The 576,716-nt window shown below is 40.6% G+C and overlaps 5 protein-coding genes, 2 long non-coding RNA genes and 1 pseudogene across 23 annotated transcripts; 3 read left to right on the top strand and 5 right to left on the bottom strand.

The window, feature by feature from the left end:
- Window positions 1–11,268: 11,268 nt before the first annotated feature.
- Window positions 11,269–14,302, bottom strand: LOC138433209 (uncharacterized). Its single transcript, XR_011254206.1, has 2 exons — window positions 14,121–14,302; window positions 11,269–12,806 (listed from the first exon to the last, which is right to left on the bottom strand). It is a non-coding gene; the product is annotated as an uncharacterized lncRNA (long non-coding RNA).
- Window positions 14,303–56,101: 41,799 nt separating this feature from the next.
- On the bottom strand, window positions 56,102–189,265 carry SUSD1 (sushi domain containing 1). Of its 6 annotated transcripts, XM_069575427.1 has the most exons (18): window positions 188,212–188,353; window positions 187,271–188,020; window positions 171,184–171,303; window positions 168,514–168,669; window positions 158,128–158,280; window positions 157,133–157,312; window positions 140,532–140,711; window positions 128,764–128,861; window positions 127,956–128,142; window positions 117,791–117,900; window positions 112,661–112,853; window positions 91,586–91,677; window positions 89,009–89,195; window positions 76,863–76,959; window positions 72,766–73,024; window positions 69,854–69,893; window positions 57,323–57,393; window positions 56,102–56,975 (listed from the first exon to the last, which is right to left on the bottom strand). In XM_069575427.1, the coding sequence occupies exons 2-18, from the start codon at window positions 187,377–187,379 to the stop codon at window positions 56,778–56,780; spliced, it is 2,430 nt and encodes an 809-aa protein (XP_069431528.1). In that variant the 5' UTR covers window positions 187,380–188,020; window positions 188,212–188,353; the 3' UTR covers window positions 56,102–56,777. The 6 variants fall into 6 exon arrangements, 5 of the variants coding, with proteins under 5 accessions (XP_069431528.1, XP_069431529.1, XP_069431526.1 ...); XR_011254205.1 differs by having other exon boundaries at window positions 57,323–57,422; window positions 70,036–73,024; window positions 187,271–189,265; XM_069575428.1 differs by having other exon boundaries at window positions 57,323–57,422; window positions 187,271–189,265.
- A 35,334-nt stretch (window positions 189,266–224,599) lies between these two features.
- Window positions 224,600–311,295, bottom strand: PTBP3 (polypyrimidine tract binding protein 3). Of its 4 annotated transcripts, XM_069575417.1 has the most exons (15): window positions 310,274–310,573; window positions 308,108–308,141; window positions 289,284–289,368; window positions 268,537–268,706; window positions 266,036–266,182; window positions 257,686–257,850; window positions 248,125–248,235; window positions 246,485–246,659; window positions 235,538–235,615; window positions 233,286–233,431; window positions 233,010–233,043; window positions 230,100–230,192; window positions 229,155–229,371; window positions 225,672–225,749; window positions 224,600–225,531 (listed from the first exon to the last, which is right to left on the bottom strand). In XM_069575417.1, exons 1-15 carry the CDS (start codon window positions 310,297–310,299, stop codon window positions 225,399–225,401), a joined length of 1,692 nt encoding a protein of 563 aa, XP_069431518.1. In that variant the 5' UTR covers window positions 310,300–310,573; the 3' UTR covers window positions 224,600–225,398. The 4 variants fall into 4 exon arrangements, with proteins under 4 accessions (XP_069431518.1, XP_069431519.1, XP_069431521.1 ...); XM_069575418.1 differs by lacking the exons at window positions 308,108–308,141; window positions 310,274–310,573 and adding an exon at window positions 311,050–311,295; XM_069575420.1 differs by lacking the exons at window positions 268,537–268,706; window positions 308,108–308,141; window positions 310,274–310,573 and adding an exon at window positions 311,050–311,281.
- LOC138433207 (immunoglobulin-binding protein 1 pseudogene) lies at window positions 277,643–311,400 on the bottom strand (annotated as a pseudogene).
- Window positions 311,401–311,439: 39 nt separating this feature from the next.
- LOC138931480 (uncharacterized) lies at window positions 311,440–314,918 on the top strand. The gene is made up of 2 exons (XR_011446571.1): window positions 311,440–311,785; window positions 312,192–314,918. It is a non-coding gene; the product is annotated as an uncharacterized lncRNA (long non-coding RNA).
- Window positions 314,919–333,939: 19,021 nt separating this feature from the next.
- Window positions 333,940–391,858, top strand: HSDL2 (hydroxysteroid dehydrogenase like 2). The gene is made up of 11 exons (XM_069575421.1): window positions 333,940–334,215; window positions 348,525–348,688; window positions 349,803–349,901; window positions 356,385–356,499; window positions 358,564–358,667; window positions 360,313–360,411; window positions 369,297–369,491; window positions 371,534–371,605; window positions 380,866–381,015; window positions 384,450–384,578; window positions 391,138–391,858. The coding sequence occupies exons 1-11, from the start codon at window positions 334,199–334,201 to the stop codon at window positions 391,248–391,250; spliced, it is 1,257 nt and encodes a 418-aa protein (XP_069431522.1). The 5' UTR covers window positions 333,940–334,198; the 3' UTR covers window positions 391,251–391,858.
- Window positions 391,859–399,877: 8,019 nt separating this feature from the next.
- KIAA1958 (KIAA1958 ortholog) lies at window positions 399,878–526,334 on the top strand. Of its 3 annotated transcripts, XR_011253895.1 has the most exons (5): window positions 399,978–400,252; window positions 459,454–460,645; window positions 490,668–491,717; window positions 509,380–509,552; window positions 524,501–525,660. XR_011253895.1 is itself a non-coding variant. In XM_069573868.1 (4 exons), the coding sequence occupies exons 2-4, from the start codon at window positions 459,478–459,480 to the stop codon at window positions 525,305–525,307; spliced, it is 2,148 nt and encodes a 715-aa protein (XP_069429969.1). In that variant the 5' UTR covers window positions 399,878–400,252; window positions 459,454–459,477; the 3' UTR covers window positions 525,308–526,334. The 3 variants fall into 3 exon arrangements, 2 of the variants coding, with proteins under 2 accessions (XP_069429969.1, XP_069429968.1); XM_069573868.1 differs by lacking the exon at window positions 490,668–491,717 and having other exon boundaries at window positions 399,878–400,252; window positions 524,501–526,334; XM_069573867.1 differs by lacking the exons at window positions 509,380–509,552; window positions 524,501–525,660 and having other exon boundaries at window positions 490,668–491,811.
- Window positions 526,335–549,733: 23,399 nt separating this feature from the next.
- INIP (INTS3 and NABP interacting protein) lies at window positions 549,734–567,209 on the bottom strand. 7 transcript variants are annotated; one of them, XM_069573863.1, is made up of 6 exons: window positions 567,106–567,150; window positions 565,779–565,994; window positions 565,622–565,697; window positions 555,907–556,009; window positions 553,767–553,857; window positions 549,734–552,443 (listed from the first exon to the last, which is right to left on the bottom strand). In XM_069573863.1, the coding sequence occupies exons 3-6, from the start codon at window positions 565,644–565,646 to the stop codon at window positions 552,348–552,350; spliced, it is 315 nt and encodes a 104-aa protein (XP_069429964.1). In that variant the 5' UTR covers window positions 565,647–565,697; window positions 565,779–565,994; window positions 567,106–567,150; the 3' UTR covers window positions 549,734–552,347. The 7 variants fall into 7 exon arrangements, with proteins under 7 accessions (XP_069429964.1, XP_069429967.1, XP_069429962.1 ...); XM_069573866.1 differs by lacking the exon at window positions 565,779–565,994 and adding an exon at window positions 556,785–557,209 and having other exon boundaries at window positions 567,106–567,138; XM_069573861.1 differs by having other exon boundaries at window positions 566,961–567,137.
- Window positions 567,210–576,716: the final 9,507 nt, after the last annotated feature.

Genomic DNA, 576,716 nt, shown 5'->3' with positions numbered 1-576,716 from the left:
ACCAAGGAATAAACCCTCTAGACAATTCACTCAACAGAGCATTCAACTGATTTCCACTAAATGTTGTGCGTGATCACTCCATGTGCTCCTAAAAGCTCTCAAATATTCTGTATCACAGGAAAGAATACCGATTTAAAAAAATAGAAATCGAACCAGATACCATTAGCCACGGGGAAGAATATTGATTAAAGAAATAGAAATTGAACCAGATGCCATTAGCCACCTTTCATGATATGAATCCCTGAAATATATGACTTGGGAGATGCTGAAGTATTGATGTTCAAGACAGCAAACCATCAGAACACAATTAAAAATTTCCAGATTTGGAACCTTAAAACTCATCTTTTTTTCCCCTCACACACATGGAAATATTTCTGCAAATCATTATGTGTTATCATTAGGGGGTAAATGCCCTTAAAATTCCTGGAGAGGTGCAAACTTTCAAAATGCATATATAAAACATAATTATTTGAGAAGGGCAAGCCTCCTCTCCCAGAGAAAGTAGCCTTCTGAATAATTATAATTATTTTAATCCATCTGTTGTTATCTGTTGTATAACAAAAGTTTAATCCCACTGTTGTTACACTGAGTTATTGAGCATATTCTCAAAAGGTGTTTTTCCTTTTAGTACAGATTTATTTACTTTTTTTTTGGCTCAGTTGCAGCAAGTAGGATCTTCGCTCTTTCATCGTGGCATGTGGCACATGGGATCTACTTCCCTGACCAGGGATCGAACCCAGGGCCCCTGCACCGGGAACTCGGAGTCTTACCACTGGGTCACCAGGGAAGTCCTTCTTTATCTGCCCAAGCCTACAGAATATATAACAAAGGTGATAGAAGGAGGGCCAGCCCTGGGCCATCCCCCAGAAACAAACCCTCAGTAGCTTATAGGCAATAGCCAAGCGCTGAGAAGGGGACGTGAGTTTTGTCCTACACTGACATTGTGCTTTTGCATCAGAGATATTTGTTCTTTCAACCTGGAAGGAAATCCATCCAACTTGTCAGTGTAGGGCTCCAAAGAGAAGACTTCAGAAACAAATTTTGGCCTGACACTTTTTTTTTTGTCCATTTTTCTATTTTCCTGTAAAAAAAACACAGTTTTAACAATCTTCCTCCCTCTGCTGTGTTGTATTTGTTTTTGCAACTTTGATCAGAACTTACTTCAGCAGCAATGACGGTGAGTGAAGGAATTTCCCAATGTGCCTGAGGAAACCAGCCCCCGAGCAGAATCCAGCTGCTAACTCAGAATTCTTTCCTACAACACTACGCTGCCTGCCTCAATTTTCCTAAGAGACGCATGGTAGGGCTGGGTGCACTGGCAGCCCTGGTATAGGGCTGAGCTGTGTGGTTCTCAGAACTGCAGCCTTTCTGTCGACTAGCTCCTACAATCAAGTCAGTCATAAAACTCACTTTGGCAGACTTAGTTGGAAAGCACAATTTATTCCTTTCAGGAGTTTAAAAAAAAAAGAAGAAGAAGAAAGAAAGGAAGGAAGAAGGAAAGGGAGAGAAGGAGAGAGGGAGAGAGCGAGGAAGGAAGAAGGGAGGAAGAGAAGAGGCATTTTGGACCGTGTTTGATGTTATTTCTCACTGTGTTTTTAAATGTCCCAAATTAGCCAGGGTCCCATTTGTTTCCCCTCTTAAGTCCAGAATGTGGGAAGGACTGGAGAAGCTCTTTTTCTGAAGAAATGAGATTGCAGAGCTCCCGAGTGTCCAGAAAGCCCAGAACAAAGTTGCCGTCGGCTAAGGATAAGTCCCTCCCCCCAGCTCATTGTTCACACTCTCCGCCATGTGGACACAACTCAGAGGGACATGTTTACTGCTGAGTCGGGCACATCTCTTCTGTTTCAATTTCATAAGAATAACAGGAATTGTTGTTGTTTAGTCATTAGGTCGTGTTGGACTCTTGCGACCCCATGGACCGAATGGTAATCATTAAAACACTATCCCAAGGAACTGGGACCCTCATAGTCCACTGATGGGAATGTGAAGTGGTATAGGATGTTTTTTAAAAAGCCAAACCTATTAGGCTAAGTGAAAGAAGACAGACACATAAAGCCACATACTGTATGATGACATATTTATGAAATTTCTGATGCCTATGGCTGATTCAAGTTGAGGTTTGACAGAAAACAACAAAATTCTGTAAAGCGATTATCCTTCAATTATAAAATAAATAAAAATTTTTAAAGTTCTGAAATAAATAAATCCATATATACAGAAACTAGATTAGCAGTTCTCAGGGCATGGGGTGAGAGAGGAATTGGGACTGATGGCTAATAAGTAGGGGGTCTCCATGGGGGGCAATGATGGAAATATTATGGAATTAGACAGTGTGATGGTCGCAAAACATAGTGAATATTTAAAAACCATGGAACTGTACACTTTAAAGTAGTGAAGTTTGTGTTATAGGAATTATCTCAAAACAAATTAAAATTAAAAGCACTGAGTCACACATTCCAAAGAGTCTAAATTAAAGCAACAACTCTGTATGGATATATTCAATGACAGAAAGGATACTTTTCTTGACTTGGGGACAAAGGGAGCATGGAGGGAAAGAGAAAGGCCAATCATACCTGGAGAAAACGATCTATTGTTCTACTTGTATTTTTGCAAATAATAAATCAAGTTAAACAGAAACTCATCACAAATCTTATCATGAATTTCACTCCTGAGAACCTACCCAAGGAAAATGAGAACATGTCCACACAGATCATACTCATAGCAGCATCATTCAGAATAGCCAAAAAAGTAGTCCACCAAATGGTGACTGGAAGACAAAATGTGGTATATCCATGTCATGGAATACTAGTCAGTGACAAAGGAATGAAGTGATGATACACAAAATACTTCAGAAGCATTATGCTAAGTGAGAAAGAGCCAGACACAAAAGACTGCCTAGGGTATGATTTCACTTGAGCAAATTTCATGGAAAGGGGAAATTTAGCGACAGAAAACATTGCTGGTTGCTTGATGAGAACGTTCTAAAACTGGATTGTGGTCATGGCTGCACAGCTCTACAAATTTACTAAAACCTATTGAAGAGTATATTTGTAATTAGTGAAAGGTGAGTGGAGAGGGAAGAAGGGAGGAAGGGAGGAAGGCAGAAAAGAAGAAAGGAAGGAAGAACAGGAGGAATGGGAGAGGAGGTGGGAAGAAGGGAAGGGAGAGGGAAGGAGGCAGAAAAGAATGAGAACACAGTTTTTTTTAACCAAAAAAATATAAAACAATGTGACAGACATTTAACAGAAGTTTCAGATTAAGACCTCAGATATGCAGATGACACCACCCTTACGGCAGAAAGTGAAGAGGAACTAAAAAGCCTCTTGATGAAAGTGAAAGAGGAGAGTGAAAAAGTTGGCTTAAAGCTCAACATTCAGAAAACGAAGATCATGGCATCTGGTCCCATCATTTCACGGGAAATAGATGGGGAAACAGTGGAAATAGTGTCAGACTTTATTTTTTGGGGCTCCAAAATCACTGCAGATGGTGATTGCAGCCATGAAATTAAAAGATGCTTACTCCTTGGAAGAAAAGTTATGACCAACCTAGATAGTATATTCAAAAGCAGAGACATTACTTTGCCAACAAAGGTTCGTCTAGTCAAGGCTATGGTTTTTCCAGTGGTCATGTATGGATGTGAGACTGTGAAGAAAGCTGTGAAGAATTGATGCTTTTGAACTGTGGTGTTGGAGAAGACTCTTGAGAGTCCCTTGGACTGCAAGGAGATCCAACCAGTCCATTCTAAAGGAGATCAGCCCTCCGTGTTCTTTGGAAGGAATGATGCTGAAGCTGAAACTCCAGTACTTTGGTCACCTCATGCAAAGTGTTGACTCATTGGAAAAGACTTTGATGCTGGGAGGGATTGGGGGCAGGAGGAGAAGGGGACGACAGAGGATGAGATGGCTGGATGGCATCACCGACTAGATGGACCTGAGTTTGAGTGAACTCCGGGAGTTGGTGATGGACAGGGAGGCCTGACATGCTGCGATTCATGGGGTCGCAAAGAGTTGGACACGACTGAGAGACTGAACTGAACTGAATTGAACTGAATACAAAATACTTAGAAAGGTGTAAAATGTAGGCAAAGATACATCAAACAAACACAAAAAGTTCTGGCAAATAACATACAACATGGAGAAAACAGTCAATAATATTGTCATCTTTGTATGGTGACAGATGGTAACTAGACTTATTGTGATGATCATTTTGTAATGTATAAAAACATTGAAGCATGATGTTGTACACCTAAAACTAATATTGCAAGTCAATATTACTTCAGTTCAAAAAAACATCCTGGCGATACTCATAGCAGAAAAGTGGAATTAAGTTTGAAAAGGGCTTGTCTTCAACAAGGCAAAGAATCATTTTATATGAATAATAGGTTAAAAGTTGAATGAAGAAATATTAAAGCTTGTCATGTAATTTTCTAAATATGCCATTGTAGCAATATGTTTGTGATTTCCTATTGTTCTATCACCAAGCGAGCAATAAATAAAGTTATTAAATGTTGACTAATACATATAGTAAGTTTGAGTTACTAGACATATTCAGTTCAGTTCAGTTGCTCAGTCGTGTCCAACTGTTTGTGACCCCATGAATCACAGCACGCCAGGCCTCCCTGTCCATCGCCAACTCCCGGAGTTCTCTCAGACTCGCATCCATCGAGTCAGTGATGCCATCCAGCCATCTCATCCTCTGTCGTCCCCTTCTCCTCCTGCCCTCAATTCCTCCCAGCATCAAAGTCTTTTCTAATGAGTCAACTCTTCGCATGAGGTGGCCAAAGTACTGGAGTTTCAGCTTTAGCATCATTCATATTAGTTACATATAAAATCGTTTCTTTTAAATGTCAAAGAAACAGTTGCACAGAGAAAGAGCCCTGTAAGGAAATCTCATTAATTTCTGAAACCAGCATTTTTTGGACTATATCCTCTAATCACAAGTAGCCATGAAAAACAAAACGATGACATGAAGACAAGCTCTGTACCATATATAGGAAGGGAACTTTTAGCTGCTTCTCCCCATGCCACAAGCTCTCTGCCCACTCGCTTCCTGCCTTACACTTTCCCCCAAGCCAGGTGGCTTTACAGCATCTCTGCCCACTTCCCCATCCTCTTCCAGTTCTGTATGCCTAGGGACTCCTGATGCCTAAGTGGCAATAGTCAGGGCACCTCTCAGAGCCCAGCCAGCCCATGCCACAGGAGACCCGAAAGTTTGATCCCAAGATTTGGAGCTGAATCTGTGTTAGGCTTGACACCATTCTAGCTTCTCCAGAGCTTCTCTCTGAACATTATATAAACTGACTCAGCTATTAATAAAGTGGTGCTTTGATTCCCATTGGATTAATTTTAGGGTGTCATACCTCATGGCTTGTAGGATCTTAATTACCCCCCTCAGGGATTGAACCTGGGGTGGGCAGTGAAGCCTAGAGTCCCAACCACTGGACCACCAGGGAATTCCCTAGTGTTTCTTACATATAGCTCCGAACAAGCCTCTAAAGGGAAGCATAGAGTGGCTGGTGAGGATGATTTATGTATTTCTGCAATTTCAGATGTAGATCATATTGGCAATTGTCATCAACCCTCCATCTTGATTTTAATATCCACCATTTAGAAACTAGAAAAGACTTCTGCACTCCCCAATATTAGCTTACTATTGCAAGCTATTTATAAAATAGAACTTGTGTAAAAAATGGGATCCTTCCATTTAATAATGCTTTTATTACCAAATAAAGAATAATGACAATGGGTTAACATTTAATGACAGGGATTTAAGTAAAATCCACTTCAAAGACATCAAGAAGATCAAAATAATAAAGATGAAGGTGGAAACTAATTAGTTAGGAAACAGAACTGGACAGAACAGATAAGCAAATCCAAGAGCTGTTTCTTTGGGAAAAGAAGAAAGAGATGAATCTCTGGTAAATCCAGTTATTAGAAAACACAAGTAGGCAACACAAATAATTACATTTATCCAGAGTCCAAAAGGATTTAATTGCTGATATGAAGATTTAGAAATCTTTAATGAATACCATAAACTGTTGTGTCCTAGTGAGCATGAAGACCCCATTGAAATATACAGTTCTCTTATCTACAAAACTCCCTATCACCCACTCCACCCCCTGACTCCAGAACTTTACTCTTCAGTTCAGCAGTCCTGAGGCAGGAGAATTCCCTAGACCAGGGCCTCTGGTTGACAATTCAGGCTGGGCAGGCTGACCCCTTCTCTATCTAAAAACGCAAGAAGTTCAGTTTCCACTGCAAACCCCGGGGCATAATGCCAGTTCCTTTCAAGTAGCCTTGACCTTGTCTCTTTTCAAGCTAAACTGCAGCCCCACTTTTAGCCCCATCAGAAAGCCTAACTAAAAAATAAACTTGGCTTGGAAAACGTGGAGACCAGGAGGCATAGTGTTCAGGGTTTGACCTGGGAAATCCTGAACTAAATAAAAACCTTGTTACAGGAGAAAGCAAATTGATGGGGGGCGGGGTGTGTGTGGGGGTTGGGCAGCGTAGAGTGAGTGGGCAAGGATAATACACATTCCATGGGGGAAAGTTAAACAATCTTGTACCAGGCTAATCAGTTAAGTTTCTGATCTAGTTCCACCTTTTCTACATTTTAGTTGTATCACTTCTGAGGTTATCATTTCTATGAACTGGAGACAACCACCAGTTATCTCACAGAAGAATTGTTAGGAGTAAATAAGGCCACAGATGTGGAAATATTTACAAAGAGAAAAACTTGATACGATGGTGGCGCAGGAAGAGGGGATTTCTCTGCTCCTTTGGCGATGAGCTAAGACAGCCTGGAATCTGTTCTACAGCAGTCATGACATTCACTTTTCAAATGCAATAGTCTTTTATCTGCAACAGTCTTTCTTGGTCTCTCCAGACTGGCCTGGAGCTGCCAGTGGACTGCTGTGAGGCTGAGTGAATGTTAGTCACTCAGTTGTGTCCAACTCTGCGACCCCCTGGACTCTGCCTACCTGGTTCCTCTGTCCCTGGAATTCTCCAGGCAAGAATACTGGGGTGGGTTGCCATTTCCTCCTCCAGGGGATCTTCCCTATCCAGGGATTGAACCCAGGTCTCCTGAATCACAGGCAGATTTTTTACCATCTGAGCTACCAGGGAAGACCTGTCATTGTCAAAAGGTCCAGTTGTCCCAGCCAAGGAGGGGAGCATACCTCTAGAGCCCAGTAATCCCACAAGGATGTAAATAAGGGCAATACAATACCCTGATTCCTCCCCTTGAGCACCCAGATTCCTTGATCACCAAGGCCTTTGGGTAAGAGGGCTTGCAACACTGGAGAACTGACCTTACCTATGAAACAAATATTTGAAAACCCCATCAGGACTCAGACCCATGTGGGGAAGCATAGAGTAGCTCAGCAGGGGCTCATTGATTAGTTTGTGTGTTGGAACTTAATGGAAACCCATTTCTCTGTCTCTCCCAGTAAATTTTTAATCAAATCCAATCCACTGATCATTAATGGGCTGGATTTTTAAGGACACGTGCAAAGAAGACTTGAGACTGGTGTCATGAGAGCAAAATCAGAGGGTGCACTCAGAGATAGAAATTCCTGAAACAGATCACAGTACGATGTGGCTCACGTTCATGATAAAGGTGCATTTTATATCACTGAAAGGAGGAATTATTCCACAAGTAACATGGTTAACCATTTGGGGAAAATGATAAACTAGCCAACTATTTGGGGGGAAATAATTGAACCTTACTTTATGTTGACATGCATTCAGATAAAATACAGAATTAAATGTAAAAATAATTGGACTTCCCTGAAAGCCCAGTGGTTAAGACTCCAGGCTTCCACTGCAGGGGGACAGGTTCAAACCCTAACTGGGGGATTAAGATCCCACATGCTGCTCAGTGCAGCCAAAAAATAAGAAAAGATGAAAATAAATATAAAAAAATCATAGTAGCTTATATAGGTGAATGTTCATATAATCTTGGCATATGCAAAGCCTTTAGAAGCTTAACAAAAAAATTAGAAACCACAAAGGAAAAGCATAATAAACCTAACAGTTGCATAACAGTAAACAATGCTATAAAGCAACAAAAATGATGACTAATAAAGCATAAACAAAAGACAAATATGAAACTTGGAAAATATTTGCAACATAATTATGTTTTTAAACACCAAATGTAGTTTGGTGTGTTATATATATGTGTGTGTTATATTACATATAAAAATTTCTTACAAATTAAACCAAAAAATGAAAATTCCAACAGAAAAATGGATAAAGGCTTCCACCTCCTGGGTTTGTAAGTATCAAGTAAGGGAAGACATTCTCTACCTGGAGCGATATATAAGTTTGAAAGCAGAAACTTTCCTTTAAATCTTTTAAAAAACGTATTTATTTATTTATTGGGCAGCACTGGGTCTTAGCTGTGGCACTCAAGCTTCTCTATAGCTGATTCTCAGCAGCCCCAGGACATGCGGGATCCTAATTCCCCTGCCAGGGATCGAACCTGTGCCCCTTGCATTTGAAGACAGATTCTTAATCAGTGGGCTACCAGGGAAGTCCCTAAAAGCAGAAACTTTTTATGTAGCCTTTTAGATTTCTCTGTATATAGAGACTATGGCTTTGGGGCCACCTCCATCCACTAGATAGGGAATGCTTTGAATGTGTAAGTGAAACCTAGAGAAAAAAGGAAATTCTGTGGCTACATTTTACTTTATAGTAGTAGAATAAGCTGTAACATATTATATAAAGGTCCTGCTTTTTACAACATTCTCAAAGTTGTTGGGGCGTATTTTCCAACGATGGCTGCACCAATGTATATGTCAACCCACATGCTCTGATTATAACAGAAATATGAAAATAACAAGGTTCAGTCAAAAGATACTGATTGCATCCCAGTAAGCACTCACCTTTAAGTCATGACCCGAAATTCAGACCTTAACATTTAAAGCCATGTTACACCCTATTCTGCAATAGCATGATGGTAAAAGCCCAGGATGTAAGAATTAAATCTCCAGGGTTTAACACTTGGTTTACTGTTAATTGTATGACCTTGGAAGAGTGACTTAACCTTTCTGTGCTTTCCATTTCTTTATTGGTATAATGGGAATAATAATGGTTCTGATTCATAGAGTTGTTGCTAGTGCATGCATGCATACATACTGAGTTCCTTTAGTTGTGTCCAATTCTTTGCAACCCTGTGGACTGTAGCCCTCCAGGCTCCTCTGTTCATGGGATTCTCCAGGCAAGGATACTAGAGTGGGTTGCCATGCCCTCCTCTAGGGGATCTTCCCAACCTAAGAATCAAACCTGCATCTCTGACATCTCCTGCACTGATAGGTTGGTTCTTGATCACTATCGTCACCTGGGAAGCCCTGCTAGTGCATAAATACACATAAATAAAGAACTTAGAATAGTTCTGAAAACATATCATATGCTTAATATATGGTACCTGATATTATTCTGGGTGTTCTTATTTACCTGACTGATACATTAATAGAAAGAAGGAAAGAAAGAAATTGAGAAACATTGTGGGTGTCCTTGGTGGCTCATACTGTAAAGACTCTGCCTGCAGTGTGGGAGACCTGTGTTCAATCCCTGGGTCAGAAAGATCCCCTGGAGGAGGGAATGGTTACTTACTCCAGTATTCTTGCCTGGAGAATTCTGTGGATAGAGGAGCATGGAGGGCTACGATCCATGGGGTTGCAAAGAGTCAGACACGGCTGAGTGACTAACACACAGACACACACACACACACAGAAATATTGTACCAAGCTGATGTTCTTTATTTAGATTCATAAGTGGAGGCAAGGAATTGTCTGTTGATTCACTCTGCTGCCTACTCTGATGGGCAATTCTTGGGCAACCATGTCCTAATATGTTATGGCAGGACCAAGGCTGCCCTGGAAGAGTGTGGCCTGATCCACATGCATTCTTTTTTTTTTTTTTTAATATTTATTCATTCAGATGCATCAGGTCTTAGTTGAAGCATGCAGGATCTTTCATTCCAGCTTGAGGACTTTGTAGTAATGGCACAGGGCCTCCGCGGTTTGTGAGCTTCAGTGGTTGCAGCACGCGGGCTTAGCTGCTCCTTGGTACATGGGATCTTGTTTCCCCAACCAGGGATTGAAACTGCATCCCCTGCATTGCAAGGCAGATTATGAACCACTGGACCACTGGGGAAGTCTTCCACATACCTTCTGGAAGTTGATATTTGGGCAGAGATACTTGTGGGTGGAGGGGAAGATGGAAAGGAGAGATCCAGACACTGCAAGGAAAGCTAACTCTAAGGAGAGAAAAGACCAAATTCAGGATGTTAGTGCATAGAGACAGATCACATATTTTGTCATTTCTCCCAAGCCTGGGCACCACCACTTTCTATTGTGGTTTAAGAGAGGCCAAGCCTGTAAAGTAACTTGTGCCAGTGGGGACCCAGGCTGAGGGTGCTGGGCTGGAAGTGAGCTTTGGAAGAAAAGAGGGAAAAGGCAGAATGTCCTCCAGAATCCTGCAGCCTTCCAGCTTCACTCACTGAGAATGCGGCAAGGGCAGCCTCCTCATTATTCCCAAAGGCTTATCCCATCCCCGCTCACTCCAAGCACCAAGACATAGAGTCTGTGTCACGGTCCAATACTTAGCCTGATTGGTGTTCAGTTGCTAAGGACTGCAGCAAGCCAGGCTTCCCTGTCCTTCACCATCTCCCAATGTCTGCTCAAACTCATGTTCATTGATTTGGTGATTGCCGGGGTCCAGCCCGGGTGGATCCAGGGTGATTCAAAGGTGGGGATGGAGTCGGCGTCTCTGGAAATAACTTATTTAATTACAGATAGAAAGGGATTAGAAGATTAGCGGAGAAAAAGAGGCTGAATAACTTGGTTCACATGGGATACCAATCACCACCTACGTAGGCCGCAGGCGTCTTCCCGTTCTCCAGAAGGAGAGGTGGCACTGAGGCCCCCCCCCCCCCGGTCCGATCTTAGAAGCCCAGGCAAAATTAGTAGGCTTGGCGGGTACCCATGTACCAGATGGGAATTCGGCCAGAAAATAGTAGGAGAGAAAAAAGGGGGCTGAATAACTTGGTTTACGTGGGATACCAATAAAATTCCAAGACAAGGAATTTGCACCATCTACGTTGGGCCACCAGTGCCACTTGAATATTGGAAGGTGCCCCTCCTTGGGCTCCTTCTCGCGTGGTCTTGAAACCCGGGGCAAATAAGTAGACTTGGAGGGCACCTACGCTCCAGATGGGAATTCAGCCCGAAAAATGGGGAGCAGAAAAGAACGACATGAGGGAATCAGTCTTTCCGGAAACTGATCCGATTTCTTTATTTTTGGGTTTGCTTATATACCTTTTGTTACACATCGGGATGAATACAGAGTCACGCGGGGGTCAGCAGTCCTGACCTTTATCAAAATCAGGTGCTTCACATAAATGTATATAAAAAAAAGGTCTTAGGGATATTACATCATCTTCTGGCCATGAGTGAGACCTGCTGACATTTTATGATCCTTTCTTTCTGATAACCAAAAAACTTATTTCTTCCAAGGGTGTTTTTTCTTAAACCAGGCACCACCCTCCAAATAAAGTTACATTCCTATAGGATGAGGGTGTAGTGAGTTACAAGCAAGAAAGGAATTTATTTAACCCAAGGTTAACATGATTAGTCTTAAAGGTTAACACTTATTTCTCCTATATGCTTAAAGGTTAATACTTATTTCTCCTATATGTTTAAAGGTTAATACTTATTTCTCCTATATGTTAGTTATATTCATTATAAGGGTAGGGAACATGGAGATTTAGCAGCAAACATCAGCCCGACAAATGAAAATCCTTTCACCAATGCTCCTCTTAAGATCTATTTAGTCTTAAGATATGATAGAGTTACATTTTTACATAGCAAGGACACAGTGATTTATAACAAAGTACAGTGATCTATTACAAAAGAGAAAATCCATTAACTCAAAAAGTCTAGTATTGCTAACATCAAAAACTACCATATTTCCTTTGCTATATTCCAAATACATTGATTAATATATTCCCAGGTACCTAAGGATATAGAGGCCTGGCGGCGATCATTGACTCAACAAGAAGAAAAAGTCCTATGCTAATTAAGACTCTCAAAATACTCCAAAACTCTCTGTGCTGTTTATGGTTGAGAGGTAGTAAACAATCATGTGCCTAGTGGCGGCAGTAAGGATAATCCTGTCACACAAGCTAGTCTGTCAGCAGAGAGGTTTGACCTGAGACATCCTTGTCCCACCCAGAGCAGGGAATTAGCAGCAATTATTGACACAACAAATGAAGAGACCCTTCACCAATATAATTCCTAACCAACTATACTAATAATTTCTAACTCCCCAAAAGAATTTGCCTTTAGTAAGTCTAAAACATCTCGTGCCTCTCATGTTGGGAGGCTGTAAGCAATCACATGTGGCCGGACAAACCTATACAAGTGGGCTAGATAACCTTCAGAGGAGTCCGTAAGCTGAAACACTCTTGTCATGCCCAAGAATTTTTATCGCCTTGGAGCTGCACGTTTACTCCTTCTCCGAGAGAAACGGTTATGGGGGAGAGCCCCCCGTAAAGTCAGAGGTGTAGGTGAGAGCATAAAACAGACTCTGGTTTTGGGGTTAGATGCTCGGGAACAGGGGGTTTCCTGAGGCTTGATCATGCCTTTGCGTATGCCAAGCCTCCTTCCTCATGACCTTTGCCATGGGCGGAATTCCTCACGCTGGCCCCCGGCAGGTGATGCCATCCAATCATCTTATCCTCTGTCGTCCCCTTCTCCTGCCTTCAATCTTTCCCAGCATCAGGGTCTTCGTCTGGATTTAGTGCTAAAACAGAAACATTTGAGAGAGGGCTCAGGGAAGGATGAGAAATAGAATTTCTTGAGTGCCTACTGAAAGTCATGAAAAGAGCTAGATCCTGTTCTATCATTTCATGCAGGCTTCAGAAAGATTCTGAAAAGGTACACATATCCCCATGCAGTAGCCAAGACATGGAAATGTCCATTGACAGATGAATGGATAAGGATGTGGTGTATATATATATGTATGTATATATATACATATATGAATATATATATAATGGAATGCTATTTAGCCATAAATAAGAATGAAATAATGTCATTTCCAGCAACACAGATGCAGCTAGAGATTATCATACTAAGTGAAGTAAACCGGAAAGAGAAAGACAAATACCATAGGATATCACTTATATGCGGAGTCTAAAATATGACACAAACTTATCTACAAAACAGAAATAGTCTCACAGACACAGAGGACAGACTTGCAGTTGCCAAGAGGCAGAGGGAGTGGAGGAGGGGAGGATTGGGAATTTCGGATTAGCAGAGGTAACTATTATATATAGAATAAACAATAAGGTATAACACTGGGAACTAGATTCAGTATCCCATGATAAACCACACACACACACACACACACATATCTGAATCACTTTGCTGTAGAGCAGAAATTAATTCAACATTGTAAATCAACTATATGTCAATAAAAGAAATTCTAAAATAAATAAAAAGGATTTTGAGCTCAATATTTTTATTTATTTCCAGGTAAAATGGGAAACTGAGGTTTAGTATTACAACTAGGGTTTGAATCCAACATCAGTCCCAAGGCTCACGATCTCCCGAGTACACCAGTGAAAAATATAAATGTGGATATAAAAATATCCGTACATCCACTCACTCCCCTAACTGCAGGCTAGAAAAAGGAGGGAAAATAGGGCTGGTAGACGCCAAAGCAGGACTTGAGGTTCACAATAACAGGATGTGCTGAGCACAGCAGAGTTTTCTGGTAGCATAGCTACCAGTCACCTGCCCTCCTCCTGCTTGTTTACAAGTCAGGAAATGAAGAGGGGATGGCGAACACGAGGGGGAAATTGACAAGCAAGCGAACTCTAGAAGTTTCACTGAGCAGCAATGATTCTCTCACATTTTGTCATCAGCAGAGTAGAGAGAATGTCAAGGTCACAGACAAGACGACTGTGTAGGCAACGTCTCCCGGTCTACACAGCTGCAGGCACAGTAAGAGAGATGCCATGAAGGATGCTGGCTCAGCAGTCTTAGGCAGAACCCAGGGTATCAGCAGTTCCCTCCCCCAGCCAATCCCTCTTTTTCTGACTCAAGGACTCACAGGCTCAGAAGGATTTCATAGATTCTGGGGGTAGATATATTTGGTTCAAATCTTGGGTCTCCTGTGTTTCTTGGTGGTTGTGAAAAATACAATAGAACAATATCAGTAAAGGACCAGCACAAGGCAGTGTTCACTCACGTCCCTTGTCAAGGGTATAATTCTAGACTTCTCCAAATGGTTACAGAGTCCTACCAGCCCTTAAGGCCTTAAATAGTTCAAACCAGCTTCCTTCCCCAGCCTCAGATCAGGCTACCAAAATGCTCCACTGAACCATCAGATTTCACTTCATCATAGTCACAGAAATATAGACTTGAAAAAAAAATTGTTCATTCAGCTTTAGTCTATATTCTACTGTCACACTGCACACCTGCGGTTCCCTGTGATTTAGTATGGTTAGAAATCCCCTAGTTGTCTTATAAAATAGCACACTCTGTGTCTTAGGGAAAGGTGTAGCTTTCAAGAGTCATTTCCAGGGTGCAGTTCCTTATGTGCTTGTCACAGCTGCCTTTGCACGGTCTAGATGGTTTGGTTCAGCTGCAGTGGCTCTCTTGCCGAGGTCAATCTGAGGAGATATATGTTTTTTTCTATCATTAGTGACATTTAGTGCATTCACGCTGCTGTGCAACCATCACCGCTATCTAGTGCAAAACACACTTATCTCCCTAAAAGGAAATCTTGTACCCATTATGCAGTCAGTCCCTGTCTCCTCTCCCCCTAGTCCCTGGCAGCCACTAATTTGCCTTCTGTCTCCATGGATTTGCCTATTCTGGATATTTCATAGGAATGGAGTCACACAGGTAAGAGCTAAGGTTAACCCCATCTGACTGAGAGGCCCCCAACAAGGGTCCCCAGGCTCACTGGCCCCATCACAGTCTGACTGCCTTCAATGACTGACTTTGTTGGATAAGGAAAGATATCTCCCTGGGTTGCTTATTCAGTGATTCTATGGGTTGAAACCCCAGTTTCTGTCTTCTCTGGGCTTCTCCTGACCCAACCTGACCTTCCATATGGAAGCCAACAGCTCCAATTCTGCAGTGGGGTCATTCTGCTATAAGACCTGAACTCTCTCATGGTATTTAAAGTCAAAGAAGTAGATAGATGTAATTTTTTGAGAAATGAGTATAGGATAAGAAGAATGTCTAGGACAGAACTCTGAGGAGATCCAACCAAAGAAATTAGATAGAGGAGTTGTTGATAAAAGAAACCAAGACAAAAATGATCGGAGAAGTAAGAGACAACTCCAGGACTGTGACATGTCACAGAAGCCGAAGGTAAGCATGTTTTCAAGAAGAGAGGTGTCAGCGGAAATCAAATCAGCTGGGACTGAATGACCAACTTCACAAGGGTGGTTCTGATAGATGCCTTAGCTGGAAACCAGGTCACTGTGGGCTGCAGGGGGAACAGAGGGTGAGAGGGTGGAGACAGTGGAGGGGATTCAATACTCTCGAGAAGTCTGGCTGTACAGAAGAAAAGAAAGAGTGAGCTCCAGCTTGAGAGGAGCATGGGGTCTAAGGAGGGTTGTTTCAGGGGCTTTCTTTTTGTTTGGGGCCTGAAACAAAAGAGCATGGTTTCAGGTTGATGGGAGTCTCCCAGAGAAGAGAGATTTAAGATGCAAGACCTCACATCGTGGCCCTCAGAAGTTAGAGGATGGAGCCAGGACCCAGAGCCACTGAGAGTGGATCTGCTCCAGCCACGAGAGCCTGAGGACAAGACCCAGACGCAGGGTCTGTGCAACAGACCTGGAAGCAGGGTGACCCCTGGCAGTGACAATGGGAAGTAGAAAATGGCAGGTGGAATGCCACAACTGGCCCGTCCTGGCATCAGAAGGACTTCTTCTTTTTTTTCTTTTTAATTAAGAAGGACTTCTGATTGTGGTCTCAGACAAGTAATTGGTACAGAGCCAGTCAGGCTATGTCAACAGCACCCTCAGGGACTCTCTCACAGCTGTCCCAGCAAGCGGACAAAGCCCCTCTGTGAGAGGCTCGAATTGTGTGAAGAGACAGTAATGAGTGCAAAAGATGGATTAGAGAAAGAGCCAGAAAACAGGATTCCTGTTTCCCAAGCTTGGATTCCCACCCCGTCTGACAGAGGGGACATCTCTCAGATGGAGTAGGCCCACAGAGGTGGACCAGACAAAGAGGGCGATCAGCATAAGTGTGTGGTCACATTCAAGTTCATGTGCCTGACACACAGTGAGGCCAAACAAACCTAACTTCAGAATTCGGACCAGAGAAAGATTTATTGCAGATGCTGAGCAAGGAGAACCAGTGGCTTATGCTCAAAAAAGGCCTGAATTCTCCAGTGGTTTTCTGGGAAACATTTTTAAAGACAAAATTTGGGAGGACTTCCCTGGCAGTCCAGTGGTTAAGACTCAGAGCTTCCAATACAAGAGGCACAGGTCCAGTCTCTGCTCAGGGAATGAAGATCCCACATGCCACGTGATGTGGTCAAGAAAATTTTCAAAAATAAAAAAATAAAGGCAAAATTTGGGGGACAGCCTCCTGGGTGTGTGACCTTCCTCTGATTGGCTGGTGAGGAGGGAACAGAGTAGTGTTTCAAGAATCTCAATCATCAGTCTTCTGGTTCCAGCCAGTCTCGGGTTGACGTGCTCAGCCTGAAGTTACTATCCTCCACCTGAGTAGAAGCCTTAATGCATAAAGAATTCAGAGGTTTGCATCAGATTGAAAGGGAAAGGGAAGTCGCTCAGTCGTGTCTGACCCCATGGACTGCAGCCTACCAGGCTCCTCCGTCCATGGGATTTTCCAGGCAAGAGTACTGGAGTGGGGTGCCATCGCCTTCTCCGATGAATGAGTCTACCTGTTTGTAAAAATGGGACCGATGAAAACAGTGCCTTCACTAGGTTATCACACTGTGCGAGTTCAGTTGTCGAGAGGGAGCAACTCAAAGGACATCACACAATCTATAAACCAGCTGAAGGAGCCACCCAGACTTTGCCCTGCCGAACGAACCCTTTCTGGGCGATGATTAGACAAGTCCTCATAGATGATATACTGTGTGCAGAAGCGCTGATCAGAATCAGCTTCAGCATTTGCATCAGATTGTTAGGTATATATATCCCTTGAGGATAAACCCCAGGACCCTCTCCCATGCTCCGCTATTGTTTTCTGACTACCATTTTTGCTTCTGCATTCCCTCACTCCTCTAGTTATTAGTAACTGTTTGAATCTACCCTTTGGAGCTCAGGGATCGTCAAGAAGACTGAAAGCCTTTTTCCTACAAACAGAATGGGGGACACAGAAAGCCTTTTGGACTCAGGAGGGCCCCATGGGGTCCCACTAAATTTCAGTCACCCTCTTTTTTGACACTCCTCAATTTTGAGAGGAATGGGTATTGGACAAGAAAGGGAATATGGTTTGGATAGAGAGATTCATAAACTTGGCAGAGAAATTCAATTTTTGGTTGGGGGTCCTTGGTTTCAAATGCACAGCATGATTCACAGGAGGAAGTACAAACAATATCTCAGTTATTTAATATGAATAAATCTGGAGGATTTTGAATCGTGAATTATCCTGTCTCTGCAGGAGGTACATCATGAGATTTGTTTGGCCTCTTCAGGAGAGTTGGCTCCATTCCTAATGAGATTACACGAAAGCCAGGGACAAGCCAGAGCAGAGAGGGAATTATCACATCACCTCTGAGAACGTCACCTTATCAGTTGTGGCTTTGGTGGCTGGGCACCCAACACTGGAGCATTCAGAAAATGTTGAGATGGGGGGGGGGGGGTGCTGCACATCCCTGATGGCTAGTAATGGAGATAGAATTTGAAGCTGGTTGAGTTGATTCTTGTGAGGTAGTTTGAGCATTCTTTGGCATTGCCTTTCTTTCGGATTGGAATGAAAACTGACCTTTTCCAGTCCTGCGGCCACTGCTGAGTTTTCCAAAGTTGCTGACATATTGAGTGTAGCACTTTCGCAACATCATCTTTTAGGATTTGAAATAGCTCAACTGGAATTCCATCACCTCCACTAGCTTTGTTCATAGTGAAGCTTCCACTTGCCTTCACATTCTAGGATGTCTGGAAACAGTGTCAGATGGTGATTGCAGCCATGAAATTAAAAGATGCTTACTCCTTGGAGGGAAAGTTATGACCAACCTAGACAGCTAAAGCAGAGACATTACTTCGTCAACAAAGGTCTGTCTAGTCAAGGCTATGGTTTTTCCAGTAGTCATGTATGGATAAGAGAGCTGGACTATAAAGAAAGCTGAGTGCCGAAGAACTAATGCTTTTGAACTGTGGTGTCAGAGAAGACTCTTGAGAGTCCCTTGAACTGCAAGGAGATCCAACCAGTCCATCCTAAAGGAGATCAGTCCTGGGCGTTCATTGGAAGGACTGATGTTGAAGCTGAAACTCCAATACTTTGGCCACCTGATGTGATGAGATGACTCACTGGAAAAGACCCTGATGCTGGGAAAGATTGAGGGCAGGAGGAGAAGGGGATGACAGAGGATGAGATGGCTGGATGGCAACACCGACCCAATGGACGTGAGTTTGGGTAAACTCCGGGAGTTGATGATGGACAGGGAGGCCTGGCACACTGCAGTTCATGGGGTCACAAAGAGTAGGACATGACTGAGCGACTGAACTGATCTGAATTGAGTTGATTCTTGTTCAGGATGGCTTATTGACCTTAGACTCAACCGCTGTACTCAGGAAATTTATAAGAAATGCACGCAAATTACCATAATGGAATCAGTTCTGAATATTCATTGGAAGGACTGATGCTGAAGCTGAAACTCCAATACTTTGGCCACCTGATGTGAAGAACTGACTCATTTGAAAAGACCCTGATGCTGGGCAAGGTTGAAGGCAGGAGGAGAAGGGGATGACAGAGGATGAGGTGGTTAGATGGCATCATTGACTCGATGGACATGAGTTTGAGTAAGCTCCGGGAGTTGGTGATGGACAGGGAAGTCTGGCGTGCTGCAGTCCGTGGGGTCACAACGAGTCAGACACAACTAAGCAACTGAGCTGAACTGACCATGTGTCTTAGAGTCCAGTGGGGATTTACAGAGTGGAGAAATCACATGAAAACTTTAATTTGGGAGAAATGGTCCCACTGCCCAAAGAAAAACAATTAGGATATTTGAAAGCATGTTTCTTCTGAAAAAAAAAAAAAATCTCATTAGGTGGATCTGCAAGCAGAAAAAACAAAGTTAGACTTCTAGGGATAGAGAGGAAGGTAAATATTTGGGTTGAGATCTAATGGTAGGATTTGGATATTCAGAGATGGAAGAGACCTATGGGCATTATTTCCAAAACAGGATCTGTGAAACAAAAGCCAGGAAGACCTCTGAGATAAGAATGAATTTGTAACACAAACCTAAACATGCTAGAAAGAACATACTGTCTATCTACTTTTAATAAAATTACGGTAGGGATGGCATCAATGTCATCATCCCATTATATTCAGCTTTGAGAAAATTAAATTTCAGTGATTAAGAGGGTTCTTTTCCCTCCTCACCTTCCAGTCCCTTCCCCACTCCCAGAGCTAATGACCCGGACTCATGATGTAAAGCAAAACATTGAAGAGCATCTCTGGTCATTGATGTGTCTCAGGGGCCAGCAAACCTTTTCTGCAAGAGACCAGAGAATACATTTTTCAGGTTTTGCAGGCCAGACAAGACTGTGTCACAACCACTCAACTCTGCCACTGTTGATTGAAAAGAGCCATAGACAATAGGTAAATGAATGAGCTTGGTTGTGTTCCATAAAGACTTTATTCATAAGCGCTAAAATTTGAGTTTCATGCTATTTTTATATGTCATGAAATATTCTTCTGCTTCTGATAGTTTTCAAATATTTAAAAATAAAAAAATGTTAATTCATAGGTCATACAAAAACATATGGTGTGAGGGGTTTGATCTATGATGTAATCCCTTCTCTACATGGTTTCCACCAAGATGCTTACAGAGATTCTTGAAGTTGGGTGGCCCAGTTGCCTCATAGAAATCTGCCAGGGCTGAGAGCCTTGATACCCAGAGCCCAGGAAGACCTTCCTATACTTAATATGGAATTGTCATCTTCCTGAGGTTCTTGGAGGATATGCCACAGAGTGCCATTACTTACAAAAATTGCAGATATCTCCTCCTTCCCTTGGAGAAAAATCTTTGCTGTTCCATTGCTAATGTTGTAACCATGGGTTCTGGGAAAAAACTCACTCAGAAGGACAATGCAGATAGTGGAGTACAGTTTATTACACCGGTGGGCCCAAGGCAGAGTCTCCTGTTAGCCAAGGACTCTGACCAGTTTTTGTGAAAACCTTATATATCCTAAGAGTACTTGCTCAAACCCACCTCCCCAGATTCCTTGACACTAGTCTGGACAAGGTAAAAGAGAGATATGATCAAAGTTAACCCATGATTCATGTGTCACAAGTCTAGATAAACAGTGGATATTTATCAATAGGCCTGTGGCCATATCCTGAGAAACATAATGGAATTTACCCCTTTGTTCTGTTACAGAGATAATTAGCATATTCGTTTAGGCAACGGAGAGTCCAAGTACAAGTCCTGAGGCTCTTTTATCTGGGGGTCTGGTTTTCCATTGGTGCGCCATTTCTATAGACAACAGGCATAAAGTTCAGAGTCCACAGGGAAGGTGACCATGCATGTAGCCTAATGTTCGCAGCCTGGCCTAAGGTGGAGTCCAGCTCTGTCTGTTCCCTCCTTCAGTAAGAACTCTATTTCTCAAGCCACTCTACAGATCCTTTCCCTAGCATAATGTGCTCAGTTCTTCAGGGTAAATGGAGAAAGCCAGGAAGGGAGGTGACCTGAAGACTACTTCTTTAGGCCCTACAGCAAGTGAGCACAAAGCTACTTGTTGGAATGCCAAGTAATGTACCGAGAAAATAAAGATGCATATCTTAATAAATTATCCTGCCTAGGACCAGAGTTTACTAGCCCAGGAGCAAGTTCAGCCCTCTACATTACAAACTTAAGAGACCAGACTGTCCCTTCACAGCTCAGTGGTTACTGGTCTTGGATGCCTTCAGAAAACTTCTGAAGAGAGGTCAGGTGACAAACAGGAGAAGTATGTGGTTTCACCTTCCCTGGGACACAAGGCTCCACTGAAGATGATTTAAGGTCAAGCTTGGCAGTAACTTAGCAATCACTTTGACTAACCAATGATCTTATCAGCCGCCCACCCCAGGAAGTCCTAGCATATCTGTGGTACAAAGAACAAACACCAGCTAATTTTTACTTTTCCCACAAAAGTTTTTGCTTCCACTTTGGGTGAATTGCTTAAGTTCTGTAAGAATTTAGCCATAATACCAAAAACAAGAGGTCAAATGCCATTTTGGTTCTGAAATCGCCTCCAATCCCCCAGTCTAAAGCGGCTTCTTCCCTTCTGATCTCTAAGTGTTGCAGGGAGAAGCCAGTTCTGACTACATGTTGGAACTGTTTCTTTGACTTGCTTTTCATTGCTTTTATAATTACAGTCATACATAATGGCCTGCCTCAGAGGACCCTGCCCCTCTGCCTGACTGTAAAACTAAAGTGTCTTTGGTTAGCTCACAGGGAGATCATCTGACTCTGCCCTGTGAAAAGAAGAGATTAACATATCCTTTCCCTGAGGCTGATCATTCCTGGAGATGTTTTGCAAGCTTGAAGTTCCTCTCATTTCCCCACTGCCTCTCCGTCTCTATTCTGTCTTTTGACTGTAGTTCCTCAGTGCTTCTCCCTGGCTCTATGAAAGAATCTGACATCCAGACCCTGGCAAGGTGGTTATTTTGAGACATTAGTCTGCCATCCTCTTGGTCAGCCAGCGTTCCAAATAAAGTTGTATTCCTTGCCTCAACACCTCATCTCTCAGATTCACTGGCCTATTGTATGGCAAGCAGAGGGAGCTTGGACTCTGTAACAAAAGCACACATGATGTCCACATCACCATCATCCCCTTGGTGAATCTCAGGCCCCTGTAGTAGCAGAATTGGCTTCAAGAATGGTTCCTACAGCCACCTGCTCCTTAGTAAAATGACTGGGCTTACTAAAAAAGAATGTTCTCCACACAAGGCAATTTGAGATAAGAAAAATCATCCTTGGAGGGTAGGGACTGGGTGGGCATCAAAACCAGGAAATGCAAGAAGTTTGCTGGGAAATCACTTTTGTAAAGAGTCCACAGAAGATAGGAGTCTACTGTCCAGACCTGAACATCATTCTCTCAAGTGTAAACCATCAACCAGGTTGATTTCTTTCTCCTTATCCATACACCTGTCAACCTTTGGGAATGAGCTCATTTTTTTATGTCCACACACATCAAACAGGAAAGACTCAACCAAGACTTATTAAATGGGTGAATTAATGGAAGTCACTTTCAGTAACTGAGCCAATATTTGCCTAATTTCTCCCCATAGGTCTAGAGAAAGGACATTTTATAATATATCCCTATCATTCCACAGAGTTGTATAAATTCCCCTGGCTTTATTATTTTTTTTAACTTGACAAAATGATTCTTAAGTTCAAGATGACTGACGCATATATGCTTTCAAAACAAGATGAGAGGGAAAAGAGAGGTGACAGCCTTCACTGAACACTTTATCATTAAAATAAAAGGCTTCCCAGAAACTCCCTTCTTAAACCTTGCTCCAGCTTAAATAGAACTGTGTCCTCTGTCCACCCAGCATAACAAAGGAGGTTGGGGCCTTGCATCTTCACTTCTCCTGCCTCTAATGAAAAGGAGATGGAGGAGCAGCTGAACAATTTTGAAAAATTAAAGCGCTGAAAGGGAAATTAGCTCTGTTCTCTACTAAAATATGTTATAAAGCCAAAGGAAGGCAATCAGACTGGTACATATAAGATTTAACAGAAATGCATAGGAAAGAAGGAATTAGCCCAGATCCTAGTATATGTAACAACTCAATATATAATTTATTTAAAAATTTGCCCTTCTGTCAGCTGGATGATGAAGTACGCTGGCTGCTGAGCAAATTTGCAAGACTGAATTGGTCACAACTATTGTTGGAGGGAAAAATAACCCAGAAGAGGAGAACTCACCATTTACTGCATGGAGAGACCAGATCCCCTCCTCCCTTTAAATTGACAAAGGATGAGCAGAGGGCACTCATGTCAGCCTCCCGGTGATGGTTGAAGACCCCAGAGTCTTTAGCTTCTACCTCCCATGCAACACGGTTGAGTTTTTCAAGAAAACTGAAGTGGGACCTAGAACAGTGGGGACCTCAGAGAGGACTGCAAGAGGAAGTGGGAAGAATAAGATCCAGAGAATTTAAGGAAAAGAGGACTCTGTGTGAAACACTTTCTAGAGGTGGTAAGGACTTGCCTCTTAAGTTATATTAGAGAAACGAGTCAACTGAAGAAAGTCTCAGTTACTACTTTGTGATAGTAAATTTACTCTTCACTGATCGATCTGTGAGTACCCCATGACAGGCCAGCATGTGTTTGGTCCATGGGAAAACTGTGAGCAGAAAATTCTAGGACGGGAAAAGCAATCGCTATTATGCCACTTTATTGAGCTCTGGTAGAAATGGTCTCTAAAGGTCATCAACCCCATTTTGGGGATGATGATGGTAAAAATAATAACCCACAGCTAACATTTCATCAGCATTTAGTATGTGCCAGCATTGTGGATTATGTAATTTAATCCTCAGAACCACTCTATGGCATTCAGAATTCTACTGTGGCCCAAGCTTTATTTATTTATTTTTCCAGATACTGAAGCTGAATATGTTAAGTTAATCACTCAAGACCACCCAACAAGTAAGCAATGAACTCAGGGTGCAAACCTTGGTGGAGACGACTTCCCCAGTGGCCCAGTGTTTAAGACTGTGTGCTGTCAATGCAGGGAGCACAGGTTAAATCCCTGATAAGGGAACTAGGATCCCATGTGCCATGCAGTGAGGCCAAAAGATTTTTTTAAAAAATGAAAAAACCTTGTGCTTACCAGGTGGCTCAATGGTAAATAATCTGCCTGCCAACGCAGGAGATGCAGGTTCAATCCCCACATCATGAATATTCCTTAGAGAAGGAAATGACAACCCACTCCAGTATGCTTGCCTGGAAAATCCCAGGGACAGAGGAGAATGGCAGGCTGCAGTCCATGGGGTCACAAAGAGTCAGACACGACTTAGTGATTAAACAACAGCATACAAAATAGAGTCTCTGAAATGACTGATCCAGTATTAATTTAAAAACAAAAAACAAAAAAACACCTTGCTGGAGAGACTTCATGCTCCTAACGCTTGTCCTGCGTCATTCGGCAGAATCACAGCCGGCAGTGAGAGATGTGAAACTGATAGCAGTAGAAACAGTTTTCCCTGGAATGAAAGATTATGAGGCTAAATATCCTAATTTCATTCTTCCTTCCACTTCACAGGTTAGTAAGAAATGCCTGCTTGTATTAAAACAAGGACCACTGCTATATTCAGAATCCACCCAGAATTACACTGTTTGAAGCACTCTGCCAAGTACAGGGTGGAGCAAATGTTTTCTAAATTCCTCATATTCAGTATGGAAAGCAAATTTCCCTATTGTTGACAGAGAATTATAGCTTAAAGAGTGCTTCCAGAAATCTCAGAGAATTTTCTGTGATTTCAGTTTAGTTCAGTTGCTCAGTTGTGTCGGACTCTTTGTGACCCCATGAATCGCAGCACGCCAGGCCTCCCTGTTCATCACCAACTCCCGGAGTTCACTCAGACTCACGTCCATCGAGTCCGTGATGCCATCCAGCCATCTTATCCTCTGTCGTCCCCTTCTCCTCCTGCCCTCAATCCCTCCCAGCATCAGAGTCTTTTCCAATGAGTCAACTCTTCGCAGGAGGTGGCCAAAGTACTGGAGTTTCAGCTTGAGCATCATTCCTTCCAAAGAAATCCCAGGGTTGATCTCCTTCAGAATGGACTGGCTGGATCTCCTTGCAGTCCAAGGGACTCTCAAGAGTCTTCTCCAACACCACAGTTCAAACGCATCAATTCTTTGGTGCTCAGCTTTCTTCACAGTCCAACTCTCGCATCCATACATGAAAACGGGAAAAACCATAGCCTTGACTAGACAGATCTTAGTCGGCAAAGTAATGTCTCTGCTTTTGAATATGTTATCTAGGTTGGTCATAACTTTCCTTCCAAGGAGTAAGCGTCTTTTAATTTCATGGCTGCAGTCACCATCTGCAGGGATTCTGGAGCCCAGAAAAATAAAGTCAGGCACTGTTTCCACTGTTTCCCCATCTATTTCCCATGAAGTGATGGGACCGGATGCCATTATGTTCATTTTCTGAATGTTGAGCTTTAAGCCAACTTTTTTACTCTCCACTTTCACTTTCATCAAGAGGTTTTTTAGTTCCTCTTCACTTTCTGCCATAAGGGTGATGTCATCTGCATATCTGAGGTTATTGATATTTCTCCTGGCAATCTTGATTCCAGCTTGTGTTTCTTCCAGTCCAGTATTTCTCATGATGTACTCTGCATATAAGTTAAATAAGCAGGGTGACAATATACAGCCTTGATGTACTCCTTTTCCTATTTGGAACCAGCCTGTTGTTCCATGTCCAGTTCTAACTGTTGCTTCCTGACCTGCATACAGATTTGTGATTTATGACACCTAGGTCCGTCTAGTCGAAGCTATGGTTTTCCCAGTGGTCATGTAGGGATGTGAGAGTTGGACTGTGAAGAAGGGTGAGCTCTGAAGAATTGATGCTTTTGAACTGTGGTGTTGGAGAAGACTCTTGAGAGCCCCTTGGCCTGCAAAGAGATCCAACCAGTCCATTCTGAAGGAGATCAGCCCTGGGATTTCTTTGGAAGGAATGATGCTGAAGCTGAAACTCCAGCACTTTGGCCACCTCATGCGAAGAGTTGACTCATTGGAAAAGATTCTGGTGCTGGGAGGGATTGGGGGCCGGAGGAGAAGGGGATGACAGAGGATGAGATGGCTGGATGGCATCACAGACTCGATGGATGTGAGTCTGAGTAAACTCCGGGAGATGGTGATGGATAGGGAGGCCTGGCATGCTGCGTTTCATGGGGTCGCAAAGAGTCGGACACGACTGAGCAACTGAACTGAACTGAACTGAAACCTTGAAAAACAGGAAAGTGGCACAGAATAGTAAAATGATGGACAAAGAAATCTGAAGCAAATGCAAACTAAATACAAGTGGAAAATATAGTCATTATTTTAGATAAAGTAGAATTCAAAAAAATGAGAAAAGGCATATAATTTATCATTGATATTTAGTAGTAGTGTTAGTCACTCAATCGTGTCTGACTCTGTGATCCCTGGACTATAGCCTGCCAGGCTCCTCTGTCCATGGAATTCTCCAGGCAAGAATACTGGAGTGAGTAGCCATTCCCTTCTCCAGGGGATCTTCCCAACCTACAGATCAAACCCTGGTCTCCCGCATTGCGGGCAGATTCTTTATCATCTGAGCTACCAGGAAATTTGTCATTATATTTAGTAGCTATTATCTTTTATATGGGGCCTCCAGGTGCCGCTAGTGGTATGGAATCCAACTGCCAATGCAGGAGACGCAAGAAATGCCGGTTCCATCCCTGGGTCAGGAAGATTCCCTGGAGGAAGAAATAGTGAAAGTGAAAGTCTCTCAGTCGTGTCCAGCTTGATGGTCACGAGTTTGAGCAAGCCTCGGGAGTTGGTGATGGAGAGGGAAGCCTGGTGTGCTGCAATCCAGGGGGTACAAAGAATGAGTCAGACATGACTGAGTGACTGAACTGAACTGAAATAACTAGACTATACAGTCCATGGAATTCTCCAGGCCAGAATACTGCGGTGGGTAGCAATTCCCTTCTCCAGGGGATCTTCCCAACCCAGGGATCAAACCAGGGTCTCCAGTTAACCCATTCTAGTATTCTTGCCTGGGAAATCCCATGGATATAGGAGGCTGGCAGGCTACAGTCCACACCGCTGCAAAGAGTCAGACACAACCGAGCTTCTGAGCACTCATCTTTTGTATATCAAATAACATGACATCAACACATGTAAAGTAAAAATCTCTGGAAACAAAGAAAAACATGACAAAAAAAAATAAAAATGAGAAATTTTTAAGTATTTCTTCCATGCGACAAGTCAAACCTGCCACAATAGAAAAAGAAGCAAGGAAAAGAGGAACCGAATAATAAACGATAAAATAAAGATCAGTTCAGAAGAGTATGTTGTCTGTAAGATTTGTTTCAGGACTCAGCCCTGCAAGCCTAGCTTCAGACCCCATACCTCTCCTGCTGACACTGAACACAAGCAAAACTACCCCAGAAGCACTTTCACATGTATATCTACATACCAGTGTCTATTTCTCAGAGATAGAGTATCATATGTGAGATTTGATAAAAGATAAATATGCCTTTAGTTGGAATGGATAGAAATGGATTGATTCCTGAAGACAGCAGCAAAGATAAATATGTTTTTAGTTGTAATGGATAGAGCTGGATTCCATTCCTAAAAATTGCAGCAACTCATATGCCTGCCACATCACTAGTGCTTTTATTTTGCCAATCAAAGTGAAAAATGGTTCTCATAATAGCTTTAATTTGTATTACTCTGCCTTCCACGTTTGCTGGTCATTTGCATTTGTTTCTCTATAAATTGCCTGTTCAAGTCCTTACCCACTTAAAATCTAGCTTCTTGAGGGTTTTTGCTATCAATTTGTAGGAGCTGCTTGTATATTAGGATATTAAATCTCTATTATATGTATTCCTAATATTTTTTTCCAACTTGTCGTTTGCAACTTTGGTTTCAGTGTTTTTCAGTGTACAAAAGATTTTCTTTATTTTATTTTATTTATTTTCTAGTTGGAGGATGGCTGCTTTACCACATTGCGCTAGCTTCTGCTGTACAACAATGTGAAAAAAACAAAATCTTTAATGTAGCCACCCACATCTGTGTTTTCTTTTATAAATTCTGGGCTTTCTGATTTACTTAAGAATTCTCTTCTTTTCAAAGTTCATGCATAAAGTCTTCTAAATTTCTTCTTTTTTTTCACATTGAAAGTTTATATCCATCAGAGATATATTAACTGTATGTATTGTGTGAGGAAGAGGTCCAACCTCATTTTCCTCATTATGCACAGCCAGCAACAGATGAATGCTTTTTCTACTTAATTTAAAGGCCACCTTTGTCCTATGTTATTTACTCACATGCTCTCAAGGTTATTTCTGGACTCAGCTACCTTTCTCCCATCTATGTATAGATTCTTACGTCAAGTACACATTGGGGTTTTGGGTTTTTTTTTTAATATCTCTGAGTGTTCCATTCTTCTCTCTTTCTGTTTTTTAAGTTGGCTGCAAAGGGTCCTTCCTAGTTGCAGCACTAGTGATCTTTGCTGTATCATGGGGGATCTTTTGTTGCAGTGCTCAGGATAAGTAGTCGCGGCACACCAGGCTTAGTTGTTCTGAGGACTGTGGGATCTTAGTTCCCCAACCAGGGATCAAATCCCAGTCCCGAGTATTGCAAAGCAGATTCTTAACCACTGGACCACCAGGGAAGTTTGAGTTTATCATCACTGCTTCAGAGAATTTTAAATGGTATTAAATAACAGGTTAAATAACATGAAGAGAATCTATTGAATTTGGATTTTGATCCCCAAAACCATCAATCACTCTTGTGAGTGCAGCTTCCAAGGAGATACAGAGATGGAAATTAGGTATGATAGCATTTAGGAAAGAGTGGAAAGTGCAGGTTGTGCTCTTGAAGAATGCAGCAGTGAGAGGACGGAAGAAGGTGGCATGATGGGTTGAGCGGGAAGCAGGGAAGAAGAAAATTTTTTTAAAGCCCAGGGGAGATTTGAACGTTTGTGGCCCAGAATAAAGGAGTCAGTTAGAAAGAGACTAACTGATGACTACGGATACATATCTACCAAAGAGTTATAAACATCCTTAAACTTCTTCCCCGGAGAAGGCAATGGCACCCGACTCCAGTACTCTTGCCTGGAAAATCCCATGGACAGAGCAGCCTGGTAGGCTGCAGTCCATGGGGTCGCAAAGAGTTGGACACGACTGAGCGACTTCACTTTCACTTTTTGCTTTCATGCATTGGAGAAGGAAATGGCAACCTACTCCAGTGTTCTTGCCTGGAGAATCCCAGGGATGGTGGAGCCTGGTGGGCTGCTGTCTATAGGGTCGCACAGTTGGACATGACTGAAGCGACTTAGCAGCAGCAGCAGCAACAAACTTCTTCCCAAAAGAACTAAAATATTGTGATTATCAGAATATAGTGTTAGTTAGTTTCATGCTCTGTATAATGTATACTGCCATTAAGGTTTGCTACAGTCTTAATTCAACATTAAGCCCTATATTAAAAGTATAAATGAATGAATACATAAATTAAATCAGCTGTATCCTCCCCACTGGTAAAAATAATAATGAAGCTAATTTTTTTTCCATCAAATATGATTCTGAGGATCAACCCTGGGAGAGGAGCTTGATGGAAGGAGGTTTCACAGGAAGTCTGCTTCTTGATAACCAAGGTTTCAACAATGGTTTTACCTAACATTTGCCTGTTTCTTTTTATTCTATTCTAAGCAGTGCATGCCTTCTCAGTTGTGTCCAACTCTTTATGACCCCATGGACTGTATATAGCCTGCCAGGCTCTTCTGTCCATGGGATTCCCCAGACAAGAATACTGGAGTGGGTTGCCATTTCCTTCTCCAGGGGATCTTCCCAACCCAGGGATCAAACCCACATCTCTTGCATCTCCTGTACCAGCAAGCAGGTTCTTTACCACTGAGCCACCTGGGAAGCCTGTTACAAGAAGGGTGGGGGCTAAACCTGCACCCTTGGCTCTGGGCAGCGGTTTCCAAACTTGTCTGCACATGAGAATTACCTGTGGAAATTAAAAAAAAAAAAAACTTAACATCCAGGTGGCACTCCAGGCCACTTAAATCAGAGTCTCTTGAGACTTCACTGTATTTTTTTTTTTTAAGCTTCTCAGATGATTCTAATATTCAGTAAATCTTGTGAACCACTGATCTGGGCCTTGGAATCAGCTGACCATGTCATGCTGTTTTCCAAAACTGGGACATGTGAGTTTTGGCAAGGTCTATGTGTAGAAATATCAGAGACATATGACCAAGATTGCATCATGGGGCAGGATATATTCTCTGTAAGCCAGTTCACTTAGAGTGTCCTTCAAAGAAAATGTTACTGATACCTTGAATGGGGGTACTTTCCAAATGGATTTTAACATGAGCAGGAATCACAGTGTTTGCATAAAGAGGTGTTTCATCACTGCTCAGGAAAAAAAAGGTTTAAATATCACAGGAAATGAAAAAGAAGCTACTTCTGATATGGAGTTAAATGTGAGAATTTAATTCCGAAGAACAAGAAAAGAGTCATTTGTTTTGTAGTTTCTCAGGAAGCAAATATTTATTTTTCAACTCCCCCTGAGGTTGAAATGATTTTAAAACAGTTGCCAAGAGACATTTAAAAATTAACTATATTACAAATTGTTTTGACATACAAGCACCTAGAACAAACATATATTCACACCCACCTTAAAAATCAAAGCTTCCAAAACTAAAATTATATTTAATGGGAAACAAAATGAGTTTTACTGAAATTTGAAGAAATAGAAAGCTAAGGTGTCATGCTGACAGCTGAGAAGCAAAAAGAAATATTTGTTAGTGTTTTTTTATTTCCTGGGGTCAGTCTTTTTGCAATCCTTTAACTCAGTTCAGTTCAGTTCAGTGGCTCAGTTGTGTCCAACTCTTTGTGACCCCATGAATTGCAGCACGCCAGGCCTCCCTGTCCATCACCAACTCCCGGAGTTCACTCTGACTCACGTCCATCGAGTCCGTGATGCCATCCAGCCATCTCATCCTCGGTCGTCCCCTTCTCCTCCCACCCCCAACCCCTCCCAGCATCAAGGTCTTTCCCAATGAGTCAACTCTTCGCATGAGGTGGCCAAAGTACTGGAGTTTCAGCTTGAGCATCATTCCTTCCAAAGAAATCCCAGGGTTGATCTCCTTCAGAATGGACTGGTTGGAGCTCCTTGCAGTCCAAGGGACTCTCAAGAGTCTTCTCCAACACCACAGTTCAAAAGCATCAATTCTTTGGCCCTCAGCCTTCAAAAATCATAGCCTTGACTAGATGGACCTTAGTTGGCAAAGTAATGGAGAACAGGAAATTGAGTACTGAGTTTATCACCCAGAGAATCCTCTAAAAATGAGAGAGATTTCCACTTTTATGTAATTGAGTGTACACAAACAATTTCCAAGCTTAAGATTTCTTTTTTTGGCCACACTGAATTTCAACACCTGGACCGCCAAGGAAGTCCCCAAGCTTAAGATTTAGAGTACAAAGACCTAGGTTAGAACTCCAGCTCTGCTAGGTACTTGTAGGTGACCTTGGATAATGATTAAACTGATTCTAAACATCAGTTTTATCATGTTTAAAATGGGCTTTCCCAATAACTCAGCAGATAAAGATTCTGCCTGTGATTCAGGAGACACAGGAAACTCGAGTTCTATCCCTGGGTTGGGAAGGTGCCCTGGAGAAGGAAATGGCAACCCACTCCAGTATTGTTGCCTGAAATATTCCGTGGTCAGCGGAGCCTGGTGGGCTACAGTCCGTGGGGTTGCAGTCAGACACAACTGAGTGTGAGCAAGAGAAGCAATAATTATTATGATAACGATCCTTAGATACCTGCAATGGACCTTGTTTACAAAGTGCACAATTCCATGCCTAGCACAAGGTAAATGTTCAATAGCTGGTGCTCATCCTGCTGCTGCTGCTAAGTCGCTTCAGTGTCCGGCTCTGTGCGACCCCATAGATGGCAGCCCACCAGGCTGTCCCTGGGATCCTCCAGGCAAGAACACTGGAGTGGGTTGCCATTTCCTTCTCCAATGCATGAAAGCAAAAGGTGAAAGTGAAGTCACTCAATTGTGTCCGACTCTTAGTGACCCCATGGACTGCATCCTACCAGGCTCCTCCATCCATGGGATTTTCCAGGCAAGAGTACTCGAGTGGGTTGCCAGTGCCTTCTCCACTCATCCCGCTAGCCATATCTTATTTATAGACTAAGAGACCCAGAGAAATGCCCCTCTCTGTCACTATCTGATACATAAAGTTCATATGGAAACAGCTAAAATGTTTTGACTTTAATAAAAAGACATGGGGTGGGGCCCACTGCCGAAGACTGGGGTTGCCAGCTGCCTGTCTTTTTAATGGAAATTTTAAGAGATATTTATAAGAAGTGTTTACTAAACTAATCCCAAGACTCCAATCCCTTGGGCATTCTGGGATTTTGTAGGGAAAGTGTAGTCAGGTTGAGATCACGTGAGCAGACAGAGCTGGGAACTGGGCTCTGCCCTGGGGCTCATGGTCTGGCATGAGGAATGACTCATGTAAATTGATAAATTGAGTGATATTTTGATATTAATTTCTCATTTAAATACTTTCTTCTTTGCAATCACCCTCTATTTTTTTTCAATCTTCTAACTTTATTGAGGCTTTCAACTGCTAAGTCAGATATCTCTCTTGGTAAATGTCACATTGCACTTGAAAATCTGTGTGTTATTTTCAAATATCTTTTGATATTGATTTCTAATGTAATTCCACAATGATAAGAGAACAGATTCTATATGATTTCAATGCCATTAGATCATGAAATTTTTGAATCTTATGTCCCGGGATATGTTTCAGTATCATCTAGTTTATGGGAACTTGAATAGAATTTGTATCCTACTGCGGTGTGAAAAACTGTATAAATCTTAACCATGCTGAATTGGTTCACAGTGCTTTTCAGGCCTACTATATCCTTCTTTTCTGTATATGTGCTGTGTGCTCTGTCTCTCAGTTGTGTCTGACTGTTTGCAACCCTATGGACTGTAGCCCACCAGGCTCTTCTGTCCATGGGATTCTACAGACAAGAATATTGGAGTTGGTTGCCATTTCCTCCTCCAGGGGATCTTCCCAACCCAGGGATCGAATCTGCCTCTCTTATGTCTCCTGCATTGGCAGGCAAGTTCCTCACCACTAGTGCTATCTATTCATTCTAATAATTTTTGAGAGTTTGATATTGAAACTCCAACTAGAAATCTTACTTTATCTACTTTAAAAAATATTTTAGTATACAGTGAAACTGTATGTAACTTGGTTCTGTATTTTCCAAGTCTCCTGTAAATGTCATTATGCTTTCATAATTTAAAAAATTTAAAAAAAAAGAAATTGAGTGATTTCAGGGGGGAAAAAAAGACACATGGTTTCATTTAAAAAGGCATTATTCTGGACCTTCACTCTGACCCCTCAGCTGGGATTACTCTCCTCCTGAAGTACTGTCCCTGTCTCTTCTTGGTCACCCTAGTGCCCTATCTCCAGTAAAAAACTAAAAATACACTGAGTATAAACTATCAGTTTACTGTTAAATTTTCCAGATTCCCTTGAAGACATAACCTTCTCCCATCAGCATATCAGCTCCTTCTGGCTTTCTCCTTAATCTCTGCTGCCACCACCATTTCCATAATGCAGACTCCTTTATATCTCATATGCCCCATCTTCAGTGCCACCGGGTACTGCCCTCTGGGACACGCATTATTTCAATACCATTTTCCCAGTCTTCCCTTCTGCCCTAGACTCCTCCATCAGTCCATGGCCTTTCTAACCATTTTTCACACTGCAAATGTGGGAGGAACATCATCATTACTTCGCTTCACTATTTTTTAATTTGATTTTCATTTTATATTGGAGTGTAGTTGATTGACAATGTGCTAGTTTAGAGTGTACAGCAAAGTGATTCACCTATACCTGGGATTTTATAAGCCCCTAAATCTCAAGCTTTTCAAATATTGCTTCTTCTCCATACTCCTTATTCTTTCTGTAACTGAATGTGAGGTCCAGCTGCTCACCACCCAAAGCCAATAAAGATTGCTGGAAAGGAAAGTTTGCTTGATTTTGGATGCTGGCACCCAAGCAGTGGGGGGAGTGTGGGTGGATGCCTGTCCAAAGACCAGCTCCTCCCCGCCCAACCCTCAAGGGGCAAGAGCCTTTATAGAATGAGGGAGGGGGCTGTGTATTGAAACAGCAGAATCAGTTCTGATGGTCATCTTGAAATTGGTGGTCTGACCAGCGTCATCTTGGTTGTTTTAAGAACAGTTCATCTTCAGTTCCGTGTTCAGTTTGTTCCCATTTCTTTAAGGCCAATTGGTTTTCCCTATATGGTGGCTCTGTGGTAAAGAATCCACGTGCAATGCAGGAGATACAGGTTTGATCTCTGGGTTGGGAAGATCCCCTGGAGAAGACAATGGCAACCCACTCCAGTATTGTTGCCTAGGAAATCCTATGGACAGAGGAGCCTGGCAGGCTACAGTTTATGGGGCTGCAAGAGTTGGACACAACTTCAGCTACAAAACCACCATCAGCATGTCATGGCTCTAGGCTGGTCAACATGTAGTCAGCTTCTTCACTTTCTATGAAGACAACTCACAGGATATGGCTCAGAACATTCCCTACAGCCCATGAGAAGGAACTAAAGGTCCTTGACTAGGCTTAATAACTACATAATTATTATTGGTCTCCTTCGACTGTTTTCCTTTTTTTTCCTGCATTTTCTCACTTCTTTGATTAAATTTGTTCTTTGGCTAAACTTCTTCACAGACAGAAGGCAGGCTGAGGGTATGGGGGACAAGGCGTATAGAATCCCGCTCCATTTCATTTCTTCTGAAATTCTGATTATATGTACCTCAGACCCTCACATTCCATCCTCTGTATCTCAATCTCTCTTTATATTTTACACATCCTTTTCTGTCTGTGCTTTCTTCTGACTACTCTTTTTGTGTTTGTCTTCCTGCTTTGCTAATTTTCTCTTTGTGCTCACTCAGTCACGCCTGACTCATACAACCCCATGGACTGTAGCCTGCCAGGCTCCTCTGTCCATGGGATTTTCCAGGCAAGAATACTGGAATGCGTTTCCCTTTCCTTCACTATCTCTAATTTTCTCTTTAGCTGTATTTGATATTCTGTTAAATTTATGTGCTTCATTGATAAAATTTCTATTTGATTAAAATATTTTTGAGCAGATAAGAAAAGACATATGATTAAAAAAACCTAAATGATATTGAAATGTATGAATTAAAAATATTCTATTCCCTCCTTATCTGCCCCAAAGGGTAATCATTTCTGTTAGTTTTTTGTGTATGTTTCCCATGTTTCTTTATGCAGATAAAGCATATATGCATTCTTATCATTCTCTTTCTTATGCTAAATTTAGCAATACCAGATATGCAATTATGAATCTAATTTTTTCACTTAAAAGTATACCTGAGAGATGTTGCAATCTGATTATTTTTAAATCTTCCCAGTCCTAATAAATAATCTCCAATTATTCATTTCTAAAATTCCTTCTTCATTTCTATAAATATTCCATACACAATTATTTTACATTCTATGTCTAATAATTCCAGTCCCTGGTGTCTTCACACAGAAGGTATAGATTAAGCTAACTTTCAGTCATAGTGACTTATTCCCTTGAATGTTCAGTGATCTTTGAGCTATCAGTTCAGTTCAGTCACTCAGTTGTGTCCGACTCTTTGCAACCCTATGAATTGCAGCACTCCAGGCCTCCCTGTCCATCACCAACTCCCGGAGTTCACTCAGACTCATGTCCATCGAGTCCGTGATGCCATCCAGCCATCTCATCCTCTGTCGTCCCCTTCTCCTCCTGCCCCCAATCCCTCCCAGCATCAAGGTCTTTTCCAATAAGTCCACTCTTCGCATGAGGTGGCCAAAGTACTAGAGTTTCAGCTTCAGCATCATTCCTTCCAAAGAAATCCCAGGGTTGATCTCCTTCAGAATGGACTGGTTGGATCTCCTTGCAGTCCAAGGGACTCTCAAGAGTCTTCTCCAACACCACAGTTCAAAAGCATCAATTCTTCGGCATTCAGCTTTCCTCACAGTCCAACTCTCACATCCATACATGACCACTGGAAAAACCATAGCCTTGATTAGACGTACCTTTGTTGGCAAAGTAATGTCTCTGCTTTTCAATATGCTACCTAGGTTGGTTATAACTTTCCTTCCAAGGAGTAAGTGTCTTTTAATTTCATGGCTGCAGTCACCATCTGCAGTGATTTTGGAGCCCCCCAAAATAAAGTCTGACACTGTTTCCACTGTTTCCCCATCTATTTGCCATAAGTGATGGGACCAGATGCCATGATCTTCATTTTCTGAATGTTGAGCTTTAAGCCAACTTTTTCGCTCTCCTCTTTCATCAAGAGGCTCTTTAGTTCTCTTCACTTTCTGCCATAAGGGTAGTGTCATCTGCATATCTGAGGTTATTGATATTTCTCCCAGCAATCCTGATTCCAGCTTGTGCTTCTTCCAGCCCAGCGTTTCTCATGATGTACTCTGCATATAAGTTAAATAAGCAGGGTGACAATATACAGCCTTGACGTACTCCTTTTCCTATTTGGAACCAGTCTGTTGTTCCATGTCCAGTTCTAACTGTTGCTTCCTGACCTGTATATAGGTTTCTCATAGTAATTAATGGGGATCCTGAGGATCTAAATTGAAGATGAGTTCTTCCAGAATGAATTTGCATTAGTTTCTGCCAGGAACTCAGAGCAAAGAGTGTTAGTGACCTGAAGTAACTTCAGTACCATTCCAGAATCTTCCATGTAATCCACGTTTTTCATTTAATCTCCCCTATCCCACATGTTGGGGCCAAAATTTAGGTCTCCATAGAAACACTGACTGACTTCCCTGGTGGCTCAGCAGTAAAGAATCTACCTGCAATGCAGGAGACACAGGAGATTTGGGTTTGATCCCTGGGCCGGGAAGATCTCCTAGAGGAGGGCATGACAACCCACTCCAATATTCTTGCCTGGAGAATCTCATGGACAGAGGAGCCTGGTGGGTTACAGTCCATATGGTCACAAAGAGTCGGACAGGACTGAATTGACTGAGCACACTCACAGAGACATTGACAACAGGTGTTGCCCTGGATATGTTTCTGGGCTTCCATTTAATTGATCTCTCTCTTTAAGTGCCAGCACCACTTTACTTATCACAGTTTTACGGTACAGTTACTATCTGGAGGCCTTCCCTGGCTCCCAGTGCAGGAGACACAAGAGACATGAGTTCTATCCTTGGGTCAAGAAGATCCCCTGGAGTGGGAAATGGCAACCCATTCCAGTATTCTTGCCTGGAAAATTCCATGCACAGAGGAGCCTGGTGGGCTGTTGTCCATGGGGTTGTAAAGAGTCAGAAACGACTGAGCAACTGAGCATGACGCGCACATCCTATCTGGTAGAGAAAACCTTTTCGAAATTGTCTAGGCTTTCCATGATCATTTACTTTCCCCAATGGTCTTTCCTTTATTTATTTTTTTAAGCATGGTTTCTCTGGAGTCGTTTTGTCATTGTTGTTTGGGGGACAGGACTTTGGTTTTGGTTTTTTGCTTGTTTTCTGGCTGCTTTTTGCAGCAGCTTAGTTCCCTGACCGGGCTGCAACTCAAACCCACTGCAGCAGAAGTTGGGATTCTCAACCACTGGATGACCAGGAAAATTCTCCAAATAATCTTTCTTTCTTCTTCCTTTTTTTTTTTCAACCATTTTTATTAGTAGTAGTTTTTTAAAAATATTTATGTGGCTGCACCAGGTCTTAGCTGTGGCATGCTGGCTCTTTAGCTGTGGCACGCAGGCTGTTAGTTGCAGCATGCAGGATCTAGTTCCCTGACCAGGGATTGAACCTGAGACACTGGTATTGGGAGTGTGGAGTCTTAACCCCTGGACCACCAGGGACATCACCCACAATGATCTTTTAAACTGTTCACCCATGGACTTTTGTGAAGTGAAACAAGCTATGAGGACTTATCAAGAAAATGATGGCAGAGGTATGTTAACCACAAACCCTACACCAACACAAGTAGGAATGAAAACAAAGCAAAAGCAAGAAAAAGTACTTCCAGCAGGCTATAGCTGGGAAAGGCCTCAAGAAGATTGCAGCCTTTTATTGCCCTTTGGAACAAACTGAGAGTTCCATGACCTGACACCAGTTTCCAGCTTGTGACCACAATGCAGTGTCATAGACTGTAAGTGGAGGCAATTCTGAAGGTTCCCACACTCTGAGTCCTGGGGGCATGGGAAAGCTTCTGGAAGAATAAGAAGCACTCCCGTTGGGGCCCACTGGCTCATCATTGATTGCCAAGGGACCTGGTGTTGCAAGAGATTCTGGTCTGCCAAGCACATGATCGTCTTTCTCTGTTATCATTTCCTATCAGATTGGAGCAGTATCTAGAGACAAGACTACTTCACAATTCCAGAGAACATGGAATAATCCTATGCTGACACATTTGAAAAGGCAAATGAAAAGGGGTGAATAATTACTATCTAGAGTCTCCTGTGTCTCCGGCATTTCAGGCAAATTCTTCATCTGCTGAGCCATCGGGGAAGCCCCTAAAATAACTAAACAACATATTTTAAATGTCCTACGTGAGAGAAAGAAGGAATTCTTTCCAATTTACAAATACCGATGTACTGATGCTTTGAATAGATAATGCACAAGAGAAAATTAGAGATATCAAAGTTGATTTATAAAACGTTCTAGAATAAAGTATTAAGTAGAACCTGGGAGCAGACTTAATTAGCAGTATACTATGACTATGACTGTGTATTACAAGAATGCAAAGGTGGCTAAATGTTAGAAAATTTATATTAATGTTGACCAAGTGGGAAAAGCATATAGTCCCATGGCAGATTTCAATAAAACATTCATAAAATTTAATGTCCATTCTTAATAAAAGGTCTTTGTAAAATGAGATTAAGTGAATAATTTCCTTACTGTCAAAACATATCTCATACCAAAAACCAATATCATGCTTAGCAATCAAATATTTATAATCTCTATAATATGACATTGTTTTTATGTGATAGACATTGTAATTAGCAAAAGAACAAAATAAGAAGTTTAAATACTGGAATGAAAAAGACAAAATTATCGTTATTTGCAGATAATAGGAAGTTTAAAATTCAGCAGAAAATTTTTGAAAAGTAAAAAGTTGATAAGGTTTTCATGATATAATATTAATATTCAGTACCCAAAGTCTTACAATGTATTATAAATATAACCCAAATTTAGTCCATCTTAAAAGTATATTAATTTATATAAATAAATTTTAATTACATGAAAAAAACAGAAAACTACTAAGAAATAGAAAATAATATATGAGTAAGTGAAAAGGCATCCCCTATGGAATACAGAATATTCTAGAATACAGAAATATTCTAGTATAAATTCTTACAAAATATTTAATCTACAAAATCATCCTATTTCTGGTCCAAATTCCAACATGATATTTACAGAAAGAAGCATTTTTTAAAAGTATTCCAACAGTAGGAAATATATGGTATCTCAAATCAATGGTGACTGGTAAAAGCTAATCACATAAATAATTAGGCTATTGTAACTATGATGAATACTGTGAAAGAAAAATACAGGTCAGTGTGGAATGTTTTAAATAAAATGCAGGTTCTTGTTTCATTCGTTACATAAAATAAATTCCAAGTACAACAAAATATTTTAAAGTAAAAACCAAAATTACATAAACACTAGGAGAGAAACTGGACAATTGTTTTTATAATGATGTGTAGAAAGTCTGAGCATGTCATGATAGCCAGTGATCACAAACAAAAGATTAAGAACCTCAACTATGCAACAGTGAAAACTTTCCAACGCAGAACAAATAGGAGCCCTGTAAAGGAAGAAAAGTTAGAAGACAAGGGACAAATGGGAGATGCGTGCAACACAAATGGCGGACAACCCGCTGCTACTCTGATTCGAAGAGTTGTGTGGTCCTTGCAAAAACATCATTCTTCCTCCCAAGGGAAAAAGTATTGGTTCTTCAGCTCCGGAATTTGTCTCCTATCTCTACTGACCCACTCCCATAGGCTTTGAAGGTGGAGAGAGAGGGATGACCACTGGCAGATCCTATCACTCACTCCTGCCAGAATTGTCAAGCACCCTTCACACACACACACACCCCCACACAGTATGTGAACATATCATACATACATACACCACACACATGTATACACACATGACAACATATATGTGCACCCGTGTACCACACACACACACCCCACGAACAGACCATATGCACATTCACCACACAATGACACATGTGTACAGACACAGCAGGCAACATAAAATGCACACATGCATCACTACACACTATACACGCACACTCCATATGAGCATACCATATGCACATGCAGCACCCAATACACACGTGTGTACACACAACCAACAGCACGCACATGCACACATGTACCGTATACACAGTATATACACACACACATGCTCGCGCCCTTTGGGCACTTTATTGAGGAATCAGAACTGCTAGTCTGTGGTGTGCACCTTCCAGGAATACTGTTCAGCTGTTTCCAAGCTCTGCATTCTTTCCGGATCCAGAACCTTGCCCTGGAATGTGGTCCTGGAGGGGGTATGACCCCAGAATGGAATCAGAGGCACTCCGCAGCCTGCTTCCTGATTCCGGGCACAGGACAGGCCTTTCCTCCCTCTGCTGAAGGGCTCTGCTTCCGTGAAACAAAGCCAGAGTGTGCGGTGAGCTGAAGTCCCAGGCCTCAGATTCTGCTGTTAGGGTGTCTTTCTTAGTCCCTGATGGTTTTAGGAAAGCCCCTTCCCTCCCCAGTTTTGGCAGCATCTTCTGGGGGACTCAGGGCAAGGGGAGCCTCTAATCATGAGTGACTATAGGAGGCCACTGTGAACCATAAGCTGTTATATGACAACTTGTCCAGCCATGGTCACAGAAATTCCCCAGAATGTGCATAATCGAGGGACAGAGTCCCTGCGGCAAAGTCACCCATGGAGGCCACCCGCGGAGGCCACCCGCGGAGGCCACATGGCTCCAGAGCTGTGGTGGCTCAGACCACTGCTGAAGCCCTCTCTGAAGATTGCCATCACAGCCTGCAGCACATTTTGGGAGTGGTATTCTGAGTCCATAAGTGAAATCTTTTCCAGACTGTATTCAGTTTCTGGAAATAGGTAAAACCATTTGCACATGTTCTAGTGCTTTTGTTTTTGTTTTGGGCCGAGCCTCATGGCCTATGGGATCCTAGTTCCCCGATGAGAGATCAAACCCCCACCCCTTGCAGGGGAAGCACGAAATCTTAATCACTGGACCACCTGGGAAGTTCTCAGCCTATTCTAGTTTATAAAAGAAATGTCCATAGAGAATAGAATTGTGGTTGCCAAAGGGGTAGAGGGGGAAGGGAGTGGGTGGTGGGGTTAGCAGATGCAAGCTACTATATGTCAAATGGATAAACACTGAGGTCCTACTGTATAGCACAGGGAACTCTACTCGATATCCTGTAATGACCCTTAATAAAAAAGAATATGAAAAAAAGAATGTATATATAACCGACTCACTTCGCTGTACAGTAGAAATGAACACAACATTATAAATCAACAATACCTCAAGAAAAAATTAAATAAAAAATGCCTAACAGGCTGTTTTAGTGATACATATTTTGTATGCGTGTATAATGTTTTCACCATATGTAGAGAAAACAGAGACAGAAACCCACGAGGTAATAAACCTATGCAGTGTTCTTTGGTAACTCATAAACACATTTTGAAGGCAATTCCCAAAGGGGATTTCTGAAGACTTTTTAAAAACACTAATAGCATCAGTAGAATAAGTATTTAGTTTTTCAAAGTATCTACTTGGAAGGAGTACAATTTAGATGAAAATCTAGCATGTTTTGGGGGGGAAAGTCTCATTAGAGTCACAAACTGTCTAGCAGATGTCCTCTTCTTTCTAAACGTTCTTAGGCTTAGTTCTAAACGTTCAAAGGCTTAGTCAGCATATCTTCCTTTCCTATATGAACCTCGCTACCTCCCTCCAGCAACCAGCCAATCTGATGGACCATCAGTTCTTCCATTTTCACGCTGGAAATGTCTCCCTCTATTGTGACTTTTAATGTCTCTTCATGAAATGTCCCACCTTTGTTCATATTCTTATACCCCTCCCCACTTCTATTACTGGAATTTCCCTCTTAGATTCCTCCATCTGAAAAAACCCTCCTAATCCTTCAAGGTCCAGCTCAATCTCCACCTGAGTAAATGTTGCTACCCACTTCCTTCTTTTTTGCACCCCTCCTCTCTTGTGATTCAAGCTTCCCTAGTGGCTCAGATGGTATAGAATCTGCCTGCAATGCAGGAGACTGGAGCTCAATTCCTGGATCAGGAAGATCCCCTGGAGAAGGGAATGGCTAACCACTCTAGTATTCTTGCCTGGAGCATTCCGTGGACAGAGGAGCCTGGCCAGCTATAGTTCATGGGGTCACAGAATTGGACACGACTAAACAACTAACACTTGCCTGTTGTCCTTCCGCTTGTAGGGTAGAAACTCCATGACTGAAGGCACTCAGCAAAGTTTGCTGGGTGTTGTGAAATGAAACCTGGACTGATGTCTTAATCACAGGGAACATTCAGGGTCAAATGAAAGCAGATGACATCAGTTTGTTTCAGTCGGGCAAGAGTCCAGTCTGCTCACGATGAATGCTAAACTAGCAGATGGGACTGTATTTCACACTTCCGTTCTCATTCCTTTGAAAGTATACTGGGAAGTTGCCTGGCTACACTCCAGACAGGACACACGACAAGTCCTCCTTAGAGTTTAAGAAACATGCCTCAGACAGATATGATCCACTGGAAGCCATCAGTTAGAGAAGAGTAGTGTTAGGCAAAAAAAGAAAACAGTATTGTCTGGGAATAGAAAGGTCAAAGACACAGGCTGTGCAAGTGAGGTTGGAAATCACACCTAGCCTTTGGACAGGGAACATTTTGGTCAGTTGTCTGATGTTCACCTGGCTTCCTACTTCCATATTCATTTCTTGCTTCATTTTTGCTGGTGCCAGAGAAAGTATATTTGGGTGTAACTTCTGGAAAAAAAATATCAGCGGAACTAGCTTTGAATTATCTAATCATTTTTTGCCCTTGCAGAAGGATTTTATGGGTTTTGTTATTGGTGTGTAAGATTTTATGTAGGGAATGATAGATTATTAAGGAAGTATGGGAATCAACAATGCCCAACCATATAGGGAACACTTTATTTGCGGCAAATATGTTTAACAAAGGGTTAAGTCTTACTATTAACCACTAATTTGACATGGCTACCAAGGCTCTATACTTAGCAGGAAGGACCACCAGTCATGCATTTTTCCAAATGACAGACAGGCTCAAAGAGTGGGCTCAAGGGTGGACTCAGAGCAACTCCAAGCCAACTAGACAATGACATTCAGCAAACCAGTAGTTAAAAACAAACCTGTGGTGATTCAGCAAGCTTATTCCTGAGGCGGGAAGGGGCGGGGAGGGAAATGTCTACATACTTTTGTCTTAGCATAAGTGCTGAGTTCAGAACATTTCCAAATCACAATATAACTCGGATTATGTTAAGCTATGATTTCGTTCACAGGGAGTCAAATTCCATCCCTGTGTTCTATGAATGTTGGTTTTTGTCTTTCTGTTTTGTTTGTTTTTTAAGAAAAGCTTTCCTTTCACTGTAAGTATTCTTTATAAATCTTACAAATATAAATAACTCTAATGGCTTATCACCACCCTCAGAGTGGGGTTCCTGAGGAATCTTTTCAGAATTAGATAGGCATTCACTCAGGTCAGAGAATTTTGGAGCTTCTCAATGGAAATGCTGAAAAGTTCAGTACAGCTGAGCATCCTCTCCAACAGGCTCAAGCCTCAGACTCTCATTCCACTCAGAAAGCATCTGCTCAGAATAGGTTGTTTTTCTCGCTGCTCAGCTACAACACTTTGTTTCAGTTTACCGGAGCACAGCATGGTGGTTGACCAAGCAAATAATTACGCAAAGCAGAAATCATAAGGCATTAAAAGATAAGTCAATTTGGAAACTCGCATTTCCAAAAGTGCAGGCTAATGCCCTAGAATTATCCATAAACTAGAAGCAGTCCAAAGCGTTTGTTCTCAGGAAACTGGTGAAGTTCCAGGGATTTAGGGCAATGACCTGGGTGACAAAGCTGATGAAAGCTGGGTGGGTGATAAAGGGCCAGTTGGCAACTCACTTGCAGGCAGAGGTTGAGGACGATGACCTGGCTTGTCACCTTTAGAAAGCTAAGTGTGCAATACAATCAATACAGACCACAGTCCCGGGCCACATAGGCAGCCCTCCAAGGCACACAGGCAACTCCCCAAGTCTGTTCAGCACCATATGTCCCTCTTGATGTAGGTCTCTGCTCTGCTGTCTCATCCAGTGACAAGCCTTGGCCTTTCCACGCCTGGCTCTCAGTCAGCTTCGCGTGCTCCCCCAGCTGTATCTCCAGTGGGGGTTCCAGCTCTGTTCTAGCTCCACCCCCATCCGAGTGATCTCTTTACAGAGGTCTACAGGGGTCTGGGCTGGTCTACAAGGTCTATCAAGGCTTCCCTTATAGCTCAGTTGATAAAGAATCTGCCTGCATGCAGGAGACCCCAGTTCGATTCCTGGGTCAGGAAGATCTGCAGGAGAAGGGATAGGCTACCCACTCCAGTATTCTGGCCTGGAGAATTCCATGGACTGTATAGTCCATGGAGTCACAAAGAGTCGGATACGACTGAGCAACTTTCACTCCTTACAGGGGTCTACTGGCTTCCCTGGTGAGTCAGCACTAAAGAATCCACCTGCCAATGCAGGAGACACGAGTTCGATCCCTGGGTCGGAAAGATCCCCCTGGAGAAGGAAATGGCAACCCACTCCAGTATTCTTGCCTGGGAAATCCCATTGACCAGAGACCCTGGTGTGCTGCAGTCCATGGAGTCACAAAGAGTTGGACACTGCTTAGCAACTAAACAACAATAACAGGGCTCTGCAGCAGCAGCCTGCACTTGTCGAGGGAGGTGGGAGGAATGACTGCAGAGATGGAGGGAAGTGGAGGAAAGTGCTGACACCAGAGGTGTGTTACAGATGGAGATTGAGAGATGCAGTCTCACAAGGTCAGTCACCTTGGTGGAGTTTCTTCAGCCTCCATCTAATCCTGCAAGCTCTTCCAGATTCACCAAACTCAGACTGGTATTCAGACCAGGTAGCTATGTGTTAATTTTCTCCAAGAAATCTAGTAAGAATGCTCATGAATGCTGTTCCCAGGCAGCCAAGTCAGACTCCGTTGTTTCATGCCTTTGGCAGCAAGCTGCAGACTGGCTGGAGTCTTCAAGTCTGGCAGCCTTGTGCAACATCTCCTTGACAGGGACTCATGCAATGTGAACACTTAGACTCTCTGACCCAGACCAAGACACTGTCTTCCTTGTTCAGTGCAAGAGATGCTCTGCCCAGTGGCCGCCCCTTTAAAGGCCCTGCAACAACAATTCCCCTTTCCTGGGCTCCGCCCCTTTTTGGCCAGAAGGCAGCTTTGGTGGAGAGCCTCAGGGCTGTCCTTGACCATCCCAGCCTAGCACAGGTGTCCACATCATCTGGTGTTCATCTCTGTGAGATTACAATGAAAAGAAACCATACCAAGATAACCCGAGGTCCCCCTGGTTCTTGGAGCTGAGCCCTCTTTCAGATTCTAAGGTCCACTCTTCACTGGAAGGCATCTTGGACAGAAGGAATCATGGCTTGTGGTAACAGCTATACATGCTTTGCCCTGTCTCATCCATTCTTGGCTGTACTCAGTTCAGTTCAGTTCAGTCGCTCAGTCATGTCCGATTCTTTGCAACCCCATGGACCACAGTACTCCAGGCTTCCCTGTCCATCACCAACACTTGGAGCTTGCTCAAACTCATGTCCATCGAGTCAGTGATGTCATCCAGCCATGTTATCCTCTGTTGTCCCCTTCTCCTCCTGCCGTCAATCTTTCCCAGCATCAAGGTCTTTTTCAGTGAGTTGGCTCTTCGCATCATGTGGCCAAAGCATTGGAGCTTCGGCTTCACCCTCAGTCCTTCCAATGAATATTCAGGACTGAATTCCTTTAGGATTGACTGGTTTGATCTCCTACAGTCCAAGGGATTCTCAAGAGTCCTCCAGCATTACAATTCAAAAGTATCAATTCTTCAGCATTCAGCCATCTTTATAGTCCAACTCTCACATCCATACATGACTACTGGAAAAACCATAGCACTGACTGTACAGACCTTTGTCAGCAAAGTGATGTCTCTGCTTTTTAATATATATGCCTATGGACCCTGAGAAATTATGTCCTTTCCCTTCCCTAAAATCTCTGTACATCACTCAAAGGAATGTATCTTCTTCAAGGGGAGAAGGCAGACTTCCAGACCCAGTTAATTTCCTAAAACCTCTGGCCATTGGTCACTTCCACCACTGGCAGCCTTGGTACATTTCCAAGGGAAAATAGAAGTATTTCTCAGCTTTTGCTACAGCCCCTTATAAGAACCTAGGAAACACTGTGGTAGAATTTAAAATCTATAATTGATTATTTTTAGTAACTTATGGTAGGCAGAATTCTAAGATAGCCCTCATAATCTGTGCCACTTGGTGTCCACAGCCTGGATAATCTTTTCCCCTTGATTGTGACTTACTTTTAACCAACAGAATATGGGGGGGGGAGAGTGATGGGCTTTCACAGGTATAATTAAGGCTCCAAATTAGTTGATTTTTAGTTAGTTAAAAGTAGATTATCCTAGGTGGGCATGACTTAGATGAAAGCCCTTTAAAAGGGGATCTGGTCTCTCCCTGTATTCAGAGATTATCCTTGCTGACTTGATGAACTGGGCAGTCTGTTTAGGAATCCTAGATGGCAAACAATTCAAAATGGCCCTCTAGGAACTGTGATTGACATCTAAAACTTGAGGACAGCTTCCAGCCGACAACCAGCAAAAAGCTTGGACCTTCAACCATACCACCACAAGGAAATGAATTCTGCCAACAACATGAATAAGTATAGAAGAGGGATCTTCCCCAATTGAGCCTCTTGATGAAGATGCAACCCAATCAACATGTTGAGTACAGACTTGTGATACCGAGCAGAGAAACCAAATAAACCAAACCTGGATTCCTGATCCATAAAAGATCGAAGATAACAAATATGTACTGTTTTAAGCCATTATATCTGTAGTAATTCGCTACACCATAGTAAAAAATTAAAAAGCATATACAGTCTTTACTATAATTCCCTCTCAAATATTTCATCTTCTAGTTTCTAGTTGTCCTCCCAAAATCACGCTTACCAAAGATTCAGAAAAAAACGTTTAAGAAATCTGAATCAGCATTGTGAAGCAAAGGATACAATCAGAAACTCCGGGAAATTTTCAGAAGGTCAAAAATATAAAGTTTAAGTTAACACCTAGAAACAGAATTCTTAAGGAGGAAGCTATTCTTGCTTTAAAAATTATTTTGGTAAATTATTTGAATTAAGGTTGATGCTTAGGTCATAGATTAGTGGTAGTGGTTTAGTGGCTAAATCATGTCCAACTCTTGTGATCCCATGGACTGTAGCCTGCCAGGCTCCTCTGTCCATGGGATTCTCCAGGTGAGAATACTGGAATGGGTTGTCATTTCCTTCTCCAGAGGATCTTCCTGACCCAGGAATCAAACCAGGGTCTCCTGCACTGCAGGCAGATTCTTTACTGACTGAGCTATGAGAGAAACCCCTAGGTCATAGATTAGTGGGGGAAAAAAGAAGGAAAGAAAAAGACAGCTAAATGGTTCTGCATTTCAGGAATTTAGGGGATTTGATAATGAAGATGAGAAGGATTGGGAAGGGAAGAGAACATTGAAGAACAGAGATAACTAACATCTGCTTTTAATTATTTGCATATCTAAAATATAATATTCTCTTGTTATAGGGAGAATAATGGCCACCAGAGATGCCTGCATATTAATGCCAGAGTCAGTGGGCAAGTTATCTTCCATGGCAAAAGGAACTTGGTAGATGTGATTAAATTAAGAATATTGAGATTACTCTGAATCGTCCAGGGAGGCCCCTTGAAATCACAACGATCTTTATAAGTGAAGTGGGACTGGGAAAGGGAACAGGAGGGTCAGAAAGAAAGATTTGAAAATGCCACACTCTTGGCTTTGAAGATGGAGAAAAAGTCACAGTCAAGGAACATAGGCAACCTCTAAAATCTAGAAAAAGCAGACAAATGGATTCCCCCTCGAGCTTCCAGAAGGAACACAGCTCAGCCAATACTTTGACCTTGGCCCAGTGAGGCTCAAGGCAGACTTCTGACTTTCAGAACTGTAAAATCATAAATCTGTGTGATTGAAAGTGTGGCAATCTGTTTACTGCATCAGTAGGAAACTAACACACTCTCCATTCATATTACCTAAATGCCCTAAGTCCTTAGTGAGACTTTGGGTGGAAATCATGAAAAGGAGCTGAGTTCTACAGGTGGGTCAGTGCCAGGGGAACAGGGACCCCACACAGGAGGGTGAGATAACCTATTAACTAGCCTAATTCATAGGAAGCAGAAACTTGGCTGTAGAGTTGACATAACACATCCACATTTACTACCTCATGGAATTTTCAGAAATCTTAAAACAGTACTGGATGCCCCACCAATTTTGTGATGAGGAATTAAACCAATCTGATCTAAATCTAAGTGTCTTGGGTTTACATTGAGGAGGAAACCAAGCAGCACACATCAGATTTTTATTTGACATGTGTAATAGGATATTCAATGGAACACTTTCTCTTATACAATTTTATTTTTATGTTTTTGAATAGTAATATTACTATTAGTAATAATAGTAATACATGTTTAAGCTCCTTGGAAGAAAAGCTATGACAAACCAAGATAGCATATTAAAAAGCAGAGACATTACTTTGCTGACAAAGGTCCATCTAGTCAAGGTTATGGTTTTTCCAGTGGTCATGTATGGATGTGAGAGTTGGACTATAAAGAAAGCTGAGCTTTGAAGAATCGATGCTTTTGAACTATGGTGTTGGAGAAGACTCTTGAGAGTCCCTTGGACTGCAAGGAGATCCAGCCAGTCCATCCCAAAGGAGATCAGTCCTGAATACTCATTGGAAGGACTGATGCTGAAACTCCAATATTTTGGCCACCTGATGGGAAGAACTGACTCACTGGAAAAGACCCTGATGCTGGGAAAGATTGAGGGCATGAGGAGAAGAGGACAACAGAGGATGAGATGGTTGGATGGCACCACCAACTCGATGGACATGAGTTTGAGTACGCTCCGGGAGTTGGTGATGGACAGGGCAGCCTTGCGTGCTGCAGTTCATGGGGATGCAAAGAGTCGGACACGACTGAGTGATTGAACTGACTACATGTTTAAAGTCAAAACAAAATAAGAAAATAAACACTTAAAAGACTCACTATCGTCCTGTGGAGGGGTCCACCCCATTCTCCCTTGCTCCATTTGTATCCATTTACATCAATTCATTGCTATCATTCCAGTGTTTCTTTATGTAAAATTGAAGAGATGGTCTCACCCTTCCTTTCTTACATAAAAGCTAGCATATGATATACATTATTCTCCACCATTTTTCCTCATTAAAACAGTGCAGCTTAAAGATCTTTTCATACAAGTGCATAGAGTCCTTCCTCATTCCTTTGTTATAACTCAGCGTACTTTATTGTGTACAAAGAAGTATCATAGTTCATGCAACTAGTTTCCTCTTGGGAGGCATTTGGGTAGTTTCTAAGCTTTTGTTATTATAAGCCATGTCATGATAAATAATCCTGTTCATGCATCATTTGGAACATGTGCAAGTGAAACCATAGGATAGGTCCCGGAGGTGGGACTGCTGAGTTAAAGACAATAGAAACTGGACAAAAGCAAATATTGCCAGATTCCCTTCCATAGAAGTTGAACTATTCTATACTCCCATTAACAATATTTAAGTACATATTTCCCCATAGCCTCAGAACAACAGCGTGTTGTTAAATCTCTGAATTTCCCCAAACTGACAGGTGAGAAATGATATCTCACTAACTTACACTTTTCTTTTTCCTTAAGGTTGGTTTTTTTTTTTAATGTGGACCATTTATTTCCCCAGTCTATTCATTTATAACCATTTTCATCATTTTCATCAATTCATTGCCATCATTCCAGTGTTTCTCTATATAAAATTAAATACATATTCTCATTCCTCCGCTTTCTTACCTAAAAGATAGCATATGATATAAATTACCTAAAACAACAAAAATCTATTTGCATTCCAGTCCTGCCGCAAACCTTATTTCCCAAACACCAAATCAATCACCCACTCAGTCCTCAACAGTTCTAACCGGAACTGCACCACAGTGGTGCCTTGAGGACTCCTGCTTCCCTTCCTTCACTTTGTCTTCTCATTATGTAGGAAAACATCACATTAGCCATTGAGTGATGTGGACCATTTTTAAAGTCCCTACCGAATCTGTTACAATATTGCTTCTGTTTTCTGTTTTGTTTTTTTTTGCCCATGAGACGTGCAGGATCCTAGCTTCCCAACCAGGGATCGAACCCTCATGCCCTGAATTAGAAGATGAAGTCTTAACCACAGGACTTCCAGGAAAGTCTCTATTTCTCTTAAAAGTAAGATTGAACATCTTTTCTTGTGTTTAGGAGTCATTTTGATTTTTCTGTGAATTGTATTTTTCTATCATTTGGCCTCAACTTGGACTCTTTTCACTGTGATCAAATTTCAGAAAAATTGAAAAGAATAGGTTGCATGCACTCCCATATTCTAAAATAAGGATTTGCAAGTGGTCTTGTGACCGTTAGCCCAATACCCAGGTTGTAAAGTGGTTTTAAGTTGAAAAGGCTAAAAGAAAGTTCTCCGGGGAAAGCTGTTGGCATGCTGTGCATTGTCTATTTCCCACCATTTCGGCAGGAGGTAAGCGGACTTTCCTTAGGGCAAGTCAGGAAAGAGGAGCTTCAAGAGGACCTCCACTCAGAGACTTTGTGTCAGAGGACACAGTGCCTGCTATCTGATTCCAGGGATAAGAAACCCAAGGGTCGAGAAGCTGAGCCTGTCAGGCCAAGAACAGGACAGAAAAGTGGGAACTATGCTGGAATGCAGTAGAAGCTGCACTCTACTAATAGAGGCCAAAGGGTCAACTGGGTAAAAAACTGAAGTCTGTGGTTGAAGTGATTTGTGATGGTGGGGCAATCCCTTGTTAGGCCTGACAAGGGTCTGTGAGTTTTTGTGGGTCAAGTAGATAGTCGAGCTGGAGTTCCATCTTGATGTGACTTCTTCCCAAAATAGCAGAACTCCAAGGGAAGAGAATTCCAACAATGCCTGGAGTTAGAGGCTGTGGGATGCTGCACTTTCAAGGGCGGGATCAGAGGTAATGACTCAAGAGTTCAGGATAATAAGATATAAAATATCTAGGTACACACAACCAAAAATAAGCATTAGCCTGTAAGTTTGGAGAAGGTGATGGCACCCCACTTCAGTACTCTTGCCTGGAAAACCCCATGGATGGAGGAACCTGGTAGGCTGCAGTCCATAGGGTTGCTAGGAGTCAGACATGACTGAGCAACTTCACTTTCACTTTTCACTTTCATGCATTGGAGAAGGAGATGGCAACCACTCCAGGGTTCTTGCCTGGAGAATCCCAGGGACGGGGGAACCTGGTGGGCTGCCATCTACAGGGTCGCACAGAGTCAGGCACGACTGAAGCGACTTAGCAGCAGCAGCTTGTAAGTTGAAAACTGTGCTGCGCTGTACTCAATTGCTCAGTCGTGTCCAACTCTTTGTGACCCCAAGGGTGGTAGCCTGTCAGGTTCCCCTGTCCATGGGATTTCCCAGGCAGAATGTGAGTGGGTTGCCATTTCCTTCTCCAACAGATCCTCTAGACCCAGGAATCGAGCCCGTGTCTCCTGCATTGGCAGATGGACTCTTTACCAGTGAACCACCCAGGAAGCCCAAGTCAAAAATTAGAATATGCTAGACAGGAACACACACAAACGCTAAATGGAGACACATATCATGTTCTGGGATAGAAGTACTCTTTATTTAATACATTCCCAAGAAAAATATGAAGATCTCGGGGGGAGGAATTGAACCAAATAATTCTTTAGTTTACATATAATAAATATGTATACATGAATAAATATATAATAAAACCTGAGGATACTTTGAGAATTAACAGAAAAAGGGTGGTAACTCATTTTTACTTGATATTAAAAAAACAAAAACCTATTTTAAACTCAAAGCAGGTGGTATCCGCATAGAGATAAATTAGTACAACAAAAGAGAAAGTTCGGAAATAGACTCTAGTATTTGATTCAGTATATGAGTCAAATGGCCAGAAAAAAAAAAAAAACAGCAGTCAAGCAATATGCGTAGAACAAGTGGCTAAACCATTTAGCAACAATAAAAATAAAAAAAGACCCCTCCCAACCTCACTGCTTATACTAAAATAAATTTCAGAACATTTAAAGACTTAAATTTTTTTTTAACTGCTGAATTACAGTTGTTATCTTGAGATTGGAAGGTCCTTCTAAGCATGGTTCCAGGGCAAAATACATAAGAAAAAAGACTGATACCCTTGACTACACAGATTTAAAGTTTTTGTGTGGCAATGTATGACACAAAACAAGGTCAAAAGGGAAATGATAAATGTGTTTACAACATAGGCGACAGTTAAGAGTGAAATTGCCATAATATAGAGCTTTTTCAAGTCAATATAAGATTCAAGCCAACTACTGAGGAAAAAAAAGGCACCCCAACAGAATTACAAAGGACCGTCAACATGCAAAACGAGAAATGCGAACAAAGCATTGGACGGTCATTTTCCACCTACTAGATTAATCAAGATTAAGGATATCAATGATGCCGCTTGTGTTGAGGCTTCCCGCCTGTGAGAGCATAAACTGGCATAAACTTTCTTTGAGATTTCTCTGATAACACGTAGTAAATCTAAAATGCATACAGTTTTCATTCTGACAACTTCACGTCTAGGAATTTAGCCTGAATGATAATCGTATACAACTATATAGAGGCATATAACGATAGTAAACATCTGAAAACACTCTAAATGCGCAACACACAACAGAGTATTGGTTAAATAAATTATGGTGCCAACTTTAAATGCTGTTACTATTGACATGAAAAAAATGTGGCCAGGATATGTTGATGGAAAAGAAGCATGTTAGAAACCATATGCCTTGCTTGACGCCGTTTTGGTAACCCTTAATTGTGCCCACAAAGTATGGATATGGAAACATAACTATATCCACACACATACACATATATCACCAAAATGACTCATTCATTCTCTCTGAGACAATGGGCATGCACTCTTCTTAAAACTGATTTGCCTCACTGAATCACTTGCCCACAGACACGCAAAAAGGCACACCCTCTTTCCTCTCCAAAACTGAGCACTTGAGTTTAACCAGCAAAGGCTGTAGGAGGCAAACAGTCCTTAAAAATACCATTTGATTGACTTCTACTACTACTGGCTTTCTCTTTGGTGAATCAAATGGAAAAATTAAGGGTTTAGGAAATCAAAATATCAGTTAGCAATATGAAGGGAGCCTTGATAATTCTATTTTCACTTCCTTTAAAATCAATTTAAACATTAACTTTTTTCCAAGCTACTGCGGAATGTCAAAGATAATCAGTTCTGCTCTGGTTTTCATCTTAAAGGGCCCAGATGCAGTTATAGGTCTGGAGTTATGGGTGGACAATTACCTATTTCCCTTAATTAACCTCCATCTATTTTGTTTTTTTATGGCTCCATCTAGAAGTGGTGAGGGAAGGTATCTACAGTGAAAAAATAAGTATAAAAAGGCACAGGTGCTGCAATACTAAAGGCAATAACAGTATATATATTATTATATATATATATACATGGTTTGGAAATATAAAAACCTGACTCTCCCAAGAATCAAATGGTCCTTCAAATCCCAAATGAGAACTGGACTTCCTGCCAGAATATTTGGCCCACAACTGAAGTTACGGATCTGTAAAAACCCATCTCTCCATTTTGAAATGGGGAAATGATAACCCCCAAGCTTCCCATCACAGAAAACTGCTGTGAGGATGGAATGAAAGAACATGTATAAACAAAAACTATGGTGGAGATAAATAAAAACTATGGGCACCAAAAACAAAAACAAAAAGTCAGCCGGGAAACAAACTGTCCAATATCTGGGTAACCCTCCAATTTTTATTTTTAATTTATTAGGGCACTCAAGACTAAATCTTAGCACTCACCTCTATACACTGTCACCAAGACTGTGAATTAAGAAAAGAGCCTTTCTCCATCTCTACTTGAGGACCAAGCTTTATTTAGTGGCCCTCAACTCTTTCGACAGAAGGATGCTGAATGCTTACAGGAAGACTCACCCTTGGTCTCCTGTGATGCTCTCCTGCCTTAGCCAGGAATCCGCTTGGGAAAAAAAAGGATGGTGCTGTGGTAAAGCTAACCAGGTAAATTCAGAGAACTTAAAGCTGCCTTCATGTGTATGAGAAAATGGTCAGGAAAGAACTGCAGGAAAATGGTGCATCTTTTTTGCAAATGTTCAGCACCTGCTTCTGTTAAGTATTAACACCAAGCAGTTCTGTGTTATAATCTGGAACATTCAGAAGAAGCAGCAAAGTTTTTGCTATTTCAGCACCCTTTCATGAACTGCTTTTACATTTCTGCACATACCCAAAAGTACATTTTACTTCGTATTTCGTTAGTTGTTCTAGGCAGACACTTTTGACACCAAGCAAATGGGATTTCTTCCTTTCAACGACAGTTATGCTAAGTTCCCATATGGACAACTGTAGCTTCTTTGGCAGTTAATTTGAGAACTGGAAATTAGGGGGAACTACAGAAACATACAGTATTCACAGAACTGGCAATAGATAATAATGAGGGGAGGAGGCTCAGATTCTTTGAACAGAGGGGGCTTTGGAGGGAAATCCTTACTCATCAGAGACCTTACTCAATACTAACTGCAAGAATTTGTAATGATTCCCGAAATTCACCCAAGAGCTGTGAAAACAGTCTAAATGTGAATTGCTGCACATAAAAATTTAAAGTAGGAAGCTGTTTGTATTAGTCTGTTGAGAGTTCTACTCTACAGTTCACCTGAGATGAGGGCAGGCATGGTTCTCATGTTGATCCTAAGTTGCAGTCTGAGCTGGTACCTCAGGACAAAGGACAACTATTCCTAATACTGTCCGGTACTGGTCAGGGGCATGGCCGACAGCTGACCTTGAAAACCCAAGCATCTCGGTACCACTTCACTCTCTCTGATTCTTCGCGATTGGGAAGATATGCCTTGGGCTGGGAGCAGCTTCATAGAGAGCTTTCACCTGTTCTATTTCTGCCCGTGTCTCCTCATCAGCGCACAAGCCCAGGCTGCTCAGATGTGCCCCTCACTGATGCCCAGGGAGCCAGTGAAGCATGTGCCAGCCCACCACATTAGAAAGGCTGTCCCTTTTCTTTAGGACCCCAGTGCTGCCCAATTCTAGGACCACATTCATCTATGTTGCACCTCGAGTTGGGCAATAAGCCCCCCACCTTCTTCCCAAGTTCTCTATTCTCCAGGCCTGGAGAGAAAAGGAGAAGGTGGAAGAGGACACCACTGTCCCTTAGAGAAGCCACAAGGCTCTGTCCTTCTCCCTTCCTGACTTGCTGAGCCTTGGAGTTACCCTGTAGTTTAGGGAGGAAAGTTCAGGAACACTGATTCGAGCTTCAAAAGTCAAATCGAATCCACTCTATCCGTCAATTCAGCATATTGACAACGGGCCCAAGATTGCTTAACATCTAATGTGTCATGGTTAGTGATAAAGTAACACTCGTAGTCACTGACATTGTGGATGAAACGCAGGATCATGTCAACCACATTGTTCCCCTCTCCTGTAAACACAGAGGCTCTGGCCACGGGCTTCATACTATTGAGACCTATTGTTATCACACGAACCCTCAATCTAAAGCACATTTTTAGGAAGCAGTGATAAAAAATTTAATCAAGGCTGCTATAAACGTTCATGCGGATGAGAGCTAAGTTAACAGAATATTTTTTTACTGGAAGAAGACTCATGGCTTTTGAATACATATAAGACAAAGGGAACTGTATCAAAGTAATGGCTGCCTACCAGATACTGCAAGGAACTTACCGGAGTGGCCAGGATAGTATACTTTCTTTTTCTTTCTTCCCTTTTTTCAGTATTTTAAAACACTTTATTTATTCATTTTGGCCACACCACACAACATCCTAGTTCCCCCACCAGGAATGAACCCACGCCCCTTGCAGTGGAGGCATGGTGTCTTAACCACTGTACCACCAGGGAGGTCCCAGGCTAGCATGCTTTCTAGTTAGTGGGTCACTAACTGCAGGAAAAGGGGTGCTTCTAAAGTGTCTGACACGTTTGCCTCAGTCATGATCTCTAGCCTTTGCACTGACGTCCCTCCTACAGTCAAACTCTAGCCCACATCTCAATGCATCTCACTGGTGGTGATATAGTCGCTAAGTTGCAACCCCATGGACTGTAGCCTGCCAGGCTTCTCTGACCATGGGATTCTCCAGGCAAGAATACTGGAGTAGGTTGCCATTTCCTTCTCCAGGGGATCTTCCCAACCTAGGAATCAAACTTGGGTCTCCTGCACTGCAGGCAGATTCTTTACCAATTGAGCTATAAGGGAAGCCTGTGTATGTCATTACTTATTGTAAAAGAACAGATTCTGAATTCATAACAGAGATGCTCTGAAGGAAGAGGCAGAGACTCTCAGGTATCACTTGGAGGAGAACACAGGCCCAGCCCACGTGACCTGCAGCCTGGGGTCAATATCACACAGTATATCAAGGTTCTCAGGTTCAGAGATACAAGGAAGACAGCAGCAATTCCCGAGTGTCCTCCTTGGGGGGATGCCAAAGAGATAGTGACCGTCTTGAATCTAGGAATGGGACTGCAGGTCCATGCACACACGGGGCCTCTGCGCAGACCTCTGAGAAGCTGTCACGCCATCTGCTCCAGCGGCAGAGCGTCCCCTTCACACAGTGCCCACCGGCGATCTAGACACAGAGGAGGAAAAGAGAGTTCACTGACACACGCTGATTTTCCCATGGCGATCCCCATGTGCACAGGAAGCAGCCCGGGAGACGTGCCACGTGTGTGGGTGGCCAAGGAGCCATCACTGACCTTGCTCTTTTCCTGGGACTGGAGGGCATTCCCCATCCTCCCCTGCCCCTATCCAAGGTGCAGAGTCACCCATGCCTTTCACCTGCTGAGTATCTGTGGAGCGCAGGACAACTTCCCCCCACACCCCCTTTGACCCTCCTCGATCCCAGCTGTTCCTCACGGTTCCAACCCCCTCCTCCCTCCATTCCGCTCATTTCTCAAAAATGACGGTCTCACATACCACACTGCCGAGAAGGAGAGGGATGCGAGGACAATCACGACGGCCACGGAGCCCAGCCCAACGCCCAGCACCTGAGGCAGCGAGAGTGTGAGCGATGAACCTGTGAGACGAAAACCGCACCCTGAGCCCACAGTGTCTGGAATCACGGCGCTCCCAGGAGCTGCAGCCCACCTGCGCTCGCTCCGCATTAACCAGAGCTTGACCCTGTTTAATAAACCATCCCCAGAAGGCCCAGAGCACCTCTGGCCCCTTGAGCTGGCCCTGAGAACAGGGCATCAGGGAAACACTGTCCCACGGCACTTTTGAAAAGGGAGCATAAATACTAGGCCACGTTCTAACTTGAATGTAACTTCAAGGGATAAAAGCTGATCTTTTGGGGGCACACAAACGCATACTTCTTCGTGTGCCTATCCTCCTTCAAGTCAATTACACTTGATCAGCTTTTATGGGCAGATTTCCTTTCCCTTGAGGGGGATGTCATTCTGACATCATTTGGAGTTTTGCTCCAAATATGGTAGTTTAGCTTGGTAGTCAAATACAGCAAACAAATTGTCTCTGTTGAGTAGAGTCATCTGTCACTTTTCCCACACATCAATAAGGGTGCTACCTCCCTGCTCTGTTCAGCAGGTTACCATGAGGATAAAATAAGAAAATTCCTGTAAAAATTCTTTGAAAGGCATTCATATGTTCTATTTGAGGGTGCCTCGCATGCCAACTCCAGGGAGATCCCTGGTTGTTAACGGGAAAACACCCACATTTGAGTCACACATTTGGGCCAAATGACTAAATCAGAGGATCATGTTCCAAACTAAAGGCCTCATTTTAATTTGCAAGCACTTACTTACCACTTATTATGTGCCAGACACTGATTGAAAAACCTCTCCTAACCACCCACTGGGTACCATAACAATAGCACCAAGTATTATTACACTGGGCACTATTATTATTCCCATTTTATAGAAGAAGAACCTAGACATGGAATGGTTAAGAAACTCCCCCAAGGTCACCCAGCTACTAAATGATAGAGCCAGGATTCAAACCCAAGCTGCCTGACCCTGGGGTCTTTGCTTGACCACAGCACCATGCTCTCCCAGTGCAGATCTGAATCCAGCTTTATCTGCAGCAGAGTGATTCCATATTCTCTCCCCGAAGTCAGGGGGCTCAGACCAGATCTTTCCTGCACAGGCTGACGATGCTGGGGCCTCGGGCTGTGGTGGTTCAAATTCCTCTTTGGAAGAACAAAAATCTGTACAATGGAGCCACCAGACTTTAAGATCTCAGGGGGCTGACTGCATACATAGAATTAAAAAAAAAAAAAATGCCAGCAAGCCACGGAATAAGCTTAAGGATGTGCATCCATTTCCAAAAACTTCCAGATGATTTGTTAACAGCTGTCATTGTTGGAATACCATGGGGGATCTTCTGGGGCCCCTCTCAGATACCGAAATCTTTAGATGCTCAAGTCCCTTATGTAAAATGGTACAGCACTTGCTTATAACCTGCTGTACATTTTAATTCATCTCCAGGTTATGGGTTTCCTTGGTAGCTCAGACGTAAAGAGTCTGCCTGCCATGCAGGAGACCAGGGTTTGATCCCTGGGTCAGGAAGATCCCCTGAAGAAGGGAATGGCTACACACTCCAGTATTCTTTTTTTTTTTTAATTTCTTTTTTTTTAATATATTATTATTATTTTTTTTTTACTTTACTCTTGCCAGGAAAATTTCATGGACAGAGAAGCTTGATGGGCTACAGTCCATGGAATCACAAAGAACTGGACACGACTGAGAGACTAAGTATAACACCTAATACAATACAAATGCTATGTAAATAGCTGTAAATACAAAGTAAATGCTAGGTAAACAGTTGCCAGTGTGCAGCATATTCAATTTTTGCTTTTTGGAACTTTCTGGAATTATTTTTTCTGAATATTTTCAATCCACAGTTCATTGAATCCATGAACGTGGAGCCTACAGACACGGAGGGCCAACCGTATTTCATTTTTCTGTACCCTCCTTTTACTGATGCCCCAGGCATATGCTTAGTCCACCCCCTAGGTAACCCAGCACTGCCTTAGAAGAGCTGAAAACAGCTAAAGCAAATATCTGCTATGGTAAGGGGAGAGAAGCTTAAGAGGAAAAATAGCCCTTGAGCTTGAGACCCTCAAAACATAGATGACTTAATTCCCTGGCAGTGAATGTGGTGTATTTGAGAACAGTTCAAGCCACTTAACCATTTCAACATCAATTCTGTGCTGTCTAACACAGTAGCCACTAGCCCCATGTGGCTATCTAAATCTAAATTAATTTAAATTAAATTAGATTTGAAATTCAGTTTCTACAATGAGGTACTACCTCACACCAGTCAGAATGGCCATTATTAAGAAATCTACAAATAGCCAATTTTTCTCTAAATGTCCTGCTGCTGCTGCTGCTAAGTCGCTTCAGTCATGTCCAACTCTGTGCGACCCCAGAGACGGCAGCCCACCAGGCTCCGCCGTCCCTGGGATTCTCCAGGCAAGAACACTGCAGTGGGTTGCCATTTCCTTCTCCAATACATGAAAGTGAAAAGTGAAAGTGAAGTCGCTCAGTCATGTCTGACTCCTAGCAGCCACATGGACTGCAGCCCACCAGGCTCCTCCGTCCATGGGATTTTCCAGGCAAGAGTACTGGAGTAGAGTGCCATTGCCTTCGCCGTCTAAATGTCCTATGGACATCTAATAACAGCATATGAGATACAAAATATATCTAAAATTTTGTGGGATATAAGATTGGGGCTTCCCTGGTAGCTCAGCTGCTAAACCCCAGTTTGATTTCTGGGGTGAGAAGTTTCCCTGGAGAAGGGATAGGCTACCCACTCCAATATTCTTGGGCTTCTCTGGTGGCTCAGACGGTAAAGAATCTGCCTGCAATGCGGGAGACCTGGGTTCGATCCCTAGATTGGGAAGATCCCCTGGAGGAGGGGATGGCAACCCACTCCAGTATTCTTGCATGGAGAATCCCCATGGACAGAGGAGCCTGGCGGGCTACAGTCCACGGGGTAGCAAAGAGCCAGGCACGGCTGGGCAACTAAGCACAGCAACTAAGCACAACTAGGTACAGGACATAAGATTAATAGAAATCTATTATATTTAAATTATTAATGACATCATTCAAGATGTTCCTATTCTTATTTTTTCTGCACTTGATAAAATATTCTCAGATCAATGTTAATATGTCTCACTATGAGTATATATTTTTTGCTTTCTCTTATATTTCTTCTGATTTTTGTTTTATGTATCTTTGTTTCTTTGCTGTCAGGGGTCTGACGGTTTATGATGTCTATCTTCTTTGTGAATTGTACCTTTTATCGTTAAAAAATTCATCTTTGTTTCATTTAAAAATAAATAAATAAATTTTATTTTAAAAATAAAGAGGAAATTCTAATTTACCAATTATACCAATATATCATACTATAAAAGAAAAAAAAAAGCCCACAAATAACAAATGTTGGAGAGGGTATAGAGAAAAGGCACTCTTCTATACTGTTGGTGGGTATTGATATAGTTCTATACTATAAGTTGGTATAGCCACTGTGGAAAACGATATGGAGGCTTCCCAGAAAACTAAAATTAGAATTACCACATGATCCAACAATCCCACTCCTGGGAATATTCCCACATAAAACTATAATTCGAAAAAATACATGCACCCCTGTGCTCAGAGCAGCCCAAACATGGAGACCACCTAAATGTCAATGGACAGATGAACAGATAAAGACGCAGCACATATATACAATGGAACACTACTCAGCCATAGAAAGGATGAAACAACGCCATGTGCAGCAGCACGGATACACCTGGAGATGATCACACTAAGCGAAGTGAGTCAGAAAGAGAAAGACAAACATCACCGGATATCCCTTACATGTGGAATCTGAAATACGGCACAGATGAACTCCTCTACAAAACAGAAACAGTTTCAGAGCCATGGAGAATAGACCTGTGGCTGCCAAGGGGAGGGAGCAGGATGGACTGGGAGTCTGGGGTTGGGAGATGCAAACCACACATTCAGAATGGACAAACAACAAGGTCCGACTGTACAGCACAGGGAACTACATTCACTATCCCAGGATAAACCAGAATGGAAGAGAATACAAAAAAGAATGTCTCTACGCGCTTAACCGAGTCACTTTGCTGCACAGCAGATTGGCACCACATCGAAAGTCAACTATACTTCAATTCTAAAAATTTGAAACAAAAATTCAGTTTCTCAGTCACACTCTTTTAAGTGCACATTTCAAGTGCCCAGCAGTCACATGTGGTGCATGGCAACCACGCTGGACAACACATTTTTAAAACCTTTCCATCACTGCAGAAATCTACAGCCTGGCATGGCTCAGATCTCTACAACCAGGCTGAGAGCCGTGTCATTCTACTGGAGACTCTCCAGAGGAGCCGGCACAGCAAAAGCAGAGTAGACACACCTTTTCCTAAAGAGCCAGGCAAACGATTCCCTCAGAAAGTGCTGTCAAGAGATTTTCTAGAAAAGCTTGATGCATATTGCTTGGCTACTTTTGGTATTCAGAAGAAAAAGGCCTTCACATTTTTAAGAAGCCATATTATAAAACGGGAGGAGGCTCTCTGATTAAATTAAAAAATTAAGAAAGAAAAAATCAGGAGTGACTTGAATGACTAGATATTAAAACAGTACAGCATCAGCACAGGAAAGAATCCATCGGAACAAAATAGAAAGCCCAGGGTCTTCCGTGGTGGTCCAGTGGTTAGGAATCCGCCTCTGCCAGTGCAGAGGTCACAGGTTTGATCCTTGGTCTGGGAAGATTCCACATGCCTTGGGGCAACTAAGCCTGTTGGCCACAACTACTGAGCCTGAGCTCTAGAGCCCAGACTCTGCGACAAGAGAAGCCACCACAATGAGAAGCCCATGTACCATAGCAAAGACACAGTGCCGTCAAAAATAAATAAAATTTTTTTTAAAAATTTAAGTAAAAAGCCCAGAAACAGACACAAATATATAACAGAATTTCAAAGCTTGAGTACTGCAGTCAGGTTGACCAAGTCTGTACTGGGCACCACCAGTTCCCAACTGTGTGACTTTGGGCAAGTTATTCAGCCATTCTGGGCCTCAGTTTCCCCACTGAGGGATGCTCCAATAATATGGGAATCACAGCCACAGTACCCACCTTATGAGATTATTATGAGAAATAATTGAGCTCAGACAGGTTAGAACTGTGCCTGGCACACCATAAGCAACTGTAAATGTTACAGTTGCTAATACTGGCATGATTCTTGCTGGTAGAACAGCTCCTGGTTCTATGTCTTTTTTCCTACATTGTACTTGTACTCTGTGAACTTGAGTCAATCCAATCACGGTATAGCCACATGCTTCTTTAGGGACTTCCCACATTAATTTTTTTACTGAGAAAATTTACAACCAGCCAATGGGTATTACATTTTTCAAAGCTCTGCCATCTGGCTAACCCTCCCTTCCGTGATCTCATGTCATTTTTCTTCTCAGTCACTCGTAGAATATTCTTTTAGAAACCCAAGTGAGTGAATCATGTGTATATCCTAGGTTCTCAGTGACTCGTTCTTTAACCAGTTAATCCATTAGGCTTAAACCAGTCTCTGTAGGGTGGCTCCCTGAAGAGGTATAGGGCTCCGAAGGAGTGACAAGGCTTCCCTGGCCTTATCTTTAACCTCTTCACTAATGGAAATATCACAGGTGCTGAAGAATCCGTTTAAAAGGCCCCATTCCTACTCTTAGATTTTGTGACAGCTTGAGGACTTCCTATGGTTACGGACTTTTTCCACGAATTTACACCAGCAGGGTCATTTTCTGAAAGCAACAATTCTGTTCTCCAAAAGGTACAAATAATGGCACTGTGAATTCTATTTAGTGTGTTAAATTTCTCTCTGCTATTCTAGGGTTCCCTTGCTTGAATCCCCTGAGGAGTGCATGCATGCATGCTAAGTCACTTCAGTGATGTCTGACTCTGTGCGACCCTATGGACTGTAGCCCACTAGACTGCTCAGTCCGTGGGATTCTCCAGGCAAGAATACAGGAGTGGACTGCCATGCCCTCCTCCAGGGGATTTTCCTGACCCAGGGATTGAACCCGCATGTCCTGTCTCCTGCATCGACAGATGGGTTCTTTAACACTAGTGCTATCTGGGAAGTCACTCCTGAGAAGCAGAAGATGGCAAAGGAGACCAAAGTAGAAAACTAATTTAGAGATAAATAAAACCTGATGAATCAGTAAAATTATTGAATTCATCCTCTCTTGCAGCTTAACAAGTTACCATAGACTGAGCAGTAGTACCCATTTATCAGTTCACAGTTTTGTGGGTCAGAAGTTCAGGCACACTGACTGGGTTCTCAGCTCAGGGTCTTACAGGGCTGAAATAAGGATGGCAGGAGGTCTGCATTTCCCTCTGAAGTCTCTGGAGAAGAATCGACTTCCAAGCTCATGCAACCTGTGGGCTAAATGCAGTTCCCTGCAGTTGTAGGCCTGAGGTCCCCATATTATTACTGGCTGTCAGCCAAGGGCTGCTCAGCTCCTACAGGCTGCCAGCATCCTTGCCATGTGGTCCTCCCCATCTTCAAAGCCAGTAGGAGAAATCATTATATCAAATGCATCTCTCCCTTGGAACCTCCAAATTCCCCTGTCTCTGACTTCTGCTGCTAAGTCATTTCAGTCGTGTCCGAATCTGTGCGAGCCCATCCCTGGGATTCTCCAGGCAAGAACACTGGAGTGGGTTGCCATTTCCTTCTCCAATGCATGAAAGTGAAAAGTGAAAGTGAAGTCGCTCAGTCATTTCTGACTCTTCGAAACCCCATGGATTGCAACCCACCAGGCTCCTCCATCCACGGGATTTTCCAGGCAAGAGTACTGGGGTGGGGTGCCATTGCCTTCTCCCTCTGACTTCTAGACACAGATTTAAAGGGCTCACATGATAAGATCAAGTCCACCCGGATAATCTCCCTATTTGGGACTCCAGTTACATCTTTAAATACTATCACAGCAACAACTAGAATACTCTACAAATAAGTAAGAGCAGGTGGGTGTACCCCAGGGACCAGCAATTTGTGAGGCTGTATTATTAGGAGAATACTACCTACTACAATTATGAAGGTTCAAAATGAGTGTGTATGTATGTATGTATACATACAGATGCACAGCATATTCATACATATACATACCCACTAGGCTTATATCTGGATGTCAATCTTCTCTGGCTTATTTGGTAGTGTTGCACCTGCTATGCTTCATTTTTCATCAGACTGTACTACTAGTTCCCCAGTAATCATTCAACCCAATCCAATAAAGTTTGGTTAAATACCTACTGCTTACCAGGCACAGTTCTCGCTCTTCAAATGCTATCCCTCAAGGGTATGAAATCTAGTGAGAAAAGACAAGTGCACCAGTGGCTTGAAAGTACAGTAGAATGGCTAAAGAGAGGGAGGGAAGAGAGATCCTGCCCTGTTGAGGAAATCTTTAAAGTGTCAAGGAGAAAATGGCATTTGATTTTAATCTTGAAGAACAGGAGGGACTGTAATAAACAGAAATTGCAGGAAGATTATAGGGTGATCCAGGTGAAAGTAAGCACAGAATCATATGAGCAAAGACATTCAAGAGAGAAAAGAAGGGACACAGGCAGAGAAGTATGGGCACATTGGTTTAAATGGAGAAGAATGGAGATGCAATCAGAACTGAGGCCTTGGACACCAGACTAAGAAGTACTGGTAGGACTTCCCTGGCGGCCAGTGGTTAAGAATCTGCCTGCCAACGCGGGAGACTCGGGTTCGATCCCTGGTGCAGGAAGATCCCCCATACCGCAGAGCAGCTAAACTGTGCACCACAGCTACTGAGCTGGCACTCCACAAGACAAATCACCTCAATGAGAAGCCTGTGCACTGTAAGAAAGAGTAGCCCCTACTCACTGCAACCATAGAAAGGCTGTGTGCAGCAACAAAGACGCAGCGCAGCCAAAAGATATGTACATAAATTCCCCCCAGAGTAATTTTTTAAAAAGTAGTAGTGGAGTAGGGGAGGGACCACCAGGGGAAATCAGAAAATCAGTACTGCACCTTATTAACATGTCGGGCGGCAGAGTAGGCTGGAGGGAAGAGGGAACCCCTGAACACTCTTGTGGGAAATAAGAAATAGGCTTGGCCAGTCGTCCAAAGGCCTCTGCTCAGGGAGTGAACACAGAAATGACAGAGAGGCCTGCCCAAGTGCAAAATGTGGGCTAAAAGAGAAAGAGGAGGGGTCATAAATGACTCAGAGGTTTCATGCCTGTGACTAAAGAATGTTCCCTGATGAGAATTACACTTTCTCATCATCTTACGTATCAGATGATCTTGTGCTATGACTCAAGAAAACACAGGCTCAAGTCCTTTGTGGCTGGAAAGGATCGCAGGGATCTTGGAGGAAGGAAATGAAGAACCAGCCAAGTTAAATACAATTTACAAGATACTCGACTGATTATGAGCAGGGCTCGGGCAAGGGAGCTCAGGCCTCAGCTCCCTTGATGAGTTTCCCATGAAACCCACTGCTGGCTCCCTGGTCGTCATCACTAAGCCCTCTTAGGAAAATGTATGAAAGGTGACATAGCATAATTCATCAGCGGGCAAAAGCAAGAATGGGGCTGTTGGTTGGCACGAGTGAACCGAAACAATCTCAGGACTAATTTGGATCCTAGTTTTCTCCAGATTACTTTCTGAAAAGGCAGTCTCCAAAACTTCTGCAAAAGGAGACTGCCAGGTGAGTGGCCACCCAAGTAAACCCTGTACATAGATATATCCGTGCGAGCATCCCCTTCAGAATTTCAACACCACAGTGGGTTTTCTATTATCTCAGAGCTTTCTAGTAGCTTGTATTTAAAGGTTCAAACTCTCTTTCAATATGAGGGGGAAAGGGTACTGCCAAAAACCACTTAGATATTTCCAAAGCAAAATCTTTCCTGTTAATCTCGGTAAAATGACCATGGCCAGCTCTTCGGCCATATCTTCTATCTAGTGTGAGTTTGTTACTTACACCAAACAGCTGTGGAAAGTAGTAGATTCTGGAAGCTACTGTTTCTGAAGGGCCTAGCCACAATGCTTGTATGCCTCCATTTTTCGGATAGAAGCACCTCTTTCCCTAGTAGGAGCTCCTTCCCGCCCTTTAAGCTTTGGGGAATGGATTGGTAGAAAAATTTCCAAATGTTGGAATGTGTGATTGTTCCTTGTGGCCATCATTCAATTCCAAGAAAGGGGGCTTAGCTAACCGGAAAGCAGAAATGTACCAGCGCACATCTTTGTTAAGAGAGGCCCTCACTTGTGATGCTAAGTGAAGTTAAATCAGACAGAGAAAGACAAACGCGGTATGATCTCAATGACACATGGAATCTTAGAAAGCTGAAGTCACAGAAACAGAGTGGTGGTTGTCAGGGGCTGGGGGGTAGGGGAAATGAGATATTGATCAAAGGGTATAAACTTCCAGATGTAAGATGGGTAAGGTCTGGGGATCTAGTGTATAGCATGGTGACTATAGTCAACAGTACTGTATTGTATACACTTGGAAGCTGCTAGGAGAGTAGATCTTAAATATTCATATATGCACAGATTTTATAGATGTATAAATTACATATTATAAGGTGATTACATGAGGTGATGGAGATAGTAATTAACCTCATGGCGGTAATCATTCTGCAGTACATACATGAATCAAATCACACTAAACACCTTAGTGAGTGAAGTCGCTCAGTCGTGTCCGAATCTTTGCGACCCCGTGGCCTGTAGCCCCCCAGGCTCCTCCGTCCATGGGATTCTCCAGGCAAGAATACTGGAGTGGGTTGCCATTTCCTTCTCCAGGGGATCTTCCCGACCCAGGGATCGAACCCAGGTCTTCTGCATTGCACGCAGACGCTTTAACCTCTGAGCCACCAGAGAAGCCTGGTAAACACCTTAAATTCACACAACATTATATGTAAATTATTTTCACAAGAAAACTGAAGAAAGAGAGAGGCCCTCACTACCTGGCAATATACAATCCAAGATGGCTGACAGTCAGGTAATGCTCAATGCCCAGATGAAAAGCCATGTGCACTACCCTTGTTGGAAGTTGGTGTGATGAGAGATAAAAAGATGGGAAATGAGTTTAGGGGATAAGCAGACTTCCCTGATAGCTCAGTCGGTGAAGAATCCACCTGCAATGAGGGAGAACTGGGTTTGATCCCTAGGTTGGGAAGATCCCCTGGAGAAGGTAAGTCTACCCACTCTAGTAGTCTGGCCTGGGTTGCAAAGAGTTGGACATGACTGAGCAACTTTCACTTTCAGACAAATAAAGGAAGCTTAGTTCTCCAGGTTCCTCCCAATCATTTCCTGCTAGGTACCCTCCACCGACAGGGTAACACATCCCCCAGTTGTAAAGCACCACCTAGTGGATCCCTCCTGGAAGCAGGGTGATGCAGGCTTTTCCTAACCAACCCAGCCTATTGTTTTATGCTGCTCTGAGGTGAGGGACAGATGTAAGGAGTTTAACTGATACTCCAGGCTACAGCAGAATTCCTCAGGCAGTTGCTAGGATGCATGAACCACAAGGAAAAGGTCCAGATTCAAAAAGGTCATAAACTTGACAAGATTTCTGGTATTAGCTACAAATTAATGGAATTCCTATGAGTCAAATCCAGTGGCTGGCTGCCCTCTGGTTTACAGAAATGTCCTGCCAGGGAAATCCCAGCCTGGTGAACAAGACCTGTGGTAACTCAATCCCTAAGGCAGCTCCTCCACCCAGATCACTGCCCCCCAGAAGCAGAAGGTTTGAGCTGTAGGGTCCTCAGCAGGCTCCTCCCCACTGCATTTCTAGAGAGAGCTCTGGAGCAAAGGGACAAGGTGCTCCCCCATCAATCAGGCAGAGCCCGAGGCAGCCAAACTGACTGAGCAGGTGACCCATTCTGCTGCCAGCCCAGGAGAGGCTTGCTTTTCCTGTCCAGCAGGATGGGGTCATTGGTATTGGTCCCCAGGCAACTGCATGGTTCTTTCGCAGGAGAAGGCCGGGGCTGGGGGGGTGGCGGCAGGGGACTATGCTGGGTCTTAGTTGCAGTGTGCAGGCTTCTTTAGTTGTTGCATTTTTGGCTTCTCTAGTTGCAATGCACGAGCTCTAGAGTGTGGCAGGCTCAGTAGTTACGGAGCACGGGCGTAGTTGCCCTGCGGCATGTGGGATCTTAGTTTCCCAACCAGAGATCAAACCTGTGTCCCCTGCACCAGAAGGCAGATTCTTGACCACTGGACCACCAGGGAAGTCTTGCACAGCTTGGTTCTTTATCTTTTCTTCTCATTTTTTAATGATTTTGTTTATTTAGTTAGTAATTTTTTGGCTGTGCTGAGTCTTCATTGCATCACGAGGGCTTTCTCTAGTTGCAGCAAGTGGGGGCTACTCTCTAGTTGCAGTGTACAGGCTTCTCATTGCAGTGGTCTCTCTTGTTGCAGAGCACGGCGGCTCACAGGCGTAGCTGCATCACAGCATGCGGGATCCTCCAGGACCAGGTATCAAACCAGTGTCCCCTGTACCGAAAGGCAGACTCCTAACCACTAGACCACCAGGGAAGCCCTTTTCCTCCTTTCTAAATGAATGTAGTTACTGTGATAATCCACCTTTCCCTTTCATATTATATATTGTGATTTGAGAATGGTTTAATCTGCCATTTAATCACAGACTGCTAAGCAGATCATGAGAAGCACTAAGTCAATAGGAATGGGTCATCCCTTGGTCTTGGACCTGGATTTAGTACAGATCCACCTTTGGACTGTCTTCTTCTTGGGTTCCATTTTTGGTTATCTGGAGGATAATTCCACTTTCTTAATGGAGGATGTTTTTCTAAATTGTGTGTGTGTGTGCGCGTGTGTGTGCATGTGCATGAGAAGTAGCCAAATGTTTGAAAGTAGTGGACTGTTTGTAGCTCTTTGCTTTGGTCTATCAACACGGTTTGCTGTTCCTCTTTTCCTGATGGGGACCATATGCCCCTCTCAATGCAACCCTGTGGGATTGCCCATCACACTGATCTGCACCCCCAACCAGCCATGCCAGTAAGTAAGCCCCAAACCCCAGGTAGGCTGATCACACTACCCCATCTCCTCTTAACAGGGATTCATCCAATGGATAGTCACCTGCCTAGGAGAAGAGACTCCTGGAACTGAAAAACTCTCTGTCCCCACTGATGTGGCTAACGTGGGGCAGCTGCTGCCCATCCTGCCCCCCTGCGTAGTTCACAGTAGAAGAAAATGAAGCCAGCTCACACTTAGAAACAGAGGAGACGAAAGACAGAGAGAAAGGGAGAGTCCTACTCGTGGTGTTAAGAGCCCCGTCCCGGTTCCTGGTGATGCCACTCGGGTTCTGATTCCCTGCGCTCCCACCACCCCCATCCTTTTCAGCTATGGCTAGTCTGAGATGTGCTTCCATCACCTGTGACAGTTTAAAAAGAAATCTCATTAACAGACACTTCATGCTGCCGAGTGAACAGAGGAGAAAGGAGGACAGAAAACGGTTTTACCTTTTACATGAGCCCAGACTGCACAGGCACTTCTTCTCACCTGTAAAGGAAAGTAAAGCAACATGTATAACTGGGCAGCATGTGATGTCCGTTTAAATAATACACCTTTGCCCTCCAAGTTGCAGGGTTTTATCTCTTATTTTGGACAACATGATGTTTAATGTCTCATCCTGGGGACCTACCTGGTGGTTCAGTGGTTAAGATAGCATCACCAGCTCAATGGACATGAATTGGAGCAAACTCTGGGAGACAGTGGAGGACAGAGGAGCCTGGCATGCTGCAGTCTATGGGGTCACAAAGAGTCAGACATGACTTAGCGACTGAACAGCAAAAACAGTCAGTGGTTAAGACTCTGCGCTTCCGCTGCAGAGGTCGCTGGTTCAAACCCTGGTCAGGGAAGTAAGATTCTGCATGCTGTGCAGTGTGGCCAAAAAAGAAAAGACTCATTCAGCTGTAACATCTTACAATTTAGCCTTATGATCACCAAGCATTCAAAGGGTCTGGCAGGGCAACAGAGACAGAAGTGAGCCTAGGAATGATGACCCTAAAGCTTTCCAATGGCTCTCAGGAAGTACACACTCCAGGGAAAGAGCAGGCATGGCGGCGAATTCCATTCCCCTTGCCAGCTCTCAGCACCTGGCATTGACTGCCTGGAGAATGACGTTGAAGAGGATTCCAAGGTCACATCCAGGTTCAGCAAGACATAGTGACGCATCTTATGGGCAAGGCTATGAGAAGGCTTGGGACATACAAATACTTCTCTAGATGACGGTTGTTGAGCTCAGTTGTTCAGCCATGTCTGACTCCTTGTGGCCCTGTAGACTGTAGCCTGCCAGGCTCCTCTGTCAGTGGAATTCTCCAGGCAAGAAACACTGGAATGGCTTGCCATTTCCTCTTCCAGGGGATCTTCCCGACCCAGGGATCGAACCCTCTTGTGTCTTCTGCATTGGCAGACAGATTCTTCACCACAGTGCCACCTGGGAAGCCTTGCATCAGTGCATTTAATAAAAGATAATATGCAAGAATAAAGTGAAGGGTATATTTCAAGATACTGGGAAAGAAAAAAGGCCTCAAAAAGCAAGACTGTTACTAGGGAACTGAGTGTATTAAAGGAGAGACATTGACAGGGCCAGATAAAAAAGGGAGCTCATTAAGATATAGTGGCTTGATCAGATGTTACATTTTATGAAACTCACTATGGCAGTAGTATGCAGCAAGGGTATAGCTAGAAGAGGCGAGACGATGAGTTAGAAAACTGCTATTCAGACAGAGAGGTCAAAGGCTAAACAGTGCTAATGAAAGAGAGAAAAGGATGGTATTAAATGGCATTAAGGTGACATAACTGACATAATTTGATAATGGACTGCACAAGAAGATAAGAAAAAGAAAGAAAAGAATTATTCCTAGATTTCTGTACGGACTTCCCTGGTGGCTCAGATGGTAAGGCATCCGCCTACAATGCGGGAGACCTGGGTTCAACCCCTGGGTCGTGAAGATCCCCTGGAGAAGGAAATGGCAACCCACTCCAGTATTCTTGCCTGGAAAATCCCATGGACGGAAAAGCCTGGTGGGCTACAGTCCGTGGGGTCACAAAGAGTCGGACACAACTTCACTTTCACCTTCTGTATTGGCAACTAGGAACATGGTAATGTTACTTAGTGGGGCAGATACATAAAAGGAAAAACAAAAAGAGGGGACTGGAAAACTCATTCTTCCCAATTTACAAAGCTCTAGTAAGGGCAGTACTGGCAGGTTTGAAATGGCAGCCCAAGCTGACTAATACACCCTCCCAGAGCAAAGTCCCGGCTGGAGACAGCAGGTCTGAGCAATCTCTAAATTGCTCACATACTCTACCGCCAGCGTTGTCTATGGCTAGAGATACCAAGTCAGGATCTCCAAGTGATATTCTAGCAAGGAGGCCTTGTCTCAGTCATAAAGACCTCTGCAACAAGTTAAGGGCAATATATTCTGGACTTTCGTCTTTCAATTCTTAATCCCTACATAATTGCCACAAAACACCCCCAGACCTTTCTGCTACCTGGACATAGTCTTAGTTTTATATCACACATGATAATGGCACATGTGACTTGTGTCCTATACAAAATTTAACAGCATGTTTCAGCCTTAAACATGTGATGAGCCTTACACGCAAGATGCCCCACATTCATCAGTCAAGAGATGCTTCTATTCATAGAATTCTTCTAGTTTTCATTGCCAACCAATATGAACTGATATCAAACTCGAGTTTTCCTAGGGCAACCATGACAATGCTCCTTCCAGAAGCTCTTCCACCCCGACTGATGGACCCAGCTCTGGCTATTCTGCTTATAATCATTCATTCTGTAAAGAGTATACACGTCTCCTGTTTCCGTGTTTCTCATGAGTTCCCATGTCTCAAGAAAGAACCACTGCTAGAAACACATAGACTCTCTAAGGATTGAGCGATGAGAGTGGGGTTTACGCAATAGCCAAGGAAGTAACGGAAGCAGGAAATGGAGCCAGAAAATAGTGCTGAGCACAATCTGCCCCTCCCCTCTTGCTGCTTCCCAGAGAATGAGGGAATGCAGCAGCCTGGCAGGAGTACAGGGAAGTGGCAGAAAGATCTCGATGTTCCACTCCAGCTCAGGCTTCCCCAGTGCAAAGGGATGAGAGCACTCCATAAAGCTTAGGAAAAAAACAAAACAAATTCAGTCCAAACACAGATCCAAACAGGTTCCCCCAGCAAGTTCAGAATATCCACCTCCAGAAAGGTTTCACCTGCCCCTCCTTTATAAAGTGAAAGGGTTCGATACATGTTTATGGTTCTTATACGCAGTGTTCATCTCAGATACGGGGAAAATAAATGTTCAAATATGTAAATTTCACATGAAGAAGAAAATATCAAATTCACAAGAGTTTTTAAAGAACTGTACCTCATTCCATTCACTTGTGATTCGTAATATAATGCAGTAATCGTGCCCTGTTTTCAAGGGTGCATTATAATATTTCCCATAGTACAGCCTGTCTCCAATAGATATCTCCAGGGCATCATCGGGAATATCCTTGGCCAGCAGTTCTGCAGTCACGTATCCACTGGCCTCAGAAGCTTTGCTAAAGAATGAAGCAGCCTCTTCAGAATCACAAGCAAATGTGCTTTGGAGGGCCAAGGGAAGCACTAACACCTGATATGAACTGTAAGAGAAAAGAAAATGTCTATCAGACCCTTGCTTGGGTGTGTGTGGGGGGAGGGGGTTGTCATTCATTCATTTATTCACACTGACTGAGCACCGGCTATGAGACCAACACTTTGCTAGATGCTGGAGATACAACCCTGGATAAAAGTCCCTGCCCACGTGGGCTTCACAATCTGGCAGCTCCAACAGTCATGGAACTCCCGTGGGAACCAACCGTATTCATGCTTCATAATACTGGGAGAATGGTCTCTCTAAGTTCTAGCCGCAGATGGCTACCTGGGAAAGTGCCTGGAGCATACATGTCATAAAGTTGATCTAATCAGTGATTTTTCTCGTGGGCAAACAAAGTCCAGCTGGGGAAAGGGTTTAGCAGTCACATGGAGGCCTATTGCCGACAAGAGTTAGGGCACTAAGTCTGCCAAAAGGTTCCACATAATCACATGAGGAGCCTAAAACAGAACTCATGTGACGGACACTCCCTCCAGTTCATGGACTGATACCGAAGTTCCTATGAAATGAATGAGAAGCACGGAGTGCAAAGTCACCGTGAACTCATCTAGTCTGACAATATCCTTCAACAGCTGGAAAGGGAAAATCCTGTATGTTCCCTACATGTGGACAAAGAAACACACTATCAGTCTGGGGTCATTTTATCATGTTTCAGTATTATTTATCCCACCAAACAGAAAATCTGTCAGCAAAAGAAAGTGTAAGGACAAAAACACTCTGAGAATAAATCACATCTTCCTTTCTATTTCCATCTGCTTGGGCTCATCTCCTAGCAAGTTTTGGGATGTCTGCTTTCTCTATCAGGCTTGATAGTAAGGACCTGAATGATTTACTCTTGCATTCTTGCAAATCTTTACAGGTCTTTGGCTATAACTGACTCTGCACTGATGTTTCTTGAGTTGAAATTTCAATAAAGAAGGAAAACATGCATCGGCATCAAATATGATTAGGATACTTTCCCAAACTCATTAGCATATGTAATTCTATTTTACCAATAAGTATACACTTCCTGCTCCACATTCTTAATGCCCCATCTCCTGCTTCCTAAGAGCCCATGAGTCACTAGGTTAATAGCAGGTGTTGGATTTAGAAAGTACCCATCCACCAGGCTCCCGAAATTCCTAGGTGTCCTCAGGCCCCTGATTTCCACAAAGTTTCTGGATTCACTTTCAGCAGTGAGCTGTGTACAAAAATGACAAAGTGAAGCCCGCAGGGCAATGCTTTGTCACTGCCACCACCAGTAAACATTTACTAAGCCTCACTGCCTACAAAGGAACACTTATAACAACAAACTTTCCTGGGGACTTGAAGATGAAGACACCCCTGTGAATCACAGACACAGGTGAAAAAGTAAATGGGCAGCAGGCTCCATGCTGTCTGTAAGTACACCTTCAAGTCCCTCTCATCTTACCATGTAGGTAGTGATGTTCAAGCGCAAGTTCAAGGCTCACTTGAACTCATCTGATTCTGAACATTTCCTAGTAGAGGTACCATTCAAGAGGCATAAAGCAGTCTTCCCAGTTAGTATGATCATAATCACCCGAGTCGCTTGATAACTGTACAAATTTCCAGCCCGCATCCCAGACCTACTCAATCAAAATCTCCAGCAGAGTCTGAGAATTCATGTTGCTGATAAAGCATCCTAGGTGATTCCTGGAATCTGGCAAGTGTGGGAGACATGAGCATGAGGAGAGCCTGGCTACAGGCTGCATCATCCCCCAAGATCACCCGGTCAGGGAGGGGAGGCGTGGGGCCAGAGCCCCTGCTCCACCAAGTGCCCCACGCCCCATCCTGGATAATGCACACAGCAGACTCTGGGCTGCCCCACAATGGCAGTGCTGCTTCCTCCAGCTCCAACCAGGTATTCGGGCCAAGGAAACCACCCCAACATCCTGCTGGTAATCAGTGCCGATGACACTGGGGAAGCAGTCATGGCTGTTGAGAGCATGACTGTTCCAGAAGGACTTTTCCCCTCTTTCTCACCAACACCTTCCCCAGTGACTCACAGATCTCCACTTCCTGTTTTGGAGGCACTGGCCGGCACAGAGCCACAAGGGTAGAGTGTCATTTGGCTTTTCTTTCTCCCTTACATAACTACCTGGCCTAAATATTACGTATGTATTGCACATTCTCTCAGGCACTGAGGTCATGACTTCCAGTCTCCTTCCAGCAACAGAATTACAATGCCTTCCAGCAACTTGTCAGGAATTAAGACACAGAACAACTTAGGCCATACACATGCCTGGGAAGACTTTTGAGCATTTACTGGGCTCAGATGAACAGACACGAAGAGCCCAAGTTTCATTATAAACGGACACACAGATAATTTTGCTAGACTTTCTTTGGACAGTTTTGTGATATCTCATGAATTTTACCCTGATTGTACTGTAGGGTCATTAGACTGAAGGGTCATGAGAGACATAGGTAGTGTGGGTTAGGTCAAGGAAGCAGGATATTGCCATCTCTTCTTTTATAAAGTTAATTTTTATTGGCGTATAATTACAGTGTTGGAAGAGTTTCTATGGTACAGCAAAGTGAATCATCTACATGTATACGTACACCCCCTCTTTTGTGGATTTCCTTCCCATTTAGCTCACCACAGAGCACTGACTAGAGTTACCTGCGCTATACAGTAGGTTCTCATAAGTTACCAGTTTCATATATAGTAGTGTATATGAATCAGCTGCGATCTCCCAATTCATCCCACCCTTCTCTTTCCCTCCTTGGTGTCCATACATTTTTTTTCCTCTATGTCTGTGTCTCTATTTCTGTATTGCAGATAAGATCATCTATCCCATTTTTCTAGACTCCTGTCAGTAAGTTGCTCATCCCTCCAAGTGAACATCAATCTTCCTCTCTAAAAAGGGAATATTTCTGCTTTCCTAATCCTTCCCTGACCTGTGTAAATAAAAAGCTTAATTGAACACAACAGAGTCCACCACCTGATGTAAATTACTTCCACCCTAATACCATCTGGAGTCCAAGAAGCAGTTATTAGCAATGCAATGCCTTACCCACATCTCAGTACTTGAATGAATTAAAGGAATCATCCAAATGACTCTCCTAGAAGAGACACTACACACACCCCAAGGTCACCCTTAAATAAAGGAAAATACATTCTGTCTTTGGTAAATGCAATGATGCTCCTGATCCACCATCACTAATGGATATACCTGGAGGCATGAGTGCAAAGGACACTGCCCGACATGTCACAGGCACATTCAATGCTTATTGAATGACCGAAGGAGCAGATTCTGTTTCTTGAGTTCAGCTGCCCAAACGCTCATCTCTGGTCCCTTAAAAATCTCTCTATTCACTAAGGAGGGTGCTGGTTGGAATTAAAGGCTCAGTCTGTGCCCAGTCAGTGAACGTCACTTGGTCGTGTCCAACTTTTTGCGACCCCATGGACTATACAGTCCATGGAATTCTCCAGGCCAGAATACTGGAGTGGGTAGCCTTTCTCTTCTCCAGCAGATCTTCCCTACCCAGGGATTGAACCGAGGTCTCCCTCATTGCAGGCAGATTCTTTACCAGCTGAGTCACAGGGGAAGCCCAAGAATACTCGAGTGGGTAGCCTATCCCTTCTCCAGCAGATCTTCCCGACCCAGGGATCAAACCAGGGTCTCCTGCATTGCAGGTGGATTCTTTACCAACTGAGCTATCAGGGAAGCCCAGTCTGCGCCCAAGGAAACAAAAAAAGAGGCCCATTGCCTTAACTACCGCAGCATAGCCACCTAGAGAGAAGTCTCATCCTCACTCGAATCAGTGTTTCCAAAACATTCCATGGGCAGCCACTGGGCAGCCATGGGAAAGAGGCCTCTACTCACCTGATGGGTCCATTTTTCTCTGTGGCTTTCCTCAGTCGCAAGCGTGGCAGAGGCCCTCCATGCACAGTGAAAAAGTCTACTTCCGGAAGGGGAGGCTCTGAAAACATGTTGCAAAGAAGAAAACGGGTGTGATCAGAACAAGCAGAATCATGAAGAAAGTGGTCCTCATGGGACATCAAGAGGAAAGTTTTCATGAAAGAAGTGATGAGCAAATTTGGACACATGCTCCAACATGGGTGAATCCTGAACACATGAAGCCAAGAGAAATATGCCAGACACCGAAGGACAAATATCGCGTGATTCCACTTTCGTGAAATCTCTGGAACAGGTAAATCCATACAGACAGAAATACATTGGAGGTTGCCAAGGGCTGAGGGTGTGGGTAGGGAATGGGGAGTTATTGCTTAATGGTCAACAGAGTTTCTGTTTGAGGTGATGAAAACATTTTTGAAATAGATAATGGTAATGATTTACAGCACTGTGAATGTACTTAATGCCAATAATTTGTGCCCTGAAAAATGATTAAAATAGTACATTTTATGTTGTATGTATTTTATTATAATTCTTTTAAAAAGTGATGCCCCAGCACTAACAGAGGGTGGAGGCTGTGGTCATTTCAATGATCTTGGAAGACAGATTCCTGTTTGGTGAGGAGACCAGCATATCCGACTTCTAGATCCTTTGGGAAGAGTTTATTATTATTATTATTATTAATTATTATTATTTTGGCTGCTCTGTTCAGCTTGTGGGATCTTAGTTCCCTGACCAGGGATTTGTGTGTGTGTGAGTGTGTGTATATGGTTATCCTTTTATTTTTTTAATTTTATTTTTAATTAATTTAATTGGAGGATAATTACTTTACAATATTGTGATGGCTTTTGCTACACATCAACATGAATCAGCCACCTGACCAAGGATTGAACCTGCAACTCAGCAGTGAAAGCGTGGAGTCCTAACCTCTGGACTGTGAGGGAATTCCCTAGACTTCTAGAGCCTTTATAATCACACAGCTGTCTGCCCTTATCTTGCTTTCCCCAGCAACAAGATTTCCCAAATAGTTACTTCATGGGGAGGAGAAGGCACTGACTGGTTGACACCGGGGCTGCATCCCATTCACAGTATGAACATTCCAGCCACCACTCTGCCTTGGGGGTCACACAGTTAACATGTGTTGGCTGCACAACACATATGTAGATATGTCCTATAGATGCCTCATCTCGTTTAATCTTCTCAACAGTGCTATCAAGTGGATGAGAGTTACAGAGAGAGATAGAAAGAGAAAAAACAAAATATGCAGTCCCCCCGAAATTCCCCTGAATGCTACCACAGTGAAATTAAGAACTAGAAGGCCAAAACAGACACTCAAGACTCTTTTACCCAATTAGAAAACAGATTTGGAGTAGAAATTTTCAATTCAAATTATAATAAAAAAAAAAAGTTTAGACCTTCCGAGATAGGTCTTAAAGCTCCACTAAATATGCTATTTACACACTGCCTTTCAACAAATATTTCCTTCCCACCTCTATGTGAGGCTGGGAGAAACAGCCATGGAAGACCTGGTTTCTGCTTTCCAGGAGCTCAGAGTCTGATCGCAGAGTCTTGTAAACAGGTGGTGCTTGGAGCTACGATAATGAGAGTGGTAGGAATGCAGGGGAAGAATGCCTGCCCCAGGGCAGTGGGGTGAGCCTATCAAATACAGAAACTGATATACTCAGAGGCGGGAGGTGAGAGAGAGTGCGTGCAGAGAGAGAACAGCAGGTGTTCAGTGTAGCCAAAAGGTTGAGTTCCAGCTCAGCAGAGACAGAAAATACAGTGAGAAATGTAGGACTTCCCTGGTGGCACAGTGGATAAGAATCCGCCTGCCAGTGCAGGGGACACGGGTTCGATCCCTGGTCCAGGAAGATCCCACATGCCAAGGAGCAACTAAGCCCACTTGCCACAACTCCTGAGCCCACGAGCTACAACTACTGAAGTGCATGTGCCTAAAGCCTGCGCTCCACAAGAGAAGGTGCCACATTGAGAAGCCCAAGCAACACAAAAAAGGGTAGTCTCCACTCTCCGCAACTAAGGAAAGCCCGCAGGCAGTAAGGAAGACCTAGTGCTGCCAAAATCAAATAAACAAGTAAATAATAATTAAGCGGTGTGTGTCTAGGTCAGATCTGAGGTTCTGTAAATAAGCAGAAGTCATCTAAAGATTCTCAGCAGATGTATATTTTAGAAAGACAATGTAGACCGCCAGCTGGAGGATGAATTGGAAAAGAGCAAAAGCATAGATTGTCCAAAATCTGGGTAAGAAGTGTCTGAGGCCTGAAGCAAGTGATGGTGCCCACAATGGAAAAGAGGGGGCAGATGGAGGAGATACGTGGGGCAGAGATGGAACGGAAAGTGGTGGAAGATAAGGAAGGGGAAGGAACCTGGGCTTTGGTTTTGGTCCCTGAGTCAGTAGCGACGTCATTCATCAAGGTCTGGGGGAAGGTTCAGCCGCAGCTCACTTCTAGACCTGTTAAGTTTGAAGTCCTTGTGAAACCGTCCAGCAGGTAGTTAGAAATGCGGTCCAGAGCTTAAGAGCAAACTGTGATGGCGACATGGAGTCAGTCATCAACAGAAGGGGCTTCCCAGGTGGCATCAGTGGTAAACAACCCACCTGCCAATGCCGGAGACATAAGAGACATGGGTTCAATCCCTGGGTCTGGAAAATCCTCTGGAAGAGGGCATGGCAACCAGCTCCAGGATTCCTGCCTGGAAAATCCCTTGGACAGAGAAGCCTGGTGGGCTACAGTCCATAGGGTTGCGAAGAGTCGGACACAACTGAAGCGACTTCGCACACACGGCGGCCCAGAGAGACGGTATAAAGGTATCCAAGAAAAGATGAGGGCCCAGGGTGGACCACTGGGACACCCAGGAATCTAAGACCAGGGGGATGAGTGAGAATTTCCTATAGAGTTTATTAAACACTAAGTCTAGAATTTCTTCCAACACCACGCAGATACAGTGGCCATACAAATCATGTTTTCTGTAAATCTGTGGCACTGTTAAAGGCCCTTGGGGTGACTTGGAACAGCCTCTACTTTCAGTTAAGACCGCACCCTACAGTATTGAAAGGTCCACCACCTTTCCAAGAGGCAGCCAGAAAGAAATTCCATAACACCCCTGAGGCAGACAGTGGCTAGCCTCCTGCAGCCAGCCAGCAATGGGGAGAGGGGAAACGCAGACGGAAAAGCCCCACCAGGTTCCCCACCAGGGCACAGGAGCATTCCAAGTATCTCTATACTCAGCCCTCAGGCTATCACCGAAAGGCCCTTTCATGGGTGACACTTCATCCTCACAGGAAAGTAAGTGGTTTTTATCACACATTTCCTGTTTTCAGCCCAGAGGGAGATTAACTGTTTACTCTTTTCTGTGTGAGAACCCTCCTCGGGCTCTTTTAAGTTATTCCTCTGTTTGCTCTTCTCTGAGATGAATAATTCTAGGTCCTCTAATCTCTTGGCAAACCTTTTAAAACCACCCAGTTTCTCACCCACCCCAGGAACAGCAGAAAAAAGGGCTTGCCCAGTTTAGGGAAGGCGGGCCCACAGCAGGGCAGGGAAGCCTCCCCCCCCCCCTCCCCGCCCGGTTGTTCTGTGCCGAATTGCCCCTTTCAGCCCCAGCATCGTCTGTCCTTCCAGTTCTAAGGACATAACCATCCAGCTGATTCAATCAACACATGACTTCTAGACTGCTTTCTGTTCTGCCTGCTCACCGCCTTTCCCACCTTATAAATGGTCTGTTTTTTCTCTCAAATGCAAAAGCCGAACTTGAGTAGACTGTTTCTTTTCTGCATTTTTGAGGTTAAATAACCTTAGTGATGGAGAAGGCAATGGCACCCCACTCCAGTACTCTTGCCTGGAAAATCCCATGGATGGAGGAGCCTGGTGGGCTGCAGTCCATGGGGTTGCAAAGAGTCGGACATGGCTGAACGACTTCACTTTCACTTTTCACTTTCATGCATTGGAGAAGGAAATGGCAACCCACTCCAGTGTTCTTGCCTGAGAATCCCAGGGACAGGGGAGCCAGGTGGGCTGCCGTCTATGGGGTCGTACAGAGTCGGACATGACTGAAGCAACTTAGCAGCAGCAGCAACAACCTTAGTGAAAATCTCTCAGTCATGTCCAACTCTTTGCTATCCCAAGGACTATACAATCCATGGAATTCTCCAGGCCAGAACATTGGAGTGGGTAGCCTTTCCCTTCTCCAGGGGATCTTCCCAACTCAGGGACTGAACCCAGGTCTCCCGCATTGCAGGCAGATAACTTTAATCCTAGCCATATTTTCCAAGGTGCTGTTTCTCTTCCCCAAACTGCTGTCTTTGGCTGGTCTGCTCTCCTTTCCATCGGCCTATTACTGATTTAAACCAAATCAGACCCAAGGCAAGAAATGGGTGGTGTCTGGGGTGGAGTTCTTTCACCCTGAGTATGTGAGCTGGGGGCAGACCCAGAAGGAAGACATTCACTGCCCCTCCTAGATGCCAACAATGTCCATTCTCTCCTAGAAGGAAGTGACAAAGGAAATTTTGGAGGCTGAGAAAACTTTGCAGATTCAGGAGAAAAGCAATGAGGCAGAACTTGTCCCCCAAATATTAAATATACTATAAAGTTACAATAACTAAAATAAGAAGGTAAAAGCACAGGGTAGGCAGGCTAGATAATCAAGAAAGAGACCCAAATAAACAAATGAGAATATAGTGTGTGGCATAAACAGTCTTTCCAAAGGAGATGGGGAAACTGGCTGATCATTTGGGGGGGAAAAAAGTTACCATGTAAATTTAGCCTTATACCACACATCTAAACAAATTCCAGATTGTTGCAAGCTACAATGTGAAAAGCAAAATTGTTAAGCATTAGAAAATAGTAGAGAATAAGAACTGATCTGATTGCAGAGTGGGAAAGGCTTTTCTTGGCATGACCCGAGGCAGAAACTATTAAAGAATCAATAGAATTGATTACATGAAAACTTAAAATGTCTGAATGTCAAAAAGAATACTGAAAAGAAAATTCAAGAGTACATAACCGGGGGTGAAATATGTATAACAAAAGATTAATCATTAATGTAGGCAAATTATTAAAATCAGTGAGAGAAAGGAAGTAACAGAAGTACAAATGTGTCATTTCTCTAAGACCCACTAAAATGAACAAAAAGTAAAGGAAAATTTTGTCTGTACCAAACTTAAGCAAAGGTCCAACCTTATGCTATAAGCATCAAGTAATTGCAAGGCACTAACACACATGAATATATAAAAGTAAAGATACCCTAGAGGTTCTTTTCTAATCCTCAGCATCTCCTAATTGGACCACGACCCCCACTCAGTGTGAGTGTGTTAGTTGCACAGTCGTGTCTGACTCTCTGATCCCATGGATGGTAGCCCACCAGGCTGGCATGATAAATTGAAATTGACAGCAATGGAGAAAATAGAGCTTATGCCATAAGTCATCAGGTATCATACGGTGAGCTGCAACTCTCTTGTCAGTAAGGTTATCAGACTTGGCTTCCCAAGGAGAAGGAACCATCTTCTTTTTATTTTTATCTCCTTCAGCACCTAGCATTGGTCTTTGTACATAACCAATCAATAGGTATTTGCTGAATTAATTGTTATGTTTCAGTATACCTTTCAACCACCCCAACACACAGAAACCCTGCCTTTTAGGCACTCAATATAAAGAAACTTTCCCATTCATATTTTATAAGCAGCTAATATTAATATAGGATGGGCTTCCCAGGGGGCACCAGTAGTAAAGAATCCACCCGCCAATGCAGGAGATGTAACAGATGTGGGTTTGATCCCTGGGTTGGGAAGATCCCCTGGAGAAGGGAATGGCAACCCACTCCAGTATTCTTCCCTGGAGAATCCCATGAACAGAGAAGCCTGGCGTGCTCTGGTCCACAGGGTCACAAAGAGTCAGACAAGACTGAAGCGACTTAGCACTCACACAACGTTAACATAACGTTGTGAAAATAACACATCCAGCCTGCTTTCCTCGGTGGTGTACCATCTTGTCTCTGTGGGGCCTCAGAGGGGGTGCAGATGCTTTCAGTGAGAAGAGCGGGGAGACATCCATCCCCAAACAGTCATTTCCTTAAGGGGCTGGGGGTTGATCTGAAGCTAGAAAGTAGCTGGGAGATTTCTGGGGACTAGAGGAGGTATGGAAGGACATGTGTGCCTTCATCCTGGGCTGACCTAACATAAGGACCTCAGACATCAAGGAATCTGTGTCCATGAAAGACTCTGAGAAAGCCTGGACAAAGAGGGGAACAGCTGGGGTGAAGGCCAGCAGGAGCCAGGGTGGTGCCCCACATCCAGCCTGCGGAGATGAAGCCCTCACTGCGGACACAGGACTTCACAGCCCTTAGATGGTCTGTGGAAGAGAAGCCCAGGCCAGCAGAACTCAAGACACCTGGTCCCGCCTGGTCCTTTCCTAAGGACACAACAGTAAGAGACGAGGGGTCAGAGGTGCGGGCAGTGGTCCCTAGTCCTGGAGCGGGAATCAGAGCTATCCTGACTGGACCTCTCGGCGAAAGGGATAGTCCAATAACGCTTGGGACACACCTGTGTTTTCAGTGGCTCTCCTGAACATCTGAAAAGGTGCATCCTCTTTTGCTTATTACAAATACAGAGATGGGGAAGTCCTCGTGTGCGTTGCCAGTCTGGGCACTGAGGACAGACTCAGGAAGAAGTGATTTCTTTCACATATTTGCCTCCTTTTTCTCTTCCAGCACTCTTGGTTCCATGATGACCATTCAGCCACAGATGATCACCGCGTTGTGTCGAGTAAGTGGTTTATCTACCTGCAGGTACTGGCTTTCTCTCTCTCTTTCCTCCTCTGTTCCCCCCCTCCCTCCACCTCTCGCACCCTGGTTCTCTCCGATCTCTAAGAAGATAATTTTGCCTATAAGCTTTTTGACTTGGCAAACCTAGATACATTATTAAAAAGCAGAGATATCACTTTGCCAATGAAGGTCCATATAGTCAAAGCTACGGTCTTTCCAATAGTCATGTACAGGTATGAGAGCTGGACCATAAAGAAAGCTGATCGCTGAAGAATTGATGCTTTTGAACTGTGGTGTTGGAGAAGACTCTTGAGAGTCCCTTGGATTGCAAGGAGATCAAACCAGTCAATTCTAAAGGAAATCAACCCTGAATATTCATTGGAAGGACTGAAACTGAAGCTCCAATACTTTGGCCACCTGATGTGAAGAGCCAACTCATTGGAAAAGATGCTGATGCTGGGAAAGATTGGAGGCAGAAGAAGCGGATGGCAGAAGGTGAAATGGTTAAATAGCCTCACTGACTCAGTGGACATGAATCTGAGCAAATTTCGGGAGCAGAGGACACAGGAGCCTGGCATGTGACCTCTATGAGGTCGCAAAGAGTTGAACATGACTGAGCAACTGAACAACAACAAGAGAAAACAGCATGACCTGTGTATGACAGCTCTTCTGACCTTTTGGGTCCACATCAAGGATAAACGTTCATTCTTCCCCTTGACCTAAAGGGTGTGTGAATGAATGGTGGGGCTATTCTGAGGAATTCCCATCAACAGGCTGCCTGCGGGAGCGTGTGGGCCATGAGTCAGAAGCACTGTGATCTCCTCTCCGTCTCATCACCCTTCTCACCAGCACCCTCTTTTGTTTTCACTGCAACACTTGCCCCTGTCCTTCAACATTCCAAAACTTTCATTCTCCCCTGAGGTCAGCAATATATTTAAAGCGCATGCTTTCATCTTGTTCCCATCAGTAAGATTTAACTTAACGTAAGACACTCAGAATGGAAATTCCATGCACTTTTCTTCTGGGAAACCAGCTGCTGCATATTCCAAGTCCAAACCCCTTGCCTCACATTTCTGGTAAAATTCAAATTTTACGATTTTACTAAAACAGAGTCACATCTTAGGCAAGGAAGCACATCTCTTATTCATTAAAGGGAGGGCTTGGGGTCTGTTCTTCTCTTGTTTGTTTGCTTAGAACTTTCACACTTTTTTTAAAATTGCAAATTCTTTAAAGTGGGATAGATAGGGAAAACAGACAGGCAGGGTCTCAATGACTTCAAATAGCTCAACAGTGTCCCCTGGTGGCCATGAGCACAGATACAGAGTGCGTGAGCTACCAGGCTGTTTCATGTACAAAACAAGGTATAAATGAGACTCATCAAGATGAAACTCTCTCTCCCAAATCAAAACATATGAAATGCTAACGTGAATCAGCAGCGCAAAACGTCCAAACAGGAGACGGACCAAAGAGTAGGAGACTGAACAGCTATTCATCTTGATAAACCACCATGGGAAGAAATGCCCAAATTGAACATTTCCTTCCAACTCACCAGCTGGTGAATTCTTTTTTGGTCTAAAGCTTTCATTAACTAACCAGGCATTTTCTCAATGCCAACACCACCCACTGGCCATTTTGAGATTAGTCTTCATATGCGTTCACTACAAAAATATGTCTTTGCTGTGCTATCATTGTCCTTACGTGGGCTAGCACGATGCTTGTGTGTTGGGGATTCAAGGCAGAACACACAGACAAAAATCTCTGCCATCAGAGGGCTCCTATTTTAGTAGGGAAAAAGAAAACAAACAAGTAAAAGTCAAAATACAAGTTCTGAAATTAGTTCTGTGAAGAAATTCAAACAGAGGAAATGGATAGAGAGTGATGGGGTGGTGATGGGCAGGTGATTTTTGAAAGGATGAATTTGAGCAGAAACCTGACTGACAGGGCTTCCCTGGTGGCTCAGGTGTAAAGAATCTGCCTGCAATGCAGGAGGTGCGGATTTGATCCCTGGGCCAGGAAGATACCCTGGAGAAGGAAATGGCCTCCAGTATTTTCTAGCTTGGGACATCCCATGTCAGGGGGCCTGAAGGCTGCAGTCAGTCGCAAAAGAATCAAACATGACTTAGCGACTATACAACCAGGACATGTGGAGGGAGTATCTAAGGATCAGTAAGCACCAGATGGAAAGGTCTGGATGCAAAAACAACTCTGACTCATTTGAGAAATAGCAGGGAAGGTAGGGAGGCAGCTGATGCTTAGTGAGAAAGAGAGAGGGCAGAGGAAGATGAGGTCAGTGAGGCAGGCAAGGGCCAGACTACATGTTCCGTGGTCAGGCACATGGATTCTATTCCAACACTCACGCAAACTCATCCGACAGTTTTGAGCTGGGGATGACGTTCTTATGTGAGTGTTTTTCTTTTTGTATTAATTTTTTATTGGGATATAGTTGATTTACAATGTTTTGTTAGTTTTGGGTGTACAGCAAAGTGAATGAGTTTTACATATACATATATCCACTCTTTTTAAAGGCTCTTTTTCCATACAGGTCGTTACAGAGTCTTGAGTAGAGTTCTTTGTGCTCTACAATAGGTCCTTATTTGCTATCTATTTTATATATTGTTGTGAAAGTGAAAGTCGCTCAGTCGTGTCTAACTCTTTGCCACCCCAAGGACTATACAGTCCACGGAATTCTTCAGGCCAGAATACTGGAGTGGGTAGCTTTTCCCTTCTCCAGGGAATCTTCCCAACCCAGGGATCAAACCCAGGTCTCCTGCATTGCAGGCAGATTCTTTACCAGCTGAGCCACAAGGGAAGCCCAAGAATACTGGAGTGGGTAGCCAGCCTATCTCTTCTCCAGCAGATCTTTCCAACCCAGAGATCAAGCTGGGGTCTCCTGCATTGCAGGCAGATTCTTTACTAGCTGAGCCACAAGGGAAGCCCAAGAATACTGGAGTGGGTAGCCAGCCTATCTCTTCTCCAGCAGATCTTTCCAACCCAGAGATCAAGCTGGGGTCTCCTGCATTGCAGGCAGATTCTTTACCAACTGAGTTATCAGGGAAGCCTTATATATGGTTGTGTGTATATGTCAATCCCAATTTCCTAATTTATCCTGCCCGTCCTTTCCCCCCAGTAACTATAAGTTTGTTTTTTATATCTGTGACTCCATTTCTGTTTTGTAAATAAGTTCATTTGTACCATTTTTTAGATTCCACGTATAAGCAACATTACATATTTGTTTTTCTGTCTGATTTACTTCACTCAGTATGACACTTTGAGTGCTCTTCTTAAATATTTTTTTATTTCAATTTTTTTATTTTTTTAATCTTTTGGCTGCGCTGTGCAACGCATGGGATATTAGCTCCTAGGGATCAAACCCATGTCCCCTACATTGGAAGCATGAAGTCTTAACCACTGGGCTGCCCGGGAAATCCCTTGAGTGATCTTTTTAAAGCTCTGGTGAAGATGAAGACAGCAGCAGGTGACAGGCAACTGTGAAAGCAGGGAGAAGATTTAGAAGCTATTGCAGGAGTCCAAGCAAGAAGTTGCTAGCTTGGATTAAGTTGCTAGTTGTAAAGGCAAAGGGGGTAGAAGTGGTTGGATTCATAATGTTTATTTCAGGAACAAGCCAGCTTGTTAAGGACTAGAAACTGGTGGGAGAAGCAGAATTAATTACAATTACTTTACGGCTTGAGCAGTCAGTGAATAGGAATGCCAATGACTGAGACAGAGAAGCCTGGGTGGAAAATGGATTTGTGGGGTAAAGACAAAGATCAGAAATCAAAAGTTCTATTGGTCTTGCTTATTAAATGTTCAAATAAGATATTGGAGACAGGTAGGTATATGGAGCTCAGAGGAGAGAATGTGACTGCTACTGCTAAGTCGCTTCAGTCGTGTCCGACACTTGTGCGACCCCATACAAGGCAGCCCATGCGGCTCTCCCGTCCCTGGGATTCTCCAGACAAGAATACTGGAGTGGGCTGCCATTTCCTTCTCTTATGTATGAAAGTGAAAAGTGAAAGTGAAGTCGTGTCTGACTCCTAGCGATCTCGTGGACTGCAGCCTACCAGGCTCCTCCATCCATGGGACCTGCCCGGCAAGAGTACTGGAGTGGGTTGCCATTGCCTTCTCCAATGTGACTAGGACACATATCTGGGGATTGTCGAAATACAGGTATTGTTTGTAGCCATGAGACTGGTAGAGATCACAGAGGCAGAAAGGGTAGATAATGAAGTAAAAGGATGAGAAGGCAGAGGGCGGGGCACCATTAAAGTAGACGGAACTGGTGGAACAGACTGGGAAAGAGCAGCCATCGAGGCAGCAGGATCCAAAAGCCAAGAGAAAAGGTGTTTCAAGGAGGGGATGCCAAATGCTGTAGAGAAAATCAGATAAGAATAAAATGGGCCGGCGGATTTTGCAAGATAGAGACACTCCCAGTAAAGCATTGAGAAATAATACCTCTGGACTGGAAACAGTTAAAGACAGAAGAGGAGGTAAGGATGTGGCGCCTCCACAACATTCTTGCAAGGAGTTTCACTGTAAAGAGGGGCTGAGAAAAGACAGAGCATCTGCAGGGAATATGGCATCCAAAGAAGTATGTCTATCTCTGTTTTCATTTAAAAAGGAGACATGACAACCTGCCAGTGCAGTGGCAGGACTCACTCTTTACTGGGGGGACAGACGAGGCAAGAGGGGATGGCAGGATTAAGGCAAGGTGGGGGCAAGAGAGTTGGGATCGAGAGAGAAGATAAAATGTAGGTTCTGCCTGCAGGCAGCCCTGGGAGACTTTGGGAGTAGAAAGTCCTCACCTGATTACTTCTAAATTATCAGGGAAATAAGACACAAGAAACTAATACTCTGATAATTAGCTCAGAGTGTGTGTGTTGGGGGGCTGGAGGACACCATCACAGATTTGAGGCGAGATGAGAAAATGAGTGGAAAGTCATTTTCTAGGGTCCTAGAGTGAGACTGCCAGTCATTCTCCGGCGGAGGGTAGCCTACTCTTAAGGTACTTGTAACAGAATGACAAATATGTTACTGAGAAAGAAACAGAAGACAAATTCTTCTTAAGGATGAAATAGTTCAAATATCCAGAAGGAATGTAACCAACACCCATGGACACACTCTCCAGATTTATTCAATGCTATTTTGTTTCAGATATCTTTTTAAGAAATAAAACATTACAGTTTCAGGGAAGTCCCTTGAGAACCTTTCTCCAATCTCATATCCTTCTTCCTCATTCTCTTAAAGTTCATCATATAATGATAAAAAGTAATAGTGTGCCTCTTTGTTTGAGCCTATACAGCTCTGCGGCGATTTCATTCGGCCAAATGCTGTTATTCAAGATTTACCTGTTATCTGGGTTGTCAGGGAGATGACCACAGGAAGTTTAGAAGACAAAGCCTGGATGCTGACACTGTAGTTGGTACCTGGACTCAGGTCCAAACACGTCTCAGGAGTCTGACTGCTGGCAGTGATATTAAAGATCATTTCCTGGGCAAATCCTTTCTGATACCATCTCTGGCCCCAAATGTGGACCTGAAACAGAAAAGTTCTCCAAGTAAACTACCAGCCTGAAAGGCTGAATGCCTGGATACTTACTTTTTCTCATGAGCACTCTTGCTCTCCATTCTAAAGTTCCTCTAAACAGTGAAATACATTATGTGATATCCTGGATGGGAGGAGGGTTTGGGAGAGGATGGATATATGTATATGAATGGCTGAGTCCCTTCGCTGTTCACCTGAAACTACAGAACATTGTCAATAGGCTCTACCCCAATACAAAATAAAAAGTCTGAGAAAACAAATATGAAATACAAGTAGAGCTGTAATACTATAAATATTTGGGAAGTCCATAATTACAATACCATCAGTAAAATAAATATATTTTTAAATCAAAATGCACAACAGTCCCTGAAACTGACAAGTTTCTCCCTTTTTGATCCCACACACATAATGGCACATGCCCGGTGGGAAAGCCTGTTGGCAAAACTGAAGAAGGAAGGCCAGAGAACAATCTCCTAGGGAAAAAAATTAAGAATCTGAACTAAGGCTTTTCCAGAGCAGGGTGTGCGTTAGGATACTCCTAGCTGGTTTCTGGTAAGACCTGGGAAGGGTTTTTCTCCTCTCTCACCACCTTCTGACAGTCCCGGCATCTGGACCAATAGATCCACTTCTCTTCCTACTTAATTTCTTCTAGCAGCAGCTCATCCCATGGTCTGTACCTTTGTTACAAACATATTTAGCTTTAGAAGTTCCCCCTTGACTCGCTAGGCAACACATTCAGACCCTTATCAGAGGCACTGGTGCAGAGAGACACACACCCATGAAAAGTCATTGGCTTCCTTCCATGGATACTGCCTGAACCTCAGCTCTGTATCAGACTATGTTACACAAAGAAACCCTCATGTCTTTCTCATCAATCCCCAAAGTCTCTGACTTCAAATATGCAGCAGAAATGCCCACTTTCTTTCTGCTTCTTTTTTTTTTAAGAACTGCATTCAGTTTTTATTCTATGTTTTTAATTTTTATTGGAGTATAGTTAATTTACAATGTTGTGTTAGTTACAGATGCACAGCAAAGTGAATCAGTTATGCATATACATATATTCACTTTTTTAAGATTCTTTTTCATATAGCTCATTAGAGAATATTGAGTAGAGTTCCCTGTGCTATACCCCAGGCTCTTACCAGTTATCTATTTCATATGTGGCAGCATGTATATGCCAGTCCCTGGGCCTCCCAGGTGGCACTAGAGGTAAAGAACCTGCCTGCCAATGCAGGAGACAGAAGAGATGTGGGTTCAACCCCTGGGTTGGGCAGACCCCCTGGAGGAGGGCATGGCAACCCAGTGCAGTATTCTTTCCTGGAGAATCCTGGAATGAATGACTTGCTTCTCTGCTACAAGTACCTCCCATGGACAGATGAGCCTGGTGGGCTATGGTCCACAGGGTCCCACAGAGTCAGACACGACTGCAGTGACTTAGCATGCACGCATGTCAGTCCCAATCTCCCGATTTATCCCTCCCTCTCTCATCCCCTACCTCTAGTTCATTTGTATCCTTTTTTCAAACTGGAGGATAATTGCTTTATGATGTTGTGTTGGTTTCTGCCATACAACAACGAGAATCAGCCGTAAGTATACACATGTCCCCTCCCTCTTGAAGCTCTCTCCCACCACTCCACGCCATCTACCCATCTAGGCTGTCACAGAGCACTGGGTTGAGCCTTCTTTATTATACAGCAACTTCCCACTAGCTATCTATTTTATATATGCTAATGCGTATATTTCAATGCTGCTGTCTCAGTTCAGTCCACCCTCCCCTTCCCCTGCTAAATCTACAAGTCTGTTCTCCATATCTGACAGGCACTGCTACCTGCAGACAGGCACTGCTACCTGCAGACAGGCACTGCTACCTGCAAACAGGCATTGGTACCTGCAAATAGGCATTAGTACATTTTTTTTTAGATTCCACATATAAATGATATCATATGACATTTGTCTTTCTCTGACCTATTCACTCAGTATGACAATCTTTGGATCCACCCATGCTGCCGCAAGTAGCATTAGTTTGCTTTTTTAATGGCTGAGTAATAGTCCTTTGTATATATGCACCAGATCTTTATCTATTCCTCTGTTGATGGACATTTAGGCTGCTTCCATGCCTGGCTACTGTAAATAGTGCTACAGTGAACACTGGGGTGCATGTATCTTTTTGAATTATGGTTTTCTCCGGGTATTTGCTCAGCAGTGGGATTCCTGGCTCATATGGTTTTTGCTTCTTATTGCAATTGTAACTATAAATCTTTCATTGATTATGGAAGCTACCTAAGTGGTCTTTCTTTTTTTTTTTTTTTTGGTTTGTTGATATTTTTTAACCTCCTACACAAGACAAACACCTAAAAAAAGAATAAGTTTCAGTAACTTACTAAATACATCTCCTCTATATCAGCTGTCTTCATACTTCTCCATCTCAAGCAGGTTTCATTAAATATCGAAATGTTACTGATGGTTTGTTGTACTGCAAGAGGAAAAGAATGAGAAATCAACTTACACCTTATACCAAAATATTACTTTCTAATTGAACAATCTTCCAAAGGTTAGCATTTACAAGAGGATGCCTTCTGCACTATTTCAATGTAGAAACTAGTGGTAGCAGTCCAAGAAACTCCGCTTTTATATTCCTGTAAACTCAGTCCTGATGAAAGATTCACGACCAAAAGATACCCAATCAGAGTTTCCTTCTTAAAAATTATTTAAGTCTATTCACTGCAAATTCCCTTGGTTTCCTAAGCTCAAACTCATTGTCCTTGCCTTGGACAAACCTCATTTAGACAAAAAAAAGCACCAGTTTGAAATTCTGAGCTGAGAGCAACATTTCAGCAGAGAACGGAGAATTGCTCTCTGAGGAAATAAAAAAGGCCAGCTCGAACAGTCAGGCTTTTCATGATGGAAAGCGGGGAATGGTCCCTCTTGGTTTGGGCTTCCTCATCTTTTATTACCAAAGAACCATTTGTTGGTCTCTGCTCAATGTCATAGTAATCAATCCAAAAGATAGTTCAAATGTGGTACTGTGTAATATAGAGGCACATTCTTCAAGCTTTTAAAATAAAGACTATGAAAGTGTTAATCGATCAGTCGTGTCTGTCCAATTCTCTATGAATCCGTGGACTGTAGCCCACCAAGCTCCTCTGTTCATGGGATTCTCCTGGCAAGAATACTGGAATGGGTAGCCATTCCCTTCTCCAGGGGATCTTCCTGACCCAGGGATCAGACCTGGGTCTCCTGCATTGCAGGCAGACTCCACTGCCTGAGCCGCCAGGGAAGCTCCAAATAAAGACTAGTTATTCAAAACTCAGAGGTTACTTCCTTCAAAGATGATCCCTGTCCCTAAACTGAAAATAATACATCAGACTTGCTAAGAAGTTTCATAGGAACACTGTGATGATTAATATGTGATAAAGACAACTCCCAAAGCACCTGAAGAAAAGAAAATCTCATGCGAGCCAACCCTATTGTGTAAGCCCCTCAACCAACAGGTTCCTTTGAAAGAAGCCAAGCCAAAGGACGTGACCCCTTTTTATGGACTGGGCAGCTTTGCCCGAAGAAAACCTGTTCCACAGGTCACAAGCTTTACTTCAAATGTTGTAAGACAAAGTAGGGAAGAAAGTATAGGTGATTCAGGATAAGGCAATCTCGCTACTAGGTATGGAAGATGGTTTTAGAGATAAACAATAGTGGTTCTGTTCATACTGTTCATGGGGTTCTCAAGGCAAGAATACTGAACAACAGACTGGTTCAAAATAGGAAAAGGAGTACGTCAAGGCTGTATATTGTCACCCTGCTTATTTAACTTCTATGAAGGGTACATCATAAGAAACACTGGGCTGGAAGAAGCACAAGCTGGAATCAAGATTGCCGGGAGAAATATCAACAACCAGCCTGGTGGGCTACAGTCCACGGGGTCGCAAAGAGTCGGACACGACTGAGGGACTTGACTTCTTGACTTGATTTCACTCAGATATGCAGATGACACCACCCTTATGGCAGAAAGTGAAGAGGAACTAAAAAGCCTCTTGATGAAAGTGAAAGAGGAGAGTGAAAAAGTTGGCTTAAAGCTCAACATTCAGAAAACGAAGATCATGGCATCTGGTCCCATCACTTTATGGCAAATAGATGGGGAAACAGTGGAAACAGTGTCAGACTTTATCTGGGGGGCTCCAAAATCACTGCAGATGGTGACTGCAGCCATGAAATTAAAAGATGCTTACTCCTTGGAAGGAAAGTTATGACCAACCTAGATAGCATATTGAAAAGCAGAGACATTACTTTGCCAACAAAGGTCCGTCTAGTCAAGGCTATGGTTTTTCCTGTGGTCATGTATGGATGTGAGAGTTGGACTGTGAAGAAGGCTGAGCACCGAAGAATTGACGCTTTTGAACTGTGGTGTTGGAAAAGACTCTTGAGAGTCCCTTGGACTGCAAGGAGATCCAACTAGTCCATTCTAAAGGAGATCAGTCCTGGGTGTCCTCTGGAAGGACTGATGCTGAAGCTGAAAGTCCAATACCTTGGCCACCTTATGCGAAGAGTTGACTCATTGGAAAAGACTCTGATGCTGGGAGGGATTGGGGGCAGGAGGAGAAGGGGACGACAGAGGATGAGACGGCTGCATGGCATCACCAACTCGATGGACATGAGTTTGCGTGAACTCCAGGAGTTGGTGATGGCCAGGGAGGCCTGGCGTGCTGCAATTCATGGCGTCGCAAAGAATCAGACACGACTGAGCGACTAAACTGAACTGAGTAGTGATTCAAGGAAACTCACACTTCTTAAATTTTCAAAACATATATAATTTTAATAGTATTTAAACAGTTCCAGATCATACAAAAAGGTAGCAAGTTTCCAATTCATTCAGTATGACTGGACAATCGACAATGCCCAAGCTTTACAAAATGGCACAACCAGTAACTAAACACACTATGCCAAACTCACTTATAAATATAAATACAAAAATACAAAAGAAAATAATAGCAAATAGAAGTCAGCAATACATTCAAAGAACAGTATACTAGAAACAAGAGAGATTTGCTCCAGGAATACAGAGATGATCATTACTGGAAAAGATATTAATAGATCAAAAGAGAAAAACCATACATCACTTTTATAATCATAATGGTTAATACATTTAATGGACATTCCTTTATAGAAATCTTCATAAACTAAGATTTAATTTGATAGAAACTTGCTGATTTAAATAGAAACCACCATACTTAGTGGTAAAACAATGAAGCAATTTCTAGTAAAGATAAGAACAATCCAAGGATGTATGCCCTAACAGCTGCTATTCAGCCCTGTTGTTGCTGTTTAGCCCCTAAGTCATGTCTGACTGTTTTGCAACCTTGCCAGGCTCCTCTATACTCAGGAGATTCTAGACAATGCAGGCCTAGGCAATGAAAAGATGAGCTATAAATGCCAGAAAGAAAGGGATCAAATTATGCAATTTGAATGCTAGTGAATCAAAAAGAATCAACTAAAAAACAAATATACAATAGAAAAACAAATAATAAGAATTTGGCAAAGTGCACACAAACGTAAGAACATAGAAAAACTAACAGTTTTCTACATATCTGCAAGAACAAGTATGGTGGGCTGAATAACGGTCCCTCCAAAGATGTCCACATCCTAGTTCCTAGAATCTGTATCATATTACCTTAATGGCATAAAGACTTTGCAAATGTAATTACAGTGCAGAAGATTATCCTGGATTATTCAGATGGGCTCAATGCAGTGACAAGGGTTCTTAAAAGAAGGAGACAAGATCAGGGCCAGAGAGAAATTTAATGTTAAACTGAGGAGCTTTCAAGACTGAGGATGGGGCCACAAGCCAAGGAACATAGGCAGGCTCTAGAAACCAGAAAGGGCAAGGAAATGGATTCGCCCTTTGAGACCCCAGGATGAACATAGGCCTGCTCACACAAGTAAGCTGAAACCACAAATGAAACAGAAAAATTAAAAGACCTCTATTCACAAGAGAAGAAACCATGAACAAACTTCAAATACCTAGAAATAAATCTAACTAGAAATGGTTGGATCTCCTTGCAGTCCAAGGGACTCTCAAGAGTCTTAGGGATTGGGGGCAGGAGGAGAAGGGGACGACCCAGGATGAGATGGCTGGATGGCATCACTGACTCGATGGACGTGAGTCTGAGTGAACTCCGGGAGTTGGTGATGGACAGGGAGGCCTGGCGTGCTGCGCTTCATGGGGTCACAAAGAGTCAGACACAACTGAGCAACTGGACTGAACTGAAGAAATGTCCAAGACTTACCTTGTGGCAGGAAAATCGAAATAATACTTTTCTTAAACAGACATGAGACTTTTCTTTTCTGATAAACAAGGAAAATAAGAAAACAATGAACAAGCTGGGGAAACAGCATAAATAAGCCTAAAATAGGTAAGCAATCTTGATTATTCTTTAGCTGTTACTACAAACACTTGTAGCTAGATTTGTCCTTCACAAAGCTCAACAAAATGAATTACTCTCTAATTCCATATAAACTTTACTCTGCACCTGGCATTCTTCTCTTGTAGCATGCTACATTTCAAAAAGGTCACAGGTCAATAACTTCAGAGACACCAGACCTGGTTTCTGTAGCCATTTTGAAACTTTGCCCAAAAAAAAGCAAAACATTCATTAGGATATAAAATTTTTCCCTATCTCCCAGAGAGCAGAGTACAGTTCTTGAAGCATTAGCCTACTGTGTTTCCCCTTTGCCTGGCAAAGAATAAATCTGCTTTTTTATTTTCTCCAAACTCTGTCTCCATATTTCTATTTGGCATCAGTTGGACAGGGAGTCAAGATTTTGGCAACAACATGAAGATTTTTTTTCTCTGAAGGACATGAACTGAACTAAACTGAACTGAACTGAAGGACAGGAAAGAAAACAATAAAGAGAAAAATGCCACATCCTTGAATGAAAAGATAGGAAAATGCAGATACCAATTCTCCACCAAGTAATCTACAAGTGGAATGTACTTCCAAAGGTGATTCCAATGGTCCTTCTTGGAATAAGTTTACTCATTCATTCAGTGAATATTTAGAAAGTTCTCACTATGTGCCAGGCATGCTTTGGAGCAGGATAAAGTGGTAAGAAAACGAAGTCCCTGCACCGAATGGAATTAATTCTAGTGAGAAAGGCAGAAAATAAACAAGCGAAAAAAATAAATCTTAAAATATAATCTTGGGAATTCCATGGTGGTCCAGTCGCTAAGACTCTGTGTTCCCAAGGCAGGGGGCCTGGGTTCAGTCCCTGGGAAGGGCACTGGATCCTGCATGCCACAAACAACTGTAATGTTACAGTAATGGTGGGTCCACAGTTTCTTCTGTTCACAGGAAACGTCTCACTGGTTAAGTTTAGGTCCATGTTGGTCAGAGAGTGACTCTGTCTAGACTCCCTTCTCTCCATCCAAGGGGCTCACGGTTTGAACTAAAGGTAGGTTGAATCCCTGCTGACTCACTTGGAGGGGAAAAGGATCCCCAGTAGAAGGCAGCTCACGCTGAATCCTGTCCTGCCCCACTCTCTGATCCTTTGCTCTATTAAGTATTATACATGCCTGGTCTCTCATTCAAATGGCCATTCCCTGCTACACTTTCAGTGGTCACTCTGCCTTCTCTCTCTCCTTTCCCCACCCACAAGAAGCCTAAAGCTGAAAAACCAGACCTGCAAGAATGACTCAGAGAAGAAAAATTTTGGCTCTTAGTTCATCAGATTCTTAGAAATTATGTTTCAGCTTTGTTAATGCAGGCAAGCAACTCTGGGCAAAATCAGTCATTACTTTCTCAGGGCTCCCAGAGTCCCCTGCAGCTTCAAACTACACTTTATGCATTATATTACTATGTATGTATAATTATGCATGTGTGTATTATGAAACACCAGGACAGTGGCGAGCATGGCATTCCCTACTGTTAAAATGTAAGCAGTCGGCAATATGAGGAAGTCTAAGCACCCGATATACTGGGAGTATGAAAGTTGCTCAGTCATGTCCGACTCTTTGCGATCCCATGCACTGTAGCCTGCCAGGCTGCTCTGTCCATGGGATTCTCCTGACAAATACTGGAGTGGGTAGCCATGCCCTCCTCCAGAGAATCTTCCCAACCCAGAGATGGAACCCAGGTCTCCTGCATTGCCAGTGGATTCTTTACCAGCTGAGCTACCAGGGAAGCCCCTACCTGATATATTAACCGAATGGAATACAAATACTCTGAATAAGACATGGTTCCTGCCCTTAATATGTATTTAATCGAGAAGAGAAGTTACACACTATATCAATGCAACAAAAATATAAAGGAGTATATAATAAACATCATAAGGTAAATTTAAGTCACAGTTAATATTTGATAGATGCTTATTGCATATCACATATGCTGGTTTTCCATGTGCATTAACCCGTTTAGTCCCACAACAAATCCATAACCCTTATTCCCATAGTTAAGGCAGTTTAGCCACATGAGGTTAAATAACTTGCTTAAAGGCACAGAGATTGTAAACAACAGATCTGAGATTTGAATTTAGATAACCTGACTCCAGAGTAACTGTGCCAAACTCCTCCCAATATTTCCTCCTGGAAAAGATTCAGAAAGAAGAACATGTACTTTCAGTCCATGAAAGAAGGGAATATAGGAACTGAAGAAGAGGGGTGAGGTTTCCAGGTAGAAGAAAGGGCAGGAGAGCAGAGATGGGGGGGCGGAAAGTTAGCACTTGAAGAGTTTATTACAGGGCTTCCCTGGTGGCTCAGTGGGGAAGAATCTACCAGCCAGTGCAGGAGACACTGGTAGGATCCCTGATCCGGGAAGATCCCACTTGCCACAGAGCAACTGAGCCCGTGCACCAGAACTACTGAGCCTGTGCTCCGAAGCCCACGAGCCTGTGCTCTAAAGCCCATGCTCCACAACAAGAGAAGCCTCCGCAATGAGAGGCCCGCGCCCTGCAAGGAAGAGAAGCCCCCGCTCGCCGCAACTAGAGAAGAGCCTGTGCAGCAGCAAAGACCCAGCACAACCAGAAATAAATGTTCAAAAAAGAGTTCATTAAGATTAGCGTTCCAGTTACTTCACTGATAATGGTGGCCCCTTAAATTCAAATCTCTCCATACCTTCTCCAAAATATACTTCAGATCAACTGCAAAAGCAAACAGAACAACATAAAACCAATGCTGTCGTCACCACTGGAAGACAAGAGAAAACTGCAAACTTTAATCACCTTTTATGAAAAAACGAATAGCAAGGCCCAGCAAAACTATCTCTCAATTGCCCACACATCATTCTAGAGAGTGAGGGGGCACTAGAAGAGACCTGTGAAAGAGGAGAGGGAAGCAAAGGGCCCAATCATGAGTCAGAGTCACTCCCAGAAAGAGGAATTTCACCTTAAGGGTGAAAATACTCATAAAGAGACCTGGCATATCAGAGTACTAACTACAAGCAAAAGAAGAAAAATCTATGGGACTTCAGGTCAAACCAGTCAATCCTAAAGGAAATCAACCCTGAGTATTCACTGGAAGGACTGATGCTGAAGCTGAAGCTCCAATCATTTGGCCACCTGATACAAAGAGCCGACTCACTGGGAAAGACCCTGATGATGGGAAAGATTGAGGGCAAGAGGAGAAGGGCGCAACAGAGGATGGGATGGTTGGATGGCATCAGTGACTCAGTGGAGATGAATTTGAGCAAACTCTGGGAGATGGTGAAGGAAGGGAAACTTGGTGTGCTGCAGTTCATGGGGTCGCAAGGAGTCAGACACAACTTTGCAACTGAACAACGAGAAAGGTATTGCTTCGGGGAAAGCAGAGACTAAAAAGGAAGGAATAGGTATCCTTTGAAAACTATGTGGTGACAGGAAAAAGAAGTGCAGGGAGAAAGCAAGATCCGATTAAGTCAAAGTGAAAGTCGCTCAGGCGACTCTTTGCAACCCCATGGACTATGCAGTCCATGGAATTCTCCAGGCCAGTACACTAGAGTGGGTAGCCGTTCCCTTCTCCAGGGGATCTTCCCAACCCAGGGATCGAACCCAGGTCTCCCACATTGCAGGCAGATTCTTTATCAGCTGAGCCATAAGGGAAGCCCCTATAAGTCAAAAGAGAACCCAAAATAGAAGAATACGGATAAACTACAACCACTTTTATAAAGCAAAAGGAAGCATAAGAGAGCATACAGGAAATATGAGAGCAGAAATTAATGACGTAGAGCAGGAGTCAGGAAAGGTTTCTATAGAGGGTCCAATAGTAAATATTTTAGGTTTTCTGGACCAGATGTTTCTGTTACAACTACTCAATCCTGGCTTTGTAGCACAAAAGCAACCAGACAATATGTAAATAAATGACTTGACTGTGTTCCAATAAAACTTTCTTATGAAATCAGATGACAGGCCAGATTTGGCCCACGGTCCATACTTTGCTAATTCTTGATGTGGAGTAGATCTAATTGTGGAAACAAATGATAGAGCTAATTAATAAAAAAAATCTTCACTTTTTGAAAATACTTATCAAAATAGACAAACTGCTAACTAATCAGCTAGAAAATAAAAAGGAAAAAATCAAGTAAAAGGAGAAATAATCTTTGAAATAAAACAAAATACAAAAAGTTACTTTTGCAGACCACCATGCAAATAAATTTTGAAAACAGATAAAATGGGTAATTCCTAATACAGTTTACCAACATGGACTCCATTAGACATTAAAAGCTGAAACATACCAATGTCTATAAAGAAAAAAATTGAGACCATCATCAAGGAATTAACACAGAAAATCCCTAGGCCTATACTGTTACCCAGAGGAATTCTACCAAACCATCCGAGAACAGGTAGTCCAAATGCTTCATAAATTGTGATGATGAAGAAAACTTTCCAAATTCTTTTTATGAAACAAAAAAGATATTAATGTCTAAACCTGATAAGGATAGTACAGAAGAAGAAAGAAAACTATAAATTTACATCACTTATGAATATCGATGCAAAAATACTCAAAGAAACAGAATCTAATGCCATATAAAAAAAAAACAATGTACTATGACCAAGTGGGATTTATTTCAGGAAAAGGGGAGAGAAAGAGAGAACAAGAGAGAGAAATTTGAAATTATATCAAATTAAAAAGTCACAAGGAAATGAAAAGAAAAAAGAACATCAAGTAGTCAGGTTTCCTTTGTACTGTATTAATGGATGGGGTAAACTAAGAAGTAAGTGGTCTTTTGTCTGATTTCAGCCAAGGAGAGAGCCTTGGAGCCTCTTTGTCTATACACATGATTAGAATATAGTGGCCCTGAAACGGAAGAATGAGACGAACCCATTGCATCTAGAGCCATTTAAAATCCATTTAGTGATGAGCTCCAGTTCCAAAGAACTTACTCATCTTTATTTATCCTCTGAGTATGGTTCTACCTAGCTGGATCTACAGTGTCATTATCTTAAAAAGAACAACCATTTTCTCTCTCCATTTTTGGCATATTACAGATGGCTGGCTATTCCATGCAAAATATATGCTGATTTTTGGCTTGGCCAATGGCAAGTATGAGTTTCTCAGGCTGATGGCTTATAAGAGAAGCAGGCTGACTTCAGACATAACTTTTCCACCCAGAAATGTTATTACAGTATTTATCATTTTGTGGAAAAATATCAGAAACCATGTTAAATTATTTGTGGTCTTTACTGTCTTTTGTTTGGACTTCAATTCTGTGAACAGCAATCAGTTACAGGGGAAGGTTTATAAGGTCCCAAGAGATCTCAAATTATGCATGCTGTTAGAAAACCTGCTATTGTAAGCCACTTCATCAGTCAGACATTCTACCAGGGAACAGAGGAAAAGTGGCCTGTTCCTCTTTTTTAGATACTTTTTAAAATTTACCAACACTACTTTAGAAGTAACTAAATGCAAGCAATCCTCTTCTAAAGAGAACAGAAAAACCAGCATTCTCTTAGTCATAAATGATTTGGTTTTAAATCTCTAATTAGGAGCAGCCTAAACAGACAGTTGGTTTTTCAAGGTAAATATTGTCAAGAAAAAAATGGCTACAAATCAACTATCTGGAAAGCACAGTTACTATTTTTATAGCCCTTCTATAACTCTATAAATAGGGTATCATTTTAGTTGTCCTTGATGTATATTTCAGTTTATCTTAGAAGGATATAACCATTATTCAAAGTTGAGAGTTCATTACTTTGTTGAAATTTTTCTTAAGACAAATTTGGTATCTAGTTACAACTACCATGAGATTTTCAGGCTAAAAGTATGTGATCACATTGTAAGGACAGGAATTGAGATTCAACCATGGAGGGCAGATTTGTACATTTCCCTTAGCTTAGCTCCCTAGACTCGGCTTAACCCTATAATGGAGGCAGGCAGCCTTCTTTTCGGGCACAGATCCTTGTAATTCAACTGGCAACACAGGTCAACTGTTTCCTAGGGACGGATGAGACAGAATCATCTGAACACATGGGCCCCATCATTTATTGAGCAGCAATATTTAGGAAACATTTCCTGAAAAACATGGACTCCAGTTCATTCCTCCAAATAATCTAAACTAAGCTAATCATACCCCTGAATCAAGTCAGATCAGCAGAGCACAGGCATTTCTGAGGCATCGTTCCCTGCCCACTCCACAGTGAATTGTGCTTTTCTAAGATACAATGAGCCATATTGAGGGGCAATAAAGAAACAGCATCATAAAGTCCTCATAAAATGCTGCTCAAACACTGAATTACTTATGAAACGCCCCTCCCCCAATCAGAAATTTCTATATGTTGAAAATAACTTTACTTCTTTCCAAAAACACCATTTGTTGTAACCTTATAAGTCATGTAATGGCTTTCTTCCTGGCTGGATGGGTTGACAACTTAAACCTAAATGTGTGAGCCACTGATGAAAAAGTAAATAGATTACAAGGATATGAATTATTCTTAGCTTTATTCTGACATCCCTGAGTTTGTTTTACATTCTTCTTTAGATTACCTACTTATTTTATATACCCATGCAGGTCACTTAGCTTTCCTGGTGGCTCAGATAGTAAAGAATCTGCCTGCAATGCGGGAGACCCAGGTGCGATCCCTGGGTTGGGAAGATCTGCTGGAGGAGGAAATGGCAACCCACTCCAATATTCTTGCCAGGTTAATCCCACCGACAGAGGAGCCTGGCGGGCTACAGTCCATGGGGTCACAAAGAGTCGGACACGACAGAGCACCTAACACTTTCCCTATGATGTAGGTTACTTAAAGTCCTAGAAAAAAAAGATGGGCTATAAATAAAAACTTTTGTTTGAAAAATCTGTATTTAACATTCATGCAATAAATCACAAAGGAAAGATCAATCAATTGGACTGCATAGAAACCTAAAGCCTTTATACATCAAAGACATCATAAACAAATTTTAAAAAATGATAAAACAGGATAAGTATTTGACACAAATAATTTGACACCAATAATAAACTCTTACTCTATGAATAAGCTGTATATATCAATGAAAACACAGAATTGAACAGATAAATGTAATAACAATGGTAAAGAAATCAGTCAAGAAATTTGGATGTTGAAATATATGAATTTGGAGGAACTTAGAGTTACTTTCCTAACATACACTCCTAGAACTAGAATGGACCTTTCCCAATCAGCTCTCTAACATTACAGAGGTCATGTGTGTTAAAGCTTGCTACTTACCTGTCTCCTGATTTTTACAAAAGAAAGAACAGTTATGGCCTCTCTCCACTCCTACTCACTAATCCTCAAGGAATGAACAGTAAATATGTAATCTGACAGGTAAGAAGAAGGCTACTATTCCTTCGGTCACATTTCCTCGTGGGTGGAGTTCATATGTCATAGGTCACTGCCCAAAGAAGCAGATCCTTGCTGTCTGGGACCTGCCCAGACTCAGGCGCAAGGGACATGTGTATCTCATCTCCGAGAAGTGAGTAACCGGTCTCTGCCCATTCCTTCTCCTCGGATCGTCAGCCTGAGACCGGGTGGGTAAGCCAGGCAAGGGTCCCTGTGCAGACCCAACTACCCGAACTTCCAGGGGGAAAGACAGTAGGAAACCCCATTTTGCCACACATATCTTAGCCTCATTCTCCAGCATCACTCTTACTAGAACTACGCTGGGGTAATTCCTGGGAACTTGCTCAGGCAAATAAAGTCGACACTTTACTCTCTTGTGTCAGTCTGCAGAACTGGGGTAGGTAAGACTTACGCTCTTCCACCTGCAACAAGACAAGAGCCTCCATCTCTCCCGGGGGTGCTTTGCCCCCCGGTGGAGGCTCTTGGTCTCTGTACCTAGAACTGCAAGAATAGATCAAGCACTGAGACTTGCCTGGTGGTCCAGGGGTTAAGACTCCGTGCTCCCAGTGCAGGGGGCCTGGGGTCCATCCCTGACCAGGGAACTAGGGCCCACACACCACAACTAAGACTTGATGTAGCCACATTAAAAAAATAATTAGATGAGGTATTGATAGATATTCAATTACCAGGAAAACTTCACATATCAGGCAAAATGTGTGAGCTTCTTAGGCATGAGCACTTTGAATTATTTTGACTACCACTTTTTTTTTTTTTTTTTTTTGGTCTTTCCCTTTATCGTGTCTTTTCTTCTAGGTAAAGGTTTTAATTTGCCCAGAAGTAGCTAAGTAGCTTGTGTGGTTAGAGCAGTGCTGCTCAAAACATGGACTGGCAGCATCAACAAGGCCTGGAAACTTACTAGAAATGAAATTTTGAGGTCTGCGCTCCAGGCCTGCTGAGTCAGAACCTCTAGGATGGAGTTCAGGAACCTATGCTTTAATAAGCTCTCCAGGTGATTCTTCTGTTAGCTAAAGTTTGTGAGCACAAAAAGATGATTAGTGGCAGATTTTGATGGATTTTAGAGAGCATCTGGGGGAGCCAGACATTAGCAGACAACAGGAGATTAGCTGCCCCAAATTCTGTCTCTCTTTATCTTGTTCAGAATGAAGAGATCTGAGGAAAGACTGAACCCATGGTTTGTCTACAGGCTCAAGAGTCACCCCAACACCACAGACTCTCAAATTGCTCTGGATTGTTTTACAGAGCCCCAGACTGAGAGATAAAACCAGTTAATCCTAAAGCATCAGTCCTTCCAGTCCTACTTGTTGGAAGGACTGATGCTGAAGCTGAAGCTCCAATGCTTTGGCCGCATGATGCAAAGAGCCAACTCACTAGAAAAGACCCTGAGCTGGGAAAGACTGAAGGCAGAAGAATAGGGTAACAGAGGAGATGGTTGGATGGCATCACCAATTCGATGGACATGAACTTGGACAAACTCTGGGAGACAGTAAGGGAGAGGGAGGCCTCCAGACATGCAGCCTGGAGGACTACATTGGACCCCATGGGGTCACGAGGAGTCGGACACGACTTAGCAACTGAACAACAGCAACAGCCTGGGGATTCTAGAGCAGGGACTCTTCCTGGTTGAAAAGGGGATAAAATCCAGTGGGATTATTACAAACTCAAGTGCTGAGAAAAAGTCATAAAAGGTATTGGCTAGAATCCTTTCTTTCTAAAGATGAGATCTGCTCAAGCTCTGAAAAAGGAATGAAATCAGTTTACAGAAGAGGTTTTGATCTTGCAAATGGGACAATATTGGGAGAAAATGGAATAAAGTGAAGGAGGAGAAGAAACTTTGAAATCATATTCGGTTCAGTTCAGTCACTCAGTCATGTCCGACTGCGACTGTGACCCCATGGACTGCACGCAGCACGCCAAGCTTCCCTGTCCATCACCAACTCCTGAAGCGTGCTCAAACTCATGTCCACCTAGTCAGTGATGCCATCCAACCATCTCATCCTCTGTCGTCTCCTTTTCCTCCTGCCCTCAATCTTTGCCAGCATCAGGGTCTTTTCCAATGAGTCAGTTCTTCCCATCAGGTGGCCAAAGTATTGGAGTTTCAGCTTCAGTATCAGTTCTTCCAGTGAATATTCAAGACTGATTTCCTTTAGGATGGACTGGTTGGATCTCCTTGCAGTCCAAGGGTTTTCTCCAACACCACAGCTCAAAAGCATCAATTCGTCGGCACTCAGCTTTCTTTATAGTTTAACTCTCACATGACTACTGGAAAAACCATAGCTTTGACTAAACGGACCTTTGTCTGCAAAGTAATGTCTCTGCTTTTCAATATGCTGTCTAGGTTGGTCACAGCTTTTCTTCCAAGGATCAAGTGTCTTTTAATTTCATGGCTGCAGTCACCATCTGCAGTGATTTTGGAGCCCAAAAAATATAAAGTCTGTCACTGTTTCCATTGTTTCCCCATCTATTTGCCTTGAAGTGATGGGACCAGATGCCATGATCTTAGTTTTCTGAATGTTGAGTTTCAAGCCAACTTTTTCGCTCTCCTCTTTCACTTTCATCAAGAGGCTCTTTAGTTCTTCTTCACTTTTTGTCATAAGGGTGATGTCATCTGCATATCTGAGGTTATTGATATTTCTCCCAGTAATCTTGATTCCAGCTTGTGCTTCATCCAACCCAGCATTTCATATGATGTACTCTGCATATAAATTAAATAAGCAGGGTGAAAATATACAGCCTTGATGTACTCCTTTTCCTACTTGGAACCAGTCTGTTGTTCCATGTCCAGTTCTAACTGTTGCCTCTTGACTGGCATACAGATTTCTCAGCAGACAGGTAATGTGGTCTGGTATTGCCATCTCTTTAAGAATTTTCCAGTTTCTTGTGATCCACACAGACAAAGGCTTTGGCATAGTCAATAAAGCAGAAATAGGTGTTTTTCTGGAACTCTCTTGTTTTTTCGATGATCCAGTGGGTGTTGGCAATTTGATCTCTGGTTCCTCTGCCTTTTCTAAACCCAGCTTGAACATCTAGAAGTTCATGGTTCACATACTGTTGAAGCCAGGCTTGGAGAATTTTGAGCATTACTTTACTAGTGTGTGAGATGAGTGTAATTATGTGGTAGTCTGAGCATTCTTTGGCATTGCCTTTCTTTGGGATTGGAATGAAAACTGACCTTTTCCAGCTTGTGCTTCATCCAACCCAGCATTTCATATGATGTACTCTCCATATAAATTAAATAAGCAGGGTGAAAATATACACTCCTGTGACCACTGCTGAGTTTTCCAAATTTGCTGACATATTGAGTGCAGCACTTTCACAGCATCATCTTTCAGGATTTGAAAGAGCTCAACTGGAATTCCATCACCTCCACTAGCTTTGTTCATGGTGATGCTTCCTAAAGCCCACTTGACTTCATGTTTCAGGAGGTTTGGCTCTAGTCCAGTGATCACACCATCATGATTATCTGGGTCATGAAGATCTTTTTTGTATAGTTCTTCTGTGTATTCTTGCCACCTCTTCTTAATATCTTCTCTTTCTGTTAGGTCCCTACCATTTCTGCCCTTTATTGAGCCCATTTTGCATGAAATGTTCCCTTGGTATCTCTAATTTTCTTGAAGAGATCTCTAGTCTTTCCCATTCTATTACTTTCCTCTATTTCTTTGCATTGATCACTGAGGAAGGCTTTCTTATCTCTCCTTGCTATTCTTTGGAACTCTGCATTCAGATGCTTATATCTCCTTTTCTCCTTTGCTTTTTGCTTCTATTCTATTCTCAGCTATTTGTAAGGCCTCCCCAGACAGCCATTTTGCCTTTTTGAATTTCTTCTTCTTGGGGATGGCTTTGATCACTGCCTCCTGTACAATGTGATTAGCCCAGCTAGAAAACTATGATAAGGAAAAGGAGATATATCCAAATGTAACCGCTCTAAAGAGACTAGAAAAGGTAAAAATACTCACTAGGTCAGGGAAATGGCTGAAAATCATCAAAGAGAAGAATAAAGGGGCTATTCTGGGGAAAAAAACAAAATGATCCCCCAAAAGGTGGGATCAGAGTTAAGTATTATTCTATCAAGAAGGGTCCTCTGGCAGGTGTAAATAGGTAACCCAGTGTAAGCACTAATAGAGAGCTTTTCAGTAACTGGAGTTGTGGTACTATGTAGCTACAGAAAATGTGACATATTTAATAAGAGAAAGACTAGAAAGATCAGTGTAGGATTCTTCAGGCATCATTCAGTGAGATTCAAGGTGACATTGTTCTTACAGCTGAAACACCAGGTATGGCACAAACTATAAGGAAGTCTGCCCAGGAAATACATGGATTTAAAACTTGAAAAGAAGGAGCAGAAAAGCAGAGATGTAAGGAGGATTCAGGGTGCCTCCTTGATCAGGCCCAGGCTGAGGTCACAGACTGAACTGAACAGAAATAAATACCTCCCAACAAAAGGGAAGGTGGGAAGACTTTATCTGAACACTGACTGAAGCAAGGCATCATTCTTGCTCTATGAAAACCTCACAGGCAGAATCCCAAGTTATATGTTAGGAACACAAAAATCGAAGTACGAAAACAAAAAGCAAATACAGAGAAGGTAAGTAGTAATCTATAGCAAAAGGTATTAGCCAGGCCTGGGGAAGAAGAAGGAATAGAAACAGCTGGCATGGAAGGCTGAAAGCTTACCACTCAGCTAGCCTGACGGAGCAGAATGGAACACTTAGGAGGCCCTGGACACTGGAGGATTATCCCTCGCAATACAGTAAAGGAAAGGGTGGTAGGAAGGAGTGCTTCGGTTCCCATCAAAGGCGCACGGGCAGTTCAGGTCTTTAGAAATTCAGTTCTAGGGAAAGGTGGGGTTTGGGTGAAAAACCACTAACCTAGGGGACTTCCTGCACCACATCAGACCAATGAAAGCACAAGTTCCAGAAACTCAACAGCAGCTCAAGGATCAGAGGAGGGTAATTTTCCAGGAAAGACAAAGGAAACCTCTTACCCAGGAAGCAGGACTCAGAAGCAAGGCACTCAATAATAGGAAGTCATTTGGACTAGGACAATTCTTGGGAGCTTTCTGGGGACAGAGAAATTCAGAGAAAGGAACAGGAAGTTGGGACTGTGTTGCAAGACAATATCTTTCTTTCTTTCTTTTTAATGAACTATGAGTGTATTGCGGTACTTTTCTCCCTATTTGTCATGTACCTTCCTTTCTGTATATAGAAGTATAGTTAATTTACAATTTTGTGTTAGTTTCAAGTGTACAGCAAAGTGATTCAAATATACAATATATATATATATACACACATATATGTACACACACATATATATACTTTTCAGATTCTTTTCCATTAAATGTTATTACAAGATATTGAATACAGTTCTCTGTGCTCTACAGTAGGTCCTTGTTGTTTCCCTACCTTATATATGTTGTTGCTGCTGTTGTTTAGTGGCTAAGTTGTGTCTGACTTTAGCGACCCTATGGACTGTAGCCTGCCAGGTTCCTCTGTCCATTGTATACTGCAGGGCCATTTCCTTCTCTAGGGGATCTTCCCAAACCAGAGACTGAATCCCAGTCTCCTGCATCTCCTGATTGGCAGGCAGATTCTTTACCTAGAATCTTTATCTGATTGGTAAATCTTTACCTGATTCTAGGTAAAGGTTCTAGATTTACCTGAGCCGACAGGGAAGCCCTACCTTATATACAGCAGCGTGTATATGTTAATCCCAAATTCTTCATTTATCTCTGCCCCTTTCCCCCACTGGAGCTTCCCAGATGGCTCAGTGGTAAAGAAGCCACCTGCCAACGCAGGAAACGTGGGTTCAATCCCTGGGTCGGGAAGATTCCCTGGGGAAGGAAATGGCAACCCACTCCAGAATCCAATGGACAGAGAAGCCTGGCAGGCTACGGTCACTGTGGTTGCAAAAGAGTCATCATGGTTGCAAAAGAGTCAGGCCCGACTTAGCAACTAAACACCACCACCGGCCGCCTGCTATCCCTCTCTGGCAACCTTACTTTGTTTTCCATGTCAGAGGGTCCATTTCTTTTTAAGACAATGCGTTTCACTTGAAGAGTTTCCTACTATAGATATGGATGCCCTGCTTACAGAGAAAGGAGGCTCTTTCACTACACAGATCAAGATTTTCAGCAACGGTGGAGGGAGGGAGAAACAGGGCCTGAAGGAGAAATGGAAATACAAGGTTCTAAATACAGGGGGCAGACAAGAAAGACCTGGAGCCACCATGGGCAAAATTCCAAAATGCTCAGAGAGAGCAGATTTCCTCCCCCCACAACAGATGAGCAGCCTAAGGTCAGATGGAATCCAAGGAACTTCATGAAAAGAGATTTCCCAAATTGAGTTGAAATTCACGGCGGGTGGACTTCCGATTGCTTGGTGGCCTATAGAGGAGGACACATCATACGGCAGATTATACTCACTGTGGATAATCTGGGGTCCACCTTGCAAAGGAGGAGATAACCACAGTCTCACTTTCTCACCCTGGCAGCACGACCCCCTCATTATACTCCAGCCAGAGACTGCATCTCCTACCCCTTTCTCCAACTCACTCTGCTGCAGCCATGCTGGCTTCCCTGATGTTTCCGGAACATGCCAAGGACATGCCTGTCACATGGTGTTCCCCTCACCTCCTTCAAACCTGTACTTAAATGTCTCTTTACAATAGAGGCCCTCCCTGACCATCAACTGCCACTCCCTTTGCCAAATTTTAGTCTTCATCTTACCACTTAGCCCCACCTAACATATGATATATTTCCTTACTTGTTTATCTGTCTCCTCTCCAACCTCCTGACTCCAACCCCGTGACAGCTGAGACTGTTTTATTGCTGCTGCATTGTCAGCTATAAGAACCTGCCTGACACACACTAGATAAGAAAGGAACATTTATTCAATAAATGCATTTACACACCCACGGCACTTGAAGTTTCCGCTCATGCTCCAAGGCTGACAAAAGCAAAGGAGGTCTGGACTAACACGTACTAGGTTCTAGGAGCAAAATTTTGCTTTTTTTTTTTTGAGTACTAATATTTAGTGAAAAGCAGCACATGCACTGATTAAAAATGAGGGCCCTGGAGCCAGACTGTGTTCAAATCCCACTTGTATCTCTCATGAGTTTTGTGATCTTGGGCAAGCTGCTTAACTTTCTCTGTGCCTCATGGTCCTTCTCTGTAAAAGGGGAATAATAGCAATGCCTTCCTCAGAAGGTTGGGTAGGTTCGGGTTGACTCAAGGATAGCACTTTGGACAATGGCTGCACATCTTCAGGGCTCAAAAAGCAAAGTTAGAGCTGATACTGTGTATAAAATAGACAACTGATGCAAACCCATTGTGCAGCTCAGGGGACTCTGCTCAGCGCTCTGTGGTGGCCCAAACGGGAAGGAAATCCAAGAAAGAGGGGACCTATGAATACGTACAGCTGATTCACTTCACTATACAGTAAAAACTAGCACAACATTGTAAAGCAACTATATTCCAATAAAAACTAACCTAAACAGATGAGTAAATAAAGCTAGTACTGTCGTCATCATCATTATTATGTACTGGGAACTATGTTAAACATTTTACTTGCATTATGTCACGTAAGGAATCACGCAGAAGGTGACTGAGGCCCAGGAGCAAGACAAACAGATCTAATCCACTGAGTTTTTCTCACTGACATTCACACAACATAAAATTAACCACTTTAATGTATACAATTCAATGACATTTAGTAAACTCACAGTGTTGTACAGCTGTCACTTAATTTTGCTTTTCACAGTTCTGTAACTGTGGGACTCACGTTGAGACACTGAAAGGTGAAACTTGGGATAATTCAAGATTACTTCAACTTTGGAGGTACCTTAGTAATATAGGCTTTCCAGGTGGCTCAGTGATAAACAATCCACCTGCCAAGGCAGGAGATCAACAGATGCAGTTTCAGTCCCTGGGTTGGGAAGATCCCGTGGAGGAGGAAATGGCAACCCGCTCCAGTATTCTTGCCTGGAGAATCCCATGGACAGAGAAGCCTGGCAGGATACTGTTCATGGGGTCACAAAGAGTCGGACACGACTGAGTGACTGAGCACCACCTCCACCAAGAAGTCACAAAAAAACAAGATTCCTAGGATGTAACAGCTAGAGCACACTCTCCATCACAAGCAGGCCACTCTGACAGAGACTTTGCAGAGAAAACCCTGGGGAGGAAAGAACCTGGGACTCCGAGTGCCTTTACACGTTAATTTACAAGAAGTAGGTGTTAATTTCAGACTTTTATTCCTCTGAGGATTGAACGGTTGGAGGAAATGTATATTCAAATTCTGGAAATGGATTTGGGGGCTAGGTTTATGCTGTGAGGACGTATGCATCGTGCAATGGCTGTTGATACCAAGCATAATCTGAGATGGAAAATAAAATAATGAATTTTCATTCTCCTGTACTGCATGGGCCTCACTTGTGTCTATTATATTTCAGAGCCTTCCAAGTACAAAGACCAAAGTGTTCACTCTTGACCCGCACAGATCAGTGGGTGAACAGGATAAAGGCCTCAGGAGCAAGACCTATCTTATTCTACTGTTTTCCTTCAAAGGGGGCAGCGTCTCTGCCTGGCTGTCCATAGGTTTGTCCCTTAAACCCTACTGATAAAAGAACAATAGAAATTAATTGTAGAAGGACTTCCCTGGCAGTCCAGTGGTTAGGACTCAGCACTTCCAATCCCAGGGACAGAGGAGCCTGGTGGGCTGCCGTCTATGGGGTCGCACAGAGTCGGACACGACTGAAGCGACTTAGCAGCAGCAGCGGGGAACTAAAGAGGCTGAATGCCCTACAGCACGGCAAAAAAAAAAAAAGGAAATTAATTGTAGCGACATCAGCATCTCTCGCCACTAGGGGGAGCTGTGGAGTTGACACAGCCGCTTCTGTCGGGAAAGGAAATCAACCCTGAATATTCATTGGAAGGACAGATCTGAAGCTGAAGCTCCAATACTTTGGCCACCTGATGTGAAGAGTCGACTCACTGGAAAAGATTCTGATTCTGGGAAAGACTGAAGGCAGGAGGAGAAGGGGACAACAGAGGATGAGATGGTTGAATGGCATCACTGACTCAATGGACACACGTTTGAGCAAGCTCCAGGAGAGAGTGAAGGACCGGGAAGCCTGGTGTGCTGCAGTCTATGGGGTCGCAAGAGTGACACAATTGAGCAGCTAAACAGCAACAACACAAGCCACAGGGGAAGAAGCCTAATCTGCTTTAGGCCACTGTTCTCTGTGTTGGGTTAATGTGCTTGTATGAGACCCAGTCAAGTGGCCTCCTTGTCCCTCCAATGTCCGACACAGTGGAGCTCACATTTCCAAACTCCTGGAAGTTGGTTCTATTGGCCATAATGTCTAAGTTTAGGTTTCAGCTGTCTTAAATTTGAGGTGAAAGATAGAAAAAACCTAACACAATGCTCGATCCATTACTCCTAGAGATTCCTGAGTAAATCATTCAGTTCCTGGTCTGTACCCTCTCTGAGCCAGCACCCCTGTTGGGGAGGGAAGATTCAGAGACCTTGTACCCCAGACAAAACTGGCAGTTTGTTAGACCAAGAACCCAGGTCTCTTGCCTCCAAGACTAGCATTCTTTATGATCCCCCATGTTGTGTAGTTCAATACACATATTTAACTTGTTGTCTTAAGACCCCAAACAGAAAGACATCCCCACCTACCTGCTGGCACGGTGGTTACTGTTGTTTGCACTGACGGCCACTCCGGAGATCCCAGTAGAGTGACATTCACCGTGTAGTCAGTTGCTGGATACAGATCTAAGCACACCACTGCCGTCTGTTCCCTCGTAGTAAAGTTAAACGATGTTGCGTGATAGAAAGTATTCAGATACCGCCTTCGACCTAGAACTTTAAACTGTCATGAGATTAAAGGGATTAAAGAGATTAAAGAAAGGGATGCATTAAATTTGTTTGGCTTGCAGATACCTATACTACAAGCAAAACGGAAAGAAAGCAAGGAGCTTCCTTCTACTTATCCTCACCCACATAGAATTATTTTTAATACACTAGCAAGCTAAACTGGGTGACAACTTTACAAAGTTACCCTACCTAGCCTATGCAACCTCCCCCTCAACCAGCTATAAGACTAAGCTTAAAATGCATAACTACATCTTAGATGAACCAAATGTCAAGCTACTGCTGCTGCTGCTGCTGCTGCTGCTAAGTCGCTTCAGTCATGTCCGACTCTGTGCAACCCCATAAACGGCAGCCCACCAGGCTCCTCCGTCCCTGGGATTCTCCAGGCAAGAACACTGGAGTGGGTTGTCATTTCCTTCTCCAATGTATGAAAGTGAAAAGTGAAAGTGAAGTCGCTCAGTCGTGTCCGACTCTTAGCGACCCCATGGACTACAGCCCACCAGACTCCTCCGTCCATGGGATTTTCTAGGCAAGAGTACTGGAGTGGGGTGCCATTGCCTTCTCCAAATGTCAAGCTAGTCTACAGTAATCCCTTGAGCCTACCCAGGTGAAGGAGATTGCACTAGAGTTACTGGGAAAAATCCTTTTCTTTTCATTCATAAGGAATCCATAGACAAGCCTCTAGAGTAGACATTTTAAACTTTTATGAGGACAACCCCAAATTATCTGCCTTTGGAATGCATAACTGAGCAACTGAGCCATGGTACTTCACTTAAGCCTGCCTATTAGAGCTCTGGAAAAGAGTTTTCAGTATAAGGAGTCATCACACACAGTGTTAACCCAATAATACTCTAGCCACCACCAACTCAAGATGTACATATAATATAGGGGCTTATAAAGGAAAAAAGAAACATGTAAAAGTCCCAGATCATAAGATCATCTGGTGCTTTAGCTGGACGTATATATTTTTAGAGTTTCCTTTGATGCTGGTGTCACTGACTCTTCCATCCTCTACCCTTCTTCATCACAGTCATTCTTCCACCTCACTCTGACACCTAGTTCATTGAGAGATTCCTCTCTCCCCCATAGAGGCAAGCATTCCTAGCATTCTCTTGGGTAACATGTAAGTCCTTATATAGATAAGCCATCAAAACTGGGTCTCAGAGTGCCTTGAGTTCACTGCTGTGAAGCTACTTCACTCCACCTGAGCTACCCATATCCACAGCCACATCCTAGACTGTGTCCTCCTCTGAGCTGCTCCACCAGGATCTCCCCATCACCTTTCCTTCTGGACCACTTGCTCCCACTCTGATTGCTCTCAGGAAATCCCCTAAGACCTCCTCACTCAAAACTGTCTACTAATATTCTAACACTCCCACCCTCAGCTTCCCCCTCTGTCTCAAAAAAAAAAAACCCATTGTTATATCACTCCTACCACTGTCCTTGCCTGACACCCTCAACACCCTTACCCCTTTGTTCTCAATGTCACCCATTCTTGACCTCTGAAAGCACTCCGTCCACCCACACGTCTGACCTCACCCACTTCTACATTTAGACTGCTGCCATCTGCTGGAGAAAAACCTCACAACTTTAGTCTGCCTCATCCTAAACTACCTGTATGTCAGTCTATAAACAAAAATTACTTTCTAGTTAACAAACTTGAAATCACACAGTTTGAATAATTTTATAATATAGTCCTTTTACTTAACAACATATTATAAAATTTTTCTCTATCATTAAATAATCCTGCAAAGGGATAGAGTGCCTGTTACTTGCCAGCCAGAGTATACAGTGTTGGGTATACAACAGTAAATAAGATACAGGTCCCAACCTCAAGGAACTCACAGGTAAGTATCCAGGCAAATAAAATACACAGGAATAAGTGTTACAACATATGAGGCTGGAGGAGTACCCGGGAGGGCCACCTGACCTTCCTCCTTAGGGATCAGGGAAGGCTTTCTCAACTTAATTGTGGACTGAAGGGGAAATTAGCATTAACCAAAATGGCAACCCACTCCAGTATTCTTGCCTTGAAAATCCCATGGACAGAGGAGCCTGGTAGACTACAGTCCATGGGGTCGCAAAGAGTCGGACACGACTGAACAACTTCACTTTATGTGAGTTGGGGATGTGAAAAGTCAGGATAGGAAAAACAATTCAAAGAAGAGATGGCATTTGGGGGAAGAGGTCAGTGAAGGCCTCCCACGAGGGAGATGACCAAGCTGATCACTGAAGGACAAGCAGGAGTTAGCCAGGAACAATGCGGGAAAGAAGGGTTTTGCAGGTAGAGAGTCACATATGTGAAGACACAGTGCTAAATGGAGCACAGGAAGCTGGTAGGGGGTGGCGTACATGGCCCAGAGCTTAGAGAACAGACTAGCCCTAATTAAATCGACTCAGGAGTCTTGGGAGATGGAGACGGTCATGGAAGTCAAGACAATGGGTAAGATACCCAAAGACAGGTGCATTATGACAAGAGAACAGGGAAGGCACAACCTTGGGGGAATCAAATTCAAGGGACAGTCAGAAGAGAGATCTTGTAAAGGAGACTGAGAGGGCTCAGACCAACAGAGATAGAGAGACCATTTCAGTGGGAATACTGGTCCACAGCAGCAAATGCTGTCCAGCGGGAAGCAGAAAATATTTCACGTCCGATAGTGCTCTATCCGATGAATGTACGATTATTTATTGGAACAAATCCCTATTAATAGGCATTTAAGTTGTTTTCAATTTCCCCTAATATAAATAAAGCTTCAGAGGATAGTTTAATCTTTCTGTGTATGCCTGCATAATAAATTATAGTATATGTCTGAAAATTTACTGATAGACCCTAACGAGTAACCATTCTGGAAAATCATGCCAATTTAAGTGCCCACAGCTGTGTGTAACAGGATTCACTCCAAGTTTATAGAAAGACTATGGTAACTCATGGTTTATATTTTTTTTGAGGCATAACACATGCTCATGTGTGTTTTGGCAGTAAGTATATTCTCTTTTGCAAACTCCCTTTGAATGTTCACTTCTTTCCAATGGATTCGTTAAGACTGTTTCACATGTTACTTAATCTTTGTCTGACATATTAAAAAAATAGTGATTTTTAAATTGAACTCTTTAATCATTTTAGTGTAGGCCATGAAGTAAGAATCATTTATCCTCTTAACCCAGGTGTTAACCAGTTGTCTCCAAACCATTTATTTCTGTATTCATTTGGAAAATCATCTTTATTTTATATTAAATTACTTAGGTACCTGAATATATTTCTAGATTCAGTGTTCTTTCCAGTATAAAAATTTGAATATTTTACTCACCTGTTTATCCTTCAGTGCCTCCACATAGACATCAAAATAAGATCCAAGCTCAAAAGTACAGGATATAAGGATGATCAGGCCACTACTCAGATTTTTGTCTCATTTCTTCCCATCTCCCTTGTTTTCTCTGTTCCTCCAAAAATCCACATTCTCAATTATCCAATAAGCTACTCTGCATGCCCACGGTGCCCTTCTTCCACCTCATCCAACATCTTTCGTCTGGTGAATTCCTACTTACTGTCTATGACTCGGCATCATTTCTGATTCTTGTTAAAAGAAAACTGTACCTGAACATAATCTCCTATTCCATTTATTTACTTTTTATCAAAACTCTCATGATACCAAATTGTAGTTGTCTGTTTACATGTATGCTTATATTAATTCGGATCAGAACTTCCAGGTCCTAACACATGATATTCTTCTGACAAACGGTTGATGAATTAATTCTAATTTAATACTTAGTCTACGCTCTGCCAGATGATTTGCTAGGCACTAAACTCTATGAATGTGAGAGTTGGACTACAAAGAAAGCTGAGTGCTTAAGAATTGATGCTTTTGAACTGTGGTGTTGGAGAAGACCCTTGGACTGCAAAGAGATCCAACCAGTCCATCCTAAAGGAAATCAGTCTTGAATATTCATTGGAAGGACTGATGCTGAAGCTGAAACTCCAATATTTGGCTACCTCATGTGAAGAACTGACTCACTGGAAAAGACCCTGATGCTGGGAAGGATTGAGGGCAGGAGGAGAAGGGGACGACAGAGGATGAGATGGTTGGATGGCATCACCAACTCAATGGACATGAGTTTGAGTAGGCTCTGGGAGTTGGTGATAGACAGGGAGGCCTGGCATGCTGCAGTCCATGGGGTCTCAAAGAGTCGGACACGACTGAGCGACTCAATTGAACTGAACTGAACTGAACAAAATTAGAAAGTTCCAAGCAGCTAAAAAATTTCTCTGAATATAAAGCCATATAAGTATAGATACTCTTTCTTCCCAATAAATAGAAAAGGTAAATGAGATATGAATGTCACTTTTTTTTTACAAATTAATTTTTAAAAGTGCTAGGAACTCTGTTATGCTGCATGAGAATTTGGATTGAGTGAATGCAATAGGATAGAATGAATGCAACGGGCTAGAATGAAGATCAGTCTGAGGCAAATTTGCAAAATTTGCCTGAACTGAACTGAAACTGACACAAAAATAACAAATCTCAGTTCCTACCTGATTACACTCACAATTTCACTTGAGATTTATGATGTTTATAAATTCAAGTTAAATGCAAACCAACAGCCCTGCAAGAAGTTTCTTAAAAACCCACATCCCTGTACGAATTTGATGACAAAACCAGCGGCAACTACTATACCAAAATATTAATAAAATAGAATATATATGAAATATCAGAGAAAAGGATAGCAAATCATTAAAATTAAAAATATATATATAGTATCTTCCTTCAATTTAGTCCCTCACTTGCAGTTGTCTTGCATCCATCTCTAGAAACAAAAATTAAACAATCTAGAAGTTCATTCCATTAGTGTGTTTAAATACTCTGGATCCCGACTTGGAGAGCACCCAAATATTTAAGTGACACAATTTATTAAGAATAGCATAAGAGATCTTCTTACTTGATACACTTGTTCTGATCCAACTTTCCTAGAATGCCTGTTCAATTTCAAGCAAACTTCATTAAATATTGAAATATTGAAAATCCCATCATCTTCTAAGAGATCATCACCTGAAAGACAAGAAAGAACACAGGGAAATGTTGCTAGCCATACATACCACAATGAAGGACAACAGCAACTCCGAGAGCCAACAGAATGTGTAAGGGCAGAAGGATCAAACCTGGCTCCAAGTTCTGGCTTCTTAATTGCATGACCTTAGCTAAGTCACTTAACCCCTCTGACCCTCAATTTCCTTATTTGTGGAATCAAGCAATCCATGTTGCTTTTCTTATATCACAAGCACAAATAATGTATATATATTTTAAAATGGTTGTAGGAGTTCCCTTGTGGCTCAGTGGTCAAGAATACACCTGCCAACGTAGGGGATGTGGGTTCGATCCCTGGTCCGGGAAGATTCTGCATGCTGCTAAGCCTGGGTGCCACAACTGCTGAGCCGGGGTACCCTAGAGTCTGTGCTCGGCAACAAGAGAACTCAGCGCAACGAGAAGCTGAAGACGGAAACTAGAAAGTAGCCCCCACTCACCTCAACTAGAGAGAGCCCTGCGTGCAGCAACGAGGACCCAGAGCAGTCAAAAATCCATAAAAAAGAATAAAATATATAAAACTATTGTTAGCCCATAAAGGTGTGAGATTTTAGAAAGTTAATCCTATCCTTTGGATTGTCCCATAAGAAAAACGTCATGAAGGTAACTATCTCAACAGGCAGAAAGTCTGAGAATAAGGAGAAAGCTGAATAAAAGTCAAAGGTCAGGGATTAGAACTCTTAGAGCAAATGTTTCCTAGAGCAGATGATCAGAAAGTAGATGACCAGGCAAGATGTGTGTTCTCAGCAGACAGTATTTCCAGGGCTCCTTAGATAAGGGCTAAAGCAGTAAAATAATCAAGAAGCAGATGCATTTCCATCACTGTACAGAAGAAAAGTAATTTCTTGCCTCCTGCAGCCTAATTCATTTCTTTGATGTTCATGTTCTTAAGGCAATTAAAACAACAACAACAACAAAGAAGTTTGTTAAGACCCAACAGAGAGTCTAGTGATACCAAGGCTAATTTTCAAGAAAAAGCAGATTTCCTAACAAGTCTGGACATTTTCTACAAATGTGAAAAAGTTTCAATGTTTAGCAGAGAGAAGCTTTTTATAACAACCTTTCAGGTGTATTTCTCCCACTGGAGTCTTTGCTACCTAAGAAGAAATAATGATAACAATAAACTTTTGTCTTCAAAATCAGAATTGTCCATTTTAAATTTTAAATATCACTGACATAGGCAGCACCAGGAAATCAGCTTGGAGAAAGTAGTCTTGGCTAGCTCTTATTAGAAGATGTAAAAATATGGTGATGGGAAAGATTTGAAGACCTATCACAAGTGCTCTCCGATACCTTCACAACTTTCATTTTCAGGATTGCATAAGGATCCCAGAAACAAAAATTGCCCCATGTATGCATGTGGTTTTGAGGCATATCAAGTATACCTATGTGAGCAATACCACATATAGTATATGTCTGTACACAAACAGAACATAAAGCAGAAGTATTGTCTGCAGAGTTCCTGTCTCAATATGATTTTCCCACTTATAGCCCTTATGGTCTGAGAACAAAGGCATCTGGTTCCCACTTCCCACCCCCAACCCTGACAGAAGTGATGGAGAATAGTAAAAATGGGTCAACTTGCATCTGGGCTAGAAAGAAGGGTTGACTGCCATCTATAAGGCAGAAACATGAAGATATTTCTACACAGCACAATGTGGAAGAAACTAGGCAAAGGAAAAAAACGGCTGAGAGCTCTGTGCAATTTGCTTTCCAAGCAAAGGAGCAGGGTCCCAAAATCTCAAAGGAAGGAACAGGGCGGACTGGCGCCCAGAGAGTTGGGGGCCAGAAGCAAGGACTGGTCACAGGACTGCTCCGTCTGGAGCCCCTTAGCCTGATGGCTCCCAATCCTAAATGCCCATCAGCAGATCTAAAGGAAAGCTTGGACATCGGTGGGTTTTTTTTTTTCTTCTTTTTTTTTTTTTAACTCACCAGGCAATTCTGATAAGCACCCAGGGTTACATACACTGTTTGTTCTCACTGTTTCTACTTCTAATAATAATAGTCTCTTGTCAGCACAATGGAGATCGTTAACAGAGAAGGGCTTCTAAGTGGACGCCTGGGGATCTGGAGGTTCCATTTGACAGAGAGCTGTGGTCGGCAAAAGGGGAGACTTGTTCTTTCCAGCCTCTGTAGGCAAAGGTCCACATGAAGCCAGGTGATGCTGAGCTGATGCAAGAGCTACAGTTCTACCGATCCAAGATAGCCAAGTGTTCAATCAGGGCAGGAGGCTTTCTTGCAGCTGCTCCTCAAAGGACACTGGATCATCCAACCAGCAGTAAGTCTTTCAAGATGAGATCTGAGATAAGCATATCAATATTATGCAAGAAAAAGTAAGACCAAAGGGAATGCCATCCATTTTATTATGAAGGGAATATCAATGCTAAATAAAACTTTAAAAAACATATTTATTTACTTATTTATGTATTTGACTGCCTCGGATCTAAATTGCAGCATGCGAGATCTTTGTTCTCACAGGAGATCTTTTCACTGGGATGCACGAATTGTCTAGTTGTGACTCATGGGTTTCAGCATTTGTGGCTCATGGGCTTGGTTACCCGGTGGCTTGTGGGATCTTAGTTCCCCTATCAGGGATCGAACTTGCATCCTCCACGTGGCAAGGTGAACTCTTTACCACTGGACTACCAGGGAAGTCCGTAAATAAAACTTCTCCTTCCAAGGGTAAGTAATCATAATCAAGAAAGGGGGAGCCTAAGAAATGATTCTACAAAGAAGAAGAGGGAGATCAAGCCTTGAAAGCAAAGAATGAACACTGCTGAAAAAATATTGAGCAAAATAACGGCAAAACTCAGCAACATCTGTTTCGTACAATCAGTAAAAAAATTTTAAAGATGTATTCAAACAGATAAAGGATGAGATGGTAGAAGAATGTGATAGCAGAGAGGAAATTGGTTGAGAGAGGTAGAAATAAAGAGGAACTAGAAGAGACAAAAAACAAAAGGAAATGAAAGTGCAACAAGAGAATTTAAAGTGCATCAGAAATGTCAATTCATAGGTGCATAAATGCATCTAGAGAACAAACTTACTACACACTCACAGAAGGCCGAGGACAAAGGCATGGATGTAAGAAAAGAGAGAGAGAATGGAAGACCAACGCAGGAATTCTACATAGGAGTATTTGAAGTGCAAAAACAAATGTCAACCACAAATCGGCGCTTGCCATGGTTGGCCATCATCTACCTCTACAAAGATTAAACTATGTGCTGCTGCAGCAGCTGAACTCCAATACCCGCTGAAGGAGTTCAGAGTGGAGAGCAGAAATGAGGCACTCTGTGCTCCTAGAAAAAAAAAAAAAGGCAAAATGGCTGTCTGGGGAGGCCTTACAAATAGCTGTGAAAAGAAGAGAGGCAAAAAGCAAAGGAGAAAAGGAAAGATACAAGCATCTGAATGCAGAGTTCCAAAGAATAGCAAGAAGAGACAAGAAAGCCTTCTTCAGTGATCAATGCAAAGAAATCGAGGAAAACAACAGAATGGGAAAGACTAGAGATCTCTTTAAGAAAATTAGAGATACCAAGGGAACATTTCATGCAAAGATGGGCTCAATAAAGGACAGAAATGGTATGGACCTAACAGAGGCAGAAGATATTAAGAAGAGGTGGTAAGAATACATGGAAGAACTGTACAAAAAAGATCTTCACGACCCAGATAATCATGATGATGTGATCACTAATCTAGAGCCAGACATCTTGGAATGTGAAGTCAAGTGGGCCTTAGAAAGCATCACTAGGAATAAAGCTAGTGGAGGTGATGGAATTCCAGTAGAGCTCTTTCAAATCCTGAAAGATGATGTTGTCAAAGTGCTGCACTCAATATGCCAGCAAATTTGGAAAACTCAGCAGTGGCCACAGGACTGGAAAAGGTCAGTTTTCATTCCAATCCCAAAGAAAGGCAATGCCAAAGAATGCTCAAACTACTGCACAATTGCACTCATCTCACATGCTAGTAAAGTAATGCTCAAAATTGTCCAAGCCAGGCTTCAGCAATATGTGAACCGTGAACTCCCTGATGTTCAAGCTGGTTTTAGAAAAGGCAGAGGAACCAGAGATCAAATTGTCAATATCCGCTGGATCATGGAAAAAGCAAGAGAGTTCCAGAAAAACATCTATTTCTGCTTTATTGACTATGCCAAAGCCTTTGACTGTGTGGATCACAATAAACTGTGGAAAATTGGGAATCCCAGACCACCTAACCTGCCTCTTGAGAAATCTGTATGCAGGTCAGGAAGCAACAGTCAGAACTGGACATGGAACAACAGACTGGTTCCAAATAGGAAAAGGAGTCCGTCAAGGCTGTATATTGTCACCCTGCTTATTTAACTTATATGCAGAGTACATCATGAGAAACGCTGGACTGGAAGAAGCACAAGCTGGAATCAAGATTGCCGGGAGAAATATCAATAACCTCAGATATGCAGATGACACCGCCCTTATGGCAGAAAGTGAAGAGGAGCTAAAAAGCTTCTTGATGAAAGTGAAAGAGGAGAGCGAAAAAATTGGCTTAAAGCTCAACATTCAGAAAACGAAGATCATGGCATCCAGTCCCATCACTTCATGGGAAATAGATGGGGAAACAGTAGAAACAGGGTCAGACTTTAATTTTTTGGGCTCCAAACTCACTGCAGATGGTGACTGCAGCCATGAAATTAAAAGACGCTTACTTCTTGGAAGAAAAGCTATGACCAACCTAGATAGCATATTCAAAAGCAGAGGCATTACTTTGCCGACTAAGGTCCATCTAGTCAAGGCTATGGTTTTTCCTATGGTCATGTACGGATGTGAGAGTTGGACTGTGAAGAAGGCTGAGCGCCAAAGAATTGATGCTTTTGAACTGTGGTGTTGGAGAAGACTCTTGAGAGTCCCTTGGACTGCAAGGAGATCCAACCAGTCCATTCTGAAGGAGATCAGCCCTGGGATTTCTTTGGAAGGAATGATGCTAAAGCTGAAACTCTAGTACTTTGGCCACCTCATGCGAAGAGTTGACTCACTGGAAAAGACTCTGATGCTGGGAGGGATTGGGGGCAGGAGGAGAAGGGGACGACAGAGGATGAGGTGGCTGGATGGCATCACGGACTCTATGGACGTGAGTCTGAGTGAACTCCGGGAGTTGGTGATGGACAGGGAGGCCTGGCAAAGAGTGTTGCAAAGAGTCGGACACGACTGAGCGACTGAACTGAACTGTGCTCCTGGAAGACTGGCAGGACAGGTCTTCAGGTAGCTAGATATTCTCAGGAGCTGATTTTATGAGCCCAATTCTTGTATCTCTTCATATCTAGAAAACCCCTAAAATCCTTCTTGGTGAAGATTGTTTCTTGTGACTAGCAGAAGCTTCACGAGACAAGCAGAAATTTCCTACCAAAAAATCTGCACTTGATTCCCCCTTTATCAAAATCACATATATAGTGTCCTTTACCCCTATGTCTTTGGAACAGTTTTTCAGAGCTATCTGAGGTGCTGTCTCCCAAGCAGCAGTCCTCATACTGCCCCCAAATAAAACTTAACTCTCATCTATCACACTGTGCATATTTTTTTAAGCTGACACAAACTAACAAAAACAAGACTCAGAGATTTAATGAAAGAAAATATTCTTCATGTGTAGATAGACCGAAATGTGAAGATCCAAAAACTCACAGGGTTCTAGGAACACTGTGAAAACCATTAACATGTATATAACCATGACTGAAATTTCATGAAAGAAAAGATTTCTGTCTCATTCACTACTGAATTCCCAATGCCCAAAACTGTCAAACACATAGTAAGTGGTCAATAAGCATTTACCACATGCATGAGTAAGTGATTAAAGTCTGGAACTTCACATATAAAGAAAACTATGATACCCAGGATGAAAAAGATCAGATTGTCTACGTGGGATTGAAAAAAAAAAAATCACACCTTCAAATTCCTCTTTCAAAACTTTAAATTCCCAAAGCCAATGTGAAACGCCTCCAGGATTCTGACAACAAAGGTTTTGTCCAATAATTTTATCTTTAATCAAGCTCCCATTCACTTGTGAAGACAACAAAATGAGGTTCTCTGATAACCCTGGGCTCAGAAAGTATCCCATTTTTTAGTAAGAAGACAGAAATCACGATGCAGAAAGAGAAATAAAAATAGAGGAAAACAGAAAAACTTTGGTATGAAAGAACCGCTAGTAAGCACTAAAACTATGAAAACATACAGCTGTTTATATAATTGTTATAAATATTGCTATAAGTTTATATAAAAATGAATTCTTGAAAGATGTAGTGCATGTTAAAAATTATTAAAAATAAGAAGCTGGCAATAAAAAGCTGTATTAAGCCAGGAGCAAAAGGAAAGCAAAAGGGGAAGGAATAAAAGGAAGTAAAAAATGCTAACTTCCTTGTCTTTTTGGGGGGGAGAAGACATGATTCCAGTCTCCACACTGGTAATAAGAGAAATACACATTCAAATAGGATTTTTTTGTTTTTGTTTTTTAATGTGTAGTACCGAATAAAAGCAAGATCTCTACTGTCTGAATCACTGAGGAAAGAACATTTGTGCAGCAAAGAGAGTATGCAATAGACATAGCAACAAAGCATTAAAAAGAGAAAAAATTAAGATGACAGAAGAAAGGAAAATCATATCACAAACACCACTGTGTAAATTGATTAACTCTATTTTTCTCACAAACGTTTGCAACGTATGCTATCTCCTCAAGTACATCCATAGCGATATTATCCAGACAGATTTTAAGAACAAAAGTGGGCCAAGGCATATCATGCAAACAGAGCACAAAGAAGTCAAGAAAATCAGGGCAAAAAAAATTATTAAATAGGCTAAAGTGAGCCACTTGTTAATAGTGCAAGTTAGAATCTACAATTAAGGCATCAGTCATGGACATAAATATCATAACATCAAACTGTGTGAAACAAACTATCAGAATGTATGGCAACCTGAGAAAAATGGCAATCTGAATAAGCAAAAAATAATAACAACAACAAAAACAGAAGTCCTGAAAAACCTTACCACGGAAGTTGATTTAAGACTAAATCTTACCTTATTTACAAGCAAACACTACACTTGGTATTACAAAACTTTGCCAAATAGTAAACCCCAAGAAAATGTCAACAAATCTCCCCCAAAGAATACTAAAATTGAAAAAAAAAACTAGAAATCAACAGCAAAGTGTAAATGTTGAAAATATTTTAAACCTACCACTTGATAACATACATAATTAATCTTCCAATCATTGGGGAAATCAAAATACTAAGTATATAATGCTTTGAAAGTAAAAATAAAGGGAACATACATTAACACCCTCATAAATAATTCTTCCATCAAGGGAAAATCAGAATAGTAATTACATTGTGTCTTGAAAGTAAAAATAAAGAGAATATGTATAAATGCCTAAGGAATTCCACCAAAGCTCAAATCCAGAAGGGAGAAAGAAGAACTGAAATCTTTTATCATCAAACAGAAAATAATGGAAATAAGTTGAAGTATGCAATTAACTCAAGAATTTAGTAATAGAACAATATAACCAACTTAAGAGAATCAGGGAAAAGGAAATTTTACAATGAGAGAAATTAATGAGATAAAAAATAATTTTAAAAACCCAAGAGATTATTCTTCAGGGAAAAGAATAGTAATGAAACACACAACCCAAGCTAAGCAAATCAAGTGTTAAAAAGAAAGAAACACAACACTAGGAATTAAAATAACCTGGGGATATATAACCTATAACTCCAGAGGAGTCCACAAATATTCCATTTGACATTCTCCCAATATATCATGTGAATGTATGGCAAAAACCACCACAATACTGTAAAGTAATTAGCCTCCAATTAAAATTTTATTTTAAAAAATTAAAAATAAATAGATAAAAAAATAAAATCACTAAATGGACATTTTCTAGGAAAGTATAAATTATAAAAATTGACTCAAGAAAATGTAAGAAACACAAACAAATCCCCAAAACCTTAGAAGAAATTGACAGTCATTAAAGAATTATTTCCCAAAGGGATGAAACTTTTAAATGATATTATGAGCAAATGTGTCCAGCTTTAAAGAAAGGGGATAATCCCGAAGTGATGTAAACTTTTCCAGGGTATAAAAATATGGAGAGCTTCCCAATTCATTTAAAGAGAACTGGCATAACACTAATCATGAAATCGGATGGCTAAATGTGCAGGATCCAGAAGAGCAGAATGACAAATTTTCACATGAAGGCATAAATAAACAGGAAGGACAAAACCTGAGTAGATATGGAGAAAATGTAGAAATGTACCTTGTACCCAGTTGGGATAATTCGATATAAAGCCCAATCCTCACTAGATTAACTTGCAAATTTAATCTAGTTCCACTTAAAATTTCAGACAGAAGGAGGTCTGGAGACATTAACAGACTCAGCCAGGGTCATCCAATTCTTAAGCAGCAGAGTTAAGATGTAAATCCAGGTCTGTCTGAACCCAAAGACCATGCTGGCCTCAGCTGAAATTAACTTGAAAAGGTTGAAGAGGATGTTAGTAAAAACAGCGGACAACAAACAGCAATCTGTTATTGACTGAACAGGGACAGATGAGTTTGGAGTCCTAGAATGATCTTTTCATTCCTAATAAATCTACAGTAGTTTATTGTTAACTCTGAACAATTTTCTCTAATTAGTTACCATATTAAGTTGACAATATCTTTCCCTAGCATAGTCTGTACTTGGAAATAAATCATTTTATTTCTATACAAGTACCCTGAGACCTATTTTGTATAATTTCATAGTCTGAATGATATTGTAAAGACTAGCACACTTTTCATTTATTTCTGCCACATCTGTGTTACTTCCCAGTTCCTAGCAGCAGCAATACCTAAAGGTTGAGTTTTCTTAAATTCAATTCAGTCACTCAGTCATGTCTGACTCTGAGCCAGGCCTGCCTGTCCATCACCAACTCCCGGAGCTTGCTCAGACTCATGCCCATTGAGTCGGTAATGCCATCCAACCATCTCATCCTCTGTCATCCCCTTCTCCTCCTGCCTTCAATCTTTCCCAACATCAGGGTCTTTTCCAATGAGTCAGTTCTTCACATCAGGTGGCCAAAGCATTGGAGCTTCAGCTTCAGCATCAATCCTTTTAATGAATATTCAAGACTGATTTCCTTTACGATTGACTAGTTGGATTTCCTTGCAGTCCAAGGGACTCTCAAGAATCTTCTCCAACACCCCACAGTTCAAAAGCATCAATTCTTCAGCACTCAGCTTCCTTTACGGTCCAACTTAAATAAGTTTTCTTAAATAGGACATTAAATAGCTAGCTGAGAACTACCTCAACTCATACAAGACACTAAATGACACCAATGGCTTCTCAAGGTTTGCTTTTAAAGAATTTAATTAATTTTGACATCCCACAACCAAAGTGCTGAAAAAAACTTATTGTAATTGTCATGATGATATAAAAATCCAGATGATATCCATGATATCTATGTGCCTTAGTGTTTATTACAACTTCCTGAGGCTCCTTCCTGTCCAATCTGCTTTCCAACCAACTTCTACCCTCCTGCATCCTAGGGCTGCCTCCTCCTCTCCACCTGCTCACCCTCACTTTGAATCCCCACCCCTAATCAGTCCTGGGGTCACTTCTCATCCTAGATGTACAGTTCCTGGGTCAGCCTCCCTGGCTCCTCCTTTGTCATGGGCAAGAGTAAGAAATGGCTTTTGAGTTTCCCACCAAAGATAAGCCAGATGGCTAACCTCTATTGCCTTGGACAATTGAAACAGAGTGCAGCATTGCCTACTGCTGTCTTTTAAATGCCTTCTTGCTACCTTCCACGTCAACTAGAGGACCCAGGTAAGAATCCCATTCAGTCGGGCATCCTTAGGACAGGAATCTCTCCTACTAGCCCTGCTCTGGTTCTGACCCCTGGAGTAATTAACCTCTTGGCTGCAAATCTTAGAAAGTAACTGTGAACTCTCCTGACCTGTGGATTCTGAAGCACGTTTCCCCACATCCTGCGCTTAGCATTCTCTAGCAGGAAATGAGACTTCACCTCCACCTACCAGCTGTCTGGAACTCAATGACGGCTGGCACGGAGCGTCGGGGAGGGGCTGTAGAAATGTTCACGGTGTAGTTGGTGCCCTGATACAGGTCTAGGCACACTTCTGGGGTCCTGCTCTCTGTGGTCAAATTAACTGTCTCCTCATGAACTGATTCCAGGGGGTCCAACCGCTGTCCTTTTATGTGTATCTTTGTGAGGGGAAAAGACAAGAGAACCCACCGTGACTTCACTGAAAACAACCAAGAGAGATTTTGTAGTGCTGGAACCTACTCTCTTACTACTCCCTTTTATACTGACTGCTCACCCTGGGGCAGACAAACAGGGCAAACCTCTGCTATCAGGTATCTGATGATGAAATCTGATCAGCCCGGTGACCCAGAAACCCTGAGAAGTGACATAAAATGGGGAGTTTCTCTAAGGAGTGCTACCCTGCACTCAGATGACCAGTGATCAATGGAGGCAGTCACAGCCTGAGACCTGCTCGCTGCATCCTGTCAGCCAGGCAGCAGATGCTTCTAGGCTTGCTCTGGGGGAGTGAAACTCAAGAGCTTGGAAACAAGCAATCATGATGATGCCAAATATAAATACACCCCCCACGCATACACCCTGGAGGATGACAAACACATTAAACACCACATGTAAAATCAAATGATCCAGATATCGGAAAAACTCTACTCACTTTAAAAAGGACTATGGGATTGGAGAGCTATCTGATTGAGAAGCACTTCCGGAAGCAAGTTCCTCTGACTCTCATTCCCATGGTAACCATCTCTGCCCTGGCAGAAGAAAAAGGAGTTCACTTCACTTACCACATATTCAATCTTGGAGTTTATTCTTCCTGGGTTTATTTGCCACCTCACACAGGTGTTATTAAACACCGACACCTCATTAATTTCTACAATTATTTCTAAAAGAGAGAAAGAAAGAATCCACTCAACAAAATGCATCAAAGGACTTTGGGAAAATCCTAATGGCCAGCCCGTTAGAGGGCATGACTTTGTTTACTTGCCCAGCTGGTCTCTCTGCTGGTCACCATTCACACTAGGATTCAGAAACCAAATCAGCAGTTCAAGCTATCCCAGGCCAATCACCCAATTTAACTTTATCATGAGTGAACTCGGTCCATGACCTGATGTGGAAGAAAAGGGTGAGAATTCCCTTAAGTATGGGTGAGAATTCCAGCCTGTGATTGGTCTGACAGGCCACTGGATGCCACAGGCATTCCATTTCTGGGGGAAATAAAGGGACCCAGAACCAAGCCCTGAACGTTTGCAGCTGCACAGGTTAGACCAGCTTCTGGTTCCCCTCATCCCACTGACTGATGGAGCGTTTTGATCGCCAGGTCACTGCTGTTCCCAAGAGGGAAATGACACAGATCACCACCCATGACCATTCCTCAGGAGCGGCCCATTGCGGGTAAGCTAAATAAATTCTCCACAAGGTCCCTGGGTATTTCTGGGGCTCCGTTAACTGAAACCATTTAAATCTGATTTATCAGGAAGCCACTAATTTCTTTAAGTTGTTCTGTTTCTTTTAAATATTCTGCATGTGGCAGGGACGGGGGGTGACCAATTGAGAGGGTAGCATTGAAACATACACATTACATATGTAAAATAGATCGCTAATGGGAAGTTGCTGTATGTCACAGGGAGCTCACAGCAGTATTCTGACAACCTAGAGGGGTGGGATGCAGTGGGAGGTGGGGGGTGGGAGGGAGGCTCAAGAGGGAGGGGACATATGTATACTTATGGCTGATTCACGTTGTTATATAGCAGAAGCCAACACAATATTGTAAAGCAATTATTCTCCAATTCAAATTTTTCAAATAAATAAATATTCTGTACATATTTCATGTAATAAATTTAGCAGTGTGGGAGACCGTATTATGGCCTTGGTTCCTGAGATAACAGTTTCCAATGAACCTAGTAAACGACTTAGGAAGTTGTTCAGATGAGAATGGGGAAACGACTTAGCTTTTTCTCTATTTAACAAATTTCCTGCAGATAAGTAAAATTATTTTTACTTGCAGCTGACATGCTCTTGTCTAAAAAAAATCTTAAGGAATTCACACACACACACCACACAATTAAAGCTAAGAAACAAGTTCAACCAGGTAGCAGGGTACAAGGCCAATGTACAAAAAGCAATTGCATTCCTGTCCACTATCGAACCCAGGTCTCCCGCATTACAGGCAGATTCTTTATTAGCTGAGGCACCAGGGAAACCCAAGAATACTGGAGTGGGTAGCCTATCCCTTCTCCAGCAGATTTTCCCAACCCAGAAGTTGAACCAGGGTCTCCTACATTGCAGGCGGATTCTTTACCAACTGAGCTATCAGGGAAGCCCTATTCCCTGCAGGTAGAAGTTACCAAACTATCACCTCTAGAGGAGAGAATCAACATCTCACCAAGGGGGAATATTCCTCAGCCTACATTCAAGCTTCCCCAATGAAGCAGATGCCCCTTTTGGATGTTTAGACCTTCTCAGCTCACATGCCCCTTGCTCCTGCCCTGTCTGAGCTTTGACAACATGACCATGTCTTGTCTCCCAGGCTAGGGTTTCCCTACTGCATGTGCAACCTGGAAGTGGGGGGAATGGACACTTTTTGAAAGACAGGAAGTACTGGAAAAATCTGCCCCTTACTTTTCTTCCCCTTGTAGAGCAGACCTACAGGACCTCTCAGGGCGCTGCTGCACTGATGGTGCGATCACGTGCACTCAGTAAGGACCAGGGCAACAAGGAATCCTCATGCTGGCTTGGCTTCCTTCCCTGCTCTGCCCACCTCAGCCTTCACTCCTGCTTCCTGGGGTGTGTGTGTGTGTGTGTGTGTGTGTGTTGCTCAGTCATGTCTGATTCTTTGAGACCTCATGGACTGTAGCTTGTCCAGGCTCCTCTGTCTGTAGGATTTCCCAGGCAAGAATACTGGAGTGGGATGCCACTGCCTTATCTAGGGGATCTTCCCAACCCAGGGGTCAAACCCATGTCTCCTGCATTAGCGGGCAGATTCTTCACCCCTGAGCCACCTGGGAAGCCCCATTTCTTCATACTCAGAACCAATGCTACCTTTAGATAGACCCTAAGCTACTGACCCCCTTGCCCATTGAAGATTTTATATCTTTACTAAATCACCCAATCAGCAGCACTGCCGAGATTTGATGTCACACATGACCTGGTCATGGGTAAGCCCAGTCAGCTGACAGTAAGTGGGAATAAGTGGAGGCAGGAAGAGGAAAAGAGGCAAATTTCTAAAGAGACCCCAGAGGATCACGCGTGTCCATCTACTGCACTCCTGGGTCACTACATCAGTGCGTCTTCCTGGAGCACAGATAATTTGAAATCAAAGAAATATTCCAGGTGTGGACATGGGTACTCTGATGGATGCAAAGATCCAATCATTCACTTCCTTGGGTAGCATGATGATGACACCAGCAATGGTCTTTTATCAGCTTGAAAAAGTCCCAAATATTCCCAGCCCTTTCCCTCTCCAGCCCATCAAAGCACTAGAGTTCTAGACTCCTCTGTTCACTCCCACAGCCCCCTGATACTCATCCCGCAGTCCAGAAGGAAAAGGAAACATCCCACTCCTCACCTTGTCGCTGAGTTGCCATTAAAGCATATTTCCTTCCCACTCGGGACCCTTTGCCACCCAAGCAGAGATTTGAAAGGAGACATGAGGCAAAACTAATACAATATTGTAAAGTAATTAGCCTCCAATTAAAATAAATAAATTTCAATTTAAAAGAAGTTCTAGTCCTGTTATCCTAAAATGTAAAAAAAAAAAAAAAAGAGAGAGAGAGACATGAAAGTTTCCTTTCTTGTTCTTCCTTTTTGTTCATTCACTATGACAACCGCAAATGACATCTCAGAAGTGCCATCTGCCTCCAGCCTGTGCCCTGCTCTCTGCACAGATGGGACCCAGATCTTATTGTAGGGAGGTCAGCTATTTCATTCCAAGGAGTAGTTGAACAAAATTCAGTTGCTCTTCCCTCCAGGTATCTACACACCAGCTGGAAAGACTTCTTTGTAAATGTATCAGATATAAAACATCTACATTCATGCTGCCCTTTTAAAAGAGATGACTTGGGAGGCTACAGCTTCATTCTAATAGTACTGAAAACTGAAAACACTTTTGGAAGTTCTCTTTGGAACTGAGTCCAGGGCACTTTATTCATCATTGACCCTTAACTGAACCATCATTGAACGCCAAACATCCTCCCCTGCCAGGCACTGGGCTGTGATGATCAGAAGGTAAGTCTTTCCCTCAGGAACACTGTATCTAATGGAGGAAGCTAACACACAAGCAGATAAATTATGATTCCATCAATATCAGAACAAAGTTATACACAAGTACCAAAAGGTATAGGGAAAGAAGCCACCAACTCTCACCGGAAGGACTGGGGAAGCTGGCTTCATGGAGGCCATGCAACCCTTTACGGCTGCAGGGCTTAAGAGTGGGGAAGACATCTAAGCAGGTCCAAAGTCCTAGGTGTAAACGGTATAGACAATTTCAGAGTGGTGTTGTATAACGTACTGGAGAGGAGGAAGAGGGGCAGCAAGGTTTCAGAAAGAGAACAGGATCAGACTTGGGAAGACCTGTGCACCAGACTAAACACAGACTTACTCCTACCAGCCACGGAGAGCTAAAAGCAGGAAGATGGTGGGGACTGTTTTATTTTTTTTTTTTAAGAAAGATACCTCTGGAGGAGGAATTTCCTGGCGGTCCAGTGGCTAAGACTCTGAGCTTCTGATGCAGGGGCACAAGCTCAATCCTTGGTTGGGAAACTGAGATCCCATGCTGCTTGGTGTGGCCAAAAAAAATTTTTTTAATTAAAAGACAAAAAATAACTCTGGTGTGTTTTGACCCCCTTGACTCAGTGATTCCAATACATCAAACACTGATATAAGGGTCTTTATAGACTTGATCATATCTTCACAGCAGTCATGGGAAGCAATCATAAAGCCAATTATAGGCCAACATTTACTGAGTTGTTACTATGGACCAGATAGCATGGACAGAAGCAGTAAGCAGTCAAGTCAGAATTCAGAACTAGACCCGCCAGACTCCAAAACCCAGAGCCTTTGGACTGAAGAAGTTACTCAGCAAAAAGGCAAAAATATGGAATCAGGGCACTGCCTTTAAAACCATAAGTAATAGTTTTTCCTGAAGGAGAAGCAATAGCAGATGAGTGATAAGGCGTCTAGGCTGACTGCCAGTCTCCAAGCCTGATAGTCTGAATGGACTGCCTTCCACTGTTCTCATAAGAAACATGGAGGAAGTAGAATGCATTTGTGAGCAAGAAACGAATGAATCGTGCTTAGAACATGCTAAGTCTGAGTTAATCTGTCTCGGTGAAAAAACTTTCTTGAAGGTCATCAATGTGTGGATGGCAACTGAAGCTCGGGGTGCAGGTGACCCACCCACGTACAATGTGGGGAGTGGACAGCACAACAGCAGGGGACTACGACACATGGAAACTCCAGGGGAAATCAGAGGAGAGAGCGACGCGGAAGGGGGCCAGTGGTTGGCGAGGACAGCGCGATGCCTTGGGAGTCGAGGACAGAGAAGATCCACAGTCTTGTCTCTTTCCTTTATCTCCTTTCCTTCCCACCGAGCACCCCAACCTTCTCACGCCCACCCGAGAAGGGCCTGCATGAGGCAGCAAGAGCTTGATCTCTCACCCTTCTCACATATGGCTCTTTCTCTCCCAAAGGAGGGCACATGGTTCCACGATCAGACTTGAGGTCTAACTGGAGAGAGGCAGGCAGAGCAGATCTCTGGCTTGTCCAGTTGTAGAACACTTAGGCCTCCCCGGCTTTAAACCAAGGAGGCCCCCACACCATCCAAATGAACTCTACATTGAACTCTGAGAACCAAAGCATTCACTGGTGATAAAGTACCTTTGCTTTGCTTTAGATTCTGCACGTGGCCCATGGTTGTGCGTGTGTATAAACGTACATATATATAAAGATATGTATTTTAGCATTCTATGAGCATTTAGTATTTCTCTGTGGTACTCATCACATTTGTAAGGAACTAATTTTGTAATTAGTTGTTTAATATCTAAGTCTATCTCTCCTGAGAGTTTGGACCATGAACAGGGCTGAGCAACAAAGAATTGATGCTTTGGAACTGTGGTGTTGGAGAAGACTCCTGAGAGTCCTTTGGACTACAAGGAGATCAAACCAGTCAACCCTAAGGGAAATCAACCCTGAATATTCATTGGAAGGACTGATGCTGAAGCTGAAGCGCCAAAACTTTGGCCACCTGATGCAAAGAACTGACTCATTGGAAAAGACCCTGATGCTGGGAAAAATTGAAAGCAGGAGAAGGGGACGACAGAGAACAAGATGGTTGGATGGCATCACCCACTCAATGGACATGAATTTGAGCAAGCTCCAGGAGATGATGAAGGACAGGGAAGCCTGGCATGCTGCAGCCCATGGAGTCACAAAGAGATGGACACAACTGAGCAACTGAACAACAATAAAAAATCTCTCCTAACAGCAAAGACAAACAAGGTCTATCTCTCTATCCCCAGAAACTAACACAGTTGGTTGGACACAGATATTTTTAAAATATTTATCATTTGGTTGATTGATTAAATAGATGGATGAATATATGGATAAATGGTGGGCAATGCTAAGTGTTATGAAAAGGTTAAAAGGAACAAGGATTGATGCTAGAAGATGAATTTGATGGTTAGGTGGTCTTTAAGACCACCTAAGTGTACTGGGGTGTTGGACGCCTGATTCTCCTGCAGGAGAGACTGAGACAAGGTTGGGGTGGGAGGGGACAGAGTCAGTGAGCACACCCCGCTCTCTCAGGAGCCCCACGGTGGGCAGGGCCTGGCCTAACGTACTGTTTTGGTTTCCAATTTTACATCCATGTTCTTTATTTTTGAAAACAGTAAAAGATCCTACCAAATAAATTCAGGAGACCCTAGCAGATGGTCAAGCTGGAGGTCATTTCTAGGTGAAAACAGTACCTGATTTCAAAACTAACATGACCAATCTTCCAATGTGATGCATTAAACTACCTTCAAAGGCCATCCCAGTTGGATTACAAAACAGAAACATTTTGATAATAGCATCACTGAAATGAGAGTACGGCTCCCTCCCCAAGGTGACAATGTTACACAAATCGTGTTTGGTTATAAGAGTTCTGCTCTGTTTCCTGTTCGTTTTTAGTCTTTGCAGGCTAAGCTACTTCAGTCGTGTACGACTCTTTGCAACCCTATGGCCTGTAGCCCTCCAGGCTGCTCTATCCGTGGGATTCTCCAGGCAAGAATACTGGAATAGGTTGCCATTTCCTCCTCACGGGCATCTTCCTGACCCAGGGATTGAACCCGCATCTCTACATCTCCTGCACCGGCAGGCCAGTTCTTTGCCACTAGTGGCACCTGGGAGGCCCTTTCAGTCTTTAGGGTCACCTAAAAGAGGCAGAGCAGCATGACTTAGAGTATGCTTTTCTAAATGTTTCATACGCTTTAGGATAAGTTTTGCTGGCAACTCTATACATTCTATAGGCTCGCTTGGTATTGATTTTTGAAAAAAAACGAGGTGTTAACATCAAATTCATGCTATTACATATATTACAAAGCGTCCTTGGTCAATAAATTTAAACTACAAATTTAAGTTTTAAATCTAAGTTGTTTAAAGAAACATTAAATAACCAATACTTTTCCTCTGACAAACTCTGTCAGGGTGACCTACAAATAGTTCAACCTTGGGAACCTGGTAGGAGAAAGATCTCGGGCTTCAAGACCTAAGTTCAAATCCTGTCTCTGCCGTTTACTAGTCACTGAATGACCCTGTGAAAGTTGTTTCACTTTTACGAGTCTCAGGTTACTCATCTATGAAATGAAAATATCAATACTTATTTCACCAGTTTTTTCTGAGGACACAGTGAAACCAAGCATCAAGGCTCCTGGCAGAGCTGTGGGTGTCTGAGCTGGTGTGTGATCAATGGCAGCTCTAATGCCTGATGGTCTAAACATTATGTATGTAAACAAATTCCAGGCATGTGGCTGTTTGCATGTGTGCCCATTTATTCCAGCTGACCTTTCTCTTCTGTCTGAAATATGTCGAACTGCAAGTGAGCACTCACTGGGCTGAAGAGCAGCAACAACAACAAAAATAGAAGGAGCAGAAGCTAACAGGAGGCCTGGAAGCATTTGGACTCCGGTGCCTGAGTCGGGTGAGGGACTCAGAGAGGCTCCCAGCAGTCAAACAGTCTGCGTTTCATTAGAGATGCTGCTCTTCTAAGAGCCTGGAGTGAGTGAGCATCAACTTCATAATTATTAACTCAGATTCTAAACATAAAAAGCCAAGTGACCTGTGCAGAATGAAAACCAGGGACAGTCTTATCAAGAATGAATCAGTCTCTTTGATCTTGAGGTAAGCCGACTCACTGAACATCAAGCTTCCACCTGGGGTTTTTCCAGACACCAACATAATTGCCTAATTCTCGGCTGTCTGGAGTTTCCAGTCTAAACTGGCCTTAAAAAAAAAAGTCCCACCACCTTGCCAGAGTTCATACTCCATGCAAAAACGTATACAGTTCTAACTGAATCACTCTGCTATACAGCAGAAATCAACACAACATTGTAAATCAACTATACTTCAATAAATTTTTTAAATATATGTGTTTCTAAGCTACTAATCCAAATAAATAGGGACTTCAAAACTATCTTTAACTAAGAACAACCCAAATAAAATGAAGAGAAATTATTCCACTCAATTTGGAATTAGACGTTCAAGTATAAAAAGAGGGGTAAACAGAATGGACACAGAGGACCAGGGTAAAAGGTATTCGCAGGTTAGGCAGAAAAGTAGAAAAAAATTGGAAAAAAGTGAACATTGAGGAGGGTAAATACAAAATACACAGAAAGAGGTAAGGCAGAAGGGGGAGGTAGGAAGAAACGGGTGAAAAATAGGAAAAAGAAGGAGGGAGGGGCAGCTGAGCAAGAGCCGTGGTGATCAGCCTCTCTCACTACAGTTCCAGAACCGTCTCCTGCCTACCCACCCAGCGATCGTGTGCACTGTGCCATGAATTAATCAGCATGTAAATCGCCCCCCTTTATCTGCGGAAATTGAATTTAGCTGCCAATCTTGATTGGGGGCATAGAGGCCTCCTCAGAGAAAGATCACAGCTCTTGGGGAGAATGCCTTTTCTCTTCTTAAATCAAAGCTTGCATAAGCCCATGGAAACAGCTGCAGCTGGAGCCACAGACATTGTGAAAGGTGGCAGGCTGAGGTCGGTAATTATAATTAGCAGTTACATAACATGTTTGTTCTTCAAAGTGCTCTACAAGCATCAGCTAATTAATAGCTTACTATGCCCCATGCAGATCCACTGGTTTTTCAAGGAGTGACTAATCCTAGTGCTCCCACTGAATTCTGAATGGTGGGGGCACAAACAGCTTGAGCCAGCCATAAAGAAAATGGCTAAGGGTCCTGAAGCTATGCCCAGCTCTCAAACCCAGTGACTCCATAGGTAGCTCTGGCCCAAGACCACCTCCCCAGATGTTGAATTCAGCAACCCACGAGGCAGCTGCCTCATTTCCTCCAAATAATTAGAGGTGCTGTTGGAGAGGCAGTCATTGTTTGGGAAGACTATCAGTCTGGTTTGAAATGGCATTAGCTCTTCTCAATGTTTCCGATGATGAAGATGGGGACTCTGGAGTCCTTGGTGTTAGTTATAGGTTTGCCCTTGCTTCTTTGTGCAAGTTGGACAAGTCAATGGGACATAAGAGAAGGCTGGTCTAGATCTCTGGGTTCTCATCCAAATCTACCCCTCCTTGTTGTTATGACTGCAATCTCTAACCTACATCCTGCTGCAGTGGCGGTATAGATAACTAAATGTGGAAAATGCATGGCACAGACATGGTTTCAGCAACAGGACTGAGTTCATCTTCTCCAGGGTTCTTTACCCAAGGGTTTCAATATTAAATGTATATTTGTTTGTGCATTTCTTTGGAGAAAAATCTATTTACTCCATTGCCCCATAAATTCCAAAAAGATAGTGTCCAGCAAAGTACCCCACACACAATGTATGCTAAATAAATATCTATTGAATGGATTGATAGATTTCTTCAAATCTCCGTCCCACAAATGGTCATAAACTCTTCCTCTATGGACAAATAATAACCTGTAGTCCACATGTTATATTTGCTCATGCTAGAATTTCCTTTAGAAAACTTAGCTTGACAAGACCCAAGCAGAGACATTACTTTGCCAACAAAGGTCTGTCTAGTCAAGGCCATGGTTTTTCCAGTAGTCACGTATGGATGTGAGAGTTGGACTATAAAGAAAGCTGCGTGCCGAAGAACTGATGCTTTTGAACTGTGGTGTTGGAGAAGACTCTTGAGAGTCCCTTGGACTGCAAAGAGATCCAACCAGTCCATCCTAAAGGATATCAGTCCTGAATGTTCATTGGAAGGACTGATGTTGAAGCTGAAACTCCAATACTTTGGCCACCTGATGTGAAGAGCTGACTCATTGGAAAAGATCCTGATGCTGGGAAAGATTGAAGGCAGGAGGAGAAGGGGACAACAGAGGATGAGATGTTTGGATAGCATCACTGACTCAATAGACATGAGTTTGGGTGGACTCTGGGAGTTGGTGATGGACAGGGAGGCCTGGCGTGCTGCAGTTCATGGGGTTTCAAAGAGTCAGACACAACTGAGCGACTGAACTGAACTGAACTGAACTCAAGACACTCTGCCATAATTCAACTGCAAGTCAAGCCAGAGACCCAAACCAAAGCTACCTTGGGATTTCACTCTTCAGAGATCTGTCTTCAGAGCCAAGCAAGTCAACATCTAGAAACAAATTACCAGAGCCATTCAAGACTAGGTGACAACAATTTGTCACACCCTGGGCCAACTATCACAAGCCTAAGAATCACTGCCTTTCCCCACCTTGTTTCTTGGAGGCCAAGGTGAAATAAAGCATACTTTAGTATGCTTTAGAAGTCTATACTTCTGACTCAGGATCCGCTTCAAGTCAGGCTAATAATTTCAGTAAAAGACCTAATATGTGCACAGTGGTTTAAATTTTGAAATGTTCCCTGTAGATTATCTCATTTGATTCCCTCTCAACAACTATTTGAAGTAGGAAAAGCAGGCTATATTTCCCCCCTCTTACAGACTAGGAAACCGAGGCTCTAAAAGAATAATGCCTTACATGATGACACACAGCTAGCACAGGGGACTGCTGGAATTTGAACTGAAGTCTCAAAACTCCTTTTCACAGGTAATCCCATTTGAGGGAACATATCAAAAGAATTGTGAACTTCCCAGGTGGTGGTTTGATCCCTGGGTTGGGAAGATCCCCTGGAGAAAGAAATGGCAACCACTCCAGTACTCTTGCCTGGAAAATCTAATGGATGGAGGAGCCTGGTAGGCTACAGTCCATGGGGTCGCAAAGAGTCGGACACGACTGAGCGACGTCACTTTCACTTTCTTTCACTTCAGGTGGCGCTAATGGTAAAGAACTCGCCTCCCAAAGCAGGAGACATAAGAGATGCAGGTTTGATCCCTGGGTTGGGAAGATCCCCTGGAGGAGGGCATGGCAACCCACTTCAATATTCTTACCTGGAGAATCCCATGGACAGAGTAGCTGGTGGGCTACAGTCCATGGGGTCATAAAGAGTCAGACACAATGGAAGCGACTTAGCACAGCGGGCACATCCAAAAGAATTCAAATCAAGGTCTCAACGAGATATTTGTAAGCCTGTGCTCAGAGAGGCATTAGTCTCAATAACCAAAAGGTAGAAGCAGCACAACTGTCCATCAACAGATGAATGGATAAGCATAATGTGTATATAAACACAGCAGAATATTATCATTCAGCCAGAAAAAAGAAGGAAATACCACCAATGGCAACAACATGGATAAACCTGGAGCACATTATGTTAAGGATCATAAGCCAGCCACGGAACGATAAATACTAATGGTTTCGCTTACTTGAGGTCAATTAGCCAAACTCATACAAACAGAAAGCAGAATGGTGGTACCAGAGCTGTGGGGAGTGGGAAAACAGGGAGCTACTCTTTAATGGATACAGACTTTCAGTTTTTCTAGATGAAAAAGTTCTGGAGACTGGTTGCACAATGTGAAAATAGTTAACACTGAAAAAGCGTTAAGATGGTAGATTTTATGTTGTGCATATTTTACCACAATTAAAAATAAACATTAAATACCTCGCTATACATGACACCACCTTTCCTCTGAAAAGCTGTCGACATGTGCTTAATTAGGACTTTCAAGTAAGCCCCCTGTGAAAATGGTTCATAGAGAAAAGTCTCTCAGCCAACCAAGCAGAAGAGCTAGGAGTCACTGTGATTTAAAGTGAGTTTCAAAAGACAAATGCATAATGTTTTCTATCCAAATTATTTTCCCAATCCACCCTTTAAATCTTCAGGGTTCGGCTGACAAATCTAAAGCCAAGTGCCCGCTGGGGTAAATGGCATGGCTAGGTGCAGTACACAGAGCAAGCAATCAAAGGCTTTAGGTTCCATACTCCTGCTTATTTAGCTCTAGGAGACAGGAGCCCTACAGAATGGGGTTTATACCTGAGCATGACGAAGCACTTGCTCTCCAGGTGCCCTTCTCTGTGCAAACGGAAGTGATCTTTCCTCCAGGGCTCTCAAAGCCCTCTAGACAGACATAGTGAGCCACACTGCCCAGTCTGGAGCTGTGATTCCCCTCTAGGATCGCGTGCTGCACTTCTGGAGGGCGGCCACAGTCAATCTCTGCAATAAGAAGGCATTTGTTATGACCCATGACTTCCATCCCATAATTCACCTTTTAGAAATAAACATTCAGCAATGATAGAGTCCAGTCATATGGGATAGGAAAGACATTAACCCCATCAAATAATTCAACTGCAGACACTTAAAATAAGACTGTTCAGAAGTAAAGAAAACAGAGTTCTCTGAGCTTAATGAAATTTACAAACATGTATGTATAGAAAACATTCTAATTATGAGATTATTTATACTATAGCAAACTCCTTGGTCAATGAAAGAATCCATCTCAGGGTTCTTTTAAATACTAAGATTTTTCTGCTCTCTTTTACTGTGTATCTTCAGGTCATTAACTCCCGAGTAAATAATAATATAACTGAGGATTTTTTTGCCAACTGAAGAGTAAACAAAATACATACAAAATCTCTGAACTTTTTAAAGGAAATTAATGGGGAAAGTTAATTAACATTCAATATAGATGCACTTTTCAAAGCGAAAAAGCCAGCTACATAGAAGGAGACAAACCTGGATTTACACAATGAATATGAAATATCTTCTCTGCAACTCTGACTACTGGAAGACACTGGAATACTTACAGAGAACAATCTGAAGGACAAGGATTATGACATTGCCGTTTTAGACCCAGCCAAACTCTGCCTCATAGAAGAATAAAAGAGTCACTTTCAGGTATTTTACGATTCTTAAAAAATCTACGTGTGTACCTTTTCTGGGGAAAAAATTCAAAAATAACTTCAACCCAATAACAAAAGTGAATCAGAATAAATACCCTAAGAAAAGAGAAGGATGGGCCTTTAGAAGAAACACGAGAATGAAACAAGGTGGATGTACAGATAAGTCTCCATAATCATTCAAGTGTGATGTAGAGCTTGACAGACCTAGCGGTAAAGAGTTACTCTCTGGTCACTGCAGATACAAATCCTGAGCAGTTATGGGACCAGAATGAGGTGCTCATTAAAGAAAGCCTCCAACCCTGTCCACCTCTCAATCCCCATGTTTGCCCGCAGAGATTTGTTCCCTTCTCATACATGTTGGCCCGACACAAGACCTCTTGGCCCTCAGCTTATCTTCCCAACATCAGATCTTTCAGCCTGCATACTGGCCCCAAACATTCCAAGATGCTAGTATATTTGTGTGTACATGAGCAACCAACTGAACAGATGGTTAATGTTTCCTAAGACTGCCCAGCCACTGCTGACATCTAAAACAGCCAGTTCAAGACAGGGTTCAGTTACAGCAGAAAATTAGAGGGATCATCAGTGAATAAATTGAGGGTATAGATTTATGTAGGTCTATGGGCTTCCCTGGTGGCTCAAACAGTAAAGAATCTGCCTGCAATGCAGGAGACCCAGGTTCAATCCCTGGGTCAGGAAGATCCCCGAAGGAGGCCATGGCAACCCACTCTTGTGTTCTTGACTAGAAAATCTCATGGACAGGACTTAGCAACTGAGCACAGCATATGGATAATAAAGGTATAAAAGTATAGAAAAAAATTAAATTGACTTTCATCTTGGACATGACCAAAAATAATGGAAGGTACGGTGGCTTTAGTTGGGACTACGAGATTATTTTTTAACTGATATTAATAGATAAGAAATCAATAGCTTGGTCTCTAGGGACTCAGGTAGATGCCCAGGGATAGGCAGCTTGGACCCAACTCTGTGACTTCCCATCTCAGAGCTATTCAATTCGGACAGTCCCTTGCTACTGCTGCTGCTGCTAAGTCGCTTCAGTCGTGTTCGACTCTGTGCGACCCCATTGACAGCAGCCTGCCAAGCTCCCCCGTCCCTGGGATTCTCCAGGCAAGAATACTGGAGTGGGTTGCCATTTCCTTCTCCATTGCATGAAAGTGAAAAATGAAAGTGAAGTGGCTCAGTCGTGTCCGACTCTTAGCGACCCCATAGACTGCAGCCCACCAGGCTCCTCCATCCATGGGATTTTCCAGGCAAGAGTACTGGAGTGGGTTGCCATTGCCTTCTCCAGGACAGTCCCTTGGCAAGAGATATTTAGAGAGGATTAAACACATGGTTCTAAACAGCAGCTATACAGTCTAAATCACCTAGGGAGCTTTTGAAAAAAAATCACACAATAGAGTGTCTCTCTCTCTCTCTTTCACACACACACACACACACACCACCATCACCCAGAGACAACTCTTCTGAATGAGTAGTAGTTTTTTGGGTTCTTGGTATCCACATTTCTACTAAGCTGCAAATCTGATCTGTATGCACACTCACAGGTGAAAACCTAAATTAAACAGTGGTATGAATGGCTACCCCTTGACATCACACGCATCCCAAATGGGCCTCAAGTATCTAACATTACTACTTCACAGTAACCCTCCATAGTAGAGATTATTTTTCCCATCTTACAGGTAAAGTGACTTAACATGGTTAAATAAAACATCCAAAGTCACATGGGTAATCGTGTGACAGAAGCCAAATCCACATCCATCAGATTCCTACAACCACTGCCTCGCAGGAGCAGCTCCATCTTTGAAAATCTACAGTATATGCCTCTTTCTATCACCTTCCACCTTGCTCACTTTCTCTCTCCTCAGATTACATGCTTCCTCCCTCAAACCTAGCAAAATCCTTCGCAACGAAGAAACTGCTCCATGACTAATAGAGGGATCCCTTCTTCCTCTGAGCTTTCGTAGCCTGTGTTCATTCATTCACTTACTCATTTATTTATTGAGCACCTAGTATATGTGAGACAGTATGCGATACACTACAGCACTGAACAAAATGTATAAGATCACTCCTCTCAGAGAATGTAGGGATAGAATAATTAGACAAAAAAATAAACCAACAAGGTAATTGCAGATGGTGGCAAATGTTAAGTAGGAGGAAAGACTTTATACATAGAGTGGTCAGGAATGGTTTGAGCTCTCTGAGGAGGTAACATCTGAGTTAGGACCTGAAGGATGAGAATGAGCCTGTCATGCTCAGGACCAGAGGAAGAACATTTCAATCAAGTGAAATAGCCAATGCAAAGACCCTGAGGTGAGAAAGTTCTTGATGTGTTCCAGAAGGGGAAATGCAGCCTGTTGGCTGGAGCACAGTCAGCAAGGAGAAGTGGCATGAGATGATGGTGCAGAGAAGAGCAGAGACGGTCAGTCACAGAGGGCCTTGTAAGCCTTAGGAAAGAGCTTGGAGCTTATGAAAAAGCAGCTGAGTGCCATGCCAGGGTTTTGAGCAAGGGAATGAGATAATCTGACTTAGACTTTTAAAAGACCATTTTGAATGTTGCGTAGAGAACAGGAATAAAAGGAGAGGTGGGTCAGGGTCTAGAGCAGAAGTCCAACAGAGAGAGATGAGGTCTTAGATGCACTCGAGAGGTCATGATGGAGATGGAGAGAATGGGATGGATTCCAGATGTATACAGGAAGCAAAACAAGATTCTTGGTGACAGATTAGACGTGAGAATGAGAGAAGAAGTAGAAACAAGGACAATTATTTATCTGGGTCTTCCTTGGTGGTCCAGTGATTAAGAATTCGCCTGCCAATGCAGGGGACACGGGTTCAATCCCCAGTCCAGGAACTAAGATCCCACATGTCATGGGGCAACTAAGCCTGTGTGCCACAATTCCTGAGCCTGTGCTCGAGAGCCTGTGTGTCGCAACTAGTGAGTTCTGCAGGAGCAACTTCTGAAGGCCAAGGGCCCCAGAGCCTGTGCTCCACAACAAGAGAAGCCACAGCAATGAGAAGCCAGGGCACCATGACTAGAGAGTAGCCCCTGCTCGCTGCAACTGGAGAAAGCCCACAGGCCCACAACAAAGGCCCAGTGCAGCCAAAAAGATACTAAATAAATAATTTGTTAAAAGAATGTTTATCCCGTTCATTTGACCTTTATTTCCTGCTTGAGGATTTAGTGGGGTTCTTTTAACGACTATGTCTTCCTAAATACATGAACAGTTCCTAAAGGAAAGAAGCTTTATCTTACAATCTCTTGCATCCTCACAATGCCTACTTACATCTGTATGTTTTACCTAGTAAATAATAAATAGTTGCACTTGGTCCATGGATGGAGGAGCCTGATGGGCTGCAGTCCATGGGGTCGCACAGAGTCGGACACGACTGAAGCGACTTAGCAGCAGCAGCAGCAGCAGCAGCTTGCTACTCGGAGAAGGTGATAGCACCCCACTCCAGTACCCTTGCCTGGAAAATCCCATGGACGGAGGAGCCTGGTAGGCTGCAGTCCATGGGGTCGCTAAGAGTCGGACACGACTGAGCGACTTCACTTTCACTTTCATGCATTGGAGAAGGAAATGGCAACCCACTCCAGTGTTCTTGCCTGGAGGATCCCAGGGACGGCGGAGCCTGGTGAGCTGCCGTCTATGGGGTCGCACAGAGTCGGACACGACTGAAGTGACTTAGCAGCAGCAGCTTGCTACTACTTCATCGTTGTTCAAGATGCAATAAATATTACTTTGGGGCTTACTTTGTAGTCCAGTGGTTAAGAATCCACCTGTCAATGCAGGAGACATGGGTTCGATACCTGATCCGGGAACTAAGATTCCACATGCCTCGGGGCAACTAAGCTCATGTACCACAACTCCCGAAGCCTGCACACCCTAGAGTCCATGCTCACAGCAAGAGAAGCCCGCACACTGCAACTGAGGGAAGCCCCTGCTCTCCACAACTAGAGAAAGCCCCAGCATGGAACCAAGGCCCAGCGCAGCCAAAAATTAAAAAAAGAAATCTTTTTCTAAATGTTACGTTGATATGACCAGAGCCCCGGAGGAAGGAAAAACACATTAGTAAATTGTAAGTACCAATAACAAGACAGGAGCACATCACCTCTATATTTTTTTATCTAACAGAGGTAACTCACACCTACCAAATATCAAGTAGATGAAAGCTGAGAAAAAGGCCCACGAAAACTATCATTCTTTTAACGGTGAATTCTGAGAATGCTTTTTAAACCGCAATAGTTTTAATCAAAAATTTTAATAATTTTAAAACAATAGCGTGCACCAAAATTCAACTAAACATAAAGTAGTCTCTTCCATATACACAGTCTTATTTATTTCTCATGGAAAACCCTACTGCAAGGTAAATGTGTTATTCTCACATAGGTTACAGATACAAAAATGGAGGTCTGAAGAGTTTAAGTCACATTCAAAAGATACTTCACTATTAAAAGACAGAGCCAGTATTCAAAGCACGGTTTTTGTGATTCTGAAATCCAGGTTCATTCAATCCAGGCAGCCTCACACTGAAGGGGTTCACTCTAGGCTCTGACTTTATAGGTTAACCAAAACCTCAGAAGAAAAAGTTGCATGAAAAAGCATTTAAATCAGTCCAGAATGGTTCTATGACAATTCCCTCTATTTAACCATAGCAAGAGAGTGGCTGGAAATGGATTTCCCCTGCCACTGTACTCGCCCTGAAACCTTCTTGGTACTGATATTTAACCCTGGGTCTGGCCCAGGTCTTGTATGGAACATAAGCCCATCGTAGATATTTGCATCATGCTGAGATGGTGGCCACTTCCACTTCTGCTCAGGCCAAATGGGACCCAAGAAAGCCAGTGGCCCCGATTAAGACATATTCAAAAATCAACCCAACAGAGGTTACAATTGATAATAAAACTAGCACTGTCACAAGGAAAGAAGCCATTTAAAAACACTTAACATCCAAAGGAAAGAAAAAACTGAGCTGCACAAATTTTGTGTCACATATGCATAGGGGTGTTCATTAAAGCACACGTATCTCTGGGTAATTATACTGAATCCGCATCAGGAATCCAGTCATCTAATTATGAATGTGGCTGGGAATTTCTCCTTAGTATCCTATTATCTGTGATTTTATTCAAACAATCAACTTCAAAATAGGTCTTCCTGGGGGAAAACGTGTTATGCCAGTTTCAAAGATCACATTGATATTGTAACTCTGTTTCATATCTTGAAGGTAAAAATGCTTATCCACCCTTTAATATTCTACCCAAGAAAATGGTCCAAAAGGAAATTTGTTTGATGAAAGGTATAGGCAATTTATGCCATCTAATCAACAACTTACTGTATCAGCAATAACTGTTGTTTATTATGCTGCTGCTGCTGCTGCTAAGTCACTTCAGTCGTGTCTGACTCTGTGCGACCCCATAGATGGCAGCCCACCAGGCTCCCCTGTCCCTGGGATTCTCCAGGCAAGAACACTGGAGTGGGTTGCCATTTCCTTCTCCAATGCATGAAAGTGGAAAGTGAAAACTGAAAGTGAAGTCACTCAGTCGTATCCGACTACACATCAGCAAATAATGTGATTGACGATAGCAATAACAGTGTAATATAAGGCTTAATTTAAGACTGTTTTAGAGATCAATAAATACCAAGCTGAGAAAGAAAAAAAAATGACCAATAATGTCCACAAATTGAGTCAGACATCTTGCCAAATGCTGAGGGAATGAATGATTGACCTATTCTACTTATTAATATTGACCCCCCCAAAAAAAGAAAAACCTTTTTTACTTTTTCCTTCCCAGAAAAATAAATCTTTCTTCTTCCCAGAAAAATAAACTACTAAATGAAAAACTAGAGCTAAAGGGCAGCTACAGGGAGGAAAATGAAAGAAAATCACATTAAAGTCAATTTTCGCATTTACCCAACAATAAGTCCCTTACTGTGCCTGAGTACCAAATCAGGGACTTTCCAGGTGGCGCTAGTGGTAAAGAATCTGCCTACTATTGCAGGAAACTAAGAGACAGGGATTCAATCCCTGGGTTGGGAAGATCCCTTGGAGGAGAGCGTGGCAACCCACTCCAGTATCCTTGCCTAGAGAATCCGTGGACAGAGAAGCTTTGTGGGCTACTGCTGCTAAGTCACTTCAGTTGTGTCCGACTCTGTGCGACCCCATAGACGGCAGCCCAACAGGCTCCCCCGTCCCTGGGATTCTCCAGGCAAGAACACTGGACTGGGTTGCCATTTCCTTCTCCAATGCATGAAAGTGAAAAGTGAAAGTGAAGTCGCTCAGTCGTGTCCGACCCTCAGTGACCCCATGGACTGCAGCCCTCCAGGCTTCTCCGTCCATGGGCTACAGTCCATAGCAAAGACTCAGACATGACTGAGCAACTAAGCACGCAGCATGCGGTATCAAATCAGAAGCTTTATAACACATGGAAATTAGTGTAACATGGTAGGTTGTAAGGGCCTGAACAGTCTAGGTAGGTGAATGCCAGAGTCTACACTACATTCACGCTCTAGATCAGATAATTCAGCTCTTACACCTATAATCTTCATTTGTAAAAATGTTCTCTTCCCCTCTTAACAGTAAGCTCTTTGTGAGCTATATCTATATCCTATATATTTAGAATACCCCCTAAAGTCATGTGAGCTATTAATAGTATTATGAGCATTAATTTTGGTGAAGTTTAGCGGGTTCCAGAATCTTCCTGTTAACAGTTTTCAGCAGTTAGCTCTGGTTTTACTGCTCTCTCAGGAGAAGGTGAAGCACACTCCACCATCTTGAACCAGAACTCTGGTGAAGTTTATATGTAAGAAATACAAATGTAGCCTTATGACAAAGTTTCACCCACTTTATGACATGTTCTGAATCTGGCCAAATATAGTTAATTCAGGATCACTTGGGCATTAAACTACATACATATTTGATACGGGGGTTGAAATCTTAACACTGCAATATGAGACAACTTGAATTCAGAAAATCATATCACAATCATCCAAGGGAAATAGGAAGGTTACATAATTCCATGAAGCACATTCTTATAAGCAGCTTATGAACTGCTGTCACTGAACTCATTAGTACCAAAAAGCCTACCTGCCCTTAAGATGGTAGAAAGAAAAAAATTACTTTTTCGTGGATTTTGTATTCTGAAGTCCCCCATGAACTTTAACCTCAATACTTTTTCTTCAGATCATATCCACAGATCATTTGGAGGGAAAAGAAAATTTTCCATTTCACATAAAAACACTTATTGTCAACAAACAGTGTTCAATATGGTAGTGTTCAGGTAGAATCTGAACACTTCAGAAACATCAGAGGAGGTGATAGGGTAGGTAAAAGCGTGAGTGCTGGAAGGAAAATGAAAAAGTTTATCAGTATATTTCTCATAGAGATCTTCCATTTGTAGGTTTAAATGGTTTTTGATGCTTTGAGGTAGCTGCATAACAATCTTTTTTCAAAAAATGACACTAAAACTGTTCTAGCTGTAAATAGAACACATGAATCAAAAACCAATAAATAAGGTAAAGCGAAAGCTAAAAAATGTTAGACTTTCCCATTTTATGGTAGGATGTTTCAGAAAGACCTAGAATTTTTGTTAGAAAAACTACCAGCCACTCCTGTCTAGATTATGACTCTCATATTCTGATGGCAAACACTTACCCAGCAGCTACTCTGCATCAAGCACAATGCCAAACACTTTTACTCATTATCTCCTTAAAATGTCATAATAACTCTAGGGTGACAATAATTTCTCCCCCTTCGACAGAAGGCAACCGGAGTTTGGAGAAGTTTAGAGGTGGTGATGGAACCACTGAGCAGCTTAGCCAAAACTCACACAAGCCTTTCTGATTCTAGAGTTCATGTTTCATCACCCTGAGTCTTATAACCAATGTCATCATTCAGTTTATACACTCACGTGACTCCAAACATTTGTAAGTGATATGTTTAACGGCATTTACTTGGCAAAAGGATCACACAAGAGATTTGTTGCAGGCAGCCAGTAAGTCAAGACAGTTTTTAAAGGTCAGTAGGGAGACTTCCTTCGTGCTCCAGTTGAGAGTCTGCCTGCCAATGCAGGGAACATGGGCTCGATCCCTGGTCCAGAAAGATGCCACGTGCTGTGGGGCAGCCAAGCCTGTGTGCCACAGCTATTGAACCTGTGCTCTAGAGCCCTCAAGCGGCAACTAGGAGCCCACACGCCACAGATACTGAAGCCTGTGCACCCTAGGGCCTATGCTCTGCAACAGAAGAAGCCACCTCAGTGAGAAGCCTGTGCACGGCAGTGAAGAGTAGCTCCTGCTCGCTGCAACTAGAGAAAGCCTGCAGGCAGCAACGAAGATCCAGTCATAAATAAGTTAATTAATTTTAAAAATTTAAATAATTTTTTTTAATTGGCTTCCCTGGTGGATCAGACAGTCAAGAATCTGCCTGCAATGTGGGAGACCTGGGTTCAATCCCTGGGTTGGGAAGATCCCTTGGCGGAGAGGATGGCTATCCACTCCGTATTCTTGTCTGGAGAATTCCATGGAGAGAGGAGCCTGGCAGGCTACAGTCCATGAGGTTGCAAAGAGTCGAACACGACTGAGTGACTAACACTACTTTAAAAAAATAAATTAATTTTAAAAAAAAGATCATTATGTAGTGAGCTCCCAGAAAATCAGTTTCAAAGGAGCAAAAACTCCCATCACCGGGAACACAGATGCTAAACACAAATAAGCGTGCGACCACGCCTCCGTCTCTCACCCAGGCAGAGACATCAGGAGCTGATCTCAGCACTCTTCCCTGCTAAGTCTGGGTGTGGTCCCAGAATCCTCACACACTACTAAAAATTCAGACAGCAGTGCAATGAAACTTGTCCGCCACTCCTCCCCTGAATGCACTCATTTGTATTCCAACTTATGCCAAAGCTTTTTCAAACCCTCCCCAACTGTGTAGAGATGAGATTGGGCTCCACGAAGAAAATCTTAAAAGATGAAGAGTTGACTCAGCAACAACACACATCCCTCTGGGTGGGTTCAAAACCACACTGGGAAGGAAGGTAAGTTTGCCCCAGTGTCTCTCCTTCTAGAGCCCTCCAGCCTTTCACCATTGCCTCCCACCTCCAGGGCTCACAAAGGCTTGCTTCTGTATGGAATTTGCCTTCTGGAAAGGTGCTTTGGGTTTTCAACTTGATATCTAAGCTGGTGACATAAGGTAAGTCACTTCCTTGTTCTGGTTCTTAATGGGAAATGATACCCATTATTAGTTGTAAATGGAATATTTATGAAATGGGAAATAAAGCCAAACTAGTTCCCTTATGGTTCAGCTGGTAAATAATCTGCCTACAATGTGGGAGACTTGGGTTCAATCCCTGGGTTAGGAAGATCCCCTGGAGCAGGGAAATGCTACCCACTCCAGTATTCTGGCCTGGAGAATTCAACGGACCATGGGGTTATAGTCCATGGGGTCACAAAGAGTTGGACATGACTGAGCGACTTTCACTAAAAAAGAACAGTAACCACCTCAGAAGGCATTTCTAAAAAGCAAACCAAACAATGTTTAAGGAAAACCTTGTAAACCTTCAAGCTCCGGCTCTGCTGTTAGTAGACTTGAGAAACCACGTCCCACCTTTGTTAACCAACTCAAAGAAGAAACCCTGCCTCAGCAATCAGCCCACAGGATTGTGCCATCCATCCTGGAGGGCCACATGTGTGGAGATGGGGAAACCAAGAGTCAGCCCCAGAGCCTTGTTTGGGGGTTATCAAAACACAGAAATGTCATGCCAGGTGAGAAGCAGGCACGAAGGTGCAGAAGACAGAGTAAGAAGGTGTGGAATCAGGAAAAGAGGAGACCAGGCTTTCAGCAAGGCTTGGCCACAGGATAAGCTGGGACGCAGTTCAGAAGTCAAGTCCACTATGCCTGCCATCATCTCTGCCACCTTTTGGGGGAGGTTTGGGGTGCTTCCACAGGCCTTAAGTATGCCAGGCACTGTGCCAGGAGGCAGAGAGACGATACTGAAGAAGATACGTGCTTGATGTCCCCCCAGACTGATTTTTCACCAGTCTGTCCCATAAAAATAATAATAAGCAACACACTTACATCCTAAGCAAGAGGATGTCAGAGATGACATCAAAGCTGAAATTTGAAAGATGAAAAGGAGCTTGCTGCGCAAAAAGTACATAGCCTCCCTCAACAGATGAATGAAGAAATAAAATGTGGTGTATACATACAATAGAAAATTATTCAGCCTGAAAAAGGAATGATGTTCTTCGAAAGGTACAAACTCCCAGTTACATAAAATAAATAAGTACTTGGCATGCAATGTACAAAGTGATAAATTGACACTGCTATACATTATATATGAAAATTGTTGAGAGTAAATCCGAAAAGTTCTCATCACAAGGAAAAAGGCTATCATTTTTCTATTTCTTGTTTTTAAATGGAAACATCCAGTGTGTAGCTTCTAAGTATTCATTTAGCTGACCTGTGAGATCTTAGTTTTCCGATGAGAGCTCAAACCTGGGCTGCCTGTGGTGGAAGTGCAGAGTCCTAACCACTGGACCACCAGGGACTTGCCCGCATTTTCTATTTTTTTAATGTTGTATCTGTGTGTGACGATGAATTGGCACTAAATTCACAGCGATAATCATTTCATGATGTGGTGTATGTAAGTCAAATCATTATGCTGCACACCCTAAATTTATACAGTGATGCATGTTAATCACTTCTCAATGAAACTAAAAGGGAAAAAAACGAATGAAGTTTTATACATGCTGTAACATGGATGAACCTTGAAAATATTATGTTAAGTCAAATAAGCCAGACATAAAAAGACAAGTATTGCATGAGTCCACACATGCGAGGTAACTATAATACAAATTCACAGGGACAGAAAGTAGAAGAGAGAGAAGGAATGGGGGATTCTTTTTTAATGGGTACAGAGTTTCTGTTTTGGATGATGCAAACGGACAGCAGTGATTCATGCAACTCTGTGAATACACTTTATGCCACTGAACTGTACGTTTATAGATGGCTTATAAACGGCTAAAACGGTGAACTTTATACTATGTGTGGTCTACCACAATAACAATGTTTTAAAGCAGATTGGCAATTATTTCAAGTAGAGAGAAAAGGCCTTGAAGCTGATAAGAGACATACTGGTTGGGAGAGAATATTGGGAGACGTAACCTGTACAGAAACACAAAAGGACCTGACCCATGTTGGCTTCAAAATCCATGGTTATGGAACTTCCCTGGTGGTCCAGAGGCTAAGACTCTGCGCTCCCAGTACAAGGAGCCTGGGTTCGATCCCCAGTCAGGGAACTAGATCCTGCATGCCACAACTAAGAACCCATACAGCCAAATAGATAAATTAAACAAATATTTTTTTTAAAAACCCATGGTTAGGAGTTAGGATCTGACTCTAGGTGCAGTGGCCATTTCACTGTTTTTAGAGGAGTTTTAAGCAAGAAGAAGCAAGCATAGAAGATTCTTGCTTAAGATTAAGTGGATTCTTAAGGGACTGTTCAGTACCAGACACACTCTGGTGAGCACTCCAGCCTGCAAGGAAGATAAGGCCCCCAAAATGATGGGAACAAACCTGGATGGTCCCAGAACCCTCAACTGGCCCACCTACACTGCTAACCACTGTCACTACCCAAACGGAAGAATGCAAATGCCACCTCATCCTTGACCCACCCATCTCTCCGTCTGAACTCTCTAAGGTTTTACCCATTTTTCTTACGTGATACTTGAGAATTCACGCTTATAGAACAGTTCATGGTGTATCTGGTTTTTCTCCTTCTAGATTCCAGACTTGCCTAGTCACAGGATCTATCAGGTACAGCATCAGAGCTGGACTCTGGATTTGTTGCTAATGATAATGTGGTTAAAGTGACTCCCTCACCTTGCTCTTGGCTTGGCTGAATTTTTTAAAACTCAAATTCTTTAAGCTGTCACTTAGAACTGGCACCTTTTCCGAAAATTAAAAAAAAAAATAGTAATAGCAAAATAAGAGCTATGACAAACCTAGACAGCCTATTAAAAAGCAGAGACATCACTTTGCCAATGAAGGTCTGTCCAGTCAAAGCTACGGTTTTACCAGTAGTTGTGTACAGGTGTCAAGGGTTGGACCAGAAAGAAGGTTGAGCACTGAAGAATTGATACTTTAGGACTGTGGTGCTGAGAAGACTCTTAAAAATCCCTTGGACAGCAGGGAGATCAAATCAGTCAATCCTAAGGGAAATCAACCCCAAATATTTTCTGGAAGGACTAATGCTGAAGCTGAAGCTCCAATACCTTGGCCACCTGATATGAAGAGCCGACTCACTGGAAAAGACCTTAATGCTGGGAAAGATGGAGGGCAGGAGAAGGGGGCAATAAACGATGAAGTGGTTGGATGGCATCACCAACTCAATGGACATGAATTTAGCAAACTCTGGGAGACACTGAAGGACAGGGAAGCCTGACTTGCTGCAGTCCATGGGGTGGCAAAGAGTCAGACATGACTTAGAAACTGAACAACAAAGGAAATGCAAGCTAGAGATTGTCTTCTCCAGAGAGATGCTGGAAATGTGTGATGCACGTTTCCACAAAGTCTTACCTGTTTTGGAAGGTGTCATTTTCCCTTCCATCATCCACTTCTGAGGCCTGCTTGAACAGGGAACTTATGTCACAGCCTCCCTCCATCCCTCCTCACCAAAGCAGCAGCACAGCCTCCAGTAATTGGGAGAAGGCAAACAGCAGGATCCGCCAACTGTGCCTTCTCTGGTGGGGAAGTCCATCCTCAGACACACACGCTGCCATCTGGACCACACAGCTGCTCCTTTCATAAGTACCTGCTCTTCAGCATCCAAGTTCACAGTTTGCTAGTGTTTTCAGCGGAATTCCCAATTCCTGTGGCTTTATAACGCTCAACTAAAAATACAGTGCCGGCTGGCACAGGGCCCAGATTCTGGAGCCCCAAAGAAGACTGAAGAAGGATAAATATGAAGGCGTGAGCTTAGAGAGAAAGCGCAGCAGGGAGAAGCCGGTGGCCATGTGGTGACACGGGGGAGGGTGTCAGCAAGCACAGGGAACAGTTATAACCGGAGGGAAGAAAGAAATGAAGACCTGCTAAGTGACAGTTCTTTGGGGAATGGAACAAGCACTCTTCTCTAAATTAACTTTCTACATTCTCAGTTCAATAATCTGGATGATGACTGATTTTCAAAGTAATATGAATTGTCTTATATAAAGTTTCTTACTTAAATCTCTAGGGAGTTCTTTGACATGCATTATGGCACATTTTAATCTCAGTTCTGTATTTTAATTGATCCACAGAAAGACAATGTGAGAACTAAAATGTACTTTTAGAATTCCTTAACCCCCAGGATGACAATTATCAGAATGCTATCAGAGCCTGAATCGCAAATCAGAATATCAAAAGGATTAACTTAGCCAAGCCCATCGCTGAGGTTTCTCAGACACACAATAACTTCCATGAAAATTGCTTTATTTTCTTTTTTCCAAAATGGAAACAACTTTGTTACTTTGTCTAATACGTAAAAAAAAAATTCCTTCAATAACATTTTCGGGGTTTGTTTTGCTTTGTTTTTGCTGCACCCTATGGCATCCAGGGGGCGTTCCTGGTGACTCAGACAGTAAAGAACTCGCCTGCAATGTGGGAGACCTGGGTTTGATCCCTGGGTTGGAAAGATCCCCTGGAGGATGGCATGGCAACCCACTCCAGTATTCTTGCCTGGAGAATCCCCATTGACAGAGGAGACTGGAGGGCTACAGTCCATGGGGTCACACAGAGCTGGACAGGACTGAGCAACTAAGCACAGCAGCATGGAATACAGGAGCTTGGTTCGCCCACCAGGGACCAAACCCGTGCCCCTTGCAGTGGAAGTGAGGAGTCCTAACCACTGGATCACCAGGGAATTCCTCTGCACAGTTAACGTTTTAATGCATAGCTTTCTAAACTTTTTCATAAATGTGTATATGTGAAAATTTTCAAAATTAAGGGCATATTATTCATATGGTTTGTAATTCAGTAATATACTGTTAATATACCTATGTCAGTAAACATTCTTTTCAACATATTAGCTTCAGAATAGTCCAGCTCATGTATATGCTATGATTTATTTGACTAATTTCTTTCTTTATCGATAGACATTTGAAACCGTCTCCAATATTTCAGTAGTATAACACATATAACTACAGGAAATCAAAAAGTAAGTGAGTATAAAGTAAGTGAGTGCCTTACCCTTCTCTCTGCAAATAAATTTGAAATTGATGATGTTTTTAAGAACATGTAAATTACCAAAATGAATGTCAAAAGGAATAGGAAACTTAAACAGGACCAGTAAGTATTCATTTTCTTTTTTAATATCCCAAGGACTACCTCTCCCCAAGTACCACATCCAGATGGTTTTCCAGGTGAAATCTTCAAAAATCCTGTTTATTGTATTCCAGAGAATACAGAAAGAAGGAAATGCTTTCACTTTCTTTTCTCAAAATTTAGAATAACATTAATAACTATACCACCAAAGATAGCATAGAAAAGAAAATAGACCAATCTTACTTATGAATATCAATGCAAGAATTTTAGATACTATTTAGGAAATATAATCCAGACTGAAAGAATAAAATACCAAAGACCCAGAAGAATCCATTCCAGCAACTAGCATTGATCATTATTAGGAAATTTAATAATATAAACCAACATATAACTGGTTGAAAGGAGAAAAGTATACATGATCACCTTAATACATGCTTGGACTTCCCTGGTGGCTCAGACGGTAAAGCATCTGTCTACAATGCGGGAGACCCAGGTTCGATCCCTGGGTTGGGAAGATCCCCTGGAGAAGGAAATGGCAATCTACTCCAGGACTATTGCCTGGAAAATCCCATGGACAGAGGAGCCTGGTAGGCTACAGCCCATGGGGTCGCAAAGAGTCGGACAGGACTGAGCAACTTCACTTTCACTTTCACTTTAATACATGCTTAAAAGACATGATAAAAATAATACAAATCCCAGTAAAAAATGGAAATAGATGAATACTTCCTTAATATCATGTATATATAGCCAAAAACTGGTAAAATGATGAAGACAAAAGTAGAAAACAAACCAGAAGCCAACAGCATCACAAAAACAGGAGTGATTAAGCATACAACCTCAGAAACTAGAATTTTGAGTTCAAATGTCAGCTCTATCGCTAGTTCAATAACCTTAAACAAATTACTTTCCATGCCTCAGTTTTTCCATCTGTAAAGTGCGATAATAATAGCACACATTCATAGGGATATTGTAAGGACTGAATGAGTGCTTAGAACAGAACTTAGCACATAGCTCTCTATCAGTGTACATAAAAACATAACTAGATGTCGGTAACATCAGAAAGCCAGAATCATGACTTATTATGAAATACTCAAACCACTCCCATGAAAGTCAGGAATAAGGAAAGAAAGTTCAAAGTCAATACTAATACTTAAACTTTTGCTCTGAAAACACTAGCTAAGTGGTCAGTTAGGAGAAAAACATGACTATTATAAACATGGGAAAATGAAAGATGGAATTATCATCATTAGCAGATGATATTATTCCTTTAAATACCAAGAGAATCAACTGAAAACCTAGTAGAAACAACAAGAAATTATTGGATTTATTTACGTCATTCATTATCCCAAAAAGAGATTTAGAGAGAAATAGGAAAGCAGCCTCCAGATGCTGTAAGCTGGGAAGCTGGACCTTCGGAAAACTCACCTTGGCAGTTTAATTTGGGGGAGTCCCATGTGCCCATGGCCGTGCAGCTGGAAACTGTATCTTGTGAGTCACTGAAGAATCCTTCTTTGCAAGCATAATGAACCTGACTGCCAAGCCTAGAGGTATAATTTCCTATGATATAGCCACCTGGAATCTCAGGAGGGGTCCCACAGTCTATTTCTGAAAATAAATTAATGTCAAACTTGTTACTATATGAACGTATATTTTCAAAATACATAATCTCTTTCCATCTTTATTTTTTCCTCTCTTCCCTTACATATACACACGCGAGTCACATTTTAAAATAGACTGACTCATTTCTACAAGACTTCTGGGCACGTTTCCAACGAGTGTCTCTATTCAATCGTCTGGTCTTCCACAAGTAACAGCACAAAACTGAAAGGATCTGGCAATCAGCTCTCACTAATTTACACTAACTAAAGATAAGCCCATGGGCTTCCCTGGTGACTCAGGGGTAAAGAACCCACCGGCCAATGCAGGAGACGTGAGTTCGATCCCTGAGTTGGGAAGATCCCCTGAAGAAGGAAATGGTAACCCACTCCAGTATCCTTATCTGGGCTACAGTCAACGGGGTTACACAAAAGTCAGACATGACTTAGGGACTAAACAACAATGAAGAGAAGCCTAGCCCAACAAAGTATAACTTTCGTTTTGCACAATATCTTAAAATATATAAGCCTTTATAACTTCCTTGGTAACTTTTGAGATGCTGGTCCTTACCAGATTAGCTGTGTTTACTATCTAATATAATGGTTAATATCTGAATATCTATTGACTACAAAAATCCCTAAAGTTTTTTTTAACTTTAATATAGCCCCCTCTATCATGACTTATTTAATTTTATAGGTTATAAATATGCAAAACACAAATCCCCACCAACATCCTCAACACAGACCCATTGACTTAGGCTCAGAGCAGGAGAGTCATCAATAGACTCTCACCTTCGGATGCTGCATTCTTTGGCAGGAACCCACCTGTGCATAACGTGGCATCTCTGGTTGGATGGAAAGGCACAGGTCCACCTTTTGGCAAGTATCCATCCATACAGTAGCATTCATAGCTCCCACGAGTGTTCACACACCGCCCTCCATACCTGCATCGGCTGGAAACCTCACACTCATCTATGTCTTGAGACCCATACAAGAAGGGAGAGAAAAACAAAAAGGAGAAGAGGGTTGGACATTGTGATAGCCATTTCTTCTTTGTGCTGGGGGATTTAACTTTTCATTTTGTATTGGGGTTAAGCCAATTACCAGTGTTGCAATAGTTTCAAGTGAACAGAGAAGGAACTCGCCCATACATATACTCGTATCCATTCTCCCCCAAACTCCCCTCCCATCCAGGCTGCCACATACACTGAGCAGAGTTCCCTGTACTATACAGTAGGTCCTTGTTGGTTATCCACTTTAAAAACAGCAGTGTGTACATGTCCATCCCAAACTCCCAAACTATCCCCTTCCCTACCCCCCAGCAACCATAAGGTTATTCTGAAAGTTTGTGAGTCTCTGTTTTATAAGTTCATTTATACCATTTTTTTAGATTCCACATATTCAGGATGTTGTGTGCTATTTCTCCTTTTCTGTTTGACTTACTTCACTCAGTGTAACAATCTCCAGGTCCACCCACGTTGCTGCAAATGGCTTTATTTTGTTCTTTTTAACGGCTGAGTAATATTCCATTGTATAAACATGGCACATCTCCTTTATCCATTCTTCCTGATAGCCACTTCTCACATTCTCAATCTACACTTTTAAGTAGATGCATTTGTTTGTAACTGTATCACAAATTTGTTGTACTCCTTAAGAGTTCTTCTCCTGTGTCCATATCATAGGCACCAACAGGTGCTCAATAAATATTTGTCAATGTGTTCTGAAAATTTATAAAAGCCAACAACTATTACCAACTCTCTTGACAAACCAACAAAATGAACCTGAATAAGTATGGTAAAAAAAATAAATTACTATAAAATAAGGCTGGCATCAACTTCATGTTAAAATATCTGAAGAACTCCTAATACAAAACAGCTTAGACCAGAGTGAAAAATGTTTCATGAGCATAAGGCAAGAAGAAAAGAAGCTACTTAGAAGGGTCTCACTAATTTTACCAAGACCAGAAGTGCTTAAAACAGCCTTCAAGAAGGATAAGACATGTTTCTTAGCAGACTTTTCCCTTTGACTAAAGATTGCCAGTGGTAGCAGGTGCAGGAGTAAAAACCACACAATCATTCAGAGGCTGAAAAAAAAGAAATCTTTCTGCAAGTTAGCAGTTTTTCCCCTCAGACTTGGCTTACTGAACAAAATTTAAAGCTTTAGAAACTCCATCAGAGCCACAGACACACCTATTTCACTTAGAGAAAGAAAAGTACCTTAAGTAAAAGGGGACTTTTTCCAAGAACTATCAGGGGGACAGAGGACAGAAGGGGCAGTGTGACTGAAGAAAGTCTGATTGTTCCCAGACTCTGGGATTTCAAAGACCTGTAATTTTGGAAGAACTGATATTGTTGTTGATGTTGTTGTTGTTGTTCAATTACTAAGTCCTGTCCAACTCTTTGCAACCCCGTGGACTTCTAGGCTCCTCTGTCTTCCATTATCTCTCAAAGTTTGCTCAAATTCATGTCCATTGAGGCAATGATGCTATCTAATCATCTCATCCTCTGTTGCCCCCTTCTCTTTTTGCCTTCAGTCTTTCCCATCATCAGAGTCTTTTCCAATGAGTCAGCTCTTTACATCTGGTGGCCAAAGTACTGGAGCTTCAGCTTCAGCATCAGTCCTCCCAGTGAATATTCAGGGCTGATTTCCTTTAGAATTGACCAGCTTGATCTCCTTGTAGTCCAAGGAACTCTCAAGAGTCTTCTCCAGCACCACAATTCAAAAGCATCAATTCTTTAGCACTCAGCCTTTTTCATGGTCCAATTCCCACATCCATACATGAACTACTGGAAAAACCATAGCTTTGACTAGACGGACCTTTGTCAGCAAAGTGATATCTCTGCTTTTTAATATATTGTCTAGGTTTGTCATAGCTTTTTTTCCCCAGGAGTAAAATTCTTTTAATTTCATGATTGCAGTCACTGTATGCAATAATTTGGGAGCCCAAGAAAATAAAATCTGTCACTGCTTCCACTTTTTCCCTTTCTATTTATCATGAAGTGATGGGACTGGCTACCAAGATCTTAGTTCTTAAATACTGAGTTTTAAGCCAGCTTTTTCACTTTCCTCTTTCACCCTCATCAAGTGGCTCTTTAATTCCTCTTCTCTTTGTGCCATTAGAGTTGGTATCTTCTTCATATCTGATGTTGTTGATATTTCTCCTGGCAATCTTGATTCCAGCTTGTGCTTCATCCAGCCTGGCATTTTGCATGATGTACTCTGCATAGTAGTTAAATAGCTGGGTGACAATATACAGCCTTGTCACACTCCTTTCCCAATTTTGAGGCACTCAGTTGTTCCATGTAAGGTTCTAACTGTTGCTTCTTGACCCACATACAAGTTTCTCAGAAGACAAGTCAGGTGGTCTGGTATTCCCATCTCTTTAAGAATTTTCCATTTTGTTGCATTCCACACAAAGACTTTAGTGTAATCAATGAAGAAGAAGTAGATATTTTTCTGGAATTCCCTTGTTTTCTTTATGATCCAACAAATGTTGGCAATCCGGTCTCTGGTTCCTCTGCCTTTTCTAAACTCAGCTTGTACATCTGGAAATTCTAAGTTCACTGCTGAAGCCTCCCTTGAAGGATTCTGAGCATATCCTTGCTAACATATACAATAAGTGCAACTGCAGTTTGAGCATTCTCTGGCATTGCCCTTCTTTGGGACTGGGATGAAAACTGACCTTTTCCAGTCCTGTGGACACTGCTGAGTTTTCCAAATTTGATGGCATATTGAGTGCAGCACTTCCACAGCATCATCTTTTTGGATTTGAAATAGCTCACCTGGAATTCTGTCACCTCCACTAGCTTTGTTCATAGTGATGCTTCCAAGGGCCCACTTGACTTGACACTCCAGGATGTCTGGCTCTAGGTGAGTGACCACACTATCATGGTTATCCAGGTCACTGAGACCTTTTTTGTATAGTTTTCTGTGTTCTTACCACCTCTTCTTAATCTTACCATTTATGTCCTTTATCATGTCCATCCTTGCACAAAATGTTCCCTTGATATCTCCAATTTTCTTGAAGAGATCTCTAGCCTTTCCCATTCTATTGTTTTTCTCTATTTCTTTGCATGGTTCACTTAAGGCCTTCTCATCTCTCCTTGCTGTTCTCTGGAACTCTGAATTCAGTTGGGTATTATCTTCCCCTTTCTCCTTTACCTTTTGCTTCTCTTCTTCCCTCAGCTATTTGTAAAATCTTCTCAGACAACCACTTTGCCTTCTTGCATTTCTTTTCTTTGACCAATATTCTAATTTTCCAGTAAAGTCTTTTTTTTTCCTCAAAAAAACTAACACTATCATTTCATTTAAAAAATAAAAAAGAACGTTTTAACAATGCCCCTGCCCAAAAGGAAGAATATAATCTCAGAATCCTTTCATATTTTTGTTTAGTGATTTTATTAAAATTCACTATAGTCTTTATACTGGTTTGTTTGGTTTGGGGTTTTGGGCCAAGGAATACCTGCCTCGTTGCTAGCTGGTTGTTGTCCGGGAAACAGTAATTCATTCAGTTGCTGGAGGAGACCCAAGGGACCAATTCTGATCAACCTACATCTTTGGGAAACTCTGTGGGAAATGCACTCCAAAGATGGCTGTCAACAACTCTTCCCCTTCCTTTCTTGCCTCTCTTCCCATCAAGAATGGAATCCATTTCCCCTCCTCTTGAGCCGCTCTTGAGACTGGCTTTGTCCAACGGAACTTGGCAGAAGCAACATGGCGCCTGCTCTGGACATCGCCTTAGGCGACGCCTGGCAGCTTCCTCTCTCCCTCAGCTGGAATCCAGTGTCCACGCTACAGAAAACCCAGGCTGCGGTGCTTGGGAGACAGGCCAGTCAGAGAGGCCCTAAGGACGAGATACTGCGTGAAGGAGAGCTAAGGTGGCCTGCTTGACAGCTAGAATCAAGGTCCAGGTGACGCTGGTGGTAAAGAATCCGCCTGCCAACACAGGAGACGCAAGAGACATGGATAGAGCTCCTGGAGTAGGAAATGGCAACCCACTCCAGTATTCTTGTCTGGAAAATTCCACGCCGTGGTCAGAAGAGCCTGGAGAGCTACAGTCCAAAGGGTCGCAAAGAGTCGGACACAACTGCACACACACACACTCCAACCCAGCCGTAGGTGAGAGAGGCTTTCTTTCATCAGCCCAGCCTAGACCAGCCACCACTTGAGTATCTGTACACAAGTGACAAAACCAGCTAGCCACAGAACTGTAGCAAATAATAAATTGTTGTTTTAAACCACTAAATTTGGGGGGCATTGTGGGGTGGGAGGAGTAGAGTTAACTAAGACACTCCTGACATAGGAAGAGATGCTGAAATCCAAATAAGGTGAAGAAGATACTGTATTAATGAAAAAGGGAATTTCTGAGGGGAAAAAAAATGAAGTCTTGGAAATTAAAAGCAAAATATGAATGCCAAAAATAAAAGCTCAATAGAGGCACTGAAAATAAATGCACAAATTTCAACTCAAGGAATTCTCCAAAACACATAGAAAAATTAATTATCTAAGATAGAAATTATGGGACAAAAAAATAATATGAGGACAGACCCCAAACATTCAATATCTATTTAAAAGGAATTACGGAAGAAAATGGAGTAAATATATAAAAATTTAATGTCAAAAAAAACGCTCCAGTTTTGTATTCAAATAAAAAATAGCCTTTTAAGGTGACAGGCATGAATGTTGAAAAATGAGTCATTCTGGGTTTCAAGGGAGAAGAGAAAAATCTATAAACCTCCTGAGAGAAGGGAATAGTAATTTATGAGGAAAAGAGAAGCAATCTGACCCAGGACTTCTTGTCTAAAACACTAAATGCCAGATAGCACAGAAGTAATATGTACAGAGTTCTAAGGAAAGCAGAGCAAAACATTGTGCTATATTTAAGGAAGGGAATGACATTTTAGAACATGAATGATCTCAAGAACCACACTACTGACAAAAAAAAAATCAGAATAAATATTGTCAAGAGAGGAGAAGACATCATAAAACACAACAAAGGGTGGTGAGAAGTGAAACCAGTCAAACAAACATTGCTTTTTGCTCTTTCTTCTACAATGTTGTTAACTTATCTATTTTTGGCTGTGCTGGGTCTTTGTTGCTCTGTGGGCTTTTCCTCTAGTTGCAGCGAACAGGGGCTACTCTCTAGCTGAGGTGTCCAGGTTCCTCATCACCGCAGCTTTTGTTGTTTCGGAGCAGGGAGCACAGGCTCTAGAGACAAGGGCTCTAGGGAGCACAGACTTCAGCAGTTGCAGCTCCCGGGCTCTAGAGCACAAGCTCAATAGTTGTGGCACATGGGCTTGTTTGCCTGTGGGATCTTCCCAGATCAGGGATCAAACCCATGTCTCCTGAATTGGCAGGCAGATTCAACTGAGCCACCAGGCAAACCCAACAAACATTGTTGATAACAAAATCATGGAAGTTTGGGTAACTGTTAAGAAAGGATTCTTAAAATCAATCTCAATCTAGGACAGACTTTAGAAATTATTTCAGCACTCTGTTCCTAGACTGGATCTATCATCTTAGTTTAGTAAGATCCCGCCCCCCCTGAGGAATTTGTAAAATGTGTGTATGTATACATTTTTAACACAGAAACCATTTTCCAGCCTGTCCACCTGCCCCAGATTCCTAAAAAGTAGTGAGTAGGAATAAATTAATTTTTCAGGAGCTACTAAAAATTAAAGGCCCAAGTATTATAAGGCAAAAATGCAGTGGTATGGAAAACACTTGGAGTTTCTAGATACTGATTAGCTCTGTATGAGTCACTGCAGGCATTAATCCATTTGCTTTGTGTACAGTCATTCAACAGCCTAATAACAATAATTGTTATAATGACTATTAATAACGATAACTCCTGCATGTCATCTTGTGCACATCAAGCACTGTTCTAAACACTTTGTTACTTATTAATGATTATTTTCCATCTTATTTATTCTTCACAAAAACCCTGGGAGGTTGATGCTATTATTATCCCCGTTTTACAGATGAAGTAACTGAAGCACAGAATGGTTAACGTGAAGCCATGCAGGTTAAATGGTGGAAAGGCTAGAATCAGAAGCCAGGGGTCTGGCTCCTGAGACCATATCCTTAAACACTACACCACACTGTTTCTTCCTTTACAATCTAATTTTAACATCATCCAATCAATAATTCTCTGTCTTATCCACAGAGATTGTCAGGAACATCAATTGCCTTAAGGAAGTCTAGATGTATTTACCATATATCACTGAGATGACTACGACATGATTTTCACATTTAATCCTCTGCTATTTCCTAATGCTCCCAAAGCCTACCTTTACTAAACTGTTCTAGATCTTGACTGGATAGACATGTTAAGGTCATCACATTAAGCTCAACAGGACAAACTCCCCCACGTAGTGGTAGATTCCATTGGGTCTCCAAGGTTATAACATGTTTGCTTGTGAAGAAAAAAATGTTCTGAGCAACCGTATTAACATAGTTAACTAATCAAGGGAGAAAATTCCCTATGCCTCATTCTATATATAAGATTATTTAACTTTATCCACAGCCAGAACCATACTTTGGTAGAAAATAAAGCAAAACCGAGCAGGACACTCTGGCCTCATCCCAGAGCCCTGATGTTCTATATTTAAAATTCTTTCATGGATTTGAAAGTCGAACAGACCCAGGTTGGAGAATTGATTCTGCTACCTACTAGTTGTACTAATGTCTGTTCTTTAACCTTTCCAAACCACTTCTGAAAAATGAAGTTAATTATAGTAGGGTTTTTTGGCACAGATTAAATAAAACATGTGGAAAGCACTTAACACAGTGCCTGCTTGATCTTTGGTCCTCAACACTTGTTAGCCAATTTGTGAATGGGCCTCGCTTCTCTACTGACTCAGCTCTCCCTAGAGCACAAGCCACTCCTTCATAACCCACGCCTGACCCTGACCATGAACAATGAGCATGCACACGTACACATCCTTGCAGGAGGTTCTTGGCTAGAGGCAGGGGAGTGGCCACACGGCTTGATTTAAATGCTAGATTTCAGTTCAGTTCAGCAGCTCAGTCATGTCCGACTCTTTGTAACCCCATGAACCTCAGCACGCCAGGCCTCCCTGTCCATCACCAACTCCTGGAGTCCACCCAAACCCATGTCCATTGAGTCAATGATGCCATCCAACCATCCCATCCTCTGTCGCCCCCTTCTCTTCCTGCCCCCAATCCCTCCCAGCATCAGGGTCTTTTCCAATCAGTCAGCTCTTCGCATGAGGTGGCCAAAGCATTGGAGTTTCAGCCTCAACATCAGTCCTTCCAATGAACACCCAGGACTGGTCTCCTGTAGGATGGACTGGTTGGATTTCCTTGCAGTCCAAGGGACTCTCAAGAGTCTTCTCCAACGCCACAGTTCAAAAGCATCAATTCTTCGGTGCTCAGCTTTCTTCATAGTCCAACTCTCACATCCATACATGACCACTGAATAAACCATAGCCTTGACTAGACGGACCTTTGTTGGCAAAGTAATGTCTCTGCTTTTTAATATGCTGTCTAGGTTGGTCATAACTTTCCTTCCAAGGAGCAAGTGTCTTTTAATTTCACTGCTGCAATCGCCATCTGCAGTGATTTTGGAGCCCAGAAAAACAAAGTCAACCACTGTTTCCACTGTTTCCCCATCTATCTGCCATGAAGTGATGGGACTGGATGCTATAATCTTAGTTTTCTGAATGTTGAGTTTTAACTCTCTTCTTTCCTTTAAATGCTCTAAAACAGAGGGCACAGTCCCTCCTCAAACGCCAAATTCAGCTCAGAAACCTATATCTTAGGAAGCCACATTAGAGGAACACAAACACCCATTTAAGATGGAGACTGTTATTGATATTATCCAGTGTTGGCAAGGATGTGAAGAAATGAAGACCATCACGAGGGACAGCAACGCCTTTGTCCAGGCCTCCGGCATTTTGGAATGCCCTCATGCTGCAAGCGCCATGGAGCTTCTTCCTCTGGGTTGTGGCTCATCACAAAGTTTCCAGGATCGCCAGGAGTCATTCCAGGGGCAGCCTGGGGACCAGAACGTCTGTGGGTTCTCCAGCACCAGAACTGCTGCAGCTCAGCCCTCATCCATACTCAGTGACATCCAAGGAGGCCTACCTGCAACAGCTCCTGAACTTGACTTGAACCCTGCAGAGCACAATGAACACCAAGTCCCAGGAATTTCTCAGAATTCAAGAACTGGGATTTATACTCTTCTGGTTCCAGGCAAGCACTGGATAACTGCTAATACCCCCAAACTTGCTAAAGCTTCTGCCCTACCTAAAGTCCACTGGTGTTTCTGTGAAACTGTGACTCTGCAAGAAACTCAGTGTCATCAAGAAAAGTCATCCATCAGGTTTTACAAAGTAATAAATAAAGGCCTCAAAAAAAAAAAAGTAATGGGAATAACTGCCATTGGATATGGGGTTTCTTTTGAGGGTTAAAGGGAGGTTCTAAAATTGAGTAGTGGAGATTGTTGCACAACTATTTTGAATTATACTGAAAACCACTGAATTGTACCTTTTAAAAGAGGGCATTTTGTGGTTAAATGAATTATACCTCAGTTTTTTTTTTAAAGGGGAAGGTCACTAAATAATTATAAGAAGTAGAATAAATAGAAGCAGAGCCTAGATAAGGATTTTGTTCCAGGAAGGTCAGTTCTTCCTAAGCTGACATCTATTTGGCCCTTGCATATAATATTTCTTTTCTTCCTTTTTCTTCTTCATACCCTTTAAAAAACATAATGCATCCTTGGAAACTATACTGAAACATACTGTTACAAAATTTTTCCTGTCAAACTCCCACAGACTTGAAAACACAATTTCAGGTGTTAAGCCCTCCGGAAAGCACCGCATCTCTCACCCACTTCCAAGGTAAGTGCCTCCAAGGATTCCAGACTCTGGAAAGTGCCCTCTGCTTACCCATGACTAATACATTATACTGAAATTAGCTATCCGCCACCACCTCCTACTAACACATCCTTGGCACGTAGGAAGCGCATGAAAAATGTATATTGAATGAACCATCATCTTCCAAGTGTTTTTTTTAAGGCACCTAATTTAATTCCGCAACACTGCACTTCTGCAATCATGTAACAAGTAATTTGCTACCTAAAACAACAAGATATTATAAAATGTTTTCTCTGAGGGAACGTGCTCATTCATGCCAAGAATAAGTCAAATGTACCCTTTGAGGGACTTTTACCTTGGTACAGGTCAAGAGGGAGAATGAATCAGAGCTTCAGAACCCGCGGTTCCTGGGAAAAAGATAAAAAATGCTCTCCTCTCTCGTGTCTCCCCCAAACCTTTAAATATCACAAAGCTTTTTAAGAAGAGTCATTGTGCCTGCTAAGTCGCTCCTGTCCTGTCCAACTCTTTGTGATGCTATGGACTATAGCCTGCCAGGTTCCTCCGTCCATAGGATTCTCCAGGCAAGAATACCGGAGTGGGTTGCCATGACCTCCTCAAGAAGAATCATTAAGTCCACACAAAACCATCTTAGAACCAGGAGTCTTTTCTTGCCTTTCCTCCTCATTACTGTTTCAAAGATTTCCTTAGAAAATCCAAGAGCTATATTATCATGACATATAATCATGAAAATAATAACAGGAGCTGCTGAAAATTAGGAGGCCTTTGCCCACCCCTTTTATTTGACCAACATATGTCCAAAACCTGACCTTCAAAGCTACTGAAATCCTAAAAGTTGTGCTCCTCACTCAGCTTATTCCTCCAGGAGACAAGCCCACAACTCTAATAGGTGCATTACAGAGCTCATCCCTGGGGCAGTGTGCACAGAGTTGGCGAGTACCACAGTCCCTCCAAAGATGGCACACCATCTCGAAGAATCTCTCCTTGCTGTTTGTTATGAAACATTTCAGACACACAGAGCAAGCAAAAGAATATTACAGTCTCCCCTAGTTCTACCTCCACCCCCAAGATTCAACAATCATTCACATTTTGCCATTTAAAGTATCTTATAGATAAACACTACACCAGAAGCTTCATAATAACACTCCTAGATACTTTAGCATGCAGCTCCCAAAATAAGAATATTATCCTAAAATACTACAATACAGCTATTCCTTCTAACAAAATGAACACTAATTCCCTGATACTAACTAATACTCAGGCCATGTCCAAATACCCCCCATCCTCCACATCCCAGGTACCAGGTACCCTCGGCCATCACCGCATTGCCATCTGCAACCCCCTTCCTGAGTACCTGTGCAATAGGTGCCGTCATTGGGGATGAATGTCTTGTTGTTGTTTGTGGCTCGATATCCTTCCAGGCAAATGCAATAAAAGCCTCCGGGTGTGTTGTGGCAAGATGTATGGTTCCCACAGACCACACTGGCTCCAAACTGGCACTCATCTTTATCTGTAGGTACATTGAGACAAAGGACAGAAAGGGCTGTCACGCCATACCATGATCAACCACCCAGACTGTTCTCCTGTGCTATGGACTTGGGAATCAATATTCTACGACAACAGCAGAAAGATCTATTTCCCCAGCCTCTCCTCCACTCACTATACTTCTCAAACTCCGGAACATGGGCTCCTCATCTCATGCCAAGTGCATACGAAACCACAAGAGAAACTCAACATCTCATTCTGATAGCCCATCCTACTTGAAGACGGGGAGATGGAGATGCTTTTTGAACTTCTCACACTTAAAAAGATCTTGTCATAGGCCTGGGGGGAAAAATCCAGCAGAATCCCACTTTTCCAGCTCAGCCATTCTCTTGCCTTTTTTTACAAAAATCAAAGTAGAATGATTTTGCATCCAATGATTAACTGGAAAATTTGTTACTTCTGAGTCACCAGGACACACAATGGAATTAGTGCTCAAGCCTCATCCGGGGGCAGGGCTAATACAGTGGCAGGAGCAGCTCCTGCTGATCGTTAGTGATCCATATAAACAATGTTAATCACCCAGTGAGGAGGGGCTGGAACCTGGATGCGTGATGAGACCACAGGACCTGCCGTGACTATTTCTAATTCAATCATTTGACACTGATGAACGTAAACCTCCCTCCTGTCCTCCAGCCCAGGGGTCAGCAAACTTTTTCTGTCCAAGGCCGGTCATGGGTCTCCGTACTTTGGATCATAAAAGCGCAGTGAGTCAGTAAACAAATTAAGACCCTATTACAAAAACAGGCAGCAATGAAGTCTGGCCCCCAGGTTAGAGTTCACTCACTCTGCCTTAGACTGTACCATCAGAGGGAACTCCTGTGACCAATTTCTCTTACATCCCTTGAGAGGTGATCTATCCAGCTGGTTTTTGGGGGGGAGGATATCATCTGCTGAGGGACTGGAGTTTTTTGTCTGTCACTTACTGTTTTATTACATTACTGGTCCCCTCACAACAGTTCAATTGCCTCTCACAATTGCACACAATTCCTGCTAACCCAAGAGCACTCCACACTCCGTTCAAAATATGGTAGGTTTTTTCTTTCCTTTTCCTTATATCATCTTTTTAAAATTTAATTAAATCTATTCATCATTAAAACTATCTGTGGTTAAACGATCTAAGAATACAGAGAGGCCAAATGGACCCTCAAGCCATAGCTAGGTCAAGTGTCCAGTCTGGCTTACTACGCAGGGCACAGGGCTTTCAGATACAAGCCCACCTGCCCATAAGATGGAATATTCCTTTGCTACTGTTCCTGAGGCACGTCTCCCCTGCAGACTTCATCAGAAGGGACATATGGGTTTGTAGGGAATTCTAGAGTTCTTAGGTCCCATGACTTAGCACTACATCTGTAATCTTACCTGCTACCTATGGTGTGGTCTCAGCACACCAATTATTGGAATATGAAGTATATAGAGTTTGTATCCTAAACAGAGAGGGTCAGGGAGGCCCAACTCCAGCCTGCAGGAACAAGCAAAGTTGTGTGATTGTGAAAACATGTACCTGTGAAGTAGAATATGAGTTTTTGAACTCAGGATTTAATTGTTAATTTTTTTTAGGAAACAAACAAGCAAACAAAACCAAAGATACCACAGTAAGGTGGTATATACTATCAATCCGCAGCTACAAGGTAAAACTATCCATATATTCACTGCAGGTAACATGGATGCTGGGAGAAAACCATGATTATCCTAACATCCATTACAGTAAAGTTGCTATGGAACTCTCTCTCTCTCTCTGAACTGGGCTTGACACTGGATATTATCTGACTCCTATGGCATGGTGCCATCACCCCACTCCAGTACTCTTGCCTGGAAAAGCCCATGGATGGAGGAGCCTGGTAGGCTGCAGTCCATGAGGTCGCGAAGAGTCGGACATGACTGAGCGACTTCTCTTCCCCTCCCTTTCCCTATGGCATGGTGGATTCTCTGAGACAAAAAATTATTTCAGATACTTCTAGTCTAAAGGTATTTGTATTTCTGTAAGTCATCCAAGAGCTTAAAGGGTCACAACTACAAAAAACTTGAAGGATGGATTTTGGTAGACATAAGACTCAAAGAAACAGTATTTCACCTATCAGCCAGAAAAGTTCAATAGGCAATTGTGCTTTGTTTTTCCTCATGGTTCTAATAAAAATAGTTTTCTGTCAAAACAACTCGAGGAATTTAAAAAGACAATACTCACTCAAATTGCTAAGTTAAACCCAAGACTTAAAACCAGATTTCATATCTGTGTTAGGTCAGAGAGTTCCCAGAGATTCAAGTTCAGTGACCTCTAACGTGAGGGATAATTCCTTGTAAACACTAAAGAAAGGACATATCCAAACACGAAAACAGAGACTTACTGTAATTGACAAAACTTCTTATAATAAAAGCACATGAACAATAGCAATGTTTGCCCCCCCAGGGACACCAACTCTTTAATACTGGAGAATCTTGTTTCTTGATGAAGTTTTCAACTTAGCCAAGAGTCAGAACTTACCAATACAATGAGTCCTCCCATTGCCCACAAATCCATATTTGCAGATACAGATGCTCATCCTTTCTCTTTTCAAGCAGGTAGCATGTTCATGGCAAGTGGCACAGATATCCGAATGGAAATCTGAATCATAAATTGCACATATCAGGAAAAGAACATTTCAGTCACGTACTCCAGATGAGTCACATTTTTGGTAGCAGACATTTACAATGGAGAACCAGCATTTGAATACCAAAATTATAAAGGGTAGATTTTATTCCATACTGTTCATACTGTTCATGGGGGGTTCTCATAGCAAGAATACTGGAGTGGTTTACCATTTCCTCCTCCAGGGGACCAATTTTGTCATTCTGCTAAAGCCTTTGTGTGGTTCACAACAAACTGTAGAAAATTCTTAAAGAGATAGGAATACCAGACCACCTTATCCGCCTCCTGAGAAACCTGTATGCAGGTAAAGAAACAACAGAACTTGACATGGAACAATGGACTGGTTCCAAATTGGGAAAGGAGTACGTCAAGGCTATATATTGTCACCCTGCTTGTTTAACTTCTACGCAGAATATATCATGCAAAATGCCGGGCTGGATGAGGCACAAGCCAGAATCAAGACTGCAGGGAGAAATACCAATAACATCAAAAATGCAGATGATACCACTCTAATGGCAGAAAGCGAAGAGGAATTACAGAGCCTCTTGATGAGGATAAAAGAGGAGAATGAAAAGGTTGGCTTAAAACTCAACATTCAAAAAACTAAGATCATAGCATCAGATCCCATCACTTCATGGTAAATAGGAGAAAAGTGGAAGCAGGGACAGATTTTATTTTCTTGGGTTCAAAAATCACTGCAGATGGTGACTGCAATCATGAAATTAAAAGACACTTGCTCCTGAGAAGAAAAGTTATGACAAATCTAGACAGTATGTTAAAAAGCAGAGACATCACTTTCCTAACAAAGGTCTGTCTAGTCAAAGCTATGGTTTTTCCAGTAGTTATGTATGGGTGTGAGAGCTGGATTATAAAAAAGGCTGAGCACCCAGGAATCGATGCTTTTGAATTGTGGTGCTGGATAAGACTCCTGAGAATCCACTGTACTGCAAGGAGATGAAACCAGTCATTTCTAAAGGAAATCAACGCTGAATATTCATTGGAAGGACTGATGCTGAAGTTGAAGCTCTAATACTTTGGCCATGTGATGCCAAGAACTGACTCATTGAAAAAGACTCTGATGCTGGGAAAGATTGAAGGTAAAAGGAGAAAAGGGCAGCAGAGGATGAGATGGTTGGATAGCATCACTAACTCAGTGGACATGAGTCTGAGCAAACTCTGGGAGACAGTGAAGGACAGGGAAGCCTGGTGTGCTGCAGTCCATGGGGTGGCAAAGAGTTGGACATGACTTAGTGACTGAAGAACAATGAAAGACCTTATTTCACCCTTAGAAATCTGCAGAGGTTGCCCACTGCCCACAGAGTAGAGTGCAAATTCTTCCACCTGGTATTCAGCACTTCCCTAAGTGTAACCCTAGACTAACTCCTATAAGCCTCAATGCTTCCAAACTCAAATACACGGTGATCTCCAGGAAAGAGGCCAACTGCTCTTTCCCACACAAACATGCTACCCACTGTCTTAGTCCATGCCCTAGTCAAGATGTTCCTTCATCTGGAATGTCTATCCTTCCCTCTCTGGCCAACTAATACCTATTCTCATTTCAAGACCCAGCTTAAATATCACACTCTCCCTAGGGTGGTCCTCATTCCCTCATTCTTTAGGAAAATTTAATGTATCTTCCTCTGTGCTCTCCTAATGCTTATACATTCCCATATCAACCATGTTAATTTGTCAATATATTCTATTCCACCTCTGTCTTCCCAGCTGGTTATTATGAATGAGCTTCTCAAGGACAGGAATTATGTCATTTGCCCACATATCACTATGGTAGGGTAAAAACATTCAATATATTTTTATTGACCAACTGGATAAAGGCACCTGCAGTCCTACTGCCTACAACTTAAAAAGCAATGGGGAAATTCCCTGGGCATTAGGACTCCATGCTTCTACTGCAGGGGCATAGGTTCAATCCCTGGTGGGGGAATTAAGATCCTGCAAGCTGTGCAGCATGACCAAAAAATAAATGAAATAAACTACAATAGTTATTTTTAAAAAGAAGCAAATGGAGGGGAGAGGTACTCATCTACTGCCCTATCCATTTTCCTTTTAGGGAAAAAGTAGCAAATGTGTTTTAAATGTCAGTGAGATAATAACCAGTCCCAGGAGGATCACCAGATCCCAATTATTTAGATAAGCAGCAAAAATGTTTGGGGCTAAAATTCCTGAAACATCCAGATCTACCAGATGGTGATACATGGCCCAAGATCAAACAAGAATTTCTAGCCGAGGTTCTGTGGGAACATTACATTGCACTCCCAGTGTCTGTAATATCAGGAGTTGACCTAGGAGGGAGAACATTTCAGCATGGAATTTCACCTTAGTCTTGGCTCCATTACTACCCCGGTAATAAAGACTTAGCCCACAGACTGCTCTAGGCATCAAACTAACTGAGAAAGGGAGATATACAAATATTCTTAATCAGGCTTATTTTTTATTTTTTAAAACAAAATACAACACAAAAATGAGACAAGCCAGGCTTATCACTAAGAAGTACTAAATTAACCATAGGATATTAACAAATTTTATTATATCCCAAACTTTAAAGAAAAATGCAACAAATTTTAAAAAGTAGAAATTATAAAGGTCATACTGACTGCTGCTGCTGCTGCTAAGTCACTTCAGTCGTGTCCGACTCTGTGCAACCCCATAGACGGCAGCCTACCAGGCTCCCCCGTCCCTGGGATTCTCCAGGCAAGAACGCTGGAGTGGGTTGCCATTTCCTTCTCCAATGCATGACAGTGAAAAATGAAAGTGAAGTCGCTCAGTCGTGTCCAACTCTTCGCCACCTCATGGACTGCAGCCTACCAGGCTCCTCTGCCCATGGGATTTTCCAGGCAAGAGTACTGGAGTGGGGTGCCATTGCCTTCTCCCATGTAATAATATAATAAAATTACAAGATAAAACATAAGACTTGCATCCCCAAAAGTAAGCCTTCTTGTAAACTACAGAACAGTCTCCTAAATAATTATTGGAGCAAAGAGGATATCAACATTGAAATGTTTAATACCAGACATAAAAGCTTATCTACTTCAGAAAAGCTGAGTTTGGCATGTTTTTATATACTTTAAAGAAAAAAAAGAAAAGCAGGCAGCCAGGGGATGGGGGGAAATAGAATTTTAATGCAAGAAGCTTGAAGAAAGAAAAATCAAATAGAGGCTGTGGGATAGGGGAGTTAGGACTTAGTAAAAAGATGTTGAAGAATTAGAAAATATATTCAAATTCATTGAAAACACTTTTGCCAAGGTCAGCCCATCCACCATAATGACTAGTAGTCAAATTCAAGATTGGTAAAGAAAAAAAAGACTATATACAAACATACAACTAAAATACATAAACAATTTCTTTTAAATTACAAATGAAAGACTTTCAATTAAACACAGCAGACGTAACACACTCACAACCCTCCACCCCCAAATTTTAAAATGACATTAAAGGATCATGAAAGTATAAACCCTGGGAGAGAAGATGACAGCAAGCCAAGGACGCTGACAATATTTCAGAAGATGAAAGAGACGGACATGCAGGAACTGACTGAGAGGAAGAATTAAAAGGAAAGAAAAAAGAAAGGAAGAAAGGGAGAAAGGAAGAAAGAGGGAGGGAGGGAGGGGAAAAAAAGAATAATAAAAATAAATAAAAGTCAACCTGAAAGGCTCAGGAATGAGGTCCCTAAGTGCCTCAGACGGCAAACATAAAGGGTAGGGCCCGAGAGTTTAAGGAACAAGTGGAAAATATGGAGGAGTAGCTAAATGCCCAGATCCTCTAACTGACCTTGGCATAAGATGGAACTTTGCAACCTGGAAAAATGCACCAGGAAGGTTCCAGTTATATGAGCAACAGACAGAGCTGAAGGGAGAGATTAGTTCCCACACTAAATGTCCACCAATATGGGGTAAATCTATTTAACCGTTTTTAATACACAAGACGTGTGCCAGGCTACCAAAGGCTTCCCATACCACCTGCAGAAGAGAAAGTGGTTTCCAGAGAAAGGGGGACCGCAACGGAAGCCTCTTGTTCAGCCATAATTAGCCCACTCTGCAGGGCCGAGTAGGGAGAGCCTCTGAGTGCTAATTGCTTGTGGGACCAGGAGTGGGGAAGAAACCTATCCTAAAGAAAGGGGTAGGAAGTACAACCTCAATACAAGGAAAGGCAGGGGTTGGGGTGGGTTTGGGGCTGCTTCTGACCACACAATAGTGTCCATTGATCAATAGCTCCTAACTCAGTTAGGAATCACTAGAGGGCTTCTCTTGAGGTCCAGTGGCTGAGACTGCCTACCAATGCGGGGGACACCGGCTCCAGCCCTGGTCCTGGAAGATTCCACATGCTGGGGAACACTCAGCCTCTGTGCCACAATGACGGAGCCCGAGCCCGAGCTCCAGAGCCTGAAATCCACGACTACCGAGATCACGGGCGGCAGCTACGGGAGCCCAGGAGCCTGTGGGCTCTGCAACAAGAGAAGCCACCACAATCAGCCACCACAACGAGAAGCCAGAGCACCGTAGCAGAATAGCCCCTGCTCACTGCAACTAGAGAGAGCCTGTGCGCAGCAACAGAGACACAGCACAACGGAAAAGTGATTAATTAATTTTAGAAAAGAACCACTGGAGAAAAGCATAAATGTACACAATTAGTTTACAAAGTGATTTTAAAATTTAACAATGTTAAATTTTGCAGACATTAATCACATATTTATTCCTTTATTCCTTCCTGAAAAAAAAAAGTGTTAGCTGTTCAGTCTGTTTTTTACTGTTACGTGATGAATTACTCCAAAACTTAGCCACTAAAATAGTAATAAACATTTATAGTCACACAAACACCGAGAATCACTGGAGACAAAGTAACCAATTCAACCCAGTTTGAATACTAAAAGTCCCCTGTCCCAGGAAACCCCTCAGTTTGGTGCAAACCAAGATAATTGGTCACCCTATTTGGAGAGCTTGTTAAAACAGAATCCGAAGTGTTGGGTTTGGGTGTGGGCAGGGCCTAAGAATCTGCATTTCTAAGAAGCTCCCAGATGGACCACACTACCAGCAGCACTGAAGTGAAAGTTGCTCACTCGTGTCTGACTCTTTGCAACCCCATGGGCTGCACAGTCCATGGAATTCTCCGGGCCAGAATACTGGAGTGGCTAGCCTTTCCCTTCTCCAGGGGATCTTCCCAACCCAGTGATTGAACCCAGGTCTCCCACACTGCAGGTGGATTCTTTACCAGCTGAGCCACTGGAAGTCTCACTCTACATCAAGGACCCTGGGGAAAGAAAAGGCAATACCAAAGACATCTTTCATCAAGTCTGGACTGAGGCGCAGCACAGCCGTGGGACCAACATGACAGAGAGAATAACCCAACAGAATCCTCCAGGCCCGTGCCCAGGTCACTGTGCCTTTGCTATTACCTGGGGACAGGGGTGGCAAGAGGAACTGGGTCAAGGCGCAGCTTCACAGCCACATCAAGGATGATGTGACTACTGTCTTCAGCAGATTCTGCTTAGGAGAGCAGAGAGGTTGCTGTGACACAGTAACTGAGGTGACTACTACAGAGGTGAGGGACACCCCCCACACACCTTCCCCTTGGCCTAGGGATGCCTAGAATTACTGGCAGAGCAATAGGAGAATGCAAACCCTAGCAAAAAAGTCTAAGCGGATACACCTGACATGTGCTCTTCGTTACTACTACTGTGTCTCTCAGCTGAGGGCTGCCACCCTAGATTCACTTCCCTTCTCTACTCTGCAGTGACTAAGTCAGCTAAAACTACATCCAACAATGAGAGCACCAGTGTCTCAGTCCCAGTTGGAGTTTTCTCTCTTGCTCCCTGATTCTGGGATCGTAGGCAAGGAAACTGTCAGAGATCTGGTTTTAATCTTTCAGATGGAGATCACGTTTCGAGGACTAAATGAGAAATATCAGTGCTTCAGGAGCTTTCAAGCACTAGACAAAGAGCTAATTTCCATGAATATTTATATCTCTTTCCATAGATATTGTTATTGTTGTTAGAAACAAGTCATGCATGAGACAGTGCCTGGTCTGAGACACCCTGGTTCAGAGCAGGGTTAAGACAGATCACTTCGGCTACAATTCTAGCTTGGCCATTAACTAGCTGAGGAATCCTTGACAATCCTGTGCCTCAGTTTCCTGTAAATCTGTAATCCGAGGATGAAAATAAACCTACAGGCTGTTTCGTGGGTTGAAGAGTAAATGAGTTCGTCTGCGTAAAGCAATTAGAATATGTTAGGCGTTATTGTAACATCCACGCAACAGCTCTTCGTTAATGAATAAATGAAGGTACTGACAACTAGCCAGCTTCCAATTATACTAATAAAGAGTCATGGAGAGCTGCACTGATGCAAAAACCCAAAGGAATATCGTGTAGACAGATGCCTACCTATTCAGGGGGTTGATATTCTGGGAACCATAGTACCTTCACTTCCTTGTTCACTCCCTGCCCACCTCCCACATCCTCTAGCCTTCTGAGTAACATCTGACTCAGAAGTTGTAAGTTCAGCTTTCTCATCCTTTCAGCTCTGCTTACCTCTCCCTCCTCTCCATGTCACACTGCACACATGGACACCTAGACCTCGGGATGGAGTGGAGGCTGCCAGCCCGTATTTCAAAATTCAAGCAACAACTTACATGCACCCTTGAAACAACAGCAGATGGACTGTGACAAAGCATATTTTGTCCACTGTCAAGGGAAGAAGGAAGTTTAAAAAGCACAAATGGAGTGCTTGGATTCAAATCATAATCTACTCCCCAGCCATTCACCAAACAAGCCCACTGCACAACCTGCCTGAAATCCTGTCTCTCAAACTCATGGAGACATGTGGAAACAGATCAGATGACCTGAGGGAGAAAGCAAAGGGGGGCTGACGCTCAGGGAGAGAAAGCATTCCCGAGTCTCCTACAGTACCGCAGAAAATCGCATGGCTCCTAAGAGACTGCATCAGATTCCGGAGACAGAAGGAACGTGAGAGATCTCACAGCCTCTCCTCTCCAACATCCCTGACAGGAAAACAAAAACAAAAAAACAAAATAGCCTCTGCATTAAAAATCCGCCAAGACAGAGCACACTCTACTCTTTCAAGCAGTATAGTCCTCGCAGGGCAGTGGGAACCATCGTCCACGCCCTCTCCCCCTCAATGCAAGGCTGCCATTCCCAATCAAGAACTTATAACCTTTCCTTGCATTAAATGATTATCAGCCCGCATCTGCACTGGCCCTTTTGCCTTCTTCTGTCCACCTTCCTCTTTAGCCAAGACCAACCTGCAGCAGGACCGCCACACCTGGCCTCCAGACCAGGAACCAACCCATGCTGAGTGTCCCAACGTCAGTGTTTCAGAACTCTGAGCAAAGCAGCCACACCCTAAGGTTCATGTCCTGAATGTCACCCACAAACAGGCTGCCTCACATTCTCTAGCAGCTGCATACCTTTCCCCCCCATCCCCCATAATCCACATTCAACCCCAACCCCACCTCACCCCCTGCCCCATCCCCTTTGCAGACCTAAGGCCAATAGGCCACTTGCTACCTTGGGCTGCAGAGACCTAACAGCCCATTTTAGGATTTGACCAGAAGCTGAGAATAGGCCCAGGACCAAGTTCCTGGAGAAGGAAGACAGGCCACAGTGGGAATCGGCCTCGTCAGCTCTAATCCTGCTCCGTTACTTTGAGTGACTGTAAGTCACTCCAAAACAAGACACTCCTTCCATTTCCCCCTCTTTCCTCTTCTCACTCCGAACAGAGTATGTGCGGCTGTGATTCACGATGACAGAGGGAAAACCCAAGCCTATGCAATGCCAGTGCCCTTCATAGTATAACTTCCCCAACCCCCTCCACCCATCGCTCCCCAAGCCTCTCAAGGCCTCTGCCCAGCCCCTGACTTTCCCAAACCCCAAAGGGCCTGAGCCAGCAGGTTCCTTAGCCACTCCCAGACTCAGAGCAATACCAGGGAAAAGTTAAGAAACAGGACTGACTGGTTCCAGCCCTCCTCACCCATTACTAACCTCTCTGCTCCACTAGGGCTTGGCACCTCACCCACCCACCAACACCCTCCTGCTCTATCAACTACCATCTCACACCTTCCTCCCACTCAGGCTACCTGACCTCCGCTCCTCCACTCTCTCCTCCCTGAAGCATCTTTGTTGTTGTTGTTGTTGTTCAGTTGCTCAGTCATGTCCAACTCTTTGCAACCCCACGGACTGCAGCACACCAGGCTTCTCTGTTCTTCACCATCCCTTGGAGCTTGTTCAAACTCATGTCCATCGAATCGGTGATGCCATCCAACCATCTCGTCCTCTGTCATCCCCTTCTCCTCCTACTTTTAATATTTCCCAGGATCAGGGTCTTTTCTAATTAGTTGGCTCTTTATCAGGTGGCCAAAGTATGGAAGCTTTAGCTTCAGCATCAGTCCTTCCAATGAATATTCAGGACCGATGTCCTTTAGGATTGACGGGTTTGATCTCCTTGCAATCCAAGGGACTCTCAAGAGTCTCCTCCAACACCACAGTTCGAAAGCATCAATTCTTCAGCACTCAGCCTTCTATATGGTCCAACTCTCACATCCATACATGACTACTGGAAAAACCGTAGCTTTGACTAGATGGACCTTTGTTGGCAAAGTAATATCTATGATTTTTAATATGCTGTCTAGGTTGGTCATAGCTTTTCTTCCAAGGAGCAAGCATCCTTTGATTTCATGGCTGTAATCACTATCTGCAGTGATTCTGGAGCCCCCCAAAATAAAGTCTGACACTCTTTCCACTGCTTCCCCATCTATTTGCCATGAAGTGATGGGACCGGATGCCATGATCTTAGTTTTTTGAATTTGAGTTTTAGCCAGCTTTTTCACTCTCCTCTTTCACCTTCATCAAGAGGCTCTTTAGTTCCTCTTCACTTTCTGCCCTAAAGGTGGTGTCATTTGCATATCTGAGGTTATTGATATTTCTCCCTGCAGTCTTGATTCCAGCATGTGGTTTGTCCAGCCTGGCATTTCACTTGATGTACTCTTCATAGAAGTTAAATAAGCAGGGTGACAATATACAGCCTTGACGTACTCCTTTCCCGATTTGGAACCAGTGTGTTGTTCCATGTCTGGTTCTAACTGTTGCTTCTTGACCTGCATACAGGTTTCTCAGGAGGCAAGTGAGGTGGTCTGGTATTCCCATCTCTTTCAGAATTTTCCACAGTTTGTTGTGATCCACACAGTCAAAGGCTGTGTAGAGCATCTTGGATAACAGTTAAATGCAATTTAGCAATGTTACCAGTGAGAGACTGAAAATACAAATGGACAATGGCTAGATCATACATAAAAACATAACTCTGACGTACAACCTGCAACCACTGGTCTAGTAAGTCAAACCACCTCTGTAACGATAAGTCCCAAGTGATCAGGATTTAATCAGTATTGGCCAGTTTCCCTAATATTTACCCATGCCTCAAACTTAGGGCCAATCAGAGAAAGCCAAATACACTCCGCTAACCAATGGGATGCCTGCTATTAGAGGGAAGCCATTTCCAGCTTGCCCATGGCAACATTCTCCAGCCAATGGGGGCATACCTGAAGATTTCCCTTTTCTACTGTAAAGTTGTGACACTCCCCAGCCTGTCTTTGAGTCTCTGACAAACGTAAGAGATGGTGGCTGACTCTCTTGCTAGAGGAAGCTTTCTATAAACAGCCTTTGCCTATTCTCATGGAGTAGTCTTCATTTATTTCCATACCAGATTCCTAATACAAGCCACAGTCCCTACTCACAAGGACCTCTCACACTAGTAAACAATTACACTGCAATATCCATGCGAAATAAATGGGAAACAGTGGAAACAGTGTCAGATTTTATTTTTTTGGGCTTCAAAATCACTGCAGATGGTGACTGCAGCCATGAAATTAAAAGACGCTTACTCCTTGGAAGAAAAGTTATGACCAACCTAGATAGCATATTCAAAAGCAGAGACATTACTTTGCCAACAAATGTCTGTCTAGTCAAGGCTATGGTTTTTCCAGTGGCCATGTATGGATGTGAGAGTTGGACTGTGAAGAAAGCTGAGCGCCGAAGAATTGATGCTTTTGAACTGTGGTGTTGGAGAAGACTCTTGAGAGTCCCTTGGACTGCAAGGAGATCCAACCAGTCCATTCTGAAGGAGATCAGCCCTGGGATTTCTTTGGAAGGAATGATGCTGAAGCTGAAACTCCAGTACTTTGGCCACCTCATGTGAAGAGTTGACTCCTTGGAAAAGACTCTGATGCTGGGAGGGATTGGGGGCAGGAGGAGAAGGGGATGACAGAGGATGAGATGACTGGATGGCATCACGGACTCGATGGACGTGAGTCTGAGTGAACTCCGGGAGTTGGTGATGGCCAGGGAGGCCTGGCGTGCTGTGATTCATGGGGTCGCAAAGAGTCGGACACGACTGAGCGACTGAACTGAACTGACTGATGGTGTAAGCATATAGGGCAAAGGTATTATATAGATATGTATGTGTCCATATGTGTATGTATAGATACTTCCTTAAGTATGTAGTGTCCCCCACAATATGGCACAGAGGCGTGTGTGTGGTGTCTCTGGTGCTGCAAAGGGAACTGGAGAACTCCAAGGGGCCTCCAAGAAGGAGGACAGTTGGGCTGGTTTTGAAAACTGCACAGCACTCACTAAGTAGCCAGCTGTAGGGAAAGGCAAGAGCAGGTCTCCATTCTTCTCCTTCCTTCCCCTCTCCTTACGAAGCTTTCCACTTGTAGACCACCTCTGCTGTTTGACCTTCTCCAGTAAATCTCATTTTTTTTTTACATTTTCAGTTTGTCACTCTACTGGATAATTCATCGTATTCTAAAATGTGTTAGACGTACTGATGACCCTCTTTCCAGTGCAGGAACACTGACACAGATATAGGGAACAGATATATGGACAGAGGAGGGGAGGTGAAGATGGGATGAATTGGGAAATTGAGATTGACATACATACATTACCATGTGCAGAACAGATAGCTAGTGAGAACCTGCTATAAAGCTTAAGACGCTCAGCTCACGCTCTGTGATGACCTAGAGGGATGGGAGTGGGGCGGAGGTCTACGGGGGAGGGGATATACGCATACATATGGCTGATTTACTTCATTATACAGAAGAAACTAACAAAGCATCGTAAGGTAATTATAGTCCAATAAAAAATAAAAATAAAATGTGCTGGAGACAGCTTTACCACTTTCTCCTGGCCAAAAAAAAAAAAAAAGAATATCTTGCACTGACCTGGCCAGCCCAACTGAACACAATCTCCTATTTGCTTCGATCTTCCTTAAAGAGTATCTACTCTGCAGTCAAGGTCCTGCATTCATTTGAGCCCTCTGCATCTGGCTCTCACTCTCACTGCTCAGCTAGCTCTGGCTCCCACTGACAGAGTCACCAAAACTAAAGCCTTGTTCTCAGTCTCCACGCCCTTGGCTCCCATTCTCCTGGTGTCCCTGATGCTCTTCTAGTTCAGTCTTCCTTTGACCTCTGTGGGCGCTGCTCCTTCTCCTCCACATGTACCATCTGAACTTAGTCTTTCCAAGAATCTGTCCTTGATGGCTACTAAACACATCAAAAGAAGCTCAACATCGCTCATTATTAGAGAAGTGCAAATCAAAACTACAATGACATATCACCTCATACTGGTCAGAATGGTCATCATCAAAAATATCTACCAACAATAAATGCTGGAGAGGGTGAGGAGAAAAGGGAACCCCCTTGCACTGTTGATGGGAATGCAAATTGATACAGCCACTATGGAAGACGGTATGGAGACTCCTTTAAAAACTAGGAATAAAACTACCTTATGATCCAACAACCCCACTACTGGGCATATACCCTGAGAAAACCGTAAATGAAAAAGACACATGTACTCCACTGTTCACTGCAACACTATTTACAATAGCTAGGACATGGAAGCCACCTAGATGTCCATTGGCAGATGGATGAGAAAGCTGTGGTACATATATACAATGGAATATGCCTCAGCCATAAAAAGGAAGACATTTGAGACAGTGCTAATTAGGTGGATGAACCTAGAGCCTATTATACAGAGTGAAGTAAGTCAGAAGGAGAAAAACAAATATCATATATTAACATATATTGATGGAACCTAGAAAAATGGTACTGATGAATAGGTTATTTTGAGGGTAGCAGTAGAGACACAAAAAGAGAACAGACTTAAGGACACATATATGGGTAGCAAGAAGAGGGTGGGACAAATGGAGAGAGTGCCATGGAAACATACACTGACATATGTAAAGCAGATAGCCAGTGGGAATCTGCTGTATGACTCAGGGAACTCAAACTGGGGCTCTGTGACAACCTAGAGGGGTGGGATGTGGCAGGAAGTGGAAGGGAGGCTCTTGAGGAAGGGAACATCCATGTTGATGTATGGAAGAAGTCAACAGAATATTGTGATTATCCTTCAGTTAAAAGTAAATAATGAAAAAATTGGAAAAAAACAAAACCAAAAAGAACCTGTCCTTGGTCCTCTTCGTCTTATCAACCTCAAGGCTTCAAGTGACCATTGAATCACCATCACTGCAGACACTTACTGTCCACAGTCTCAGTTCCCTGTTGATTTCATGTCTCCAAATTCCTAACATCAACTCAAATTCAGGATCTCCAAAACAACGAAGCATCTTTCTTCCCAAGTCTTTTTTTGTCCTTCTATAGAACCATATATGAAAGTGGCACCATAAAAAGACTGAGGGCCAAAGAACTGATGCTTTCAAACTGTGGTGTTGGAGAAGACTTTTGAGAGTCCCTTGGACTTCAAGGAGATCAAACCAGTCAATCCTAAAGGAAATCAACCCTGAATATTCACTGGAAGGACAGATGCTGAAGCTGAAACTCCAAAACTTTGGCCACCTGATGTGAAGAGCTGACTCACTGAAAAAAACCCTGATGCTGGGAAAAACTGAGGGCTGGAGGAGAAGGAAGGTACAGAGGATAAGATGGTTGGATAGCATCACCAACTCAGTGGACATTAGTTTGAGCAAACTCCGGGAAATAGTGAGGATATGGAAGCCTGGTGTGCTGCAGTCCATGGGGTCACAAACAGTCAAACATGACTTAGCAACTGAACAACAATGGAACCATATGGGGCTTTCCAGGGAGCGCTAGTGGTAAAGAGCCTGCCTGCCCAGTGCAGGAGATGCAGAGAAGCGGGTTCAATCCTTGGGTCATGAAGATCCCTGGAGTAGGAAATGGAGTAGGAAATGGCAACCCACTCCAGCATTCTTGCCTGGGAAATCAGGCAATAAACCTGGTGGACTACAGTCCCACGGGGTCGCAAAGAGTAGGACACGACGGAGCACTATAGCACCATAGAACCGTATATCCAAAGCAACCCGTCCTGAACCTGTAGTGTTCCATCTTCCCTCTTTGGTTCCCTTGAACCTTAATATCTGTCATTAAGTCCTTCCCTTTCCACCTTATCATCTACACACAGTCCTCATTTCCTGTGGTTATGACTGTGGGGCCAAGAGTCAGGACTTTTAGAACAGATGTAACAACTTCCTCAACAGCCCCTAAGCCTCTAGTCAGTTCCCACACTGTCTACTGCAAGGAAACCTGCCCTTGATCACACCAGGTTCTCCACGGTTATAAATGATGGGAAAATTCTGACATAGGGAGAGGAGGCTCAACCAGGGCAACCCTGACTTCCATTTCCCAAGATTCACCTCACAGCAGTGAAGCAGTTGCAGATGGCTGGGCTTATGTAGTTACTTTGGTCAACATCTGAGCCCAGCAAGTCAATGGGAACACAGTGGACAGTTTCCTAGGCTACTGTCTTCACATAGAGATTCTGAAGTATGCTCCAAGCGTCTGCAAGCTTTTATGTACACTGCTGTGGGAGATCAAGTTAGAGAAGGAAGTTAGAAATCCCATCAGAGCATCTGATGTTTACAAAAAGGGGAGGGAGCACTTTAGAAGGTTTGCCAACCAAGAAAAATACCATCCAGTGATAGTGAAAGTCCCAAGGTGAAGAGAATTGGGGGGAACAAGAGTAGGAGCCGCAGAGTCTCTGAGTATCTCCTTACATGGTATTTGCCATCCACTACAGGATGACTGTTTCATTTACTTCACTTCATTTCACTTCACAGGATGACTATTTCATTTTATTAGGGAAGCTAGATACTTTCCTTATACCTCTTTTTTCGGCTGCACTGCGTGGCATGTGGGATCTTAGTTCCCCAATCAGGGGTTGAATCCATGCCCTCTGTTGTGGAAGCATCGAGTCTTACCTACTGGACCAACAGAAAAGTCTCCCTTGTACCATTTTTTATATCACTCACTCCCTGTACTAAAGCTGCAATGATTATCAATGGCTCCTCACTGCCCAGAAACATCTAAGTCTAAATGCCTGGGTCTGCCAACTACAACGCACTGCCTTCTGGTGAAATCCAACCTGCTGTTCTGCCCCCATTTTCCACCCACCTTCTACACGTCAGTCCAATGGAAATGCAGACCCTGTGCTTTTGTGCCTCCATGAGCTTTCTTCCTTTGTCCCCTCCATCTGGGATTCATGCATTCACTCATTCATTCTCAGTGGAGAGCTGACTGTGCCCTCTGTGATGAGCTGGGATGCCTTTTCCTCACCTTCCCGTATCGACTATTACCTACCTTTTTTGGTCCCATTTAAGGGTCCAGTACTTTGGCTACCTCATGCGAAGAGTTGACTCATTGGAAAAGACTCTGATGCTGGGAGGGATTGCGGGCAGGAGGAGAAGGGGATGACAGAGGATGAGATGGCTGGATGGCATCACTGACTCGACGGATGTGAGTCTGAGTGAACTCCAGGAGTTGGTGATGGACAGGGAGGCCTGGCGTGCTGCAATTCATGGGGTCGCAAAGAGTCGGACACGACTGAGCGACTGAACTGAACTGACTGACTAAGGGTCACCTCTTCCACGGTGCTACCGGATTCCCTTAATCAGATGTAGTCTCTCCCTCTTCTGACCACTCAACTTTTCAGAGCACTGATGGGGTTCAAGGGCTTACCTGGTGGCTCAGGCAGTAAAGAATCTGCCTGTAATGCAGGAGACCAGCATTCGATCCCTGAGTTGGGAGGATCCCCTGAAGAAGGAACTGGCAACCCACTCCCTGGAGAATTTCATGAACAGAGGAGCCTGGCAGGCTACTACTTCAACTGCCTGGAAATGGATTATTTGCTTGTCTGTCTTCTCCAGAATGGGGCTTCCTGGTGACTCAGACATAAAGAATCTGCCTGCAATGAGGGAGACCTGGGTTCCATCCTGGGTTGGGAAGATCTCCTGGAGGAGGACATGGCTACCCATTCCAGTATTCTTGCTTGGAGAATCCCATGGACAGAGGAGCCAGGCGGGCTACAGTTCATGGGGTCGCAAAGAGTCGGACACGACTATGAGGTCAGTGAGGGCCAGCACAGGGACCTCACATCCTTCTCAGGAAAACTATTCAAGGACCATTCATCTGTTAAATGAATCAACTGATTAATGAGTGCTTTATTCCCATAAACTTCCTTACACTTCTTTCTCACCATATTAGCACTCGGTTCTTCATCAAATGTTAAAAATTAAAAGGCAGGAAGAAAACTGCTCCAGGGTCAAGAATTTGTCGCGCAAAAGCCAGAGCGGGGCCGGAAGCGTGACAGTGCAGGCGGAACGCCCTTCCACGCCCTCTCACGCGGGGCGCGGCTCTCCCAGGGGGCGCCCCCACAGCCCGCTCGCGCCCAGCCCCCACTCGCGCCAGGTCCCCGGGGGGCGCGGACCCGACCACAGGGCACTCAGCTCCCCACAGCCCCTGTGCGGGGGCGGGGAAGGCATCCGGGGAAGCCCACCAGTATTTCGGAGCCCCGCCCTCCCGATCTCGGACTTGAGCCCCACTCCCGGGCTCTGCGCCAGCCCGGCCCAGGGGCGGGGGAGCGCCGCGCCCGCTCCCCGCCCGCACTCACCGTCCTGGCTCCACGCTCGGGGCGCGCCTTGGGCTAGGCTGAGCAGCAGCAGCAGCAGCAGCAGCAGGCGGCCTAGAGGGATGCAGACGCCCCAGGGTCCCCGGGCCATGCCGCCGCCGCCTCCCTCCCGGCGCGCCCGGACTCCTCCTGCCGCCCCGAGGCACGGAGATAAGGCGGCTGGCGCCCTGGGGAGGGGACCGGGCTGGGCGCTTCCGGCGCCGCACGGGGGAGCCGAGGGTGCCGCGGCGTCCCGGAGTAGGGGAGCGGCGCGCGGGCTCTTCCTCCCCAGCAGGCCCGCGCCCCGGAGAATGCTCGTTCAGGCAATCGCTCCTGCACCGGCCGTGCACCTGCTGCGCGCCGGGCGCTGCGGGCCTAGGGACACCCGGCGGGCCCGGCCTAGTGACACACCCGAACGTAGAGTTCCCGACTGCGCCGGGAGAAAACGTGTCCTGTGCCCTAAGCCTGAGGAACGATCGCGGGATCCTAGGGGCTCAGGGAGGCACTCCCAGGGTGGCAAAGGAAGAGGGGTGAGGGGCAGAAGGAACAGGAGTCCTTCAGGAGCTGAAAGAGAGCTGGGTGAGGTGGCTGGAGCTCCGAGGGCGAGAAGCCCTCCGGTCCAGGCCGCCCAGGCGACAGGTTTGACCAGGCGACAAGACCGTCAGTGGCTTCAGAGCTGGTAGGGCTTCCTGCTACTCCGGGGACAGTCAGCTTGGGGCGTCAGGGAGGCTTCAAGAGGATGTAAGCGAAGACCTGGGGATGAGAAGGGCCGAGAGAGGAACCTAAGCGGTGAGAGGCGTGGGCTAGACTGGAGAGCGCGCATTCTAGAAATGGGGAGGGAGACCTCCTTAGAGTGAGAACGGACAGTTGGAGAGAGGCAGTGAGCTGCGGAGATAAAGAAGAACTCATAAACCCAGGAAAGGAGGTTGCTGAGAAGCAGTCACCGGGATCTCATCAGGAAAGTCTCCCCGGGTTGGCTCTGTAGGACTGGGAAAGGGGCCCGGGAGGCAGGGAGCCCGCCCAGAGCTGCTTCAGAGATCCAGGCAAGAGAGGACACGTCCCGGAGCGGAGCACTGGCTCCGAGTGTGGAGGGAATTAACAAGTGAAAGTAGTACTGGGTGGAATCCACTGGATCTTATGACCAGTGGACTGTGGTGGACAAGCAAAGAGAAATTACAGATGTCACGGAAACTTTTGGTTTGGGCAGCTGGGTTGATGGCGTTGGGAGTCACTGAAATAGAAACACAAAGGGAGTTGTGGCAAGCTGGGGTAGGGAGAGGCTGGCTGCAGGGAAAGAAAAAATAAGTTCCAGGTTGAACGTTTTCAGCTTGAAGTGTCCGTTTTGAGGTGTCTGTGGAGCACCCCAAGAGCAGCGGCCCCCTCCACTTCCTCACCCATTTCCTCACCCATATCCTCACTGGCTTGTCTCTGTGCCATGGGCCTGCTCTCACCCTAACCACCCAGGACCACACCCATATAAGGGTTCAACTTGCTGTGCAGCCTTAAAAAGAAGTGGTTAAAAATAAACTTCCTAGGCCCTTTGCATCAGGCTTCCTTGCTAATCATTCTTTGCTCAGCAAAGATAAGAGCCTGCTTTGGGGAGTACTATGGACAGGGCAAGTAGTGCAAGCTATCTCCTATTATTTAGACAGTGTCTTTAAGCTCCGCTCTCCATGAACTTTGAAATCATGTCATTGTTTCAACAAAAATACGTTCAGGACATTTTCATCAACCTATACCTCTTCTTCGGGCTCTTCCCTGGTGGCTCAGATGGGAAAGCGTCTGCCTACAATGTGGGAGACCTGGGTTTGATCCCTGGGTTGGGTCTGGAGAAGGAAATGGCAACCCACTCCAGTACTCTTGCCTGAAAAATCCTATGGAAAGAGGAGCCTGGTAGGCTACCATCCATGGGGTCACAAAGAGTCGGACACGACTGAGTGACTTCACTCATACCTCTTCTTCTCTGCCATGCTCCCATGCCAAATAAATACATACATTTTAATACATTTGTGTACATCCGTTTATAAATGTGTGTATATGTATAGGTTATTGTGCTTGTGCTTAGTCACTCAGTCGGGTCCAACTCTTTGCAACTCCATGGGCTGTAAACCCCACCCCCCTTCCCCAGGCTCCTCTGTCCATGGAGATTCTCCAGGCAAGAATACTGGAGTGGGTTGCCATGACTTCCTCCAGGGATCTTCCCAACCTAGGAATGAACCCCAGGTCTCCCACATTGCAAGCAGATTCTTTCCCATCTGAGCCACCAGGGAAGCCATATACATTTTTAATTGGTAATGTCAGGGAAAAAATATCCAAAACTTGGAAATGGACAACAGATTACTGGGTGTCTTTTCAATGGGGTGCTAGGTGTTGTGCAGTAGCCCTTCTGAAGATTATTTTATTCTAGAGGGTTGTGCACCATTTGGGGTTTTTTAAATTTTTTTTTAAATCTTTTGGCTGAGTCTTGTGGCATGTAAAATCTTAGCTCCCCAAACCTGTGTCTCCTGAATTGGAAGCTTGGAGTCTTTCTAAATTTTGAAAATTTTATGTTAGTACAATACATGATGCACTTATATCCTACATTAGATTGTGTGATTTTTTGTTTTCAAACAAATATTTTTGTAAAAACAAACTACATCCTACCCAATGGTAAGTTCATGGAGTCACACAATGAAAAATTATCTTATCACTACTTGTCGCTAGAATTAAAAGAGAATATTGAACCAGTGTTAATTAAATTTGGCAGTGAGATTATTACCAAGAAAATATTTAGCTTAAGAAAAATGTTCTTTTTTAAGGGAGCACGGTCAGTACACCACTGTCTTTTAAAAGAGAATTTACAGAGAACCTTTTTTTTCCCATGATATCAAGATTTTAATAACTTCATCAAAGAAAAAAATGACTTTTGGTTTCAAGATGGCATCATAAATTCTGAAAGAGTGCTCTCTCCTATCTCCTAAATCCCAGTAAAATATTAAATGTCCAGAGAGATACACACCCAATTAAGTATGCAGCAGTGCTTTCAAACAGGGAAAAATGACATCAGTAAACCAGACAGCTTTGAAAACTGTGTTGGATTAGATTTGCCACATGGCTTCCACAAAAATGTCCACTAAAAGAGATGAGAGAAAAAATTTTGAAATTATATGCATAGCTTTTGTACATATAATATAATGTACAGATATTACAATATTTTCAAATTTGCTCCAGTACCAATGTGTAAGAATTGTTGAAAAAAATGAAAAGTACACTTTTTCCTAGTTCAAAGCATTTTATCTTCCTCATCTGTGTACATATTGTTCACTATAATCTGCTCCTTCTTCGTGCTTCAGGCCACCAAATGCTAGTTTCCTGGCTCTCCAGAAAAACTATCATTTTCCACACTTAAAAAAAAACTTTAAACTTCTCTTTTAAGAGTTTTTTACAGTAATTTACTCATCAGTGAGCCTTCATATGATTAATAAAATATTTAAATCCTACCTAAAATATTGAGGTTTACTGACCAATATTGTGGAAGTGATTTTAAGGGACATCAAGCAGTCTTGTATAAATAATCCAGACAGCTTCCTGACTTATTCCTATTTCCCATCATCGAAGTCTAAGAAATACTGAAGTCTATTTTAATACATCTTACTACATAATCAAAACATTCGGTGACAACAAAGAATGCCCATGTTCACAGCATTATTATTCACATGAGCCAGAGGATGGAAGCAATCCAAATATCCATGCAAGGATGGGTGGATAAACAAAATGTAGTGGAGACATACAATGGAATATTATTTGACCTTAAAATGAAAGTAGGGACTTCCTTGGCCATCCAGTGGTTAAGACTTTGCCTTCCAATACAGGGAATAAGGCTTTGATCCCCGGTGGAGGAACTAAGATCCCACATGGCTGAAGTTTTGGCAAAATAATAATAATAAGATTTTTAAAAAATGAAGCAGAAGCAATATTGTAAAAAATTCAATAACGACTTTAAAAAATGGTCCACGTTAAAAAAAAATCTTAAGAAAAAGGAAGTAAATTCTGACACATGCTACACTGTAGATGAAACTTGAGGACATTATGCTAAGTGAAATAAGCCAGTTAAAAAAGGGTAAGTACTATAAGTTTCCACTTATATAAGGTGGAAAACTCATAGAGACAGAAGTAGAAGGAGTTTGGAGAAGAGGGAAATGGGAAGCTGATGTTTAATTAGTAGAGAGTTTCACTTTTGCAAGATGGAAAATTCTGGGGGTGGATGGTGGTGATGGTTGCAGACAAGATGAATGTATTTAATGCCACTGAGCTGCACATTTAAACATGATGAAAATGATTTTTGAAAGTCAATCAGAAAAAAAAGGTAGGTACCTATTTTTATTTTACCAGGCAGGCACTAACATATAGGACTCCCCACATTAACTTTGGATCTTGACAAATCAGAATTATAGGAAAGGTCCCTTGGAAAGCCCCATCCCCCAATCCCTGAGACATAAATGGATGGGATTCCTAGAGAGCCCTGAGTGGCCTGTGAGGCAGGCAGGAGTGTGGAGAGGAGAAGTCTGGGCAAATAGAAAGTGAACACTGGCCCTAGTATCTCTAGCATTTCCCCCCCTGGCTGCTCTTCAGTGTGTCTCCTTACAATATAAAGTTTGGTGTTTGCCTGGTGGGTTCTCATCCCGACATGACACAGAGCCAGAAGGAGAAGGGAGACAGGGAGGCTGGATACTAAATATCTTAGAACTTTCCTGGAAAAATCCCTTGCTTGGTCATCACACTCCTAACCAGAAATGACTTACTGCTTTCTTCCAGAGGCTGGCTTGGGAATACTAGCAGGCTTGCAAATTGTAAATAAATTGCTTATCTGTGGATATTTCGGGAATGGTTTGAATATGTAACTGTAATGAGTTTGATAAGCTTCGGTGTTGAACTTATTGCTTGAAGTTGGCATTAACTTGCAAATGATTTAAATATTTGAAGCCTCTGATATATTACGCTGGTTGAAAAACTGTGAGTGCTTGAAAACGATAAAAGTGAGCCCCCTCTGTAACACCACATTCCACGGTCACAGACATTGGTCACACACATCTATCCCTAGCTGACGTGACCTCTGAGAACACCACCAGGCTACCTGTAAGAGGCCACGTTGACCCTCCCAGGATGGAGTCAACCTCTTAAGCAGATTCGTCCAGACCTATAGCAGAACCTGTCTCTATGGAGAAAAGCCCTGCTGATGACCGTCTCTAAGTCAAGTGCAGGTAAACTTGTCATTCTTAAAATCTCAATGACTCTCAGACACTTCATTGTGATGGGAGAAAGAGCAAGCGAGATTATCCTGCCTTCCTCCACACACCTCTCCCTCCCCCGGAACACACACACAAACCAAACATCCTACCTGCAGTCAGTTTGTGGAGCTTGGGCAACAAATAGACTATTGGCTGTTACATCTGACTGCTAGAAGCCATCCGGACACCGGGATTCTCAGAATTGCACTGGCAAGTGCACTCTGATAGAAGATTTGGCATTTTTAAAAAATGTGGACCATTTTTAAAGTCTTTATTGAGTTTGTTACACTATCGCTTCCGTTTTATGTTTTGGTTTTTGGCCTCAAGATGTGAGATCTTAATTCCTCAACCAGGCATCCGACCTGCACCTCCTGCATTGGAAGGCAAAGTCTTAACCACTGGATCGCCAGGGAAGGCCCTGGAAGATGTGGATTTAGAAGCAAACTTCAGACATTCCAGCTGAAGTTCAGAAAGCAGCTGGCATAGGATTGGCCCGTCCTTGCCCCTTGGTAGCAGGGGTAACACCAAGCAAGACTAGGGCTCTGTGTCCCATTCTCTCTCTCTCTCTCTCTCTCTCTCTCTCTCTCTCTCTCTCTCTCTCTCTCTCACACACACACACACACACATACACACAGAGTCACCTGCCTCACAAGAGGAAGCCTCAGCTGTTGGTATGTTTGTTCCACAAACCCCAAAAGGAAGCCTGCTGACAGCCCATTTCCGGACCAAGAATCGGCCTGAGGACCCTTGCAGGCACCCACAGCCCTGAGAAGTGGGGTGCATCTAACCATGACTGACACAATTGCTGAGGAAGCTCACAACAACTCTGAAGGCTGATGGAGCTACGCCTTGCTTAATGAGAACTGCCAACAGTGAAGACCCATCACTGACCTTAGCAAATAGTACAATCTTTAAAAGAGAAATACTGTACTCAATTATTTCACAATGGGCTTAGCCACAGGTTTTACTGATTTCTTTGCTAACTGCTGAGTTTTGTGCCCTGTGGCTTCCTATTTCACCCTCCTGCTCCTCCTCTTCCTCCTTCTTCTTCAGCTTCTAGTACATCTGAGTATCTTTTGCAGAAAGGGTTCCTGGATGGTAAACTTTCAGAATGTTTGCATGTCCAAATATATCTTGATTTTTGTTCCCATCATTTATTTCCTTAAAGATTAACTGAGTTGAGAATTCTGAATTCACAATAATTAAATGATAGGGTAACAGCATCTAGAAGCTGGGTTCAAAAGAATCTTTCCTTAGAATTCTGTCTTCTGTATTAGCGTTGCTGATGAGAACCACAGACTGATTTGATTCCTTCCAAGTAATGTGTCTCTCGTGCTGCTCAACCCAAGCTTTGGGGGTTTTCTGTCTAACCTTGGAATTCAGAAATTTCATGAAGATGTAGTTTTTCATCATTCTTGCCCAGCACTCATTGAACCCTTTCAATTTGTAGATTTGAGCCTTTCTTGGGCTTCCCTAGTTGCTCAGACGGTAAAGTGTCTGTCTACAATGCGGGAGACCTGGGTTCGATCCCTGGGTTGGGAAGATCCCCTGGAGAAGGAAATGGCAATCCACTCCAAGACTATTGCCTGGAAAATCCCATGGACAGAGGAACCTGGTAGGCTACAGGCCATGGGGTCACAAAGAGTCGGACACGACTGAGTGACTTCACTTTTCAGCAGAGAAATTTTTTTCCTTTTGATTCATTGATTCTTTTGTTCTCTTGATTCTATTTATCTCTTGTGGAATGTATGGTAGACAGCGTCTAAAAGTTTGCCTATAGCTTCCGTGGCTCAGTATTTATTTTATTCTCATCATCTTCTTTGTGTTTATTCACTGAATATGGAAGACAGCTCTAACACAGTCTTTCTGTTCACAATTTGGTTTTCATTCATCCCTATCCGTTGAAATACTTTTTTTATTTCTGCATTCATGTTTTTCCCAAGCATGAATTTCCAAGAACTCTTTCTTTTTATAGAATGCCTTTATTTCTGTAAATGGCACTTCCTGACTTCCTCAAGTATACCAACTACCATATTCTAACTTTCTTTTTTTGGCCATGCCCTCATGACATGTAGGATCTGGGTTCCCTGACCAGGGATCAAATCTGTGCCACCTGCAGTGAAATCTCAGAGTTTTAACCACTGGACTGCCAGGGAAGTCCCCAAACTATGGTATTTTAAAGTTCTTTCCTTTCTTGATTAACACTTTCATCAGCAGGTCCTTTGTTTATTTTTAGCATTGGATGACACTTCTGTTGTTTTTCCTCTGTTTCATGCTTTTTGAATGCCCGTTAGTTTTCACATCAGAGTTTCATCTGTTTAGAATAAGAAGATCGGATATGTTTCCCAAGGCCAGGTGAGAATCCCTGCTTTCTTAAGCGTAAATAGAGATTTGGTTTCAGTGGTCCTAGCTCTAATGGTTTTGAGGGTGGAAGGGAAATAGTGTACACTGGCTACTTTCTCTGGCTCCAGTGCCTTCTCTGGGAGCCTCAGGTATCATAACTCTCATCTTTGGTAAAAAAATAAGCTTTACTTAAAATTTTCACTTGGGGGAAAAAATCCAGGATCTACCACTTCTAAGGCAGAGAATGGGTGCAAATGTTTGCAGCTCATGAATTAATTACCAGCTCACCATCCATGGGGTCACAGAGTTGGACACGACTGAAGCGACTTGGCAGCAGCAGCAGCAGTTCCTTCTCCGTGCCCCTGATATCTCTGAACTTGAGGTTGTTCTAGTGTTTCAAATAGAAAGGTCACTTTTTTGAAGAGCCTCTCTTTCTGCTTTCGTGGGTTGTAGGTGAATTGGCTCTTTCACACATTTATTAATCTGATCACAATCAGCTTTATATCTTACACAAATAACCTCTATTTTGGTGCTCTGGATTTCCAGTTCCACTTTTAGGTGATTCTGTCTTATTTTTTCCTGTTTTTGTTGTTGTTTTTTTTAAAACTCAAGTATACTTTACATGGGATTCCCAGGTGGCACAGTAGTAAAAAATCCATTTGCCGATGCAGGAGAGGCAGGAATCGCAGGTTTGATCCTTGGGTTGGGAAGATTTCCTGGAGTAGGAAATGGCAGCCCACGCTAGTATTTTTGCCTGGAAAATTCCATGGACGGAGGAGCCTGGTGAGCAATAGTCTATGGAGTCGCAAAGAGTCAGACATGACTGGAGTGACTGCATACACACATAATTTACATACAGTGAAATCCACAAATATTACGTATACATTTCTACTTCCAAAGTTTCCCTGTAAGTGACTTTTCAGCATTTAATTGCCTGTCCTCCCCATTAGACTCAAGGCTGTGAATGCCATGTTAACCAGCTATCCTTATATCTGGAACAACTCTTGGTACCCAGCAAGTATTCTACATGTTGGAAGAAGGAAGGAAGATTGGAGTCAGTCACTGTCTGTCCTCAGTTGCCAGTGGGTGTTAATATTCAGCTCAGCTACTCATCCTTGGAGGAAGCCAGTGCAGACAATCCTCAGATTAGTCACCTCCCTACATGTCTCATTTCCTGTTCATTCAAGGGCTCCAAGGCTCCTGGTTGATCTATCCCCAGGTGACTGTCTCCCACAGTGACTGTCTCCTGGGCTCTGATGTCACCCCACGTTGTACTGACTTGCTCCCACAGTGGTTTTCAAATGGATATGAGTGAGAAACTTTGAGTCTGTGCCAAAGTGGGTAATGGAAAAGGAAGCATGTAGTAGCCAGTTCAAAAGATCTCTTATGCTTTGATTTTCTCTGGCAGGTTTGTGGAATAAACCCTGAGCACTCACAGATAATTTTTTTTAATCAAATTATTCTTTGTCATCATGGCAGTTACTTCTTATGCATATCAATGATTTGCCAGTATTGCATAGTATTGGGCTGACAGGCCATAGACCTTAGACGCTCAGATAAAACACAGGTTGTCAAACATCATCCAAGTCAGGTCACCTGCACCTTCCCAAACAGACTAGCTCTCCATATTGCCAACTCACCAGCTGCTGTCAGAGTTGCTCTTTCCTGAGTCTCTCTGCTTCACTTCCCTGCTGCATACTCCTTGGGAGACTTTTGGTTCACATGACTTCCTATGATCCAAACTGTTGAAAGCAAAACTGGAAGCTGCTGACTCCCATAATCTGAGAGGTGCACTGACAGATGTAACTTAAGGTGTGACTTGACCAAACACCAACAGCGCCCCTGGAATCCAGATTCTCTCTTGGCTCTGCTTGCTCTGTTCTTCAGGTTTTCACTGCATTACTACATGAGAGCTGCTGCAGATCAGTACTTCCAGCATCTCAGCTTCAAAGCCAATGGACAGAGAAAGCTTTTCTTCCCCAGAAGTGACACAAAAGCCTTGAAACTTTTTCTCCCTCGGGACAGAGGTACCCATAGCCACGCCATGGTCCTCGATAATAGGATCAATAAATAGCCTGGAGCTACGAGAGCTCAGCCTGAGTGTGGGGTCAGCCTCACCCGAATCCCAAGGACTGAGCCAGGAAGGAGGGATTCATGATACAGGGCAACATTTTTATCAGCAGGGTAAATGGTGCCAGGCAGCAAGGACAGTAGGTATGACTGTAACTTGTGAGCACACTGGCTCTTCAGAACTCCTCCTTTCTCAGCTTACCAGATCTGCCTTTTCACAAATCAAAGCTTATCTGAGCTGGACTCCCTCTCCTTATGCCATTCTAGGATGTAGCTTTGAGTCTCACCATTCTGGGTAACTACTTTGTGCTTTATTATTGTTGTTGTTGTTGTCACCTATGTCTACTTCAAGAGTTATTTATGCCCCAGACTGAACACAGTACTTGGGGAATAGTTTGACCAGTGTAGAATCAAGTAGATCTTTCCCCCCACAGGTCCTAATAATAAAAATCCTTGTAATAGACTTACATTTTGTATAACTCAAGTGTACAGCCTTAAATGCATACCCATTACATCGTTGAGTGCAGTTCATTACCCTTGAAAGTGAAAATGAAGTTGCTCAGTTGTGTCCGACTCTTTGCGATCCCATGGACTGTAGCCTACCAGGCTCCTCCGTCCATGGGATTTTCCAGGCAAGAGTACTAGAGTGGGTTGCCATTTCCTTCCCCAGGGGATTTTCCTGACCCAGGGATTGAACCCAGGTCTCCTGCATTGCAGGCAGACGCTTTACGCTCTGAGCCACCAGGGAAGCCCAAACCCTTACCTCTGGTGTTTTAGAACACAATGACTCCAGAATACTCTAGAAATGGCTTTCTAGAGACCAACTTTCCAAATTTCCTGGGAATAATGAGCCTGAAGCTGCCTCAGGCTCCCAGGACCTGTCTAGGGTGGCCTAAGGGGGAAGTTCCAGGCAAGGAGACTCCGTGACTTCCTTCAACCACCCATCGCATTTGTAGCCTCTGCCAAGATGCAGGAAGGACTGTGGCTGCAGGAAGGACTGTGGCTTCTAGACCAGTCGAGTTTTTAAGAAGCATTTCTCTGCCTTAAACAAAATCCTATCGGTGGGGTGGGGGGTGGGGTTGTGGGGCTCACATTAGGGGGCCTTTCAGCTGCCCAGAACAAGAAAATCATTAAGGAGGAAGCCTTCAAGCTAGACCCTAAAAGATGAGTAGATTTTCAAAAGATGAAAACAGGGACCCAAAGGAAAACACAGAAAGACAGACAGAAAAGAGTTTTTCTCTGAAAAAAAAATTGCAAAGAAATTTGCTAAGGGTTGGAGATATTCTTGCCTGGAAAGTCCCATGGACGGAGGAGCCTGGTAGGCTGCAGTCCATGAGGTCAGGAAGAGTCGGACACTTACTGAGGGACTTCTTTCACTTTTCACTTTCATGCATTGGAGAAGGAAATGGCAACCCACTCCAGTGTTCTTGCCTGGAGAATCCCAGGGACGGCGGAGCCTGGTGGGCTGCCATCTGTGGGGTTGCACAGAGTTGGACACGACTGAAGCGACTTAGCAGCAGCAGCAGCAGGAGATACTCAGAGAAGAAAGTCAGAAATTGAAAGGAGGATCCTTCCTGGTGGTTCAGCCGTTGAGAATTCACCTTCCAGTGCATGGGGTCCAGGTTCGATCCCTGGTTGAGGAGCCAGCATCTCACATGCCTCAGGGCCAAAAAACCAGAACACAAACAACAGAAGCAATATTGTGGCAAATTTAATAAAGGCTTTGAAAGTGGTCCGCATTAATAAAGAAAAAAGAAATTGAAAGGAAACTCCTGCTCATGCCCAGCCCTAAGCTTCCAGGCTCTCAAAAGACTCTTCCCAGGAAGTGTCTCCAAGCCAGGATGCTCTTTAATTATAGCAAGAAGAGCCCCCCAACTCTGAACCCCACTTTTCAGAGGGTCCTGCCAATTACAAACATTTTCTCAAAAATTAAATTTATTAATGCACGTAATAATCCTTTCTGGTTCATCATCTGATCATGAAAGTTATATGAGTGAATTAGGACCTTTTTTTTTTAACCTTTAAGAAATATATAGTCTTTATTAGGCTCAGATCAGGACCCTGAAAGTCTTGAGGACATCTGCCTATTTGTCAGTTTTCTTCTCCACGTTCTTTTCAGCCTGTTTCCTTAGCCTCGTGAGCTGTTCTTCCTTCCTGTAACCGATCTTGACCTATTTCTACTTCTCCTCCAGTGGGGCTGCCACTGCCAACCTGTGAGCCAGACACCCTTGGGGGGGAAGCAAACTTTCACACAAGCTTCACACAAACGGCCTTGAGAGCAACAGGAACCACTGTTTGCTTTTCCTGGTCAGAGGGCAGCGGGGTCCTATCAAAAACCTTGAGGGCTCAGGGTGGCCTGGCATCCCGTGGTTTTGGGGAAGGCCTGCCACGCACCCTCCAAAAGATGCGGCTCAGAAGTGGCAACAGCTGCGGATAGGTTGGTGTTCATCCGCTTGCAGAGGAAGATCGGGGATTTTAACTTGTTTCTGCAGAACTGCCAGAAATGTTGGTGCGCTCACAGCACACCACCTCCCAGCCCAGCGGTTCCTGTTTGATCATGAAGGGCGTCTGGTTGCCCGGGGAGACGGACAAAGCCATCAGCCTAGGACCAACCCTCTGCCACCTTGGGCATCCGCCTGGGGAAAGTAAAACATTTTAGTACAGAGAAGTTACAAAGAAGAAAAGAAAAAAGAAAAAAAAAAAAAGAGAGACTTGGCAAAAACCTGAAAATTAATTTATTTAATTTCCCTGGGGGCGCAGTAGATAAGAATCTGCCTACCAATGCGGAGGACAGGGTTTGGAATCTTCCCTGGTGCTGGAAGGTTCCACATGCCCCAGAGCAACTAAGAACCGGGGCCACCACTGCTGGGCCTATGCACCTAGAGCTTGAGCTCCACAAGAGAAACCACCACAGAGAGAGGCCTGAGCACCACAACGGAGAGGAGCCCCTGCTCACTGCAAACCAGAGAAAGCCTGAGAAAAGCAGGGAAGACCCAGCGCGGCCGGAAAATAAAGTCGTTAAGTTAAAAGTCCATCAGCCTCCGTGTGGTTGTGGTTTAGCCGCCAAGTCATGTCCGACTCGTGCGACCCCATGGGCTATAGCCCTCCAGGCTCCTCTGTCCTTGGGGTTCTCCAGGCAAGAATACTGGAGTGGGTTGCCATTTCCTAACTCTAAACATCCACTCCCATAATCAACCCCACCCAGACTCAGGAAATGTTTCTCCACTTCTCTTGCCTCACATTATTGAAACACAATGTAGAAAGAAAGTGAAGTTGCTTAGTCGTGTCCGACTCTTTGCGACCCCCTGGACTGTAGTCTACCACTCCGTCCATGGGATTTTCCAGGCAAGGGTACTGGAGTGGGTTGCCATTTCCTTCAGCAGCTTCCAAACGCCCCAGGAGTTTCTCATTGGGTCACTGCTGACATCAGAGGTAGATGCTTCCAAGGGTAGGGAGGTTTGAGAACTGAAAGAACATAAAAGAGACAGAAGACAGATTAACTTATTAAATCTCTTCTCTGTGATAGTTCAGATGTAACAGACTTTTTCATGATGAAATACCATTTTCCAGCAGTGCTGAGGGTCCACTATCTGTTTTTCTTCAAGTTATAGCTAATCCATGGCTCACCAGTTTGAAGTTTTGCAACCACTGCCCCTGACTGTTGAGGAACATTTTGCAACATTAAGAATTCATGTGACTTTTAATTTTGTAAACATATTGGTCTACATCTAATGTATATGAAGCATGATCCCAGTTCTTTATTGTTGGCAACTGAGTATTAAAGGTTGGAACTGTGAATAGTTTTATTTTTATAGATTTATTTTTTAGATTTCATAGACTTAATCAAATCTTTACAAAATTAAAAGTCAGAGGGAGGGGATGTTGTTCATGTTGTTGTATGGCAGAAACCAACAGAACATTGTAAAGTCATTATCTTCCAATCAAAAATAAAAATTAAAAAAAATAAAACTACAAAAAATTGTCAGCTTTATTTAAATAATTTTGACATCAAGTGTTGATATTTTCCTATCATAATTTGTATTGTACTATTGATTTTAATCCTTCCTAGAGAAGGAAATAGCAACCCACTCCAGTATTCTTGCTTGGAGAATCCCACGGACGGAGGAGCTTGGTGGGCTACAATCCACGGGTCACAAAGAGTCGGACACGACTGAGCGACTTCAATTTCAATTTCAATTGATTTTAATGAAACAATTTGACTGTTTTAGAAGACAATTTCTTAAATTATATTAAAATAATTTAAAATTTTGATTTACTGTTTTTGATAAAATATATTCAAATTTTGTACCCAGTGAACACAGTAACATTTTGTTTTTAATGCTGCAGAATTAAATCAGAACCACCACCTGGTTTTGTTTTGTAAGTAAAGTGTTATTGGAACACAGCTATGTCACTCATCACCTACACGTTGTCTATGGCTGCTTTCTTATTCTGGGCTTCCCTGCTGGCTCAGCTGGTAAAGAATCCACCTGCAATGTGGGAGACCTGGGTTTGATCCCTGGGTTGGGAAGATTCCCTGGAGAAGGGAAAGACTACCCACTCCAGTATTCAGGCCTGAAGAATTCCATGGACGGTATAGTCCGTGGGGTCTCAGAGTCAGACACGACATTCTAGTGACTGTGCTGGGCTTAGCTGCTCAGTCATGTCTGACTCTTCACGACCCCATGGACAGTAGCCCGCCAGGCTCCTCTGTCCATGGGGATTCTCCAGGCAAAAATACTGGAGTGGATTGCCACGCCTTCTTCCAGGGAGTCTTTCCAACCCAGGGATCAAACCCAGGTCTCCCACATTGCACGCAGATTCTTTACTGTCTGAGCCACCAGTGAAGCCCATTCTAGTGGCAGAGTTGAGTAATCTTCAAAGAAACCATATGGCCCACAAAACCTAAAATTTTTACTATGTGATCCTCCATAGAAAAAGTTTGTCAACCGCTGCTTTGGATGTTTACTGTCAAGACTGTACAAATTAAGAGAAAATCTTTAGCAGGTCAATATAATTTTGCTAAAATGAATAGAAAAACATGGGGTACATATATATATATCTTATAAACTGTGTATGTCTTTATTCAATGACTCATCCAAACATCACTGGCTACTCAACAGAACATCCAGACATGCACAGTAATAATTAAGTTTCATCATCTTAACAGTCTGCCAACTTTCAGCTGTATAAAAGTCAGAGTGTTTGCCATATTTTTCAACTTTGTAGGGAGACATATTATTTAATATGGGGCATGTTTAGTCTTGTCCCAGGCTCTGCAAATGTAGGGGTGGTGGGGACTGCCAGCCTCTGCTGTGAATGCTGCCTTGTTCTGAGGTACTGAGGGCTGGTCCTGGATGCAGGAGCTTGGGAGATGAACCTGCTGCTTTTTTTTAAAACATCTTTGGCAGCCTGTGGGCTCTTAGTTCCCCAGCCAAGGATCAAACCCATGCCCCCAAATTGGCAGTACAGAGCCTTAACCACTGGACCCCTAGGGAAAGCCCTGACCCTGTGGCTTAGAGGACAGTGTGTATGGAGGGAGCAGGGTTGCTTGGCTGCTAGGATGTTTGGACAGACACAGTACCTCCAGTGTCTCCTCTCCACTTCTGCATCAGACCACGTGGGACCAGCTTTGACCCTAGCAGCCCATGTGAGCTTCCAGGCCAGGCGTGTGGGTGGCTTGGCCCTGGGAAGAACTCCAGAGGGATCGTCAGCACGGACAGCCCTCTCGCCCACACCAGCAGCTCTGAGTGTCCTCCAACAGCTGTGGTCTCCTGGCAGCTGTCCAGACTCCGCTCTGCCTGCCCCAGCAGAACCTCCATGCCCACAAGAGTCATTGGGGCTGAGGTGACCATGCCACTCAAAATATCCGGCTGGTGCTCAGGGCCCATCCATCCTGGGGGTGGCAGCTGATCACAAAATGCTGCAAACCTTTCCTACACCGCCAGATTCAGCAGCTGAAAGTATAGGATTGTTGTTGTTCAGTCGCTCAGTTGTGTCTGACTCTTTGTGACCCCATGGACTGAAGCACGCCAGGCTTCCCTGTCCTTCACTATCTCCCGGAGCTTGCTCAAACTCACATCACTGAGTCTGTGATGCCATCCAACCATTTCATCCTCTGTTGTCCCCTTCTCCTCCTGCCTTCAATCTTTCCCAGCATCAGGGTTTTTCCTAATGAGTCAGTTCTTTGCATCAGGTGGCCAAAGTATTGGAGCTTCAGCTTCAGCATCAGTCCTTCCAATGAATATTCAGGACTGATTTCCTTTAGGATTGACTGGTTGGATCTCCTTGCAGTCCAAGGGACTCTCAAGAGTCTTCTCCAACACCACAGTTCAGAAGCATCAGTGCTTTGGTGCTCAGCTTTCTTTATGGTCCAACTCTCACATCCATACAAGAGAAAGTTGCTCAGTTGTGTCCGACTCTTTCTCTGGGCCAGAATACTGGAGTGGGTAGCCTTTCCCTTCTCTAGGGGATCTTTGCAACCCAGGGATCGAACCCAGGTCTCCCTCATTGCAGGTGGATTCTTTACCAGCTGTGCCACAAGGGAAGCCCATGACTACTGGAAAAACCATAGCTTTGACTCAGTGGAACTTTGTCTGAAAAGTAATGTCTCTGTTTTTTAATATGTTGTTTAGGTTGGTCATAGCTTTTCTTCCAAGGAGCAAGCATCTTTTAATTTCATGGCTGCAGTGATTTTGGAGCCCAAGAAAATAAAGTCTCTCACTGTTTCCACTATTTCCTCTCTATTTGCCATGAAGTGATGAGACCAGATGCCATGATCTTAGCGTTTTGAATTTCGAATTTTGGGCCAGCTTTTTCACTCTCCTCTTTCACTTTCATCAAGAGGTTCTTTAGTTCCTCTTTGCTTTCTGCCATAAGGGTGGTGTCATCTGCATATTCGAGGTTATTGATATTTCTCCCAGCAACCTTGATTCCAGCTTATGCTTCATCCAGCTCGACATTTTGCATGATGTAATCTACATATAAGTTAAATAAGCAGGGTGACAATATACAGCCTTGACGTACACCTTTCCCAATTTGGAACCAGTCCGTTCCATGTTCAGTTCTAACTGTTGCTTCCTGGCCTGCATACAGGTTTCTCAGGAAGCAGATGAGGTGGCCTGGTATTCCCATCCCTTTAAGAATTTTCCACAGATTTAGCAAATGAAAATATAGGATACCCAGTTAAATTTGAATTTCATATCAACAATAAATACTGTTTCAGTATAAGTATGACCCATGCACTGCTGCTGCTGCTAAGTCGCTTCAGTCGTGTCCAACTCTGTGCGACCCCCATAGACGGCAGCCCACCAGGCTACCCCGTCCCTGGGATTCTCCAGTCAAGAACACTGGAGTGGGTTGCCATTGCCTTCTTCAATGCATGAAAGTGGAAGGTGAAAGTGAAGTCGCTCAGTCGTGTCCGACTCTTAGCAACCCCATGGACTGCAGCCTACCAGGCTCCTCCGTCCATGGGATTTTCCAGGCAAGAGTACTGGAGTGGGGTGCCATTGCCTTCTCCGATGACCCATGCACACTATGATATAAATATCTCATGACATAATATTGTATAATACGTCCCATGTATCACTTCTTAGACAAGCAGTGGGGCAAGTAAGAACTGTGGCCTTTGAGGATCATTGCTTTTTCTGTGCTAAGGAGACTTTGGAGGCCATATGTTTGAGATGGTACGGCGACCACGCCTGGTCCATAGAAATGAATTTTATTTATTGTTGGAAGCTGTGAATGTTTAGGGTTTATCTGTTATCATAGCATCACCTAGACTCCCTTGATTATTACATCATCCAAGACCCTGCCCAGACTTCACTCTGGCTCCTTCTCCTTCTATAGTGCACCTCCAGGGTTCTGTAAACCCTTTTTTACAGTGTTTAGTTATTTCTCGCCCTTTAACCAGGGAAAGGAGCCTTGTCTTATTTGACCTTGTGACCACAGGACCTCACAAAGTATTTACTCTAGTGTGTGATAAATGAATGGCCAATAATTTCCTGGGTCTGGAGCCAGGAGTTATCTTCATACGTCCCTTGATCTCACTATGAACATCACCTCTCCAGCTTTTCTGTGTTTTCTTAAAGGATCACCTCCCTTTAAAGGTCTGCAGTCTTGGAAAATTGAATTGCGGGTAGCTGTGTTATTTATACAGTGACTGGTGATCTCTTCTGAGCAAGAGATGGTGGGTGATGACAGTCATTCTTAGTCACAAATTAAAAGAGAAACACTAAAATGACAATGATATTTCCACTGTGAGAGAAAAGGTCACCTGGCATTCTGAAGCCCTAATTGCAAGGCTGTGCTTGCATTCGAATCGTCTATTCTTCCTGGAGATGCCATCGCCACTGATGCAGAAACCTTGCGTCCACAGTCTACTAAGAAGAAAGAGGAAATGATTATTTCCCTAAATGCTGGCTCTCTAGATCAGTAATTCTCAACCAGAGGGGTGGAAAGGGCACATGTCAGACTCTCAGAATGGAAGGAAACATAGAAAATATTTCTATTTTATCTTTAAAAACTCACTTCCTAATACAAAATACAGAGATTTCAGGACTTCCCTGGTGGTCCAGCAGCTAAGATGCTGAGCTCCCCATGCAGGAGCCTGGGGTTCGACCCCCGGTCGTGGAACTAGATCCCACATGCTGCAGCTAAGACCCAGCACAGCCAAATAAATAAATAAATAAATAAATAAAAATATTTTAAAAATTCAGAGATTCAAGTGTGACACTCTAGGATGCCAGGCACGTGGAGAATATGGAATAAGTAAGCATTTAGAACAACCCATGGAAACAAGGTGGCGCTCAGCCACATTTGTAGTGCACGTTTGCTACCATCCCTGCAAACACAAAGGAAGTGTTCTGTTTGAAGGGGAGTGTAGGTTTTTAATTTTCAAGCAAGTTCTGATTTTGAGTTCATCCAATGCACAAAAGAGGGGGCTCTTGTGAGAGTAGGAAGTTGAAGAAGAGACCATTCTATTCGGAAGTCTGACTGAGAAGGGGAAGATGAGATGTAGAATGGAAGGCAAAGGAGCACTGGAGGTTTTATTTCCTTACGTCCCAGTGCTGCCACTGCTAAGACCAAGTGCCACAGCTAAGACCTGTTGCAGCCAAAAATAAATAAATAAAAGATTGGAGAGACTTGAGCACAGTTAAAAGGCTGACAGGAAAACCCAATGAGGCAGATGAGGTGGAAGAAGCAAGAGAGATGGGCCAGTGGACATAGATAATGGGTCACGGATAGAGTGAGATCTCTGAGGAGGCAGGAGGGGATGAGGACCTGGACACAGGACGGAAAGAGGAAAAGGGACAAACAGCAGGCGTGGCTGCAGTAAGTCGTAGAGTCTCTGGCAGGTTGCCATCAAGGCAGTTGGGGGCAGGTAGAAAACAACTGGATTATCTATTTTTTTGTGAACATCTGAATGACAAGGTCAAATTTGTACAAATTTCTTCAATTCCACACTGAAGTTTGTGGGTGCTCAAATAAATATTCACTTCATTAAATTTAGAAACTATTACCCTTCTTTGGGGTGAGGCTGACTTTTGCAAACTTTTCAGAACAGCCTAACTGCAATGGAGCGTATTTTGCTTGGAATGTAGAATTGACGCCCTGAAAACACTGAACCTGAATAACAAAGGCTCAAATATCAACCCTGTTTGTTCTTTTAAGCATGGTATAACAAAAACCCATTTCTAGGTTCCAGCTGACATTGAAACATCTTTTCATCATCTCATTTTGATGATGTTCTAAAGGACAAGGATTTTGAGATTGGCTTCCAAGAAAAACAAATTTCAACCCCCTCCAGTCCAGCTGCAAGATAAATTCAGGCAAACTTTTCCTTGTGTCAGGGGTAGACCCAAATTTCTTTTGGGAAACTCCTCCAGGGGAAAACTCTTCCTTCCTGATAGTCAGTCTTTGCCAGGAAAAATCTCAAGAAGGGTTGAAAGGAAGATAAGTTTGAGTCAGCTACATAAGAAAACATTTAGAAAAGCACATTGGAGAATTCAGGGATAAAGCGGTTCCCAGTTTATTGTGGAGAAGAGAAGCAATTCGTGTGCCATCATTATCATTTCCATCACTGTATGTTTGCTAAGCTGATTTGTCCACAACCCTGGCCATGTAAACCAAGCAGGAGCAGACTTGACTTGGAAAAGGCTGCATCGTCCACACTGCATAACAGACAAGCTTTCACGGCAATCTGTTCTCTCAGGGCCCACATCAGTACCCACAATATTGGCTTGCTCGTTCGCTCAGTCGCTTCAGTCGTGTATAACTCTTTGAGACCCCAGGGAATGTAGCCCTCCAGGCTCCTCTGTCCATGGGATTTCCCAGGCAAGAATTCTGGAGTGGGTTTCCATTCCCTCCTCCAGGCGATCTTCCCAACCCAGAGACTGAACCCGCATTTCCTGTGTCTCCTTCATTGGTAGGTGGATTCTTTACCAGTGAACCACTGGGGAAGCCCTAACCACCTTACAAAAACGTGGCTAAAAAATATGAATTAAAAAAAAATAGGCATTTGCTGTCAAAAATTGCTATTGTTTGTTTTTAGTTATGATGGTTATTTACATTATTATACATATTCTAACAGTCCTAAAGGGGAGCACAAGATTTACGTATTTATCAAAGGAGAGTAAAGAAGAGTTGAGAAAAACTGCTATAACTGGAAAAAATAGTGGTGAAAAAAGACACTAGTAGAAGAATAAGCAATAGCTGTCTGCAGAGGCTCCACCTTGCTGATAGCACTCCGTTTAATTAAAATTTCTGGCTTTGTTGGAAGGTGTGGATCATTTCCTTATGGGGAGGAAGTCCTAAATGGAGGGGATACATGTATATGTATGGTTGATTGAAGGCAAAAGGAGAAGGGGGCAGCAGAGGGTGAGATGGTTGGATAGCATCACCGACTCAATCGATACATGAATTTGAGCAAACTCTGGGAGATACTGGAGGACAGAGGAGCCTGGTGTGCTACAGTCCATGAGGTCACAAAGAGTCAGACACGACTCAGTGACTAAACAGCAATAACAACGGCTGATGCATTTTGCTGTGCAGTGGAAACGAACACAACATTGTAAAGCAACTATACTCCAATAAAAATTATTTTAAAAGTAATAGACTTTGGATAACATTTCATATGTGAAATCACTAAGTACTCTATGTATAGTAACTCATTTATTTCTCATGGCAATTCTGTGTGAAATGTACTACTAACATTATTATCACTGTCATTTTACAGAGAAGCAAACAAAGTGCAGAGTGTAATGGTCTGAATTGTGTCCCCCAAGATTCATTAGCTGAAGCCCTAACTCCCAATGTGACTATATTTGGAGATAAGCCTTTAGGAAGTAATTAAGGTTAAAAGAGGTCAGAAGAATGAGGCCCTAATCCAACGTGACTGGTGTCCTTAGAAGAGGAAGAAGCAAAGCAGCACCAGAGATGTATGAGCACAGAGAATAGGCCATGTGAGGATGCTGCAAGAGAGTGGCCATCTGCAAGTGGAGAGACCTCAGAAGAAACCAAGTCTGCTCACAACTTGATCTTGGATTTCCTTCCCTCACAACTGTAAAGAAACAATTTCTGTTATTTAAACCACCCAGTCTCATATTTTGTTATGGCAGCCTTAGCAAATTAATACACCAAAAAACTAGAAAATTTAGCTCAGGATCTTTGCTCAGCTCTTTTGAACACAGATTTCAGAAATCTCGCTCATCTGTCTTCATCCAGTGGGTTACAGCAGCACTGTACAATAGAAATAATTATAGAAACTATAAGCCACAAATTTGAACCTCAGGTAATTTATAATATTCTAGTAGTCAAATTTTAAAAGACAGAGGAAATTTACTTTAATAACATTTTATTTAACACAATATGCCAAAGTATTATTTTAGCATGCAATAAATACGAGGCATTATTAATAAAAGACTTAACATTCTTCTTTTTTTATCAAAAAGACTTAACATTCTTCTTGTTTAATCAAGTCTTCAAAATCCAGGGTCTATTTTCTACTTACACCAGATCTCAGTTTGGACTAGCCACATTTCAAGTGCTCCATAAGCCACACTTGGTTAGTGGCTGCCATAATGACAATACAGGTTAAAGCACTTTTACGGCATGATAACATCAAGACTCCTTAAATGGACATGTAAAGTTTGTCCTGATGTCTCCATGTTTCCAGCTTCATACTTTACACAGCTTTTTATCTTGGCATCTTTGCTTATACTTTCCCCATTGTCTGGATGCCCCTCTTCTCATTCATCTGGCCTGCCTCCTCCTACCCATTCTATGATACCCAGCTCAGGTATCTTCCAGGAAGCCTTTCCTATAGCTCACACTGAGTTGAATACTTCTGTGTGAGCCCATAATATTTCATCCTAATCCATCCTGACATTTAGCACTTTTTGTTACAATTATTTGTGCATGTGCTTTCCTCCCTGATTAGACTGTGAGCTCAAGAGCAGAGGATACGATTTGTCTCTGTGTGGGCATCGGACATGTAAACATGTGTAGAACTAAACTGCACTTAACACATGTGCTTTGATATACAAGATTCCTCATCCTGGTAAAGGGCATTCAAAGAATCTTAGGACACAAACTATTGATGCTTTCCATTGAAAACTTCATCAGTTTTCAATGGGATGAAAAATCAATGAAATCAATGAAAAATCAAACCATTTACCTACATTGGAGACTCCTGGAGGGTAGATCAGAGTGATCGGATATGAAGGAAGGGGAGAGTTTCTCTAACCTGACTTGGCAAGCTTCCTGATGAAACTGGACTCTTGAGACTGGGCCCAAGGAGAAGGCCTAGTCAAGAAAATGGCTTAGTGGAGACTGGCTCAAGTGCCATCAATGACATAGTCTTTGTTAACAGGGAGCAGCCCAGTGTCTTCCTGGCTTGGCCTTCTCAGCTTGGAGACCCCCTTTCACAGGCAGGGCAGAAGTGATAGGGCCCCAGTATTCTCAACACGGTCCATCTGAGGACAGCCTCCACTCCATGATTAGGGGCTGGGTGGCAGAAAGAAATCCCCACCCCTTAACCACACTCAGGTCTTAGCCTCAGCAACAGATGGCTGTGGCAGGATGAGAAAAGATATTGTTCTGCTGCTCCCAGGAAGAAAATACTTTGTGTGCTGGGAGATGTTCTTGACTGCAGCTGTCTGTCTGGGAGCTAGTACTGGGAAGAGAGGGAGCCATCTTGGTTTAAATACCATAGACTTTGACCTTTCTACAAGTTTTTGTCGATGTTCTTTAATACATGCTTCTTTGTGTGCTGTTTGTCTTCAAGGCCCTTTTCCAGAGCCCTTAATCTGTTTTATGTTTTAATTTTCATCAATTTTTTCTAGAGAGCAGGTCAGTGAAGCCCCTCCTGCTATCATGGCAGAAGTCAATCTTTAGAACTGTTTCTTTTAAGGTCCGTAGCTGGCAAAGTTGTTCAAGGAGACTCAGGATAAATGAAAATATATATTAGACTCTAAGTGGTGATTTTATTCATGCAAGAGAAATAAAACTTTGAGGTAATACAAAATGATGACTAGGTAGCTAACAATTCTACAAAGTTAGATGTTAACTTATAGAAAACTGTTAAGGGTGTCATTTTTTTTTTTTTTAATATCCAGGAGAGAAGAGAACCTCAAATGGCTATATAGCTTAATTGCACAAGATTAACTAGTTTTATATTTAAGTTAGAAATCTCATTTCAGAATTCCTTTGTCCACTAATTATATGAAAACGAGTTCTAATTCTTTCCTATCCAGCTCCGTCATTCTGCCAACTCCTTCATTAACGAGTTAAATAAAATTTAAACTCATGCTCACCGTCTTTGGTATGAGAATCATGTTTCTAAGAATTTTCCTTTTCAAACCACTGCAATCTCAGTTCTCTTTTTCTTCCACAAACAGCACAGCCCCTGATCAATGAGATTAAAAAATAGATAGCTTTTCTCAGAGTCTGCTCCTAAGGTCCCGAAGATTCTAAGCAGGGTCATGAGTTCCTAAGGGAAAAATGTGTAGTATGATCTGGACTCTGCCTCTCCAAATTTATATATTGAAGTTCTAACACCCAGGACCTCAGACTGTAACTGTATTTGGAGATTGAGGCTTAAAAGAGGTAATTGTGGTAAAAATGAGGTCAGATGTTGTTCAGTCGCTCAGTTGTGTCCAAAACTCTTTGCAACCTCATGGACTGCAGCACGTCAGGTTTCCCTGTACTTCACCATCTCCCAGTGAGGTCAGACAGGAGGGCCCTAATCCAGTATGACTGGTGTCCTTACAACAGATTAGGACACAACCCTGAGAAGAAATCAAACCCACCAACAACCTTATCTCAGACATCTAACTCCCGGAAGATGGAGGAAATAAATTTCTGCTGTTTAAGTCACCCAGTTTGTGGTACTTTGTTACAGCAGCTCTAGCAAACTAATACATTGTACAAGGGAATATTTTGGCTTGCTTTGGATTGATCCCATCTGGGAAATCTGGACTGATGCTGAAGCTCCAATACTTTGGCTACCTAATGCGAAGAGCTGGTTCATTGAAAAATACCCTGATGCTGGGAAAGAATGAGGGCAAGAGGAGAACGGGGCAGCAGAGGATGAGATGGTTGGAAGGCATCACTGATTCAATGGACATGAGTTTGAGCAAACTCTGGGAGATAGTGAAGGATACAGAATCCTGGCGTGCTGCAGTTCATGGGGTCACAAAGAGTTGGGCATGACTTAGTAACTGAACAACAGTGCTTCTAGCGATCAGGATGGAACGAGTTATGGCCACCCCAAAAATGTATAGTTCAGGGACAACAGTTGCAGCAAGAGTAGGGATCTGTGAATACACACACTCTGTTGGAGTTTGTCACCCAATTCCCCAAGCCCCAAGCCCCAAACTGGAAGTGGAAAGTAGTGTTGTAGGTTGAGCCAGGGCCCCATCTCCTTTTATGAGCATTCACTCAGCTCCCTGCGTAGTTCGATGAACAGCTGGTGCTTGTTTTAGACAAGATGTTGATCTCTACTAAGCAGTTTGCTGTCTATAAAGTCCCCTGAAGCACCAAGGTTCTGTCTGTAAGGGTCTCAGTAGTTTTACTTTAGGGGTGAAGGATGGGGACTGCCAAGGGAAAAAATGGGGAGCTGCTCCCACTAGAAGCTCCTACTAGCTGTAAGGAAATGCAAATCTTTATTTATTTAGCTGATAATCTACTGTATGATGTTCTCTGCATGAATGTTTACTTAAGGGAAGAGGCTGCTTGTTTAGTGAATAGAGCTTATCATAAGAACCTTGTAATCTCTTTAATCTTTATGCCTTTATTTGTGAGAATTCACAGATTAGTCTAGAAGTGAGCCAACTTGTCTATGCCAGACACATTAATTAACAGTTAATTCTGTGGTTCTAAGAACAATATGTTAAAAAAAAAAAAAACCAAACTGGAAGCATTATCTGAAAATACAGAGATTCTATGCCTGTTCTGGAAAACCTTGGGTTGAGAGTCACCATTTTTGGACTGTATTAAGAGATATTTAGAAAATACTCGATGTTAGTGAGTAAGGTAAATTCTTGAGACTTGGTTTGTAAGCTAGTAATATGTTGCAAGAAAGGATATACATACCAGTGCTTAGCCCTCTTCCTTGATGGCATGGTTAGATTAATTTACCACTTTGAACCCTCCTGCAAACATATTTGTCCATCAAATCAGCCTATACTAAGGTAGTACAGGAATAAGAGGTATGAGAGTGAGAGAGTCACTGGGACAATCCTAAACCTTTTTTTTTTTTCCCAAGTAAGTTTTTATTTCTACTTAGTTTTATTTCATTCCCAAGCCCTTATTTATTTTTTTTTTCATAAAAACAATAAGGGATAGATATGCAGTGGAAATCCTTAGGATAAATAAGATGATCAAGCAGACAGTTCCTCGTTTAAAATAGATAGCCTGTGGGAAGCTGCTGTATGGGCATAGCTCATTTTGGTTTTCTGTGACAACCTGGAGAAGCGGGATGGGGTGAGCAGTTGGGGGGAGGTTTAGGAGAGAGGGACACACGCGTATTTCTGGCTAATTCATGATGTTATATGGCAGGAGCCAACGCAATACTGTAAATCAATTACCCTTCAATTAAAAATAAATTTAAAAAATCAAAGCAGACAGTTATGATTAACACACCAAGTCTTTTGCAGAAGAACGACAATATAAATCCACACACAGCCTTTTTTTTTTCCTAAATTAATGAACTAAAAGATAAACTTATTTGGGGGATCAAATCAGATGAAAAGCAGGTTTTTTGAAAATTCTTCTGGCAAGATGACTAAAGAAAAAAGAAGTACAACAGAAAAAGCCAGCAATTAAAAATGGCTACAGTTACCTATTAGACAGAAATTTTAAAGTACCTACATACAACATTTTACAAGTTTGCAAACTACTGTGTAAAATGAATTACTATTTCTCCAGGTAGAATGGGAGAAAGAGTATGGTTATAGAAGATAAAACACTGCACGCTCAGTCATGTCCAACTCTTTGTGACACTCTTGACTGTAGTCTGCCAGGCTCTTTTGTCCATGGGATTTTTCCAGGCAAGAGTACTGGAGTGAGTTGCCACTTCCTACTCTGGGGGATCTTCCTGATCCAGGGATCAAACCTGTGTCTCCTGCATTGGCAGGCAGTTTCCTTACTACTGCGCCACCTGGGAAGACCCAAATACTGAATATAAAGGCATAATTTAGGTGACAGGAATATGAGGTTCACTGTGCTAGTCTACTTTTACAAATGTTTGAAGTTTTCCATTAAAAATGGAGAAGGAAATGGCAACCCACTCCAGTATTCTTGCCTGGGAAATCCCATAGATGGAGGAACCTGGTAGGCTACAGTTCATGGGGTCACAAAGTCAGACACGACTGAGTGACTTCACTTTCTTTCTTTCTTTTCCATTAAAAAAATAAGTTAAAAAAAAAAAGGTAAATTCATTTTTGGAGCATGATAGGAAACCAAATAATTATTTCAAAAACAGACAAAGAGTCAAGCATTTATCTTTTCTTTCCTATAGAGACTATACCTCAGAGTAACCAAATAGTTGATACTGGGAAGTTCTCTTATTACATAAAAGTAATACAAATAAAACATCTGAAAAAGATTTCCCTAGTAGTCCACTGATAAAAAATCCACCTGCCAATGCAGGGGACATGCCACGAAGCAGCTAAGCCCATGCGCAACTACTGAGCCCACATGCCGAGAGGCTATGCTCTGCACACAAGACAAGCCACCGCAATGAGAACACCCAAACCACAGAGAAGAGCAGCCCTTGTTTGCCGCAATTCGAGAAAGTCCATGCACAGTAACAAGAATATTTAATAAATAAATAAATATTAAAAAACAAAAAAATACCCTAAAGGATAGAACTTTGCTGTTTTGCAATTTCTAAATATTAACTGACCTATGCAATATCAGCAATGGCTATTACCATGCCAAGAAAAGACACATTATATGTGCCTGGTGCCATCTATGGAATATTCTTGCCCCCCACCACCCCCAAAAAAGGGGGAGGCAGGCAAAAGTTAAGGAAAGAAGCAACTGACAATTTACAAAAACTCTGAGGTGGGGAGACATGTTAAAGAAATAATATCATGGAGGGCATGTGAAATCTAGACTGCTAGTTCACAAAACAAATAGCTCAATTTCTTCAAGTAAGTTATATGAAAAAAATGATGGGACAGGAAGCTATATATTAGAAGGCTATCAATAATTACAATGTATGGCTTAAAACTTAACATTCAAAAAACGAAGATCATGGCATCCAGTCCCATCACTTCATGGCAAATAGAGAGGTAACAATGGAAACAGTGAGAGACTTTATTTTCTTGGGCTTCAAAATCACTACAGATGGTGACTGCAGTCATGAAATTAAGACACTTGCTCCTTGGAACAAAAGCTATGACCAACCTAGACAGCATATTAAAAAGCAGACCTTAGCTGACAAATGTCCATCAAGTCAAAGCTGTGGTTCTTCTAGTAGTCATATAGAGATGTGCGAGTTGGACCATAAAGAAAGCTGAGCATTGAAAAATTGATGCTTTTGAACTGTGGTGCTGGAGAAGACTCTTGAAGAGTCCCTTGGACTGCAAGATCAAACCAGTCAATCCTAAAGGAAATCAGTCCTGAATATTCATTGGAAGGACTGATGCTGAAGCTGAAGCTCCAATACTTTGGCCACCTGATGCAAAGAACCGACTCATTAGCAAGCACCCAGATGCTGGAAAAGATTGAAGGCAGGAGGAGAAGGGGACGACAGAGGATGAGATGGTTGGACAGCATTGCCGACAAGATGGGACATGAGTTTGAGCAAGCTCCAGGAGTTGGTGATGGACAGGGAAGCCTGGCATGCTTCAGTCCATGGGGTCACAGAGTCGGACATGACTGAGCGACTGAACTAAACTGATAGACTAAGTACTGAAGTATCTAGAGATGAAATTATATGAAGTTTGGGATTTGTTTTAAAATAATTCAAGGGAACAAGCAGTAGGTGAAAAAGTTTGGCCACTAGTTGAAGTTGGGTGTAAATGGGCCTGCATTGTACTAATTAGTATATATTTAAGAATCTTAATAACAAGAAGTTCTGCCAAGACTTTTGTATAAAGTCTCCACTTAGGGTTCCAGGGAGCTAGGTAGGTTTTTCTGGCTTTTCTTGATGAAAGTATGTAAGGAGTTACATATCAGATAGGCGATCAGATACAGCTTTTATTTGCAAAAACAAAACTAAAATGTATTACTGAAATATTTTCTGAATCTAGTGGGGTGTAAAACCATTCAAAAGGTAACATTTATTTGAAAACACTGTAGTTTTTGTGTTGTCAGAGAAACATTTTTCCCATAGGTATGCCATGGTCAGAGAAATGCAAAATATAGACGTTCAAGAATGTCATGATGAGACTCAGTACATGGTATCTTGAGTACTTTATAAAATTACCCTCCTGGGTGGAATAATCAGCTGACTTAAGAAGTAAGCAAATTGGTTTACAGCTCCTTGCTCAATTATAACCATTTTTCAAATTCTTTTAAATTGACATAATACACAGATAAATGCACAAATTTTAAGTGTACAAGCTCAATGAATTATCAGAAAGTAAGCACTCCTGGATAACTGGAACAAAATTTTAAAAATATTAACCACACATCAGAAACCTCTGCTCATGCCATTAATTATTTGTTTCTGAACTTGATATAAATAGAATTACACATTATATATTCATTTTTTGTCTGGCTTTCTTTGTTCAACATCACATTTGTGAGACTCTTTCCTGTAGCTTTTATGTAGCTTTACTGTGTTCACTTGTATAAAGTATTCTACTATAAAAATACATCATCATGAAATTTCTTTCTCTCTCATTAGTGCCTGTTGCCCTAATGTGACTTTGTCTGACATTTATGTAACTAATACTGGCTTTCAGTTGGCTAAAAACAATCTCTTAACAGGTTAGAATTTAATACTTGTTTTCTGAAGGATCAAGGACTGGAGTAATTCCATAACTTTAGGCATAGAGCAAGGATATAGGTGCTTTAATCAAACCATGTGCAACTTACTCCAACAAAACCACTGAATCTTTTCCTGTTACCCTGTGTATATCCTTAGAACAAAGATAGGAATGAAGAAAATACAAAGATCTCCATGGGACATTAGAATCACTAATTTTTTTTATTTAATTATACTTTTTTATACTAGCAGAGGTAGGAATTCTATATCAGAACCCTATGATTATGAATGTGGTAATTCTAAGAAAATGATTAGAATTTTATCAGCTCAACATAAATTAACAGAAACATATAGTGAAGAATTCCACCAGAAGTGGCATAGAAAAAAATTCATTGATGTACAACCACAGAGAGTAAACAAGGAGGGTTTAATACTTCCAACTATTCCTAACAGCATCTCAGTTTAATTATCCGCAAATTTTGGGCATTAAAAATTGGGTACAGCTTGTTTGATAGTGTTCATTTCTACAATTGTTCTTCAAGTAATGGCATATGTCTTAGAAATGATCATTGCCCTGAAATGGCTTTCTAGAGATAGCTATCACACAGTATGTGTTCCTACATGTTCGTAATTAGCTGTAGGATAGCTTTAGCCATATATATTCTGATTAGAATGGCCTAGAGAGAGGCCTCATGATCCATTTGGGGAGCTTCCCATTGAAGGCAAGAGTTCAAGGCTATGTGACTTACGGATTTAGGCTGACATTTCTACTAGATTACACAGTTCTTAGAAGGTAAATCATGATATCTCTAACTTTTCATTATCTTTCCCAGTACATTGCTTAATTCTGGTATAATCAGTACTTGGTGAGCTGAATTGTGTGCCCTCAAAATTCTTCTATTGAAATCCTAACCCCCAGTATCTCAGAATGTAACCGTATTTGGAGATAGAGCCTTGAAAGAGGTAATTAACAGTACAATAGGGTCAGATTCAGTTCAGTTCAGTTGCTCAGTCGTGTCCAACTCTTTGCGACCCCATGAATCACAGCACACCAGGCCTCCGTGTCCATCACCAACTCCTGGAGTCTACCCAAACCTATGTCCATCGAGTTGGTGATGCCATCCAGCCATCTCATCCTCTGTCGTTCCCTTCTCCTCCTGCACCCAATCCCTCCCAGCATCAGGGTCTTTTCCAAAGAGTCAAATCTTCGCATGAGGTAGCCAAAGCATTGGAGTTTCAGCTTTAGCATCAGTCCTTCCAATGAACATCCAGGACTGATCTCCTTTAGGATGGACTGGTTGGATCTTCTTGCAGTCCAAGGGACACGCAAGAGTGTTCTCCAACACCACAGTTCAAAAGCATCAGTTCTTTGGCACTCAGATTTCACCATCCAACTCTTACATCCATACATGACTACTGGAAAGCCTTGACTAGACAGACCTTTGTTGGCAAAGTAATGTCTCTGCTTTTAAACACGGTTTCTAGGTTGGTCCTAACTTTCCTTCCAAGGAGTGTCTTTTAACTTCATGGCTGCAATCACCATCTGCAGTGATTTTGGAGCCCCCCCAAATAAAGTCTGACACTGTTTCCCCATCTATTTCCCATGAAGTGATGGGACCAGATGCCATGATCTTAGTCTTCTGAATGTTGAGCTTTAAGCCAACTTCTTCACTCTCCTCCTTCACTTTCATCAAGAAGCTTTTTAGTTCCTCTTCACTTTCTGCCATAAGGGTGGTGTCGTCTGCATATCTGTGGTTATCTTGATTCCAGCTTGTGCTTCTTCCAGCCCAGCATTTCTCATGATGTAATCTGCGAATAAGTTACATAAGCAGGGTGACAATATACAGCCTTGACGTACTCCTTTTCCTGTTTGGAACCAGGTGGACCCTAATCCAATAGTAACCTCTACAACTGTAAGGAGACACATTTCTGTTGGCTAAGCTGCCCAGGCTGTAGTACTTTGTTATGTCAGCTCTAGCAAACTAAATACATATAGTAACTAGATTTTTTAAAAGTTAGTTTTCTCAAATTTCCAACTTGAAGTTACACTTTTTTTTCAGAAATAGGTAAGAACTTTTACTCTTTGGCAGAAATTAACACCCCCATCACATATGCAGTTTCTTTAAATTGGGCTTGGCAGTTCCCAGAAAAGTACATAAGCATCCCAATCCCATGTATAAACCTTTAAGACTGAACTCACACCACTTGGCAGGACAGAACTGCAATGCCAGGCTGTAATGGAGAGTGCTAGATAATGTCAAAGAGAACTGGGTTGTAGTCCAGATTCTGCCAGTAACTGCCATGCTGCCTTGGGCAAGTCACTTCCTTGAGCCGCTCATTTTTAAAAGGTGGAAATTGAACTACGCGGGCTCTTAGATACATTTACGCTCGACTGTGTGTGACTCAACGATGGTTATAAGCCTCTGCTGTGTAAATAAGCATTTCATGGTTAAACAAGTTTATCAGCTCAGTTGCTCAGTGGTGTCTGACTCTTTGCGACCCTGCAGCATGCCAGGCCTCCCTGTCCATCACCAACTCCCAGAGTTTATTCAAACTCATGTCCATCGAGTCAGTGATGCCATCCAGCCATCTCATCCTCTGTCATCCCTTTCTCCTGCCCCCAACCCCTCCCAGTATCAGTCTTTTCCAATGAGTCAACTCTTTGCATGAGGTAGCCAAAGCATTGGAGTTTCAGCTTTAGCATCAGTCCTTCCAATAAACACCCAGGACTGATCTCCTTTAGGATGGACTGGTTGGACCTCCTTTCAGTCCAGGGGACTCTCAAGACTTGTCTTCTCCAACACCACAGTTCAAAAGCATCAATTCTTCGGTGCTCAGCTTTCTTTATAGTCTAACTCTCACATCCATACATGACCACTGGAAAAACCATAGCCTTGACTAGACAGACCTTTGTTGGCAAAGTCATGTCTCTGCTTTTTAATATGCTATCTAGGTTGGTCATAACTTTCCTTCCAAGGAGTAAGCATCTTTTAATTTCATGGCTGCAATCACCACCTGCAGTGATTTTGGAGCCCCCCCAAAATAAAGTCTGACACTGTTTCCCCATCTATTTATCTTTCCCTAATAAAAATGCCTCTAGATATAAAAAAAAAAACTGACCTAGTTACATTCATGGAGACAATAGATTTTTAGATGAGCAAGCAAAGATCAGTAGTAGTTAGAGTATTCTATGCCATTAAAAATAATCACACAAGTAAATTCCCACTTCCAAAAGATCCTAGAATAAAAGATTAAAATAAATGACTGCTTAGACTCCCATAATCCAATAATACTTTAAAGAACCTAAAAATAAAACATTTTTGTCTATGGAAAAGAAATATATAGGCAGCTGGTAACTATGTTACCCTTTAATTGAAAAGAACACAAACTTGGTTTGAGATCACACCTCATGTCTCAAAATTCCCTAGGGAAGCCAAAAACTGGAAAAAATGTTCCAGCTCTTGTTTGGCATTGTACATATATTGCCTGTGTGTGTGTGAAAGAGAGACAGAAAGGAGAGAGAGAGAGATATACACAGAAAGAGAGAGCAAAAGACAGCGTTCATGCAAATATACCAACGTGAGGGGGTGTGCCATTTACAAAGCTACCTGTAGGATGATTAGAAAAGCACTTTGTTTCTCAAAATGAGAACTGTTCCTGAACTAAAAAAGGGATGATCAGCAAACTTAGGGTTGTTTAGTTTTTAAAGCTGTGTGCACATGTGCTTGGTATGCTATAACAAGTTTAGATGGATGGTTATGAGAAAGAAAAGAAAATATGACATCATTAGAATCACAGGTAAGACAAGGGAAAACCCAAAGTACAGACAAGAACACAGAAATATTTTAAGAGAGTACAGATGTCATGACATTTATTAAAAGGCATGCTACAATGCTATACTTGTTAGGAAAAGAGTAGAGATATCAATAGTCAGCAAATATACAAACTGAACGAAAATGGAATATACTGTAGTGTACAGAAGCTTTAATTAACCATGCACTACGCACTTAGAAAATATGTTTTTTAATATTTTATCGTCTCTTCGCATTTATAACATGATTCACTTCGACAATCACAGAATCCTTTTCTTCCAAAGCCACAAACTGTGTTACAAATGAAAGCTGGTACTGCAGCTTATCAAAATATACAAGACAATTGATGTTTTATATAAAACCACTTTATATGTCAACTTGTTCCCCAAAACTGCTTTTTTCCCCCCTTTTTTGGCCTGGTTTTAAAAAATGTTGTTACAAATATTTACAGCATTTACTTCTGTTAGATGAACATTCTTATAAACTGAAAAAGGGAATTCTATGATCAGACCACATAAAACACGAGACAATGTCAGAGGCTCCTAGCTGTGCTATTTTTTTTTCTTAAATACAGTACTGAAAATGCCCATCGAACCCTTATCATCTAATCCATTCTGTTCACATTTAAACTCCCATTTTCTCCGAGTAGTCTATTCACCGATAGGAAATAGAAAGTAAAGGCCGCTTTGCACTGGGTCTTCTTTCAGAAAGGAGCTTGGGAAAAAATGCTTAACAGAAAGGAGTCAAAACCAGAACAGTCAGTCTTTGGTCAGAGCAATGAGGTGACATTTTGATGCAAAACTCTGCTTGGTTAGCAATCTTTATAATTAGTACTTTTTGGATGTGGGATGAATTTTTTAAAGATCTGGGTATCAATGGTAAAGGGAGAAAAGGCCAGAGTATGATTTTTTAAATGACATCAAAAATAGTTATTTAAATATTTATTATTACAACTACTACACAGATTCAAGAACTAAAAATAACCTAAACACAACAAAAATCTGTTTACAGTGCTGATTTAAGCTTGCCATAAGCAGCTTTCAACCATGACTATTATCACCAAGGTCACTGGGCCAGAAAAATACCCCTGTTCTCTGGAACACATGCCTCAGGTTACAGAAATGAAGATGACTACCACAAAGACTTAGAGCAGCTCTGTTCTTGGACCTGCACATGCTATGATTATTATGTGAGGAAGGCAAAAAGTGTAACTGAGACTTCATTTTACAGGTACAACTGTTTCCTTGAAAGAATGGTCTGTGGGATAACATTCTTTTAAAATTATATAGTATGCATTTCCTGAAAACCAGAATGTTGATACTACTACCTAAACCTCAAATAGGAAGAGAGATCAATTAAGACTACTGAAGAAGGCACATAAACTTTGGTCCTGTTTCTTTCACTTTTCACCCTCTATAAAACCCCCTAAACTGATATTTTAGTAATTTTCTATTTTTTAAAACCATTCACAACTAGCTGTTAAAATTTGCTCTGAAAAAAGACTGCAAATAGTCTTCTAGATAATAACACAGCTGAATTAAGAGACAGCTGAATTACATTTTCTTCAAGGGAAAAGTTTTGTGCAATCTAATGGTATTTCTTTCTAGCACAATAGTAGATTATTTTAAGTCTGGCAGTTTTATTCTTGTTAACAACAGATCAAGACAAAGGAAAGGTTTAGAATGCTTTTACCCATAGTCATGCTGTCTTTTTGGTTTTAAAAATAGCAGTACACATTAGTTTTTCTAAGAGATAGCCTGACAATTTGGCAAATAGGGTTTTTAAGTGACTCACTGTGGGCAGGGGGACACATACTTTTGAGCTTGTCATCTTTCATCCAAAAAATATTTAGTGGAACAGAAGGGGAATTACATGATAATACAATCAGTGCATATCCTGCCTGCTTAATAACATGGAAGTTTCCAAAAGTTCTTACAAAACTGAACAGAGACATTCATGAGTACTACTTCTAATCAACTGAAGCAGAACCTACGATGACCATACTAGGTGGAGCCAAAGAAGCACTGCTTCCATAAGGAACCAGGCAGGCAAAAACTGTGTCTCTAAAAACTGTGAGATTTACAACTTTCAACAACAAAATCAGAAACATTACTACAAGTAACATCACAACTTAGCCTTGAAGAAAGAATTTATGGCATTCTGTAGGAACTACTGGGCAATTCTGATACTCTCCAGTAAGCTATCAAACTATTTAGCTTATTTTCCTATTTGTATCTCACACAAAAGACAATTTACTACTATGCAAGTTATTTAAATCTCAAAGTAAAACTTTTTGGCATAAATTGCTACCATTTAATGTGTACTGCTATTTTTTTTTCAGAGTTTCATACTATAGGTTTTGTTGGTTATTCATTTTGTACTGTTATTTTTAAAAGTCCTGAATATATATAATTTGTGTCAAAGTCAGACACCTCCAAAAATAAGACAATTCTCCTGGAAATAAAGTAAATAAACTTTAAAACAGGATACTACGACAGCTCAACAACAACAAAACACTGCTTAGCAGATATCAACTGCATGCTAAAACAAAAAGGACAAAGATCTAGTTTTTTCACTGCCCTGATATTTTTAATCTTTTTACAGAAACTATGTCAACACAAATACTGTAGACCTCTATAATTCAAAGAGCAAACAGCCCAATATGGACAACATCCATGTGCTACAGCTCATTTTAGACACAAATTGATGGTTTCGAACACACTGTTTTAAATAAGAATATCTCACTTTTCCAAATCTGAATTGGATTAATGTTTTTGGTCAATAATTTAAGATGTATGTAATGTACAACATTAGAGGAGTGCATGTATGTATATACACTCAACTACACACACACACACACACACACACATACACGCACACACACAAAGCCCTGAAAAGGATTCAAATGTTCTCTCTCAAATATAAAGGCCATTTCCTACTTCAAAATTACATTCAACACCATTTATGATCTCCCTTCTGCTACACTTCTGCTACACTTACACTGAATGTTATGAGAATCATGAATTCAAACTACACAGTAATTCCTAACTCAAAAAGAAAAAAAAATCCAATTTAAAATATAAATGAAAATTACAATAGTGCTTGTGAAGAAGGAAAAAATAAAGCAGACTTGGAGTAATTTAAAGAAATTGGTTTTTCCTCCCTTCCCTCTTACTCAGTGTTTCGGTAAAAATATATTTCATAAGTGAAAAAAAAAACTAGATAAATGATTATACCTATCAGCCAATACTAAAACTCATTCGTTCGAAAGATCTCAATTTAGTATCCTTCGTTTTCCACTGACTAATTGTTGCTCAGAGTTGAGGGAATTTTGCTTATGAACAATCCAGAACGTCTTTTGCATTCTCCAATATTTTTGCAAAGCTGTTTTTGTTAAAACTTGCCTGTTTAATTTAATGGCTGGAATATAATAAGAGATTGAGATATTCTTCTAAAAGGTGAGATGAGCCACTCTGAGAATCTGAGAAAAGTGAAAAAGCAACAGACAAAAATGACCCTTTTAACAAATTCTGCTTTAAACAATCTACTCAAGCACTGAAGGAATAAGTAATCAATGCAAAGTATCTAATTTAAAAAAAACAATTGTACATTATACAGTCACTGAAACAACATTAAAACGTATGCTTACATTCATCTAAAAAGAGAGAGGGACAGAGTATGAGAAAGAACCCACTCCGCATACACCATGTATGTGGGCACTCACTCAGTACTGGAGCTTCATTAACAAAGAAAAGCAAGTTCTCACTTGAGTATATGACAAAAACCAAGCAATCCTGAGACAAATTCTAATGGATAAAGATTAGACAAGATCCAGAAACGGAGACTGCATTTTATAGCCCCATACTGGTATGCTATAACCGCAATGACCACTGCTGGTCACAATATGAAGAGGCCTACAGGTGTGCACTGAGTTATTCCCAAAACCATTTAACCCTTCCCCACCCCACCTCTACACCAAAGCACCAAAAATTTGAATAGAAACTATTACTTCTTGAAAAATCACTTAAAATTGCAATTAAAAAAAAAAAAACAAACTTTAAAATTCTTGCCAAAACAAGGAAAGAAAAAACAAATGCTCACCAAGCCCACAATACAGCTTTTAAGATACTTAGATAAAACTCTAACCTATTATATTATAAGCACATAATAAGGCACATAATAGGAAATTAAGTAAATACACAGTAATTCTGAATAAGTATTAGAGATTATAGTGGTACAAAAAACCCTTGAGATTAATTTTTTTTCTAAAAGAAGACTTTACCAAAAATAACTTTTAAAAAATCTGTCAAACCATATGATAGACCTGAATATTTTCCTTAAGACTGTAAACTTTTTTTTCTGAAAACAACTATAAAAAAGTAGTTTATAAGTAGTATTATTTTTCTTTTTAAATTTTCCAAGATCATATTACTAGGAAACTGTCATTGTGAAATTTAAACCATGATTTTCCCAAATAAAATTAATTATTCTGACACCTTAATAGATTCTGGTTGGATTCCACGTAATTTCCCTGGAGACAGTTGAGACATTTCATTCTCCAAATAGTCTTACAAAGTTAAAGATATGCAAAGGAGTGTCTTACAGTGGAAAAAAAAAATTGAAAGAAAACATGCAAGTTTATCAATTTGCTTCCAATACAACCCATTTATGTATAGTAAGTATCAATATATGCCAAATAACTGTTATAACTTATAAGAGAACATAGTTTCCTACAGGACTCAAACTTCTGAATCATAAAGTTAAAAACTTGGTTGTAGGTCATTTAAATTACTTATGTCAAGTAATTTTAAAAGTCTATATGTTCAAATTTTTCAAAGTACAAAGGAGTTTAGAAATGTTGTATAAGGCTGATCTGGACCCAAATTAAAAGAAAGTCTGTCCTCTTGAAATCCAATTTAATACAGGAATTAAATTACTGGAAAAAATTTTTTTCCTGAAGATTATTTTCATTTTAGAAACAATGGTACAAAGGAAAAACACGCCTCTGATAACATACTGGCAGAGGGGAGAAATGGGAAAAGAGAACATCCCTTGATTTTTTTAATATACTTTAACATCAAAGTCAGAAAGAGTTATTTTTGAAAAAGAGGCAGAATTGGTCTTGAGCTGCTTCAGTCTATGTCTGAAGGTTTTACTGAAATTATGGTCCAGTCTTAGGAGAAAAATTCACAGAAAAGTCAGATTGTAGATTTTGAGAAGGAAACTCTGAGGTGATGATTTTCTCCAAGGTCATGGTTATGAAGCTCAATGAGGGCCTGGATTGCTTCTTCCACAGATCCCAACTGAATGAGTGCCATTTTGCGATCTTTCCTAAAGTGGCAGAAGAAACAGAAAAAGTACACAGAATTAATTTTGCCTACAAACCTCTTCCCCAACCCTAGAAGATTTCATTAAATTACCATAAACATTTGCAAATCATGTTAATGTATTTTTTAAAAGAATGGACTTACTGGAAGAATTTAAAAGCCTTCACTGAACATCCAGCTTCTGTGAAAAGATTCTTCAGGTCATCTACTGTAACAGAGGGGCTGTGAAAACATCATCACAGAGAGAGTCAACTATCTTATCCCTAATTTTCAAATGAAGCAAAGATTAACTCCTGACATCGTTAGGTCTCTAGAATACTTCACATTACAAAGACCATAAAGCCATGCAATGAAGATATCATTTGCAAGTGCCTTTAAAGATCTTCAAGGTTGGGCTTCTTAACGGCTTAGTGGTGAAAAATCTGCCTGCAATGAAGAAGATGAGACTTGGGTTTGATCCCTGGGTCGGGAAGATCCCCTGGAGGAGGAAAGAGCAACCCACTCTAGTATTCTTGCCTGGAAAATCCAATGGACAGAGGAGCCTGTTGGGTTTTCCATAGAGTCGCAAAAAAAAAAAAAAAAAGATGCTCAAGATTGATGCATGCATGTCTTCAGACAATGGAATTTTGTTTCAATTCTTTTGTATAAGACATGGGCAGTATCTAAAGAACAAGATAATCTTTTTATATTTACTCTTTCAATGGGATTATTACCCATAAAGCTTTAGTACCTAACTAGTACTTCCAATGGAGAAGGCAATGGCACCGCACTCCAGTACTCTTGCCTGGAAAATCCCATGGATGGAGGAGCCTGGTAGGCTGCAGTCCATGGTGTTGCTAAGAGTCAGACACGACTGAGCGACTTCACTTTGACTTTTCAATTTCATGCATTGGAGAAAGAAATGGCAACCCACTCCAGTATTCTTGCCTAGAGAATCCCAGGGATGGGGGAGCCTGGTGGACTGCCATCTATGGGGTTGCAGAGTCGGACACGACTGAAGCGACTTAGCAGCAGTACTTCCAAGCCCCCTCCCTAGCTCTGATTTGTCTTCTATAGTCCACTATTAGTCCAGTATATTTTTAGTACTAATCCAGTATCTTTTCAATTACTTTCAGGATAATTACAAACGTGTATATGTGCCAATCATTACACTTGCCTCCTAGTATTTATAATACCCTTTGGGTACTCCTCTCCCATACAGAAGAAAGATGTCCTCTGTAACCCTCAGGGTATTATAGAAATGACGCGTGACTTCTGAGGCTGAGAGACACTGTGATTTCCACCTTGCCCTTTCTGGAATGATTAGCTCAGGAAGAAACCAGCTGCCTTTTCATGAAGACAGCCAAGTAGCCCTAGCACAGGTCCTTGTGGCAAGGAACTGACTAAGCATATGAGGGAGCCACTCTGGAAGTGGACTCTAGCCCCATTACAGCCTTCAGATGCTATTTTGTGAGAGACTTAGCCAAAACCTAAGCCACTTCTGGATTCCTGACTCACAGTAGCAGTCTGAGATAAAGAACATCTACTATTGTGTTAAGCTGTTAGGCTTTGGAGTGATCTGCTTACACACCAGTGGACAGCTAATATGGTGGTCTACCACATGACAGTCAGCCGACTAAAAGCAGACTCTTCCTCATTTCACAACTGCCAGCAAGGATGGTCTTACAGAACAACTGGCTCTGCTAGCGGAGAGATCCGAATTCACATCCTACGGGCCATTCACCTGGTATGTCACTCCTGAGTAAGTTACTTAATCTGAGCCTCTCACTTTCAGTGTTAAAATGAAACTAACAACCTTTACTCCAAAGGTTATTATGGATAAACTGCTACAGACAGAACACAGAATGGTGGTTACCAAGGACAGGGCAGAGAGAAACAGAGAGATATTGTCTAATGGGTAAAGAGCTTTAATTTAAGATGATGACAAGGATTTACAGATGGATACAAGTGATGGTTGCACACTATGAAAGTATATAATGTGAGTCTACACTGAAACACACACTCCAAAATGGTTAAAATGGTTATGTATTTAACCACAATTTTAAAAAGAAGATTATGATGGAGATTAAATGAGGTAATGCATGTAAGACATCAGCACAGTGCCCAATACTTGGTAGATGGTTAAAAAATACATTAACATACTTTCTTTCTCCTACCTACATGCCCAGTGTAGGCTGCAACCTGAGACCACCTCCTGGATAAATGTCCTTAAGAGGGAGCCTGCTTTAGTCTTTAAATATGTTGCCTCACTGGCTCATTCTGTAGTAATGAGGTGCTAAATTTCTAGATGCACATAATTGAGATTTTTTTTCTAAAGCGACTCCTCCTGTTGCCTGGAAGGCATAAGGCTTGAGCCACTGCCCAATTCAGATGCAAAGTTTCTCCATGTGCCTAATTGGAGACTAGTGAGGAGTCTGGGCATTCAACGGTATTTTAAATGATTATTTTCTGTTCCTATTCGATGGCCATTCTCATTTTCAGAAATGTCTCAGAACTGTAGCCTTTTCCATTCCCTTTTAACTTTTCATACACATGCTCGCATACAACTATACCCCCCAACTTTTACCCTTTCTTTCCAAAGCTATCCTCCTCCATGTTATATAAAACTGTCATCTTTTTTGGTCAAGGATTTCACAAATTAAAACTGGGATTTCCAGTTTTACATTTCTTAGGCTTTGATGACCACACAGTCTCTAACAATTCAGCTTTGTCGTACTGGCTCAAAAGCAGCCATAGCTAATACATAAATCAATAAATGTGGCTATGTTCCCTGAAACTTTTCTCATGGAAGGTCAAATTTTATGTAATTTTCTCAAATCATGAAACATTATTCTTTTGTTTTTCCCCAACCACTGAACGTGTAAAAGCTGGTCTTAGCTCATGGGCCTGACAGGTGGATTTGGCCCGTGGGCTGTAGTCTGTCATGTCAGTCTCTAAGCTAGATGATGGCTAAAGAACAAGTCTGCTACAACACTGGTTACTACAGACTGGTTGTAAGAAAATAATTTCTAGCTTTTAGATATATATGTGGCTTGTAGGTTAAAAAACAGAGAATTCAGTTTTACCAAATTCTTGCGTGCATGCTCAGTTGCCTCTGACTCTTTGTAACCCCATGGGCTGTAGACCACCAGGCTTCTCTGTCCATGGCATTTTCCAGGCAAGAATACTGCAGAAGGTTGCCATTTCCTACTCCAGGGGATCTTTCCAACCCAGGGGTTGAACTTATGTCTCCTGTGCCTCCTGCACTGGCAGGCAGATTCTTTACCACTGAGCCACCTGGGAAGCTTACCAAATTCTTAAAAACATAAATTATTTGATTTTGCTATGCTGGTTGCTGAAGGGTCTTTTCTTCTACAGAAGGATGAATAAGTATGTACCAATGGAATATCTCTGCATAAATGTAATTTTGCCCTTCCCTGTTTGGAAAGAAAAATTTTAAACACTGCTACCTTTACTTTTGGAGTGTAAGTTTAGATAAACTTCTTAAGACATGATGGCAAATACATCATCTGACATAAATTAGTGAATTTCTACTACTACGTTAACAATAATTTCAGTTATCTCCCCAAACCATATACTCTAGATTATTTATCACTGAAATGAACAGTAACAAATTAAGATACATACGGGATGTTGGAAAGATGCAGAGTAGCTGATGGGGGAAAAATATTCTGGAAGTTTTTAGAGCCAGGTTTTTTAAAGCGATGCAAAGGACTATTGCTAAAATCCTTAGTCAGACCTTGGTCTTCTTGTCCCTCTCGAGGAAGCTGAACTGCTTGATGCTTGGACAGTGTAGCACGAAGCACTTTCCCATAAAGTCTTTGACCGCTCAGATGGTTCATTGCTGGTGCATAACAAGAAAATAAGGAAATTCTGGATATTAAGGTAGAGTCTCTGTAAAACTATCATAATTCTTTTTATTTAGTCATTTAAAATTATATTGTCAGTTTGAGGGCTTAAACAGTATTAAATTTAAGAACTCTTATATATGAAAATATATTAAATGAGTTTATTTTACCATAATGAAAAGCAATACAACAAAAAATACCTATTTTCCTAGCAGAGTGCTAAAACATTTCAGAATGCCTGAAATATAACATAAGCTCAGGAAATGGCTACTGAATAAATTAATCTCAAGTAAAGCTTTTTAAAATAAATATCTGACTAGTAATATTTCAACAGCCACTATAATAATGAATGGTGAAATAGCAAAATGACACTTTCTTATACTATCATTATGAACTTTTAAGCAACAGTTCTAGAAAACTTAAAAGGAAAACAAGCAAACAAATGAAAGAAAACAAGTCATGTTTATTAGTTTAAAGCTAATGGAAAAATCCTAGAGTCAAAGCTCTAAACATCAATGATATGTTCAAACAGATAAATGCACTTCAAAGAGTTATTAACATTTTTAAATCTTAAAATGTAAGCAGATCCAAATAATACTGCAGACACTGACATAAAGAGGAACTTTTTCTACTTAAGCTGTAAGTTTACTTCATAGGAAAATTCACATACAAAAGGAGCATATAATATGCACATATAATAATGACTATTACTAATCACTAGTACCTAGTTGAGCTTGATTTGCATCTGCCATCTGAACCAGTGCATTTTCTTTCTTATTAAACATTATCTTCACTCGATGTACATCACCATATACTCCTAATTAAAAAGACAAAATAGTTTTTTAGTGTTGACTGTGTAGTGTTCAATTAATCCCTTCCCGTGGATGTCTCATAAATACTTCAAATTTAATATATTTCAAACCGACTCATCTCCCCTTTCTGTCCCCTCCTGTGCTCACTAACTCTCTTGATAAACAGTATCATCATGCATGTATTTGCTCTGGTCAGACACCTGGGAGTCATCTTTTGACCTACTCCTTTCCTTAAGTTCTTACATCCTATCAACTACCAGTACTCATTGATTCTATGGCCTAAAAACCTCTCACATTTGTCCACTTTTCCCATCCTCCCTACCATCGAGGCAATTATCACTATTTCACAACTGGACAATCACAACAACCTCACAAACTGATCTCATTACATCCAATTTTTCTACACTGTGTTCCCCAAAGTGGGTTCCACATCCCAAAAAGCAGGCAAAACAATTCATTGGGGAGTGGGACAATAATGAAAATGAAAGCCGCTTAGTTGTGCCCGACTCTTCGTAACCCTATGGACCACACAGTCCATGGAGTTCTCCAGGCCAGAATACCGGAGTGGGTAGCCGATCTACTCTCCAGTGGGTCTTCCCGAACCAGGAATCAAACCAGGGTCTCCCGTATTGTAGGTGGATTCTTTATCGACTGAACTATCAGCGAAGCCCGAGAGGATAATAAACTGCTATTTATCCTGATTTGTTTATATAAACCTATATGAAAAACTACATTTTACTAATTTTCATCATATAGAAGAAATTATAGGTGGAAACTTTCTACAATGTGAAGGACATTTTCTCATTTTTTTCCATTTAGTGTGCTAAAATATTTAAGCAGTTCATATGGAACAGGGTATCACCAATATCGTAAAAATAAGATCCTTAAACAGTAGCACCATTACCATACTGTGTAACAGGATGAGAGAATGACTAGGACAACCTTCAGGGCACACAAAGGAGAACTGGTTATCTTATGGGCAAGCCCCTACAAGCAACTAAACTGAGAGATAAACAGTAGCTAAAAAAAATATGTATATATATGTAAGTGTCCCAAATTTGCTGTCCTTTTCAGAAATGACAAGTGGCTGAAATATTGTTGCTCAGTCGCTCAGTAGTGTCCAACTCTGCACTCCATGGACTGCAGCACACCAGGCTTCCCTGTCCCTCCTGGCCAAAATAGCCTTTAAAAAATAACATACAATTTGTATTTCAAGCTGAGGGTGACTTTTCTCTAAAGTAGTGAGAAATTAACTATTTTTGGAAAGAAATGTGCTCTGGCTACTAAAGAGACATACGAAAATTTAGCATGAACACATGATTTTGTTACTGAGAATCACATAAATGTATTATGAATCAAAACTATTATAGAAACTGCACCTGAGCATGAAGCATCTCTGTGGGGTGACAGAGATGTTCTCAAATTGAACTCTGGCGATGGCTGCACAACTCTGTATATTGACTAAAAATCGCTTAGTTGTATACCTAAGTTAGTGAACTGTATGGCTGTAAATTATATCTGAAAGACACTGTTAAAAAAACCTATTATCCACTCAAAAAATATGAAACAATTTCTCATTCTATTAAAAATTTTTCCAAATGAAGACTATTAGTGAGTTTTAGCCCCATTATTCTAATATAATAGATTTCAAAATTAACTAATTTAACAAAAGGAAACATGGAACTTTTTCCAAGTAAAATACATCAAAATTTAGTGGATTAGACTAAAAAACTAGTATCTTAATCAGTACAGCAACAATGCAACACTTTCATTCATACCACATTTTTATATTTTTCAATTAAAATGTTTTCTTGGCCATGTCACGTGACTTGCGGGAGCTCAGTTACCCAACCAGAGACTGGACCCAGAACCTAGCAGTGAAGCACCGAGTCCTAACCACTGGACTGCCAGGGAATTTCCCTGTGTATCCTTATGGGGTATCTTTTTCAGTTACGACAACCATCAAGTAAAAAAATAAAGTGAATTTAGAATCAGAATTTTCAAAGTGAAAAAGGTTTTTGAAAATAATGAAGCATATTAAATCTTATTTCTCACTAAATGTTAACAATATTTTTATTTAAAAAACTTTCATTAATAAAAATCTTTAAAATATTAAACATTGCTTACTTCATGGTTCTTGTATTTCTGTTTGTAATATAAAACTATACATAAAGAGTACAGTAAAAGACTGATGAAATTTATGATTAATCATGTATAGATTAGGAGTACATGTTAAATATTTTTTTTTAACTGAGAGAGGTACACTATTAAAAAGTCTAGGGATTATTTTTAAAATCTGAATCTTATTATGGATTCCCATTGTTCTCAGGTTAAAAACCAAGCTCCTTTAATATAGTTTACAAAGCTCTTAATGGCCTTGTCCCCTATTTGTCTGTCCAGCTTCAACAAGTCTCTCCTTTATACTCTCCACTGAGTTTCCTTCATTTCCATGTTCCAAGAGCTCTGTCTCTCACTGCTAGTATCTGTGAATGGACATTTGCCCTCCCTTTCTGCCTGGCTGATGTAACACTTCCTTATTTCTCACAAGTTAGCTTAACTATCGTTTCTCTGTACATCATCTTTGATTCCCTCAGCAAGGTTAGGTCTTCCAGCTGTATGTTCTTATTACAATCTCTGTTTCCCTTTTTATAAAACTTTGTTGTATCTATAATCACTTAACAAATGTTCCTTGTTATCCTATCCTCAAACACACTAATTGGCACACAGCAGTAGTATTACTGAATGATGCAATGGGCTCAATTCACATCATAGCTAAAAAAAAAAACAAACAAAAACCCAGCAAAGCAAAAAAAATTACTTACCAAATAGTATAAAAAGTCCATGTGGTGTGATAAGCTGTTTGAAAAGGAGAACACAAAATATAAGGGTCTCATTAACTAAAAATTTTTTAAAAGTTTACTTGTAAAAACGAGAGTTGACTGTGTTTAAAGTGTTGCTTTTTTACATGCTTCTTTATATATACTAGTGATGAATTTTAACACAAATTCTTAAACATTTCCATTTGAATTCGACTCAAAGTCAGAAGCTACAATATTTCCTCCTGAAAGACTTTTTACATATGATACTTTCCAACTCACATCAGGATTAAGATTGGTGACAAGCAGAACGGAATTTCCTGGCATACCACCAGCCCCAGGAATGGCCATCCTTCCAGTGACAGCGGAGGAGGTGATTGCAAGGGGACCGAGCGCTCCGGGACCTAGTCCAGCTGGGACCGACAGACCTTTATGAAACAGCAGAAGCATTTTGTATTCCAGTTATCTGGAGAATTATAACACTTGATGCAACTTAAGAAAACAAATGAAAGCAAAAGCAAAAATAGAGAAGAAAATGTTTCAAAGCTACCATAAGGATAACAAAGGTCAATCCAGACTCAGGGGGTAGAGTTCCTCATTTGTTGACAGTATGATCCTTAATACTCTATTATTTATATAACACTTTGCAGACCAACCAAATTCACCAGTCTTAAAGCCATGAGGTTCTTGAAAAGGGTCTATAACTACCAGTACTCCTTCTATTTCTTGTGATATATTCCAATACATTTCCCTAAAGCAGATGAATTTTCATATTGACTTCTACCATTAAATCATACATATGTGTGTGTGTGTGTTTACATATATACATTCTAAAAGCCCTTCAGCAGAAGTCACATATATGCAAGCTAGGTAGTAATGTATGTTCTAAAATTGGACCGTGGTAATAATGGCTGTACATCTCTGTAAATTTATTAAAAATCACTGAGGTGTACATCTAAGACAGGTAAATTGTATACATGTTTTCTGCATGGGGAAAAAAACATGTTGTAACCTTGTAAAACATTATTACCATCAACAACAAATTTATGGTATTCAATATTCTTTTGGAGCAAGAATTTTCAGAGCTCTCCATTCCCCTAGATACTGCAGAAGCTACTGAAAGCCCTATAATACTGGAATATTGACACTACATACCATACATAACACACTACACTTCCTCACACGGTCCAACTACTTGTATTCTCAGCTTAAAAACTACATAAGATAAAATGCCAAGCTGATGTAAAATGAGCCAATTCTTTAATGCATTGATTCTTTAAGTTCAAAGAGTCTGGCCACTTTATCACAAATCATGTGTGTGCATATATCCCCCTATTACACCTGGAAAGCCTTATCAACTCAGGAGCCCTCTTTATGCATTTTTTTTCTCTTTCTTAACATCTACTACAGTGTTTTATAGATACAGCATGTCAAAAAAATACCTAAAATAAAGGAAACCATGTATCACTACCTCCAAATGTGTAACTCTTGGGAGCTTCAAATACATAAACACAATGTATAATGCCTTCGTTTTCATGAGATAGATAAGAGCGCTCACTAATTAAACATATGTTAAAATGTCTTAAAACCACCAAAAATCCTAAAACTTCAATAAATCTCAACCTTTTAAATCACTCTTTCTTTTTAGTTAACTTCATCCTCTCTCCTGAATAGAAGAGTTACAATTCCCAGACTTAGAAAGGGAGGATACTAAGATCATTGTCAGAAAGTAGCTATGCTGCAGTTTAAAATAGTTATATTCACAGATCAGCTGGAAGCTATAAAGGTAATATGTAGACTAGACTTAACACTGCATCACTCTTCCAATCACCAACCTCAAGTATTTTCTTTAAGCACAAAACCATAAAGTATTTTTTCTTATTATCAAATTCATTTTATTATTTGGAAGAGTCAGAGTCATTATCAAACTGATTGTTCTCTCTCTTAATTATTTTCATTAGCTAAAGAAAAAAATGTGTATACATGTATTTTTTTTTCTGAAATAAAATAGCATGCGTATCCTCTATAGTAATCTTCCAAACCCATTACTTTTTTAAAAAAAAGTACTTATAGATAAAATAGTCAATGTTTATTAATTCAAATGTTTGCTGTCTGCATAATAAGTACTGAATGCCATTAAAGGCAGTAAGGACACAAAGATAAGTAAGAAGTCTGTTTAACATGTAATTGAGCTGCTTATCAGCAAGTAGCTCATCTATTTTATATCATAACCAAAGAGACAAACCTAAGGTTATTTAATATAGTCAACCTATAGTTATCTGTGCCAATGGCAAGTATGAATGATGCAGAACAGATAACAGAATTTTAGTGTTGGGAATGAAACCAGAGAGAATTATTTATAAACACAAGGAAGCTGTACAATCGTCTGTTGTCCATGAGCCACTTCCATGATTGACACATGTATTGCTTTTCTGGTAAATCCTTCAAACATGCTCATATCTTTCATTTTGATAAGTTCTAGAATATATAAATCATCATTAAGAAATCATTTCAACTTCAACTTTAAAAGTCACCTGTAGCTTGAGGAAATCCAATAGCGGGGGCAAATCCAGCAGCCCCTGGGTATGGTGAGGAAATGATTCCTGGTGCACCTAATGGGGAAGAGAAGCTGAAATAAATACACTACCTTCTAAAAAGATGGTTATACACAATAAAATGGCCATATGAGGGTATATTGTTGACAGAGAGATTCTATCATGGAGTAAAGATTTGTCCAACAGATGATCCTTGTTGTGTTGTATAAGAGCCTCTGCCACTTCCAGAGGCCAATCCCTTTCAACTGGGTTCAAGGTTCAAGACTACAGCTAGAATGTTATTAATATTTCATTCTGAGTTATTAGTTTGCTACTTAGTTTTAGTTTATCTGGTTTTGTTATTTAGGTTGATATTCCTGACCTTATTTAGAGCACTGTTTCTATGTAAACATCATCAAATATTCACTAAACTATACTGTACTGCTGGGGTACTGTGCTGATAAAAAGAAATATGAAATAAAAATCTTTGCCTTTGAGAGGATTTATAAACTAAAATTATGAATTACAGAAGATTCACATGCTGAGGATCTAGAGGTTTAAATACAAATATACTGCAAGTGGTCTAAGAAGAAGGGATTGCCAAGGATCTCTGGGACTGCTTGAAGGCTTCTCAGCAAGTAAAACTTGAGCTGGACATTAAGTGAAAAGCAGTGCTCCAAAATCACTGCAGATGGTGACTGCAGCCATGAAATTAAAAGACACTTACTCCTTGGAAGAAAAGTTAGACCAACCTAAATAGCATATTCAAAAGCAGAGACATTACTTTGCCAACAAAGGTCTGTCTAGTCAAGGCTATGGTTTTTCCAGTGGTCATGTATGGATGTGAGAGTTGGACTGTGAAGAAGGCTGAGCGCCGAAGAATTGATGCTTTTGAACTGTGGTGTTGGAGAAGACTTTTGAGAGTCCCTTGGACTGCAAGGAGATCCAACCAGTCCATTCTGAAGGAGATCAGCCCTGGGATTTCTTTGGAAGGAATGATGCTAAAGCTGAAACTCTAGTACTCTGGCCACCTCATGCGAAGAGTTGACTCACTGGTAAAGACTCCGATGCTGGGAGGGACTGGGGGCAGGAGAAGGGGACGACAGAGGATGAGATGACTGGATGGCATCACTGACTCTATGGACGTGAGTTTGAGTGAACTCCGGGAGTTGGTGATAGACAGGTAGGCCTGGCATGCTGCGATTCATGGGGTCACAAAGAGTCGGATGCAACTGAGCGACTGAACTGAACTGAGTGCTTAGTGTGTACCAGATGCCAAACAAAGGCTGATATTCCTTCTCCATTTAGAAGCCTGGCGACTGCACCATCAACAAATACAGGAGTTAGCTCTAAATGGTGGAATCATTGTTACTAAGAAAACAATTTGAGTTAGGACACATTAAGGCCAAGGTGATACTAAGACATTCAAACGGCAATGCCATAAGTGGAAATGAGGGGGTAAACTCGGAATTTCTAACTATTACAAGATACAGATTTGTAAATCATCTATATAGAAATAAATATAAAAGCCATATGAAGAAGAACTCCACTAAAAAGGGCACAAGATAAGAAGTGAAGAAAGCTAAAAAGAGAGCCTGGGAGTATCAGCACACTTAGGTGGAAGAAGAGCATTCTAAGGAAAAGAGACAGAACAGCCTCAGAAAACAAAACAAAGACTCATAGTCCCTCAGGATCCAGAGATGGGCTCTCAGGGAGAGGGGTTCAGTAGAAGTCAGGGAGAGTGAGAAACATAAACTGGGAGCGACAGTTCTAGAGCAATAGCGAGAAGCTAGACTGTACCATTCAAAGGGAGGGATCTGCTTTTTTAATGATAGGGTGATATGCATATTTATAGCAAGTATGTAGGTTGAATTTTCCAGAGGAGTTAAAAGATCACGTACGTTTATTCTCTTCATTAAAGAGAATTATTTAACATAATTTAAATATGTGCTATGATTTATTAAAATAATTCAAGAAAACATAATCATAAAGAGACTTCAGGGACAGAGCTAGCAGAGAGAACTGACAATAAATGAAGACACAAAAATGAGGACTGACAGAGTGATGCAATAAGAGAAATATCACTGAAAGCACATGAGGAGGCAAGCACCCCTCTGGCGCTAAGGAAGCACTGAATAACGCATACAAGAACCTCTGCCCTTGCTAACCTTATATTTAAGTAGGCTGAAGCTCATACGTAAAATGATTCATTTTCGTAACAAAAAACTATTTTAAGGCATAGAGGGAGACTTACCAGAGACACTTCAATATGGATATGAGTTATGAAAATTTACACTGGAAAGTTAAACGAAAGAAGAAATATGGTTGCCAAGAATCCACTTGACCCTTCCATCTAACTCTAGCTAGTTATGTGACTTGCAGTGTCTCCTGCAGAACATACATCTGTATGGAACACGACTGCATTCAATCACATGACAGGAACACACAGACAGTCATGACATAGACTGCTATACAGAAGCGTTCAGAAGCATTATGGGTTTACACCAGCTCTCTGATTTCTTTCACCCTCTGCCACGAGAATGCCAAGTCTCAAATGGAGTGACACCTTCAGCCTGGACCCTCGATCAAAAAGACATGTGAGGGAAGTTTGCAAAAGTTGATTCACAGTTGTTTAGGTGTCAGTTATGTGAGAGGAATAAACGTTAATTACTGTAAGTCACGGATTTGTCAGAAAGGCAAGGGAGGTACTTTTAAAACAAAACAAGTCTAATACAAGTGGTTATGGGGGGTGGTGGTATGAGGCAGAAGATATGCAGTAGGTTTGAGAGAAATGAGGAACATTTTTGATATTAACTCTCACTGAACAACAGCAATAAATGAAAGAACTGGCAAACTGTTCCAGGGCCAAATTTTAAATAACTGTTTCCAAGTACAAGAACAGTTGTTAATATTTGACAAAAGAAACATTTGTAAAGTTTCCATAAATCTACATTCCTCAAGTAAGCAGGAACAGAAACATTTTAGCAAATTAACCTATTAGACATTGGTTTACACAAACTTTAAAGGAAAAGGTTTAAGATTTGAATAGCTATATCACAGGTATTTTACATTTGGAAAATGTATTACCAATAGCAAATAAGGTAATACAAATAGATAAAATTTTTATCTATGAGATCAGTTTATCAGTGTTTCTCAGTGCTATTATTTATAGTAGCAAACCCTAAAGAAACAAGCTTAACGTCTAAATTGGAGGATTATTATATAAATTATGAGTCACTAGACAAAATACAAAGATATCTGAAACATTACAAACAATATATATTATGGAAAAAAGGTCTAATTATTGTTTTTTAAAAATGTGGATATAGTAGCAGACTAAATAATAAAGACCAACCTTGTGGCAGATATGTCCAATGAACAGTAAAAAGATCTTAAAAAAAAAAAAAAAACCTAATGGCTAACAAGATGATTAAGAGTAACCCAGCTAAAAACCTAACTCTATCAAACAGCTTGGGGGAAAATTAACAAAATTATGGATTTAGATTGAAATGGTTCCAGACACAGATCCTTTGATATTGCAAACAAGTAAATTCTTTCTGGAGGAACATACCATCTTGAGACTAAGAAGTCTCACAAGTTATTTCCCAAGTAAGTGAATAACTCAAAAAGAAGAAAGTAGAAAAATAAATATCTAATTGCAGAAAAATAACTGCAAAGACTTCACACATTGGAATTATCAGATGAGGATTCTAAATGGTATGTTTGGAAAAAAAGCTATGCTGAAAAGTATCTACAAGACAGATGATACTTAAAAATAGAATAAAATTTCTAGAAATAAAAAGCACAGTTGCTGAAATTTAAAATTATCAGACAAGTTTAACAACAGATTAGACAAAAGGTGAAGAGACCATTAACAAAATGAAAGGCCCTAAGGAATTATTCAGGATGCAGCTCGGAGAGATAAAGGAAAAAGCACGACAGAAAGTTCGAGATACTCAGAACAGAGTAAGAGAATTTAACAGGTCTAGTCAAAATCCCAAAAACTAAGAAAAGAAACAGTATGAAGATGGCATATGTGAAAAGATCACTTCTAGGACCAGTGAGACAACACTCCACCAAATCAAGACGCTGCTCAAGGGTATGAAGTAATATATTACAGTAGTTTTAATTTCCATTTTGCTGATGACTAGGGATGCTGAGCATCTTTTCATGTGTTTATTGCCACTCATATACCATCTTTTGTAAAGTATTTTTTTCAAATCTTTTGCCCATTTTTAATGATTTGCTTTCTTAGTATTGAACTGGGAATTCCCTATATACCCTGATATAACTAATTTGTTTTCTTCAAGTCTATAAGCTTGCCTTTCGGTTTTCTTGATGGTATCTTTCAAGCCACGGAACTTTTAAAATGTTGCTGTACTTACAATACATAAATTATTTCCTTTTATGGTTTGTGCTTTTTGTGGTTTATCTAAGAAACGTTTGCATATCCCAAGGTTGCGAAGATTTTCGCGTAGTGATTTTTAAGATTTATTTATTTATTTATTGGTTTTGTTTCGGCCATGTCACACTGCATAGCATGTGGGATTCCAATTCCCTGACCAGGGATTAAACTCGTGTCCCCTGCAGTGGAAGCACACTGAGCCTTAGCTGCTAGACCACCAGGGAAGTCCCCCTTCCTATGTTTTATTCTAGGAGTTTTTTAGGTTTAAGTTTACAGACAGGTCTAAGCTCCATTTCAAGTCAATCTGTCAGTATGGTGTGAGATACTAATCAAAATTTATTTTTGCAATATGGATATCCACCTGTCCAAAAACTACTTATTGGAAGATTCTCCTTTATTGAATTTTTACACTGTCAATTTTGCTCAAAATCAACTCATCCTATACATGCGGGTGGATTTCAGACTCTATATGCTTCTCTACTGATTTATATATCTATCTTTTCAACACCGTCAAAGTGGTCTGATTACTGTACTTTATGTTAAGTCTCGCATTTATTTCCTTTCACTCTTCTAGATACTTTTCCATTTCTAAGTAAATTTTAGAAGTTCAATGGATCTTACTAAAGTAAAGAGAAAGAAATTAGAATATTTAGAGAAAGAAGAGTTAATCAAAGTTGAATATAAATTCAAGAAACAACAACACTGCATTTGTATATTAGCAACATTATGAAAACCAAATGATGGCTAAAATTTACACTGCATCATTCTAAGCTCTTACGTACATTAGCACATATAATATTCATCACAACTCTTAAGTATTATTATTATGTTCATCTCACATATAAAAAGACAAAAGTACAGAGCAGTTAAGCAATTTGCCCAAAATTACACAGATCAAAAAGACTGGTTGAGAATTAGAATCTAAAAAGTACAGCTCTTAGGAATAACTCTAACAAAACATATGTAAATATACTTTTATAGGAAAAGTCATCAAACTTTACTCAAAGACATTAAAGAATATACAAATGGAGAGATGCACAATGTTCAACATCTGGAAGACTCTATTGTAAAGACATCAACTGTCTTCTAGGTGATTTATAAAGTCAATATAATCTAATCAAAACCCTAAGAGTGCTTTCCCCCCCCTTTGAGGACTTGAAAAGCTGATCCTAAAATTTCTAAGTGTAAATGGTCAAGAAATGCCAAGATACTCTTGAAGAGTAAGAAACTTAACTCTGTCAGACACTGAGACTTGTGGTAATGACAAAAATAATAAATAGACCATTAGAGCAAAGCCCAGAAAACTTATGCAAATATTAACCTCTAGTTAATGGTATGTGTTAACAATTCTGAAACTTTTTGTGTATTATAGGATTGAGCAAATGGGTAAATATGATGAGGCTAATGGAAAACTAGCTCATTCCTGAAGAAAGGAATCACAATATGAAAAAAAAAGGGTGCTCAATTAGAATCGGAAGTATCAGTTAAATTCGAAGTATCAGTGCTCAATTAGAATTGGAAGTATCAAAAAAAAAAAGAATTGGAAGTATCAGTGTTTTTCTAAAAACACACAGAGAAATATATTTATGAAGTACACATACACATCCACTTAAAGTTTCTAGAAGCAATGATACCCTATTATCAATCAATGAGAATATATAATGCCTTAATACTGATTTGCAAATACTATTTTCCACTAAAAAGAACCAGGGCTCACTGTAAAATGGCTGACTACAGTGCTAAGGCAGGGAAAGTAAAGAATTGACACATCTTCTGCCAGAAAGTAATGAAGTGTGCGTACGATGATGAGGACATGCCAAAAGGCCACAGAAACTTGTATGAAAGGGCTCCCACTGGCCAAATCTCGGATAGTTTGAACATAAAATGAAAAACAATAATATGAAATTACTGCCATAGAATAAGAATTTACAAGTCCATATTAATGTGAAAAAATAAACAGAATGAATAGTAAATAAGTCATACAAAGCTAATGCACAGTATAATGAACATAGACAGTAATAGTAAAATTATGCAATGGGATAGATATCACTTACACCAGCAATCATACTACACTATGTCAATACAAAGTAGCACATTATAAACCTTAAATTCACATAAATGTAGTAAAAATGAATGAAGGAATGGAGTGGTAAAAAAAAAAGTCCTTTATAATAAAATTCCAGCTACTAAATCAGGAGGAAAGATTAAAATTAGCAAATCACCAATACAGCAGCAACCATTATGGTGACAACTATTTTAGGCAATGGATATTAAAGCTGAGGTGTGAAGGACTTCCCTGGAGGTCCAGTGGTTAAGACTTCGTCTTCCAATGCAAGCAATGCAAGTTCAGTCCCTGATTGGGAAGCTAAGAACCCACATGCCTCATGTCCAGAAATCCAAAGCATAAAACGGAAGCAATATTGTAACTATCAATAACAACTTTAAAAATGGATCACATCAAATAAAAATCTTTAAAAACAAACAACTAAAGGGTGAAAAGTTGAAAGAAACAGGCTGTTTATATAGTCTCAACATATCCTCCCTACAAAAAAGTATTTTTGATTACAAAGAGAAAAACAGTAAGACAACTGGAAGAAACCACCTTAAGTGATCAAAGTTAACATCACCACGAACAGGATAAATTGGCAGCATTCCTGATGTAATGAAATGAGAAAGACACATTATTTCAGCCAAAAACCCAGACATGCATATTGGGATACATTCTATTAAATACTCAACCCTGAACTCTTCAAAAATTTAAAGGTCATAAAAGACAAAGAATGAGGAAATGTTCCAAATTAAAGGCCTCCATGAGACATGACAAATATATCAGCCTGATATTGGTGCGGATCCCTACTAGAAAAACATTTTCTTATAAAGAACATTATTTTCACAACTGGCAAAATTTTTAAAAGGTCTATGGATTAGATAATGGTATCGTGTGCATGTCAATTTTCTGATTTTGTTATTTACATAAGAATGTCCTTGTTCTTAGAAAATACACAATGAGTATTTAGAAGGGACATCATGCCTGCAACTTATTATTATTATTTTTTACTGTAACTTATTTTCCAATGACTCAGAGGAAGAAAAAAATACCACACACACAGAGACACACATAAAGCGAGATGATAAAGTAAATGTGGTGTGATGTTAATAATCAGAGAATCTTAAGGATATGGGGGATTCTTTCAACTATTTCTGCAACTTGAAATACCGCAATAAAAAGTTACTAAAATACTATACACTTCAGAATTTCTAAGTGTTTATATTTATAATGTCAAAGTAATAAAGGATTTTTTTAAACATGACACAAAAACACAGACATAAAGGATATGGCAAGTAAATCTGGCCATATAAAAATACCATGAAGAGAATGAACCAAAAAGCCAAAACTGACAGAAACTATTTGCAACACATAAAACCAACAAAAAGACTAGTGTCTAGGATATTAAAGAATTCCTACAAATAAGAAATGACAAGAAACTAAACATAAAAATGGGCAAAAGAATTAACAGAAAATTCATAAAGAAGAATGGCCAACAAACATAAGTTTAACCTCACTGATAATTGGGAAAATTTCAAAGCAGCACTGTTCATAATAGCCTCAAACTAAAATAACCCAATGTCTATCAATAGTAGCATAGATAAACCAACTATAATATATTCATACAGTGGAAATCTATACACTTGACAGTGTTGAAAATGGATAAGCAAGAGCCACATATGTGAACATAGATGAATCAAAAAGGAAAACAGTGTGATTCCATTTAAATAAACTTCTAAATATAGGAGAAAAATCTCTAGCACTTAGGGCTGCATAATGAGTAGTAAAAAACCAAAACCAAACCACAGGAGAAAAGCAAAAAAGCAAAAGCAGGACTACCCTCAAAAATTTGAGACTACAGTTACATTGGAGCAGGGAGAATGGGAACACAATTAATGAGAGGGGTACAAATGGCGCTTCTACAGTATGGGTATACATTTTATTTCTTAATCTGGGTAGTATGGATATTTAAAACTGTACTCAGGGGCTTCCTTGGTGGCTCAGTGGTAAAGAATCTGCTGCCAATGCAGGAGGACCTTTGATACAGGAAGGTCCCACATGTCATGGAACAACAGCCCGTGGGACACAACTATTGAGACTGTGCTCTAGAGCCCAAGAGTCACAACTACTGAAGCCCATACGCCAGAGATCATGCTCTGCAACAAGGGAATCCACCGTAGCTAGAGAGCAGACTCCGGCGCGCTGCAACTAGAGGAAGTCCCACACAGCAATGAAGATCCAGCACAGCCATAACCAACTAACTAAATGAAATCAGTAGAATAATGTTAAACATTTCATGAAAAAAAAATTTAAAAAACTATATTCACATATTTTTACAAGCTTTTCTATTAACATAATATTATATAATATTATATATTATCTCTAAAACAGATCAGGAAGACCCTAGAATGCTTACAACTTAGCTCTTAAGAACCTGAAAGGGTAATCTTTAAAGAAAGAACAGCTAGTTAATTAAGTAAGGATCAGAGACGTGGAAATGTAGCTTTTTCAAAGCCAAGAGAAAAAAAGGAGGGAATAGTGAACCATGTCAAATATTTTGAGAGGCGGAGTAAACTTTCATACAACACCTAAAAGTATTGTTCTGTTTGATAAATTACTTATCTTAGAATGTACATACTATTTGCAACAAGACAAAGGACTTATTAACACAATAAGAAAGGACAGCAACATTTTGATATTTTATATTCAGAAACCAAAATTCTTAATCATATTTTTAAAATGTCCTCCTCCCACAATGCAGAACATTAATTACACCAACAGTATGCATTCAATTACTGGGATACATGCAGTCCTGCACTTGATAGCCAAGCAAACTTGAATGACAGCCCGTTTCTATCACCTGCTATTAAAATGCTAATTACAAAGACCTTTGGCTCTGCCAAGTTGTACATATGAGTAGAGGCTGATAACAAATACAGCCCCCTTCAGTATCTACAAGGGATTGGTTCCAGGACACTCCCAACTCCCAACCCTATAGATACCATCAAAATCCAAGGATGCTCAAGTCCCTTTATAAAACGGCACAGTATGTGCATATAATCTCTGCACACCTCCTGTATACTTGAAATCATCTCTAAATTGCTTATAATACCTAATATGTTGTAAAGGAAAGGAAAGGAAAGTGAAGTCGCTCAGTCATGTCCGACTCTTTGTGACCCCAAGGACTGTAGCCTACCAGGCTCCTCTATCCATGAGATTTTCCAGGCAATAGTACTGGAGTGGATTGCCATTTCCTTCTCCAGAGGATCTTCCCGACCCAGGGATGGAATGCAGGTCTCCCACACTGTAGACAGATGCTTTACCGTCTGAGCCACGGTAAAGACAATGTAATGCTATGTAAATAGTTGCTGGTACAAGGCAAATTCAAGTTTTGCTTTTTGGAACTTTATGAAACTTTTTTCTTCTCTGAGTATTTTTGATCTGTGGTTTGTTGAATCCACAGATGCCAAACCTGTAGATATGGAAGGCCAAATGTATAAAACACAAAAACTTGGTTAGACTAAACCAGAAACTTTAACAATTCAGGGACACAAACTGAACAATCCATTTGATTTTTTCCAGTTATAAATAATAAGAAGCTTTTATCTTAAATTTACTGTTTTCTAGAAAATTTGGACAACTATTTGGCTAAGGATTCTTTTTTCTCACCTGTAAAATGAAGATAAACTAAATACCACTTAAAGTCTGAGTTAGTATTTTATGGTGTCATCTGGGAAAGAAAAATCAATCACAAAGGGTAATAAAATTTAATACCTTATCTAAATAATAAACCACATTTGAGTGCTGCAAAGCCAAAAAGTACATTAATCTAGTGATATATTCAACTAGGCTATTCACTACTTTTCCTTTTACATAAAGGTTTACTTCAAAAGTTTAGATTACTGAGACCTGACCTTAAACAAAAGAAGGAAGCTCTTCAAAGCAACATTAGCATGAATAATGCAGAAGATTGTATTTTTATTAGTGCAAAAATGCAATTTCACACAAACTTAGGGTAATGACGAAAAGTTCTGATGTTTAAAAAACAAAATCCTCTTCTTTGAATAAAGAAAGAACATACTACCAATTCAGGCCCTTGTTGTAAAATATCACTACTTTAAAAAGGAGAAGTATTTCTCTCAAGAGCACTTATGTCAATATTCTGCTGGCTATAAATCAACTTGTTTAAACCAATAGTAATATATAAGACTATTAAATCCAGACAAATGGTTGTATGGTTTATAAAGAATGAGCAATATTCTTTAATTAATGTTAGAAAATAAATTCAATTTTAGGTATCCACTTGTTTTTGACAACTAATAGAATCTACTAATATTAAGATTCAGTTAATGAACACATTTTTGTTCCATGAGTCTCCCTTTTCTCTAGAAATCCTGAGAGAATCCAAGAAGAAATCAGCTGACATATATGGATTAACAAATTAAACTTTTAACTTCAGAAAGCTTGTTCTATGACCCAAAACAGAACTACTCACCAAAAGCAGCAGCCATAGGGGGTTCAAGGGATGGCTGGCCATCACCAGTGGGAAGGTCTAAGCGAGTGAAGTCTCTGCTTTTGTCATTATTATATTTCACATTAAGGCTGGTGAGCTTGGAGAAGTCAATACGCAGAGTGCAGCATGCATTATAGATATTCTGGCCATCCAGAGCCTAAAGCACGTAAGAAAGGGACTGATGTTTTGCAAGACAACAATAAATCAAGTAGCCTCTACTTTGACAAAAAGTGGCAATCGGGTGTAAAGTACAGAGGACTAAACTAAAAGCCAAAGAACTGTTTTTCCTTTTACCTTTATCACTAACTGTGTGAGCCTAAGAGAGAAAACGATAACTCTATTTCTCAGTTTTTTCTTCTGTAAAGTGATAATCTCTTATTTTATCTATGGTAAGATAAGTGGAAGAGGAGAAATGTATAAGCTTGAAAACCTATAACACATTATTGTACACTGTACTAATTATGATTATTTTAAAATGTTTAAATATACTTAAATTTAACATTTCATCTTAACTCATATTAGTGTAGTTTATATAGGTTAAGATGATATAAAGTCTTTGTAAATGGTACTTGTCAGAACCACAATATGTGGAACAGTATCAACCACTTTTTGTTGTTGTTGTAAATTTATTTTCTTTGAGTAACAAGATTGAGGGAAGTTTTAAGTCAGAGCAGATACAAGACCAAAAATTAGCAATCTCTTCTTTCATAATGATAAAGATCTTCCGAAGGGATATTTATAGCTACTAATGACTTCAACAAACACTTGAATTTACAAAAAATAGATACCAGAAACTAAAACACAAAAAATAAAACAAAAAACAAATGTACTAAAAAACGCTTACTTATCCTAACAGTTACTGACGAGTATGCCATCGTAAAGGTACAGAACAATGCATGCAGGCAGAGCTACAGCAAATATCAATGTCATTCCCGGTCAAGAGCTCACTATGTGATACACAAGGTGCTGTCCGCCTCAGTCTCTATCTTCGTGAAAAAATTAGAAGTGATTCAGATACTGATACAAGACAGAATTAGAGTTAGGGATAGATCTCAATAGGAGATGGGTCAAACACAACTAAACTGAATGTGAAGTTTTATATCTTGTCAAAAGTCAAGCACTTGTGTGCTAAAAATAAGCCAGTATGAATTGAAAGCAGCATATTTCCTAAGATTTAATGTCTATCAATTTAGAGCTCAATGAGATTCAACAGTGAATATGGTTGCAAAAATATAAAAATCAATCAATCTTTGGCTCACTTAATAGAAGTAAATGAGGGCACCAGGGCAAAGATAATTCTATTCTATTAGTTAGATTATATCAGGAGTACTTTGTGCGACTCTAGTAGACTTCAAATATGACAAACAGAAATGAGTCCCAGAAATATAAGAAATGATAAGGGATTTGAAACCATTTCATATGAAGAAAGGAGTAGCTTTTAGACTATAAAAAGAGCAAAAGGAACAGTACATTTAAAAAGGATAAATTAGTTTGTATATTTTATTACAATTTTTTAAAAAAACATAGTAAACTACAGCATAGGAGAAGACATGATGACTTTCTTTGGTATCACTAAAGTGACTATAGTAACAAGTGAAAAGTGAAACAAAGATCATAATTACCATTTTGGCATAATGTGCATTCAACGGGTCAGCATACTGAAGCAAGGCTTGAAACTGATTATTCTTTGTAAAGGTGATAATCTTTAAGACTGTGCCAAATTTAGAAAATATCTGGAAAAAAGTTCACATTAGGTTAAATTTAAGGGAAAAATTTAGCTAACTTATCTTTATAAATACAACTTGATTCATAAATCTCAGTTTTAAATGAAAATTATATCCTTTATTAAAACTACTGGTACCAAAATTACTTCAATCAAGCTTAAGATGTTCATGTTCTAACACCCATACATGGCTTAAAACAGTGCCTGACATACAATAGGAACTAAATATTTAACCTATTTTATAACTTGTCATAATTGGCACAGTACTGAAACAGAAGGTTACAACAGGAATTAATTAGTGCTGTGAGATAATGGTGTTGCAAAGCATATACCTGGAAATGGAAGAGTCACACAGATCAACTATTTCAGCCTGAGAATCAGCATCTACTTCCTGAAATTTTTATAGAAAGGAAAACTACAAAATATTCAACAAAATGAAGAACAAAATGTCCAATGCTCTATTAACTAATCAAATAGTCATAGAGAATTGTTGTAAGCTCTGAAAAAAGTCAGGAGTGAACAAAGTAGAAACAAGAATCTCAGCAGTGGTTCATCAATTTTAAACAACAGTACCATACTAATGCAAGATCTTGATAATAGGGGAAACAGTGTGTCTGTGGGGGTAAGGAGGTATATATATTCTGCTCAAAGTATTCTGTGAACTAAAAATGCTCTAAAGAATTCTAATAAAACAAAATGTGAAACGGGAGAAAAACTAGAAAAGGCAGAGAGAGAACGGGGGAGGAAACCACAAACAAGCGCAGTTAAGTAGGAAACAGTTATCAAGTTGGCAGATACATGTCCAGATATATCTTGGCAGATATATAAAAAAGCCACTTTAAATGCCAATGTTCTAAATACGCTAATTAAAATACAGAACTGTTAGAGTGGGCTTTTTAAAAAGCACATGCAAGACCGAACTCTAGGTTATCCGAGAGAAATCCACTTTAAATATAACAACTTAAGCTAAAGAGAGAGAAAGATACACCATGCTAACACTAATTTTTAAGAAAAGCTGGCAGAGCTATATTCATTTCCTGCAAGGCTGACCTCTGAAGAAAAATTATCAGGGATAATGAGGGATGCTATATAAGATAATGGGAGTCATTTATCTAAGAAGACAGAACAATCTTTAAAATGTATGTGCGTAACAAAAAAGAACCAAAATACTTAAGAAAAAATGCTGTTAGAACTACAGCAACACTATTGTTGGAGACTTTAATAATATCCCTCCAATGCAGACTTATGGATAAGTCTGTATAGAGACTGTGAACAAATGTATGGATACCAAAGGGGAGAGGGGTTGGATCTAATTGACATTTATAGAATAATATATCCAATAATAGCAGAATACGCATGAACACCAAGATAGACATATTCTGAGCCATAAAGCACACTTAAATTTAAAATAATAAAAAGCATACAATGTATATTCTCAATTGTAGATTTAAATAAGAAACCAGTAACAGGAAACAACACCTAGAAAATCATAAGGAAGGAAGGAAGGAAGGAAGGAAGGAAGGAAGGAGTCTCTGCTCTTGCAAGGAAAGACAAGACAATAAATAAGCAAACAAGTAACAATACATGGTCATACAAAAGTATTTTGTTTTAAAAATAAAAGGGAAAGGGATGAGCGTGATACAAGTTGGGAAGGTGCAAGGGTGCTCAAGGAAGGCCTCTCTGAAGAGTCTTTGGAGAAGAGGAATTAACAGAATGAGGGGAAGGTTTCCTCACAGACCCCTGGTTACCAATGCTCTTACAACACTTGTTCTACTTCCCCAGCACAGTTCACGGCCAGGGTTCCTACAATGCATTATGCTTTCCTCTGATGTCTCATTTTACATCTGGACTTTAATAAGCCAGAAACGTGTCTTGCTTCTTAAACCTAAGTATTTCCTATGCTGGTAAGAATTTGCTGTCATTACATACTATGTATGTGTTTCCTTAATAGGCAAATATCCTGCTTTTTTATTATCAGAAAGAATGATCAAGAATAACTATCCTAGAGGACAGGCAACAAAAGAAAAAATAGAAAAATTCAACTACATCAAAATTAAAACTCATGTTCACCAAAAGACTATCAACGGGATTGAAAAGGCAACCCACAAAATTAAAGACAATATTTGCAAATCATTTATCTGATAAGAGGTAATATACAGAAATATGAAAAGAATTTCTACAAATCAACAACAAAAACCCAATTTAAAAAACAGGCAAAGGATTTGAAAAGAACTTTATCCAAAGTAAGGGCTTCCCTGATAGCTCAGTTGGTGAAGAATCCTTCTGCAATGCAGGAGAGTTGGGAAGATCCCCTGGAGAAGGAAAAGGCTACCCACTCTAGTATTCTGGCCTGGAGAATTCCATGGACAGTCCCCAGGGTTGCAAAGAGTCGGACACAACTGAGCGACTTTCTCTTCACTTTTCCAAAGACACTTCACTTCTCCAAAGACAATCAAATAGCAACAAGCACAAGAAAAGATGCTCAATGGCAACTCGTGTCCATCCACAGATGAATGAATGAACAAAACGTGGTGTATACATACAATGAAATATTATTCAGCTTTAAAAAGGAAGGAAATTCTCACACAATACCGATGAACCCTGAAGACACTGTTATGTGAAATAAGCCAGTCTCAAAACAGCAAATGATGAGTGATTCCACTTTTATGAGGAACCTTGTCGTTGTTTAGTTACTAAGTTGTGTCCAACTCTTACGACTCCATGGACTCTAGCCTGCCAGGTTCCTCTGTCCATGGGATTTCCCAGGCAAGAATCCTGGAGTGGGTTGCCCTTTCCTTCTTCAGGGGACCTACTTGACCCTGGGATCAAACCTGTCTTCTATACTGGCAGGCGGATTCTTTATACCACTGTATAGAGTCAAACAATTCTTATAGGAGATCAACAAGACTCGTGAAACTAATTTGTCTTGGAAAGGGTCACCAGAAAATTGCATTCTTAAAGATGTAGTCTGAAGGCTCTCTATTGAAATTTAAGATGTTTTTAAAAATATATAATTTCATTATGGTCATACTTCAGAGTTCAGAATGTTAAGACCTTAATCCCTCATAGAACCCTATTTTGAAAAACACTAGGAAATTTTTGTTTTGCTCTTTTAATGAAAGGTTTGGTCTTATAATAAGTACTTCCTCAATACACCCTCATATCCTAGAGAATAAAGTTTATAAAATAATACCACGGACTTCCCTCGTGGTCCAGTGGTTAACAAGCTGCCCTGCAAGGTTTGATCCCTACATTCGTCTGGTCGGGAAACTAATAAGATCCCATATGCTGTGGAGCCCATGTGCCACAACCAGAGAGTCTGCGTGCCGCAATCACTGAGCCCACGCACCACAATGGAATATTCCACGCACCCCAACTAAGGGCCAACACAGTCAGATAAACAGATAACTATCTGTAAAATGCGTATGTGTGTGTTATGGTTACAGTTATGCATAGGTCTGTATTGGAGGGATATTACTAAAGTCTCCAACAATAAATAGTGTTTTTGTAGTTCTAGTAGCTTTTTTTCTTAAATATTTTGGTTCTTTTTTGTTATCCATACATATTTTAACACACACACATATACTTATGTGTATATATATAAAAGGAGATATATTTAACTGCCTAACTTCCCTCCTTCATACTGCAGACACAGGTAGTGTTCTAAAGTACAAGCCAGATTACATTTTTCCCTGCTTAAAATTCCTCACTATCTCCTCATCATCCACACAGCAAAATCCAAGCTCTCTGGTATAATGTACACAATCTCTCCCTGGTGTACCTCTCCAACCTCATTTCCTGACACTATTTCCCACTATTTATTTACACGTTTTATTTTATACTATTAACATCAACAACTATTTACACTATTTACATCAACAACTATAGTAGTTCTCCAGATACACAAAGCGGTTTGACTTCTATGCCTATACATGTGGCTTTTTCCCTGTTTCTGTATCTCTTTACATAATGCCTAGGAAATTTTCATTTATTCTCTTTCAAAACTCAGCTCAGCAATAATGCCACCAGAAAATTCTTAGCCTCGCCCAAACCTCAATAGGGTTCATTTTCTTTACCAAATATTTTTATCCCCTTCTTGGCCTCATACAAATACTTATCTTGCTGTTTTACTTATATTGTATTATACATTTGTCTACATATGTCTCCTTTAATTAGACTGAAAGTTCCTTGAAGGTACATTGCTTGTCTTGGTCATTTTGTTAGCATTGACGACAACTTCCTGGCACATACGAGGCACAGAGTAAAAGTTTATTATTAATTGATAAAAAAAATTATACTCTGAGACCTGACTGAAGAATAATGGCAATATGCAAATTTTAAAATGATAAATATTTCTTTTGTAAATTATCTTGTTAATGAAGTAACAAGAACATATAGCTTGCTCTAAAATTTGCCATTTTTATATTATATTATGCTATAGGACCTAGTTAATTTCCACTTAATCTTCAGATTTTGTTAATGTTTAGATCCCTTTCTCTCATTTAATTTGAACAACAGCCTGAAGCATATCATCCCTGGCAGATGTGTTTGGCTGTATAATTTTCATCTGAACGTGCTAAGAGAATATAAATGTACTCATCTGGCTAACCACGCTCTCTAGAGCTCCCTGGATTGTATTTACTGAGGAGCTACAAAGATCAATCTGATATTAAAGTAAGCAAACACCAATATCAGGGAATTCAGCAATGCCTTAAGTGTGATTTTTAACAACTTTTTATAATTATCAAAACACTTATTTTTAAATAGATTTGGCCTCAAAAGATCAATGTTTAGGAAAGTTTAACATATATTTTTATTGATTACAAGGTCTTTGACAACTTCCCTAATATATATACTTTGCTGTCATAAATACAAATACACAGAGACTCAACTCTTGATATGTCTTGTGCATTTTAATCTTTTCAGACTTCAAAATGGGACTAATAAAATACAAGAGATCAGGTTCTGGTAACATTAATCTTCAGGGTGAGGAAGATTAATAAAGAGTGATAATGAGAACTTGCCAGAAACTGAAACTGTTCACTAGTATTCACTTGAAAAAAGCATTATTCATACTAGAAATTTCTAAAATAGCAAGCACATTAGCCACAATTTGTTTACAATAGTTTTTGTAGGCAACAAAAAAGGTGACTTAAAAATTAGAATTTGGAGGCTTCCCCGGTGGCTCAGTGGTGTAAAGACTCTGCCTGCCAATGCAGGAGACACAGGTTCGATCCCTGATCCAGGAAGACCCCACATACTGTGAATAACCAAGTCTGTTTGCCATAACTATTAAAGCTGTGCCCTAGAGCCTGGGAACCACAGCTACTGAGCCCAAGGACTGCAACTACTGAAGCCCACAGGCCCCAGAGCCCACACTCCACAGCAAGAGAAGCCACTGCAATGAGAAACCCACGCGCTGCAATTAGACAGCAGTCCCTGCTCGCCACAACCAGAAAAAAGCCCACAGAGCAACAAAAACCCAGCAGTCAAAAAGAAGAAATAAGTAACTTTTTAAATTAGAATTTTATATTACTAGTGTCGATTCTTTTATTTGATACAATAATAATTGATTTTTGCAAGCTATTTATCTTTATACTTCGATTCAAAAAGGACGTATCTGTCTTTCATCCTGAAGAGATTCATCTATTGGACCTCTGTTGGACATAACTAACACCACACACGATAGTACTTCAAAGTAATAGATTCCAAAAAAATACTGTTTTGCCTTACTCGATTAGTAGACAAAGAAGAATGCAGGGCTGAGTTTACATAATGGATCACTTGATGGATGCCTTCTTTACCTACAAATACTAAGTGATGCCATTCAATCCGCAGCCTTAAGTGCCAGTCATATGCAAATAATCACCAATTTTCCAGTCCTGAATTCTTACCCTCAATACAGACTTATTTCCCAAATGTTTCTTCAACATCTCCCATTGGATGTCTAACAGGTATCTCCAACTTAAGTTGAAAATATACTCTTGATTCCTCCCCTATCTCCCACCCTTGCCCCACATCTTTACCCCCCTCAGTCTTTACGATCTAGTATAAGATGGCTCTGCTTTACCAGAAGTTCACATCCACAATCTGGAAAGCATTGATGGTTACTCTCTTTCTCTTTATAACTCACATCTACTCAACCCATCAGCACATCATTCCAAATACATATGTAATCACCACTTCCAGTGCCCATGTCCCTACCTGGGTGACCACCATCTCTCATCTGGACTATGCTCAGAGCTTTCACTTATGCCTCTGTGTGTGTGTTAGTCACTTACTCGTGTCTGACTCTGCGACCCCATGGACTGTAGCCCGCCAGGCTCCTCTGTCCATGGAATTTTCCAGGCAAGAATACTGGAGTGGGTTGCCGTTTCTTTCTCCATCACTTATGCCTATAGTTCATTCTTAACATAGCAACAAGAGTGATTCTGTTAAGACATTCAGCCTGTCATCTCACTCTTCTACTCAAAATCTTCCATGGCTTCCTATGTTACTCAGTGTAAAGATTATAAAGGCTCTGCATCATCAGGTCTTAACCCCTTCTCTGAGCCTATCAGTCATAGCTTTCGTATTTTTTCATATCCAATGACAGTCTTTTTTCTGATATTGGAATACATTAAGCACACTTCCATTTTAGGGACTTTGCACTTGCTGTTCTTTCCGACTAGATCATTATTCTACCACATATACACATAATTTAACACCCTCACATTCTTCAGGCTTCTGCTCAAATGTCATCATATTGTAAATACTTCCGTCACCTGAAACTTCTCTCATCTGAAATAGCACTATTACCATCTCAGGCACTCTTAATTCCCCACCATGAGCTAAAGGAAAAACACTAGCTTCCATAGATGTTAGAGAGCAGTTTAGCTAATGTCAACTCTTCAGCAGAGAATACAGGAAAATTTGCTAATTATAACATGTGCAACCAACTCTACTCTTTCATGTATTTCCCAATCACAATATTTATCACATTTCATGCTATTACTTACATCTTACCCAGAAGGCCACAAGAGCAAGGATCTGTTTCTTACAAAGCAACAGCTTCTTACTAGCATCTATTAAGTACAGTGAACACTTCTTGAGCGCTTACTATGTAACAGGCACTGCTCTAAGTGCTTCAAATGCATCAACCCATGAAATCCTCATAACAAATGTATAAAAGAGATACCATCTCATCCCCATGATATAAATAAGAAAAAGACATAGAAGCAGCAAGTTTCTTGCCCCAGGTTATAGAGGTAGTAAGTGGTGGAGCTAGGGTTGAAACCAGCTCCAGAAACTGTACCCTTTACTACTTTGCTATACTATACTTAAATCCGTTAATGGAATAGAGTGTCGGGGGTTAGGGCTTAGTTAATATAATTAGAGAAAGACACTCTGAGGTGAATTTGAGCTGAAAATGGAATGATGTAGATTCAGCTAAGGGGCTAGGCCCAAGAAATAGAAGACAGAAATGGACTAAGACAGAAATATGAAGGGTAAGAGGAAAAGGGTCAAAGAGCCAGAAAAGCCAGGGTGCTAAATAAGCAGAACAGTCAGGAAGTGAGGTTACAGAGACAGTGAGAGGTCTGATATGGGGGCATTAAGGGCCCTGGTAAGGAATTTTGCTTTTTGCAACAGTACTGTGAAGGAGGATTCAACAAGAGACTGCTATAACTAAAGGGCTGAGAGTCCTATCCGAATGGTTACCATTGAAGACTCAGAAATACTTCTCTTCACTTGAAGGACCCATGATCTTTAGGGAAAGAAACAAGGTTTGTTACTGGTCTCAGCGAAGTGACAAATGGAATAACAAAACAGGACCACACAACCTGGGCTAAGTGCACTGCTAACTGATAGCAATGTTGAGCCACAGGTGCAATAACATCTTTTGAGAAGCAACAGAAGTTAGCAGCAGCAGCTACAGCGCTACAGGAGCAAAAGCAAACAGAAAATGCTGATGGATCACAGAGAGCTCGATGCTACTTGGGGGGATGAACAGAAGAAGCGAAAATCCATCAGGACAAAGTAGCCAATCAAAGTAACTGCTGACCCCTTTTAGGAAACAACAGTGGCTACGAATACCACTGCTAAAGCCCTCCACAGGACATGCTTCACAAACGTACGTATTTAGAACACGGCACTCAGGAAACTATTATAGGGAATAGAGTAGGCATAATAAATGGTATATTTTGATATTTACATGCATAGCATGTGAACCATGTGCTGTGCTTAGTCATTCAGTCATGTCCAATTCTTTGCAACCCCATGGACTGTAGCCCACCAGGCTCCTCTGTCCATGGGGATTCTCCAGGCAAGAATATTGAAGTGGGTTGCCATGTCCTCCTTCAGTGATCTTCCCAACCCAGGGATCAAACCCAGGTCTCTTGCATTGCACGTGGATTCTTTACTGTCTGAGCCATCAGGGAAGCCCAACATGAATCATATTAGAAAATATATCTGAGCTCTTATTACCAGTTGGTATAATGACTGTGGGGAAAGTAACAACTTCTAAGGTCCCCAGTTCCCTTATTTGTAAAATGTGAGAACAGGAGAGGATACATTTCAATTCTTAGATATAAGTGCACACATACGACCCCCCATGACTCTTCATTCAGTAGTACAAACCCAAAGGTTTAGAAAACAGTTAAAATGATTCTAAATTGGCCTAGGGTTATACTGTTTAATATTATATATATTGAGATATAAATATGAAAATAAGCATATAATGTTTCAGTGCTTTAAAATAATTTTTATATATAGGTTGTTAAGTATAATGAAATGGATACTGGAGTTGACATCAGGAAGCTTGAATTCTGACTGGTTCTTCAATTATTCTTTACAATACTTATCAATTATTGGAGATTTAGTTTTATTCATTACAAAATTATGTAATAACTAGATGACAGATCTTGCAATTCTTAAATTCCATCTCTTCACAGTAGGCCATGATGTGGTACACTGCCTCTTATCAAGACGGTTTAGACATAGTAATGGATAGTCTATGAAAGTTATGTTGAGAATCAGTATTTAACTTGATACTTCCATATTACATGTGAAGTTACTCATATCTTCCTTTTAAAGTTTTAAAATAAAAGTGCTCAAATGTATGGAGGAATCTATAGAAATAAATTTGTTGTTTTCTATATTGATGTTACTTTCTCAGGAATAACTAGTACCGATTTTTTTTTTTTAATAGGAGTCTATGCTTTGTTCATTTTCATGCTTAGGTATAAAAACACAGAATTCTTACATTCCTTTTTAAATCAAGTTATTTAGGTTAGAAAAAGGAGGCTTTCAAAAACTATCTCTAACTGACACTATTCCTTGCATGAAACAGGATGCTGAAGACTTTTATTATTTAAGTAAATACATTAACCAGAATCAACAACCTGAAAAACTAAAGACAGAAAACATTAAAAGTTACAGAGGTCATAATTGACCCTGCTTTCATAAGCATGTTCCTCCTTACCTGATGAAGAACTTCCAGGGTAACAGGATAAAAGAGGTTTTCAATAATTATTCGGAGCACAGGGCTCTGCCCAGGGAGGATTGTGCCTTCACTGGTAGGCGCTCCAGGAAGGGCCAGACTTCCTGACTGGACCGCACTGACAGCCTGCAGTGCAGCTTGGGCTCTCTATATAACAATCCAAAATGAGAACTTGTGGTTACACAGACATATTATATAATCCTTAGTTGATGTACATTAATATGAAGTACTATGGTTAAATAAAAATATACATATCTGTTAAACTTTCTCTGGATGCATATATCCTAATACTGTAATCAGTCAAAAGTCAAAAGTCTTATTTTCTTATCACAGTGACACAATATTTAATAAAATTGCTTAAATTTACTTGAATAAATGAAAAAAATACAACCAAAAAAGAAGAAAACTTACATATATCTTTCATATCCTCATTTTTTAATGACAAAAGGGAAGAAAGCAATGTGAAAGTAACATTAAAGACCACTTAAAATCACTCAAATCCCTCTTCTTTTTTCCTCTCTGAACAACTGAGTTCTAAAACCTCTGGGTGGCATATGATAGGCATAAACAAGGAGGAGCTGTAGTGGTTCGGAGTGGGGCAGGGAGGGCATCCTGGCATGGAGCATCAGAGCCTGAGCAAAAAGAGGAAGGCATCCATGTGCCTGGCAAGGGGAACCTGAGCCCAAACAAGGAAAGTAAGGCATCTGTGAGTGGGCGGCTCACTGCCAGCTGTCAGAACCTGGGGAGCATAACAAGGGTAAGAAAGATATCCAGAGGAGAGCAGCCTAGCCAGGATTATCAGAGCCCAGGGAGAGTCAAGAAGAGGGCCACAGAGAATTGGGGGCTTCCCTGGTGGCTCACTGTTGAAGAATCCACTTGCAATGCAGGAGATGCGGGTTTGATCCCTGGGTCGGGAAGATCCTCTGGAGAAGAGACTAGCTACCCACTCCTCTAGTATTCTTGCCTGGGAAATCCCATGGACAGAGGAGTCTGGTGGGCTACAGTCTATGGGGTCACAAAAGAGTTGGACACTACTTAGCAACTAACAAAAGCAGCCGCAGGGAATAGGTAGCCAGTGTAGTAAAGATAATTCAAGTAGGGAGGTCAGTCCATGGGGCCTGAATGGAGTAAGGAATTCAACGGGGGGGCAGCCTGGTATGAGGTGTGAGAATCAAAAAGGAAGGCAGAAAAGTTTCTAAATATGATGCTCTATTAAAAGGAACCGGGGTGCTCTAAAAAATGTCTAGTTCTAAAACTGGAGCAGGAAAGCACAAGATGAGTGTACAACATTTCCAGTTTTGTGGGGTTTTCTTGTTGTTGTTTTGTACCGGAATGCAAAACAGTTTTCAAAGAACAACAGAAGCAAGCCAAAAGGACACAGAAGACAGTTTGAAAGGGGCTCCAACTGGCATTATTTGAGAACCAAAATAGTGACTGTAACAAATAAAAACCCATCAAATAAAACAGGAAACCTGCAAGTCCACAGGCTGATAAAAATTGACAATTGATAAGGAACAGTCTATTTACACTGCTAAAGTACCTCCCCTCAAATACTCTTCTTTCCTCCTTTGTAAGTCATAACTTTACACTAGAGAAGCCAGGCAAAGAGCAGTCAAATCAAATGATCAAAGAGCACACCATCAGCAATGCAGCAAATTGAAATTATGTGCCACCTGATATGATGCAATGAGAAAAAAAGAGCATTACTTCTGTGATGTTCCTGTCAAAGCTGCATACACTGAATCTTATCACAAGGAAACATCAGCCAAACTAAAAAATGAGGGATAGCCTAGTAGATGAGTAGCCCATAATTTTCAAAAGTATCAAGGTTATGAAAGTTAAAAAAAAAAAGAACTTACTGTTTGAGACAAAGGGAGACTAGAAGATATGATTTCTAAATGGAACATGCGACTCTGAATAATGCTTATTCTGCTAGAACAAACATCACTGGGACAACTGGCAAAACTTGAATGGGGGCTAAGGGCTGGAGGGAAGTAATACATCAGTGTTAACTTCCTGATTTTGACCAGTGCATTCTGGTTTGTAAAAGAATATCCTTCTTTGAAGGAAATGCACACTGAAACTTTGGCCAACGAAGACACGCCAGATTAACAGTTTTTTCCCAAACGCCTCAAGTAATCAGAACTTCTTTGTATTGTATTTACGACTCTTTTTAAAAATTTTGTGACTGTCTCAAAATTTAAAACAATTATTCAAGTGAAAAGGGGGAACTGAAGAGAAAAAAAGCATGGTTAATAATTAAGCTAATAATTAGTGAAATTAAATGTAAGTTTAATCAATCTTGTGTTCTGTACTTATAAATTTCCTAACAATAGTGATAATGAATAAAATGTTTGTGCCGAAAAAATGAAAAAACATCCCACCACTTTAATGCAGAGTCTTTCATTTCTATATCTTGAATTCACTTGCAATTTTAAAGATCATAGTATTGTGTCACAGGTCTTTGTTATTTTACATTAACATTTATTTTTTTCATGACTTTAATTTTAGTTTACTATTTATTATACCACCTTTCAAAAGTGGGATGAGTAGCTTTTTAACATTTTGTTATGAAAAATAACATTAAAATAAATGTCTTTCTGAAAAGTGGCAGTCTTTTCTGTATGCTTAATAACTGAACAACTTTGACTTTTGTACTTATATACAACTCTTTTTAAACCGTTTAACATTTTCTGCCATATAAAGACTTTTATGTATCAAGTAATACTCAAACTGCCAAATGTTCAGTTTCCAAATCATCTCTGAGAACAATATATGAATAATTTAAATATTTTATATCATTAAATACATATGCGCCTGTAAAGTCAAGTGTGTGATACTGAGCACCCCAATTCTGCTTCACATGTAGCAGTTTATCTATTTTATACTGGGCTCCCCAGGAAAATTTTATTTGGAAAACAGGGTTGTACTGCTTTTAAATTTGAAAATTGGCTCACAGTCCCACAGTAAGCCTTTAAACAGGCAATGATGAGGTTTGGAGGTCATTCAAAAAAGACTCAATTAACACAGGGATTAGAATTAGCAAACAAGAACATTAAAGTAGTTATTATATCTGTATCAAGTGCTCGAGCACACACACACACACACACACTCACTCACACGAAAGGTTAAGCAGAGACATGGAAGACAGTATTGTTCAATAGAATTTCCTGTGATAATGAAAATATTCGACATCTACAGTATATTGGATACTAGTCACTGGTGGCTAGTGAGCACTTGAAATGTACCTAGTGCAACTGAGGAACTGAATTTTTTATTTTTAATTTATTTAAATTTATTCACATTTAGCTAGCAGCTGAGGGGTTCCCAGGTGGCTCAGTGGTAAAGAATTCACATACCAGTGCAGGAGATTTGGGTTCAATCCCTGGGCAGGGAAGATCCCCGGAGGAGAGCATGGCAATACACTCCAATATTCTTGCCTGGGGAATCCCATGGACGGAGGAGCGTGGCAGGCTACAGTCCACAGAATAACAAGAGTCGGACATGACTCAGTGACTAAAGAACAAGTGAGCAGTTACCATATTAAACCTACTGAACAAGCTAGCAGTTACTCACAACTTTAGAATGGTTAGGAACAAACATCAACACAGTGAGGCTCTCAGTGGAATAATGGTTCCCTTTTCTCTCACATCAGGAAAGGAACCATTATTCAAGATTTAATCATCCTATCAAAACTAAGCCTGAATAACTGAAAGTAAATGTAACCTCACTGACATTTTTTTTTTTTTTTTGGCCACACTGTGTGGCTTGTGGGATCTTAGTACTAAGTGTGGAGTCCTAAGCACTGAACCGCCAGGGAATTCCCAACCTCACTGACTCTACTTCCTTATCTACCAATCATTCAACCAATTCTTTTTATTAAATAATTCTATATATATGCTCACTACTGCTATATTACAGTTACTGTTGCTATTGTTGCTGTTTCTCTTCCTTCACTCCTTCTTTGGCATAAAAGATCTCACACTGGAGAAATATGGGAAGATATGGTATACACTGTCTTAATCATTCTACAGTTGTCAACATACTCCGCATGAGTACTTCACAGAGCACTGAGTACAAAAGTCTCCGCATGGCAGGCATGCAAAAAAAAAAATTTTGACAATAAAAATCTGAGAAAGATTTGCTTAATAAGTAACTCTAGTTTCAATTTTCAATTAGGCAAAAATATTTAAGGAAGAAAATGAAAAGTAGAGGGACACGCTTCACTGAGGACAAAAGAAAAGTTGAGTGGGAGGAAAAGCAATGTCTTCTTAATATGAAGAGATAGTTCAGGTACACAGAAGACATATTTTCTGTGTATCTGCTCCTAAACATTACGAGGCAGCAGAATTTTTATTATGGGAGATAATTTTTCAATATTTCAGCCACAAACTCTCTGGAATGGTTACATTAATTAGTAGTACAGGAAATAGCAGTATTGTGATGGAAAAACCAATAAATACTTATTGAGGTTGGGAACGTATATATAGTTCATGTAAAATTTAAATATGCCTAGAAAATATAAAGAAGGTATTTCTAAAGTTGAGACAGAAATGAATATACAACAAAATTCACAGATCTTTAAATGTTCAGTTTGATGATTCTGGGGGAAATATTTTAAGGAAAAAATTTTCCATGGTCATCATTTTGCAAATTTATAAATTTCTACCTATAAGATCAAGAAAAACTGTCTATACAAAAATGACTGCTACTAATACAACCATTTCTCAAATGCTGCACCTCAAAAATACCATCTAAAACTTTTAGCTCTAATTTTAGTTTAAAGCAAGGGAGGGAAATAGTTGATATTCACCTGACCCTCTGCCAAGTATGTCCATAAGTATGTTTTGGGATATCTTGCTCTTCAGAGAAGAAAAGAGAATGAAACAGTAATTTATCAGCTTCTGAGGGCTGTAAGAATAAAAGAACATCTGGTACCTTTCATTAATACGTATGTAAACAGGTACCTTCAATTTTGACTTCAGCTTTTGTGTAGGACTCTGAATAAAAGAAAACCATTATTTTATCAAAAGTCAATGCAAAAAATGGACAAATGTAACAAAATGGCAAGGGTACTGGGAAGAAATCAAGGCTATCTAAGAATAAACTAGGTCATTTGGGCTGGCTTTGGTTGCCAAGCAACTGGGATTTCTCACTGTTTCCCTTTAGAATAATCCAGTCTTTAAGAGTTTTATTAACTTGTTTGTTTCTTCTTCAAGACTTAAACATAATTAGGAATCACACTAATGACAAAACTGCATGACTTATGCAAAGGAGAAATGAAAATTCTACTGAGAGATAGGAAATAAAATATAACTTCCTCCTCAAAAGGATTAGTTAGCAATATAGATACGTTATTATCTCCATATTAATCTATAAAATCAAACCAATTCAACTGTGTTTTGGTGGGGACAGGAGTTATCAAAATAATCCTAATATAGCCTGAGAAATAAACAAAACGTATTATACATTTAATTTCTAAAAAGAGAGGGGAAGAATTGAGCCTTGCCCTACAGCAGATTAAGCCACAGGGACACTGAAATAGGAACGGAACAGAACGGAATCCAAAAGGTAATCCAGATTAGACATAGACTGCATACCGCGTGAGCAGCACACACGTGAGGGTAGATGGAGGCCACGCAAGCAAAATGTGCAGTCATGTCTAACAAGTATGTTTATCCATGTTGTAAGTAAGCAAAGCCTGTGTACAGAAAAGGAGAACATGACTAAGGACAAGTTTTACATGAGTGGATAATAAATGGGTTCCTCAACCACAACAAAAGAGAAACTGGTCAGTGGGAGTAAGTGAAAGACCCTTGCCTCCCTCTCCATCCACAAAACAGTCTCAACAAAGATTTAAACACTAAAATAAAGACAACCAAAACATTAACGTATCAGAAAATATAGGTAGAAAAAAACTTTTTAATCTTGCTGTACTGGGTTTTTATGAGTATGGTACCCATGTCAGAGATCACAACACAACTTAAAGAGACTTGACTCTTACATAAAAATAATTTTAAAACTGAGTTAGCAAACAAAATTCAGAGACAGAAAACAGAATGGCAGCTGCCAGTGGGGGTAGGGGGAAATGAGGAATCAGTATTTAAAGGGTACAGAGTTTCAGTCTGGGAAGAGGAAAAAGTCCTAGAGATGGATGGTGGTGACAGGTTGGGCAATGTGAGTATATTTAATGCCACTGAAGTGTTATTCACTTGCTTAGTAATTTCTGACTCTTTGCAACCCCACAGACTGTAGCCCACCAGGCTCCTCTCTCCATGGAATTCTCCTGGCAAGATTACTGGAGTGGGTAGCCATTTGCTTCTCCAGAGTATCTTCCGGACCCAGAGAGTGAATCAAATCTCCTTCATTTCAGGCAAATTCTTTACTGTCTGAGCCACCAGGGAATGCCACGGAATGCCACTTAAAAATGATTAAAATGGTAAATTTCATATTGTATACGTATTTTATCACAAATTAAAAATTGGGGAGGAAAACTGCATTAACAGAAATCACTATAAATACTTCACAAGTTATTATATAAAAGTAAGTAAAACAATAAGATATAATTTGTTAACTATCATATTAACAAAAATGGAGAGGAAAATCGCTTGCTCATATATTATCAGTGCCACCCTAAATCAGCAAAGAATCTTTACAGAAAGCGATATTGCAATGTGTATCAAAACATAAAACATACACAGGCTAAGTACCAGCAATTCTGTTGCCAGAAACAAAAACTATAAGATAATGGTACAACTGTGCCAAGATATGTAAGAATGCTGCTGCTGCGTTGCTTTAGTCGTGTCCGACTCTGTGCGACCCCATAGGCAACAGCCCACCAGGCTCCCCCGTCCCTGGGATTCTCCAGGCAAGAACACTGGAGTGGGTTGCCATTTCCTTCTCCAATGCATGAAGGTGAAAAGTCAAAGTGAAGTCGCTCAGTCGTGCCCAACTCTTAGCGACCCCATGGACTGCAGCCTACCAAGTTCCTCCGTCCATGGGATTTTCCAGGCAAGAGTACTGGAGTGGGGTGCCAGTGCCTTCTCCTATATAAGAATGCTACTATAGTACTATTTGTAAAAGCATAACATTGCAAACAAAGTCAATGTCTATTAACAAGAAACTGGATAAATTATGGCTGTCCTTTTGAAGCATGTATTATGCAGTCATTTAAAAACGATGAAGTAATAAAAAGTAAAATAAAAAGTATGAAGTAATTGTGTATTTCTTCTCATGAAACAACATCACTGACCTACTGCAGAGAAAAAATAGTAGCTCTTAAAACATTAGGATTCCACTCGTGTAAAATTATATACATAGACAAAACCTGAATAGAGAAGGGTACACGGTAAAATGTCTGCAAAATGTTAATCAGTTATACCTAGGTAGCTGGAGTGTCTTTTGTTTTTTGTTTTTCTGGATTGTCTGAATGTTTTACCATGAGCATGTATCCTACTTACAAGGCAATGTTTTACTTTAAAAATTTTATACATTTAAAAATATCTAACATTTCATTTACTCAAGTTTACATAATTTATTATATGTCATTAATATGTCTTAGAATAAGTTAAGGATTAGACGCAGGAAATGTGATTGTTTTTAAAAATGTGGAAAACTAGAATTTAATTTAAGCAGCTTGCATTATAATGATTTTCAACACAGAAACAAAGAGCTGAAGGAGTTCTTTTGCCTAGCACAAGACTATCAGGGCCAAACAATGCTCTCAGCATAATATAAAACCTATTTTTTAAAATGTACTTGCTTCGTGGATAAATTTTTCCTACCCTTAAACTACTTCAAATTACTATTTTAACTACTTAAAAAATCAACCTGGAGAGACAGAAAAGTTTCAGTATGAATTATATCAAAACTGGAAAATGAGGTAAGAAATGTTCATATTCTATATTCCACATTTATCTTGGAGAGTCAAAAATCATTTAATTAACATATTTATATAAATTCTTATTAAAACAACAGGAGCACCACTCAACTTCTCAATGCCTTTGCTACATAGTCTGTAAAAAGAAAGGACTGACTTTAGATCTGAAATTTTAAGAGACATTAACAATGTACTTTTCCCCCCCCTTATGGAAACAGTTTCAAGGGAAAACTGATTGCCTGCCACTTCTAAGGCCATATCCTCAAACACAGTTTCAAATGGCAGTGCTTTCTTACTGGAGTCTTTGGATAAGAATTTATATATACAATCTTTATCAATAGAGCATCTCATGATGAAGGAAAACACATGATTCTTTTTCCACTTAAAAACAGAAAATTAGTTGTTATATCATGTATTCTTACAACTATTTTTATAAATGACATTAATACTTACAGCTTGATTAGGCAGATTGTCAGTCTTAAGTTCTCTGTGATTGGAATACTGAATAAAAACAGGCTGGCTTCGAAGGTGAGGAGTAACAGGAGTGTAATAATTCACCATAGTAACAGCAGCTTCCTCAGAAGCCATTTCTAAGAAAGCCTGCAATAAACACAAGAAAGTAAAGTGAAAGCTCCTATTTTCGAAAGGCAGCTAAGAACTATTTTGTCATTCTAGCTTGTTCTAAAACTCATGCATTCTTAACAGAAGTCATATTGCCCCCAAGGGGATGAAAAGAATTTTGTTTCTAACTGTATCACTGGTAGTTACTGAAAACATATTTGACAAAAGTTGGGTTCAATAAAGGATTTGGGATTGGGAAATTGACAGTTGACTAAATAACTGTGTGGTTTTTGGTCTTCTTCTTACTTCGGTTTTTTCTAAAATTTAGAAACAACTAAAAAAGCAAAAATAAATATGCACATCACTACTATAAACAGACGCGTTCAGTTTCTTCCTAAAAATTTCTCCGATGATCTGTTCTTCTTTGCCTTTTTATGAATGTGATTAGAACATTCATGTGCCAAGGCTCAAATTGTACAAATTAGGGAATGGGAGAACATCCTATATTAAGTCAATATTGATTTGATTTGGGTCACTCAAGTGACCTTTTTTGGCTACTGGTAATCACTGTACTGATATTAGCTATTTGAAGATGAAAAAGAACTGAGATGGAAGAAGCTCCTTAGGATCCATGTCTCATTCTGTTTATGGCTTCTCCTCACCGTCATGACTCCCATTAACTTATGTGACAGGAATCGATACTTACAGATCTTCAAGGTGGCAGATTTTATCACCCTGTCTCAATGGTTAAAAAGATAAAACATATACTAACAGTTCTGGGCCCTAACTACCTCTAAGAACACTTCCAATTTAAAGTACAGGAAGAATTCATGATCCAAACCACTATCTTCAAGGAAAGAAACAGATTTTAAGTCATTTACAGTATCTGAAAGGTACAAATGTCCATGATACACTTTAAAGCTTCTATCCAATTGTATAAGTAATACAGTTTTTCTTATATTTCTAAGAGAAGTAGATAAAAATGATCAAGGTAACAAAAATAGCTATGGGAGTATTTCCCAACTATCTGGTTTTTTAAAGTCATCTTTTCAACATAGAATTTATAAACTGTATTCTAATAATATTCACCATATGGGGAGAGTCTCTTCTTGTAAACTCCCTACTAAATGTTGAGACTCCTGCAATGTCACACAAAAGAAAGGCTGAACAATGTCTTTGGATATTGTGATTCTAGTCAGGAAATCATTCCTATACGTATATACAACCTAAAACTTCATATGTAAAAATAAAATTTTCCACATGGAGTCCAGTAAAAGACTTATTTATGTTTTCCCAAAGTATCCAGCCAAAGATCAACTTTCATAATGTAGAAATGAAGAGAAAATCAAAAGTCACTACCCACAGAAAGGCTGGTGAAAATAACCCTTACCCTATCCTCAACACTCCACCTCCAAGCACCATGGAATGATTATGCCTACAAGTACTACTATAGTGACTCACATCAGAATCTCTTGCTGAAGTAGATTACTAACAAGGTATTTTCTGAACAGGATTTAGGATCAAAAGACAAGCAATTAACAGCAATCAACACTACAGAAAAATATAAACCTAGAACCAACAGCAGAAACAAAGGAAACTGTAACATTGCCTGCTGCCTCTCAGAGTTATCTGACATAAAATATACGATATACTACATGAAACATACTAATGTACGTAACATGTGCCTGTTAGACATCAGACAGCCATTAGACATGGTCATGTTGGCTCTTTTCAAACTGTGCAAACCATACTATTCTCAATAGTGGCATCTGTAAAGAAAATTAAGATCCAAGTGCCTACATTACCTCTGAAAGATATAAGAAAAATGTATAAACACAACAAGGACTGAATACTAAGACATACTACTTAACTTCTCCAGTTCTTAATAACCTCAACTACCTTAAACAAGGCTGTTAATTTAAAAAAATAGTTTACTAAAGATAGGGGTCTGAATCAGACATCATTATCCAATCTTGGACGGTAAACAATCTCTTCTGATAATCACAGGATATTTTCATAAGCCATTTTGTAATTAAGAATGTAAAATATGTTTGGTCAAGATAATAAATAAGAGAGAATCCTGTTTTCCATATAATATTTTTGTTTATTGCTTCCTGTCATTAAAAAAGTTCTGTTTTTAAAAGTTATGTAAATAGAACAAAATTTAGGAAAAAAGTTCAAGAAAATAAAAACCTTTCGTTTCTTTTATTTTGGCTGCACTTTGCAGGATCTTAGTTCCCCCAGCAGGGATTGAGCCTGCACCCTTGGCAGTGAAAGCACAGAGTCCTAACCACTGGACTACCAGGGAATTTCCTTAAAAATAATGTGGGTTTTTTTTTTCCCACTAACACCCAGAAATAATAATTGTGGGTCAATCTTTAACACTTACATACCTGGCTTTTTCCTTTCAACATCAAAAGATTAGTTACTTTGCCAAATGGTAGACCTAATGATATGACCTCTGCTTCGGTGACATCACTTGGAATTTTTCGAAGATGGAGAACACGGGAAGGCGAACAGGGAGGTCTATCTCCTTTAAATTTCTTGTTGTCATTCCCATTAGCTAAAAAATACAAGATTTGTTTTTTAATTGCTGAAACTAATTTGGGTTGACATTAACCATATCATCACATTTGATCTTCCAAGAGTTTCAGGTTTTGAAATTCAGGAACTACGGGACTGATGGGAGAAGAGTAGAAGACAGTTGAAAACAAAACCATCTGCTTTTCAATGAGTGCTTTTTAAAAATTTTTCACTGCAGGTGTATTTTTTTAAAACTGAACTTGGATTTTAAACTTCAAGAAAAAAGGTGCTTGAAAAATGAATTACATATGTTGAGGTACCAAAAATCTCTAAATGGTCAACTATTTGTTGTGAATAGAAAACAATAGTTATATCATCTTTAATTTATCTTAAAAGATGCTTTTCTAGTTTGTCCTGTTACTAATAAAACAGAATAAAAACTTTTAGGATAGATGGTAATAAAAATTTCAAGTTTATCACACCCTACAAGGATTTAAATTTGAGATGCATTTTAATGAAAATAAGTTTATTTCTCAGGCATTATACAATTTTTGCCAATTCACTTTTTAAAGTACTTTCAGAAGATAAACTGTGATTTCCTTAGGATAATCCTATTCTTTACGATATAATAGGCAGCTCTTGACATAAGTATCATCACCTTTTGGAAATGCAAATTTTAAGCCTCATTTCAGACCTACTGAATCAGAAACATCCCAGTAACCTGTGTTTTTAAAAGCTCTCTAGACGATTCTGAAGCAACCTAAAGTTTGAGAACCACTGTTGTAATCCAGTATGCCAGTTTATAGCCAAATTTTATTTAAAGCTTATGTTTTAACACTGACAGTAACTAGAACTGACAAGCCTGTAACAAGTAGTCAAATTTATGTACATAAATAAGATTCAGGAAGGTTTTTTTCTTCCCCAGAAATAGCACCACGTAAGACTGAATGCAAATTATCTAAAAGCCAAAGTTTCATTATAGTGTTGTTTTTTTAATACTGGCTCAGAGGTTACAGCGTCTGCCTGCAATGTGGGAGACCTGGGTTCGATCCCTGGGTCGGGAAGATCCCCTGGAGAAGGAAATGGCAACCCACTCCAGTATTCTGGCGTGGGGAATCCCAGGGATGGAGGAGCCTGGTGGGCTACAGTCCATGGGGTCGCAAAGAGTCGGACATGACTGAGCGACTTCACTTCACTTCATCATACTTAGCACTATTAGAAGAAAAATATAATCTTTTCAAACACCTGAGATTACCGTTTTTCTAAATACTAAAAAACTTCTAAAACACTAAAAAAACAGTCATATGTCTGTGACCCTAAATAAACAAATTTCATGAGGACCACGTAAAAGTCTTGGCAATATTCTGTATCTGTTCCTATAGCACAGAACATCACTCGCTTACAGGTAAATAGGTGGACTTAATACCAAAACTAGCACTTGCTCCCAATTTCTCTATGTTCATGAACGCAGGCAACATCCTAACAATACTATCAATTCCAAGAGGTCCTTACAGGTCTGTGCCTGTATATAGCAAATGCCTAGGACAGTGTGTGGAAAATAATCAGCAAATACTTATTGGAAATCAAGTATTTAATTTCTGGGAGTCAAAAGATTCCTTCTCCTTCCTCATGAATCATCATGAAACATTGATTTTTCCCTCTAAAATAACTGATTCCACTTTCATCTTGACTCTCAATGTCACCTCACCTATGATCCCTATGACCTATGACCCTTCTACTCTGCCTTCCTTTAGTGTCACTCCCTCCACTTCCACTAAGATCTAACGTTTTATCATCCTAAATGTATGTGTCATGTCATTATCCTGTTCTAAAAACCCTGACAGGCTTCCAACGACCTAAAAAGATCCTTAATTTCTAGTTTTCATGCTGTTCTCATTTATACTGCCTCACTGGAGTTAACACATAAAAATACATTAAATTATATCTTATTAACTTTAACAGATGAAGAGAGTAAGAGATTTAACAGATCAGAGATTAAATAATTTTTGTATACAGCTAGGAAGTGAAAAGAGCATTATTCAAACTTAAGTTTAAAGGTAATTTTTTTAATCACAAAAATCTCAAAGTGTGTTACCGTTCCTAGAAAAAAAAGTAAGCAACTTGATGATGACAATAAATTTTCAGAGTATATACAGATTTATGAGGATTATACTGTCAGTATATAGTATTATAGTGATAATATTGTCACTAAATTAAATGCTACATTATCACCTCCAGGACAAGTATGAAGTGCCTTTTTGTACCGTCCCTCTCTGTAAGCCTAGATGGCTAGACAAAAATACCACAACCTTGTACATTCTTAACCAGCATAAGGTGCTAAAAGACTAAGGAGCATCCTAAGGAGCAAAAGCTTTTAGAAGTTTACCCAGAATAATCCAAAACAAATAAATGAACACTAAGAAGGGTATTTCTTTAACTGAGGTGTTTATAATCTCTGCAAAACCACGTGTGAAATAAAATGAATACCCATACAAGCTACTTGAACCTGAACTGCACTATCAAATAAAAACCAATCGTGACAAACTTTTTATCAATAAGTATGCAGATACATAACCAATTCAAGTTCTTAGTTCTTCTGTGTTATAAGAGTCTCTGCTATGTTAAAAGCAAGGGCTAAAAAACCAGACATCGTGTTCTGATATAACTGAGCCTCAGATTCTTTTCCTATAAAATGAGTATAACAACAGTATTTAGAAATTGTAGTATGAGTATTTGGAAAATTAAATTACATCACAGCAAGATATACAGTTTATAATCCAGCCTATGTCTAGAGATGTCAGATAAAAAGATCTCACAATATCTAATCCTAAATTAAGCAACCTTCTCATTCAAGCCACTCATCCTCATATATAACCTAAATTCAGGATTCTTCGCAATGTTAGCATATTTTCTCTGCCTTCGGTTCTCTTGTTAGAGAATCATTCTAATGAGGTAACTAGTTTTTGTTTGGTAACATATTAACAACCAATTCCAGATCATTTGTTTTCATCTGGATGTGAGGTCTTTCTTTTATTCCTCCAATATGCAGGACACTGGTATGAAACATATGTGGGAACTTGATTTGTATAAGAAAACCATCTTTAATAAGATACTGCTCATCCTTTTCTTTTGGAGAAGGAAATGGCAACCCACTCCAGTATTCTTGTCTAGAGAATCCTGTGGACAGAGGAGCCTAGGGGCTGCTGTCCACAAGGTCCCACAGAGTCGGACATGTCTAAATCGACTTAGCATGCATGCATGCACGCATGCACTGGAGAAGGAAATGGCAACCCACTCCAGTGTTCTTGCCTGGAGAACCCTAGGGACAGAGGAGCCTGGTGGGCTGCCGTCTATGGGGTCGTACAGAGTTGGACACGACTGAAGCGACTTAGCAGCAGCAGCATTAATACTTAAATGCTAGATGTAATGCCCATTACAAAGAGATCAACAACATATGTATTCATTTTCTTAAGAGGGCTTATTTTACCTGGAAAGTATGTTCTTTCTACTTTTTTGTGTGCTAAAATGAAGACTGTAGGCCAACAGTGGCTTTTTTCTCTTGCTGTCCTAACTTTGCAAAATTAACACATTGCTCAAAATTAATTCAAAATTTTATTAGTCTGTGAAATCTAAAAACCTAAAGAACTACTCATCTAGATGACCCAAAAAAGGTTATAATTAAAGACTTGATAAATATAACAATTTAAAAATGGAAAGGCATATAAGCATATATGGAATCATAATTTAATTAAGGAGGAAACAAGGAAATTCTATTGTACTGAATATGCAGCTTTGACGAATTATTCTCTATACAAAAGATAAAAGACTTTCTGAAAACTGTATTACGAAAATAAGCATTCAAAATACTTAACTTGAATAAATCTTGTACTTTTTGATAGAAACTTCGTGAATGGCTACTGAATGGCTTCCTGAAGACTACAAATTTCTTAAAGAAAATCAGAGATACCAAAGGAACATTTCATGCAAAGATGGGCTCAATAAAGGACAGAAATGGTAGGAACCTAACAGAAGCAGAAGATATTAAGAAGAGGTGGCAAGAATACACAGAAGAACTGTACAAAAAAGATCGTCACAACCCAGATAATCACGATGGTGTGATCACTCACCTAGAGCCAGACATCCTGGAATGTGAAGTCAAGTGGGCCTTAGGAAGCATCACTACGAACAAAGCTAGGGGAGGTGATGGAATTCCAGTTGAGCTATTTCAAATCCTGAAAGACAATGCTGTGAAAGTGCAGCACTCAATATGCCAGCAAATTTGGAAAACTCAGCAGTGGCCACAGGACTGGAAAAGTTCGGTTTTCATTCCAATCCCTGAGAAAGGCAATGCAAAAGAATGCTCCAACTACTGCACAATTATACTCAACTCACACATTAGTAAAGTAACGCTTACAATTCTCCAAGCCAGGCTTCAGCAATATGTGAACCACGAACTTCCAGATGTTCAAGCTGGTTTTAGAAAAGGCAGAGGAACCAGAGTTCAAATTGCCAACATCCACTGGGTCATCAAAAAAGCAAGAGAGTTCCAGAGAAACATCTATTTCTGCTTTATTGACTATGCCAAAGCCTTTGACTGTGTGGATCACAATAAACTGTGGAAAATTCTGAAAGAGATGGGCATACCAGACCACCTGACCTGCCTCTTGAGAAACCTATATGCAGGTCAGGAAGCAACAGTTAGAACTGGACATGGAACAACAGACTGGTTCCAAATAGGAAAAGGAGTATGTCAAGGCTGTATTATTGTCACCCTACTTATTTAACTTATATGCAGAGTACATCATGAGAAACACTGGGTTGGAGGAAGCACAAGCTGGAATCAAGACTGCCAGGAGAAATATCAACAACCTCAGCTATGCAGATGACACCATCTTATGGTAGAAAGTGAAGAAGAACTAAACTAAGAGGCTAAAGAGCCTCTTGATGAAAGTCAAAGAGGAGAGCAAAAAAGTTGGCTTAAAGCTCAACATTCAGAAAACTAAGATCATGGCATCTGGTCCTATCACTTCATGGGAAATAGAAGGGGAAACAGTGGAAACAGTGCCTGACTTTATTTTTCTGGGCTCCAAAATCACTGCAGATGGTGACTGTAGCCATGAAAGACGCTTACTCCTTGGAAGGAAAGTTATGACCAACCTAGACAGCATATTAAAAAGCAAAGACATTACTTTCCCAACGAAGGTCCATCTAGTCAAGGCTATGGTTTTTCCAATAGTCATGTATGGATGTGAGAGTTGGATGGTGAAGAAAGCTGAGCGCCAAAGAACTGATGCTTTTGAACTGTGGTGTTGGAGAAGACTCTTGAGAGTCCCTTGGACTGCAAGGAGATCCAACCAGTCCATCCTAAAGGAAATCAGTCCTGGGTGTTCATTGGAAGGACTGATGTTGAACTGAAAACTCCAATACTTTGGCCACCTGATGTGAAGAGCTGACTCATTAGAAAAGACCCTGATGCTGGGAAAGATTGAGGGCAGGAGGAGAAGGGGACGACAGAGGATGAGACGGTTGGATGGCATCACCGACTCAATGGACATGGGTTTGGGTGAACTCCGGGAGTTGGTGATGGAGAGGGAGGTCTGGCTTGCTGCGGTTCATGGCGTCGCAGAGTCGGACATGACTGAGCGACTGAACTGAACTGAACTGAATGGCTACTATATATTAATCATGTTCCAAAGAGAACAGTGGAAGAGGTTTTTAAAAAATTCATATATTCCCATCTCAAAAGTGAAGGGATCTACCAGAAAAACTATCCTAGAAATACGGATCTTTTTTAAAATTTAACTTTATTAGGGCAGATTTTAGATATGGTAGAACCCACCCACCTTTTAAACGCAGAGTTTGACAACCTTTGACAAACGACTCATATGACCACAAAAAAGAAAACTGCACCTGAATTTTTAAATTACCAATTTGATTTTTAAAACAGGAATAGGGCTATCTGTGTGTTAGTCACTAAGTTGTGTTTGACTTTTGCAACATCATGGATAGAAGCCCGCCCATCCCTTGTCCATGGAATTCTCCAAGGCAAGAATATTGGAATAGGTAGCCATTCCTTTCTCCAGGGGATCTTTCCAGCCCAGGGATCAAACCCAGGTCTCCAACACTGCAGGCAGATTCTTTACTGTCTGAGCTCCCAGGGAAGCCGGTTTTCTATTTTTTTTTTGTACTTATGTTTTGCAAGCAATTTGCCCACTTCATCTAAATTTCCTGGCTTAAAACTGTTCATAATATTCACCTGAGATACAGGGTGATTTAAACAGTAAAAATTTACTTTCTCACAGTTTTGGAGAATAGAAGTCCAAAATCAAGGGTCAGCATTGTCACTTTCTAGTGAGGACTCTTTTCCTGCCTTATAGACAGCCACCTTTTCACATGGTCCTCACATGGCAGGGTGGAGGGAAAAACCAAGCTCTCTGGTATCTCTTCTTATAAAGACACTAAAACCTTTGCGAACTCCACTCCAAAGGACCCATCTCCAAAGACTCTGGGGATAAGAGCTTAAACACATTAATTTTAGGGGTATACAAACATTCATTCCATCAGTTCAGTTCAGTTGCTCAATCGTGTCTGACTCTTTTGTGACCTCATGGATTGCAGCACGCCAGGCTTCCCTGTCCATCACCAACTCCTGGAGCTTGCTAAATCTCATGTCCATTGAGTTGGTGATGCCATCCAGCCATCTCATTCTGTTGTCCCCTTCTCCTCCTGCCTTCAATCTTTCCCAGCATCGGGTCTTTTCTAATCAGTCAGCTCTTCACATCAGGTGGCCAAAGTACTGGAGCTTCAGCTTCAGCATCAGTCCTTCCAATGAATATTCAGGACTGATTTCCTTTAGGATGGACTGGTTTGACCTCTTTTGTAGTCCAAGGGACTCTCAAGAGTCTTCTCCAACACCACAGTTCAAAAGCATCAATTCTTTGGCGCTCAGCTTTCTTCACAGTCCAACTCTCAAATCCAAACATGATGGACTTTTTCTTGGCACAGCCATGTCTCTTCTTTTTAATATGCCATCTAGGTTGGTCATAGCTTTTCTTCCAAGGAGCAAGCGTCTTTTAATTTCATGGCTATAGTCACCATCTGCAGTGATTTTGGAGCTCAAGAAAATAAAGTCAGGCACTGTTTCCACATCTATTTCCCATGAAGTGATGGGACCAGATGCCATGATCTTAGGTTTTTGAATGAGTTTTAGGTCAGATTTTTCACTCTCCTCTTTCATTTTCATCAAGAGGCTCTTTTGTTCCTCTCTGCTTTCTGCCATAAGGATGGCGTCATCTACATATCTGAGGTTATCTGTATTCCTCCTAGCAATCTTGATTCCAGCTTGTGCTTCATCCAGCCTTGCATTTCACATGATGTACTCTGTATATAAGTTAAATAAACAGGGTGACAGTATACAGCCTTGATGTACTCCTTTCCCAGTTTAAAACCAGTCCATTGTTTCATGTCCAGTTCCAACTACTGCACTTGACCTGCATACAGATTTCTCAGGAGGCAGGTAAGGTGTTCTGGTATTCCCATCTTTTGAAGAATTTTCCATAGTTCGTTGTTATCCACACAGGTTTCCCTGGTGGCTCAGCAGGTAAAGAATCCACCTTCCGTGTGGGAGACCTGGTTTCAATCCCTGGGTTGGGAAGATCCCATGGAGAAGGGAAAGGCTACCCACTGCAGTATTTTGGCCTGGAGAATTCCATGGACTATATAGTCCATGGGGTCGCAGAGAGTCGGACACGACTGAGTGACTTTCACTTTCACTTCACTTTCCCTTTCTGTTAGAACCATTTGGTGACGCGGGTGGTTTCCTTGCTCTTCAGGAAACAGAGTGGGCCCTAACTTAGTCTCTTCCTATTAATGGTTAAACAGGAGGAAGAGGGGCAAGGCACAACTTTGGGGGCTTTCCTGGTGGCTCAGACATTAAAGAGCCTGCAGTGCGGGAGACCTGGGTTCGATTCCTAGGTTGGGAAGATGCCCTGGAGAAGGAAATGGCAACCCCCTCCAGTACTCTTGCCTGGAAAATTCCATGGATGGAGGTGCCTGGTAAGCCACATTCCACGGTATCGCAAAAATCAGACACAACTGGGCAACTTCATTCTTGCCTTTTTGATGATCCAGCAAATGTTGGTAATTTGATCTCTGGCTCTTCTGCCTTTCCTAAAAGCAGCTTGAACATCTGGAAGTTCACAGTTCATGTACTCTTGAAGCCTGGCTTGGAGAATTTTGGGCATAACTCTGCTAGTGGGTGAGATGAGTGCAATTGTGCAGTAGTTTGAGAATTTTTTGGCATTGCCTTTCTCTGGAATTGAAATGAAAACTGACCTTTTCCAGTCCTGTGGCCACTGCTGAGTTTTCCCAATTTGCTGGCATGTTGAATGCAGCACTTTAAAAGCATTATCTTTTAGGATTTCAAATAACTTATCCAGGTCTTCCCAGGTGGCACCAGTGGTAAAGAACCCACCTGCCAATGCAGGAGACCAAAGAGACACAGGTTTAATTCCTGGGTCAGGAAGATCCCCTGGAGGAGGACATGGCAATTCACTCTAATATTCAGTCCATAAAAGTACCTCTTTAATGTCTACAGGATCCTTCTTGATATTGGTAACTTACCTTCTTTTTCTGTCTACTTAGAAGTTTATTAATTTTATTGATCTATTAGAAAGCAGCTACTGCTTTCATTAATCCTCATTTTCTTCTTTCATTAACTTTCTTTTCATACTTAATATTTTCATTCCTCTGTTTACTTGGGGTTTACTTTGTCCTTCTTATGCTACACTTAGAAGCTTATTCATTTTAGACATTTTCTCCTTTTCTAATAAAACATTTAAAGATGTAAATTTTCTCCTAAGAACAGCTCTAGCCGAACCCTATGAATTTTAGTAAGCCATGTTTTCCTTTTCATCCACTTCAAAATACTTCTAATTTCCCTTGTGTTTCCTTATTTGATCCACGGATTATGTATTATTTTCTTTTTTTTTTAATTGTTTTATTTATTTTCTGCACAGGCGCATGTGATAGAAGGGACCTTTTTTTTTTTAAGATAATTCATACAACCATTGATTGATTATACAGAGCCATTTCTCAGTCCTCTTTTCTTTCTACTTAAAATTAAAATATATCATGATGAGAATGATTAATTCCAAAAGAAGATTTCTGGCTTATCATTTAGGGTACAAATACACACTTCATTGCTTGACATTTTATTGAACATTAAGCAAGACTAAGCATCTCTGCCTTCACTGTGCAGAGCTGAAGCAGAAGAGCAGGGACGGGGAGACAGCACTGCTGTCTTTGGTGGGGAAGACGTAAGCCCCTGTTGTCCTGCCTTATTCGGGGAGGCTAACCCATGTTCTGCCGGTTGCCATAGCCTCTAGGATGGGTGTCCTTCCAGTCATCCCACTCGCGAGCTCTGCGGACTGCCTGTTCGTCCTCCTCTTCCTCCTCGTGCTCCTGATCTTCTTGTTGCTGAGCTGCTCTTTTGAACTCTGACATTGTAGTGGCTATCCCCTGATCTGGTAATGCTCCAAATTTCCAATGCTGTTCATACCAGTCATTCACTGTCATAGATGCCAGACTTGGATAACCAGCTCCAAATACTTTGGCTTGGGCCACGTTCTGAGTGAGAACAAATGGTTTCATTGGAGGCCTGTCCTGATGAGACGACTGAGAAGTTGATGCCTCGTTTGTGGAGTCTTTTTCTCTCAAGATCTTTATCTCCTGGTCAATGCTCTCAATCTCTTCTAAGCTGATACCAATCCACCTTCGAAGGTGAAGGAGGTAATATTCACGAACATGCTCATCATCTGCTTGACCACTTTCCACAGCAGATTTCAGTGCAGACAACCTATGCTCCACCTCCTTCTTCTGCTTGTATCTCTCTTTTTTAGCCTGCCTCTGAGATGCCATAGCAATGATGCTAGGATAGGCCATGGAGGAATCAGCAGTGTTATTTTCAGCTAAGTTGGTCTTGGTTTGGGGCAGCTCAAACTTTGCCACGTGATAGTACTGGCACTGAGTTAAGTAGTTTAAAAAGTGTTCTCGAGCCCACTGCAAATGATCTAGACGCTTGCTGGGACTGACTTGTTTCATGGCGAACGCTCCTTGAAATGCTGGCACCATCAGGTACTTCAGGTCGGTGGACGCGATCTCCTCCAAATCTTCATTCTGGCTGAACAAGTCGAGCTGTGACAACATTTCAGCAGCCTTCTTCAGGAGATCCAGTCCCTTGAACACCTTATCTTGGATCATTCGGGAGCCGGTGGGTTCAGCTGCGATTTCCACTTCGTCCAAAAGCTGCTTGCTGGTTTCGAACAGCTCGGGGAGCCGCGGGAGCAGTAACTCGTCTTCGGCTGCTGCCATCTTAGGGAAGGAGGAACCCCAAATTTATTTTTTAATTGAAGGATAATTGCTTTACAGAATTTTGTTGTTTTCTGTCAAACCTCAACATGAATCAGCCATAGATAGACATATATATGTATGTATACATATATACATAGGGGAGGAGCAGGTTAGATGTATGGAGAGAGTAACATGGAAACTTACATTACCATATGTAAAATAGATAGCCAATGGGAATTTGCTGTATTTCTCAGGAAACTCAAACAGGGGCCTTGTGTCAACATGGAGGGGTGGGATGGGGAGGGAGATGGGAGAGAGGTTCAAGAAGGAGGGGATATATGTATACCTGTATTACTTTCTTTTTCTAAGCAATTGGAGATTTCTTCTCAAATATCTGAGTATTATTTTTAAAAATTTCTAGTTCTAATACAAATCTAAGATCTAATTTTAATGTACTCATATTTGACTGAGACCTATTTAAGGACCCAGCATATAGTCTACCTTGCAGACCACTTCATGTGAACTTGAGTATGTATCCTGATAGTGCTGGGGAGACTATTTCATTATGTCAATTAGGTCAAGCTTGTTGAAAGTACTGAAAACTTCAGTATTAGAGGACCTACAGACTTCTTTTAGAGGGTCACATAAATATTTTAGACTTTGTGGGCCATACAGGCTCTGACCCAGCGATTCATCTCTGCAGTTATAAAATGAAAGCAGCCAGAGGTAATATGTAAACAAGTAGGCATGCCTGTGTTCAAATAAAACTTTATATACAGACAATGAAATTTAATTTCATGTAAGTTTCACAATCACAACAAAATATTCTCAGTGTTTTTCACCATTTAAAGCGTAAAAATCAGGGACTTCCCTGGTGGTTCACTGGTTAAGATTCCATGCTTTCAAGGTAGGGGGCTCCAGGTCAATCCTTGGTTGAGGAACTAAGATCCCACATGCTATGCCATAGGGTCAAAAAATAATAATAAAAAAATTTTTTAATGAAATAATATGAGGTATATAGTTTATTTTTTAATGTAAAAAATCAGTCTCAGTTCATGGGCAATACAAAAATGAGCAACTGGAATGGAACTGGCCAAGAGGAGAATCTGCCAACCCCTGTTCTGTATCCCTACTAATTTTTATGTACTGGGTTATCAATTACTGAGAGAGGAGTACTGAAATCTCCAGCTATAATTTCTATTTCTTTGTTTAGTTGTTAGTATTCTTTATGTATCCTGAAGCTCTATAATTAGGTGAAAAATATATATATGTATCAAGAAATATAAAGAAATATATGGAATGCAAAGTAATAAATGATAAATAAAATGGAATATAAAAAATAATCTAAAGGAAGCCAGGACAGAAAGCAGAAACAGAATGAATATAAATAGAAAACAAATAGCAAGATGACAGATGTAAACCCAACCGTATCAATAATTATGTGAAGTGAAAATGGCATAAAGATTCCAATTGAAAGGCAGAAGCTACACAGTCTGGATAAAAGCAAAATTCAATTATATGGTGTGAATAAGAAACTCATTTTAAATATAAAAATCTCAGGTTAAAGCTAAAAAGACAGGTAAAGATAAGCATGTAAATACTAATCATAAGAAAGATAAAGTACTAATATCAAAGTAGACTTCAGGAAAAGGAATATCACCAGGGATAAAGAAAAACACTTCGTAATGATAAATGGACCAATTTATCAAGAAAACATAATACCTCACACATAAAACATGCACATAAATGGCAGATAACCTCTGGTTTTCAATTATGTTTACTTTTCTGGTTAGTTTTTTTTAAGTGATTGCTCTGGAGTTTAACCAACAGTAACTTTAACTTACCCCAGTCTACCTTAAAATACTATAATAGGTAGGTATTATGTAAGAACTTTTCAAAGTATACATTTGTTTCTCTTATCATACATATCCTTTGTATTACTGTCATATATTGTACTTTTCACATTTGCTACAATCCAACTATATTAATTTTATCTTGCTTTAAAGTCAATTACCTTTTTTCCTTTTTGCATCTTGTTTTAATCACTTGTATCTTATGAAGCTTTCCATAGAGAGCATTCTATAGTTTTTTTCAAAAATTTTTTTACTATGGTATAATACATATAAAATCACTATCCTTAAACACAGAATTCAGTGATGTTAAATACATTCATAATGTGCAACTATCACAACCATTCATTTCCGTAGCACTTTTCACCTTGTGTTGATAGAACTGAAATTCTATATCCATTAAATGCAGCTCCCTAAACCCTCTACTTCCAGTCCCTAGCAACCACCATTCTATTCTCTCGCTCTAAGATTCTGTCTACTCTAAGTATTCTTTCTCATTTCTTTTTAAGCATATTAGATAGCTGTTTTCTTTATGGTTACCATGGGGATTACTTTTAACATCTTAAAGTTATAACACTCTAGTTTGAATTTAGTCTGGCTTAACTTCAATAACATACAAAAACTCTGCTCCTTTATAGATCTGTCCCCACCCCTTCCCACTATTATCACAAAAAGTAGATCCTTAAACAATGTGTGCCCAGAAAAACAAACTAATAATCTATTTAAATGTTATCAGTCTCCTAAATTATGTAGAAAACAAAATGTGGAGTTACAAACCAAGTCACTTGAGAGCTTTTAGATTCATAATTTTTTTAAAAAGTGTATTAGGCCCTTAAATCTGCAGAAAAGAAAAAGTGGATTACAAACCACTGTTTGAATGATATAGGCTTTTACAATGGCATTCACTGAGATCTTTATTTCCTCAAACGGCTTTGAGCTACTGTCTAGTGTCTTTTCACCTTACCCCAAGGGACTCCTTTGACTATTTCTTGCAGGGCAGATCTAGTTAAGTAATAAACTTCTTCAGTTTTTACTCATCTGGGAATGTCTTAATTTCTCTCTCACTTTTGAAGGACAAATTTACCAAACATAGGATACTTGGTTAACAGTTACATTCTTTTAGGACTTTGAATATATTGGCCCACTGCCTTGTTCAAGTTCCTGAAGAGAAATAATGCTGATATTCTTATTAAGGATCCCTTGCATGTGATGAGTCAATTCTCTCTTAATGCTTTTCGGATTCTTTCTTTATCTGACTTCCAAAAGTTTGGTTTCAAATGTGTCTCAGTGTGGGTCTCATCGAATTCATCTTACCTGGAGTTCATAAAGGTTCTTAGATGTTTATATTCATATTTTTCATCAAATTTGGTATTGTGGTAATGCTGGAAATCAGATTCTTCCCTTTTCTCAGGGTTTTCTTGTCTGTGTTGTTTTTCTGATTCTTTTGGACTGTCTCTATGCCAAGAATAAGCTTGAGGTATAAATTTAAGTCCTTCTCAAGTGTCTTCTGAGTCTTTTCCTGGGCATGCACTATTACTTTCTAATTTTCTCTGTAGATGCACTTGTTTTTTTAATGTCCTAGTCTTTAATATTTGCTTCCCAAAAGGGGGCAGAGGAAGGAAAATGAAGGGGAGGGAGTTGTGGAAAACACCAGCCCTTTATATCCTCTGAAAGTCACATGTACTCGGGGTGAGAGGTGCTGACAAAAGGGAGAGAGGCAAGAAGAATGGCTGCCTGCCTCTTTGCATCTATGTGATCAGATGGAGCAATCAGAGCACAGATTCTTGAAGCTGACGGACAAGATCCTTTCTGCCCACCCTGGGTCCTATTTGTAAGCTGCTCTGGAACTCACACAGCTGCTTACCATATGACTGAGGGTGAGGGATGGTAGCTGCTACTGTGCTGAGAGCTAAAATCGACCATAATTAACCACAATTTACCTTCGAAGTCTTCCCCTGGAACTCGCAGGCCTTCAAAAGACTTCAGAGTTCCAAATTAGTTACAGGCAGATTCTGCCAGCCCAACTGTCGTTTAGGTAGAAAGACTGCTGGTGCTTCTTACTCTACCACCTCCCCAGAATCCCTCAATTATCTTTGAACTTAACCAAAAACATAAGGAAGAAAATTCACATATCCACATATTTACCACTTTGTGTAGACCCAAATTTCCACCTGGTATCATTTTCCTTAAGTCTGAGGAAATTCCTTTTCCATTTCATAAAATTTAAGTCTGTTACTAACAAATGTTCTCAGCTTTTGTGTGCCTCAAAAAAGCTTTAACTTTTATTTTTGAAAAATATTTTAACTGGACATAGAATTTCGGTCCGATTGTTATTTATCTTCAGTACTCTGAAGATGTTTCTCCATTGTCTTCTGATTTGCACTATTTGGGGGCAAGAACTCTCATTACTCTTATCTTTGTTTCTCTGAAAAATGTGACTTTTTTTTTCCTCTGGCTACTTTTAAGATTTGTTCTGCATTCCTGGTTTTCAGCAATTTGATTATGATGAGCCTTGGTGTGGTTTCCACTGTGTTTATCCTGCCTGTGGTTCATTGAACTTCTTGGATATGTGGGTGTACGGTTTCCACCAAATTTGGAATATATTCAGTCATTATTTCTTTAGACATATTTGTTTCCCAACCCCCATCTTTTTTGCTGGGACTTCAAATATACACATGTTTAGAACCACTTTACTTTGTTCTACAGGTTACTAAGGCTCTGATTTTTTTTTTTTCAGTTTTTTTTTTTGGTCTGTGTTTAGTTTCTACTGTTGACTTTAAATTCGCTGATTATTTCTTTTACAGAATATTAGTGCTGTTGGAGCCATGCCTGTTTCTTTTTAGATGCTATATTTTTATCTCCAGAAGTTACATTTGATTTTTATTTTCTCTTTGTTGATATTTTCCTTTAAATCCTTTCACATACTTTAATAACTGTTCCAAAGTCCATATCTGCTAATTTCATCATCTGTCATTTTTTAAACCTGTTTCTGTTGACTGATTTTTCTTCTAGCTATGGGTCACAATTTTGTGGTTCATTCCATGTCTGGCAATTTTTGGTTGAATGCTCAACATTGTGAGCACCAGCATTTGTTTCATTCCTTTAAAGTGCCAGACTCCTTCCTGGAAAAAAGTTACTTTCAGATCAGGTATTTGTTTTATAGCTTGTTTTTAAGTATTTTTAGGGTGGGTTTAGAATAGTCTTTATTGTAGAGCTGAAATACCACCCCTACTGGTCAGGCATGTGTGGCTTAATATTCAGCAATAAATTCAAAGGCAGATTTCTGGAGCATTTTTCTCACAGATGGAAGCTAATACTCCTATAGGCAGAAAGATAATAGAGGAAAACCCATGTAGAAATGTAACACTTCCACTTATATCTTGTTAGACAGCACTCAATCACATGAACACACCTAGCTATAAGGAAGACTAGAAAAGCAGTCATTTAATCTGGGTGACAACATGCCCTGTTAAAAATTAGCGCTCTGCTGCTTAAGAAAATAGAAAGTATTGGGGCACACAATAAATAGTCTCTGCCATCATTCCTAAGATTACATTTAGAAGGCAAAGCATAAGATTTATGTAGACAAGTGTAAAACATTTGTCTACAGAGCTAAACATCCTGGAATGTGAAGTCAAGTGGGCCTTTGGAAGCATCACTACAAACAAAGCTAGTGGAGGAGATGGAATTCCAGTTGAGCTATTTCAAATCCTAAAAGATGATGCTGTGAAAGTGCTGCATTCGATACGCCAGCAAATTTGGAAAACTCAGCAGTGGCCACAGGATTGGAAAAGGTCAGTTTTCATTTCAATCCCAAAGAAAGGCAATGCCAAAGAATGCTCAAACTACTGCACAATTGCACTCATCTCACACGCTAGCAAAGTAATGCTCAAAATTCTCCAAGCCAGGCTTCAGGAGTACGTGAACTGTGAACTTCCAGATGTTCAAGCTGGATTTACAAAAGGCAGAGGAACCAGAGATCAAATTGCCAACATCCGTTGGATCATCGAGAAAGCAAGAGCGTTCCAAGAAAAACATATACTTCTGCTTTATTGACTATCCCAAAGCCTTTCACTGATAGGATCACAACAAACTGTGTTTCCTAAAGAGATAGAAATACCAGACCACCTGACCTGCCTTTTCAGAAATCTGTATGCAGGTCAGGAAGGAACAGTTAGACATGGAATGGAACAGACTGGTTCCTAATAGGAAAAGGAGTACATCAAGGCTGTATATTGTCACCCTGCTTATTTAACTTATATGTGGAGTACATCATGAGAAACGCTGGGCTGCCGGGAGAAAATATCAATAACCTCAGATATGCAGATGACACCACCCCTATGGCAGAAAGCCAAGAGGAACTAAAGAGCCTCTTGATGAAAGTGAGGGAGGAGAGTAAAAAAGTTGGTTTCAAACTCAACATTCAGAAAACTAAGACCAAGGCATCTGGTTCCATCACTTCATGGCAAGTAGATGGGGAAACAGCGGAAACCATGACAGACTTTATTTTCTTAGGCTCCAAAATCACTGCAGATGGTGATTGTAGCCATGAAATTAGAAGACGCTTACTCCTTGGAAGAAAAACTATGACCAACCTAGATAGCATATTCAAAAGCAGAGACATTACTTTGCCAACAAAGGTCTGTCTAGTTAAGGCTATGGTTTTTCCAGTGGTCATGTATGGACGTGAGAGTTGGACTATAAGGAAAGCTGAGTGCCGAAGAATTCATGCTTCTGAACTGTGGTGTTGGAGAAGACTCTTGAAAGTCCCTTGGACAGCAAGGAGATCCAATCAGTCCATCCTAAAGGAAATCAGTCCTGAATATTCATTGGAAGGACTGATGCTGAAGCTGGAACTCCAATATTTTGGCCACCTGATGCAAAGAACTGACTCATTTGAAAAGACCCTGATGCTGGGAAAGACTGAAAAAGATCGAAGATGGGAGGAGAATGGGATGACAGAGGATGAGATGGCTGGATGGTATCACCGACTTGATGGACATGAGTTTGAGTATATTCTGGGAGTTAGTGATGGACAGGGAGGCCTGGCGTGCTGCAGTCCACAGGGTCGCAAAAAGTTGTACACAACTGAGTGACTTAATTAAACTGAAACTACAAAAATTTTGTGCTGAAGACTGTACTGAAAACAAAAAGATCTTTCAACACAGTACTACACATGGCTTTCTTTTAGCAACCCATTATTAATGTGATTTTTAAAATTATTTTTGTCTTTGAAGAACTACTTAAGTATCTTAAAATGGGATTAAACTCTTTAAATGAGCCCTAGAAATTTTCCAATAAAATTTGTTCAAAATCAATCAGAAACATTTATTCAAAGTCCAGAACTAAGAGTAACATAATCTTTAGTTTTTGAAGTTTTTAGAGAATTGCAAATATTGAATCAAGTATTACAAAAGTATTTTTAATGTATAGGTGACCTAAAAAATAGAAGTAAAATTTCTAGGTACCAATAGGCCGGCCCCTTAGGAGGACCCCTTTCAGTAAAAGGCAAACTAAAATTAGAAATTTTCCATCTACCACAGGTATTGAACAAGGAAGTATATGTCTGTTCAGAGATCTGAATGGAGAAATGTAAATATCCAGATTTTTATTTTCTCTTTTCTTCTGATATGAATCCCCAAAGCAATATATTAACATATACATTAGGATATCTTAGCAGAACTATACTATGTGTGCAAACTCAGTTGTGTCTGACTCTGTACGAGTCCATGTAGTATAACCCGCCAGGCTCCTCTGTCCATGGAATTTTCCAGGCAAGAATACTGGAGTAAGTTGCTATTTCCACCCTAGCAAATCTAGCAGAGCAAACACAAAAGATTCTCAAAAATAATTTAGTTCAAGTTTATCTCATAACCAAAAATTATGAATCAAGTAAAAATAATATACCATAAGCAAACATTAGCTGATACAAAACCCAGGAATATTAGCACCCCTTAAGAAATCCGTAATTGTAAAATCTGAGACTATAAAAATTACTTTAAATAATTAAAAAATTAGGGGAAAAAACAACAGAAACCATAAGAAAAGAACATGATATTAAAAAAAAACTAGGTGGTCTTTAAAAAACGGATCAAATAGACACTGAAAAATATATGCCTTGAAATCAAATACTCAACAGAAGGATTAAACAGCATATTAGACAAAGCTGAAAAAGCTGAAAAAGGGGTGAATCAGAAAACCATTTCAAGGAAATTATCCAAAATACAGGACTTTAAGGAGAAAGAGGTGACAATGAATGCAAGACGTTAAACAAATGCAGGACTAAATGAGGTGGCCCAAAACGTGTCTAACTGGAGTTCCAGAAGGAGGCAATTCTGTGGAAAGTTGGGGCCACTACTAAGCAGGATAAATCAAAGTCTGCAGCAATGGTCTTCAACCCTGGTTGTACATGTATCAGCTAAGAAGCTTTAAAAACAGTACCTAGGCCTCTCTTTCCCCAACCAGCAATTTCAGAATTGGTGTGGAGTAGGTCAAGGTATCTGTATTTTCTTCAAAGCTTCCCAAGCTATTTTAGTGAACCCTCAGAGAACCAGCGATCCACACCCAGACATAGCTAGAGACACAGAACAAAATTAAAGAGAAAAATGTTAAAACAACTACAGAGAATTAATCCTGTCTACACAATAACAGGCTGACAAAAGGCTTCTCAATAACAGAGGCTAAAAGGATAATAAAACAGTACCTGCAAAGTACTAAGAGAAAATAACTGTCAACCTAAAAACACTGAACCTAGAATGAAATGGGATACAAGAAGAAATTCAAAACATAAGACAAAACAGAGCGGACTACTGCTGCCAGATAAACATCTTTCTTTTCCTAAGTAACCAATCAATCAATCAAGATGTCAGTCTTTCTGGTCATCTGTTCCAGTAGTTAATAAATATGATCAAACAAACTGACCTCAGCTTTAAAGTTAAAAGCAAACACATGCCCCACCCCATCCCAGATGTACCATAGCTCTAGGAGTAAGAGCCAAATTTTCCTTAAAAGTCTAACAGATCAAGAGGATAATCAGAATTCAGAACTTCAAATTCTAGTTATTTCCTTCATTCAGTAATTCTCTTTAAGTGTGGCTCCTCAAACGTCAGCATCATCATTCCTGGGAACTTGTAGAAATGCAAAATTATCAGGACCATCCTGGATCTACTGGCCTAGCAGCTCTGAGGATGAACTCTGCAACTGTGCTTTAACACTCGGATGACTCTGAAGCCAAGTCAAGTCTGACGGAGCTTTCAGTCCTCTGCTCCTATTATCTACAGTTCACACTTCCACAAGAACAAACCCCCCTAGTGCTGCCCCACCAATGAATCTTCTAGAGTAATGTTCCATGGCTGACCAATTCTCATACACTTTTAATCTCTTCACTGAATTTTCTTTTCATCTTTTGTCTTAACTGTCACTTCTCTTATAGGGGTCCTCACATAAAGGTTGTTCACTCTTCCAAACATCAACGTCTGGAAGGTGAGGTCCACTCATTCTCTTACTTCCTATAACTCCAAAAACATTTGGATAAAAAAAAAATCTCACCTTTTCTGAGACTTTCTACTCTCATGGCTTCCATTGTTAAGTGACTGTGATACCAATTTCCAAATTTCTCTTATGATGCTGAAACCAGAAGAACCCACTACCTACCTGACACTTCCATCTGGATGTTCCCAGAGGAACCTCAAATCATTGTATGAAATGTGAACATGCTATGTTGTCCAACCCTATCTTTTTTCTGTATTTTCTAAAATAAACGAAGGCACTACAGTTCAGCTACACAATTATCCAAATCTAAAATCTGAAAAGCATCAGTGGAATTCCTTATTCACACATTCAACTAATCACCAATTACCATCAATTTCACCTCCAAGTCCTCTAATTCTCTCCATCACAACTGCTACTGCTACAGTACAAATTTTCCTCCCTTACCAGGATTTCCTATACAGCAATAGCCTCCTCACCCCCTCGCTATCTCTTCAGTACTTCACTCCTCCAATGCATTTTACAGTCCTCAAATTTTAAGAACATTTAGTTTTAAAATCATGTGAGCTTATAAAATTTTAACTTAGTTTTAATACTTCTAAAGCCATCATCATTCAGTGCCACCTTTTAAATCTAGCTCTTTTACTCAATAGTTCTAGATCACCAACTTATTGATAATTTATCACAATTACGTAACAAAGAATGTCAGTCAAAAATTAGATCCAAATTAATCCTTTAAATTTAAGGGTGCTGTAACTAGTAACTTCGTCTATATGAACTTCACTGCCACAAATTTTAGCTTTTGTTATAAATAGTGGCACTTGATGTTATAAGATGAGCAAAATAAGAACACTGTGGAAAAAATGTTTGAAATCCAGGGAAGAAAATTCTCAAATTTCGAAAAAAAAAAAAAAGAAAAGAAAACTCACCGTATACACCTGCAGAAGGAGTGGAATTGTTCATGGTAAAAGGTCCGTTAATGATGCCAGAAGAAAGAAGCTCATCAGACCCCCGCTGAAAAGCAAGAGCAATATTCTGTTAATAAAAATGAGTCTCTGATAATGATCCATAAATTTACTACCAAAAATTTTGAAAGCTAGTACTATTACTTAAATCTGATATCATGACATTTAAGGAGAACACCTCAAGAATCATATCTAAAGGTTGGAAGAGAACAGTAAAGGAAAATTATGGCACATCAACATGGTTGTTAACAATAAAAAACAGAACTGCCATCACATAATTGGGAGCCTAATCCCATAACCTTTTTTGATCAAACCCTCTGAGATGTTACATCTGAAGTACCAAAAACCATATTCAGGGGTTGTATCCTAATTATTATTTTTGCAGTATACTTTTAAGTATCTTTAGTGTACTTTAAACACAATTGGTATATTAAGCATGTTAAGTTTTTGTAGTATGTTTTTAAGCATTTGCATGTGAATAATTTGTGCAGCACTCCCTGACTTTTTCATACTTACATATATAAATATATATATACTTTTTCATAATATATATATTATATACATATATTCTTAAAAGTTGAACAAAAAGATGTAATTTATTTCTATATTGGCCAAATCCTTTAAATAAGTGATTTTTCATCCATAATTCCTTAAATGGTCTTTACTGTGTATTATTTCTTAAATAACTACTCTTTTAAGTAATTTAAGACTTTTTTTCAGGTAAGAGCTTGACCAATTTCAAAGTTGAATTATCAAAGCTAAAAGGTGAGTGAGTGGGACTAGCCTTTTCATTGTAACCATGAGGTCTATTACCAAGATTAAAACATTTATATATAGCAATGACAATAAGCAACATGTATAAATTTAAAATCAACCTATTTCAAATGGTCATTTGTTCAGCTCTCGGTCAATGTTTTTGGTCACACGTCACCACTTGTGAGATCTTAGTTCTCTGACCAGAGATCGAAACCTGGCCCCCAACAGCAGAAGAGAATTTCCTGATCCTCCCGACCCAGGAATCGAACCCATGTCTCCTGCTTGGCAGGCGGATTCTTTACCGCTGAGCCATGGGGGAGATCTAGTTATATATACACAATGTAATTAGTAGTGAATAGCAATTCCTTAAAGGTAAAAATATTCTTTCAATAAAGGAAACTTCCTAAAGTTTTAAAAAGAAATCCAAATTTTTGATACCAACAAAAAGCAAATTCCCTCTTTCAGATAAATTGATAAAAGACTGGATTTTGACAAAATCAAAATGGAAAGGACTGCAAAAGAGATTTAATAAAGTTCCATTTGTAATTAACCTTTGAGAATAAGAGGGGCTTCCCTGGTAGCTCAGTTGGTAAAGAACCTGCCTGAAGTGCAGGAGACCCGGGTTCAATCCCTGGGTCAGGAAGATCCCCCGGAAAAGGAAGTGGCCAACCACTCCAGTAATCTTGCCTGGAAAATCCCATGGACAGAGGAGCCTGGCAGGCTACAGTCCATGGGATGGCAAGAGTAGGACATAAGAAGAATAAACAATGTGGCATTAGAACTTTCCTTCAAGCACATTGATGATACCTGTTTAGGAAAAAAACAGGAGGTCAAATTTTTCACTATAACCATCTTCATTTAAACATTTTTGCATACTTATCCAATTATATCAGGAAAATATATAGATGTTAATTAGCTAGATCATTTTCATAGTTGTGTTATCCTAATACACACTGTACAAAGTTATAATATGAATCTATGTTCCTCTGTAAAATTTTTAACTGATAAGCTTTTGTCACTGTTAGTCTCCATCATAATTATTTAATGAATTCTTAAATTCTATAATTGCCTACTATTTCCCTACTACTCAATATTAGCATCACATGTACTTTATTGATCCCCAAAATTATGCTGCATTTAGAATACAGTTATTTTCTGTATTTTATATTCTATCCATAGAATAAATATTCAGAAGTAAAAGAGACAATCTTTTCTTTTTGAGTGAAGGTAAAACTGCAAGAAACCTCAAGCTTCTATTTAACAATATATAGTAACTTCAAGTTACTGATACACTACAAGTGACTACTAAGATGCATTTTTGCTTCTACAGTAAAAGTGAAAGTCGGTCAGTTGTGTCTGAATCTTTGCAACCCCATGGACTATACAGTCCATGGAATTCTCCAGGCCAGAATACTGGAATGGGTAGCCATTCCCTTCTCCAGAGGATCTTCCCAACCCAGGGATCGAACCCAGGTCTCCTGCACTGCAGGTGGATTCTTTACCAGCTGAGCCACAAGGGAAGCCCAAGAATACTGCTGTGTGTAGCCTATCCCCTTTCCAGCGGATTTTCCCAATCCAGGAGTCAAACCACTCTCCTGCATTGCAGGTGGATTCTTTACCAGCTGAGCTACTTCTAACGGGTTCTTCAAATATTGCTGGAATTGGCACATGACCACCACGATTTTAGTATTACTCAGTTTGGCTCACAGTCTGTGTAGTAAAGAATCTAACCTTGTTCAAAGAGAGGTCTGGTTTTTGCCCTCTCCTTCTAGGAGGTAATCTCTAAACCCCTGGTAAAGTTATGCCTGAGAAAGTGTCTTTTTTTTTTTTTTTTTTTAAACCTGAGGGGCTTTGAGTCACCAGACAGTGTTAGAGAGATGGCTGGAGAATAAATTTTAAGATTAGCCTCCAGAGCAAACAAGTATGCTTAACACAGAGTTGTTGTTTGTGCTACACAGAATTGCTGTTTTGTAGTTTAGTCACTAAATCATGTCTGACTCATGTCTGTGACCCCATGGACTGCAGTGCACCAGGCTCCTCTATGTCCAGGCAAGAACACTGGAGTGGGTTGCCATTTCCTTCTCCAGGGGATCTTCCTGACCCAGGAATCAAACCTGGGTCTCCCGCATTGCAGGCAGATTCTATACCATTTGAGCCACCAGGGAAGCCTGTTCCCTAACTTGACTATTGGCCTAATTCCTCTCATGGATAAATGATGAATCAATAGAGCAAATATAACTATTCATTTAAAGGATTTTTTAAAACTTTATTCTTCACCTCTAAATCACCATTCAGATTTGTAACTGTAAAAGAAAAATTTAGTCCAAAACTGTGATCTACTAGTCAAATATTTAAAAAAAGATAAATTTATATGGCATATTAAGTAAATTAATGCAACATTAACTGTCATATCTCATGTTTCTACACGAAATATAAACTATAACAAGGAAATGGTGAACATTACAGAGTCTTCAAAATAAAAGCATGTAAGTTTGATAATTCTACTAGATCTTCCAATAGTAACAAGAAGAATTTTTTAAAAGAGTAGCCTAAAATAATGCATAAGTAAAGCAAACCCTATAAGATCCAGTGAAATGCTGGAATGCCTGTTTTTATGTCTTATTATACAATAAGAAAAATTAAAATACTTGATCCTAAAGTTTTATACTTGGAAATAGCAGGGATGGGGTTATCATTCATTTTACAGAATAAACAATGCATATCTCAAATAATTTTGACACTTTAAAAAACTGATAACTTTTGACCCCAATAATTTCAGGATGTGATAAAAGACAAAGATAGCAAAAAGAGCTTACATTTGAAAATGCAGTCATAAAAAATATTCTGATAATCAAAATTTACTAGCTAAGCTTTTTTGCTCCCAAATATTCATTTTCAAATCATAGAAAATAAAGGTTTTAAAACACTATATAGCTCAAATCCCGAGTCATATTACTTTGTAACCTTGTAAACAGTGACAAAAACACAATCAGTTCACTAAACAACTATTCTTTCCTTGACATCAATCTTTCTCCTGGGGTGGGGGTTGGGGGGCGGGAATCACTGCCTGTAATTAACAGACTACTTCACAGAAAAACAAAAAGTATTTATGAAAATTATGCTTAATATTTATCTCCTAAGTGTCTGAAAACTAATTTTCCATTATAGTCAAGGAAGAGCACTGCAGACCTAGGTAAAACTGAGTGTCTTGTAAGGGAGGAAAACGTTTGCCTTCTTCTCTTCTAGGTTCTTTGACTGGTCTAAAAATTAAACTGACACGAGACAGATTAACAGGAGAAAAACAAAATTTAATTTCATACATACAGGAACTCATGAAGATATGAGACTTCAAGAAGTGACCAAAGCACGCAGTTTTTATGCCTTTTAGACAAAGAAAACAATTATTTGTGGAGATCTGACAAAACAAATGGCCTGGGGCTTAATCAGCCTTCTCTGCCTTGAATTTCCTATCTCTGGTGATAAAGATGACTTCTACCCTCCTTGTACTAATGTAAGGAGGATACTTTCACTTGGAAGATTTATTTCCTGCTTTCAGGGAGACAAAGCAGGGTCAGTGTGCTTGCATCATCTGTTTCTTAAGTAACTTTAATTCAAAATAATCAACACACCAAGGCCTATTTTAGGGTGGCATATTTTGCTCCACCTGACTCTCTGCTGGAGCTTCTCTGGTGGCTCAGACAGTAAAGAATCTGCCCTGCAATGTGGGAGACCTGGGTTTGATCCCTGGGTTGGGAAGTTGCCTCTGGAGGAGGGCATGGCAATCTATTCCAGTCTTCTTGCCTGGAGAATCCCCACGGTCAGAGGAGCCTGGTGGGCTACAGTCTATGGAGCCGCAAAGAGTCGGAAACGACTGAGTGACTAAGCACAGCACTCTGTGCCAGCTATTGTAAGAAATTATAGTTTACGAGATGAATGGAAGATAAGCAGAATGAAGACTCTAAATAAATGATGGAAAGCTTATTTGGATGAGTGACTGTAGATGATCAACAGAAGAAAACTGTTAAAAAGTTAAAAAGTGAAAGAAAAAAAGACTGTACCACAGATAAACAAATTATCATTAAACAAAAAGGCTTTAACAAATCAAATAATGAAGACATCATGGGGTGGGGGTGGAGCAGAAACAATATTTGCTCAACAGTCTCCTTAGAAACACACAGTAAATTTATAAAAGTGCAACAGTTGTTCTGTGGACTTGTTAGCTTTCTGGTTAAGTCAACAAACCAATTAGCTTCACTGCCTCAAGTATCAATTATTGAAGCTCTCTCCTGCTGAAGAATAATTAAATACACAGGGCCAACAAAGCAAAGGAATATTGCAATTAAGGACCACAAATAAAGTGTTTTATTATCAATCTGATGGGAAGTGGTTCTGTTTAGCATTAAAGTGAGATTATTAATATGACAAAAGGCAATCCACACAACTGTGAATCAGCTAATAAAATAACAGGTAAGGAAGATTCTGAAAATAAACCATTAATTAGCTCATGGTTAAATTTCAGATCATACTTAAATGCATGTGAAATTCAAGAATAAGATATTTATTTTAGTCTATCAAGGTACTATGAGCATATAGAAGCTATCAAAAAAACTCATTATTTTCCATGATACTAGAACTATCTTTTTTTATTAGGGATTAGGTTTGCTCTAAGGTATTAGCTTATAGTTAACACCACAGGTTTTTCCTTCTGTATAATTAGATTAAAACTACAATAGGTAAGCAAAGTTTAGGAAAGAAAGAAAAATAATGAAATAAAGTGTCACTGTTTCCATTGTTTCCCCAGCTATTTGCCATCAAGTGATGTGACTGAATGCCATGATCTTAGTTTTTTTGAATGTTTTTTGAATGTCTTAGTTTTTTTGAAGTTTTAAGCCACCTTTTTCACTCTCCCCTTTCACCTTCATCAAGAGGCTCTTCAGTTCCTTTCCATTTTCCTCTTCACCTTCTGCCATAAGAGTGGTGTCATCTGCATATCTGAGATTACTGATATTGATAATGTATTAGAAGAGGGAGAAAAAATATGGATAGCTGTCTCTGGTACAGTGCTGGTCGCTCAGCCGTGTCTGACTCTTTGCGACCCCATGGACTGTGGCCCACCAGGCTCCTCTGTCCATGGGATTCTCCAGGCAAGAATACCGGAGGGGTAGCCATTCCTTTCTCCAGGGGATCTTCCCGACCCAGGGATGGAACCCAGGTCTCCTGCGTTGCAGGCAGATTCTTTACTGTCTGAGCCACCAGGGAAGCCCTATATAGGCATTAGAAAGGTACTGGAAGGGTAAAGAAAAAGCTAATAAAATTGTTGTCTTTATGGAAAAGACAAGAAGAGGGGCAACACTGTGAATAAGAGTTCTCCACAAGTACACAGTTGAATCTGTTGAAATACTTCTGTTCTTTTCTTTTATTCATGAATTTAATTTTTACTTTTATCAAATACGTGTACTAGAACAAATATTACAAAAGAGTTTATATGATAAAAGCAGATCTCAGCACCCAAACCCAGTCTTTAAACAGTTCTTATTCTAACGGTTGCCACCACAACACTGGACAGCATGTTTATCTTAGTACTTACAAGCTATCAACTTGAAAAATCAACTGACTGACCTCCAATATGAAACCTTAAGAATTTATCTCTAAAATTCCTCCTTTTTCTGTTCTCTCAATGTTTGAAATATATGCTATTAGTTTTAATTATCTTTGAACTTTAAATACCAAACATATCTTTATTACTTGTCAACTTGACATTATCTCTTTTTGTATATATTTTGAAATGTTAGATCTCATTCTTTTATTTTTTACTATTTAAAAATATTTTCATTTTATTGGAGTATAGTTGACTTACAATGTTGTGTTAGTTTCAGGTGTACAGCAAAGTGATTCAGTTATACATACATTCATTCTTTTCTTTGAATGTTTAAAAAATTTTATTTGGCCATGCTGCACAGCATGTGGAATCTTAATCCCTTGACCAGGAATTGAACACAGGTGACATTATCTCTTGATTCTCCATTTTGAAAGAAAGCTTTTGGGGCTAGTAACCTGTTCCCCACCTTCCCTCCCTCTCCATCAGCTTCATTTTTACTTTTATTGGTATAGTTGTTATATTCTGCCCTCCAACAGTAGCATTCTTGGCTTTGCCCATTTCTGTTCTGTCCAAAGGATGACTCAAAATTGAATATCAAGAAACAATAGTCATATTTTTATTACTATGTAAAATTCTATAAGGAAACATAATCCTCTATCACTTCGCTTTTTACTCTATATGTCTAACATCACAACCTTAGAACCACTTGAAAAAGACTGTTCTTAGAATCAAGATTAAATGGATTATTTATTACACTCTATCAATTTAACACCACAATATATTCTAATTTAGTTCACAGTTAGACATCTTTATTTGTTTATGCATTCATTCATTCATTTTGCTTCCCATGACATTTTAAAACTGTCTTTATTTTTCTGACATTATTATCCTTTATTATATCATCAAATTTTCCCCAAACTTTTCATGATACCACTCATTCCATACAGTTCTCATTTTTCTTCCTAAGATCTCCCACCTAAAACCCTCTTTTCTCTTGCTTCAATCTTGAATGACTGCTTTCTAGGACTTCTGAACAGTCATTAACTTAAGCCTTCTTTTCACTTTCATCTGGGTTGACTTAACTTTTTCCTGAACTTCTGTCTTCCGTGTCCTTAGTTCACATTATTTTGCTGCAACCTTAAATAACTACCTAAATGACGGTAAACACCAAGTTAAAGTTTCTGGGTCCATGCATGTCTAAAAATTCTATCCTCATAATTAATCATTTGACAGTAAAGAATTCTGGGTTAAAAATTATTTTTCTTAAGAAAATTGTAAACAGAGTCCCATTTTCATCTAGCATACAGTATTAGATGCCAGTCTGACATTCATTTCTTTAAAACTGACTTGTTTTTTTCCTCTGCCTGGAAGTTTTCTGAATCCTCTCTTCACCCACGGAATTCTAAACTTTCACAATAACATACGTAAGTTATAATGCTTTGTACTTCCTGTACTAGGTAATAAACAGGTGGATCTGAAGCTCAAGACTATCACTCTCCTATGCACTTCCCGTATTAAGCAATAAATTAGTCGGAAGTTTGAAGTTAGCATAAACTGTTAACGCCCATCTCCAAAATCAGCCATGAAGAAGCTGCAGAAGCTAAAGGGATGTGTGAATCGCTGGAATGAAACTAGTGAGAGGAAGGCCCTGATGAAACATAAGGAAAAAAAGTCAAATCAACAGCTGAATTGAAATTAAATTATTTCTCTTAGAAACCAATAGACCAAACACATAAAATACGACCAGAAAAAAACAAATAAGACAATCAATAACTTGAGCTAAGAGATCTACTGAATGCAGAGCCAGACAGCCAGCTAAGAATAAACATTTATAAAAACCGACCCTGTGCCAGATTGGCAAACTTTATACGTAAAGGGCCAAATAGTAAGATATTTTAGACTTTGTAGGCCATACAGTCTCTGTCACAATTCACAAAAGCAATCACAGACAATGTGAAAATGAATGAGCATGGCTGTGTTTCAATATAATTTTATTTATAGACACTGAGATTTGAATCTTACCTATTTTCCACCTGTTACAAAATATTAATCATTGGATTTCTTTCAAGCACTTTGAAGTATAAAGACCATTTTAGTAAAGGATGTATAAAAACAGATGGCAGCGAGCCCTGTTTAGTCCTTGGACAACAGTTGCCAATTCCCATTTTAGTTCATAAAAGAAGTGTCAATACAATTCAAAGGAATATACTGAACATACTATGTTTTCTATAATAAAATTAGAAATGATAAAAAAAGAATAGCTAATGTTTGACAACTAAACTTTTAAAGCTATGAAATAATCCTGGAGTTAAAATGGAAACTTTTTCAAAATGATACATGTACATGTGCCGCAATGTTCCTAGCAGTACTATTTACAGTAGCCAAGCTGTGGGCACAATCTAAATGTCCATCAACAGATGAATGGAAAAAGAAGTTGTAAGATACACACACACACACACACACACACACACGAGTATTACTCAGCCATTAAAAAAAGGATGAAATAATGCCATTTGCAGCAACACAGACGGACCTACAGATTACCATATTCAATGAAGGGAGTCCGAAAGAGAAACAGAAGCATCATATGATAGCACATGTGGAATCTCAAATATGATATAAATGAACTTCTGCACAAAACAGGAACAGATTCAGAGACACAGGAAACAAACTTCTGGTTATCAAAGGTAAAAGAGGGAGGGATAAATTAAGAGTTTGGAATATGCAGATACAAACTGCTATATATAAAACAGATAAACTACTGTACAGCACAGGGAACTCTATTCAATACCTTGTAATAAGCTATAATGGAAAGCAATCTGAAAAAAAGGATACAAAAGAGGATACATGTACACATATGTAAATATATATATATGTAACTGAATCACTTTTCTGTGCATCACAAGCACAACACTGTTACTCAACTGCACTTTAAAAATAAATACATAAAAATTTTGAAATAATAAGGAAAACATAAAAACATTTGGATATAATGAAAATGAAAAACATAAATTGAAAACTTGTGGGATCCACCTTTAGCACTTAAGATAAATTTATAGTTGAAAATACATTTATGAGGAAACAGCAGATTTTAAAATATGTGAGTTAATTATCTGACTGAAAAAAACCAATACAACAGAGCAAATCCAAATCCCAAAATTAGTGTGAGAGGAATAAAGTATCTGAATTGACCATAAGGATTAAAGATAGTGAAATAATATACAAAGACATCCCTACTCCCCACCACTGATCCAGGTCCAGATGACTTTGCAGGTGAGGTCAACTAAACTATTAAGAAAACATTTACTCCACAAAAACAGCAAAAGAATGAGAGTTTCTCAGTTCATTTTAAGCAGCTAGTGAGTGAAATCTTAATTCCAAGAGTAAAATTAGAAAATCACCACCTTACAACTATCATTATAATAACAATTTCAGGCAAGAATCATCAAAATAGATGTTAAAACTAGTATGTTAAAGTTTGAGAATTAAAATAATGTTCGTGTGGCCTCAAAGTATCACTCTCCAAAATACTAACAAGTTGCAAAGAGAGAAACAGTAAATTTACAGTGAAAAATCTGGCAAAGACAATCTAAAGTGATCAAAGTTAACACAATACAAGTAACAGGACAAATCAACATCCTTTGCCTTCTGAAAAAATACACTAAGAACAACTAAGTGGTATTCACTTAAATCTAGTTAAAAGAAACAGATAAACTCAAAGTAAGAGATATCCTCCACAATAACATGCCTATATTCTTTTAAAATATCAATGTCATGAATCAAAGACTGAAGCAACACTTCAGATTAATTTCCAGATTTTGATAATTATGCTACAGTAATGTCAAATGTCTTTGTTTTTAGACAATATACTCTGAAGTATTTAGGGGTTAAAGAATAAAGTAAAATAATATATCAATGAAGTAGCAAGGAATCTCCTTGACATACAATTAAGAAGGAAAAATTAATAACTTAATATAGTGGAGAGCTGGGCTGAAAATCATGCTAACCAAATGATGATTCAGAAGGACAAAAAAGGAAAATAGAGACATATACAGATATCTGCAGAAGGTAACATATAGATATACAAAGAGAGAGAAAAGACTATAAATGAAAAATAAAACAATGGGGCAAATGTGAATTGCCTGGATAATGATTATGTAAGTTTTTTTTATAGTACTCTGCAACCTTTCTGTAAGTTTGTATTGAAGTTTAAAAAGATATCAATGAAATTCATCACGTAAGTACAAAAAGAAAAAAGAAAGTCTTTATAAAGTAAAAATCATATGTACAAACTACAGTAAGCTATCAGAGAGAGAGAATGTGGTAATATAAAAAAGTCATATGCACAGTGATTTACAACCAAAAAAGTATTTGCATTTTTTATAATCCTGTGTGCATTTTAAGTTGTTTCAGTCATGTCCAATTCTTTCCGACCTATGGACTGTAGCCCGCCAGCTCCTCTGTCCATGGGATTCTCCAGGCAAGAATACTGGAGTGGATTGCCATGCCCTCCTTCAGGGGGTCTTCCCGACCCAGGGACTGAACCTGCGTCTCCTGCACTACAGGCAGATTCTTTACCACGGAGCCACCAGGGAAACCTTAGACATTAACAAGCTATTTTATTACTCATCTTTCAATATTTATTCACTACTGGTAGTTTTGCTAGTTATACAGGTATGCCTAACAAATTATCCCAAAATCTAGTAACTTAAAGTTTTTTAAATTTTTAATTTCTATTTTTGGTATGTGGCATGTGAGATCTTAGTTCTGCGACCAGGGAGCAAACCCTTGCCCCCTGCATTGGGAGCACAGAATTTAAAAGACTGGACCGCTACGGAAGTTCTCAAAAAAAAAAAAAATTGTTTTTTAAAACTCAATTTCTGAGAGCCAAGAATCTAGGCATGGCTTAGTTCCATTCTCTGGTTCAGGGTCTCTCACCGACTGGAATCATCTCAAGGCTCAACAGAGGAAACGGAGGCCCTGCTTCCGCATTTGCTCCAGTGACTGCTGGCAGGATCCAATCTGTAAACGGGCCTCTCCATAAGGCAGCTCATTTCCATCAGAGAAAGCAAGAGAAGCCAGGCTTTTGGAAACAAATCCTTCAAGGAGATTTAAGACTACCATCTTGCTCCTTACTATCTCTGGTTCATCCACCCTTTAATCTATCTTAAATACAGACAAATTAAAAGGACAAAAAAAGGGGAACAGGAAGAAGAGATACACCACACAAATGTTAATCATAAGAAACTGGAACGACTAGAACGACTTTATTACTATAAGACAAAGGAGATTTGGGGACAGGAACTATTACTAGGTAAAGATGTATACCAAAAATGATTTATCAAAACGTTAATTCATCAAGAAAATATAACATTCCTAAACGTGAATGCATCTTTGCTTCAGTCATGTCCAAATCTGTGTGACCCCATGGACTGTAGCCTGCCAGGCTTCTCTGTCTATGGGATTATCCAGGCAAGAATACTGGAGTGGGTTTCCATGCCCTCCCTCCAGGGGATCTTCCCAACCCAGGCCTCTTACATCTCCTGCATTGGCAGGTGGGTTCTTTACCACCAGAGTAATTGAGCTTTAAAATATATATAGCAAAAAAGGACAGAACTATAGAAAGAAATTTAAGAAAACCACATCTGTGGATGGAAATTCCAATATCCCTCTCTTCTTTTGATAATGAACAGAATAGAAAGAAAATCAGGAAGATTACAGAAGACTTGCAACTTCAACCAGTTTATCCTACCAACATTTATAAAGAGGCACTACACCCAACAAAAGTAAAGTACACATTTTTTCAAGTCTACATAGAACATTCACAAAGACAGACCATCGCTTGACATCAGAACAAATCTCAGGAAATGTCAAGGGCTGAAATGGTACAGAGCATGTTCTCTACTCAAAGCAGCATTTTTTTAAAAAACTAGAAATTCCAAGATTTGGGCTGGAAACCAAGTATTTAGAAATTAAACCCCCAAATATTCAGAAGTTAAATCATGCACTTATAATCATAGGTAAAAAGAGAATCACAGGAAGAGTAGAAAGTACTTTATACTAAGTAAAAATTAAAACCGAGTATACCAAATTTTGTGGGGCATCCACAAGAAAGAAAAACACCTAATAGCTCAATATCTATTTTTAAAACTGAATTCATAATTAAAAACCTTCCCACAAAGAAAATAAATCCACAAATAGCTACACTGATTAATTCTATCATACATTTAAGAAAGAAATAATACCTATCTTATATAATTCTCATCAACAGACTGACATGGCTGAGGAAAGAATTATGAGCTTGAAGGTTAATTCCAACAGAAACCTCCCAACTGAAATGCAAAGAGAAAAAAAGAATGGGTGGTGGTGCAGAAAGAAAAGGAGAGTGAAGAGAAAAAGAAAATCTGAAAGTAATGAATGACTAAGAGCTTTCTATAATCAATGATAGATACCAAACCACAAAACCAGGATCTCAGAGAACACCAACAGGATAATGCCAGAAAATATGCACTTCAGTGTATCATTCAAACCGCAGAAAACCAAAAACAAAGAGAAAATATTGCAGGGGGCGGGGGGAGGGGGGAGAAGAAGAAAACATCTGACGTAACAGAGAAGGGTAAGAATTACAGAGGTTATTTTCTCACCAGAACCATGGAAGAAAGAAGAGTGGAATATTTGCAGTGTTAATGGAGGGAAAAAAAGAAAAAAACACCAATCTAGAATTTCTATATGAAGAGTAAAGAAGAAAAAGACTTCCTCACACAAAAACCAAGGAAATGTACTGTTAGTAGACCCGCTCTGCAAAAAAATATTAAAAGAAGGTCTTTGGGAAGAAAAAAAATTAAACAGATCAGAACTCAGACCTACATAAGGAAAGGAAGATTACTGAAGAAGGAATTAGTAAAGGTATTTTATACTTCTTATTCTTAATTTATCTGAAAGATTTTATTTAAAGTAAAAATTGTAACAAGATACCGGGTGATTACAGCATATAATTAAGTAAAATGGAAGATGAGGGCTTCTTTGATGGCCCAGTGGTGAAGAATCCCCTTGCCAATGCAGGAGGCATGGGTTCCACCCTTGGTCCAGGAAGATCCCATAGGCCATGGGACCACTAAGAGCACACTCCACAACTACTGAGCCTCTGCTCTAGAGCCCGGGAGACACAACTACTGAAGCGTCTACGCCTGGAACCTGCTTTCCAACAAGAGAAGCCGCAGCAACAAGAGGTCCATGCAGCACAACTGGAGAGCAGCCCCCCACTCACCACAACTACAGAAATCCCCACTCAGCAATGCAGATCCGAATAAATAACTAATTGTTTTAGAAAAGGAAAGATAACAATGTCCTAAGGGACAGGAAGGACAAATTGGGAATGCTCTGTTTAAGCTTCCCTGGTGGTTCAGACGGTAAAGCATCTGTCTACAATGTGGGAGACCCGGGTTTGATCCCTGGGTGGGGAAGATCTCCTGGAGAAGGAAATCGCAACCCACTCTGGTACTCTTGCCTGGAAAACCCCATGGATGGAGGAGCCTGGTAGGCTGCAATCCACGGGGTCGCGAAGATTCGGACACGACTGAGCGACTTCACTTTCGCTGTTTAAGCTAACCTGCACTATACATGCAGCAGTACAGTATTATTTGGAGGTGGACTTAAAGTTGCAAATGCAGACTGCAACCACTAAGAATGGTTTAAACCATGAGAGATTAACAGGAGATAAAGGAATCACATAAAATGCACAACTAAAACCAGAGAAGGCAAAAAAAAATGAGAAGGGGAAAAATAAAAACAAAGAACAAGTCAGTGAATACAAAACAGTTTATTAACAAGATACTTACTAATTCAACCCACTTAAGCATCTCTTGAAGTGTGAAAGGTAATGGTCTACATATACCAATGAAAAGACACTGTTCAGAGTGGGTTTAAAAAAAACAAGAGAGACCTAACTGTATGTGGTCTATAAGAAATCCACTTTAAAGGAATGGGCAAAAAAGTTAACATTCATAAAAGAAGTTAAGTGAATGGCTAACAAGCACATGGAAGGGTACACACTACTACCAGTCATCAGGTCAATGGAAATTAAAACTATAATAAGATACTACTAGCCGTTCTAGTTATACTTACTAGCATGGCTAACAGTAAAGTGTTGGCAAGGATGTGAAGCAACCTGAACTCCAATACAAAACTGGTCAGAGTGTAAAGTGGTGCAACATTTTGCAAAATAACGAAGTTAAATACACACACACCCAATTTTACTCTGAGGCATGGTGTACAATGAAACAAACATTTACGCAAAGACAGACACAAATGTTTATAGTAGCTTTATTGATAATAGCTCCAATTTGAAAAGAATCTAAATGCCTGTCAACATGAGGATGGATTTTTAAATATCATGACATATTCACACAATGCAATACTCTCATTAAGAAAGAAGAAAAACATACGGATACATACAACATAGATATCAATAATCTAAAAATCCACTTTGCCGAGTAAAAGCCAGACATCAAAGAGCTTATGCTGTATATCGTTATTTTAGCACTAAGTCATGTCCAACTCTTCTTCAACCCCTTGGACTATAGCCCTCCAGGCTCCTTTGTCCATGACATTTTCTAGGCAAGAACACTGGAGCGGGTTGCCATTTCCTTCTTCAGGGGATCTTCCCGACCCAGGGATCGAACCTGAGTCTCCTGCATAGGCTGGTGGACTGTTTACCACTGGGCCATCAGGGAAACTGATACTGTATACACGCAGCATGAATATTTTATTCCATTTATATGAAGTTCAAAACATGCAAAATCAATCTGTGGTGATAGAAATCAAAAGAGTTGCCTTGACTGGGTCTGGAAAAGGGTGACAGGAAACAGGGGGATAAGTTTGTCAAATTTACTGCACGGTACCCTTAAGATCCATGCATTTCACTCTATGTAAATTACAGCTCAGTTTAAAAGAAAAAAACAATTCCTGGCAAAGGCCTTCAGTATTTTCTGTAGTTTAAGCACAGCAAGTAGCAGATGAATTTTTTTCTCCAAAGGGTCAAAAAGTAAATCTTTTAGAATTTGCTGTCATATGGTGGCTGATATAACCCCTCTGTCATTGTATCAAAGTATCCAGACAATATGCAAACTAATGAGCATGGCTGTGTTCCACTAAAACTATTTACAAAAACAGGTGGCAAGCTGGATTTGGTCCACAGGCTGTATGTAGTCTGCTAACTTCTGGTGGAGCAAACAGAAAATCAATCTTCAAAATTAATTTAGCTTAATTTCTAATTCAGAGTCAGGTTTAAAAAAAAATTAAATACGATGCATTGTTCTTTCCTATATGGTGACAGGCAATGATAATTACTAGAAGCTGATTATAATCCTTCCTAAACTTGTTTTTCTACACTCGTGTAATTATTTTAAAATAGAAATCCCTAGTATGGTTGATATGCAAGATCATTATTTTAGAAAATCATTTAACAGCTATAATAATATCCTGAAAAATTATCTAGGAATAGAGAAATACTTAAGATAAACTGGCTAGTAATAATTAAAGTATGAACTGGAAATTTAAAATATACTTAGGTACACACATAGCTACCCACAATGGTGATGCTTTTTCTGGTATAATAAAGTTTTTGAAACACATTCAGTATCACTCATAACCACCTGGTTCGTTCTTTATTTAAAAGAATTGAAAATTAAGAACAGCAATCCCTTCTTGATGTTTTTAAAAGCATTTCAGAATACTAAATAATGAATGGAAATAAAACAAGCATTTTCTGAGAAGTACCAAAAGCTAATTTCCTTGCCTAATTTAGACAAGGCTCAAAAACTGAGCTTCCCTGGTGGCTCAGATGATAGCGTCTGCCTACAATGTGGAAGACCCAGGTTCAATCCCTGGTTCGGAAAGATCTCCTGGAGAAGGAAATGGCAAACTACTCCAGTATTCTTGCCTCGAAAATTCCATGGATGGAGGAACCTGGTATGTTACAGTCCATGGGGCTGCAAAGAGTCGGACACGACTGAGCGACTTCACTTCGCTTCACTTCAAAAATTGATATCTTGCAAAGGACATCCAGGGTACACAACTAGTATAAATAAATCTCAAACATGGCACATGTAAGCTGCCTGAAAATGTTTATCCATCTTCAAGAAAATCCCAATCTAAAAAATGAACTTAATCCTCTCTCACCATGGTATATACCCATTAGAAGAAACACCAGCAAAACTAGGAGGCTTGGGTTCCAGTATAAGTTTGCCACCTAACTGGCTGTGTGAGAATCTGGCATCCACTCATTCATCAAGCATTTCTGAGAGCTTAGTACGTGCCAGACACTGGAAACACAGTAGTGAAGGAAATATCAAAAATTCCTGCCCTCATGACACATTCCAGTGAGTCATTTAATCTCTAAAAACAATTTAGCTTTCTTTCTCTAAGATAATGGATTTCATATTTAAGGGTATTTTCAAGTCCCTAAAATAAGATCCGTATTACTTTCCTGCATCGAGGAAAGCAACTGATGGAGCATCACCTGAAATCCACTCTTTCACTGGCTAAAACTCTTCCTATATCATCATATTCAGAGAGCAAATTTAAAAAAAAGTAACAGACATTCTTGAAGGAATTATTTTAAATTCACTAATTTCGGTTTATAAAATTTAGAGGAAATATGAGCCTTATTGGCCTATTACTTAGTAACTAAACTTTCTTGGATGGGATCCAAGAAAGAAGCAGAACAACCTTATGAGAATGTTCTTCATATAATGAATAATTTTACAGACATTTCCAGTACTGCCTAGTGAATCAACTAATCAGCTCATCTTTTCTTCAGACTAGGATTTGATCTTTCTTTCCAAAATGCTTGCTGCAACACAGGTAGCCAGAAATCCAAATTGTGTATTCGAATCTAGTCCCTTGCGCCCTACATTTAAAATTTTCTTTTATTTATCATCAAGATATATATTTTCCCCACAACTAAACAGGCATGACAGTCCTTCAAGCGTAACTCCTCAATTCCCAAGGGGTAAATTTTTTAAATGTCTCATGTATTCATTTTTCCCAGATGAACTCTAGAATCACAAATTACATTTCTGGTAAGACCAAAGCAATGCTCACTTTAAATATCCCTTCCTTCATAGGCCCCTACTGAAACACCAAAAGGGATTCAAAATATAAGCCTGCAGTTTCTAGTCTGTGAGTATTCACTTTCAAATGAGAAATTGACCTAAGGATCTACCAAAATAAATAAATAAATAAATGTATATCCCACCAAAAGTGGCTTCTCCATTTATTTTCAACTCATAAAATATATTCAAAGTTTGTTAAAGCAAGCTAACACCATTCAACTTCAAAAGACAGTATAAGCAGTAGTTCCCAATTAAGCTAATCTTGAGCAACCTATTGTTAATCTAAAACGCTGTTCACCATATGTATGCTTGTATCTTAAGATCTTTTAAGAATATGAGCACCACCATCAGATCTAATACAAATGCAGAAGTATTGAAATTGTTAGCAAGAGATGATGGACAGAAAGCAGAAGAACAGCTTTACATAAAATACATGCAATGTACACAGGAACTATTTCTATTTTTTACAGTCATCTGAACTGTTAGTGGCCTTTAGAACTAGATTTTCAATTCAGGTATATCAAATGTCAAATTGCTAAAAGAAATCTTAAACTTCCATCTATATTTTAAAAGTCTCATATTAACGAACTTGATTTTTATTTCAGAATCCAATAAATGAAACGACTTTGATAAAACTGAAATGACTTGTAACTTGGAAGACTCATTATTGTAAAATATTAATTATGCAGCTTTCCTGCTGTTCATCTTGTAGACAAGTACCCTCCTCATTACTGGCAGTGAGGTAAAAATAAAAAAAGAAAAGTCTGGTTTTGGAACCACAAAGACATGGGTTTGAACTCTGAGGCACCATGCCTTAAACATAAACTTTCTGAACCTATTTTTCATCTCTAAAATTGGAATATTAATACCTAATTTGAATGAACATTTTAATGATTAGTGAGATATATGTAAAGCAGCTTGCATATAATAGGAACTGAAGAAACTTTAGCTGCTATTTTTATTTTATTACTCAGAAATGTATCCAAGAGAAGATAAATGGAAGGACATGACAGGAAAATAAATCAGAGCCAAGGTTACATGTAACTGTTAAAACAAGACAAAAACAAACAAATACACTGACAGTTCAAGTGAAACTTTTTGTTCACATTTTATAGAAACAAGATAATATTGTCACCACTCTTTATACATACATAAAACCTACAGGTATACTAATGGTGGAGCTAAATAAAGACAAAAGATTATTACCATACGGAAAAACAGGTAATTTTATGAACAGGTGAGATGATTTCACCACTGGAAAAAAAATGCCAAAACTAAGATTTTTAAATGCTTATGGAAGGATATTAAAAGATTCCTACCTTTAAACCGACTGCTATAAGATCTGTAACAACACTGTATGGAAAAAGTAAAAAGAGAAAATGGAAAACAAAGTTAGAAACAAGTTTTTAAAAGACAGAGATAAGATAAAGAAAAAAGAAAAAGCGTTATAATAAATAATAAAAATAAGAATGTGACAAGTTGTGAAATGTTAATACAAAGAAAAGCGATGGGACAGTCTAGCCAACAGAGTGTAAAAGCAAAGCTTTAACAGCCAATGTAAGAAACAAATAATAAATCAAATTCTTTTTCAGTATTTAGAAAAATAATTGTTTCAATAAATGAAAATGGGTTTATCCATTTACCTCTATTTAACAAATCCAGCCAAGCCTTATAATCACCAAAGTTCATTCTTTTAAATCACTGGCATGAGTAACCATACTTAAAGTTTTACCTGAAACAAAACCAGTGAGTGGATTTTATAGAAATAGAAAATATCTTGAAAATTTGCATCCACCACCCAAATGGCTCACCAAAATATAGCTAAGACAGCCTTAGAACTAAAATAATTACAAACGTCAACCTTCAGACATCAAAACTGTCAAAGATTTGCTTTTGAAAGAGTCCTACCGAATCATATCTGTGATCAAATTACCTCAAAGAGAAATGAACATACACACACATACACACACAGGGCAGCTGGCCTCTGAGGTGGAACTAGGAAGATATGTTGACTGGAGGTTTGCTGGTTTCTTAACTATCCAAAATAATGAAAAAGGACCTTTTTTCAGGCTATGGAAAAATGTAGAAATTTAATTAGCCTCCTGAAAGTATAAATTCACTGAGTTAAAAACCATATCCCTTAACATCAAGATGTAAAAAACCCTATATAGTTCTGCCAAACAAAAATCCATCTCTTCTAACCCAAAAGAAACTGTTTTCAATTAAGTTTGTCTCAATATCTTCTAAAAGAAAGCTCTAATAAAATTCTATATATTGTTAATAACCTATATCATTATTTAATAGAAGTAAACAAATTTATATTTGTCTAATGATGCAAATTTGTTTTAAACAATAACGATATAGATTAAAATTTTTTCTTATACACTTTGGAAACTCGAATTTGTTTTAAATTTAAATGTGATATCTCTGACATCTGTGGATAAAAAATTAGATTGTGTAAGGTATACCACAGTATTGGTCCGGATGCAAAGAGCATGCTCCTACTTGAACTCCCAAATGAACTTACCTTTCAGTATTTCTTATTGCCTCATATACTTAAACCAATAAACTCATTTTCAGTTTTCAAACCACATTTAGGAGGAAGAAAAAGTTAATTTCTTAAACACTACCCAAAAGAGTAAGTGTGCACTTCACAATTGCTCAAGAGTTTAACAGCGAAGATGCATAATCCAAGAGTCCTCTTTATAACACTGTAAAGTTTCCAATACAAAAAGCTAGGCTGCTTCCACGTCTCACCTTAAACCACTAGTCAAGACAATTCACTACACATAATGAAAATACCACTTTCACAGCCTTGCTCAAATGAAATACTGGCATACTCACACAAATAATTAAGATAGCAAAATTTTGCACTCATAGAAAGTGCAGTTGAAAAAAGGTGATGTAAAACGAGTTTTTAACAGTGCTCTCAGAAAAGCTTCAGTTAAACAATAAAAACAGCTTCAATTAAATCTTAAAAATACTTTAAAGGACATCACAATAAGCGAAATCTAAAATTGCATTTTGTCTAACGTCTGTAATACTGTGCAATCTGCATTCAAATATATTTATAGATTTATAAAACTAGGATAAATGAAATCTAATGAAGGCAAAAATTGTTCGAAGATCCTTTTACACAGGAAGATCTTTACACAGCACGACAACGATCAACTATATGGCAACATATACGTGATTTTACTGTACAAGCAAGTTCCATATATTCTACAACCAAGAGGTTTACAGAAATCTTGCCATCAAAATCGAGTAACAGGCCAACCAAAATCTCAAGTGCATAATGAAAATAAGTAAGTGGATCTGCAGGCTCTAAGAGAGCAGGAGATTTTTTTTTTTAACCTTGACAGACATATACTAGGATCTTCAACTAATTCACTAAGATCTAACCTAGTTATTTTCTTAATCATTCAAATATTGGTTTGGTCCCACCCAAGGAGTCCCCAGAGAAATATTTACACCGATGATCCTACATCTTTACTTTAGCCACAGATTTCATTCACTTTTAGAGCGTTTCAAACCGCCTGGAAAATCGCACTTTTTTTTTCTGCATACAGCGCAGGGAATTCACGAAGTTCCTTGGGGGCGGAGGTGGGGTTGGTAAAGGGACGCATCCCTGTTCACCGAGTCCAGACTCCCGGAGTACCGTAATCGTAACAAGCTCCCAGCACAAGCCCGGAGACCGCGTGGGGCCCCGGCTCCGGGACCGGGTCGCCGCCCAGACGTTTACCGGCGCGTGCCCTCGCCGTCCGCCACTCCGCGGCCACTCGTCTCCCCGCCAGGGGAAGCTCCAGCGCTCGCCCCACCTCACCGGTAAACACCAACTCCCCGAGCGGGAGGACGCCCGCCCCGAGCGCCGCCTCCGCCTCCCCCAGCGCCGCGCACCATTTTCTGAGAGGAAGTGTCGGGAGGCCGGGCCGGGCTCCCTCGACTCTCGGGCGGAGGGCGGACCTCGGAACCCGGGTCTGCCCCGGGCTTTCCGCCGCTTCCCGGGGCGAGGGTGTACAGAGGCGGCAGGACGGGGTAGGGGGGCGCCCCGAGGGGGAAAGAGAGGCTGCGGCGGACCGCCTCTCCGCGATGCGTGGCTCCCCAAAGGAGGCACCCGGAAGCCCCGCCGTCGGGCTCTGCCGGGGCCGCTCCTCTGGTCGCCGGCGCCGCGCCCGGCTTCCCAGCTCCGGCGCGTCCGGCCGAGAGCTGCGGAAAAGAGGACGAGCGCAGCCCGGTGACCGCCGCGCCGCCGAGCACTTACCCATCCATGGCCCAGACGGAGGCGAGCACAGTGCGGGGACTGACGGGCTCACCGCGAGCGGAGGAAGGAGGCGGCGGCAACAGGGCGGCTCCGGGAACCGGCAAACGGCGCCTCTCCTGAGCCCCGGCCGGTCGGAGGTGGAGAGAGAGTGGGAAACAGGGGCGGAGACCAGGGACGCTCCCGCCACCGCCGCGCCCCCGCCTTCCCCACCCCCCGAGCGCGTCCCCGCCTCGCCTCACCCCGCCCCTCAGCGTCGACGCCCTCCCTGGGCCCCGCCCTCAGCCGCTCTCCGGCTCGGCTCCACGGCGCCCTCTTCCTGCTGCCGCCCTAGAGACCCCGCCTCCGGGTGCCCCGCCCCGGCGCGCGCCCCCCGCCCCCGCCGGCCTCCTTGCTCGCGGGAGCGCGCGCCTTGTGCTTCCCGCTTCGCCGCCCCCACCACCCCTCCCACACCCCGCCCCGCGCCCCCGCGGGCTTCGCCTGCCTTCCGCCTCCTCCGCCCGGGGGCTCCCTAGCTTGGACACCTCCCTGTACCAGCGGGAAAAACGTTGGGGACCCGACTCCGGACAGTAGGTAGGAGTGTCCCGCGAGAGCCCCAGAACCGCCGCGAAATTGCCCCGGGTGGGCGAGACTGTCGGCTCGGCCCCGAGCACCGAGGCCAGGCGCCGTCTGTGGGCTTCCCCCGGCCTGGCAGCCCAGGGAAGCGCCGGTCGCCCGCCCGGTGACCCGCACCGGCTCGGTAGGTGAGGTTGGGATGAAGATGAAAGAGGTGAATGAGATTACCCCGAACTTGAGAATATACAGCTTTATTCTCTGAGTGCTCTTCCACTCAGTCTGGCATTGAATTTACAGGAAACATTCATTGCACTGTATGGAATGGCCACTATATTGGTAGCATTTTATAAAAGTTTCCACATTTTCCCTATTTAAAAAAAAAAACAACAACAACAGAAACCTATGAAAGAGTGCTTATTCTCGTTTTTCAGATGAAAATTTAGACGAGTGATTTGCCGACAGTTTGACACCCACAGAAACCCTTTCCTTTTAGTCTGAGCAAAATTATAAGAATATAAGTAGTGGCAACTCGGTTTTTTTCCCCTCATATTCTGTTTGGTTCTGAAATTGAATGATTTTTCGATTCACAGATCGCCCAAGACGTGAGCCACTGAACACTGTCCTCCACCAAATTCTTAACTTCCTGGGTAGAAAGAGGGGACAGCTCCTTCTCAGCCTCATTCGAAAAGCCAGTAACTACAAGCTCCATCATCTATCCTTGCTACTATCCTGCTTTTTAAAAAGTGGGTGCTACTGAAAAGACTTAAACTGTTGATTCACCCATCTTTTCAGTCAATATTTGTTGCTTACTATTTGCCAAGCACTGCAGGGCTGACCAAGAAAATCAGGTTCCAGTCTTGACGGTTGCTGCATTCCTCCCTTAGTTTATTATTTGTTTGTTGACAAAACACAATTTTTGAATACCTCAGGTATCTTATTAAGAAAGATCATTTTAAAAATACTGTTATCTAACCTAAATCGCACTTTTCAAAAGGTCAAATATGCTTTGATTCTTATGTTAAATCTAAATATGAAGTTGCAGTTGTAAACATTGCCACCCTACTTTGCCAGATGGGTATTAAAAATACCAGCAAGATAAGTAGCTGATGAGGTCTTCCTGTTGTTTGGGGAATATATTCTGTTGATAAAATTGCCTCAATTTTTTTTAAGCTATGCAAGTAGTAATATACATACATGCTCATTTTGGAAAATTCAAAACAACTTTAAATATAAAAAGGTATTATTTCTCTTCACAAGCTACCCCCCTGCCCATGATAGCCACTTAACAGTTGTGCACCTTCCAACACCCTCACCATTTTTTCCTTTTTTCACTTAAAAATCTACTTAATTCTTTTTAATACTATTATTTCATGTGCCTTTTCCAAAATAGTGGAAATTTACATTGTTTCTAATTATTCAAAATAATTAACAGTACTGCAAAGAACATCATATATGTATGAGCATCTTTGCTTGTATGTGATTATATCAAGGAATAGATTCCTAGAAGCAGAATTGGAGGACAAAAGGCATAAGCATTCTCAGATTTCATAAATATTGACAAAATTATTCCCAAAAGCTGAACCAATTTATACTTTTAGAAGTTGTATTTCTCTTAGCCAATGCCTTATGATAGCTGACAGATTTCAGTATTAAAAAATAAATGTGAAGTCTGTCTCACACTCACTGTCCATAGTACCAAAAATAACTTTGAAAGGTCTCCAGTGTAAAGTGTACCTGACTGAAATGAACAGAACTGTATGGCGTTTCCTAAACCAGTCACATCCAGTTGTGCAACAGAAGCCTAGATAGTAAGAAGACAACTCAGGACAGAACACAAGGTGAAACCCTGCCCCCTCCCCTGCCTCTTGGCCATAAGTTTCAAAGATTTTTCATGGATTGAACGCCATAGGTTTGTGAGTTTCTCTGATTCAGAAACAATATATAGAATAGAATTTAGTTCTTCTATGACCACTTTTAGAATACTAGCTATTCCTGTAATACATATGGCATTAGAAAGCTGTGGCCTATAATATCAGCGTAAGTTTCTGAGTTTCTGGAACGATCAGATAATCACCCACGTGACCTGCCTTGACATAAAGAGCTATATGTTCTGTATACTGGATTCCTGATGATAACACAGTCTTTATTTGCTAATTGCTCTTTACTTTTGAAAAGTAAGACAGTTAAAATAATTTAGTTTAAATTTTCTAAAACTTTACTTTCTTTTGTTTTTATTCTAATTTTTATTGTAAGAAATTGCCCTGAAACACCTTCATCTAATGAGACACTCCCTACCCCCTCCATTATGATGTTTGGGCGAAATGTAACCTTTGAACATTTGCCTTAAAACATTGCAATATGCAGTGGTAGTTAACATTTAACCAACATTATTACCCTGCTCATGACACTAGTGGTAAAGAAAGGGCCTCTCAGTGCAGGAGACGTATATAAGAGGCGTGAATTCGATGCCTGGGTGGGGAAGATGCCCTGGAGAAGGGCATGGCAGTCCTCTCCAGTACTCTTGCCTGGAGTATCCCATGGACAAAGCAGCCTGGCAGGCTGTGGTCCATGGGGTCACAGAGTCTGACATGACTGAAGCAACTTAGCACACACATGTTACCCTATTCATGTTTATAGGTAAGATTACTTAAGATAGAAAAATAATACCTAAGATAGAAAAATAAAAAGATCCCAATTTAAGTCAGAGATAAGACCAGCCATTTGATGACTCTAGGAGGGAGACATTTTAATATCATTTTATCCCCTGACAAATACAGAATCATAATTGCTAGCATATATACGCTAAAATACAAACATGAAATTATTCTGAGTGAAATAAAGCTAAACTTAAAAGCCTACAAACTGTATGATTCCATTTATATAACAGTCTCAAAATGACAAAATTACAGAGAGAGACAACAGATTAGTGGTTGCCAAGGGTTAAGAAGGAGGATGGCAGGGTGGTGGTGATGGAAGATACATAAAGAGAAGGAGACAGGTGTGACTATAAGGGAGTATAGCAGGGGGGATGTTTGTGGTGATGGTACAAGTCCTGATTGTGAGGTTGACTGTACAAATCTACAGAATCTGATAAAATTGCATCGGACTTTAGACACATACAGTGCATGTAAAACTAGTAAAATCTGAGTGAGGTTTATGAATTGTACCAATGTCAATTTATTTTGTTACAATTATTAAGACATTACTGGTAGAAACTGGGTGAAGAGTTTCTGGGACCTCTTGGTACTTCTTTTAGAACTTACTGTGAATCTGTAATTATTTCAAAAATAAAAAAAAATTGCCAAGTGTTCCCTTAAGTACGTGTTATTTGTTCAATAGTTAATGCCAATAACAAACTTCAGAGGCTGAAGGAAACTGTATAGGTGTATAATTCATATTTTTCAGGTGCTGTTAACTTGGTAGTCAGACTAGGTTATAATAGCTGACACACACTGAATCTGACACTGCCCAATCTGTTGAACGATGAGCCTTCCTTCAAAGTCCTTCCCAACTGTGTGAGAAAGAGACTTGAAAGTGTTTCCCACATACTCACTGACCTCTCTGCCATCATGAGTTACGTCCATGTTCCTGAGCCCATCCTTGGCCCTGATGTAGTCATTTCCGTGTGAAGCTTAGTAAGACCAGTCCAGAGGACTTGAGCATTTGCGCTGAAGGTGCTGTCTTCAGTCCCTGACCGGTAGTGGCAGTTGCCAGCCCAAGTCGAAGTTGCTGTGGATTTTCAAGAATAATTTTCCTTTTGTCATACTATATCACCGAGGTCCCAGTGTCACTCAGAGTTTCTAATAAAACAGACCTTTCCATTTTTATTCTGAGAAAGTCCTTTGAGATTTAGGCATGAATCTGAGACAAGGCCAGAGAACAATTTGAGTGATAATCACTACCCTCTTTAAAGAATCATTGCCCTTAAGCACTGAGCCTTTGTCCTTAAAACTGGTACAATCTACTCTATACCCTGAGACTCTGGGTTCCCAACCAGGGGGTCTGCATTCAGTCCCTGGTAAGGAGACTAGATCCCACGTGAGGACAGCTAAGGGTTGGTATGCTGCAGCGAAGATGCAGTGCAGCCAAATAAATTAAAAATAATAATAATCACTTATTTAGAAATAATTGACAGTGTTGTGCTTTTTAATCATCTTTCAGTTAGTAGAATAAATTTTCAAGATTTTTTTTTTTTTTAGAAGGAACCTTGGGTTGTTTCCTGAGTCTCTATATATTCTGTCACTTACCTAAGGTAAAACTTCAGTATATGAAGAACTATTGAGTCAGTCAGGAGCTCTATAACTATAGCCCTGCTTACCTTCAGCATCGTATAACTATGATGGAAAAGACTGATCCTTAGAAGAGTTTTTCTTCATCTTTGAAATTTAGATAATTATTTAGGCTATGTCTTTATTTTGAGTCTGATTTTTCTAGAATCAATCTAATGGGAATTTCTCAGACCCCATGTAAATGAAACCATCAGCAGTAGTTGACTGTTCCCTCTTCCTTGATGGATTTCCCTGGTGGCTCGGTTGGTAAAGAATCCGCCTACAATGTGGAAAACCTGGGTTCGATCCCTGGGTTGGGAAGATCCCCTGGAGAAGGGGATCCACTTCAGCCTGGAGAATTCAGTGGACTATACAGTCCATGAGGTTGTGAAGAGGGGGACACAACTGAGTGACTTTCTCTTTCTTTCTTGATACACTTTCTTCGCTTGGCTCTCAGGAAACCGCATTTTTGTTTGTTTTTCGTCTCTGGTCACTCCCATCTTCTTTCCTGGTTCTGACTTAACAGCTTTCAAATATTTCAAGACCCAGTCTTTGACCTTCTTTTCCTATACTCACTCTCTTGATACAGGCTTAGGGTTTTAAATATCATCTATAGCCTGAAGAGTGCCAACTTTATTTCTCTAGCCTAGAACTCTTTCTTGAACATCAGATTGGTTGTTCCTAGTTGGGACCAGGCAGGTTCCCATCTCAGAGTCCTTTATACTTGTTGTTCCCTCTTCCTGGAACGCTCTGGTTTGCTCCTTCATTAGCCTTCCTCGCATGTAATTTTCCCAGTAAGACCTTTCTCGGCCACTCTTATTTGAAACTGGATATCATGCTCACCCCTGTTATTTATTCTCCTCCCTGCTTTATTTTTCTCCTTATTCTAACATATGTAACCTACTTGTTTTATTTATTGTTTATCTCCCTCCACTAAAATGTAAAATCATTAAGGCAGTGATACTTGTGTGTGTGTCTGCTGATGTATTCTTAACAACTGGAACAATGCCTCCCACATAGTAGCCAGTGACTATCTTATTAAATAAATACATGAAATATGTTGTTCCTTGCAGAGACCTTGATTTTGAAATTTTGTTTTAAATTTATGTTAAGCTTTGTCTGTTTTCTTCCTTAGCATTGCTAACTATTTATTTATTGGCTCTCTGATCATTTCAATATTTATTAGGTTTCCCTCATAGCTGAGTTGGTAAAGAATCTGCCTGCAATGCAGGAGACCCTGGTTCGATTCCTGGGTTCGGAAGATCCACTGGAGAAGGGGAAGGCTACCCACTCCAGTATTTTGGCCTAGAGAATTCTATCGACTGTATAGTCCATGGGGTTGCAGAGAGTCAGATAATGACTGAGCAACTTTTCATTTTCACTTTGTCTGTGTTTTCCTTAGCATTGCTAACTAGTTATTTATTGGATCTCTGATCATTTCAATATTTATTCTTTAGTGTCATGTTTTTGTTTTTCCTTAACTTTCTGTACAACTTTTCAAGCCTATTTTCTCCAACCATAATTCAGATTTCTATAGTAGTGGTTTGATTCCTTTCTATTTTTATGTTTTAAAATTATATTTTATTTTTCTCCTCATTCTTAACTGTCAGATTTTTTCTTTTTTCCATCTCATGGTATTATCTTACATGTACATGTACAGGTATTTTATTGAAGTATAATTGATTTACAATGTATATATATATATATACATATATATATATAGAGAGAGAGGTACAGTATAGCAGAATTAGATATAGATATGTGTATAGGCGTTGGTTGGTATGTATGGTTGCTGTGTATACTTGTATTTCCAAGTTTTGTCTGCTGAGAAAGCCAAACAATGATACCCCATTAACTTTACCAACATTTTAGTTACTAAATATCAGTCCCCAATAAAAGGAACCAGGACTCCACAGAGAAGTCATTGATTCCAGGGCTGCAGAAATAAAAATAATACATGAGCTTAGAGCAACTTGAGTTTGCTAAAAAGTAAAGTACTTTTAAAATGATAGGGACTTGTCAAAAGGGCACAGGAGTCTAGCTGAAAGATCTCCCAGGGACCAAAGGGGGAATAGTTTGAGCAACAAAATAAATAACAATAGTATTATATAGCCTTTAAAGTAAAATAATGAGTCAATACTTATATAAATAAATACTTGAATAAGCAAATAAGGGGAAAAGGATAGCTCTTACAGAATAATTCTAATTAATACGCATAGAAGGAATACAGGAAATAGAAAACCAGTATTAGAATAATTGCTGCAGACAAGATCCACCAATTAATGCTAAAATTAGTGAGCGAACCTTAAAATAGTGGCATAATTTCAAAGTATCTCCCCTAAGATATTTATCAATTATGGAGAAAAATAATAACTTTACAATGAAATCCAGCAGACACCATCTCAGCTAAGCAGTCAAAATTAGCAGTAATGTGACATGTTGACGTGAACTCCTGATAAACTGATGGACTACACTGGCAAGGTTACATTGCTGCTATCATATCCCAGTCCAAAATGCATAACTCAATCTAACCCCAAGAAGACATCAGAGAAACTCAAATTACAATGAAAAAAAGTATTTTTTCTTGAAGAATTGACAGACTCTAAGACTGTCAACACCATGAAGGACAAGCAAAGATTGACAAAATATTACAGATTGGGGGCAACTAATGAGACATGACAACTAAATGCAGTGTGAGGTTTTACAACAGAAAAAGGACATTAGTAGATAAATAGATACAATACAAAGGCTATTTGTTTTCTGTTGCTGTGTAACAAATTGTTGCTCAGTCTCTCAGTCCTGTCTGACTCTTCCTAATCCCATGAACTGTAGCCTGCCAGGCTCCTCTGTACATGGGATTTTCCAGGCAAGAATACTGGAGTGGGTTGCCATTTCCTTCTCCACAGTAACAAATCATGTACAAGTTTAGAAGCTTAAAACAATACAAATTTTTATCTGGAAGTTCTATAGGTCAGAAACCCACATGGGCTTGACTGGGTCTCTCCTCAATCTCACAATACAAAAGTTAAGGAATTGTCCAGTTTAGGCTCTTATCTGGAGCATTTGGGGAGAGTCGGCTTCCAAACTCTTTCCTGTTATTGCAAGAATCCAGTTCCTCCTGACCATAGATCCTAGATTCCTGTTTCCTTGCTGTCAGCCAGGGATCATCCTCAGTTCCTTCAGGTTACCTTCGTTGCTTTTTAAGGCAGCAACATTGGTGAGGCTAGTCCTTCTAATACCCTCCATCTGTAGGACTTCTTCTTCTGCTTTCTTCCATCAGCCAGAGAAAGCTTCTGCTTTTAAGGGCTCTTATTTGAGTCCAGTAATCCCTGTTTCTTAAAGTCAGCTAATGTGGAACTTTAATTAGACCTGAAAATCCCTTCACAGCAGTACTTACAATTAGTGTTTAAATAACCAGGGAATGGGAATATTGTTGGATGGAAGATGGGAAAAACTGCTAAAATTCTGCCTACCCGCATCTGTAGTTCAGCTAATAATGTTGTATGATTATTTATTAGTTCTGATTATTGTACAGTGGTTATGTAAGAGAATAATAGTAGGGGAAGCTGGACAGCATATTCGGGAATGCTCTGTAGAAATTTTACAGTTTTTCTGAATATCTACATTTATTTCAAAATAAAAATTTAATAAACTTATATGTGCTAGTTACTCAGTCATGGCTGACTCTTTGCCATCCCATGGACTGTAGCCCACCAGACTCCTGTCCATGGAATTCTCCAGGCAAGAGTACCAGAGTGGGTTGGCATTTCTACTTACATAAATTATTAAGCATAATCATAAAATGACCACCAAGGAGAATTTGAGAAATTTATAACAAAGGCAAAATTTGAAGGTCTCTTTTTTTTCTGGCATTGCCACATGGCATGGGAAGTCTTAGTTTCCTGATCATAGATCCAACTTGTGACCCCTGCATTGGCAGTGTGGAGTCTTAGCCGCTGGACCACCATGGAAGATCTCAAAGATTCTTTTATGTACTTTTCTAACCCCATTTCTAATCTCTCCCATCCCAGTGCAAAGAATGGTATTCCTGAGTTTTATGATTACTCATTCTTGCTTGCTTTATAGTTTTAAAAGGTGTGCAAATTCCTAAACCATAGGAACTTTATATGAACAGTGTAATATTTTTAATATATTTTTGCCACTTGATTTTTTCACCTAATATTCTGATTCTGTGGTTAATTCCATGTGTTTCCTTAATTTTCAGTGCTGTGCAGTATTTCTCAATGAGAATATGCTGCAATGTATCCATTCTTCTCTTGATTGATATGAGTGGTTTCTAGTTTCAGCTTCTTGTTGTGTTATTATAAATAATTTTTCTGTGAATATTTGTGTACCTGTCTCCTGAGGCACTCAGAGATTTCTCTAGGCTTGACAATCTAGGTTATACATTCAGAAGTGATGAAATTTGGTAATCTTCATCTTTACTGTGTTTCCAAAGTGATTTTATCAGTTTTCACTACCAACATTATCAAGTGTTTGAGAGCTCCCATTGCTCATACCCTCAATTGGTCAATTGGTATTGTAACTAATACAATTTAAAAATTTTGCCATTGAGCCTAAAAATGTCATATGTGCCCTAAATTTTCACTTTTTGATTATTAATACAATTGAATATTATCTCATATTTTACTGGCCAGTCATGAATCTTCTTTTTAAATTCCTATTTGACTGTTGTTTACTTATTGATTTTCAGGTGTCCTTGGTAATAAATAGCCATAGTAGATACCTTCTTCCCAGAATGTGGCTTCTCTTTTCATTTTCTTTGTGTTATCATCTGATGAACAAAAACTCTTAATTTTAACAAAATAAAAGGTCTTAATCTTCTTTTGTTTATGTTTTGGTCCTTTTGCTTAAGTTTCTATTCAGTATTATACCATAGTTCCTGTACAGTAAGACAAGAAACAGAAATGAAAGCTATGAATATTGGAAAGGAAAAAGCAAATTGCTATTATTTGCAGTTAGGAGGATTATATAGAAAAATCCAGAAGTATGTAAAAGTTATTAAAATTAATGAGTTTAGTAGGAAATCTAGGTATAATCTGAGTGCATGAAAATCAACTGCATTTTATATACCAGCAACAACAGTGAGAAAATATCACTGAAAAATGGTAATACCATTGCCACAGACCTGTACACCTAAAATCTGTTAAAAGTATAAAATTTTTATTTTGTACATTTTATCACATATACAGACACACAGAATGCCATCAAATTTTGTATGAAAGCAAAATTAAAGATACTTAGAAATATATGTAACCAAGTATTTGTTATATCTTATGGAAAGAAACTGTATTAGAAAAGACAGCCTAAAGAAGTGATATACCATGTATGGACTAGAAGACACTAAATTGTAAAGATGTACTTTTTCAAAATGATCTATGGATTCAAGGCAGTCCCAAGTGATTTTCCCAGGAGTTTGATGAAGTAATTTCTAGAATAACTTAAGACAATCTTGATGAATAACAACGTAATAGGACTTGCCTCTCCAAGTATTAAAATTTATTAAGTCAAATAATCAAGAACATGTAGCATTGCCACAGAGATAGATAAATTATTTAATGGAACAGATGTGGATATAAATGAAAACTTGATGTAGGACACAGAAGACATTTAGATCAATTAGGGGGAAAAAGTAGAAGTTGATGTCTGCTGCTGCTGCTGCTGCTAAGTCGCTTCAGTCGTGTCCGACTGTGCGACCCCATAGACGCAGCCCACCAGGCTCCCCCATCCCTGGGATTCTACCTCATTCCAAATATAGATAACAACCACCTCAAGGTTGCTCCAGGTGACTCAGAAAGGAAAGGCAAAGTTTTTAAGCTTTTAGAATAACATTTAGGAGGCTGTCTTTATGATTTCAGAACAGAAGATGAATTCTTAACATAATTTCAATTTAAAGACATCCATACTTGAGTACTTCTCTATGTACATAGTGTGAAGTCGCTCAGTGGTGTCCGACTCTTTGCGACCTTGTGGACTGTAGCCTGCCAGGCTCCTCTGTCCACGGGATTCTCCAGGCAAGAATACTGGAGTGGGTTGCCATTTCCTTCTCCAGGGGATCTTCCCAACCCAGGGATCGAACCCGGGTCTCTTGCTTTGCAGGCAGACGCTTTATCCTCTGAGCCAGGGAAGACATATGAAGGACTCTTCATAGCACCACTGCTATTCTATACTATTATTAGTCCATATAATAAACATGCAAATAACCCAAATGTCCATCAAGAGAGATGGGCAAATAAATTGTGGCATAGTCACACAGTGGAATACTATACAACCATGAAAATGAATAAAACACACAAAGTAATGATATGGATAAGTCAAACCAAAATACTGAATGAAAAGTAAAATCAGAAAAAAAACTATATACTAAGATACTATTTCTGTAAAGTTGAAAAGGAACCGCCACTATGCAAAGCTGACCAATGTATTATGAACACACACACAAACATACGCACAATTTTATAAAAGATGACAAAGAAGAAGTAAACACAAAACTCAGAGGTGACTTTTAGAGAGGAAGCAGAGAGGTGGAAATCAGAGAGGCACATGACTCACGATTTCTAGTTCTTTAGCTGGGTGATGGTTTCACAGATGTTTATTATTATCTCATAATTTACATATATATCATACATATTTTGGATGTATCAAATGTTACACATGCACAAAATCCAGCCTATTTCTGTCAGCACGGCTATAGGTCCCAAACCTCATCCATTAGGGTAGCGTTTCTCAGCCTCAGCACATTTTGAACGGGATAATTCTCAGGGAGATGGGATGTACTGTGTATTGTAGAACACTTAGTGGCATCCATGGACTCCATTCACTAGATACCAGTACCATCCCTCACATACATGTGACAACAGAATGTTTCCAGACATTCATTCACAAATATTCTCTGGGGTGTAAATTCCATTAAGAATCATTGCCTTAGACATTTCCCTTAGTTTCTTCTAAATTCATTCAGTCGTTTGAAATAGTTTTGTTTTTTTTTTAATTTATGTAGCATTATAAGATTTAAAATTTTTTAAATAAACTTTATTTTTTAGAACTGGAAAAATGATAGCTTTGAGTGTATGGACCTTTGCCAGCAAAGTAATGTGTCTGCTTTTCAATAGAGTCTAAATTTGTCATAGCTTTTTTCTCAAGGAGCGAGCATCTTTTAATTTCATAGCTTCAGTCACCATCTGCAGTGATTTTAGAGCCCAAGAAAAAAAGTGTCTGTCACTGTTTCCATTGTTTTCCCATCTATTTGCCATGAAATGATGGGACCAGATGCCATGATCTTAGTTTTTTGAATGTTGAGTTTTAAGCCAGCTTTTTCACTCTCCTCTTTCACCCACATCAAGAGGCTCTTTAGTTCCTCTTCTCTTTGTGCCATAAGGGTGGGGTCATTTGCATATCTGAGTTTATTGATATTTCTTCTGGCAATCTTGATTCCAGCTTGTGTTTCATCTGGCCTGGCATTTCACATGATGTACTCTTCATATCAGTTGAATAAGCAGGGTGACAATATACAGGCTTGATGTACTTTCTCTATTTGGAACCAGTCCGTTGTCCCATGTCCATTTCTAGCTGTGACTTCTTGACCTGCATATAGATTTCTCAGGAGGTAGGTAAAGTGTTCTGGTATTCCCACCTCTTTAAGAATTTTCCAGTTTGTTGTAATCCACACAGTCAAAGGCTTTGGCATAGTCAATGAAGCAGAAGTAGATGTTTTTCTGAAATTTTCATACTTTTTCTATGATCCAGTGGATGTTGGCAATTTGATCTCTGGTTCCTCTGCTTGTACATCTGGAAGTTCTCAGTACACATACTGTTGAAGCACTAGTCCTTATTTCTTCAAATTTCAGGTAGCTGCTAGACCTTTAGGTCTATCCCAGTTATTTTCTTAAAAATGGCTCTGAGTTGTTTCTTAGAAGAAACGCTTGTTAAATATCACTTCCTTCCTTAATTTGGATACAAATTGGAAGGTATTCTTCATAGTTTGTGGTAGGGTTATGTCAGTTTCCTAGTTTATTATACTAGAAATTTTCTCTGATTCAGGTTCATTTTCTTTTCATTTTCCTGGACTTCCATTTTCCCTGCAAATTAATGTGATAACTAATGACTTTCATTACAATATTCCCACTCTTTGTGGCAGCTTTCTGTACTGTCTTTCACCAGTCCTTATCATGATTCTCCCTTAACTTATCTATGCCTAACCAGTTAACTAATGTGAGATTCACCCTAGTCATTTCAAAGATGGAACATAGAGGAATATCTGTGAGTAGAGTAGCAGAAGGAAAGGGACAACTCCTTTTTTTCACCCGTCTTTTCCAGTTAACCTGTTGCCTGTAATTCTTCCCATCTGAACTGAAGTTGACTTACTATAATGAGTTGACTTGCCTTTACTGCCTTGGTATTCCATTTGTCCACAGATGTATGAGGTCAGTACATATTATAGATGCCTATTGGACCTCCCTGGTGGCCCAATGTTTAAGAATCCACCTTCCAATGCAGGAGATGCAGTTTTGATCCCTTACCAGCTGATCAGGAACTAAGATCCCACATGTCACAGGGCAACTCAGCCCATGCACCACGACTGGAGAGGCTGTGTTTTACAAGAAGCCCCTGCGTGCTGCAACTAGAGCAAGCCCATGAGCCTTAGTGAAGAGCCCGCACGTTGCAGTAAAGACCCAGCACAGTGAAAATTACAAAAACAAAGATGTCTGTAATATTGTAAGTGTTCTTATATGAGACAAAATAGTCCCTTCTTAGCAACTGAGACCATATCTTTAATAGGAAATACTTTTATTTTTCACTAGAATAAACCTTCATTCTGGTCAAGTCAAACCTTCCCCTAAAATTTTTGATACAACTGTTTAACAAGGAGCCATATCTGGCTATTGATTGGTTAAAGAATATATATATTTTTTCTTTGTTCTTATTTGCTCTTGGCTGAAATAGTCTTGTGCAAAAATCTCGTCATAGTTTACGAGGTTGGTGGAATGAGTCTTGCAATGCCAGACAACTGGAAAGAACTATTGCTGTCCCTCCCCAGTGTAGTTCTAGAAGATGTTTACTTCATGTGATCCTGCAGGGCATCAGGCAAACATTCAGCCTTGAGCAGGCAAACAAGCAAAAGGTCAGTAGCAGAAAAACGAAAGAACAGTCTGGAGGACTTCGCTATGAGAATGTTATTTATGTAACTGGAAAAGCAAGTCTTCCCACCTCCACACCCCGCTCTTGGAGGTGGAGGACTGGTTGTATTAGAGGATAATGTCTTCATATAGCCTCTCTTCTCCGGCAGCAGTGGGAGTAGGAGAGCTTAATCAAAAATTTAATTTCATAGAGTGTAGTGGGAGGATGGCACCTCTGAGAATTTAATTTGGCATAGCAGAAAGACATGGGGGAATTCCAAAGTCTGGTCTTTGTGTAGCAAAGTAATGGCCAGCAAGAGATAGATGGCTCAATTATGGGCCTGATCCTTAAGCTAACTTAAAATGTCCGTACTTTCCCAATGGTAGGCACAGTTTGAAAGTTAGAAGATAAAAAAATAACTGACATTGTTCCTCAGTATAAAATGATAAAATGCTATCTTTATAGTGAGCAGGGTTGAAGCTATGTTGATTACAGAAGAATCAAATGTTTCTTTTTCTCAGCTTGGAAAGATTACATGTACTCACAGTAGACTACTGTATCTCAGAAGGAATGCCTGAGTTTGGGAGAGGTGGGTGTGTTTGACATAGTAGTCGCTTACTGGATACCAGAAAAAATTAGGTGAGACTGTCTCCAAGGGAAGTGGACTTGGAATACCTACAACCATCATGGATCTCTTGCTAAAGTCATATTCTAAATACAATGAATAGGGGACTTCCCTGGTTGTCCAGTGGCTAAGACGCCACACCCCTAGTGCAGGGGACCAGGTTGGATCCCTGGTCAGAGAACTATATCTGCATGCCACAACAAAGATCAAAGATCACTAGTGCTGCAACTAAGGCCTAGTACAGCCAACTAAAGAGATAAATATTAACAAAAATAAATAAAATGAATAATTCACTCTTGGGAAAGTATTTAGCTAGGGAAGGGAGGATGGATCTTAGCATGAGACCAACTCCTGTGAGCAGGGCTTGGGAGTTCCTGAAAAGTGGTGGAAATATTAAAGACAATTTTAAAGAAGGAAATTTGAACAAAACTAATGCTCTCAGGGAAAAATGCAGATATGAAACCAAGGAACAAGGCTAGGGATCTTGTTGGTTCCAGAGGGAACTCCCTTCAGTTGTTTATAGTCTTTTGATACTTTGCCTTGAGACAAAGTATCATTTAAGAGTTAGGTCCAGATACATTAAACAGAAAACAAAAAATAATAGTGCCCTAGATAAAAATTTATTTATTGTGCAAAAGAAGTAATGGTTTCAGGGCTGTAATGGCATTCCATGTTTATCAAAGATCCAGTCTCCTTTATGTTCTGTTATGCAAACACACAGCTTCATTCTTAATATCATAAGATGTCTGGAAGCCCTTTAAAGAAGTTTTCCCAGAAGTCCTTCCCAATATCTTCCGCTTACCTCATTAGCCTTAATTTGGTCACATGGCCACCCCTAGTCAAGGGAGGCTTGAGAGATGCAATGTTTATACTGGGCATACTGCCACCTCTAATAATAGAGGTATACCATTGATAAGAAGTGGAGAATGTGTAATGAGTAGGCAAATAAGTCTGACAGCAGTTTCATACAGAGAGAGAGAGGGAGATGGGTTTCCCTGGTGGCTCAGATGGTAAAGAATCTGCCTGCAATGCAGGAGACCAAGATTCGATCCCTGGGTTGGGATGATCCCCTGGAGGAGAGAATGTCTACCCACTCCAGTATTCTTACCTGGAGAATTCCATGGACAGAGGAGCCTGGCGGGCTACAGTCCATGGAGTTGCAAAGAGTTGGACCCAACTGAAGTGACTTAGCACACACAGCACACAAAAAGATGGTAGTTCCCTCATGTAAGCCTCAGCTGTTTGGTAAAGAGCTGTGTGGGAATTGAGTAGTAAACAAACCAACAGAGTGAATAACGGACTATGGCCTGATCCACACACCCACTCCACTGCTTGTACTCAGGCAAGGAAGCAGTTGTCTACTGAGGGAACTGTCTCCAAGAATTGTAAGAGCTGGCTAGCTGCAAAGTGAGGAAAACCCACACTGTGCCTTTGAGCAGGGGGAGTGTCAGAAAGCTAGGTGAAGACCTAGGTGGGTTCTCAGACAACTGCCCCCTGTCTCCCTTTCCTGTATATTATAGGAGAAAGTTCAACTTTGAAGGAGCTATGGAAAGGGGAAGGCTAGTTCCTCTCGTGGTTTCAAGACCAACGCAGCTGTTCCAAGCATCATGTCCAGAAATTAAATTAGAAGAAGAAAGGTGATATATTCGGTGGTCTCTCTCTTAAAAGTCAGAAAACCTTCTCCAGCAGACCTCACATTTGCCAGAACTAGAAAACGTATCCACTGCTAAACAAGACATTGAATAAATGGCTTTTATTGCAATACTGTTTATAAAAAATAAAAACTATTGAAATACCATCACAAGAGGTAAAATTAATTTGGAGTACATTCATATAAAAGAAAACCATGAACCTAAGATACTCTGGGACCTGGGATCAGGGACCCTTTACTGGAGTGCCTGCGCCTGGACAAAAGGAGCTCATGGAGCAACAGAATACAAGAAACTATACAGGACTAAAAACAGTTGAATGCATGGCAGTCAGGGTGATTATGAACAATGATACAAAAAGGCCACAAACCAACGGCCACTCCTGAGGTGCCTGGAGCAAAAGCAGGGTACTGAGCGTGATCTGTGCACACAGCACCACCACAAGGGTGGCAGACCACCTAAGCCACCCCTTCTGCCAGACCCATGGAACTGCCCCTACCCTCACTCCATTTAAGGAGAGCAAGCAAGGGCAGCTGTAACTTGTTTTCTCTCCCTAGTGCTGCAGTACAAGTCCCGGGAAAGCCTTGCCTGAATTTCTCCTCCAGCCTCTTATAAATTTCTGTTGATTAAAGAGTTCAAGGACCCGGGTGGATAACACATCTAATTTTTTAAATTTAAGGTGAACTTTTAGGTGTAAATTTGAAGAGATGTTTTGATACACTAAGGAAAACAAAAACAGGTTCCAAAACGAGAGTATATATAATATCCCTTTTGGGCTTCCTTGGTGGCTCAGATGGTAAAGATTTCACCTGCAATGCTGGAAACTTGAGTTCGATCCCTGGGTTGGGAAAATCCCCTGGAGAAGGGAATGGCTACCCACTCTAGTATTCTTGCCTGGAGAATTCCACGGACAGAGGAGCCTGGCGGCCTACAGTCCATGGGGCCGAAAAGAGTTGGACATGACTAAGTGAATAACACTAACAATCTCCCCTTTGCTTTTTATTGTTCAGTCACCCAGTTGTGTCCGACTCTTTGCGACCGCATGGCCTGTAGCACACCAGGCTTCCCTGTCCATTACCAATTCCCGGAGTTTACTCAAACTCATATCTGTTGAGTTGGTGATGCCATCCAACCGTCTCATCCTCTGTCACTCTCCTCTCCTCTTGCCCTCCATCTCCCAGCACCAGGGTCTTTTCCAATGAGGCAGCTCTTTGCATCAGGTGGCCAAAGTATTGGAGCTTCAGCTTCAGCATCAGTCCTTCCAATGAGTATTCAGGGTTGATTTCCTTGCAGTCCAATGGACTCTTAAGTGTCTTCTCCAGCACCACAGTTTGAAAACATCAATTTTCAGTGCTCAGCCTTCTTTATGGTGCAACTCTCACATCTGTACATGACTACTGCAAAAACCATAGCTTTGACTATATGGACCTTTGTTGGCCAAGTGATGTCTCTGCTTTTTAATATGCTGTCTAGGTTTGTCATAGCTTCCTTTCAAAGAGCAGGGATCTTTTAATTTCATGGCTGCAGTCATCATCTGCAGTGATTTTGGAGCCCAAGAAAGAAGAGTCTGTCACTGCTTCCATTGTTTCCCCATATATCTTCCACGAAGTGATAGGACCAGATGCCATGATCTTAGTTTTTTAAATGTTGACTTTTAAGCCAGTCTTTTCACTCTCCTCTTTTCACCTACACATCAAGAGGCTCTTTGGTTCCTCTTCTATATCTGCCATAAGGGTGGTATCATCTCCATGTCTGAAGTTACTGATACTTCTCCTGGCAGTCTTCTAGCTTGTGCTTCATCCAGCCCGGAATGTAATACAATGTACTCTGCATATCAATTAAATAAGCAGGGTGACAATATACAGCCTCGATGTACTCCTTTCCCAATTTTGAATCACTCTATTCTATGTCTGGTTCTAACTGTTGCTACTTGACTTGCATACAGGTTTCTCAGGAGGCAGGAAAGGTGTTCTGGTATTCCCATTTCTTTAAGAATTTTCCACAGTTTGTTGTGATCCACCCTTTTGCTTTAAATGCAATCAAAATCTATATTAAAATTTCAAAGGATACATGCCAAACTATTAACAATGATTATCTCTCAAGGGTGATATTACAGAGAAAGTTTCACTTTTGTTAGATTGTTGGAATAATATACTATGAGAAAAATATAGACATTATAATACAGCAAAGAGGTTACTATCCTATTGTTGCTGCTTAAATGAGTGGCAATAAGTCACTGAGCAACAAAAGGTGTAGCGAGGGGTCCTACTGGGAAGATTTGGTCCATTGTCAGAAACAACTGTTATATACTCAAAACCCCCCAAGGATTTCTCCATTTCACCTTCTAAAGTAGGGTGTGCTATCTTGTGGGTGAAAGAAATGAAAGTTTCAAGTGATCCCTGACTCTTCAAATGCCCTTGAAAGCACCTGCTGTTAGTCACATGGGATTGTTGGCTTCTGCTGCTGCTGCTAAGTCTCTTCAGTCGTGTCCGACTCTGTGCGACCCCATAGACGGTAGCCCACCAGGCTCCCCTGGCCCTGGGATTCTCCAGGCAAGAACACTGGAGTGGGGTGCCATTCCCTTCTCCAGTGCATGAAAGTGAAAAGTGAAAGTGAAGTTGCTCAGTGGTGTCCGACTCCTAGGGACCCCATGGACTGCAGCCCATGAGGCTCCTCCGTCCATGGGATTTTCCAGGCAAGAGTACTAGAGTGGGTTGCCATTGCCTTCTCCATTGTTGGCTTCTAACCATTAATTAATAATTTTACATTTGACTGAAGGAACCTAAAATATCTTAAAAGGCAAGTTGAAAAATTACAATGGCAAATTACAGCACACTAAAGCAGTGTTTTCCAGATGGTAGGTTATGATCCATGAATGAGTCATTGAAATAATGTTGTAGGTTACAATCAACTTATAAAAAAAAAAAAAACCAGGGTAGTATACAATGGATTTAAATAGGAAAGTTTACTAGGTCTGGATGAAAAATTTATTTATGTGGGTTGTGGTCAACAAACGAGTGCATTACACACTTTAAAAATATATATTATTATACAAGGTCAGGGTTAGAAGAGTCCTTATTTGATAATTTAAGATTAAACTTGTTTTTAACATCATGTGTGTGTGCTCAGTCATGTCTGATTCTTTGGGACCCAAAGGACTGTAGCCCACCAGGCTTCTCTGTCCATGGCATTTTCCAGGCAAGAATACTGGAGTGGGTTGCCATTTCCTACTCCAGGGGATCTTCCCCAACCAGGGGTCCAACCTGAGTCTCTTGAATCTCCTGCATTGGCATGAGGTTTCTTTATCACTGTGCCACCTGGAATGCCCCTTTTAACATCATATCCTTTGATATTTCAATTTAAGTTCATTTTCAATCTCCTATGTATTTGAAAACCACTAACACTGAAGAATTAAACTTGATGGACTTTAGAAGTCAAACAACCAAAGACACAGTTGCTTATTCTGTGATAACTGAAAAAATAGTAATACAGATTAGACCATCACATCCTGTTTTACTGATACAAAGCATTATTTTAAGGAACTTAAAATTTATGCGTCCTCTTATTTCCCCTTTATAAGGAACCTATAAAGAAATTTGTTATTTTTGCCTTAATCCAAATCAGATTATAACATATATCACAACATTGTTAACAAATTAACGTTTTGCAGTATTATATAATTGAGAATTTTAAAATACCAGTGCCATCTAGTGGTTAGTCTCAACACGTTTCCTTTCTCTTGGGTATATACCCAAAAATGGAATTGCCCTTCTGTGTGTAGACATCCAGTGGCTGGTAACTATGCTTTAACTTTTGGAGGAACTGCAAAACTATTTTCCAAAGTGGCTGTGCTATTTTACATTTCCACCAGCAATGTTTGAGGGTGTCAACTACTTTACATCTTGGCCAACACAGTATTTTCTTTTTATTTTTTAAATTTTAAAATCTTTAATTCTTACATGCGTTCCCAAACATGAACCCCCCCTCCCACCTCCCTCCCCATAACATCTCTCTGGGTCATCCCCATGCACCAGCCCCAAGCATGCTGTATCCTGCGTCAGACATAGACTGGCGATTTAATTCTTACATGAATTCTTTTTAACGGCTGAGTAATACTCCATTGTGTATATGTACCACAGCTTTCTTATCCATTCATCTGCTGATGGACATCTTGGTTGTTTCCATGTCCTGGCTATTATAAACAGTGCTGCGATGAACATTGGGGTACATGTGTCTCTTTCAATTCTGGTTTCCTCGGTGTGTATGCCCAGCAGTGGGATTGCTGGGTCATAAGGTAGTTCTATTTGCAATTTTTTAAGGAATCTCCACACTGTTTTCCATAGTGGTTGCACTAGTTTGCATTCCCACCAACAGTGTAGGAGGGTTCCTTTTTCTCCACACCCTCTCCAGCATTTATTGCTTGCAGATTTTTGGATCGCAGACATTCTGACTGGTGTGAAGTGGTACCTCATTGTGGTTTTGATTTGCATTTCTCTAATAATGAGCCAACACAGTATTTTCCAACTTTTTTTTTTTTTTTTTTTTGGCTGCACCAGGTGGCATGCAGGATCTTAGTGCCCTCACCAGGGTTGGAACCCATGCCTCCTTCAGTGAAAGTGAGGAATGTTAACCACAGAACTGCCAGGAAAGTTGCTCCATCTTTTCTATTACAGATATCCTAGTGGGTGTATAGTGAAATCTCACTGTGGTTTTGATTTGAGTTTCCCTAATAAATAATGCTGTTGGGCCTCCTTTCATGTGCTTGCTGGTTGTTCACATGTCTTCTTTGGAGAAATGTCTATTGAGGTCCTTTGCTCATGTTTAAATTGGAGGTTGCTCATCTTTTCATTGCTGGAGTTTTAAGAGCTCTTTATAGATTCTGGATACCTTATCAGTTGTATGATTTGCAAATATTTTCTCTCACCCTGTAGGTTGTGTTCATGTTCTTGAGTGAATGGAGAGTATTTTTTTCTAACAGTTTCTATCATCACTCTTTTCAGAACACCTAATATTTCAACACAGGCTTCCCTGGTGGCTCAGTGTTAAAGAATCTGCCTGCCACTGCAGGTGACAGGGGTTTGATCCCTGGGTCGGGAAGACTGCCTGGAGAAGGAAATGGCAACACACTCCAGTATTCTCGCATGGAAAACCTATGGACAGAGGAGCCTGATGGGCTGTAGTCCATGGGTTTGCAAACAGTTGGTCAGCCTAAAGAACACATTGGTTACTCCTTATTCCTCTTACATAGGGAGAGACCTTGCCTTTGTTTGGTCCACCTATATCTCCATTGACTAGCACCCACAGTTGCTAATACTTCTTGAGTAAGTAAATTCTCTGGAGTCTCTAAGGACCATATCATAGATGGAAAATTCAAATGCCTATGACACTCAAAAGTGATATAAATGAGTAAATAGAGATATTCACGGCTTCTGATAAAAGGGAGAGTTCAGTTCAGTTCAGTCACTCAGTCATGTCCGACTCTTTGCGACCCCATGAATCACAGCACCCCAGGCCTCCCTGTCCATCACCAACTCCCAGAGTTCACCCGAACTCATGTGCATCGAGTTGGTGAGTCCATATCCTATCTCCAGGTTAGTTTCTTCAGCTAGTCCTCACATAACAACATTATCCTGTTCTACCTCTTCACCCTTTTTCTACCCTGTTCTACTCTTGGGCTGCAAGGAGATCAAACCAGTCAATCCTAAAGGAAATCAGTCCTGAATGTTCACTGGAAGGACTGATGCTGAAGCTGAAGCTCTAATACTTTGGCCACCTGATGGGAAGAACTGACTCCTTGGAAAAGACCCTGATGCTCGGAAAGACTGAAGGCGGGAGGAGAAGGGGAGGACAGAGGATGAGATGGTTGGATGGCATCACCGACTCGATGGACATGAGTTTGAGTAAGCTTCGGGAGTTGGTGATGGACAGGGAAGCCTGGAGTGCTGCAGTCCATGGGCCACAAAGAGTCGGACACGACTGAGCGACTGAACTGAACTGAACCTCTTCAAAACAGAATTTCTTCTCGTCTCCCTAAAAGTATTGTGCTAGTCTCTAGTTCATTAGGGTAGCTGAGTTATGTCCAAGGTATACTACCAAAAGCAATACTAAGTCCCAGAATTCACCTTATTCCAGCACTGAGCCTGGGTGTTTCCTCGCCGAGATATTGACAAAGAGTAGAACAATCAGAGTTAACTCTGAGTTCTTCGGCAAGACTGACTACTGCAGAGCTCTGATTCAGAAGCTACTCCTCACTACAGGGCTGTCTAGCTGCAGTCCGGCTGGCTTTAGTCCAGATTCAGTGGGAGAGTCGAAATGCGCCGCTGGCCGGCTTCTAGGAGAAGTGTTTATCTGCCCAGGAAAAGCGTTCCTAAGACGGGCCTCCGAGGGCGTGGTGCCAGCGTGGACGGCAAGGGGACCAAGAACCAAAGTCCGCTGAGAAGCCGTATCTCAGCCTTCAGGGTCCCTAATGGACATCCCAAATGACCACACCCCACCCCACCCCGGCAAAGGAATTCTGCGTGGCGGCGGGGAAACGTTCATAAGCCGGGAAAAGGCGTACTTGGCGGCTGACGCGCCCAGTACCTCTAGACGCGCAGGCTGGAGACCAATTGTCACCGTAGAGACCCCCGCAGGAGGGGCGGGGCGGAGTTGTTTCTCAGCGCTTGCGCGTAGCAGTGGTTTCCAGAGGGCAGGCTGCGAAGAGAAGGAAACCAGCGCCGCCCGCCAGCGAGGCCCACGGCGTGCGCAGGCGCACTCAGCCACCTCCCGCCTCTTGGAGCGCCCAGCACCTCCCGCAGAGCTCGGGGGCGGGCCCCGGGGGCGGGGTCTGGGGCGGGGCTAAATGCTGGGGGAAAATCAGCTTCTCTGTGGTCGCTCGTTGAGTCCGTTGTCGCCCCTGACTTCGATCTGCCGCAATCATGTTGCCCAACACTGGGTAAGTAGTTTCGCGCCGTGGGGGAGGAAACCGGGCCGGGCGGAGTGGATGGCGTGGGTGGCCCTGACGTGGCGGTGGGAGGATTAATGATACTACTCGGAGCGATCTGGAACGCTGGTTCGCCCTGGATGCAGTGTTCCTCTAACCTGCGGTAACTTGTGAAAAGTAGCGCAGAGGTATGTACTTGGGGGTGGCAGTCGTGTTAAAATCTCATAGATAAAGGATCCGGAGTGAGGTATCCCGCCGCCTCTAGGGCTGGTCCCAACTTTGGGTTTAGAGATACAGCTGCGTGTCCGGCTGGAGGCCGCGAGTTCTGGGTGAAAGGTCACCGGAACTCTTGTGCAATTAATGACTTGCTCAGAACTCTCAATTCTGGAAGGAGAAAATAAGGGGTGTTTAAAAAGGGATTTCAAGGTAGTAACAAACTAAGCTAACCTTAAAGGATGAGTGTCTTTTGGGGAGGCTTTTTTTTTTTTTTTTACTTTGAGATGATACTGAGTTGTGCTAAAATACACATAAGGTTTGCCATCGTCACTATTTTTGAGTGTACAGTTAAGTAGTGTTAAATATGTTTGCACTGTTGTGCAACCAGTTTCCAGAATTTTTTCGACTTGAGAAGCCTTATTTAACCTACCCCCATCATTGGATACCAGATCATTTCTAGTTTTTTGTTACTCCATCTTTGCTGCCATAATTATCCTTGTATTCACCTGTTTTTCACATATTTGAGTGTATCCACATAATAAATTCTTGGCAATGAAGCTGCTGGATCAAAGAGTGTAAGCATTTCAAGTTTGATAGTTAATACCAAAAGCCCTCCGAAGAGGTTGCACACTGAAAAGAATTAATGCGATTTCCTAACCCAACACATTGGTAAACAGCAAAATGTCTGATAATAAAAATACCTGTTTTGATAATAAAAATCTAACTAGAGAAAAAAATGTCATCTCATTATAGTTAAAATCTGCACCAAAGAGTGAGGAAGCAGATCTTTTTATATGTTTAAAGCAGCAGTTCTTGTTGAGGAGTAATTTTGATTCCCATAAGACATTAGGCAATATCTGGGAACACATTTTATTGTCACAATTGAGTGGAGTGCTAACTGGCATCTAATGGGAGGGTCCAGGGATGCTGGCAAACATCTTATAAGGCACGTGGAGCCCCCTACAGTAAAGAATTATCTTGTCTAAAATGTCAGTAGTGTAGATTGAGAAACCCTGGTTTAAAACCATCTGTGTATCTTTTCCTTTGCCTGGCTTACACAGTTAGGCTTTTGATTGATCTCTGAGATCTCTCTACTGAAAAGTAATTTGTTCTATATCATACATGTTAGAAATTTTTTCTCAGTGTTTTTTCATTGCATCTTGAGTTTGACTATCCTATATGTTTATCATGCAGAACCATGTGGTTTTATTGAATCAGTTATCAATGATAATCAAGTTATCTTTTAAGACTTTTGTGTTTTTTGTGACAAAGCTATAAAAAGCCATCTTAAACAAAGATTTTTTTTTTTAATTTGTAAATATTCTTCTGGAATTTTTGTGGGCTTTTTTCCCCCGGACTCAGATTTCAGCATAGGAAGTGAGTTAGGAAACCCACTTCATTTTGGTTCAGATGGCTGGCTGTACAATTGTTCCAGCACCATTGACTGACTAGTTATTTTTTCTTTCTGTCAGAAATTCCACCTCTGAATTCTTGTGTGCATAGGGATCTTTTTTATTCTATTACTTTGGTCTATCTGTTCGTGTACCAGTGCTAAATTATGTTAATTACTCTAATTTTATAGAGTGTTTTAGTATTTCAGAAGGCTTAGTTCCTGCCTCAACTGGATTTTTTTTTTCAGAATTTTCTTTGTTACTGTCAGATGTTTATTTTTCTAAATGAACTTTAACTTGTATAGTGTTTTTCAAAGTGATTGCTTTTTTTCTTTCAATAGTTAAAGATTCATCACATTTACCATGATTTTGAGGTACTAGGGAATTTTGGTAAATTGTAGTGCTAACTCTGCATTGGCAAGTTTTAGTCATCTACCAGTAGTAATGAGGAATTTGGAATCTTTCTGCTTTCTCACCTTCTATACTCTGGTTCTGATGCTTTAGAAATGGAGGTATAGACCAGGTGGTTTTCAGGTTAAGAGGAAAGCGGACTTTGCCCTTGTTTCTGCCAGTGCCTGAGACCTTGAGCATGAAAATGCCCTTCATCCTACTGAGAGTCAATCCAAGTGGACCAAAGGCAAAGGAGTAGAGCCTTTTTTTTTTTTCTTAAATTTATTTTATTAAAGTATAGTTAATTTACAATGTTGTGTTAATTCCTGCTGTATGGCAAAGTGAGTCAATTATACATATATATGTACACACACACTAACATATATGTGTGTGTTAGTTGCTCAGTTGTGTCCGACTCTTTGCAACCCTATGGACTGTAGCCTACCAGGCTCCTCTGTCCATGGAATTCTCCAGGCAACCATTCCTTTCTCCAGGGGATCTTCCCAACCCAGGGATAGAACCCAAGTATCCTGCATTGTAGACAGATTCTTTACTGTTTGAGCCACCAGGGAAACCCACAAACATATATATGTATATATATAAACTGATGGCTTATGGTGAACGATGTTGGATTCGTCATCTCCGAAGAAGAAGAGTTAGCTTTGGGACCAGGGACCAGGCTTGATCACTCAAGAGCTTTTGTGTAGCGGAGTTTTATTAAAGTAAGAAAAGAGACAGAGAAGGCTTCTGACATAGACATCAGAAGGGGTCGGAGAATGCCTCCCCTTGCTAGTGTTAGCAAGGGAGTTATATACTTTTTAAATTAGTTATTACAGTAAATCAAAAGAATGGTACCAAATTTTTACCAGACCCACTCCCACAATTTACATTTTAGGATAATGGATTAGAATGTAACAATAGAAAGATCCTACGAGACCCACTCTCATAATATACATTCTGAAATATCAGGGTTAATCAGAAGGTTTTCAGGAAGGAGAAACTGTCCTCAAGCAGGATCCTTTGTTGTTATATAATCCCTAGTACAAAGTTCGGAGAAGGCAATGGCACCCCACTCCAGTACTCTTGCCTGGAAAATCCCATGGACGGAGGAGCCTGGTGGGCTGCAGTCCATGGGGTCGCTAAGAGTCAGACACAACTAAGGGACTTCACTTTCACTTTTCACTTTCATGCACTGGAGAAGGAAATGGCAACCCACTCCAGTGTTCTTGCCTGGAGAATCCCAGGGACGGGGGAGCCTGGTGGGCTGCAGTCCATGGGGTCGTACAGAGTCAGACATGACTGAAGTGACTTAGCAGCAGCAGCGGTACAAAGTTGAAACTGAGTTGTTTGTTGTGTTATCATCGGTTCTGGGCTAAAAAATTTTTAAAAAAACAAACCATTTTATGTGATTAAGACTAAGAAATGTAGAGAAAAAAAAAAGTTTGTCCTTTCCTCCTCCTCGAGAACCCCAGACCCCTTTTCTCCTCGGGGACCCCCGGACTTCTTATCAACCTGCCTAGGAATTGACTCTCTCAAAACCATAATGGAAAAGGATATGAACATTCTTTTTCATATGCTTGTCCATTATGGTTTATCACAGGATATTGAATACAATTCCCTGTGCTACACAGTAGGACCTTGTTATTTATCTTTCCTATATGTAATAGTTTGTATCTGCTGTGGATAGGGCTTTTTAAAGCAATAATTGGGACATTTTCATCTAAATACTTACATTTAAAAATTATTTTAACACTATGTATACTACCTTTTGTATAAAAAGGAAGGGAAAATTATACACACACACAGGATATGTTTTATATATTTATGTGTGTCTGCATATTTAAAAAAAAGAAATATAATAAGGGTAAGTGGAAATTAAGGAATCTGTAGGCAAAGGATTGAACTTCTTTAAATATACACATTTATAAGGTTTGGACTTTTTTATTGGCCACACAGTGCGGCTTATGTGATCTTAGTTCTCCCAACCAGGGATTGAACCCAGGCTCTTGGCAGTGAAAGCACAGGAGTCCTAAGCACTGGACCACCAGGGAATATCCAGATTTGACTTTTAAATAAAGTACAGGTTTTGTAGTGATAAACTAAAGTGGACTGTCATCATAAACAGAGGACCTTAACTATATGTCAAGCTTTTCACATAAATATACATAGAAAAATAATTCAAATAATTTTAACATAGTAATTTGTATACCTTTAGAGACATCTGCTCTAAGGACAAGAGAGTACAAAGAAATCTTGAACTTTAATTGGTAGATTTATTATTGATAGTCATATTAGTGTAGTAATTTGAATACTGTTGCATCTTACAGTATTAATAAATATTAATAAAATTAATAAATATTAATATGTCACCTCTTGTTGGTCTGATTCTTTAGCAGAAGAACCAGTGATCCTTACCCTCCCCTCTGCCGTGAGTAAGAGTGTCTGGGGTCTTTTTCTCTTCTCTAACCTGTCTTTCCTTGATAGCTCAGTTAGTAAAGAATCCACCTACAACGCAGGTTCAATTCCTGGGTCAGGAAGATCTGCTGGAGAAAGCATAGGCTACCCATTCCAGTATTCTTGGGCTTCCACTGTGGCTCAGCTGATAAAGAATCTACCTGCAGTGCAAGAGACCTGGATTCAATCCCTGGACTGGGAAGATTTCCCTTGGAGAAGGGAAGGGAAAGGCTACCCACTCCAGTATTCTGGCCTGGAGAATTCCATGGACTGTATAGTCCTCAGGGTAGCAAAGAGTTGGACACAACTGAGTGACTTTCACTTTACAACCTGTCTTAACAGAGTTCTTGTCCTTTTTCTGTTAGAAAGCCATGTCTTTGTTAGAATCCCATTCTTGTCACAAAAACTATTAAGACCTGGAATTTGTATTTATCATGTTTAACATAGACAGTTTAAAGGTGTGTATAACTTACCAGTGTCTGAAGTAAATAAAATTTTATCATTCCCACAAACAATACAAGGACCTAAAAAAGTTGAACTTCAGTCATTCCAGTTTTAACTTTTGTTATTGTAACAATTTATTTTAATTCTATTTTAACCTCCAGATGTTATTATTTATTATATCATTTATATTATTGCTAATTAGCAGTATAAAAACTTTTTTTTGCTTTCTGTACTTAATTATCTTTGGCTTTTATTCCTTCCTGTACCTCTGACCTTCCATCTGGAAACTTTTTTTTTTTTTTTCTTTAGTAAATAAGGCAGGAGAAAGAAAGAAAAAATATTCGGCTTGAAATGAAAGAAATAATGCTGTCATTATTTGCAGATGATATGATTATCTAACTGGAAAACCAAAATAATGTATAACTAAATTACTAGATTCAATAAGAGTCTGATACACTGTCAGGATACAAAAGTCAATGAGAAAAATTAGATTTCTGCACACAAACAAAAGGGCTTCCCGGGTGGCGCTAGTGGTAAAGAAGTAAGAGACTCCGGTTCCATCCCTGAGTCAGGAAGATCCCCTGGAGGAGGGTAGGCAACCCACTCCAGGTGTTCTTGCCTGGAGAATCACATGGACAGAGGAGCCTGGTGGGCTGCAGTCCATGGGGTTGCAAAGAGCAGGACACGACTGAAGCAACTTAGCACGCACTCACGCGCACAAGTAAAAAAGTCAGCAAGTACAGTACAATGGCTATAAAAATGAGAATTTCAAAATCCAGAATATGGGTTGTTCTACAGACGTATATTCTTCAGCAAATAAATGACATAAAGAAAATCTAAAATCTGTTATAGATTATAAGAGACTTGTAAGATGTACGGGCATACCTCATTTTATTTGTGCTGTACCTTTATTGCCCTTTGCAGATATTTTGTGTTTTACAAACTGAAAGTTTATGGGAACCTTGCTTTGTCAGATGGTGGTTAGCATTTTTTAGCAATAAAATAGTTTTAAATTAAAATATGTACATTTTTTAGGCATATTTAAAAGACCACAGTGTAAATGTAACTGTTTTATATACTGGGAAACCAACGTTTGTGTGACTCACTTTATTTCAGTATTCACTTTATTGTGGCGGTCTGGAATTGAACCTGCAATCTCTCAAGGTGTATCTGTAACAAATTAATGCAATGTGAAGTCCTTACACCTCCTGATTTAATCAAACCAAGTGTAAAAAGATATTTTTGAGATAATTGTGAAACTTTGCATAAAGATAGGTACTAGTTGATTTTGAGGAATTACTGTTACTTTTCTTAGTTGTGATAATGACATTGTTATATAAAAGTTGGAGGTACATACTGAAGCGTTTGTAAGTGAAATTAAATAACTTCTGAGGTTTGCTTTCTGATAATTATTTTCAAAATTGTGATTGTTGTTGAATTGTTAAATAAACATGGATACTTATCACAGTATTTTCTGTATTTTTGAAAATATTTGAAAATTCTGTAATAATTAAAAAATGGTCTTTAAGTAACTTTGCACTGATTGCGAGGGAAACTAGAGTAATTAAATAGTGGGAAAATCTGATAACACCGTGATTGGATGGTCAGAATATTACCTTTGATTACAGAGGGACATCCTGTGGTTCCAGGTGCGAAACAGAGAGTAATACCATGTTCATGGACTGGAGCACTCAATGTCTTAAAGATGGTGGTTCTTCTCACATTGCTGTGCTGCGTGCTTAGTTGCTCAGTTGTGTCTGACTATTTGTGACCCCATGGACTGTAGCCCTCCAGGCTCCTCTGTCCATTGAATTCTATCAAAACCCCAACTGATTTTGCTTATGCAATTAAATAAGCTAATTTCTAATATGTGGAAAAGCAAAGATCCAAGTATAGCCAAGAAAGCTGTTAAGATAGTGCAATCCATTTAACCGAATTAAATAGAAGAGAGAGCCTAGAGATAGATGTTTATTTCTGGAGACTCAGTCTATGACAAAGCTGGCATTCAAGATCTGTGGGAAAGATAGGCTTTTCAGACTGGAACTGTAGGTTGTCCATATGGGGGAAAATGTAGTTCATCGGTCAGTATATGCCCTGGGGAAACTCTTGTATGTGTGACTGGAAGAAGTGTACAAGATTCTTTTAGCACCATTGTTCATAATAGAAAAAAAAAAACAAAACAAAACTGGAAACCCTCCTCAAGGTCCATAAACAGTAGAATGAATAAATACCTTATAGTATCAGTTCAGTTCAGTTCAGTCACTAAGTCGTGTCTGACTCTTTGCGATCCCATGGATATGCTCATATGCAAAATATTGTATATTAAATAAAGTAAGTGTAACTATTTACACCAGTATGGATAAGTCTCCAAACCATGTTTTGTGAAAGAAGCAAACTATGTAATGACATATACTGTATGAAGGGCTTCCCTGGTAGCTCAGCTGGTAAAGAATCCACTTGTAATGCAGAAGACCCTGGTTCAATTTCTGGGTCAGGAAGATGCCCTGGAAGATACCCAGGAAGATACCCACTCCAGTGTTCTTGGGCTTCCCTGGTGGCTCCCTTGATCCCTCCCTGGTAAAGAATCCACCTGCCAATGCAGGAGATGTAGGTTCCATCCCTGGGTAGGGAAGATCCCCTGGAGTAGAAAATGACAACCCACTCCAGTATTCTTGCCTGGAAAACCCCATGGACTGAGGAGTCTGGTGCACAGAAGTCTATGGGGACACAAAAGAGTCAGATATGACTTAGCAACTAAAACAACAAACAGCAACAACAAGAATGAAATTCTTTTTTGAGTGGCTTCAAATGGAAATTTATTTTTTTGAGTTCTGAAGACTTGAAGTCTGAAGTCCAGGTGTTAGCAGTGCCCTAGCAATCTCAGTGTTCCCTCTGAAATTATGAGTAGACCCCTTGCCCCTCCCTAGCTCTGGTGATCACCGGCAGTCCTTGGCGTTCTTAGTTGGCAGCTGCTTTACTCCACTCTCCACCTCTGTCATCACGTGGCGTCCTCCCTGTGTGTCTGTCTTTATGTCGTCTTTCTTCCTCTTATGAAGGCACAGTCATACTAAATTAAGGATCCACCCTACTCTCAGACGGTAAAGCGTCTGCCCGCAATGAGGCAGACCCGGGTTCCATCCCTGGGTCAGGAAGATCCCCTGGAGAAGGAAATGGCAACCCACTCCGGTACTCTTGCTTAGAAAATTCCATTGGTGGAGGAGCCTGGTGGGCTGCAGTCCATGGGGCCGCAAAGAGTTGGACAGAAGCGACTTCACTTTCTTTTCTTTCTACTCCTCTATGACCTCAGTGTAACTGATTACATCTGCAGCAACCCTGTTTCCAAATAAGGTCTCATTTGGGAACGCGGGAAGTTAGGACTTCAAAATACCCTAACACTTCGGTTGATAAAATTCAATCTATGACAGGGAGGTACAATTGTATTTTGGTGAATACAGTTCAATTTGTAATAGGGAAATAGCGTTTGCTGAATTGGGGTTCCAAATCAATCATATGTGTTCATACACATATGTGTTGATCTGTGAAAACTGTTCTTAGCTCCCGCACTGTACACAAACAGATGGAGGGTCGGATTTGGCCCCTGGCTTAGACATAGATAAGTAGGTATTAGGAATAATTTTTTTAAAAAAGGCAAGGAAATTAGTAATAATATTTAAAATAGTTGTTACTTTGTGGGTCAAAAGGAAGAAGAATAGAGAGGAGTAGACAGGTGGCTTCTAGTGTATTGATAATATTGTATTTCTTGGTATGCATTTTATTTTGATCTTTAAGTTTTATACATTATTTATATATATTTTTTGTATTTTGTGTGTGTGGTTTTTTTTTTTACTAAAAATAGTAAAAAGAGCACCTCTTTATTCCCCTTCTTTCTTATTAAACTGTTTCTATCTTATTTTGAAGCCGTTCTCCCACTTTTACCTCTGAACTTGCTTCCAAAGTGTAGTCTTTCTGATCTTGGCAGAAGCATTACATTCTGTTGCTAACAAGCCTGCTTATCTGTTGCCCTTGCCTCTGGCTGCTGCCCCTTTTTCTGTTTGTCATTGTCACTTTGCTGCCCTCTCTCAGCCTTCTCCTTAAACTTTATACGCCTTTAGAAAGTAAACAAGAAAGTGGGTTTCCCGCTCTGACTTAATACAGGTTTTCTTCTCATCTAACACCTGAATAAGTAGAAAGTTAAAAGTGGGTGGTTGGATATATTATTAAAAAACGAATGGGCATGAAGAACTTTCCTCACATTGGGATCAGAGAATCTTTTGAACAATACCCAGAGTTCTTTGCCAGCTTTCTATGTTTGTTTGTTTAACATCATTCAGTTCAGTTCAGTTCAGTTCAGTCGCTCAGTCGTGTCTCACTCTTTGCGACCCCATGAATCGCAGCACGCCAGGCCTCCCTGTCCATCACCAACTCCCGGAGTTCACTCAGACTCGCGTCCATGGAGTCAGTGATGCCATCCAGCCATCTCATCCTGTGTCGTCCCCTTCTTCTCCTGCCCCCAATCCCTTCCAGCATCAAAGTCTTTTCCAATGAGTCAACTCTTCACATGAGGTGGCCAAAGTACTGGAGTTTCAGCTTTAGCATCATTCCTTCCAAAGAAATCCCAGGGTTGATCTCCTTCAGAATGGACTGGTTGGATCTCCTTGCAGTCCAAGGGACTCTCAAGAGTCTTCTCCAACACCGCAGTTCAAAAGCATCAACTCTTCGGCACTGAGCCTTCTTCGCAGTCCAACTCTAACATCCATACATGACCACAGGAAAAACCATAGCCTTGGCTAGCCGGACCTTAGTCGGCAAAGTAATGTCTCTTTAAACATTATTATTGAGATGTAATTCACGCACCACACAATTTACCCATTTAAAGTATACAATTAAATGGTATAGTCACAGAGTTGTGTATACACCACAGTCAACTTAAAAATATTTTTGTCATCCAAGAAAGAAGCCCCATACCCCTCCTCCTCCAACCCCCAGTCCTAGGCAGCTACTAGTCCTTGTGTGTCTATAGGTTTGCCTCTTCTGGACATTTCATATAAATGGAATGATATATTACAAAGGCCTCTGTGACTGCCTTCTTTCACTGAGCATGTTTTCAAAGTTCATCCATGTGGCACAGATCAGTACTTCATTCCCTTTTATTGCTGAATGTATCCCTTTGTATGTATTGATATATAACACATTTTCAGTTCAGTTCAGTTCAGTCACTCAGTCGTGTTAGACTCTTTTGTGACCCCATGGACTGCAGCACTCCAGGCTTCCCTGTCCATCACCAACTCGCGGAGCTTGCTCAAACTCATGTCCATTGAGTTGGTGATGCCACCCAGCCATCTCATTCTCTGTCACCCCCTTCTCCTCCTCCCTTCAATCTTTCCCAGCATCAGGGTCTTTTCCAATGAGTCAGTTCTTTGCATCAGGTGGCCAAAGTATTAGAGTTTCAGCTTCAGCATCGGTCCTTCCAATGAATATTCAGGATTGATTTCCTTTAGGATGGACTGGTTGGATCTCCTTGCAGTCCAAGGGACTCTCAAGAGTCTTCTCCAACACCACAGTTCAAAAGCATCAATTCTTCGGCACTCAGCTTTCTTTATGATCCAACTCTCACATCCATACATGACTACTGGAAAAACCATAGCTCTGACTAGATAGACCTTTGTTGGCAGAGTAATATCTCAGTTTCTTAATATGCTAAGTTGGTCATAGTTTTTCTTCCAAGGAGCAAGCATCTTTTAATTTCATGGTTGCAGTCATCATTAGTAATTTTGGAACCCCCCACAATGAAGTCTGTCACTGTTTCCATTGTTTCCCCATCTATCTTCCATAAAGTGATGGGACTGGAAGCTATGATCTTTGTTTTCTGAATGTTGAGTTTTAAGCCAACTTTTTCACTCTCCTCTTTCACTTTCATCAAGAGGCTCTTTAATTCTTCGCTTTTTGCCATAAGGGTGGTGTCATCTGCGTATCTGAGGCTATTGATATTTCTCCCAGCATTCTTGATTCCAGCTTGTCCTTCATCCAGCCTGGCATTTCTCATGATGTACTCTGCATATAAGTTAAATAAGCAGGGTGACAATGTACAGCCTTGAGGTACTCCTTTCTCTATTTGGAACCAGTCTGTTGTTCCATGTCTAGTTCTAACTATTGCTTCTTGACCTGCATACAGATTTCTCAGGAGGCAGGTAAGATGGTCTGATATTCCCATCTCTTTAAGAATTTTCCACAGTTGATTGTGATCCACACAGTCAAAGGCTTTGGCATAGTCAATAAAGCAGAAATAGATGTTTTCCTGGAACTCTTGCTTTTTCGATGATCCATCGGATGTTGGCAATTTGATCTCTGGCTCCTCTGCCTTTTCTAAATCCAAGTTGAACATCTGGAATTTCATGGTTCACATACTGTTGAAGCGTGGCTTGGAGAATTTTGAGCATTACTTTGCTAGTGTGTGAGATGAGTGCAATTGTGCAGTAGTTTGAACATTCTTTGGCATTGCCTTTCTTTGGGATTGGATTGAAAACTGACCTTTTCCAGTCCTGTGGCCACTGCTGAGTTTTCCAAATTTGCTGGCATATTGAGTGCAGCACTTTCAAAGCATCATCTTTTAGGATTTGAAATAGCTCAACTGGAATTCCATCACCTCCAGTAGCTTTGTTTGTAGTGATGCTTCCTAAGACCCACTTGACTTAGCATTCCAAGGTGTCTGGCTCTAGGTCAGTGATCACACCATCGTGGTTATCTGGGTCATGAATATCTTTTTTGTATAGTTCTTCTGTGTATTGTTGCCACCTCTTCTTAATAACTTATGCTTCTGTTAGGTCCACACGATTTCTGTCCTTTATTGTGCCCATCTTTGCATGAAATGGTCCCTTGGTATCTCTAAATTTCTTAAAGAGATCTCTGTCTTTCCCATTCTATTGTTTTCCTCTATTTCTTTGCATTGATCACTGCTGCTAAGTCACTTCAGTTGTGTCCGAGTCTGTTCAACTCCATAGATGGCCTCCCACCAGGATGTAATGGTATCCCTGGGATTGTAATCCCATCCCTGGGATTCTCCAGGCAAGAACACTGGAGTGGGTTGCCATTTCCTTCTCCAGTGTATGAAACTGAAAAGTCAAAGTGAAGTTGCTCAGTCATATCCCACTCTTAGCGACCTCATGGACTGCAGCCTGCCAGGCTCCTCCATCCATGGGATTTTCCAGGCAAGAGTACTGGAGTGGGGTACCATTGGCTTTCTTATCTCTCCTTACCGTTCTTTGGAACTCTGCATTCAGATGGGTATATCTTTCCTTTTCTACTTTGCCTTTAGAAGGTGAAGGTGAAGTCGCTCAGTCATGTCCGACTCTGCGACCCCGTGGACTGTAGCCCACCAGGCTTCTCCATCCATGGGATTCTCCAGGCAAGAATACTGGAGTGGGTTACCGTTTCCTTCTCCAAGGGATCTTCCCGACCCAGGGATCCAACCCGGGTCTCCTGCATTGGAGGCAGACACTTTAACCTCTGAGCCACCAGGGAAGCCTTTAGCTTTGCCTTTAGCTTCTCTTCTTTTTACAGCTATTTGTAAGGCCTCCTCAGACAACCATTTTGCCTTTTTGCATTTCTTTTTCTTGGGGATTGTCTTGATCACTGTACATGTCACAAACCTGCATCCATAGTTCTTTAGGTACTGTTATCTATCGGATCTAATCCCTTGAATCTATTTGTTACTTGCACTGTATAATCATAAGGAATTTGGTTTAGGTCATACATGATTGGTCTACTGGTTTTCCCTACTTTCTTCAATTTAAGTCTGAATTTGGCAATAATGAGTTCATGATCTGAGCCACAGTCAGGTCCCAGTCTTGTTTTTGCTGACTATATAAGGTTTCTCCATCTTTGGCTGCAAAGAGTATAATCAATCTGATTTTTGTGTTGACCATATAGTGATGTCCACGTGTAGAGTCTTCTCTTGTGTTGTTAGGGTATTTGCTATGAAAAGTGCATTCTCTTGGCAAAACTCTGTTAGCCTTTGCCCTGCTTCATTTTGTACTCCAAGGCCAAATTTGCCTGTTACTCCAGGTATCTCTTGACTTCCTACTTTTGCATTCCAGTCCCCTATAATGAAAAGGACATCCCTTTTGGGTGTTAATTCTAGAAGGTTTTGTAGGTCTTCATAGAACCAGTCAACCTCAGCTTCTTCAGCATTACTGGTCGGGGCATAGACTTAGATAACTGTGATATTGAATGGTTTGTCTTGCAAACGATCAGAGATCATTCTGTCGTTTTTTTGAGATTGCACCCAAGTACTGCATTTCAGACTTTTTTGTTGACTATGATGGCTACTCCATTTCTTCTAAGGGATTCTTTCCTATAGTAGTAGATATAATGGTCATCTGAGTTAAATTTTCCCATTCCAGTCCATTTTAGTTTACTAGTTCCTAAAATGTCCATGTTCACTCTTGCTGTCCCCTGTTTGACCACTTCCAATTTGCCTTGATTCATGGACCTAACATTCCAGATTCCTATGCAATATTGCTCTTTACAGCATCGGACCTTGTTTCCATCACCAGTCACATCCACAACTGGGCATCATTTTTACTTTGGCTCCATCTCTTCATTCTCTCTGGATTTATTTCTCTGCTCTGCTCCAGTAATATATTGGGCACCTACTGACCTGGGGAGTTCATCTTTCAGTGTCATATCTTTTTGCCTTTTCATACTGTTCATGGGGTTCTCAAGGCAAGAATGCTGAAGTGGTTTGCCATTCCCTTCTCCAGTGGACCACGTTTTGTCAGAAAATCTTCTCCACCGTGACGCTGCACAGCATGGCTCGTAGTTTTATTGAGTTAGACAAGGCTACAGTCCCTATGATCAGTTATATATAACACATTTTACTTTATCCATTCATCAGATGATGGACATTTAAGTTGTTTCCACTCTAGCTATTATAAGCAATGATGAGCATCTGTTAAATAATTATTAGCTTTTATGTAATTCCTTTTAAGTGGCATATATTCATTGCAGAAAACTGAAAAATCCTGAAGAATATAAAGACTATGATAAAATTTATTCATAATCCCACCATTCAAAAGTAAGGTCTTTTTACAAATTTTTCAAAAATAAACTTTAACACTTTTTCTGTGGGGGGAAAAATATATATATGTTCATGTAGTTCATTAATTCCTCATTTCTTTTTAAGATTTACTCATTTGAGCAGATTTTGTTTGCAGAAATCATAGCAAATCTGGCCACTGCAGTTATAATAATTTATAGATCATTATACAGTGGGAGTAATCAGGTATCAGATGGGGAAGGAGGAGGGTTTAGAGAAGGTTTGATAGAAGAGGAAACATGTTTTGTGAACATGTGCATGAGTTTTCAGTATTGATATCCATAAATAGAAACTTTGAGATTTCTAATAAGGCCACATTTGTTCTGTTGCAGGAAGTTAGCAGGATGTACTGTCTTCATCACAGGTGCAAGCCGCGGCATTGGCAAAGCGATTGCTTTGAAAGCAGCCAAGGATGGAGCAAACATAGTCATTGCTGCGAAGACCGCCCAGGCACACCCCAAACTTCCAGGCACCATCTATACTGCTGCTGAAGAAAGTATGTTTCAATAAATAGAGAATTTGCTGGAAAGTTTAATTATATCTATCTGAAGTCTATCCTAAAAATAATTTTATCTGGTTGAAGAAATATTTTGTCACCTTAGAGTGGTGTTTGGGGATCATTTTCCTCCCCAGCTTTTTTAAGTAATGGGAGCGATTCCTGTTAAAAATCATATCTCATGAAGCCAGTGGTTCTTGGATGAGAGCAAAGAGCAGAGGAGTGGAAGCAGAGGAAAGAATTTAAGAGGTGTATAGTGTGAACAAAAAAACGCTCCATGTTACCTGGTCTCTGCATAATTTGCAAGTCATTATTTTAGTACTTTCAGATCACAGATTTTTTTTTCTTTTAAAAAAATTTATTTACTTTTAATTGAGGGATAATTGCTTTACAATACTGTGTTGGTTTCTCCCGTACATCATCGTGAATCAGCCATAGATATACATATGTGCCCTCCCTCTTGAACCTCCTTTCCATCTCCCACCCCATCCTACCCCTCTAGGTTGTTATCGAGCCCAGGGAACACAAATAGTTATTGAGTGCTTATATTCAAGGCACTGTGCCAGGAGTGAGGGCTTCAGCTTCAGCTGGTATGCTAGTTTTGTTAGTTATGTTAATAGTGCTGTGGTTATATAAAGGGAATACAGATGAAGCAATTATGAATGAAATGATGCCTGGGATTTGTTTTGAAATATACCAGCAAAAAACGAAACAGAATTGGTGGTAGATAAATTTACTGCAAAACATTATCAATCATTGAAGACAGTTGATGGATTCATGATAGTTCATTATACTATTCTTTATTTTTGTACATTTTTAGGAATTTTCCATAGTAAACATCTTTTAAATTACCTTCCCCCCTTATTTCTTTTTAATAGCATTTTTTAAAATTGCCCTCTTTTTTGTTTGTTTTTTAAATAGAGTTGACCTGGCTAGTCTGTAGACGGCTATGATTTCAGTCTGTCCTACAGTAGGACAGAGTTGCTAGTAGTTGGAAGACATAGTTATTTATATTGATTTGAAAATGGGGTACTTTTTCCTTTTGACTCATATCAGAGCTTTGGTGTTGATGAAAGTTTAAATATTTGAATGCATCTTTATTTATCCTTTATAGTCAAAGCAGCTGGAGGAAAGGCCTTGCCATGTATTGTTGATGTAAGAGATGAAGAGCAAATCAGCAGTGCTGTGGAGAAGGCAGTGGAAAAATTTGGAGGTAGTGCCTTCATTCTGAGATAATTATTGAATATTGGTAAAGTATTGGTATAACTATTGTTTTAATTTTTAACTTTCTTTTGATATTTTTACTCTCTAAGTCTTCAGAGTATAGCCAGAAATAAAATATTTGTTCCTACAGAAGCATAGCTTAAAACCATCTGATGAGTAATTGAATAATTGTTAAAAATTATTTTTAATATAACCAATCTCTCATCCAAGGTAGAGTTAAGACCTTGACCATAACAGTATACCAGGACCCATCCACTTGTCTTCATGTAACCCATCATTTGGTGACTTTTTAATATTTATTGAGTAAAGTGCAGATTACCTATTGGCTTTCAAGATATTTTGCATTCTGATGTTAACAGACTTGTTTTGACTCCATCTTCTTTCTATATGCCTGTGTAAACTCCCTAATCCAGCCAAAACAGTTTGCTTCCATTTCCTTACCTTGATTTTTTTTTTTTGCCTTTTCACCTTTTCTCTTCCCATTCCTCAGACTCTTCCAGTGCCCACTCCTCCACCTCCAACCCTTCCTGAAATGTTCCCTTCTTTGCTTTTGAAATTTTTGTGCTTAAATCTCATCTACTTCACGAAGCCAATTTCCCGACTATGCCGAGTAATCAGAAATGTACATTTTTCTTTCTCTGAATTCCTAAAACATTCCTTTGGTCCTCTTCTTGTAAAACTTCAGATCTTAGTGCTTTTTTCTTTTCCTCCAATTAATTCATAATCTTCTAGAAGGCAAGTATCGGGAGTTGAACTAAGACTTTGATGGTATTATAGCATGGAATTTATCTGTGTCCAAATCCTGTCCAAACCATTACCATTCTCTTCTTATAATATTCCAGAGACTCTATGTATATGCAGAGGATATTGAGGAACAAGGTAATGCTTTATTAGCAAATCTCATGCTTATAACCCCCAATACAGAGTGCTATGTTCTTCTGGACTGGAGCACAAAACTTTGACTCAAATGGGATCTCGTCCTTTAAATTCAAAATATTACCCCTGGCTGGCAACCTTTCCCAAAGTAATATGAATGCCCCTGAGAGAAGACGAGAGAGAATGCAAAATTACTGGGTGTTTTTTTTCCTTCTTCTTCTTCTTCTTCCTCTTAGGGCCCCAAATATGAAGGAAGAAGGAGAAGAAGCCACATTCACATGGGGGACCTTTATCTGAAATGACTTCTACCTACTCAGAAAAGTGACCTAATTAGTTTGAAAGTGACACTTCTACCTACTAGGAAAAGTGACCAATTAGTGCCAATTACGATTTAACCTAATTAGTTTAACCACTCCTTTTTAGGGAGGAGCTAAGGCATAAGGTGGTGAGGGTAGAAGAACAGAGCTTTTCCTTTCTCTGTATGCATCCAGGGTTAGTTCTTTGCATTGATCCACTGGTTCTGCCAGCTGAGAGTGAGTTTACCCTGTCTGGCGACGAGACCACCGGAATTTAGGGGAGGACTGCTTCTGCCTTGGTCTGTGCCCTTTCTTGGTCTTAGTTTCTGCCTCTAATTCTGTTAGAGAAAATGACTGGTTCAGTTGTTGTCTGGTGTTGTCCCAGGAAACCTCTGAAATGGGTCAAGATGGACATTAATTATAAATACTGAAAGCCATACTATATAAGCCCAGAATTCACCTCCTTTTTAGCTTCCCATCTTGAATTCTAGCTGTGTTGTCTGATCTGCTTCACCAGAAGGAGTGACACCTTGTGTATTAGTGATGGCAGAGTCTGAAAATATGCACCTGGGTGTCAAAACGTGAGGACCTCCCCTTTCCAGGCTGGGGCTCTTGCAGAGTAGCTGGCATCTCACAAGTCTGCTGCTTCTCCTGTTGTTGCCACAGAGAATTGAAAGAGCCAAACTGAAATCTCTTTCTTGGAAGAATCAAAGCCCAGAAATCTCTCCTCTCCAATTTCCTAACTCTGTTTTGTCCCAGCCAAGGAAGTTTCACTCAGATGCATAGATGGTCTCGATTGGTTTAGCCACTATGGCTTAGACTGTCTTCCATTGAACCTGGCATCATTCCTTCAGCGTCTTCAGTGTGGGGTTGATCCAGCTTTGTCTATCACGTGATCTACTTTCCCAGGAACAGACAGAGAAAATGAAAGGGACAAAAGCAAATCTTGTTGTTTGTTTCTTCAGAAGCCAGTCGATCCATATTAATTGATTTGGCATTCATGTCCTGGAACGTAGCTGAGTTGGTAGAAATCTTCAGTCAGGAAGGTATGCTTTGGACTTCCCTGGTGGTCCAGTGGTTAGGACTTTGCCTTCCAATACAGGGAGTGCTGGTTCAATCCCTGGTCAGGGAGCTACAGTTCCATATGCCTCGCAGCCACAAAACCTAAACATAATCAAGTGGTATGGTAAGAAGTTCAGTGAAGACTTTAAAAAGAGAGAAGATATACTCTTCATATCTTTGGGGGCAGAAAATCTGCCAATGTATTTTCCTACCTGTTGTTGAGATGGGCATCTGAAACACTTCTGTTTTCTTGCTAAAGTGCAAATTGGTGGTGGAGTTACCTCTCTTTTGGAATCTTCCCTAACATTTCCTTCCCTTCTCCTTAGGATCCGCGTTGATGTATTTAAAATATTTTGCTTTCCATTTGCCCATGAACCTCTGCTTTTCTGGCATAACGATGCAGAATCTTAATTCTTTGGTGAGCTCTGCTCCACAGCTCAGCTGCTGCTCCCTCCTAATCAGGATGATGTCACATTTGTGAGATGATTCACGGCCTGCTCTTTTTTTCTCTCTTTACTTTTTTCCCCTAGATCTTCCAAGCCTTCATTTTTTGTTTGTTTGGTTTCAGTTCCATACTGTGGTTGCTGCTGTTATGGTGTGGTTTGGAGTTTTGTAGGCCTTTGAAGTCTGCCTTTTAGAGAAGACTTTACCATTCTCCTAACTTTTCTCTCTGCCAGGGAATTATCCTTAACAAAGTCCTGAGCAATGGATGATGCTTTCCCTGTACCCCTCGGGGACCTCTGCCACATAGTACTGCCTATCACCTTGCCTTCCTTCATCTTCAGAGTTTTTAGGCCTTGAGTAGATTATGCTGTTTCATAAAACACAAATATAATCTTTCCTGCCATCTTTTTTTCTGCAGCAGGCATATGTACATGCCTTTTCTTCTGTATCATTTCCCACCATTGTGCCCTGATTCATTGAAAAAAATTTTTTTGGGCTGTACCACGTGGCATGTGGAATCTTAGTTCCCCAACCAGGGACTGAACCTGTGCCTTCTGCATTGGAAGCCTGGAACCTTAACCACTGGACCACCAGGCAAGTCCCGTCCCTGATCTGTTAGGTTGGTGCAGAAGTAATTATAGTTTCAGAGCCTGAATCTTTATTAATCAAAATAGGAACCATTACAGTCAACACAATTTTGCCAACAAGAAATAAGTTTGTTTATTCCTGTAGTATAAAAATCCATGCTTCGGGCTTCAACGAACTCTGGGAAAGCATTTTCTTCATCTTGCTGGTTGTAGAAGCATTTTCCCAGCAAAATGTTGTTGAGATGCTTGAAGAAGTGATAGTCGGCTAGAGGACAAGTGAATATGGCAGATGAGGGAAAACTTTGTAGCCCAGTTCACTCAACTTTTCAAACGCTGGTTGTGCTATGTGGAGTCAGGTGTTGTTGTAAAGAACTGGGCCCTTCCTGTTGACCTGTGCTGGCTGCAGGCATTGCAGTTTTCTGTGCATCTCATCGATTGCTGTGCATCTCTCTCAGATGTAGTGGTTTTGCTGGGATTCAGAAAGCTGTAGTGAACCAGGCTCGTAGCAGACCACCAAACAGTAACCCTTTTTCTGGTGCAGGTTTGGCTTTGGGAAGAAGCTTTGGAGCTTCTTTTTGGTTCAGCCACTGAGCTGGTCATGGCCAGTTGTATAAAATCCACTTTTTGTCACGTCACAATCCAATCGAGAAATGGTTTGTTGTTGTTGCATGCAATAAGAGAAGGCAGCACTTAAATGATTTTTTTGATTTGCTGTCAGCTCATGAGGCACCCCCTTATCAAGCTTTTTCATTTTCACATTTCCAGTTTGCTTCAACTGCCAAATGACCACAGAATGGTCTATGCTGAGTTCTTGGGCAACTTCTCGTGTAGTTGTAAGAGGACCAGCTTCAATTATCCTCTCAGTTGGTCATTGTCAGCTTCTGATGGTTGGCCACTACTCTCCTCATCTTCCAGGCTCTCATCTCCTTTGCAAAACTTCTTGAGCCACCACTGCACTGAACGTTCATTAGAAGTTCCTGGGCCAAATGCATTGTTGATGTTGTGACTTGTCTCTGCTGCTTTATGATGCATTTTGAACTTACATAAGAAAATCTCTTGAGTTTTGCTTTTTGTCCAACATTATTTCCATAGTCTAAAATACAAATAAAATAAACAGCAAGTAATAATTCATTAGCAAGAAATGTACATTAAAATGATGTATAACATAACCACATTTATTTAAGAATATATTTTAATATCAAATGGCAAAGTTCAACAATGCAAAATCTAAATTACTTTTGCACTAACCTAATGTTTTTATTTGGCTCATCTGAGTCTAAAAATTTTGTTACCTCTTAATTGGACCCAGTTTTTTTTCTTTATCATTGACAAGTCAGATCCAGTTTTTACAATCTGAAAGCTTCAGTCCTCATCTACTTTCATTTGCTTTGGGGCTCACTAGAGGATTTATCTGGCAAAGACAGAACTATATTCAGCAACATGGAACTGAACATTATTTTTTATACAAAGTTAAAAGCACATTGTATCTCCTTTCTGACCACTTTTCCCAGTCCTCATCTTTTTGAGAGATAAAGCTTCATCTAAATTATTTCATCTCATTGTTGATTGTCATTTATAACTTTATTGCTACTTCAGTCTTGGGTATTCCTTTGGAAAAGGTGTATGGATTCATTACATATTCTAATGTATTGTCTGTGGATTATAAGATAAAGTCAAGCATGTATCTGCTAATACTTTTCAAGTTGACCTGTCTTTAAACTTAGAAATGCCTCTTAATAGTTGGTTTCCCTGGTGGCCCAGATGATAAAGAATCTGCCTGCAATTCAGAGACCCATGTTCTATTCCTGAGTCAGGAAGATCCCCTGGAGAAGAAAATGGCAACCCACTTCAGTATTTTTGCCTGGAGAATTCCGTGGACAGAGGAGCCTGGCAGGCTACAGTCCATGGGGTTGCAAAGAATCAAACATGACTGAGCGACTATCACTCACTCCACTCATAATAACCTCATTTAAACCATTATTCACACAATGTGAGAGAGGGGCAAAGCAAAGTCAAGAGAATAGTAAAAGACATTTATGGCAACAGTCTAACCCCAGCAATAGAAATTGTCATATATCTATTTGACAGAATATTAAATGTTCTTTAAAAAGAATTTTGGCAGCAACGTGGATGCAGCTAGAGATGATCATACTAAATGAAATAAGTCAGAAAGAGACATACCCTCTAGTATTACTTATATGTGGGATCTAAAATATGATGCAGATGCACTTATCTGTGAAGCAGAAACAGACTCACAGACGCAGAGAACAGACCTGTGGTTGCCAGGTGGGAGAGGGGTGGGGAGGGAAGGACTGGGAGTTTGATATCAGCAGGTACAAACCATTACATATAGAGTGGACGAGCAATGAGATCCAACTGTATAGTTCAGGGAGCTATACTCAATATCCCGAGATAAAGCATAGTGGAAAAGAATAGAAAAAACAATGTATATATATGTAAAACTGAGTCACTTTACTGTATATCAGAAATTGACGTGGCAAATCAACTGTAGTTTAGTTTGGAAAGAATGAATTATGAAGGCCATGTAGAAGTGCAAAAATGTGTTGAGATGCTTTTGTATTTTACCATTTTCATTTAACGTTATTTAAGCTTGTAGCCATAAATGTTACATATGGATAAGGACTAGATAGAATATGCATAAATAATTATGATTCTAGATTTAATTTATTTTGTGTATAAGTTTATCTATTTTGATGATTTGCCTAGAATTGAAACTCTGAGTCATTTCTATTTTCCCAGTTCTAAGACCAGAAAGGAGCTCTTTCATTTAAGTAAGGGCCTTCAAGGGGGGAGGGAGACCGGTGTCCTTGGAAGGAAGGCAGACCTTGGAAAGATGCTGGAGAGGAGGGAAAACTTTAAGGCAGTTGGCCTAAGGTTCCTGGAGACAAAGAGGAATTAAGAGATCAGGAATTAAGAGAACAGATAAGGACAGAAGCTACAAACTACTGAGGACTAAGCGTCCTTGTACTTTCCTGTGGAACCCTGATGATGGGCTGTCTTCATAGTGCCAGTGAAAATCATTTGCGTACTGTTTTGACATACTATTGAGTCCTACACTGGTAAATTGGTCAGTCATATTATCTAAAAGTGTTTGTGAACTCAGGATTCAACTATACAAATATTGTTTATTTCTTTCTGTTGTAAAGTCTAAATGACATTACTAAGAAGTTGATTATTTGAAAACAGGAATTGATATTTTGGTGAATAATGCCAGTGCAATTAGCTTGACCAACACATTGGAAACACCTACGAAGAAAGTGGATTTGATGATGAACGTCAACACCAGAGGCACCTATCTTACGTAAGTTGAAGAGCTGTGGGAGAGACTTTCCTGGTGGTCCAATAGCTAAGATTCCTTGTTCCTAATGCAGGAGGCCCAGGTTCGATCCCTGGTCAGAAACTAGATGCCACGTGATACAGCTAATACCTGGAGCAGCCAAATAAATAAATACTTAAAAGAAAAAAATAGCTATGAGTGTTGCAGTGCTTTGTCAGAGAACTAGTTGTGAACATATTTGAATAATCAGTTTGATCTAGTCAATCCTTATTTTTGTTTCTAAGTTTTAATTAAACAGATCATCTCCAATGGGCTTCCCTCATGGTTCAGATGGTAAAGAATCCACCTGCAGTGCAGAAGACCCGGGTTTGATCCCTAGGTTGGGAAAATCCCCTGGAGAAGGGAATGGCTACCCACTCCAGAATTCTTGCCTGGAAAATTCCATGGGCTGAGAAGCCTGGAGGGCTACAGTCCATGGGGTCGCAAAGAGTCAGACACTACTGAGCAACTAACACTTAGCTTATCATCTCCAGTATTATATGTGTTTGTATCATGTTAAATGCATGCTTATAGAAATTCTGTAATAAGGCTCAACTGTATTTTTGAACAGTTGATCTTTCTTATACCCAGCTCACCTTATTCATTTACTCAAATGCCCTGTAGGCCTTTGAGCTTACAGCACTCAAAGTAACATGATTCGTGTGAAAGCTAAGAATCAGTGCCTAGCACACAGTGAACTTAGCTGCTTTATTAAGCTCAAGATACTAGTATCCAAGTGTGCCGCTAAGAGTTTTCAGTATAATGAGTAAGATAGGGCATGTTGCCATGGAAAATGTACCTGGTTAGGGTTAGTGATGCTGAGGGTTAGGCAAGCAAAGTGCTGGTGGAAAGGTTTTGTCTAATAGATCAAAGGAGAAGCTCATGTTTATAATGTAAATGAAATGAACTCTTTCCTTTGAGTGTGAAATATGGTCTTACTGCTTGGAATAGGTTGCTTGTTTCCTATTGATGTTTTGAGGTGCGGCTTCACTGTTCTAATGACTATCAGTTGTAATATTGTTTGTCCTTCTTTCTCACCCCCGTAAATGTGAAGTACCTCTGGAATGGAAAAACAATATGTGCAAAAACCCTTTACTTTAGTGATACTAATTGTATTTGGTTTATAAGCTTAAAATGACGTTGCAGATGGTAATAAGAATTTTGTACATTGATAGGAAAGAAACTGACTTAAGAAGAATGGACTAGTTTCCAGTCCTAGAAGCTATTGAATGTGAAATAAAACTAAACACTATGTAGTTAGTAAGCTACAGTATGTTATTAAGCTGTGTATTATAGCTTAATGGTTAAATATTTTAAAATGTTGGACCTGTGTCTTTTGTAAAATACCTACCTACCTTTTTGAATGGGATTTTAAAAAAACAACTAAGATTGCCCCCAAAGAAATATTGCATGGCGTGCTGGCACAGATTAAGTTTGGTAATGTGTTGGGAGTTAATGTTATTAACTTACAGTTCCTTTGTGGTAGGAGTACCATACCTACTAAGATGAAAAAAATCTTAGAATGTGAATACTAATAATTTCAGTTGTTTATTTCATGTTTAATATATGTACTGTTCTAAGTACCTCATATATATTGTCTCATTTTAATCCCTTGGTCAGTCCTAGATAGTAGCAAGTATTACCAGCATTTGCAAATGAGAAAACTGAGAATCAGAATACTACCTATATTTGCTGCAGATCACACAGTGAAGGGCAGAAGGAGACTCTGAACCCAGGTCTGTCTGACTTAGAATGATGTAGTTGAAGATAATCTAAGTTGGATTTAAGGCTAATATGCTACTTAACTTACTTGATTGTTTTCATCAGGCAGATCATATTGTCAGGCCATTATATAAAGTTTCAAAGGATGAATATTAGTTGCTTTTGCTATCGTCATTTTCGATAAATGGAAAAAAAACCAACAAAAGTATCCTGTAAGTTACTGAACAAGTTCAGTTGCTCTGTAGAAGTAGTTTAACATATAATTTTAAAAAGTAATGAAGCTGTTAGAAAGCTAGCAGTTTGACTTGTGTTTTCTTTTGCTTTCAGATCTAAAGCATGCATTCCTTATTTGAGAAAGAGTAAAATTGCTCATATCCTCAATCTCAGCCCACCTCTGAACCTGAATCCACTGTGGTTCAAACAGCACTGTGGTAGGTGAGGGGATGACTTGTTTAGTCAATCTGTTTTACATTAAATCAGTGTATCAATGATGTAATCACAGTTTGTACATAGTGTTAACATTAAATTTCCTCTGCAGAAGTTGGTAGCATTTTGGTAAGTAGATTCTTAATCTTTTATCTGTCATATTTTAAATGGAGGTATAATTTGCATTAAATAAAATGCATAGTTGTTAATGGTTGAGTCTGATGAGTTTTGACGAATAGATACACCTGAATAACCTCAAATGAAGATATGGATATCCACCATCCTGGAAAGCTCCCTCAAGTACCAGTGGGTGTGTTTTACTGTATGTAACTTATTCTTCAATAAAGTTGATTAGGACTACCATGATTGACAAGTATGCATTGCTATGTTTAAAATGGATAGCCAACAGCGACCTGCTGTCTGGATCAGGGAACTCTGCTCAATATTATGTGACAGCCTAAATGGGAAAGGAATTTGGAAGGGTGTGGATATGTGTGTATGCATAACCGAATCACTTTGCTGTATACCTAAAACTAGCACAGCATTGTTGATAAACTCATATAAAATAAAATTTAAAAAAAGAAACTGTCCATGAAATACTTTACTTTTCACACCTATCTAATGATGTAAGATGAGTATGCTAACTAACAGACCTTCCCCAGTATCTCAGGGGTAAAGAATCCACCTGCAATACGGGAAATATAGGAGACATAGGTTCGATCCCTGGGTCAGAAAGGTCCCCTGGAGGAGGGCATGGCAGCCCTCTCCAGTATTCTTGCCTAGAGAATTGCATGGACAGAGGAGCCTGGCAGGCTATAGTCCATAGGGTTGCAAAGAGTCAGACACGACTGAAGTGACTGAGCAGACACGCACATGCTAAATGACAAGATTTATGTACAGGTGCCTCCTCTGAGATTATTGTATCAGATACCTACTCCTTGTTTCAACATAATTCCATAAAATTTGGAAAGGAGGACATTCGGAATAAGAACCCATAGAACAAAACTAAAACAAGTTCTGTTTTAATTGACTCAGTTAAATGAATTTGCAACCTTTTGTTTATGTTTTACTAGAAGTAGTTTTCCTTTAAATGGCCAGTTTCATTGGAAAAAGGACAAAAAAAGAAACAATAATGTAATTTATCCCCATGATATTCAGAGGAATAAAAGTTTATTACTGTCTCTGTTCTTTTAAACAATTACTAGGATAGAAATATGTTAAAGTAGTTCATCCCTGATATATATAAAATTGTTTACATAGAAAACTGTTCTTTTAAAAATAGTACATTAAAAGTTTTTGTGAAGTGAAGAAGTGAAGTTTCTCTGTCATGTCCGTCTCTTTGCGACCCCATGGACTGTAGCTCACCAGGCTTCTCGGTCCATGGGATTTTCCAGGCGTGAATACTGGAGTGGGGTGCTATTTCCTTCTCCAGGGGATCTTCCCAACCCAGAGATCGAACCCGGGTCTCCTGCATTGTAGGCAGACGCTTTACCATCTGAGCTACCAGAAAAGCCCAAAGTTTTTGTCCTAATGTAAATATTAACTAATTCTGAAAAATGTATCAAGGAAAAACAGTAATAGAAGGAAATTGGTTATTTATACTCACAGATTAATTTGTTTCTTAATTAAATTCTTGATGGTTTCTTTCAGCTTACACTATTGCTAAATATGGTATGTCTATGTGTGTACTTGGAATGGCAGAAGAATTTAAAGGTGAAATTGCCGTCAATGCGTTGTGGCCTAAAACAGGTATGTACTTAACAAAAGAAATCCATTTGTTGCATTCTCATTTATTATCTTAGACACTCTTGGGTGGGTGAGGTGGGTACAAATGAGTAGACCATCAAAAGGAAACCTCAGTATGTCTGTTTGGAAATAAGTTCAGCTTTTTATTGTATATGAAAGACCCTTAGAAAGACTAACACTGGAAGAGTCTCATAAAAGCCAATAGGAAGCCAGGTGCACTTCCCTAAGCTTTTTTCCGCTCTTGTCTTTGGTACCTTAAATTCTGCAGATTCTCTTGCAGATTCGCTTTTATTTTCTCTTCACACATCCCAGCAAATGCTTCTTTACTTTCTTGTACTCTTACTAATTTGTCTTTTTCCTTTATGAAAAGCTGACTTTTCTGTACTTCCACATAAGTTCTGAGTTCACAGACTGTCTGGATCCCCTTTAGGTAACAGGGTAACCTGCTTATGGCTGGGCTTTGTATGCAGCTTTTGAGTTAAATGTACAGTGGAAGCTGATGGCTTGCAGGTTAGGGAATATGTTGTATAAACATGAGGGGAGGGAAATGACAGAAAGGGAAGGCTTGTCCTACTTATCCTCCACTTATATATCAGAACAGCTTAAAGGAGGAAAAAGAAAAAAAAACTTATTATTATACCCTTTTTTCATATATTTAATAGTGCCTATGAAAACCTTAACTTCTTTTATTTTCCTCACTGTAAATGACAATCCTACCCCACAAAAGTATGAAAAAGAGAAAACACAGTGGGAATCACTTTTTCATTTCACTTAAAAAAAAATGAACGGAACCTTTGTTGCACTAACATCAGGACTCCAACATGGAAGTTAGTGTGACCCCTTTCCAGGGAAGCTCCTTAGGGTCAATACAGGATTTTCCTGATTCTCCCCAATGGGTCATTTAATGTATTCCTATATCTTCTAAAGACCTTGATATTGTTTATTCCCCTTCTTCTTCTTTCTGGCATTGTTTTGTTCGTTCATCACTCAACAAATACCTAGTAGACAGTTGCCATGGGGTAGACATTGGGCAGGGTTCAGGGGACACCTCTTTGGCCTTTTCACCTCGTAAATGAGTCGGTTGGTAGAGCTGTCTGCAAAAGAACATTTAATTCAGTATTTTGGCAAATTATAATAGCCCTAGATGTACTCTTGAATGGAACTGCCACGCATAGCAGTGTGGAATGACCCAGAGTTGTAGCTTAGGAACAGAGGAGGGGTTTCTTTCCCTTCCCATCTGCTGTGTGCTAGGTGAGGAGATTTCCTCAGCCCCAGGCCTAATGGTCTATGGTACTGAAGCTGAGAGAACAGGAGGCTGTGGGGCAGAATTTATGGAGCCCTGGGATATGTTGCTAATGTAACTGTTAGGAAAATTTAGCCATTGCACCCAGCTCTGTAATCACCATCTTTGTTTTCTAATAAGAACTCCAGGAATTTTTTTTTTTTAAAAAAGGTTTTTATGTGAAGTATAGCTGATGTACGGCTTCGCTGGTGGTTCAGTGGTAAAAAGTCCGCCTGCCAGTGCACGAGATGCGGGTTCAATCCCTGGGTTGGGAAAATCCCCTGGAGAAGGAAATGGCAACCCACTCCAGTATTCTTGTCTGGGAAATCCCATGGATAGAGGAGCCTGGTGGGCTACACAGTCCATGGGGTGGCAGAAAAGTCAGACACAACCTAGTGACTAGAAAGCAACAGCATGGTTGATTTCTGGTAGCTGCAGGGGTACTCCCTCGTCACTTGATACTTGCATACATGGTGAACGGATCACTGTGATAAGTCCAGTAACCATCTGTCCCCGTGCAGAGTCGCTCCACTAACATTGGCCGTGTTCCTCGTGCTACAGGCTGTATTCCTGTGGTTCATTCATTTTGTAACTGGAGGTCTGTGTCTCTTCATCGCTCTCAGCTGCCTTGGCCCGCCCTGTACCCCACTCTCCTCTGGCAGCCACCTGTTTGTCCTCTGTGAGTCTGTTTCCATTTTGTTCTGTTCATTTATTTTGTTTTTCAGATTCCACACATAAGTGAAACCATATGATATTTGTCTTTCTCTGTCTGACATTTCATTTAGCATAACATGCTCTAAATCCATCCATGTTGTCACAGGTAGCAAGATTTCATTTTTTTAATGGCTGAGTAATGTTCCATTGTGTGTGTATGTATTATATATCACCGCATCTTATTTATCCATTGATGGCCTTTTAGGTTGCTTCCGTATCTGGGTTATTGTAAGTAATGCTGCAGTGAACATGGGTATGCATATATATTTTTGAATTGGTGTTTTCATTTTCTTTGGGTAAATACCCAGAAGTGAAATTGCTGGATCATGTGGCAGTTCTATTTTTAACTTTTTTATGAGGAATCAGTTTTTTAAAATATTCCATCTGCAGTTTGACCAAGATTCCTTTATTTCCTGATCTACCAGGGTATCAGAACCATGATTTATTGCTTCTTTGTTTCCCTTATGTTACTCTAGCAGACAAAATTCTTTTAAGATTTTCTGGAGTGTGGTATTTGTTGCAATGAGGCAAAAGATGAGAATGAAAAAACTGCTTCTACGGTATTTTCAAACTACATGTCAAGACTCACTGGTGAGTCATGAAATCAATTTAGTGAGGCATGAAATCAATTTGGTGGATTGTGAAACTGATTAAGTAGATAGCCAGAATTTTGTTGTTGTTTCATTTTATTTTTAATTGAATGAAATAGAGAATATTAGAGAGTATTGCACATTGTAATAGTGTTGTTTGGTAAACTTTAAAACTTATATATGAATATCATATATAAATGAAATATGCATATGTTTATGTGTAGGTATTATGTGTTTTTAGTCTTGCTCATAAGAACTGTTACTTATTCTGAATCACAGTAAAACAGTTTAAAACTTGGACTTTTCTTTGCCTCCTTTTTCTAGCTTCTTTTCCTTCTCTCATCCCTTCTCAGCCTCCTCTCCCTGCCTTAATCACTGCTGTTTTTAAAGTTGATAGAGTCAGAAAGTTAGTATCTGTACATCTCCTTCACATCACTTACAGCATTTGAAGTTAAATTACTGATAACAATAACAACAGTTGTTTAATGTCTTTCTTGCTAGAAAAGCTTCTTAAAGATATAGTATTTGTTTTGTCCATTTTATTATCATCACTGCAGACATTCAATAAGTATTAATATTTGATGAATGAATGAATGCAGTATGATGAGCTTCCATGTAGGTCCATAATAGACATTCCAAATAAAAGGTGTATATAAGAAAGGGGAAGAATATTGTATGACTTGGAATATGAAGGACATTATCAGGATTGGCAGGAAAAATCAGCTCACTGCCTAGATCTTTGCTTTAGTTGAGATGTTCATTTTATTAATAGAAGGTTTACTTGACATCTTGGAACCGCTGGTATCATTTGGGTCCTAGACTTGTATAATATAGTGAATTGAATTTACAGTCATGCTCCTTATGACACATGGCGTGGTGAATTACATACAGGATACTTTTGAAACATAGAAAGAGGACCATGTAGCTCAGATTAAAAGTCAGAAAGGGAGGTCTTTTAATGAAACAATTGAAGTGAGACTGAGGATGTTGGAATTAACAAGGAGAACTGAACAAGGCATTCTTGGCAGAGGGAACAATAGAGTCTGAAGTATGGGAAAATACTGGGTGTTTGGTGGAACTGCAAGAAATCATTATGGTGTATCTATCATGGGGTGTGGACTTTTTATTTCCCTCTGAACTGGAGCAACTGAGAATAGTTTGGATAGGCCTGAATGTTGGGTGGGTGTGAAGTTGTGGGTGAGATGGACAGACTAAGTCCAAGGGTTTTGGTTGCCAAGTTTAGGAGCTTGAATTTTAACCTGTATTCCGTAGAGAGTCACTTTAGAATTTTAGAGGCAGGAGAGCAATAATCAGCAGAAGACAAAGAGGAGCAGTGGTTTGTTGACGAGGTTTAGGAAGTTTAATTTGGCATCTGAACAGGCTGACTTGTAAGACTGTGGAAAGAGGAGGCAGGAAACCTAGCTAGATTTTGCATTATTTATGATGGAGGCAATGAAAATGGATTTGAGAGAGTGTTCAGGCTCCTCGCTGTTTCTGAGGCCTCTATTTAAAAGACACATCTTTTCTTTCTGGACCATATAGCGTGGTCCAGACATGAAAAGTCAGCTAACCAGGGAGGTCAAGGTGGCAGCCGGCCTCTATGGTACTAGAAACCAAAACCAAAACTAGTTTCCATTTTCAAGGGACCTACTTATCAACTAGGTCAAGCAGTTTATACCATATTTCATTGATTCTGAGATGCCCATGTTTTCACATTTACATCTTTGATACCAGGTTGCTCATATATAGTTGATGTATTATAGTTTAATTGGCAGGTTTTTTTTGCCTTGGTGGTTACACTTTATAATTAATGGTATCTTTGGTTCAGTAAGCACATAGAAGAATATATGTGTATGTGTAGATACAGAGAACAGAGTAGCGGGTACCAGAGGGAAAGGGGAGGGGGAGGGTGAAATAGGTAAAGGGGATTAACTGTATGGTAATGGATGGAAGCTAAGCTTTTGGTGGCTATCATGCTGTAGTGTGTACAGAAGTCGAGATATAAACACCTGAAACATCTATACTATTATAAACCAATTTATTGAGATAATTTTTTTTAAAGATATTTTGAAAAGTTTTGGGAATGGATGGCAGTGATAGTGGCACAGCATTGTGAATGTACTTAATGCCAAAGAACTGTACACTTAAAAGTGGTTGATCTGAAATAAACCTGAAAATAAACAAATGGGACCCAATGAAGCTTAAAAGCTTTTGCACAACGAAGGAAACTATAAGCAAGGTGAAAAGAGCCTTCAGAATGGGAGAAAATATTAGCAAACAAAGCAACTGACAAAGAATCAATCTCAAAAATATACAAGCAGCTCCTGCAGCTCAATTCCAGAAAAATAAATGACCCAATCAAAAAATGGGCCAAAGGACTAAACAGACTTTTCTCCAGAGAAGACATACAGATGGCTAACAAATACATGAAAAGATGCTCAATATCACTTATTATCAGAGAAATGCAAATCAAGACCACAATGAGGTACCATCACATGCCAGTCAGAATGGCTGCTATCAAAGGGTCTACAAACAATAAATGCTGGAGAGGGTGTGGAGAAAAGGGAACCCTCTTACACTGTTGATGGGAATGCAAACTAGTACAGCTAGTACACTATGGATAACAGTTTGGAAATTCCTTAAAAAACTGGAAATAGAATTGCCTTATGACCCAGCAATCCTACTGCTGGGCATACACACCAAGGAAACCAGAATTGAAAGAGACACGTGTACCCCAATGTTCATCGCAGCACTGTTTATAATAGCCAGGACATGGAAGCAACCTAGATGTCCATCAGCAGATGAATGGATAAGAAAGCTGTGGTGCATATACACAATGGAATATTACTCAGCTATTAAAAAGAATACATTTGAATCAGTTCTAATGAGGTGAATGAAACTGGAGCCTATTATACAGAGTGAAGTAAGTCAGAAAGAAAAACACCAATACAGTATACTAACACATATATATGGAATTTAGAAAGATGGTAATGATAACCCTGTATGCGAGACAGCAAGAGAGGCACAGATGTAAAAAAACGGTCTTTTGTACTCTGTGGGAGAAGGGTTGGATGATTTGAGAGGGTAGCATTGAAACGTGTATATTATCATATGTGAAGCAGATTGTCGGTCCTGGTTCGATGCATGATACAGGATGCTCAGGGCTGGTGCCTAGAGATGACACTGAGGGAGGGAGGTGGGAGGGGGGTTCTGGATGGGGAACACATGTGCACCTGTGGCTGATTCATGTCGATGTATGGCAAAAACCACTACAATATTGTAAAGTAATTAGCCTCCAATTAAAATAAATAAATTTTTTTTAAAAGGTTAATCTGAAAGAAAACCAATAACATGCACCTACCCCATCAAAAGGGCTTCTCTGGTGGTGCTAGTGGTATAGAACCTGCCTGCCAATGCAGGAGATGTAAGAGATGAGGGTTCAGTCCCTGGGTCAGGAAGATCCCCTGGAGAAGGGCATAGCAACCCACTCCAGTATTCTTGCTTAGAGAATCCCATGGACAAAGGAGCCTGGCAGGCTACAGTCCATAGGGTTGCAAAGAGTCAGACACAACTGAAGTGACTTTGCATGCACTCCAGCAAAAAACTGGTTAAAATATATATACATATGATTGAAAGTGGTTAAAATATATATTCATCTCTTCAGTAAAGTATTTTTTAAAAAAAGGAAAAACTTAAATTATTTCTTGTGATTAGAAGACAGAAATTTTTTTCATATACCAAGCTGTAATCAGGAGAGCCATACTTTCCAGTTATTGCTTAATAAGACTTAAGTTTCAGGGTTGCTTTTAGGATTCTTGTGATCCAAGGCATATCAGCTTTCATTATAAATCTTGATTTTTTTTTTTGCCGGAAATCATTGGGGAATTTGCTTTGATTCATCCTGTTATTAATCTGTTTTTATTGTCAGTTGTATAACCTGTTGGGTTGGCCTGTTGACATTGCAAAACTTTTGCTGAGAGTCACTGCATGGCTCACTTGCTGATTTAGGGGGTTTATTCATGCCTTGTTTGTATCTTCCATAGAAAAGTCGTTAAAGTAATGATAGGTTGTTTGGGAAACCATCCCTTATTCTTATATTGCGTGTGTGTGTAAATACACACACACACATGTACACGATATGTATATACTTGCATGACATATTCTTAATAATTTTTAAGACTTTGCATACCATTCATATAGTATACAGTGAGAGTGGAGTGTGTATGTATGCATACGGTCTCATTGTCTGTATTGAAATATTTATAGAAAAATTCTTCAGTTTATAGGAGTACGATGATAACTGAACTCTACAAATGTTGATTAACAAAGTATGACCCATTAATCACATAGCGGCTAAGGGCCTGGCTCTGAGGTCAAGCTGCCAGCTATTTGAATCCTAGCTCCTGTAACCTTGGACAGTTACTTAGCCCCTCTGTGCCTGAATACTGTCATCTGTGAAGTGAGGATAATAATGGTACATACCTTGTGGACTTAATTCAGGTAGTATTTATAAAGTATGTAGCGGCATGCCCAGCACAGGGGACACTTAATAAATGTTAACTGCTATTTTTTATTCATAAGGTACCACTTCAGGAGTGAGGCCAGAGCTCTTGAGCTATTGGTAAAGTTAAAAAATATATTCCTAGAAAAGGAATTTTAGTTACAATGTGGAGAGGTATCTTCTAATTCGGTGCACTTGAGAAATTGCCCAAGTTCACGTGTACGCTTTGAAAGAGGGAAGCATGCTAGGAGGTAATTGCCATAAAAGTAGGGACCTTGTCTGCTTTGTCCATTCATCTGTCCCCAGTACCTCCAGTAGTGCCTGACTTTTTTATATAACATTCAATAACTGTTTGTTGAATGAGAAAGAGTCAACGGCTCTTAAAAACTACAAACTTTTCATCTTGTGGGCTGAATTACATAGGTTATTTCAGTAGGTAATGATTTCAAATGGTGGTTTAACAGAATGGAGAGGCGTTTATCTAAATTACTAAAAACTGAAGCCTAAAATACATTTAAACAAATCGATTTTCGTTGCTTTAAATGTAAATTGAGATACGTTACTATTCACCACTTTGACAGCACATAATTAATGATGTAGTATTAATGGTAGAGTTTCAGGTTACTTCACAAAAACATAATTTAAAAATTGTATGTATGGGACTTCCCTGATGGCACAGTGTATAAGTATCCACCTACCAGTGCAGGAGATACAGGTTCAACCCCTGATCCAGGAAGATTCCACGTGCCTCAGAGCATCTAAGCCTGAGGGCCGCAGCTACTGAGCCTGCGAGCCCTAGAACCTGTGCTCCAGAACCAGAGAAGACGCCGCAGTGAGAAGCCCTGGCACCGCAAGGAGGAGTAGCCTCCACTCGCCGCTAGAGAAAGCCGCTCAAAGCAATGAAGACTCAGTGCAACCCAAAATTAATCAATTAACTAAAAATCATATGCACCTAAAACAGTGGAAATCATGTGCAAACATTAATAATAATTTTCTCTGGGGAGAAGAATTATAGATAATTTAAAAATTCTTCCTTGGGACTTCCCTGGTGGTCCAGTGGTTAAGACTCAGAGCTTCCCCTGGATGGGACATGGATTCGTCATCCCTGGTCAGGAAACAAAACTGTGAGGTGAGGTGCAGTCAAAAAAAAAAAAAAAACCACTTTTTTTTTTTCTATTTCCTTATCTTTATTTTCTAGTATTTCATAAATGAAAGTAGTATCTGGATGTAAAAGGGCCCTCAAGTCCAATCAGTATTTATCAAATGTTTATGGTATACTTGTCATTGTTTTAGGCACTAGGGATACAGTGATGAACAAGAAAGACAATGTTTCTTTATTCTAGTGGAGGGAAAACAGAAAATAAGCTTAGGAAAGGGACTCCATATTTTAGAGACAGGAAACTGAAGCCAGAAGATGCTAAAGTGGCCTGCCAAAAATCTCAGCGTAGTTGGCATAAACATATCACTGACCTGATTTACAGTTCAGTGCTCTTGTTAGTATTCCTCACCGGCTTTCTTGTCTCTCAAGAATGGTATGCAAATTCTTTGAGCATTCTTAATCAGCAATCTAATTTTGCTGTGAGTCTCATGAAGGAGTCCTATATAAGGAAGCGTTGTGTAGAGTGAGACACACGTGTTGTCTGCCTAGTTATGTCCGTAAAACATTGGGCAAATCCTTTAAGCTCTCTGGACTGTGTTTTCATCACCTGAGTTATAAAGAGATAAATTGTCTTGCTTGTTCCTCACATAGTTCTGTTACTCTGTTTAAAGTTAGGTATGTGTGTGTTTGTTTTCTCTACAGCCATCCACACCGCTGCTATGGATATGCTGGGAGGATCTGGTATCGAAAGCCAGTGTAGAAAAGTTGACATCATTGCAGATGCTGCATATTGCATTTTCAAAAAGCCAAAAAGTTTTACGGGAAACTTTATTATCGATGAAAATATCTTAAAAGAAGAAGGAATAAAAAATTTTGATGTCTATGCCATTACACCAGGTAATGCATTTCGTTTTAAAAAGTAGTGATGTGTTTGTCCACGTTGTCTGCGATGGACATACATCTGTTTTGTGTACGTGTTTATATGATTATAACATTGATATACCCTTTTTAAAAACTGTCTTCCCGGGGAAGGGAAAGACCCAGACTAACACAACTTTCAAAAAAGAGAAAGGGAAAACAGAAGTGAGCCCGAAGACTTTTTAACAGATATACAGAAAAGGTCCCATCAGCTTCTAACCCTTTCTAAATCATGAAGCCAAAACTGAAAAATGGTTTCTGAAATTGGTCTTAAAATAACATAGTAGAGATTTTGTTCAAGCACCTGGTACAGATGATTCAGTGATAAGTTTCTTACAAAAACTTTGTTGTCTCTTTCCAAATGTTATCTCTTAAAGTGCAGTCTGAATGTAGCTTCATGATGAATGGTGAAGATAACTGAACAGGGTCTGCCTTACATACAAGGCAGGGATTTGAGTTCTCAGAAGACCCCTTGTTCAAAAATAATTCTTCCTGTTGTAACTGCAGGGGATGATAGTGATGATAATGCATTTTTACTTTACATATAAAATATAATGTATAATAGACAATCATAGTCCCAAATGGAAATTTTATTTGTGCAGAAGTGTATTTTAAATATTAGTAATTAAGTTGAGCTCCTTGGTGACAGAAACCACATGTTTCTATTTGTATCGTCCCTGTCTCTTCAGTCTGAAAGAATGAAGTAGCTCTATGCTGCTGCTACTGCTAAGTCGCTTCAGTCGTGTCTGACTCTGTGCGACCCCATAGACGGCAGCCCACCAGGCTTCCCCGTCCCTGGGATTCTCCAGGCAAGAACACTGGAGTGGGTTGCCATTTCCTTTTCCAATGCATGAAAGTGAAAAGTGAAAGTGAAGTCGCTCAGTCGTGTCCAACTCTTTGTGACCCCATGGACTGCAGCCTACCGGGCTCCTCCGTTCATGGGATTTTCCAGGCAAGAGTACTGGAGTGGGGTGCCATTGCCTTCTCTGGAAGTAGCTCTATAGAGTTTAACAAAACATTTTTATATATAGTATCTATTTAACTTTCACAGCAGTCCTGTGAAGGAAGCAGTATCGTACAGTGATTAGGAATTGTGGAGTTTGGAGGAGACAACCCAGTTCCCACTTCTGTTTAGCTGCTCACTAGTGGGGTGGCCTTAGGCAGGTCACCTGTTTCCTCTGAGCCTCACTTTCTTTATCGGTTAAAATACAGGAAAGATAGCTTCTACACAGGATTTTTGTAAGAACTAAATGCAAAAATGTATATCATGTGCTTGGCCCAGTGCCTGGCTTGTGGTTCAGTCAGAGTATTCAGTAGTTAATATTTGTAGTGGAAGGAGGTTCCAAAGAGATTAAGCCTTTGCCTAAGAGCAGTCAGCTAATAAGTGTCAGAACCTGAACCATACCCAGGTCTTCTGGATTCTCATATAGTGAAACTGTCACTTTAGGTTTTAAAAATAGTGTCATTGTACACAAAATTTTAAATTCAATTAAAAATTCTATCATATTGTATTGGAAACAATGTGATTATCTACTACAATTAAGTGTTACGATACGACAAGGACTGGTGCATCCCTGCCCTCCAGTTTTTTTAATCTTCTGGGAGGGAAAGACAGACACACATTGACAGAGATGGAAAACAAGTTCTTAATGAGGAACCCTCTTGTCTTAAGGGGACCAGGTAAGAAATGAGCCCAGAGTGTTTTGGAGGGAGGTGGGACATAAGGGTTGCATGGGTAGATGAGAAGGGGTAGAAAGCTCTGGGGAGAGCAGTTGAGGGCTTAACCACTCTTTGGTTGGATTTTAAAGATGAAATTTTCCATAGGAGAGGAGGATAACTAAGTTATTGGAAAAGCATTGTAGCTTAATGAAGGTCGGAGTTTGATACTTCTCCTGGGAGTCTTTTCCACAGCTCCAGAATGATCAGTATAATAAAAACATATAATATTTCTTAAACAGATGTTCAAATCTGAATGCAGAAGTTGTTCCATTAACCTGATTGTTTGGGGATCAATTTTTCAGGCCATCCTTTGTTACCAGATTTCTTCTTGGATGAACAGCCAGCTATAGTTACAAAGAAAGCAGACTCATATGGTAAGATGGAGACTGGATTTTCTGTGGGAAAATAAAGTTACCAACTTATGTATATCTTCCAAAATGTAGAATTGTACATTTCTGCTTTTAAACTATTTTGTATTTGGCAGGAAGTAGGGGGCAGCGCACTGTACGGCTTAAGGGATCTTAGTGCCAAGTCCTAACTACTGGATCACCAGGGAATTCCCTATTTTTGTAATTTAAACTAGATAAGTAATGTCATAGTTAATTCTAGCAAAGGAGGTGTTTTGTTTTTTTTTCCTTCTACTGGTGAGAAGTTTTCAGTATATTCTTTTCATTTGGGGAAAAAAAATTATCTTTAAAATGCACCTTTTTAATGGTTTTATTTCTTTTCCTTGGCACCATTTTTAGGTGTTTTGTGTTGATATTTTATTTTGAGGAAAAATGTGTCATGTTATGTACATCTGACACCATTCACAGAGTTTGTGCTATGTAATTAACTTCAAAGGAGGTTTGGGTTTCTTTGTTTCATTTTGTAATTTAGAAACAACAGCTCCCTTAAATTGGTCCAGAGTTTACATTTTAATCTTTGTGTTCTGGCATTATGCCACTAACTTACTGAAAGGTGTCAGAAAAAAACACTCTTCAGTGAAAATCCATTAGAATTTCTCTCATAGTTTATTAACAAGAATAGCAGTGCTTCCTCTGGACCCTCACCTTATTTTTATATTATAGACTCTGTGAATCTAAGTGACTTTTTTTAGATGGCGGTTAGAAAGTTGAAAACGTTTCTTCTGTACCTTTAGCAAACCTATAGAACCTTACTGCAATGCATTTTAGTCCCAAACCTTATTTCCAGCTTAATCTTTTTATTAAATTGGTTAATATCTCTGGCTGCACTGGGTCTTCATTGCTGCTCTTGGGTTTTCTGTAACTGCGGTGAATGGGGCTACTCTTCATGGCAGTGCATGGACTTCCCATTCCAGTGACTTCTCTTGTGGCAGCGTATGGGCTCTAGAAAGTCGAACTGTGGCACACTGGCTTAGTTGCCCCTGGCATGTGGGATCTTCCCAGACGAGGGATCAAACCTGTGTCCTCTGAATTGGTAGGTGGACTCTCAACCACTGGACTACTAGGGAAGTCCTCTGTGACATTTCTAGGTTGTAGTTTCGGGAGTCAGGATGTCTCTGGTTTAGGATTCTCTGGCCAGGTGGTCCATGGCTCAGAGGCCTGTTAGCTCATCTCGTGTGTTAATGGTAACACATTATCATTATCAGCAGCATTTTTAATACATCAGTGATGTTACCAACAACAGGAATTTTAGTTGACTCTAGTTAATTGGTATTCAGTTAGCACAGAATTGAGATCAGAGGAAACAAGCAAAGGAATGAAGTTTTGGATGTAGAGGTTAATCATAGACTTACTAAACTCATTTTAGGAGAACTTGATTTCATTTCCTTCCCCAAAGTTTCCATATTTGTTGTCTACTGCCTGTCCCTTTGACATATACTACTGGTTTGTTTGTCTCCTATAGTTTTATTCTCTTGTGCAGTCATCATAGTCTAGGTGATAAATGGTGCAGTTTATCCCTTGGCAAGTGTCTTTCAAGACTACACTGACGTTTTCATTGCCATCTCCTTGGCACCTCAGATGATACAGATGATATATCTTGATTAATGGACAAGTCACCCAAATTAGTCACCTATTAGTAAGAGAGGTGTTCCAACAGTTATTGTATGGTAAACTTAGTTCTGTCTGATGTGCCTTCTAAAACCAAATGCATCCCTATATGTTTCCTGCCTCCAGAAACATGAAGCAAGCCTGTCTTTGCCTCCTGCAGTTTTAGCAGCCTCTGCTGGGTGCAGTTCTGCTGAGTGTATGCCGTAGTGCTGTGCTCAGCCTGTATGTTGGCTATATAAAAATTACCTAGACATAGAACACAGTGGGGAGGAATATTACCCAGTGAGACCACCTGGGCTGGAATTCCTGCTGTGCCACTTACTGCTGTGTAACCTTGGGTGGGTATTTCAGTCACCATTTTTAGAGCCTCACTCACTTCTTTTTACTTTAATCATGAATTGTGTTTATTTTATTAAGCATACTGAAGTGCTTTCTGAAACAAGATATGTTATAAACAATAAGGAGAAACTAACTTTTTATATTGACTTTATATCTGGTCATCTTCATGAGTTTTTGTTTTGTTTTAGACTTCTAATAGTTTCTCGAGACAGTTACTGAAAGCATAGACGTTGGAGTAAGACAGATCTGGGTATGAGTCCTGTCCCTGCCACTTTTGTCTCTGACTTTGGACAAGTCACTTCAGCTCTCTCAAACAGTTTTCTCATCTCTACTTTCCTTATACAAGTATCATGAGGTTACATATGATAAGAGTATCATGTTGTGAATTTTATATAGCAAATTGTCTATACACATAAGTTGGTATAATTATCATTGAGTAATTTCTTGAATTTCCTAAGTGGTCAAACTTATTATCTGCATATAATAGTATCTTACAGGATTATTTCTGGCATGTATCTTAATATATTGACTCAAACTTCCAGAAGCATTTGGAAATATTTATTGAAATTATTTGTTTTAGGTATTCTTCTTTTATTCTTAATTTTATTGAGAAAATCTTTAGATTTTATCCATAAGAAAGATGTTAGATGTTGGTTAAGATTTTTTATCAGTTTAGGTTAATGTCTAAATTTTTGTTATTGTTTCCTATATATTATTTTTTGTTCTGTTTTGAATATGGCATCAATTGGGTAACTTTCTTTTTCCATGTTCTTTTTCTTGAAGGTTTGAAATGTCTCAGTAAGTCATTTGAGTCTTTTCTGAAGTTGTTTCTTAGAAAATATTTTTTCTTTCTCAGTCAATTAATGATTTTTTCTAAAATAAAAAAATCCAGAACCAGCCATTTAAAGTTTTAAAATTTATTTAAGTGTTGTCATGTAGTATTCATTTATAAGTTAAGTTTTTTGTGTATTTTATCCCTTTTTAGAGTTTATTTTTCTCTCCTTTTTTTGGATTAGTTTTCTAGAAAGTTTTCATTTTAGTGTATTTTATTATTTTTTGCTCTTAAGAACCAGGTTTTAAATTTTGTTTCATTTTTCATACTTCTTCTTTTTTCTTTACTGATTCATTACTTCTATTACAGCTTTAAGGTATGATCTACATATACCCCAAACTCACCATTTTAAAGTATGTAGTTAAGTAATTTTTAATATATTCACAAAAATGCAGCCATTTGATTAATTAATTTAAAATTTCCTTGCTTTATTTCTTTCTTTTCTGTTTTCCTTTTGAGATTACATATTTTCATTCTTTTTATGCTTGCTAGGCTAATACTTTATTTCTTTAAAAATAATAAAATAATTTTGACTGTGCATTTACCACTTTAATATAACTTTGTCCACATATAATAGATTTTGTAAGTACTTTAATCAATTTTGATGTCTTAAAAATTAATTTATATATAAAAGCTTAGTATAGAAAGAATAAAGAAAAATTAAAAACGATGTGTAACCTGCAGTCCAAATATAAATACTGTTTTTGTCTTGATTTATTTCTTTCCAGTCACTTAAATTTTCTGAAAATGTAACTTAAAATTCATATCCACAAATATATATTTCACCTGATTGGATCATATTGTATTTAATTGTATATGCTTCATTTTAATTAATATTATATCCTATTATCCATGTCTTCAAAAACAAATTTTTGAAATGGCAACTTAGTATTGAGTGAATGTTGAGTGAATATACAGTTCAGTTCAGTTGCTCAGCTGTGTCCGACTCTTTGCGACCCCATGAATTGCAGCATACCAGGCCTCCCTGTCCATCACCATCTCCCGGAGTTCACTCAGACTCACGTCCATCAAGTCCAAGATGCCATTCAGCCATCTCATCCTCGGTCATCCCCTTCTCCTCCTGCCCCCAATCTTTCCCAGCATCAGAGTCTTTTCCAGTGAGTCAACTCTTAGCATGACGTGGCCAAAGTACTGGAGCTTCAGCTTCAGCATCATTCCTTCCAAAGAAATCCCAGGGCTGGCTCCTTCAGAATGGACTGGTTGGATCTCCTTGTAGTCCAAGGGACTCTCAGGAGTCTTCTCCAACACCACAGTTCAAAAGCATCAATTCTTTGGCACTCAGCCTTCTTCACAGTCCAACTCTAACATCCATACATGACCACTGGAAAAACCATAGCCTTGACTAGACGGACCTTACTTGGCAAAGTAATGTCTCTGCTTTTGAATATACTATCTAGGTTGGTCATAACTTTTCTTCCAAGGAGTAAGCATCTTTTAATTTCATGGCTGCAGTCACCATCTGCAGTGATTTTGGAGCCCCCCAAAATAAAGTCTGACACTGTTTCCACTGTTTCCCCTTCTATTTCCCATGAAGTGATGGGACTGGATGCCATGATCTTCATTTTCTGAATGTTGAGCTTTAAGCCAACTTTTTCGCTCTCCTCTTTCACTTTCATCAAGAGGCTTTTTAGCTCCTCTTCACATTCTTCCATAAGGGTGGTGTCATCTGCATATCTGAGGTTATTGATATTTCTCCCAGCAATCTTGATTCCAGCTTGTATTTCTTCCAGTCCAGTATTTCTCATGATGTACTCTGCATATAAGTTAAATAAGCAGGGTGACAATACACAGCCTTGACGTACTCCTTTTCCTATTTGGAACCAGTCTGTTTTTCCATGTCCAGTTCTAACTGTTGCTTCCTGACCTGCATACAGATTTCTCAAGAGGCAGGTCAGGTGGTCTGGTATTCCCATCTCTCAGAATTTTCCACAGTTGATTGTGATCCACACAGTCAAAGGCTTTGGCATAGTCAAGAAAGCAGAAATAGATGTTTTTCTGGAACTCTCTTGCTTTTTCCATGATCCAGCAGATGTTGGCAATTTGATCTCTGGTTCCTCTGCCTTTTCTAAATCCAGCTTGAACATCTGGAAGTTCATGGTTCACATATTGCTGAAGCCTGGCTTGGAGAATTTTGAGCATTACTTTACTAGCATGTGATGAGTGCAATTGTGCAGTAGTTTGAGCATTCTTTGGCATTGCCTTTCTTTGGAATTGGAATGAAAACTGACCTTTTCTAGTCCTGTGGCCACTGCTGAGTTTTCCAAATTTGCTGGCATATTGAGTGCAGCACTTTCACAGCATCATCTTTCAGGATTTGAAAGAGCTCAACTGGAATTCCATCACCTCCACTAGCTTTGTTCATAGTGATGCTTTCTAAGGCCCACTTGACTTCACATTCCAAGATGTCTGGCTCTAGATGAGTGATCACATCATCATGATTATCTGGGTCGTGAAGATCTTTTTTGTACAGTTCTTCCATGTATTCTTACCACCTCTTCTTAATATCTTCTGCTTCTGTTAGGTTCCTACCATTTCTGTCCTTTATCGAGCCCATTTTTGCATGAAATTTTCCCTTGGTATCTCTCATTTTCTTGAAGAGATCTCTAGTCTTTCCCATTCTGTTCTTTTCCTCTATTTCTTTGCATTGATCACCGAAGAAGGCTTTCTTATCTCTTCTTGCTATTCTTTGGAACTCTGCATTCAGATGCTTGTATCTTTCCTTTTCTCCTTTGCTTTTCGCCTCTCTTCTTTTCACAGCTATCTCTGTAAGGCATCCCCAGACAGCCATTTTGCTTTTTTGCATTTCTTTTCTGTGGGGATGGTCTTGATCCCTGTCTCCTGTACAATGTCACGAACCTCATTCCATAGTTCATCAGGCACTCTATCTATCAGATCTAGGCCCTTAAATCTATTTCTCACTTCCACTGTATAATCATAAGGGATTTGATTTAAGTCATACCTGAATGGTCTAGCGGTTTTCCCTACTTTCTTCAATTTAAGTCTGAATTTGGCAATAAGGAGTTCATGATCTGAGTCACAGTCAGCTCCTGGTCTTGTTTTTGTTGACTTTATAGAGCTTCTCCATCTTTGGCTTCAGAGAATATAATCAATCTGATTTTAGTGTTGACCATCTGGTGATGTCCATGTGTAGAGTCTTCTCTTGTGTTGTTGGAAGAGGGTGTTTGCTATGACCAGTGCATTTTCTTGGCAAAACTCTATTAGTCTTTGCCCTGCTTCATTCCTCATTCCAAGGCCAAATTTGCCTATTACTCCAGGTGTTTCTTGACTTCCTACTTTTGCATTCCAGTCCCCTATAATGAAAAGGACATCTTTTTTGGGTGTTAGCTCTGAAAGGTCTTGTAGGTCTTCATAAAACCATTCAACTTCAGCTTCTTCAGTGTTACTGGGTGGGGCATAGTCTTGGATAACTGTGATAGTGAATGGTTTCCTTGGAGACAAACAGAGATCATTCTGTCGTTTTTGAGATTGCATCCAAGTACTGCATTTCGGAGTCTTTTGTTGACCATGATGGCTACTCCATTTCTTCTGAGGGATTCCTGCCCGCAGTAGTAGATATAATGGTCATCTGAGTTAAATTCACCCATTCCAGTCCATTTTAGTTTGCTGATTCCTAGAATGTCGACATTCACTCTTGCCATCTCTTGTTTGACCACTTCCAATTTGCCTTGATTCATGGACCTGACATTCCAGGTTCCTATGCAATATTGCTCTTTACAGCGTCAGACCTTGCTTCTATCACCAGTCACATCCACAGCTGAGTGTTGTTTTTGCTTTGGCTCCATCCCTTCATTCTTTCTGGAGTTATTTCTGCACTGATCTCCAGTAGCATATTGGGCACCTACTGACCTGGGGAGTTTCTCTTTTGGTATCCTATCATTTTGCCTTTTCCTATTGTTCATGGGGTTCTCAAGGCAAGAATACCGAAGTGGTTTGCCATTCCCTTCTCCAGTGAACCACATTCTGTCAGACCTCTCCACCATGACCCGCCCGTTTTGTGTTGGCCCGCCGGCATGGCTTGGTTTCATTGAGTTAGACAAGGCTGTGGTCCTAGTGTGATTAGATTGACTAGATTTCTGTGAGTGTGGTTTCAGTGTGTCTGCCCTCTGGTGCCCTCTTGCAACACCTACCATCTTACTTGGGTTTCTCTTACCTTGGGCGTGGGGTATCTCTTCATGGCTGCTCCAGCAACGCACAGCCACTGCTCCTTGCCTTGGACGAGGTGTATCTCCTTACCGCTGCCTTTCCTGACCTTCAGCGTGGGATGGCTCCTCTAGGCCCTCCTGTGCCTTTGCAGCCACCACTCCTCGGGTTGCTCCTCCTGGGCGCTGGCCCTGGCCTTGGGCGTGGGTGACTCCTCAGGGTCACAGCCACTGGCCTCAGACGCGGGGGAGCTCCTCCCGGCCGCCACCCCTGACCTCGGAGCCGGGTGTCTCCTCCAGGCCGCCACTGACCTCGGACGTGGGGTAGCTCCTCTCGGCCGTTCCTGCGCCGTCGCAGCCTGGCACTCTAGGCCGTTGCCCCAGACCATTGTATAAATGTTACAGCATTTTCTTTTAGTAGATCACTAAAAGTGGATGATCAGGCAATGGGAGGGTTCCTGACACATATTACCAAGTTTCCTTCCAGAATTATAAATACTGGGTGTATGTGAGTATCTTCCTCACTGCACTGTCAGCATTAAATATTGAAATATATATCTGAATTTTTAAATGGGCTTCTAAATAATAATTCTATAGTCATTGGATCTCAAGTATTTCACTTTTAATATCTGCTGGACTTTAGAAAAGGAGAAGGCTTTTACTGTTTTTTTAATTTGTCTGTGGAAGCATAATGGAAGGTAATTTGTATTCAACAAATTTAAGATACTTTTAATTGATTATATTGTCCTAGGTAGATCTTTGTTCTGCTGATTAGATTTTATTTAATAGCCTTTGGTGAGTTATATTGGGCAATATGCTGCTGCTGCTGCTGCTGTGTCACTTCAGTTGTGTCCGACTCTGTGCAACCCCATAGTCGGCAGCCCACCAGGTTCCCCTGTCCCTGGGATTCTCCAGGCAAGAACTCTTGAGTGGGTTGCCATTTCCTTCTCCAGTGCATGAAAGTGAAAAGTGAAAGTGAAGTTGTGTCCGACTCTTTGCGACCCCATGGACTGCAGCCTACCAGGCTCCTCCATCCATGGGATTTTCCAGGCAAGAGTACTGGAGTGGGTTGCCATTGCCTTCTCCGATTGGGCAATATGACTGGGTATAATTTGAGTTGGGAAATAGATGGAGAACTGATCTTCAGCCTAAAGTACAGATTGTCCTTTGAGTTAAATAACAAATTACTGTCACCTGTTTCTGGGTGCAGCCAAACTGCCCACAAATGATTCCAAGACGATAAATAAAGATGTGTTCGTATTGAGGGACAGCTTCATACTATGGGATCCGAACAGTCCTGTGCCCTGCAGATCTTCTCCCCTGGTCCATCATATGCTGAATGGTCATGGCCAGTGGTTAAAGTGAATACAAAATGTTGCAACCTAAATTCCCATGGCCTCGGTTTCTAGGCAGTGGGGCCTTCATGAAACTTATATGTGGTTTGATCTCTCTCTGCATTAAGTGGGAGGGACCAATTGGATTGAAATTGGGAAAAGTAATGAGTTTGTGTGACTTAAGACATTTTGAGCCTTCTTTCTTTCAGAGTAGGCTATTCTCAGTCTTTACATGATTTTTACTTAAAGAGGCATTTCCATTCCCTGAAAGGAGGAGGCAGGTTCAATCCAGGGATGAAGTGAAAGTGAATGTTGATCAGTCATGTCTAACTCTTTGCTACCCCATGGACTATACAGTCCATGGAATTCTCCAGGCCAGAGTACTGGAGTGGGTAGCCTTTCCCTTCTCCAGGGGATCTTCCCAACCCAGTGCTGAAGAGACTAGGTGAATACGTTTAATTTAGAGGTAAAATTGTTGAGGAGTTCACTTGGCTGTTGATTCAAGCTGCAGTTTCCAGTTCAGTTCCACTAATTTATATAGTGATATTCTGATCTCCATCTTTCTGACTCCACGGTGTTCTTTGCTCATTTGGTTTTAGCACTCAGAGGCGATGATAAAGGAGTGATTGTTACCACTAAAACTCCAGTAGTTTGTTTAGATCTATTTACTATAAACACTGTATTGTTTGGAATTTTTTTAACCTAATCTTGAGAGCTTTTTACTTGAAGAGTATAAACCATTTACATTTGCAATATAATTGATGTGTTTGGTTGTTATTCCATTTGTTTGATTTGTGCTTTTAAGACGACACTGAACATATTTAAGGTCATTCTGGTCAAATGGTAGCAAGTCTGTTCTGCTAATTAGTTAATTTTGTGTGGGACCTTACATTGCCTGGGCCTTAAAACACTTACATCAGTAACATTTTATAGGTGCTGTTCCAGAATTGAAAGAAGAGAAGACGCAGCCACCACCAAAACCACGTTCTGGAGCTGTGGAAGAAACATTCAGAATTGTTAAGGACTCACTCAGTGATGACGTTGTTAAAGCCACTCAAGCCATCTATCAGTTTGAACTCTCAGGTAAGGGTTACTTCTGGTAATCTGTAGCTTTTATTGAAAAAAAGTAGGGTGTTTTCTATAAAAGTATATCAGCTTCTACTAGTAATCACCTGGATAGATGGCTATATCCAGAACCTTTACCCTAGAATGTAGACGTTTAAGAAGAGCAGATAACTACTGATTTGTATTTTTGTGTTTTCTTTTTGGGTTTTGTGTGTCTATCAAAGCTCAGTTGGTAAATCATCTGCCTGCAATGCAGGAGACCCGGGTTCGATTTCTGGGTTGGGAAGATCCCCCAGAGAAAGAAATGGCAACCCTCTCCAGTATTTTTGCCTGGAGAATCCCATGGGCAGAGGAGCCTGGCAGGCACAGTCCATGGGATTGCAAGAATCGGACATGACTTAGCAACTAAACCACCAACATCAAAGCTTTGGATTTGTGGTTATGTTGGGGTTCCTATATGTCAACCTATAATTATATCTACTTGTTTTAAACTGGTAGTTCCACATATAAGTGATACACTTGTTTGCTACGTGTTTTTGTAGTTCTTCTGATTTGTATTTTTAAGTTAATATCAGTACATATGGATATATGTAAAATAAAATTTCCTTATGGATACTTCCAGTGTTAACGTCTTGGTGTATGATATTGAGAGAAAATCTTATTTAGAAGACAGGTAGTATAATATAGTAATTTATTAACCATGGGCACCTTGCCTTTTTTTTTTTTTCTCTTTTTGGCTGCACCACATATGGCTTGTGGGATTTTACTTTCCTGACAAAGGACTTAACCTGAGCCCACAGCAGTGATAAGCACTGAGTCCTAACCACTGGACTGCCAGGGAACTCTCTTGCTGTTTTTTAATCATTGAGATTATTCTGATCAGTCTGAATGTAGTCAGCTTTTAAAATCTCTCAATATTTTTCTTCTCAGTACAGTTTTAATACATGTTAATGATAGTTTTAAGAATTAGCTACCACAGTCCCATTGCACACAAACTTTGACATTACCAATTCTTTTATCCTTTATCACTTCTACTTTATCTTAATCCATCTGCATCTTCTTGTTTTTACTTCCTTTCCCTAGAACCCATAGTCCATTGCTTCAGTCACTGTCTTGCCTATATCCTAAACTTCCTCACCTGCTGTTTGTGTCACCGACTGTCAAAATCCTAGTCCTGGATGATCAGACTGTCTACCTGCTCTGCGCTTGAGTCCAGGCTGCCAAGTCTTGCTGGGAAAATGTGGGGAGGGGAGTCACAGCACCAGTGGATCTGTACCAATAAAAATCCATCATTGGCCCTCTCCACCTGGGGTCTAAGCAGCACATCAGAATTCATTGTTTCCGTAGTCAGCTTCTTGCCTCAGTGACTATTTTAAACCTTCCGGTGCTCTTCAAATCTCCTTTCTCTCCCTTTACCACTTTCCTGCACATTTCTGCAGATAATCCCACCTCCTCTTTCACAGAGATAAGGGAAGCCAACAGATAGGAATTTATTTAGCTTCCTGCCATCTGATACCAAACCGATAAACCTCTCATCTTCCCCTCCCAGGAGGTCTGAGCTCAGCTCCAGATGTGTGCATCTTAAGCTTTAAGATCCATACTGATCTTCCCACAGGGCATGCTAAAATGCAGAATCTGATTCAGTAGGTATGAGGTAGGGTCTGAAGTCTGCATTTCTGACGTGATGACAGTATTGCAGTTCATGGATCACAGTTGGAGTAGCAAAATTCTAGATCCCATTTTCTCTGGCCTCCTTCAGGAATATGTGCTGTCTCTTCCACCTATTTGTCCTGAAGCCTCCTTCCCAGTGGCTTTTTAACATTCCCAAAGTCTATTCTATCTTTAAAAAAATATATAGCAGTAATAACCCTTCCAATCACACTGCCCACTCCCATCTTTCTTCTCCCTTTCAGAGCCAAACTTATTTTCACGTACAGTTCTCTCTGCTCTGGTGTCATTTTCCTCCATCCCACTGAATTTGCTCTCACCAGAGTCCTCAGTGACTTCTGTGTCACCAGTGGGCATTTGCCATTCTTGCCTTGTCACCACTCTGCAGCATTGGATACTGTTGACCACACTTTCCTTCTGGAAATGTCCGTTTGCTTTTCTTCTCTGTCTGTCATCATGCCTTGTCAGTCTCCTGTGCTAGATGCTTCTCCATCCTTTTCTTAAATGTTGATGTTCTTCAGGTCACTGTCTTGGAACTCTGTATTCTACAGACTTTGTCTAGGAAAACCCCAAGCACTCACATGGCTTCAGTGACCATCAGAGCTGGTTCCTTATGTATCTCTCCAGCGTGGTCAGACTTCATGTGACATTTTCACCCAGCTATCACAAAGATGCCTCAGTCTGAAAATGTTCGTAATAATTCATCATTCCCAATACCCGCCTTTGGTACTACTTGTTAAATCTACTCTTCAATAGTCCTCTCTCAGAAAACAAAACAAAACAAAACCCCACCATTATTTATCCAGCTTCCCAAGCCAAAATCTAGCAAAGTAAATCATTCTTCTGCACCCTCCCTACCTTTCCCTCTTCATGTGCAATCCGTCACCTAATTCTGTGGTCCTGCTTTAGTAAGTTCTCACTCACGTATGCCAACTTTTACCCATGTTCCCTGCTGTGATCCTGGCCCAGGCATAGATCCTCAGGCTCCTGAACAACCCCAGTCCCTTCCTAAATTGGCCCCTGCATCCTCTGTTTATTCACGTATGACTGCACTGGGTCTTCGCTGTCGCACACGGCCTTTCTCCAGTTGTGCCGAGTGGGGGCTCTCCTCTAGTTACGGTGCGTGGCCTCCTGGCTGCGGTGGCTTCTCTGGTTGTGGAGCACGGGCTCTAGCGCAGGCAGGCTTCAGTAGTAGCGGCTCATGGGCTTAGTTGCCCTGCAGCACGTGGAATCTTCCCAGACCAGGGATTGAACCGGTGTCCCCTGCCTTGGCAGGCAGATTCTTTACCACTGGACCATCGGGGAAGTCCCTCTGCATCCTCTTTATCCCTCTCCAACATAGTATTCTCTACACTGCTGTTAGGGTGATCTATGTAAAGTGCAAACCTAATGCCATTCTCCTTCCATGGCATATCCCGTAGAATAAAGACAGGGACTGCCTTATGAGTTCATCTGAGGCCACCATCCACTGTCTTTCTATCTTCTGTACTTTTCCAGTTCCTCCTCTAGCAAATTCTTACCTACCTTTTAAATCTCTGCTTTGGCTGGACTTTCCTGACTCCACATTGCCCTCCATTTTGTCTTTTGTAGGAACCATGTTATTGCAGAGTCTTCAGAGCCTAGCCTAGTGCCTGGCACATAATAAGTTCTTAAATATTGAGTTTTATAGAGGCCTGGGAATTTCAGCCTGGGTAACAGCATTATGTATGATTATTCTAACTGTACAGTTATTAAGAAGAACAGAGCTTCATTGACATTTATTTCTATCTTTGTTTTCTGTGCAGGTGAAGATGGTGGAACATGGTTTCTTGATCTTAAAAGCAAGGGTGGTAATGTTGGATATGGAGAGCCTTCTGATCAGGCAGATGTGGTAATGAGTATGTCTACTGATGATTTTGTAAAAATGTTTTCAGGTGAGTTTTTAAATTTTGCTCGTTGACTGCTCAAGAAAAATTTTGTTCCAACATTTTGCTTTCAGTTCAGTCACTCAGTCATGTCCCAACTCTTTCGACCCCATGGACTGCAGCATGCCAGGCTTCCCTGTCCATTGCCAGCTCCCGGAGCTTGCTCAAACTCATGTCCATCACGTCGGTGATGCCATCCAACCATCTTATCCTCTGTTGTCCCCTTCTCCTCCTGCCTTCAATCTTTCCCAGCATCAAGGTCTTTTCTAATGAGTCAGTTCTTCACATCAGGTGGCTAAAGTATTGGAGTTTCAGCTTCAGCATCAGTCCTTCCAAAGAATATTCAGCATTGCTTTCCTTTATGATTGACTGGTTTGATCTCTTTGTAGTCCAAGGGACTCTCTCTTGAGAGTCTTCTCCAACACCACAGTTCAAAAGCATCGATTCTTTGGTGATCAGCTTTCTTTATAATCCAACTCTCACATCCATACATGACTACTGGAAGGACCATAGCTTTGACTATACGGACCTTTGTCAATAAAGTAATGTCTCTGCTTTTTAATATTCTGCTTTACATTTTGCTTTATCCGTTTTCAAATAATCAAGACTCAAACATGTTGTAGCAGTGCAGTCTTAGTGACTATTTATTGAAGAGTACATAGTTTTGGAAAGGTGATTCTTACCGTTACCTCTACTGACCCTTCAACTTAATCCAACAACGGGGCACAGATGTCAAAATACTCTTTTTGCATGACTGAAAAGCTAATAAGACAGTATTGGGAACCGAGAGATAAATCAGAAGAACTCCTAGGTAGACTTCATTTCTGCCAGTTGGACTAAGATACCATTTCCAATAACAGCTTGGAAACTGGAGGTGCTGAACTTAGCTGCAGCTCATCTATAGAGAGTAAGATCATGCTTCAATCTTGCCAGCTACTGTAATAGGAAAATGTAGCCATATCCCATGGCCCAGTGACCCTGTTTCTGAGGAATCCATAACCAAGAGAAGCTTGTACATCATTTTCTATTCTGCCTATGTATCTTTAATTGTACTAGAAAAATGTTAGGGTAATCTTTTCTGTTTTCTACTCTGCAACACAACTCCAGATGGGTAGTTAATTAACACATGTACTTATAGAGTGAAGTTGCCCAGTTGTGTCTTACTCTTTGCAACCCCATGGTACGTAGCCTGCCAGGCTCCTCCATCCATGGGATTTTCCAGGCAAGAATACTGGAGTGGGTTGCCATTTCTCCAGGGGATCTTCCTGGGTTTGAACCTAGGAAGACCCAGGGATTGAACATGGGTCTCCTGTATTTCAGGCAGACTCTTTACCATCTGAGCCACCAGCTCAAATACTGAAATAGTAGCACTTTAAACAAAAGTATAATATTTTAACCTCAAGATCCTAAAGATTCATTTAAGTTATGAATGTTATTCTTTGTTCTCTTTTAACCTTCATAAATTGAAGATCAGTCAGAATGTGCTCTGTGCTGTGTAAGTCTCGTTTTCCATTTCTAGCCCGGGATGCTCATGGACTACATACTATCAGAGCCAGTTTGTGTTTGATGTGTATGATGTTACTGATGATTGAGGTTTCTTCAACATCTGCTCCCCGCCCTCCATTTTTTAAACAGTAATGCTAAATATTCGTGGTTCAAAAATTAGAAAATATGCTTAGGAATAAGGAAAGTAAATAAAAATATTTTTTTTGTACTACTGAAGAATGACCATCAGTTGATTTTTAGTTTAAAGTTTAAGCAAAATATGTTTGGTTTAAACGCATTCTCCTTTGAGAAACCATAGCCACATCTGTGACCTAATCTATATAGTAGATATGTTATAAATATAATATATATATATATATTAGAAGTTAGAAGTTAAGTTGCTCAGTCGTGTCCGACTCTTTGCAACCCCATGGACTGTATGTAGCACACCAGGCTCCTCCTTGGGATTGCCATGGGATTCTCCAGGCAAGAATCCTGGAGTGGGTTGCCGTTTCCTTCTCCAGGGGATCTTCCCGACCCAGGGATCGAACCCAGGTCTCCTGCATTAGAGGCAGATGCTTTAACCTCTGAGCCACCAGGGAAGCCTATATATATATTTTGAATGTATATAAATATGTATGTGTGCTTATAAAAACATGATTATAGCATTGTTTGGTAACCTTTTTCACTTATTACATTATAACATCTTTTAATGTTAACAAAGAGTTATCTTTGTAATCATTTTTAATGGTTTCTTTAGTGTTTGTTTAGTATTTCAAAATCTGTTTCCCTATAGGGCTTAAACACAGTGCTTTGGATGCTCAATAAATGTTTGGAGATTTTGAACCTTATAAATATATTTTGAACTTAAAAATCTTTAAAAATTAAAAAAATATTATTGTCATTTCACAACTAGTTATAGTTCACATGTATATGATTACTGTTGAGTTAAGCAATGTTCCCAATAATGGCTTGAGATACAAGATTTTCTCCATTTTATAAAAAGAAAGGCTGAGTTATTGATGAATTAAATAATAAATACAGAGTCACTTGGTAGGTGAGTCAATGTTGGAGTTAGGATTAGAATCCAAGCTAACTCCCAAGCTCTTGCTCTTCTAAATCATGGTATTTTGCCCTTCGGAGGAGAAAGAATCCAGTGACCTCTTTAATTTACATTTTATTTATGTAGAATAAACTTGTAACAATGAACTTTACATTTATGTTTTTCTGTGAATGTGCCCCTGGATTGACTGGGGGAGGTCATTCAGCTAAATGAGTAATTTATATATACATATATTTTTTGTTTTTTCTTACAAGATTTATAGTAGCAGTTCAGATTGGGAACAGTAAGCTTCGTTTCTGTTTCTTATGTCTTTTCATTCTTACTCTTTATCCCATCTACTCTCCTTTGAACTGGTGCAATTTAGTTCTCATATCCTAAGCATTCTCCTTTAAGAAACCATAGCCATGTCTGTGACCTAATCTATATAGTGAATGTGTTATTAATATCAAAAATCTCTCCTTTTGGCCAGTAGAGGCCACTGTATGGTAAAACATTATACTGCTGCTACTGCTGCTAAGTCACTTCAGTCGTGTCCGACTCTGTGCAACCCCATAGACGGCAGCCCACCAGGCTCCCCCGTCCCTGGGATTCTCCAAGCAAGAACACTGGAGTGGGCTGCCATTTCCTTCTCCAATGTATGAAAGTGAAAAGTGAAAGTGAAGTCGCTCAGTCGTGTCTGACTCCTGGCGACCCCATGGACTGCAGCCTACCAGGCTCCTCCGTCCGTGGGATTTTCCAGGCAAAAGTACTGGAGTGGGGTGCCATTACCTTCTCCAAAACATTATAACAGAAAGAAAATAAATTGTACAAGATTTACCTGATTAGTATTTTGGGAGGAGAAATACACACACACACACACACACACACACACACGCATACACACACACACACACTCATACATATAAAATTGTGCTTACTACCAGTATTTTTCTGGAGAAGGCAATGGCAGCCCACTCCAGTACTCTTGCCTGGAAAATCCCATGGATGGAGGAGCCTGGTAGGCTGTAGTCCATGGGGTCGCTGAGGGTCAGACACGACTGAGCGACTTCACTTTCACGCACTGGAGAAGGAAATGGCAACCCACTCCAGTGTTCTTGCCAGGAGAATCCCACGGATAGGGGAGCCTTGTGGGCTGCCGTCTATGGGGTCGCACAGAGTTGGACATGACTGATGCGACTTAGCAGCAGCAGCAGTATTTTTCAAAACAGTTTTGTTAAAGTGTAACTTACATACCATAAAATCCACTCACTGTAAGTGTATATGATTTTTAGTAAATTTATAGGGTTGTACAACATCACTTATAATCCAGTTTGAGGACATTTCTATAACTCCCTCCAAAATTGTCTGTCTCTTTGCAGTCAGTTCCTCTTTACTGCCCAGCCAGCCCACACTGACTTGCTGTTTATAGATTTGCTGTTTCTGAACATTTCATATAAATGAAATTAAACAATATAATCTTTCATTTTCTTTTATTTCATCCATCATGTTGTAACATGTATCAATAGTTCAGTTCCTTTTCATTGCTAAATAATATTCCATTATATGGGTATAGCTCATACTTATCCACTCACTGGCTGGCAGGCATTTGAGTTGTTTTAAATAGCTTCCCTCATAGCTCAGTTGGTAAAGAATCTGTCTGCAATGCAGGAGACCCCAGTTCTATTCCAGGGTCAGGAAGATCTGCTGGAGAAGGGATAGGCCACCCGCTCCAGTATTCTTGGGCTTCCCTTGTGGCTCAGCTGGTAAAGAATCAGCCTGCAATGCAGGAGACCTGAGTTCAATCCCTGGATTGGGAAGATTCCCCTGGTAAAGGAAAAGGCTACCCACTCCAATATTCTGGGCTGGAGAATTCCATGGACTGTATAGTCCATGGGGTTGCAAAGAGTCAGACAAGACTGAGCGACTTTCACTTTCAAACAGTTTTTGGTTATTATGAATAATGCTGCTGTGAATATTGTCATATACCTATTTGTATAGATATATATTTTCATTTCTGTTGGGTTGATTCCTAAGAGTGGAATTGATTATTTTCTGGGTAGAGATTTCCTGCTTGAAATTCATCTTCCCTTAGAATTTTGAAGTCATTGCTCCATTTTCTAAGATTACCATGGAGGATTTGCTATTATTCTTTATTCTTAATCTTTTGTATCAACTCCTCTTTCTGAAAGTTTTGGAATCAAAACGGTCTCTTTCTCTGTAGTGTTCTGAAACTTCACAATGATCCTAACTGGTCTGGTCATTTTTCATTCATCTGCCTGGATAGTTGATGGGCTCTTTGGGAATGTATCTTATATTATTTCTTTGTTAGTTCTCAGTTTTCTCACTTCTCACATTCTGAAGGAAATATTAAATCTCCGATGTAAACACCTCACATTTAGGGCCGCCTTATACTTTCCTTTGTATTCCTTTACATTTATATACATATATATCTGTAGATAGCTCAGTTGGTAAAGAATCCGCCTGCAATGCAGAAGACCCTAGTTAGATTCCTGGGTTGGGAAGATCCACTGGAGAAGCGATAGGCTACCCACTCCAGTCTTCTTGGGCTTCCCTTGTGGCTCAGCTGGTAGAGAATCAGCCTGCAGTGTGGTTGACCTGGTTTCGATCCCTGGGTTGGGAAGATCCCCAAGGGAAAGGCTATCCACTCCAATATTCTGGCCTAGAGAATTCCATGGACTGCATAGTCTGTGGGGTTGCAAATAGCCGGACATGACTGAGCGACTTTCACTTTACATATATATGTATACAGTAAGGAGAGACTTCATTTGAAAAGATTATTGTGTGTATGGGGGGTACTAGTTTGTGGAGAGAGGCTTATTTAGTAGTGGGAGGAGTACTGCAGTAAAGAGATTGGCTGCTGTGACCAGAAGAAGATTGCAAGTGTCTCCTTTTATTATATTTTAATATTGTTGATATATCAAAATCTTAATTTCGAAGAGTTCACTCACGTTTTCTCAGTTTCTCTCTTGTTCTTATTGTCCCCTTCTTCTTCCTCACTCTACCCGATTCTGTTCCCTTTCGCCTGCTTCTCCCCCTTCCTTTCCTTCCTCTTTTCTCGCCTGCATTTCATCCCCTCCTCTTTTTCTCCCTTTCCAGGGCTTCTGCTCCTCCCCGACCCTTTCTTCCAGCATCCAGTTCTTGATACATTATTACAGCTTCTCTTATCAATGAGGACATGAATTTTGTTTATTTACTTCTTTTCCATTTTACCTTCACCTGCAGTCTCTGTTTCCCCCAAATTGCTTTCATCTGTTTTTGGTTTGGAGTGATCTATATATATATATCAAAGATATTTGTCTCCATTTGATGTCCATTCATCTTCACAGGCAAAGCTCTGTAAAGCTGATTGGAAGCTGTGTATGGTGGGTTTTACTAGAGAGTGAGAGCAAGGTGCAGTTTTTTAGCTGAAGCCTAACAGTGAAAAGACCCAGAAGTGAAAGCAGCAAACAAAAACAAAGTTCTCTCCCTCCAGGAGCTCCTATTTATTATGTTATTACTAGCTACAATTCTGTTTTAATGCTCACCATTGTATATTCTGGCATTTCTGTGGTTAAAATACTGTTGAGACATACTTTGTATCTATACTCTTACTGTCATTTCTTAAAAAGGTTATACTCATTTATGCCATTTGAGTTTTTGAATCTAAACTCGAAATATTAAGAGTTAATGAACTACAAAGGTTGAAAAATTAATTAAAATAGTATTTGTTTACTACAACTTATTTGAGGGCCATCTATTCTTCAGTGTTGTGTAACTAACATATACATGTTGCATCTTCAGCTTTTTGACATCTTTTGTTGATTGTTGTTTTTATATTATCTGTTATAAGATACTGTTAAAATCTAAATCAAGGAGTTAGGATTCCCAAGACACTGATAAAAAAAAATTGGTATAAAAGAAATTTCTGTGCTTTAGAGCTTTATAGAACTCAGAAATTCTTTTTTATAATGCATGTTCTTGAAGTGGTATATCCCTAAGGGCGTTAATGCTGCTTTTTCTTCTCTCATTTTCTCATTTTAGGGAAACTAAAACCAACAATGGCATTCATGTCAGGAAAATTGAAGATTAAAGGAAACATGGCCCTGGCAATCAAATTGGAGAAGCTAATGAATCAGATGAACTCCAAGCTATAAAGAGAAAAGAAAATATGTTGACTGCTAAGCTCGAAAAGTAAAAGGGCTCAACAGTTAAAATTGAATGTTTCTTTTCACCCCCATTATATTACAAGGATATGCTTGTTCTGGAAAAAAAAAATAGAATTTCTGTATCTATAAGATTTGAAATTGTAATTAAAACAGCTATCCAACCAAACATAAGCATCATTAAGTGGTCCTGTATCTCATATACCATCATCTGCTAGGAAAAGTATTATTGGTGATCAGTTAGGGTCAGGCAGTAACAATAACTCTTTTCATATCTTCTTCCCATGTAAAATGAGACTAGTCTGTTTTAAAATTTTCAGTTTAGGATTGTATACTAATCATATTTTAGGTTTAAAAATTTGTTTTAAAAAAGATCTTTTATAGTGCATTTTCAGAGAAATCATATAATAGACTACTTAATAAATACTGTTTGTGAATATGAATTAAACAAAAACATTTTTTCATTTTGTTGACTACCTTTCTAAATGTAAGTTACCTATAGGAAAATATTATTGATATAATTCAACTAATTGCAGTATAGATCCTATTTTAAATTATGTAAAGATATCCTAAAATAAAATAATTTCTTTCCAGAAGCATGCACTTGGTCACAGTGTTTTGAAATGATAATATTAAAATAGATGGTTACGGGCTGAATGGTATGCCCCCTTCAAATACTGAAGTCCTAACCCTGAGAATCTTAGAATGTGACTGTGTTTGGAGGAATTTAAACAAGTTATTAAATTAAAACCAGGCTTTTAGGGTGGGTCATAATCCATTCGTGGAGAGGCAATGTCACCCCACTCCAGTACTTTTGCCTGGAAAATCCCATGGATGGAGAAGCCTGGCGGGCTGCAGTCCATGGGGTCGCTAGAGTTGGACATGACTGAAGCGACTTAGCAGCAGCAGCATAATCCATTCTGACTAGTATCCTTGTAAGAGGAAATTTGGATACAACACCGAAACCAAGGCAGCACAGAGAATGACCATGTGGGACGAGCAAGATGGCAGTCACCTGCAAGCCAAGGAGAGAGGCCTCGGAGGAAACCGAACCTACTGACACCTTGATCTCAGACGAGCCTCCAGAAGTGGAAGAAATTTCTGTTGCTTTAGCTACCCAGTTTGTGGCATTTTGTTATCGTAGTTCTAGCAAAGTAATATAGTAATTCATTTATATTTATGTTACAAACACAAGTTCCTGTGCCTGACACACAGTGGAGGCCAAACAAACTGAAACATTGGAGTCTGGAGAAGAAAAAGGTTTATAACAGGGCCAACCAAACAAGGAGATTGGGTGGTTCATGCTCAGAAAACCCAAACCCCCCAATTATTTTCAGGGAGAAGTTTTTAATAGGCAAACTTTGGGGTGAGGGCTGCAGAGTGTGTGACTTTATTCTGATTAGTTGGTAGTGAGGTAACAGGGAGGTGTTTCAGGAATCTTGATCTCAGCCTGAAGTTAACCATTCTCCACCTGGGAGGGGGAGCCTTAGTTCCTGCAGTAAAATCAAAGGTATTGTTATATATGTATCCCTTTAGGAGGAGCCAGGACCCTGCCCCAAGCTTGCACTATTGCTTATTTAAGATTTTCTTTTTGATGTGGATCATTTTTAAAGTCTTTATTGAATCTGATATAATATTGCTTCTGTTATATGTTTTAGTTTTTTTACCTCCAGGAATGTGGGATCTTAGCACCCCAACCAGGGATCAAACCTGAACTCCCTGCATTGGAAGTTGAAGTCCTAACCACTGGACCAACAGGCACTAGTGTTTCTTGACTACTGCACCTCGCCTTGCCTCGCCTCGCCTCCCCTCTGTTCTCTGATTAGCAACTGTTTGAATCTGCCCTTTGTAATTCAGTAAAGGTCAAGGAGGCTGAAGGAAGCCTACAGAACCCAGGAAGGTTTTGTACCTGGGACAGTCACATAAGGTCATGCTTTGTTTCATCTCTTTCTTTAAAAAAGCAAAAAATTTTTTAAATCCTCCTACTTTGTGTTGTTGTTCACTGTTCAGACTCTTGAGTCATGACTCTTTGCGACTGTGCTATGGACTGCAGCACGCCAGGCTTCCCGGTCCTTCACTACCTCCCAGAGTTTCCTCAAACTCATATCCATTGAGTCAATGATGCCCATCCAACCGTCTCATCCTCTGCTGTCCCCTTCTCCTCCTGCCCTCAATCTTTCCCAGCATCAGGGTGTTTTTCAGTGATCCCTGATGGAGGGATTGAACCCACGTCTCATATCTCCTGCATTGGCAGGTGGGTTTCTTCACCTCTAGTGCCACCTAGTTACAAGGGTGGGAGTCCTCATGATAGAGTTTCAGTTCAGTTCAGTAACTCAGTCGTGTCTGACTCTTTGTGACCCCAAGAATCGCAGCACGCCAGGCCTCCCTGTCCATCACCAACTCCCAGAGTTCACTCAGACTTACATCCATCGAGTCAGTGATGCCATCCAGCCATCTCATCCTCTGTCGCCCCCTTCTTCTCCTGCCCCCAATCCCTCCCAGCATCAGAGTCTTTTCCAATGAGTCAACTCTTCGCATGAGGTGGCCAAAGTACTGGAGTTTCAGCTTTAACATCATTCCTTCCAAAGAAATCCCAGGGCTGATCTCCTTCAGAATGGACTAGTTGGATCTCCTTGCAGTCCAAGGGACTCTCAAGAGTCTTCTCCAACACCACAGTTCAAAAGCATCAATTCTTCGGCACTCAGCCTTCTTCACAGTCCAACTTTCACATCCATACATGACCACAGGGAAAACCATAGCCTTGGCTAGACGGACCTTAGTCGGCAAAGTAATGTCTCTGCTTTTGAATATGCTATCTAGGTTGGTCATAACTTTCCTTCCAAGGAGTAAGCATCTTTTAATTTCATGGCTGCAGTCACCATCTGCAGTGATTTTGGAGCCCCCCAAAATAAAGTCTGACACTGTTTCCACTGTTTCCCCTTCTATTTCCCATGAAGTGATGGGACTGGATGCCATGATCTTCATTTTCTGAATGTTGAGCTTTAAGCCAGCTTTTTCACTCTCCACTTTCACTTTCATCAAGAGGCTTTTTGGTTCCTCTTCACTTTCTGCCATAAGGGTGGTGTCATCTGCATATCTGAGGTTATTGATATTTCTCCCGGCAATCTTGATTCCAGCTTGTGTTTCTTCCAGTCCAGCATTTCTCATGATGTACTCTGCATAGGAGTTAAATAAGCAGGGTGACAATATACAGCCTTGACATACTCCGTTTCCTATTGGAACCAGTCTGTTGTTCCATGTCCAGTTCTAACTGTTGCTTTCTGATCTGCATACAGATTTCTCAAGAGGCAGGTCAGGTGGACTGGTATTCCAATCTCTCAGAATTTTCCACAGTTTATTGTGATCCACACAGTCAAAGGCTCTGGCATAGTCAATAAAGCAGAAATAGATGTTTTTCTGGAACTCTCTTGCTTTTTCCATGATCCAGGGGGTGTTGGCAATTTGATCTCTGGTTCCTCTGCCTTTTCTAAACCAGCTTGAACATCAGGAAGTTCACAGTTCACGTATTGCTGAAGCCTGGCTTGGAGAATTTTGAGCATTACCTTACTAGCATGTGAGATGAGTGCAATTGTGCAGTAGTTTGAGCATTCTTTGGCATTGCCTTTCTTTGGGATTGGAATGAAAACTGACCTTTTCCAGTCCTGTGGCCACTGCTGAGTTTTCCAAATTTGCTGGCATATTGAGTGCAGCACTTTCACAGCATCTTTCAGGATTTGAAAGAGCTCAACTGGAATTCCATCACCTCCACTAGCTTTGTTCATAGTGATGCTTCCTAAGGCCCACTTAACTTCACATTCCAGGATGTCTTGCTCTAGATGAGTGATCACACCATCGTGATTATCCGGGTCATGAAGATCTTTTTTGTACAGTTCTTCTGTGTATTCTTGCCACCTCTTCTTTATATCTTCTGCTTCTGTTAGGTCCATGCCATTTCTGTCCTTTATTGAGCCCATCTCTACATGAACTGTTCCCTTGGTATCTCTAATTTTCTTGAGGAGATCTCTAATCTTTCCCATTCTGTTCTTTTCCTCTATTTCTTTGCACTGATTGCTGAAGAAGGCTTTCTTATCTCTTCTTGCTATTCTTTGGAACTCTGCATTCAGATGCTTATATCTTTCCTTTTCTCCTTTGCTTTTCACTTCTCTTCTTTTCACAGCTATCTCTGTAAGGCCTCCCCAGACAGCCATTTTGCTTTTTTGCATTTCTTTTCCATGGGGATGGTCTTGATCCCTGTCTCCTGTACAATGTCATGAACCTCATTCCATAGTTCATCAGGCACTTTATCTATCAGATCTAGTCCCTTAAGTCTATTTCTCACTTCCACTGTATAATCATAAGGGATTTGATTTAGGTCATACCTGAATGGTCTAGCGGTTTTCCCTACTTTCTTCAATTTAAGTCTGAATTTGGCAATAAGGAGTTCATGATCTGAACCACAGTCAGCTCCTGGTCTTGTTTTTGTTGACTGTATAGAGCTTCTCCATCTTTGGCTTCAGAGAATATAATCAATCTGATTTTAGTGTTGACCATTTGGTGATGTCCATATGTAGAGTCTTCTCTTGTGTTGTTGGAAGAGGGTGTTTGCTATGACCAGTGCATTTTCTTGGCAAAACTCTATTACTCTTTGCCCTGCTTCATTCCTCATTCCAAGGCCAAATTTGCCTGTTACTCCAGGTGTTTCTTGACTTCCTACTTTTGCATTCCAGTCCCCTATAATGAAAAGGACATGTTTTTTGGGTATTAGTTCTAAAAGGTCTTGTAGGTCTTCATAGAACCGTTCAACTTCAGCTTCTTCATTGTTACTGGTTGGGGCATAGACTTGGATTACTGTGATATTGAATGGTTTGCCTTGGAGATGAACTGAGATCATTCTGTCATTTTTGAGATTGCATCCAAGTACTGCATTTCGGACTCTTTTGTTGACCATGATGGCTACTCCATTTCTTCTGAGGGATTCCTGCCCGCAGTAGTAGATATGATGGTCATCTGAGTTAAATTCACCCATTCCAGTCCATTTTAGTTCGCTGATTCCTAGAATGTTGATGTTCACCCTTGCCATCTCTTGTTTGACCACTTCCAATTTGCCTTGATTCATGGACCTGACATTCCAGGTTCCTATGCAATATTGCTCTTTACAGCATTGGATCTTGCTTCTATCACCAGTCACATCCACAGCTGAGTATTGTTTTTGCTTTGGCTCCATCCCTTCATTCTTTCTGGAGTTATTTCTCCACTGATCTCCAGTAGCATATTGGGCACCTACTGACCCGGGGAGTTCCTCTTTCAGTATCCTATCATTTTGCCTTTTCCTATTGTTCATGGGGTTCTCAAGGCAAGAATACCAAAGTGGTTTGCCATTCCCTTCTCCAGTGGACCACATTAGTGCCCTAAGAGACCCCAGAGAGTTAGCTGATCCCTTTTACCAAGTGAGGACACAACAAGTGTTTGCATTTTCTTTAATTTTATTTTAATGGAATCATATAGTATATATTCTTTTCTGTTTGACTTCTTTCAATCTGCACAATCACTTTGAGATTTATTCTTGTCATTATCTATATCAATAGTTAATTCCTTATTACTGCTGAGTAGTTTGTTATAGGAATATACCACAATAGACATGTGGGTAGTTTCTAGCTTTTAGCTATTAAAAATAAAGCTGATATGAATATTCATGTACCGAGTCCTTGTATTCTCTTGAGTATGAAATGGCTGGATCATATGATATCTGTATATTTAACTTTCTAAGAAATTGCAGACTTTTTTCCAAATCAGTTGTACTATTTTTACATTTCATTAATAATGTATAGGATTTCATTTCTCCACATGCTCATTAACACTTGATATATTCAGTCTTTAAAATTTCAGCCATTCTATTAAGTATTGGTATCTCATTGTATTTTAACTTCCAAATCTGATGCAATTGAGCATCTTTGCTGTGCTTAGTTGCTCTGTCATGTTGGACTCTTTGCGACCCCATGGACTGTAATCCACCAGGCTCCTCTGCCATGGGGATTCTCCAGGCAAGAATACTGGAGTGGGTTGCCATGCTCTCCTCCAGGGGATTTTCCCAGCCCAGGGATTGAACCCAGGTCTCCCACATTACAGAGATTCTTTACCATCTGAGCCACTTTACATGTGCTTTTTTGACATGTGTATATCTTGATGAAGTGTCTGCTCAAATCTTTGCCCACATTATATTCCATTGTTTGTTTTTATTATTGAATTTTGGGAGCTCTATATATATGTGATGCTGAGAAAGATTGAAGGCGGGAGGAGAAAGGGACAACAGAGGATGAGATGGTTGGATGGCATCACTGACTCAATGGAAATGAATTTGAGTAAGCTCCGGGAGTTGGTGATGGACAGGGAAGCCTGTCGTGCTGCAGTCCATGGGGTTGCAAAGAGTCAGACATGACTGAGCGACTGAACTGAACTGATATATATTCAGGATATATGTTATTTTCAGATATTTGCAAATACTTTTGCCCTTTCAATAACTTGTTTTTTCTCTTACCAGTGATACAACCACCATGAGATGGCCAAAGATTTCTTAGATTTTTTTTTTCTCTTAACAAACTGCTTTCTGTTTTATTTCCTAACTTTTTGACTCTTCCATGAACAGGTTAGGAATCAGCAAATACTTTGAGGTGAAATGGTATGTACAGTGATTGACTCCTTTTACTGTGATTGCCTTTCTTCTGGAATCTTAGCCTCTCAAGTCCAAGCTGCCCTGATAGACCTGATCTCCAAAATTTGTATCTCCAGCCCAATCAGACTGTTGAAAGTACTAGGGTGCCTCTGTGTGGTTTCTATACTTCAAGACACAAATCAACAAAGCTCTGAGAAGGAAAGGTAGCTGAGGATGGAGTATTCACTTCAGTGTGTTTCCCTTCTTGCTGGGTTCTTGGGACTCTCAACTCTTGGCTGCCTGGGTGGTTGCTATGTAACAGATTTATACAGCCTTTTTTAAAAATGCACATTTTATAGTATTTTTGTGGGAGAGTTACTTGGTTCAACCAAGTACCTCATCATAGCTGGAAGCCTGCATTATTTAAAAAACTCATCAAGATGGAAATATCCTTGAAACAAGTGGGACTGCTCTTAAAAAGTTCATTGTGATAAAAACAAATAATATAAAATTTACTCTTTTAACAATTTTAAGTGTACAGTTCAGTGGTTTAATGATATTTACACTGTTGTATAACAGATTTCTAGAACTTTTTCATCTTGCAAAACTAAAAGTATACATGGAACAGTAACTTTTCACATTCCCATCCTCGGTCTCTGGCAACCACCATAATACTGTTTCCATGATTTTGACAACTCTAGGTACTTTATACAAGTGAAGTCATAAAGTATTTGTCCTTTTTGTGTCTGGTTTATTTCATTTGGTGTAGTGTCCTTAAGGTTCATCTATGCTGTAGCATGTGACAGGATTTCTTTTTTAAGGCTGAATAATACTCTGCTGCTGCTGCTGCTGCTAAGTCACTTCAGCCGTGTCCGACTCTGTGGAACCCTATAGACGGCAGCCCACCAGGCTCCCCCGTCCCTGGGATTCTCCAGGCAAGAACACTGGAGTGGGTTGCCATTTCCTTCTCCAGTGCATGAAAGTGAAAAGTGAAAGTGAAGTCGCTCAGTCGACCGACTCTTAGCGACCCCATGGACTGCAGCCTACCAGGCTCCTCTGTCCATGGGATCTTCCAGGCAAGAGTACTGGAGTGGGATGCTACTACGTATAGCTAATCAGATATACTTTAAACGCTATTTATTATCATTTATTATTACTTTGGAGACTGCTGTAGGAAGAGAAGAGCACGGAGGCATACTACTTGGGATGAATCTGGGTTCCTCCAGCTACTCTGTGATCTTGGGCTGATTTCTAAGATCTCTGTGTCTCCTCTACAAAGTGGCAGTGCTAACCCCACCCACTTCGCAGCATCTTTAGGATTAGGTAAATCAGTATTCGCTAAGCACTTAGTGTGAACCCCAAGCACAAAGAACGTGCCACGTTTGCTAGATAAAAGCGGAGGGCACCTGGTCCAGCCTTACCTCCCTTGTGCCCAGGTATGCAGGTGGTGTTACTGTATGCTTCCCAGGTTTTAGTGTGTTTTAGGTGTTATTCAGCGATCCAGCTCCCTCCACGGGATGGGTGCGTGTGATTGTAGTTGGATTAGAAACTTCCACCACGCAACGTGACTGTGGGTTGCACATCTGTCGATAGGAGGTGTTCTTGCCAATGCCTGGGTGTAGAGGTGACTCCACTCAGCGCGTTAAAACAGGTGTCACACGCCTGACCAACGGAGTGTCTTGCAAGGAGGTCTGACTGTGGCTTTTAAAAAGGGCGCAGCTGTACAGAGCTCCGAGGGGCAGCGGAGACCGCTGGCCCGGGAAGTGTGACAGAAAGGGGTGCTGCCCACTTGAGAACTCACTGGGGATCGTGGCTCCCGCACCTGTCGGGCTGCGGAGACCGAGCTCGTGCGCGCGCGCGCGCGTGTGTGTAGCAGGAAGGTCGGTGCACACCGCCTCCGGGCAGCGACGGCCGTTAGGCTCGGTGCGCGTCGTGGGAGGTGCCGTTACACACTTCCTGTGGGTCTCGCGGACCACGGCGCGTTTCCGGTGCCGGCTGGAGCCCGGGGTCCGAGCCCCCGCCCCGCGCGCCGGCCCCGCCCCGCCCCGCCCGCGCCCCGCCCCCCGCCTGCCCGCCGCGCTCCGAGCCCGGCGCGCGGAGCCCGCGGCGCACGGAGCGGCGCGCGCCGGTCGGCCGAGTCAGGCTGGCGCCCCCCGCCCCCCTCCCCGCCGTCCGTGGCGAGCCGGTGGCCTTCCCTGTTCCACTTGCCTTCGCTCCCCGGCCCCGCGGCCGCGCTCCCTTCGTCCCTCCCCTCCGGCCCGCCCCGTCCAGCCCGCTCTGCCCGGCTCCCGCAGGCCCCCCTCGCTGCCCGCGTTCCTATGGACAGACGCACAGACACCTGCAGGTGGGTGAGAGCCCGTGCGCGGGGCGGGGACGAGCGCGCCGACGCTGCGCCCGGGGTCGGCGGCCCCTTTGTGTGGGGGGCGGCCGCACTGGGGTCCGCGCCGCCGCCCCCTCGGCGGCCTAGCGGTGACCCGGCTGAACCCTCCTTTTGTTCCTCTGCGGGGGTAGGGGGGCGGGGGCGCGGAAAGGCGAGAGTCAGGGCTGAGAGCCGGGCGGCCGGACGTCGCCTGCGACGGGCTGCGGGGGGGCGGGAAACGGGTAGAGACCCCCGGCGACCGGGCGAGCGGCGGCGGCGGCGGGGCCGCGGCTCTGGGCTGTCTCTCCGGGGCCGGCCCGCCGCCGGCGGTCTCCTGTCGCAGCGGCCGCGGGCGCGCTGCGAGTCTGGCTCGCCGGCTCCAGCTCCAGGGTCTGTTGGAGGTGGGCAGGAGGGCGGGAAGGGGAGAGAAAAGATCTGCTCTCTTAGTTGCCAAGTCTCGAGGAGGTTACGGGAGCGAGAGGGAGAGAGGTGTTTTCAGAGCCCTGGCCCGACTTGTTTCCCCCACGCGAGGCTCGCCGAGGTGCGTTTTGGGGCGTGTGTGAAGGAACGTGCATCGCTTCGGTCCCTTATTTATTGTTTCTAACGGAGGAGGGCTTTCTCCGAAGGGCTCTTCCGCCCCCCCGCCCGGTCTGAGGCTGCGCACAGTGGTTTGTGTTTGTTATCAAATACGTCGAGATATAGATTTCCCTCGGTAGGAGGAGGTTGGGCTGACGAAAATCAAAATCAAAGAACGTTTTGTAGTTTTCTGGTAGTTTTCCTTTTTTCTTTCTTTTTCGTTCTTTAAAGATTAAGAGGCGACTTAAAGGCAAGAAATAAAAGATGAATATGGCTGTGATTTTACATATATGTATATTTTGTGTATATATATAACTTTAGAGGGTAAAGTTTTATTTCCCAGACCCCTTAGGATTAACATGACAAAATCTTCTACCTATTAAATAGTTAACAAGCAAATCAGGTAGAAACAGCTTCCGTCGTGTAGATTAGTTAAACTGGAGTGTGATAAACAATTATCTAGCTTTCTGTTCAGGCTAAAACCTTTATTTTCGCTTATTTAAGATACGAGACCTTTCACGACATATGGGGAGAACATGAATGTTAGAACTAATCATTTCCCCCTGTGATAATGCTCTCCCTGTTTTATTCGATGTATTTCTGTATTCTCTGTTTATAACCTATTGGGTTGTATATGGTAGATAAAATTTTTGAAGTGTCGTGGATGGTGTTGCTGATTTATATTATTTATCTCAGTTTTTCATGGATGGTTGCTATGTATTTTTAGATACTCAATAAAGTCGAGTAAGCGCCCAGAAAATTAATTATTCAGATTTTTAACGCAGTTATGGATTTATATCTTTGCATTAACCTCCTTCTACCTGCTCATTTCTGGAGGGTTTTTTTTTTTTTTTTTTTTTGGCCTATTGTGTGAGAATCCTTATTGACAAACTTAAATCTGATGATTACCAAGGAGATTAAGAAAAAAAGTTTTGTGGACACTAAGTTATATCTATAGCTATTTATAGGAAATGGGATCTTTCTTAAAAAATAAAAAGTATTTATCCAAACATGAAGGAATATTTCTGGTGGAAAAATGTTTGCTATTTAAATTTTCGTTAAGTAAGATGTAGAAATTTATCAGAAAACAATATACAGTAGCATCAGCTAGGCAAACTGATTTTTGTCATTATAAAGAGGAGACAGTTTAAGTATGCCTAAAATAGTGGTCTTTTTCTAGGAGGAAAAGGTATCCTAGATTCTTGTCCTAGTTTTACATTAACAGATTAATATTATTGCATGCCTAATTTTGTATATGCCTGGAGTGTACATTATTGTACTCTTAAAACTTAGAAGAGGCTACATCTAACAAAGATCATGTCAGCCTCTTTAATTAGTTCCTGCTTTGACTTCTGTCCTAGATGAGATAAATGAATTTAAACTCTGCACAGGGCTCCATGCTGGGCACTGGTAAAACCCTTTAGCAGGATGCCTCTTCCTTTTCTAATAAGGATGGCCCAAAGAGGTTAAGTATAGAAATTTGTTCAGGTTTTATCATGAATGATGGAATGGAGTTCTAAAACACTCCCATGATTTCAGCTCTCAGATACACACTCTTCCTCAGCTCTTCCCAGTATTAAGAAAGGTAAGCTAACACATTGTATTGGTTTACATGGCTGTCAGTTGTGGCATTAAGGTTTAACAAAGAGTCACTGTGTAACCTAAACATTAAGAAAGTGTGGCCTGGCATTGAGAATTGCTTGGCAGAGTTGCAGCTGTGTCTGACAGTTTTCTGGGATTGGCATGGAGTATTTATTTGGGCTGACTAAAAGATAACACCTAGTTTTTTTGTCTGTGTTTGTTTTTTGACTGTGATATGTAGATATTATTACTATTAAATATTTCGCTTTTTTACAAATAACAGTACTGTTTTAGTTAAAGCATTCCAGATAATCTTTCATATTTCAACTAATTTTTCTTCTGGTATATTGGTGTTTGCTGCTGCTGCTGCTAAGTCGCTTTAGTCGTGTTGGACTCCTTGCGACCCCATAGACGGCAGCCCACCAGGCTCCCCCGTCCCTGGGTTTAGGAAGATGTAAATTATTTCTCACATTCTCATGGTTTAAACTTTTTCTGCTGCTTTCGATTATGACAAATGCTACTTCCAGAAATTGTGAATTTGTGCAAATCTGGATTTTTAAATGTAGCTGAGTAGTAGGATCTGATATTCATCAGTTTTCTTTTTTTTTTAAACACTAAGTTGTCCATGGATAAATTTGATAGGCTTTAAAATCCATAGGCTTTTCTAGTCTTTTCCTGTTTGTTAGTTATTAGTGTGTTGCCATTAAAGGACACTCAAAATGGCTACTTTATGTTACCTGGAACCCTCAAATGACTAGTGTTATCATTAGTAATCACCACGGGGGAAGCTGCAAAGTTAACAATTATATTCTTTATATAATTTCGGTGAGTTTCAAGTTCTTTTCAGGCAGCCTTTTGTAGATTGGGGAAGCAGCCCTGACTGTCAGAGGTGCGGACAGTGACCTCTCAGTCCAGCCTTTATTGCCCTGCGTTGTTCAAGAGCAGTACATACTCTGCTTCTTGTGGAAAAATGCAGAATTCATTCTTGGATTAATATTCTGCTACCAGATGTATGAGGCTGGCTCTAAAGAAGATTTTTCTCTTAAATACTGTCAAAAATAGAGAAGCTGAAGACTGGAGAGAAGCCATTTATTTTGAACAGTTTATTTTTTGACAGTTTGTGTTTGTAAAGAAACCTGCTCATAATATTTACTGAAGAGATCCACATAGTTGCCTGAAGAAACCCCACAGGTTTTCTTTTTTGCCTTGAAAAAAGTTTCCATAGAGCTTAAACCTTCTGTGGTACTTCTTGACTTAGCTTCTGATTAGTTGATTTATGGACTTTATTTACCAGCATGATTGGAGAATTCTTTAACTATACTGAAATTGCACTCTGCCTGTGCGCTCCTCTGTTTCCTAGGTAACAAATGCACTCCGTAGATTCCATAATGAGGACTGTGGTTGGCTAGTTACAGTGTAAATTCTGTTGTTTGGTAAAGCTTAGTCTCAAATTCAAATAAAGGTCAAGAAACTAAAAGTACTGAAAATGCAAATTTTTGCCTTTCATTTTGTAGCCAGTGTCAACAAAGTTTAATACCCTTTTCTAGAGAAAGACAATTTATGCAGCATTATTCAGGTGTGTCTCTCACAGTCTCACACTTAAGAGATTTTTGAGTATTGCATATTGGTAAAACCAGTGTCTTTAGTGACAAAGAAGATGTATTTCAGAAACACTTTATCACACTTAATATAAAAAGCAAAGGGATGTGGTCTAGGACATCAGTAATTGGTCCTTTTGTACTGAAAGAAAAGTAGCATCAAAAGATGTCTCAAAAGATAAATTGTGCAACTTTATGTGAAAAAGAACTTTTAAAAACTCTAAGAAGGCATTAAATTATTTAAGAAACTTTTTTAAACGTTAAAGAGTCTTACCATAAAATGCTGCATTTTCTTCCTGGCTTTTCCCCCCTCTGATCTGCTTGAATGTGGACTGGCTTGAATGTGGACATCAGGGAGCAGATCTTCAGGTTGGAGAATAGCTTTCCCTTCCACCTTACTTTTCTCTAGGGCCTCTGTGCCTCTGGATGAAGGGCAAGAAGTAGTGCAGTTGCTAGTGATTGTTACCTGTTTGGTTGTGTGTGTGTGTGTTTTAAACCCACACAAGTAATTTCCAAAGAATTCCATAAATTGCTTTTTTTCAGTGGCTAAGTCATGTCTAACTCTTTGAGACCCCATGGACTGTAGCACACCAGTCTCCCCTGTCCTTCACTGTCTCCCAGAGTTTGCTCAGATTCATGTCCATTGAGTCGGTGATACTATGTAACCATCTCATCCTCTGCTGCCCCTTTCTCCTTTTGCTGTCTATCTTTTAATACCCATTGCAAGTATCTTTTCATTTGATGCCTGAAAATTGATTATTATTTGTTAATCATCAAGGATTCCATTAGCTGAAATTAAAAAAAAATTTCTTTTGAATTCTGGAGAATTATCCAGAGTTGCCCCCATTGGGCTTCTCTGATAGCTCAGTTGGTAAAGAATCCACCTGCAATGCGTAGATCCTGGTTCGATTCCTGGGTTGGAAATATCTACTGGAGAAGGGATAGGCTACTCCAGTATTCTTGGGCTTCCCTTGTGGCTCAGCAAGTAAAGAATCCGCCTGCAAAGCGGGAGATCTGGGTTCAAAGCCTGGTTGGGAAGATTCCCTGGAGAAGGGAAAGGCTACCCACCCCAGTATGGAAACCCTGACAGCCTATTTTATAAATAGGGCTTCCCTCATAGCTCAGCCGGTAAAGAATCTGCCTGCAGTGCAGGAGACCCGGTTTCTATCCCTGGGTCAGAAAGATCCCCTGGAGAAGGAATTGACAACCCACTCTAGTATTGTTGCCCCGAAAATCCCATGGACAGAGGAGCCTGGTAGACTGCCGTCTGTGGGGTCCCAAAGAGTCGGGCACGACTGAGCAACTAACACTTCATTTTACTCTCCTTTGCTTGGCTGAATTGTTTTTGGATTATTTTATTTATCTTTTTACTTAATTCAGATTTCAGGAATAGGACACATCTTGGTTGGATTTGTCTGTCTCTTCTTGGTTTTCCTCAAAACTGACCCTTTAACCTTTTCTGTCCTCTTCTAATTGCCAGTATCGCATCCCTTCACTTTTCCCTTGTCAATATCTTCCCTGTTTTCCCTTGTAAATACTTGCTGTTTAAACATTTTCATTGCTGCGTATAAGCCAAAGTCACCGCATAGAAAAAGCTCTACTTTGCTATTTTGAGGCTTCGTACATACTGGATTATTGTCAATATCTGTGAACTCTTACCCAACTAGGACACTACTTTCTCTCTCCAGCCTGTATTCATTTGCAAGGGCTGCAGAAACAAAGTAAGATAGACTGGGTCACTTAAACAACAAAAATGTATTCATTTTTTACAGTTCTGAAAGCTCTAAGTCCCAGATCAAGATGTTGACAGTGTTGAGTTCTTCTAAGGCCTCTCTCTTTGCCTTGTAGATAACCTGTTTTCCTAAGATATCTTCACATGGTCCTTCCTATGTGCCTCATAGGTCCTTCCTATGTGCCTAATCTCCTTTCTTCCGATGAGACATGATTCTGTATCCTTAGGACTCAGCTAAATGACCTCACTTTATTTTAATGCCCTCTTTAAGGCCCGATCTCCAAATATAGTCTCCTTCTGAAGTACTGGGCGTTAGGACATCAGTGTATGGAGTGGGGGGAACACGGTCACAGCTCCTAACAGCCTGTTCTTTCACCGGTGTCTTTCATCGGCTTCCCTGGTGGCTCAGATGGCAAAGAATCTGCTAGCAATGCAGGAGACCTGGGTTTGATCCCTGGGTGGGGAAGATCGACCTGGAGGAGAAAATGGCTGCCCATTCCAAGTATTCTTTCCTGGAGAATTCCATGGACAGTGGAGCTTGGCGAGTTACAGTCCATGGAGTTGATAAGAATTGGACACAACTGAGCGACTTCACTCACTTTGTCTTTCATACATACATACATGCATACATACATACTTCACTCCATGTGTATAATTTTATAGTCATTTTCATCTTTTTAATACCTTTTTTACTCATCATTTTTTCACTTGAGTGCAGGGCCCAATAGACAGCAACATCATCAACTTCGTATGCATTAAATATAACCAAAATGGGTAGTTAAAGGCTTTGTTTTTATTCACTCTTCATATTATTTTTAAATGCTTTATTTTGAATAGTTTTAAGTAGAAAAGTCTTAATCATTGGTTTCAAATGCAAGAGAATCTCAGTGGAGCCAAATGTGATGAAACTGCTGATGCTGTTTTCTTACGAATTCTAAGAACCTGTTTCTTTTGGTGGTTGTTTTTCCGATATTGTTCTTGATAACTTGCATGGTAAATTACACACCATTCTGATCACTTCACACCTTCCTTGGCTGGTGACTCTTGAATCTGATAACCACTCAGGGCATCTCTGCTGAATTTCAGATGTATGTACCAACCAGCTGGACACAGGGATATGATATTCCAGAAACACTTCACATTCAACATGCCCCAACCTTGACTTACCTTTCTCTTAAAATCCGTGTCTTGTCTTGTATTCCCTAGCTTAGTGAGTGGTTCTTTCCATCCATTTTTCCCAGTCCAGAAATTGAGGCGTTATCTGTGACTTCTCCCTTATTCTCAGTCCTATTTTCCGTATATAATCAAGCTCCTAAGTCAGTTCCTGCTCCCCAAGATTTCTCAGTTCCGCGGTTTGCCCCAGACAAATCACATACTGCTCTGTGAGCTTTGCCCATCGTTGGTTTAGTTCTGCAGGTGCGTATATTCAGTTTATAGCATAAGCCCTTATGTTAAGCCTTCTGTAATCATTTGATAGTCTGAAACTCAATGAATCCTCATAAATAGCTCATGTGAGTATTATCTCTGTCTTTCTTATTTAAAACTGTTTATCCGTGGCTTTTGTACTTGAAGGTCAGTTTGTCTGAATATAATTACTTAGCCTGCATTTTCTTCCCTCAAGAATCTTAAATATGCTATTCTGTTTTAGGATTTAGCAAATATTTCCTTAAAAAGACCAAATAGTAATTATTTTAGACTTTGTGGGCCATAGGTCACTGTCACAATTATTTAACTGTGCCATATCAGTGCAAAAAATCCGCCTGCCAAGTGCGGGAAATGCAAGAGACACGGACGAATTCAGTCCCTGGGTCAGAAAGGCCCCTGGGGTAGGAAATGGCAACATACTCCAGTATTCTTGCTTGGAAAATTCCATGGACAGAGGAGCCTGGGGGCCTGTAGTCCATGGGTTCGCGAAGAGTCAGACACAACATGAACATCCGTGCAAAAGCAGCCTTAGAGAATATATAAATGAACAAGCATGTCTGTGTTCCAATCAAAACTTTCTTTACAGAACTGAAAAGTTGGCTGTATTTGACCCATAAGCTGTAGTTTGCTAAGTCTTACTATGTTGTATTCTGATAAAAAATGTTGTTGTCAGAGTCTAATACCAGTATGATTTTGTTTGTTTTTAAGTGTCTTATCTTTTGCCCTAGATCCCCAAAAGACCTTTTCCCCTCATCTTTAAAGGCAGATAATTTTACTAGAATATATCTTAAATGTTGTCTGTTCTGTTAAGTTTTCCAGATATACAGTGTGTTTTATTATGTTGGCTCAATTTTTTAAATAAATATTTTCATCAGTTCTGTATTTTAGTATTTATTCATTTTCATTCTTTTTATTTTCTTCTTTGAGGTCTTCTGTTAAATTTACATTGAATCTTCTTTGCTTATCTTTGATGTCTCTTCCTTCAAATTCTTTTTAATTTTTTATATTTGCTATATTTTTTCTTGTAATGTTTACTTTCTTGGCTGTGTTGGGTCTTAGTTCTGGCACGTGGGGTCTTTGTTGCCTCCTGTGGGATCTTTTGTTGTGATGCACAAACTCTCCAGTTATAGCGCATAGGTTTAGTTGCCCCGCAGCAGGTGGGATCTTAGTGCTCGGACCATGGATGAAACCTGTGTCCCCTGCATTGGCAGGCAGATTCTTAATCACTGTGTCACCAGGGGAATCCACAGGTTTAATTTTTTAAGTAACTGCCAGACTTTTTCAGAGTGACTGTACCATTTTATATTCCCACCAGCAGTACGTAAGTGATCCAATCTCTCTTCATCATTGTTAGCATTTGGTGGTGTTGCTATTTTTTATTTTAACTGTTCTGATGTGTGTTTAATAATATTGTGGTTTTAATTTGCATTTTCTTAATGGCTGATGTTATACATCATTTCACATACCTATTTGCCATCTGTATATGCCTCTTCTGTGAAATGTCTGTTTATGTCTTGTCTATTTCTAATTGGATTTTTTTCTTTGCTTGTTTTACTCTTTTGAGAGTTCTTTATATGTTTTAGATACTAATCCTTTGTCAGAGATTTGGTTTGCAGATCCTTTCTTCCAGTCTATAGTTGTCTTTTGATCCTCTTCACATGGGCTTTCACAGAGCAAAAGTTTTAGTATTACCAATTTGTCCTTCTATGGCTCTTGCATTTGGTTCAAGTCTAGGAACTCTCTGCCTAGCCCTAAATCTCAGAGATTTTCTCCTGTGTTGTTTTGCAGTCAAGTGTATGATCCAATTTGTGCTAATTTTTATTTAAGGTGTGAGGTTTAGGTCAAGGTTCATTTTTGCCTATGGATGTCCAATTACTCCTGTAACATTTGTTGAAAAGGCTATCCTTCCTCCATTGAATTGCTTTTGCACCTTTGTAAAAAGTTAGTTGAGCATATGTGTGGGTCTATATCTTGGTCTGCTCCATCTGTTTTTTTGAGTAAATTTGAGGAGAGTCCAAAACTAAGCTTCTGCCACTATCCTGCTTGCTTAGAACTCCTTATTCCTTCTTTGAATGATTTTTTGTTATTAGATTGGATATTATTATTTTTTCCTATTGATTGAAGAGGACAGGTATCTGTGTAGGTTTAAAAAGAAGATAAGCAGTAATTTAACAACTTTTGTAGTTGTCTGTTTTATAATATAATGATAAGCCCTTATATATTTGCTTCAGAGAGTTTAATTCTTTTCTAACTTAGGTTGTTAACATTTTCATGACAATTATGATTCAATAATATTCTTTATTTATGTGGCATCTTGAGAAAACAAGAAACTCTACATTGAAGCATTTCTGTATAACTAAAATTTAACTCCTGGACAAAACTTAAGATTTTAATCCTTTTTAATGAAAATGGACCCCACGTGTAGTTTAAGTAAAGGTGGCATTTCAGTTGCTTTTGGAAATTTCCCAGAGGAATCATCTCTTAGCATCTGGATGAATCCAAGCAGATAGTAGAGACATTTTCAAGATTTTTTCACTGCCCCCCAAGTTTTCTTTTCTTACAGCTAATCCAAGGAAAGACTAATGCAGCTCCTGGCCTAAGAGTTAAACTGATAGGAGACAAGTGAATAGGAGAAAAGCATACAAATTTGGCTAATATTTTTATGTGCACACAGGAGTCTTCATAAGGAAATTGAAGACCCAAAGGAGCAGTTAGGATTGGGAGCTTTTGTGTATTTTTAACAAATGATAAATTTGTAGAGAAGACATAAGGCAAAGGAATTTTAGCTAGGGCCTGTAAGTTGTCAGACTAGGAAGTAAATGGGGGACACTTAATTGAAGATACGGGTTATTTTAGTAGGTTTGTTTGTTTAGATCCATTCTGGCATTGACTCCTAGTTACCAGTGATAATGTTCTTCTTTTCCTGTATAAAGAGGGCATCTTTCTCATGGGAAACTTCATGACCTGCTTTTAGGTAGAAAGAGGGAGGTCAGAGAGCCTTTTGTGCATCTGATGATTCTCAAATGCCATCAGTTCAAAATAATCAGTGTGCCAAAGCAGCGTAGTTTAGGGGATGGCACGTTATGAACCCCTTTGAAGTATAATTTACATCCAAAAATGAATGTGTCATGTGTACAGTTGATAGATTTTTACAGATTGGACCTGTGACTAGCGCTGTGATCAATGAGCAGTGTTATCAGCACCCCTGCAGAACCTCTTTTATTCCTTCCAGTATCTAACACAGCCTTTCTGAAGAAAAACAGATACTCTGACTGCTGAGTAATGGAGTATATATGTGTTCAGCTTTGGTGAATACTGTTTGTTTTTCAAAGTAGTCATATCTATCGACACCACCACGGTCAGTGTGTCTCTGTTCTTGTTTCCCTTCCTCATGTTAATCATTTTGAAAAGCAGTTTGATAAAATATATCAAGAACCGTAAATGTATTCATACCCATTTATCTATGGATTCTAGCAATTGCAAAGGTAGGAAAAGATACTACAGAAGTGGATTTGGGGAAGCAGAGACCAGGGACCACAGGCTAAATCTGGCCTGATGCAGCCCCAGTCCAGTCACAGCCATTCCTTGTCTATGGCTGTTTTTGTGCTGTTTTAGTGGCAGATTGGAGAAGGCAATGGCACCCCACTCCTGTACTTTAGCCTGGAAACTCCCATGGATGGAGGAGCCTGGTAGGCTGCAGTCCATGGGGTCGCTAGGAGTCGGACACAGCTGAGTGACTTCACTTTCACTTTTCGCTTTCATGCACTGGAGAAGGAAATGGCAACCCACCCCAGTGTTCTTGCCTAGAGAATCCCAGGGACGGGGAGACTGGTGGGCTGCCATCTGTGGGGTCACACAGAGTCGGACACGACTGAAGTGACTTAGTAGTAGTAGTAGTGGCAGATTTAAGTTATAGAAAATGTCTGCCACCTAACCCTCTCCAGAAAAAACTTGATAACCCTTGCAATAAAGCATTATATGGAATAGTGCAAGATTGGCAGTAACCAATATATCCATCATAAGGGAAATTATTAGGTAAATCCTGGTGTAAACATTTGATGGACTAGAACGTAGCCATTTAAAATGGTGATTATACAGGTTTTTCATCCAGCAAATATTTATTGGGCATTGCTATTTTAGACACTTTTCTAAGTGTCAGGAAATTAGTAGAAAAATTCCTTCCCTCATTGAACTTTCAGTAGAGGAGACAGAATAAACAAGATAAATATGGAAAATAACACAGAAGTGGGGTAAGTGCTAAGATGGAAAAAAGTAAAGCAGGGAAGGGAGATGCGAAACATTTCAGGGTGAGGGCTTGACATTTCAGTTGCTAGAGAAGACTTCACTGAGAAAATGGCTTTTGAGCGAGGACCTAAAATAAGTGTCTGGACCTGACACTGAGGTAGATGGAGGAGGAACTTCTGAGGCCGAGGAAACGGAAAGTACAAAAGGCTAGAGTTGGAAGTGTGACTCTGGTGTCCTAGGAATAGCAATAGGCAAGGGGCTGCTGCGGAGAGGAGGAGGGAAGAGTTACAAGGGCTGTGCTTGCACAGGTTCTTGGGGTTTGGGTGATGACAGATCATGTAGGGCCTTGTGGCAGCATGAAAAATCCCTGCTGTAAATTGTTCAGGTTTAAAAAAAGCTCTTTCTCTCTTCTTCTTTCCCTCCCTCTTTCTCTCTTTAATAATGATAGTTATGTAAAGCAATGCATAAGGAAAAGATTGGAAGAAAACACCCTAAAATGCTAATGTCCTGGGTTGTGCATTATATTTTTCTTTTTGTTAAACATTCTATAATTTGGAAGGCAGCTATGCTCACCACTATAGCACCAATGCTTATAATTTGGCCATATTTTATAATAAACATATTTTAAAACTTAAAAGGATTTTAAAGAAACTTAAAAGATATCTTTGTCTTTGAATAGTTTAGAAATTGAGTACTTTAGATCCTCCTGAAGTTGATTGTAATCTGCTGGTAAGCAGCAGTGTCTTAAATCATCTGAGGAGTTGCTGCATTTTGGGGTTTTTTTTTTTGGCTGTTCCACCCTACTGGCTCAGCCGGTAAAGAATCTACCTGCAATGCAGGAGGTCCCGGCTTGATCCCTGGGTTGGGAAGATCCCCTGGAGAAGGGAACGGCAATCCATTCCAGTATTCTTGCCTGGAGAATTCCATGGACAGAGGAGCCTGGCAGGTTACAAAGAGTAACCATGGGGTCACAAAGAGTCGAACATGATTGAGTGACTAAGACAGACTCACAAACACACACTCGGTCACTCACCCACACATGCATGGCTGGCAGAATCTTAGCTCCTCAACTTGGAATTGAACTCAGGCCTTCGGCAATGAAAGCTAGGAGTTCTAATCACTGAGCCCCGCAGGGGGTTCCCCATAGCTGGTTTTGTTAATGATTGATTTTTCAGTGTTTGTACATTGTAGGAATGATCTGTTTTACATTTTAGCCCCTATATTTTATGGATAGGAAAATGATCAAGAGGAGAGAAAGGATTTGGGCTTCTAGTTCTTTTTCGTAGGTGTTTGTATGCTTCAGTACCATTTACTCTGAGGTTTTCTTAACACTTTAGTGATTTTTATGATTAATAATTTACCTAATTTTTAACTTGAAAATCCTTGCAGATAATAATGTCTAAATCTGTTCTGTTGATACCTTCTCAGCACAGAACTCTTGTAGCAAATATGGTGATAGTAATGAATTCTTTGGACTGTTACCGTTAGTCGCTCAGTCGTGTCCGACTCTTTGCAACCCCATGGACTGTGGCTCACTAGGCTCCTCTGTCCATGAGATTCTCCAGGCAAGAACACTGGAGTGGATTCCCATTCCCTTCTCCAAAAGGGCCTATGGGAAGGAAGAAAAATGCTCTTTACGAGTAATTTGGGGTTGTCGGATTCAGCCCCCCACCTCCCCCCAAACCCGGCCACTCCACCTCTTGTGCTGGCACAGAAAAACTCAACGTTGAACTAAATCAGAAGGAGTTAAGGGAATTTCCTGGGGGTCCAAAGGTTAACACTCTGCTCTTCCACTTCAGGGGTGCAAGCTCCACCCCTCGTCTGGGAACCAAGATCCCACGTGCTGCTCGGTGTGCCCCCCGCCCCCCACAAAAAGGAGGGAGTTAAAAGTTTTCTGATCTCTTTCCTGACTACAGTTTTTACTTCTGGATAGAATATATTCTTAGATATTTCAAAAATATATCTTAATGGAGATTACCAGAGTCAGGATTTCAGTGGTGTATCATTTAACTTTTTCTTGGAAAAAAACTTTTGCCCCCAAATCTCCATACCCTCTGATCACCATTTGGGGCTCAGACTGCCTCAGTTTAAATTTTGTTTCTGGTCCTTATTGGTACTTAATCTCTCCGTGCTTTAGTTTCACATTTATAAAACGGATATAATACTAAGTATTGGAGAAGGAAATGGCAGCCCACTCCAGTATTCTTGTCTGGAGAATCCCATGGACAGAGGAGCCTGGCGGGCTATGGTCCATGGGGTCACAAAGAGTCGGACACTACTGAGGCACACTGCATACTAAGTATATACCTCATATGGTTGTTGTGAACATTAAATGAATTTATGTGAGCAGAATGTGAGGCATATAGGACAGATTATTATCGAGCTTTAGGTATCTACAAGGGAAGGCATTTAAACACAAGAGCCTAGAGAAAATAAAGTTCAACAGATACTTGTATTATTGAAAGTCTGTGTAAGCCTCTCTACTTTGACTTCATAGCTGGCATATAGCCTTCCCTGGTGGCTCAGACGGTAAAAGCGTCTGCCTACAATGCGGGAGACCTGGCTTCGATCCCTGGGTTGGGAAGATCCCCTGGAGAAGGAAATGGCAACCCACTCCAGTACTCTTGCCTGGAAAATCCCATGAATGGAGGAGCCTGGTAGACTACAGTCCATGGGGTCGCAAAGCTGGCATATAGGAATTTATTAAGAATGTGTTGTTCAGTTGCTGAGTTGTGTTCGCCTCTGTGACCCCGTGGACTGCATGCAGCACACCAGGCTTGTCTGTCTCACCGTCTCCCCGAGTTTGCTCAAATTCATGTCCATGAGTCGGTGATGCCATCTAACCATCTCGTGCTCTGTGGCCCCCTTCTCCTGCCCTCGATCTTTCCCAGCATCGGGGTCTTTTACAGTGAGTCAGTTCTTTGCATCTGGTGGCCACAGTACTGGAGCTTCAGTGTCAGCATCAGTCCTTCCAGCAAATATTCAGGGTTAATTTCAAGATTGATTGGTATGCTCTCCTTTCAGTCCAAAGGACTCTCCAGAGTCTTCTCCAGCACCACGACCTAATCCTTTGAATCCACACAGTGGCTTCAAACAGTGTGCTGCCGTAGCACTCACGCTATGTTGTTCATTAGAAAAGACCCTGCTGCTGGGAAAGATTGAGGGCAGGAGGAGAAGGGCACAACAAGGGACCAGATGGTTGGATGGCATCACCGACTCGATGGACATGAGTCTGAGCAAGCTCCGGGAGATGATGGAGGACAGGGAAGCCTGGTGTGCTGCAGTCCATGGGGTTGCAAAGTCGGACACGGCGGAACAACCGAACAGCAGCAGTTGTAGCACTTACACTATAAACCCTTACATATGGTTATCAGAGTTCGTGGAAAATAATGCTTATTTTTATTTCACTGGGAGAAACTTGTCTTAGGTCTAAGTGGGTCATGTAGTGAATCGTGGGGCAGAATGAATGGTAAAAGGTAAAGGACAGTGTCCAGCCACCTCTGGGAAAGATTGCTTGTTTACTGGAGCATGCAAGAACTTTGCTTTGTAAGTATGTAGGTCAGGACAGTAAAGAACTCTATTTAAATGGACACACAGTAGGGAAAGGGGATCAAATAGAGAGTGATGCATGAGGTTGTCACTCTGTCCTTTGAGGTATGTAACCAGGATTCTAGTATTTGGGTGTTCCCTAAACTCAGGCTAAAGGCCATTGAGCTCACGTAATGGTTGTATTTAAGAATTAGCAATTTAAGTGTTTTTCCTAGAAAATGACAGTTTCCAAAATATCTTATGGGAAAGCTTTTGGTAAAGTTTGAAATATGAAAAATAAAATTTAACTTACAGAGTATTGTGATGTTTTATAAAAAAAGAAATGCGGGGGAAAAAAGTTAATTGTGTTTTCCTTCGTGTTCTTTATTTTAGTTAAAGATAATTTTATACACATAGAATGTCCCTAATGTATTTTGTGTGTTTGCCTATTTGTGGATTGCATAAGATTCTGTTGCTTTATACTCACTTGGAAAAAACTGAAATTTTTTTGCAGTGTTGATATTGTTCAGTGCTGTGTCTTCAGAAGTAGTCCTTCCTCCAGTTGCTTTTCTTAAAAAAAATTTTTTAAACATATTTGGATCAGTGCAGATACAGTCAGCAGTGTTTCTGCCACACTAGCTTTATAAGAAAGTTCTGCCTTCCTTGCAAAGTCATGCGTTGTTACTTAGGGTTTCTGGGGGCACATTAATTTTGAATAGAACCTGGTTATGGTGCTTATTAGCTAGAAGTGTAGCGGTTTTGGTAGTGAGTTCCTAACAGGGCTCCCTCAGTAGTATATTACTGTTGTAGCAGTTGTGGTATTTAATTGAACCTACAGGTCCCTGGGAATTTTTCTAGTTCATTATATTAAAGTGATTGGAAAGACTTCTGAGTTTTTTAAAATGTAGTTCAGTGTTTATGATTTAGTTAATAGTTAAGCTAAGGACTTTGAGGACCCTTTAGGGGGAGGAGAAGGAAACCTTATGTTTACAGAGACCTTCGTGAAACATGAAACCGTGCCACTGAATTAGCCTGTCTTGACCAGCCTTCTGCTGGTACACCGGGCTCTTGTCCTCAGATATGACTCAGAGTCCCTCCTTAACACCCTTGTCAGTTATTCTTTTCAGGGCTTCAGTTGATACTTCAAATGCATGTAATTAATCTGGAGTGCTTAGGAAGGATATGTGGGATCTCTCTTTTGGTTTAAAGAAATGACTATGAGTATTTTAATTTGATCCTTTTGAGTAGAAATCTTTGTTCTGTGTGATAAACATGTAGCATGTTAGCACCAAGGGAACTAAGTTTGTATCCACTGGACATCAGTCAAACTTTCTGTACTTGTACCATTAACTATGACTCTGAGAGAGTATATCTTTTAGCTTTACTTATTAATTCTTAATCTTTTTGTCTTCTTTTCACCCCTTTAGGAATCAGATTAAAAACTCTGCACTCGCAAGCAGCAAGGTCCTACTGTATGTAGCACAGGGAACTATATTCAATATCCTAGAATAAACCATAATAGAAAATTAATATGAAAAAAGAACATGTGTGTGTATACATTATAAAACTGAATCTCTTTGATGTACAGCAGAAATTAACACATTATAAGTCAGTAATATTTCAATAAAATACTTTTTGAAAAGAATAAAAAACTGCCTTCTCAGAAAGTACATACTTGCACATGCAACATCTGCTTTTGTATAAATTTTAGGAAATATGTGGACCCCTGATGCATTATGCTAACAGATTCTATTTTGTGTATTTTTGTTTTAGCATATGACTTTTTGTTTAAGGATAGAAACCTTAAAGATTTGAAATAAGGATTAGGAGAGTGAGCTTATGGGCATCCAGGGAAATTTTACTTTGTTGAAGGAGGAGAGGATAATATGGTTTTTTTAATTCATCAGAAATCCATTTAAACTGCTGTTTCTGATAAATGTGCTAGTAGTGTGCATATGGATAAATCATTTTTCTGCACTATAGGTTTTGAAAAAATAGTGTCTCACTACTGGTGCACTCACAAAGGCAGTCTAGCAAGGAAAAATTAAAAAGCTTAAATTCTCATTCTCATTTCTATGGAATAAAGAGGGAGAATTCATTATGTCAAGCATTACAAATAAGCATGTATTAAAGTGGCTACATATGATGATGGCACATTGTTGGAACACCCCATGAAAGGTAATTTGCATGGAAGATGATTATTCAGTAGGGCTTTAATTTACAAGAAACATTCCACCATTTAATTGAGCCCTTTTATACACACTGCTTTGCTTCAATAGATTGTCTTTGCTTCCTGCATATGTACAGTGCCATAAGGATGGTTTAAAATCTGATTCAGTCTAGCTGGAAGGTGAGACAGCAGCTGAAAGTCATGTCTTAAAAATATATATTATTAAACATTTGAGACTTGTTTTTTGTTTTGTTTTTAATATATTCTTACCATTTTGCTATTGCTGTAAAAGTATGTAGTTGATGTACAATATTAGTTTCAGATTTATTACATAGTGATGTACATTTTCATGCATTATGAAATGGTCACCATAAATCTAATAATCATCTGTCTTCATACAAATTATGACAGTATTATTGACCAAATTCCTTACGCTGTATATTGCATCCCTGTGGCTTACTTATTTTATTACTGGAGGTTTGTACCTCTTAATCCCCTTCACCCATTTAACCCCCCATCCCTAGCCTTCTCTCCTCTGGCATCCACCAGTTTGTTCTCTGTATCTAGGAGTCTGTTTTCATTTTGGTTTTCTGTCTTACTTTGTTTTTAAAGTTCCACATGTAAGTGAAGTCATGTGGTGTTTGTCTTTCTCTGACTTATTTCACAAAAGTTTTTTTAACTTTTTATTTTTTATTGGAGTATAGCCGATTTACAATTTTGCGACAGTTGCAGGTGGATAGCAAAGGGATTCAGTCACACATATACAGGTACCCATTCTCCCCCAAACCCCCTCCCATCCAGGCTGCCAAGTAACGTTGAGCAGAGTTCCCCGTGCTATACAGTAGGACTTTGGTGGTTATCTGTTTTAAATGTAGCAGTGTGTACATATTGATTCCAAACTCCCTAACCCATTACCCCGTCTTTCCCTCTGCCTGGCACCCGTAAGGTCATTGCCTAAGTCTGCAAGTCTGTTTCTCTTTTGTAAGTAAGTTCATGTGTATCATTTCTTTTTAGATTCTATATATAAAGGATGTCATGATATTTCTCCTTCTCTGACTTATTTCACTCAGTATGACGGTCTCTAGGTGACATTATTTCATTCTTTTTAATGGCTTAAGTAATATTCTATTGTGTGTGTGTGTGTGTACCACATCTTCTTTATCCGTTCATCTATGGATGGGCATTCAGGTTGTTTCCATGTCCTGGCTGTTGTAAATAGTGCTGCTGTGAACATGGGGGTGTATGTATTTTTTTAAATTATAGTTCTATATGAGTTATGTCTGCATACATGCTCAAGAATGGGATTGCTGAATCATATGGCCACTTGATTTTCAATTTTGGGGGAAACTTGCATACTGTTTTCCATAGTGACTGCCATAATGTGAAAATTAACTCAAAATGGATCAACAACAATATGTAAGAGCTAAAACTATAAAATAAATATAAACAAAATAATCATAGAATTAAAATAAGTGACATTCAAAGAAAGCAGAAGAAATATCATTCCTTGTTGTTTTTAACTCATTATTTATTTCTTTGTTGATTGCTCTATAGGACATCAGGTGGCTTTTCCTAATCTATACTATTATTATGCTAACATGAGATTTAACACAAATTAGAGGTTTCTTTATGATGTCTGAGATTATGATCATAGCATTGCGAACTGTTAGGATCCTTTTGAAAGTATCATCTAATTTTTTTAATTGAAATGTAAGTTGATGTATAATATTGTCAGTTGCAAGTGTACTACATATTGATCAGATATCTACCTACATTATGAAATGGTCGCTGTAGTAAGTCGAGTAATCATTTGTTCCCATACAAAGTTATTGCAGTATTATTGACTGTAGTCCTTGTGCTATATACTGTATCCTCCTTGGCTTGTTTACTTTATTACCGAAAGTTTGTACCTCTTAATTCTTTTCACCTATTTTGCCAAACCCTTCAGCCTCTTCCCCTCTGGCAACCACCGGTTTGCTCTCTATATCTGAGAGTCTGTTTTCATTTTGCTTTGTTTATTTGTTTTGGTTTTTGGATTCCACGTATAAGTGAGATGATACAGTATTTGTCTTTGTGTCTGACATTTCACTAAGCACAATACCCTTTGGATCCATCCACTTGTCACAAATGGCAAGTTATGATCTAGTTGTTACGTGTTGGACACAGTGAGACATCACATGCTTTTGTATTTAAGTGTTATTTGACAATAACAAAAGCCTTATCGAAGGCAACTATAGATGGCCTTTAGGAATTTGTTGCCATTTTGAATTATCCTTGTGTCTCTTCTAAACATTTCTGTAATAATTTGTGCCTTCCTGCCTGGTACGTAGTGGTTCAATGATTGCTTATTGGAAGAATAAATACTGTGTAAGAGAAGCAAAACAAGTGTGGTGATCATGAAAACAAATTTCAAATCGTGCAGTTCCTTCAGGCCTTTCCAGCAGTTAAATATTGCTGCTACAAGTGATGATAATGAGAAGTGCTGTTGTACCTGTTAGAGCTCAAAAACATTTTTATACTAACTTGTTTCTGATAAAACAGTAACTGTTTGGGAATGATTTGATCCCATTGGACTATGTTCATGTAATTGTTGAATTATTAAAGCGTTTAATTAGTATTTCAGTAAGTGCTGATATAAATACATCACTTTGTCTGTTGTTCCTAATTATGCAATATTGTGGGAAGTGGACCAGTATAATAGAGGAGAGGTGTTTCAGTCCCCTCGGTAATGTCATCTTAATTAAGATCAAAGAGTTCTTAAGTTTCATGTGTTTGGGAAAATGGCAAAGTGAAAACAATTTTTTGCTATTTTACACTTGGCTTGATCGATTAAATTGGCTAATAGAGAGGAAGCAGAAAATTCAACTTGCTTTTACCTTTTAAAGACTCTTAAGATGGAAAATAGAAAAGACAGAGGTAGATAAACTACGTGTATATTATTTACAAGGAGATTTAATTCAGTCTAGCAGTGGCCTTGAGTATAAGTACTACCCTTCAGTTGTAGATAAGATAATGCATGTAGTATAATCTCGAGTAACTAGAGACAGAATGAAATTGATATTTTGAATTAGTTGTGCATTATTTAGTATGTCTGATAAAACAACAGCATATATCTGATGCTTTTACCACCACTTATATAACACTCTGTACTCCAGGTAAGTAGATACATTGGTCCTAGGTGAACATTTTTGCAGTCAAGAATTGTGGGCATCCTTTGTAAATTAACACCCCCAAGCTTAACCTACAGATAAGAGAGTGGCAGGGGAAGCAGAAGCACTGATCAGAAAGAAAACTGAAGAAACAGAGAAATAAACAAGACTTGAAACTGTGAGAAATAACATGGATTTTTTTCAGTGTAACTATTCACTATATTCTAAAAGAGGAAAAAGCCCAGATCATCAAAAGTTTGTATTATTAAATACAAATAAATGTAAACTTTCAGTTTCCAATAAGAACAAAGTCAAACTACAAAGATTAAAAATGGAAGCTAGAAATGCTGTCAAGTTTTCCTTCTAGTAAACCTTTCTAGACCATCTGTGGTTTGGACCTAGCCAGCATATGTTGGTCCTTTTCAATTCTGTCCCCAATTCTGGCATATAGTACCTGGAGCTGCTGCTAAGTCACTTCAGTCGTGTCTGACTCTGTGCGACCCCATAGACGGCAGCCCACCAGGCTCCCCTGTCCCTGGGATTCTCCAGGCAAGAACACTGGAGTGGGTTGCCATTTCCTTCTCTAATGCATGAAAGTGAAAAGTGAAAGTGAAGTCGCTCAGTTGTGTCCCACTCTTAGTGACCTCATGGACTGCAGCCTACCAGGCTCCTCCGTCCATGGGATTTTCCAGGCAATAGTACTGGAGTGGGTCACCATTGCCTTCTCCGACCTGGAGCTAGGAGGTGCTTACTAAATGATGTTTATATTTGATCTTTATTCTCCCTTAGATGTGACTTGCTAAGTTGCCATCTCCTCCTTTGTTTTGTTTTCGATTCCATTAATTTCTCCTTTTACCTTATAATCTCTTTCTTCTGTTTTTTTTGTATCATGATCAAGCTTGTTTAATATTTAATTTTTAAAAATTTCAATCTTTTGAAACATTTTTTCTAATTTTCTAAAGCAGATAAGGCAGTCATCTTCCTGGGTCTGTAAGTTTTCTTGTTCTCCTTGGGTTTTAATGTGTGATATTCTTAGAGTCTTGTATTTCTAAATTACACACTACTATTTAAAATAGTATTTTAAAAATGCTTCTTATTTTGGTTATTATAATTTCAGTTTTGTTATGTTTTGATCATAATAGGGTCTCTTTTTTTAATGTATTTTGTTTTATTCTTGGGGCCATGCTACATGACTTAAGGGATCTTAGTTCCCCAACCAGGGATCAAACCCAGGCCCTCAGTGATAAGAGTGTTAATCCCTGATAACTGCCCTCCAGTAATAGCCATCCAAGTCTTAATACTGTCTTGGTATTTAGTATTTCTGCCATCTCTAAGTAGCTCTAGGCCAGCTTTCCTTTGCCTGAACCTTGTTGGATATCTATCTTGTTGCTATGCTTCCTACACCTGTCTCAGCTCCTGGTGCCTTTTAAGGAACCACAAATGAGTCCCTCCTCCTTGGTTCCATACTGTGGACATGATTGGCTTGAAATGTGCAGTCTTTCTCATTGCTTGCTTTGACATAGACCCTGACCCTTGTTGAGCTCAATTGGGATCAGCTTCCTTATTTCCATCTGTCCTATCTCCTTTTCTGTGGCTTGATCCTTGGGTGTAGCCATAAAGCTTATCCCCTTTACGCAGCCCTGAGTCTACATGTGGGTAAGATGAATATTCTAATTCAGAAGGACTTGGCTTAGCCTCTAGTGGGTCTTTGGTATAGCTGCCCGTGGCACCGGTACAGGGACTCAAGTCTCATTAGGTGGACCTAGTATTCAGCATCTGCCTTTTGGTCACAATAGGTAGAATGAAAATTTGAATTAACATGGCCTAGACTTCTTTTAGAGTCAAGTGGGAGTGCTCAAGGTGACAAGTGTGGGTGACCTAAATCAGCAAGATACAGGACTATGTGATGACAGCTGGCCAGTATCTTTTCTGTCATCATAGCCACCCGTCATTACAGCCACTCATCAGAAGCTGATTTCTTTTTGGTGCTCATGACTCCTAATTTGAGAAATGATGTCAAAATCAGATGCTAAGGGTAGAGGATGGTTTTGGAAAGATGGTGAGATTTTTCAGATACATGCATTATTAGATATGTTGATTTTAAAGCAAACCATGTGGCATTAGAAGCTTTGTCCTGGATTACATGAAATTTAAGCCATTTGTCAGTCTGGTCTCGGGCCTGAAATTTCCTCATCCTGTTTTACATTTGCGGAAGTCCTAGGGAAGGTAGTTTAGAATTTCTTAGTGAAATGTTTTTCTAAAAATGATTAAAAGTGAACCTTTGTGCAAAATCATTCTGGAAGGTGTGTATATGAACATGTGATCTAATGTCATTTTAGGATAGGTTGTCAGTCTAGAACTCTATGAAACTGGCCCAGTATTAGCAGGCACTGCCGAATCAGCTATTGAGGGGGTGTCAGGGTGCCATGTGGAGGGAGGAAGGGGCGTTGGCTAGCTGAAGAGTATACTCTGAGGTGCCATAATTAGTTAGCAGATGGGGTCAGTGAATCTGCAAACTAGCAGAGGTGAGGTCAGGGGATAGGGCTAGTTTGGATGAGCCGTGTATTACTGAAAAAATAATAGTGATCACTTATTGAGGATGGACTATGTGGCCTAAGTGCTGAATATATAGCAAAACTGGAGAGGTGATTGACTGGAGTGGGCAGTGGCAGTCGTGCAGAGAAGTTTCTAAAAGCCTTTTTTGTTGTTGGACATGATGTCAGTCTTTTACTTATGTTATCTTACTACAGCCGTAAAATCAAGGTATTGTTACTATTATTTTCATCTTTAAAATGTGAAAATTGAGTCTTAGAGGTTAAGTGAATTGTTCAAAGTTATACAGCTAGTAATTGCTGCAGCCAGGATTTGAAACATATCTGTCTGATGCCAAAGCTTGTGCGTGGTGTATTGACCCACTGTGTGCAGCAGGTCAATGAGATAAAGACCTATGGGGTAATGTGTATCTTAAATTCTTTTCATGAATTGATAATAAAGTTGTTAATTAATAAAGTTGTTGTTAGCATTTCTCTCTCTATAAAGAACATGCTAAATCAAAAACAAAAAAAAAAGGCTTTAAGTTTGTCCTACTCTGTCTTAACAGACAGACATAACAGGAACTTTGTCATGAATGGAAATTTGAAAGTAGCTCTTACATTTAAGATTTGTGTTTGGGATGAGGGCTGGCATGTTCAGGATCCATCCAGCAGTGCATCTGAGTGAGTTGCTCTATTGTTGCATTTGAGCCCCCATCACACATATGGTGCCATTTCTGGAGAGTTGGCTTCTTTAAAAGGCAGGTTGTTCCATCAGACTGGAAAGGTTTAAGTGTGCGTATTTTATCAGAACCACAGAAAATTCAGTGTATATTACCTAAGAATGGGTGATAAAGTTGTTGTTAGCATTTCTCTCTATAAAGAACATGCTAAGTCAAAACCCCAGATGGAAATACGTGATAAAGTTGGCTCTGATTCAAATGGCTCCACATTTATTCTTGGACCTTTGGGTGGGTAGGCATTGCTTATGTGGAGAGTTATGTACTTAGAAGTCCCTGTATATATCAAATATGTTCCAAATGGGCAACCCCCCCTCATAGGTTAAAGCCAGATTTTTGAGTAAGATTTCATAACCGAGGGAGCACTGAGGTTTGTAGTCGAATAATAAGTGCAATTGTAGATCACGTTACAGAGATTTTGAGCTATTCTTACCTTGGGGCCTTGGTCAACCTCCCCCCTCCCACACACACACAAGGCTTTTGCTGCCCTTGTTCTGTCCAGCAAGCTGATTTACCATTTCTAATTTGAATTTCCAAAGAATGGAATTTTGTGGGTTTTTTGGTTTCTCTCCACCCATCTTATTTCTTTTGATGATTTCAGCTCTTTTTTTCAGTTTTTTTATTTTTAATTAAAAATTAAAATTTGTTTCTAATTGGAAGATAATTGCTTTATAAGTTGTGTTGGTTTCTGCTGTACACCATTGTGAATCAGCTATAAGTATACATGTATCACCTCCCTCTTGAGACTCCCTCCCACCCCCAACATTTTTTCAGTATTGATCCATCATGTCCCATCTATATTCCCATGTATTCTAAGCCAAAAAGATGTAATGGTGGCACCAATGTTAGTGCCAAGGGATTAACATCTCTGAAGGGGGAATTGTGTGTGTGTGTTGGGGCTGGTGGACTTGAGAACAATCTAATAACAGTGCTGTTGAAACAGAATGTGGATGGATCCAACTAAGGATATGTGAAATCTCAAAACCAGAGCATGGGTAGCGGTCCTGCACATGGACTGCAGGCATTAGCCTTTTTTCATATGTTTAGAACCACTTACAAATTCTTGGCTTTGGTGAGCCCCACAGTTGACGGGGATTCAGTTTAGTAACTAGCCACAGTTTGTGCCACACCTTGGAATATGAGGGGAGAATGTAACTGAGAAATCTGCCTTTTGGGGGTGGGTAACATAAAATTTACTATCTTAACCCTTTTTAAGTATGCAGTTCAGTGGCGTTAAGTACATTCACACCGTTGTGCTATCATCACTACCATCTGTTCCCAGAGAACCCTCTTATGGTGCTCTGAGACGCTTTCCTTCATACAAATGTTCGGTGGTGTTGTCTAGAACTCGCTGTGATGATGGAAAACACTCTAGAAGTGCTCTCTCTCTGCTCTGTCTGCTGTGATCGCCATTAGCCTCGTGTGGATGATGGAAACACTCTAGAAACGCTCTCTCTCTGTTCTGTCTGCTGTGATCGCCGTTAGCCTCGTGTGGATGATGGAAATACTCTAGAAACGCTCTCTCTCTGCTCTGTCTGCTGTGATCGCCGTTAGCCTTGTGAGGCTGTTGAGCGTTTTGCATGTGGCTAGTAAGGAACCAAAATTTTAATTATATTTCATTAAGTTTTACTTTAAATAGCCACTGCAGGAGAGGATTAGTAAGACTTCAGTGACCCTAGTGTTGCACTGAAACCTCAGGGGTCTCGCTGGATAGGGTTTTGATGTCTATCTGCTTACTATCTATGGTAAATTAGGACTGCATTTTCTCATAGAAGTAATGGTAAAGTTTTTAATTGGCTGTTTCAAGTAGAAGTATTAGTTCTGTATTTTCTGGTCAGTGCAGTGGGCTAAATGAATTTTTTTGGGTGACAAGCTGGAATCAAGATTGCCGGGAGAACTATCAATCACCTCAGATATGCAGATGACACCACCGTTATGGCAGAAAGTGAAGAGGAACTAAAAAGCCTCTTGATTAAAGTGAAAGAGGAGAGTGAAAAAGTTGGCTTAAAGCTCAACATTCAGAAAACGAAGATCATGGCATCTGGTCCCATCACTTCATGGGAAATAGATGGGGAAACAGTGTCAGACTTTATTTTGGGGGGCTCCAAAGTCACTGCAGATGGTGATTGCAGCCATGAAATTAAAACACACTTACTCCTTGGAAGGAAAGTTATGACCAACCTAGAGAGCATATTCAAAAGCAGAGACATTACTTTGCCAACAAAGGTCCATCTAGTCAAGGCTATGGTTTTTCCTGTGGTCATATATGGATGTTAGAGTTGAACTGTGAAGAAGGCTGAGTGCCGAAGAATTGATGTTTTTGAACTGTGGTGTTGGAGAAGACTCTTGAGAGTCCCTTGGACTGCCAGGAGATCCAACCAGTCCATTCTGAAGGAGATCAGCCCTGGGATTTCTTTGGAAGGAATGATGCTAAAGCTGAAACTCCAGTACTTTGGCCACCTCATGCGAAGAGTTGACTCATTGGAAAAGACTGATGCTGGGAGGGATTGGGGGCAGGAGGAGAAGGGGACGACAAGGGATGAGATGGCTGGATGGCATCACTGACTCAATGGACATGAGTTTGAGTGAACTCCGGGAGATGGTGATGGACAGGGAAGCCTGGCGTGCTGCAGTTCATGGGGTCACAAAGAGTCAGACACGACTGAGCAACTGAACTGACTGAAAACCTAATTATAAAAGCATTGTTTTTATGATAAAATCATTAATTGTAGTCTGTACCAGTTGATTTACCATCTGTGGACCTCAGTCTTCTAGAAGAGACTTGCCATGTGTAGTATTTCCCCAGGTTCCCTCCACAGAAGGTTGCAACACAATGTATGTAAGGCAGATTTAACACATTTTGACTCTTAACTGGTGTGTCAGAGATAATTGCATCACTACAGGTATTTGGACAGGTGTTCTATATACTGAATAAGCAGAGAACATTTCACTGTGCTGGCTCTGAGTTGACTGTGACGTTTCCTTTTCTCCTTAATTCTGATTTCCCATTATTCACCCATTGCCCATCCTCTCAGGACCATAAACCCTAGAAGTACATTCTCTCCTGGAATCCACAGCAGTTGATCGAGTATAAATGTACAAATCTGGAGAAAATGAGCATTTCCTGTGGTTTCCATCTATTCATAATGGTTTGTTCTCAGTAAGGTGAAGTAGGCTGATTCTCGGGACCACTGGTGGTCTGTTTGTTGCCTGAATTATTTGGTTGTTCCTAATGATGCCATTACTCCTGCTTTATCGGTGTTTGTTGCTGCAGTTATTCATCTATAAAAGTAATTTTGCCCAGTACTTGTCACATGAAGGGAAATTTGTTATGTCTCTATCTTGTGTGTAATTTCCTAGTGCTCATCGGGTCGCACAGTTGTGCTTCCTCTGGATGAGAGAAGCCGCGTTGTGCCCTTGATTCTTTCTCAGCTTCTGTTTTGCAGACTTACTGCGTAGTTAAAATAGGAGCGGACATTCCCTTAACTCACTGAGTCTGAGTGAGCGCAAAGAGAAGGACCAAAACAGAGGGATTCAGGCCCTGTTATTAAGCGCGTTGGGAGTGGGAGAAGTTGGAAAACTCCCTTTACGTTTTTTATTTGACTTATCCCTGTGAATTAATTCCCCTCTGCTGCTGCTGCTGCTAAGTCGCTTCAGTCGTGTTGCGACCCCATAGACGGCAGCCCACCAGGCTCCACGTCCCTGGGATTCTCCAGGCAAGAACACTGGAGTGGGTTGCCATTTCTTTCTCCAGTGCATGAAAGTGAAAAGTGAAAGTGAAGTCGCTCGGTTGTATCCGACTCTTCGTGACCCCATGGACTGTAGCCCACCAGGCTCCTCCGTCCGTGGGATTTTCCCGGCTCAGTGCCATCCTAATCTTTGACTGTCAGGAGACTTGATGTCCATATTTATTTAAGTTGTTCTACAGAGAACAACTTCTTTATGGAGAAGGAAATGGCAACCCACTCCAGTATTCTTGCCTGGAGAATCCCATGGACGGAGGAGCTTGGTGGGCTACAGTCCACGGCTCGCAAAGAGTCAGACACAACTGAGCCACTTCACTTTCACAGAGTTCAGTGAAAGTTAACTCCCTTTGTACATTTCTGGCAAGTGCTAAACTGATTGAAGTTGCTGGTTCTGAAAGCTTGGGAGGTGTTTGTGATGAAGCCATTCAGGCGCTGACACGGTCATATAGCCACCTTTTCATCTCAGCTTTTAAATAGAAAGTATTTTCTAGGCACTTCCTGCTTCATTTTCTTTACGCTCCGTGTTCTCTTTGCCTGGAATTCCCCCCTCACTCAGCATCACGACTTGCTCCTTCATATTTCTCAGTTCTCAGCTTGAGTCAGTTTTTCAGAATAAACTTCCTGAACCATCCTAATTAAGTCTCCTCAGTAATTCTCTATCATATAGCTGTGCTTAGTTGCTCAGTCGTGTCTGACTCTTTGCAACCACTTGGACTGTAGCCTGCCAGGCTCCTCTGTCTATGGCGATTCTCCAGGCAAGAATACTGGAGTGCGTTGCCATCCCTTCCTCCAGGGGATCTTCCCAATCAGGGATTGAACCCAGGTCTCCCACGTTGCAGGTGGATTCTTCACCGTCTGAGTCGCCAAGGAAGCCCAAGAATACTGGAGTGGGTAGCCTATCCCTTCTCCAGTGATCTTCCCGACCCAGGAATCGAACTGGGGTCTCCTGCATTGCAGGCACATTCTTTTCCACCTGAGCTACCAGGGAAGCCCATATCATATAGCACCTTGTTTAAATTCTTTTCCAGCATTTAACCACATCTGTGATTATTTCACGTCTGTATTTTATCTTAAGCTTCTTCTCTGATTGACCTTCAGGTTTCTGTATTCACCTACCTGTTAGACATCTATGCATATATTTATTCTTGAATTTTTATTGAATGTCTACTGAGTACCAGATGCTAAGAGGACAAACACTCCTGGTCTCTGACATAATGTGTGAAGCTGCGTACTTGCTAACATTAGTTTGTAACTGAAATCAGTACTTGCTGCACTTCTGTAGTCATTCACAGACATGCACAGAGCAGCGAAAAATTAGAATTGATGCACACATTCCCAGCTGAAGCTGAACAGGGCAACATTTGACCTTCTTATTTCAACTGTCATACTATAAACAAATCTCTTTTTCATGGTCTTTTTGGTGCCATGTGTTTTTTGCGTATTTGTGCTTTCGTTAGTCTTTCTGCTGTTTGTGGCCCCAGAGCGTACCAGAGTGCTATGTAGTGTTCCTAAGCACAAGAAGCTGTGATGTCTCTTACAGAGAAAATACTTGTTAGGCAAACCTAGACAGCATATTAAAAAGCAGAGACATCACTTTGCTGACAAAGGTCCATCTAGTCAAAGCTGTGGTTTTTACATTAGTCATGTACGAATGTGAGAGTTGGACCCTAAAGAAGGCTGAGCACCGAAGAATAATGCTTTTGAACTGTAGTGTTGGAGAAGACTCTTGAGAGTCCCTTGGACAGCAGGGAGATCAAACCAGTCAATCCTAAAGGAAATCAACCCTGAATATTCATTGGAAGGACTGCTGCTGAAGCTGAAGCTCTGATACTTTGGCCACCTGATGGGAAGAACTGACTCACTGGAAAAGACCCTGATGCTGGAAAAGAATGAAGGTAGGAGGAGAAGGGGACGACAGAGGATGAGATGATTGAATGGCAACATCAACTCAGTGGACATGAGTTTGAGCAAACTGAGGGAGATAGAGAAGGACAGGGAAGGCTGGCGTGCTGTAGTCCATGGGGTCACAAAGAGTTGGACACGACTTAGTGTGAATAGCAACAAAAGCTTTGTTCAGGCATGAGTTATAGCACTGTTGGCCATGAACTCAGTGTTCATGAATCAATACTGTTTGTGTATTGAATAGGTATCATTAAACAGAAACACAGATAAAACAAAATCATGTGTTGTTCAGTTGGTGAAAAGTTTTTGACCAGAGGCTCACAGGAACCTAACTGTATATTTCCTCTGGGAGTTCAGTATTCACTAATTTAGTGCAGTGACTTTGCAGAACATAACCACTGCAGATAACAAGAATCAGCTGTACTTGTAAATTATATTAAGTGCAAAAAAAGGAAACAGGATGCTGTGATGGAGAGTAATTGATAAGAAAGAGACCTTCTTTTTGTTTTGAACCTTTTGAGAGGTAACATTTAAGTGGAGATCCATGGAACAAATAGACAAAGAATATTTCAGGCAGAAGCAATGGCTCTAAAATGAAAGGAGCTTGATGTATTTAAGGAAATGAAAGAAAAGCATTGTAGCTGGAGGAGGATAGCACATGATGAAGTTGGAAAAGAAAGCAAGAATTTGATTATGTTACCTTTTGGAGACCACAATGAGAAATTTAATTTTGGAATATCTAATATGAAAGCATTGGCAGGTTTTAATTGCAAGGGTGAGATGATCTGCTTTATTTTTTTTAAATAAAATCCGCAATATTTGCAGGTGAGGTTTTTTAAAAACATAATTTTATTTATGTATTTAGCTATTTTTGGCTGCACTGGGTCTTTGTTGCTGTGCATGGTCTTTCTCTAGTTGCGGAGAGCAGGGGCTGCTCTCCATCTCAGTGGGCAGGTGCTCATTGTGGTGGCTTCTCTTGTTGCAGAGCACGGGCTGTAGGGTACAGGGTCAGCGGTTGTGGCACATGAGCTGGATTGCCCCATGGCATGTAGCACCTTCCCGGCCCAGGGACGGAGTCTGTGTCCCGTGCGTTGCAAGGCATACTCACAACCCCTGGACCACCAGGAAAGCCCTGCTTTAAAAAGATAATTATATCTGCTGTGGGGGGAATGGATTGAAGATGGCAAGGGGTAAAATGGAGAAGTAAGTTAAGAGGCATCACCATCCATATTCAATAATTGTCAAACTTGATATTTTACCTCCTAAATAGTTCTTAACTCTGTCCCCTCCCCTCTGTTTCAATTCACCATCTTTGTCTGATCTGCTCCCACAACTTCACAAGTGATAGCACTCTGCTTGAACCCTCTCCCACCCATCTTTCCGTGCCACTGTCTTCCTTAAAACCCTCTAGTGATTCCCTAGACCCCTTGACTGTCTGGTCCTCTTTGCCTTTCAAGCACCAGCCATCACTATGCTTTGTACCCCCTAGACAGAACTTGTTTGGGCCCACCTGACCTTTGTTTATGAATCCTTCTCCACCTACCATCTCACGTAGAGTTAGATGCGCTTTGGTGTGCACTCCCACGGTACTCAAAGCAAGACCCTGATACTTAATCATTTTCTGTCTTTGTCATCTATGAACTGACCAGCTACTTAACTTTGTTTTTCAGTATTAGACTGTGAATTTTGTATATTTTGATTTTGAATCCCCAACATCCATCACAGTTTTTAGATGAAAGATAAAATGTTTGTTGCATGGATCTGTTAATGTTTTATAATTTCTTGGCTAGTGTTAGGTGATAGCTTATATTGTATTCTTTTTGTGGATGAAATTATAGAAATAAAACCAGTGTCACATTACATAACATAAATGTTCATTTATTCATTCCAAAAATGTTTATTAGAATCCCTGGAGAACAGTGGAGTATGAGTAGTGAAAAAACAAAGTCCCTGCTGTCTTATAACTTAGATGTGTGTGTAATCTATCTATCCCTGTATATCCATTTTGATCTCTCTCTCTCTCTCTCTATACACAGACACACACAGTTGACCCTTGTACGACACATGTTTGAACCGCACAGGTCCACTTACACTCAGATATTTTTCAGTAGTAGATGCTACACTGCTACATGGCCTGCAGGTGGGTGGATCTGTGGTCATGGAGGAAGGACAGGTATGGAGAGGACCGATGATAAATGATACCTGGATTAGCTCCCATGCTGTTCAAGGGTCATCTGTGTATTTGTGCGTGTGTGTGTATGTATGTGCATGGGTACACGCCCTTTTAATTCTGAATAGTTTTTGATTTACGGAAAAGCAGTGAAGGTAGTAAGGAGGAGTTCTCATACACCCCGTATGCAGTTTCCCCTATTAATTAACATCCTGCATTAGGAGCATCGTTTGTTAGAGTTAATGAACCAATACTGATACATTACCATTAACTAAAGTCCGTTCTTTATTCCGAATCCTTAGTTTTTTCCTAATCTCCTTTTTCTGTCCACGATCCTAGTCATGACCCCATTACATTTGGCATCATACCCTTTCTGGCTTCTCTGAGCTGTGGCAGTTTTTCAGAGTCTTTGTTTTTGATGACCTTGACAGTTTTCAGGAGTGATGGTGCATTCTGTAGAGTTGAGAATGCCCCTCAGTTTGGGTTTGTCTGATATTTTTTTCATGATTAGATGGGAATTATGGGTTCTTGGGGGAGAAGACTACAGTGGTAAAGTGCCATTTTCATCACATCGTATTAATGGTACATGCTATCAGCATGCATTATCACTGTTGAGGCCTTGACTCAGATATCACTTGGCTGAGGTAGTATTTATCAGGTTTTTACAGATTAAAGTACTCCCCTCTTCCCTGGCCACCATTCTTTACTTTAGGGAAGGAAGTCACTGTGTGGATCCCACATTTAAGGGTTGGGGAATGATGCTCCACCTTCTTGAGGACGCTGCATTTACATAAGTTTTTCTGAATTCTTCTATACAGTAGACTTGTCTCTACTCTCTCATTTATTGGTAATCATTTATTTATATCAGTATGGACTGATGTATATTTATTTTATGACTTTGGTTTGTAATCCAATTCTGCTCTGTTTTATTGCTCAAATTGTTCTACTTTGGGCCATTTGGAGCTCTTTGAATTGGTTCTGTGTTCCTTTGGCATATTCCTATAGGTTTGTGCTTTGAGCATTTTCTTATTTTCTGATAATATCAGGGTGCTTGAGTATCCTTTTTATTGAAAATTTAGTTTCCCTTCAGTGATTTCATATAGAGTTTGAAAATAATTTGACGTGCTTACAGGGCTTCCCTGATGGCTCAGGTAGTAAAGGATCTGCCTGCAATGCAGGAGACCCAGGTTCAGTTCCCTGAGCTGGAAAGATCCCCTGGAGAAGAAAATGGCTACCTACTCATTCTTGCCAGGATAATCCAAAGCCAGAGGAACCTGGTGGGCTACAGTCCATGCGGTTGCAAAGAGTTGGACACTACTGAGCAGGTGATGAATTTAAGACTTATTTTAGGTAGATAAAACATCTTTCAATATTGATTGGTTTTATTTCTGTAATGATTTATGTAGCTACTTCTCATGTGCTTAGTTGCTTCAGTCATGTCCAGTTCTTTGCGACCCCATGGACTGTAGCCTGCTAGGTTCCTCTGGCCATGAGGATTCTCCAGTCAAGAATACTGGAGTGGGTTGCCATGCCCTTCTCCAGGGGATCTTCCCAACCCAGAGATCGAACCCAGGTCTCCCGCACTGCAGGCAGATTCTTTACCACTTGAGCCACCAGGGAAGCCTAGCTGCTTCTCATAGATGAATATATGAGTGTGAGTTTTCTCAGAATATATTATGTTTATGATCAGTTTTATACTTACAGTTTGTTCAGATGTAATTTTTGCTTTGCAACTCATATTAGAGAATTTTTACATTTCTCTGGCTTTCAGAGAAATTTATGGTTGCCAGTAGCTGAGCAGATATCATTATGCTGGAAGTGTTTCAGTGATTATGTATGCTGAGTGGTAAGATTGCTTCGTCTAAAAAAGGACTCCATAATATTTGGCTTTTGGTTATAATTACCAGTCGTGCTTGCCAGAAATTAAGTTTAGCTTTTAGAAGCCTGGAATTCTTCATATGTTTATCTCTAACTAAATATTTCAGAGACTGTTATGAAACTGTCAGTAATTCCATTATGTATTATATGTTCAGCTTATTCTTGAGTTACAACTGATGGAATAACGAATGACATGTGATTATAAAACACCATGGGAAATGCTTAAGATAACGGCATGTAAACAGTAATATTTAATTTGATTACAACTTTTGTTTAAAAGGAAATCTGACTGACCCCAAGTACAAATAAAAGACTAGAAGGTAAAAACTGAAATTGTTAATAGTGGATGCCTGTTCTGTCTCTTATTCTGTGGCGTGACACAGCTTTCCTGTTATTTTCCAATTTAAAAAAAAGTTGGCATGTGTTACTTGTTTAATGAGGAAATGAGGGCATTTTTTTGAATTTTGGGAAAAGGATTTCTATTAGTTGAGAATTTGTTTGCCCCATTCTGAATATTGAAAGTTAAATGGCCTTTAAAAAATATTCCATAATTTGGTTGGTTTCTCCACTAATGATCTGGTGAGCCAGTTCTTATTTTTATATTAATAATACAGCTTACAGATTTAGACTATATCCTATTTCATTTAAAACCTTTAATAGATTTTCCTTCAGTTATACACACAAATGGATCAGAGGTTAACATTTGATGTTGATGTATTGAAACCATGACTTTCGTAATGTCATCACTCCCCTCGGGCAGTGATGGAGACACAGGGCCTCAAAGGCCACGGAAGTCTTAGCTGCTTTGCTGCTGTTGCTGCTGCCACAGCTGCTAACAAGAGGGACCACATTTTGAGGGACAGCCTTACATTTCTCTCATAGGAGACTGATGGCCTCAATAGATACCTTGGGGAGCCTCTCTGGATTAAAAATACCTGTGCTATCTGCTTTGATTATTATTATATTTTTTTAGCCTATGGTGGTGAAGGGGAGGTGAAGTGAGCCTTGGATGTTGCAGAGGAGCTTTTGCAGACTGATGTCTCTGGGTGTAGGTGACTGCAGTTTACAAACATGTTCCAGCCTTCAAAAACTTTGCAAGAGTAACACAAAGTTGAGCTATTTCAAATCCTGAAAGATGATGCTGTGAAAGTGCTGCACTCAATATGTCAGCAAATTTGGAAAATTCAGCAGTGGCCACAAGACTGGAAAAGGTCAGTTTTCATTCCAACCCCTAAGAAAGGCAATGCCAAAGAATGCTCAAACTACCACACAGTTGCACTCATCTCACGTGCTAGTAAAGTAATGCTCAAAATTCTCCAAGCCAGGCTTCAGCAATATGTGAACCATGAACTTCCAGATTTTCAAGCTGGATTTTGAAAAGGCCAAGGAACCAGAGATCAAATTGCCAACATCCGCTGGATCATTGAAGAAGCAAGAGAGTTCCAGAAAAACATCTATTTTTGCTTTATTGACTATGCCAAAGCCTTTGACTGCGTGGGTCACAATAAACTGTGGAAAATTCTTCAAGAGATGGGAATCCCAGACCACCTGACCTGCCTCTTGAGAAATCTGTATGCAGGTCAGGAAGCAACAGTTAGAACTGGACATGGAACAACAGACTGGTTCCAGATGGGAAAAGGAGTACGTCAAGGCTGTATATTGTCACCCTGCTTATTTAACTTGTATGCAGAGTACATCATGAGAAACGCTGGGCTGAAAGGAACACAAGCTGGAATCAAGATGGCTGGGAAGAGCTCAGACAGTAAAGCGTCTGCCTGCAGTGCAGGAGACCCGGGTTCAATCCCTGGGTTGGGAAGATCCCCTGGAGGAGGAAATGGCAACCCACTCCAGTACTCTTGCCTGGAAAATTCCATGGACTGAGGAGCCTGGTGGGCTACAGTCCATGGGGTTGCAAAGAGTCGGACACGACTGAGTGACTTCACTTTCACTTTTACTTTCAGATATGCAGGTGACACCACCCTTATGGCAAAAAGTGAAGAGGAAGTAAAAAGCCTCTTGATGAAAGTGAAAGAGGAGAGTGAAAAAGAAAAGTGAAAGAGGAGAGTGAAAAAATTGGCTTAAAGCTTAACATTCAGAGAATTAAGATCATGGGATCTGGTCCCATCACTTCATGGCAAATAGATGGGGAAACAGTGGCTGACTTTATTTTTCTGGGCTCCAAAATCACTGCAGACGGTGACTGCAGCCATGAAATTAAAAGATGCTTACTCCTTGGAAGGAAAGTTATGACCAACCTAGACAGTGTATTAAAAAGCAGAGACATCACTTTGTCAACAAAGGTCCGTCTAGTCAAGGCTATGGTTTTTCCAGTAGTCATGTATGGATGTGAGTGTTGGACTGTAAAGAAAGCTGCACGCCAAAGAATTGATGCTTTTGAACTGTCGTGTTGGAGAAGGTTCTCGAGAGTCCCTTGGACTGCCAGTCCCTTGATCCAACCAGTCCATCCTAAAGGAGATCAGTCCTGGGTGTTCATTGGAAGGACTGATGTTGAAGCTGAAACTCCAATACTTTGGCCACTTGATGCAAAGAGCTGACTCATTTGAAAAGACCCTGATGCTGGGAAAGATTGAGAGCAGTAGGAGAAGGGGACAACAGAGGATGAGGTGGTTGAATGGCGTCACCGACTCAATGGACATGAGTTTGGGTGGACTCCGGGAGTTGGTGATGGACAGGGAGGCCTGGCGTGCTGCAGTTCATGGGGTCTCAAAGAGTCGGGCATGACTGAGCGACTGAACTGAACTGAACGCAAAGGCAGATGCATTTTATAATCTTTTCTTTTTGTAAAATCTTAAAAAAAAAAGTAGATCATACTTTTCTTTCCAAGTTTATGTTTAAAGATACATTCAAAGGAACATTATTTTGGCTTTAAGCCAGAAGAAGATTTCTTCTTTTCCATAAGACACTTGTGTGCCACTAGGAAATATTTTGACATGCAAGAGAAGAAAGACTGGAGTGATTATTTCCTTGGTTGCCTCCTGGGGTGTTTTAATAGAAGATTCTGATTCACATATAAAATAGTGGTGTCATTCCCATAGTATTTGGTAACTCAGCTCTGGAGTTAGGATTGCAACATCAAAACCGGGGTCTGCATTCTAGTAGTACCCTCATTTCATGATGTGAGGGTTATTAGTTCCTCCAGTCTGTTGGTGTGCCGGTGTGTGGTGTCAGCTTGTCCTGTGTCTTGATAGCGGAATGTACCTTTTAGTAGAATGCCCATGAATTCTTCATAATGGGATTGGTCATACACAAAAATGATTAAAAACTACAAAACTGCAGTGTTTCTTTTCGTAATAATGGCCCTTGGAGTAGGCCTTCAAAATCATTGCAATAAAACCTAGCTTTTCCAAAAATTATTTCAAAATTGAGATATAACTATATATCATATAATAAAAAACTACTGTTAACTTGTGGTCATGTTGACTTTATCCATCTTTATGTGTATGTGTATATACACGTGTATATATGAAATTGTGTGCATAAGCCCATGCGTACTTTCTCACTGAACCATTTGAAAGTAAGTTGCAGACATGGCACATCGTGGCTTTCTTTTTAAGCACAGTTTGTCTGAACAGACCATCTGTTGCATGGCTACTACCCTTACCCTCCTGTTACCCTCTCCTCACATTAGCACCCCCTATCTGGGTAACTCATACTGACATCCTTGTATGTAGCCTTCCATATTTATTCCATGCTCTTATAATTACACATACACATATATTCATATGTGCAATTTTGTCTTGTTTTACAGAGATGAAATTATATGCACATTTTTCTGCATCTTGCTTTCCTTATATAAGCATACTTTGGGGAATACCTTTAAAAAAGACATCAGTTGATATCACTGTAACTAATTTGTTTTTAATAACTTTCAGTTATATTTCACATACTATAGATATGCCCATTTAAGCTAATTACACAATGGTTTTTCACATATTCGTAGAATTTTGCAATCCGATCGCTCTCAGTCAATGAGAACATTTTTATCACCCTGAAAAGAAACCTGGTATGTGTTAGTGTTTACTTTCAGTTTCCCCTCAAACTCACTCCTGTTTGTAAGCAAACAGTAGTCTACATTCTGTCTTCATAGGTTTGCCTACTCTGCCCATTTCATGTAAGAGTGATATGTACGCTTCCCTGGTGGCTCAGACGATAAAGAATCTGCCTGCATTGTGGGAGACCGGGTTCAGTCCCTGGGTCAGGATGATCTGGAGAAGGGACTGGCTAACTCACTCCAGTATTCTGGCCTAGAGAGTTTTGTGGTCAGAGGAACCTGCCGAGCTACAGTCCATGGGGTCACAAGGAGTCGGACACGACTGAATGACTAACACTTTCACTTCATTGTCAGTCCTATAAGTGACTTACTTCACTTGAGATAATGTTTTCAAGGTCCATCCATGGACCATTAAGATAATGTGTTCAAGCTCCCAATCCTGTGACACTCCTGCAGTCATCCGCTGCTGGCCTTCAGAGCCAAATGCTCTGGGGGCGCCTCTTTCTGGTGCCGGATCCCACACAGTCAGGGGCCTAACTGTGGGGCTCAGAACTCTCACTCCTGCAGGAAAACCTCTGTGATATAATTATTCTGTAGTTTCTGGGTCGCCCACTGAGGGCGTCTGGGGTTTGATTATATCGTGAGTCCGCCCCTCCTGTTAGTGATTTTGTCTTTATGTCTTTAGTTGTAGAGGATCTTTTCTGGTGGATTTCAGTCTTTTCTAATAATGATGGTTGTTCTGCAGATTGTGATTTTGGTGTTCTCATGAGAAGAGGTGAGCTTAGGGTCCTTCTTCTCCTCCATCTTGGCTGCTCTCCAGAATATTTTTAATCATAAAAAGACATTAACTTTGGGGTGCTAATCCTGGAGGCTGGGAAGTCCAGAGTCATGGCACCGGCTGATCTGAAGTCTAATGAGATCTCTCCTCATTCACAGGCATCTTCTTACTGTGTCCTTGTGTTGTAGAGGTAGGCTAGCACATTTTGAGCAGTTTGAATGATAATGATGATTAGACTATTAATTTCTAATTTTTGATGGCAATCTCTTGTTATAGTTTTAAGATTTTATGTTTTGGAATAAATACTGTTTATTAGATTAATGAAATTTTCTTCTAACAGTTAAATGTTTAGTTAAGTAAAGAACAATCAAATCAGAGAATTAAATGGAAAAAAAAACTGATGAAAAACAATTCTAAAAAGTAGAACAGAAATGATTAATGAAGGCAGAGAGGAGTAATCAGCTGATAGGATTGCTAGAAGTTCTTACATTCAGGCAAAAAAAAATCCTGTTAGTCCTGAATGTATGCCAAATCAATATAGAGTGTTAGAGTAAAAGAAGAAAAGCAGAGAGATCCAAGAAATACTGGGATAGTACTAGTGCATGCCCAAATAGGTTTCATTGGGTAAATCCTAGGGCTAATGTATGCTTGGAGATAAAAGCCCTTCTAGAGGGAAGCATGCCAATTCACCAATAAAAACATATATTCTTGGCACTGTTTAAAGGAATGTTCATTTTGTCATAGGTTAAAACGTTGGATAGGTTAGTTGCCTTGAGAAATAATACTCTTCTTGAATATATACAGTGAATATGATTATAGTCTTATGAATATATTCTTAACAAATCTATTGATATTCATTACATTTTAAACTGAACTCAAAACTTCCCATATGGTCAGGAGTACAGGCCATGAATATGAATATATGCTGATGAAATATGAATATCATCTTAATGAATAGTGTTGACATTCATTAAATTTTAAACCAGGTTCAGAAATGGCCCAGTATGGTCAAGAACGTAGCTCATGAATATGAATATGAACTTGTGAAAATGTTCGTGAATATATTGGTATTCATTAATTTTTAACCTGCGTTAAAACATTTTCCCAGTAGGGCAAAGAAGAATATATTGTGAATATATTCATGAGGAGGGTATATTCATGAATATAATCTTAAAAAGAATATATTCACTTTTATTGAATATATTTGTTAAGAATATATTCATAAGAAAACTAAACCACTCTATAGCTCTTGCTTTTTTTTTTGTAAATAGTTCTAAAAATGCTGCTTTGAAGCAAAGTAGCAAATACTAAATACTAAAGCAAATACTGAAATTTCACTGGAATCTTCAAAGAGTGAAAGTATAAATTTGGTACACTTAGTGAATTGATCTGTTTATGAATTGGCTCCTAGTGAATAGTTTTTTGGCAAATTAATTTAGAACCCTCTCAACGTCAGATGTCATGCATGCTCAGTTCACCCATGTCTGACTCTTTGCAACCCCACGGACTAGCCCGCCAGGTTCCTCTGTCCTTCACTGTCTCCCTGAGTTTGCTCAAATTCATCTCCATTGAGTGCTATCTAACCATCTCATCCTCTGCTGCCCTGTTCTCCTGCCCTCAGTCTTTCCCAGCATCAGGGTCTTTTCCAGTGAGTCAGCTCCTTGTATCAGGTGGCCAAAGTATCAGAGCTTCAGCTTCAGCATCAGTCCTTCCAATGAATATTCAGAGTTGATTTCCTCTTGGATTGACTGGTTTGATTTGCAGTCCAAGGGACTGTCACATGGAAGGGACTATAGCAAATAGCATCAGTTTCAGTCCCCTGCTTTCTTCTTCCCAGTAAGGTTCAGGCCCTTTAGCTTGGCCTTTGTAACTCTCCATGTTATTTGAATCTATTTTTCTTTTTCTTAACTCCTTCTGCCATGTTCCTTACCTACTCCATTCTCAAGCAAATGAAAATATTTGCTCTTCTGTGTACATCTTGAACTTCCCACCTTCTTGCCTTTACTCAACATTGTTTCCTCCCTATAATTCTGACACTGCATATCCCAACCCTATCCATTTAGTTAGTCTAAGTATTTGTTGAGGCCTCATTATGTGCCTGGCACTGGGCTCAGAGCGGAAAGTGTAATGAATAAAATCATGCTCAGAGTGGATTTGAAAAGCCACTTCTGTTAACACTCTAACAGAGGTGGACATTTAAGTAGGGTAACATCAAGTCCCAGAGGAGCCAGTGAAGTGGCACGTACAGAGCCTTTGGGTGGGGGGAATGGGGTTGAAGAAATACCTCTAAATCATTGATTCTCATGGAATTGGGAGAGAAGAAAGCATTTGACAATGTCTGGAGATATTTTTGTTTGTCGCAACTTGAGTGGGAGGGAGTGTGCTACTCACTTCTAGTGGGTGGAGGCCAAGGATGCTACACATAGATCCTATGCACAAGGATCCTGTGCACAGAACAGTCACCACAACAAAGCATTCTCCTGTCCAAATGTCAGTAGTGCTGATGGGTGAAAAACCTCACAAGCTGCAAAGATTGAGTAGGATGATGTTTAGTTAGGCAAAAAAAAAAAAAAAACAGAGCAGTGTTTGTAAATATCTGAAGTTAGTTAAGATACCACAGCTAGAAACAAGAATGAATGAGTATGGCTGGAGCTCAGCCTTTGAATGGGAATGAATTAGGTTAGAGCAGTAAGCCTCACTAGTAGGGCCCATCCACATGCCTCAAAAAGCCATGTTGAGAAAATTGGAATGTCTTCTCCTTGGCTTTTTGGAGACTGATAGAGAGTGATTTTACTAGGCAAACCCTGAATACACACTAGGGTAAATTCACTGACAGGTAAACAGTCTATACAACTCTAGTACTTTATAACTAGTAACAAATCTGTTTATCAGTAGATACCGTGGTAAAACACTGTGACTGAGAACAGCTATTCTGTCATGTCTGAACTCTTCTTGGTTACCCATCTACTAAGGATTATTCATGAGGCTATGTAAGGGAGGTCTTTGTTAGCTGAGGGTAATTGGCACTGAAAGGGCATTAATGTTCACCTGCTTAAATTAGGGACAAAAATTTTATAGTAGCTAGTGAGAGGACTTGATGGGAGCTTTGTCTTGAGTGGTCCTCAAGACCACTCCCAGGGTTGATGACTTTCTGGGAATCACAGAACTCAGAAAGCTCTTGGACTCATTGTTACCATTTACTACAGTGAAAGAATATAGATTAAAGCTAGCTAAGGGAAAAGGCAGGTGGGTGAAGTCGAGGAGAAGCCATGCATAGGTCAGAATATATATTGTGGCCCAAAGTCTCAGGCATACAAAACGCTCTTTATCAGGCAGGGTATTCCAGGAATTTAGGGGTTATCTCCCAGAAGTTGGTAAAGGGTTAATTCTCCTTTCATTGAATGTACAGGGTTTGAGCATCCCTAGCCTGCTGAATTGGAAAAGGCAATGGCACCCCACTCCAGCACTCTTGGCTGGAAAATCCCATGGACGGAGGAGCCTGGTAGGCTGCAGTCTATGGGGTCACTAACAGTCGGACACAACTGAGCGACTTCACTTTCACTTTTCACTTTCATGCATTGGAGAAGGAGATGGCAACCCACTCCAGTGTTCTTGCCTGGAGAATCCCACGGACGGCGGAGCCTGGTGGGCTGCCATCTATGGGGTCGCACAGAATCAGACACGACTGAAGCGACTTAGCAGCAGCAGCCTGCTGAATTAACCTTTTACTGCATGGGCTTTTTTGTTTGTTTTTTTGTTTTCTTTAAGGTTTAAGGAAATTATGTTTTATTCCTGATTTAGTGTGATTTTTAAAAAATTATGATAAAATTTACCATTTTGAGTGTACAGTTCAGTGGTATTGAGTATATTCACACTGGACATTGTTATGCAGTCAAAACACCACTGTTCATCTCCAGAACTTTCTTATCTGAAATTGAAATTATATTAAATTGAATTATATGTACCTATTAAATGGTTACTCCCCATTCGAGTCTCCCTCAGCCCCAGGTTATTGCTATTCAACTTCCTGTCTCTTTGAATTTGATTGTTTCAGATAACTCATATAACTGGAATTATATAGTATTGGTTGTTTTGTGACTGACTTATTTCGCTTAGCTTAGTATCTTTAAGGTTCATCCATGTTGTAGCATGTAATTAGAATTTCTTTCCATGTTCCAGCATGTAATTAGAATCTTTCCTTTTTAACACTTTTCTTTATTATACAGGCTTCAACTTGGGGGAAAACCTAAATTAATAATATTTTTTTTAAATCTTGTATGTAACAAAATTTATATAACTGAAGCTCTGTGCTAACCCTTAGAATGAACAAGTAGCTGGAACGGTCATTTGAGGGGCATGCTTTTCTGACAAAATTATATAAGAGCACAAGCCAGTGTGCTTCGCCAGTTTCATTTCACGGAGCCAGATCAGGAAAAGGGATGTTTTTGCAGAAATGTCCTTGGTTTCTTCAGTTTCCCTAAGGGCCTCTCTTAATACCAGATTTAATTCACTCTTTTTTGAAATATCTACTGTATCATCTTTGAGAATTCTCCACGTTTGCTGTCTGAGTCTGCCATACATTAATTTGTAAAAATGGTTTTGCATGTGATTAAAGTAGTTCTCCAGCATTTTTCAGCAACTTGTTCAAATCATGCATTTTTGGAAATGTTTGTAATTTCAGTTTACATTCATTCTGCTTTTATGTGGGTTTCCCTCATGGCTCAGATAGTAAAGAATCTGCCTGTGATGCAGGAGACCTGGGTTTGATTCCTGAGTTGGGAAGCTCCCCTAGAGAAGGGAGTGGCTACCCACTCCAGTATTCTTGCCTGGAGAATTCCATGGACAGAGGAGCCATGGCAGGCTACAGTCCATGGCATTGCAAAGAGTTAGACATGACTGAGTGACTAGACTAGCGCTTTCACTTTGGGGGCATTTATGTGGTCAGGTATTTGCCATGTCCGAAAATGAGAGAGTGACATAAAGAGGTTCCCAGAAGTAGGTTCTAGTATTTAGAGAGGGAGTGAGGACTGGTCAGTTCATTGATGAGTATTTGTGTTATGACAACTTTTGCTTCTCTTCACAGTCTCATGATTATAGGGTCATGGTTAATGTAACTGGATAATGAGGACTCTTGTACTTCGTGAGAATAGTGAGTGAATGCTCAATAATTTTTTAGAGAATTTAGCTCATTAATTCACTCCGGGCCCAAAGTAAGTGAATGCTCCTCACAGAAATGCCACAGAATGTATTTCTTCAAGTTGTCATACTTTTAAAAGTTTGGCAGAATGACAGAGGCTTTTGTTTTTAAGCCTTCACAAGTTTCCCAGTTTCTAATACCTTGTCTGCTCACACTGTGTTCAGAGTACTTCATTCTTAGCGTTTATAGACCTAACGTGCATGCAAGTATAGAAACAGATTGCCAGCCCACGGGGGCCAAGTCTGTGTCAACCAGAGTCATCACATGAAGCAGTCACTCTTAGCCTGAGAAGTCTGTAAATCAGAAATCACTGGACTTTCTCCCCCGGCCCGCCCTACATCCTCATGAAACAGTGATGCTTAATGTTCTAATGTGTTATAATGTGGAGATGATTACCAAAAAATTGTCAGCCTGGGTGAGTTCAATTCAGTTCAGTTCAGTCACTCAGTTGTGTCTGACTCTTTGCGATCCCATGAATCGCAGCATGCCAGGCCTCCCTGCCCATCACCAACTCACGGAGTTGACTCAGATTCACGTCCATCGAGTCCGTGATGCCATCCAGCCATCTCATCCTCTGTCGTCCCCTTCTCCTCCTGCCCTCAATCCCTCCCAGCATCAGAGTCTTTTCCAGTGGGTCAACTCTTCACATGAGGTGGCCAAAGTACTGGAGTTTCACCTTCAGCATCATTCCTTCCAAAGAACACCCAGGGCTGATCTCCTTTAGGATGGACTGGTTGGATCTCCTTGCGACTCTCAAGAGTCTTCTCCAACACCACAGTTCAAAAGCATCAATTCTTTGGCACTCAGCTTTCTTCACAGTCCAACTCTCACATCCATACATGACCCCTGGAAAAACCATAGCCTTGACTAGACAGACCTTTGTTGGCAAAGTAATGTCTCTGCTTTTCAATATGCTATCTAGGTTGGTCATAACTTTCCTTCCAAGGAGTAAGCGTCTTTTAATTTCATGGCTGCAGTCACCATCTGCAGTGATTTTGGAGCCCCCCAAAATAAAGTCTGACACTGTTTCCACTGTTTCCCCATCTATTTCCCATGAAGTGATGGGACCAGATGCCATGATCTTTGTTTTCTGAATGTTGAGCTTTAAGCCAACTTTTTCGCTCTCCTCTTTCACTTTCATCAAGAGGCTCTTTATTTCCTCTTCACTTTCTGCCATAAGGGTAGTGGCATCTGCACATCTGAGGTTATTGATATTTCTCCCGGCAATCTTGATTCCAGCTTGTGCTTCTTCCAGCCCAGCGTTTCTCATGATGTACTCTGCATATAAGTTAAATAAGCAGGGTGACAGTACACAGCCTTGATGGACTCCTTTTCCTATTTGGAACCAGTCTGTTGTTCCATGTCCAGTTCTAACTATTGCTTCCTGACCTGCATATAGGTTTCTCAAGAGGCAGGTCAGCTGGTCTGGTATTCCCATCTCTTGAAGAATTTTCCACAGTTTATTGTGATCCACACAGTCAAAGGCTTTGGCATAGTCAATAAAGCAGAAAGAGATATTTTTCTGGAACTCTCTGGCTTTTTCAAGACCTCTGGTTCCTCTCCCTTTTCTAAAACCAGCTTGAACATCTGGAAGTTCACGGTTCACATATTGCTGAAGCCTGGCTTGGAGAATTAGTACTAAATTTGAAACAAGGAAAATCTTCCTTCTCTAGCACCTGGGGTTATGGAGAAATAGATGCAGCTGTGAAAGTGCAAGGGAGGAGCTATCTCTTACTGAATGATGAAAGAGCTCAAGTTGGCATCAAGCTTGAGTACCATTTGTTTGCAGCGCTGCATCACATCATCCCTTTCTGATGGGCCAGGGGGTTGGGGAGCACACTGAGCCTGGTGTGGATACAGGGTCCAGGACCATCACCTGAGCGGTGGTATAATGACAGAAACTGAGGAGGAGGGGCAGAAATGCAGGGTTGGTCAAGACTGAGAAATCTCTACATGTAACTTATGATGTAAAAAAGGAAAAAGATCACATGTATAGTTGAGTAAATACTTGATAAAATCCAACATCCTTTAATTAAGAAACCCAGAACACATTTTTAACATAGTTAAAAGCTTACTAGGAACAAACATTTAACATGATAATTTGTCAACTTGGCCATAAAATTAAGAATCAGAAAAAACTTTAGAAATGTAAGGGTAACAAAGAGGGATTTGTCTTCCCAAATATAAGAACATATTCAGCTACTGGGATTTTAAATGATTCAGTATTGTCAAATAGATGCATAGAGCAGTGAATCAGAATATAAACTATAGAAATATATTCGAAAGCAAGGGAATTTTTGTGCTTTTGCAAAGGGACCGTACTTCTCAACCAAAACCATATGAATTTTTAAATTTATTTGCATTTCTTAGGGAAATGGTCTCTTTCTCTGAGTATTTACACAGATGAATGCTATGGTCTTAAATTGGAGGATTTAGTCCTGTTACCAGTGCCCTGAAATTCAAGTCATCATGATACCTATTAAACCTTTTCCAGAGTTTCTAAAATATTTAGCTTTGTGAACAAAAATAGGTTACTCACATTCTCAGTTCCTGTCACTTATTCACCATCTCATCTGAAACAATTATTACCCTTTCAGTACTCACCATCTTCTTAAAAATGGAAGTCAGAATGGAGGGACTGTTAATAAGATATATATAGTAGTTTCACAATCTCATTCCCAGGAGCAAATATTTCACGATAATAAGAAAGACCTGTCCTGCCTTCCTAAGAATCAGTTAAGATATAAGAACTAATTTATGTATTACATAGCTATATATATAGCTGTATATTATGTAATTATATCTATACTTATTAAATAACTTATTACCACATTTAAATGTTTAAGATTTATCTACTATGCATAAAGAAAATATGTCTTTGTCTGAATGTTTCATCTTTTATTACAAGCTTTAGAAGTATAGCAGTAATATAAACTAGAAGCTTTGTAAAATCTAGTAGTTTTGGAAACAAGTGGCCAGAGGTGAGGTCTTAGAATTGAACCAGGTGTGGAGGTTCCTCTGCATAGAATTCAGTTCAATTCAGTGCTCAGTTGTGTCAGACTCTTTGTAACCCCATGGACTGTACAGCACGCAGACCTCCCTGTCCTTCACTATCTCCTGGAGTTTGCTCAAACTCATGTCCATTGAGTTGGTGATACAATCCAACAATCTCATCCTCTCTCATTCTCTTCTCTTTCTGCCCTCAATCTTTCCCAGCTTCACGGTCTTTTCCAGTGAGTCAGCTCTTTGCAACAGGTGACCAAAGTATTAAGAGTTTCAGCTTCAGTATCAGTCCTTCCAATGAATATTCAGGACTGATTTCCTTTAGGATTGACTGGTTTGATCTTCTTGTAGTCCCAGGGACTCTCAGGAGTCTTCTCCAACACCACAGTTCAAAAGCATCAATTCTTTGGCACTTAGCCTTCTTTATGGTCCAACTCTCATATTCCCACATGACTAATGGAAAAACTGTTAACTTTGACTAGACAGACCTTTGTTGGCAAAATGATATCTCTACTTTTTAATATGCTGTCTAGGTTTGTCATCGCTTCCTTTCAGGGAGCAAGCAGCCTTTAGTTTCATGGCTTCAGTCACTGTCCACAGTTATTTTGGAACCCAAGAAAATAAAGTCTATCACTGTTCCCATTTTTTCCTACATAGAGATGTAAAGAACATATTGGAGTCAAAGGTGACTTGTAGGGTTTGGACTTCATCTAGTGAAGGGATGGTAATGCCATTTATTGCAGTATGAATTTGGATGTTAATTATCAGGGTATGTACCTGATAACCAGATTTGTAGGGATGGATGAAAGCATCATCTGGTAAGTGAGTAATACAAGAAGAATGCTAGGACCACTGATAAATTATAATTTTGAAGGTGAAAAAAAAAGATGATGCATCCCAGCAAAGAAAACTTAGAAAGTAACAAGGCAGTATCATGGAATCCAAGGAAAATTAGAGTTTCTAGTAAGGCAGGGAACAGCTCTGAGAGCCACTGAGAAGCTAAATGAGAGAACCGAGGAGTGTCGGCTGAAGTCGTTGACATGGGGTTACTGGTGACCTTGGTCAGAGCAGTTCCAGTGGTCAGTAGAGCAGCGGGTTCTTGCACAGTGTTCTCTGAAATCAGGTGTCAGCCTTCCTTTACCCCGCTTACCAAGACGGGGCTGTATTTTCAGCTTCTAGGACAGATTCTTCATTATTAGACCTTTACGTCCTGGAAAATTCTGTCAGGAGGATGAGGCTGTGTGAATTTAAGGACAGCTTTAGAATTGTTAACATCAGTCACTTTGAGATAGAATTTCAGTTTTTCTGTTTACTGTGCTTCTTTGAGTGGGCTGTAAAGCCTGAATCATCTTCTCAAATCATGTTCATTGATGGGAAAGCCACTTTAAAAATGCCACTGAGTAATACTACTAGTCAACACAGGGAACATTTTGAATGAATGGAATGCCATTGTAATTGTAATTAATTTTAGTCCTTTTCTAATAGTAGTAGACACTTATGCTTAGTATAAACTGCAGAAATTAAAATCATGAATAATTGGGAGTGATCAAGAATTTGGAGCTTTTTAATGGGTAAGTATTTTAGATACATTAATATTTTTAAAGCATTTTTGATATACTATCAGTACCAAATTATTGACTAAGGTTGAGGTATTTATTTTTCATAAGAGTAGAAATTTTATTTAAAATTATTTTTAAAATTACTTATTTTCCTGCTAAAGGAGTAACTGGCTTGTATGATATAAATGTGTGTTTTAAGTTAGGACTTAAAACTAAAAGAGTCAAAGAGATGGTAAACAGCATTTGTTAGAAGGAAGCAGGTGAACTGTGGTGGAATGGGTTGGGTAAGAACTGCTTCCCGTTGCTGCGTCTATTAGCCTGGCCCTCTGCGGTGGTCTGGGATGTGGCAGGGTAGTTTCTAAGGGTGGTTTTATAAGGGGGGATTTCAGAACCTTTCTTAGGACCTTTGCTTATGCTTATTCTTCTGCCTGGTGATCTCTTCTTTCTTTTTGCCCCCTCCACCTTCATCTATGAATTCCTACTAATCCTTCAGCTCTTAGTTTAGATCCCACTTTCTCAGGGAAGCTTTCACTGATTTCGCAGACTAGAACAAGTTTCTCTGGATTTACACTCTGTTAGCACTCAATATCAAGGCTATATATTGTCACCCTGCTTATTTAACTTATATGCAGAGTATATCATGAGAAACGCTGGGCTGGAAGAAGCACAAGCTGGAGTCAAGATTGCTGGGAGAAATATCAATAACCTCAGATATGCAGATGACACCACCCTTATGGCAGAAAGTGAGGAGGAACTTGCCTCTTGATGAAAGTGAAAGAGGAGAGTGAAAAAGTTGGCTTAAAGCTCAACATTCGGAAAACTTAAGATCCTGGCATCTGGTCCCATCACTTCATGGGAAATAGATGGGGAAACAGTGGAAACAGTGAGAGACTATTTTTTTGGGCTCCAAAATCACTGCAGATGGTGACTGCAGCCATGAAATTAAAAGATGCTTGCTCCTTGGAAGGAAAGTTATGACCAACATACTAAAGTTTAGACAGCATACTAAAAAGCAGAGGCTAAAGTTCAGACAGCATACTAAAAAGCAGAGACATTACTTTGCCAACAAAGGTCCGTTTAGTCAAAGCTATGGTTTTTTCAGTAGTCATGTATGGATGTGAGAGTTGGATTATAAAGAAAGCTGAACACAGAAGAATTGATGCTTTTGAACCATAGTGCTGGAGAAGTGTCTGGAGAGTCCCTTGGACTGCAAGGAGATCCAACCAGGCCATCCTAAAGGAAATCAGTCCTGAATATTCATTGGAAGGACTGATGCTGAAGCTGAAACTCCAGTACTTTGGCCATCTGATGTGAAGAACTGACTCATTTGCTGGGAAACTGACCCTGATGCTCGGAAAGATTGAAGGCTAGAAGAGAAGGGGACGACAGAGGATGAGATGGTTGGATGGCATCACGGACTCAATGGACATAGGTTTGAATAAACTCTCGGAGTTGGTGATGGACAGGGAGGCCTGATGTGCTGCAGTCCATGGGATCGCAAAGAGTCAGACACAACTAAGCAACTGAACTGAACTATATGTATATTCAGTTGTTTATCTGATACCTCCCTTTAAAGGCACCTCAAAGTAACATGGCATAAACCAAACTTTTTCTCAGTGGCCAAGTTCTTCCTTCCTTCTGCCTCCCAAATCTGATCTTTCATCTTCTGCATCTTAACTTGGTTTTCAAATCTGTCATTCTCATAAAATCCCTCCTACCACTATCCAAGGTGGGTTACCATTATATCTTACCTGAATTATTGCATTCTCTCTCCTATCTGGATCCTTATCTCCAGCTTGGCCCACTTCCAACTATTACCAGAATGATGATTCAAAAGTCACTTTCTTGTAATCATAGAATACTTTTTTATCATCTCTATAATAAAGCCCAAAGTCGGTTTTTTTTTTAATACATAGTCTAGAAAATCTTCTTGAACTGGCCCTTACCTGTTTTTTCAGATGCTTCTTGCACATTCTTCACTCCTTGTGGATCCCTCCTTAGATTCTTCGATTCAGCCGTACTGAACAACTTCCATTTTCTCAAACATCGTTGTTCTCTGTGTTTTCTGAACCTTCAAATGGGACGCTTTTCCTGCCTCTCACCACACTAGCTTCTGTGCACCCCTCTGTACGCAGCTTGCACATCATTAGGTAACTTTTCTTGACTCGTCTTGGTCCAGATTAGATGCCCAAGCCTTGTGTTCCTGTAACACCATGTTTTGTCTCTTTGTAGCAGTTACTACCCTTGTGCAGTTTCTTGTTTTATCATTTGGCTGGCCTCTGGACTAAGCTCTGTGATGATGCAGACTGTGTATCACCCTTTTCTTTCCAGGATGCAGCCAGTGCTTCGCAATGCTTAATTGATACAGGTGACGTTTTACATTTGACTCAGAGAAGTAAGTTCGGTGAACAGTGAATCTCTCTGAAGGCACATGTTTTATACTCTCACCCAAGAAACCTGACTAAAATGACTTTAAAAGTCAACTGAAATGGTTTTCAGTATTCAAATTACCTTAACTCGTGTTGCAAAGTCAGATAAGGTATATACTCTTCATAGAAAGGCATACTTGTCTACCTGGGAGATAAATTGGGAGATTTTTATGTGTAAATTGCATAGATTATTCATGTTATGCTATTAATATCAGTGATTCCTGAGTCTATTACTTTTTAAAGGAAATGGAACAGATCATCACTTCTAACCTAAACATTTGCTCTTCCTCTTCTGATATTTGTCTTGACTGAGAACAGATCTATTCTAGCTGGCCCTCAGGATAGAAACCTGAAAATTATTCTAGCGTCTCTTTTCACCCTTGTTCCTCAAAAGCAGTTCATCCCCAGTTGCTGCCGGTTATCTTCTAACAGATCTGTACTCTCTTTCTCTTTGTTTTTAATTCCTTAGGCTTCTGGTTTAGACTTCTAAGATAGCCTCCTCTGCCCCTTGCTACCTTTTAATCTGCCTCAGAAATGATCTTTATACAAGTTTCGCCCATGTATTTGTTTCTGGTTTAGGTCCTTCACAAGGTAGACTCTCAAGCTCTTTGATCATCATGCTTTTGCCCCTCCATTATTCTGCAGTTTAATCTTTTTCCATTGTTTTCATCTTATATATCACAAGCCAGTAATAACTGAGTCCTTATAGATAGATAGTAGTAGTGAAGATAGATAGTGATAGTGAAGATAGTGATAGATATAGATAGATAGTCAAGTCACTCAGTCGTGTCCGCCTCTTTGCCAGTCCATGGACAGTAGCCAACCAGGCTCCTCCGTCCATGGGAATTTCCAGGCAAGAATACTGGAGTGGGTTGCCATCTCCTTCTCCAGGGGATCTTCCCAACCCAGGGATTGAACCCAGGTCTCCCGCATTGTAGGCAGACGCTTTACTGTCTGAGCCACCAGGGAAGTCACAACTGAATCCTTATAGTTCCTTAAAATCACCATATTGTTTCCAGTCACTGTGCCTTTGTGTAGAATCTCTTTGGGGAAGCAAATCCTGACTTCCTTTGCATTCCTCAGCCAAGAAGTAGAATTAATCATTATCCCCATACTTGAAACATTTACTTACATTGTATTATAGTCTATTAATTAATTGACTTACATAGTGTGCTACTAAACTCTGAACTTCTAGAAGTTAGGAACACTAGTTTTGTGTATTTTTTTTGAATGGTTCACACAATGTGCACTAGTTTCTCAGGGCTGCCTAGCAAAGTACCACAAACTGGGTGGCATTAAAAAAAACCCACATTTATTGTCCCACAGTTCTGGAGGCTAGAAGTCCCAAACCAAGATGCTGGCAGGACCACGTTCCTTTTGAAAACTACAGGGACTCTTTGCTCTTCTAGCTTCTTTCTGGTGGCTTGCTGGCAGGTTTTGGTATCCCTTGGCTTGCTGCTGCGTAACACCAATCTCTGCCTTCACTTCACTGTCACATGGCTTTCTCCATATGTAACTGTCTTCTTACAAGGACACCAGTCATGTTGGATTAGGGGCTTACGCTACCTCTCTGTGACCTCATCGAAACTTAACTGTTTCTCAACTGTCATCTGCAATAACCCTATTTCCAAGTAAGATGATTCTGAGGTAGTGGGAGTTAGGACTAAAATATATATTTGGAAGGGGATACAACTTACTCCAGTGTTTAGCTTATAAGTATTCAGTAGATATGTACTGAATTGAAATATAAATGAAATGTATGTTATACATTCATGGTATATAATTAAAATATTTTTAGTGTGATTTTCAAAATTACTGTGTACAAAGTATCTTTTAGATTTATCGATTTCCAAAAATTACATAATAGTTACATGGTACTTGTGACATTTGAAAATTAATAAATATACTATATTAAAAGTAAAAGCAAGTATTATATTCTCCAAATTCTTTATTTTTAAGTCCACTTTTAATGTCTGTATTAATTTATATAATTTACATGTGGAAGTTTTAAAACAATAGATGTATTTTAAGTTTGGAAAGCACATTGTAGGCCTCAATAGCAGTAAATACCCTGTATCCTTTACTCTGTTTTAAGTTTACCTCCTTTCTGCACACTATTGTACATTAATGTTGTAGCTTTTTTCTTCAGATTTTTTTTTGTAAAATCTCTGTTGTTTGAGTAGTTTTCCATATTTAACCTATATAATAAATTGTATCCTTTAATGGGAATATGGAAAAATTAAGCTTATGTGATCTACTTCTTAGGTTCTAAGAGTCCTAGTTAGTGGGCAAACAAAATAGAAAGCTATGTCATCCTCAGTAAATAAGAAAACACAGAGTAACCTTATTTCTATTTTTTTGTTTTTAAAGAGCCAGTACTTCGCATTTTTTGTTTTATTTTCTTTTTTTTCTGGGTTTTTAAGTCACTGATCTGTTAGTTTAGTGAGACATCGTCAGAACTTTTTAGACCATACCCAAGTTTCCTTTGCATTGAATGTTACTCAGGGGAACTCTTGAAAGAAGTAACTATGTTAAGTGTGTTTAAGTTTAATGGATCGCTTCTCTATCCCTGCTAAGGCCTAATGGTTACATTCCATTAACAACTGATGTAGTAAAACTTATTAGAAATTTTCTATGGCTAGTGCTTTTTGCATCCGAAGAAACTTTTGCCTACTCCAAGTTTACAAAGATGGTCTATGATTTCTTCTCAGAGTTTTCTAGTTTTAGGTTTTAGATTTAGATCTCTGATCCATTTTGAGTTGATTTTTATGTGTAGTGTAACTGAAGGTTGATTTTTTAAAAAATTGATATCCAGTTGATCTAACACTATTTGTTGGAATGATTTTCCTTTCCTATTGAATTATCTTTACAGTTTTGTCAAAATTCAGTTGACCAAATATGTGTGGGTCTGTTTTTAGATCCTTCCTCAGTTCCATTGATGTATGTGTCTTTTCTTTTGTCAGTACCCCCATGATCTTGATTACTGAGCTGGAAATCATTTTAAGTCTTGAAATCAGGTAGAGTGAGTCTTCCAACTTTGTTCTTGGAATTTTGCTTATCCTAAGTTATTTGTATTTCCATGTAAATTTTAGAATTAACTTGGCATTTTCTACTTGAAATGTCAGGTAGAATTTTCATTGGGATTCCATTGAATGTGTAGATCAGTTCAGGATTGAATTGATCCTGAATTGATTGATCTTGAATTGATCCTAGGAATATTGTAATCTCCCAATCTACAAACATGGTATATATCTCTATTTATTTAGGTCATGTTTAATTTCTCTTAATAGCATTTTGTAGTTTTCAGTATGAAAGTCTTGGATTTATTCCTAAGTATTTAATATATTGGCTTCCCAGATGGCTCACTGGTTAAGAATCCGCCTGCAACACAGGAGACTCGGATTCAGTCCCTGGTTGGGAAGATCCCCCGGAGAAGGAAATGGCAGCCTACTCCAGTATTCTTGCCTGAGAAATCCCGTGGATGGAGGCGCCTGGTAGACTACAGTTAATGGAGTTGCCCTAGTTGGACTTACTGACTAGCGACTTAGCAGCTAAACTACCACCACATTTAATGGTGTTAAAATAACAGATCCTTTGAAAGGTTCACTACCTCATAAAGAGAGAGACTGCAACAACTGTGGGGTGATTGTTATAACCAAAGTCAAGTAAAAGCCAACTAGATATTCACAGTATTTGACTGGTAGCCCACTTTGTCAGGCTTTGGAAAAGTGACAATTTTTTTTTATACCATTTTTTTTCTACAAAAAATTTCGTTCAAACTTTTGAAAAAAATATTTTCATGAATCTTCTTTATACCTAGTGCTAGTTTAAGTTATTTTTTATCATAATGTTACTTAAGTATGTTTATACATAAAATACATGCTTATAGTTCTGATAAAGCTATAAATCAGAAAAGATATACAAATTCAACTAAGTAAAACTATAAAACCAGCATAGGCTCAAGGTAACAACATTTATGTGCTAGAGGACTAGACTTGAGATAGTATTTTTCTACTATTACATTGCTGGAAGCAGTATAGTATATTAATTAAGAGCACGGGCTCTAGAGTTAAGACTGAAGTTCAGATTTTGGCTCTAACATTATTTTTCCCAAGATGATAAGTTACCTAACTTATTAGGATTTTTGATAGAATTCTTGACATGTCAAGTCCTAGAGTAGTGCCTGGCAATCAATAATTGCTTAATAAATATTAACTATAACAATTGTTTTATATTGTCATTCTGAAACCTAATGATTAATGTTAGGTTTGATGGTAGCAAGTCTGATTCTATGTTTAATATGTTTCTGATTTTGGCTTTAACAATATGAATACTAATGCATAGAATGTCTGCTTACCTAAGTTAACATACAGTATGGTGATAATAACTTTATAGCTTTGCTGATTTAGGATAATTAGATCTCATACTTAACTTAGATTCTGCTAGGCAGGCCTCCTTAAGGTTCATTTTTAAATGAGGTGTCCCATAATCTGTAACGCTGAGTGTCTAATCCAACCATCACCCATATAAGATTTGGGAAGATCTTTCTTGAAGTTATTTTGAATTCTTGAAAATACAGAAAAAGCATTATTTTTGAGCATAGAGCTTTTCATCAGACTGCTGATGGAAATCAGTATATTCTAGAAACTATAGTTCATCCTTGAACTGCTTCTGGGTTAATCTGTATATAATTTATAGTAGGAGCTCAATATCTGTGGCTCCTCAACAACCATGGATTCAATCAACCATTGACTGTATAGTAGCGTAGTACTACTTACTATTGAAAAATACCAGTGTATAGGTACACCTGCACAGTTCAAATCCACATTGTAAGAGCTAGCTGTGCTCATTCTCAGTAGTTTGAAAATACCTTGATTGCCTTATTTTTGATTCTCTTTTGTATAAACTTAGAATATATTGTAGTATATTGATAGCTATTCCTTGTCAGCTTAGACTCAGTTCATTTAAGTACCTTAAATATTAGCTAATTATGTTCTCATAACTACCAGTTAACATTGGTTGCCTGGTTAAATTATATTAATAGTAATACTGGAAAAATATTTTCATTTTATGGTACTTAAGAAAAGTTTAAGAGCCTCTTCATGAGATTGCAAGTGAGTTTCAGAATGTAATAAAAATGACTTATTATTACTACCTGTTGTTCTTAAAGTTAATGATTATTATAGAATTAACTGGCTAAGCTTTTAATAAAATATAAAATTTTATCCACTTTGCCTTTTAATTATAACTTTTTTCTGGCTGTGGGTCTGTAGCAAACATACTATTTAACTTCTGTATGGTAACTTTTACCTGGACAGTAAGTACTTTTGACTTCCACAGCCATATACAGTTTTGTATTTTGATTCTGCCACATTTTTACAGTTTGAACTGTTATCATTTAAATACTGTGCCATAATGTATATGGTTTTTTTCCTATGAGCATGTATCATTTACTTCTTTTCTCGTTAGTTTGTGACATTTAAAGAGGTATATTACTTCACCATCACATATGCCATTTCAGTTCGGTTCAGTCGCTCAGTCGTATCCAACCCTTTGCAACCCCATCGACTGCAGCACACCAGGCATCCCTGTCCATCACCAACTCCCAGAGCTTGCTCAGACTCATCCGTCGAATCGGTGATGCCATCCAGCCATCTCATCCTCTGTCGTCCCCTTCTCCTCCTGCCTCCAGTCTTTCTCAGCATCAGGGTCTTTTTCTAATGAGTCAGGTCTTTGCATCAGGTGACCAAAGTATTAGAGTTTCAGCATCAGTCCTTCCAATATGCCATTTTCCTGATGTCAAATCATAATACTTTTCATTTGGCAATTATTAATGCCGAAAAGTAGTTTTGTATTTAATACCTGGTGAAAAAGAATGCATCATGAACAGATTTCCCAACAAATGAGAGTTGAATGATATCACTTTCTATGATTATGGGCACTGATTTGAGTATAGGTAGATACAAAGGCAAAGCAGAACTAAAATTACAAGGCAATACTTAGATATAAGATTTAAATGATTCATAATATGCTTATATTAATTGTATTTTATTCTGATAAAAATGAAAAGGGTTAACATTATGACATAAAATTATAGCCCTCCCAAGGTTCATTTGTTGAATCCAGTCTGAGAAACAATTGTCCTGGAGTATAGTGCAAAGAAAAAGAAGGATTCTGCTGTAAGGTTTCCAAACCCAGAGATGAATATTCTTTTTTTGTGTTAGTAGTTGAGTTTAGCTTTGTATAATCAAATACTCCGTGGCAGTGACTTAAGCTAGATCAGGGTTTAATCTTTCCCCTTACGTAACAAGGAATCTTAGGCAGTTCGGAGCTGATGCAGTGGCTCCATTGTATTACCAAGCTCCTCTGGCTATTTCCCATCCTTAAGTCCTTAATTCCTGTTCCTTAGATGACCTCTGGGGGCCCAGCCATCACGTCCTTGTTCCCAGAAGGAAGAAAGGAAAGGACAAAGGGAGAAAGGCAAAAACAGGACAAGTCTGTATTTCTGAGGCCTTTGGCAGAAGCCCCACCCCGTGACTTCCGTTTGCGTATCATTGGCTAGAACTGTGTCATATGATATTTTCCATATCAAAGGAAGCTGGGAAATATGTTTTAGGTGAGCATATTGCTGCCCCAACAGACTGGGACTCTGTAATAAATAAGAGAGAATGGATATTCTGGGTAGGCAAATAGAAGTCTCTGCCACACTAACCAAGCAGGTATGTTAAGAAAGCTCAAAAAACAAATACCAGCGCCTCCCCCAGTCTCTCTTTTATCTGCATTTCTACTTTAAAGTTATATGAAAGGAATATAAATGAAATAAGATCCTAAATTGCTAGATCATGAAAGAAGCATAAAGATCATAGTCCTGTCATTTTAGACTCAGAGATAATTAGTGAATTATTAGAGGCCAAAGACATAAGCTCCAGAATGAAAATTTGAAGTTCTTGACTCCCACACCAGTCCCTGTTCTTTTGATTTGTTGTGTCTGTGCGCTCAAACGCTCAGTCGTGTCCAACTCTTTGCGACCCCGTGGACTGTAGCCCTCCAGGCTCCTCTGTCCAAGGGATTCTCCCGGCAAGAACACCAGAATGCTTGCCATTTCCTCCTCCAGGGGATCTTCCCAGTTTGTGCTGCTTCATAAAATCTGGTTGTTCATGTATTATTCTCCTACATACACAAGACAGCTGTGTTTCTGTTTACACCCTTGGGGAGAAAGTCCTCTTATCCCTTAAATGATTACAATAAAAGTCATAGGGAATTTCATGTTTCTTATTTGAGGGTCTTATATGTTCAGTTTGTTAGTGTGGATGGTGCTTCCAGTATTTATATATTTATTCATTCACTCTTCATTCATATTTTCAGCATCTACAATAGATTATGAGATCTCAAGCACAACCATATCTTATTAGTTTCTGTATCCCTAAGTAGGTCCTCATTGATGAATGAAAAATTGTGTCATAGTCCCTGTCCTCAGGTAATCCTTAGGCAAGTCTGGGAGATGGATAAGAAAGTCAGTGATAATGGTACAGTAAAGGCCAAGTTCTTTGAGATGATGGAAGTACAGGAAGAGAATTAAAATCTCTGAGGCGCAAAGAGGGTCTAGAATGACTTCAACAGAAGGTAGTCCTGAGGTCATCCCTGAATGGGTTTTCCAGGTAAAGAAAGAAGGCGGCTGCATATCAAGGCAAAGAAGGTTTTTAGCGGCCCAGGGCCAGTGAGAAACTGTGTTTAGGGAGGAGGAGGCCGCAAGAAATGCGCGAGAAGGCCATAGTAGAAAATGAGGCTTGGGACGTTGACTGTGGCCATGGCTGTATTAGAGAGGCTGTCGCACACATGTTACGAAACATGTTAAAGGGTTTGAGTTTACCAGACTCTGCTGATGGTGTGCCACGGACGCAGGGCAGAAAATAGAGGCTCAAGTGCACCCTTCCGGATGGTCACATGGCCTTGCCGTTGGACCGTGACACCTTAGTGCAGAGCCCACTACCAGCGAGGTGCCTGCTGTTACTCCAGCTGCAGATGACCAGGGCACACACATCCAGATCCTTCTTCCTTCTTGCTGGTTCTTCCCAGGGTCTTCCTTCTGACAGCCTTGTTAGACATTTCCAATCACACACGGATTCCGTCTGTACCTTTTTCCACTTTTTTTGCCTGTTATGTTGTCCTTACTCTTACCCAATCAAGGACCCGTAACAAGTATTCTTTTTGACCTCTGTCCAATAAAGAATGATTTTTTTCTATTTGGTAGTTGGTTATATACCAACTTGTGTGTATAGGAACCTAAGATGGTAAAATAGACTGGATGAATCTTTTTACCTCTGAATTGTGAGATAAAGGCAATGTTTCAGGAATTTCAGACAGCAAGAAGATGGGAAGCCTGCTCCTAAGACTTGGTTAGGGTCTGGCACCTGGCCTACCCATCCTTGCTTCTGGTCTGCAGCCTGCCTGTACCCCATCCCAGCAGGGGCCTCTAGTGGCTCTCTTTTCAGTCTGTTTTCCCTTCTCTGTTAAAAGATTTTTCTTCCCCACATCTCAGATTTAGCCCCACATTTCCTTCAGGGACTCCCAGTAATGTCATTTGTTTTCTGGTATCCAGCAAAATACAGCCAGACTTCCCTTCTCTCCCGTCCATCCTAGAATGGATCTTAGCCTTTGTTGACTCTTCCTCTAGTGATGGAGTTTATGGTGGTGGAAGGTGAAATTGGAAGTTCATCCTCCTGGTTAATTGACCCTGTCTCTCTGTAACTTTGAAAGTAAAATGTGCTATGAAAAAGTTCACCTCTTTTTTTATTGCTTGTTTTTTTTTTTTTTTTTTTCACTTGCCTGCAGTGCAGGAGACCCAGGTTTGATCCCTGGGTTGGGAAGATCCCCTGGAGAAGGAAATGGCAACCCACTCCAGTATCCTTGCCTAGAAGATCTCATGGACAGAGGAACCTGGTGGATTGCAGTCCATGGGGTCACAAAGAGTTGGGCATGACTGAGCAACTAACACACACAGACATTATATTAATAACAATAAAGGAAATAACAGAAAATTCTCAAATCCCACAGCCAGAAACCATAAACTGTTTCTACTTTTCCCCTACATTCTCTTCCAGTCTATGCCCATATACATGATATTAACTATTACTCTTATTGTGTGCCACCTAATCATAGTTCAAGGAAATTGAAGTGATTGAGATCTGGGAATATATTGGGTAATAATGGCTTCTTATTTTGATTATTTCCTTTTAGGAAAGACACTGCTGATCCTGTAACATGGAGGATTGCCTTCATACCTCATCTGAGAATCTATCCAAATTGGTCAGCTGGGCCCACAGCCATGGGACCATTTGCAGCCTCATTCCAAACCTGAAACACTTACTTTCAGAAGGTTCCCATGGGAACCTGACGGCAATGTGGGGCTGTAGTGCAGGCCACGCTTATCACTGGCCACTGACAGCTACTTGCAGAGCTGGCTCCCAAGAAAGGGTCTGTTTCCAGGATAACAGAAGTTTTAACTCTGATAGTCCAAGTATAATTGGCGTGCCCTCTGAGACTCAAACTAGCCCCGTTGAAAGGTACCCTGGGAGACCAGTGAAAGCGAAGCTAGACTGTAATCGGACCAGAGACTCTTGTGACTTCTCTTATTGCAGTGAGCCCTCTGAACTGGATGAGGCGGTTGAAGAGTATGAAGATGAAAACACTCTGTTTGACATGGTTTGTGAGTCCTCTGTGACGGATGAAGATAGTGACTTTGAACCCCAACCGCAGAGGCCTCAAAGCATTGCGCGAAAAAGGCCTGGAATAGTCCCATCTTCTCTCCATTCGAGCTCCCAGACTCAAATGATTGATGAATGCAGCAGTGATGTCATCATTAAGAAGATCAAACAAGAGATTCCCGAAGATTACTACATTGTGGCAAATGCAGAGCTGACTGGAGGGGTAGATGGACCAGCCCTGTCATTGACACAGATGGCAAAACCCAAGTCTCAGGCTCATGCTGGGCCCTCCTTAGGGTCTGCTAAGCTGATTTCCCACGTAACATCCGCCATCAGCACAGAGCTGGACCCACATGGTGTGTCTGCATCCCCCTCTGTGATGTCTAGACCAGTCGTCCAGAAGACCACCAGGGTATCTCTGGCTTCACCTAACAGGGGACCCCCTGGTGCCCATGGCACCAGCCAGCATGTGGCCATGCAGATGCCCGTGAGCACATCCCATCCTAACAAACAGATCAGCATCCCTTTGTCTGCCCTGCAGCTGCCGGGACAGGATGAACAAGTTGCTTCCGAAGAGTTCCTGTCCCATCTGCCCAGCCAGGTCTCCTCCTGTGAGGTGGCCCTTTCTCCCTCAGTTAACACAGAGCCAGAAGTGAGCTCCAGTCAGCAGCAGCCCCCAGTCGCTCCAACCATAACCACCGAGGCCACGGCACAGTGCATACCAGGTATGGCGCGTGAGGCGACAGAGTCCCTCGTTCACGTGCATCAGAGAGTTGTGCGCCGTCAGCACTCCTAAAACCGTTGGCCCAATTTGCTAGAATTTGGGCCTTTGTTATTCTCAGAAAGATAGAAATAACGAAATAGAATATACTCAGGTGATAAAAAAAGGAAATTCATCATCCAGTTGGTGTACCTCAGGGCTGAGAGGACAGCTGTAGGATTGTACTGTTGATATCACATGGCTAGATTTAAGGTTTATATCTGATCTGAAGCTGAATTTTTATATAGTAAAATGATTTTTGAAAGCTTTGCTCTCCTATCAGTATCAAGGTATTTGGTTATAGTTTTGAAGCCAAAATGATGTTGGGTTAGGCATATAATGACAATAAACCTAATATTTTTTTTGCCAGTATTATTTATTGGAATCAATTTAGCACTTTATTCATTTTAGTGGTGTGGCAATTTAAGACAGGTTTTTAAAAATAAAAGCAAAACAAAACACACAAATATATCTAGAAGAAGTAGTTTATATTTTTTCTCAAAATATATAATAATCAGATAACTTGCATTTCTGAAATACATGGATCTAACTAGAATGGATTGAGAGGAGAAGAAAATAGTTGTATGAGGCCCCTGTCTGTAATTCTAACATTCTAAACGTTCTGTGATTCTAGCATTCAGTATTTATTTAATCTGAGCTGTTGTTATATAGAAGGGGCTTGAGTGTCATGGTTTTGGGTTCATGATTCAAATCTGATAGGCCAGAAGCAGAAACATGGAAGGGATGAACAGACATGCAGAGGGCTGTGGAGAAAGCAGACATTCGTGGCACATCGTGGTTTCATTTTAGTTCTTCTCATAAAGTCATGTATTTTAGGAAAAGCTTCTGGAAGCCTGAGATATCCATGCTTTTACCCTCTAACTTCCTGAAATGACATTGCTTTGCAGACATGCTTTCTCCATTTTAGTGTCAGCCTTAAGATTCCAAAAGGAAATCTTCAATTTATAATTTCCAAATATAATCTTGACACTACTAATAAAATATACAATGAAAATACTCATATCTGATTCAGAATTATGGTTTTCAGTTTATTCATCTTTCTTTTCAAAAAACAGCTTTATTGAGATAAAACTCATGTACCTTAAAATAACTCTTTTTAAAGTGTTACAATTTGGTATTTTTTGGTATATTCACAGAGTTATGTAACTATCGCCACTGTCTAATTTTGGAATATTTTCATCACCCCAGAAAGAAACCCCATACCCGTTAGCAGTCATTTTTCCCCCTTCTCACAGCCCCTGTCAGCTGCCTATCTACTTCTGCCTCTATAGATCTGCTTGTGTGCACAGTTCATATAAATGGATTCTTATTTTATGGCCTTTCGTGACAGCCTTCTTGTACTTAGCATACTTTTTTTAAAGTTAGTCTGTGTGGTAGTGTCTATCAGCATTATTTTCCCTTTCATTATCAAATAATATTTCATTGTGCGGATAGGCCACGTTTTGTTTTTTCTTTATCAACTGATGGACACAAGTGGTTTCCATTTTTTGGCTGTGGTAAATACTGCTGTTAATGTTATTTATGTACATGTTTTTGTGTGGACATACAGACACGACTGAGCGACTGAACTGAACTGACGTTTTCATTTCTGTTGGGCAACTGTCTAGAAGTGGAATCTCTGGGTCATATGGTAACTCTATGTTTAACTTTTTGAGGAGCTGCCAAACTGTGTTCCAAAGCATCTTCACCATTTTACAGTCTCACCAACAATTTTAAATGATTCCTGTTTCTCCATATGCTCACCAACACTTGTTTTCCATTAAAAAAAAAAAAATTATCCTGCTGGGTGTGTGAAGTGGTATCTTGTTGTGGTTTTAATTTGTGTATCTTCTTTTGAGAAAAATCCATTCAGATCCTTTGCCCATTTTCTAGTTATGTTGCCATGTTATTGGTGAGTTGTAAGGGTTCTCTGTGAATTCTAGCTTTAAGCCTTTTATTAAATATACATTTTGTAACTATTTTCCCCCATCCCTTGGGCTGTCTTTTCCTTGTCCTTCCTTTCTTGTTTTACTTCAATCACTTAATCACAAAATGGTCTTTGACCTAATCTTCACATCATGAGACACAACATTGTCTTTATTAGGCCAGTGAAAGTTTTTTCTAAGAAATCTGATTCTTGATACCTGTAAGATATAAGTAGTACCTTTTCACTTAAATAGTTGGGAATCTAGTTTATTTGTCCCCCTCCCCTTTTTGTGTGTGAAATAGGAGATAGCCTGACAACAGTTTCTACATTCTACTTTATGTTTGAGGGTAGAATTCAGAAATGTATCTTACAAAGTGGTCCAGTATAACAAAACAGCTTAGTAAAACTGCCACTTGTGTTGTATATCCTAATAATTTAACCATGCAAAAAGCAAGTTGCAAGATTTCCTTGCATCTGTCTAGTGGATATTAGTCCACTGTACATGTATAGTAAATTAGAAATTAAAGCTTGAACTAACTGTAATAGGAATTTCCTAAGGAGTGATCCTGATATTTTGATCCATTGTTCCGTGAAGGATGTTATATTATTAGGAAATTATTGGCTTTGGAGAAACACTTTCTGAACTGGAAGCATCAATGAGACAAATTAAAATCTGATTGATACTCTTCTTTACTGAGAGATATATAAAGTTAATTTACAATTTACCTTTGTTCTGTGGAGCCCAAACTATGTTCTGTGCTCTTGAAAGTTTTATTTATTTATCAGTATTTGTGTTTTTTGCCAATTTGTAATAAAATGAAGTGAAGTGAAAGTCTCTCAGTCATGTCCAACTCTTCGTGACCCCATGGAACGTAGCCTGCCAGGCTCCTCTGTCCATGGAATTCTCCAGGCCAGAATACTGGAGTGGGTAGCCATTCCCTTCTCCAGGAGATCTTCCCAATCCAGAGATCAAACCCAGGTCCTCCCGCATTGCAGGCAGATTTTTTACCATCTGAGCCACCAGGGAAGTCCTGATAGTAACAGAATAAATTTTTTTGAAACATAGATTTTTTAAAAAAGAAATTCAGAATCCAGCACATCCAAATGTATGTGGATGAATATGTGTAGATGGACTATAAGCACTTAATATGTAAAGCATGCTTAGGACTAAGCAAGGAAAGGTTCTAGAAGAACTAACTGAAAGCAACATTGGGTACTTTTAAAATGGATGTTATATTCGCTTAAGTATTTATCAGATCACTGTAGAAATACTGTGTATCTTTGAATAATATTTTTAAAATAAATAATTTGACAAATGACTATTGAGTCAGCCAGAAACGAGAATAAACTGTCCATTTTGTTTAGTTTTACTGATACCATTTAAATTCTATTTTCTGGGAGCACCCTGGTGGTCCAGTGGTTAGGACCCAGAGCTTTCACTGCCATGGCTCTTGGTTCAGTCCATGGTCATGGAACTAAGATCCCGTAGGCTACAGCATGCCCCTCCCCCTAAAATCTGGCTCCCTATTGGAAAGCCATTCTTATTTCTTTTCTATTCAGGACTAAACTCATAGCGTTATAAAATGTTAACAAGGTGTGGATAAAACTGCTGATTTTCATGTTAGCTCTGTTATAAAGCTCAACTCAAATCTTAGCAGTCATGCGTAAAGAGGATATCCATTGTTAGAAGAATTATTGTCTTATCCCGAAGTGGTTTGGATTCTATTAATTTTTGAGATTTTTATGTAAATTTAGAACATTTGTCACAAATTTAAATTTTTATTGCATTGTAAGTTGAGTTTCTATGTGTATATTTCTTAAATATATATATACACACAGCTTCCTTTATGATTTTGTGCAGGAACTCTCCCTTTTTTAATTGAACTATAGCTGATTTACAGTATTGTGCCAATCTCTGCTATACAGCAAAGTGATTCAGTTATACACATACATACATTCCTTTTTTATATTCTTTCCCATCTTTTATCACAGGATATTGAATATAGTTCTCTGTGCTATACAGTAGGACCTTGTTATTTATCCATCTAAATGTAATCGTTTCCTCTATTTGTGTGCTGAGTCGCTCAGTTGAGTCTGACTCTTTGCAACCCCATGAACTGTAGCCTTCCAGGCTCCTCTGTCCATGGAATTCTCCAGGCAGAAATACTGGAGAGGGTTGCCATACCCTCCTCCAGGGGATCCTCCCAACCCAGGGATCGAACCCAGGTCTCCTGCATTGCAGGCTGATTCTTTACTGTCTGAGCCACCAGGGAACCCCTACCAATCCCAGTTTCCCAGTCTATCCCTCTTCCTTGCCCTATCCAGCCACACTATGTCACTCTATGTCCGTGAATCTGTTTCTCTTTTGTAGGGGGGTTCATTTGTGCCGTATCTTAGACTCCACATATGAGTTCTATCATATGGTATGTCTTTCTAACTTCAGTTAGTATGATAATTGCTAGTTGCATCTATGTGTGTGTGATAGTTGTGTTCAGCTCTTTGTGACTCTATGGACTGTAGCCTGCCAGGCTTCTCTGTTCGTGGGATTTCCTAGGCCAGAGTACTGGAGTGGGTTGCCATTCCCTTCTACAGGGGATCTTCCTAACCCAGGGACTGAACCTTGGTCTCCTGCATTGCAGGCAGATTCTTTACCGTCTGAGCCACCAGGCTGCAAACAGCATTATCTCATTCTTTTTTATGACTGAGTAGTACAGCAAATCTGGAAAACTCAGCAGTGGCCACAGGACTGGAAAAGATCAGTTTTCATTACAATCCCTAAGGAAGGCAATGCCAAAGAATGTTCAAACTACCACACAATTGTACTCATCTCACACGCTAGCAAAGTAATACTCAAAATTCTCCAAGCCAGGCTTCAATAGTATGTGAACCGTGAACTTCCAGATGTTCAAGCTGGATTTAGAAAAGGCAGAGGAACCAGAGATCACATTGCCGATATCCATTGGATCATCGAAAAAGCAAGAGAGTTCCAGAAAAAAAATCTGCTTTTGCTTTACTGACTACGCCAAAGCCTTTGACTATGTGGATCACAACAAACTGGAAAATTCTGAAGCAGATAGGAATACCAGACCACCTGACTTGCCTCTTGAGAAATCTATTCAGGTCAGGAAGCAACAGTTAGAACTGGACATGGAACAACAGGCTGGTTCCAAATGGGAAAAGGAGTATGTCAAGGCTATATATTGTCACCCTGCTTATTTAACTTATATGCAGAGTGCATCATGAGAAACGCTGGACTGGATGAAGCACAAGCTGGAATCAAGATTGCCAGGAGAAATATCAATAACCTCAGATACTCAGATGACACCACCCTTATGGCAGAAAGTGAAGAGGAACTAAAGAGCCTCTTGATGAAAGTGAAAGAGGAGAGTGGAAAAGTTGATTCAAAACTCAGCGGTCAGAAAACAAAGATCATGGCATCTGGTCCCATCACTTCATGGCAAATAGATGGGAAAACAATGGAAACAGTGAGAGACTTTATTTTGGGTGGCTCCAAAATCATTGCAGATGGTAACTGCAGCTATGAAATTAAAAGACACTTGCTCCTTGAAAGAAAAGTTATGACCAACCTAGATAGCATATTAAAAATAAGAAACATTGTTTTGCTGACAAAGGTCCATTTAGTCAAGGCTATGGTTTTTCCAGTAGTCTTGTATGGATGTGAGAGTTGGACTATAATGAAAGCTGAGCGCCAGAGAATTGATGCTTTTGAACTGTGGTGTTGGAGAAGACTCTTGAGAGTCCCTTGGACTGCAAGGCAATCCAACCAGTCCATCGTAAAGGAGATCAGTTCTGAATAGTCATTGGAGGGACTGATGCTGAAGCTGAAACTCCAATATTTTGGCCACCTGATGTGAAGAGCTGATTCATGGGAAAAGACCCTGATGCTGGGAAAGATTGAAAGTGGGAGGAGAAGGGGATGACAGATTATAACATGGTTGGATGGCATCACCGACGAAATGGACGTGAGTTTGAGTAGGCTCCGGGAGTTGGTGATGGACAGGGAAGCCGGGCGTGCTGCAGTCCATGGAGTTGCAGAGTTGGACACGAGTGAGTGACTGAACTGAGCTGAGTATTGCATTGTATACATGTACCACATTTTCTTTATCCATTCATCTGTCAGTGAACGTTTAGTTTGTTTCCAGTGATGCGTCAAACTCCTACCCTGGAAAGGATACCAAGACCAGTTCTACACAGACCACACAGCTGACTGTGGGGGTCAGATGGCAGTGTTCTTCCCAGGCCATTCTAATCTTGAAAGAGACAGCATACCAGAGATACCTACTACTTTTTTCTTTTTTGGAAGTCGCTCAGTCATGTCCGACTCTTTGCAACCCTGTGGACTATACAGTCCATGGAATTCTCTAGGCCTGAGTACTGGAGTGGGTAGCCTTTCCCTTCTCCACCTACTACTATTTATACAGGGTGAACTTTTGTTGTTGTTGTTTTTGAACATTTAGTTTTCTTTGTGAGGCAGATAGAGTTGTTTATATATATATCATTCAAATGCTGGATGTACTAGAACAGTGTTCTAATCTAAGGGATAAAAATATGCATAAGTAAATATATGCTTATGTGTATATGTATGCATATGTATACATACATACACATGCAAACATAATTTTATACAGTTATTTATTCCACAAGAAATATATGACTCTTCTTATCAGACGGACCAATACTATATTTGCTTTCTTAGGCACAGTCTTTCTTGTACCTTCCTGCAGGAAGACCTGCAACATGAATTCTGAAAGCTAAGAGAAGCAGAGTTGAAAGTCAGGCTTAGTTTATGCCATCATTTCCCTGCTTGTTATAAAGGGGTGCTTATCTGAGGATTGGTGGCAGGGAGTGTGGGCGCTGAGATAGTAGAGCTTGGCCACTCAGGGTTTGGGTCAGACATGCCTAGGTAAATTCCCAGCCCTGTCTCCTACTGGCCTTGTGACCTTAACTCAGTTCATTTCTCTGACACGCAGTGTCTTCATTTGAAAAGTAATAACAACTGTCTGTCTCACAGGATTGTTTGAGGACCAAATGCAAAGTTAGGTGAAGCACTGGACAGAGTATTTGACATATGATAAACATTCAGTGAATAGTAGTCTCCATCATTATTATTTTCATTGTCATTGTTACTGTTATTAGATTGTGCTGCATACTCTTGAATAGTCAAGTAGATTCTGATTCTGATTAACATTCATTCATCTACTAAAATGGCCCATGAACAAGTATCACCTGGGTTCTTACTAGAAATGCAGGTTCTCAGGTTCCACCCCAAACCCACAGAATCAGAATTTGCATTTTAACCATGATCTCCAGGTAATTTGTATGCACACTGAAACTTGAGAAGCAGGGATGTAGGAAATGCAGGTTCCACGTTAGATGGCACATTGTTACTCCTTTTGACTGCACAGTGACTTTGAACACTTCCTGTTTGAGAGAATTCCCTCCTTTGTGTATCTGCACAACCCCATTGGAGAGGCCAGAAACTCTCTTCTCCAAGTTGATATATCAGTGAGGGCACAGTCTTGTGACCTGAGGCTTTGCCATTCAAATGCATTCACTCTAGACTCTAATCAGAGGTACCTAAAACTTCCCTGGCCGTCCAGTGGTTAAGACTCAACGCTTACAATGCAAGGGGCATGGGTTCGAGCCCTGCTAGAGGAACTATAAAATCCCACATGCTGCATAGCATGGGCAAAAATAAATAAATAAATAAAATGGTCCCTATAGGAATCTGTTTTATAAAATACAGTCCAATTTCTAGAGGCAGCAGGAACAGGATTCCACCCCCCGAGGCCTAAGCTGGAGTTTGCTGGCTGGTTTGTCTCCACCAGGGCAAATCAATGGTTTGACCATCTCCATATCTGGTTTCTTGGTGTTCTGGGAAATTATGTGGCCTTTATTAAATTCTTTTTCTGCCTAAACTAGCTAGACTGGGCTTTCATTGTTTTAAACAAAGAAGCTGGAGAAATATAACCTCCAGATAATTTTACCCTTGAATTGCCTTTGGTAGTGAGTGGCAAAAATATGGAAAGTTTGGTAAGCTCTAATAAGGGAGAGTGAGCTTTGTTTCATTAGGCCTCTTGTTGTTGTTTAGTTGGTAAGTCATGTCTGACTCTTTGCAACCCCATGGACTGAAGCATTCCAGGCTTCCCTGTCCTTCAGTATATGCTGTCTATGTTTGACATAGCTTTCTTTCCAAGGAGCAAGCATCTTTTAATTTCATGGGTGCAGTCACCATCCCCAGTGATTTTGGAATAAAAAAAAAAAAGAAAATCTGCCACTGTTGCCATTTTTTTTTCCATCTATTTGCTATGAAGTGATGGGACTGGATGCCATGATCTTAGTTTTTTGAATGTTGAGTTTTAAGTCAGCTTTTTCACTCTGCTCTTTCACCTTCATCAAGAGGCTGTTTAGTTCCTCTTGACTTTCTGCCATTAGAGTGGTATCATCTGCATACCTGAGGTTGTTGATATTTTTCCCAGCAGTCTAGATTCCAGCTCATGATTCATCCAGCCTGGCATTTCACATATTTTAAATAAGCAAGGTGACAGTATACAGCTTTGATGTACTCCTTTCCCAATTTTGAACCAGTCTGTAGTTCCATGTCCCATTCTAACTCTTGCTTCTTGACCTTCTTACAGGTTTCTCAGGAGGCAGGTAAAATGATCTGGTATTCTCATCTCTTTAAAAATTTTCCACAGTTTGTCGTAGACCTCTTAAAAGAAGGTAAGTGGACTAGATGCTTACCTAGTTTATTCATGTACTTCTTCTCTTGTAATGCTCAGGGCGGCTTAATGGAGCTACTAAGCACTCTTCTCTTCAATCCCAACGCGTTGTGCACCATACCATGCAGCCATGTGCTGATAGGTAGTCAATGTTGAGAACGTATCTGGGGTAAGTTAAATACCTGCTCCCAGGAGTTTCCAGGACTCACTGCTTGGTATTTGCAACATCATCTAAAAACAATGACTTTGTTCCATTCAACTCACCTAATTGCGCAGGGAAGAAATCAGGTCCCTCTCTCCCATTATGATATGGACTTCATGTCCACAGGAAGAAAGAGCAGGTCAAAACCTTGATGAAACTGCATATCCTTAAACGTGTTGCTGACACTCTGAACCCGCTAAGATATTTCTATCAGCACCCCTTCCCATAGCCGTTTGGAGGCTCCCCTTTACCCTTGCACTGCGCATCACAGGTCTCAGCTGTTTCTGGACAAGATAACCACCTCTTTACTCCCCTGCCTGAGTCTCACAGGATCTCCTGTCCGCTGCCTAAGCGTCACAGATTCCCTTCTCCCCAGCTGATCAAAGGGCAGTTCTCAGAGTGGTGGTGGTGGTGGGAGTTGTCTTAGGTTTTATCATGGGTAGTAGAATACCTGTGATCAGAATGAGTTTAAGGAACTGGGGATGGTGGTCTCCAGCCTCTGGCTGAGGGGCACTTTCCTCCTTCCTTCTTTCCTTCCTTTTTTGTAGTTCTTAAGAAAGACAAAAGTTGTGGTTTTAAGTTAGTTTTTAGGCTTGTTTTCTACACTTGGGGAAAGGGATAGGGAGGAGATAGTGTGACTAAGTATATACATTCATTCTGTTCTAAAAAAAAAATTGATTATATTGTCGTGTCTTTTCAAAGTATTTAGGTTTTTACAAAGAAAGTTTTACCAAGACAGTAATGAACACCCACTCTACCTTGTATAATATAGTTTATAACTTAGGATAACTTATATATAACTTATCATAAAGCTGTAATAATAGCAGTGGAGTAGTCTGACCAAAAAGATAGACAAACAGAGTGATGGAACAGAGTAGAGAGCCCAGAAACACGCGTACACATGTGTGGGGACTGTGTGTGAAAGAGAGGCACCATGGGTCAGTGGGGGGGGATCCACCAGGCAGTGGATGGCATTGCACAGTTGGGCTTTGCTGTAGAACAAGATAAAATTAGATCCTTACCTCACATCAGGCATGACAGTAAGTCTCATATAAAGATCTAAATATGAAAATATAAAACTTGAAACAGCTTTAAGGAAGTCTTGCTAAGTGGCCTTGGTGTTGGGAACAGTACACAGACCATAAAGGAAAAGATTGAAAATGCTGACAGCTATTAAAATCTTAGCTGGGACAAGGGATATCATAAAGTTAAAAGACAAGCAGTTAAACCTGTGTGATGATTTTAATGCACATAACCAAGAATATTCATACACAGAATATGTGAAGAACTTCCACAGATCAGTAGGGAAAAGGTCAAATAATCCAGTAGGCAAATGAGCAAGGGAAAATGAAGAGGCGCTTAGAGCAGACCCATATAGTTAATGAACATATGAAAAATGCTCAACCTCACTGGTAATCAAGGGAATGCAAAGTAAAACAGCAATATGATACCATCAGAAAGGCAGAAATTATGAACTTTACTGCAAATGTTGCCTCAACTATAGAGAACATGCTGGTGGCAATATGACTTGGCACATCCACTTGGGAGAGCAGTTTATAGTATCTTATAAAGTTAAATGTGTGCATATCATACAACCTTGGAGTCCAGTTTCTAGGCATCTGTCCTAGAGAAACTTCCTCACATATAATAGGAGAAAGTACAGGGGTGTACATTGCACCTTTGTTTGTGATAACAAGAAAAAATCGGTTGACAACCTTAGTGCCTGTCAGAAGATAAATTGTGATATATTTTTCAGTGGAATATATACATCAGCCAGATCTGCATTCATTAGTATAGATATATCTTTGAAATGGAGTTGCGGAATAATATATAGAGTACCATACTTTAAAAAGTGAATAAACCTCACTGTGTGTTGTTGTATATTACATTCTCACATACCACATGTAGTTACGAAACGTAGGCTGGGAGGAGGCATACCAGTACACGATGTGTGCCTTTGGGAGAGAGGAAGGATGACATTGAGTACACGGAAACTTGAGATGTATCTATGATGTTTTCTCTTAAAACCATGGGATAGATATTACGTTATTAACATGTATTAAGTCCGGCAGAAACACAAGTTCATGTTATATACAGGTAATAGAGGCACGGTGCTTCATTATGAAAATCTGGGTACACAACTGCCTAGATTCAAGTCCCAGCTCCGTTACTTATTTTCTGGGTGACTTTGGCAGGTCATTTAACGTCTCTGTCTCTTAGCTTTATCATCTGTAAAATGAAGAAAATAATGGATCTATTCTCTAGGGTTGATATAAGGGTTAAATTAATCCATATAAAGCCATCTGGTTCATTGGTAAGCATAATTTAGTATTCTGCCTACTTTTCTGTATGTTTTTAAATGTGAGTACTGGAGAAGGAAATGGCAACCCACTCCAGTACTCTTGCCTGGAGAATCCCATGGAGGGAGGAGCCTGGTAGGCTACAGTCCATGGGGTTGCAAAGACACGACTGAGAGACTTCACTTTCACTTTCACTTTTATAATATAGCTCATGAAGCATCAAGCTGATAGTGGAATATTTATGAGATAAAGGCATTATGACATTATTGTTATTACTGAATATAGAAGGTTTTTTGGTAAGAAAGCAAACTTTACTAACATTATCTCCCAGTATACTTGTTTATAGACAAAGAATTAGAGAATTAGTCTCACAGATTTCACTATGGCTTTCCTCATGATTATGATGGGTGAATTATTTTTTAAGTTCTTCTATTAGAATGAATAAAAACCACAAAAGCAAAATGTCCTGTATTATCTATATATATAGTACTTTCATTTCCAGGATCAACACTACTTGAGTTCCGTGCAGAAGAGATTGTTTGCTTTAGTTTACTGACTGGAAGTGAGGTACTAGATTTGCTTGGAGTTCCAAAAGTGTAGTTTCCTACTGTTTATCTAAGAGAGAAACGGTTGGTACTCTGGTCCCTGGTCTCTATCTCTGGCTGTCTTGGTGTAGGAATAGCCCACACCAAATTGTTTCTTTCATTTTTAGGTCATGCCTATCACTTTTCCAAAGTTTGGGCTGCTAGAGTATATCATAAAGCGATTATTTTTTCTGAGAATCATTTTTAGGAAGACCTAGGGTTTAATATGGAGAAGGCAATGGCACCCTATTCCAGTATTCTTGCCTGGAAAATCCCATGGACAGAGGAGCCTGGTAGGCTGCAGTCTATGGGGTCGCTAAGAGTCAGACACGACTCAGCGACTTCACTTTGACTTTTCACTTTCATGCATTGGAGAAGGAAATGGCAACCCACTCGAGTGTTCTTGCCTAGAGAATCCCAGGGACGGGGGAGCCTGGTGGGTTGCCGTCTCTGGGGTCACACAGAGTTGGACACGACTGAAGCTACTTAGCAGTAGGGTTTAATAGAAGGATTCTCTTAATCAGAAGCAAGAAGCATGTATCACGGTCTCTTTTTCTACTAAACCTCCGGACAAGTTGCTTGCACTTCAGTTTATTAAACATTTATTGCAAGATCTGCACTATGACAGGACTAGTGAAGATAAAAAGATGAATGGCAGATTCCCTGACCCCAGAATATCATTGTGTAGAGGAGGAGGCAGCAGACCAGCAAGACCATATCTAAGAGGGATATAAAATGCTGTGGGATACATGAAAAGCAGTTGCCTCAGCCTTTTGGGACACAGGGAAGGGTATTTCAGGGTGATGAGCAACATGAGCAAAGACTGGCGCATGAGCATGCAGGGAGGCAAAGGTCTCAGTGTGGTGTGAGTCAATTTCAAAGAGGCCAGGAGAGCTGCTGCTGGAAGATGGACTGCAGCCACCTGTGGAGGACTTTGCACGTGAAGTCACAAACTTACAGGGAGAGCAAAGGAACGCAGTTCCTCTGTGTGATCTTAGAAGATCACCCTGATAGCGGTGGGGAAGTAGGGACTGGGACTGAGGACTGTTTTACAGGGTAAAAATTGCAATAATTCAGATGGGAGATGGCAATAAATGCTCAAATGAGGCAACAGCAAAGGCACTGGAGGGCAGGAGACAGGTGGGTGATTTGGAAATTAGACTTGGTGACTTTTGAGTGTTTGGCCTCTTGTGATCTCTGTTGCCGCCTTTGTATTCTCTGTCCAAGGCACAACACTGATTTCAGTAACACTGAAAGATCTTCAGGACTTTATAATATATTTATAATATATTCAAAGTTCTCTGTATATAGGATGAAACAGCCATTAAAAATTCTGAAACATGCGGTGACCATTTATTCAACAAATGTCTACCAAATGGCCTACCAAAGGCCAGGTCCAGGTTGGGTGCTGCAGTTACTCAATGAACAGCTAATGAACAAGACGAAAGCATGGTTCTTCCTCTGCCTGCCCTCTAAATGGGAGACAGACGTGTTAACTCTTCCTCTCTCAGAACCTTCCTAGTTTTAAAAAAAATGAAAACTTGTCTTATATGTCCTGAGCTAAGATGCTGTTAAACTATCTGTGACTTTATAAGAAGACTGAATTGTTTGCCTTTAGATAGCATATATATGAAGACGAGGGTGATATATGGCTAAAAGTGGTGAAGTGAACAATTAGGCCACTATGATAAATGAAAGGAAGGTCTTTCTTAGCTGGGAATTAAAAGTACAGTGGCTACAGGCAACCTATTTCACATCATAATTTATTTGAGACACTTTCTCCATACCTAAAAATAACATGAACTTAGTTAAACTTGTAATATTGCTTATTTTTACAGACAACTAATGATCTTTCTTTGAGAATTACAAATATAATTGTTTACTAGTTTTCTGAAAGGCAGAAGTAGAAAATCAAGTTAATTGCTCTGAGTTGTACAAATGCATAATTTTCTGAGAAGTTAATCAGTTTTATCAGCTTTTTTTCCCCAATGCTTCACTTCCTTTTTAAGTATCATTTGTCTTAATATTTTACAGGAAAATCTTCCCAGTTGACTTTTTATTTCTTTAAAATAGAAGCATTTTTCTATTTTACCAGTACAAGTAGCAAAAACTATTGTTTTTATATGTTTAAAGCTCATCAGCATATGATGGAGACCTCCCAGATAGGCAAAATGCATCCAGATACAGCAGCCTAGCAAATTGCTGTAAACCTGAAGATCTAATTCTCTTCAGTGAGTTTGGATTTGAGTAAGACTGCTAGGAAACCAGGCGCCAGTTCAGAATTGAGGCGGCATTGACCTTGATTTTCTAGCCATGGTATTCATTCCTTGTGGTCTGGAGAGATGAAATAATGTACAGCCTGTGGGCAGACAAGTCAGTGTCAGAGTGCCGCAGTCTTAGTTAGCTCCAGACGTCATCCCTGTTTCTGTTTTACTGCGAGAAGCAGCGGCCTTCTCCCACTCCTCCCAGATTGAGCTGCCTGACTGTCTTGGGTCTCTGCAGGGGTGGGCAGAGTGCAGGTGACCCACTGTAGTTTAGGCCCAGCGATAACTTCTCTTTCAGTCTGGATCTCATTTATATAACTAATGGCTTGTGTTCCCAAGGGTGTATTAGACCCAGAAAAAGTATTTATGTAACATGGCAAAAATGGTGAGTTGTGCTTCTGTGACTGCAAGGTAATTTTAAGCTTTATTTTAGGTGAGAACAGTGATGAGTACAGTGATCAGAGAACAGTAAATCTGACTTAATGATTGGTGCATCCTAGGTGCTTTATTGACTTCAGTTGTGATACACGTAGCAGCCTGATTCTTCAGTACTGCCTTAAAACTTTGATTGCTTTCTTAGACAAAAACAATAATTTTATTGCCTTTTTCAGTGTTCTTCATTTTTGTCAAAGTTATTAATGTATTTGGCAGTCCTAAATGTTGGACAATCTCACCTCATCTTTCATCACCTCATAATTCCACTCTTCAAAGGAAACTTCTTTTGAGTCTTTCTATTTTCAGTTCTTCCAAAATTTGAAATAAACTGTTTATACTTCTGTTTCTTGATTTTTTTTTTCTTGGTTTATCAACTTCAGAAAATACCTTCAGATTCCTTATTATCAGTGATGAGGATTTAACTCACTTTCTGTTACCCTCCCATTATTTGATTATAACGTCATTAAAACACAGTTACCAACAGAAAACTAAAGATAATGAAAGAAGAAATAAATATGCTTTCTCAACCCAAGGGTGAAGGTATTAGTGTTCATATGCTGCTGTCTACTATTCTCCCCCTCTCCTTGTCATCATCTTAACTTCACAGGATTGTCAGTATTTTCATTTTCTTCTGTGGCCATAACTAGTCTTTTCTTCATCCTTAGGTTGACTGTAAATATCCAAAACCATTTATATTGTTTTGACAGTGTACATATTGTGCATAACTATTAGTGTTCTAAGATTGAATTACTTTTCATCTTGATGAATTTCATAGCATTTGGGACACCGAAAGGAGAATGTTCCTAAGGGCTGTTATGTGGATTAATGACTTAATCCATGTAAAGGGTTTAAAACAATGCCTGGTACAGAGAGTAAGTTCTCACTGGCTTCCCTGGTGGCTCAGAGCTTAAAGCATCTGCCTCTAATGCGGGAGACCCGGGTTCAATCTCTGGGTCGGGAAGATCCCCTGGAGAAGGAAATAGCAACCCACTCCAGTATTCTTGCTGGAGAATCCCAAGGACGGAGGAGCCTGGTGGGCTACAGTTCATGGGGTTGCAAAGAATTGGACACGACTGAGCGACTTAACTTCTAACTTCTAAGTGTGTCCCAGCATACTTTCAGAAATGTTAAAATGTGAAGAAGTGCATTTTACAGTCGATGAAATACGGTATTATTTTAGTTTGAGGGTTTTGTGTGTGTGTGTGTGTGTGTGTTTCCCTAAAATTTTGGTAGCATATTTTGACAAAAGAACAGTGTGCTCTTACATAGCTTTGTGGTCCCTCCAACGTTCCCACACTGGGCCTTCAGCCTTGCTGCTGCAGTTTGGACAAGCTGATTTAATGTAAGCCCAAGGTAACCCTCCCACCTATCCTGAGTTTTCCCCTGGGTTGTAACCACTGTTCTCTAGATTTCATGTTTCCCTTTACTTTCTCCTTTTTTTTTTTTTTGTTGGAGTTCATCAAATAATTTCCCAAGAATGGATAGGTAGGAAGTAAACTTTGAGTCTTTAAATTGCTGAAAATTCCTTTCTGAAATACTTTTGAAGGTATTCCGTTAGTACTTGTTTCTTTTATGAAGATTATAGTTATAATTTATCAGATCTTCTTTGAGAATTTGAATTTGATTTAAAGAAATTACTTTCTGTCTTTGAATTGTTTTCCTTTATTTTCTATGTTCCTTTTTCTTCTTTCTTCTCTTCAATGCAGCCACTTTTCTTCTGATGCCTGATCTAATTGTCTGTTCCCACTGAAGAACACAGGACAGGAATCTGGTGTTGGTTTCTTCTATAGTTGTGTAAATAGGTTTGCTTCCCTTCGGTCCTTTCCTGAGTGAAATGTAGGAATTGCCAGGCAGGGCTCTTTGTAGAGAGAGGAGTTGGAAAATTGGTGACTGGTCAGCAGGCATCCAAATGCAGGTCTCAGACACCAGCACCACATTGGAGGCCTTAGCTCTCCCGCCATGACGTGTTTGTTCAGTTTTCTTAGCAGTTTTGTCTGGCCCTTTTAGGATCTGCAGTTGTGTGAACAGGAGCATCTCCCTCCATGTCCTTGGGCATGCAGGCCTGTTCCTGTGATGGGGCTGGAGCCAAGTTCAGGGTCCCCTCAGATTTTCCAGGGGCATGGATGAGAGTATCTCCTGTGAGGTCCCTATGTCAACCTGACTCTTAGTGTCTGTGGCTGGGATGGGCCAGAGCCCTATTGCAGGCCCTTTCAGAATCTCCAGACTAAGTTGAGTGGGCTTCCCTCTGGGGCTCCACACCGCAGCCAGGAGAAGCTGTAAGCACTTAGGGTCCACAGCCAGAACCAAGATCTGTACACTGTTACCCCCCCTATGGCGGGTGTGACTCCTCCTGCGTCTGTTGGCACATAGTGCTGGTGACAGGATCGAAGCCAGACGGGGGTGTAGCTGAGTCCCTCACTATATGGAACTGTTTCTGGCTTTGTAACCAGGACCATAGTCGGCGAGTCAGCCACCTGGGCGCAAGCTTGCCTTCTCAAAACAGCCATCCTTGGTCTTGGACTGTACCAGGGTTTCACAGTCTCTGACCCAGTCCCAAAGCTCCCACAAAGGCACTTGTGTACATGGATAGATGCCAAATTGTTGTTGGGAGACGGGGGGGAATGTCTTACTTGGCCACCTTGCTGATGTCACGCCCTGAGAAATTAAAAAAATAGATAATCTAAGTATTACTTAATTTTTTACCTAACTTGATTCAGCAAGAAAAATAAAGGATCTTTATGATCCTAGAATGTGCTGTGCCTGTAAATTTGACTTTAGGGTTTGGTTCAGTGAATAAGAAATAACATATTTCTTAATACCTGAAATGATATTTCATATAATATTTTTAGTCTCGAGTATATTCAGATTTATGTTACAAGTCACTAGCTTTTCAACACCTTCATACTGTTATAATTACTGCTGCTAAGTTATTATTTTATATAATGGAAAACAGCCATCTCATTGTTAAGAAAAGGGCTTTATTTTCCTGTACTAATAAATGTGCAATAGAAAGCCAACCCATATAGATAAATATTAAAATTTTTATTTTATAATGAACTTTTCAAAAATATGTTTTGTTATTATCCATTGACTCAATTAAGAAGAATTGGCATCTTCCTATCCAATGGGTTATTACTTCTTGGATGGAATCTAATGAATATTAATAGCATCACTCAGAAAAGGAGGGGGTAATTTATTAGAGTTTTGTGCATTTTCATTTTTACATGTTATCTGTTTTCTTTTACTCTATGTACTGTACATCTTTTGTTTCCAAGTTGATAAATAATTCCTTTGTGGTTTTTACTGTATTATGCATTTTCAGTAAAAGATACCGTCACATTTTGATCCTTATTAATTAAGATATGCAGTTCTGTAAATTGCATGGTAATTTAAAGGAAGAAATGGTTTCTAAAAAAAGAAGTTTCCTGTAACCATTTCCATTGTGATATACCATTTCATCTCCTAAATTCATCAAATGTTGCCTCATGTATTGTGCTTGAGTTTGTTCTCACTCATTGAAGCCACAGAATTTCAGCAAACTCATGAACAATCACTTTTCAAATACTCGGTACTGACATACTGATGAACTGTTAACAAATGGTGATGATTGTTTTGCTTTCAAAATCCTCTTCAGTAGGCAGGGTCACATACGGTTAGCTCTCTGATTACTGCATGCAGACTAGCAGTTATAATAGCTAATACTTACAGACTGCTTATTATCTCACTAATTACTTCTGGTAACTCAGTTCTCACAACTCTGTGAAGTTAGGACTATAATTAACTCCATTTCGCAGGTGAATAAACTAAGGCAAAGAAAGGTTGAACTTGCCCAAGGTCATACAATAAGAGGATGGGAGAGCTGGGATTCTCACCCAGGCAGTCTGGTTCCCAAGTTTCATGCTCCTCACCACTAGGCTTACTGACCATGGGGACTCCTCTCCTACACATTTCAGCATTCATCATTTTAGCACTTAACAGGCCTCTTAGCATGTTTTCCCTTAGTTTTTTTCATTTCCCCCAAACTTTTACTCCTCTTTCTTAGTTCCAGTTTCCATCTGCTTTTATGTCTAATTGTCTCCACCACTAGGGGATGAAAATTAAAGTGCTTTAACAGTTGAGGAGACGTGTACAGATGTGCCTAGAACGGTGTGATATAGCATTGTGTGTGATATATCGTGTTGAAGCACCAAATATATTTTTCTTAAGTGGTGAGCCAAATATGCAAATACTAAAATTTCCAGAAAGAAAATAAGAGAGAACGTTCATTTCCTGTTTCTTTTAGGAAAATTCATTAGGGCTGCTGTGTGGAAAACAGTTTGAAAGGGGGCAAGAGTGGACATAGGGATCTCTCAACAGCTAAGAAAGGAATTTCTATGAAATCGGTGGATAATAAATCCAGTTCTAAACTCTTACTAAAGTCTTAAAATATGTCATTTCAGATGATCAAAAGGAATATATCAGAAATAGTAACTTATCCAGGAATTACCATGTTAAAGTTTTCCTCTTGAATGTGAGACAGAGCAATATTTTCAGAAAAAAAAAATTGCAAGAAAAGTGTATAGTTAATACAGAATGGACCAGACTCTTGGTGATTAAAGAATACTATTTTTAATTAAAATTTTAAATTAAAGAGATATATACCAAAATGTATCCAGTGGCTATCTTTGAAGGATGGATTTATGGGCAGTTTTTCTCTCTTTTTTAACCTTTATTTTCTGGGGAAATTTTTTATAGTAAGTGTGTTACTTTAATGATAAAATGAATAAAATTATTTTTTTATTAAATGTGTTACTTTCATGATTAATGAATACAGTTATTTTTATTAGGGGAAGTATACATGATCTTTTCCTCAGGTAAACAGGTACCCGTGTGAATAAAGGGCCATTAAGCCTTATGTTTTTAGTGTGGGTTTAAAAAAAATTTTTTTTAATTGAAGGATAATTGTTTTACAGTGTTGTGTAAAGCAGTTATCCTCCATTAAAAATAAAAAAATTTTTAAATGTATTTTTAAAAATTTCAGTATTTCTAAATTAGAAAATGCTTACATATGCAAAGCATATTTAAGAGTATGTAAACCCACTGAAGTAAAATGCATTTATGGATGAATTCCTGAACTGCACAAGGACTGTTTTACTTTTGAAAAGGGGTTAACATTCAAGAACATTTTACATAGGAGTCAGATTTTGAAAGGGAAAGGACACAAAGAGGTTGATAAAATAATGCCTGTTTAACAGTATTCTGCACTTAGTTTATAGTGGAGTCATCATGAAATAAAGTGAATAGGAAAGTCATGCTTTGAAGCATGTGACTTCATGACTGAAACCATGGAAAATATGAATGTCACATCTTTAATGAAACCATGTATCTTCTATGACTGACCTAAGTCAAGAAAAGTAAAAATTAAAAACCAAATTCTTTTTGGAAATCAGGTATTATGTGTTGTATATCCAAGTCTGATAGCAGCTCACTGTATATTTTAAGTATCACACCGGCAGCAGATACTTCAGACACATCAGAAGGTATTGTTGATTCAGTGTCTCTGGCAGTATAATAAAAAAAAAATGCAGGAGAAGTCTCTAGTCCCTAATAAGCAGTATATCAATGAGCACTGTCAGGTTCTGCAGAAGATTCCACAACATGATTTATTACATTAATTACAGTCATGTGGGTTTCATGCTGCTAAGCTTGAAAATGCAGCCACATTCGAAGGTTGATTTAAGAATATATTTTGGCCCAGATGAAAGTGCTCCTTATTGTGATTAATACAGTACAATATTTATTCTCTCGTCCTATGCTTTCGCCTTTGGAATGCTAAATTTATTTTCTGTGACTTGAAATTAAGTTTGAGATTTGAGAAGCTTCGTCTAGTTTTTATTCACGCCTGTCATCTGGTCTCCCTTTTGCCTTTTGTGTCTCCTTAGTTTGTCACGGAATGTTGAATCTCCTCTTTGTGAAGCCTGTTTGAATTTACTCCCTTGTAAGCCAGGATGGCTGGCCTCGAGCTTCCCTAACTGACGGGGCTGCCCTCGAGACTTACTGCATTACGGTTGGGTCACTGCATCTCTTTTTGAGTAGAAGGAGCAATTGAGGAAAAATCTTCATTTTCTTCATTTAATTCAAAATAGCAGCATTCTTAGAGAATTCCATGCTTATACCTTTGTCTAGTACCTTACTGAATTTATACAGTCACACGTCTCTTCTTACAGTGACACACTGAGCTTGTCAAATCACAGGATTCTAGGTCATGTGGAATGAAAGGTCTCCTGAGAGCTGTTTTAGAGATAGATGTTAACTCCAGTTGTTTCCATGTGCCCATGGTGGGGTATGTTCACTTATGCCCAATGTTGGTGGCCTTTATAAATCTGTCTTGGAAGAATTAGTAAATATTTGCTAGAGATTAAAGCATCAATAGAGAAGGACTCGAGTGAAGTAGGAAGACGTTGATTTAGTGAGTTGGAAGACATTTCTCAGCAGTGATATGTATAAAGAGTTAAATTAGATTATTTATGTGTCCAACACTGAGGTAAGTGGTTTGCTTTCTGACCTTAATTCTCATACAACTCTAAAGACATAGGTACAACTATTATATCCATTTAACAGTGGAAAAAACCGAGGCTTAAGTTTGCAGCCTCGTATGCAGATTCACATAACTGGTTAAGCAGCAGAGCTGGGATTTGAACATAGGTGTTCTTATCAGCAGGAGCCATTAACCATTCACTACACTGCCTACATCAACTGCCCTGAAGGATGGAGCAGGCAAGGTTAGAGTTTAAAAAATGATATTTGGCAATTAGGGAAGCAGTGTTGAACTTAATAAATTTGGAGGCATTATGAAAGAAAAAATCTGAATCCAGTGGGTTTCAGAGGGAAACAATTCTTTGACTCATCCATTATTTTGTTGGATGACAATATTAGTCCAGTATGATTTTTTATAGTATTTTTCACTTAATAGAAGTCACTTAAACATTTAGGAAGCACCTCTTCTGTCTGGGACATAAAAACATTCAGATTGGAAAATCTGGCCATCCCAGCAGTGTGGCAGCTGCTTTAATTGAGACGTGGGCTGAGGCTTATTTGAAAGAAGAGTCATTTTCTAGGCCTTGTAGGGGGAAGTAGAGATGAAGCTCTGTTTTTCAAAGCATGGCCTATTCACCCACAGCTCTATTAGAACCACCTGAGAACTCATTAAAAATGGAGACTCTGCACCCTGTTGGCCATAAATTAATTCCTTGTTGCAGGGATCTGCAAGTACCCACTCCAGTGTTCTTGCCTGGAGAATTTCAGGGACGGTGGAGCCTGATGGGCTGCCGTCTATGGGGTTGCACAGAGTCGGACACGACTGAAGCGACTTAGCAGCAGCAGCAAGTCAGTACCTAGTCTTTACACAAGTGATGTCTTACCTTACCTTCCAACAGACATAGCTCCTTGGCCTGATTTAATTCATATATGCAGACAGCAGTGAATATGGGTGAGGAAGAGGCCTCAGTTTCTTCGGCCTGCACTTTGTTTATTTAATAAATACTGGTGTTTTTCGTGCTCTATTTTATTTCTAAATTTTTATCAAGGAGAGAATTTTCCAGAGATTCTAGAGTCACATGCTGTACAACCAGGAGAAATGAGCAGATGACTAATGTTTATTTAAGTGATTTCTGCTTCAGTGAAAAATACTATCAAAAATCATACCAGACTGACTGGTACTATTGTGCTAAATTTTCATGCTCCTGAGTATATATGTAAGAAATATATTTTACTTCCATTATTGGAAATGATTAACCAAGCATAAAAATAATTTGCTGGTCAGATAGCTATAATAGCATATAAGTCTGGCTTCAATTAGTGATGTTAACAATCCTAGAAAATAGCCTAAGTTTTAAGGTTTTAAGGAAAAAGCATTGAAATGTGCAATGAGTTGAGTGTTTAAAGGAGAAAAAAGACATTGACTTTTTAATACATTTTATGGTAGTTATAAGGGTATTGCACTTTTCTACCTATAAAGTAAATATACCTGTTTGTGTGTGTGTTTTTTTTTTTAATAAATTTACAGAGGTTAGAATCTATTGCTGTATTTTAAAAATGAAACATGAATGTTGACAAATATGACTTTGGATCCCCTGACAAAATTAAAGTAGGCCTTGATCATAAGATTACCAACCAGGGCATATTTTTGTAAAATACCAAGATCATTTTCCTTGAACATAGAGTCATAAGAAAATTTATATCAAATGAACATATGTATAGAAGAAGTAAGAACCTAGTGGATGGATGACACCAAAATGCCAGTATAATCTCTTTTAAAGTGGAGGTCAGGATTGGGGGGATATATTGATTTCTGGTACTATTAGAGAATTACTGCTTGTTTTTTCCTTATTCCGATAGTAAGATAAAGATACTGTCTTGTAGCAATTTGTGTGAGAGCTGATAGATCCTTATTTCTTAAGGAAATAGCCCTAGGAAAAGCTGGCAGTGGGCTTATAAGTCATTTCATCATTACAGACATCCAGATCACCGTTCCTGACCACAGCTGACTCTGAAGAACCTTAATAAAGGATAAAGTGACTTTGAGACTCTGTGAGTCCCCAAATTGAATTTTATGTCGCCTATTTTAATTTTTAGTTCTTTCTAAATGCAGTCAGTACAGTTGGTCTAAAGTAGATTGTATAATTATGCATACAGAGTTATCTCAGTAACTGTCCTTTCAGCTTTGATGTTACTTCAGTCAACAAAATATGAATGATTATTGAATGCTCCTACTTCTCAAGAGCTTTTTCAGACCCTGGGAATAAAGCAGCAAAGTCCTGGCTTTTACAGAGCTCACAGCTCACCTGGGCAGAGATAAATGCTAAACAGGTTGTTGAGTAAATATATATTATGTTAGATGGTAGCAGGTATATGGAAGAAAATAACAGCCTAAGAGGAGTAGAGAATGTCAGAGGTGGAGACATGTTGGGTTGATTTTTTTTAAAGTAGCTTCTACTTTTTGAAGTAGCTTTCTTAGCATGTGGAGGATCTTTGTACTTAGTATATTCGGTCTCCTTTCCTTAATGTATATCTTTATAATTACTATATAAGACATCCTACTGGCCTGGCTTTATTCCCCACTCCAGCCCTTCTCCCACTCGCGAACCAGGATCAGTGTTTCACAGTCCTCATGAACACAAACCTTGCCATCCCTTGCCCTTTGCTCATGCAGTTTCTTCCTGGACTGTCCTACCCTCCCGTTCTGCTTAACCAAGTGATGCCCATCCTTTAATACCTAACCCAAATCTCTGTTCCCCCATCGTATAGAGCTCCAACCCATCTCAAACTCATTTTGACTTCTCTCTCTTTTCTTTCTGAATTCCTGTAGGATCTGCAACTCATGCCACAAACTCAGTGCCTAATTACACAATCATGCATGGTCTTTTTTATTAGTTTTATGTGTGTTTCTTATCTCTTCTAATGATGATCCCATCTGTGTAAGCATCAGAGACTTGCCTTTGTCGACAAGTCGTCTTAAAATGCTAGGTGGGGCACAGTGTGTACTCACACATGTGGATTAAATATTAATTCCATTGCAGCCTCATAAATATAAATCTGCTCACCAGATTTCTTTTACTTTCTTCTTTACTTTTCAAATTTAAAATATACTTTTATTTAATAAGCTTATGGGCTTATCTTTCACTGGTTTATAAAGAGAATTTGAACATCATTTCTCTATCAAGTAAAAAGACAAAATAGTCTTCTTGATTGAATTAAAAAGAAGTTAAACATCAGGAAATGTTTAAATGTTTCTTGTTGCTTCAGATGTATGGCTTTAATAAAATCACGAAAGGGATGAGATAGCTAAGTTTATTTTTTGTTAAACTGAGTGCCACAGCAGTAGAAGTAAACCCTCTGAGTTTAAATCTAATATAAATCTCCTCAGATTAAATGAGAACACAGGATACCGAACTAGTTACCTGTTTTTTCGTGCTATCTTCTAACAAGGGAGGAAATAATTGGATTAATGGGGCATGGAGACTATGTAAATAAGTACAGAAAAACTCTGCATAAAAACTTCATGCAGGCTTTCCAAAGAGTACCGGGGCCCTTCTCCAAATCATAGATCCCTTGAAAGTCAGTAATTTAAAACCTTTCAGTCTGTTGGCTACATTTGTCAAAGGCCCATTTCACTACACGAGTTTTATGGGATGGCTTCTCCTTTTTAGAAACTTTGAGTAAGTTTTAATAATAAGTATTATGGCAATAAATATTATGGATGGTACAGGCAAGAAATAAGCAACCGTTGATCTGAAGAACCAAGGCCACTCGCATCTTCTGTGTACTAAGGTTACCCACTCAACCTACTTATAGCCCAAACCATACTGGTGATAGTGATAGCAAGCACCCCTAAAACAGTAGCCCAGCAGGCTTATGTGGTGAGAAGGGAGGTAATCTAAACTGAAGGTCTAGGGGAGAGGCAGACCTTTTTAAAATCCATTTTTGCAAGCCATGCATATCCAAAAGTTCTCCATTTTTATATCAGACTTAGACCAAAATTCAAGATATTGAGTCGTTTAAAATATATGTGCAGGATCTGTGGATTTAAAACTATTAGTGCATATTCAGGCAGTCTTCAAACCCAGTCACCATTTGGTAGCTCTGGGGTGCTGGAACACATGCTGGCTACTCAGAATTCACAGATGATAAATACATGAAAAGCAATGTAATTAATGGGGCATAGAGACTGTAAATAAGTATAGAAAAGCTATCTGCTTTAAAACTTCATATCTTTTCTAATACCCTTTCTTGGAGGGGAGGTGGGGGTTGACTCGGACGTTCTCTTGTTCCCCCCGGCTCTGACCTTCTGCTTCCACTGAAGAGGTTCACATTATGGATCATTTCATTGTCTGGGAATGTTTCCACCAGCTCATCCAGATGTGAACTAACCCCTATTTTAATATAGAGCAGAGTTTGTTGAAGATTTTCTTAGCATGGGAGGAGATAGGTTTATATCATAATAGAGTATTACGATTCTGACCAAAAAATTCTGAGCAACCAGTTTTGTTAGGGTAAAATGCAGTGTATTAATAATGACTTACAGACACGACCCGGCAACATCTGGCCTGTGGGTTTTCAGACCCCTCCTCGTGCCACTCTCCTTCGGATCCCTTTTCTCTGGGCACACTGACGCTCTTTCAGGTCTTCTAACTCAGTTTCCGTTGCAGGAGCTCCTTGCGCTGTTCCCCTGCTCTTCCTCCTGTACTCTGTGTGATCGGCTTCTCATTTTCAAGTCTCACCTGAAAGGTCTTCTTAGAGTCCTCCCTGGAACATCCATCCTTAAGCAGGTCATTTAACTCTTTTTCAGAGTACTGAGTTGTTTTTCTTCATAGCACTTGTCAGTTTGTCTAAAATTTATTTATTTGTGTTATTGTCTGTTTCCCTCAGTCTGTGATACATTCCACAAAAACACTCATCCATTCAGACTCAGTTTACTTAATTCCTGACATGTTTTAGTTACTTATTAAGTGTGCTTGAAATGCGGCGGGCCCAGCAGGACTTGATGGATTAGCTGTCGCAGGGAGGGAAAGCAGGTGTCAAGGGTGGTACTCGGGTTTCAGGCTAGGGAACATAGGCTGGTGGTGAAGGCACTGACTGAGTGGAAGAGCAGATTTGTGGAGACAGGGCCAGGCTACGTTTTAGGTCTGGGTACTTAACGTTGATTAGGCCGTTTGGTATGTGCGGGTCAAGGTAGGCGTAGGAAACGTGATTCTGATGCTTACTCATTCATCTTGTAGAACTTCGTTTCTAATTGTTAAATGCCCGATCTGTTTAGAAAATAAAATTTGTGCTTGCATATTTTAGACTGCCACCTTGTCGTCTTCATCCAGTTTTCAAACCTTTGGGATTTTACCCACATTCAGTTTAAAAAATTTGTTATTAATCACAACTTCCTTGATACAATAAAAGCATTTTGCTCATCTCAGTGCATTTTTTTTCATTAATGACAGTGGCTCATTTAGTTTGCCTGCTAAACCATATACATACTTCTTTTAAGAAAATAAAAAGTCATCTTTATCTTTGTGTTGAAAACAATTTTTGTTGTTATTTAGAATCCAAATTCTATTTCTTACCACATACATTCAAGCAAAATTTCATGAAGTTTGCTGAGTTTTTGATGAATGCCAGAATCTTTCAGGAATGTAACACTGCTTCATAGAGTATATTTCATGGATCAGAAAGCATTCAGTGAACACTTATGGGATCCGTGTTACGTACAAGGCACCAAGTCAGGGGCTAGAAGTTGCAGCAGTTGGAAATTGCCTGGCGGTCATGGTTGAGACTCTGCACTTGGAATGCGGGGGCCCAGTTCAACCCTGATGAGGGAACTAAGACCCCACATGCTGTGTGGTGTGGGCCAAAAATAAAATTTTAAAGATTAACTGAAATTGCAGCAGTCTCATTCAGATACAAAGAGCTGGATCAAAATTCTGACTTCTCTTTGAGAGCACTTCAAGACAAAAAGAAGCAGAAATAAACATTTTCTCAAATAAAACTAGAAATCTTCGGCTGGAACCATGGTATGTAAAGAAGGGCTGCCAAATGCAGTCATGAAACAGGGATTTGGATATGCTGCTAACAGAAGTATGACTGTAACTATCAAATGGAGGTGTGAGACCTCAGTTTCCTTCTGCTGAGTGGCAGAATTAACAGTCACTGTTGGGCTTCTCTTGTGGTAGCACTTCCATAGCAGGGACCATGGGTTTGCTCCCGGGACAGGGAAGTTCCACATGCAGTGGGATGTGGCCAAAAAATGAAAAAATTAATAATCACTTTTAAAGACCTGGAATGGGGAGCTTGGGTTAGTGATCAGAGCTTCCCTGGACCCTGTTTGACACCAGAGAGTAGTAGAGGAAGAAGGGCTGAAAGGAGACCCACATGCACTCTTGCTGTCTTTGCAGGAAGTCACTTGCCATGGTGATAGACAGTGGAGAGATGCTTGAGTTTATGACTTGGAAAGGCACACTGTGCACCAGAAGAAAAAAAGGTGGATGCACAGTAAAGTTATAGCCATTCACAGATAAAGGAATAATCATTTAGCTACGCAGCTCCCACTCCTGTAATGCAATCAAGAGATCCCTAAGGGAGAAAGATTATGCTGACCGTTGCCTTCTCTACAACCTTGATCGCCTCTTAATTAACAGCTACATGGCTATCTAGGGGAAAATATGTTAGTACCTGCCTTAAACTAAATTTAAATTTTATTTGGCTTCTCAAAGCCTTTGATATCCCCAGAGTACATAACATAATAGGTTTGAGATGGAAAACTTGATCTTCATCTGAGAAAAATAAGTTTTAGAGAAGATTCCATGTGAAAGTTGACGAACTGGAAATGTTTCCCCTAAAGTTGTCTGTGAATGCTTATTTCTGAAAAAGTCTTTGTTTAAAGTTTGAAAACTTGTGATAAATGTTTGAACAAGTAGCCACAGTGAACAGATGTGCTGACCACTTTGGCTTTGCATGTAAACAGGGAAGTCAGTGTGGTAAAAGGTTAAGGTGGCTTCACCTTCCTAATGGAAAGATACACATTTTTATTGTTGATCCAGAAACAGTTTCAACTGGAAGAAGATAGCACAGCCAAAAGTTAAGTCTAATGAAGCGTAAAATACACTGTTGTGTATTGGAATTTTGGAAGTAACTCAAAAATATGCCTATAAAAATATCTAATTAGCTAGTTTAGTGATTTTTTTCATTTTATAAAGTTATGAGGACTTTAGCGGTTATACCTTACAACTGTCATTTTAAAATAATATGGACATTCATAAATGTGTACAATATAAAAATAGTGTGCTTTATGAATAAAATTCAACTTACTAGAAATTTTATTTTTCTTATTGTTTGTGGTTATTTCAAAGACTTCCCACCGAACAGCCTTACAAATTAAAGTTTTCCTAAATAGGATAATTGGGATAAAATAATTTTATACTTTATAGAGTCAGAAATTATGTTTTTATGTTGTTTTAAATTAACCTCAGTGTTTGCCTCTCAACATCCTTAGGATGGTTTCATTTTTAGAATTTCTGAGTTTCACCCAGACCATGTCTGACATAATTGTGGTAATTTTGACAGATGTTTTCATTGTTAATATTAACATCCCAATTTTAAATTACATGTTATTGAGAGGAAATTATTTCAGTGATACCATTGGATTTAACCATTGTTTTAAAAAAATCTAGTAAAACAGAGTAGCGCTTCCTTCATAAGCTGTAAACACTTTAACTTTTTTCTCAAAGTGTGTTCTCTTGACCCTTACCCTGAGCATAGAGGTGTCAGTTTAAATGCAGATTCCTGGGCCTGTACCTAGGAATCTGATTTTGATTGAGCATCTTAAGTGATTCTGAAACTTACTGAAGTGTGAGAACTGCTATTCCAGAGCAACATTACTTAATCATGAGTGAGTGATTCATAATGGAAAGAGGTACCTCCAGTCTTAGGTGGCAGAATATAAATAATAAATTAATAAAATAAAACTATCCAGGAAACTACCTCCTAACATATCTTATTTATAATAGCCTTACTCAGATTTCATTGTCCTATCTTTATAGCTATGAAGTTTTATCCTCATTACTTTCCCAAAACACCAGATTTTTTGTGTGTTGAAATATAGTTGATGTACAGTATTATATTAGTTTCAGGTATATTACACAATTATTTGACATTTGAATACATTATGAAATGATCACCACAGTAAATCTAGTAACCATCTGTCCCTATACACAGTTATTATACTATTCATGGCCATACTCATGCTGTGTATTTCATCCTTGTGAATTATTTATATATACCTCTTACTCCCCTTCACCTATTTTGCCCCCCCTCCCACTCCTTTACCATCTGACAACTACCCATTTGTTCTCTGTGGGTCTGTTTTCATTTTGCAAAACATAGAATATTTTTTATCACTTTTTATAATCTGCCCTGTAATTACATACAAAATATTTATAAACTGTGTTTACCTGAATTGCTGTAGAATATCACATTAACTGCTATAAATGATCTATTTAGTAATTATTAAATATAGATCTCTATAGAGTTAATGCTGAATAACAAATTGGAATATTTTTGTTTTAATTTAATAAAATGGAACCACTATAACCTCTAGTTTCACAAATGAAGTGGTTCAAAATGAGTATGTTGCTCTCATGGGGCCCTTGCACACTGCATTAGGATAAATAGCACATTTCTATTATTTTCTTTTCTTTCCCCCCTAAAACAAAGGCTACCTCTAATTTCACTCTTTCCACAAATCTTCGTGCACTAAACTATGTGCCAGTGACATGAGAAGCTTGTTTTGATGATACTGAGTCATCTCATGTCTAGTACATCATTTGTGAAACTGAAGTTGGCTATTATAATGCAACAGGTATGTAAATAACATTTATCAGTGATCTCTGTAAAATTGTTTCCTTCTTCCCCTTTTCATTATAAAAGGAAACTTTATTTCAGAGTAGAAAGTGCATTGTCTGAACTCATGAACACCCTCTCTATCCCTCCCCTCCCCAATTTGTTGCAGACCAGGATGAAAGAGCAGCTGAGCTCAGCAGGGAGCAGAACGAGAAAACCATCCGGAGCACGCAGACTGCGCTCCGCAATTTCCGGGAGTTCCTCATCTCCAAGTATCCTTCTGAAACAAGAGAGATTTATGTCATCCCTTGCAAGGAGTTGGATGCCTACCTGGCCTCTTTCTTTGTGGATGCCAGGCAGAAGGATGGATCCGAGTATGAACCCAACAGCTTGGCCAATTACCAATGTGGACTTGAACGGTACCTAAAAGAACACAGATATGGCTACAGTATCACCAGGGATAAGGAATTCAAGCGCTCCCAGGAGGCACTCAAACAGAAGCAGATTGAACTCCGCTGCAAAGGAAAAGGAAATAAGCCACACAAGTCCATGAAGCTCACCTTTGCTGATGAGCTCATTCTGCGAAAGAGAGGGCTGCTAAGTCGCTATAACCCTGAGGGTCTGCTCAACCTCGTCTGGCTCAACAACACAAAAGCTTTTGGGCACTGCACAGGCTTCCACGGGTCTACCTTGAAGTGGGGTGACATTCGGCTCCGGGTAACAGAGACGGGACTGGAGTACTTGGAGTGGATGGGCCAAGACGCTGGCGACCTAAATGCCAAAACCAAGAGAGGGGGCACAGACTCCCGTGTGTATGCCACCCAGCACGCGCCGCAGACCTGCCCGGTACAGGACTATAAGGAGTATGCCCAGCGGCGGCCTCCTGCCATGCGCTATGAGGATGCCCCTTTCTACTTGTCCATCAAGCCAGTCGTGAACTTGGCGGCTCTGCATTGGTACAACTGCCAGGCCCTCGGCAAGAACAAGCTGGCCAAGATGGTGAAGACCATGTGCGAGAAGGGGAACATCCCGGGCAGGAAGACCAACTTCAGTGTGTATCAGAGCTGCAGCACCTTGTCCGAGGCCCAGAGCAACCAGCTGGTGCTTATCTGTAACAATCTGAGCCAGCAGGCCACCCAGTCAGTGGCGGGGCACTCCAACAGTGGCAATTTCATCGTCTCTGCCTCCTATGACTCGTCCTCAGACACGGCTTGACCAGGTGGCTTGAGCAAGATCCCAGTCTGGTTATTGTGTCCAGACAAACTGTGATTAAGCACTGGTTCTTGTTCCCTTTCCTCTGCCCTCAGTATTAACTTTATACAAATATAAATATATAATATATTTTTCTTTTTACAAATAAGTCAATGGAGATAGTTTAGTATTACTGACATAGTATTTATAGGCTTAAAACAAATGTACTTGTGGTGATGAAATGTAATTACTGTTATAGACTTTACAAAACCATATTCTCAGGCAACACAAACTAGAGAAGGAATTTTGTTTTGGGGTTTTTTTTAAACTGTCAGAAAGGAAACTGAGAGTCAGCCTAGATGCTTGTGTCCTCAGCTCTTGCTTTTCCTTCCCACCCCACCTCTCATTTTTAGTCTATTTAATAAATGGCAGTATCTTTTTAATTTTTAAAATTCTCCATTAATCAGGAGGAGACAACACTAACTTGCCTGCTTACACAAAACTGTCAGGTCCAGAATATGAAAATGTTGATATAAACTGGACAGATTTTTATATGCTTTTTTTTTTAAGCATAATTATATTTTAACTTCTCTGCCTCATTTTTTTCAATTTATGAAAATCTAGATGTTTAGCTAACTTGTTGTGGGGGCAAAGAGGGTTAGAAGATGGGAATAAAGGTGCCATTCTTTTTAGAAGCTATATAATTTTTAATATGCAAAGTCCAATATTATGGCAAAAAAGACTGTTACTAGCTCATTTTTATTACTCTTGAACCTGGATAGAATTTTTTAGTTGTTTTCTAAGAAATCAATGTAAATGAAGTATTATTATCAGATTTACAAGAAATTTTAAAAACTACCAAAGCTTTGAAATGTTCCCAAGCATTAGATTGTGTATCAAACATAGAGAGTAGAGAATGGAAAAGTCTTACTGAAAATCGAGAAACACTAGTCAAGACCACAAAAAAACTTACACTCTTCGAACCCCAAATCCCGACTTGTTTATTTATTAGGACTGAATTTCAGTCTGTTTTCCCAAGGGGATTGCTTGACTCTGTCGTTGAGATCAAAGGAATATTGACACACACTTTAGGTAACATTTTGTTATCAAATTTAGTTGAATTCAAAGCACTCTTGAAAATGTGCTGTTTCTGCTACAGTAAATATAAATGCATTTATGTGTGATAATCCTGCAATCATAATAATTATAATTTTGATTAAGCAACCCTTCGTGGTGGTTTTTCCAAGGTCTTTATTTTTAAGCCTGTGGTGAATTATTGCTTGAGATACTTTAACAATAATAAAAGAGTTTAGATGAGGAAGGTTCCTATCCTGTATAATCATTAACACATTAAAAAAAGTCCTAGTCTTAATTGTTTTGTTGGATCTGGGCTTCCTGTTGGCAAGTATTTGTTCTTCAAAGCATCCTTGTAATTCACGTTAGCTAGGAAGGTAGATGGCATTTTATGTTTTAATTATACGACCAGGACAAATTTTGTTTTGATTTACTTTGCTGAGTCATCCTGTTAGCTGAGCTTTCCCATGACCAGGCAGCTCTTCCCAACGCTAAGTCATAAACACATAAACCCGTTTCTCTAAATTGTGACCTTTCCTTTGGCTTAGGAGTGGGAAGTCTGCCACGGCCTTTGTCTTAAGCAATCAACTTCATTTCATGACTTTTCTGTCATAGAGAAGCAGCCAAAAGCAAGACCAGAAGATACCTGTCTTTGACTTTTTGTGTTAGTGATGACGATAGCCACTAGTTTTGAGCCAGTGTCTGTGCCAGCAATGTGGGTGCTAAGTGATGTACATGCTCTCCTTATAGAAGCGGTGCTAATTTATGAAAATTAGAAAATCCAGATAAGCATAAAGAAAACAAAATATATACTTACAAATCTGCTAGCCAAAAATAACCACTGTTAATATTGTGTTGGCCAGAAAGTTCATTCGAGTTTTCCCATAACATCCTATAGAAAACCCAAACAAACTTTTTGGCCAACCCGTTATTTGGTAACTATATATTCAGATTTCAGTACATATTTATTTCTGTATACGTAATCTTTAATCCTTTCCACAACTTTGAAGAGAAGGTTAATTATCTCCATTTTACCTTGAGATCAATCCATAACAGGTTACATGCTAAGGAGATGGTACTGTCGTCTGACTCCAGAGTTTTTTCTGTTTACCTGAGTTCCAGCCTGTAATTAGTTTCCAGTGATTTGAGTCAGAGATGGGGACACGATGTCTTCCCATCTCTCAGGTCTATCTGATTAAAAGGAAGACTGAGTGATCTTTCAGGATGGCACACTGTCCCCTAGTCGCCCCTCTTCTGCTTATTTTGAACCGCAGAGCCTCATTCTCCCTGTTCTTTTAAAAAACATTCCTCTTATTCTGTAGTGGGCTCAGAAGTGCACGTGACAGCCTACTGTGGAAGATCTTTAAAAAAAAATTTATTTTTTTAACAGGTTACCTCTCATAAAAGATTTAAATTGTGCATTTTGATTTTGCATTGACATACTTTTAAAAATTCTTAATTTGTTTTTTGATAGCAAAGTAGGTTTGTCATGGGGAAGGTTAGTCAGTATGCTCTTAGAAAGCAGAACTAGGAAACTTCAAATTTCTATCTGTGTATATTGAGGTACGAAAGTGAAAAGCTCCTGTTTAATCCTCTAGCATTTTCATTCAGATTGTGAATTTTTTTTACTTACTTATATTTTGCTTTGGTAACTTAAACCAAATAGGAACGTTGTGACATGATTTAGAAAACTGTCTTCCGAAGAGTGACTTGGTAGAATTTTCACTGAATTATGTTATCTCTTTGGGATAGTTAAATTATGAAAAATTATTGACAGCTACCTCTAAATTTTGTGTTTTTGTATAAACGATACTGAGGATATACTACTGCCAGATGCCATTTTATTATTTGTTATTTTAACTTTAAAAAACGTACATCCATATTGTGGCGGTAGTAGATGCCAAAATCGTGTTTGTGCTTTAGCAAAAATTCAGCAGTCCAGCAGTCTTCACTATAACTGAACGTGTTGCCTTTCCAGGCAGTCCCATGGTTCATACAAAAACAATAAGACCATGTTTGCAAAGTGTACACTTTAAGGTCAGTGTAATGTCATGTAAGACATTTTCTAGTGCCCCTCCAATGCCTGGAAGTTCGGCTCTGTCTACAACAAAAATGCCAAACCCATTTGTCAGCATTTGGATGACATAGCTGCAGAGTTTAGTTTTTCCTCTATATTCATGTGGGTGACTGGCTATTGAACATCATAGATGGTAGCAGTTTTTTTTTTTTAATCAAACATAGTGCTTGAAAGGTTAGAGATATTCAGGATGTTTATCCAACAGAACTTATTCTTAAGAGTCCATCTGTTTCCATGGTTAGGACTGGTCTGAATATGATGTATAATATATCAGGTACTTGAAGTATTTTTATTATAGTTATTTTTCCCTATGTTAAATCACTTCTGATCTACAGAAGAATGGTCGAAGTGAAGATCAGGTCTCCTTGGTTAGCCGATACTTTCATTGAATTAATTTATCTAAGTCACATGGCTTAGGTTCTAGGTGCCGTGAAATCAGATGACTTTAAGATGAAAATTTATAGTCATATCATCAAATACTTGAAAACCTAGTGTCTAGAGACTAAGAGGGGTACAGAGATGTGTAAAATAGTTCCTGCCTTCAAAAGGTTTTTAAAAGATACTGTGATGAAAGTTTGATTTCATTTTTGAGAGCCCAGCAAAATGCTCTATGCCAGGGCTATTTTACATAGTTTCTCGAACTTTGTACTCCTACCGTCTGACCATTATTTAGCCATTTAATGTGTTGGTTTGTTGTAGAATATGTAATACTGCTTTGAGTATTTTGTGGTGGATCTTCCTTAGAGCCTGTTTTAAAATCGGTAATAAGACAAAGCCATTTCTACACCATCCATTGTGTTTACACAGAGGCACACACATGCATAGGAGTGTGCAGAGGACCGTCAGTGGGTGCCAGTTATCCCAGATACTATGTTCTTACAGTGTACCCTGGTACTGAGTGCTTCTGGATTGTTTCATTTAATTTTTGCAATTGTCCTGTGAGAGGATCATCATTTCTCTTTTATAAATGAGGAAATCCAGAGAAGTCATATAGGTTGCCCACATCACTTAATACATAAGGGCATCAGGAGCTGAAACTAGATCCAGATACCATTAAGCACTGGCCTTTTCTGCTGTAGCTGCCTGTTCACCAGATGATTTACTGTGCTTCTGTGGACTCTCTGAAGTGATAAATTATAAATGGAATTCCTGGTGTAATAAAATCATCCATATTTTTTCAACTCTCAATTGAGAGCAGTGCCCTCACCTGGCTGTTTGTTGGCATAAAATTGTATAAGCCCCTCTAACTGGTTCTTTTGAGATGAAACATTCAGCAAAGTTTCTCCTTTTTTTTTTTTTTTTTTTTGCTTAGCTATGAATAGAGAGCAAAAGTTTGTATCATTCTTTAAAGAACTCTTAGTTTTGTCTTCTGATGAACGTGAATATGCACAAATAATTATATTTTAACAAATGGTTGTCCTTTGTTTTTACCCCATGTAAACCAAAAATCCTATTTCTAAAGAGTTTCTTCTAATTTAGACAGAAAAGGGGAAGGTTCTAGGCAGAGGGAATATCTCTTAAGCCCAGGAGCTGATATTGTCATCCACCAGATACTGAATATCGATTGCCCGTCTGCCAGAAAGTTTAGTCTTCTCTCCAAATCAGTGCTAGCAAATTAACTATTTAATAGAGGATTTTGTTATTATTTTGTTTTTGTTTTTTAGTCAGTCAGAATGGTTTTTAACAGAAAGCCTGGTGGCTCAGACGGTAAAGAATCTTCCTGCAATACAGGAGACCCAGGTTCGATCCCTAGGTTGGGAAGATCCCCTGGAGAAGGGAATGGCTACCCACTCCAGTATTCTGGGAATTTCTGAAAAATTCCATGGACAGGAGAGCCTGGTGAGCTACAGTCCATGGGGTCACAGAGTTGGATATGACTCAGCGACTAACACATTGTGGGAAAATGCTATCCTGTGATTCTCAGTATTGGAGATCAACTAGAACCACTCAAATTTTTTCTACTTTGACTATCTCCACAGTTTTAGATATTAGAGACAAACATTTCTGATTTTAATCAGCTTTCTTCTGATTAGTTTTCTTTATCTACAGGAAAGGAACGTTTTGATCTTTGTTCCTCTGGCCAAAATAAAGCTGTACTATTTAACATCTATAGATAAAAGCTCTCTACCGTGTGATAACAGAAATAAATTTCTAAACCTAGGGAGAAAAATCTGGGAGAGTGTATGATAATTTATTACAGTAAGGTATTTTTAAAAGGTTTATTCATGAAAAAGTAGTTATAAATACTAAGGAATTAACAAGTTCTTTATCAATCAGTGTGAAAGATCTCTCTCAAATAGAACTCCTTTATACAAGGTATTATATATCTCTCCATATCTATCCTATGATGTGATGTAGTTACTTACTAAGAAACACATCATTGGCAAGGGCATCCTCGATCATTTTTTGTTTCATTTTTCCCTTAATGCATGGTATTCAAATAATTGCTGCTTCTCCCCATTGAATTTGGCTGAGGTGATGAATGCATAGCTTCTCATAAGGCAAAATGATAAAAATATGATTTTAAAAGATCTTGTCATGGAACATTCTGGGATAAAGAAATGTACTACGTAATCATCCTTTGGTGGTAGGTGTAATTTTTTAAATATATCTATTTATTTGGTTGCGCTGGGTCTTAGTTTGGCATGAGGTATCTGGTTCCCTGACCATGGATCGAACCCAGACCCCCGGCGTTGGGAGCCCAGGGTCTTAATCACTGGACCGCCAGAGAAGTCCCATGGTGGCCGATGTATTTCTAATGATACAAAAACAGAAGAGAGGGCATGCTTTTGCTAAACTGCCTGCAACTCTGATTTCACTTTCTAGACAGAAAAGGAAGATAATCAAAATCTCTCCTACACCACCCTGTTTGTGAATTGACTGATTGGGCCTGCCAAGGCTGAAGGAAACACATAATTTGGTATTGAAGATTGCATTAGTTTTTGAAAGAAAGCATTGTAATACATTGAAATTGTGTTTTTATGTAAACCATGACTTCATTGAATTAGACTCTATAGTTAGGTCATAGTGCTAATTTGATCAGAATATTAATTAGGTCAGAGTATTAAAGTAACCATCATCTTTGTTGAGTGAATTATAATCATAGAGGCTAGACCTAGAAACGGAGAAGGCAATGGCAACTCACTCCAGTACTCTTGCCTGGCAAATCCTGTGGACAGAGGAGCCTGGTAGGCTGCAGTCCATGGGGTCGCTAGGAGTCAGACACGACTGAGCGACTTCACTTTCACTTTTCACTTTCATGCACTGGAGAAGGAAATGGCAACCCACTCCAGTGTTCTTGCCTGGAGAATCCCAGGGACGGGGGAGCCTGGTGGGCTGCCATTATCTATGGGGTCGCACAGAGTCGGACATGACTGAAGCGAGTTAGCAGCAGCAGCAGCAGACCTGGAAAGGACCTAAGATCATCTGGCCTGGTGATTTTCAGTGCTGTGAAGAGTCACCATGTCTTCTTAGGAGGAGGGGGCAGGGAGGGCAAACAGATGGATGGAGATTGCATAGGGAACACTTTCTAAAACAGATCTCCCAGGAATTCTTATGTTCCCTGTGCTCCTAACTTCTTAGTTGGAGACTCACTAGACTGATGAACTACCTCTATTACATATCCTTCTTGTGTGCCAGGCTGGAAAACAAGATTAGAAACATCTCATCTAATCCATCCCTCTTGTTTTATAGGAGAGAGAGAGGCAGCCCCAGAGAGATGAGATGAATACCCAGGTGTACACACTTTGTTAGAATCAGAGCCAAAGTATAATCCAGACACCATGACTTCCAGTCTGTAGATAGGGCTCAGAAAGGAAGAACAACCCTACATTCCCACTGAGTAAGAAGGGGTATCCTTTTCTTGTTTTGAAAATTGTAATAGTTTTTTAAGCTCTCAAGTTTCTATTAAGAAATAGATTCAAACTGCCAGTTTCCAGATAGGCTATTTTGCATGTGAACTTTTACATTTCATTGTGTAATGTTATACCTGGATTACAGCAACTTCTTTTGAGATTTGATGGGATAATCCTTAAATATAATCAGTCATCTTTTACTTTAACATCTTTCAGCCTACCCCATTTATATTCAGTTTTCATTTCTAGAGGAGAAACAAACTGGTTTTCAAATATGTGAATTCCAGTCATAGATTATGAACTTAAAAAAGTAACTTTTTATTTAAAGTGGTATTCTTTTAAGTATCCAGATATATAGCATCTGTATTATTGGTTTTGAATGTACTCTGCCCTTTTTTAGTCTATGGAAAATTTTTAGTTTGTGGGTAAAATCATCTTAGAGGTTTGGGACATCTTGAATCAAAACGATTAAATTTTTATCAACATAACTAGGATTTTGTGAAGTGTATTTAGACATAGAAAGGGGAAAGAAAATGGGAACTAATAAAAGCCTACAGCAGGAAGATATACAAATACAAACTATTTGTAAATTTTAATATTATCCAGATTACTCTTCTAAATAAGAATTCAAACAAGTATACTTTAAATCTCACAAATTTTTATTTTGTAAGTTATATTTACCAGATCATAGTTGATGGTGAAAGATGAAATTCTAAGATGTTAAAAGGTACAGTGAAATTATTTGTCTTTTGAATGCAGAGTTGGATTTTTCTAGGGTTCTAATGTTCTTTGTATTACACTGGAATTAGACATTTTTCCATCATTATACTCATTTTAAGGAGCTTTGAAAATGCTTTGGCATAGTTTATTTATTTGTGGTAAGTAGAATTAGGAAGAATCAGCAATATAGAATCCTAACAGTATTTGTGCATACTGTATTTAAGTGATTTTTATGCCTGTTTACTTTCTGTGATTCTTAAATTTTATAAATCAAATACCTTAGCATACTTCCACTAGAAATTAATTTATAATTGATTATTTATGCTGGATGAAGTAGCAGTTTCACTGTAGCATTAATCCATTCAGATTAACTGAATTTTTATATCTACAATTCATTATATTACAACTTTTTAAAGAGCATTTATAACAAAAGAATTTTTGTTTTATAAAGTATTTGTTACAGGAAAAAAAAAAAAACCATCTTGCCAAAAACCATTACAGTGTCTATGCATTGTGTATATTCCGTGATGTCATTGTTGAGATTTTGCATGTGGTTGTAGGTGCTCTTTCATATGTGTGTTTGTGGTGTTGATGTGGAATTGTTCACCATTGCTGCTATCACTTATTGTAGTCAAACTGGAAAACTGTGCGAAGAGGCTGTGCCGGTCCACATTTGTGTGTGTGACTTGTGAAAATATGTACTTAGCTGTTTAATTTTGAGCCAGCACTTGGTTGCCTCTACAGAAGGAAATGTCGTAGCTGTCAGGTGATGCCGGTGTCAGAGTCTTGCTTCATGTTTACGATTCCAGGTCAGCTTTCCTTCCGCACTTTCCCCCACTCTTTGGAAGAGAAACATTTGTAAAAAGAGAAAGCAAGAATTCTGACCTTTCCTAGTACCCCCCCACCTTAAACTCCCCCCCCCGATACTTGAGAAATTCCATAGAATGTCAGTGTAGCAGCATAATTTCCCTTGATCTAGGTATTTTAGGTTGAAGAATATAATAACAGAAGACTGTGGTGGCACATACATTATCTTTGTTGGTTATCATGCCATATTATTTGAATTTCATTTAATAGGAGTATTTAGTATTTGTTTATAAGGGACCATGAAAAGCCCAGCTTCCCAGGTGGCTAGGTGGTAAAGAATCCACCTGCAAATGCAGAAGACACGGGTTTGATCCCTGGGTTGGGAAGATCTGGAGGAAGAAATGGCAACCCACTCCAGTAGGCTTGCCTGGGAAATCCCATGGACAGAGGAGCCTGGCAGACTACAGTCCAAGGGGTCACAAGAGTCAGACATGACTTAGCAACTAAACAACAACATGAAAACCCTGGAGTTCCAAATGTTAACTTTTATATTCAGCATCTGCCTAGACTTAACATACCTGGTTGCCTTATGACCATCAGAATTCTTTCATGCCCACCTGTCTTTAGTTTGCTTCCTGATATTTGTGACTTGCCTCAATAATTCCCAACTTACTGTGACATTAGAACATTATTTCAGTGGGTTAATTCTACTTTATTAAAATTTAATGGGAGTAAATTGCATACGTATTTAATACATTATTAGGCTTCCCTTGTGGCTCAGCTGGTAAAGAATCCAATTGCAGTGCAGGAGACCTGGGTTCGATCTCTGGGTTGGGAAGATTCCCTGGAGAAGAGAAAGGCTACCCACTCCAGTATTCTGGCCTGGAGAATTCCCTGGACTGTATAGTCCATGGGGTTGCAAAGAGTTGGACACGACTGAGTGACTTTCACTTAAAATGGAAGGGAAATACCATAAAATGTTAAGAAAAAAGGCTCTTCTTAAAGAACCTTTTCACACCAACTTTGCAAAACTCACTTAAAGTGCAGGATTTCCTTCTGTCTGTTCAGTGGGTTTATACTTATAATATTCTTATAATAAAGGGACAGTTTTCTGAGTTATACTGAGGCTTTCTGTGTGACTGTTGGTGACAGGCAATACTGTATATGAAAACGTTGCTTCTGAAATTGCTGATTTAATTATAAGAATATTAAAATGAATTCATCAAGGCCCCTGCCTCTTCTTTGCTTATAGAAAAAGAAAGGTGTATTTTATGTTGAGCCTTTTCTCCAGAATATGCTTTAAACATTTGTCACTCAATGGAGGTGACAAAGAAATAAAGGAAATTCAATTATGTATGTTCTAAAGAAATTATGCCCTTGTCCAGTGACACAAAAATATTTCTTGTTTCCTGCATCTGGAGTTTTCAGGCGAGATCTTTGTACTTAGAATTCTGTTTATATGAACACCAAAGATTCTGGCGTAATATGTCCTGAAACGATGACTAATAGTTCCTATTAGATAGCTATGGATACATTTATTGAATCCTGCTCTTGGGTTTATTTGCCCTCTTTGGGTCTTTTGTACATTTTGTATGTCTGTCCTGAGGCCTTTATGCCTAGGGCAACTTTTTAATCAAATAATACATATATATTTATTGGGTTTCTAATTTATAGAGTTTGTTCTCACCATGACTTTAAACTATTTCATTGCTAAAGTTAGACATAGATTTGCCAGATTAGCCTCATAGTTTGGACATTTTTTGTTATAACCTGAAAATGTAGCTTATAACCCCGTAGGCCTGTTAGATAATGACTAGAAACATTTTGGATTCAGTAGAATCTCTTATAGAAACTCATTTATCTGTTAATGTAAAGAACTTGGTGATTTCATAAAATGAATGCTATATACAACTTAAGTTCTTCCATCTTTCTTATAAGAATGACTTTAAGATTCTTTTTATTCTACCACTTATAAGTTAATTGGAAATAAAAAGATAGATATACCAATTTGGTATAATTTAACACTAAGCATCTGTTTAGAAATGTAATCACCACAGTTAATACTTAGAAAAGTCATATAAAAAAATACAATACTGTTCTTTGAAGATGGATTTATTTCCCCCCTTTCGATGGATTGTCAATTTGAATATGTATTTTCTGGCCACTTAGCTTTTAATTGATTTACATGAAAAAAACATATGTGTGCCTGTTCACTCAAACCATACTTAAAATTCTCTTTTTAAGCTGCTACAATTATAATGTATGAAAGAAGGAAGAGAAAGGTGAATTGAGGAAGAGGGAAATTTCTGTTAATATTTAAAATGTGTAACTGTGATACCCTTGGTTAATTAATCCTCTGCCTTTCGATATTTGTAATAATACAGGAGAATTTTTTTGTTATTAAGAATATACTGTTGGTTTCATTTTTGTCTTGCTGCTCACTGATCTTGAACACCAAGATGTTTTCATCTTTATCAGTTCAGTTTTTGCTTCATATTTGTCTGTGTACCTGTGCTCTAAATAAAATTACAGTTTTATGTCCCAGTGGCTTATTCTGTTATGTGATAATGGTTATCTCTAATGTAGTGTGACTTTCTATTGTTTTCAGTATTTGTTGGTACAGCCTAAAACTTATAGAAATAAAAAAATCCAATAAAATCAGTTAATGAACATCAGTGATGTCTCTATAATGAGAGCATGCTTTAATCATAGTGTTTTATCTGTGGTTGGGTATGACTAGTCTTCATTCATTTACTCAATGGTTTTCTGCAAAGCTGGCTGATTTTTATAGCTACAACAAACAATTTAAAAGGCAAGTTAAACCACATTTAAAAAAAAATTGTCCTGGTCACCATGCATTAGCCCAGGTTATAGTCAGCACAGACTGAGCAAAGCATTCCGCATCAGTTGTTTTCTAACCACTGAGGAGGGGAAGTCACGCAGGGAGGAGCGTTTCTACATGTGAGCACTCAGACAAAGCTCCTAAGTAGGAAAGATGCTTTCGGAAGGCATTTATAGCTAATTAATCATATGCTTCCTGGAGCCCCAGGCCTAACAGTCCTGTTGGTGGAGCAGAAGTCTCCACTGCAAACTTTGTCTTTCTGTCCATCTGTGGAGCTGTGTCAGCCAGCTGTGTGAAGTCATACCAAGCTAAGTAGATGTCAGGTTCTAGACTTCCTCATTTGTAGGAAAATTTTTCTGTTCAGATACAGTTCTCTGTGTGTGATCGGTTGCATTCAGCACATTTGACAATGTTCTTTGGAATAGGAATGGTTGTTCAAAGTGATTACAATTATCAGTTTCAGACATCCTTGTTGTGTCACTAAAATTATTTAATAAAGAAACCCCCAGAAAATAGTGTTCTCTCTCACAGTTCATTATTTTGCAAAAGTGCAAATAAATTTCTTCCATATCTGTGGATAGTCTCCCAAAGTATTTATTCATAGTAAGCTGAATATTCCAAATAGAAATACTGTATTTTTGTATTATAAGACTTTAAATTGTATTGGAAACAACTTTATAAATGGTTATAACTAAGTTTGTATTTTCAGAACTCTAGACACAAAGGATTCATCTTTAAATGTGTTTACAAGTTAAACATTTAAAATGTAACAAATTTTATTTTCCCAGTAGGGGAAAAATATTAGAATTTAAGTTGAGGAATATTTACCCTACAAGTCAGAAAATGTTTTCTTTTTAAAAGTTTTAGTCATCTATTTTTAATTAATGATAAGCTTTTCTAAGAAGGTTTCAAATTACTAAAAATAACTAATATGTATAAAATATTTAATGTTGGTACTATTCTAAAAAGGTAATGTTTAAAAAAATACTGAATTTGGTGGCATTTTCAGATTGAATGTTTTTTACTTTATTGAAATTTATAATGATCTAAAAATGTGAACGCGATAATTGCCTTCCTTTTTTAAGCATTATTTACTCTCCTGGATAAATTTTATTAGAGTTTTGGTTTCTCAGTGCATATAGTTATGTTTATGCTATATTGTAGTCTGGTAAGTGTGGAATAAGCTTTATGTCTAAAAGAACAAGTGTGCTTTTCCATAGTGGCTGCACCAATTTTCATGCCCACCAACAGGGCACAGTTGTTCCTTTTTCTCCACATGCTCACCAACACTTATTGTTTTTTGTCTTCTTGACAGGTGTGAGGTGATATCTCATTGTGGTTTTGATTTGCGTTTCCCTAGTGATAAGTGCGGAGAAGGCGATGGCACCCCACTCCAGTACTCTTGCCTGGAAAACCCCATGGATGGAGGAGCCTGAAAGGCTGCAGTCCATGGGGTCACTAGGAGTTGGACAAGACTGAGTGACTTCACTTTCACTTTTCACTTTCATGCATTGGAGAAGGAAATGGCAACCCACTCCAGTGTTCTTGTCTGGAGAATCCCAGGGACGGAGGAGCCTGGTGGACTGCCATCTGTGGGGTCTTAAAGGGTCGGACACGACTGAAATGACTTAGCAGCAGTGATAAGTGATTTTGAGGATCTTTTCATGTGCCTGTTGGCCATCTGTATGTCTTCTTTACATCATGCTTGCTTTCTTGGTTCCTTATTTTGTTGTTAACTTGTCCCAAGTTTTGCTTGATAGGTTGCAGATGTTAGTTAGACTTTTGTTTTTGTTTAACCTTTTATTTACTCTCTTATTTGAAAATACATTCTAATAGTTATTTCTTTCATGTGTTTTTGTTTTTAACAGATTTAAATATATATTTTTAATATAAATAATTAATTCACATTGGTCATCTCTCCCTTCTTTTCTTCTTTGTTCCTTATCCTTCCCAAAGAGGATGAGATCCTAATTATATTTTTTAATATCTTTCCTCTCCTCTTTTTCCCTTATTATTGAAATTATGGGGCATTTTAGTTCAAGATTTTGTTCCATCACACCCCATCTCTTTTCAGTCTTAACAACTGTGTTGAGCTCAGTTGCCACATTACCTGGTGTTAGGAGTACATTACCTGCTTCTCACTCGCTATACCTTGTACCCAGTATCTTTCCCTCTCTTTGATTCAGTTTTTCTTTTGTTTGCAAATATCTATGACTTTTTTTTCCTAAGAAAGGGTGCTTGGATGATACTCTTTTTATGATTGAAAATACCTTTCTTTTTCTACTTGTTTTTCAAGTTTTAGTTAGGTAATAGAATTCTTAATTTTGGTTGTTTTCCCTCACAACTCTGAGTAGACTTGAGTCAGTGTATTTTCATATTTGGTATCACAGCAGAAAAATCTAATTCTTGTTACTATTGCGATGGCTTTCCACACCCCCTGCACCAGAAAGATTACAGAATTTTCTTTTTGTTCTCCAGCTTTGGAAATTTCACCAAGATATGTTTACGTATGTGTCTTTCCAGTGTGTGTGTTTGACAGTTCATGGACCTTAACACTCTTAAGGATTAAAATCTTTCTTTGATCAATGGGGTTTTCATATATCTTGGATTATTTTATCCTATTCTCTAACTTTTTATTTTAAATTCTTATAAGGTGGGTTTTTAGTTTCATTAGCCTGTCTTGTATGCCTCTTAACTTCACTCTCATCAGTTTTTTATTACTTTGCCTGCCCTTCAGGGAAAATTCCTTCCTAGTAACTAATTTGTCCTTTAGCCATATTCATTCTAATACTCGGCTCTTTGGAGAATTTTTAAAATGTGTTTTTTCCATCATTTAAACTTTTCCAGGATCTTTCTTGTTCTTCTCTTTTCCTTTTTTTTTTTTAAATTAATTTTCATTAGAGTATAGTTGCTTTCCAGTGTTGTGTTAGTTTCTGCTGTACAGCAAAGTGAATCAGCTGTACATGTACATATATCCCCTCTGTTTTGGATTTCCTTCCCATTTAGGTCACCACAGAGCATTCATTAGAGGTCCCTGTGTTATACAGTATGTTCTCATTAGCTATTTTATACTAGTGTCAATAATGTATATATGTCAATCCCAACCTCCCAGTTCTTCCCACCCACCCCCTTTTCTCCTTGGTTCTCTTTTCCTTTTACAATAAAAGCTGTTCTTGTTTTATGTATGCATTATCTTCTCAAACCTATGTATTGATCTTTTAAATTCTTTTTTTTTTCTTCCTGGTTTTCTGAATTGTCTGTTTTCAGGTAGAGGATAGGGAACATGAAATTAGTTGCTCTGCTTGTATAACTTGGTAACTTCCCATGCTTTTAAGTTTTACCCAGTTGCCAGGTGATGCTTGTTTGTATGCTCACATTTTAAAATGAAAGTCTGGGTTTAACATTATTGATAGCTTATAGGGATTTCCTTAGACCATGTTCAAGGGTCCTGTTTGAACCTGGGCAGAGCTCACTTTTGTGGGTAATAGTTGAGCACAGGGTTCTGCAGGTGGACTTCACCCAGCTGTAATGCTGGACAAAGAAGTGTCCATGAAGAAGCTTCCCTGCACAGTATAAAATAGAAGATAGGCTGGGAAGCCAGGAACCCTCTCCAGTGTAGACACAGCAGAGGTGCTACCTGAGAGATGGAGTACATTGGGGGTTTCTTACTTTTTATAGCTGCTTTCCTGTTTTCCCCTCTCTATCCAATGGGGCTGCCCGGAGTTACCTTAGGCAGTGCCCCCCTTTCTCTCTGACCTTGGGGGTAGTAGCCATCCACTGCAGACCCACTCACTTTACACACTGTGCTGTAAATGATGGGAGCTGTGTATAGAAAGTAGGATAATCATTCAGATCCGGCCATCCTTAGGCTCTACTCCCACAGCCCCTCCTAACTCTGAGCTCAGAGTTTGCCTGTTCTCTAGTGGGAAATCATTCAGAGGCTTCTTTAGTAGTCCCTTCTTTGCCCAGTATTCAGCTGTAAGTTCTTTCTTTCGTTTGTTTCTCCATGAGGATGCTCTCCTAAAAATGTCCCCAGCACCACAACACTACAACTTATACTCAGAATTTTTAAAAAGCAGTTAAAGAGACAAAATTTAATCCTTAAATACAGTCATGAAGGAACCGTGTATGCTGTTTTATTTTCACGAATTTCTTTTCCCATTATGTAAGTATACAAGCATTCTTTCCCTGTTTCTTTATATACTAGGACTTGGTTTCCATTTTCAGTGTACAGACTCTGTTTCTGCGATAGAAAATTAAATTATTTAAGCCCTTATAATTGTTTAATGTAATAATTAAACTTAGGCATCCTGTCTTACGATGTACTCTTTTCTACTCCTACGCATATTAAAGTGATAGGGACTAGGCTGTGTTGCAAATAAGTCATTTTTGTATTGTTCAGAAAAGCTATAGTGAAACTATAGTGGTTATTTAAATCAGACTTATGAAGGTTAACCTGAGTAAATTTGGGAGGCAAGGATGTTTTTCAGAAGCACAAATGGCTAGTACCTAAATTGTGTTCCTTACTAAGCGCTGTATCCCTGTAGTACCTGATTCCTTTGGTGTAGTGACCAGAGTGCAGTCTGCAGGACCCAGGAGCAAGCCAGGAGTTGGCTCTAATATTTTCCAACTCCATGACTTGGGACAGCACAGTGCCTGGTACAGAGAGAGTACCTCAGTAAATACTGGATTAATGATGTATGAACTTACTAAGTGTATGAGGTTCAGATTCCTTACCTGTAAAATAGGCATAACAGTAGGATTGCTTAGAGACGCAGATAATTTATATGATCCTTAGCATATAGTGAGCATTTAATTAGTGCTGGGCATAATAGTACATTTTATACTAGAATTCTTTGATTAATATCAAGCAAGTCCCAGAAATAATACAAGCTATGTGTCGGTTTAGGAGGGTGGTGAGAGGAATATGCCTGCATGTCTCAGCTGCTTTGGAAAGCATTTCTAACATTGTTTCTGTCTTACTTTAAGCATTTATTAAAGCAGATTGTGTGTTCAGCAATACAAAGCCAACTTAAAGCGTGAAGACACAGTCTTAAGGAGCATATAGACCAACTGAAGAGATCTTCCGGGCACAATTAGATTATTAGTTCTAAGGAATAAGAAAGCAAATGTGGGGCTCATACCAAAAGCCAGGATAAGGGAGTTGGATTATATGGGGAACGAGTTTGCAACTGGAATTGAAAAAACATGCTATTTGATTGACACAAAGACCTGAGTGAGATTTCTCAGGGTGTGGGGAGGGTGTGACGTGGTGTCCTGGGCGCAGGTGGATTCTGGAAAACAGGAGGCTGGTGGTTTGGGTTCCTCACTGGGAGCAGAGACAGGTGAGGTAAGTCAGATACAAGCACTTTGCAGATCACCTTGGTAATGTGTTAGCTTTGGGTTTTGCTATTTCTCAGCCTTTTTGAGCCTGATTTGAATACGGAAACATTCCAAAGTGGGCCAGAATCACTGGTTAGAGTACAAGTTGGCATTGTTGTAACTTCGCAGTGGTTTTTACCTTGACTTTTTTTTTCTATCGAAAGACAACAATTTGAACAGTTTAAACCCAGCTTTAGTAGATCACAGAGTGTGAAGAAAGGCCAGCTAATGGTTATAGATTTAGCTGTCTCCTTGGCAACCAGTGGACACATTGAAAAAGAGGAGTCTTCATCTACAATCATTTAGCGGTTATAATTTACAATCTATTTACTCTCAGAAGTGAACCTGTCTGGTGTACCCCTTCTCTTTCCCTAATATTCTACTTGACCTTCCATTCAGATTCTAAGCTAGCAGATGGGTTGTGGAGTCAGGGTTAAAATCTCTCTATCACTTTGTGAAAAGAAATATGCTAATACCATTTAATTTGAAGCTGCCCAGAATGACACATAACACTTTTGAGACTATTACAGAAAAATAACAGTTCTTCATGTGCTTAAGGTAAAGAGAAAGAATGTATAACTTGTCTTCCCTTTTCTTTCCCTTCTTTCTAGTTGAAATGCTATTTTTTTCAGTGAAAATTTTGGAATCATTCTTTGTTTCTCCTCATTCATATTTCCACAACTGTTACTGAAATGCCTGCGTTAGTGCATCAGTTAGTATATTTGAGGGATTAAATCCAAGGATACTGCATGATTTAAAGCGAGAAATATTGTTTCATACTATATTCTAATATAGACATACTTGATAGAAACTTTCTTTTCTTAAAGGGTTGTCTCTTAGAAATTTTCTGTTATTTAACATGATCCAAAGATTTAATTCTCCAAAGATGGGAATGGCAAATTATTTTAATGCCTTTTATTGTTTTTCTTTCTAGCCTATTCTACTAAGCTCAACAAATTTCCTGTATTTAATATTAATGATGACTTGAATGATCTATGTACCAGTGCAGTAAGCCCAAACACGACCAAAGCCACGCGGTATGCCCTGAATGTGTGGCGATATTGGTGCATGACCAATGGGCTCAAAGATCACACAGACATCACCAAGGTAAGAAACTCTTGACTTTACTTCTTCTTACAGCCAGCTTTACTGAGCTTGCCTGTGTCAGGCAGGGTGCTAAGCATTGTGGGGAACATGGAACAGGTGCTTTCTGTCTGGGGAAACTTTGAAAAGACCCTAAAATAGAAAAATATCCACAGTACAAAGCAGAATTTAAATGCCAAAAAATCCAGATGGGTAAATTAATTTGACTTTGTTGAGACTGACAAAGGAATTGATACTTAAACTTAATTTTGTATTTTGAGAGAGAGGTAGAGTTTCAAGAGAATTGGATAAAGACATGAGTCTTCTAGATGAATCATGTAAGAAAGAGTAAAATTCAGAGGGACATATTTACCTGCCTGCAGCAGAGGCTTTGTGTATGGGAACAATGAACTATAAAGGTAGATTCTGATAACCCTTAAATGCCAAGCCAAAACCTTGTGAATATTGGCCACTAAAGTTTTTTCCTGTGTTTCTTTATAAGGAGAGATTTTATTTGAAAGATGATTACAGGAGCAGCAGGGAAGGGACTGTCATAATTGGGAGAACACTGTCCGTAGGATCTGCAAATGTCTTAAGGGTCAGGTGAAAGGGAAACACTGAATTTTTTTTGAACAGGAAGCAATGTAAGAAATGTAACATTTTAGAGCAATTAACTGGAAGTGATGAGCAAAAATGTATCTGGTAGAGTCTTAATTTTCCCAGTTTTAAAACAAGCTCTTAAAATCTCTTCTAACTTGAAATGTTTGACATTTGTTAACGGAAGGGAAAATTCTAGGATGTGTAGAGACAGATGTCAGAAAGAAAAATACCAATACAGTATATTAACGCACATATATGAAATTTAGAAAGATGGTAATGATGACCCATTACGCGAGACAGCAAAAGAGACAGATATAAAGAATAGACTTTTGGACTTTGTGGGAGAAGGTAAGGGTAGAATGATTTGAGAGACTAACATCGAAACATGTCTATTACCATATGTGAAACAGATCGCAAGTCCAAGTTTGATGCATGAAATAGGGCACTCAAAGCTGGTGCATTGGGACAAACCAGAGGGATCGGATGGGGAGGGTGGTGGACGGGGCTCGCTATGGGGGACACATGTAAACCTGTGGCTGATTCATGTCAGTGTATGGCAAAACCCACCACAATATTGTAAAATAATTAGCCTCCAATTAAAATAAATAAATTAAATTAATTTTAAAAAATGTAGAACAAGAGAGGTATAAAATCACCATAGAGCACCACAATGATAATTGCTTCAGGCAAGATCCACTGGTAATGGCAAGATTAGTGGTGAAAGTGTAAGGATAAACAGGATTTTTGTGTTGCATCAACGTAAGACCCTATTAAATATGTACTAGAGAGAAATAGTAACTATTCAGAGGAGAACCCTGGCAGATGCCACTTTAATAGTGATCAAGATTAATATTTCCCATGTGCTTAGGACAACACACTGCATGTATGGGATTTTTTTCTTAAAAATTCTTAACCTCAGTGTACTCATGATAATAAAGCAGACAAATCCAAATTGAGGAAAATTCTACAGATTGCTTAACTGGTACTTTCCAAATGTATCAAAGAATGTATCAAGGTCACAGAAGATATTAAAAGAGAGAAATAGTCACAGTTTGGAGGAAACTAAGGCGTGCTGCAGTCCATGCGGTCGCAGAGTCGGACATGACTGAGCGACTGAGCTGAACTGAAGGAGACAGGACAACTAAATGAAATGTGTGACTATATTGGTGCAGGAAGAAAATTTTACTGGAAAAATGGGGAAATATGAGTAAAGTCTGAAGTTTAGCTAACAGCATTGCAACAATGTTAATTTCCTGGTTTCAATAACTGTTCTGAAAGATATTAACATTAGGAGAAGCTCAGTGAAGATTAGTTGGGGATTCTCTCTACTATTCTTGTAAGTCTAAAATTATATTAAATTAACATTTTTTAAGACAAAAAAAAAGAGAAACATGTACTTTGATTTGGATATGTTGAGTGTAAACAGATAATAGATACAATCTACCAGATGTATATGTCAAGTAAGCATTTGGGAACATGAGTTTAAAACATGGGGGAAATATTAAAGCTGGAAGTCTAAATTCAGAGGTGTTGCAAATAGAAGTCAAAGTTGAAGCCTGTGTTTAGGGTACCAACAAGAGATGAAATAGGAAATCCAAGTTTCTACTTCTGGAAGCATGGTGCCCTAGATACTGTGAGGGACCTTTGCAAAAAGAAATGGAGTCATCCAAGGGCTGAAACAAGTGGTGTGAGCAGTAGGCACATATGAAAATCAGGCTCTCGCCTCAGGGCTTATGTTAATAGCATCCACTGAGGAAGGGAAACGACTAGGAGCCAAACTGAAGAACCCTTTATTGAGAAGACCCTGAACGGGTCTAAAGAAGTTCTAAGTCAATAGCATACCCTAGCTCCTTGCAGAGTCATATGCTAATAATCTTTGAAGGGAAACATCCAACATGTAGGTGCAAATTTTTCACAAGTTAATAAAGATCAAGTAAATATGTGCTCATAAAAAAAAATCACATGCCACTTAAGGAAATAAACCACCATGAATGAGAATAATTAGAAACAGAAAACGGATTTAGACAGCAGGAACTTCAGATAGTAGATTATAGGCTAAGTATATATGTAATGTTTGTGGAAAGACTGAAAAGAATTATAAAAATGAACAAGCAACACCACACTAATCAAAATGACCCAGCAGCTCATTTCCACCTGCAATGGTAAGGGAATAGAAGGGTCCAGAATTACCCTCCGCAGCAACCAGAAAACTGAGCAAAATGTTTGAAATAAGTCTTCCGACAGAACAGGCAACACAGACTTGATCCCTAAGATGAGTGCCACCACCTGTCAGGCTTTCTGCCTGGAGACAATATCTAAACTGCAGGGAAGAGAGGGAGAACCCAGACTGAGCCTGGCAATCTTGCTGAGTTGAGGGGAGACAGAAATCAGAACTCAGGGAGGATGGGGACATGAGAACAACTAAAAAGAAATTACAAGATTCATTGAAAAGATGGAACAAATCCAGAATTAAATGTAAAATCCATAGCTTCTAGCATCCAATCAGAAGTTGCTATTCATAGGAAGTGGGAACATGTAACCCATACACAGGAGAAAAATTAGTTAACTCTTTCACTTCCAACCAAGTTGGAGGAGATTGCTCTCCTGCCAAAAACAACCAAAAAAGCAGACAAATGATATAACTAATATGCAAGTTACTATATAACACACACAGGGCCGTGATGTCTGAGAGATGGGAAACAAGGTGAGCCTTAGGTGTGTCCCACCTTGCTGCCTTGAGAGAGTCTGCAGGGCTGTGGTGCAGGGAGAGGGCATGCAGGCAGAGCCCAGCACACTTGCTGAGTTGAGGAAATGGAGCTAAGGGTCCAGAGAGACCCAGGTGACTAAGACTGTCATGACAGAATATTTGAAAGTGGAGTTACCCAGAAAGAAAACCTGAGAGAACTGAACATATTCCATCTCAAATATTGAGCTGAATACTGATCAGTATCTGCATGTGAGGGAACTGCCAGAGGAGGGCAAAACAGCACCTAGAAGAATGAAAGGTGTTAGTGCCTGGAGCTCCACCGAGCTGGAGATAGTGCCTTTCCCCACCAACCATACTGGAGAAACCTCAGGATTCACGCAATAGAGTATTCAGAAAGGTCTTGCATCACATGTGGGGAAGAATTAGCCATGGATTGAGCTCTGCTCTGATCCCACCCAGCAAATCTTAAAAGCAAGACCCAGCTACATGAAAAGGTAGGATATCACTAATCCTCGGGGAAATGCAACTCAAAACCACAATGAGCTATCACCTCACATCTGTTAGGATGGCTATTATCAAAACATGAACTAGCAGACAATCCTTTATCTAAAGGAAGTGAGAACATTAACTCAAAAGGGTATATACACCTCTCTGTTCATTGCAACATTGTTTACAACAGCCAAGACATAGAAGCAGCCTAAGTGTCCAGGAAGCAACAGTTAGAACTGGACATGGAACAATAGACAATAGGAAGAGGAGTACGGCAAGGCTGTATATTGTCACCCTGCTTAACTTCTATGCAGAGTACATCATGAGAAACGCTGGGCTGGAAGAAACACAAGCTGGAATCAAGATTGCTGGGAGAAATATCAATCACCTCAGATATGCAGATGACACCACCCTTATTGCAGAAAGTGAAGAGAAACTAAAAAGCCTCTTGATGAAAGTAAAAGAGGAGAGTGAAAACTTGGCCTAAAGCTCAACATTCAGAAAACGAAGATCATGCCATCTGGTCCCATCACTTCATGGGAAATAGATGGGGAAACAGTGGAAAACAGTGTCAGACTTTATTTTTGGGGGCTCCAAAATCACTGCAGATGGTGATTGCAGCCATGAAATTAAAAGATGCTTACTCCTTGGAAGAAAAGTTATGACCAACCTAGATAGCATATTCAAAAGCAGAGACATTACTTTGCCAACAAAGGTCCATCAGGTCAAGGCTATGGTTTTTCCAGTGGTCATGTATGGATGCTAGAGTTGGACTGTGAAGAAAGCTGAGTGCTGAAGAATTGATGCTTTTGAACTGTGGTGTTGGAGAAGACTCTTGAGAGTCCCTTGGACTGCAAGGAGATCCAACCAGTCCATTCTGTAGGATATCAGTCCTGGGATTTCTTTGCAAGAAATGATGCTAAAGCTGAAACTCCAGTACTTTGGCCTCCTCATGGGAAATGTTGACTGATTGGAAAAGACTCTGATGCTGGGAGGGATTGGGGGCAGGAGGAGAAGGGGACGACCGAGGGTGAGACGGCTGGATGGCATCACCAACTCGATGGATGTGAGTCTGAGTGAACTCCGGGAGTTGGTGATGGACAGAGAGGCCTGGTGTGCTGTGATTCATGGGGTTGCAAAGAGTTGGACACGACTGAGTGACTGAACTGAACTGAACTGAAGTGTCCATAGATGGATGAAGAATATATGGTGTATATACACCATATTACTCAGCCATAAAAGGGAAGAAAATCTTGCCATTTGCAACAACATGTTTGAACCTCGAGGGCATTATACACTAAGTGAAATAACTCAGACAGAGAAAGACAAATACTGCATGATCTCACTTTTATGTGGAATCTAAAAGCAAAAACCTCAGAGCACACAGAACAGATTGGTGGTTGCTAGACATTGGGAATGAGGGGTAATGAAATGGGTGAAGGTGGTCAAAATGCCTGGGGATGTAATGTTATAGCTTGTTTACTATAGTGAATAATACTGTATTGTGTATTTGAAAGTTGCTAAGAGAGTAAATCTTAAAAGTTCTCATTACAAGGAAAAAAATTAAACTGTATGTGGTGATGGCTGTTGACTAGATTTATTGTGATGATCATTTTGTAATATATATATTTCAAAACATTATTTATATAACCAAAACTGATACAGTGTTATATAGAAATTACATCTTAATTTTTTAATGAAGAAAAAGCAAGACCCAAAAGGATCCAAGAGTTCTAAGTAATTTAACTATGTCCTAGAGCAAACCTTAACAACATTTATAGGAGTATAAAAATATCCAGACCCCAAGAAATAAAATTCAGAATATCTGGCAAATAAGCAAAAATTTGCACACATGCCAAGAAGCAAGAAAATATATCACTTTAAAAAATGAATCAATCAAAACCAACCCAGAACTGACACAGATTTTAGAATTAGCAGATAAGGACAGTAAGCCGTTATTATGAAGAAGATAAAAGCACATGAAAAGATGCTCAACTTCATTAGACCTCAGGGAAATGCAAGCCTAAACCACATGAGATTCTACTTCACATTCAGTAGGAAGATTCGAATGAAAAAGAAAAAGATAATAACAAGTGTTGAAATTGGAACCTTCATCCGCTCTTACACGGTCCTGGTGGGAAAGTAAAACGATGCAGCTGCTTTGGAAAGTCTGGCGGTTCCCTGAAAGTTAAACATAGAGTTACTGTATCCCCCAGAAATTCCATTCAGGGACACAAACTCAAGAAAATTTAAAATATATATCTATGCAAAAACCTGTACACAAGTGTTTGTTGTAGCATTATTCACAATGGCCAAAATATAATCCAGACAACCCAGATGTCCATCAGCAGATAAATGGATAAACAAAATGCAGCGTATCTATACAATGGAATATTATTTGTCAACAAAAAGAAATGAAGTACTGACACATGCTTGCAGCATGGATGAACCTTGACTATGTTATACTACATGAAATCTCCTGCACAAAAGAACAAATATGTCTTGTTCTGTTCATGCAAAGTAGGTAGAACAGTCAAGTTTAGAGAGATACAAAGTATAATAGAGATTACTAGGGGCTGGCAGGAGGAGGAAAGGTGGAGTTACTGTTTAATGAGCAGTTTCTTTTTTAAAAAATTCTGGAAATAAGTAGTGATGATGGTTGTACAACATTGCGAATGTACTTTCAATGCCACTGGATGGTACACTTGTAAATTATTAAGATGGTAAATTGTATGTGTATCTTAACTGTAATAACCTAGCAAATCAATTTAAATGTAACAGTTCACCTGCATTCATAAAAATATAAAAACTCATCTATTCTCGTAGGGCCTTATCACCATTTCTTCAGCCCTTAACCTTAACCTTTTCTAGGCCAGAGGATCTTGTCTTCCAGACTTTGTGAAGTCACTGTGAAGACAGTTATCTGTTACTGGGAAACTTTACACTTCCTTGCAGGAATCCGTGGAAAGAGCCCCATTTCCTCACAACCTCCACAGCTTAGGTAGCATACATCCATCCCAGGTGGTGAAATGCCTCACCTGTCTAGTTGGGTGTGCCTTATCATCACTTCTGGGTAGTTTCTCCTGTGTTGTCTAGAGGAATGTGGATGAAGAAGAAAATGTATTTCAATCCTCTGTCTCACATGGGCCACTTAAATATTTTTAATGATAAATTCTTAAGAAAAGCCAGTCTCTTAGAGAATTAGCAGTATTTAGTTAAAAGGAACTGTGGCATCAAGGTCTACAGTCTTTACTCTCACTTTTTTGGTCCCAGTGCAAGGTATTTTTAGTCTGGTTGTGTCTCTAAAGATAGACATAGCTAGCAGCAGACAGGGCAGTTGCAGCTGTTGACCATGGTCTGGCAGCTGGCTTTCCTGGTGGCACAGATGGTATAGAATCCACCTGCAATGCAGGAGACCTGGCTTTGATCCATGGTTGTGAAGATCCCCTGGAGAAGGAAATTTCTACCCATTCCAGTAGTCTTGCCTGGGAAATCCCGTGGACAGAGGAGCCTGGCAGGCTTACAGTCCATAAGGTCACAAAGAGTCAGACATGACTGAGCAGCTAACACTTCACTTTGGACCTTGAATTTAGTTTCTTTTTTTTTTTTTTTTTTTTAAGGAGGAAAGCAAGAAATCAGATCAGACTTCAGGTCATCTCAATAAGCAGAGTGAGCCCTGCCAGTCTCACTCTTTCATTACCCTGTGGTCTACCAATGTGTTCCACAGAGTGCTTTTTCTTCATAGATGTGATCTAATCCTCACTAATACGTCTTTCTCAGAGTTGCTGTCTCATTGATTATATGTTCCTTAGCCTTACTGAGAAAATAGAGCCTCTTGAAGTTTGTATCTGTCTTTCTCAATAAATGGAAATTTGGTAACTGCAAAAGTGAAATCATTTTTGTTGTCAGCAATGGTTACTTGAAATTTTGTTTTGTTTTCCTATTAGAGTATGTATTAGTTCACAAGCATTTTCTCCACTTTCTTCATCCCTTGGTCAAGATTATCACAAAAGGAAGTCTGAGGCATTCCCCAAAAGTAACTCTTGGTTTTACATGTCTTAGAATTCTTTCAACTGCCAGGGATTACTACATAGCTCCAAAACTTTGGGATTTATCAGCAAGTCAGTCTTCTTATACTGTTCTTTCCTATCTGGCGTCGTCTGCCCTGTGACCAAGCTCTTACTTCTCTTTGGTCATTTTCACATCAAGGAAGCCAGGTTTGCAATCCATAGTGAATTTTTTTTTCTTTTTTTTTTTTCATAGTGAATTTAATGTAGTAAATCTATTCAGAGTGGCTTAGGGAGGGAAATAGTTTTTGGCAATGTCTTCATAAAAAATTAAAGACCTGGAGGAATGACCATCAACCAAAACACAATCTGAGAAAACAAAGGAGGCAGCCAACATGGGCCAGAATGAAGAGTTTCTTGTGTGCAAAGAATATAAATGTTGTGCCTTGACATTTCTCCAGGAATTGCTTTTGCTGTAATTTTTCTTTGAAACTTGTATAAATCAAGAGAGATGATCTGCACCCTAACTCAGCTTGGTTCTCTTGACTCTGAGGTCAACTCTTTGCTTTAACCCATGTTTGTCAGTGCATGGGGTATCAGTGCATGAGAACAGTTCAGACCTGCTAGTGGGGATCTTCAACCTAAAGAACCAGTCGTGTATGAGATGTCATTCTTGCCTTCAGGAAGCTTTCAGTCCACTTTGAGAGACAGACCTATAAATTGGGGGGGCTTCCCTCGTGGCTCAGTGGTAAAGAATCTGCCTGCCAATGCAGGAGACGTGGGTTGAATCCCTGATCCTGGAAGATCCCACATGCTGCCGAGCAACTAAGCCCTGGTGCCACAACTGCTGAGAGTGTGCTCTGCAGCCTGGGAGCCAGCTCTCACAAGCCCACGTGTCTGCAGTTACTAAAGCCAGCACACCCTAGGGCCAGTGCTCCATGACAAGAGAAGCGCCTGCAGTGCGAGGCCCGCACACTGCAGCTAGAGTAGCCCCCGCTTTCTCTTAGCTAGAGAGAAGCCAGAGCAGGAGTGAAGCCCCTGCACAACCAAAATGAAATAAATAAGTAGAGTTATTTGTTCTAAAAAGATTTGTGGGATCCCACTGGAGACAGTAACTTGCTTAGGGAAGCTGGAGTAGTCTTCTATTTTGAGCTAGATCTGAAATAAGGAATAGAGGTTTTCCAAATAGAGAAGATTAGTGGGGGAAAAAGCTTTCTAGGTAGAGGAAGTAGCATATGCAGAGACTTGGAAGCATGAAAGAGCCTTGTGGTTTATATGACTGGCACAGCATTCAGTGAGGCTGGAAAGCAGAGTATAACGAAAACTACCACACAAAAAATAGATGTCCTTTTCATCATAGGGGACTGGAATGCAAAAGTAGGAAGACAGGAGATACCTGAAGTAACAGGCAAGTGTAGCCTTGAAGTACAAAATGAAGTAGGGCAAAGGCTAACAAAGTTTGGCCAAGAGAACCCACTGGTCATAGCAAACACCCTCTTCCAACAACACGAGAGACGACTCTACACATGGACATCACCAGATGGTCAATACCAAAGTCAGATTGATTATATTCTTTGCAGCTGAAGATGGGGAAGCTCTATAGCAAAACAAGCTCTTCAGCAAAAACAAGACCAGGAGCTGACTGGATCAGATCAACAACTCCTTACTGCAAAATTCAGACTTAAATTGAACAAAGTTGGGAAAACCACTACACCATTCAGGTATGGCCTAAATCAAACCCCTTACGTTTATACAGTGGAAGTGACAAATAGATTCAAGGGATTAGATCTGATAGACAGAGTCCCAGAAGAACTGTGGACAGAGGTTTGTAACATTGTATAGGAGGCAGTTATCAAAACCATCCCCACAAAAAGGAAATGGCAAAATGCTTGTCTGAGAAGACCTTACAAATAGCTGAGAAAAGAAGAGAAGCAAAAGTCAAAGAAGCAAAAGAAAAGTATATCCATCTGAATGCAGAGTTCCAAAGAATAGCAAGGAGAGAAAAGAAAGGAGGAGCAAGAACAGCAAGGAGATCCTCAGTGATCAGTGCAAGGAAATAGAGGAAAATAATAGAATGGGAAAGACAAGAAATCTCTTCAAGAAAATTAGAGATACCAAGGCAACGTTTCATGCAAAGATGGGCACAATAAGGGACAGAAATGGTATGGACCTAACAGAAGCAGAAGATATGGCAAGCATACCCAGAGTCAGTTGGCACATATACAGAGTCAGTTCAGTTCAGTTGCTCGGTTGTGTCCGACTCTTTGCGACCTCATCAGGAGAACTGTACAAAAAAGATCTTCATGACCCAGATAACCGTGATGGTGTGATCACTCACCTAGAGCCAGACATCCTGGAGTGTGAAGTTAAGTGGGCCTTAGGAAGCATCACTATGAGCAAAGCTAGTGGAGGTGATGGAATTTCAGCTGAGTAATTTCAAATCCTAAAAGATGATGCTGTCAAAGTGCTGCACTCAATATGCCAGCAAATTTGGAAAACTCAGCAGTGGCCACAGGACTGGAAAAGGTCAGTTTTCATTCCAATCCCAAAGAAAGGCAATGCCCAAAAATGTTCAAACTACCGCACAGTTGCACTCATCTCACATGCTAGCAAAGTAGTGCTCAAAATTCTCCAAGCCAGGCTTCAGTGGTTCGTGAACCAAGAACTTCCAGATGTTCAAGCTGAATTTAGACAAGGCAGAGGAGCCAGAGATCAAATTGCCAACATCCATTGGATCATCAAAAAAGTGAGAGAGTTCCAGAAAAAATTTACTTGTCCTTTATTGACTATGCCAAAGCCTTTGACCGTGTAGATCACAACAAACTGTGGAAAATTCTTAAAGAGATGAGAATACCAGACCACCTGACCTGCCTCCTGAGAAAACTGTCTGCAGGTGAAGAAGCAACAGTTAGAATCAGACATGAAACAATGGACTGGTTCAAAATTGGGAAAGGAGTATGACAAGTCTGTATATTCGCACCTTATTTATTTATTTAACTTATATGCAGAGTACATCATGAGAAACGCTGGGCTGGAAGAAGCACAAGCTGGAATCAAGATTGCTGGGAGAAATATCAATCACCTCAGATAAGCAGATGACACCACCCTTATGGCAAAAAGTGAAGAGGAGCTAAAAAACCTCTTGATGAAAGTGAAAGAGGAGAGTGAAGAAGTTGGCTTAAAGCTCAACATTCAGAAAATGAAGATCATGGCATCTGGTCCCATCACTTCATGGGAAATAGAAGGGGAAACAGTGGAAACAATGTCAGACTTTATTTTGGGGGGCTCCAAAATCACTGCAGATGGTGATTGCAGCCATGAAATTATGGTGATTGCAGCCATGAAATTAAAAGATGCTTACTCCTTGGAAGGAAAGTTATGACCAACCTAGATAGCATATTCAAAAGCGGAGACATTACTTTGCCAACAAAGGTCCGTCTAGTCAAGGCTATGGTTTTTCCAGTGGTCGTGTATGGATGTAGGGTTGGGCTATAAGAAAGCTGAGTGCTGAAGAATTGATGCTTTTGAGCTGTGGTGTTGGAGGAGACTCTTGAGAGTCCCTTGGACTGCAAGGAGATCAAACCAGTCAATCCTAAAGGAAATCAATCCTGAATATTCATTGTAAGAACTGATGCTGAAGCTCTACTACTTTGGCCACCTGATGCAAAGAGCTGATTCATGGGAAAAGACCCTGATGCTGGGAAAGATTGAAGGCAGGCAGAGAAGGGGACTACAGAGGATGAGATGGTTGGATGGCATCACTGACTCTAAGTTTAAGCAAGCTCCAGGAGTTGGTGATGGACACAGAAGCCTGGCGTGCTGCAGTCCCAGGGGTCGCAAAGAGTCGGACACAACTAATCAACTGATCTGAACTGAACGGATAGGAACAGGATGGGGAGAGGTCGTGATGTCTGTCTTTGCAAGCAGTCTACTATTGTATGGAAGCAGATTGTGAAGACTTGCATATAAGGGAAAGATTTGGAACTTACCCTAAAGGCAACAGGAAGCTATGAGAAGTTACTTGTTTTATTTTTAGATACTAAGGTAATGTGATTTTCTGCTCAAAACCTCTTAGGTAAGAAAACAGGGCTCTCCTGCCGTCCCCATGGTTGCCCCAGAAGCCATTACGCTAGTACAGTGGCCCACGCTTTCGTCAGTTGTTGGGATCAAGAGTGGGCCAGTTGAAATCCTCCCTTCATATTTTTTGTTCTACTGAAAATAAGTGGTGGCCTTTTGCTAATATTTGAAACTGTGAGATATAAACCTTGTGGAATGCTAGGTGGCTACATAAAGACAGCTGCTTTGTACAGAGAAGCAGAAGGTGACAGATGGAATCCTGAAGGCCTTGGAATCCACCCATTCTGATAGCCCTCTTTGCCTAGGCTTGTTCAGGTCTGGTCTGTGTCTCTCTTGTAACCACAGGAATCCCAGCTAATACAAAGAGAGGTTAATACCTGCAAGTAGGGAGTTTCAAATGACAGCATAAAAATCTGAAACCAGCTGAGTTTGGGGGGTCATTATAATTGGAAGTTTTATTAACTGTTACTGGTATGTAAGAAAGCTACTGCTTTTTATATTTTATGTGCAGCTACTCTCCTCTTTCTGATGGCTTTTTGACTGAATCTCTTGGAGTTTCCTAGACCAACATTTAGATTATCAGAGAATAGTTATATTTTGTCCGTTTCCTTTCCTGTATACATATATACATATGTGTGTGTGTGTAATTTCTTTTTCGTCTCTTGGTCAGAATCTTTAGAGCAGTATTATGTAATAGCAATGATATTCATCATTCTTATCCTTTTCCTCACTTCGTGAAAAAAGATTTTAATGTTTTCATCTTGGGTATAGTTTTTATAGTTCATGTCTGTAAAATAGTCTTCATCATACTAAGAGGATATTTTTTCCTCCAACCTGAGTTTAGTTTGAATGTTTTTTCTTTTAATGTATTTTTTTGGTTGCACTAGGTCTTCGTTGCTGCACACAGACTTTGTCTAGTTACGGTGAGCAGGGGCTGCTCTTCATCGTGGTGCTCCGGCTTCTCATTGCGGTGGCTTCTCTTGTTACAGAGCGCAGGGTCTAGGTGTGCGGGCTCTGGTAGATGGGACTCTCAGCTGTAGAGCACTGGATCAGTAGTTGTGGCATACTGGCTTAGTTGCTCCCAGACATGTGGAATCTTCCTGAACCTGGGGTTGAACCAAGATCCCCGGCATTGGCAGGCAGATTCTTTTATATACTGTGCTACCAGGGAAGTTCCTGGTTTGAATTTTTTTTAATTTGAAATGGGATAGCACATTCTTTCAAATGACTTTTCAGTAATTATCAAGTTCATATTACTTTTCCTTAGTATATGGAATAAGTTAGTTACCTTATTTATTACATTTGAATTGTCCTTACACTCTGCCGTAATCCCTGCTGGTCTCAATGTCCATTGCTTTCCTGCAGTCCTGAATTTGATGTGATAACATAAGTAGCCCAGAGCCATGTCCTCGTTTGCGTGGTTCTAACACGTATGCATTTTGTTTTAACATTTGTGCCGTGCAAAACGGAAATCACCAATATTTTACTTAGTACATTTATATTCATATACTTTGTTTTTTGGTATAATATCTGTCAGATTTGGATTAGGGAAAAAAATGAAGAACGCTTCTTTTTTTTGTGCTCTGAAATTGTTTAAATGCAAAAGAAAAGCTGAATTGACTCCATAATGCCATCTCTTTATGAGTGACATACATCTTTGGCAATCATTTGACTCAGATCTTTTACCTCTTATTGAACCAACTGTGGTAACTTACATTTTGCTAGGGAATTTTTCAGGTTATTTATACTTTCAAATTAATATGAATAAAATTTATAATATTCTTTGTTTTCGGTACTTATAGTTTTTCTCATTTCTGAAATTGTCTATATGTATATTTCCTTTGCTCTTCTTTCTCTTTCTTTCTGTCATATTTGCTAGGAGTTTGTAATAGTTTCATTTTTTTATCCCAATTTATGTCTTTTCCAGTTCATTAATTTGTTTTATTTTTATTGATTCACTCTACTATTTTTGAATTTGATCTACTTTTTCTAGCCTTTTGTGTTGAATAATGTTCGCGTATTTTCAATAAAGTATCTAACAAAGTCATTTAAGGCTGTGATGTTTTTGGAATGTATTTGGTGACATCTCATATGTATTGATATCTAATGTTTTCAGTTTGGTTCATTTTTAATGTATAATTCTGTTTTTATTTTCTCTTTGACCCAAGGGCTCTTAGAAGAATGAAAGTTACCTGTATAGTTTCTACTTTTAAAACATTTTGTTTTGAGACGATCTTTTGTCCTAGAATGTGTATTCAACCTAAATTGACAATAAGCAGGGTCTGGTTTTATCTTTATCATTCCCTCTTGAAAGTAAAGCTTTCTTTCCAGCCAACCTTCCTGCTCCTCCTACCATACCTAAGGAGCAGTCTTTAATTGTCAGTATAATCATTAAGTTTTTCATATCTTTTGAGCAAATATTGGTACTGAAACTCTGTGGAGCATTAAGTCAGAGATATTTCCAGACTTATTCAGATAAATTCAGGTAAAAAATCAAGGCAAAATCTTGCTGTACAAATTGGACATGTCAGTTGTCTTTCGCTATAGAACATTTCATACCAGCTGTGCCAAACAGTGCAGAGATCAAGGAAGTTAATGTTGGAATGATTCAGAGTTTGATCAGTTTAATTCAGGCATGGTTCAGAGAGGATGGTTGGATTTTATTGAAGGGGATGGAAGGAAATGATTTGCTAGAAAAGAGAAGAAAGGGCTTTCCAGAGACAAATAGTTACAAAGGCCAGTAATAAAATACCTATGTATATATACTTATGTTGTATGTATATGTGTTCATTACAGTTTACAAACCCTTTCATGTCCACTACTTTATTTAAGCATTACAGTAGTTCTTTGAGAAGGTATAATTATTATTTCCTGTCTGGTTGCTTGAAACACTGATGTCTAAAGAGCCTAGTATGGAACCTAGATCTCCCAGCGTGAGGCTCACTGTTTTTTCCATTATTTCATGCTAAGAAGGCAGCCCTCTAGATGGTTGTCCCCAGCACAGCCCCTAGTGAGGATCAGGAGAAGGAAGGAGGGGTCTGGCTACCTGGGTGTCCGCAAAACGTGTAACCTCAGTGTTTGTCTCATTTGAGATCCCTGCAGTGAAGTTGAACGAGTTGCTCGAGAACTTTTACGTCACCGTAAAGAAGAGTGACGGCTCAGACTTCCTGGCCACGTCGCTGCACGCCATCCGCCGAGGCCTGGACCGCATCCTGAAGAATGCAGGGGTGGGCTTCTCCATCACCAGCAGCACCTTCAGCTCGTCCACCAAGAAACTCAAGGAGAAGCTGTGGGTGCTGAGTAAGGCAGGGATGTCAGGGGCCCGCTCCCGCAACATCGTCTACTTTTCCGTCTCGGACGAGGAGGAGATGTGGCAGGCGGGGTGTCTAGGGGATGACAGCCCTATCACGCTCCTGTCCACTGTGGTCAAGTACAACAGCCAGTACCTGAACATGAGGACGCTGCAGGAGCATGCCGACCTGATGTACGGCGACATCGAGCTGCTCACAGACCCACAGAACCATTCCTACTTCGCCCGGACAGACAGCGTCAAGCGGGAGAGCCGGAGCGCTTCCAGCCGCGTTTGCCACGGCAAGATCTACCACGAGCATTCCCGGGGCCACAAACAGTGTCCTTACTGCCTCCTCTACAAGTACATGTACGTCCACCGGCCGCCCACCCAGATGGAGGCCAAGTCCCCTTTCTACCTTACAGCCAGGAAGGAGGCTGCAGACATGGGCAGGGTGTGGTACGAGGAGCAGAGGATGGGCCTGCGGTCTCTTCGGGGAGTTGTCCCGAACTTAGCCAAGAAGGTCAAGCTGGAAAACTGTGAGAACTTCACCTTCGTCTCATTCACTCAGGTGTCCAGGAGGCTCAGCTCCCACAGCTGCTGCCAGTGAGTGTCCCCTGCGTCCCGGCCACTACCCCACTCATCCTGGTCAGGGGGTGCTCCCCCCTGCAGCCAAGGCTAGAGCTCTGAGGCGGCTGGGATGACCATGACTTCATGGTCAGGGTGTGGGACTTCCTGTTTCTTTGACTTCAGATTTGTTTTTTTTAACTGAAAGTAGACAAGTGAAGATTTAGAATGTTTTATCCAGGTGTGTGTCACCTCTGTTAAATTATAGAATCTAATACAATGTATAAATAACTACATACACAAGAGCAAGGAAGTTCATTTTATCTAGTGCCTTTTTAGCACAGATTTTCTCAAAAAAAGAAAAAAAAACTATTTCAGTAGTCATTAAAAAAAAAATCCCAGTAGCCTAGTAGCTTTAGAATGTTTTGAAGACTCTAAACACTTTAATGAATTACAGTGAGGATCTAGGAAGAGAGAGGCAGACAGATTAACTACTTCCAGGAGAGAACTTGCGCCTGGCACTCCTCTTCATGTTTTGTTGGTGGATAACTTGATCCTGCAGAGCATGCAGCCTTGCTTGGTGGAAGGTCATGGAGCTCCACTCAGTCATGCTGATAGGAAAGCAGGGCTGCTCTTAGCCCTGGGAGGAACTTGATCTCTGCATCAATGGAGACAGTTTTATGAAAAAAGATAAATACACCAAACAGTGCTTGTGAGAACAAGATTTCCAGTGAACTAGGTGGTTCGAGGGAACTTCCTGCAGTGAGAGAAAGTGTCTTGGAAAAGCGATCTGTGATCAAAACGTGAAAAACCTCCTGAAGCAGAAGTGCCTACATTTTCTTTCTCAGCGTGCTGTGAAAGCTGCTTTTGTTTGACCACTGTTTAGAGGTTTGTTTTTTTTTTTTTGATCTGTTCTTTGTGTCATGCAGTTGTTCTGTCAGCATATAGCACTGGATATGTAAAACAACTGAAAGTAATTTTCAGGCCTAACCAGGAAAAAAAACTAACAAAATAAGCTGCAGAGAAAACAAATCCCCAAATGTGTTTATATTAAAGAGTTTTGAAGTATATTTGTCAAAGTATGACTCTTTCAGCCACAAGAGATGTCATCATTTGAGGTTGGCACCAATGCTTGGGACACGGTGATGTGTCAGCCTGCCAGGTAAGCAAACCCAGCATCAAGGACATAGTGGTAAAAATCAGACCACGGTGATAGGCTGTTAACACAGTGTGAACACATTTCACTAGGTGAGATTTAATCTGACCGTATGTTATTCACACATTAATAGAAAGTTATCATAACTGCTCTCAATTATAAATGAAAAAGGAACCCAAAGAGTACTAATTAATAAAAATAACTGCTAGGGAATCTTTATTTGTATCTTAGGAATGACTGTCACAACCTTACCATTTTGTTCCTATGTGTGCTTTCTAACCCACAATTAAAACTCCAGTATACATTCATTTTGCAGGAGTCCTAAAATTAGTCATATTTCTTTTTCAAAATTTTGTTTTAGTATTAATCGTTTTTAAACAATCATTCACTGGCCCTTGAAATATGTAATACTTCCTTTAATGGAGAAGACTCAACCAATGCTGCCTTAAGGTTTCAGGTTATTCCCTTTTTAGTTCCTGCAACACTTATTTTATTAGTTGATCTTTCCTGAATGTAGATTAACTTTGGTATGTCTCCGTCTGTATGTAAATTACAGGTAATATGTAATAAGCAGTATTATAAGCTATTGTTCTGTCGTGGTTTCCTATAGGGGTTTTAGGGTTTTGATTAAAAAGAGACAGAACCTGAGGTACAGTTTCCCTCACTTGCTGAACACCCAAAGGAAGTTTCATTTGAAGACAGCAAATGGTCATTTTTCTTGTCAGTACTGCTGTTAAACAGAAATATAACCTATGTGAAACAGTTGGGCAGAGCCTGCAGCCTAATTAATAAGACTTCCATTTTTCTTTTCAATAGATGCAAGAAAAAATTGCCATTAGGTGTCGCTGGGATCTTTTCAGATTTTTACGTTTCCGGAAGTAGTAATAACTGATCCAGAGGCTATAATCTTCCTGTCGGTAGTGGCTTTTCATCAGCTGAGTAACAATCTGCCTCAGCTTTGTCGCTTATCACCCATGTGGTGAACTTTCAACCCTCAGAGTTCTGAAGGAGATGATTATGATTAGAGTCAGGAGGTAGAATCTCCAGTGATACCTGATGGAAGGAAAGAGTCATTATCTCAGCATCCTAACTGTCCTTCATCACGTGCCTCCTGGGGGAACGGGAGTGAGAAAGAACACAGGTATCAGGTGCTGCTCTGCGCCATCCGCTGTGTATTTGTGTGTAGAGGTCTGTGTGTGTATGTACACACACTTTAAACTTATAGGTAGGAACACCTAATAAACCCGCTAACCTGGCAAACACCTGTCCTGCTACATGGCTGCGTCCATGGTCAGACGATCTAAGGGGGCTGCGTAGCTGGCTCGCTAGCCTTCAGAGCTCAGGCCGTCGTTCTGTCTTTTCAGCCAGCTCTAAATCATACCCACTGGGTTCTCGGGGATTTTCTCCTCTTGGCCTAATAATAAGCCAGCAGCAGGGAAAATCCAAGAGAAGAAAGGGGAAGGTTATGAGTACTTTCTCCACTTACCTGTAGTTGTTGTTGTTGTTGTTTTAATTCATAAGTGGAATTGAATAGGGGGAATTCGCGTGTTCACAGAGGCAGAAGTTGCCGTGGCTCCCATCAGGAATGGTGGGGCTGAAGGTACCTCGGGAGGACCCAGCAAGTCCTGTGGGTGAGCTCTTGCCTGCAATATTTCTGCATCTGCTCTAAAGGGAGCCCTGCTTGCTTGGTACCTCCTCCCCAGAATCTCTCCAGTCTCCCCCGGGAAGTTTATTCTGCCAGAGACACTTGGGGCATCAGCTTGAAGGGTGTGTTTCATTGAAATGTAAAGGCTTAGCACAGCACTGGACACACAGTAATTATGCAATAAGTCTTCCCTATTTAGTTACAGTCTTTGGTGAAAGCAATAATGATATTCAGCTAATCTGCTTTATACCACTTATTCCTTCCGTGATGGAAAGTCTCCTTTAAACTGTTAAACTTGAAACCAAACCTTATAATCTGGTCACATTTATACCCAACACATCAAATTCTACCTCTTATACCTCGAAGCCCGGATACCTCAGATATAAGCAAAAATGGTTAAAGAATTTCAGAGAAGCCCTGAGAGGCTTTATGAGAAAGCTTTCCATTGTTTACTGTGTTTGCCAAGGGGAGTGTTATGGGAAAACCTAACCAAAGTTGTGAAAGGATTGCTCTCCTCAGTGGTGTGGCATTTCCCAGCTTTCCTTGGGTTATGTGCTATATTACACCTGCCCTGACTGATACATGGTTTTTGTAGAAATGTGAAACTCTTGTTACTTTTATTTTTATCTCAATTCAGCCTTATTAAAACATCAAGCACTATGCCTACTTCTTTCAGCATGTTCACAGACAGCCGCGGAGAGAATCTAGACAAAATAGTCCTCCTGTAGAAGCGGAAGCCTCTGGCTATACAGGAAGGATGGCCAGATGGGCAGCACCTTCTCTCCTCGGGTGGTCAGTGCTGGACTCCATTTCCTCAGCTGTGCAGCGAGATGATTGGATTCGATCATCTCCAGAGTGATCAGTGTTAACATCTCTGCAGTTCCTTAAGGCCATCTAGTCAGGAAGTGGCAAAACCAGGAGACAGAATTCCTAAGTCCTCAAGATCATACACTCAGTCTCCTCAATGAGTGCTTCTCAGTATACTGGAATGCTTTCTTTAGGAATAATAATTTTCTTCAAGTTTCACAACTCCTTAAAATTAATATTTTCTCATCTCTGGAAACAGCAGAATGTTGATTATTTTTCTTAGATTAGGCTAACACCTAATTACTGTTGGTAATTAACATGTATTGTTAACACTTAAAATGTTTAAATATTACTGTTATCAGATAATACATCCCTTTGTTGCTTTTATTGAAATCTGGATTGCTCACCGTATTTGAGCTAGTTACCAGTTACCTTTAGCCATCCAGGAATACAAACAATGAAGACCTCAAAGAAGAGTTACCTCATTTTCTCTAAGGAGCTCCAATTTAGTCTAAGTTAAGGCCCATACATACTGAGTAACTGTTAACCAACAGCCCTGAGTCGAAGAATACATTAAAAGTTTCAAATTCATGTGTATCTTTAAATGCTTTTACTTTGGAGGTGATCTTTTAATGCTCTATTTTAAGAGAAAACAGACTTGTTTAGGCAGAGTTCTTAGGTGAGAATCTTTGGTGTATTTTCCAATATAAATTATTATCTGAGCAAAAACATGAGGGGGAGACTGGTGATGACCGAAAGCTGAACTCCCTTTCTAAGAGAAGAGGAGGCTTTAGGGAGATGAAGAACTAGTTTATCTGGAAATTCCTCTGTTCTGTACCCATGTATCCTGACATCAGGGGGTTTCCTGAAACTCCTCTGGGGGAGGTCTCCGGTCCTGGCCAAGTTCACAGATTATGATGATGGTTTTGAGCACTTCTAGTTCTTTACAGCCCAAGAAATCCAGAGAAGTTTGTTGTGTTTTAATTGTTGATCAGAATCAGATTTCTGTGCTCAATTAAAATACTTTATTATTTATCTAATGTGGCTCATTTGGAAGTTAATAATTTCAGGAAATAGTTATTAAGACCCGGAAAAAGATCACTGGGTTATATGTAGATGCATATTGCTTCCATTAATATTAAAAGCAAGTAGGTAGATCCCTCCCTGACATTGAGATGAGAATGGGCTCCTAAATACTTTATGGTCAGTATAACAGGTTTGGTTAATTTACATTTAGCCATAGTTATTGTTACTGATTGACTCCAATAAGTTTCTGAAAGATTCGGATTTGACTATGGTAAGTGCTTCTCACGGCTGCCTTGTATTCTCATTTAATTCTCACAACAGCTCTGCAAGCTAGGTCTAATTATTCCCATTAACTGAGAAACCAAGGCTCAGAGGAGTTAAGTAAATCTCCCTAAGTCTCACAGAGCTGGTAAATTGGAGAACTTAAGTTTGAGCCCGAGGCTTCTCACTCCAAATGTAGTGCTCGAGGCATGGATGGTCCGTGGTTAAGACTCCATGCTCCCAGGGCAGGGGACATGGACTCCAACCCCGATCCCTAGTCAGGAAGTAAGATCTCACATGGGTAGCAAAAAAAAAAACAAACAAAAACCCCAAACCTAAACTACCTTCTTCAGGCCCAAAGAGGTCAATTTATCACAGAGCTTTTTTTTTTTTTTTTAATGTTTATTTTTTGGCTACACTATCCAGTATGTGGGATGTTAGTTTCCCAACCAGGGATCAACCTGTGCCCCCTGAAATGGAAGCCCAAGTCTTAAGCACTGGACCACCTGTGAACTCCCTATCACAGAGCTTTTGAAAAATTAAACAGTTTCTGCTTGTTTGGGAAATATTTTCTTTCTCAAACCATATTGTATCATACCTTGTATGTGCTTTCTTACTAATTTATTATTTTTATATAATTCAATAATTCCTGGAAAGCCTGATTGTTTTCTCTGAATGAGTATGACATTGTCTGCCTATCGAGAACCTTCTGTGTTTATCTGGTAAATTACTTGTATTATCTTTTGTCCACCTTAAAGGGAGATGATCATGCCAGTTTAGTCTAATAAAAGTCAAGTCGTTTACAAACTATACCTGTTTTGACATGGGTATTACTGCTGAAATGTAAAGGACCTCCTAACCTACGTCACAATTACATGCTCAGGGTTTTTACTTTTGCTTTTTAATTTTGACATCAGAGAATTCTTATAATCATTAAGCTAAAGCTATTTTCTGTTCTTTCCTTTATGAGTACATGTTTTTCTGTTTTGAGACTTAAAAAAACAAAAGGCTCTGGTGGTTTTGGTTGTTAACTCTGAGATAGCCTAGTCAAATCCTCCTATTTTACCGTTAAGAAATGGAAACCCAGAGATACTAAAGAGCCCATCCAAGGTCAGCAAGACAATAAGTAGTGGAGCGAAGAGTAGAAAATTAATCCAGAATCTTCCGTCTATACCATAGCTGGGAAGATTTGGATTTTTAAAAATTCATTAATGGGACTGCGTCTGGCAGAACATCTGGCTAGCAGAAGCCTCTGGTGAATTCCAGCCTTCCCAGAAAAACACTCATAAAGACCCAGAAGAAGGCTGCCTCTCAATTCTAGAATATAGGAGAAATCTTACAATTTACAAGGCATCTGGAGGCGGACTGAGAAAAAACGTTTCAGGTTGTAGCTCACTGCTTTCTTTTGTTTTGACTCATGAAACAGAGGTTCTGTGAAACAGAAAATCTGAAAGGTATTTAATACTTGTTCTCATTAACCATGTCTGTCTCCTTACTCAAAGCCCTGGCTAGAGAAGTAACTGGCTTATCCTTTCTCTTAACCAGATTGTCTATCCCACCCTCTCTTCCATCTCCCCACCCACCTCCTCTTCATTCAGTCCAAGTCCTAGGCCTAACACGTGAGCAGAAAGCAGAGAGAGTGTATCGGTGGCATCATGCATTGTGAGAAAAACACAAAAACGGTAGATAAGCAAGTAGCAGAATATGCAAATATTGTGATTTTTCACTTACAGTATAGGATCAGAGATCCAGAAAACCAAGCAATAAAAAGGAAGAGGATGCCACTTCAATAGAAAAGTATGAAAGTAGAAATTGGGCTTGGAAATATGCACATCTGTTTACCCTCGACCTGTACATCCAAAAGAAGGGATTTGACAAACACTTAAGTGGACAGATAGCATAACCAAAGGCAAATACGGAGTTGACAGCATTTAAGGATGAGTATAGAGAAAAAAATGGGGCATTAAAAAAAAAATGTGACTGAATCAAGGAAAATGAATAGCTTCCAGAACACTTGAAAATGAAAGTGATCTACTGCAGAGAACAAAATTTTGGAATTCTGTCATATTTGAAGGAACTGAAGAATCTCTTCTGTGCGGCAGTAATATGCTACCTTAAGATGGGGATGGACTAAGCGAGAAAGACAGCGGAATACAATGAAAAAGACTAGAAAGAAGGATTTCAGGGGAGCTAAAAACATAGTAACAGATTAAAATCCACATTGGAAATAGAAAATAATACCGATGCTTAAAAAAAAAAAAACTAAACGTGAAGGACAAACTTGGTATTTTCTTCCTAATGTTCTTTCAAAAGAAACGAGATGAAAATATGGGAAAGATAATGGATTCAGAAAACAGAACATTAGCTAATATCACTGACATTTGCTTTCCTGATGAAAAGACCAGATTGACAAAAAAAATCATTATAAAAATGAAATCTTCCCTGAACAAAATGAAAATCTGTATGTTTAGATTGAAAGGTCTCACTGCATTCCAAGCCAAAAGTGAAAGAAATTTGTTCCATAATCACCTCCTGGCAAAATTTTAAACTACCAAGGAGAGAGAATGAAAAATCCTGCAGCCTTTCATTCAGTCAGACAGTAATAAGTTACCTATCAGAAAACAAAAGAACATTCTGACTCCAGACTTCTCTGTTGCACCAAGTGCCAGGAAACAATAGGAAATTCCGAGGGGAAAAGTTGTGACTTTGGCATATGATAACATTTTATATGTTGTACACATTTTATGTGTAAAGGGATATATTCTTGGTTATGACATTCAGGAAATAAACCATATATGTACTATTCTTATAAAGATATACTGCAACCTACAAAGCTTGGTTAAAAAATTTTACTAAATATAATTTCAAGGGACTCTGCAATATCAGATCATTACCCACTAGAGGAAAGATACGTTTGCTTTTAAATAGGTAATATGGCCAGAAGCCACATATCCCAAAATGCCCAAAGTCCTCACTTACTAAATGGACTGAACTAATACAAGAAAATGAAAACCAGTCGCCACCTCACAGCATCATGTTTCTTCATTTTTTCATGAAGTAATCAGGCAGTCAGTTCAGACACTCAGTCATGTCCGACTCTTTGCTACCCCATGAATTGCAGCACGCCAGGCCTCCCTGTCCATCACCAACTCCCAGAGGTCACTCAGACTCACATCCATTGAGTCAGTGATGCCATCCAGCCATCTCATCCTCTATCATCCCCTTCTCCTCCTGGCCTCAATCCCTCCCAGCATCAGAGTCTTTGTCTACTCTTCGCATGAGGTGGCCAAAGTACTGGAGCTTCAGCTCCAGCGCCATTCCTTCCAAAGAAATCCCAGGGTTGATCTCCTTCAGAATGGACTGGCTGGATCTCCTTGCAGTCCAAGGGACTCTCAAGAGTCTTCTCCAACACCACAGTTCAAAAGCATCAATTCTGTGCTCAGCATTCTTCACAGTCCAACTCTCATATCCATACATGACCACTGGAAAAACAATAGCCTTGACTAGACAGACCTTAGTTGGCAAAGTAATGTCTCTGCTTTTGAATATGCTATCTAGGTTGGTCATACCTTTTCTTCCAAGGAGTAAGCGTCTTTTAATTTCATGGCTGCAGTCACCGTCTGCAGTGATTTTGGAGCCCCCAAAAATAAAGTCTGACACTGTTTCTACTGTTTCCCCATCTATTCCCCATGAAGTGATGGGACCAGATGGCATGATCTTTGTTTTCTGAATGTTGAGCTTTAAGCCAACTTTTTCGCTCTCCTCTTTTACTTGCATCAAAAGGCTTTTTAGTTCCTCTTCACTTCCTGCTGTAAGGTTGGTGTCATCTACATATCTGAGGTTATTGATATTTCTCCTGGCAATCTTGATTCCAGCTTGTGCTTCTTCCAGCCAAGCATTTCTCATGATGTACTCTGCATAGAAGTTAAATAAGCAGGGTGACAATATACAGCCTTGACATACTCTTTTTCCTATTTGGAACCAGTCTTGTTCCATGTCCAGTTCTAACTGTTGCTTCCTGACCTGCATATAGGTTTCTCAAGAGGCAGGTCAGGTGGTCTGGTATTCCCGTCTCTTTCAGAATTGTCCACAGTTTATTGTGATCCACACAGTCAGAGGCTTTGGCATAGTCAATAAAGCAGAAATAGATGTTTTTCTGGAACTCTCTTGCTTTTTCGATGATCCGGCAGATGTTGGCAATTTGATCTCTGGTTCCTCTGCCTTTTCTAAAACCAGCTTGAACATCCGGAATTTCACGGTTCATGTATTGCTGAAGCCTGGCTTGGAGAATTTTGAGCATTACTTTACTAGCGTGTGAGATGAGTGCAACTGTGCGATAGTTTGAGCATTCTTTTGCATTGCCTTTCTTTGGGATTGGAATGAAAACTGACCTTTTCCAGTCCTGTGGTCACTGCTGAGTTTTCCAAATTTGCTGACACATTGAGTGCAGCACTTTCACAGCATCATCTTTCAGGATTTGAAATAGCTCCACTGGAATTCCATCACCTCCACTTGATCCCAAATAGTTCAGTTGGTAGAGAATCTGCCTGCAATGCAGGAGACCCCGGTTCGATTCCTGGGTCAGGAATATCCTTTGGCGAAAGAGATGGGCTACCTACTCCAGTATTCTTGGGCTTCCCTTGTGGTTCAGCTGGTAAAGAATCTGCCTGTAATGCAGAAGACCTGGGTTCAGTCCTTGGGTTCGAAAGATCCCCTGGAAAAAGGAAAGGCTACCCACTCCAGTATTCTGGCCTGGTGAATTCCACAGACTCTATTAGTCAATGGGGTTGCAGAGTCGGACACAACTGAGTGACTTTCACTATTTCACTTTCATAGTATAAATAGAATATTTAGACATCTTTTTACAAGTATAATTGCTCTGTTTTCCTCACTACCATTTAAAACACTGTCTTGATGGGCCCTTGCTTCCATGTGAGAACAGGGAGGGCCCCCCACGTTTTTCTTGGGGTCTGAGAGCCCAGACCGGAGCTTGTGGAGGCCGCTTTGTGTGCTTCTCTGCTATTCCCAAACTCAGAACTAACAACCGGTGCAAAAGTAGAAAATTACAGAAGATAAATGTGTGTTGCAACAAGAGACCAGGAGAAATGAAACTTGTTTTAGAGTACAAATGCCAGAAAAGTTCAGTTTCAACAACAGGAAACTGGCCAGAGGCAGTTGAGGGGTTTTCCTCAGCTGTACTTGAAGTTTTACAGAATCGTGTTTAAATTCAGACAGTAAGAATAAAAGTAGTAAAAACAAAAACGAAAGAGCTCACTAAGTTACTTTCAGGGTCTACAGTGTCAGTGTTAGAACTTAAACCTGGGTTGCTTCGTTTTGGTTTTCGTTTGATTGTACTGGACAGACTTGAAAACACACAGTAATACTGAGTATCGTTGACCTTGCTCAGGTCCTTCCTGGTGTTATGAAGGTTTTGTCTGTGCCTCCAAGTGGTCATGACAATTGAAACTGAAATTTACATTTTCAACAATCTTAGCACGTTTGCTTTAAATTTAGCAATAGAAAAGTGAGTGGGTTGCTTTGCGTTTGTTTAGTTTTTCTTCTGAAGCACAGCAAAACCTCTTCCAGATGGAAGGAGTCTCTTATGAATAAATTCCAAGTGTAACCTTTCGCAGGGTCTCCTCTTGCTTGGCTGTAACTGACAAAAGTCTGTTCACTTTAACTACTTGGACAAGAAACAGGATGATTTTATTTAAAATGTTAATGCTTTCTCTAGTTGTATGTTCCAAAAGATAGCAACAAAACTGTGTCCTGATGTTTTCGTTGTCCTGGATCTTTTTTTAACGTAGAGAGGCTGTCCATAATTTCTTAACACTGGCCGTAATATCGTAACACCGGGAACATCATTCTGAATGACAGAGGAAATGGTCAGTACCTTGAATTATTTTATTGTACCGTTTTCAACTTTTTCTTTCTTCCTCCAGTGTGGCCTGCACATATACTCCTATTTTTGTGCACACGTGATCTCCTGGGTGGGAAGGCGTGCATAACCTTGATTTTCTGTCATAAGAGTGTCAGGGTTCCTTGTTCATTTAGCCCAGCCCTCTCATTGGTAGTCTAGTGGAGTCTTAACGATTTGCAAGGTTCTGGGTTTTTTTTTAAGCTGTTGGTGTATCGTTTGGTTTGGTTTATGTACATGCAGCTTGACTGTTTAACCCAGATTTTTAAAAATAAAATGTTAATGTATATTTTATGTCTGTTTTATTAAAATAACTGAGTCATTTCAACTTAATCAGCAGTATGTATGGCTTCTGGATTTTTTTATTTTAGTAGCATGTTTCTGGAAATATGTTTTCCTTTGTATTTTGCAAAACGTTAGGATATTTTGAGCAGCTCTATACCTGTATTCTATGCCTCCTGGCTATTGCTGTGGGTGAAATAGTCCTGACTGACTCTCCCTCTGGTTCTCTGACTTGAGTTTCTTCACTAGGCGGGCTGAGAGCCCATTTGGGAAACTCTCAAATCCTGAAGTATTTTTCAGAAACTTGTTTCTTAGGAATGATCTTAACTGTTATATATATAGAGAGCAGTAAATTTCAGTGACTGTATATTGACCATTGTATATATGTCTCTAATGGTTTTCTACTCTTTAAATTAGTATTGGTGACTTTGTTGTTGAGTCACTAAGTTGTATCCGACTCTGCGACCCCATGGATTGCAGCATGCCCAGGCTTCCCTGTCCTTCACTATCTCCGAGTTTGCTCAGACTAATGTCCATTGAGTTGGTGATGCCATCCAACCATCTCATCTTCTTTTTCCCCCTTCTCCTGCCCTCAGTCTTTCCCAGCATCAGGGTCTTTTCCAGTGAGTTGGCTCTTTGCATCAGGTGGCACTTATGGTTTTAAGGGAGCGCATTTAATCTTAAAGCCTTTTAAAGTTGAAATTTACTGCTCTCTAGATATACAAGAGTTAAAATCATTCCTAAGAAACAAGTTTCTGAAAAATACTTAAGGATAAGTATAATGTAATAGTGAAAAGATGAGAATAGTGAAAAGATGAGAAGTTTCCTTCACAGTTATTGACCCTAAGGCAAATTTCATCTCTGCTCATTGTTTTGCTTATAATTTTTAAAAAGACTCCTGAACCAGTTAAAAAATTTGATGAGCACTATAGGTCATCTTCTGAAGAAGATCCATATTTGCAGGCAACATTACACATATAAACCCACATTTAAAAACTGCACTAGATTTTTAAAAGTCACCTTCTTGAGATTTATGCTAAAATAGTTAAGAATCTGCTTCAAAATAATCCAGAGGGGTAGAGAAGGTGGAGGTGTAGATAGTACATAAACTGGCCTTAGAGTAGATCATTATGAAATCAGATCATTGGGTACAGGAGCATTCATTATACTCTTCTGGGTTTTTCTAGATATTTGAAATTTTCTCTAAGGCATGGTTTAAAACAAACACACAAAAAATTCTTTTAATAGAGATTCCCCAACCCTCCTCACCAATTGTAGAGAATCACAGAATTTTCAAGCTGAAAAGAAGGACCTAAGGAAATATGAGAGTAACGATGCTGATAAGAAAGATCCTCTAGATAATACCCGAGGGAAATTTTCAGGCAAGAATGCTGAGTTGGAGCGGTAAGGGCAAAAACAAGTGAAATTTCTACCAGATGGGAACACATTTTTGTCTCTCCGTTTAATACAGAAAGAAGATCTGGGGAACTCCTGATTCCCGTCGTCTTAGGTATGACATGGAGATTGGTACAACATGTCTCTAATGATGGAGATGTGATCCACCACGCTGAAAGTACTGTGAAGACGGCCACACGGAGCTGGGGTCCCAAGGGCCTGGGGTGGCACATGGCTTTCTAGGCCTGGAGGACAAATACTCCTCATGGTGTTGCTCTGGAAACTACATGCTACCAAAATCTTGGAAGAATAGAGAACCTGCAGGCCAGGACCAGCAAGGGTGCAAGTGTAGGGCAGACAGACACAGAGGGGTCCGTGGCCTGGTGCCGCCCACTTTCCGGTGGGTGTCAAGACATTGTTTCTCGATGCCTGAGCATCTCTCTCATGACCAGTGCCTTTTGGCTTGTTTCTGTCTGTTCCACCTCCTTTTTCTCACTCTCCCAGATTAGAACCTGGAGCCCCAGCAGGTGTGCGGCCTGTCTGCCTTCCTCAGCACATTTCCTTTTCTGTTTCTGCTCGGTTTCCATTTTATTTCCTGCTCTGCTTAGGACCACTTTCACTACCATTTTTGCTGGGAACACACCAGGGACAGACGCAAAAGACATTAAACAAGATGTATTTCAGCAATAAACAAGCTTCTTGTATTTCTCATGGGATCCCAAAGAAATAAGGATGAGGAATAAAAATTCCTGCCGGAGTATTTACAATGTACTCAGCTGTTGAAATGTTCCAAATGCAATCAAGGAAGTAATTTAGCACATTTCTAATACACTTAAGTATGGTAATAATGGGTAAGAGTTCGGTCACATTTAAAGAACCCCGTGAATCTTTCAGGACATTATTAAAGAATCTAACCCCCACCAATAGCAAATAACATTTTCGACAGTTAATATCATATTTGTGGTTGCTGTTGTCGGTCCCTAGGATAATGGCCCAGAATTGAAAGGACATAATTGAGTCTCCCCCTAGGCAGGGGACAGCATGATCTGGATGGCTCCTTTTGTTCTATAGTCTCAGGATATGTGCAGACTATGTACAGTCCACTGCCATGCATTTCTCCCTTAGCATAACCACCCAGACAGGGCACTGTTGCCCAAGTGTCGGTCAGTCATGTCCCTCCTCCACAACTTTGTGATAGCTATTGTTATTTACTATTTTTTTAATCCATTTTTTAAAACTTGAATTTATTTTAAAGCTAGAAATAAGCACTTCTTCAAAAATCAGAGTTCCTGGAGTCAAACCTCTCAGGTTCAGATTCCAAGTCTACCTCTTACTAGTTCTGTGATCATGGGCAAGGTATTTGACCTCTCTGCCTCCGTTTCTTCATCTTTAAAATGAATATAACAATATCTACCTTGTAGGGTTGTGGTGAGGATTAAGTAAGGATTTTAACATATATAAAGCACTTAGTACAATGACCAGTACCTGCTGCTGCTGCTGCTGCTAAGTCGCTTCAGTCGTGTCCGACTCTGTGCGACCCCATAGATGGCAGCCCACCAGGCTCCGCCGTCCCTGGGATTCTCCAGGCAAGAACACTGAAGTGGGTTGCCATTTCCTTCTCCAGTACATGAAAGCGAAAAGTGCAAGTCAAGTCGCTCAGTCGTGTCCGACTCCACGACCCCATAGACGGCGGCCCACCAGGTTCCTCCGTCCATGGGATTTTCCAGGCAAGAGTACTGGAGTGGGGTGCCATTGCCTTCTCCGACCAGTACCTGGTAACTGTCAAAAAATAATAATCATTAGCTATGGTTGTTTATGGGCTTCCCAGATGGCACTAATGATAGAACCCGCCTGCCAGTGCAGGAGATATAAGAGAGACGGGTTCAATCCCCAGGTTGGGAAGATCCCCTGGAGGAGGGCTCAGCAGTCCACTCTAGTATTCTTGCCTGGAGAATCCCATGGATAGAGGATCCTGGCGGGCTACAGTCAATAGGGTCGTAAAGAGTTGGACACGACTGAAGCGACTTAGCACGCACGCATGCCTGGTTATTTATATTGCCACATAAATGCTGTATTACTTGCAGTACATTGAGATAAAAATACATAACTACTGAAGTTGAAAATGTTCACCCATATACACCCCAAGAATCCTCTCCAGCATAACACAATAGCCACCCTGTGGGAAGCGGCTTGGCCAGCCTCTCCTTTCCCAAGTGCCAGTGTTCTCCTTGGCTTCCACGACTTAAGGCCTCGCTGTCTCCCAATTTTTTCGTGATTCTTTTTCCGACACCTCATCCGTTGACTCTCATTCATACTGACTCAGTTTTCTACGCTTGGTCAGGGTGATTTCATCCACTCCCAGGGCCTGAGCATAAGCAGATCTATGTTATCGAAACCTTTCTCAACTGGGGCTCTTCATCTGAACCACAGAATGCAGAACTCGACTCAACTTCCTCTTTGCTCAGTTCTCCCGAGGAGAGCTAGTGCCTTTCTAGATCAGGGGAGAGATGTTCATTCCTTCCAGATGGTGGAGGCCTTAGCACTTACTGCTCTAGTGGAAGCCCAGCTGAGAAAGGCTCCCCAACCCCCTGGCCCACCAGCACGTCTCCGTAAGCAAATGGCACCCGTGCCCACCGTGTTGCCCAAGGCAGAATCCTGGCGGTTACTCTCCGACCTGCGTCTTGCCTCTTCCCCATTCCCCTCCCATCCTCCACTGTGTTTCCGTCTCTGGATAATTCCACTCACCTTAGTGTTAGTAGTGTTAGTTGCTCAGTCATGTCAGACTCTCTGTGGCCCCAAAGACTGTAGCCCGTCAGGCTCCTCTGCCCATGGGATTTTCCAGGCAAGAGTATTGGATTGGATTGCCAATTTCTTCTCCGGAGGATTTTCCCAACCCGGGGATCAAACCCAGTCTCCTGCATTGCAGGCAGGTTCTTTACCATCTGGGCTCCAGGGAATAATCCTTGAATCCCTTCCCTTCCCCTTGTCCTTTCTGCCACCAGCTTGGTCAGCCCATACCATTTGCCCCAGGATGACAGATATCAACCTGAGTGGTCTTCGTGCCTCCACCGTTCTATCCTCCACCGCTTCCTTGGAAAATCCCAGTAAATGCACGTATTATGTCATCTTCCCACGCATGGCTCTCCAGAGTCCTGATAAAGCTCCATATCCTCCATGTGGATGCTGGCGTGTGCTGTTACCCATTCTCTCCTCTCTGCCTTGGGCCAGCGCCTCTGCCTGGCATACCCTCTCCTTCCACCCACTCCTCTGCCCTCACCCCTTTCCTTTGTGAAAGTCTTGATCTTCAGTTTTCATCCAGCATGCTGGACACCTGAACTCCTCCTCTAAGGAGCAGCCGACGCTCTTGGATTCGCAGCCTCGGGAGTTAGCAACATTGAACTAGACCTACTAGCTGGTGACTGTTGCCCTGCAGGGCCACTCCCGTCCCCAAGGAGCCAGGTGTGTTCAAAGGGAGCAGCTCAGGCTTTGCCCCACGAATTGGCTAACCTGGGAGACCAGGCAAGAGGCTGTGCTTCAGCTTGTGGCTGCTTACAGCCTGTCTTTTCACTGTTGGATGTTTTCCTAAGAGAACTTGAATTAATAGCTCAGTAATGAATAATGAGGGGTTGGCACACACTCCTGTTTTCTTAACAGGATTATGGCTGCCAGCTTCACTGTGTTTGCTACAATATTGCAAGGCTCTGGAATCTCCTGGGAGACTCCCAGTAGTTATAACATCTGTGGCATGGAGATGGTTTCCAAAAGATTGCACTGAAAAATCATCCAAAGAGGTACAGCTATGTTCCTTTTGACCAAAGGATTTTAACTGGCACTCATGGCTGGGCTTCAAGGAGTCTAGGAACCCCCCTAAGATTATAGGCATAGTTTGTATGTCTGTGTGTACATTTGCTTGGGGAGAGGGTCCATGCTGGGGACCAAGATGCCAGTTTTCCCTTTGGATGATTAGACTTATTTCATTTACTCATTAAAATGTTTGAACAGTTGTTATAATTTGCCAGGCACTATCCAAAATCACTGCAGATGGTGGCTGCAACCATGAAATTAAAAGACGCTTACTCCTTGGAAGAAAAGTTATGACCAACCTAGATAGCATATTCAAAAGCAGAGACATTACTTTAGCGACTAAGGTCCGTCTAGTCAAGGCTATGGTTTTTCCTGTGGTCATGTCTGGATGTGAGAGTTGGACTGTGAAGAAAGCTGAGCGCCGAAGAATTGATGCTTTTGAACTGTGGTGTTGGAGAAGACTCTTGAGAGTCCCTTGGACTGCACGGAAATCCAACCAATCCATTCTGAAGGAGATCAGCCCTGGGATTTCTTTGGAAGGAATGATGCTAAAGCTGAAACTCCAGTACTTTGGCCACCTCATGGGAAGAGTTGACTCATTGGAAAAGACTCTGATGCTGGGAGGGATTGAGGGCAGGAGGAGAAGGGGACGACCGAGAATGAAATGGCTGGATGGCATCACTGACTCGATGGACATGAGTCTGAGTGAACTCCGGGAGTTGGTGATGGACAGGGAGGCCTGGCGTGAGGTGATTCATGGGGTCGCAAAGAGTCGGACACGACTGAGCGACTGAACTGAACTGATCCTTAGCACAACTTCCCCGCTGGCTCAGTGGTAAAGAAACTGCCTGTGATGCAGGAGATGTGGGTTGAATCCCTGGATTGGGACAATTTCTTGGAGGAGGGTACAGCAACCCACTCCAGTATTCTTGCCTGAAGAATCGCATGCACAGAGGAGCCTGGTGGGCTACAGTCCATAGGGTTACAAAGAGTAGGACACGACAAGTGACTGAGCATGCTTGCGTCCTAAGCACTGGGGGCATATATCAGTAAAACACATACACACACACAAAAGGATCTGCACGTACAGCCCTTATATTCTAGTGGGAGAAGGCAGATAATTAAAAAGTTAATTACATTCTGTTAGAGGGTGCCAAGTATCACAGAGAAAAAGTAAGCAAGGTTGTTTTGAGATGGATGAAGTTTTGAATACAGTGGTCCAAGAAGGCATTATTGAAAAGATAACATTAAGTAAAGACTTGAGACTGCTGAGAGCAAGCTACATAGATAAAGGCGTGGGTAAAGGGAAGAAGACCGTGCCAAGCAGAGGGGTCAGCAGTGAAGACCTGGGGGATATCCCGATCTCTTCAAAGTTACTTTTGCTTGACATTAAGGCAGACAGCAAGGTCTGAGAAAATATCACCACCTTCTGGCAGAGTGGAACCGCTGAGCATCTCAGGTCAAACCATTTTCTGTTGGATGGACCAGGCTAGTTTGTCTAACCAAAGCGGCAGAGAATATCACTCTGGACCAGGGACCAACGTTCATTATCAGTCAAACCTGTTAGTTCTAATACAAGTTAGAAAAACTAACTAAACTGTTAGTTTTCACGAGATGAAAGCACATATAACTTTTGGCTCAAATTTCCAATTGTCATTTGGTCACTGGCCATTTTCAGGATATCAACAGCCTCTCAGTAGAAAAGCTTACTAACTGTAAGGGAGAAAGGGAGTATATTAAGATTCAAGGGGGAGAAATTTTTAACTTTGATTGCCTGTTTCAGCTAAATTCTCTTTGTTCCAACAAATAAACTCATTTGACAACATTTTGTAGATTTGTAGTCCATTATAAAGATTTTGGCTTTACTCTTAGATGGAAACTTATTAAAGACATGATCTTACATTAAAATTATGGTAAAATACACATAAAATTTACGATCTTAACCATTTTTAAATGTTGCAGTTTAGTGGCATTAAGTACATTCACATTATTATGTAACCATCACAACTATCCATTTCCAGAATTTTTTCACCACCCGTAGTGTAACTCAGTACCCATTAAACAATAACTCATTTCCCCCTTCTCCCAGCTGCTGGGTAACCACTGTTCTACTTTCTGTTTCTGGTGAATTTGACTCTTCTAGGCACCTCATGTGGAGAAGGCGATGGCACCTCACTCCAGTACTCTTGCCTGGAAAACCCCATGGATGGAGGAGCCTGGTGGGCTGAAGTCCATGGGGTTGCTAAGAGTCGGACACGACTGAGCGACATCACTTTCACTTTTCACTTTCATGCATTGGAGAAGGAAATGGCAACCAGTGTTCTTGCCTGGAGAATCCCAGGGACGGTGGGGAGCCTGGTGGGCTGCCGTCGATGGGGTCGCACAGAGTTAGACGCGACTGAAGCGACTTAGCAGCAGCAGCAGGCACCTCATGTAAGAGGACTCATACGATATGTGTCCTCCTGTGTCTGGCTTATCTCAGTTAGCACATGGCTGCGGGGTTCATCTATGTTGTAGTATGTATCAGAATTTCATTCCTTCTTAAGGCTGAATATCCTGCCGTATGTATATACCGTACTTGGTTCCTTCATCCGATGATGGCCGTTTGGGTCATTTCCGCCTCTGGCTCTTGGGAATAATGCTGCAATGAGCGTGGGTGCGCACATGCCTGTTCGAGTCCCTGCTTTCAGGTCTTCTGAAGTGGAATCACTGGCTCACGGGAAGCTCTCTGTTTAACTTTTTGAGGAGCCATCCTACTGTTCTCCACAACAGTTGCACCATTTTACATCCCCACCAATAGCACGCCAGTGTCTCCACATTCTCACCAGCGCTTGTTTTCTGGGTTTTGTTTTGTTTTTGTTTTACAACAGCCGTCCTGAGTGTGAAGTGGTCTCGTTGTGGTTTTTCGTTTGCATTTCCCTAATGATTAGAGATGCTGATCATCTTTTCAGAGGCCTTACTTACATTTTTAAAGTATCAGGTTGGCCAAATAGTTCATTCAGGTTTTTCCATAACATCTTATGGAAAAACCCAAAGGAACTCTTTGGCCAGCCGAATATCACTCTGGCTGCTGTGTTGAAATTCTCAACTGTGAGGTGAGATGAAGGCCAGTTAGAGGGGCTTCCCAGGTGATTCTAGGTAAAGAACCTGCCTGCCAATGCAGGAGACGTAAGAGACACAGGTTCAGTCCCTGGGTCTGGAAGATCCCCTGGAGAAGGGACTGGCAACCCACTCCAGTATTCTAGCCTGGATGGACAGAGGAGCCTGGCAGGGTACAGTCTGTACGGGCACAGAGTCAGACAGGACTGAAGCGGCTTAGCATGCAGACACGCAGCAGTCTAGGCATGCGATGTTGGTGGCTTGGAACGAGACGATGGCAGTGGAACTTGGGAAGGAAGAGGGGTAAGGTAAGGTAAGGAGGTATGGCCTGTCCAGGTAAGGAGGATGGCCCAAGGGGCGACTGGAGAAGGGGGAAGGCAGTCTCTGGAACCCAGGATGTCCTCTGGAACCCTGGGAGACTAGGGTATTAGCTCACACCGAAGTGTTTGCCTATATCCCCAGGACAGTAGCAGGGATAACACAGGGGAGAAGACAGCTCTGGAGTAGGACACGAGACCTTAAGGAAGGTAAGGGAGCACCCAGGCAGGATACTCGGCCATGGCGACGTTGGAGTCTTTAAGGGGAGGAGGGGGCATGCATTTTTTAAGAAGTGAATTTTGAAAGAAAATAAATATTCTAAAGTGGCAATGGTCAGTGAGCCAGACACTAGGTGAACCTGCAGCCGGGATGCGAACCCCTGATCTGCCACCCCTGAGAGACACCAGAGACCTGTAGACCTTGAGAGGAAGGCAGGAACTAGGAAGAGCTCATGCATATAGATGTATTTTGGTGACTGAACGAAAGGAATTCCAGAGCTCACAGCAGGGTATCATCAGGAAAGGACACGTCATTGTGGGAGGGTTGGGGGCCGTGGGTGCATGGCCAGAGGCTGAACCACAAGGAAGGGAAGTCCTGGCAGCTCACTGTGGTGTTGACTGAGAGCAGAAGGCCAGCAGTGGGGACAGCACCCGTGGCGAGGCGGGAGGAGCTCTGCTTTCTCACCCCCTAGCTGTGTGCCTAAGAGGTCACTTAGCAAGGTCATACATCTTGTGTTTCAGTTCAGCTCAGTCGCTCAGTCATGTCCTACTCTTTGCAACCCCATGGACTGAAGCACGCCAGGCCTCCCTGTCCATCATCAACTCCCAGAGCCTATTCAAACTCATGTCCATTGAGTTGGTGATGCCATCCAACCATCTCATCCCCTGTCATCCCCTTCTCCTCCTGCCTTCAATCTTTCCCAGCATCAGGGTCTTTTCCAGTGAGTCAGTTTTTGCATCAGGTGGCCAAAGTATTGGAGTTTCAGCTTCAACATCACTCCTGCCAATAAATATTCAGGACTGATCTCCTTCAGAATGGACTGGTTGGATCTCCTTGCAGTCCAAGGGACTCTCAAGAGTCTTCTCCAACACCACAGTTGAAAAGCATCAATTCTTTGGCACTCAGCTTTCTTTATAGTCCAATTTTCACATCCATACATGACTACTGGAAAAACCATAGCTTTGACTAGATGGACCTTTGTTGCTGCTGCTGCTAAGTCACTTCAGTCGTGTCCGACTGTGCGACCCCATAGATGGCAGCCCACCAGGCTCCCCCATCCCTGGGATTCTCCAGGCAAGAACACTGGAGTGGGTTGCCATTTCCTTCTCCAGTTCATGAAAGTGAAGTCGCTCAGTTGTGTCTGACCCTCAGTGACCCCATGGACTGCAGCCTACCAGGCTCCTCCGTCCATGGGATTTTCCAGGCAAGAGTACTGGAGTGGGGGGCCATTGCCTTCTCTGAGACCTTTGTTGGCAAAGTAATGTCTCTGTTTTTTAATATGCTGTCTAGGTTGGTCATAGCTTTTCTTCCAAGGAGCGAGTGTCTTTTAATTTCATGGCTGCAGTCACCATCTGCAGTGATTTTGGAGCCCTCCAAAATGAAGTGTGTCACTGTTTCCACTGTTTCCCCATCTATTCCCCATGAAGTGATGGGACCGGATGCCATGATCTTAGTTTTCTGAATGTTGAGTTTTAAGCCAGCTTTTTCACTTTCCTCTTTCACTTTCCTCAAGAGGCTCTTTAGTTCTTCTTTGCTTTCTGCTGAGGTTATTGATATTTCTCCCAGCAATTTTGATTCCAGCTTGTGCTTCATGAAGTCCAGCATTTCTCATGATGTACTCTGCATATAATTTAAATAAGCAGGTGACGATATACAGCCTTGACGTACTCCTTTCCTAACTTGGAACCAGTCTGTTGTTTCATGTCCAGTTCTAACTGTTGCTTCTTGACCTGCATACAGATTTCTCAGGAGGCAGGTCAGGTGGTCTGATATTCCCATCTCTTGAAGAATTTTCCACATCTGTGTTTAGATAGCTTCTTTAATCTAGCTTAAACAATAATGAGAGCTGATTACGCCCATATATACCCTTCCAAAGAGGAAGGGCAGCACTTTAGGAACTGACTCAGCTGTGCAGTTATGTCCTCAAGGACCCAGTTTCTTTATATTTCTCTGTTGCAGCTTTTATGGTGGTGGCTTCATTCTAACACTGGTTTCACCTCATGGTCACATGGTGGCTGCCAAGAATACTCAGGGAAAAAATACATAATTTCGTTTTACACATCTAGAATGACTCGCTTTTAGTAGCAGTCTCAGAAAAATGTAAACACATCTCTATACACCCAGCAAACCTCTCCAGCAGTCTCACTGGGGTTGAATTTGGGTAACATGTCCACTCTTGAACTAGTTCTCATGGTCTGTGAGATCCCATGTGTCAACTGGCTATGCCGAAAGGGAGTTGTCCTGATCAGTTTGGAGCATGTAGGGCCCACCTGTTGCTGAGACAGTCAGCATATTGCCTGTAATGGGGAAGGGCCATGCTGAATAAAATCTGAGCATTGTTAGGAAGATGGGATTTCCAGGTGACTTGGTGGTGAAGAATCGCCTGCCAATGTAGGAGACACAGGGGACGCAGTTTCAATCCCTGGGTTGGGAAGAGCCCCTGGTGTAGGAAATGGGAACCCACTCCAGTATTCTTGCTTGGAGAATCCCATGGACAGAGGAGCCTGGAAGGCTACAGTCTGTAGGGTTGCGGAGTTGGACGTGCCTGAGCGACTGAGCATGCACACACTATTAGGAAGGGGGAACGAGTAGATTACTAAGAATGTCTACTCATGAGCTGAGCCGTCATGCAGGTTGAGTGAATACTGTGCAAGGATGCCTTGCTTTTTCTTTCTTAAAGGTTCTTGGAGGTAGCACTCTAGAAGAGCTGTGGGAGAGAAGAAAGGCCGATGGGGGTGGAAGGAGGTAAGGAAACAAGAAATTTGGGTTAAGGATCCAAGAACTAAATGGAAGAGAGCAGAGCTGGATGGGACTAGAGCTGAGGCATGGATGTGTAACGAGAGCACGCCTGACTGAATTCTCAATAGAAATTGAGAGTAAATATTCCTCTAGTTCCCCTTTCCCCAGAGCTGATTAGGGCCTAATTGGTTCATCTCTGTACCTGTCTGTGCTCAACAATGTTCAGTTGCTCCCAGCTGTTTTATGTCAGGCTAGAGACATTTGCCTCACCCTGGAATTCCAGACTCTCTAGAATGAGTACAGCCTGTATTTGGCCTCATTTCTAATCATTGCTGTATACCAATTTTTCTAGTGGTCATGTATGGATGTGAGAGTTGGACTATAAAGAAAGCTGAGTGCTGAAGAACTGATGCTTTTGAACTGTGGTGTTGGAGAAGACTCTTGAGAGTCCCTTGGACTGCAAGGAGATCCAACCAGTCCATCCTAAAGATCAGTCTTGGGTGTTCATTGGAAGGACTGACGTTGAAGCTGAAACTCCAATACTTTGGCCACCTGATGCGAAGAGCTGACTCATTGGAAAAGACCCTGATGCTGAGAAAGACTGAAGGCAGGAGGAGAAGGGGACGACAGAGGATGAGATGGTTGGATGGCATCACTGACTCAATGGACATGAGTTTGAGTGAACTCCGGGAGTTGGTGATGGACAGGGAGGCCTGGCGTGCTGCAGTTCACGGGGTTGCAGAGTCAGACATGACTGAGAGACTGAACTGAACTGAACCAATTTATCCAAATCTGTCCATACAAATCCAACGAAACTGGACTTTTCGTTGCTTCACAACGCCCTCTATACCAGCTCTCCTGCCTGCCTTTGTGCAGGTTTTTCCTATGCTGTGAATGTTGGTCTACCACCATTCCTGGCTGAATCTCTCATCTCAAATTCAAATGACTGTTCTCGCAAGGAGCCTTCACTAGTCCTTCCACGCTCACGTACTCATCCCTTCCTCACCGCTGGTGTGCTGTTAGCCTTTGCTACTAGTGTCGCCTGCTCTAAACTGTCAGATTCTTGAGGACAGTGAAGTTCTCCTCCTCCATCCACGTTCATTCTTTCGTTGTTGTTCAGCTCGAGTCGTATCTGACTCTTTGCAACCCCATGGACTGCAGCACGCCAGGCTTCCCTGTCCTTCACTGTCTCAAGTTTGCTCAAACTCACATCCATTGAGTCAGTAATGCTATCTAACCATCTCATCCTCTGAAGCCATCTTCTCCTCCTGCCCTCAATCTTTCCCAGCATCAGGGTCTTTTCCAGTGAGTCAGTTCTTCACATCAGGTGGCCAAAGTACTGGAGCTTCAGCTTCAGCATCAGTCCTTCAGTGAATATTCAGGGTTGACTGATGTGATCTCCTTGCTGTCCAAGGGACTGTCAAGAGTCTTCTCCAGCACAATTCATTCTCTACTTACTCATTTAAAAAGTTGTGGGTGTCTACTGCATAGTAGTTACTATGCATACAGAGGTGAGGAAGCGGCACTGAGCAGACACTGTTGGACTCAATGCTCCTGAAAAGGGGCTCGTGTCAGCTGAAGGGATTCCAGTTAGGGGCACCAACTGCCCTAACGAACTGATGTCCTCTCTGTTGATATTCCATTTCTGAATGTAACCATATCTGCCAAAATATTTGCCTCAACAGGCCTTAAATGCATAGCAAGGTTGAGTTTTTATTGCCAAAGTAAAGGAAAGACCTAAGACAACTTAATGAGACAGCTTATAAATTTTTCAGGAAAAAAAAATCAGCCTTTGAAATTATTGAGTCATTTCAGTTTTTATTCCAGAGTCATACAAAGCACTATCATCTGTATTATTTAGAAGTGGCTTTCAAAACATTTTTGCCATGACTCATGGTATTAAAAAAAACACCCTTTACATCACAATCCAGGTCATATTCATTCATTCCTTCATTAAGTACTGACCACCTGCTATATGCCAAATACTATTCTCAGCAGAATACAGTAGTAAACAGGCAGGAAGAACAAACGCCCTTGCCCTCCAAGACCTTACATGCCGGTGGAGCACATGATAAAGTAAACTCACAAACGCACAGAAAAGGAAGATTCGTGAACCAAAACCCCTATTTCTACATGCCATGTACTCTGATATTTTCTATTAAAAAAAAAAGTGGGCTGTACCCCATTCAGCCATTTAGTTGGCCTCTCAATTTGGTAATGTATTGAGACCTGCACTCTGAGAAGTACTGGTCTAGGTAAGTTATGAATTAGGCAGTGTGTGTATTGTTCCCCTTTTACAGAGGAGACAGAGCGACAGGTAAGCCTTAAGGTTAAGTGGGTCGGCCACACCTGCAACCCGACGGAAGCACCACTGGAGCCCACTGCCACCCTCCCCATTATCCTCTGCGGTCCTCACTGCTGTCGCAGTCCCTACTTTGATGGTGAAATCCTGAGCTCTGCCTGGGGCAGACCTTCTCTCCCTGCCAGGGAAGACCGCATTAGTAACTTCTAGGCCTGACTAGACTGTGTGTGCTCAGGTTTGGCCGCTCACGGGCCCTGCACTGGATGTTGCTTCCTCGCTGCCGCACCAGAGTGGGCTCCTCTGCATTGCGGCTTAACAGCAGGTCTTAACTATCTCTTCCCCTTAAAGGACAGTGCTTTACAGAGCAGGCATTAGTAAATACACATGGAACTGAACTGAATTGGTAAGGAAAGGGGTGGAGGAAGTACTTACTAGTCAGGACTGAAAGATTCAGATGCTTAGGCGGTATCTATTTAAAGGGCTGAGACCAGAAAGATACCACTGGGAAAAAGATCTCACCCAGGTTATAAAAGTTACATGTTTGGTAGAAGCATCAGTAGTATAAAAACTGTTCAATCCAAAAATGTTACATCCCTAGCATCAGTAGATTTAGAATGATGCCAGTAGCTCAGGGATTGCACGGAAGAGTAACTTACATTGATTCAAGAAAAGGAGGGCCAAGGCTAGCTGCGTGAACCTGGACAGGCAGAGGCAAAGGCCTGGGTGCTCGCCAGCAATGGGAGAAACGGCACCTTTGCTGTACCGGTGACCATTACAATGGGGACAGCTGCCAACTCACGCAAATGAGGAAAACCAGTCCCAATTCTCAACAGAGAGAATCTAAATGGCACAGCCGTATCTAGAACTGTCCACTCCTGCTTCGTACAATTTAGGTGAGATGGGGCTGAGTGTATGGAACAAACACCTAAGGAAATGAAGGAGAATCTGTTCAAAAAGGGACATGAACTTTTTCTAATTCTTCACTCAAACTGTAACTTCCAGTTTAAAATCTCATCCTACCACCAGACAGGATGGGGACTTAAGGCCAAGATGAGGTCAGTTATAAAAAATACTGTATCTGTGATACAGTACAAACATAATTTCAATCCTACTAAAAGTAAAAAAAAAAAAAAAACCATTAGCTCAATGACCTCTAAGGTTCGGGGACCTACATATGTGTAGATTTTTAGATATCATGAACACTGAATTCTCTAGCCCATGGTTTTCAGAGTTTATTTTGAATTGGGGACACTAATTCCGTAGGACTAAGGTCAGTTGTGGGGACTGCCTATTTAAGTAAGCATCCTGGATTCTTTTCAAAGATGCATCATGTTGAGAAACTTGCTTAACCTAATTCTTTCCTCTTTAACTGAAAAGCGGCTCAACTTTGTTTCTAATTAGAGCAAAAATGGGCAATAAAACTGTTCAGGTACACCATTTATGTAGTAACACTAAATAAGAGCATGTACAAAATTCAAAGCTATATTTCTTATTGTTTTTAATAGCATTTAGTCACATAATTTACAGAGGCATAGGTTTATAAAAGGCATTTACGACTGGCTGGTAACTTACTCACATCTTGGGTTTTCTTTTAAAATTGAGAATAGGGAAACTAGTTACCAGTTAAAGGATACTTTAGGATTTGATGACTATATTCACAAAAGGTACACTGATATCAATTCTATAAACAGCAAATGTGAATGTAACTTACGCCTACTGGTTCACATTTTTAAACAGCGCCCTCATTTGTTTATAAAGTACTTTAAATGGTTCTTGAAACTCTACTGTAGACATGATATATTCAGTCCAACTAGTTTGGAAGGTGGGTTATGTGACCACATCCAATCTGGGGTCTGATTCAGAATTAAAAAACAAACTGCCTTACACACAGATTATAATCCTGAGCAGCAGCATCAGTTCCCAGATAATACAGCTTCCAGAGCTTTCATCAGTCTCCTTTTTTTGCTTTCACTTACACATATTTTTCTTTTAAAGAAACAAAACATATAAAAAAAAGTCCACCAAATTCTGAAAGTCACAGTTTGTATAGCACTGAATGATAGTGGCTTTGGCATTTGACATTACAAAGTCACTGCCATTACAGATCTTTTCTTCATTCTGGGTCAAGGCGAGGTAAAACAGGAAGAATGAGATTCCCAAATGCAGAATCTTGAGTTATGAAGTATCCTGAGGAATGTGCATGTGCATGCTAAGAAAGGGTTTTAAAAAAGAAAAAGAGGCAATTTAGTTATTAAGAGTCACAGTTCTTCAACCAAGGCATTAAAATTACTTACCCTTTCTGAGCGCTTAAGACCAAATTTGTTTTAAAAGCCAGTTCCGCTGTTGCTAATTTTGTTTAAATACACAGAAGATCTACAATAATAAAGAATTCACATCAACAAGTTGCACCAGGTACTCATTTATCCTCCCTACTCTCTTCCTTGTGGTTCCCATCAGTCAGTAATTGAGTCAAAGACGTGAATTACTTGGTTCCTGGAAGTGGGGAGGAAAACTAGCAACAAGGTCCCAGAGTGCTCTGCTCTTGGTCAATAAAGCAGCAGAGTGAGAAAGAAGGGCAGAAGCTGGAAGGAGAAGGGGCAAGGCAGCTGATTACTGGTGATTAAGGTGCCAACATTTTGTAGAGAATGCTGGAATGGAAATAACAAAACCACCAGTGATGTCCTTTGTCACTAAACAAAGGACTGTTTATAGGTGGTCTAAAGGGAGATGATCTTTAATGTAATGTTCCTTGCAATTCTGAGATTCTAAGGCTTAAAATCATCAGTAATGATGTCTTGTCCAAGGTCTCTGAGAATCTTAAATTATCCAAGATCAATGAAATACTAAAACTGTTCATCACAGTCAATTTTTTTAAGATGATGGGTTGTCAGATTTCCATATTAAGAGTTAAGTCTTGCTCAGTCGTGTCCAATTTTTTGCGACCCTACAGACTACAGCCCACCAGGCTCCTCTGTCCATGGGATTCTCCAGGCAAGAATGCTGGGGTGGGTTGCCATGCCCTCCTCCAGAGGATCTTCCCAACCCAGGGACTGAACCTGTGTGTCTCATGTCTCCTGCACCGGCAGTGGGCTTACCACTAGCACCACTCAAAACAGATATGCTGACCATTAAAAAAAGAATCCAAGCAACAACAAATCAGACTATCAAAGAACATAACAGCATGACCAATTTGAAAAATATGTATGTACTATTAAACTAGCCAGCCAGTTCAGCTTCTTGAGTTCATTCACACCATCCAAATATCCTACACTCTTTTGTGCACAAGCAGTCTCTTGCCAGGTGCGGCAAAAAATCAATCATGACCACGTCAACAACATAAAAGATATTTTCATTACTCCTGTATTGGTCCTTCAAATCCTTTGGGCATGACTGAACATCAGCAAACCACTGCAATTATGTATGGAACATTTTTATTGATATTGCTCCAATGAAATACAAAATAAGAACTTGCTGGTTTCTAAGCCCCGGGAAATCTCCAGTGAGATAAGAATGTCAGTCACACTTTTCTCACCTGCAAAGCTGCCTTCTGCTGGGCTGCAATATGCTGCTGCTCAGCGTGGTCCCGGAAGTCCTTGTTGAGGGCGGGTCTCGAGAGCGCAATGCTAAAATGAGAATCTTAGTTACTTGACTATTTAGAGACTCCTTTACTTTTGAATCACATTTTTTCATTAGATATTCTATATAGGGATTATTTAAAAAACAAAACATCTTCCTGAATAAGTCTTCTTTCCTTCTTCCACTGTTTACATTAATTTATAAGGAAAAGCCCATATTATTTACTAGTGCTTCAGATTATCTCCTTTTTATCAATGATTTATGGTCTGCTTTCAAACTGATTTGAGGTAAAGTTACATTTATGATGAAGACTAAAGAGCTGACCATTTCAAGCAGATGGTGGAGCATACGAAGGCAGGATTCAACCCTGACACATTGGAAGGAATTCATGGTTTAGCAGGACTGGAGGTCTGGAGGGGGGAGAAGTGGGTTGTCAAAAAATGAGTCTAGGAAGGAAGGCAGGTACCAGGACATGTACAGCCTCGTGAAAGAAATCAAGAAATTCAATTCCTAGGCCAGGAAATTAAACATACGAGAATGACAGATGCTTGCAGAAGGAAGTGACAGGGAATAATAAACAAAGTTCACATTTCTGACTTTGATTACTAGTGGATCTGTACCACTCCTGGCAACAAGCAAGCCAAGAATACTAAGTAGGTAGAGAGGGGAGATGAGTTCAGTGTGAAACACATCAAGTGTGAAACGCCTGCAGGACATCAAAGTGCAGATGTCCAGGAGGCAGTCTGGTACTTGAGAGAGGAATGGGCTAGAGACGTAAGCGTGTAAAAGTTATCAGCACATAAATAACAGGCTGTGAAAGTGGATGCAACTGTCCAGTGAAAAGACGCAGACTGGGCAACTGGTCTAGAACAGAACTCGGAGGAATACCAACACTCAAGAGACAGGCAGTGGAGAAAGGTCTAAAATAGACACCAAGACGGTCTAACAGTGAATGAATGGAAGCCAAGAAGACTATTTTAAGGAGGAAGAAGCTGTATACAATGGAATAAAAAAAATAAAAAGCTTGTCATCTGTGACGGCAAATCCCATATGAGCTCACATATATGTGGAATCTAAAAAACAAAACGAAAACAGACTTCTATATACCTGAATCTAACACAATATTTATATCAAGTATATGCCAATAAAAATTAAAACAAAAAATTAACCAGTAATAATAAAAAAAAGAAAACAGACTCACAGATAAACAGGTGGTTAACAGAGGGGAGGGGTGTGAGGTGGGAGAAACAGGTAAAGGGGATTAAGAGGCACCAACCTGTTAGAAAATAAAGAGGTCACAGGAATGTAATATGCAGCGTAAGAAATGTGATCAACAATGTTGTGATAACTTTGTGTAGGGACAGATGGTCACTTCCTGTAGTGGTCAGATCAGTGCACAGTAAACCTGTAGCTAATGTAATACTGTACAGTAACTACACCTCCATTTTTGAAAAGGAAGAAATCAGTGGTTTCAAATAACGCTAAGCAGTCTAACAAGAAAAGGACTTTGATTCATCAGATTTAGCCACAAGGAAGTTGCAAGTGACCTGGGCTCCAATCCATTCTTTGGGGCTAGGTTGGGGAGGCCTGGAAGTCAGACTGTAGTGGGCTAAGGAGTCAGTAAGTGAGACCGCAGAGATGTGTAGGTAGACAACTCCTTTAAGAGATCTGCCTGAAAGAGGGAAAGGGAAGTTAAGGTGGTGGCCGAATGGCATAATGGGTGTCAGGGAAGAGATTTAAGATGGCAGAAATGAAATAAAGATCATTAAGCTACCTCAATTTTACCTACTTGGCATAATGCTTAAAAAGTGGGACATTAACAATAATTTCATGAATAACAACAACCAAAAAACACAAAACTCTTTTCTTTTTTTGCAAGTAGCCTGTAGAGAAAATTAAATATTCTGATTAGAATGAAAATATTTAAAATCTAAACAATTTTTTTAAAATCTAATTTTTTTCAAATCCAACTAGGAAATAAAACATCACATGTTAAATTCCAATGTTAAAGAAACAAATCACTGCCAACCAATTCTAATTCTGTCCAAGATGCTTTTTGTATCACTGAATATAAAAACCAGGTTATTCTTCTTTACCTAGCTCCAGGATGATTTGTTGAAGATTGGTTCTGCATTAGTAACTTTCTTTTTTCTTTGTCCAGCTCTGCCAAGATTGCAACTCTATTTTTGTTTTGAAAACCTAAAATAAGAGAGGGGGTGGGGAATGAGAAAGAAAGCAGATTAGAGCTTTATAAGCTCTAATAAATAAAGCTCTACTTTATAAGCCTAGGCTACCTAGAAATCCAGAAAGCAAAATTTTATTCTCTAACAGGATAATAAACTACTAGTAAGCACTTTTCCTTCTCTATTGCCTATTTTCACCAACTGTAACAGCATTATACGCAGATAAAAGCAAAGTATAATTCTGACTGACGACTTTTAAGACTTAGTTCTACAGAATTTTAATCACCAAAGATGGGTAACAGCATTTGTTTCTTAAAATCTCTCTGGCCCCAAATTCGGCAGGGACCAATCTCTACCTTGCTCAGTCAATCTCTGAAGTGGAGATTTTCTTAGTTCTCAGTTCTAGGAGTCTTTATGAATGCCTCTTTCATGGAAGTGGAGAGCGTGAAAAGTATTAGATATACTCAGGTCAAAACAGTATTTCTTTTTCTCAACAGCTTTCATTCAGAAATGACACACACAGTCTTTCAAGGAACAAGCCAAAGAATTGCAACTGACTAGCAACAGTTCTGAGAGAGAAATGGAACAGAACCGAAGGGAAAGGCTTCAGTCAGGTCTGTCAGGCTCCTATCTGCGGACCTTGTCTGATGTCCCAGAACTGTACTTCCTTTTTGACCTTTCAAAAATAATTTATATGGCAGTTTTTGCACAAAACATTTACTATATTATAGACATATATAGTCAACAGAACTTAAGTAACAGTAATAGCTTATTTCAAATTTGAAACTTACGGCAAAACACTAGGTAGTCTATTTGTTACATGAAGTACATTATTATGCTTCAGTTCAGTTCAGTTCACTTCAGTCGCTCAGTCGTGTCCGACTCTTCGCGACCCCATGAGTCACAGCACGCCAGGCCTCCTTGTCCATCACCATCTCCCAGAGTTCACTCAGACTCACGCCCATCGAGTCCATGATGCCATCCAGCCTTCTCATCCTGGGTCGGTCCCCTTCTCCTCCTGCCCCCAATCCCTCCCAGCATCAGAGTCTTTGCCAATGAGTCAGCTCTTCGCATGAGGTCTGGCTCTTTGCGACCCTATGAACTGTAGTCCTCCAGGTTCTTCTGTTCGTGGGATTTTTCAGGCAGGATTACTGGAGCAGGTTGCCATTTCCTCCTCCAGGGGATCTTCCCGATCCAGGGACTGAACTTGAGTCTCCTACATTGGCAGGCAGATTCTTTACCACTGAGCCACCCAGGAAGGTGAGTTATGTGAAGTAGTTAAGTGTAATTTTCTAGAGCAAGATTCTCCCACTGTCAAGGTTTGCACAAACTTAACTCAAAGACACAGATATATAAAATTTAACTTCTGTTACAGTCACTACATGAACTGTTTTTTTAACACAAACTATCTCTTGCCATAATTCAGTATTTTACTTTTATGTTATTTTACATGTATCTTAAAGTTAAAGGTAACTTTTACATTCTTAGAAGCATGAGGGTAGTAAAACATATTATCTCATGTACAGTAGGAAATACTATTTCTTTATAACTAAACTTTTTCCTAATAAAATTATTTTATAATGCAGCACACTCTAAAAGTTCCACTTTCAGAACTATAACTGTCTCCATTCACAATCATATGTACTCTCATTTCCACATTCATTTACAGAAACATTTTAATACCACACATTTCTGTGTCACTAAAAATATTCTGGAGTAACAAGCATTACATCAAACTGCACTTAAAACCTAACAGCTAATAATTCACATTGTATGAAGAGTTCTATGACACTTAACAAGGACTAATAGGAAATCTTTTTATTGAAAAAAATCTAAAACTAAAGAATGAAAATTACTGTTTGATAAGTGGGGTTATGGATAATATACTTTCCAATTACAGTTATTATACTGCTTTCAAAACAATGATTATTTTTAAAGATATTTTAAAAATTCAAATCCTTTCAAGTACTTATCTTACAAGCTATATACTCTTCACAACTCTACAGTGAATCGAACTATATCACCCTAAGAGAGCTGCTTAGGGGGAGGTTCCCTGGTGGCCTACTGGTCAGCACTGCACGCTTTCAGTACCATAGCCTAGGTTCAATTCCTGACTGGGTAACTGAGACCCTACAAGCTGCTTAGTGTGTCCCGTCCTCAAAAAAACAAAACAGCTGCTTAATATTGGAGGAGTCCATTCCTCCAATTAGTTTACTGGTTTACTAATAAACTATTAGTTTAACATGTTTTAAGTTATTTATTGTGTATAAATGACATAAATGCAGGCACTAAGGCAGATGCTAAGAATGCAGCCACGTGTCACAACCTGACTTCACTCTAGCTCTCATGGTTCTTAAAACATTCCAGTGAAGAAGGAAATTATCAAATAATTACACAGATGAATGTATAATTAGAGTCTAAGATGAGCAGTCTGAAATAAAGAAATAAAATTCTATCAGCATTTATAACATTCACTGTAGGACTCAATGTTGAATCACCCTGACTCAGACTGGAAGGAGGGGGAGCAGTGTCAAAGCAGTCTCCCCCAGGAAGGAGTGCTTGAGCTGAAATGTTAGATTAATTAGTTTAATTAGGGGTGGAGGGACAAAATAACCCTTCCCCTGGTAGAAAGATCAGAGAAGCTACAAGGCTGAGAATACACTAGACAAGAGGAAAAAAGCCAGTAGAACAAGCTAGAGATGAGAGGTTGTTCATGGCCAGAGAAATGAACAGACATGCCAAACCCAAGAGCTTTTTAGGCAGTTAAATCAAGGGGACAATGAGAGAATTAGTATGAAGTAAGGAATAAGGAATAATCATCTCCAACTCTTTGCAACCCCATACTGTAGCCCACCAGGCTCCTCTGTCCATGAATTTTCCAGGCAAGAATACTGGAGCAGATTGCCACGTTTTTGGAGGGTAGGCAGGCAGAATATTATTATGCCTCCTTAATGATACATAAAATGTATTCAGTGGTTCAAGCTTATACTAATTCAGGAGAGATTGCCTGAGTCTAAGTCTTCGCAGAGTAAAAAATATAACAACATTATTAACTGAATTAATTAGTAGCAGTATCTGGTCTTCTAGATAGCTAGTTAGTGGCAAACATTTCCTATAACTTGCAAGATTAAAAAATTATTCAACTCTTAAAAAAAAATTACTCAACTCTTAGCCACCTTTTAGAATTTACTGAAAACACAGATCAGGGAAAAGAATAAGCCCTGGTGTCTGCTCAGGTGATCTCCCTGTGTTCAAGTTCTTTCTTAGACCCTGAGGACTTACCCCTTTAAGCTGCTGCCTCTTCTTCTATCTATTGAGGTTCCTTGTCTTCATCAGTGGCTAAATAAGATGAAATCTCTTCTGCTTGGATCACCCTTTCCTCCTCACTCATTTTTCTTTTCCTCTTACAGATAAACTCATTTCTCTGAATTTATTTATAGTAAATAGCTTTAGTATTTTTAGATTTTATATATTTTAGAGTTTATAGTAAGGATTTTCTGCTTAATAATAGCTGCATAAGAGATGCAAAAATAAAGGTGAGGTCTTTTGCCCCTAGTCTAGAGCTCCCAATTTTTTCTTGGATGCTATAATTACAATGTTCAAACCCACAGCAAAAGTGCAGTGTGGGAAACAATCAACAGCGAACTTGGGCACAGATTCAATCTGGGTTCTCATCTCAGTACTACCAGTATTTAATATTGGGAAAATCACCTCACTATACAGGACCGATAGGCATAACAATGACAACTTTGAAGGACGGTTATATGAAATATAGTAAATATAAAAAAAACACCTAGCATACTGCCTGCCACGTGGTTCAGTTCAGTAGCTCAGTTGTGTCCGACTCTCTGCGGCGCCATGAACCGCAGCACGCCAGGCCTCCCTGTCCATCGCCAACTCCTGGAGTCCACCCAAACCCATGTCCATTGAGTCGGTGATGCCATCCAACCATCTTATCCTCTGTTGTCCCCTTCTCCTCCTGCCCTCAATCCCTCCCAGCATCAGGGTCTTTCCAAGGAGTCAGTTCTTCACATCAGGTGGCCAAGTATTGGAGTTTCAGCTTCAACATCAGTCCTTCCAAAGCTTACTAAATACTAGCTATTACTTAATTACTGGCTATTACTTACTTACTAAATACTAGCTATTACTTTTAGTATCACTTAGTGTTCTCTATCCGGAGAAGGCAGTGGCACCCCACTCCAGTACTCTTGGCTGGAAAATCCCATGGACAGAGGAGCCTGGTGGGCTGCAGTCCATGGGGTCACAAACAGTCAGATACGACTGAGTGACTTCACTTTCACTTTTCACTTTCATGCATTGGAAAAGGACATGGCAACCCACTCCAGTGTTCTTGCCTGGAGAATCCCAGGGACGGGGGAGCCTGGTGGGCAGCCATCGATGGGGTCGCACAGAGTTGGACACGACTGAAGCGACTTAGCAGCAGCAACAGCAGTGTTCTCTATCATTTAGTTTGTTAACCTCACTAGATTCTTTAAAATATATATATTTATTTGGTTGCGCTGAGTCTTAGTTGAGGCATGTGGGATCTAGTTCCCTGACCAGGGATCAAACCTGGGCCCCCTGCATTGGGAGCCGTTTTAGCCACTGGACTACCAGGGAAGTCCCCTCACTAGATTCTTGTCAGCCCCATTCTGACAATTCTCGTTCAGTAAACAGGTTTCCATTACAAAGGATACAAGTGATTAGCACAGCTTTCAAGGTTACACTCACGTGACTGGCCTCCCAGGTCAGTCTCAATGGACCGGGGATCACAAGCTCTCTTTTACTATACAAACAATCTCATTCTAGTTTATATAACACTCTGCCTCAATTCAGTTTCATTCCTATTTGAACCTGGGCCTATAGATCAATTCCAGAAATCGATCTATTACTCTAAGCATCAGAAAACTACTGTAGTGCCTTTGCCTTGACAATGAAAAATGAGACAAAAAGAAATCTAGCTTTCTTTATTTAGAAATCTAGCTTTAAAAAACCAACTCCAAATTGTATCTTTGCATCCACACTCTCATCTTTAAAAAAGGTACAAATACAAGAATTTTAAGGTGATTTTTATGCATCACTAGGATAAATTCTTAATTAAGAGGTAGCATACCTTCGCGCAAGCCTGAAGGGTAAATTTGCTTTCCTTCTGGACCATAGATGGTTTAAGAACCTGGGTCTGAGGTCCCAAGAGCTATGCTACTCCAATCCTACACAGCATCCTGAAATCACAGCTAAGAACATCCAAAGTGGCCCCAAATCAGTAGTTCCCATCACTGGATTACAGGAATTCTAGTTATTACTCTAAGCATTCTGAGGTAACTATAATAGAACTAAAAGAACTAGGATGTTACTCGGTGTTTCACCAGGTTTCTCTGTGTAGCTAAAATCAGGTTAGAGCCATCTCCCAACTGCCAACACATGATCACAGGACTCTGATACTTACCAGCCATGAGCGCCTCTTTCCATAGGAATGGTACCTTGGCCAAATTCCAGTTTGACAATCTGCCTCTACATATTAAATTCTCAAAATGTTACTCATTGATCAGATAATTATTATGAACCCATCAAATGTTCCACACTATGGTGAATGCTAAGGAGAATTGAGAGACTTCAGTAACTGTCTGAAGAGCTTGTGAAATTTAGCAGTTCAGACGGCTACTGCAGTATGACAGACTGCTAGATCTCCAGATGACCTGCCCCCTACAGTAGAGACACTAATACATTACACCACACAGATGAAGGTTTTTGTAAAAGTCATTGTTCTTTCAGGTGTTATTGTAAGATAATTATGGAGCTTTGTCTTCAATCTTCATAATAAGTAGTTCCAATACACATAAACAGTACAAAAGTAATTTAACATAAAGAGTAAAATGCAGTAACTCCAAAAATAGTTTATTTTCCCTGAGAGTCTCAGAGTCTATAGAACATGATATGGACTCCCTCTGCTGGTGTCTAATAGCAACAGCTCATGACACCAAAAAAATCACTGACAAAAGAGCAACAAAAGTCAAAGGACTAACCTAAATTTGCTTCTATTTAGGGGATGTTTCATAGTGGATTTGACTACGAATCAATCCAAGGCAACAGTAAAAATGATTGTGTTTTATTCCAACTGCTTACAAAATTATAAATCTTGAATATCTGTGCTATTACAACAGAAAGATAAAAATATTTGTTTTCATTTGGACTTCATTCACGGTGTGACTTTTAGAAGCATATTTTCTCTCCAAAATGGATTTCTCTTAGTTTCATTTTGGTTCAAATTAAAATTTTAATCTGAATCCCTATAACCTGTTGAAAAGAAGAGGTCAAAGACCACAGGGGAATGCTGACCTGTAATTAGTCCACAGAACACACAAATCACTCTTGGGTATTTGCGAGAACAGAACTGCATTAGCTGGTTACACCCAGTAAAGCTGTCACCACAGCTAGGCTTTTACAATACCACACTTCTATAAAGGGCTTCCTAGGTGGCTTGGTGGTACAGAATCTGCCTGCCAAGGCAGAAGACTCAGGTTCAATCCTGGGAAACATTCCCTAGAGAAGGAAATGGGAACTCACTCCAGTGTTCTTGCCTGGAAAATCCCATGGACAGAGGAGCCTGGCAGGCTGCAGTCCATGGGGTCACAAAGCGTTGGACGCAACTTAGCAACTAAAACTTTCACACCCAGGATGGATTTTCTAATTCCAAGTACCCTTTGAGGAATTGCCCCCATTTTGACTGCTTTGTGTAAAAATAAAGACTGTTGTTTAAGACCGGGAAAAAAAAAAAAAAGTGAGCAAGATTTCAGCTTCTACAGCCAACATAAAGGAAACAGGAGTTTGTTTGGAGTATAATTTGAGCCAAGCCATCTACTAGAACAAAATCACATTTCAGAGGAATATACCAGAATCCAGGGTCTCTATAACGTATTAGTCATAGTACCCAGGATTTCATAACAAATCACTAAGTGTAGTAAGAAACTTGGGCTTCCCTGGTGGCTCAGCTGGTAAAGAATCCACCTGCAATGTGGGAGACCTGGGTTTGATCCCTGGGTTGGGAAGATCCCCTGGAGATGGGAAAGACTACCCATTCCAGTATTCTGGCCTAGAGAATTCCATGGACTGTATAGTCTATGGGGTCACAAAAAGTTGGACATGACTGAGTGACTTTCACTTAGAGTAAGAAAAAGACAAATGTGACCCATACTCCCCCCCCCGCTAAAAAAAAAAACGCAGTCAACAGAAACCAACTCCAAAACGATCTAGGTGATGTAATTAGCAGTGACACAGAACCTGTATCCAGACTCTTAAAAAAAACTGGTAATAAAAACAGGTTTTAAAAAAATGAGCAAAAGGAAGTCTGAACAAACACTTCACAAAGATTTGCGATGGCCAATAAGCACATTAAAAAGTGCTCAACATTTGTCATCAGGGAAATGCAAGTCAATACTACAATGAGATGTCACTTTTTTACACCCTCTAAAATGGCTAAAATTGAAAAGACCAACAGTGCTCTATATGGAGCAACCAGAAATATCACACTTTACTAGAGGGAATGTAAAGTACACTCCACTGCTCTACTCCCAGCTATTTATCCAAATATCCACAAAAAGACTTACAAATATTCAAAGCAGCTTTATTCACAATGACCCAAACTGACAGAACCCCAAAGTCTCCAAAAAGGAAAACGAATAAGGAAACTGGTAAATCCATGCAATGGAATACTAGTCTGCAATAACAAAGACTAAACAACTGTCACGCGGCACAAGGTGGACGGTTCTCACAGACAGTACAGTGAGCGTGAGCAGGACAGAAACATGTTTACATGACGTTTAAAATGAAACACGACTACGCTTAATTTAAAAATAAGGTCTGTCAGATGGACGCTTACTTTTGATATGGAGAGGAAAACAGAAGTTTCAGTTTTTCAAGTAGGTTTGTAAGTTTGTAAGTTTCACTTACAAGGTGGAACCGATACTTTCTGGAGATTAAACTTTGCTTTTGAAAACTTATTTTTTAAAACTTATTTTTAAACAAAACAAAACATCCTTACTTGGGATGTTTCTAACTTGATTGGCTTACGGGAGCTCTTAACACACATGAAATGTGTATGGAAAGTTTTTCAAGCAAATGAAAATAAAAACATGGATATGGCCCAATGACAATTTTAACTTCTTTAAAAGTGGTTCTTATCTCAAGTAAAAAAGTAAGAGAACAAATGTCAGAGCAGGACCTAAGGTTTATAATGTGAGCAATATTAACACAGATTAAAATATAGGATTTAGATGTTCCAGATGTTCAAGCTGGATTTAGGAAAGGCAGAGAAACCAGAGATCAAATTGCTAACATCTGCTGTATCATCAAAAAGCAAGAGAGTTCCATAAAAACATCTACTTCTGCTTCACTGACTATGCCAAAGCCTTTGACTGTGTGGACCACAACAAACTCTGGAAAATTCTTACCGAGATGGGAATACCAGACCACCTAACCGGAGCAATCTATACGCAGGTCAAGAAGCAACAGTTAGAACTAGACATGGAACAACAGACTGGTTCCAAATCGGGAAAGGAGTACATCAAGGCTGTATATTGTTACCCTGCTTATTTAACTTCTATGCAGAGTACATCATGAGAAACGCTGGACTACATGAAGCACAAGCTGGAATCAAGATTGCTGGGAGAAATATCAATAACCTCAGAAATATCAATAACACCACCCTTATGGCAGAAAGAAGAACTAAAGAGCCTCTTGATGAAAGTGAAACAAGAGAGTGAAAATTTGGTTTAAAATTCAACATTCAGAAAACTAAGATCGTGGCATCTGGTCCCATCACTTCACGGCAAACAGATGGGGAAACAGTGGAAACCGTGATAGACTTCATTTTTGGGGGGCTCCAAAATCACTACAGATGGTGACTGCAGCCATGAACTGAAAAGACGTTTGTTCCTTGGAAGAAAAGTTATGACCAACGTAGACAGGTTATTAAAAAGCAGAGACATTATTTTGCCAACAAAGGTCCATCTAGTCAAAGCTATGGTTTTTCCAGTAGTCATGTATGGATGTGAGAGTTGGACTATAAAGAAAGCTGAGAGCCAAAGAATTGATGCTTTTGAACTGTGGTGTTGGAAAAGACTCTAGACAGTCCTTTGGACAGCAAGGAGATTCAACCAGTCCATCCTAAAGGAAATCAGTCCTGAACAGTCATTGGAAGGACTGATGCTGAAGCTCCAATACTTTGGTCACCTGATGTGAAGAACCGACTCATCTGAAAAGACCCTGATGCTGGGAAAGAGTGAGGGCAGGAGGAGAAGGGGATGACAGAGGATGAGATGGTTGGATGGCATCACTGACTCAATAGACATAGGTTTGGGTGGACTCCGGGAGCTGGTGATGGACAGGGAGGCCTGGCAGGCTTCAGTTCATGGGGTCATAAAGAGTCGGAAATGACTGAGCAACTGAACTGACTGACATATAGACAAAATGATCAAATTGCTTCAAATATGCGATTTTATTTTGCTAGTCTTTTTTTTTTGCTATTCATTTTTAATTCTGCCTACAATGACTACCCTATGCTAAATTTCTACCAAAATTAATTTTCTATCAAAAGTTCCTAGTAATAAAAGAAATTCCAGGATGCACTTACCTTGTCCTGAAGGGTTTGCTGCCATCTTCCTATTTTCTGTTTCAACTATGTTCAGGGGTCAGCACTTTACAAACACCTGTGAAAAATAATGTGTACACACTTATCTTCATCTCTTCAGAAACATATGTCTGAAAGGCACACAACTTAAAGCAAGTACCTCAAGTTATTTAGAGGGCTCAGTTGCTTCAGTCATGTTTGACTCTGCGACCTTAAAGCCTGCCAGGCTCCTCTGTCCATGGGATTTTCCAGACAATACTGGGTTGCCATTTCCTACTCCAGGAGATCTTCCTGACCCAGGGATGGAACCAGTGTCTTTTATGTCTCCCATATTGTCAGATGGGTTCTTTACCTCTAGCACCACCTGGGAAGCCCACTTAGAGAGTGAAAGTCAAATTTTTATTCTTGCAGATGTTGATACCAACAGTTAGCATTACTGTCTTTAATTACATCATTAGGTTATGTTTACCAAATACTACCAAATGTATCAACTAATTGATAGTATCAATGCGATTACAGGACTAGGAAGCAAAAATCACTCAACGATAGTGCCTCTGGATTCATTTAAGATACCTAGCTAACAACTACTGTGTATACTACTTAAGGCTAAAAAGGGAAAGAAGCCGAATATTTCTCCAGTATATACTCTGCACTCTACACTTTATGACTGAAATTAGTTATTTTATTTATCACCACTTTATAAATGGGGAGATTGTGCCCAAGGTAACGAAGCTAGCGCGAATACTGTTAGTTTTAAATTTCGTGCTTTTGAACTAGGCCTTGGGTAGATCCCAAATGAGCAAGACCCTACTCTTGCTCTCATGAAATGTACAATCCAGTGGGAAAACACTGTCTCATTCAAGGAACAATACTAAAAAAAAGTTTAATACGCGCTTTTTACAAGGCGTAAACAACGCTCTGTGAGCAGAGACGAACTGATTCTACTGGCGTGACGAGGTATGCCTTATAAGATGCGCACGAAAAGACAAGAGCTAGTAAACACATGTCGGTTTTGAACAAAATAATGTTAGGTGTCTCCTGCGGCATAAGTACAGAGCAGACGAAAACCGGGTTAGGAAGGGAGGAACAAGAAGGCCATCTTGTGATGGGGGACTTCAAGCAGGGACGTGACAAGGTTGTACCAGCCTCTCAGAAGGGTCCCTGGGGCGTGCGTGGAGGCTGGCGCAGCGGCTGCGGTCGAGACCCAGGACAACACGGGGAGTGAATGCTGGGAGGCAAAGCTGACGGGGAAGCCACTACCCTATAGCATGGGATGGCGGCAGCAAGTCAGCGCCGGGGCCACACACCTCCATAACCGGTGCCGCCAGGCGGTCCTACTTACCGCGAGGCGGAAGAGCCAGGACCGCCTAGCCGTCAGGTCGCGTTCTCCAAGGGGGCGCGACCACTTAAGGACCCGCAACTGGAGCTCAACGTGTAACTCCACAACCCTCCCGCCCCCGCTGCTCTTCCGCCCCCCGGTAACTTACCCACGAGGGAGCGGAAGTCCCGCCTCCCGCCTGGACCCAACTGCCGCTCCTCACGGTGATTCGTACTTTAACTGCCAACCTCATGCATACGCCACTTCCTGTCCAAAGAATGGCAGCCAGAGAGGCTCAGGGAACTTGCAGGCCGGGGGCGGGGCCCGAAAGGGGCGGGGCGCGCAGTGACGTAGGGGCGGGGCAGAGACAGAATGGGTCCCTAGCACCGCGAGTAGCTATTCCTTCCAGACCGCTGGGGGCAGAAAAGCCACCAGGGCAGCAACTGTGAATCCACTTAGGTTGGGACTGAGGCGGAGGTGCGGTTGGCACTCGGAGAGCGAGCTTTAACAACCATCTTGGGGTTGCGCATCTTGATGTACACAAATTCCGGGGATACTTTTCTACTTTTAGTTCAGTTCAGTTCAGTCGCTCAGTCGTGTCCGACTCTTTGCGACCCCATGAATTGCGGCACGCCAGGCCTCCCTGTCCATCACCAACTTCCGGAGTTCACTCAGACTCGCGTCCATCGAGTCAGTGATGCCATCCAGCCATCTCATCCTCTGTCGTCCCCTTCTCCTCCTGCCCCCAATCCCTCCCAGCATCAGAGTCTTTTCCAATGAGTCAACTCTTCTCATGAGGTGGACGAAGTATTGGAGTTTCAGCTTTAGCATCATTCCTTCCAAAGAACACCCAGGGCTGGCTCCTTCAGAATGGACTGGGTGGATCTCCTCGCAGTCCAAGGGACTCTCAAGAGTCTTCTCCAACACCACAGTTCAAAAGCATCAGTTCTTCACCGTTCAGCTTTCTTCACAGTCCAACTCTCACATCCATATATGACCACTGGAAAAACCATAGCCTTGACTAGACAGACCTTTGTTGGCAAAGTAATGTCTCTGCTTTTCAATGTGCTATCTAGGTTGGACATAACTTTCCTTCCAAGGAGTAAGCGTCTTTTAATTTCATGGCTGCAGTTAATTAAACATAAGATAAGCACTAAACTTGTAGGAATTTTTTACTGCTGTGCACTTGCAATAATGTGTATTTGTGGATATGCCACATTTCAGATGAAGAAGTCACTCCTTGTGGGATAGCCTGATGCCAGCACAGTAAAGCTGCATGTCTATCAGTACATTGGATAGTCAGACCTGAAACCACAGTTTGAAAAAGGAAAATGTTAAATAAAGTTTGCAAAATGTAAACTCTTAGAAAAGAAAAAAAGGTCTGTGTTTTACTGGATATCTTGGTCAATGTGCCTGCTCAGTCATGTCAGACTCTTTGCGATCCCATGGACTATATTATATATAGCCCACCAGGCTCCTCTGTCCATGGAATTTTCCAAGCAAGAATATTGGAGTGGGTTGCCATTTCCTCCTCCAGGGGATCTTCTCGACCCAGTGATCAAACCTGCATCTCCCGAGTTTCCTGCGTTGGCAAGCAGATTCTTTACCACTGTGTCACCCATCTATCTAGTCAATAGTTCAGGTAAGTATGTTGTTGTACAGTCTCACAGTTGTGTCCAATTCTTTCCAACCCATGGACTGCAGCAGGCCAGGCTTCCCTGTCCTTCACTATATCCTGGAGTTTGCTCAAACTTATGTCCGTTGAATTGATGATGCCATCCAACCATCTTGTCCTCTGTCACCCCCCTTCTCCTGCCCTCAGTCGTTCCCAGCCTCAAGTTCTTTCAATGAATTGGCTCTTTGCATCAGGTAAACAAAGTATTAGAGCTTCAGTTTCAGCACCAGTCCTTCCAATGGGTATTCAGGGTTGGTTTCCTTTAGAATTGGCTGGTTTGATAAGTATGTGAATCCTACACATCCACTAGTGGAAAGTCCAAGACAAAAGGAATGTGTGTGATAGATCTGGGGCTCTGTTAACTGGTACGGAAACTCCAGGTAACAGTCTGTGAGGTGCCTCCTTCTGAAGCCAGTATGATAACTTGTTTAGTCACTACGTTGTGTCCAACTCTTTTGTGACTTCACTGACTATAGCCCACCATTCTCCCCTGTCCATGGAGTTTCCCAGGCAAGAATATTGGAGTGGGTTGCCATTTCCTTCTCCAGCTTCCCGACGCAGAGATCAAACCTGTGTCTCCTGCATTGGCAGAATTCTTAACAGCTGGACCACCAGGGAAGTCCAGATTGATTGACTTAAAATAGAAACTTTTATTTTGCCACTGTTCTTTCCCTTTAATTAAATAGACTGAACCCTACTGTTTTCAGTGGGCTATGTAGAGGATTCACGACACTTCATTAAGCCCCCCTTGGGCCTGGCAGCCTGAATGCAGTGTAGCGCTTCATGTCCTCTCCTCTAGTGTGGTCACCTCTAAGGGACCAGGTTTCCAGTACATGCCAGTGTCCTCAAAATCCCCAGAAGAGTGCTAAGCAGGTACACCTGCTGATGGATCTTTAAACATAATGAAGCAGAAATGTGCCCTTCCGTTCATTTATTCAATAGAAGTTTAATAAAAATACAGGCTAAATGATTTGTCCTTTTCTATAGGATGCTTTTGAGTGTGTAGGCCGGAATCTCACTTTTGCTTTAAAAGCTCATCTAATCCTTTTGTCAAATAATTTTAGCAGGCTGATTCTTTACCACGGGCACCACCTGGGAAGCCCCCCAAGGCCTTGTGGTCAGTATGTAATCCTGAATTCTAGAACCTATGAATATAAATGTTGTCTTATATGGGAGAAGGGTCTCTGCAGATGTGATTGCATTAAGGGTACTGAGGTGGGGAGATTATCCTGGATTACCCAGGTGAGCCCTGAACACAATCACAAACGTCCTTATAAGAGAGAGAGGGAGCGCTGACACAGGCAGGAGAGATGTGTGATCACGGAGGCAGAGACTGCAATGATGAAGCCACAAACCAGTGAATTCCTGACAGCTCCCAGGAGCCGAAAGAAGCAAGAATATTCTCCCCTCCGTTAGTTGCAGCACGAACTGATTTTGGACTTCTCATCTCCAACACTGGGAGAGGATAAATTTCTATTGTTTACGGGCACTGAGTCTGTGGTCATTTGTTGCAGCCTTCACAGGAAAGTAATACGTTGCTTTTCACTCAGAGCATGTGTGAGAGTACCTGAAAACCAAATGCTGGAAAGACTTTTTGTCTGGGTTGCACTTTCACGACATGATTCAGACTTACAAAAATATATAATAATGTAATAGACACTGTGGAACTTACTTTACTGGCCTAAAAGCAAAACATTTCAAGTATATTTGAATTCTTCCAGACACCCTTCCTCCACTATGTTCCTCTCAATCCATCTCTGAGGTAAGTCACTCTCCTGAATATGGTTGTCATTGCTCCAATACATATCTTTAACTTTTTGCTACATTGTATTTCTAAAATATATTCAATTGTTTAAAACTTATAAAAATGTGAACATTCTATCTTGCTCTCTATATGATATATATGTATATATATTGTTTTGCAATTTTGCTTTTTCTTTTTTTGGTAATTGTGCTCTTTCCTTGAATACTTTCTACATGCAAAGTAGCATATTGGGCAACGTGGATGATACTAGACAAATCAGACAGGAAATTTTTGCACCAACATTATCCTGTTAAAAGAGCTATTACAGTATTTCCCCATGGTTTTAAAGGAAGGCTCCTACTCAGTAAGGTCAATCCAAAAAATGCAGAAAGCTTCAAATAAGAGTTTATTGGGGGGTTTAAGAATTGCAGTTCTGGACACAGATTTGGGTAAAACCAGAAGAGTGTTCTGGGGAAGAGAAAGTGTCAGGGGCTTATAAAGGCAAAAGCCGTGACGGAAGAGTACAAAGTACAGAGCCACATACTCTGACAGAGAAAGGGAGTATTTATCTTGAAGGGATGGCTGTCACAGGCTGCTTTAAGGTGAGGGTCCATTAAATATCTTGAATTTCTGGAACTTTGGGCAGATGCTCTGGATGCCTAGGGTAAGACAGTAAGTGGTCAAAGGTCAGATTTCAATCTGGGCTGTGACGTACATAAGGCATACTTCCTCACTGGCTTCCCAGCTGTGTTTTATTTAGAGAAGTATTTTTAGGTCCCAGTACACAGCTTGAAGGATCTTAGTACCCCCACAAGGGATCAAACCCGACCCGCACCCCCACCCCCTCCCGGTAGTAAAAGCACAGAGTCCTAACCAATGGACTGCCAGGAATTACCCTGGCTATACTTAAAGAGGTCTTTTAGCAATTCTGACTCCATTTTTATTTTTCTTGAACAGTATCTACCATCTAATATCTAAATATGTGACTATAACTTTGAGCTAATAACATGCCTGTCTCTCTTGTTACACCGATGCAGTTTAAAGCATGTGATTCTCCCAGAGCAAATATCATTTTATCATTTTGAGAAATCTTTTCATTGGCAACACCAGGTGTGATAATTTTCTATACTTTATTCCTAACACCTGTAAGGCAACAGAACTCCCACTTATCTTTACAAGATTTTCAAGGTAAAATTAAGATTGTTTACAACTTAATCACAGAAAAAAACTCACAAAATTGATACATTCAGATTAATAAATTTTATGTGCCGCTGATGTTTTGGCAAACTTGGCCACTATTCACAGTGGGAAGAGGATGCTTTTAGCAGCTGCGTGCATCTTTGGGTTTGCTTGCCTCTTCCACCAGTTTTCTCTGTTCAAGATTGTAAACTTTCATCTCTGTGGCACAATGTGAAGTCACTTGGCTTTCATTTGCCCCAGTACTACCAATAGGCCCAAGCAAAAGAGGCTCCTGCCTCCACCTTTTAGATGGTCTTGCATAATACCCACGTGTACACACACTTTTTTTTTTAAATTGGGGGTTATTACTTTACAATGCTGCTGCTAAGTCACTTCAGTCGTGTCCGACTCTGTGCGACCCCATAGATGGCAGCCCACCAGGCTCCCCTCTCCCTGGGATTCTCCAGGCAAGAACACTGGAGTGGGGTGCCATTTCCTGCTCCAATGCATGAAAGTGAAAAGTGAAAGTGAAGTGGCTCAGTCGTGTCCAACTCTTAGCGACCCCATGGACTGCAGCCCACCAGGCTCCTCCATCCATGGGATTTTCCAGGCAAGAGGACTGGAATGGGGTGCCATTGCCTTCTCCATTACTTTACAATATTGTAGTGGTTTTTGCTCGACATGAATCACCCATGAGTGTACATGTGTCCTCTATCCTGAATCCCCCTCCCACTTCCCTCCCATCCCATCCCTCAGGGTTGTCCCAGTGTACCAGCTTTGAGTGCCCTGTTTCATGCATCAAACTTGGACTGGTGATCTGTTTCACATATGGTAATAGACATGTTTCAATGCTGTTCTCTCAAATCATTCCACCCTCGTCTTCTGCCACAGAGTCCAAAAGTCTGTTCTTTATATTTGTGTCTCTTTTGCTGTCTTGCATATAGGGTCATCATTACCATCTTTCTAAATTCCATATATATGTGTTAACATACTGTATTGGTGAATGAAGCAGGGCAAAGACTAATAGAGTTTTGCCAAGAAAATGCACTGGTCATAGCAAATACCGTCTTCCAACAACACAAGAGAAAACTCTACACATGGACATCACCAGATGGTCAACACCGAAATCAGGTTGATTATATTCTATGCAACTAAAGATGGAGAAGCTCTGTACAGTCAACAAAAACAAGACCAGGAGCTGACTGTGACTCAGATCATGAACTCCTTATTACCAAATTCAGACTCAAATTGAAGAAAGTAGGGACAACCGCTAGACCATTCAGGTATGACCTAAACCAAATCCCTTATGATTCTACAGTGGAAGTGAGAAATAGATTTAAGGGCCTAGATCTGATAGACAGAGTGCCTGATGAACTATGGACTGAGGTTCGTGACATTGTACAGGAGACAGGGATCAAGACCATCCCCATGGAAAAGAAATGCAAAAAAAAACAAAATGGCTGTCTGGGGAGGCCTTACAAACAGCTGTGAAAAGAAGAGACGCGAAAAGCAAAGGAGAACAGGAAAGATATAAGCATCTGAATGCAGAGTTCCAAAGAATAGCAAGAAGAGATAAGAAAGTCTTCTTCAGCGATCAGTGCAAAGAAATAGAGGAAAAGAACAGAATGGGAAAGACTAGAGATCTCTTCAAGAAAATTAAGAGATACCAAGGGAACATTTCATGCAAAGATGGGCTCGATGAAGGACAGAAATGGTATGGACCTAACAGAAGCAGAAGATATTAAGAAGAGGTGGCAAGAATACACAGAAGAACTGTACAAAAAAGATCGTCACACCCCAGATAATCATGATGATGTGATTGATCACTAATCTCGAGCCAGACATCTTGGAATGTGAAGTCAAGTGGGCCTTAGAAAGCCTCACTACGAACAAAGCTAGTGGAAGTGATGGAATTCCAGTTGAGCTGTTTCAAATCCTGAAAGATGATGCTGTGAAAGTGCTGCACTCAATATGCCAGCAAATTTGGAAAACTCAGCAGTGGCCACAGGACTGGAAAAGGTCAGTTTTCATTTCAATCCCAAAGAAAGGCAATGCAAAAGAATGCTCAAACTACCGCACAGTTGCACTCATCTCACATGCTAGTAAAGTAATGCTCAAAATTCTCCAAGCCAGGCTTCAGCAATATGTGAACTGTGAACTCCCTGATGTTCAAGCTGGTTTTAGAAAAGGCAGAGGAACCAGAGATCAAATTGCCAACATCTGCTGGATCATGGAAAAAGCAAGAGAGTTCCAGAAAAACATCTATTTCTGCTTTCTTGACTATGCCAAAGCCTTTGACTGTGTGGATCACAATAAACTGTGGACAATTCTGAAAGAGATGGGAATACCAGACCACCTAACCTGCCTCTTGAGAAGTCTGTATGCAGGTCAGGAAGCAACAGTCAGAACTGGACATGGAACAACAGACTAGTTCCAAATAGGAAAAGGAGTATGTCAAGGCTGTATATTGTCACCCTGCTTATTTAACTTCTATGCAGAGTACATCATGAGAAACGCCGAACTGGAAGAAACACAAGCTGGAATCAAGATTGCCAGGAGAAATATCAATAACCTCAGATATGCAGATGACACCACCCTTATGGCAGAAAGTGAAAAGGAGCTAAAAAGCCTCTTGATGAAAGTGAAAGAGGAGAGCGAAAAAGTTGGCTTAAAGCCCAACATTCAGAAAACAAAGATCATGGCATCCGGTCCCATCACTTCATGGGAAATAGATGGGGAAACAGTGGAAACAGTGTCAGACTTTATTTTTGGGGGCTCCAAAATCACTGCAGATGGTGATTGCAGCCATGAAATTAAAAGATGCTTACTCCTTGGAAGAAAAGTTATGACCAACCTAGATAGTATATTCAAAAGCAGAGACATTACTTTGCTGGCTAAGGTCCGTCTAGTCAAGGCTATGGTTTTTCCTGTGGTCATGTATGGATGTGAGAGTTGGACTCTGAAGAAGGCTGAGCGCCGAAGAATTGATGGTTTTGAACTGTGGTGTTGGAGAAGACTCCTGAGGGTCCCTTAGACTGCAAGGAGATCCAGCCAGTCCATTCTGAAGGAGATCAGCCCTGGGATTTCTTTGGAAGGAATGGTGCTGGAGCTAAAGCTCCAGTACTTTGGCCACCTCATGCGAAGAGCTGACTCATTGGAAAAGACTGATGCTGGGAGGGATTGAGGGCAGGAGGAGAGGGGGACGACCCGAGGATGGGATGGCTGGATGGCATCACTGACTTGATGGACGTGAGTCTGAGTGAACTCCGGGAGATGGTGATGGGTAGGGAGGCCTGGCGTGCTGCGATTCATGGGGTCGCAAAGAGTAGGTCACGACTGAACGACTAAACTGAACTGAACTGATTGGTGTTTTACTCTCTGACTTCCTTCACTCTGTATAATAGGCTCCAGTTTCATCCACCTCATTAGAACTGATTCACATGCATTCTTTTTAATAGCTGAATAATACTCCATTCACAGGCACGTTCTTTAAGGAACAGATGAGAACCTCTGGCACTTGGCACTGCCCAACACAACCTAGAGCCTAGGACATCTGCTCCTAACACTACTCAAGCCCCATAGAAACACTTCATATCTCTTGCCCTCTGCTTCTGAAGCGAAAGGCAGCTGGGCTGAAATGCTGCGCAGGTTTATCGGTCTTGTCCCCACTGAGGTCTGGGTTGGGGAAAGACCCAGTCTCCCTCCTGTGTGTCTCCTTTACACTACTGTCACATTCACAATACTTCTGACAGCAGAAGTGGGGGGCGGCTCACGCAGTTCCGAGACACCAGCTGTGCTGCGCTCAGTTGTGTCCTACTCTTTGTGACCCCATGGACTGCAGCCCGCCAGGCTCCTCTGCCCAGGGGATTTCCCAGTCAAGAATACAGACAGGGGTTGCCATTCCCTCCTCCAGGGGATCTTCTCCACCCAGAGATTAAGCCTGCGGCTCCTGCATAGGCAGTCAGATTCTTTACCGCTGAGCTACCTGGGAAGCTGGATACCAGCTGAGTGCTCTGCAATGTAACTCCATTCTGACACCATCCACCTGAAGATAGCATTAGACCCTACAGGGTAAGGGCTCAGTTTCAGGAGCCTGCCCCCACCACCACCCCTAGTCCCCCCAGTCAAGTAGTAGGTCCTCAGGTTACCCACAACTTCTGTCTGACTTGGCTACAATTTGGTGGTTCCCGTTACCTCTTTTCCACCAGGATTTGATTATATGCTGCTGCTGCTGCTAAGTCACTTCAGTCACGTCTGACTCTGTGTGACCCCATAGACAGCAGCCCATCAGGCTCCCCCGTCCCTGGGATTCTCCAGGCAAGAACACTGGAGTGGGTTGCCATTTTCCTTCTCCAGTGCATGAAAATGAAAAAGTGAAAGTGAAGCTGCTCAGTCGTGCCGACTCTTAGCGACTCCATGGACTGCAGCCCACCAGGCTCCTCCATCCATGGGATTTTCCAGGCAAGAGCACTGGAGTGGGTTGCCATTGCCTTCTCCGATTAAATGCTAGAAGAACTCAAAGAACTCCAGGAAATACCTGTGTTTAGCAGTTTATTAAAGACTGTGATAAAGAATACAGTTGAACAACCAGATAGAGATACATAAGGTGAGGTCTGGAAGGATCCTGAGCTTAGGAGCTTCTGTCACTGTGGAGTTGGGGTGTATCCCCTGCTGGTGTGTGGGGACTTCACCAGCCTGGCAGCTCTCCAAATCCCATACTTTGGGATGTTTATGGAGGCCTCATCATCTAGGCATGGTGAATCATTGTTAATTCCATTTCCAGCCCCCCTCCCCTCTCTGGAGACTGGGGAATAGGGCTGAAAATCCCAAACTTCTGATCATGACTTCATCTTGCCGGTGGTGATTTAACTACCATCCAGGAGCCCACCCAGAATCACCTCATTAGAACAAACCACTCCTATTACCCAGAAAGTTCCAGTGGATTTAAAAACCAGAGGCAAACGCCAACAGTTAGAACAGCAGATGCTCCTAGTGTTCTTATCACTGAGGAATTCACAAGAGTTTCACGAACTCTGTGCCAGGAGCAAGGTGGGGAATGGAAGGCAGAAACCAATATATACTGTTTCTATTTTCTCACAAGGTCAAAAATGGACACTGCTTTTTGGTGCAAGGAATAGTTAAGGAGCAGAAGTCCTTAGGTGAGAAAGAAAACAAATTATTA

The sequence above is a fragment of the Ovis canadensis genome, chromosome 2 (assembly GCF_042477335.2).
Source record: "Ovis canadensis isolate MfBH-ARS-UI-01 breed Bighorn chromosome 2, ARS-UI_OviCan_v2, whole genome shotgun sequence".
Classification (NCBI taxonomy): domain Eukaryota; kingdom Metazoa; phylum Chordata; class Mammalia; order Artiodactyla; family Bovidae; genus Ovis; species Ovis canadensis.
This window is presented reverse-complemented; position numbering and strand designations above follow the sequence as displayed.

Coding starts and splice junctions, on each gene's coding strand:
- PTBP3 (XM_069575417.1), bottom strand. CDS start 310,299: ATGAAATCTGTGGCTAAAGTAAAGAT. Junction 248,236..257,685: donor CCCTGGAAGTTCTTCATCAG/GTAAGGAGGAAC, acceptor ACTTTTTTCCAG/ATATTTTCTAAATTTGGCAC. Junction 233,044..233,285: donor TCACCAATCTTAATCCTGAT/GTGAGTTGGAAA, acceptor CTTTTCAAACAG/CTTATCACACCACATGGACT.
- HSDL2 (XM_069575421.1), top strand. Junction 349,902..356,384: donor GGCAGTGGAAAAATTTGGAG/GTAGTGCCTTCA, acceptor ATTTGAAAACAG/GAATTGATATTTTGGTGAAT. Junction 360,412..369,296: donor TGCGTTGTGGCCTAAAACAG/GTATGTACTTAA, acceptor TTTTCTCTACAG/CCATCCACACCGCTGCTATG.
- INIP (XM_069573862.1), bottom strand. CDS start 565,646: ATGGCAGCAAACCCTTCAGGACAAG. Junction 556,010..565,621: donor AGCAAACCCTTCAGGACAAG/GTAAGTGCATCC, acceptor CTCTTATTTTAG/GTTTTCAAAACAAAAATAGA. Junction 553,858..555,906: donor ACAAATCATCCTGGAGCTAG/GTAAAGAAGAAT, acceptor TTCTCATTTTAG/CATTGCGCTCTCGAGACCCG.
- KIAA1958 (XM_069573867.1), top strand. CDS start 459,478: ATGGAGGATTGCCTTCATACCTCATCTGAGAATCTATCCAAATTGGTC. Junction 460,646..490,667: donor CACGGCACAGTGCATACCAG/GTATGGCGCGTG, acceptor AATTTGTTGCAG/ACCAGGATGAAAGAGCAGCT.
- SUSD1 (XM_069575425.1), bottom strand. CDS start 187,379: ATGGCCCGGGGACCCTGGGGCGTCTGCATCCCTCTAGGCCGCCTGCTG. Junction 69,894..72,765: donor TCACAAGTGAATGGAATGAG/GTACAGTTCTTT, acceptor TTTCCTTTACAG/GTGAGAAGAAGTGCCTGTGC. Junction 56,976..57,322: donor CTCTCCTTCTCGGCAGTGTG/GTATGTGAGACC, acceptor CTCTGTGTCTAG/ATCGCCGGTGGGCACTGTGT.